We start from the raw sequence: 518,869 nt of genomic DNA on the forward strand, positions 1-518,869 counted from the left end.
ATTTTTCCTACGACCTACGTAGAAGCAATATAAATTATCATTATCAGCAGAAACCAGTATCTTTATAAGTATTTTATGAATTCGCCTTTATGCGTTATTGCAAGTACCTAGTGGAGTCCTTTATTTTCATATCTGGTTTCTCGTCTTAGTGGGAATTTAGGCCACAAATACAAAAATCGTAATCTTAAAAAATAGCCAAAATAAATCAATATCCGCTTCATTGATATAATTTCTTGCAATTCAATAGTTTTAAATTTCGTAAGCGGTAAGGTAAATTAAGATCGCTCGAGAAAAGCAATTTTTTTTATTTATTTTTTGTTGAATTATTGATCAGAACATGCATTACTCTGTATTGATCCTACTTTCAAAATTCATATCTAGGTGAAGCTCATTAAGATAAATCTAAGGGATAAATGGATAAATAAAAAAAGAGAAAGTATTTTTAGTTTAATTGGTTTATTGATAAAGCTTTACAATTCAATTTGCAAAATTCTTTGGGTATCTTGTTTTGAAAAACTTATTAGTACTAGCAACTATGTTGAACATTTAACTTGTAAATAAAATGTACAATATTAATTCAAAACTTATTAAACATTATTTTCAGTAGTACATTCATCACAAGTTGCATGCAGTTTAATCAAGGCACTATTTTGTTGTATTATATTGATTTAACAATAACAAAATATCACATCTACCAAATTAGGTACATAGTGATAGGAGAAATGTTATTATGGCATGAGAGAGTATAAAATTGAATATCATATTATACAATAAAAGTAAATGCTAAATTCAGTTACAATTTATCCAATTATATTTTATCAAGGAATAGAAAACACAAGAGGAAATGTAATAATATCGTTTTTATAGGCCAAATGTGTACTGTAATAAAAATAATCTCTAAGATAAAAAACACACGACAAATTCAGAAAATTTGTTGTTTTAAGAATGTCATAGAAACTAAATTTATCTGTAAGTAATAAATAAGTAAACAGCATGACTCTCTTGTGTTTTATATTCCATGAATCTCCAATAACCCTCAATAAAAATAAACAATTTGTACTAGTACAAAGCCAAAATCAATTATTTTCATTTAAATAATGTCCATATTTTCTATTATATCTACAATATTATATCTATAATCTAGAAGCCTAAAAACATAATAATTTTTAACAATTAAAAATTATAATGATGTTATATTTATGTACAAATAGTACTTACTAAATTCTTTTTCACTAAATTAATATTATAATATCACAGTGCATTTAGACCAAACAAACATAAGATCTAGGAGTTAGAGCAAGAGAATTCTTTCGTGATCTTCGTGATCTTTTAGTGTAATCGAAAACGCGTATTCAGTGTTGTTCAGTATAAGAACATTGCATAGACTTTTGTCTTTTCGAATGCTCTAAGAACAACGAAATAATGCTCTACACCTGTTTACACTAAAAGAATTTGACATAGCGGGATTAGAATGAGCATTCGCACATTTGATCTAAATGCACTGTCATAGTCATGATACACCAATAGCATATTAGAATATGACTTTCAATATCAATCCTTTCATTTATACATTTAACAGATTAATAAATGCATTTTGAACAAGTTCAAATACTATATAAAGCAAATATTAAATGCCACATTTTATTAGAGATTTTTAAGACTCCTTTTCAGTAATATCACCTGAATAATAATGTTATATTTCAGTTTGAAACTACTAAACAAAGCATAAAAAATTGGTTGTTTGTAAAGTAGGTTTACGATTGAGATGTTTACGTGATAACGTCTTATTGGTGGCAGCGCTCGAGATGAGACGGGAGATCGGTCCGTCTCTCTCTCTCTCGTTATACCTGCGATCGCGCTCGTGAGGTTTTGGTGTGACACAAGTTTCTGAACATGTCACCCGACTAAAACGATTTTAAAAACGTTATCACGTCAAAAATAATCAAGATAGTCATTAGTAACTGTTCTGTTTGTTATTATGATCAAGATGATTACAAAATCACCATTTGTTAAAAATTCACCAATTATAAGATTAAAATATAATGTTTTCATCATAAAAATTATCTTCTAAAATAACAGCAGTTAAGTATATTATGATAGGCTTGTTAACTTTCTTTGCAATACATTTAGTATAATATACATAATATACATCTACAGTAACTTGTTATACAAAACATTATAAATATTTTCATTGCTCCAAAGCAGAAACATAACAATGAATATTTTAACATACAACTAACCAGTCATTTTACTTAGTATTTCAGTAGTTTATTATTATTAATTTCGATTAATAAATCCAATAGTTTATAAAATGAGACAATATCTGTTGCTCTTTCACCTAAATACTATCTTAACGGCTCAAAAGGCCATAGGCTGAATTCACATGTTGAAGTCATGTGGTTTAAAGTTTAAACATGTCTTTTTCCTTGTGGAATTTCCCAGTAGACTCTTGTAAATGATTTTCATCACAAATATGTTCAAATATGTACTTCATAAAAATATTTTTTTTTCCAAATTTTTACGAATTGGTCTATCATTTTGGGAAAGAACAACACATTTTCACAGTACAAAATTTTGGATTTACAACATCAATAATTGGTATGATCACAATCATAACAAACAACTTTTAAAGAACACAATATGACTGGACAATAAATAATAAATTATTTCTAATCATACTCGTACTGTAGAACTAGTATTAGAATCTAAGCCATTAACTGGAGCAGGTATATCACTTCTAGGTCTCCTAAAGAGTAGGACGTGAGGTTCAGGGTTGTGAACCATGAAGTGGAGCCAGCCAGGGCTCTGCTGGACTCCGAGGTTCCGCCATTCTGTCTCCGTCATGAGATGCGCCTTGGGAACTAGGCGGGCAATGTCTGGAGGGAGAATTACATGCCTGGAACACATGGATTATACAAATATTAAAAATGTAAATAGAAATTTTATTGACTAGGTTAAAAATTTAATTTGTGAGTAAGGTAAGGTAAGGAAATTAAATATTTTCAGCTATTGTGCCCCTAGCTTGTAACTAGTAGGTACAGTTAATAATTAAGGAAGGAGTTAAGAAATGTTTTAAACATCTTAGATGAGATTACTTAATTAATATAAATTACATAACTAAATGTACGCGTGTAAGCCTCATCAAATAGGTGCAAGTTTACTTGCACCTATCACATCTATGTGATATTACAATATGTAATTGTAACATATGTTGTAATGAGTATATCACGCTTATAACATGCCATAAGATTTAAAGAATTCGAAAATGTTTCCTATAGTTTAGGGTTGCGCTATAGCCTTTTCGGAAACCTATACTTATGTAATCATTAATTACATCAACTTATAATCACATTTAACGTATTTTAATTAAATAATCTCATTTTTCTTACCTATATTCATAGATGTCATCGTTGTACCTTTCGGAATATTGTATTTGATCCACAGGCATTTTGAATGAATTATATTAAAATTGACTATGAATGTTCACTTAAGCAATACGTTATTATCTCAATATTTACTCAACGTTAAGAAATAAAAGCACAAATCAAGAAATACCAGCAAGAACGGCGCAAAATCGAAGTCGACAGAAATTAAATCCAACTGTCAGAAATCAAAATTAAAATGTCAAATGTCAACCGCCAAATTTTCGTTCGTAAACCAAATTACATTTCGATCAAGAATATTCAGCCTAGGTTATAAATATATAAATTATTTTATCTTGTACATTATTTTTTTTTATTTAAGACGTATTTAATTAGTATTTCAGTCAATAAGACATCAATCACGATAAAAGTTGTGATATACATTTTCATTCCCAACTTAAATATTTTGCGTCCAAACCTTAGATCCTAAGAGCGTTTTCACATTATCCGATCCGATATCGGATATCGGAAGCCGATAGCCGATATCCGATATCGGAGGGAAGTAAAATGTATGAAATATGTACCTGTCTTTCACATTGTCCGATCCGATATCGGATATCGGAGCCGACACCGATATGCCCGTGAGCTATCGGACGATAATGTTCAGTGTTGCCAACTCAATTTTCGAAAAGGCAGTATACCAACAGCAAAAAAGCACTAGTTTGTGTATTTTCAGTCTTATAGGACGCTAAATCTTTAAAAAAATTCTTTGCTTTAACCTAAAATCCTTTCTATTAAAAGAAACCTTTTTTTATTAAGAAAACACACATTTAAGTATTTATAGGCATTAAAAATACGATTTATACGGCAGCTCTTTTAATTACCGTATAAAAATATACGGCAATTGGCTGAACTGAAGTAAACAAAAATATATTGCGTTCCTAAATTCAAATATCTATCTTCGAAAATATTAGTGTCTATCATCTTTATTTTAACTCATTCTGCCTCGCTCCTCCTCCTACTCGGATGTTGGTTGTGCTCTGTGGTTGTGCTATTTATTGTATTGTTGTCATTGAGTGCTTTGTTTTTAACCGACTTCAAAAAAAGGAGGAGATTTCACACCGATTTTGTTTTTATTTTGAATTAACAACGAAGAATATTTGAAAACTCTTAGTTCTAAAATAATTGCGACACTAAAATAATTTATGTATCTTTAATTACAGGAAATTACAACAATCATAGTATAAAATATATATTTTAACGGGTGACAATATTATTTACAGTGTAATAAGAAAAAGAATAGAAAATGTGAACAAAGATTGTATCACTTAATAAATTTATCATAGGTACTACATGAACTTTTATAAATGTATACAGTGAAAAAATGACTAAATGACTAGGTACGTCTTGTTCAAATTCATATTTTATTTTATTTTATTTATTTGGTCAACCAACATTTGTTTACAATGATTCTTAAATATAAATTTTACATAACATATAGTTCTTGCGATAAAGTAACAAATAATTAGAGGTTAACACAGCATGCGCCAATTATACAGAGCTATTTCTTAAAAGTAGGATACTTGTTATTGTTAATATTATTTAAAGAATAAGAATTATTTAATTATGGTGATGACAACAATTTAAGGTTTTAATTTTATGATATGATCTATCATTTGATTTTTTTTTTAATTATACCTTTTTTTATCAACTGGCAACTTAGTTTAGTTTTCTCTAAAAATTTCTGGCAACACTCATGATAATATCGGAAGGATTTTATCGGACAATGTGAAAGGGAAAATTGTATCCGATATCGGATATCGGCTATCGGCGTCCGATATCCGATATCGGATCGGATAATGTGAAAACGCTCTAAGGTCCAAACCATCATTAGTATTATTTAAAAATTAAAAAAGTCTTTAATTTTTATACATAAATATCACTTAGCGTGTTAAAATCACATCGGATTTAAGTTCTAGATAGTACCTAGATAATATTATTATTATTCTAATTTTAAATCTTATATTAATTTTATGCCATTGTATTTTTTATATAATTTCATCATTAATTTCAAGTTAATTTCAAAAAAACGCAGGATAAGAATGAGGAGAAGTTGCTCATTTAACTATGTACATTGTACAAATAACAATATACGATGAAGAATTACTTTTAATTACACTCTATGTACCTATTTAACAATTATTAGCGTCGAATTCGAATTTATACTGAATTTGTATTCAAAATTACTAACTACGAAATACGAATATTTATGAGAAAACTAACAAACGTGATAAAAATGTTAAAAAACGTTAGGCTATGCATTTTTGTAGTTCATATACAGTGTTACATAAGCGCATATAATATTTACCCATGCATCAGAACTATACGCCCGACTCATTATCCAATATACGGACCCCACTGCCTGTTGCAATTCAATAATATAGCCCCATATTTAGAGTAGCCATGATTCGGTTATTTCTCATGGACTATTGGGTCTATAAAAACTCTCAAAATATTTTTCACTATTGATTGAATTGTGTAGATTGATGAACACTTTCATAAATCGTTACTTATTCACGTACTTATTTTATTTTATATGTCAATAGATACACATATTTTATTGAAATATGTTTTAAGAGTGACATAATATTTAACATACAAACTATGAATATTTATTATAATGTTGATTCAATTACAGGAGAATGCGAAATGCATTTATTTTAGTAGGAAATTTAACATTAGCGTATTATCGTAGTTTTTAATCGTAATAATTTATCACTGTATCAATCATGAGTCAATTTACCTACTGTACCTACAATACTACTTTACGACAAGTCTTATTATTCAGTTATATGGGGGGACGGCGCGGACGCAGTCCCCACTACCAAAAATTACGCGTCCGAGTTATCCACATTAGGGATAATCGCAGAGGTCAACCCCGCCGCAGTGCAATGGCGGGGCCTCGCTCTGGGGGAACCGCCTTCCTGATCACGGTGTCCCCTACGCCAGGTAAGTATGCTTTCGCCAGCGCTCCAGGGGGTTGTCATTCTTTGGGAAAAAATTTCTATAGCGCGAACTACACACCCTATTTACACTCATAGCGACATCTATTTTTTACAAAAGAATTAATAAATTGTATACAACGACATCTATCGATCCTTACGTCAATCAACTGGAACTTAATATAGAATTGTGAAATCTATGACAAGGGAAACATAATTTGAAAAAATGGTCTACACTCTACACTGTCTCGTTTGTGTTAATAATACGAAAGAGAATTTACTTAAATAAATATAGTCTAAGATACCGCGCCGACAGACCTTTGTTAAATAATAAAAGCTGTTTATAAGTTTCTCTACCAGGTAACAACAATCCTGGGTTAAAAACTTGGAGCGCGTAGGTCTATGTAATAAACGAATTAGGTACTTTAAAACTATAATACTTAAGATTCAAATTAAAATAAATTCAACATTGTTTGGATGTAAAATTTTACATCCAAAAACTACACAAAATATCTTACCAGTAAAAGAATAATTAAATAAAATTCCCACTAAATATCCCTACATTATAAAGCATAGACTCCCTACTCCCCTATCACTGCCGAACAATGATTATATCAGTAAAAATCATTACAATCAGAGCCGATTCCCTAGGCAGTAGTCGATGTCCTAGAAACTGCCGATATGTCAACTATCACACTACCATTCCTACAGGATTTACTGAAACCAGAGTACCCTGATGTCTCTATTGAAGAATATGAAGTAAGTAAAATTATTATTTAATAAATTAAAATTCATACTATATATATAACTTTATAGCTTAGCTTTATAGTTTATAGTTTTCCGTTCATGTGTAATATTTATTCTGACTTATTTAATATAATCTACATCAATGTTGTATCATAAACAGTGTAATTATAATTAATTTTCTTTGAAATGTTTTTTATGCAAAATTTATTTTGATTTTTTTTCATTTCGCATTTTGAATAAAAAAGAACTTGAAATTGTGAACATAAACATATATTTATGTACATATGTACATAACAAATTTCTCATTTACTATTTTATATTATTTAAAAAATACATATTTGTTTGATCGTTTACGACTGATATATTTTCCATTATTATGGAATAATGGAAAATACAAAATAAGAACCTATCAAAATTAACTGACAATAAAATTAATTGATTAATTATTATTGAAACAAACTAGAATAGATTATTAAAGTGCAATCCATGAATTAAATTTAACTACATAAAATAAAAAGGTCTAACCCATTTTAGTTCTTTTACAAAAAATAGATGTCGCTATGAGTGTAAATAGGGTGTGTAGTTCGCGCTATAGAAATTTTTTCCCAAAGAATGACAACCCCCTGGAGCGCTGGCGACATCATACTTACCTGGCGTAGGGGACACCGTGATCAGGAAGGCGGTTCCCCCAGAGCGAGGCCCCGCCATTGCACTGCGGCGGGGTTGACCTCTGCGATTATCCCTAATGTGGATAACTCGGACGCGTAATTTTTGGTAGTGGGGACTGCGTACGCGCCGTCCCCCCATAATTAAACAGTTAATTATTCTAGAAATACGAAAATTGTACTAGTAAACTTGTCAATTCAATCATTTCATTATTTTTTTTACACGCTTAGCTAATATTGTCTACTTGATACGCTGATTTTCATTCATAAGTTATCGTAACTCACAGATAATCTAAGCTGCACGTACATCAGGAAGCAACCGGCCTTAAAAATAATTTTTGATATATATCCCCAAATTTATCTTCCCAGGGAGCCCCCGGATCAAAACGCGGTGACAACTATACTTCAATGGTATACCGGATCACTCTAAAGGGCCACAAACACCCAGACGCTGAAGAAAAACAACCGTGGACCGGCTCCATCATCTACAAATGCCTGCCAGAAAGTATTTTACGTCGAGAAGCGTTCAAAAGCGACGAGCTTTTCTGCAACGAAGTGGCATTTTACAACAAAATATGGCCTGCCCTTTCTGCCTTTCAAGATCAATGGAATCTAGCGCATCCGTTCAAAGCTATACCAAAATGTTTTTTAGCACAGAACGATCTAGTAATCCTAAAAGACCTAAAGGAACTAGGTTTTGTGATGCCGGACAGGAGACAGGGTCTGACAGTGGAGCAATGCTATTTTGTTCTGAAGCATTTATCCCATTTCCATGCTTTGTCTCTCGCGATGAAGTTCTACAATCCAGAAGGATTTCATGAGCTGTTGAACATACAGGATGGAATTTCAGAAGGTGAGATTAATTTAATTACCTGGTGATAAAATATGACAGTTTAAATAACGAAGCATTGATTAGTTGTTGTGTTTATGGAGTATTCACTAGTTTTTCATTTCATTTCATTCAAATGTATTAATTACTAGAATAAATATTAATTATAATTTCCATGGAAAAATAGCGTGTGCGCTTATGTTACGGATTACAATTTTTCGGAAGTTTGTAAATTCGCGAGTCAGATTAAAAACAAACGGTTTTTCAATCTCTCGGCGACACGCACCTAACCTAACCTAACTATTCGCAATATTCATTCTAAAACTCTTAATTTTGATCAACAAAAACCCGTCGATTTCTTACAGTATTCTTCCTATCCGAAAACGAAGAATACTACAGAAGCTATTACACCGAAGCCATTCAGAACGCGATAGCCATGGTAGAACAGGAGCTGCAGGACTGTCCCGATAGAGAGAAGTACCTGGCCAGGTTCAAGAGCTTCTGCAGCGAAGACTCCTTCTTCCAAACTATGGTGGACATGGTGGCGCCACGGGAACCGCTGGCTGTCATCTGCCATGGCGACTGTTGGACTAATAACTTGTTGTTCCGATATGTTAATGGTGATATTGCTGAAGTAAGTATGGGTTCGGAAAATGACAGGCTCTATCCCATAGTGGAAATAATAGTTCTTAAAAATTAAAACACCATGGTAAACCCGCCGATTTTGTTAAGTTGTCTAAATCGACAACAAGGTATTTTTTATTACTTAAGTATAATACATAATATTATGATTTAATTATAAAAGTTTGTTATTTAAGTTTGAAAGATAAATAAAATACGATCGTAATCCAATTGAAATACCAGACCTAACCGTAACAAAACCGTAACTTAACCGTAAAACCGTAACCATAAAATACGCATATCGAATAAACGTTCCTTTTGACGAATAACCAACGACCACAACAATTTCACAGATGTACATAGTAGACTTCCAGCTGGCCCGCTACTCGTCCCCCGCGCTGGACCTGGCCTTCCTCCTGTATCTGTGCCTGGACCGTCAGCAGCGGGCAGAGCACATGACGTCACTGCTGGAGTACTACACGGAGGAACTACACGCGCGAGTGACGGAGATGAGCGGGGAACATGCGCTGGACAGAGACACGCTTGCGTCTATGTGAGTATTTTGTGTAGGTAATATTTAAAGGTATGTTAGAAGGTCCTTCTACAATGTGACAATGTGAATATGTGTAGATACACTGTACATAAAGTCAGAAACATTTTATCACACTATTAAAAACGCGAAAGTTTGTCAGAATGCATTAAATATGATTGTTAGGCATTCTTGCGAGATGTACAGTTTGCATTGATGTAGCTTATGTACCAGAAAAAAACAAGCAATAGAAATATTTGCTTTTGTCATCTCACTCTATTGTTTTATGGTATGTACCTATTTATTTGGTATTTATTATTATTTGAACTGTGTTATTTATTTATATTATAGGATCCAAGAAGAGTTCCGAGAAAGCAGTCGCTTCGGTCTCGGAATTGCGTTGGATATGTATCCCATAATGACTTGCGATAGTGATGAGGCACCCAACTTATATCAAGCCAAGGTAATTTTAAAATTTTAAGGCAACATTATTTTTTTGTGTTTTAAGTGAAGTAGGTACATAACTGTACATAATATATGAATCGATTATCCAATTTTGTAATAAATGGCATTTGTGTAAATAGGTACAATCTGTAAAATCAAATACCTATTGAAATAAATTTTATATACCTATTTTTCATCAAAATTATAGATAATATTTGTCTTTATCGACCTAGTTCCTATCATATTTTTTTTTCTAGGAGAGTGAAATAACTCCATCTCACGAATGTGTCAAGCCAGTGTGGACTTCTAACGCGGCGTGCAGAAAGAAAATGGCCGACCTTGTTATAGAGCTAGTTGATGAAGGATTGTTATGAAAATAGAAGGAAATTGGAATTATATGCGAATTTATTAATCGTAGCTATAAGTCTATGTGACTATTTTTTATACGATTTAAAGTTTGATTGTGTTTAAATTTAACGGAAAAAAATATAGTCCGGGATACATCGCCCATTTTTGCAAGTGATTACTATCAAGCTAATTTTTCGTGAGTAGCTTTATTTTGATGAGATGCCCAATAATTTCATGTACGAAACTCTCGATTGTGGTAGCTTACAGAGGTAACAAGGATAAAAATTTTTGATTTGACGGTCCTCAAATATTTATTACGCAATTTGTAGGACAATATGTCTGTTGAATTATATAAGTATTAAATAAGTGAAAATAAAAAAATCAGCTGGTTAGTAATCATTTATGATGACTTCGTTATCGATACACATTGGAAAGGGGGACTCTTTGATCAAACCATAGATTTTGTAGGACAAATATTTTTTCGAATAATTTAGATAATTATCTTGAGATTGAACAAAAAAAAACATTCAGTTAGTAATTAATATTTGAGAACCATCAAATCAAAATATTTTATCCTTGTTTCCTCTGGTAGCTACCACAATCGAGAGTTTCGTACATGAAATTATTGGGCATCTCATCAAAATAAAGCTACTCACGAAAAATTAGCTTGATAGTAATCACTTGCAAAAATGGGCGATGTATCCCGGACTAATAGTTTTCATATTGATTATAAACTCTATACACGTAAATTAATTTAAATAATAAATTTGCTTATGTTATGAATGAAATTCGAAGGCATTTGTTGTGATTATTATACGATTTATTATTCTTATGTATATTTCCGATTATGGATTAAAGGGATGAAACTTTATAACTAAATGATTGAGATTGTAATATGGTTGAAATAAAACAAAATAGTCGTATATAAACTTTATTGTATCAAGTTAAAACACATACAATAAATTTGTGTTAATCTTACATTTATTTTATTAGAACCTTTGTAATCTATGTGATAACATTTACCATTTCAAAGTCATGCTATCTCTTTTCATGCCTATATTTTATACAAGTTAGAGTGAGATGCACATCTGTAATTTTTGCATTTGTCAAAATTTGCATAAATGTATCACACAGATTCGATTTTTGTGACGTATTTTAAAATATACCTATAGTTATCAGATCGTGTGTGTCTGTGCGTATATGGGAAATATAAAAACGTGAATATTTCTAGGAAATTTTGAAATTCCGTGGACGGAGGTATAGAAGCATAATATGCTGAAGGCACATTTAATTTTAAGTTAAATGGTAATCGATTATTGTAAAAAATACGTTTTATTTTTATTTATTTTTGTCAATAAATTATTTAATCGACTTCCTTAAGCGGAAATGCTAATAAGATTTTGTTTTATAATAAAATATTATTACTGGAAAATTGTATTTTTAAACTAAGAAATAAAAATACCGATATTGCTCTCAATAAAACGTATTTTTCTTTTCCCCCTCCAAAATTATATTTTGGGAATGATTTGTCCAAAATAAATTCACTGGTTTTTCTATGCTATACCCGTACTATAACCGTGGCACAATAATTCATATAAAATATTTTTTGGATTACACATGGAAGAAAGTATGACACAAAATTTAGGAGTCAATAAAATAAAATACATTGTCTTTATCGTAAAAGTATACAGTATTATCGTCTATAAAATATGTATAAGAAAGACTCCATAATAGACGTCGATACACATTTCCTCATGGTTTAATTTAATAATACAAAACATAAAATCGTACGGGATCGATTAAAAACAGATCTTAGTTAAACTTAAACTAATATATCAGTCATTGAAACCTTCAGATGATCGTTGAGATTCGAAGCACCATATATCTGAAGCCTCCAATAATAATGGTTAATCAATTAATACTAATAATGCCAAAATGGCGGGTCGATGTCCAACTCAACATATTTTTTATCTGTTCGCCGCGACGAACTTGAAAAAATATTTGTGTAACACCATAAGTCTTTGTCATTCGAACGTATTATTTTACGTTTTTAACGTTCGGTTGGGGGGTGGAGCCCCTTATTTTAGATGCCTGGGTTGGTCTCATGAAATTCGATGTTCTATTGGGAGTTTTTACTGGGGGCCTCGAAGCGATTGAACTGCCACTAGAAGAAGATCTGGATGCTGGCATTCGTGATAGCGGCTTTGGGATCGGTTTCGGTACTGGTTTAGGAGCTACGGGTGCTCTTTTCACAGTCGCTACTGAAGCGGAACTGTTTAAAGAACTCCTGGAGCTCCTTAATGATGCTCTCGATGTAGACCTCTCGACGCGCAGGGAACTGGCTCGGTTCGAAAACGACCGGTTCAACGGCGTCCGGGGCGGAATTTTGACATCTTTGGCTGTGATTTTCTTTGGAATGTCCGGCGATTTCTTGGGGATCGGCGATTCGCATTCAATATTGCAGCCGGAGGACGCGCCCTGTGATGCGCTCTCTGAATTTAAACTCTGCGTTTCTTCAAAACCTTCATCGTTCAATTCGTGCTCGCTTTTCACTTTTGGTATCCGTGGAGATGTTGTTCTTTCTTCTTTTTTCGTTTCGACTTTAGCGTTCATGGATCGCCTGTACGCATTCCGTGACCAAACACCGGTGGGACTTTCTGTTGGTGATTTTAATTCCCGTATCGCTTTTTGCACGTCCTCTTGGTTGATTGAAGTCTGCCGCCTCATTCTGGAGTACGGTAGCTTCTCTTTAACCGGTGTTTTGTCTGTGCTTTGGTTTTTTAATCTATCTTGCCACCGTTTTAGACGGCTTTCCTTTTCATCTTTAACTACTTGTTCGACTGGTTTTGCGACTTCTTTGGGAGTTTCAATTGCGTATGAGGTTTGCACTTCTAGTTTGGAAGGACGTATAACTTGCGTCTCCGCGACTAATTCACCAACAACTTCCTTCTTTTCTTCCTCAGGCGAACTCGCTTCTGTGCTCCGTTTATACCGCCTCGTTCGTCTCGCAGCCGAGAATCTGTCAAATTGTCCATCCCCTAATATTTCTTGACAAAGATCTTTCATTTCTGTGTTTTTCTCGATTATTTTAGGTGTCTGGAGGCGTCTGCAGGGTTCTTTCTCTTGCGGTGGGTTGAATAGCTTTCTTTGGACGGGCGGTGTTTCTATATTGTCCGAGTCGATTTCAATTCTATCGTTTTTGTCGAGTTTCGCGCCGGTGACAGTGATGTCTGGTAACTTTCGTTTTTCTTCTTCGGAGATAGAGACTAGCGGTTGGGGAGATTCTATTTGCGGCCGCGATCGTTGCCTTCTGAGTCGTCTCATTTCTTCGTTTTCTTCTGTCTTCCTCCACGGCACTCTGTCTTTCGCTGGGGGTTGCACGTCTGAAAATAACATTCATTTGGTCATAATTATTATTCTCATATGCGTTGAAAAGTGTACAATGAATATGCACATAGGATTTACGTTTCTAGCAGTGTCACTTGAACAAACAAACGCTATATTATTATTATTTTCATTTATAATAGACTTACGAAATCACCGAGCTAGGAGTGGTATAGTTGCACTACTTGTTAGATTATTGGACTCATTATCGGTATTATCATATGTAAATATATATATAGCGGTGTATCTATCATCTATCTATCGGTGTATATATATGCATATCGGTATTATCATATATATAGCGGTGAAAGCATCCAATTTAACACTAGCCATAATATGACATATTGTTAAAAGAACAGTAAGTACCTTCCACAGCCTCAATGGCCCGCACAACATCAGTATCTCTGAGCACATTGGGTCGCCATTCCGCGCGGCTCTCGGGCAGAGTGTCCAACGCCACGTTCCGCTCGCTCTCTGCCATTACATAATATATATTATGTTAATATATAGAAAAAAAAATAGTTGAGATATTTATCGCTATCTGGGATATGAATGGAAAGAAAGAAAGATTTGTTTTATATAGACACACGCAACAAATTATAAAAAGACGTAAAATTCAAATACAATTACTTATATGTGGATATATTTTCTTGGAACAGAATGGAACCTAGACCCCTACAGTAATATAAACAACATTCACAATTGAATTTGATATTTTTGGTTTTATGGCATTCAAATGCTACAAATTATAACATTCACAATGCCTATAAGATAGTCAAAAATGACTAAGCAGAGTAAACACATTCACACCTTATTTCGTGGCAGTACTGTCCAAATTCGAATGAAATATGTAGATGAATTCGAAAAAAACTATGTCAAATGAATGCGTAGGCAGACCTTTATTTTGGACAATTTGAGCATGTTTGTGAGTCAAGTTGTTTTTGTACGTTAATTTATAATATTGCCATGAGATAGAAAGAACTATAAGATAGTATGATAAAGAAAAAAAAATGGTATACACACACGCAACAAATATTAAAAGTATGTAAAAAGATAACATAAATTATATAAAAAAACAGCAAATAATTACCGGAGTCGTTTTCCAAGGAGCGTCGATGCGCGAGTCTGCGCGTGCGCAGCTCGGCGTCGCGTCTCTCTTCCTGGCTGTTGGCGCGCAACCATGACTCGATCTTTTGCCGCCATTCCCTGCAATTATTAAACAACTAGATTTCCGCCCGCGGCTTCGCCCGCGTTTTCAAAGGAAAACCCGCATAGTTCCCGTTCCCGTGGGATTTCCGGGATAAAACCTATCCTATGTGTTAATCCAAGTTACCCTCTATATGTGTGCTAAATTTCATTGTAATCGGTTCAGTAGTTTTTACGTGAAAGAGTAACAAACATCCATACATCCATACATCCATACATCCATACATCCATACATCCATACATCCTTACAAACTTTCGCCTTTATAATATTAATAGGATAATTTGAATCCTAATGATAACGTTAGATAATACTACTAATTATGTTAAGTTTTGATTCTGTAGTGTTTTGACCTAGTGTATGACGAAATATTATTTTGACGGTTAAATTATATTTAATAAAAAAAACTTGCAAGTATTGTAAACAAATGATTAAACCAAAAGTGCTTTTGAAATTATTCATCTAAAATAATTATAGTAACTTTAAGTGAGAAACTTCTATGAGCTATGTATTAAAAAGTTAATTGTATCTTTGCTTTTTTTAAGTACGAGGACTTTCTGGCTAACTACTTAATAAAGAACTTTTTAAATAATTATCAATGGCGTGAAATGATGCGGGTTCGAGTCCCACCTAGTAATCGAATTTTTTCTATTCTGTATAAATTTGTATATATAATATAATAAATTAATAATTATCAACACAAAAAATATGGCGGCTCCACATTTAATATGTGAATTCACAGCGAATAGCATAACTCGTGACCACCACATTCATAATATATGCTCGCAATCGTTATTGAAACCGGCCGTGAAATGGACATAGAAAACCTAGTAACTATTTACTAAGCGGTAGAAGCTGCTGCCTAAATCACTCTGTTACTATTGTGATGAGAAAATAAAAAATAAATTTAATTGATTAATTAATTAATTAATAGGATAAAAAAACAAGTGCATACTTAGGTTTATCACTAGTATCTTGCGGTGCGGGTGAGGGCGGTGCGCGGGGCGAGGGAGCGCGCTCGCGTTCCGGGATCTCTAGTTTTGCCCGAACTGCACCACGACGGGACCAGGAACGGTCTGAAAGTTAATTAAATAGTTGATTATTGTTGTTATGGACACTATTTGGTCAAAATAATGTTAATACAGTACAATTCAAATTAATGGCGGCTCGGAACATCGTACGTTTCGATGCGCAATACGCAATTTTGGGTGTCAGCGCGCACATGCACTAGCTTACTTCCGAACCGCCATTAAGTTTGAATCGAACTGTACCATAAAAAAACATGCTGTAATTGAAAAAAATTGTTTAAAGGTTATGGACATATTTTCATTTTTCACATATTATAGGTGTAAAAAAACGACACAAAATAAATAACAAACAAATATGTATTTAACAGCAATCTATAGTTAATCAATACTTAAAATAAAAATGGCAAACAAAAAGCTCAATCTTTAGAAACGATAAAATATATTAGTTTATATATTATATGAAATATATATATATATATATATGACAGTTTAACAAATACTAACCCAAACTACCCCAAGCGCTTCGCTCGCGCAGATCAGCCGCCGCGGGCGAAGCGTGGCGGAGGAACTCGAGCAAACCTTCCTCGTCTTCCCCCGGACTTGCTCTACTGCGTCTTCGCAAACTGCCCGTGGGGGTCACATCTGGGAAATTGGAGAAAATGTTAGGAATTAATGTCTTAATCGATGTTTTTTTTTGAAATTTAATGTGGCAATTCGTGATAGTTTTTTTAAATGTCTTAGTTTGTATGCAAAGAATGCATGTTTGCACACGACAAGGATACATATAACTGTGGACTCGGAAACATGGGTTGATATGAATTTTATAAAGTTTTAGATTAGCGTAAGCAGTTTATCATGCTATCACAAATGCATTTATTACAATTAACAACTTATTTCACCCGTAAGTTAAAGACATATTTCTATTTATTATTATACCTGGTGAAGGCGACGGATCTCTCGACTGCTTTCTCAATGACCGTCTGCCTAGGCCGTTCCTTATATCCAGTAACAGAGTCTCCATGAGCGACTCGCTTTCCGATACTGGTGTACTGCACATACTGCCTCCTGTGATGGATAAATAATATAAGAACACAATGGGGAATATTCATGTTTTTCTTTTTTGTCTTAAATTAATAGTTTACTATTTTATAACGTAGAAAAAAATATTAATGGGCTTCAAAATACTCTAGATATTTTTAAAAATGAAATTTAAAACTTTTAAAAAATTTAAGCAGTTCAAACGCTGCCATTTTGCGCGCGCTTTGCGTGAAGTCACATGACACGTCCAGTGGGTGTTTACCTTAGTGTTTACTGTGGAGTGATGAATACAATGTCGTGTCAGATGACGTCACATTTCGTTCGACTAGTGGTGGCGCGTTTTGGAAGTTTGAATTTCGCTCCCTTATTTTGCACTTTTTGAATATTATTTTAGGGGTTTAAATAATAAGTAAATAAAAAAAATCCTTTTCATTATAATATTACGACAATAAGTATTCGAGAAAAAAATATTTTAGGCCATTTAAAATTTTATGCATATTCCTTATTGTGTTCATAATTTAACGTCATAGATACGAATGTAACTTTATTTTGTTTTCACACTAACATTATTTGATGATATGGAGAAAATATACTTAATCTTGGGATAAGGGTATTTTTATTTAGAAAAAGATTTGTTATAAAAATCAGGGAAATGTTACTTGTCGTCTTGTATAGTTTTGATTGGTTTGTGTTGTGTTGTTTTCATAGTTATATTTTTTATTTGAATATTTGTATTGTTATAACTTAATATTATGTTGTTATCAATAAATATATCTTTATGTAAAGAACACGAGTATGTAACTAACTACGGGGGGAAAGTTAGTGGCCAATAAATAAGCAGTAATTAACATGGGATTAAGACAGGCTAGGACAGAGAGTTATCTAGTAATTTTTTATAGATTTGCAGATCAAACCGATGTATGCATGATGCATCTGCCCTTTACCCCACTTGGTACACGGGACTTTTTTATAGATTTTAGCAATTCCCAACGACACGATACTGTATATTATAATATCATTAGTGAAATTTCGAATAAAGGGCTTATTTTAATATTTATTAATGAACACGAGTACATAACCAACTGCGTTGCAAAAGCCAAAATCTCTACATAGTATAAAACAAAGTCGCTTTCTCTGTCCCTATGTCCCTATGTATGCTTAAATTTTTAAAACTACGCAACGGATTTTGATGCGGTTTTTTTTAATAGATAGAGTGATTCAAGAGGAAGGTTTTAGTATAATATACTAGCGGTCCGCCCCGGCTTCGCCCGTGGTACCTACATGTTTAAACTTTAAACTATCCTATCTCTCAAGTTGGATCGAACTGCACATGGTGTGCGAATTTTATTATAATCGTTTAGGAGTCCATTGAGGACAAACATTGTGACACGAGATTTATATATATTAAGAAGTTTATCAGCCATCTGGTTTCCATAACACAAGCGAAAGCTTAGTATGGGATCAGATCGTGACGTGTGTGAAAATTGTCCTGAAATATTTATTAATTATTTATATTTAGGGCCGAATTAGAATTAATTGTCCGTATTATCGTATAATTCTTTATTGGACGGATAAGTTTTATCCAAGCATTGAAAAATCGGCCCTAAATATAAATAAATATTTCAGGACAATTTTCACACACGTCACGATCTGATCCCATACTAAGCTTTCGCTTGTGTTAAAACAAGTTGTCTCACCAGTCTTCACCCTGTTAGCAACAGCAGCATCCCTCGCCCGGCGTCTCAGCGCGGCCTGCTCCTCGTGCGCGCGGCGCCGCTCGTTGTCCTGCACGGCCGAGCGGAACTTGCTGCAGAATGACGCGAACGTCTGGAATGATGGAGTTTATTGATTAACTAGATTTCAGCCCGCGGCCTCGCCCGCGTTTTCAAAGGACCCGCATAGTTCCCGTTCCCGTAGGATTTCCGGGATAAAACCTATCCTATGTGTTAATCCAAGTTACCCTCTATATGTGTGCTAAATTTCATTGTAATCGGTTCAGTAGTTTTTACGTGAAAGAGTAACAAACATCCATACATCCATACTTAGAAACTTTCGCCGTTATAATAATATTAAGAAAATTAAGATTAAAGATTTATTTTTTAGTTATTTATAACACTTTACTATACTAATTATACAAATTACTTAAAAACTAAAACTTATTATAGCTAAACTAGCACAGAGGGCGGCCTTATCACTAAAGAGTGATCTCTCCCAGGCAAGCCACTGTGTAAAGTAATAAAGGAGGAGGTAGGTCAGAAGTACACAACTACATAAATAATAAATACATACACTTATATATGCATACATATTACTAATCCATATAAATACATACTCATATGCACAAAATACATACGATATTTATAATACATATATAAAATAAAATAAAAAACTAGATAACACTATAAAAAACATACATACATAGATTTATTTTGTGTTACAAATATTAACGATACTTAATAATAGTGAAGATAATATAACTTTTAAGATATTGGCAAATAAGCGGCCTTTTAGAAGAATAAACAAAGACATAAACATAGAACTTATAAGTGCCACTAGTTCTGTGTTATAGCTAACTGGAGCTACGTGAATATACTGAAAAAACTGTCGAGTCCTTCTATTATTATGACGTTTATTCCTATAGTTAAATTAAATAATGACTATAGAAAAAAAACATATATACATTAGAAGCAGTTCGATTGTGTGAAATGGACCAAAATATCTTATCCTATTCAAAATGTTTATAAATGACAGATAAAAATGATACACAAAATAATATTAACAGTATTTACCTTAAAGCACTCCTCCAGTTTAAATGAAACAGGATCCTCACAGAAGAACTCAGCGAGCTGCTTCCTCATGCTTTCCACCTCATCCATGTCCTTGTTCAACGCTGATATCTCTCTTTCTGCCACCTGAAATATTTATGTATTATTTTAAAACATAATTCGCAAATTGGCAAACATATTAATCCTGTGATGCTTGATATTATTAATATTAATACCGAATTATTGCATTATTTATTAAATAATCAACTTCAGCGTTTCCTAAAATTTAAAACTTAATTGTCATTGGAGATATACTAATTATTCTGTTTTTGTAGCACATTCATATTATACTTGAAATTCCATCTTATTTTGCGCTTGCAACACCTGCAATAAAACTTTTACAAGCGCTTACGAATCCTTATATTCTAACAATTCAGTATCCCTACTTTTTCCCAACTTAAAACCCAAATCTTTGTCAGTATTTATATCTATACTAGCTGTGCCGCGCGGTTTCACCCGCGTGGCTCCGCTCCTGTTGGTCTTAGCGTGATGATATATTATAATAGCCTATAGCCTACCTCGATAAATGGGCTAACTAACACCGAAAGAATTTTACAAATCGGACTAGTCGTTCCCGAGATTAGCGCGTTCAAACAAACAAACTCTTCAGCTTTATAATATTAGTATAGATATGATACTGTATCAATATTATTAACTAACGCAGACATTACCTGTAAGAAATCCCCCATTTGCTCCTTAATATCATGCTGTGTGGTTGACTGTATATCTCTCTTCAAAGTATTGATCCTTGTTGATAAGGTTTTGATCTCATTAGTAAGCTGTTCGACACTGGCTTTAGCGGCTTCTTCCAACACTCGTATATCGTCAGCGAAGTGGATCAGTTCTTTATTTTTGCGTTCTGCTTGCTGAAATTAAATATAAAAAAATAGTGGTTTGATCTACAATAGTTTCCCTGCTACTGATAAATTGCAAAAATAATTAACGTTAGAAATTTTAAAGAATAGAAAAAATCCGACTTATTTTTGCCAGAAATCACGATACATCCTTTTAATAAATTAAATCTGTTTTAAATTCTATTTTGAGTTGGTATTAAATGTGACTATCTATTAATAGTGTATTTTTATTGAATACTGGCTTTCCGCCAGCGGCTTCGCCCGCGTTTTCTAAGAAAAAACCGCATAGTTCCCGTTCCCATGGGATTTCCGGGATAAAACCTATCCTATGTGTTATTCCAAGTTACCCTCTATATGTGTGCTGAATTTCATTGTAATCGGTTCAGTAGTTTTTGCGTGAAAGAGTAACAAACACACACACACATCCTCACAAACTTTCGCATTTATAATATTAGTAGGATTAATAACGTCTAGCAAAATAAAATATAAATAAGGTTACTTGGTAAATTTAGATTTGAAATATGAAAACTGAACAATCAATCTTCCTCTTTTTAATTTTATAATAATACCTAAAAGTATTAGAATTTAAAAAATCATGTAACTAATTATTAGCATTGTTTGGAGATTAGCCTTGTTATTTTAAAAAATAATATTCCAAATAGCTTACCATAGCGACATAATGCATAAGATTCATCCCGGGTTTGTTCGCTCTTATATCAGCAAGTTTCTGCAGCGAAGCTAGCTTCACTCCCGCGGCTCCGCCTGCGTACCCGCCCGCGTTCAGGAAATTACCCGCTATTAATGCTATGTATAGCACTTCCTGTGGAATAAATTATTTTTATGTTAGGTTATTTTGTCATTTTCAATTTATAAATTTTTAGTGTTACTTTCATTAAAAAATATTAATGTTAAAGTTATACAACTACAGGTAAAGGAGAAATGGTGATTTTGAAAGATTAACAAAAATAAAATGCTTTCTGAACATAAGTGACCCTAAAAATGATCAAAATTTGTTCGTAAATAATTTTTCATATTCAATGTTTAAAAAAAAATCGACTTCTAAATAATTTGAATCTGAATTCACACTAACACTATTTTTCTCATGAATTTCACATACAGAAAAAAAAAGACGTGTGTCACTCGGGGACCGCCGCGGTAAAGCTATTGCATGCTATGCCTTCAAGCCACACCTCCGCGCCCGTCCCCGTGGGGAGCGTGAGGTTTTTTCGTTACGGAATTTCTCGATTCGGTACCCGCGCTCAATGCCCGCGATAGAAGCTATGCAATAGCTTAAAAATTCTACTTCTAAACAATTTGAATCTGAATTCACACTAACACTATTTTTTCATGAATTTCACATACTTATAAACCTAATGAAAAAAAAAAAACTTAATAACAATGTATTTTTGCCATCTATCTGAAATAAAAGTTACCTGTATAGCTCTAGAAGACATAAGATCATCCCCAGCAACCAATATCGCATTGATGGCGCTCTCCAAGTAGCCCGCAGTAGACGCCCATTCTTCCTTTAGTAGCATGCACTCGATTCGTAGCTTGTAACTGGGAAATAATAATAATCCTCATTAATATTATAAATATTTAACATTTCTTTGAATTATAATAAGCCATATGGCTTAACTTCACGCTCATTTTTTATTTGTTTTAAAGTGAAACGCATCAAATATGCCTTCGTGTGTGTTACGATATTGCACAAATAATACAAATAATACGGAAAAGTGCAAAGGAATAATTTTCATCGGTAAGTACCTAACTAGATAATAATATTTAAAACTTATTTAGAACAAAAAAATGGCACACAGATTTTGTTCGTTGTGTCTCCTCCATACGTAGTAATATTATCTCAATGAATCCAAATTCCTCTGCAATAGTGTTCAATTTTGAGTTGCCTCTGATTACTAAAGGTAATCTCATCATTATTTCAGATAATAAGGCAGAAATACAGGCCTCCTCTATAACTTTACTTGAAAATTTAATCACTAAGACATTACTGCTCCCATTTTTAATTTAGTTTAGTTCATAACTTTACTTACTTAGGTAACTGTATAAGTTGCAACAGAAACTTCTCAGCATTGCCCAATTTATTGACATCCCCAGAATACGCTTTGAGCATTTCACATTCATCAATTTCTGGTAATATTTTGAGAAGACCACGTAATTTCTCTGTGCCGATATCGTCGTGGGCACCTTCGCGAATTAGTTGGATTATGTCGTCGTTTGAACTGGAAGTAATTGGAAAGACATTGTAATAAATATAAAGAGTTTGTGCGGTAATAACTTTTAATCAATCAATTATTCACAAAAAATCTAGATATTTCTTTGAATGTTTAGCAGAAATTAACAAGTAGCATGTTTAGTGTGAAACTCAATTATTACTTGGACAGCAATGAAATTGAGTTTTACCTAGTTATAAAAGTCAGTGTCGTATACAAATAGGATTTATTCATGTTTTTCGTAAATGCATACTGCATAGGTAATAAAAAAAATTCGACCAAATCTTTAACTAGTAAGATTTTCACGCTAATAACTAGGCGAAAAATGTAGAAACTTATGCATATCAAAAATAAGTAAAATATAAGCTATTATCTCACCTCCGGAATTGCTTCAAAAATATATTAACATTTAAACTCCGCTTGCCATCTAGCAGGGTAATTTCAGAGGGCTCCTTCCTTTGTTTCCTTTCGCCGGAACTATCACAGATAGGGCTTCGTCCTAAACGGGGAGATGAACCTGCTGACCCGGGTGGCTGTACCTAAAAGAGTGAAGTTTTTCATTATTAATAACTTTTGAACTACAAAAAAATGTTTCGGTATAGATCATAGATTATACTGTTTCTGTATTTTTCCTCTTCTTTCTTTTCCCATAAAGCTAATAGCACCTAACTATGAAACTCGAAAATAAGGTGAAATAAATTATAATCCAACTATGATCGTAGCTTACTTGTTGACAGAATAGATTTTCTATTTCACTCCAATCCAACTCAGCTTTTGGTGAGTGTTGGTGACTCGATGCGACCAACGACCAGATGTTGTTTTGTCCCACTACCTGAAGAATTAAAATAATTTACTGTCTCTTCCATTATAATTTAAAGTAGTCAGACACTAGTAGATGCCAAAATTAGTAATTTAATAGACTGCCTGTAGCTGTGTATGCTATATACATACATTATAGCAATGCAATTATAATGCATGCTGCAAAATTATTTTCATTAGGTATTTATGTCTTATTATGTACATATTTCACGCAGTTTTTAACAACATGTAAGTATTCGTTTATGAGTGCAATTTAAAAAGTTCCTATTAAGAAAAACTTTTCGACTTGGCAGAATATAAATAATACTTATTTTATATCTAGGGAAGAATCTCCGTTAACATTAGAAAGTGTAACAAGCAGAAGAAGGTAACTACAAATACAATATTTATAATTTGGCGCTATGCTCAACAACTTAGGGCTTAAAGTTACTAATGTTTGTACGCCTAACAGTTCATTTAAATATATAATCAAATCACTGGATCATTTCAGCTTTAATAAGAATAATATTGTAATTATATTATATGGGGATAGTTTAAATATAAATAATAAGGATATTGATGTAGGATTAAAAAAAATGTTAGATATTAGTAGTAAGACTAAATGTAAATTTATGTTGTGTACCTTGCCATACCTACCTGGTTTGACACAAGAACAAAATAGATTAATTCATAATATGAATTTAAAATTGTATAACCTAACAAATCATCATCGTGATGCATTTATTTATCTTGACATTAACTCATGTATTAAATCTTTTACTTTGACAAAGAATACAGTGTATCTGCCATATAGATATAAACGTGAACTTGCTATGTTAATAGCATATAATATTAACCAGTCTGGTACATGTTCGGTATCAGACCATCGATCTACTATAATTTTATGTAGTAGTAATTTTATACATCAACCTAGATTAAGTGTAGATAGACAATCTAGCCCTAAGCTAGATTTAAACTAGTATATAAGACAACAGCTAAGCAGTCTTTTTCCATTGTGCATCAAAATATTCAAGGCTTGGCTAGCAAATTGTTAGAAATAGAATTGTTTCTGAATGATAACAATATTAAAATATTTTGTGTAACAGAACATTGGCTTAAACAATGTCAGTCGTTAGTAAATATTGAAAATTACAAATTAAAAAGTATATACTTTAGGACACAGGCTATTCACGGAGGTTCTGTTATTTTTGTACATGATAGTGTAAAATGTAAAGAACGAACTGACATTGTTAGTCTTTCTGTAGAACGGACCATTGAACTGTCCTGTGTGGAGCTGGAGCGTTATATTATTGTTTGCGTTTATAGACCCCCTTCCAGTGACTATAATATGTTTGAGACAGTCATGGAAGAAATATTAAAGCGTCTAAGCAGGAGTAAAAAAAAAGTTATAGTATGTGGTGATTTTAATATTGATTTACTTTTACAAACACAAACGGCTACACGAATTGTTAATTTGTTTCAGTCATTTAATCTATATAAACTTTTTAACGAACCCACACGAATTACATCTACTTCTGCAACTTGTATTGATAATATATACTGTGACTGCATCTGTTTAGAGAAAAATATTCTCAATACATTGACTTCGGATCACTGTGGCCAGAAAGTAGTTTTTGAATGGGATTGCATACCTACATTTAAAAGGATTAATGTTAGGCCTATAACTAAAAAAGGCATTAATAAATTTAGGAATAATATTAATAAAAACCTGCCCGTACTAAATGATCAATCCTATCCTAATAGTCCTTGTGAAATGTTTAAAAATCTTTTTAATTTAGTACATAATGAATTTGAAAAAATATTTAAAGTTAAATCTTTAAATATTACCAAGGATTTACCATTTAGTAAATGGGCGACAGCTAGTATACATAGGTGCAGGAACATTCTTTATGAATTATATGGTATGAAGCAATATAATAAAGACCCATCTTTTCTTAGTTATGTTAGAAATTACTCAAAAATTTTTAAAAAAGTTTGTTTCACTGCAAAGCGTTTGTATATCAAAGAAAAAATACGCGACTCTGATAATAAAGTTAAAACAGTTTGGTCAATTATTAATGGTGAAATGGGTAAAAGCAAATCAAGTAATACCATAAAACTTGTAAATAATGACAGGGTTATTGACAAAAGTGCTGATGTTGCGCTTGCTTTTGAAGAATTCTTCAGTAGTGTCCCTGCTACTATTACTAATAGTTTAAATTCGTCTTCAGCACTCGCAGAGACCTTTTTGAGGGACCATGTTGCGGAGTGCAGTACATTATTTGAATTACGACACGTAACTGCTAATGATATTGTTGCTGCCTTTAAGACGCTTAATCTTAAAAATACTTGTGATCTTTGGGGAATGTCTGTATATTTAGTTAATAATATAATAGAAAATATTGCGAAAAATTTAGCTTCCATATTTAATAAGTGTTGTGACTATGGTACATTTCCTAATTTACTAAAGCTTAGTAAAGTTATACCTTTATTTAAGAAGGGCGATCAAGAAGACTGTAACAATTATAGACCTATCTCTATTTTACCAACATTAAGTAAGGTATTCGAGAAGTTAATATTAAACCAATTGAGTAGTCATTTTGCAAATAATGATTTACTGCACACCAAACAGTTTGGTTTCACAAAGGGGCGCTCAACCACAGATGCTGGAGTTGCACTTCTAACACATATATATAAGGCATGGGAAAACTCAAAAAATGCTCTAGGGATATTTTGTGACCTCTCCAAGGCATTTGACTGCGTTGAACATTGTACTTTGTTACGTAAACTTAATCACTATGGAATTAAAGGAAAAGCCCAGAACCTCATAGCGTCATACCTGCATGATAGGATACAGACTGTAGTTGTTAATGGAGAACGTTCTAGCGGTGCGTCAATTAACATTGGTGTTCCACAGGGGTCAATTTTAGGTCCCTTCTTGTTCTTGGTATATATCAATGATCTTCCCTATTATTTGCAGGATAGGTGTGAAATAGTTCTGTTTGCAGATGATACCTCATTAATTTTTAATGTGGATAGGCATGACCCAAATGTTGACGAAGTGAACAGTGCTCTTTTACACATATCTGAATGGTTTACTGCCAATAATTTATTATTAAATGCCAAAAAAACCACTTGTGTTGAATTTTTACTTCCTAATGTAAAAAAGTTGAACAGAGATATTACCTTGAACGGGGAGGTATTGCATCCTACTGAGTCTACTGTATTTCTAGGGTTAACATTGGACGAGAAACTACAGTGGGGAGCCCATGTCAACACCGCTGCAGGTAAGCTCAGTTCTGCTGCATATGCAGTCCGAAAAATAAGGCATCTCACCGATGAAGATACGGCCAGATTGGTTTATTTCAGCTACTTTCATAGCATTATGTCCTATGGAATTCTACTGTGGGGCAGGGCTGCAGATATAGAAACTATATTTATCTTACAGAAAAGAGCCATTCGCTCTATATATAATTTACGTGCTCGGGACTCACTAAGAGATCATTTTAAGAATACTGGTATCCTTACTGTACCATCACAGTATATATTTAATAATATTTTGCATGTACACAAAAGCTCTGACTTACACACAAGAGTAGGAGATAGACACGATTATGGCACAAGGAACAAGAATAGAATTGAAATGCCATTTTTCCGATTAGCTAAAGTTAAAAATTCATTTATGGGTCAAGGTATACGCTTATACAATAGAATTCCTCATAATATTAAAGAGTTTAGTAGTACTAAATTTAAAACTTACATAAAAAATGTACTAGTTCAGAGAGCGTACTACAGTATTCAGGAATATATGGACGATAAAGACCCATGGAGGGTTGTCGCGTAAAAACCACAGGACAGTTCTTTGGCATATTATGTAGTTAGGTAGATATAAGTTACATATTATGTAAATTTATTGACATTATTTAAAAGAGCAACTATGGAGTTTCTTGCCGATTCTTCTCCATAGATACTGCTTTCCGAATCGGTGGTAAATGTTAAAATACTATGTAATGACGATTCGAAAGTGCTACTAAATAGTAGTCTAATTGAATAAATGAATGTTTGAGTTTGAGTTTGAAATAAAAAAAACTTCGTCAACTTACTTTACTATTCGGTATTTTGTTCCAATTGATCGTTTTCATTTTAGTCTTAGGCAGCGGTGTCTCCTGTTGCGGCAGTTTGATGTTCTCTATGTTGTGTCCGCTGCGGGGTGCGGGGGGTGCGCCGGGGGGAGGCGCGGGGGGAGGGGCGGCCAGTGGGGGAGGGGGAGGGGGGCCGCGGGGCGCGGGGGGAGGCGCTGGGGGCGCGGGGGGGAGAGGCGCCGCTGGGGGGAGATAAATAACAGTTAAATAGAGGACATTTTTCTAAATTGTTTCTTGTTCAAAAAAAAATAATATTTAAACTCAATAGTGACTGCCATACTAGTTTATAACATAGCTGCTTTCTCTTTCCCTATTTCCCTTTTTGAAAATTGTTAGTATAAGTACTTAACTATGAATTTCATTAACATATCTATTTATGAATTTCATTATCATATTTTATGTACATTACATAATATTATGTCGCTACATTAAACCGAAAAGCGAATAAAAAATTTGTTTCTTTAAAAATGTTGTACTTAATGCAGTATTGAATTACTTTTTGTCATTAAAAATTATCAAATCTCATTTTATACAAATGTTTACCAACTTACCAGGTGGTGGTACAGGGGCAGGCGGTGGTGGGGGAGGGGATAGTGCGCGTTGCAGACTCTGCTTGCGAGCGTTGCCTGATAGGTCCCTGTGTTGGCAGGTGCAACCGACTTTCGCCTGGAACATGTTGAAATATACGAATTTTAGCCGAGTTACTCTATACTTAATAACGCGCTAATCTCAGGAACCACTGGTCCGATTTGAAAAATTCTTTCGGTGTTAGATAGCCCATTAATCGAGGAAGGTTATAGGCTATATATCATCACGCTAAGACCAACAGGAGCGGAGCAACGCGGGTGAAACCGCGGAGCACAGCTAGTAAGTAATAGACGAAATAGTATGTATTTAATATTTTTAAAATAAGTACACGAATACAATATAAAGAAAAGCCAGACTGCTAATTTATGTAGCTCATATCTCTTTATTAGCTGTAGGTCGTATCATAGAAATGTAATAAATATAGTACATACGTCATACATAAGTACATATGCACCCGAAAAACATAAGATTACCTATTTCGTTCGGTGTCGGGTAAAAATAATCGAATAACCCATTGACCACCGAGCGGCCCGATCGGGCCGAGACACAATAGATTTTCTATTGTGTCTGTGATCCGAGGACTGACGGAATAATGTTGTTAATGGACAATTTCACTATTATCTTGCCTATAAAATAACCGATATCACAGTGTTCTGGAATGATAGAACTAAATATATTTAAATAAAGTTAATGATGGCTTACCTGAACACTAGGCGCTCTCAACAATTTAGCTGCATCTTCCCTGGTCTCCAGAAGCGTGGCTCTATGCACCAGCGTCTCCGCGGTGTCCCACACGATGTCGCTGACAGCTTCCTTGGGGTCTATCCTGAGGAGGTGCTGCAGGATGCTGAGGAACGGGATCTCTTGGGGGGTGTCGGATACCTGGAATTTATGGGTTATTTTGTTAACTATTCGTATAGGAGATACGACTTAGGGTACTTCAAAAAGAGAGCGTACTCTTCCCTAAAAGGCCGGCAACACACCTGCAACCGTACAGGTCTTGTGGGTGATTATGGGCGGCGCCAATCATCGTATTAATCCGATGACGCGCCAGCTCGTTTGCCCGCTAATACATAAAAAAAAAAAAAAAAAAAAGGAGGTAGCAACGTCGACAAGAGAGAATTTTAGAATGCTTGGTTCTTTGATATACTGTTTCTCTTCCTATTTCAGTTAGAGTCCGAGCTGTATGGCTGGCCGCAGTGGTTGCGTTTATTAATGCGCATCTTATCTGCACAGGAAAATATCCTTACTTTAAAGTCATTTATTAACGCGTAATTTTTAATCTTTTGCCTTTAGATAGATCCATCAGACATAAATTTTTTATTGCAAGACGTTTTTTCGTTGTTAAATAGGTGCCATACGCAATTTTTTATTTCAAAATAATTAAAATGTCATCGAAATAAGTGAAATTCCATCAACATGAGTCCCCGTGAAGGATAAGTAATCACTGGTTCACTCTAACTCTAACCGAAATAGCAAGAGAAACAGTATATCAAAAACCCAACTATACTAAAATGACTTTTTTTAAAACGTTGCTAGCTCCCGTACCATAATATTTTCTATTCGGTGGCAACTCGCGTGTTAGACCGGAAAGGTGGTAATAAGTATCATTTGTGCTAACTCAGATTATGAATTATGATCTATCTCTTTTTAAAATTTTATACAGATTCGAACATAGAGTTCAAAGAGTTACATACATACAATCATTTACGTATATGATAAGAGAAGGAGATATACAATATATCTTAATCACATTATAAAAATAAATGATTTGAATTAGTTCATATTTTATTAGTACCTATGTTATTTTATGCTTTGCTTGTATCTATAAAATTTTTGAAGGGTTTGCAACATGTCTATGTTTAAACCAATCAATCAATCAATCAATCAATCAACAAATCTAATCTTTCTGTTTAAAACAGAAAGAGAAAAATAAATTGCTTAACAGACACAGTTTTAAGGCACTACGTTCAAAAAAGTGTGTATTCGAATCTCTACTCTCAATCATATTTTCTTTTATTTTTTACCTGTTTAAGAATAGCATAAAACACATCCAAATGTGAGTTCAAGTTGATCCCTCCAGGGCCCTGTGCCTCGTCGCTCTCTCGCTGCTCTTCAAATACATCCAGCTGGACTCCAAGATCTGGATGATTTGCTGCTTCATGTCTGAAAGTATTTATTAGAGCATAAAGCAAACTGCTTTGTACTAAGATGTTGTGTGTTACATAACGCAATTACCTTGTGAGACTAAAACTAGAAGACACGTGTTTTATAAAAGGTATTAGCAACAAAGTATGGGATATTAGAAATAAAGAATAGAGGGAATAGAAATCGAACTTATATCCTTTTTGCAAGTTAGCTTCAGTGAATGCGCACTGTTTTCGGTTTTAACGGTTTCAATTCAAACTTCATATTTCTATTTCTACTGCATTTTCATGTTATTTCTTACATTTTCTTTCTTGTTAGTTGATAGGCTTATTCGATAAAATATGCTGTATGTTATATGTATTATACTATTGCGCTAAATTGATTGATTTGATTACATGTGTACTAAATGTACCTACACTCATAAAACAACTAAACAAGACTGTTATACAAACAAGTGTTAATGTTTAGCAACATGTCGTTCAGTAACGCTATATTAAATCTATAAATAACTACAATATAAAACGGACGTTGTTTACGTATTAATCATAATCGAGTGAACCATTCGCGGCGCCTACGCATGCCTTTTTAGTCGTTTTCTAACTGACGAGTTTGAGTGAATAATATCGCTGAAGTTGTAATGCTTCTGTGTAGCTAACTGTATAATATCATCATATGATTATTAATAGATTTACATGACATTTAAAGGGTTAATATTCCTTTGTTTGTTTCCTGAGTCTTTAGCGTCTTTCTAGGGAGATAGAGTATGAGCATGTTCGGAAGTTTTCTTCTATTAGTAATTTAAGTATGATTTTTTGTAAAAATGTATACAACAATAATACAGATTGCAGAGTCCTTCTCTCAATTGATAATATACAACTTAATATTTTAATGTTCTTGTGTTAATATAATATATACAGCCATGCAAAGTGGCATTGCCTACCGTAATCTTTAAACTAGTTTTTAGCACCAAAATATGTAAAATGTTGGTCCATCGCATTGGTCAATTTTAGAAGCCATATTGTTATGGATGATGTTATAAGTCTACTACGAAAAATATGCGTAAAAATGACAGTTTTCTAATATGTAGGTGTTTCCAAGTCACACATACATAATGTATTTATAGAAATTTTAAATTTTAAAATGTTTTCTTGCGCCACAGTTTTGCTTGGTATGAAATAAAGTTGTAATAACTAATATTATTTATGTATTCGAGCGAATTTGGGCATAATTGGGACCTTATTATAATTGTTGGTAGAGAAAATGTAAAACATACCTAATTACCTTCTTATGAAAAAAAAATATAAATATTATAAAGTTACATACATTATAATGCCACACTCCTTTAAAAAATGCCTCTATGTGTAATGTGTATATTGTAAACGTATGTAGCGTTTAGCTACTTTTATGTATTCTGTGCTTAATGCTTATGTCTTAATTTTATTTTAAACATAGAACACAGTATTTGAAAGCTCAGATAAAAAAAAAGAATTAATATTCGTTTCCTATAATATGTAGATAACATCTCTCTCCTTGTTCTCTGAGATTTGATTTGGTTTTCAAGCTTTTTGGTATAACTACTGTGATCTTAGCTATTCTGTACAAAGTACGATGGTCGATTTTTTAGCTACTGTACAATCGATAATTATTTACCTCTTAAAAATGGGGGTAATTAAATACAATACAGGTGTTATTAATTGTCTAATAAAATGCAAATGTCGCAACATAAGGACAGGTTGTTGAACAAATTGTCGATTAATGCGATCTATGCTTAAATTAAAATGTAGTCGCCGTTGACAGCTCGCTCGACCGCTTCGCAGACTAGTTGTAGCAGCCGGATTTTAATGAGATTGTGGGCGTGAGGTTTTGTAAATGAATGCTATTAGACGTAGACATATTTACGAACGATTTTAAGCGCTTAATAGGGTATGGAATTTCAGTATTCATGTTTAGTAATGTGTAATAAGTGTTCAAAAGTCAAGACCCACCACGTTGAGTCTTTATTTAGCAAATTCTTGTGTCCTTTTGTTTTTTTGAGAGGGGTGCGGTTTTAAATATTGCGGGAACCGAGTTATTGAATGTAAAAATATATTTTGGATGATGTGTCCATCTTTCTTCATTCTTTATTCCTAACTAAGTAGTCTTGCAAAACTTTCACCTACCTATACAATTTATACTGAATATTTTTTTGACTATCTATTTGAATATCCTTGGTCGTAATTCATAATATACATACATAGTATGTTTCTCACCTTAAGTTACTCAACGTCGATAGCAGGCCCAATCCTGGAAATAAAATTATTATATCATTATTGTCAGTTCTTATTAAACTATACGTTTAATATTTGTTACAGAATAAAATATATCTTACCAATGAATTCGTTCCTAACTCGAATTCTATCTGGCAACCTTGGAGCGGATATTATCAGGCAGTTTATAAATGCTACTAATGCCGTTTTGTAGTCTATGGTGGTAGCATTCTTCAGTTCCTCCACCACCACGCTGAGACGGTATCTGTCGTTTTTTAGTGTCTGTAATTATAACATGTAATTAATGTAAATAGAAAAGTAAATTGAAATGTGTTTGAGAGAAGTGGTTGGACCAAGAGGGTCCTTTTTTCAGGACTTTTTTGTCACAACAGTCAGTATGGAAAGCTCATATTATTCAGATTTATATGACTAATGAATATTCGGTTAATAGATATCATTTATTGAATTACAAATATTAAAGCATCAATATATTATCTTCCGTCTTGTTACAAGTTACAACCCATTTCTATTTTAAGTAAATTAGCTTGGTAATTCCAAATTTGGCTTTCCAAAAAACTGTAGAACATTAAAGGGAAATATACTATTAATAAATTGATAAGCCATCAATCTGTAACATTACAATTAGGTCACAAATTAACTTCACCTTGACACCCTAACCCTTCTACTTCTAGACATATTGGCTATTACATACCTTGTATCGATCTAACGTGTCTACCGCCCTTGCGTAGCCATCTGCATTGTACACACAAAGGGCTGACAGAAGCTCGAATACCTGCATAAAGGATTAATTTATTAATACTACTAGAAATATAACATGTAAAACTTAAAATTCATTTAGAAGTCGTCGGTTAAGTATCTCTGTGTTTAAATCATCTGTTACCTACCTCCTGTATTTTTGTAAAATAATCCGTCATGTTTTATTAATCTAGTTATCATTCATTTAAAAAGTAGATCACGAAGACGAAATCCACACTGCTATTTGAAATTAATTTTATTCAAATGAGTTAAAATGATTCAAATTATTCATCAAACATCCATAAAATTTTAATTAATCATCTAAATAGTAAATATATCAGGGGTGCAGCAAGGATACTAGCTTGGTCACACATTATTCTTTATTTACATGAATGATAAATTTAAAGATTAATAAATTTAAATTACAGGAAATGGTTTTTACTTGTTTTTTAACCGCAGCAGTAGGTGAAGTGAGGGCCGCTGCGAGCTTGCTGGCGTATTCCGCATGCTCCACGATATAGTCCAAGCCCACGCGACTCTCCATTGTCATTCTGTGAACAATATTTATAATGTAATTTGATACGAAATTTTGTAAGTTACGTTGTTTGAATATTGCATGATGAATGTTTTGTTGCGCCATGTTTTATCGTAGATATATTCAGATGTGCATGAATCATATAGGTAGTTTTTTTATTTGTCTCTGAAAGGGAAAATGTTATTTTAAATTGTCCCGAAATTATTATTTATTTATTATTTATTACTATTAAATTGGCCGCTATATTGATTGAACTAAGGCTATTATCAAAGTCTTAGTTATTCATTAATTTGAATAAAAATTGAATTTAGGACAGGAAGACATTCAAATATACAAAGTTCTGAATGAAGTCGTAAATATCGTAAAAGAAAACGAGTTTTCTTTAAACTATTTTTAATCTTTAATCAAGATATTTATCAGCACACAAATTGCTGATTAAACGAATTTATAGCTTGTTGCACTCAAATAAATGAATAATTTAAATAATTGATTTGATAAATACAACTCAATTAATGTTAAAAGTGATGAAACTTTTAAGTTTCGAGTGTTTTTATCTATTTTACGTAGGTACAATATTTTATTATAACGTAAGTAGGCAGAATAAAATATAAAAATAAAAAATTTAAAATACCTACATAACTTAGTAGGTATATTAAAAATTGTAAGTATCATTAAAATCCTTCAAAGGAAATAATTCCTCTATTTCTACCATAATTTTTCAGCAAAAATACAACACGACCTTCACAAAAATATTTAATTTATATATTGCGTGGTAGAGTTTCGTTTACAATAACTAAGTAAACATTTATCTAACCAATTTTTAACAGCCTACTGGTCAACACGCACCAACTTGGATTAACCCCTTCACTTTCAAAGCTCCTGAAATATTTATCAAATTACGGATTACCTGCACGCTATGTTTTGTAGTTTGTACCATAAAAATTTAGGATTCCGTATAAAAGTAGTTATTGAATATCTCGGAGAAAAACTTAAAAATTAAGCACGCTTTAATAATGTAAAACGAAAAAGAACTTTACCTACCTACAAACACACTCAAACATTTATTTATTCAATTAATAGATTTTAAAATTTACCACCGATTCGGACAGCAGTATCAATGGAGAAGAACCGACCTTTGAACAACTTTGCATAATCTTAAAAAAAATAAGTAATGGGATTTTGCCGGTTTTTTATGTTTGTTACGCGATTATTCTCAGTTTCAGTCACTTTTTAGAGGCCCAATTAAGTTCTATCGAATTTCATATTATTCATTCTTTACACAAATTTATATTCAATTGTTTATGGCCGGCTCTACCTTGAGCTTCACAAGTCAATTTCATAGTTTAATATTCACAGGCTTAACAATAACGTCTTCAGGATCGTAATTTTATTCACATAGTTCCATAACCTACATTCCGGGCAAACCCGGGGAGGTTGTATTGTATAATAAAACTATCGTGACTCAGCATTATTTCTTGTATTTATTACAAAGGGCCGTAATTACATCATGTTGTATTGTTATTGACATTGAACTTTCGGAATGAGGCCGAGCTTTTTAGCCGACTTCGAAAAATGCGGTTGTTATTATAACAAGAAATATTGTTATTGGGACTGTTATCCTGGTAGATAAAGATTTCGGTGCAGCTGCATATATAAAGAAAATATGTTTCGAATTGATTATCTTTTTTAATCGATTAAACAAAAATCGAATATTGCATAAAACAATCGAGTCCATAATAACTACTTGCCCATGTTTTTTATACACTGGCCAACCTAAACACTTCGCTATCTAAATAAATTAAATTAGATGTATCTACTAGTTTTCCGTAGCATTTAAAAATAGTGTGCAAAATATGTAATAATCGAATCTTAAAAATTAAAACAACGCAAATATAAAAGGTTCATATTTCAATAAAGGAGAAAAACAGCAAATGCCAACAGCATTAAACAATTGGACCCAGCAACTAAATTTAATACCAACATTTCTATGAAAAAAAGTGTGTGCGTGTAACCTTTACGCGCGATTGAAGTAAAACGCACATGTCAATATAACCTTGTTATTGAATATTATAAAATGTCGCAATTGTCAGAAAATTTATTTTTAATTTACTTATTTTAAAAGTAATTAATAAACAAGTATATTTAGAGATTTTCAAAAAATTTTGCAATTTAAAATAATGTTTTTAAAACTGTTGAATTTTTCATTCACTTTGCTATTCACAATTGATCCGTTTGAAAATTTGAAAATAAATAATCCTAATTGATTATGATATTTGCCACTAGCTGGCGTATAAGTCAAGAAGCGTGTAGTATATGACCTAAGTATATGACATAAACTTACAACCAATCAGAATTATTATTTTTAAATGGCGGAAACTACACAGCGTTACTTCCGTCAGAAAAAAAATCTGAGTTACTCCCTAGTCGCGCCTAAAGAAGTTTTACTTCAAAAATAAACAATACCATTCCATCAGCAATTACACTTATGAAACCTAGACTGCGATATCATCAACCGATTCTTGTTTACGCTAAGATGTTCTAGGAATACTAAATCAGCACCTAGTTGAGTGCTTACGTGTAATTAAGAGTAAGTACTTGTCACATGATAGGTGTTATGAATAACTAGCTGCGCCCCGCGGTTTTACCCGTGGAAAAAGGACAAATTTTTGAAGAGCGAGCTTTAGGCGCGTTGACAGTAAAATATCAAGGTCAAGGCAATAGCGTCACGTCATGGAGTAAGGCGACGATTTTTTGTATCTTCGAATCTTGAAGAAGATAGAAGAAGTAAAGAAAGTTCACTTCTGACACGTGTGCTTTTTATATTCCGATTTTTAAATAATAGAGTTTCATATGTTGAAAAACAGGTTTTCATCTATTTTCATAACAAACTTCATCGAAATCTGTTATTAAGTCGTGAAAGAGGAACAAACAGACAGTCGTATTTATGTTAGGTATGTATGTTAAAAATTCGATGAAGATTGTCGTAATGCAGTATACAGACAGAAATTGATACCCACTTAAGGTTTTTAATCAATCTTTTCGGAGAATAATTTATTTATGTCTTATATTAGAGTTGAGTCATATTTCATTTCAAATGATTATTGAGAGTATATATAGTAAGGTTTTGTAGTTAACTAGCTACCCGCCCGAAGCTTCGCCCGCTTTGTCTGAAACCTAATAAATTATAAACTAAAATCTTCCTTGAGAACCGCGCACTTTATCTATTAAAAACGCATCAAAATCCGTTGCGTATAGTTTTAAAGATTTAAGTATACATAGGGACAGAGAAAGAGCTTGACTGGCTTTAACAAAGAATTAAGTAGCAAAAAACTGTTTTTCTAATAGTCGCATGGCGTTATTATTATAACATAACAAACAAAATAAACAATAAAACGCAATCTTGTTAATTGCATTAGACAAATTCCATATATGGTCTAGGAGCTAGTCGATAAGTCAGCATTCCTACATAATTACTGTATATACTTGGCTAGAATTCCAACTTATTCCGGGAAATGTAAATCTGCACCTGGCCTGTGTCAAACTTATGGCATAGATTGCTAAGTTATTCTAACTTATGTGTGGTCGTGACTTAAATACAATTATGTAACAACTTTAAAGTAGAGTATGGGGCAGATATTCCACAACTGTTTCAGTGATTCTGATCTTCTTCTACGAATCACTTATTTCCTTCTAAATCACATATGAAAATTCTTTACAAAATTTTGTCATGTGGGTAGGTATGTACAACTTCTCTTCTACTTATCTGCGGTTTTTACGAATCTATACTATATAAAATATTATAAAGCTGAAGAATTTGTTTGTTTGAACACGCTAATCTGAGGAAGTTGAAAAATTACAGCGGGGTTAGATAGCCCATTTATCGAGGAAGGAATATATACCATTAGGCTAAGACCAACAGGAGCTTGGTGAAACTAGGCTCTACGCGGGTGAAACCGCGAAGCGCAGCTTATATTTTTTTAAACGAATAAAATAAAGAGGTTAGCTGTTTTAAAGCTTATTTGCTTGCACATATTATATATATATATATTGAATTTCTGCCTAAAGATGCTTTACCAATTCTGAGAACATTAATTGGTGTATAACATTAATTTTGATTTTGTTTTTATCGCGTTTCAATCGATTGCCTATTCGCATATAGGCCTATAGTAGTGTAATACATCCAATGGCCCAATATTCAGATCGTGAGTGACAATTATTACCCAGTGACCTTTCGAAGCATGGCTCTTTTGTTACTCGCCTGTTACGCCTACCTCTTAACCTTGGCTGGTTTAACATTTCTTGGTATTCGTAATATGCTAATGTTGTTAATGGGAAGGTAAGTCTTGTTTTTAAGTTACGAATGGAAGTTACATCAAAATTGATACAGATACGTCATAAAGATCTTAAACTTTATAGTTTATACCGATTCCTAAGTCCTATTATATCTATATACTAATATTATAAAGAGGAAAAGTTTGTATGTATGTATGGTTTTCACGCATAAACTACTGGACCGATTTTGATGAAATTTGGCACAGATAATCTTTAGAACCGCTAGTATATTAATATATACCTATGGCATTAAATAAAACATAGTATAGTACTTACATAACCACATATGTGTGTATATATTAAAGCAACAAATAGGGCTGCATTTCTTATGCCAGATAAAATAATTTAACTAGGTAAGTATATAAATGTTGTACTTTTCTTTTGCAAAATGATAAAATCATAATGTTTGTTCTGCGCTTGAACCCGTCTATTTTTAAATATTAGCAAAATTAATGACATTTTTAGTAATATAACATTGAATGCACATAATCCATTATTTATTCAAATATTATAAATAGATCTAATTTCATGACTCACAAATAGCACTTAATTTTAGACTTGACCTTTCAAGCTTGGCTAAATTATTTTTGTCGTGTAAAATTAATATTCGATAAGTTATTTAAGATATTAGGTACCTACTGACTTACCACAAAAAACTTTAGACAAGGTTTAACTTTAAGTGCGGGTTCTCTTTAATCTGGTTTTGTCGTATTTAGACATATGTGAAAACAAAAGTGACAGATCCCTGGTTTAAAGTTAGACTGTTTTAAATTGTTTTGTGGACCAATATATTTCTTAAATTCCACGTAATGTAAATTTTATTCACACGTTATTTTACATTTGTCCTACAACAAAAGTCGATAAAAGGGAATGGAGATAAAAAAATGCAAATAGCAGCTAATAAAATCCCAAATAGGTTTGGGGCCGGCATGCAGATATAATTAAAGAAATATAATTAACACAGTTAATTAATACCATGAGTCAGTGTCAGGTTATGCGTTAAAAATCTCACTTGTGTCGACCCTGTGTGTGTCCTAGGGCTGTGATCATAGCGATAAGCGATAGCGAGTAGCGGAATTAATCGCTTTATCTTATGGTAAGTGTAAATTTGGATTTTTAATTGGATTTTTTAATATTTGATTAAAAATCCAATTTTTGCGGATGGAAATCGCGGCTGATTATTTAATAATTAATATATACATTCTATATTCATGAGAAAAGGTTTACGTTTCATTGATAATTATGTAATTTATGTGATAGTTTGACATGTTTTAAAATAAAAATTGAAACGTTTTGCTCTCCAAAAAGAAGCAAAGGTTTGAATACTTTTATAAACACTTCAAATTATTTATATAATATCATTTTTGTAACTGAACAATTGATAAGTAAATTGTCATCCAATCATCGAGTACACAATTTTAAATTAAACTTGTGCATATATTAGTGTTCGAGTTTTTTTTCCATCCTTTCCCATTTTAAAATACGTGTATAAATACACTTTAAAGGATATTACTTAATCCACTTTAAGATGTTACCCGCCCCGCTACCGCCTATACTAAAATCGCGTCCGACCTTCCGACAAGGCCCTCCCGATTTGGTCAGGTCGCCCGGTTCGCCCTACACGGCTGTGAACTTACGGAAATAAATGCTGTAGGAAGCGTTAAAACTGGATGATAGAAATACTTTATTGAATTGTAACGTTTTATTTTTCTATATATAAATATCTAATATATAAAATTCTTCTCGTGGTGTGTGTAATTAACTGCTCCGGAGTATCATTAGTAGTTTTTATGACATTTTTATAAGTTTTCTGTAGGTTTCTGAATCATGTTTCGTATATTTCATACTGCTAAATAATTTGGTTATCCTGAGAAAACAACTTTTATCGAATCAGCTAGTATAAGTATAAAATAATAAGTTGCTATCTCAATGTAAATAAATATACCGATAAAAGTATTGATGAGTGCAATATGTTAAGAATTGATTTTGAAATAAATATACCTAATCCATATTTGATTACGATTGATGATTAATTCAATTTGTTAACTTTAAATAAAAAGAAAATGAAAGCAAAAGGAAAGATAATATAAATCATTTTGGAAAATAGTAAATAAACTATTATAAAAAATAAATAAACGCAACAAGTCATAGAGCGTGTAACTTTTATGACTTTTCACTTGACCCGTTTAAGTTAATTACATAAGATATGATAAAGATGCTGATAGCGAGATAAACGCTACTTGCACAAGCGCAGGATGTTATTCAATGTATCCTTTATAAATTACAATACTTATGAAGAAATTTTGTTACTATCACAACTTTTTTAAAGGCAAATATTCCTATATCTAGTAATTAGGGGGTAGTTCGTTGTATCAGTAAAAGGGGTCCATTCTTTAATTATTTAGCATTATCCTCAACTATGTTCGCGTGGTCTACTTTTGCGTTAATGTGAGTCTTACATGCTATTTCAAATCTTTTTAAGCCCACCTACTTATTTATAGGGTACCTGGTTAAATATTTGTGTGATTTTTTAAATTCATGTTTAGCCACGATGCCTTTTCGATTATAAATCTTACAGCTGGCTTCTATAACTTACAATAATAATTCATGAAACGGTTTTAAAATGAATAAAATTAAACGATATTACACTTTAAGAAATAATAGATTAGATATTTTTTATAGAATAAGCTTTTGAAAGATATCAAAGTAAAAATAAGAGAGGATAATAAAAAATACTGAATAATAACTGTAATAACTGAATCAGATATCAATCCAAATAGTGTCCATAGAGTAGTTATAGGGCATCCAGGAGTGTAGGTCGTTGTTTCCGGTGAACGCGAGTCGCATGCAAGTGCAGACTTCCGGTGGAGCAGGGCTGCTGATTCACGATTGGTTGTTTTTGTGAGGGTGTGGGAATTTTAGATACGCAAAAGAAACAAATAATATAAATATTTCAGGACAATTTTTACACACGGCCGATCTGTTCCCATACTAGGAAAGCGCGCTCCATCTTAGGCCACATCTCAGCTTTCCATCAGGCGAGATAGTGGTCAAGCGCTTTCCTATCAAACAATAAAAATAAAAATAAAAATTCTAAGCTTTCGCTTGTGTTATGGAAATCAGATGATAAATATATAGCTACATATATATAATTTTAAATAAATACTTATATAGATAATTAACATTCAGATACAGAGCAAACATCTATGTTCATCTCACAAATATTTGCCCTGGGTGGGAATCGAACCTACGACCTAGACACAACCTACGACAAGCCAACCGGTCAGTCAAAATGTAAGATAGAATAGATTAAAAAAAATTAGGATCTTCGTTATTACTTCAGTATATGAAAGATTAAAAAAATATGTTGTAAGTATGTAGTTAATTTTTTTACGGAATTCTAAATTTAACATTTCTACAACAACTCTACCTAGTTAAATTTCGTAAAAATTACACCAATAAATATATTTTAGGGCTACATTATGTTTTATAAACTTTAATAACGTTAATATAATGGTTTCGATACAACCAGAAGTAGGATTAATAGGTTCGCTATGAAGTGCAACTCTATTCTCCTCTCTACGTTAAAACTAAAGTCGAAGTTTCAAATAACAATATAACTACATATTTATTTATATACGTTCGTTATTGTCAAAAGCTATGATAAATGTATTACTTCTAACGTATTTTAAGTACTTTCCTATTTCTTTCTCTTTCTATCTTTTTGCAATGAAAAATAACGGAAGCGTATTTAATCCTTTTATTTTGTTTATTTATCCATTAGTGGCAGCCCTAGCTTCCTTAGAAAGTACGTGATTGAAACAATAGGCCCTATCCGTAAGTGTAAGCACCGTTAGCTTGGTGCCCACTGCACGGGGTTAGTGTATACCTACTGTATAATTGTATACTATGTGTATACTATGCGCTAACATTATAACAACAACATAATTTAACCTTTTATATATTGTTGTTTAATTAATGATTTCTGTTTCTTACATAACCTAAATAATAAAGCGATTTTTTGTTATTAAATGTCTTGTTGTTTAAATGATTCCTGTTTTATTATAAATACGGTTATGTTTTAAAGAAAATAAAGTTGCAATTTTCATAATGACAAGGACGACAAACAATTAATGCAAGTCCTATAATAATTATTAATTCTTCGATTCTTTAAAACATTCAATGTTTAAGAATTTGACAACAACAATGAATGTCTAAGCCATAATTTATTCATGCACTTGTGTACAATAATTACTAGTTTTTATACATTATTCCAACAAACATACTAACAGCGCATACGTGATGGCAGCGCGTGCGCACAAAAACTCGTACCTCAGTGGCAGTGACCTTGAGATCTTATGCAATCAGACTTGCAGTTTTGCGATTACTGTTATGAATCTATACTAATATTATAAAGCTGAAGAATTTGTTTGTTTGGTTGTTAGAACGCGCTAATCTCAGGAACTACCGGTCGGATTTCAAGTTTTATTAAGATTCCCGGATTTATTAGGTAAAAAGGGCTATTTTATAAGGAGTACTTCTCCCTACGCATGTGCAACCCACTATACTAAATGGACAGACAGACGTATCGGATAACATTAATATACAGGCCGTTACACTTAGGAAATGGCTTGTTGAAGCGAAACATACATATATCATTACTATTGTATTTGCTACAATTTTAAAGGAAATAATGAAAGTATTACTTACAACGTTAAAATAATAACCTACTTATTTTTACCATATTAACAAGGAATTAAAGGCTTTTTAATTAATTTTACCCGCGATTTTTTAATGTTTATCTCAACCGCGACGATTTGAACACTTAATTATGTACTGTGACCCGGTAATAAATTTAATAAATCATGTGTTAAATCTTCTTATATATAAAAATGAATCGCAAAATGTGTTGGTAAGCGCATAACTCGAGAACGGCTGAACCGATTTCGATAATTCTTTTTTTATTATATTCCTTGAAGTACGAGGATGGTTTTTACGTAGAGAAAACGTAAATACCACCCCACCCTACCCACGGGCGAAGCCGGGGCGGACCGCTAGTTCGATATAAATCTTTCATATCAAAACGCTCCCAAATACTCCAAAAATCAAACAAGGAAATACTAATTCCCTACGACCTACGTATTAAAAATAATTGATGTTACATTCTAAAATCTATTAAAGCTCTATTCTCTAAAAAAGTGTAGGTATTAATTAAATGTAACTACATAGATAATATTATTATGAACACTTTATTGTTCGTTTGTATTATTTATGTTAAGCACATAACTTAAATATTTATTGCAAGTATAAGTAATGGTATGAGTTTTATGCAAGTTTTATAAACTTGAACATTTAGCAGGCATTAACATATCGATCACTTGCTCTAGCTCACGGCTTCACTCGTGTTAAACGGTTAAGAAAAGCCTTTATTATGTTTTAAATTTTAATAGACTTGTTTATTTTATCCAAATCTGTTCAAGAATTCAGGTATAACTAAAATATAATTAACTAATTTTTCATTTCATATCTAAAAAAAGTTAAGGAATTGCTAAAAAACGTTTTAATTGAAGATGTAGAGAACTTCCAGAAACATATACAAAACTGTCATAACCTTTTCAGGTAGTTTAATAATATAATTAATCCAAGAATCTTTTAAAATCAGTTAAACATACAGACAAACGTATCAAGTAATTATAAATATCGATCAACACATATAAATCAGTCGCCCCTGAATCATGCGCCGGCGCCGATTCGTGCTTCATGGTCAAGCGTATGTCGCCTTAATAGGGCTGTTTCACACGAGATGATATTTTTGTTGTTTTTTGTTGATAATTAGGGTTGTCAGGCCAAGTATTTGATAGATTCGAATACGTACATTATATTAAAATTGTAGATGTGAAGATTAATTTACTGGCAACCCTAATATCGATTTATAACGAGTTTCTACTAATATGAAATGTCAACATGTATATTTATATATTTTTAGGACAGTTATTTTATAATTCTATAATGAATAAACTAAAAATTTTATTTAATAGTAAACTAGACATGCTATACCTTAGATAATGGTCATATATTTTTTAATTGGTCCATGTAATAAGGAAGGTATGGATAAAAATAGCTTTTTATAACAATTATAGTGATTTCAACATTGTTTCAACGGATGATCAACAATCATTTAATAATAGATGTAATTGTGGATGTAAAGAGAAAAGTCTTATGTGAAGTCTTATATAATTCCGTGATTTCAATTGTTTTCAATTTTGTGAGTATAAAACGTTATTTTATGAAAATATGACATGATATCTTCTCAAATATCTATTTGAATAAGATTTAATATTACAATAACATTAATAATTTTATTAATTTCATATGTGGTTCTTTTTTGTGGCAAAAAAGTGGACATTAAAATCAAACTAAAACATAGCAAATTGCACGCATACCTCTACAATAAAATAAAGTATTTTAACACTTGTACTTTTAACACTATGTACAGACTACAGATACATAGATATATAGGAAATACTTTTTAAGGAGCGGTATGTAAGCCTTCCGTGTCTCGAGGTATGCGCAAATCTCCTCTTTTGTACATTTATTAATTATTTTTTTAAAGGCAATGTTACTTACAATTATGGGCTATGATACTGCATCTGAAACAATATAATATATTTTATAAGTAAAGAATGTGTAATATATAATGAGGAAGGATTATTAAGAAAATGTGTTAGACAAGACTTATAATAAAAATAAAGTTCCATTATTACTTGTGTAACTGAGATAAAGACTTAATTAAATAATATAATTGAAATGATTAACATAGTTTTATGTGGTTTTATTTACTTTGTTTATTATCGCAGAGATGTGATTTAAATATGAAAGTTAAATAATTATTAACCACAAAACATCGGAAGCATAAATTGTATTGAAATTCATAAGACTGGTTTCAAGAATATACATAATTAAATAAGTAGATATAAAACCACCGGTATAAAATCGCAGGGAAAACAAGGCTCCCGTTAGATTTTTTTTGTATGTATATTTAATTGCATTAACTAAGATTATTTATTAATTTGATCAGAATTTACTTTTACGTCTTCTCAATTATTAAATATCGAACCAGGACCTCACATGAAAAACATTAACCACTGAACCACGGGCCTATTTCCCAATCCACTCTTCCTGATAAGGTGTAGAGAAAGTATTATTATCACCAAGTTTGGAGCTGCCCTTTGAACGGGATTGCATCGTGACTAGGTTCAATTTACCGACTTCGAAAAGGGAGGAACTGTTTTGAAATAGTTCCTAGGTAGGAGGCAATAGTCAGTAAGTAAGATTTCGATATTGAAAAATGAATATAAAAAATAGATTTACTAGGTAATGCTGAATTGTGTTTCTTTCACATACAAATTATTTTCGAAGTAGGAATTCCATTATAAATGCCTTATGAACGCTCTATCACAATAATAAGTAAGTGCGTACCTACTTACGAAAACGGATATGTTTTATTTGTATGTGGATGTTTTTATATGTTATATCTCGTTTTAACGTTCGTAAGCAATACAATAAATTATTTTAAGACATATAGAGCTAGACATGTTTTGTAATATCTTTTACACTAAAAACTAATTAACAGTGGAAAACACTATCACAAAAGATAAAGCTACTCGGCACTCCTTACAGTTTTAAGGTTAGTGACAAACATACGGAAGTGTGTAAATTTATCTAACCTTAACGTTTTCGCACATTAGCTATCAAACAAAAATGTCACGAAACTTAAATTAAAAAATATATATAAGTACCACCCGAATAGAGACCCTCCTCCTTTTTTTTGAAGTCGGTTAAAAGTAGTAGTAAAGCAAATACTTATACTGATATTAACATTCATGTGATCAACGATATGCAGGTTAAGCAACCTACGCCGCGGTCAGTTTATGGATGGGTGACCGGTACCTAAGTGATATTTTAAAAGCCTTTTACTATGGACTTTACGTGAATCAGATTCTAATTTCTATTATTATCAGACTGCTTCTAAGCAAAGCCAAGGAAAAGTCAAGACTCAACTTCTCAAGGGCTTAAGTCAACTTTCACTAATTTTCCACAAACCTATAATTTAAATGAAAGAAAATTCGAATCCTGTAAGGTCCTCATTATGTATTATTAATTATTATTACTTACAGTGTAGTCAAAGTTTAAAGTTAAACAAATTAACTGCAATGTCCTTTACCGTCCGAGCCGAGAGCGTCTAAATATTACAGCTAGTGTAAACATGGACGAGCTGCTACACACTACAAGCTATGATATATTTTCTAAAGCAGAAATAAAGTTTGTAAGGCGAATGTAGTCACATTTCCTTTGTTTTATAATCTACAATTTTAAATAAATTGTGTCTTCCCAATGGAAGTTTCTGAATCTTTACTTCGGGTTTATAAAGAAATCGTTATTTTTACTGCTTAGTAAAATTACTGTGTTATCTAACTGCTAACAGATATATTTATGTTACTTTCAAAATAATTGCAATCGAACCCACTGTCGAAGTATTTTGTTTAAAAAAGATTGAAGTAGTTAAATGTTAAATTTGATTTTGAAATCATTATATATTCTTTTTAAATTTAACAAATACAAGTATCAAAGAATAATAACCACTCAAAATTTATTCTAGATAGCTTCTAATAGCCGTTATAATATGTCATTTGATATTATAGCTCGCACTGAGAATCGAACCTGCGTCCGTTAGCAAACAGATGTGTTTAAATGGGTCAAAAACGTATCTCATGGCCGACTCCTGCGACTTAAACGATTTTGTTACTTGTACAATATGTACATACATACATACAAACATACATCTATAGTTATGTACACAATATGTATAAAATATTTTATTTAACTTTATAGAGTTGAGGATTTTCAGTACTTTTATATTGCTTGAGTATTGAAACAAAATAAAATACACACAATCCTTGCAAATTCGTCCCTGTACAAACCTTAAAAAATTACATTTATCAGCACTACACTCATCCATACTAATATTATAAATGCGAAAGTAACTCTGTCTGTCTGTCTGTTACTCAATCACGCCTAAACTACTGAACCAATTTGCATGAAATTTGGTATGGAGATATTTTGATACCCGAGAAAGGATATAGGCTGTGATATAGGCTACCTTTTATTGCGAAATATGTACCACGGGCGAAGCCGGGGCGGACCTCTTGTTTAATATAACCCGTAGATACTTGACAATTTTGCAATTTTGTTAAAAATCAACATTAAAGCGACCTTGTCGTGACGTCCAAAACATTTGCCTATCTCGACGGCTACGTAAGGTCACTTCCTCTGTCTTGGCGACAAATGACAATTTTCCTTTCCTGAATAGATACTTTCTTATAAAAATGTGAAACGCCTTTGTTAACTGACCTTCAGTGTTATTTATCAAGTATAAATAATTATATAATGAAAACGAAATTTTTATCTTTTGCCTTCATGTTTCTATAGAAATGACAAAAACAGTACTGATTAGGAACATTCGCTTTTTTGGAAACATCTTTTTAAAAATAAATTGTTGATTATTCTAAATGTTGCTAATATTACAATGTTTCATATTATTACTGTCCCTTCAAACGTAAATAATACTTAACCTCAAACTCAAACATTTATTTATTCATCTAGCGGTCCGCCCCGGCTTCGCCCGTGGTACATATTTACGTTTTCTCTACATAAAAACCATCCTCGTACTTCACGCAATATAATAAAAAAAGAATTATCGAAATCGGTTCAGCCGTTCTCGAGTTATGCACTTACCAACACATTTTGCGATTCATTTTTATATTTAAGAGAAGATTAGACTTCTTCTAGAAGCACTTTTGAAGCGTCATTACATATTTTTAACATTTACCACCGATTCGGAAAGCAGTATCTACGGAGAAGAACCGGCTAGAAACTCTTTAGTTGCTCTTTTTAATCATGTCAGTTTTACAATTTAATTTTACTAAATACATATTATGTAACGAGTATGTTTATAACAACGATAAATCTTAAATTAACGGAGATAATGTTTATATAGCAAAATTAATACAACCTAAATTAGCGGAGAGTACACATAACACGTTGTTTCTTATCTTATTATGCTTACTTTTAACTATATTTCCAAAATTTCCTCATTAGTCATTACATAATGTGCAGTTAAGTAATAAGTTCGTTGCCCGGATCATATCTTTATCAAACACTGATAAGAGATTATAGCCTCATTACATCTATGAAACACTTGCTTCTATAATGAGTCTAAATAGATATCTAAATATTTTAGGCAGAGCATGTTTTTACAAATTTATCGAATATATTGTACCCATTATTATAATTGACTAGCTGTGCCGCGCGGTTTCACCCGCATTTTTCCGCTCCTGTTGGTCTTAGGGTGATGATATATAGCCTATAGCCTTCCTCGATAAATGGGCTATCTAACACCAAAAGAATTTTTCAAATTGGACCAGTAGTTCCCGAGATAAGCGCGTTCAAACAAACAAACTCTTCAGCTTTATAATATTAGTATAGATAAGTAGTTTCATTGCGAATCGTGCATGTGAGTTTATTACAATGAGAAGGTAAAATTTTGACCACTACTGCATATTCTAAGATTTAATCTAAGCGATGGCGTCGCATGGCAAGCCGGTAATTTTCATTTATTTACCTTTGTAAATACATAACAGTAACTGAAAAACATAATGGTACAATATTCTTCCAATAATTAATCGAAACATTGGACCACAAAAATCGTTCAAACCAACATTCCTTAATACGGGTGTGGTTTTCTCACCTATGACAGAAACTACAGTTAATAATTATGTCCAATTATCACATTTCTGTAAATATTTGTCCAATACATCTATAGAGACCATAGAGTCCATGTAAAGTGGACCAATATGTATGATTAACATTCCAATATTTGTTTACACCTACGCGTGTGTGATGTCCCACGGTACTTATCATCACATTCTAATACAGAAAATGTAACGACAGCTTCTTTAATTTGAAATATTATTAGTGTAAATCGATCAATATAAAATTGAAAATTTGACCATTTCAAATTAGTTGGGGTGAAAATGCGAAGCAGTATAGAAACTACATCTTGGAATATTCGATTTTAAAGTATAAAAAATAGCAATTTTATCAAAGAAAATCAAATAGCCTACTCTTGTGAAAAATGTTAATTCTTATTCAATAAAGAATTCTTTTAGTAATTACCTATATTCTCTACACTGCAATGTTTTTTTCAAATAAATTTTAATATGAAATCTCCAATTACAATACACTTACTATAGGTATGTAATATTTCGCATCATCTATGTACACAAATTAATTCTAACTTAAAGATAAAATTAAAGGAAATGTTTATCTCAAAATTTCTGTAATTACCGTCTCTATGAAATCGTTTTAGACTACAGGCCCATGTTGAAAAATTTATGGGTCATTGGAACCACCAGGTGACCTATCTAGAACGATATAAGAGCATAAAATAATAAGATTCAGCAATATGCCGTCACTTGTAAGCTGTCCAACTGAGTGCAGATGAGAATTCGAACGTACAGGTAGAGATTTTTTCCCCTTGTCTCCATGATTTTTTTACGAGATAGTATGACACAGATGCCGTACAAAATCAAATGACCAAATTTACCCCGGCAATTGTCGGAAAATAAAAATAAATTCCGACGTTGTGGACCACCATTTTTGTTCGGCATCTTTGTCATACTATTTCTATACTGCTTTTAATCCATTATTCCGCATCGCCGTACAAAAATCATGGAGACAAGGAAAAAAAATCCCTACCTGTACTTTGTAGTCTATTTGATTGCAGCTTTTGTCAAATATAGCCGCTGGCTAAATCTATACAACGTCGAATTTGCGTTGCAAATAAATTTCTAATTAATTTAACATACTTTCTAGTAAAACGTTCTTTTGTAATACAATTTAAATACTTTCAATTTTAATTATAATTTTGCTATAGGCTATACTTTTTTCCTTTTTGATAAAGAGTCACAGAGGTTCGAACTTATTCTAAACAGCTAGGTAGTTATTAGCCATAGTTATTTAAATTTCTAGATTTTAATGTTTGTTTCCGTATAATTCTTTTAAAGTTAAAATATTCTTGGTCTTTCGCAATTGTTTCTTCTATTTTATACCAAAATTCATCAATTTCTGTTCGACAATTCCTATGTGAATCAAAACAGACAGACTGGCATTGTGTCGAATTTAAAATATAGGTAAGTATGGCTGAACAAATCTCGCCAACTCATAAATCATAATCATTTAAAATCTAAATAGGAACCATACGTACGTCATATAAAATATGTGTATGCTCATTAGCACACAATATACAGACAGACGTACATACAAAACAGGTTGACAATAATGAATAAATTGATAACTATTTTGGCAAAACAATTGTAGAGCTGGTTGTAATGTGACGAGCGACGCAAGGTGATAAAACTTGTATTTGTCTGTTTATAACACTTTCATTTTAAAGTTATATTACGGAAATATAAAGCTAAAAGGTACAGTTTGAGTTTGAGAATGAATAAACTAAACAAAATTAAACTTTCCTGTAAAAAGAGGAAACAATATCGACAACAAACTACAATTCATGATATTTTAAACGTTGTTACAATTTAGAGAAAATATCTTTATGTAATTGAATAGCAGACAATGTCGCGGTCAATCATTATATCAGTGTAAATCAAAGCCAACATTTGTTTAAGCAAATCGTTTTTATATTGTTTTATGGTGCTCGTAAAATTCGAGGCCAGTGGGATAGGGTCATGTACTCTACGGTAACACATAATCAATTTGAATGACCGATGAGTCCATGGAATTGAACTATAATATAGAGCCATGTTTATTTTGTGTACTAAATCATTCTTGTCTTCACCCAAAAGGGTTTTTGCCATTCTATTACAGTCTTCCTCGATAAATTCATAATTTTACAGCTTAAAATCTGTAGAATTAGTTCATTCAATCCATCTATTCAGTTTCACCGAAGACGAAAAGTAAGTTATATATTACTACATACAAGCTTTCCTGATTTTACGAGTAGGTACGCGTGTTTTTATTGAAGTGAAACTACTTTATCGGGTTTGGAAAAAAATTTAGTGTAACATTTTTTCGTTACGCGTGACATTTTTCCGTTACGCGCCATCTTTTTCTTATCCCTACCACGCGTAATTCGACGTATTTCTGTAAAGTTGCATATTATAGTAAATTATTTTTTGAAAAATAAGGTCATAAAGAAGTTTCACTTCTTACGTGTGTACACTAGTACACGCACACATTTTTTTTTATTGTCTTTGTTACTCCTTTTTTGACCACAATCTCGCCTAATGGTAAACTTGATACGCCCTTGGTACGCCCTTCCCTGTTTACTTGGCCATTATCCATAATATTATAAAGCGCATCAAAAGATAATTGTTTAATGACGTCAAAGTATTGTGCATGATTCAATAGAAAGTCGTGGGTGTGCTGTCAATGAGGGTCGTCACTGTTCACTGGTTATAGATCTAATGCATCAGTTTAATGCGTTTTTAATGAGCTGTACAAATGCTGATGTTTTCTTTTATATTACGAGTATATCGGGACAGAGGAAGCGGATTTTTGACTAGCTGTACCCCGCGTTATTTCGCTCCTATTGTTCTTAGCGTGATGATATACATATAGCATTCAGTCTTCCTTGTTAAATGGACTATCTGACACTAAAATAATTTTTCAAATCGGACCCATAGTTCCTGATTAGTGCGTTCAAACAAACAAATAAATTCTTCTGCATTGTAATTTTTCGGTGCACGGCCTGTCCCCCGCGCGGTGTTGCATGAATCAAGCTTTTTACAGAGAAAATTAAAAGTTTCAATAATATTACGTATTTATAATTTTTTTGGTCTAATTTATAGAGGATTGAATACACAGGGTCGTCGTGCCTGATCAGTCACTTGACCATCCGGGATGTAACCCCACACCACGGTCATTGACTGCTCTCAAAGCTCCATTCATAGTTTTTCTATACTAACATCGTACTACATGTTTGGATTATGTTTGATAGTGATTAGACCTGATTTTGTTGGAGTTTAATGATGATTATATATTAATCATAGAAAACTTTTTAACACTACTAGCTTTCCGCCCGCGGCTTCGCCCGCTTTGTCTAAAACATAATAAATTATATACTAAAACCTTCCTCTTGAATCACTCTATCTATTAAAAAAAACCGCATCAAAATCCGTTGCGTAGTTTTAAAGATTTAAGCCTACATAGGGACAGAGAAAGCGACTTTGTTTTATACTATGTAGTGAAGTCGACTAATGAATAAATCACGTCTCTAAATATTTAAAATTGAATTGTCTATTAATTTCACCCAATAATAAACCTAAATGCTGTCTCCTCAGTATTTTAGAGGTATTCATTTATTTTTTCAAGATAAGTAGGTACTTTTTATTTGCAATCTTTGTCAAAATAAGTATTTCTTCCGTCTTAGGTACAAACACGAATTCTGAAGGGATCTCTTTTTGGAAACAAAAATTGAAACGCAGAAAAATCGATATTGTTAATAATTTGTTAGTTTAATATTTCACATATATTTATGTAAGTATGCCTGCTAGTTGATTGGTATACCTATTTAGTGTATACTCGCATATATGCATACCCTATAATTTATGGATTTCATCACATTCAGTCCAAAGGTCATTGGGGCCACTTTCTCACAATCGGACCCTTGACACAAGACAAATAGAAACGCAAGAAAAGCCAGCGTCAGCCATTTGGCATCGAGATTCTTCTATACCTATTTGCCGCGGCTTCGCTCGGATTGACGTAAAAAAATATATATAATCTGGGATAATATATATTTATTTTTTGTTTGTTATCGAAACTCGTTTAAATAATCGAGTGTCAGAGAAAGAATGTTGTTTTCAAGTTATATGTACGTTTATTTATAGCAAAGAAAATGTAATAATATTTCATATTCATATAGGTACTGTGTATTGTTAATAACACATGTTTTACAAGGCAACTGCGCAGCACGATGTTTTGCACAAAGATTGCAATTTACATGAAAACAATAGCTGGAGAATCACTTTCCCCTTTAAAGCGTTTCAAAAACACTCCTGTATGAGTTGTTTGCTAATATTTTAGGAATTTTAGGAACGAAGCGTTTAAACGAAAACACTAAATAACTTAATTAAATGTAGGTAGGTATATTTAAATCCATTCTAAATCTTAGAATGCTCAGATGTTATTAATATTTATAAAAAACTAATATCCATATCTTAAAATTCTTAAATTATACCTAAAGGGTAAAGTAAATGCATGTATGCATTTTACGTGAAGCGTGGACGGCTAAACGGATTCCGATAATCCTACTTCTTCAGAAGGGCAACGGCTTCTTATTGTCTCGCAATTGTACTTGAAGGTGATAGAGATCTAAGAAAGGTTATACAGCGCTAAAATAATAGAGAAAATAGTTTATTATATTGTTTGTTTATTTTCTCAGTTGTTTCATATTGTACAAGTTAATTTGGATGTTTAATTATTATGGGACTTGGATAGAGTGAAAGCAGGAGGCGAAGCTTGTTTTAAATTAGTTAATACATGTGATATTACTCGTTTAAACATTGATATTGCATTACTTTTTATTTTTAGCAATGACTACTGACTACCGTTTAAAGAAGTTGAATTCATCGCTTTCTTAACCAGGAAATAAATCAAGGGACTCGTGAAATTTGCGACCTTAAATTATCATTAACAAATACAGAAATTTCAGTAGTTAATTAATAACCTGGCGTTAGACACGCTCGTGACTAAACGGCCTTAAATGATGATAACACTTGCAAAAGCGTGAGAAAACTTCATATTTTGATATCGAAAATGTATACATAATAATTGATGTACGGTATGCGTGGTTTTGTAACATGCATATTAATTACTTTTGAAATGACTTGGAATTTATTTATTTGTGAGTTTGTGTAAATAACATAAACCGTTTTCTCATAGAAATTAATATGTTTTCTCACTAATTATTTTTTACTTTTACAAATACGAATTATATTGCATCAGTTTTGAATATTTTTTTGCATTTGAATTAGGAATTCGTGTTTTTGTTTTTTTTACGTCGTCACTTTTCCTTGACAACAAACATTTTCTGTCTTGTTTTTATCTTTCTTTCTATCTTAACACAATGAATACTGGTCCCCTTCGCCACACGATCTAATTATCTGAACAACGAGCATTTAATATATTCCACCTTGAAATACCATCCAACGTCCTCACTTTCAAAGGTTTTGTAACAGAACCGGATACGCAGGATATTTGAAGCATATGTTTGTAAATCTAAAACATATGCGACATATTCGCGAAGTAAATAGATTTATATAAAATTATGGTGTGATCGGAAACGGCCAGATCGATTTTAATGATGTTTTTGTTTTATGTTTAGGGATAGGCCGTTAATTACTTTTTATACCTACCATTTAGTTATAAAGATGTAATGACTAATGGTAGTATTCGACTTTTGCCATCACTAATAACTATGTAGGCGATTATTATTTCGAACTGATTGATTTTATGTCTGTTGCTTTAAAGAACAACGTAAACTTATTTCATGTAACTTAGAAATGTGAGAACATAAATTCTATTTTATATTATTATCCCATGTGTTAAAATATTTTTTTCATCACAAGAATTCGAATCTGCACCCTTTTTCAGAAACAGGGCACCAATGTTGATAGCAACGCAATATCCATGTACCAAGTGTTTCAATTACTCACGCTAATTAATAACATCGATAAGTGATGATTCATTTAACTTCATACAACTTTATCACACGATACGTAAGACCTTATTGTTCCTAAAAAAACAAAAATCGACTGCTAATCTCACAACCGTGTTTATTCTGAATACTAGGTACAGGTAGGCACTTTTAACTCGATCGTTTTTCACTGCAGCAATTGAATTACAAGCCTCTCTATTAAAGGCTTCGTTTCATTAACTACCTATTTGATTATACGAATAATATTCTGTATTTTAGTAAGATCGACTATTGACATCTGTTCGTTTATTTCAAGATCCATAACACCGCAAGTAAATAAAGATCGACAGAATCACGTAAAAATGACTGTACATTTTTTGTAGAATACCATCGCCTATTTAGTTACATTCTTCTATTTAATTCCCTTATTGTTTTACGCATTCTGATCCGGTAAATAAATAATTAATTAGTGAACAAGGATGTACCTAATTGCATCGCTAATCGATGCATTGTGATTAATATTTATCATTTAGATTTATCTTATCAGGATTATTTGAATTAACGTCATGAATTGCACAGTATTTTGTTGTATATTTTAGATACCTACCAAACTTATTTTAATTTTAAAATCTATAGGTAATTCCTTTGGTAACATCTACAAACAATGGCCAGTAAGTACAGTATAATAAAAATCCTATTATCTTTAAATAAAAAATACGTGTTTAGATAACATACTAAACTGAAAAAGATGAAATTAAGGATGCAATATTGCATTACCATCTTTATAACGAAACAGAAACATTAAAAAAGAACAGAAGAACATCTATGATCTATCGTAGATAATACTAGCTTTCCGCCCGCGGCTTCGCCCGCGTTTTCAAAGAAAAAGAAAAACCTTCATAGTTCCCGTTCCCGTGGGATTTCCGGGATAAAACCTATCCTTTGTGTTAATCCAATTACCCGCTATATGTGTGCTAAATTTTATTGTTATCGATTCAGTAATATTTGCGTGAAAGAATAACAAACATACACACACATCCATCCTCACAAACTTTCGCATTTATAATATTAGTAGGACATAGGAAGGATAGGATAAAACGTATTTTCTCTAAACAGACCAGTAGGTATAAAGGTACACTTTAAATCAAAACGATCCTATAATAGACATATTATGATAAGCAATCACTGATAACAGATAACAGACGACCTTCCCACACATTCTTGATAACGTGGTATCTTTAGGAAATAATTCGCATTTCTATATTTTGTATGTTGGTAAAACCAGTATAGATTGATCTCTTTCTTGTATAGTATAGCGAAACTATCGAGGATCAAGATAGTATGATGATAGACATAAACTATATAGTCCAGGATCCTTCGCCCATTTTTGCAAGTGATTACTATCAAGCTAATTTTCCGTGAGTAGCTTTATTTTGATGAGATGCCCAATAATTTCATGTACGAAACTCTCGATTGCGGTAGCTAACAGAGGTAACAAGTATAAAATTTTATGATTTGATGGTTCTCAAATATTTATATGGTTCTTGCCGGTTCTACTGATACTGCTTTCCGAATCGGTGGTAATTGTTAAAAATATGTAAAGACGATTCGAAAGTGCTACTAAAAGAAGTCTAATTTAATAAATAAATGTTTGAGTTTGAATTTTACGAGTTTAATAATATGTTAACTTACCTAATTGTAATGTTTGGTTCATTTTTCTGATTATTTTATTAATGCAAACAAATAATTTGTGACATTCATTTTAATTGTTATTAAAATGATTTAAATATACATATAGTTATTTATAAATTAGCTCACGTTGTTCTATAATATATATACCTTAATAAATCGTAGATATATTATTATTATTAGCTCCAAATTCAAACGATAACATTTGCAACTTCTCGTAAAATATAAATCAAAATGATGGAGGTAGTCTAAAAATAATGCACACGGTCTCTTCCAAAGTTTATAAAGAATTTCCGTGGATTACTAACGTTTTTTTTTTTAATTTTCCGTTGGACATTTTCAATCAATGCTAATAATAATAATCGAACCTACGATCTATAGTCTACACAAAAAAGGACAGTCCCAACTCCCACCAATGCACTATCGGTTATATTATTACGTATAACTTATTATGCAGGTATTTCATAAAGTGATCTACTGCCATTGAACCATAAACTACAAACTACTTTGTAGTCGATAGAGCGGCACAGGAAAATTGGTAGTAGGTAAGTGAGAGAATATGTCATTTTGTATAATGCCTTTAAAATATTATTAGGGAGCAGGATGTTTTATAGAATGTCATTTTGCATTAAATTGTAAATTAGTAGCAATACATATGAATATGTACGTAATACGTAATCACGATTGGCTTGGCGAGGTGAGCTTTTTTAAAGATAATTCTAATTCGATAAAAAATCTTTTCCATATTTAAAACATACCCTTTTGGGACTTATCCTTTTAAAATTCTCCACCTGCTTGTATTAATCCCGTTGAAAACGCTCCAGTTTTTTTTTTTGAAGAATCAGTTATCATTTAATCTTTGGGAATGCTTGTGATTGCAAAACAACTGCTATTTCTTAAATGCATGTGAAAGAATAGATAGATAGATAGATAGATAACTCGTTTATTCATAGAACACAAAAAATATAGGTACATAATATAAACACAAAACATAAAATCAATTAACAGAAACAAAAACACACGGTATATTAAAAGAAACGGATACATTTAATGTGCACAGTGTTCTACAAACAGGCCTTGGCTCAGCATGAATGTCGGGATTGAAAAACCCCGACGCTGATATTCTGCCAAAGCCTCTAGAGGGCAGAAAAATAAATAAACTTAAATAAATAAACAATTAATAAATAAAGTTAAAAATATAAGGAAATAAAGGAAAAATAATTTAATAATAATATTAGAAGGTATATAGGTAATATCAATAAATAGCAATACACAATATCAAAAATAGATAACACGATACTATAGGTTCACGGCAGAAACAGGACTGTGCAAATGAGGAAAATAAATAGATAAATTAGAAAAATTATTGATCAGATTTTTGGATACCTAAAAGGTGGTCCCGATAAACAGTTTTAAATCTTAATTTGCTACAAATGTTGCGCATGGGTGGAGGAATGTCGTTCCAACATTTTGTTGCACAGTACTTGAAACTGCCGCGGAAGGCCATAGTTCTGTGTTTTGGTACAGAGAAAATGTTGGTTCCGAGTCTTACTGGGTTACGACCACCATCTTTTCGCCACATAAGCTTCTCAAATAAGTAAGCTGGGCGTTTGGTCTTCAAGAGGTCGAACAGAAAGCAAGCCATAAATAGTTTTTGTCTACCTTTCATATTTAGAATATTTGCTGAGTTTAGGAAAGGTGTGATGTGAGATCTAGGTGGGACATTAAAACAATATCTAATGCAAGCATTCTGAATTCTCTGAATCAAATGTTGTGATCGCTGAAGAAGGCATGGCCCGTAAGTATTTATACAATAATTTAGTTTGGAAAGCACAATTGATTCACATAAAAGTAATCGAAGGTCAGTAGTTATGAAAGGACGCAGTTTATAAATCACTTCTAGAATGGACGTTACAAACCTAAAACAAAGATAAATAACTAATAAAAAAAAAACCTTTCAATGCCTAGAATATATCTTACGGACTGTAAACAAAAACATAGATTTCACACAATACCTACAACGCATTGACTAGAACCTGACCTAAATGTAAGCACTAAAATAAATTGAATGAATATACAGGTTCAACGACCTGTGTTTATTTCGACTCATATCCCAAATGCTTCATATGAAATATTATAAGTTTAGCATAAATAATAACAACTATAATAAGATATATCTATCTTCTTTTTAAGCATTAGAAAACCAACAGGCAAAAAACACATGAAAAAAGGTTCTATGAATATGAATATTCTAAAAAAACCTTATCTTTAATGATCATAGAGTACATTTGAACTTTGAAGCTTTATAATTTATATGTATTTTAAAAACGATCGCGAATTTCTTTAATAAGATTATACACAAACAAACAAACAAAAAATATATTGTATTTACATCATACGGAAATAACTCTACTAAAAGCAATTTCATCATTAATCATTATAAAACATATTTTTAATGATGAAATAATTGACCTATGAAAACAATCCTTCAATAACCTAATTTCATCCAAAGCTGTAGAGCCTTTTATTGTGTTTATGCAGACAAGAACATTACAGAAAGACATTTCTTCTACACAAGGTATTTATTTATTTAAATAAATAAATAAATACAAGGTATGTAATATACAAAAATATTATGCAAGTCAGCATTACATCTGCGGGCATGATCTCTCAAACGAGTAGAGGATTATCAGTCTGGATACAATTCGTCAAGCTATTATTAACAACGGACGTAAATTAAGCCGTCTGTTCGGACATAGATTATTACATAGATGTGGCAATTTATATATTAAACTAAAACATTTACGTTACAAATTAATAAATTAACTTAATAGTTAATATATTTATTTTAATATTAATTAACCAATAAAAATACCATCAATTATCTCGTATTAAAAAACATATTATGTTTTCAATTATTGGACATTATCTAAAACTGTATTAAGTGTATTTAAATCAATGTAGTGATACTGTTATATTATAATAATATTGCGTTTTTTAATTAAATTTAGTTTTTAACTTTTAATTTAAAATGTTTTAAATTTGACATTATTAAAAAATATGTATTATTCAGCTTTATATATGTATTAATCATTATAATATTTGACTAGAGTATCAAACATAATTGTAGCGGTTGTATTTTATAATCAAGTAATTAATGTAATTTTTTTTTGTATTAATGATTAAATTGTATTGTAAATTTGACCTCCCTATCGCATTGGGTAAACTGTAATGGTAGGAATGGTTTTATATAATAAATAAATAAATATGCGTATTGAAAACCTTCGTTTTTGAGCATCCTTCCTTCATCTTTACAATAATTCAAAGACTAAAATTCTCATTAAAGTAAATAGTTACATCAAGTCTCAGATTTCACAATTATAACCGTAATGACGCATCTACCATAATTGCTCTTTGCGTACACATGAGATATTTAAATGCAATGGCCGAATCGATTTGGGCCGAAACGACCTTAATTACAAGTGTACTTGGGACCAATTTTGCATGGCCGGATAAACCCACTTCCTCTACTTGTGTCTGCTCTTAATATTTGAGTTAGATTAATATATTTAATGATTCAGCTTTACTTGTAATCTCTATTATTATAAATCTGTAAACGCATGCTATGCAATTGATCGTTTTGAAACCTATAAATGTATCATTCTGTTTTAAATTGATAGAAGCTGTCTTTTTATAATAAGTGGAAAAAATACGTTAGAAGTATGGTTTAAATTTCGAATATTATAGTAGAGCCATTTTAATAGGCAACATTTGACAGTTCAACATAATTCAACAACGTAACCTAGTAACGACAACATAGAATAACATGATATTTCTTTCTGTTAGATCTGCACATTTGCTTAACTTTTTTCAATAACGATTACATATTTATAATAATAATGACCGATACAAGTAATTTTAAGATTTCATTTTACTGATGAACCATTCTAAACATAATAAACAATTTCTGAATTGAAGAACTGACGTCGCTACAATTTTGTGTCAATAAACCTTTTTTCTTTTTAAATACCAGAGATGTTACTCTAAAAATCGAGATCTGACATCTAGAATCGAATGCATTGATTATTTGTGAACAAAAATCATCATAAATTAATAAATTAGATTTACAAATGTTTCAAATCCGTATCGATTAATTCACTTTAATCGATGTTTTTAAGCAGGTTACCTCTCTTCGAAGATAAAATTGATAGACGTCAAATGTTGCCTATTAAATTGGCTCGACTATAGGTATGTTATTTCTCTAGAAATATTTACATACTTAATACTTTCCTATTCAAGAACTCAGTTTAGTTTATTTTTAACAATATTTTAACAAATCTCAATAAAACGGCAAAAACAAATAAATACCTATTAAAATAAAATAACATGCACTTAAACCATAATCTCTTTTTAACGAACGTTTAACTTCTAAAACAAAATTACGCGTTTAAACACACAACAGACGGTTACTTAATCGCCAGTTAAAATGATTTATAGCTCCAGTTAACCGATCGATAAAACGGTCACACTCAGGGTATGGAAGTGTTTGTCATTGTTACTGTAATGTCTTTGTTTAACGTGCGATTCAATGGATCATGCTTAATATAAACTCGATATAAACGTAGTTTAAAAAACAAAAAAGAGAACCTGCTCGAGGGTCTGCTTGACCCTGCTCAAAGTAATATTAATATCAAATATGTGTAAATACTATCAAGTATCAATATTTAAAATTAATAACAAATTAGACAGAAATCAAAAGATTATGCAGATTTTAGATGAAAAATTTGATAACCATCGCTTCATCAAATTTTTGCCTGAAAGAGTAACAAACATCCACACAACGCCATAAGTTAGCTTAAACCTATTATTTAATTTACCGCAAAAATAATATGAGACACATACAAAATAATGAATAAAGCCTAGTAATATAAACAAGACAATTCTAAAGCATATTCTAAAGATTTACGATTGCAAAACTCGAAACAGTAAAAGTTAACAATGTCCGGTCAACTATTATCCAATTATAGCAATGGCTCGCTGTCAAATAAATCTCAATATGTTGTGATGGCCTTTATGTCTATCGGCTCTATGGCGAGCGAAGCGAGAGCGGGGCAAGAGCGAAGCGATTTATGCTATACTTAGGTGTGCTAAATTGAAAAGATCTTTACACAGGGTTAAGTTCAAAAAGTTACTTAGGTTTGTTGAATGCGACGGTTTTTAAATCCAAAATGCTAAATCAATATTGATGAATTTTATTCTTTGTAAAGATGGAATCATTGTTTTAGAAAGATGAAAAAGGTTCATATTATTGCAAATATTAATTCGATAACGTCAATGCAATTCCTTTAAAAATTGGTCCGTTTCCAAGGTTAGGCGGCATTAGTCACACAAACAAAAAAATATTGTTTTATAACTATATCGTGGAAAAATCTGTTATTGTGAAATTCCATAATTCGTAATTCCATAGTCAGACAAACCAATTGAATTAAATTGTAAACTGTTTTAATTCGCCTTTGACATTGACTTATTTATGTAGATGTTATGAAATATTCTTATTGTTCCGCGCAAGTCGAAATATGCATATTATTAGGTATAAGTAGGTACCGTATTTGTAATGTTTTAATAATTTTATTATCATTACGATCAGTTTTGCAATACTATAATTAATACAACCATTTTGTTTGCAAAACTAGTTCATTCGTAAAGTCGGAAAGAAATATTTGGTTTGCCTGTGAAAATGGCGGCATTCTCTGAATTAAAATAACGAATATCGGTACAATAGCTACAGATATCATTGTAGATTTAAAAAAAAGTAATTAATTTTTATCAATACGAGTATTTAATGCAAATTAAAAATAAACCCAGACTTTATTATATTATCTGTGTCCAGACTCTGCTATCATAAGTTATTGAATTATGATAAAACTACACTTGACATTACATTTAGTTACGATAAGTTAGACCTGTTTGCTGAAGTGCCTTAAGGCTTCATAGACCGGATTATCAAGGATTATATATTTATATTATATAGAATTAAAAAAAAATATTTACATATTATAACAAAAAAAAACAGGAAAACCCGATTAAAATATGGCTATAAAAAAATATTTTATGCGATACAATTACATTTGCATTGCCACAGATCGTGAATGAAGGAATTATGTTATTCTACAATATGTAAACTTTATATTTGTGAGAAAAAAGGGCATGAAGAAAGTAATTTTATAAAGTAAAGAAAATATAAAATAAAATCAATTGCACCAATATGGTTAGGACTTAGGAACGTAATTGAAATAAAGAGACAATATTTATACATTATATAAGAGTTATTATAGTAGTAATGACGTACTCATTGTCATTCTAACAATACAAATAAATAAAAAAAATACATAATAACTTTCATTTAAAATATTGTCACTCAATACTTGTACTTGTACTATGTATGTATATTACTAAGAACAATTCGAAGAAACAATTCATTCAGCATATATTACAAAACAAGATCCAATCTGTTGAACAAGGCCTTAACAATAAAAACGAATTCGAATAAAACTTTTGTTAAAGTTACAGCGATAAATAGCGACCATTAATTTTGGCGGAACCGGTTTTTGCTTTTAAATATATTCGCGACTGTTACGATCCTAGTATATTTTAAAATTTAACTTGAAAAACAAAGTTATCAGTAGGTATTTCTTTAAATTTACAAAATATGGTAAATACTTTGGGTAATAAAAACATTTCATGTTTGATTAAACTTTAACTTGACATTTATTCGTAAGATTAAAAAACTTCCTATTCCCTTGATATTTTCATTAAAATCAGTTAATTCAATAATCACTTACCAATCTTTAAATAAAATTCGAAATGACGCTCCAGCCTCCAACAGAAATGTCGATAATTACGAATTCCAAACACAAACTTCAGTCATAAAATCCCGCCAAAAAAAGTGACAGCAAAAATGGCGCGTTGCTTGACAGGTGCGTTCTAACCGTCGCATCGCAGGCACGCGCGCTATTTCCGATCTTCTTATTTTAGACGAATATAACACTACCACCCATTCAGCGTTGACACTTGCCCCATCAAATTGTTGCATAGAATGCAGATAGACAAATGTTTTAATTATCTGTGACGCGACCACACTCGCTGGCGGGAAATTTATTATCTGCGCAACGTTATGAGGCATATCTTTTAAAAATGTAGACATTCGATTTTTAAAAGGAGGTTTTATATCATTAGGGACTAAGTTAATTTTTTGAGCAAAGATGGAAACATTTTCATTTAGTGTTTGTGTTGTACCACTTTTTTAATGTTGTATTGTTATCGAAATGATTCTACAAATTACATTGTCCACGTTGTAATAATTTGGGTAAGTACGTTTGTTGTTCAAGCATAAATGTCTAAAATGTAATATTAATGATATTAGATATAAGTAGGTTTATAAAAAAATAAGGAAAAAAGTTGTCGCATTTTTTATTGACATGCTTATCATATTTTATCCTTCAGTATCTTATATTACCTACCTATATCAGCAAAATAAATATGTTAAGGACTAATTATTCTATAGGTATACAATTTCGAAATACGTTTTATAGTTACTTTTGATATTAATTTCTATATAAAAATGGAAATTAATATAGAATATTGAAGTAAAATAAATATTATATTTCACGAAATATCAAATGGCCGGACCGTTAGTGTTGTTGACCTTAGAGCTCGGATGTTTTAACTATTTAAAGTTATATCGAAATTTATATGCAAATAGTTGTTATGTAACTAAAAGCTGTAGGTTTTGATTATACGTTATTTATTATGTAATAGTAGGTTATTTACAGACGTTACAAGAGGAATTTAAAGCATTAGTATTATCTATGAAATGGATATTTTTTAACTATTAGTGTTAATAGATGTAAATAATAACTATGTATTTAGATGGAACACTGAAATATGCCAACCCGCACTTGGACAGCGTGGTGGATTATGGCCTGTGCCCTCATAGGAGGCCCGTGTCCCAGCAGTGGGAACGTATAAGTGCTGATGATGATGATGACACTGATATAAAGATCTACTAGCTATGCCGCCTGGTTCCACGTGAAAAATCAGGTATTTCTATAGCTCATGTGTTATTCTGACGTATAAACTTAACTTCCTGTACCTAAAGCTTCATCCAAATCCGTACAGTTTTGACGTGAAAGAGTAACAAACATTCATACTTACAAACACTCATATTTATAATATTAGTATTTAGTATGATCATCAGAATTGAAATGTATAATATTATAAACATTATTATACATTCTACATGTATTGGTTATAAATGTTATAATCTATTGTCTCGACCAAGGACACCCACTTCGCTGATCTGACATCAGTTGAGTTTGAGTTAGGTTCTCGTCCTGAGTTAAATACTTATTATTGTTTTAAATTACATCATCGATAGTTTATCCGAGTGCGTTATGGAGGGTAATGTTTATTGTGTGTATGTTTATTTGGTACGCTCAGCGATCTGGTATAGTCGAAACGCTTGAATTGAAAGCTTAATAGTTCAGTTATGAAAAATGTTTTAAAGGGTTGAGTACCTTTTTAAAAAGTGTAATGAAAAATAGTGGAATTTTTCTTTAAAAATTTTTTAAAGTTCATTTTATTAAAAGGTTCGGTATTGTATGATTGTAGCCCTAAGCAAATTTGTTAAAGTTTCTATGTAATATCATTACAATTTCTAGTTGAAATAACACCCATAATGTAGATATTAAATCATATCATACGTCACGAATAACATATAATACCATGTAACCGCTCTCATAATGTAAACAAAAAATGTCACAGGCCACAGCATTCCTGAGTCATCAATATGCAAGGCACAATTGTTATTCTCCGAATTACACGTCTGAATTCTTATTCTATGAGCTGTTCCGATTATTGATAAATTGATTATATTTATGGTGTTGCTATAATAAATATTTTAATCACCTCCTTGGTTTAAAGAGAGCGTAAATCCAAGGCTTAAGAAAAATTCTTATAAGTATATAACGACGACTTTTATCTAAAAAGTAAAAACTATAAAATCAATGTTAATAATAAATAACATAGCTTCGATTTTCAGACGTGAGAGGATATGTATTTATTTTTTTAGTTATCAAACATAAGATAAATTACTGAGATAGATACCTACTTACCTTTTATTTTTTGAAAATATTATGATTATTTGAAAAACCGGCTTTAATATGATCCTGGACAACTTAGTTTATGTATTTAAAAGTTTTATCGCAACACTAATCAGGGTCCTCGATCATGGTGACGTCACAATTACAAACCACCAAAAGACGCAGGTCAAACTTAGTTCGATACTCAAGTTCAATGACATTACCAAAATAATTCCATACAATTAAAACTGCAACACATTCCATCTCTGTCTCTCTTATGCATTTGAATATCAACATCCCTCTCTTTCAGTCGTAAAAGGAAGATAATCCAGTAATCTTGTTTTATTGAAAACAGGAGTTGGGATAGGTCGGGGATTTACCAAAAATATATTTAGATTTTAGTGGCATATTCTGTAAATCCTGCCATTAAATATCTTATTTTTGTCTCTGCTATGAAACTTTATTTATTTTTTGTACTTATTGGATGTCTTATATATGTATATTTCATTGACTAAAATTGTGAGATTACCTTGTTCAAAAAAAAATTTGTAAAACTTAGAAAATTTTGCATCGAAAAGGTCGAATAAAATAACAACATACGCTAAGAAATCCAAAACGTGACGTCACAGTCAGCTGATCACCACAATTACGAATTTCGCTCTAATTACAATAGCATTACGGAATAATTTCCTCATTACCATCAACCGGTCAAGGCAATAGTCACTCGATAAGTCGAACTTGACCCCGTTCGTCATTTCGCGAATTTATAATAATTATTTCAGAATTAAATCTTACGAGGAATCGTGGAAATGTAAAATGACTGTAATTTTACCTTAAATACTACGAAAACAATGTAATTCTTATAGTGGTTTAACCTTTAGGTTTATAAATATGAATTACGTGTAATTGTATTCGTATGTCGATAATGGCGGCTTATGTCAACAGGGACCACCCAATTTCATAGGAAATGCATAATTCATAAATATACGTGTTAAATAATAAAAGGAATAAGACCTAGAATTGTTTTTACAAGCTCAGTCAGTTTTATATGCGTGATTAACTTACAAACACACAAATGTAAAATGTTCAGATTTATTACATTAGCAGTATGAAAGTCCAAAATCTAATCAAGAATCTTATTGAACCAATAAGGAAAAACAAACTTCAAATTAATTAATAATACTTCATAACTTCAATTATTTTGAAATGTTCTGAGAACTATATTGAGAAATGCTCATTTCAACGTAAATATATAATTTTGTACATACATATTAGGACTGGTCGAAATTCGACCTTCTAATTCCAAAGACTTCTGAAGAATTAAAAAATATATAACTATCTCTATTTTGCAAGTAACTAGAGTACTTGCAAAACTTACAAATGTATTTTTAACAAATATAATAAATTCAATTATGCTATTTCGCCCTAAAGAACAGCTTTGATAGAGCATTATGAAAAATACCCCTATTTATATAGATCATTATAATACTTAGTTCAATAGATACAGACGGACAAACAGTCACGTATCTCTTGTAAAATAAGCCGGGCAATCGGAGTGTTAAATTAATAATTACCTAACCGCGAATTGTTCATGTGTTTGTTGGTAATAGGGACAATCAACAGCTAGACTGATAATAATTAATGAATGGGTGTATTTCTATCTAGTCTAGGTGTTTATAACGCATGAGTATAATAATCTTAAAATTATGTTACCTATACTAATATTATAAAGCTGAAGAGATTGTTTGTTTGAACGCGCTAATCTCAGGAACTACTGGTCCGATTTGAAAAATTCTATCGGTGTTAGATAGCCCATTTATCGAGGAAGGCTCCAACATGAGCGGAGCCACGCGGGTGAAACCGCGGGGCACAGCCAGTCTGTAATAATGTTACTCTTTGGCTCTTAAAAGGTATCGTATCTAAATTATTATTTCATTTTATGGTGAATACTCGAATTTCAACCAGCCTGTATTATAACGTTAGTGATCATAACTATCGTCTATCCTTTCTTCTGAAGACAATCGTAACTTACAGAAGTATATGATGCTCTTAAAATCTGGACCAAACTTATCTTTACCGCCTTTGCTTAACCCAGATCAGAGCTGGTCAGTAAAATCCCGAAACCGTCAATATTTGTTTAGGTTTTACGGATGTTTGCACGGCCAGTTTCCGTTTCTAATACGTAACCAGTTGCCTTCGATGTTCTCTGATTTTAAAAATCCCTGAGATAAAAAATATGATCTCGTGAAAAAGTTAATGTTAAATTCAAGAGCAAAAGACATCTGTGACCAAGAGGGGAAAAAAAGATTAAGGATTAATCATATTAACTTTCTTGAAGATCCTAATTGTCCTTAATAAGCACAAGACCAAGATACTTACTACTTTTGATTAAATATAGGTGGTCATTCCAATCCAGTAACCATCACGCATTTGACACACAAAGCAGCCAACATAAACAATGTGCCATTGTAGCATCAAATGCGCTCACCTTACGCAGATCCTCAGTCACTTGGTACGTTCCAAGATTTATATTTACATCGAAATAATCAGCGATGAATGATAAATATCCGCGTACGTAAGGTCAGGCCGTTCGCCATGACCCGTTTCACCATATCTGGCGAGCACCTTAACATTCTCAAACATCTGGTTGCAAGGCTGCTGCCTACAGGTTTAGAGCAAGTATTGAACTGCCTTTAGCCTGGACAATTTTGCCCAGGAGTAGGCAATTTGCAATCCTTGAAGGAAATTTTGCACTGTTCAGGAAAAACACCGGGGTAGAATAGTGTTGTCGCTTTAATTTTGTATCAGATTGGCATGGCCTTTATCCTGGCAGATAGGGTTCAGAAGTAAGAAATCCTGAATCTTTTGAAGAATCTGTTTAACATGCAGGTGTACTAACGGTAAAGTGTTGGTTGCTCTTTTACTTTTGGTAGAATGTCAAGCAGGTCAAAAGGTCAACCCCAAAGACGTTAGATATTCAAAAGTATAAGTTATAAACATAAGTTTTTGTATTGGACACTGAGCTAGAAAAGACGGCAACTCAAAGGCTTGTTAAGAAAACATTTATTTACATATGTTGTTTGCTAATGATGTGATATTGAGGTCTTATATGTTAACCTTGACAGTTAACAATTATTGAACCATGTTCTTAAATTATAATAAGATGACCTGAATAGATAGAAATAACTATCCTTATATTTTGTTGTTTTACATATGCTATAAAAGAGTTCTAAAATTCTAAAACATCAAAGATCGATTTATAAAACGGGATTGCTTACAAATACATGTTACCCGTAATTTCTATCCGATATTAGAATTGTAATATTGAAATACATATTACGATAAAAATACGCGGAGATGGAATTTTTGATTCATGAACATTTCATCAACAAATGAACTCTGAAAGGTACGGTAAAAGTAATTGTTAGACTTTACCTGTTTTTTTGGTTCGTTTTAAATTAATAAATGAATAATATTATTAATAATTTACAGTCTATTTATGTGTACCTACCGAAGACGGCTTGGTAGGAGCGATCTTTGCCAAACATAAATGTTTGAAAAACTGTTTTATCCTATCATAGGTATAGGTACTATTATTAAACTAGGTCTTTTCAACGAAGGCCCAGTTGCATCCAATTGAAACAATCGCGAAACGTCGGGCAATAACTCAATTTGTGTGCGACAGCTCGTTTCATCAACCATTAGCGCTCTGCTCTAGGGACTCAAGTGATGAGCTAGAAGCGATATGGACCTAGGTTATTAAGTAATATAATCAATTTATAATTCTATTTATTAGAAGGCTGTAGCTCTATGATTTTAACGGTAAATTATAATTTAGAGAGAAATAATTAACAATGTTATTTGTTTATAGAAGTAATTAGCAAACACTTTTACTTTGTAAATAGCTTATTAATTTATATTATTCATATCATATTTGTTATTCATTACCACAAGTCTTACACGGTGAGAATATAAGTATAAATTAGTAATTCAGTAAAAACCTTTATATGAGAAAGCCGAAAATAGGGAATGACTAAAATTTTCAAGAATTAATACACCAATGAAAATTCTTAACACATCATTATGGTTACTCTACATTTATTATAAACCCTAAATTGCAAACGAATTTCATTTCACAAGCAAAATGTTTAAGCTTTTGCCCGTAGGCATGTTATATGTTTCAGGATTTTTTTAAGTCCACCTAGTTAATGTACCGATCTACTCGAAAAAGCGCGAACCAGTAGTTCTTGAGATCACGTTCAATCAAGCGTAGAGTGACTGGTCTCCTTCTAGGAAAGCGCGTACCATCTTAGACCACATCTCAGCTTAACATCAGGCGAGATTGTTGTCAAGCGCTTCCCTATTCTCAATAAAAAAATTCAAACACTTATCAATATTAGTAGTTTATTTCGCAGTCGGTTAAACTGCGTATCTCACATCCTGCACCACACCCAAGAGCGTAGTGCTAAGTGACAGCAATTGTGTAATTCCTATCAATCGGGACGAGGTTCGATCCCCGCGTGTTTACTATTCTGCTGACGGTGTTCGGGTCAATGGCGATTGCGATTTAGATGTGAATTGCATCTTTTTCGGTTAAGTTTTGGAAGGTTTATGTGAATGAAATCGACTTGATTATTTTTCTATTATTTTGGTAGAAACCGTGTTTCATAATAGTGATAGTTACAGTTAATATGAGTGTTTTTGTATTTTTCGATATTTTAATAGAGTTTTCACGTGAATTATAAACATTTAAAGTATTTGAGGATGGAAATTTCTTTTTCACTCACACAAAAACTGTTGAATCGAATTCTATGAAAGTTGGTACAGAAGAAGATTTAATATAGATTCTGTATGAGAAGTATGTTCTCCGTGTAAAATGCGAATAAAGCCACGTGATCGAATTAGTGCATATGTAATAATATTAAAATTTAAAACTAGTTCACATAACCGCGCGAACAATAGCCAATTCATAATATTTGCGAACAGCTGCAATAATTATGTTAATAACATGCAAACAAGTTCTGTAAGAATTAAAAAAAAATACCTAAAGTTCAAAAAAAACCTCGAAAATTGTGTCCAAAATATGATGAGTTTATCCATTTCAACTAAACACAAAATGGGTTACAAATATAGCCTATGTGCAAGTGAAATATCAAAGTGCCAAATTTCATCAAAATTTTCACAGCTGTTTCGACATGAGTGCGCAACAAATATGAACATCTAATGATATATCGAGACTTTTTCGTTTACATAAATAGTACGAAAAGTTTATAATATGTTATTTCATTAAAATTGTATGTATAATAAAAGGTTCATTAAAAAAAACAGAAATTGGCGACTTCCATCGTAAGATACTTAAATTAAATTTACATTTTATCAACTAACAAGCTATTTATTCCCAAATAAATGATAAAATTGAAACTCACCTATACCAGCCGCATTACTATCTAAAACCATCACTATCACTAACACTGCACTTAACAAAAGTCACACATAGTCAGAATTCACTACACTAATGAAGTCCCGCGGTGCGACCTGCAACACAAAACGTACATTTTAGGAATAAATAATAAAAATTAATAATCATCATTACCTTTTAAATAAAAAATATGAAAAATCACATTTTTTACAATTAATAAAAAACACCGTTTAGTTACCTAAAATAAAACCTAGAAAACTATATAAAAATCTGTATGTACGTCTGTATAGGCACGTGTTACCGCGGCAACCGAAAATTCAAACTAAGCTAGGTCGTCCACTAAATTGAGTCATAGATAGATTATAGTGAAACCTGCTGGTAACAATATGTGTCATTTGCACATAAAAAAGGAAATACTTTTTTCTGTTTGTTCATAATAAACTCGAAAACTACTGGGTCAATTTTAAGAATGCCTTGACCGTGAATCTATATTTTTATAACCTTTGATAATAGAGAAAAACATTTCTCTTTTATTAAGATTCTTATCAATATCTCTATGTCAAATATTATGTAGTAGGTACATAATTATTAGGTATGTATATTGTATGCCTACAGTACCTACTTATAAATTATCTTCAAATCATTTCATATATCCCTCTGCCGTTTAAACAATAAGATATACATAAGAACAACTATTTTAACCACAATTTAAACGGCCCTAACAACTTCTAATTTTTCTTATAAACCGTGATCTTTTTCTATCTTTTATATTTTTCGCGTAAGTTATCAAGCGATTGCGTTGGCGTCAAGGCGCCGCGTAGGCCGGGCGCACCTTTGAGCATAACCAGTATTTTAGTAAAAATCCCTAATTGACCTTCAAGATTTTTTGGAGAAATTTTATGGTCCATAATTAAGTGATTGTGGATCTGTGCTTTAAGCAGTAATGGGTTTGAATCAGGTGGAATATAGGCAGTATTTGAAAAGAATTCGCGTACGTGAAAATACAAGTCAGTTAAGTCAGTATTTTTTAAATTATAGAAACCCGAAGGCTTATTAAAGGATAAGATGAACAAACTTAAAGATATTGTTTCCTATGATGAATTATTAAACAAAAGAAAAATGGTTAAATTTTGCCGATGTGTGACGTTCCAAAATACAACGGAGCTGTTCAACATATATAACATGTGTATTTTTATAAAATAAAATAAAATTAAAATAATAATCGTAAGGATCCTAAGGTAAGGATGATCTGCTTGTTGGCCTTTATTTTTCAAGTGTCAAATTACTATATATAAAAATGCTAGAGAAAACTAATAAACTAAAAAAAAACATATCGCTAATGTTACACCACTAAACGGCTATCTCAAATCTCAATAGGTGGTCTATAATAATTTAAAAAGAAATGTAAATTATCTTAGGTCAGTGACATTTCAAAAACAAATTAATTGGAACAAAGATAAAATATCAGATAGAACTGAGCAATATATCACGGATTTTGTAAGAAATAGTAGGACTAAAAGGGAACAAGTCATCTGAGGAATTATTTCTCTGTTTATTTGATTGGAATGTAATAGACACAGATATTCCTATTAATCATAATAATCATCAAATATGAAAAAAAAATATTTTTATACAACGTTGTTACGTCTAAAGGGCTGAACCGATACGGAGCTTCGAATAAAAATAAGATGAAAGTCAATTATGTCACAAAATATGGCACATCAGAGCATCTATAAGAAAAAGTCGTAAAAGCAAATCTGCCCCTTTGCCCACAAAGAGGGACTTTTTATTTCGAGATTACATTAACTTTGTCATTAAAAAGTCGTTAACCTAACAGTTACATTAGCCAGTTTTAAAGTGATATAAACTTGTTATATTTAATTTATACATAAAAATAAAATATCCATATGTGATTTTAAAATAACTGTCTAATTCTAATACATAATCAACCGTTTTATGTCGAAGTGTTTTTCCAGACTTTAGGGCCTTTTTAGTAGTACCACGAGCGAACATATTTACGTTTTCTCTGCATAAGAACCATCCTCGTACTTCAAGGAATATAATAAAAAAAGAATTATCGAAATCGGTCCACCCTCTTCAATTAATAAAAGAGGTGCTCTTAGAGGTGCTAATTACTTTCAAGAATTACATTTTGGTAATATCTTTGGTAATACATGGTAATAATCTTAAAAGCCCATGTGATAACGTGGATACTCCTATGTACTTACCTACACCGAAATAATTATCACTACATAGTATAAAACAAACTCGCTTTTTCTGTCCCTATGTCCTTATGTATGCTTAAATCTTTGAAACTACGCAACGGATTTTGATGCGGTTTATTTAAATACATAGAGTGATTCAAGAGGAAGGTTTGAGTATATAATTTATTATGTTTTAGACAAAGCGGGCGAAGCCGCGGGCGGAAAGCTAGTTCATTATAATATATACTCTTTTCAAGAAAAAATCTCTATCTTTCTCTACATACATCGCATTTGATAAAAGTGAATCTTAAAAAGGAAAGGTATTGCTAATCAGTGAAATTTTAACTCCAACGTTAATCAGTAAGTCACATAGAACACTTTCATTTTACTTTTGTTTTCACATTAGTGTAGATAACTTTACCAACTATTAGAAAACTGATTACAGTCTGTGTTTATACAAACTATTATGTTTTTAAAACATTCGAACAAACATCTAAAATATTAATTTAGATTCTTTTTTTCAAAACTCTATGTAATTTTCATGTATTTTTCGAAACATGTTACATAACCTGACTTACAAGACCTTCCATATGTAAACCATTGTATATTATGTTAGGTTTAAAATATATTTTGGTCTAGTTTTATACAACACACCAAGGATATAACAATGTCGAAAATAGCAAATACGGAATCAAGATTAGAAGAGAAATTAAACTTAAACAGTACTTTAGGGTTGTCACGAGAGAGATTTATCTATACTCTATACTTTATACTCTATAGATATCTATTGTCTATTATTATCGCAAATATTGTTTTTTTTAGTGAAATAATTAAAAACATTAAATAAAACACAAATTAAGTAATTCTTGCTTCCCTACATATTTAAGTAAAAACGGCTGTGAATTTTTTGACATCTCGCTTGTAGTTATACCAAAACCGAAGCTAGACCAATTACAGGCAGTTACTACACCCTGAAAATAATTTAATATTTAGTTTTATAGCATTCAAATGCTTTTTAAATGACAATTTCTGAATATCAGAAATTAATTAATTTAACATTTTCTCAATTACATTTTTTTTTATAATTTCATAAAGTTGGCAGCCCTACAGTTTGCCGACATAAGGTTGTCATTTATCGTATATGGTCTGCGACCGTGAGTCAAAATGCGCTGTGACTAATGCTGAGGTTCTGACCTTAGCTCGCGTATGTACTTTTACTAGTACATATAAAATTATTTTTAAACAGGGTCCTGCGTCCTTTAGTTGTCCTATATGTATGGTGTAGATGCACTAAAAGCTTTAGTTGATTGACCTTTGGACCTGTTACTTTGTTGTATGTTAAATATAAAATATATTATGTATAAGGCTGGTGTTTGTAGGGATTTCATACTCGATTCAGTACTTTGTTTTTGTTAACTTACATATTATACTTAAACTCATACAACATTTAAAATTGGGGAAGGATTTCTTAGGCTTACATTTTAACAAAATCTGATACTTTATGAAAAATAAAAAATATACAAAGAATTTGCGCCTGGTTAAATTATACGCCGTCTTTTAAGTATAACGGATGTTGTATCAACCCTAACGTAGGGTTAGCAACCATATATAAATCTTGACAATCGTCACAAACAAATAAATAATTATTAACTTATCCTTATAATTCTTAGCACGTACACATCCGTTCTAAAAACTACCGCTACGTTGTTCACATAAAAATATACTTTATTAATATGCAGGGAAGATTCATAACTGCATTTTAATCTATTTAAAATATTTATAAACTTCTGCATTGTAAAATGATTCTTATTTCTTATGATATTTGGTTAAAAATAGCTTCAATCAAAATGATTTTATTAATAAAATATGAATGGTGAAGTTCTTTGATTTACCTGTGCTTCTTACGGCTTGTTAATTGTTATATCTTTGATTTTGATTAGGTATTCTTTTTAAGCATCGTGTCCGGTTATCGATTACTCTTTTTGAATTTCACAAAGTACCTAACTAATTTTTATAAATAATTTTAGTTAGAGCTCAAGAGTCGATTCTCTATTATTGGTTAAGGTACGTAAAATATCTTGCATTTTACCTATGTTATTTCTCGCTCCATAATATAAATAATTATTGTTTTAAAAATCATAAAGTTGCAATTTTATTTCTTCATAGATATCTCTACCGCACATTCATTCATCAAAAGACTGATTCATTCAAGTGGAAAAATAAAATCCGCGGTCGCTTATTTATTCTGAATATTAAACATCTAAAATTTTAACATAAACAGTAATAAAATCCAAGATGGCGCCTCACCTCAGCTAACCTCAAGACATATTAAGAGCAATCATGGTAAAAATTGATATTCGGCTCGAACTAACCGTTTGATCTATTTTCTGACGAGGAAGCGATAGATCTTGATGCAGTGTTTGTCAAAGTTTTTATTTATAATTTACTAGCTTGCTCCGGCTTTGTCTGCGTTGTCCCTGCATGAGAAATAGCCTATTCACTAAGTTCGACTTCAGTAGATATAAATTATAAATCATATACACGCTTAAAAATCTATACATATAATATTATAAAACTGAAGAGTTTATTTGTTTGAACGCGCTAATCTAACCACTGGTCCGATTTGAAAAATTATTTCGGTGTTAGATAGCCCATTTATCGAGGAAGGCTATAGACTATAATATATCCCGCTAAGACCAACAGCAGCCGCCGGGCACACCTTGTTAAAAATAAATGCAACATTGGAACATAAAATCTTATATATAAAAATGAATCGCAAAATGTGTTGGTAAGCGCATAACTCGAGAACGGCTGAACCGATTTCGATAATTCTTTTTTTATTAGAGGTATATTTCTTGAAGTACGAGGATGGTTTTTATGTAGAGAAAACGTAAATATGTACCACGGGCGAAGCCGGGGCGGACCGCTAGTATTCAATAGATTCTTATCTTTTTGAAATTAAATTGTGATAAATATAATTAAGCATGTAAGTGTTTGCATTGCAAACAATGTGGTACCAATGAAAAACACATGTCGTATGGTGACACAAAAACTACAAGGTATTTATGTTATGATTTTAAATATTCGTGAAAAAGTATTTGTAATAAATTTAAAGATTTTTCTCAGATACCGAAGGTAAAATAAATTAAATTTAAATAATTTAAAAATATCTACATACTCTGTGTGTACCTATATTAAGATATACTACTATTTTTATCAATAGAAACCTATCTTTTTCTGATCGTTTCTATTTAATGAAGGTGGCGGACTAACATAAAAAATAAATAAAATATGTAAGTCTGGCCCATATCGTCTCGTGTTGGGAGTCGCGGCTCAACCCAATATGATGTTATTTTTAGATTGGGTCGCGAAACCCGTGGACATCCTCGGACAAACTTCCGTCATTTCAACATTCCCGGCATTTTAAAGGAATTTTAACAAATGCAGACACAATTAATGATGCCGGAATATATTGCATAGTGAAAATTTGTAACAAGTTTAAAAAAGCTTCGATAAGTTTTGATGTCATAATTTCGACGGACGCTGCAGACAATATTTTTTTAATATACTTTATTCAATTCTTTATTTCCTTCTAGCACAATCGGTTAACAATAAACGAATAATGAAATTCCACATGCATAAGCGTTAAAAGATTTTAACTCCTAGGTATACAGGGTGTCACACTTTCGGTATACTAAGCGCGAAGGGACTTGTAGTTTTGCATACACTGATCACGTAAAAAATACTCAAATAACAAAATTACGTGAAAAATTTTTCGCCAAATTTTTCCTTAAAATCCATGTATTCTTCTCTAGCTTCGCGCAGCCGGCATATATCGCTTTGCTAATGTGAGCATTTTGTCTATGAAAACATAATCTTAAACGATAGCTCACGTGCGGGTGGCCAAGTTGGGCGGGTTGCTTTTTAGGGGTGTACACATGAAATTTTAAGAACTCCTCTATTTGAAAAAAAAAATGCGTCTGGAATTTTACAAGTATTTTTTACGTACTCAGCGTATGAAAAACTACAAGTCCCTTTGCGCTTAGTATACCGAAAGTGGGACACCCGTATATTATAAATCTAAAAATGGAGATTTATGTTATCGTCGTATACATAGTTTGCTCTATTGCGAATATCCAACACTAATTCAACACTAATTCAAAATAACAATCCCCACATCAATATAGTATTATCTATTACCAAAGATAATACTATATTTATATCAAGAAAGAAAGAAAGAAACTATATAATACTATCACTAATACGTTAATATACGGCCCTAAACTTTACCCCACTTTTCTATAATCTCACAATTTTACAACCGTCCTATTTTGGACACAGACATACTAACACACATAAAATATATTGAAACCCTATAATATATGTATAAGGGACAATTTTATCTCATTTCTTGTTAAGCCACTGTGTAACAGAAAGCGTTTCCGATTTCACGGGAAGTTAAATAAAGTTGATGTGTATTTCCGACTTTGTTTGTACTATAAATAGAGTTCAGTTTTGTAAATATACAATTACAGAAAAGCTGGCTTTGTGAAAATTAAAAATCTAAAGTGAATCTTAAAATTATTGAAGAGAGCTTAAAAATCGCAAGTTTAGTACCGACGCAAAATGCCGTTAATTTTAAATATTCACTATTTAGGTCGTTATTATTACACAGGAAATTATTAGATATTGTAGTAAATAAAAGTACAAAGTTATCTATAGTTAATATTAAAAAGCTGAAGATTTTGTGTGTTTGAACGCGCTAATCTCAGGAACTACTTGTCCGATTTGAAAAATTCTTTCGGTGTTAGATATCGAGGAAGGCTATATATCATCACGCTAAGACCAATTAAGAGTGGTGCACTACGGGTAAGACCGCAGGGCACAGCTAGTAAAAATATAATATATCTAGATACCCCGATAGTTACATCAAAATTACTGCAATGGACCAATAAAATCACAGTTCATGATATCATAGCTCTATAACTTATCCGTTACTATTTATACAGACTTTAACGAACTTTAATTATTATTTATTTAATATATTTTTACTAGGAAATCAAAACGCATCGGTTCGCAGTCTGTCAGACCTTATCAAATGGTGTAAACTTCAAACCAGTCTGAGCAAGGGCACGGGTCGGCCCTACTTCATTTGTGACCTTACATTTCTAGTTTCGATTTCTATAAACAAATTTAAAATGCATCTTGGCCTGGTTTTGTTACAATCGATGTATTATATCTATATGTGATATGTGATATAGTTCTATAACTGTTTTATTTTATACATTTTGAATGAATGAAAACGCTATATATTGTACGAAATTACAAATAGGAAAAACAGACGTATATATAACTAGCTATGCCCCGCGGTTTCACCCGCAGTGCTCCACTCCTGTTGGTCTTAGTGGGCTATCTAACACCGAAATAATTTTTCAAATCGGACCAGTAGTTCCTGAGATTAGAACGTTCATACAAACAAACTCTTCAGCTTTATAATATTAGTATAGATAGACAAAAAGAAACATGATCAAATGGCAGCCTTATGGCTACTAAGCCATCTCTCTCCTATATAGAAGATAGATTAAAATAAATCATGACATTTTATATTTGTACGCGTTGATATAAGACAATGTTAAACATAAAAGTATTGGATTGGATAGTATTCGAATAGGTATTGTAGAGATAGTGAATTTAACTAATTTACACGTTTAATTGGGAAATATTTTCAAACAAGATTAGGTTACCTAATTATACCGTAAATAAATAGGAAGTTAGTGGTCAATGTTCGTTTATTAATTACTATTATATTATACTAGCGACCCGCCCCGGCTTCGCACGGGTGCAATGGCGGCCGGCCGGTACCGCCGCGCCGCGCCGGTACAAACGCTACGTACCGCAATTTTTAAATCTGTAATATTTCCTCCATGTAATATAGAGTGGAAATAGGTCAACTATAATACGTGCAATATTTATTGTTTATATTATTGTTATTGCACGCCTCATAAGCGAAGCGTTGAGGTGGGTACTACTGTCACTTCGCGCAAAACATCTGATTTTTCAAACTTAAAATGTCTTTATGTATCATACATTGCACTTGTAAGATAATACATACACACACATATTAAGAAAAAACACTATTTTTAACATTCATGATATTTTTGATGTCATTTTTGTTATTTAAACTAGTTAAAAAACAGTTTAAAAAGTTCTGTCTTGGACGTCCGTGTGTCTGTATGTGCGGATCCTTTTTCTTGTTAACACGATAGCGACCGAAATACTTTACTAATCGAGTCTTTTTTTTTCTCTTACGCTTGAGTATGCTCAGGAATAGAACCCTTTCATTTTTCAGGGTCTGATTCGATGTGGTTTAATTGTTATTAAATAAACAAAAATAATAATTAATAAATATTTATTAAAAAAAAATTATGAGGCGTGCACTTTTGGATTTTCCAAATTATTTTTGTTTTTCTTAAGTGCTTAATCAATTTCGATGCAACCAGCACAATATAAAATTCACAGCATGCGCCAAAAGGCATTAATATCACATAAAAAGCACTCCACAAAGTTTATGTAAAAACCGTTCAAACTACATCATTATTTATGCCGCCATAAAACATAGCTTAACTAACTTAACAAGTAACAAAAAGTTAAGTTAATTAATTTGCTCAGTGGGTGTTCAAGTTACAGTCATTGACAACCTTCCTTCCTACGTTATGCCTTTGGGCAAGATAACTAGATTAGAACTATTAGAACTTTGGTTTTGTAATCTTTTAGGTACAGACGTCTAGTTTTTCTCCTATTTCCTTCCTTTGTATTATCAGATTTTCTAATCAATTTTGTAGTGTAGAGTTCTTTCTGCATTCATATTTCACGATTCTATAAAAGACGTACAGACAAACATTCATTTCTTGCAGTTCATTGTTTAACACGAATAATTATAAATGTGTAAAAAAAATAAAAAGTCGAAAATTATACTTCAATAATAGAAGAAAAAACAATAGATTACAAATTGATAAAACTTGACCTTCACCTGAATTAAATAGCAATATTTTTACTTCCGATAATAATATTACAAAATTCTATTTAAAACTGATAAACCACGTGAATTTGCACATTCATGAAATAAATAATAAACTGATGCGTGCTAAAACAATACTTGTAAGTCTAGATAAAGACAATTTCCTCTATTACTTGCGATAATTTATATTTAAATAAAAATTATAAATGCAAAATTGGTTATCTGTAAAGTCGGTTTACTGACGATAGTTGAACGTGACAACGTCCGATTGTGCTTCTTTGTCGCTCGTTCCGCGCTCTCGCTTGCACTTCAAGCCTTACATGGAACGCCTCAGAGCGAGGTATAGGTATATTAAGAAGAGCTGGAACGTCAACACATTTACACATTGCACATGTTAGGCCGGGAGATACTGACACAAAATTTCGGGTCATTTGTAACAGGATGGCGGTCTTGAGGGGTCTTAGTACGCAATGACAAAAAGAAAAATGATGGTCAGAACGCTGGTACCGGCGGACTAGTCGCGTGGGCGTTAGTCACACTCGTCGGATAAATAGCGAAAGTCCAACGATTTGTAACACAAAAATTTTAGAATTTACCGATAGCCCTTATAAAAGATGTAGGCGGTAGTGTCATGCCATACTTTTACGATGTGACTTACAGTCCGCCATACCGACGTGAATGCGTTAATTTAAAAAAAACAATTCAACCATTTGTACCGGGCTCACTTTTGCACAGGTAACCATCGTCGTGCAGCCATTTACTAAAATCGCCATGCCATACTTTTCGGACGATTCCAAATGGTCGCCATACCGCGGAAAATCTGCAAATTTTTGAATTTTTTTTTCTCGCCAAACGATTTGTACCACCCTACATTTTTTTTCAACAACTCCTGAATGATTATAAATAGAAGTGTAATAATGCCATACCTGTGGGAGGTGGCGAATGTGTATAAGATTTTTTTCTTATTGTAAGATTTTATTCGTAGTTTGAACGATTTGTAGCAGTATGGCACTAATTTTTCCCTCTATTAAAAGTATGGCAAATATAATAATGGTCACGTTGCATCATATACTTTCCAATAATGCCGTACTGGTACAAATCGCCAATTCTTTTCATTTTTTTTTACGTTTTGGCTTAAGTCTTACAAACATCCGCCCCATGTTTGCAATCTGCGATATTTTTTTCTAGGTAGAATTGTATACAAACAAACAGAATATAATGATCCCATACTGTAAAAAAATATTTTACGTATTGTACAGTCGTATTTTTGAAACGTGACGAATAAATTAATTTTCAAGTATGGCAGCACTTTTTCCCCCTACTAGAAGTATGGCAAATATAATAATGGTCACATTTTATCAAATACTCTCCAAAAATCCAAATGCAATACTGGTACAAATTTTTTGGCGAAAAAAATTTTTTTTTGCAGATTTTCGGCGGTATGGTGGCCATTTGGAATCGTCCGAAAAGTATGGCATGGCGATTTTCGTAAATGTCTGCACGATGATGATTACCTGTGCAAAAGTTAGCCTGGTACAAATGTTTGAATTGTTTTTTTTTTAATCAACGCATCGCGTCGGTATGGGGGGCTGTAAGTTACACCGGAAAAGTATGGCATGACACTACCGCCTACATCTTTTTTATGGGCTATCGGTGAATTCTAAAATTTTTGTGTTACAAATCTCCCGGCCTATGTATGTGTCATATTTTGCAATTGTTTATAAATACAGGGTGATGTAATTGGTGTAGTACGAATATCTAAAAATCTATGAAGAATTTTGTGATACAGTAAATGGAAGAATTATAGACTATTTTACAGTATTTAATAAAATCATTTAATTTTTTGTTCATTTTCATTAGAAATGTCAATTTTTCTCACTAAGGTGGAAATTTGGATGATAAGGATCTTGTTAGAAAAATATAAATTTTGACTAAAATCGGCATTTTTTTTTCAAAAATCAAATTACTAATTAATAATCAGAGTTATCACATTATTAAAAAAACGCCCGTTATTTAAATCATTATCAAAACAACCATCCGTGTGTTGGGAGTAAGCGCACGTGTTATTTGTATTGTTTTTATGACCTGAAATTTAATTATTATTTGATAATTGAATGACTATTAATACTTTTATCCAATTGATTATTATTAGAATAAATAATTTACTTCATCAATTGATTTACTTTTAAATTATAATTTTACAGGTAAATTATGAGAGCTTTCATAATTATATTTGCATATATATTTATCTACAACGCACCATTTTACAATTCAAGTCTAAAATGAAACTAGAGTCGCATTTATTTTTGAACATACTGTAAGTGAAATTGCATAAGTGTGAGTACTGTGAACATGCCAGCTTTCCTTAATTGACCGATAACGTCGCATGAGTCATGTTTTTTCGTGCGTGCAGCCGGCTATCGAATTATAAGACGTTGTCACGTCAAAGAAAATTATAACAGAGACAAATATCTATTTTATTTTTATTACTACTTGATGAATGTAGCTTCCTGCTGGTGTAATAATTTTCAAAATTAGTTAAGCATCTAGCTTTTTGGCACAAAGTAAACCTTTCATCATTTTTGTACACAGTTATATAATTTATCCGTAATATAATCTATCTGCTTTATTTCAGCCGAATCGATACAACACTTTTTGCATGTAAGAGCAACGAACAGCCAACCAAAAAAACAACAACAAAATTCGAACATAAACAAAAAATCTAACAAAGTTTAAAATTTTAAATGTATTTTTCTTACATTTCTTGAATAAGCGAGTACACAATAATATTTCATTTTCTTTTTTATTTTTATCCGACAATTTATCAACTTGCAAAAACGTGCAAATAATTTTCATTACAATAATTTTGTCGCTCTTGCAGTTTATAAGTGTGCAATAAACGTCCATTTTAATAAACGAATCCATATGAATAATCGTATAATGATCGCAATTATTTTATCAATTTTAATTCGTAACCCTGGACCGTCATCGTAGTGGCCTAATTCATTTTATAAGTTTGGAATTTTAATGCATTTCACAATAAAAAATAACAATTATTTTAAAGTTCAGCGCGACGGCTTCGAAAAGAAAAAAAATACTAAAATTTAGGTACCTTTCCATAATTATAATCTACTATCTATTATTGTTTTATTTCAGTCATAGTTCCTTACCCATAAAGCTGATTTTGGCTTAAAAAAATATCTGAACAAGCTCTACCGATCAATATTCCCGATATCACGCATGCTACGGTAAAGACGGCATAGCCCAAAGCATGTTTGTCTGTTCAAATATTCAGATTTATTATATCAAATACCTATTTCTAGAACTTTTTTTATTTCAAAGCATTTACAGTGATTTTGATTTTTGAATTTAGGAAGTTCTTAGTCATTCAATCGAAGCGGAGGCTTAAAGGGTTAAAGGGAGGAGATTCTGAGTTTGACTGTATTTTTTTTTACATTTAAATTAAGTAGGTACAGCTAATAAAAAACATATCATAGCTTTCTCGTCATAACAAACAAAATCTACTAAATATATTCCGAAAAATTACTAAGTAATATCTAGTAATTAATTGTACTCTCCTATTTTCAGGGACGCGAATAAATCCAGAATCAGATTTTATATGCCTTATCTACTGATAAAGCATTTGTCGTTTATCTTGATAATTACAGATAAACCAATTTGTTTAATTAAACATCTGTATTTCCCCAATAAAACTTATTCTCGCCTTAATACCTAGTTATTACCTTCTTCAAGTCCCCGTCAAGGGGGGACGCCCTTGTGCATGTCGCTACCAGGGTGAACCTTCAGTTCACCCCCGCGTCCGCGTTAAAATGTAGAAGCCCTTCTGGCTAACATTGAGAGACACCACACAAAAAAAAAATACCTTCTTCAAAGAAAAGGTTGGTAAAGGCAAAATCTTGCTTGTTATTTTTTGTGATTCAACACTAAGAGCATCTATTGTTTATCAAAAATTCAGATCGTAACAAGCATCTTATCTACGATAACGCGAGTTAGTAATTACATAATTTAGATCATTGAAAAACTGATTGTCTTTGAAATCGTCACTCTATTCAAAATATTCCTTACTGATTGAGTTTTATACACGTCATAGCCTTCCGTTCCCCAAACACCAGGAGTTTCTCAGTCTCTACAAGAGTTTAAACAAAGTGGCCTCAAACTGCAATATTAAAATACTAATCAATAGATCAACAAGTAGAGAAAAGTATTGCTCAATACTTCCCTGAAACATTTAAAACTTAAACGATCTGAATTCTCAACTAATTGCTTGGAAAACCGGACATCCATACAATTTTTCACGTTATCAATGGCGTATGAAATAAATAATCGTAGGGACAATAAACTTATATTATTTTGTTTTATCTGATGAATTCGAGTAGCTATTAAAATAATTGAATACGAAAATTGTAGTAGTCTTATTACGTAACCAAATCTGTATAATAAAATATAATCTTTAATATTTAAACGGTTGTGCCATTGACAAAATGCAGACTAGGCTGGACAAGCTAGGTTAAATATCTAGGAAGTATTTCTTCAAGGGTGCAGTAATAAGCCATGTTTGTATAACTAATTTATAGATAAAAATAAAATGTATGAACCTAAAACCTGGTTATCAAACTAGCTAGATAATGTTTGATCGATATTTTGTTTAGTGCTTTCGCGTTCTTTTTTTCCGTTAGTCTGCAGTTTCAAAACTTGTTGGTATTTAAAATGTTTTTCTAATATCGTAATTTAACGTAGATGTTTTTTGATTGAATAACTAGGTACCGTTAATTGATTAAAGTTTTAAGTGGTTTAATGCTCTACAACCAACGGAAAATAAAATATTGCCCATCAGAGTAATGGTGGTCTATCTGTTGACTTTGTTTATTCTGAACAAATATTTGCCTTGAGAAATTAGTATCGTAAAATAATCATCAACACCTGATGACCTAATACCTATATTGAATTATCGAATTTCTTCGTAAAAGAGTGCGTTGTACATCAAACATAAGTCGACGACGAAAAATCGATTATCTTATGATAAAGTTTATTACAAACACGATTACCTTTCTCACGTACACAAAATATAAACATATATACAAACTGAAATCACATCAGATATACGGAGAAAAAGCTTTTTGCGACCAAGTCCAAAGAACATTAGTCAAGGATAATTATTATAAACCAAATAATTTATTCACTCGCGTAAAAACATTAGCGACGGTTACGTTTTAAAATCACAAACTTCCGTAATATTGGACCGTTAACGAATTGTGTAATAACAAACAAAACATGACATACTTATATCGGGGTTCGTTTCATTCAGTTTCACGAATTGTTTCCGATGAAAATTCACTATTAGCGAGTGCGGTTGGCGGACCGCAACACGTCCTCTCGCCACGACAGTCGAAAGCACACTAGCGCTAGCCGCTAGCTATGTCCTTCTGTGCAGCGCTGTACTTTCACGACTCTGGTGATACAAAGTTTATGGAAATCGTGCAGGATCGAGGCGTGGCTAGGATTCCTAGCTTTTGTTACTGTTATGTTTATGGCTTGAAATAAACGATAAGATTTACTTAGCGGTTTATTTGCGTATCGCTTTAGTGCTCCTTTTTCTAAGAAGGTAGAGATCATTGATTTAAGATTTATATTTTCAGGAAAAAGTATAATATTTTTATGGGTAAAAAGTATTCATAGATCATGCATAAAGACACCCTGTTTTGAACTTTTAAACTGAAATAACCAAAAAGTTTGAGAAATAACTTTTGCTCTATCTTTCTAAAACATCGTCTGTAAAGTACTTACAGTAACAGGACGAATTCGCTAACTGTAAATTTTTAACACATTATCACAACCTTACATCAACTTTGCTGCGATAATAATTGTTTCGTATCTTGCTTAATAGTACTGAAAGAAGAAAATAAAATTTCTCTACCAAAAATAAATCGAGTGAATATTATCATACAATTTGAGTTTTTATAACATAAATACCTCGGTTTCCTCTTCTTCACACATAAAGCAAAAAGAATAATGTAAAACTATCCGGAATCTGGTCTTACGTTCCTACTCTTTATTCAGTGACATAAGTCCAACACGCAGAGGCCCTTGCGAGAATTTTAATGTGTTGTGGGACACCAGCCTGCCCATGATTACACTAAATTTTAATAATGTTATGATATTATTGTGTAGTATGTCACTTTTATTGTTATGCCTTTCCTAATACTGGTTATTCTCTGCATTAGCCTACATAGGTAAGTTATATGTTTATAATTTTGCCTATTTCAATTGGAATTTGGAACTATGCTTTAAAATTCTTGGAACTCAATCAAATTGGTGAGGTATGGTTCAGATTACTAAATATTACAACGAAAGCATTAAGCATTTTCTTAATGACATATTGACATTCCATATTTTTTTTAATTAGAATATAAAATAATTATCAAAGAGATAATGATTTTCTATGCCATCTGTCAATCGGAAGATACATCTTGCTAAGTATTTAGGTCTCAACTCTCCGGTTATCTCCTTATTTATCTTTATCTGTAGTAGCTGAAGTACCAGGAATATTATTAACCGAGTCACGTCGGGTGACACAACATGTTTACGAGTTTCTGCATCTATTTGCCTTAAGCAGCCGTATCTGATGTTATTTGCATATTCTTTTATCTTCCGATCTCTGTTTATTCCATTCAATTACAATATTACTGTAAGCTTTTGTGGTTGTGGCTGATTTTTAAGAGAGATTCGATTGTAAAACTAGCTTTCCACCCGCGGCATCGCCCGCGCAGTCAAAGAAAAACCCGCATAGTCCACGTTCCCGTGGGATTTCTGGAATAGAACATATCCTATGTCCCGGGGTAAAAAGTAGCTTATGTGCTTTCTCGGGTATAAAAATATCTCTATACCAAATTTCATGCAAATTGGTTCAGTAGTTAAGGCGTGATTGAGTAACAGACAGACAGACAGAGTTACTTTCGCATTTATAATATTAATATAAGTATGGAATAGTTTTTGTAGCTTCTGTAAAATGAACAATTAATATAAATTTGGAAGTTTCATAGAACGCCACCTGGCCTATATTAAAGCTTAATAAATATTATAAATACTTTTGCCCTGAACCTACGGATATTACAAAATATGCACACATATGTATTATGTACGTACTTACGGAGCAGTCAACAGAAAAAAAATCAAATCTTTCGTGAAAGTGGTCAAGCATAAGACAAATAAAAAAATAACAAAGAAACATATTGTTTATTGCCTCCAAAGGTGAATGTTATAAAAAAGATTTTAAGTTCTTTAATATTGTAAGTTAGTAGTTACAATATTAAAGAACCCAGCAGGTTACAATTTGTAACCTGCTGGGACGAAGGAAAGATAACACAAAAGGGTTAGCACTTAGCACTTGTAGCTTATAACTACCTAAATAATAATAGCTAATATAACAAAGACAATTTCAATAATTGTTAATAAACTTAGCAATAATCCATACTAATATTATAAATGCGAAAGTAACTCTGTCTGTCTGTCTGTCTGTTACTCAATCACGCCTAAACTACTGAACCAATTTGCATGAAATTTGGTATGGATATATTTTGATACCCGAGAAAGGACATAGGCTACCTTTTATTGCGAAATATGTACCACGGGCGAAGCCGCGGGGCGGACCTCTAGTTGTTAATAAGCTTGTTTTTCTAGTTTATAGTAATTTATAAAGACTCTCCCGGTCTCAATTTAATTATTTCTGGTTTGTTTGGGTCCCCATTGCCTCTAACTACATAAACTGTCACATATCCATCATTGGCTTTGTTATAATTATTATATTTATTGCTTGATATATATTTTTGTGTATTGTAATTATATTTGTTCTTATTGTTATTATAATCATTCACTTTATTTTCATTTACAAAGTTATCATCAGTCGTTTGATCATAATAATTTGTATAATAATTGAAATTATTTGGAAACACAAAACCTCTGGTTTTTCTATTGTATTCTTGAACATAATTTGTATTTGTTTCTGGAAATTTTAATGTTTTACTTTCTCTTGTATCTTTAACGGTATTATAATCATCTTCAGATTCTTCAAAATCGTCTTTATCTGGAAAGCTCCATTTACCATTATTATTACTTGAAAATTCATCATTTTCAATACTATTTGGCTTATTCTGTATCCTCTTTTGAATTTTATAACCCTTTTTAAATCTATCATTATATGGATATGCAAAACCGTACTTGTTTTCATTATTCAAATAAGGATTAGGATTTTGAAAACCATAACCAGAATTTATATTATTTTGCTGTTCGTTTCCATAACTTTGTTGTTGATATAACCCATAGCCAAAATTCTGATTTTGTTGTCCATTATCACCAGAAAATTGTTGTGTATTTTGTGGATCGAGCTGATAGTTTTGTAAATGATTGTAAAACTGTTGTACATTCTGTTGACCTTGCTGTGGCGAGTTAAAGAATCGAAAGAAGCCTCCGTTATGGTTGTTGAGATAGTGGACCAGTTGTTCAGGGTCGGAGGGACACTGGGGGTAGGCGTAGCGACAGGCGGAGGGGTTTTCTTTTGATGACACTCCGAGGAGAACTGCCCTACCGAAGACGAAGAGTGGATTGGAGCTGATCCCACCGTATGCTGATAAGAGACTGGAAAATGATGATTAATTAGTGTGGAAATTAAAATTACTAAATTTAATTATATTTACATAGTACAGTCAGTTAGATGGTCAGTTAGTACACTTTTAAAAAATACTATTATACCTATTCATCAGTTTCGACAATCTGTATGCTTTTTAATTTTTACTTTGTATTGTTACTTCTTGATGGAACCGCAATAAGTAATTCATTTTAAATTTTTTTGAAAGAAAAGCACTTCATTCACTAGCTTCTTTTTGTCATTAGTTAAATTAGAAAAGTGAATAAAAGTGGAACTAATAAATTGACCTTAAAAATATCGAATTTCCACAAAGTGAATTATAAAGATACATTACGTTAGCAATGGTTGTAGTCCCGTAGGCAAAGCACTAGTACTGCCTAGGGCTCCGCCCCCCGCTTCGCATAACAGCCGCGGCACGCACTGGTAGTCGTCGTACAGCGCTATGGAGGTTAGGGCTTCAGTCAGCCGCGATAGGGCTTCAGAGGCGAATGAAGGCCGTTCTGAGGATGTGATAAATTCGGTTTAAAAATAATCATGATCGATTTATTTCTATTCTTTATTTTTCTTACATACACAGCTCTATGTTGGATTTGTTTCTATGTTTTTAGGTCGGTTAAAATAATTTTAAAATAAATAATTAAGAAAACACGCTTGAATAAGATTACCTAGTTAAATTATTGTATTGTAACCGAAGAGTACAAAGATTGAATAAAATCTGTCTGTTAAAAGTGGGTCAAAATCGAGTCTAAATGACTCGGCTACATACAATTAATATACAAGTGAAAAATGAAAGCGTGTTAATAGTATTCAACTATTACCATAAAAATGTCCTCCATTTTCAGGATATGGATACGGGGTTGGATACGGGGCCCCAAAATCGGCGGGATATCTCTGTCTTCTCCTTTTTTTTCTCCCTATAGCACGACCCTCCACTTGAGGTAAATCTCGAGATTTATCTTGAGCTATATCTTTAGAATCATCTGGAGATACATCTTGAGATGCGTTTGATTCTCTTACCGGATTAGAATGATATACTTGAAGTTGGTTATCGCCAAATGGAAATATTTTTCTGAAAATACATAATGAAATTTGACACGCACGAGCACGTTAAATAAATATTAAATACATGAATAAAATGATTAGACCATAATAATTATATCAATAACTTACGACAAAAGTTCTGTGGCGCTGTATGTTGAATTTTCTTCCGCACTCACATTTATTATTGTGAAAATAAACAAAAATGCATTACATAATTTCAAATCCATGATTATCAGTCAAACCCTGGAAATAAAAAAGAAATAATATTAGAACCTTTTATCAGGTTAATACCAAGAAAAATTATTAATATGAACAACCCTTTCATGATTTAGGTACTCGTTATTGTAGAGAAAAATTTGTAAAATAATAAAGAAAATTTATTTATAAAATATCAAACAATTCAAAGAACACAAAATTCACAAATAAATAATTTGTTAAAATACTTACATATTACAAAAATATGTCTACACACAGAAAGCTCCGAAATGCAAATAACATTTTGCGTGGTAAGCTGCGTTCTCGGTGATATCATACCAAATTTCTAGCGCCCTACAAGGATAGCGGATATGTTAAAAAGGTAAATCAGTGAAAGTTTCTATTATATAAAACCTTATAAAACAATATATTACACAAAACAGTAGGTTTTATAAAGGGTGTGGGTAGTAAGAGTCAGATTCTTAAATAATTTCTACCACGAAATTTTGTAAGGATGAATGGATGACAGTTTGTCACTCTTTTATGCACCTAGGCTGGTCTGATCTGCATGAAATTTGGCAAATAGATAGGTTATAATCGGCATCGGTACATAAGCTCTCCAAATGAAATAATTGTTTTACGGGCTTTTTAAACAATACTGCGGATTTTTTTTAAATGGTTCAGGGGACCTGCAATGTCGTTTCACTTATATAGAGGTATTCCACTTACCCAGTGTCTCATATATACAGGTATAAATAAATATCTGTCTCATTTACAGAGGGGTGATAACGATTATAGCTTTCGTTTTGACATTTTTCAAATAAACATCTGTATGATAGTAAAGCGAAACTAAAACTGAAGGTAATTGAAGCTCAAAATTTGTACTTACGTACTTGGAATTACATGTGGAATTTGTGGGTAGAATAAGAATGAGTAAACAAACAATGTTATCTCAGTTACAGAGGTTTATGCTTATAAAATTTACTCGCTGTCTCAGTTATAGAGGTAACTATGATGATAAATCGAAAGAACAAATCCCAGATATAGAGGTTTACCTCGTCCCACTAACAGAGGTAATTCAGTGCCAAAGTGTTGGGACTTCAGCATGAGTTCCAGTTATGGAGGTTTCTCACTTATCCAGGTCCCACTTAACCAAGTTTCACTGTATATAAAAATGAATCGCAAAATGTGTTAGTAAGCGCATAACTCGAGAACGGCTGAACCGATTTCGATAATTCTTTTTTTATTATATTCCTTGAAGTACGAGGATGGTTTTTATGTAGAGAAAACGAAAATATGTACCACGGGCGAAGCCGGGGCGGACCGCTAGTAATTCATATTTCCGTTTTCATTATAAATCATGTACTTACGCGTATAATACAATGGGTAATATTATATTGTGAAAATAAGGTAGAGCCTCAATGATTACGCTCTCTCCTAAAAATACAAAATGCCGAGGCTTCGCATTCGTTTAAAAATTTGATAGATTTTTCAGTTTCTAGTTTTAGTCATGTACAATCGATATTATAGAAAAAAGTGAAGAAACTGGCATGTCAAAAAATATTTTTTGCAGACAAATAAAATCTCACAAATCCAATAATCAGAAAGTCCAATAATCAAAAAGTTTCAGCATATAAAATCTACCAACCCATCATACTTGGCCAGCATATTTTAGTGGGATGTGAGGCAATAGTGATGGTGATAGATGATGATGATGTAGTGACCTTCATCCATAATAAATCCATCCACCGGTCAGCTATTTCGAAATCAATCAAATACAGATGATATCTAAGCCCAAACATTGACCTTGAAAACGGGTTTATTTCGCCACTATGTCAGTTGCACAGAGTATAGAAGTTGTTAATCTGTTGTCACGTGTGGCTGACACTTTGACACGCGTTGCCATGGCTACCGAGCTGTTTTGACAGCGCTATGAAGACTGCCGTGACCGAGTGCCGAGTGACAGTGGGTAAATAGGCTTTTCTTGAAGGAAGGTTAGATTTGTCATCATATGATCATCATAGAGATCAAGGCATGATCATACAAACTGTTATTGCAATAACAAAATCTACCTACTGTCACAATGCAATGTATTAATTAGTTTTGAGATCACATCATTTAAGTAGTATAAGTAGTAGTAGTAGTAGTAGTAGTAGTAGTATAAGTACTCAGGAAGTAGTTAAATAAATTGACAATGTTTCATTTCGTTTATTATTTAAGCTAGCTGTAAGTTTGTAAGTACTATATTTTTCTATCTTTTATTAGTGCAATAACTATTAACTAATAAATAAATAAATAAAAGTTATACTTTCATATTATGTGCTCTACATTTGTTCGTCTGTTTGAATTTTAAATTATTTTCTACGAGCATAATATCAATATTCACTGTCGACGTTAGTATTTTTGTGCGCCTGCAAAAAATAATACTTACGCTTTACCACGTAAACTTGTTTCTTTCTTAGAATAAATCACATCTAGTTACTTATTAAACAGTGCTGAATACATTTTGTGTATAAATTGAGTATTTTATCTTTAATCATAACTAGGTAATTATAACACATTGTAACTTCAACTATTGCAAATATGGAAAAAGGTTCAATTCTCACTATGTAAGTAACTAGGTATTATAATTTATAATAATAAAATGATTATGCATATGGTGTGTGTGTGTTTTTATTTTAGTTAGTTCGTATAGTTTACTTCATATATTTAAAGTATTGATATTTAAAATTCCTACAGAAATGTCCATAACAGCAGCTGTATTTAATAATACATAATTATCATTTACTGAAACATTGCTTGGTTTGTCACTATATCATTTACTGAAACATTGCTTGGTTTGTCACTAGATGGCGTACGATGAACTGTCGGAAGTCGGAATACATAATATTTGTTTATATTCATAAAATTGGAAAATCCAAAAGTGCACGCCTCATAATTTTTTTTTCATAATTTTTTTGTTTATTTAATAACAATTAAACCACATCGAATCAGATCCTGAAAAATGAAAGGGTTCTATTCCTGAGCATACTCAAGCGTAAGAGAAAAAAAAGACTCGATTAGTAAAGTATTTCGGTCGCTATCGTGTTAACAAGAAAATCCTCCGCACATACAGACACACGGACGTCCAAGACAGAACTTTTTTAAACTGTTTTTTAACTAGTTTTAATAACAAAAATGACATCAAAAATATCATGAATGTTAAAAATAGTGTTTTTTCTTAATATGTGTGTGTATGTATTATCTTACAAGTGCAATGTATGATACATAAAGACATTTAAAGTTTGAAAAATCAAATGTTTTGCGCGAAGTGACAGTAGTACCCACCTCAACGCTTCGCTTATGAGGCGTGCAATACATTCTGTTTTATTACTAACTTACTGGAGATGGTCTCTCTCATCTAATTTACGCCCAACTGCCCCTAGAATATTTTAATTCACTTTTTTAACAACTTTTTTTGGATCAATGGACAATGACTAATCTTCCAAGTTCCAAATATTATTGAGATCCTTTCTTTGAGATCTGTGTTTGAGATAAATGTCGCAACTTGCAACAGGATCGTTACGTATATCGATATTTTTCATGAAATCGCTTGAAATATGGAAATATATGTATATTTTATATTTATATTTTATACCTACCTATTAGGTAGGTATAAGTATATATGTCACGGCTAAAGGTAGGTGAGAACATAAACTTAAGATTAGCCGGCTAAACTTAGGTTTATTTTCGACGAGGTGTTAATGTTAGTTTGTTCTATCTTTAGCCGGCTAAACTTAAGTGTAACCGCAGGCCCGTGGCTAAAAATGTCGGGGTGGGTAGATTTGGTTAGCGCCGGGCCGGTGGAGGGCTTGAGGGGCCCGCACAGTGCCAGAAAACACTCGCCCTGTTCCTTACATGTATTATAGTAACCAAATCTACCCACCCCGACTCAGGGCAGAAAGCTGGTGGCTAGGTTAGGTTAGGTTAGAACTCTTAAGACCCGCACGAGCCGAGCGAGCGCAGCGAGCGTGCTGCGGCAGCAGCCGGCGAAGTGCCAGAAAACACTCGCCCTGTTCCTTACATGTATTATAGTAACCAAATCTACCCACCCCGACATTTTTAGCCACGGGCCTGCGGTTACACTTAAGTTTAGCCGGCTAAAGATAGAACAAACTAACATTAACACCTCGTCGAAAATAAACCTAAGTTTAGCCGGCTAATCTTAAGTTTATGTTCTCACCTACCTTTAGCCGTAACATATATATAATATAGGTATAAGTATGCATATGTAATTAATTTTTCATATTGGTCTATCCTTATGGTAGGTAATACACGTATAAGCGCCTTTTCAAACTCAAACTCAAACATTTATTTATTCAATTAGACTTCTTCTAGAAGCAAACTTATATGTAACTAGCTTTCCACCCGCAGCTTCGCCCGCGCAGTCAAAGAAAAACCCGCATAGTTCCCGTTCCCGTGGGATTTCCGGGATAAAACCTATCCTATTTCCCGGGATAAAAAATAGCCTATGTCCTTTCTCGGATATCAAAATATCTCTATACCAAATTTCATGCAAATTGGTTCAGTAGTTAAGGCGTGATTGAGTAACAGACAGACAGACAGACAGAGTTACTTTCGCATTTATAATATTAGTATGGATTGATATTGCTGTTTCTATTTTGCTCTACATATCCGTATGTATGTTATGAGTTATGACTAATCTCCGTCACGGCTGGACGTTTTTTGAACTTTGTTTTTATCTCATTATGGTAAAGATGTACAGTGTACACATTATAAGACCTTTTACATACGTTATCCTTACGTAGGTAGTAATTATTTTAAGCAATAAGTGGTTATACGATCTACATCTAATTTAGAAAGTTAATTAAAGTTCTGTAGAAAAAAACTAATAAGCAGACGTCATCTAGTAGCATTTATTCAAATTTCAAATTAATATGAACTTGGGTACCTAACTATAACCTATAACTAAAGTTAATGTCATTCACTAAAGTTAAATTATAAACACAAAGTTAAAAACCATATTTTATTTGATTCTAACCCCTTTGTACTTACTTATAATTTAATTCTTTAGTATTTACCACTTTATGAATTGTCAGTTAAGCAAAATACCTAGAAGATAGGAACCTGAGAAACTTGCCTTTAAATCGAAAGATATTTATCATCATCAGGTACGTTCCCACTGCTGGGACACGGGCCTCCTATGACTACACCGTACAGGCCATAATCCACCACGCACGCTGGCCAAGTGCGGGCTGGCGGATGACGAATTGACGAAGTAGGTACGAACTCTTTATTCCATTCCACATTTTGGTTTCCTTACGATGTTTTCCTTCACTGTTCGAGCTGTGGTGATGTTATTAACATGAGCAGATAAAAAATAGACATAATTTCTTTCGACATCATTTAATAATAAAACGTAGTTTTTATCCCCGAACAAAGAAATGTGCCAGTAAAATAAAAAATTGGTTTATCAATATTTTATCAGCCAGTCTCACGACCTCTTTCATCGTTAATCATTTCTCCAAATTCGCGAAGATAAACTACTTTCAAAATATTACTTTAAACTGTGTTATCATATGCGTTAAAATTTTAAAAGCATAAATTAGACTAATAATTTTGAAGTGAAACTTCTTTATCGGGGTTGGACAATAATTTAGTGTAACATTTTTGCGTTACGCCGTACGCGTGACATTTTTGCGTTACGCCATACCTACTCGTGACATTTTTAAGGTCATAAAGAAGTTTCACTTCTTACGTGTGTACTCTAGTACACGCATACATTTTTTTAAGACGTATTTGTACTGTTTTATTTAATTTTCTAGATGCAAAAATTTGTTATTCAATCATGCAAAAACTACCGAACTGATATAACTGAGATTATGACCTAAAATAATAAATCATTAGAAGGTATTATTTCCGGGTGTCATACATAGGGAGCATTGACTGGATTTACTTTTCTTATCTACTCGGATCTACTTTTATTTATTTATTTTTACATTGTAGTAGTAATTTGTGGCGTTTTTTATGTGTATTAGATTTTTTTATGTTAGAGAACTATGTGAACTTTATTCAGCGTACAACAAATAGGCTTCTAATTTTAATAAAATAAATTTTAGGAATGTTATTAATTCTGCAAAATTATTACCTATGTGTAGTATAAAATTATTCCAAAATTTGTATGTAGTGTACTAACTTGAAACTCACATAGGTCGGTAGGTAGTACCTACATGCTGCTAAACTCAAAGAAAGCTTTCAGAAATCACCTAACCTAAAATTTTGATAAAGATGTTCACGAGTAACCATATCTTCTTAGATGTTCTGATAGTTAAGAATGATTCCTGTATCAAAATTTTAAAGGTCAATAACGAATATTTGTTTACCTGTAATACCAAACAGGAAAGTCGGATCACCTGTTCCTAACATTGATGTAAATATTTCAATTGTCATTCAAAGTACGTCGTTAATTCGAAGATAAATAATAGATACATTAATTATTATCATCGGGCCATATTGGTTTCCACTGCAAGAAGACACATATAGTCTAACAAAATGACCAAGTGCAGATTGGTAGACCATAGTCATATTAATATGTATACTACGTTATTATGTTGTTGAAATTTTTTGATTCATAGAAAAAATGCGGTGTCAATTCATCCACGATATCTCCCAGTTTGCCTAATATATAAGTAGAATATAGAAAGATTTTTCTTAATTGTTTCATTGAAAGTGAAGCAAGGCTGTATAACTAGTTAATTTTAAGTGTTATTGCTGCTCTAAGGTCCACTTTACATGAATTTACGTAAATTTGATAATTTTCAAGACGTGTTCGTGTAATTTTAGCAGATTTTCAAATTAAAAATAATCTATAACCTCAACCAGGATGACACTATCACCGAAACAAATTTTATTCACATTTATTGCAGTTTCAAAGTTAATCGTGTCGCGTCGGTAGAAAGAAAGATAAACTTAACTTTAAATCTGGCAAATATAAGATACATAGTGAAGATTTTATTGCCCTTAATAACGTTTATAATACGGCTTGTTACAATATTTAATTATCTTTATTTAGGTCATTAGGTATTTAATGTAATAATCCACTGCTTTACTGTCTACAATTCGTACTGTAAAATAACGATTTTACGATTACTACTGCAGCAATAGCAAATAGTTTTTTTTACATATAATATTGAATATAGAATAGATACTATATGTGTATGTATGAACTAATTAGAAAAAATATCTGTTCTGGATATAGATAACTAAATAGGTACCTACTAGCAGACCGGGAAAAACTTTGGTTCAATAATAATTTACGACCTACCATTCTCAAACCTATCGATTCATATTTTTTGTAAAATTGGTTCAAACCGTTTCGTATGAGTTTGATTACAAACACTGACATGAGATTTTTATTATTATATAGATATCAAAATATCTAAAGTCGAACGGTAAGATTTTAAGTTATTTACTATCAAAAATCAAAATGTTTCAAATCAGTGATTACCAAGCCTTCGCGCGAGGCACACGCATCGATCTTTTTTTTTATTTTGTTTTAAACAATGTCATATTATGTTAATTTGTTATTATAATAAGTGACGTGAAGTGAGTTTATATATTTTGTAAGTATTTCATTTTTTTTTGACGTCCCCAAGACAACGGAGGAAGTGTTTTGTTATTTTTTGTGTACCCATTTGAAGACGAAGAAGGTATATACCTATATATTAATAAATTGATGTCCTATAAAAAGTGATCGATTCTTAAATAAAATTCCTCTTACCTTTTTCAAAATATTTATAATATCAATATAAAAATAGAAATATTCTACTCAGTTACCTATCTAATAAAAATGGTAATTTTTTGGTTTTCATTTGCAACTTGACGTATCGTTTAAAAATAGGTAATAAGACATTTTTAAAACATGTTAATTACTAGTAGTAGGTAAACCTGTTTTTCCATAATTTAAAAACATTTAAAATAGTCACAATTTGCATTAAACTTGTTTTCAATATTACCTAGGTAGGTAGGTACCTAAATATACAAATTCTGTTTATCATCATTGTTTGTTATAATTATTGATAAAATATGTTTATTGTTGTAGTTTAATTTAGTATGCAGTAGTGTGTGTATTGAATCATGAATGTATTATATTTACGTTAAATTACTGAACCGATTTAGCACAGATTTGGTAGATAGTTCGATTTGATGGTAGACAGGATCATAGAAAAGTTTCTTTTATTGTGTAGCTTATGCTTATTTTCATTTGAAAAGTCCATAAAAATACCTACATTCTTCGCTAAAGATTAGCTGTCAACTCTTAGTCAAAAATCTAAAGTGAACAGACTAACAGATATTTAAATAATTAAATTTTTATTTGCAAATAATTATAACTAGTGGAAGTTTAAAATACGGACTTTTACAAACAAAATGAAAAAGTTTACATGAGGAAAATTTTCAATTTTTTCTTTCATTCGAGGCATTTGTACGTATAGGTACTGAAAAGTATAATGTCCCAACACGCTCAGAGTAAGTATTTCAATGACAAACATGGGTACCTACTTTGTTTTTACCAATTTCATACACAATACCTACATTGTATCCAACGATCTATTGTTTATGAAAGGTTTAAGAATTATCCTCTATTGTTATGCTCTTAAAATTCGTCTCAGTGTTTGTAATCACCTCTGAAACGGTTTGATCGATGATTAGGTATTAAATATTTAGTGTAGAGTGTATCTATGTATACTCAGAGGTCTGAGAATAAGTCGTTAATTACTTATACGACCTGCTTAGCTCCTACAAGAAAATAATAAATATAGGTAGGTACTAGGTACCTCTACATAGTTTAAAAACTCTTAAAATTACTGTTTTATCACCGATCCTTGATAAATGTACAAATTTTTGAATGAAGTCTGTCCGTATTTAAAGGTTAAAATCGAGTCTAAAAGGAGTCGTATACCTACATGTCGTGGCCATATAGTTGATTTGCTCATTTCATGAAATGATTGACCATTTCATGATGTGGTCAACTTAGTTTGACCAGATCGTTAAATTATTGCTCGTCGAGCAAATCTACGATACGGCCACGACATACATACAAACATACAGGTGAAGCTAATAAAATCGTGTTAAAAAAACTTTTCTTTTTATCATATTAGTTTATACATAAGTCGCGATCCACATATTATACAGAAAGGACATTGACAATTAAGGATAAACTAGTCTATCAACATTACCTTGGACGGGATCGAACGTGTGACCTCCTGATCATAAATACATCAAGGCGTTTGATAAGCACAGATTTTACAATTATATATCGAGTTCATTGACCCTCTGGAGAAAGACAGGAAACAAAGAAAGAAAGATAATAAATTGGGTATTTGTTGGGTAAAATTTTATGGAATACTAGCGGTCCGCCCCGGCTTCGCCCGTGGTACATATTTCGCAATAAAAGGTAGCCTATGTTCTTTCTGAGGGTCTAAAGATTATCTGTGCCAAATTTCATCAAAATCGGTCCAGTAGTTTATGAGCCTATTCATTACAATCAAACAAACAAACAAACAAAGTTTTCGTCTTTATAATATTAGTGTAGATAAGTACTTATGTCTTAGACTTCTGTTAGTTGATTTTAAAATAAATTAATCCATATTAGAACATCATTTTGCTTTAACTGAATTAACAAATAATAATTGTAATATTGAGACTACTATTACTACGTAGTAATAATATGTTCAATGTAATGTATCGTATTTTTTTATTTGTTTGCGACTATTTTACACGAACTTAGCTATCCGCGGCCCGCGTTTGCAATTTGGATTGATAATCTTATATATAAAAATGAATCGCAAAATGTGTTGGTAAGCGCATAACTCGAGAACGGCTGAATCGATTTCGATAATTCTTTTTTTATTATATTCCTTGAAGTACGAGGATGGTTCTTATGTAGAGAAAACGTAAACATATACCACGGGCGAAGCCGGGGCGGACCGCTAGTGAATTATAAATAAGGCTAGTTATGTTTATAACAAAGGCTATTATTAAAAACTGAAATGTTATTAACAGCAATTTTTTATACTTGACAATGTACAAAAAAGTGAAAATAATATCTTTTTCTTAGCCTTATATTCAAGCAAAATGAAGGTAAAGGGAAAAGTGAAGCAGGAAGATGGGGGCATGTTTATTATTGTATTTTTTAAATCAAGTCAAGGATTTTATTAATTCACTAGCGGTCCGCCCCGGCTTCGCCCGTGGTACATGTTTACGTTTTCTCTACATAAAAACCATCCTCGTACTTCAAGGAATATAATAAAAAAAGAATTATCGAAATCGGTTCAGCCGTTCTCGAGTTATGCGCTTACCAACACATTTTGCGATTCATTTTTATATATAAGAAGAAGAAGAAGATGTATTTCCTCCGCTTTTAATAAGCATTTTTTACAATCTGGACAACTAAAACAATGAATAAATCGCGTTTAAATTCAGTTAAAATATATTATAATCTTCCCAAACACTAAACACAAAGTTTATCATTTTTGTTGAGGACTATAAAATAATATAGGTAGTGCAATTATATTTATTTCAAGATACGAATGAAACCACGTGTGCAAGCGTGTAAATAATATAGTTTCGTCATATGTTTTATCAGAAGCGGTGTATCCACTGATAAGTGAACAAACATAAGAAATATGCACTAAGAGCATTCTTATCTAAATCTAATCGACTTTTCTTAGTTTATCATAATATTATTACATCATAATACTTATCTTATATATAAAAATGAATCGCAAAATGTGTTGGTAAGCGCATAACTCGAGAACGGCTGAACCGATTTCGATAATTCTTTTTTTATTATATTCCTTGAAGTACGAGGATGGTTCTTATGTAGAGAAAACGTAAACATGTACCACGGGCGAAGCCGGGGCGGACCGCTAGTATATTATAATATCTTATGACAAACATGAAAAAAAATACGATATTTTTATGTTTTATTTTACCCGACTGCGCCAGAACGGGTTGTGGCTTCCGAGTATTAGAATTAAGAATATTTTAATAGTATGTAATCATTTACTTTTGATTTTATAGGCAACTAGCAGTCCGCCCCGGCTTCGCCCGTGGTATATATTTATGTTTTCCCTACGTAAGAACTAAGAACCATCCTCGTACTTCAAGGAATATAATAAAAAAAGAATTAACGAAATCGGTTCAGCCGTTCTCAAGTTATGCGCTTACCACACATTTTGGGATTCATTTTTATATTATAGATTAAAATTGAAGGAATTAGTCCTAGCAAGTTATCTACATACCTAATTTCATAAATATCTATTGGCGTAGTTTCTTTATTGCAATAATTTTAACAATATAATTTATACAGCACATCTTTCTGTGTGTTTTAGGTCTTTCAGAAAGAGCTTAAAAAATATCTTATCTATGGTACTATAAGTTGTTTTTATATTTTAGGTAAAAACGCTACAATTTTCTTCAACAACCACTTAAAAGGTAAATCGAATATCATATATGCGTCAGTATAATCTTTCATATAATGTCAATATTTATACATTTCACGTGACATTTAAATGTAATATTGTAGGTAATTAATTAGAATTTACATCTTCATTAATCTTTTACATTACATCCGTTTGGAAATAATTTATTTTCCAATTTTCCAAGTATCGACCTTACCAAAATTAATTTCTTTGTAACAGCAAATTACACGCAAATTACTAATTACTTTTCTATAGTTGTCAAACTTTTTTTTTTGTTTTAGTACTGAAACCACTGTGAATATGTCACATTATTCACCACTAATTTTCTTCATATATTATTTATTAAATTTTTGCCATAATGCTTAATAATATAAATCAAAGGGTGTAAAATCACGTAAAATATAGGATTAAAATATTATGTAGGTAAGGAAAAAAGCTCTCGCGATTACGTGAAATGCACGCAAGCGGAGTCACGGGCGCAAAACTACTCAAAAACTACTTTCTAAAGTTTTATGGAAGTAGAAAAGGAATAATTCTAATGACGATTCATGTATTTAAACATAATTTAACTTAACATCTTGATATTTTTGCAATCGGTTTTATTGGAGAAAATAAGACGTGTTGCAAAATTACAGGTTTGGTTTTATAAACCTGTCTGCATCATAAGCAGAATCTGATATAACTACGAGAATAACTTCTGACATTCTATAAGTAAAGATGGGAAATATCTAAAGCTGAAGAATTTGTTTGTTTGTTGTTGTTGTTGTTTGTTTGAACGCACTAATCTCGGGAACTACTGGTCCGATTTGAAAAATTCTTTCGGTGTTAGATAGCCCATTTATCGAGGAAGGTTATAGGCTATATTTCATCAAGCTTCGGGCAACAGGAGTGGAGCCACGGGGGTGAAACCGTGTGGAACAGCTAGTGTAGGTATAAAAGAAGTTCGTAAGATTCAGCATTTTTTAATAATATTGGTAGGTTCCTATCAATCCTCCTGAGTATGATAAAGTTGAAGATATATAGGTAGGTAGTAAATCTTCAGTTTTATTGCTACAGCTACAGCAGCACGATAAATACGTTTTTCGTGGTTAAAACACTCCACTTCATAATTCATAGATTTTACGCAAGTAGGTAGAGACCAAAAACATTAAACTTATTGCAAAAATACTTAGTTGTCTAGTGTTTCCTAATAGCGTTTATCTAAAATTTGATGATAAGTACATCAAAATGACAATGAGGAATTAGATTCTATTCCTCAATTTACTTTCTCCAATCCTTACATCATACAAGAAGCTTTAACAATTATTTATAGATATATTATGTAGGTATAAATGCAAATGCATAACTTAGAACACGGGCTTATGATTGATAACAAATCAAAGTATTTTTTCTTACAAATCTAAATACATATATTTATTTTTTCTTTTCGGCTATATAGGTAACTAGGTTTCCGCCCGCGGCTTCGCCCGCGCAGTCAAAGAAAAACCCGCATAGTTCCCATTCCCGTGGGATTTCCGGGATTGCGTCATTTTCCCGGGATAAAAAGTAGCCTATGTCCTTTCTCGGGTATCAAAATATCTCCATACCAAATTTCATGAAAATTGGTTCAGTAGTTTAGGCGTGATTGAGTAACAGACAGACAGACAGAGTTACCTACTTTCGCATTTATAATATTAGTATGGATGAAGCTTCTGAACCTTACCAAGCTTTACCTCGAATGTAAGCTAAAGCCAATGTGTAAGCTTTATAATACCATACATATAAAATTTCGATCAAAACTATTTAGTTTTTGCGTAAAGACCAATAAACATTTTCACACTTAGCGTGTATAAAAATTCATATTTATGAACATAATGTGGCCATCAAAGTTAAATAACAATTTAATAATATAATAATTACTTTAGCAATATTAACCCTAGATTACTACCCTTCGTCGATTCGACGACGCGTCACCAAAAAAATCGCTATAACTTTTACGCGCGCGACCGTATGGTTTTCTAACTTCAGCTAATCTCAGCCGACCCATTGCGCTTGCGATGGACGGTAGTGCTTTGTGCGTGGAAGGTCCACACGCGCTGTTCCAGCAACCATGGCTCGTCACATCGACGAAGGTTAGTATTAACGTAACTTTCATAATCAAGTCGTAATCATTGGTAGCCCCTATTTAATCTCGCGGATTGACTGGACATACATCCCCAAAGTTTATATAGATGGCTCCGTCATTGAATTTCAAAAATCTGTAAAAAACCTGGGGGTTCACTTTGACACGACTCTGTCTTGGTCGTACCACGTAAAAGAGACAAGTCGCAAACTCTACGCAGCGGCTAGTTCTCTAAGACGTTTACGGCATTTCTTACCGATTTCTACCAAAATTATGTTAGCTAAATCCCTACTTCTTCCGCTCCTTGATTATGCTGACGCCTGTACCACTGATCTTAGTGAAGAGCATTTAAATACACTTGAGCGTCTCCAAAATTTCTGCATTCGTTTTGTTTACGGTCTTCGTAAATATGACCACGTTTCCCAGTTTCGTAATAAACTCAAGTGGCTTCCTATAAGACTTCGCCGGAATGCAAATGCGTTGAAGTTGTTATTTTCCATCCTCTTTGATCCCAATTCTCCCTCCTATTTAAAAGAACAATTTAATTTCCTAGATTCAGGTGTTTATACTCTTCGTTCCGCTGATAACCTTCTCCTTAGCTTTCCTTCTCACCACACTAGTTTCCTTGGTAAATCCTTTGTAATAACCGCTATCAGACTTTGGAATTCTTTGCCTATAGCTGTAAGACGAGCTTCCTCGAAAAGTTCCTTTAAAACTCTTTTAAATAAACATTTATCTGATTTAGCTTTTCCTTCTAAATAATAGTATGTATTATATCTTCTTTTATTATTCATATAATATGTATTTTATTTACTCTCTTTTATCTTTATTTTCATTGCCACCCGTGTACCCATTTAATATCAATCTTTATCCTTTACCTTGGGCAGCCTGGAAGAGATCGCTGATAAGCGATAAGGTTGCCTTATGTGCTGTGAATGTTTTCTTTTTTTTTGTAAATATTATATGATTGTAAAATTTGTAATGGTACATAAAATTGTTAAAAATAAATAAATAAATAAAAATAAAACTTTTCGTACTATTTAGTTAAATTAAAATTACGTTATTTTATCATTTATAATGGTGCCTATTATTTTATTTTTTAGATACGATTCATATGTTATTATTAGAAGTCGAAAGCGATGAGGATTCATCACGGAGAGAGCCTGAAGACCACATTGAGGCTGATGAGGCATGAAACGGAGGGTGATGATGAAGTTTCTACTGTAAATAAAGAAAAATTTCCAGATCAAGATAATGAGACACGTCCCCACGTTCCATTGAAGACGAAACACTTCTAGCACCAAGCAACCACTTCAGCTGACCCTAGCGATTTGATTATAAGACCATCGCGTACCATTCTTCTTGGGAAAGATAAACACATATGGTCACCACAACAGACAAGGTCACAAAGCAGAAGACCTTCAAGGAACATAGATACATAGCACGTGGGCCTGTATGCTTTTTTCAAGATATTTTAGATCCTCTTCAATGTTTTTCAGGTATAATTACTGATGACATTACTGATACTCTGCGGGACTCAATCACATAAATTTTAAACATGCCAGGAAGAAGTAATGTGAATGTTATAAATAAGACTGAGCAAATTATTGCTGCTAATGTCCCTCCACAGCAAAATAAAATAAACATATATGCTATATGTCCCTCCCTAAAGCAAAGGTAGACTAAAAATAGGTGCACTAAGTACAAAAAATCGTTGTGTGGGGAACACAAACTTGATGTGTGTCACAAATGTTTTAGATCCTAAGCTATTATCAAAATTATATTTTTAATTAATTTTTCAGATATTATTTTTGTAATTAATAGTTTATTTCGAGCAATTTAGTGTTATATATTATATGTACGAATTTTTCAAAAAATTTAAGAATGTTCATAAAGCGTGTAAACTATGATCTCATTTTGATGACTGTTTTGAATTAAAAATATGTTAAAATAAGTATTTTAATATTTTTATATGTAGATTAATACATTGTCCTTAAAATAAAAACATAACTACAAATATATTATTTTAATTAAACCCCTAAATCCCCTCCAATAAACAGCGTAGTCGAAACGACGAAGGTTAGCATTAAACGTCGAAAAATAAGGTTAGTGTTCTAGGGTTAAGCTGCATAGCCTCCAAACAGGTCTAAGCCATAAGCTGCCTCGAAACATCGTAAAACTTAACTATTAAGTTATCGTGAATGTTAAAATCACCTTCACCCACATAATATTATTTATTTACATCACGTTTTATACACACGTGATGAAATTAATCGACTAATTTTATCCCTTGACTCTTCCTACCTACGCTACTTACTCATTTTTACGAATTACTTCTGAATTCACGTATATTGACTATATTATTCATTTATTTATTATGGAAGGCCAAAAATTTTTTTCGTCAACACAAAACTGTTTGCGTTAAAAAGTAAAAACTAAATTCTTTTTATTTCAACTGATAACAGACAGATATAGTTTACTAGATTTACGCCCGCGGCTTCGCCCGCGTTTTCAAAGGATAGCCCGTATAGTTCCCGTTCCCGTGGGATTTCCGGGATAAAACCTATCCTATGTGTTAATCCAAGTTACCCTCTATATGTGTGCTAAATTTCATTGTAATCGGTTCAGTAGTTTTTACGTGAAAGAGTATCTAACAAACATCCATACAAACTTTCGCCTTTATAATAGTATTAAGATGTAAACAAAACAATGTTTTCTGATGTCTGTGTCTGGTAAACATATTACATATAATATGTTAATAAGTAATTACAAATTATTATTAAAAACATGTTAACGCTATTCGTTCATTCTATAAAAGTGTAATTCATGAAAATAAGGAAATCTATAGAATAAATATGCAATGAATTTGTAAGTATGTTACTGGCTCTTGTTCTAGACATAATTTACATCAAAATTGTTTTAAATATCACGTAAATTATATCTAGTTGTTCTTGTGCCCATTCAACGCGTATTTAACAGCATTCTATAGCTATAGAAGCAAATTTTTTCAAAATAGTTTGTTCTTTTTAAATATCAAGGACAAAGGTTATTATAAATTATTATAACATACTAGATTTCCGCCCGCGGCTTCGCCCGCGTTTTCAAAGAAAAACTCGTATAGTTTCCGTTCCTGTTCCTGTTCCTGGGTTTCCGGGATAAAACCTATCCTATGTGTTAATCCAAGTTACCCTCTATATGTGTATAATTTCATTGTAATCGGTTCAGTAGTATTTGCGTGAAAGAGTAACAAACACACACACACACACATCCTCACAAACTTTCGCATTTATAATATTAATAGGACTAAAATTAACAGTCACTATAACATACTTTAACACAATTTACAAGGAAATTATTTCAAATCATTTAGCATTTGAGATCTTCGATAAATTAATCACTAAACCAATCAATTCATTAAATTTATACGCAATAAAACGTGTTCTGGTTTTAATAGATACCTACATTAATAGCTTACTTCTAAATCTAACCTTTAGGTTTTAATATGTCATAGAAGATTTATAAATAGGGACATTTTTCATAAAACCCGATTAGATATCTAATTATTATGCATAATGAAATTACATATATACTCTCAAAACGCGGATTTAATAGATATATGGTTGTCACTCGGAAATAATAATTATTGGAGTAAAAATATTCACTTATAATTTTGGTTTTAAATATTTCATTCATAGGATTTATAAATAAAAATACAGAAATATTGACATGAACCAAATCGCGGGAAAAGCTTGTACCAAAACATATTTCTTATCTGTATCTATCAATCTTTCGCATTGTTATACGCAATACGGATGTAAATAATACTATTTATAATAATTTATTTGCCCAGACAAAACAACGATATATTTCTTACAGGTTAAAATTAGCTATATAGTAGGTATATTATATTTCTAATTTACTAAATTGTAATAAATTTTTGTAGGTAAACAACAGTCAACAAGTATCAATTCCACAATCTTTAATACATCACTATCACTATCACTATCACTACATAGTATAAAACAAAGTCGCATTCTCTGTCCCTATTTCCCTATGTCCCTTTGTACGCTTAAATCTTTGAAACTACGCAACGGATTTTGATGCGGTTTTTTTTAATAGAAAGAGTGATTCAAGAGGAAGGTTTATATGTATAATAACATCCATTAAATGGTGGAGAAGTACTGTTATTTTTGAGGTTTCTATTGTGATGTCGTAAATAATAACATTTTTTCCGCTTACATTGCAAACGCAGGCTGAACCCTACGAGTTTTATCAAAATAATGTACTAAGTATTGTACACATTGAAAAGGTCTATAGAAAAGTCCGCGATGGCATATGTCTATCTCTTATGGATAACCCACAATAACTTTTTTTTGTCATTTACTTTTTACGACAAATAATGGCTAATTTTCGAAGCGATTTTAACCAATACAGCATTAATCCTTAACCAATTAAATACCTTAAATACATTGTTCATTTAATATAGATCTATATGGCCCTTTACACCGTATGATTTAAGTGAATATTTTCGAAGATATTACAGATTTAAAAATTGCGGGACGTAGCGTTTGCGGCAGCACCGGCAGGCCGGGCCGCTATGTTTTTATATACAACGTTAAAAGTTTTTCTGTAGTGTATTTAGTATCAGCATTGCACCCAATTGCACCCGTGCGAAGCCGGGGCGGGTCGCTAGTATTTTATATATTACCAGCAATGCCCTGCGGTTTCACCCGCATAGATAGCGATATCGTTACAGTGAAAAGTCTACTATAGGTCGGACTATAGGTTTAATTTTTAATCACATGAAAATCACCTCCGTCCCGCACTACGGCCTTTTTTTTTGTTTTAGTGGGAAAATCTTTCATAGATACCCACGGCCTCCGGGGGAGGGGCCGTGGGTTATGTCGGATTCCTACCGACCAAAACCCCGTTCCGTCCGTGTGTTCCGTCAAGACCTGTGGTCAAGACGCATATTGGTAGAATTCCTCCGTGACCCCCGCACTACGGCCTGCTCGAACAGTATACCTACTATTTTCTGTAGATTGACACTTTTAAAAATTCGTTATATCTTTTGAATGGAATATCCAATTCTTTTCATTTAAAAAGTATTTTGCTGGTATTGAAACAGTCTATAATAAAACATCATTTAATGGGATAAGGATTAATATATATGTGTATGGATAACATGGTTTGATTAGTGTCGGCACTTCTATTTACTTTGAAAACGTAAAAAAGTTGTTGTAGTAACATAACTTCTGAAGATGGACATATGGTATCGCGGACTTTCTTGTAGATATTAGCGGCCTTTACACACAAACTCTATCGCGCATGAAACAGCAATCGTGTGTGAAAGAGCGTGCGTATAAAGGGTGCAGGGGACGAAAGGATAGACCACATGCCGCGCTCATCAGTCGTGCGCGCAATCGCGCACTCACGATTGTACACAGGTTGCCTTTACACATAAATTCTTTCGCGCACGAATAAGATGGCGGACATACGCACGTGGAGCAAGGAATTAGTATTGGAGCTTATTACTTTATACAGATCTTTCCCATGTCTCTGGAAAATCGGAAGAGTACAAAAACAAGAATTTAAAAGACCAAGCATATAAAAAACTTATCGACTTTTATAAAGAAAAAGGTTTTATTGACGCTAATCGTGATTTAGTTGTAAAAAAATGCAAAGTTTTTTGAGTTCAATTAAACCAGCAACCATGATAACTTGCGCCACCCGATATCTTGTCTCCATTTTTCACTTCAATCACGCGCGGTTGTCGATAAAACCGTGTGCATTGCACACACTCCAACACGCGCCTCTTTCACGCGGTCTATCACAGGCGATTAGTCTTTACACGGCCGCTCATTCCGCTAAGGAAAGCAAACACGAATAATCGCGCGCGAAAGAACAAGTGTCGCTGTTAAGACATACAAAGGTAATCGCGAGCGATTGAGCGTGCAGGCTTTCCCGCGCGTAATCCTGTACGATCCACAGAACGCGCGATAGAGTTTGCGTGTAAAGGCCGCTATTGATCCATTCTATAATACCGTAGAACATTTTTTTGTTCTATCTTCAATAGATTCCGCAGCGCACGCGATGACAGAAGTTTCATTGAGGAATTTTTTACACCTTGGGTTACATTATTGCATTTTTGGTAAGGATCTCTAATTTTTTTGAAAATGCAATATAGCCTATGTTGCTCAGTAAAGATGCAGCTTTCTAATGGTGAAAGAATTTTTGAAATCGGTCCAGTAGTTTATGCGTGAAAACCATACATACATACATACATACATACTTACAAACTTTTCCTCTTTATAATATTCGGTTTAAAGAACTTTATTAATCTCATAAACAAGAATTATGATATTTGTAATATTAATAAGTACCTATTGATACTAGATGCCATAAATATATTCATGTGAATAATATGTTAATCTCTTTTTTTCGGTCAGTTAATAAACTCGACCGAGTTCATTAACGTTCCGCATTAATTTTCGCATTTTTCTCAATTGTATAATATTTCAGTGTTGCAAAAATTTGCAAAACTCATAATATGCAATATTTCGTTGCGGTTGTTTCGGTTATGGTTATAAATTATAAGTGTACCACATTTCGGCAAATTTTGGTTATATAATAAACGTGTTGCAAGCGGAAGTGTGCACGTTTTTATATGAGAGCTAATTATTGCTTTTGATATATTACAGCCTGAATATTATAAGCTTAGACATGATAGGTACCTATAGCTCCTATACTATAATAAAAAAAGTAGAACTACAGCAAGACCGGTTTCAAAAACAATTTCACTGCTGATATACCTAGTTACATGATCACTAAGTGTAAAATTAATAAAAAATAATTGGTTGTTCCAGATTACCAAAAACACATCAAAAATGGTTCAACGGATCGCGACCCAGATAACGGGTCCGAAAAAAGAAGACGGCCTTGCAAACCTCATCGGTCAATTCGGGAGATGGCAATTTCTAGTTTTCGCTACTGTTTCTTTAGTCAAGCTATCATCAGGATGGGTGCAAATGGCGATATTGTTTTTGACTCCAAAACTGACGTTTTGGTGTGCAGAATTTACGAATTCTAGTACTGTAAAAATAGTGGAAAATTCTACGTGTTATGCTGATTGTGTGAAGTATGAATATGATGCTTCACCATTTAATAATACAATAGTTACTGAGTGGGGTCTCGTCTGTGAGAGAAGATGGCTGGCCAGTTTTACACAAATGGTGTTGCAGTTTGGAGTGCTTTTGGGCAGTATTGTTAAGGGCTTCTTGTCTGATAGGTAAGCTGTTTATAGTACTACCTAGTAATTAAAAAAAACGTTGCGTTTAATTAAAAATTGCAATAAGTAATAGATAATAGAACACATTCAAATATAGAACATTTATTTTTCAGATATGGCCGAAAGAACACATTCCTCTTTTCCACCACCACGCTGATCCTACTTGGATTCGCTATCCCTTTCTCACCAGACTACATTACCTTCACGGTGCTTCGCTTTTTCCTCGGCGTCGCAACATCAGGAACTATGGTCATCTCTTTCGTCATCGTCATGGAAACTGTCGGAACAGAGTACAGAGAGATGCTAGGCTGTCTCTTTCAGATTCCCTTTATCATTGGACATATGACTGTCCCGCTCTTTGCGTATTACTTTAGGAATTGGGATACATATAGCTTGGCAATGGCTGTTCCTCCCTTGATATATTTGATGTACTTCTTTTCATTGACGGAGTCTCCACGATGGTTGCTCAGTGTTGGTAGAGTGGACGATGCAGCTAAGATTGTTAAATGCGCTGCGGAATTGTAAGTATCTTTTTTATTTCTTGTATAAATGACTAAAATATATAATAGAGAAGGACTTTTTGTTTGCAATGAAAAGCTATTAAATCTATTTTTCATAATTGTATAACCAGTAGACATAAAGCTACTTGATATAACAGCACCGAAAGTCTATACTGTATTAATAAATATAGAGAAGTTTAAAAAAGAATATTAAAAACGGTTCGCAATTCTCAACAACCTTTAACCCTTCCAGCAACGGGCTTCCCACCACCAAAATAGACGACACCTTAAAACAAATATCGAAAGAAATCCGCGAAAAATCTCAAACCACTCGCGCGAACTACACCGACCTGATACGTCCGTGTCTCCGGGTGAAGACGGTCTGCTGCTGCTTCATGTGGACCATCGTGGGGCTGACCTTCTACGGCATCAACCAGTACATCAGCCAGACCAGCCCCGATCCGTTCGTGACGGTCGCTGCTGCGGGGGCTATACAGGTATACCGTGTTGTCAACATATCCTATACTTCCTACTAATATTATAAACGCGAAAGTTTGTCAGGATGTGTATGTGTTTGTTACTCTTTCACGCAAATACTACTGAACCGATTATAATGAAATTTAGCACACATATAGAGGGTAACTTTACACATAGGATAAGTTTTAACCCGGAAATCCCGCGGGAACGGGAACTATGCGAGTTTTCTTTGAAAACGCGGGTGAAGCCGCGTTCGGAAAGCTTGTTCACACCCATATTACACTATAGTATAGTATAGTGGTATAGGGTACCTATCATGTATAGTTTAATTATAGGAGGTATAATAATTGTTTTTATGGAGGAGCTTCAGTTGAGCGTGTCAGATTTCATGGAAATCAGTAGTTTATTCGTAAGAAACCTGTCTTGCACTGATATAATAATAAAGTCCTACATAATTACTATACGCTCTAACTACACAAAAGCCTTCTCCATAAAACGTAACTATCGTAACGTATCGCTTTTATTTTACGTTTTTTTTTCATTCTAGAAAAAAATTACCATGTCAAGCTTTAGTTCAGGGCTTATTTGTTTCGTTGGTAGATATATAAAAGTTCAATACAAAAACAAAAACAATGTGGCCTTTTGAGTTTTGATAAACAAATTTTTTTAATTAACTTCCGCAAAAAGTATGGAGGTTATTCGTATCAGATTTTTTGTATTTTTTGTACCACCATACCACAACCATAGTAGATAAATAAGTATTATTGTGATGGGAAACCCTGATTGTTATTATTAAATTTGTTTTGTTTTACATGAGGAAAACATTTATATCGAATCATTTAAATATCGCCTTAGGGTACAGCCAATAATAATTATGTTCTTTTGTGTTACCGCACGATCTCTACTCTTATGTAATTTGTTTTGATGCAAAAAACTTGCTTGGATGTATGAAATAGGAACATATAAAAGCTATATATATTATATATATAGCGGCTATAGCCGCATGAATGTTTTATTGTTTGAATGCTTATTGCTAATAATTACGACTAGATTTCAGCCCGCGGCTTCGCCCGTTTTCAAAGAAAAACTCGCATAGTTCCCGTTCCCGTGGGATTTCCGGGATAAAACCTATCCAATGTGTTAATCCAAGTTACCCTCTATATGTATGCTACATTTCATTGTAATCAGTTCAGTAGTATTTGCGTGAAAGAGTAACAAACACACATACACAATACACATACATCCATCTCACAAACTTTTAGTAATAGCACAGTATAATAACTAGTATGGTAATAGTAATAGTATAGGAAAACGTAGATTTGTTTTTAATTATTTCGAGAAACATTTTTCTACATGCATCGCTCTCAAATAAAATTTTGGTTAAGGCTTATACATGCGCTAATAACCTTGACCATACTTGACGGATCTCAAACCTCTCCCGCTGCACCTTCTTTTTTCCTCGCATTTTGTATTTCAAAAGATACCAATCAGTGAAACAAAAAATCCTCGTCAGGGACTGTTGTGTAACTGATAATTTATTAAACATAAAATTTTCAGAGCTCTAAGTCAGCAGGTTACGAAGTTTATAGAGTATTTGCGGAAAAATCGATGACCACGGCACATTTTTTTTCTAGAAATCTATTAACTTTGGAAAAAAGTCCTCGCGAGCAATTAAAGATCAAAGACCATCCTATTTTATATATTTTTTTCGGTATTGTGCTTTATGTTGTACCAGACTTTATAGAGGTTGAACATAGTCGAAATTGCCGGGTAACGCCTTAAATGCTTGTGTTACGACGAATATGTTGTATTTTATTAAAAAGCTTGTCAAAGCAATAATGATTTTCCATTCCAGATCCCATCAAACCTGCTGGCGATCTGTTTCATAAAGTACTTCGGGAGGAAGCTGACCATCGCAATCGCCTTCACCCTTGGAGGTCTCTGCGTGCTGCTCCTCGGGGTCCTCCCGAACACGTACACCATATCCCTGACCCTCGGAACTTTGGGAGTCAGCTGTGTAGCCATTGTAGCCGCCTCTATATACATCTATACGTCAGAACTATACCCCACAGTGGTCAGAAACATGTCAATGGGCGCTTGTTCTATGTGCATGCGCATCGGTTCCATGATTGCGCCGTTTATTTCGAATTCTTCGGCGGCGTTGCCATGGTTACCGACGGCCATTTTTGGACTTACACCTATAGCGGCGAGTCTCATGTGTATATTCTTGCCTGAGACAAAGGGAACAACGCTGCCAGATAGTTTGGAAGATGTGGACAAGGAATGATCTGTTAATTACGCTTAGCTGAGGCTATAGACTTTTTATAGATCAATTGTTTGTAAGTGATCGAGTTTAAAATAAGTGTACGTAGATACTAGATAGGTAAGAAGTTGCACAAACTGTCGAATTTAATATTGAAGGATAAACAGTGATAATTTTGGTGATGAATAGTTTATAGTTAAAATTATACCTACTATAATTAGATAGGTACCTATGTAATATACATATATGTAAGTATTATATGCTTGTATAATTTAAAATTTTATGTAGAAGTTATAATTTTAAGTATATTCAGTGTGTGTAACATTATAATTAATAATTAAAAGCGTTTTTTTAATAAGCCGCGTGTTAAATCTTTAAATTTATTATAACCTTTAAATTTATTTGAGCAATTAGGTACCGATTGTACTAAGGGGGCGTCCATAAATTAGGTACGTGAAATCTCGTCTAACCTTACGTTGGGTATAGGGGGTCTCGACAAATATCACGCAACTTTTTTTTCTGATTGACAAAACAAATTGTACCCTTTTGGCCATTAAATCAAAGTAGGTACTTAGTACATGCTTTAGATTCATAAAAATAAAAAATAAACACCTCACGTAATTTATGGACGCCTAACTAAATTTTGCATTAAGTGTACATTGTATAAAATGAAAATTATATTTTTATAGACTCTATAATATATAGGTATAACTGAAATTAATAAAGTGCCAAAATGTACATTGTAAAAGTAATGTAGATTTAAAGTTGTATCACAGCCCACAGGTTGTATTTTCTATTTGTAAATCTCAAGAAAATGTGATGTATATATGTATATGTACATATTTATATGAGAAAATAAAGCATTTAACGTGATACACTGGTCCTTTTATTTTGTATTTTTCAATGTAAAAAAGAATATAACCCATTTCCAATACAATGTGAACAACATGGAATTTTCTCTTTAATACAAAATGAGAAGCTTCATTGTATTAGATAGAGCTTAGATGATCTAACTTTAGATTAGAGACACTATTATTTGTTTGAGACTTTAGTATCAATGTCCTGCATTTATTTTCATTGTTTGAAGATTTATTTATATTGAGCAGCATTTTATCATAAAATTTATTTATTTAGCATAGAATTCGGATACCGCAGATCCATTTGTTAGTAAAAAATGTTTCGAATAAAAATACCGAACTTTCAGTTCAGTTTCGCACTGTTCCAACATCTTTAAAGACATGACAATTAATATCTATTTGACAGTAATTGATGTGAAACTTTCCCACTAAAAACATTCAATTGTCTTTTGGTAATTAAAATGTAGGTAGTCAGTTATATGTCTACTCGTACAAGAAAGCAGCCTATGGCGGTTGTCATAATATAGGCATAACATTGTGATTTGTGTGGAATGTAGTGATTAAAAATTACTAGGTACATAATACCAGGTTAAAACGTATAAAACGCTAATTTAGGCTGCAAGATGTGTTTATTAAACTATGTATTATCACAGACTAATAATAATATACTACGTATACAAGTATTATTTTATTGTAATACTACACCATTTAAGAGGAGGCTCCCTTTCTCATTTCTCATTAATTCATTTGCGACATCCTACTTTTAAAAACTTAACTAGAAACTTTGGTAAGATCTTAGTTCCAGTGATTGTTCACAGGTGGCGCTTTATCAATTATTATATTAGTAATTTCTGATTTTATTAATACTTAATACATATTTTAATTAATAATAAGTTAGAACAAGTATTTTACGCAATTACTCATTTTAAATCTAATCTTTAACTACCTATTCGTTTTTTTTTCAACTATAATACAAAAATAAGTAAAACAACTTGCATGTTCAAAATCAAAATGTATAAAGGTATTGTCAAATAAAATACAACATAGAAAGAGAGAAAGAAGAATTTATTGTCATTAACACGACCACCACACATAAATCAGTAACAAAGAAAAAACAAAATTTAATAACTAAAGAAGCAGCTAATTTACAAAATTTACGATTTACTCAATACTGGGTTTCAGCAACCCCTTGAATATTTCCCATGTAATTTTTAACTGTCCATTTATATTAAAATTCGTACATATTAGCTATTACAAGTAGATTTCAATAAAGGAGATGGCATTTTTTATTCAAGAACTAGCATAGTTACTCAAATACGTAATAGGTATGATAATATTAAAATAACACAGATAGACCTAATCACAGATGAAAATTTTTATTTACACAGTAGGTACACAGTCGGTATACATAGGTATTCCTATTTTTATAATATTGCGTTACTTTCTAGAGGATCGTCATCGTTCTCCATTTTTACACGTTTAATAATAATTGGATCTTCCTCTATTTTAAAATCATTGTCATTGTCCTTTTCTGCAGTATCTATAACCTCTGTTGTACTTTCGATCTCGGTATCCTTTTCTGCAGTATCTCTAGCCTCTGTTGTACTTTCGATCTCGGCTAATTCCGCTTCAGAAAATACCTGAGCCATTTGCAACTTTATCATACACTGACTTCTCAATGAAAACGTTTTAAATGTATACGCGTAGCTGGTGAATAAGTAGTCTATGGCATCTAATTCATTTTTATCAACAAACTCTTCATCAGCAGGAACCTTATTTTCTTTCGGTGTTTGTTTGCATTTGTCCTTCGCGCCCTTTTTAGGAATAATCTTCCTTATTTCATAATTATCGAGGAACTTCAAGTTTTCGCTCCAACACCAGCTGTGCCACGATTTATTATTCGGTGCAACTCCACATTTGAACCTTTTATATTTTCTGTATCCATCTTTAAGGCCTTTCCATTTTATTCTTAAAACTTCACCTGAAACTAAAGTAACGTTTAAATATTATACTGCACAGTTTTTTTGTGCTATAAATCTATATTCTTTCGCGCCCGCACCTGGTAAAAATGTTGCTGAGCCTTACTTAAATATTTATTGTAAAACCATCGAAATCAACAAGATGGCGCTGCGATCGAATACACATATCTTTCTAAGCGACCTATTTCTAGTCGATACTCGCTAAAATCGTAACTTTGTTAGACATGATTTAAAATTATACTTCACATAGGTGGTAAGAATACCTTGCAGTTAATATGTAGGTACTAAAGTATAGCCAAAATGTATGAATAAAAAAGTAAGTAACTTACTGCCGTCATTTAGTTCTTTGGCAATTTGTTTCCACGTTTGAGTCTTCAAGGTAAAATTATTGTACTGTTCGTGTCGCGTGTCATATAACATGGGATACCGTTTCACGATCTCGATGAGCCTTTCTATATCAATTGTATTCATGTCTGAAATGAAAAACTTGTAATCGATATGATAAATTTAGGTTAAATTAGCGTTCGTTTCGCGTTCGCATCTGCGTGGAGGCGTATATCGCCTCACAGTTCCCACTAGCGACTGCTTATATAGGCCTATCTCGCTCTCGCTTCGCGTCGCCGTAACCGCGCCATTTTGACCAATACTGTTGACGTCATGTAGTTGCCGACCGTGTTATATTTTTCCGCTTCGCTGTTCGCCCATCGCCGCATGCCACAGACTCACAGAGTACTTCTTAGATTTAATGGATTTAATATTCTTTGCATTGTTTTTTTGTGTACCTAATACATTTATTTATATAGGTAACATAGATAGTAGCACAGACTAGTAATAATATACTACGTATACAATAGTAGTATTAGTAATAGCTAAACATTTAATTATGCAAATAATATTAGGTATACAATAATTTGCTGTAATAATAGTGTCTGTTTATTATATTGAAATAACTGATTTTTACTAAATGAAATGGATGTATACAACTTTATAATTTACATATATTACCAAAATGTAGTAATTTATAAAATTTTTGTCTGTCTGTTGTTCCGGCTAATCTCAAGAACGGCTTGACCGATTTTGACGGAACTTTTACTGGTAGATAGCTGTTGTTATAAGCAGTAACTTGGGCTATTTTTTATACCGATATTCCCACAACTATGAAAAAAGGAAAAACTCATACATGCGCATATTATTATGTAGGTATATTTAGCTAATTAGACCATTGTATTAAACAAGCTCATTATTTTTATATTGAGTTAACTGCAATAACAGTCCATAAAATGCGACAGAGAAAAAACAATATACCTACATGACATAATAAATAATTGAAAGCGGAGCTCAGCGTTCGCGTTCACAAAATGGCGACGAACGCCGAGCGCGGCGATGCGAAGCGTCTAGCGAGAGCGAGAGACCCGCGTGCCGCGTCCGAGCGACGCGTCCCCCGTCATCGCTCAGTGCCACGCCACGCCGACACGCCGTGCAGGCGCGAACACGACACGAAGCGCTCTACATAACCTCATTTATCGATTATTATCACCATGACCACGGTGAACATTGAAAACTTCATAGAATGCGTAAAAGGCTACCCCATACTGTACAATAGACGACACATATACTATAACAGTATCGAGAAAAAAACACTAGCATGGGAACTCATTAGCAAGGAAATGAACGAGTCGAGTAAGTTGAACAACTTTCTTGTTATTTGTAGAAAGAACGGCAGCTTATTATAATGCTATATAGCGTGCCTTACAATATCATTAGGTCAAGTGTGTCATGATTCGTTTTAAGCTCAGCGCCACCTTGTATTATCGATAGAAGTTATTTATAAATAAATATTATCTCAATGTCGCATTACCATTAGTCTATGGCATTACTAAGAAAATTTATAGGTAACTAGCGGTCCGCCCCGGCTTCGCCCGTGGTACTTATGAAAAATAGATGTTGGCCGATTCTCAGACTTACCCGATATGCACAGAAAATTTCATGAGAATCGGTCCACCCGTTTCGGAGGAGTATGCAGACTAACATTGTGACACGAGAATTTTATATATAAGATATAGCTATTCATTTTTATTCTTTTATTAATTTATATTTATAATGATTAAATCCAATTTTTTATTTTTGTTTTTATTTTTGCAGGCGATATTTTAAAAAATAAATGGAAAGGCCTAAAGGACGGTTACACAAAATATAAAAGATTTCAATCTGGAGTCGCACCATCCAACAAATCGTACCACAGCTGGTGTTGGAGCGAAAACTTAAAGTTCCTAGACGAATATATGATACACAAAAAGCATTCTAAATACAAGAAAGCGCAGACTTCGGTGACATCATCTCCATCACCTCCGCGACAATCTCCAACTCCGAGCGATGAGAAAGATTTACGCGAAAACATAGAATCCGAGCCATGGACAGTTAGCCCAGCGATACAGTACGAGTCGCACGGAAGCCGCAGATCATTGTCCGTAACAGATGAAGAATTTGAGCCGAAACGCCAGAAATTATTAGATCCAGTAGATCATTTGTTCACGAGTTACGCGGGAACATTTAGAAGGCTTTCCCTTAAAACTCAGTGTATGATAAAGGTTAAAATGGCTAAAATATTCGCTGAAGCTGAACTAGCTGAATTTGGGAGTGTAAATACTAATGAGGTCTTATGCAATGTTAGTAATGATAACTCTATAGATAGTTCACAGATTACGACTGTTAAAATGGAAAAAATCTGATGATTTTTAACGGAAAACAGTTATACATATATTGAAAAGTTACATATTTTCCTTGAAAGTTGAAACATTAGCAGTGATAATTTTATTTGTAAGTTATAACTGTACATATTACATTATATGGTATAGTATTGGAGATAGGTACCTATATTAAGATTAAATTATTTTAATCGTTTACGGTCTCTTATTTTAGCATCCGTTACGCACCTACGAAGTGATATAATTGTACCTATTGTCATGGACCAATATATTTATTGTATAAGACCTGTATTCTTAGAACTTAATGATCTAAGCCTGTATTAGTATATATATATTATTTGTATAAAAGAATATACCTAACAGTCATGCATGCCTTTAAATATATAAAAACGTCATAAAATTCAAAATGACCACATAATATAATATGATATAAGTTGTATACGTAGTATATTATTATTAGTCTGTGATAAGTTATAACACACAACAATAATTAATAATAAAACACGACAAATAAAGCGATTTGAATTTGAATTAACATGTTCTATTACTAAAAAACAACATGTAAAATAAAAAACTTCCCACAAATGAACTATAATAGCACAGACTAATAATAATATACTACGTATACAAATAATAGTTAAATAATTTAAGTTTAAATTTAGAATTTTATATGATTTGACTCATTTATTATTATTCTAATCTACTGGAATATTTCTTTTGTTTTAATAAAGCGCCATCTATGCATTGGTCATTAAATTATAACAGATACAAAATTTTACACGTACGATTAGTTATTACAGAATGTCCCGAGATGTCCCTAGTTACTTTTAACTATATTTAAATCCCGCTATAGAAATTTTTTCCCAAAGAATGACGACCCCATGGAGCGCTGCCGAATGCATACTTACCTGGCGTAGGGGACACCGTGATCAGGAAGGCGGTTCCCCCAGAGCGAGGCCCCGCCATTGCACTGCGGCGGGGTTGACCTCTGCGATTATCCCTAATGTGGATAACTCGGACGCGTAATTTTTGGTAGTGGGGACTGCGTACGCGCCGTCCCCCATATAAAATTTAAAATCGACCCGATGCGTCGTGGCCGTGGTTCCTGAGAACAGCGCGCTCAAGCTAATAGCTCTTCAGCTTTATAATTTATATTGTTTTATAGTAATTAAATTGGGGTGTCAGATTTTACTATTATTGCGTGCTTAATTTATTGCGTGTTTGGAAATTATTAAAGTTTTACAACAGCAATGGTGTTTTATTTGTAAATTCTAGAATCCACTATCCTATCCTACTAATAATAATATTATAATGCGACAGTTTGAGGATGGATGTGTGTTTGTTACTCTTTCACCCAAACACTTATACTTTCGCAATTTAGCACACTAGGTAACTTGGATAAACACATAGGATTGGTTTTATCCCGGATATTCTACGGGAACAGGAACTATGCGGGTTTTTCTTTGAAAACGCGGGCGAAAAGCTAGTAAGTAGACTAGTAGTGATATATTGATTGATAGTCTACGCAGTGACAATTATAATATGTACCTATTGCGATTCAAAAGGGTCCACAAATAAGACTTATTTTTCAAAAAATAATTTACTACATATGCAACTTTACAGAAATACTGGTAGGGATTAGAACAGATGGCGCCTAACGGAAAAATGTCACGCGTAACGAAAAAATGTTACACTAAATTTTTTTCCAACCCCGATAAAGAAGTTTCACTTCAAAAACCATTTAAAATGCAATCAGTCCCAATTCTAGAGCTGCTTCTGAGCCGACTTAAATATCCAAAAATCTATGAACTCACTACTGAACAGATTTTAATAAAAAAATTCAGTGTGCAGCATTATATTCCACTTGAAAAGATGAGACTATGGTTGAGACATAGATCATTACATTACAAATTATGTATTACAATTTACAAATTAATGATTTATTTACATAATTTCATACTATACTAGGTTGAGATATAAGCTATCCTATCTTTTTTTGTTGGATACCTATATGTATTATAATTACGATATACGTCCTTAGCGGTGTATTTGATCTTGGTGGTGTAATATAGGTCTGAATTGTACTCGTTATTATCAGGTAAATGGACTTACTTAGGTTTACATTACTACACAGGCGTAGCCGGCGCGAGCAGCTAGATCATAAACGAAACATCTATCTCTTGTTTCTTTTAATCTTTAAGTTATTAAAAGTATGGCTTCGTTTTATTGGTAAAATCACCTTATGAATATCTTATATATAAAATTCTCGTGTCACAATGTTAGTCTGCATACTCCTCCGAAACGGGTGGACCGATTCTCATGAAATTTTCTGTGCATATCGGGTAAGTCTGAGAATCGGCCAACATCTATTTTTCATATGTACCACGGGCGAAGCCGGGGCGGACCGCTAGTATTAATATCAAATTGTTAAATTAATTAATATTGTGAAATACACCATATTGTAATAATCCTGTCTTGTTAAATAAAGGAATTATTTATTTATTTTATTTAAAACTAGCGGTCCGCCCCGGCTTCGCCCGTGGTACATGTTTACGTTTTCTCTACATAAGAACCATCTTCGTACTTCAAGGAATATAATAAAAAAAGAATTATCGAAATCGGTCCAGCCGTTCTCGAGTTATGCGCTTACCAACACATTTTGCGATTCATTTTTATATATAAGAAGATATCTTATGTCCTTTCTCGAGTATCAAAGTATCCTAATTTCATCTAAATCGATTCAGTGGATGCGGCGTGAACTAGTGACATACATACAGAAAGAGTTACTAACATATTCATAATATTTGTTAGGATTCCTAAGGTATTTTTTAATAAATAAAAAACAAAATATACAACGAACACTTTATTCATAGGAATGTTTACAAACACATATATAATTTACAATAACCTCAATAATTAATAGAATTAAATACGAAGAAATAATTTAAAATGCTAAAATCTATATACAACATAAAATAATATCCGTTATTTATAACATAACTTATTAAAATTATAATATTTATTTTTTTGTAATGTTCAGCGACTTCAATTAATTAGTTTGAATTTAGATCGATGTTTAGGTTTTACTATATGTTTTTTCTTTTTATTATTTAACTAGCGGTCCGCCCCGGCTTCGCCCGTGGTACATATTTACGTTTTTCTCTACATAAAAACCATCCCCGTACTTCAAGGAATATAATAAAAAAAGAATTATCGAAATCGGTTCAGCCGTTCTCGAGTTATGCGCTTACCAACACATTTTGCGATTCATTTTTATATATAAGAAGATATCTATATAGTGTTGATTTGTATCAATGTTACACAAGTAACATTTGCATTTCTTTCCCAGGCCTCGAATTTCTATATTTTCATAATAATAAAATTAAATATTAGCTAGGTAGTAGAAAAGTTTGAAAACAAAAAATAGGCAATTTAATTACAATTATTATGCATAAATTTATCTTAATAAGTAACATGTGAAGGAAGTTAGCCTATATTTTTAAAACCTTAAAACCAAGCAAGATATTATATTTTTTGACAGCTGAGCAATCTAATCCTATTTAGTATTTATTAATAACTAGCGGTCCGCCCCGGCTTCGCCCGTGGTACATATTTACGTTTTCTCTACATAAAAACCATCCTCGTACTTCAAGGAATATAATAAAAAAAGAATTATCGAAATCGGTTCAGCTGTTCTCGAGTTATGCGCTTACCAACACATTTTGCGATTCATTTTTATATATAAGATTACCTATTATAGATTATTCTACCTCTATATCGATCTATCTCATAAGATGACCTAGTTAACAGTTTTTTTTTAATTATAATATGTAAAGGAAAATTTAACGAATAATAAAAAACTGAAGTGTCATTTATTTTGTGAAAAATATTTTTTGATATTTAATAATTCTAATAACACTTATTACATTTTAAAAATTTATTCACCAGTTTTTTTTGCGAGTGTATTATTACAGTTACAGATAGATTTAATATAGAAAGTTATTTTTTTTTTGTATACTTAAGTAATTGAAGTATAATAGACATGAATTACAGTAAGGTATATTGAACTTCTTATATTACAAATGCTCTAGTTTATTCGTTTGTCCTTGCACAGTAAAAATTAAGCAACAGATCTTAAGTTAAGGAAATAAATTATTATTTAAAAAAAATTACTGACAGTTATTTTTTCGCTTAGAAATGGAATGTTGTTCAGATTCCCTTTTATTTTAATTTTAACACATCTTTCAGGACATTTTCTCAAGAACAGCTGTGAATTATTTCTTTGAATAAATGTTAATTTTTATGAATACTTGAGCTATGATACTTGATTGAAAGAAATATTGTTTCCTAAAATTTTTTAGTTGACTTTTTTGTCATTTTACACAATTACACCAATCTGATCTTTTTCGAATTGAAACTTTATCCTATTACCCCATAATCGAAAATAAAAACGAATGAAATAGCAATTTTATAGAATTTCAACCATAGCATTACGACCGAAATTCACAAAACACAACAGGATCTACTGAAAAGAAATAGCAATAGAATTGTGTTTATCGAATTTCAACCGTATCCCATAGCATCACGACAGAAATTCACGAAACACAACAAGATCTACTTTTGATCGAATGAATGATCTTAACGAATGAATATCCATACAAGTGTTTTTCGAATTTCAACCTTATGCCACAGCATTACGACCAAAATTCACAAAAAACAACAGTCTACTTTAGATTGAATGAATGAAATAGCCGTAGACATATTTTTTCCGAATTTCAACCGTACCCCACAGTACTACGACTGCGAATCGAACTATTTACTAGGATCTCTACTTAAGATCGACCTCCCCCAGCAGATCCTCACACTCCCTCTCCCACTTATCATCCCCCGTCTTGTCGGCGACAACTTCGTACTCCTTCAGCTCTGCTTCTAGCTCCTTTTCCCATTGTTCTGCAATGTTTACGTGTTTGTTAATTTGTTTGTGTGTTTCTACGGAGTTTCAATGAGTAGCCAATTTTTTGTAATATTAAATACCATTTTTATTAAGAATACACTTTTCATACTAATAAAATTTTGATTCAAATAATCGTGATTATCGAGTGAAGTACTGAATCATTTTCATTAAATTTTGCCAACTTATAGATATTTTTATTATAATAAAAAATGCCTCAATAATGGCAATGTGACTGCACTATTCTAGCAATAAATATTATTCCATCAATCCATCTAGATTTATAAGAAATTTATAAGTAGATAGAAACAATTGAGGAATTTGAAAAAATTGGCTACTCAAATGATTTAAAGTTGAAATAAACATCAATATACCTTTTATGAGCTATTTTGTCTTCTTCGACGTCGTCGTTTGTTAAATCTAATTTATTAGAATTGTATCTAACTTAAAGGTTGTGTATAAAATGACAACACCAATTATTTTAGAATAATATAATTATTTCAATTCATAATAACTAACTATAAATGCCGTTAATAACTATAATATTATAATTTCACTAAACATTTTTCAAGTATTGACATTAGAAGTAACATCTATACTGACGCTAGGTTTTACATGAAAACAGTACAAAAAGACAATAAACAATAATATTAAACTAAAGTTAATTATAATACTGATAGGGGACGTCGAAAATTTACGAGAGCGGTGTTAACAAAAAGATATAAATCACGTAATATTGTCAGCAAGTGAGAAAGGGATTTTTATAGAGATTAGCGACGGAAAATATCTACTAGAAGGTAACTAGGCCTGTACGATATCACCTGTCGATGCCTTGACCATCAGCTAATTCTACGCAACATTATAAACATTGGATTAAGTACGTGGCTCGAATAAGTGTCGGTACACACGCGACATTATGCTTGACAAGCTTGCATGACCGATGACTTGCGCAAACTTTCTGGTTCTCGCAAGTTTGTTATTTGAGCTGGTTCGCATGATATACATTTTTAAATAATTGAAAAATTCGATCCTGAGGCGGAATTCAAACCCGCGTCTCTGCCTCTGTCGCTCTTTCAGAGCAATCGAATTTATTCTACTCTTTCGGTTATGTGTTTAAGGGACACTCCACGATAAGCATGATGTTTCATGCATGTGTCAAGTTAGTTACGTGTGTATCGAGCATTACGGAGCCGAAGGGAATGTGTTGTCAGCGGTTAAAACCTAAGAACGGCAGTAAGTGTGAATAATATTTAATTGACTGTCACCCATAAGTGATATGTCGCGGCTATATCAGATATTTCAAAGAGACGAGACAAATATTTGTGTGCGGTTCGTACGTTTTAACGTGGCAAAATGGGCATGAAAAATCTTCAATTTCTCTTTTATTTAGTAACCCTGGAATGTTTCATTAAGAATTATAGAAAATAATACTGTCCATCTTTTACTGGCATACCCATATTCAAGCAATTAGCCTCCCCCCCCCTTTCCTCTATACAAACATTATTGTAACAAATTCTCTAGACTTTAATTAGTTTAAAGTCCTATATTGCCACGTCACAACGCAAAAACCACATCAAACCTTGTTCTCTAGTTCAGTGTGTGGTGATCATAAAACCTCAACTGCGTTTTCGCTTGCAATATTCATTAGAAACATTAAATATATAAATCTGACAACACGTAATGTAAAAGTTTCAACATTGCTACGCGTTCATTCGGTTATAGATCGAAACCAACTTTGAGAAATATGAAAGCGTGTTAAATAATACAAATGCGGGATAAAATCAAGCTGTAATATTGACGAGAAGCGAGTTCAAAATAAACGTAAAAGGTAGCAATGTTCAAACCACGAGACAGTTACATTAAAACACTAAGAAGTGACGTGAATCTATACTCATATACTTATACACATATATAACATTCAGTTTATATAATATCCATCGAGATTATTTGAAATAGACATTGTGACTTGACCTCAATAGAGACAAATAAAAACTACTCCAAATTCAACATTTCGCTAAGAGTCAACTTTTGTGACGTAGTATGAACGATTCATAGACAAGCCTTATCTGTGATCAAAGCTATTCAAATTTGAAACATTTACTGACGGGATTTATATGAATCTATTTATATACATTCATATTAAGGACATGAAGCTATATTGTCATATATTATTAACACCAATCTTATAAACGACACACAATACTATATAACAACAAGTATGAAGATATGACGCTGCAGTGATATATAATCTTTTGATTCGTAAACGGAACAATGGTTTGCGAACAGCCATTATATATTATTTTATATATAGTAAATAACGCTCAAAAAATAATGTGAGATCAACAGTGATAGATTTCAATATAATAACGCCAAATATACTGTAGCGATAGATCTATGTAACGTAAAATATAATCATTTTATTGAATCGAAAACAAGTCATAAATCATATTTATTATTTGAACAACAAATACAATAATAATTCTCTTTAAAAACAAATTACATAGTTTTAGCGTTATTATACCAATTGGAAAAAACATTTTCACAAGAGAGAAACGTCGGTAATAGCAAAGAGTTGGCTTTACAAATTCACGTTATGGGGAGCTTCATATACCATCCATTTTAATGCTAAAACTGCCACAGAACATAAAAAACTACGTCTTAAATAATATTATTATATTATATGAGCGTAGTGAAGGGACAGTATAGTGAAGCTACCTAGTTGTTACAAATAACAGTGATTTTTAAATACTCCATGTTGTCCGTGTCTCGTTTAAGCTGCATTCCGAAAATGTAAAGAAAAAATTTTTTTTATGAATATTTTTTGTCATTTTTTGTAAAAAAATTATCCATGTATAGATTAGTGGCAATTATTACAAGTGAAAATGTAAATAGCATGCGATAAAAGCGTATGAAAATCACACATTTCTCAAAGTTGGTTATGATTGATTGGATTGTACGACTTTCTAGATCTAAGTATATTCAATGAATGAAGTAGAGCGTCAGAAACAACACAAATGAGAAGACAAAATAACTCATATTTAAATAATAACTCCTTGTCATAAATAAAAAGACAATATAAACAAAAATAAAATAATTAAAATTGCAATTAACTGAAGCAAATAACAATAATTATAATTATCAACAAATGTTAAATTTTTTGATATTACTTAAATTTTTTCGGATTTTTTTTTATATTTTGAACAAAATTAAAAAATCTTACCATCATCATTATCTCTATCGACTTTCAACGACTTAATCCTCTTTTTGACGTCATCTATCGATGCTTGCGATGACTTTTCGCTAGCTATGAGACCTTCGCTCGCGGTTTTACTATCTAAATAATGTGAAATAAACAAAACATGGGCAAATGAATAAAACAAATAAACAAAATTAAAAAGGTAAACACAAAAAACTAAAAATAATAGCTCTAATGCACCGGATCTAGCATTTAATGATTTTAAAATGGATCAGTATGTCTGAAAATCTATATTCAGTATTTGAAGAACAATATATTGCGTATATTTTCATATAATTTTTATTTATACAGGTTCAATAGATTTTTTTTCATAACGAGGCTATTTATAAAATATTGATTTATGGTCAAATTACTGGTCTCTTAATTTCTATTTGCCATAGAAAGTGTGACCAAGCGAATTACGACTTTAATACTTACTCTCTTATGTTATAGAATTCTTTAGCCGAAAGTCTCTCCGGGGCTCTTTATTATTATTCTACTTACTTATGAAGTAGTCTGTAATCAAACGATGCTATGACTCGTATATTCGACTTTCTCGTCAGATTTAGAACCTTATTCCTTGTACATACGATACTTACTTGGAATTAGTTTCGTCGCGCGCGACGGTGTCTGTTTCAATGTCAAATGACTGGCAAACAAGGCAACAATCGACCTTATAACCACGTACATAAGGCCCACCTTATCATCTGTCTCTCTAGATGAATTATAGAACTTATTCCTATATGCATAAGGTGCACATTGCCACTCACCTTACAGATCAGACAGCATCAGCCTCGCTCGCAGCTCGAGCTAATATCGACCTTATCGCCATTGCATAAGGTGCATCCTATACACCTAACCTAACTACTACCGAACTCCACGAAATCACCTGTATCGCCCGATCAATTCTGAACCTTATTCCCATACATATAAGGTCCCCACCCTGCAAATCATCAGGGCTACTGCAACAGCATCAGCTACGTTTATTCGAGCAACTATCGACCTTATCCCCTATACATAAGGTCCTGTCCTGTTCCTGTAAATCACCTGTCCCACCAAATCAATTCTGAACCTTATTCCCATACACACAAGGTGCACATTCACTCACCCTGCGAGTCGTCAGCGCTGGCCTGGCGCTCGACAGCGTCAGCCTCGTTGGCCTGGCAGATGAGCGACACGCGGTAGAAGTAGTTCCGCCAGAAGTTCTCTTCTGTGATACTGGAATGTTGTTATTTTGCAATTATTATTTATGTTTTAATGTTATTTATCAACAGCATATAAAATGTATATAGAAGAAAGATGATATAATTTATAATTTTGTTTTACTTCTGAACCAGTTTAGAAAATGATTTTGACAGTAGAAATCGTATTTAACTCCGACTAATTGACTTGCACTTGGTACCTTTATGGAGCTGATAACACCCTGATTCTGTCACATGTAACTACATAATATACAGATACATTAAAACCAGTAGTCATATAGAGCTACAAAAACCATCATAACTATATAGAGCTGTTAAAACCAGTAACTATACAGAGCTGCCAAAACCACTCACACTTTGGGCACCAGGTCGAAGCGCATCTTCTCGAGGTTGGGATCCTCGGCCATGATGGCGACGGCCACCGGGTACATCTTGTCGTAGTCGAAGTCGAACTCCACGCCCGCCGGTGGGGCGCGCACGAAGTTCCGCCGGTCCTGGGGTACAACAAACATACATATTGTAAACAACAACATATATTTAATAGAAAAAATAATAATCTAACAGAAAAAAATACTTTATTTCAAATAGGGAATTTCGTTTGACATTATGTTTGATTAAACTTTTAAACAAATGCGGTATGTCTATTTTATGCAAGTTCTAAAAAGATAATGCTTGCGTGAAATATTTATGAAATTAAATAAATATTAAAACAAAAGACTAATAATAATAATAGAAAGGCAATAACGGAGCGGCAACGTCGCTTCGGCCGCTGGTCATGCGTTCGCTTCGTCGTGCGGCTGTGGACACAGTTTTGATTGTTGTTACGCACGATACAAACAATAGTCTTGCAATCATCAAGTGCCGACATGTGTTTTTGAAGAGCGAATGTTGTGTAAGTAACCTATCTACAACTTTTTACTTATAATATTATTACAGTTGCTTAGCCAACCTCACGTCGAATATGCTCTTTCCTTGAGGATCTCAATGTCTTAATTGCTAGGGAACACCATCTATGTATAAAAATTGTAAATTCAATGATTATATTTATCCAACTTACAGTAGACAGGGACAGGCACTCCTCCTTGAGCGAGGCCTCATTAGGTGCACCAATCCACGGCGCGGCTGCCGCACCGCCACCCTTCTCTTGGCCCTTGATGAAGGCATCTTGCTCGCGGTTGAACTCGCCCAGGATGCTCTGTAAAGAAGACATATTTAATGCCATGGTAGCATTGGAACCGAGGTAATGTGGATAAAGCGCAGAAATGAATATGTGGTAGTTTTAAATTGCGTGGAGACTCCGAGGATGCTCTGTAAAGAATACAGATTTAATCCATCCATCCTCGTTCAAAAAAAATGTCTCCGACTGGCAGGACGCAGAAGGCTGATCACCTACTTATCCCTAAAGAAATTCGATCAGTGAAACAGATGTATACATAATGCCGATGCATTATGTATACATACAGACGCAGATGCGTCTTAACCCACTTGGAAACATTCTCATCGTTTTATGGTTGTTAAACAGGTCAGTTTCCTTACGATCAGTTCCTTAACCGATTGGAACAAGGTAATGCGAATAATCTGTAGACAATTTATATTTGACGAGGCATTCTAAAATTGTTATATATAGTCACTTATGTGCTACTACAAAACAGTTCTGAACACCACAATCATTACCACAACCATCTTTACTATAGAACAAGGAAACCCCCGTCATTCCATTGAGCTTACAAATTAATTTTGAACATTCATAGCACCACACAATAACACGTAACCTATAAATCAGCTTCCATTTAACGCACTCAACTAATTACGGCAAACAAACTTCGACAAAGCAATTATCGGCAAAAACAGTTCACTTGTTACTTGATAACAAAACGATACCATTTAATGTTTCGCAGTTGAGACGTAACGGCGCAAGTTTCGCGTCTGAGAAATTTCCATCATAAACAACGTTAACGTTATTATTTAGCGTGGTTGGTACAACATTAAAACTGTCTAAAGTAGCCTGGTTAATCTGTTTAAGATCATTTGACATTAACTTTACTGGAATTAGTCTAGTTACCACTACAGACAATAAGACGACAGAAAGCCCTTCAAAATATGCAACAGTAAATCTCTATAATGTTGTAAGTAAATATTCAACGAAAAGTGAGATAAATCATCTTGAGACCGGATCCTTGTTCTATGTGGTAAAACTTCAAGAATATTCAACAAAAATAAAATGCTGCGTTAGCATAATATATTACCCAGCAAGACACTTTCCAGGCACTTAAAGGGACACCGTTATGTTCCTGAAAATATTTCCCCAGCTATTTATGCTCAGTGCCATTAGTTATTGTTGAGGGCGGCTAATGAATAAGCCGCGGTCATATTTCATAATGATATTATATTGCTACATCTCTGTTTTCATGATAATGCACCGGAGAATGTCGGGTCTTTAAATTATGCGATCGTTAAATTTGAATTTTATTGTTGGGTAAATAAATTTTATGCGAACATTGATAAGATAATGTCGTCACAAAAGGTGGGTTGGAAATTTTGTTTGGGCTTAATGTGACAAGACAGATTAAAGGTAAAGACAAAGGTACCTCACATCTATAGATATAGAAAGGTAATCCTTACAGATTGTGGTATTTAGCATTTGTTACTGTAGAATGTAGATGTAGGTAGGTCCACAAGATGAGAAGTACACCATTTTTTCTTTATTATAAAGATGTATTTCAATGTCATAGAATCTAATCTATATTTATAAGTACATATTCCTATTGCAATCTCCATAAGGGCTGATTTTTCAATCCTCGGTTAAAACTTATTCGTCGAATAATGTATAAAACTACCATTTTAAAAACGTATTCTAATTGCCCGTATTTGACAGTTTACGTGACATTTTAATATTATCGTGTAATACTTTATTGGCCGGATAAGTTTTATCCAAGCATTGAAAAATCGGCCCTAAATCGAATTAACTAATATTCTTAAAGAAAGGGGCTTTGTAACAAAAATATACCTTTATCCTTTACGAATTTCGATGAATAAAATGGCCAAAAAGGGAGATGTAATAGTCACATCAATTAAACAGGACAATGCCCTGTGGGCGCGCATTAATCTCCTAAATCTTATTATCCCTGGCTCGATAAATTGCCCCAGACGGGTTATCAGCGCTGAATTTGTTGGACACGCCAATAAAACTATCCCTTTACGAGTCAAACGAAATCGAAAAGTGGAGTTAGTGCCGTAAAGTATTGATAAATCTATACTAATATTATAAAGCTGTTTGTTTGAACGCGCTAATCTCAGGAACTACTGGTCCGTCTAGAAAAATTCTTCGGTGTTAGATAGCCCATTTATCGAGGAAGGCTTATAGGCTATATATCAAGACGCTAAGACCAACAGGACCGGAGCACTGCGGGTAAAACCGCGGAGCACAGCTAGTTTTACGATAAAAGGATATAAATTACGTCAATTTTATTTAAAACAGAACTATGAAGTATCCTCTCAAATAAAATTGATAACCTAATGATATTTACACAAAACGTATGTTAAATCTAACCGAAAACTTTTACTGTCGACCCGTATAATCCGTCGTATGATTGATTTGGACATAATCCCATTTGTCCCTTGCTGTTATCACTTACACATTATCCCTAATACTTTAAGTTTCGCAAATAATTTAAGAGTGTTCTAAATTTATCCAATATGTGAGCATTGATTATTTTCACATCCTTCTTTGAAAATCTCGAAAAATCAGGTCGAGTGTTCGCGACCGAGAAAACAAAATATGTACATGTTTTCTCAACGCCATTTCTGATTTCTGCGTAGTTTTAATCTTGAATATGCCAACTGTTTTTATGATTTCCGATTCTTTGCTATGTAAGTCGTATCACATAAACACCTATTCATTAGTGGAAAAACCATCTAGTCATTTAAATAAAATATTTTAAGCATTTTTTTTTAACTTTAAAACGTTTGGCGGTTGTAGTCAAACTTCTGGATGCCCCACATTTACTCCTTCAGAAAATACATTATCTATTCGTACTGGGCTCACACTAACATAATATCTAGTTACAATCAATCCCTCTTCTTTTATGACACGTCTACTTCCCCTTTACGTAACAAACCCATTACGCCAGGTCCTTTTAACTACTCCAATTCGCAGCGGCCATTAAATGCAATGCTCCTGCATCGTTCACGTGCCGGCTCTCGACGCTTTCCGGCTTTGTTTCGCATTTCTCCTTTATATTATCGCGTTTACTGAAAACTACCTCTTTTATTGTGTTTATTTTTAACACGCTTGTAGCTGAGATTTAGTTTAGATCTTTTTTTGCTTTCTCAAGTTTCCTCTATTGCATTGTTTTATTTAGTTTAAAAATGGTAACTACTAACTATTTTGTCTCGTAGTTTTTAATTATGGTAAAAGAAAAATATTTTTGTGGACCGATTTAAAAAAATGTAACCTGTATACGTTTGAATTATTAAAGCAATATTCTGTATCCATCCATCACCATTGTTTTTTTGATTTACAGTACATGTGAGTGTGGAACCATTTCATTCAATATATTTATTGGATTACAATAAATCTGGATTATTGAGATTTTTGTTAGTAAAAACAAAAGGCAAAGTATTGGTAAACAGATTTATTCGTTATGCAACACTTCATAGCTGAAAATATCCGAGTTTTCGAATAAACTTTAACGAGATTAAAGCCGTGACCGAACCAAATTAACGAGGCGCAAATCCTTTCTTTGCATTGCGCGATGTGGCATTTTTTGAGAAAATTCCAAGTTTTAATTAACATCTGCAATCTTCGTGGGACTTTTTCAGGGCGTTTATTAATTCCGACGTTAAAGGTAGGAATCTTTCTTCTGAGATTTTTAATAAGCAAAAATTTCCAGTACCTACCATAGATCCTGATCTTTCCTTTTACCGGCAACCATTTTAATGAAAAATAGACCATAGATCATTCCCCCCGATTCGTAGACAAGCCAGCATTTCATAACGATAAAAAATATAAACTGTCACACAAGTAGAAATCGTAAATACTGTGTTATGACTGGCCACGTCTGCGTTAACAATAAAACCTTAAGGGGGCGCATAAAGCAAAATAACCAATCTTCTATTAGATGATACGTGTAATATGCAAGACCAAATCTAAAAAATAAAATATATATCAAACTAGATGATATGTTCAACGATTCTATTTAATCAAAAACATAAAATATTAAAATTTACTCGATAAAAAAAAATCACCAAGTTAGCTCTAATTTTCACACTTTTACGTTTTCTACTTGACATGGTAATACTTATTATGATTTTTTTTTCATAAACAATTATATTAAAACATTTGCAAGATATTTGTCAGAGCATTTTGTGTAATTACTTTTAGTTTTGGTTTTATCTGCGATAAACCACTTTTATCGTGACAAAATCAAACGTTTATCTCGAGAAAAAAAGAGCGCGAAAAGTGGTTTATCGCAGATAAAACCAAAACTAAAAGTAATTACACAAAATGCTCTGACAAATATCTTGCAAATGTTTTAATATAATTGTTTATGAAAAAAAAATCATAATAAGTATTACCATGTCAAGTAGAAAACGTAAAAGTGTGAAAATTAGAGCTAACTTGGTGATTTTTTTTTATCGGGTAAATTTTAATATTTTATGTTTTTGATTAAACAGAATCGTTGAACATATCATCTAGTTTGATATATATTTTATTTTTTAGATTTGGTCTTGCATATTACACGTATCATCTAATAGAAGATTGGTTACTTTGCTTTATGCGCCCCCTTAACCGCGGCTGTACACACTCGTCGAGAGCCTCTCGTCGAGAGCCTCGGCCGAAAAGACTCTCGTCGAGAGCATGCCTGTACACACTCGTTCTAACATTTGAACTGAAGACTTACACGAGAATGGACGTAGAAATAGCTGCTGCTATTTGTCTTTGTGCCGTGAGCTATTATAATTTTTACATTTACTATAAAAAAAAATTCTCAAACCATGGAGAAAAAGAAGATGGTGGATGATTACTATGCACCGCAGTAGAAACAGGGAAATAAATATAAAAACTTCCTGAATAGTTAATGTATTTTATTGTATTTTTAAGGAATCAATAGAAACGCTTCTTTGTTTCAGAAGTAAAATTGGCTGAGTTGGTGGCAGAACCTTCTCGCCAATCCATACTAATATTATAAATGCGAAAGTAACTCTGTCTGTCTGTCTGTTACTCGATCACGCCTTAACTACTGAACCAATTTGCATGAAATTTGGTATAGAGATATTTTGATACCCGAGAAAGGACATAGGATAGTTTTATCCCGGAAACCTACCGGAACGGGTTTTTCTTTGAAAACGCGGGCGAAGCCGCGGGCGGAAAGCTAGTTTAAAATAAATCCATAAAAAATAAGTTCCATAAAAAAGGTTCTGTTTGATAGCACTCCAAAAACTGTAATTCTCGTTCATTAGACCACATAGTGAAACACGTGCGTTCATAAATAACGTCAGCGTGCAACTAACTGAACGAGTGTGTACATGCTCGCTCTCGTTTTCCTCGCGAGACTCAACGAGACCCTTTGACTCGGGCGCAAAAAACCGACCAGCGACCGAGACAGCCGAGGCGAGACACGAGAGTGCGAGACAAGACGAATGCACCATGTACATACTCGTTCTCGGCCTGTCTCGGTGTGTCTCGGCGAGTGTGTACAGCCGGCATTACGCGCAATGAAACCTCCCGTAGGCTCATAAATGGGGAACTAGTGACTTGTAACAACGCATTTTATGTTGCTTTTCCAACAGAGATGAGCGAGGATGTGTTTTTAAAGGACCATAATCCTGTCGCTTTATTTACCTTTATGATCTGTCAGCACAGCTCTGGTGGAAGCAATACTATTGGTTCTTTATCACATCCTCGCACATCTCTAGTGGAAATGCACCCTTATGCTTGATAGGGCGGAAAGAATAGACTTGATAGCGTAAGCAAGGTGAGCGTCACACCCCATCCAAACGCATTAACAAGTCAATAAGATGCAGATGTGTTGCTAGCTTTTATGGATCGTATAATTTAGAGGAAAAGAGAGCAACGATGAATCTACGTCCTTTATGTCTTGTACATTATGCAAAATGTACACATTTTGTACAAATTTATCTTGGATGTTCAACTGTTTTGAATAGGATTCAGCTGTCTAACAGTCTAAGACAGAGGCGGCTCGCCCTAAGGAGCGCTGGTGCAGTGAACTCCCATAAATAATTATAATAAAATCATACTCCTTAATTTAATTATTAACATTAATTATTACTATTTAAAATCAATCGTAATCTTTAAAACTACTGTTAATACCAATGAATATATCCATCATTCCATCATCCCATACACCTGTATAATACCTACTGTATTATGTAACGCGCGAAGCAGTGCGCTCACGATTGCGCTCCAATGAAAAAAGATTTAGTACATTTCCTAATACAAAATCCAATAGGAGTGAAAGAGAGGGTTTTGCCAGAGCCCTGCGCGTGAAACAAAAGATTTTCTATGAAAAAGTAGCAAAATTCGGTGCGCCGCACCCGCAAACGTTGCCGGTTCGTTTTTACCGCCCGGCAGGACAGCGATTGCGACGTTGCCAGTTGCTACGTCTATAATATAAACTTATGGCGCAGTTTCATTAGTCGATAGGGCCCGCATGCGGGGTGCGAGAGATTTCTGGAACGCATGCCACAGGGCCAGCATTCGGGGAACCGTTTTCATTAGTCGATAGGGCCCGCATGCGGGGTGTAGTTACAACCTCCATTTTCCAAGCTGTATATTGACCGATGAATTTCATTGGTCGATATCACGGTCGGTATTAAGCATGCGGGGAACTTGTTTTCATTGGTTGTTATCTCGCCTGCGGGGACTCCCCGTATGCTGTATACCGAACGAGTTAACGACTAATGAAACTGCGCCAAAACACTCGACTCTCGAGTCAACTTCAATGCACGCGCGCGATTCATGCAATTTTCTAATTAAAATTATAAAATACGTGTTGAAATAGCCTGTACTTATCAGTATTACTTGTGAGTGTTAAAATGAACAATAATTATAATGTGGCGTTCATTAAAAAGTGTGATAAAACGTTACAAATTCGGCTTGAATGTAAAGCTAAGGGACCGCCACGGCCTGAACTTGATCTTACGCAAAAATGTACGACAAAAACGAAAACATATACGCGTGTGTTTAAATCTGAACAATATGTAAAAAAAACCGTGGTTGTGTGGTTGTGATGAAAGCAACAACAGATATTTACGAATGTCTTGTCGCTTTAAGTTATAGATATTTTTGCACACCAAAAAGAAAGACGTATGTAGGTATATAAGTAATTTTTTTGATAAATGTACTGCTTTACACCATGTATTTTCAGTGTTTTATTTCAAGTGAACACCCATAAAATTTTGTCACGAGCCGCCTCTGGTCTAAGATACCGGGTTAGCCGGGTTAGGTTAGAAGAAGAAAAATAGAGCGGCACGTCACATAGGTATTTACAAAAAAAGAGCGTGTGTGCTGAGCACACGTGTCAGAAGTAAAACTTCAAAACACGATTCAAAGATACCAAAATCATCGCCTTACTCCATGGCGTGACGGTATTGCCATAACGCGACTTGAAATTTTACTCTCAACGCGCCTAAAGAAGTTTCACTTCAAAATTATTTTACATTTTTTGAAGTTTTGAATTAATAATCGATAGATTCACATCTGAGTTCTGACAGATAAACACACCAACTGAAAAGCAATAAGCATTAAGCCTCAGCATTAGCGGATAAGAATTACGATGCATATTGACGCATCAGATTTCGAGCCCGCAAACAAAATCTAATAATCGTATTTGCTGCGGCTTTGTGGCGTTCTATGAACTGAAGCTTGAGTATTAAATTATTATACGATGTAACTATCGATTACTTTGGTTATTAATATTACAACATTCTGTACAGATTTCAGGTAGATACACCAGGTATATTTAAATACGTGAAAAAAAATCGTTACATAATTTTTATGTATTTTAGCTTCTATTTATATCTCCAAAATCAATATGAAATTAAAGTATCGATTAATTCGTAGATACAATTCATTCAATTATCTTCAAAGGGAAAATTATGCTATAAAAAACACTTATTAATTATTATGTAGATAGTAATTGTAAAAAAAAGACGTGAGACACTCGGGAACTGCCGCGGTAAAGCTATTGCATGCTATGCCTTCAAGCCACACCTCCGCGCCCGTCCCCGTGGGGAGCGTTAGGTTTTTTCGTTACGGAATTTCTGGATTCGGTCCCCGTGCTCAAGGACCGCGATAGAAGCTATGCAATAGCTTAATATTTTTTTTTTAAAGAAAGTGCTGTTTATTCGAAGAAGTCGGTTAAGCAACAAACAGCATATCGACTGAAATCTGAAGAAAAACGATTTACTGCAAAGCCCCTTTTAACCTTAACTTGAATGGAAAACAAAAGCACCATGCCGTCTGTGGATCCTGCATAAAGGCACTCTCAGCTCAGAATAAACATCGTTAGCCTAACGATACAACACTCAAGTCGAGTATTTCTCTAGAATCTGATATCAATATAGTGGATTGCAACCTGATACCTTTGTTAGGATTTATTCAAAGCGACATGACTGCATTATATTGAAGGAAATGGTTCTTAAGAAATAGGATCGTTCAATGTAGTACTTCGTGGAAATGATATTTGCTGAAGACAAAGTAAAATCCTACTTGAGAGAAGACTTTCAGATAAAAGAGTAGAATTTATATTGATACTGATAACGAACGTAAAACAGTAACGGTTACGGAAACGTATAAAAGATGACCATAGACATAAAATAGAATAGATAACCACAAACTACAGAACAACATCCTGCTATAAAAGAGACAACGCAGTAACTAACAACACTCTCATATCACTGTCACAGTATATTCTAATGCCAGTGTATTTTCCAGTTTGCAAACAAAACGGAATTTACGTCACGTCAATCCTTCAGACATCAGCTTTATTGAAAGTAACGTGTAATAGAAATGAATTCCTTTGATTTGAGAAATGGATATGTCTATTCGTTAAATAGATCTATAGATATGAATTTTCTACTTATCTAGGGTAAATGCGCATGAATAGAAAATGTATACGTTAGAGATGAATAAAAACAGTATACATATAGCTACTTCTTGCTCCACGTCCAAGATAAACGTTTGAGGCTTTTAAAGGACAATTATTATTGTAAGATTATCGAGGTGATTAGACAAATTGCCATACCAAAATGAAAATTGAAATATAGCCACGTTAGATAATAATAAAAATACACTAACACGTAACACGTGTCGTATCAAAAAATCAATCAAGAAACAACAATAAACAATCTAGTGAAATCCATAAATCATTCCAATACTGATGAATAAAATAACCGTTTACGAAAATCCAACGGCAAATATACGCTCAAATATTTTCATGAAGATAATAACAAGTTTGCTACAATAAATAAAAATATAAACGGGATTAACTCCGATGAAGGCGTAGGCGCTCAAAATATTACACAAAGGGCCCAAAATATACTTTATTACAATTTACAACCCTGCTTCCTCGCAAATTTACTATATGGTGCTAAATTATAAGTGAGGGTAAGTCAAATAAAACCTTATATTTATTGATCTGATTACGACGATAATTTAAGTGTGAGTAAAACTATAATTTATGACACGTAATAAGAGACCAATAGACTTTTCTTAAATAATATGAGCACATCTAGTTTCGGGATAATGATTTTGTTGCGATGGTCCGATGTCTAACTTTATTCTATTACCTCCACCCATAAAACGCTAAAAGTCAATAAAAGGTTTTGTTTGATCCCTAATTATTAAATTTCCACATATTGACAATGTCGACCGAGTTGGTAGTCACAATCATGTTATTCACGCTCTATTTGCGAAACCAAAAGGTCAGATCTAATCAACAGATACACACAGAAACAGTTGATTTCAATTTTGTGAGCGAACAATGACACTATTCCACTAATTGGGGACACATAACGATTCCCTCCTGAATATTAGATTGAAGATGAATTTCCCTACAAAGTGGTCGGACAAAGTACCTTTCATAACTGTGAAATACCGTACAATTGCAAAAGTGGAACTCGACCAAGAGATGTTTAAGTCATGAGGGCTCGCTATAAAAGAGGAATAAACGAATTTAAAACACAATGAATTTTTAACCCGACGATTGCGTTTTGAACTTTATAGCGAGCGTGGTTGAAGGCACACGTTGTTAATTACTAACAGTCTTTTACATCCACAATTTTGAATGGTTCTTCGTAAATTTAATAAATCTGAGACTCAATTCTCATTTCAACCAAAATGAAAGTTAAAATTGCATGCTGACTTAGCAGAATTTTTTACGTTTCCTTTTTAATCAGAAAATTACCTTGAAGTTAAAATTAATCAAACAGAGGGGAGAAATGGAGAATAACAAAGCCAATATCTGGTTTAAAAATTTCAAAAACTCAAACTCAAACATTTATTTATTCAATTAGACTTCTTCTAGAAGCACTTTTGAAAACAATTAAAAACAATTTTAAACTGGATTAATAATCTTGAGTAGGTTTAAGTGAAATTGCTGTTCAACCGCTTTAAAAATATATTCAGAGAGAATCATTCAAGCATAGATAACAAACGTAACGTAAAAACTGAGGTAGAAGATATTTTTTTCCTTTTAATTCCAGAGAAACCGTTGGAGCGTAATGAGATAGCAATAAGGGAAATTAATATTGTACCTACGCCCTGTTGCCGGGCCGCTAAATAAATATCTGAAAACGAGTCTCGTAATTATTATGTCATCCATCTTGTAGAGGTGTGGTTACACCAGGATCATACACCTACATATGACTGACTTCTCGAGTAATTCCATTTTTAACATCTTTATTTCAACCAGCCTCATGGCAAAGGGGATCACATAATCGTAGACGAAATAGAATCGATAGGCAAAGGCGGGTATTTATAATCAGCAGACGACACGGGACTATATTCACGCTTGACATGCGCTGTATTACATTACCTGTATGATGAGATGTTATACAGCATTTTAGGTTTTTTATCATTACTTAGTTCAGAAGCAGAGCAATGCCCAAAAAAGACGTCATTCTTCAATTAAGGCACAGAAATATGATCACCCACTTCTAGACTCTAGTTCAGAACTTTTCAAGGAAATATTAAATAATCAGAAGGTCACGTAAAATATGCCAGGTGGTATCGCAGCTTAATACCGCATAATATAAGAAATGGAATACCGAAGGGGATCGTAATCAGATAGCTCTTAAATATATCAACAGGAGTAAGCTGAAAGATCTTACGTAAGAATTTGTTGTGGTAAATAACCCGCATCAAGATTATCGAATTTTATTTCATGAATAAACAAAATATATCATATCGTTAGGTAATGTTTTTGTTAGGTCTACCTATTGAAAAAGATATAGTGATAGAGAATCTATTTCATTTGCCACACAAACTAATAATATTTACTCAATCCAATTCTTAATAAAATTCAGAACTTATTCATGACAAAGCAATTCCATAAATATTTCAGTGTATTAACCCATCAATCTATTTAAGCCTCAGATAATAAACAAAGGTTACAATTCACTAAAGCTATTTCGGGTCGTTTACACCCAGCACTATACATTTGTGCGTGCTAGGCTCTTAGGCGCCGTCTACTTACGTAACGTCGCGTATTGATCGGGCTTACCCCACCCCGCCCCGCGCATCCGCAGCGGCGACCAATCAGAGGCGTCGGTTTAATTTTAATTCGATAACCGTTGGCAGCGCGCGCCGCGGATTCGTCAAATCGTTACGTATACGTACACGAATAAATCTATGTGTGCGTATTCTATTCATTAATTCGTGTCCCTGTGGTCGCTTTTAGCACTAATTGATTTTGGCTTTTCGATTTAAACGGAGCTTTAAATTTATAGCATTATTTTCTCATGTGAATATAAATAATGTATTGTTATGCGATATGAGATATCCATTGAAAACGAATTTCTGTATTTCAATAACATGAAAGAGAGGATTAATTATTTCAATTCGACATAAATATTGTATCTCGTTAAACGATTTCTGAAACCAATTCATTATTAAGATTCTCATATTAACGCAGTATCCTACAATTTAAAATGAATCCAGGGTACGTAATCACGTGACAGCAAATCCATACATCATTATCACGCAATGAATAAATTTCTCGACTTTTGGTCCATAATCACAAATGGCACGTTAAATCTCATATTCATCAATTACGCACCGATGAACCCGAGGATATAAATGATCACATCATACATCAAATGCTTGCGAGCCGAGCTGAACGTCGGGAGTTAATATCCGAGGTAGGCTGAAATCATTTCGCGATAAAGATATTGTGTGAAGTCAAACTGGAACGCGACAACTATATTGAAATGAATTTCATAAAAGCACCTTTGGGATCAATTAGTATTTCTAGCTGTTCGAATTATTGGTACTTATACTGAATTAAAATTAAATTTCAAAGGTATATTTAAATCCAATTAGTAATTTAGTTGTACATTTTACAAAACCAATTCAAATTATCACCTAAATATATCAAAGCCAGATCTGAAGATAACCAGGCTCTTTCGTTCTAGTATAACATTAGACTACCTATAACATAAAACTTGGTAATACACACCTATATAAAATACACGCAATAAAAGAAACCAATTTTACCGTATTACCGGATGTTTTACATTCCGTCTCTACAATAGTACCGTATTTCAATATTCTCTTTGTACAAGAAAATGCTGTCTAGGACAATATACAATATTCATCTATATCAGTATTGTAGACCTTCAAAAGCAGACTGTTCGACGGGTCTGGTAATGAAATATCTTTCTATAGAAATATGTACATCTGTAGTCAACTAAGTAGATGATATTATAGTAACGAACCTTTACATTTTCATAGTATAATGGGACAGAAGTAGACGTGCTCACTCTGGAGTGTTACACAAACAAAATGGTGTTAAAGTTATTAATGATTTTTTTTTTATATCTGATCTGGAATTCGAATTAAGACCTTCTTACTCCAACACGTCTACCAAAACCACCCTATCTCTAGTACAGTTCAGAATTATATACTCAATTTGCTGTGATGATTTAATAGAAGCACAAAAGACCTGTTGAATATTCAATCACAAACACAGCCAATGTTTCACAAAGACGCAGTGTCACCTCGACACAACCCTATCCATTTACGTCTTAAACTCTTCTCCATTATTTGCTAAATCCTTTATCTTGAATAGCGGATTTGGAGCAATATTTACACGACCCTCTCATGAATAAGCGATGCCTGTATCTGTTTGAGCAACGCTAAAAGCCCTGTAACGGTATAGTGCCGTATCACAAAGATGGCAGATAGTGAGTTAATCAGAGCAGTTCTATGCAAAGCTATAGATTCCAATATGTACATTGTTAGGACTTAGGAGGCTTGGCTATTGAAATTTTTATATATAAGCTATCTCTGGTAGCTGTGACCTTGACGATTGCGCTGTTTGCAACTAGATGGCGTTATATGAAACGTTTACGAATACCTATTCTATTATTTATGTTTGATTCAACCTATGAAAATATTTCCAGTATTTTCTCTATTACCTATCTCAATAAAGGTTTCTCGGCTTTTAAAAATATATACAGTGAAAATTTAATAAAGGTAAACTTTAAGGCTGATCGAAAACATATCGGTAAGTTATATTCAGGCTACTTGCATTCATGATATATATCATTAATATTGCATAATACAGAAAATGGATAAATCTGCCATGTCCAATATAAAGTACAAAGTATTTTTCCCTGAACCTCCCGGGGGCATTACACGTAAAATATAATTTTCCAGGATGATAAATTGACGCAGGCACGGTGAAATTACTTGCGTGCCATGTCCGAGCGTGTTTATATTAAGTTTTTAAATACGTTTCTGTGTAAATAATTCAACGTTTCTGCCTTTTACGCCTTTGTTTTGAAAGGACACTTAATTCTACGCATTATCCTAAACGCCGGGGACAATTATTGATTAGAATAATTTTAGTTTTTTCAAATGGACATTATATTGGAATAAAATAAATAAATAATCTAGGCCTATTTGCCTTCCTTAGCTCCGACTTTACTTTTTGTAGGTCTACATAATCCCGTCGAGCCTGGTTTCGATTGATTTCTTGGCGAGTCAGATCCTAGGTTTCCGAAAATGTTGTTTCTAAATATATCCTTTGATTGTCCAACATCTCCAGAAAGTTTCAAATGGTTACCTATATAAGGTCCTTAAAGTAAAAATTACATTTTCCAAATTATTCGGCCAACCAATCTTATAAACTTTCATTTTGAACAACCTATTACATACTCTGTGGCTAAACATTTTCTTCTTTTCATAAAATTCATTCTCAAATATCCTGTCCTGTGCAGAAACACCTTCATTCCATTCGGTTTCATTAGATTTAAAACCTAGAATTTAATTATCTTCTCTACTTCAGATTAAATTAATACGCGAATGTGGTAATCGATTTTTCTAGAAGCTCCTCTCGACAGGAGGGCTCTCAGAGGGCAGCGCTCGTAAATAGTTATACTTAGTGGTAATACATTTAGTGGCAAAATTGATTCCGATTCAATATTGGATTCTGGGCAATAAGAAGAGAGTAATTTAGACAGATTGTGAATATTTTTTTAGAGAACCTTATATTTTGATTGTTAATTTTTACGCCTCTCTTCTTTCTGTATAATCATTAGCAACAATATTTTCGACGTTCCCAAAATATTTCTCTATATTATATTCAGTTTATTTTTATATCAAGAATGACGTACTAACATCTGCGTCGTCACACATTTTATTGTGTAATATTCCTAGATGGACGTAGTCTAGATCTAAGACGAGGAATACGAGACCCGTGTCGTCCTTTTCATCCTTTTTCTATTACTGTTTCATCAATTTTGTTCTAGGTCTAAAATATAATACACGTACATTCTACATATTATTATATCTATTTTTGTACGCCATTGTATTTCGTTAATTTCAGTAGTAGTAAGTTAAAGTATGGCCTGTCCAGGAGTGGACAAATGAAGGCTGATGATGATGATGACGATGAAGTAAAAGTATGGACTTATGTTCCATTAATAAATTAGCAACATCTTTATTTAATGATTCTTTCGGTGATAACACACATTCAGCTTACGAAGAAAACGTAATGCGAATATATTGTATAATCGTGGTACGTGGCGATAACACTCCAAAGAAATGCGGTCGAGAAGACGACCCATTGCGTAAAAATATGTGAGATAAAAAAGAGCTATTAAGTATGTTGGATGGGCAATAAACATCCTATCTTGGATTCGATCAGTCTAAAATACCATTGCAACGTTGCTAAATGTTCAGCTTAACTTCCAAATTGCTTTTCCTAAAATCTTCTAAGAATCATTTAATTTTGATCGTACACATATATGTATAAAAAAAAATAAAAAAGAGCGTGCGTGTCGAGCACACGTGTCAGAAGTGAATCTTCCTTGGCAGAATCATCACTTTACTCCATGACGTGACGGTAATGCTATGACGCGACCTTGAAATCTTACTCTCAACGCACCTAAAGAAGTTTCACTTCAATAATCTTATCTATAAGTCTATATACAAGACTATGTTCCACTTGTAATCTCGACAAGACAAAGAAAAGTAAAATAAAGACAACTCCGAAGACAATTAGAAGACTAATTACAGGACATCCAAGTTAGTATTCAGGGCGGAGAGAACATTTATTTTACGAATGGCATTTGAAAGACGAAACAAGTTTCAAGTATAAAAGGATAAAAGGTTATATCGGATATTACTTCTTAAGTACTCTTTTGTAGGAAGATTGAAGTAGAGATCAAATAGTAATGGGTAGTGCTTCAATGTTGATCAGATTGAAGGTTCCACAGCTTATTACGGAAATAAGCCATAAATAAAGTTCTCCTGTCACTAAGAGACCAGTGATCCTTTATCGTAACGCTGTAGAGAATGTTGCTCAGTCAAATCTTAATCGGTACTCTAAATAGCAATTAGAGGTATGTATTAGTTTGATAGTACCAATAGTACCAACCCAGAATACAAATTATACCTCATATCAAATCAGTCCACACACCACCATTCATGCAGAATGGCCATAATACCGAAATCTTAAAAGCCCCCATTATAAAAATATCAGCGCATTAGAACTACTACTTAACCCGGTTGCGAGTAACCGCTCGCCGCAAGGTCGGCACAAGGGCCAACTTACAGCTGAGGTAAGTCTGAAGTATTAACTTGGGAAAACTACCTATCTCCAACTCTTAGAGAGTTGTTTAAATGCGTTATAGTATAGTGGAACGATGCAATTAAAGGTAATTCGATATAGAAGATGGATCTTGATTCAGAAATATTGTTTACGTAAGGAACATCAGAGTAGAGTATCTAAATCCTATTATCCTATTAATATTTTAAGCGAATGACTGTAAGATTATTCAGATGTTTGTTACTCGTTCTCGCCGAAACAGCTGATCGTTCCTGTATGAAATTTAGTACAGGGAAAGCATCGGGATCCAAGTATATGTGTTTTAGAAGGCAAATTCCAAAATTGTCATACAATTAAGTCAAACGACAGGAAATTATAAATTTAAGAGTCCACAATGATGTAACGATCAGACGGAATTTATTGATTTTAAACACTAATACCATCAGACCATCGAAAGGTTTCATATCAATCTATAAATAAGTAATCGGATAATCGGATGTAAAATTTATATCTTTCCTATTTTATACGACAATACGACAAATTATAAATTTGTCTTTCCAAACTTTACCAGTTATGAAAAAGTAGAACAATGAACAAAGGAATCTACATATTAAACTATTATTAAAAATAAATAGAACTCGTTGCACTTATAAATAAAACACCAAGCTTCAACAAATTTTAACTGTACTGTTATCAGCTACAAAATAATTCCAAGCGAGCATAACTCACGCTATAAACCATAAAGTGCGACGTAGCCGCGTAATTTGTATTCCCATATTTTGCTATTAATAAATCTTGTTGCATGTTCTCTGAGAAGTAATTTAACTTTAGATGTAGTTGTAAGTTCTGATTCTTGAAGTATTATTCGTCTTTGTACTTCATAATTTTCATAAAGCATGTTTCTGACAACATACTGGCCTGCGGTCAAAGCACGAAGGTGATCCCAGAATCAAGTCTAATTGTAACCTTTTTCAGACAGCACAGAGCTTATTTTTAAATTACCATTATCTACAGCTAAAAAGTCAGCAACATCTTACATCTAATAAGCCCTCACATTTTGCTACTCGACTGCAATAATAAAAAATTTTCAATTTTCCCACTAGATTGCACGAAATTCTAGTCTTGCAACAATTCAACTGAGCAAAATCCCGCAAACGACATCACACGGCTCAGTGGATGCGAAAGGTCAAAGTTCAGCCCGCATTACAAAGTCATAGTGTAGCAGTTCTGAATAAACATAGTTCCTTTGTACTGGAACTTAGTAATAATATCGCGAGTATGGATCTTAGGAATCACTGAAACCTTTCATGCCAATAACTTTGCCAATCCATTTATTCCTTTGCAAACTTCGAACAAAAGCTACGAAAATGTAAGAGAATTTCTTTGTAATCATATTATTTTGTAGCTTATATCTGGTAGGGTTATTTAATATTAATGTTATATAATAGTCTCTAATACAATTTCAATAACATACTGTAGTATATCAAGTTGAGAGGCAAGGGAGTAATCGGGTTACCGTCAGGTAAGCACTATACCTACACTTATCTAGTTTGGCATAAGGATGCGTAATTATTTTTCTAACTGTTGAAATAGATTTGGATATATATGGGACAACAAATAAATTATAACAGCATGTACTGTTTCACTCCCACCGACATTATCATTTGACTACGAAAGGTAATATGTAATAACATTAATTTCTGACTTCTAGATTTGTAGAAATTTCTTTAAAGCATCGTGATTAAGCTCGTTCGTAATCTTGTTTTATAATGTTTGTTACTAAATTAATCAAACAACCACAACGCGTCTAGAAAGATCAGTTCCACAATCCACATTTACAAAAAAATCATCTGAAAATGTAACGGAATGACAACGAAAGCATAAATTTAACTCTGAAAGGTCAGCAGGGACAAAAAATTGGGTCAATGCGAACCAATAGCCGGAAAGACCTGCAGCATATTAATTGAAAACTTCTTTTTCCCCTTTTTGATATTACGACCCACATCCGACGGGACTTATCTTTCAATCTGCGGAATTAGCCGCGGTGAAAAGCTTAATGTGGAACTGCTGAGGGTAGTTTTTATTGCGAAAATAAACTGCTGTGTGTTATTTTTATCGCATCGAACTTGACTTGTTAATGCGTCATGTTGGGTTAAATATAGGCTTATTTTCTATGTTTATCTATCTAATATCTAATATATTATGTATATTATAAAGGCGAAAGTATGTAAGGATGTATGGATGTATGGATGTTTGTTACTCTTTCACGTAAAAACTACTGAACCGATTACAATGAAATTTAGCACACATATAGAGGGTAACTTGGATTAACACATAGGATAGTTTTTATCACAGAAATCCCACGGGAACGGGAACTATGCGGGTTTTCCTTTGCAAACGCGGGCGAAGCCGCGGGCGGAAATCTAGTTTCTAATATTTTCTACTATCATCATCTGTCCATAAACGTTACCACTGCTCCCTTCATTCTTTTTGATGGCTTCTTTTGGTTATGTATGTGTTCATTTTCTGACAGGTCCTGATACACGTAAGCATACATGCATAAAAATGTATTATTATTCTAAGGACTTCCAGTTTCCGTAATTCCTTGAATAACTGTTCAAATATTTCTTTGAAAAACCTGCTTATTTATTCCAAATTTACTTGCCATACATATGCGAAAAGCCCAACCCATAATACATAGCTGTGAATAGACCTGACTAGGAGATAGGAGAGACCTTAAAAATCGATTTGGCGATAACGTGCGACAGAGACAGCGCGAGAAATCACCGTGTACACAAAAGGGACGAGCAGACAATACAGAATGCCACTTTCAAAGTTAAAATTACTGGCTCCACTCAATACAGAGATGCAATCGCTTCGAGAATATAGGTTAGATATCCATTTTACATTTGCGGGAATAAATCTGATCACGAAGTTATTGGAAGTCTGCGCTCGGATGGAATTTTCGAGAAATTTTACGTAATTCGGTAGTGCAAAGTAATGGAAATTTCTACAATTGTTCAGCATATAGGAAAGCTGGAATCTAAATGCATTTATTTTTAAAATAATGTTCGAGAATAAACAGAATAAATAAATGCGAAGTACACTTCTTTTAGACTAATAATAACGCTCTTCAAACGAAAAAACTTGCCCCTCTCTAGAAACTTATTAGTTTCAATACAATTTTAAATTCGTTCAGTCTTCCCTTTGAATGCAGATAAATCTGTGTAACATTTAAAGTGATAATGAAAGAAATAAAATTCTTATAAACTTTCACAATTTTTCAATAGAATCCAATCAAATCCACCCCGTTTCGATCTGTTCAGAGCTGGCGATTTGCCAGAACTTAGCTGCAAATAGCTAAAGCTGCTTTCCCTGCATTTCAATACTTCAGAAAAATTGTACAATAACGTCATATATATACAAGTTAATGTTGAGATTTTATGAAATCTTAAGAAAAGTGATTTTAAAAGAACGATTCTTATATAGATAAACATTAGACGGTTCAGTGGTTGCTTAGCGACCTTAATTATTCTACTAAAGGATGTTGATCGGATCTCCACTACTGGAGTATCTGCGTGTTCATATTTTATCTAAATTACATGTGATTTTCCGAAAACGAATAGAGAGGTTATCTGTTGTGTCCTTTATTTCAATCTAAACATTGCAAATTACATTATGAAAGAACTAGTTTCTAAGAACGCAAGTAAAACGTGTATCAGCAAATAAAATAAAGCCAAATGTTTTTGACTCAAAAATGTATCTCATCGCCATACCTAAAGTATACAAAGACTTATAACACCTTAAGCATGACATAAGTACGCGACCAAAACGTCTTCCAGAGCCGTAAACGTAATCAAAGGAAACCAACTTTATATTACTGAACGAAAATACACAATCCCTTGGGGTGAGTTGGAAACTCGTTCCAAGTTATCGTCCACGCTCCTTAATCAAAGTTATCGGACGACTTCGCGACTAATTGGGGAGCTATGCGACGTTCCCGGCTATTTGTTCACTGCTACCCTCGAGAAATGGTTTCTTTTCTTTTCGGGAATTCGCTTTATTTATTTTTTTTCCGATTATACCATTAAAAATTATGAATACAGGTAAATGAACTTTCTATCTTTTCGGGATTTCTCGTTTTGTATTTTTTTCGATTATGCAATTCAAAATTATGAATATAGATAATTTTCTTGTCACGTATTAATTTGCGTTTGTAAATTGTAATATCAAGGAACGAATATATGACGCGGAATTGAAATTTTTATTACAGCCTAATCCTAAAAGACCGAATTTTATCAGCAAAATGACTCAGGAATGTGCCCAATATGTAAATTCATGTTCTGAATAAAGGAAACACCCAAAAATTTACAATCCATAGACCCTACTCAATGTACCCAAACTTTTAAATCATTAAATGCGACATCGCGATGTACAACCACCCTTATTCGGGTGTTACGAAGCTATTTCAGGGAACTTTCGCGAAATGTTTTCAGATACGGTACCTAAAAGTAGAAATAAAAGCAATTGTATTTATTATCACAACGGTGCTTTCAGTACGCTCTCGCATTATAACATTAATCGCAAAGCAATAGAAATACTTGCTAGATTTTAGAGCAAAATGCTTAGTGACTATACATGAGCAGGAAAAACTTGGCACTTCTGAGTGAAAGTAATTTTTCATTAATAGATAATTTCTGTTTATTATTATCAATAAAGAATGGATTGATTTGACCTCCAAAAAGTCATTAATGGTTCTAAATACGATAATGACCATTTTATGATTCCGACAATTAATTTTATGAACCTCAATGGCTGATAAAATGGAAAAGATAAATCAATATTCCTCTGTCCACCGAATACTAAGCTATTAATGGATAAGATTTTGAAATTTTAAACGGAGTATAAGAATTAACAGCTCCATATTTGTAAAGCTCTAAATTAATAACTTCATTTAACTTCTATATTCTATATCTATTCTATGTCTGACCGAAAGGTTAGGGTTAAAAATAAATACGGACTTTTAGTATTAACGAGTAGACGCTATACTTTTTGATCATCGTAAAGTCCTATTTTATTCCTACTTTTTGTCCATCCCCTGATAGACCGCAAATTTGAAGATTAAATTCGTCCAACTACCGTCTTACCATCAATATGTGCATTTATCAACGTATACCTAACTAAACATTCATACTAGACGATATCGAGTTAATTCTCTAATCTACTACACAATATCCAAACCACGGGGTATTCCATTACAGGCGACTAACGCTGACTTGGCGACAAAATCACTTCTCATTCAGTTCATTTGGTAGCTAACGTCGCGCAATAAAATCGAATGCGGCGACGCGTTACGAGTGTAGCCAGATGAATAAATTCTAGTAGTAAAGTACTAGATTTCTAGAGAAGTGCTTTTTCTATTTTTATTTTTTATTGTATTAATCATGCTTGTATATAAAAAGATATTAAAAATTAAAACTTATAAGTAAGTAGACCAGCTCAGAGGACGGCTTTGTCACTCTGCCTCTTCGAGCCAACAAAAATCATTTTGTAAAAGGTATATATTCTGTGTCCGTACAATTTATTATCTGTCACATGAATTAAAAAAAAATCTAATTTTTAACGGTTTTGCGTCCATAATGCCTGTGGTAAAATAAAATAGATCTCTATAACATAAACTATTTCGTTCCTTATCCTTCCCTTGTTCCCTGTAAGTCAAATAGATATACAGATACAGTTCAAGATTGGGTTGCCTTTATATTGTTCTTAGCCGTAATCTCGAAGCATAAAGCTCTTAGCGCTAAAACGTGACCGGAAAAACGATGCGAGGCACTACTACTTCTATACAATTCGGAGGTCTCATTAACTAAATTAGAGTTCAACCTGCCAGGAATAAAAACACCGTAATTCGCTTGCAAAACAATGAAACGCAAACATTTTCAATACCCCATTCTCAAGGGATTATGTTTACGTCGAGAAGTTCATCGCTGCTCCCAAAAGCATAAAACTAATTCCGTTGAAACCGTTGCTACGAGAGATGGGGGCAAAATTGTTATTTATGCCCCACGTCCAGGGAAATCGTCTGTTTCAGTGACGGTACAGATTTCTCCGGCTTTTTGGGTCAACGATCCATTAGGGTGAGTTCCAGGGAACAATGCTTTGCCATGTGGGATTGCAGGATAAAAGGTATTAGTTGTACGCATTTCTTGTTACGCCTCGTTAGTCTGACGTATCGTATAAATAACGGTGTTAAAACATATTGCTATCATTTATAACTAATGGTTTGATAACTTAAGAATAAGTAATTTTCCTGGGTTTTACGTTACAGGATACACTTGTAGTCCTGTGTCCAAAACGAACAAAACTATACACATTTCATAACCCAATATTTCAGCAAACGAACGGACAAATCTTCTCGTCTTCTGAAAAATAAATTCTATACTACGACTCACGTTTTCCTCGACTGTCTTCTTGATCTTGGCGCTCGCTTCGCTCACTTTAGCGCCCGCCTTGTTCACGGCGGAGTACAGGAAGTTGCCGAGCGACTTGGCGCCGGCCACCGCTTTTGTGGTCACTGGTAAATACAATATCCAGTGTCAGTGTTATGTCGACACGTGCTTGGCATTATGTAGAATACGCGATTACATTATTGTTATTAAGATTTATTACAGGTTAAGTTTTCAAGTGTGATTGAATTGCGAAGAAAAATGTGAAACCGTGGAAATGAGCATGCGTTGATTGATAAACTTAAATAAAAAAAAGGCAATAACAAATTAATAGCAAAAAAATAATAAATTATAATATTTAGCTTTTTGCAATAGAAGTAAATAGACTCATCGATTACACGGCCCAATTTATAAGCATTTAGTGAGATTTAACTGTTTCAAAACAAAAAATGTTAATCGAAGAATTAATGATTTCAATATCAAGATATATTATACAATGTTATTGGTTATTTGCAAAAGTTAATCTCGTAACAAATAATAAAACAAACAGTCATTCCATCAAAACACGTACGCAAACTTTCAGCTCAATTACTTTCAAGTTCAGTTATTTAGTGATATATTTTATCACCCCAACAAATTTGCACAGCGAGTTAAATCAAAGTTTGTAAAAGCGGAAATTTTTATTTGGATATAAGCTGACTAGCTTTCCGCCTGCGGCTTCGCCCGCGTTTTCAAAAAAAAACCCGCATAGTTCCCGTTCCCGTGGGATTTCCGGGATAAAACCTAGCCTATGTCACTCAGAAATGATGTAGCTTTCCAACAGTGAAAGAATTTTTCAAATCTGCCAAGTAGTTTCGGAGCCTATTCAATTCATACAAACAAACAAACAAAAAATCAAACCTTTCCTCTTTATAATATTAGTATAGATATGTTATTATGTAAGAAAAGCTTTTAAATATTTATCTGGAATCTGATTGTTGTGTTTCGGAATTATAGTAACTTTTGTTATAAACTAATTGATTTTTAATATGGATTTCAATGCAGTAATTTATGTAAGTGCTGGTTACCACAAAATGTAGTTGAGAATACAAAAAATAATTTATTTATTGAAATCCTCATTATGATTTAAAAAAAGGTAGTGTTCAAATTATCAAGTCTATAAAAGACAATAAAATAGTAAATTAAATTGATTAGACATATTTGTTGCCAGTTAGCATTATACTTGGCACAAATTGGACACTTGGCAAATGTCGATACACTTCGTCGATTATGCCTATTCGTTGCCAAGTCACCTCTTAGAATATCGATTTTGTTAAAGAGACAACCTATTTCCTTAGAATTTGAACATAACTCAATTTAGCATCAATTATACGGTAAACATATTTTAAGTTTTAAATAAAATAAAGTACAAGTATTGTTAAAAAATGACATTTTTTCTTCTTGCATTCTGGCATCTTGTCAGATCGGCTTGGCAGAGACCTGATACTACACAATGGATGCCAATGAACCTATGGCAATGATATATTCTATTCTTTGCCAAGTTGCCAATACGACTGTAAAACTGACTCATATCATTTATCATTGAACCTTATTAAAATAAACACGAGACCAGCCATTAAAAATTGATCTGTTACAGCCACAAAAACGCATATAATAATGTTCCAATAATAATTTAATGGTAATGTTCAGTGCTACAGTTTATTAGATATTTTTAACTAGGTATTTGATATTATTTTTCAATAAATTAAAATCTAAGAATGAATTCTCTTTTTATAAGGGGTGCTAAATGCTAATATACTTTAAAATAATGTCATTCACCGGGTAACATATCCAAGTGGCTATTAAATAAGTGTCCATATCTTCATTCACTGGCATATAAGCCACTCTTGGCACGAATTAGTCAAAAGTATCGACAGTGTGCCAGTAAAACCTATCCGTTGCCAAGTAGGTGTCTAACCTCCATCGATTAATCAAAATTGTGAGCCAAATATGTTTCTCCAACAACCATTCATTTTCTGCATCACTGGATATTTTTATTACGCAACTAGAAAACCGTTAGCGTATTATTTTTACTATTTTTCAATCAACCTTCCTCTCCTAATACAAATTGCACATGCAAAAACGTTATTTTTAACAAGCGGATTAATCTTTATTTTTAGGGATATTGCAAATAAAAATAATGGTATAACATAGGCATAAAAAATAAAATAAAAACAATACTAACATTCTTGCATATCGGGCACTTCTATGGCGTCTACCGAGAAAATCTTTTTACTGTGTGATGAACCTGAAAATGTGCAGAAAACAAAGAACACTACAAATAGCAACTACGAAATAAATAAAAAATGTTGAACGAAATTAATGAGCATCTAATATAATAAAGGTGCATGTAGATTGAATTGAATTTCATCAATATATGGCAAAATTTAGCATTTTGGAAGTCCATGATGAATATATGGTCAAAAATCTAGGAAAAGTTTAGTTAGATCATCATTGATCATATTGCACAATACACGATTTGAAATCGAAAGTTACAAGGTAAGGTGGGTTGTTAGGTACCTTATAATTTTCGATAATGCAATATAAATGATAATTACAAGCCAATTACTAGCTGAACCAGAGAATGTATCTAATTTTGCCTTGAATTTGCATCCCTTTGTTACACATGCCTTCCTTTAAAATAATTTTACAATACCGGATTTAAAGTAAAATAGTTGCGTAACCCATTCTTAAAATAGACAAAACTATGAAAATAGATGAAACATAAAATGATAAACAAAATGAGAACCTCTGTGGTTTTTCAGAACTTCAGTTAAAGGGTATATTTTCAACATTCAGCTTTCTCTCTAACTCATATTACAAAGAGCGACGCATCGCAAAATGTGACCCAATTCTTCGCCAAAATGTTAGAAATGATGATATTCAATTCTACCTATATGCACCTAAATAGTTATTTAGGAATACGTTTTGATGTAGGGGTAGTATAAAATGAATATCTAATCAATTCTGGGAGGAAAACGAAAACTAGCTCCTTATAACGGGAAAATGGTAATCGTGTTACTCCATTTCAATGTAACTACACAATTTTAACTGTGTAAAATAAAAAAAAGGTTTACAAGAAAAATCTAAGTCTAAAAAGCTAACAGTTCGTATGAAAAAGCTCTGTACGATTTACATTTTTGGCTGAACTTTTATTCTACATATGCCCTTTTCATCGCTCATGTGATAATGGGATAAAAACGATAAATACGAAATTACAAAACGGAACATTTCAAGCTTCATCCAGCGGTTTACCATACCATCGATCAATGATACAATCATAATTTTACATAAGAGTCAAAGACAAATTTTTAACAAACTGTATATTTAACTAGATACGCGACTAATTCAATTCAGCACTTAGTAAAAAAAATGTGTGCGTGTACTAGTGTACACACGTAAGAAGTGAAACTTCTTTATGACCTTATTTAAAAAAAAAATTACTATATGCGACTTTACAGAAATACGTCGAATCATGCGTGGTAGGGATAAGAAAAAGATGGCGCGTAACGGAAAAGTGTCACGCGTAACGAAAAAACGTTACACTAAATTTTTTTCCAACCCCGATAAAGAAGTTTCACTTCAAAAAAACGCTATTTTCATAAAAAATACACAATCACAAAAAAATCCGCTCACCGTTCCCAACGCCCGCGGGCTGCTCGTCGGTGGGCGTGCCGCCCGTGGAGCCCGGCCGGCTGTCCGCGCCGCCCGTCGCGCTGCAAGTACGCCATGTTACGTCACGTACTTACATGTTATGTGTTCTATATTATGTAATGTGGTATAGTATGTCAAAAGGAGTTGTATCCCGTGGTGGATTTTGTGAAAAAAAAATTTTTGATTGTAAAAAAAAAAACTATAGTTGTCACATAGTCATAGAAAATTATGGTCCTACTTTTGAAAATTTACAATAGACCTTATGAAGACATATTGACTGTTGTGGATATATTTTAACCCATTGAGCCCCGAACGGCCCGATCGGTCCACGACACAATAGATTTTCTATTGTGTCTGTGATTCCAGGGCCTGATTTATTACAGAGTCCATCTTTTAAACGGACATAATATTATAAAAGAATAGATTAGAAAAACATTTGAAGAGAAACTAAGCATCATTTAATTCTTCCCTGCTTGTATTATTAAAACGATTGAAGAACTTTATCAGTAAAATAAAACTTCATTGCATCCAAATGTGACGGATACAGAATTACGAAAAAAATATTGCATGAGAGATGCTGTAAAACCAATTGATTTAATATTACTTGTCTGCATAATTAATTAGCTTTTTAATCGAAAATAAAAAAATATATTATCCAGCATAAGTGGCCAAAGCTATCAACCAAGCTCTTGTTTTTTGTACCCTCAAAAATATCTTTCCAAAATATACTGTAGTTATATGAGCTAAAAAATGTTTATATTGTTGTACATTATTTTAAAAAGAGGGTGTGGTGCCCTAAATACCTACCTAGACTGTTAGACATTACCTAGGACATAAAATCATGCCACAATATATGTTAATATGCTTTTAATTTCATTGTAATTCCTTCACATATTTTTAAAGATAATATGGTTATAGCAACAAACTTTCTCATTCAAAAAAAATCTAACCACACCCTATTCTTTTTTTTTTATTGATATTCATATTGATTTGAAATTTGCATATTTTCATACATTTTGTCTGTAATATGGTAACTGCCCAGTGTTCACCAACACAATGTTCACATTTTTTATGTAATCTATACCTTATTGTGTAAAAACTTTGAAATTTTTAACTACTCATAATAAGTATTAAGAGAAAACTTATTCACTTATCCAAAGAATAACCTTTTATAAGTTTCACAACACTACTAACAATGGTGATTAAAAAATGGGGTTTCAGCAGAAAAAATGAGTTTACATTATAAAAACTACATTCAATGTTTCTTTATTTGATAAATTCAAAGAACCTGATATTTTACTGAGTAAATTATGTAATAACAATATGTTTAAAATGTTTGAAATAAGTGATTTATGTTACCATTGCTACACAATTTTGATGTAAATGAAATAACATGCATCTCTGAAACAGTGCCAAGATATATCCAATTAAGTAATGTTACATAATCTGTGCTTATTCTACCAATTTTTAATCTATATGAAGTACAGTGCCATAATGAAAAGCTTGGTGAGCGAAATGAATTTTGAAAAAATAACTTTTATGGCATGCAATTTCTGGCCAGATATTTTTAAATTTCGAAAGCACAGATAAGAAATGACACACCAAGAAGCTCTGGACAGCAAACTCATTCAATCTGCAAACCCCGCATACCTAATGTACCTAGAATTGTCATCGTCCTCTTTTCCCTCTGGCTTGGGCTCGGCCACTTCTGCGGTTTCCACCGGAGCAGCTTCAGGAACTTCGGAGGGTGCGGCTTCATTTTTCCGGAGACCAGGGATGGGGATCCCGGCGCCAAGCCAACCAGTCATTTGAGACTTCACATTGGTGATGAGGTCCAGCTTGCCTCCCTTGGTTGGACTGCAAGAAAATTTTATGTAAATTTTTGACAAAATTTCAATTATAAATGTCTGGAAGCAAATTAACTGTATAAAAGGTATTCCTAAATGATTCCAATAAGAAGAAAAGAGCAAACAGCCCAAAAATTCATTGACCCCATTACAATGTGGATCAATATTTCATATTATGCAACATGCGAATGATCCACGAATTTTAATTATTCGTGTCGCAAATTCGTTATAATTTTATTGCACTGCGCAGAATTACCGAAATGTGGAATGCACTTTGAATAAAAATTTCGGTCCCTCCCTTATAATGTTAAGCCTTTGACGATCTATTATCAAGTTATACGTTTCTTATTCTGTACATTCCAAGCTCTCTCGATGCCTATAAAATTTTAAAAAGAATTTTATATGATCAAAGAAAAATGTAAACAAAGAATATACCTTTGTTTGTCCCCTTCTGCCGTAGTCTCTACAGTCGCGTCCTTGGTTGGGGTGGGTACCTCTTCATCTTGGGGCTCGCCTTTAGCTGCTCCCATCCACGAACTGACCTGATTTGTGAGTCCTGAAAACATTTTCACTGCCACTAGATAGCTACACGACACAAGCACTCGATTCTAACTACGCTGCGAGAGATTCGCACATGACACACGCGTCGACTGCGAAGCGCCCGATGAAAGCGTGATCAGCTGAAAAACTAAATGGAACACCGCAATCGACCAGCAGAATCAAGGAAGTTTTCATTGCGCATGAAAACTTGCGCACCTTGGGCTATTGTGTTTGTAATCACAGATAACTATATATGTTTGTAATTTTTTAACATACGTCAACGTTACATTCTCGACAGTTCCATTTACAAGATTTATAAATTAAAAATGAAAGATTATTTCAAAATATACAAAATTTCAGTTACACAAATTATATAAAATTAAACAGTGTGGGTGTTAAAATATTTTAACATATTAAATTTTTTTCAATATACCTATACGTGAAAAGATCCAAAATCCAATACTCCAGCCTCCTGGCTCGAATAAAAAAATAAAACAATTTGAAGTTTGAACGACAGAACGAATGACGTTCGAACAAATGAACGACAAAATGTCAAATTGAGATTAATTATTTTTAATCCGTAGAATTTTTGTTTGTCTCTAATAAAAGTTTGCAACATTCCCAGTGTTTTCGTTTTAGATATCAAATGTAATTCCAAACGTCCTAGTGACTTTATATTCACTTATTTTCTTCCGTATCATCGTTGATACCAATTTCTAAATATGACGGAGACGCGTCGTTTACAACTCCATTTGGGGAAGTGTATAGAAGATTTAGACAAATTACACAATGTACCTGACTTAAAATCAAAAAGAGCAGCTTTGTAAGTATCTAATTAACAATAATTTACATATTTGAATACTTTTATAATATCATAATTTTACCATGTATGTGCAGGCTATGCAAGACAGCCCAAAAGCTCTTTGAAAATGCTGAAGAAGCCCGTGCAAAGGGTGACGAGGAGTACTCGTACGTCTACTTCATGAAATACCTCCGTGTAATCGCATATATCAGTAAGGATAAAGAATATCTAAAGGACAAAACATACTTCAACAATATGCTCGGAGCTAAGAACCCAAACAAGGCTATAGATGCTGCTGAAAAGTTGAAAATGAGCCTCATTGAAAGGTAAGTGTGTAATCAAACCAATATTTAATATAAACTAGCGGTCCGCCCCGGCTTCGCCCGTGGTACATATTTACGTTTTCTATACATAAAAACCATCATCGTACTTCAAGGAATATAATAAAAAAAGAATTATCGAAATCCGTTCAGCCGTTCTCGAGTTATGCGCTTACCAACACATTTTGCGATTCATTTTTATATATAAGAAGATAAAAAAAGAATTATCGAAATCGGTTCAGCCGTTCTCGAGTTATGCGCTTACCAACACATTTTGCGATTCATTTTTATATATAAGAAGATATTGTGTGTTAACTATTGCATCATTGTATAAAATTGATAACTGCAATCTATCTAAGATACATACACAAACATTAAAACTTCACAATGATTTTTATATCTTATTTCTTTGTTCAGGTATGCTAAAGAGCAGAAAAACAAACGCCTCATGGATATACAGGAGAATGAATTGATCAAGCAGAAGATTGACGAAAATCGCAAAAAAGCTATGGATATCGCTGCTGAGCCACCACCAGTTTTGGGTCTACCTGGTAATGAACTTATATTTATACACATTATATTAAAAATTTGTAAATATTGTATAATTTTCAGGTCACCAAGATATTTTAATGCAAAAATGTAGAATTTTGAATTTGAAGTAGAAACTTAATTTTTCTACCAAAAGTATTGTTTGCAACTTAAAAAAATTGTATAAAAGTGTGACCAATAAAATGTTACCAGCCTCCTCGCCTCCAATTAAAAAAAATAAGAAATAAATCATGTATTACCCATTGGAAAATCATTTATGCAAGTTTATAATAATTGTATTGAAATATTTTCAGGTCCCGATGAAGTGACTATAAAAAGCGATCAACTGTATCAAATACTGAAGAACGGCAAGCTGAAGGTTATGATTTTGGACGCAAGACCTGGCAATGATTACATCGAGTCACACATTAATCACCCTGCTTGTATTAGTGTGCCAGAGGAAAGGATTTCACCTGGGTAGGTTTTATATGCTTAAAACACAATAGATAAGGAAAAGCTACTAACCAGATGGTTTCAATTGATGAAAACATTGTTATGTAGTCCAGAGGCGGCTCGTGACAAAATTTTATGGGTGTTCACTTGAAATAAAACACTGAAAATACATGGTGTAAAGCAGTACATTTATCAAAAAAATTACTTATAAAGGAAATACATACGTCTTTCTTTTTGGTGTGCAAAAATATCTATAACTTAAAGCGACAAGACATTCGTAAATGTCTGTTGTTGCTTTCATCACAACCACACAACCACGGTGTTTTCACATAATATTGTTCGGATTTAAACACACGCGTATATGTTTTCGTTTTTGTCGTACATTTTTGCGTAAGGTCAAGTTCAGGCCGTGGCAGTCCCTTAGCTTTACATTCAAGCCGAATTTGTAACGTTTTAACACACTTTTTAATGAACGCCACATTATAATTGTTCATTTTCACACTCACAAGTAATACTGATAACTACAGACTATTTCAACACGTATCTTAAGATTTTAATTAGAAAATTCCCGAATTTGCATTCGCGCGCGTGCATTGAAGTTGACTCGAGAGTCGAGTGTTTGTTTATATTTTATAATATAGAGAGTGGCAACGTCGCGCTCAATCGCTGTCCTGCTCTGTCCTGTGTACGGGCGCCCAGGCGCGGCGCGGCGCGGTGGTAAAAACGAACCGGCAACGTTTGCGGGAGCAGCGCTCCGAATTTTGCTATTTTTCCATAGAAAATCTTCTGTTTCACGCGCGCAGGGCACTGGCAAACCCTCTCTTTCACTCCTATTGGATTTCGTATTAGGAAATGTACTAAATATTTTTTCATTGGAGCGCAATCGTGAGTGCTCCGCTTCGCGCGTTACTGTATGATACAGTATTATTCAGGTGTATGGAATGATGGAATGATGGATATATTCATTGGTATTGACAGTAGTTTTTTACGATTACGATTGATTTTAAATAGTAATAATTAATATTAATAATGAAATTAAGGAGTATGATTTTATTATAATTATTTATGGGAGTTCACTGCACCAGCGCTCCTTAGGGCGAGCCGCCTCTGATGTAGTCACATATTAACATAAGCATAACATGTGTTACAATTAAAACATTTGATTGATTAATTGTTAAAATACAAAATATAATAATTTTGATTCCTATTTTGCATGAAGAAAAATTAGTATTCAAAATCAAACATTTTTTTAATCAACTTGACTTCGTTTAGAAGTTTAAAATCATCAAAATACAGAAAATTAATAATGAATGAAATGTTCTGAGAGCAGTTATTCCTTAATATTGTAATAAATATGAATTTTCAGTCATGTTTTCTATCATCCTGCTTTTATCAGTGTGGAGAGTTAACCTGACGTAATCGTGAGTTTCTACAGCTGAAAAAAAATCCTTAATAGCTCTTTATATTCAAATTCAAATATTTTTTTTTTTTTTACAGGCAATCCGCTAACGTATTAGAACAAAACCTACCTGCCGACTCTCGGCCAGTCTGGGCTGAGCGAGCGAGTATGGATCTAATTGTTATGCTCGATTGGAGTAGCACTACTGTGATACCGGGGAAGCCACTGCATTTATTGAAGACTATTTTACTTAAGGTAAAAGTTATGATGGTGAAGGAATGATGAAAATTGTGCTAGAATTAATATTGTAATGAGCATTGTTGTTTTCAAAGCATGACAGACAAAATGGAATAATAAATTAATTAAATTTATACCAGCTTTCTGTTTGCGGCTTTGCCTGCATTATGTCTAAAACTTTCTAAATTTTATACCAAAACCGCCCTCGTGATCCACACTGTCTATTGCTGAAATTACTTCCAATTTCATAAAAAATATTTGCATTTGATTTCCAGTTTAACGCAAACAGACGTAATGAGACAGAAGATTTCGTTTTATAATACATATTATAATTTTATAATTTATTTCTTACATACACTTGAAAGTATTTCTAAAATTGTATCAAGTAAAACACAAATATCAATATATTTGACATATCAACAAATAAATTAACCCTCTATTCTTTCAGTGGGACATAAAAGTCCAATACGCAAGACAGCCAGTAGCACTATGGGGAGGCTATGAGGACTGGCTGCTCAAATATCCGGCTTTTACCAGCAACCCTCAGGCTGTGCCACCCTCACAGGAGATCATGTTGGATGATATGCTTGGTAGGTATTTGGTAAATTATTAGTAAAAGGGACAAATTTTAGATCCTATTTTAAATTATTTTGAAGTTTATTTCGTCCATATCACTACATAGTATAAAACAAAGTCGCTTTCTCTGTCCCTATTTCCCTATGTCCCTTTGTATGCTTAAATCTTTAAAACTACGCAACGGATTTTGATGCGGTTTTTTTTAATAGATAGAGTGATTCAAGAGGAAGGTTTGAGTATATAATTTATTAGGTTTTAGACTAAGCGGACGAAGCCGCGGGCGGAAAGCTAGTAAGTGATAAAAAGATTATAGGCTATGAGTAAACATTGGCAGTAAGGGAAACTACTTTTGTTTGTTAGTTTTGAATTGTTGTATTTCAATTCTTTTAATTGAAAAATTGGGTGATATTAGTGTTGCATACCAAAAAAACACATTTAACGAATTTACAAGCGTGTTATATACGATGTGTACCAATAGCCATCAAGCTTTAAACCTGTGTAAATGAATGTGTAAAAAATGTGTATAGGCGTCATTTGGGAACATGGGAACCACTGAAAATCAGTGCTGCAGCTCTTAAGCTGCAGAATTCCTGAGTGGGGTCCCTGTTCAGCACACAGGATCACACCTTATTAATATGTATTTATGTTTTATATCGTAATTTCAATGTGTTTTTCTATTTAATTTCTGTTTTATTTTTATTTGTCTTTATGTGTGTGTTGAATTAAATGTCTTTTCTTTCTTTCTTTCTTTCTAAATAATTTTCAAAAGATACAATTGTAAATGTTATTTTATTATTTTCAGGTGAAATAGATTATCCAAATTTGTCGGATTTAAATCCACCTACTCCAGTGACCCGACCCAAACCGGGCGAGCCAGTTGTGGATAGATCTAGTAAGGTATGTGAAATCTATTTTGTCAAAGAATTGTATAATTTCCTTTGAATTTTGTATCAAAAGTTTGTCAATGTCTTATACGGCCATTGCTATGCAATTGCTTGTATTTATCTTCCGTTTTCATGTTGCCGATTAATTCACTCATTTCATTGTTTCAATCTTTAAGAATAATTTGAACTTTAGATTTTTAATATCGGCTTTAGATTTTAGAAACTAAACTCACGGGGATCGGAAAACCGGTTGTCTCTCACAGCAATTTAATTTCCATTGGAAATTATTCAATTTTCATGTTTTCACTTCAAAACAATATTTTGTTTAGCTCTATTTCCCTCAGGTAATACAAAATGTAATTTAATGGATAAAATTGGAGGAGGCTATTACCGCAAAAAGCGGTCCTTATTATATTTAATTACATTCTATCTTTCTAATTTACTAACACTTAATTTAATATTTAAAAATAGAATTGTTACAGAGAAATGAGAATAATGTTAATAATAACCACACTAACAACCAACAAAATTTGTAATCCATACTAATATTATAAATGCGAAAGTAACTCTGTCTGTCTGTCTGTTACTCAATCACGCCTAAACTACTGAACCAATTTGCATGAAATTTGGTATGGAGATATTTTGATACCCGAGAAAGGACATAGGCTACCTTTTATTGCGAAATAATAATATGTACCACGCGCGAAGCCGGGGCGGACCTCTAGTTAGATATAAGTAAAGGAATGAATAAAGGCTTATTTATTTATTTTAATACAAAATGTTGTATTTTATAGACTGCGGCAGTAGAATTATACGCGGAACGAGCCCGCAACGTGCAGTCCATACTGGAGCAGCAGCAGATGATCGCTGACACGTCGCTCACGCTCGAGATGCAGCGGATCGAGGCGGAGCAGGTGACACTTACACTTACATCTTGCACTTGCACTTGCACTTACACTTATACTTATACTTACACTTATACTTGCACTTACACATTCACTTACACTTGTAACTTTAATAAAGTAACACATACGTTAATTTGTAACTATTGTTAAAATTACACGTAAATTTATACCTTGCGCTTGAACATAGACTTGTATTACAGTGTCACCTGCACTCACAGTTACACTTAAATTTACACTTACACTCATAACTATAGTTATACCTTTATCTACAGTTAAAGTTACGAATACACTTAAGTTTTGTACTTACACTTAAACTTGCACTTTCACGTATGTGAACTATAAGTACAAGTACAAGTGTATACTTGTACTTATAGTTACAGTTACGCATAAAATTATTTTTATTTACACATTCATTTACACTTACACCACATTTACACTTTCTCTGCATATTCACTTATATTTACACTTTACATTTGATATAATAACTAACACAAACACCTACAACTCAACATATAAATCGGGATCAAATCTTACCAGATGATTCATGTAGATAGCTTCAACAAAGAATTCCGTGTAATAATACTATTACTTTGTTAACATTTTGGTTATTTTCACTACAGGATTGGGAGAAAACCCGTCAACAAAGTGAGACGGAAAATCGTGACGAGTTACGTGCGATGTACCAATTGCGCGAACAAGAGATCATATCGCAACTGATGCAGTTGGAGAACAAGCAGTATGATATGGTGAGATAGTTGTGCTTATCGAAATGTGTCAAGCCGTTTTTACGTAAATTAACACAGAAATTTGTACAAATGTTTAATTTATAATACTAGCAGAGCGCTAGGTAAATGACTCGGCAGATGTATAATGTTTTAATGGCACATGTTTAAATCATATAACTGCACAAAGTAATACTTAACTGCTACCATAAATTGGTTAACAATTACCTCGCTCGCTCAATATAAAAATAATTTTCGTATGATATACTTTAGAGAAGAACAGGAAAGTTCAATTGTGTTTTTTTTTTAATTATTTTCGTTAAAACACGCAATTTTATTGTTTATTATACCGTAATTTTAATATATTTTTTATCCAGGAACAAGAGAACCAATCCCTTCGTGAGAAATTAGAGGAATACCAGCGCAGGGAGCGGGAAGAAGCGGCCAAACTTGCGGAGAACATCACCAAAGTGCAGCAGCCGCCTGATGCTGATGTCGAAGGTATTATTATTACAGACTAGCTGCTCCGCGCGGTTTCACCCCCGTGGCTCCACTCCTGTTGGTCGTAGCGTGATGAAATATAGCCTATAACCTTCCTCGATAAATGGGCTATCTAACCCCGAAAGAATTTTTTAAATCGGACCAGTAGTTCCCGATATTAGCGCGTTCAAACAAACAAACTCTTCAGCTTTATAATATTAGTATAGATGCTAGATTTATGGGTTTTAAAACTATTGTGTATAACTCGGTTTTATAATGAAAGGGATTGAAAATTGGCTGCACTTTTATGTGTATCTCGTTCGCTTAATATTTTTTTTGTTAAAAAACAGTTGACAGACGGATAATAGACTCTATTTTTAACCTCATTCTTTAACGGACTGAGTAATAGTGAATTATATTCTACTAGAGGTCCGCCCTGGCTTCACCCGTGGTACATATTTTGCAATAAAAGGTAGCCTATGTCCTTTCTTGGGTATCAAATTATCTCCATACCAAATTTCATGAAAATTGGTTCAGTAGTTTAGGCGTGATTGAGTAACAGACAGACAGACAGAGTTACTTTCGCATTTATAATATTAGTAGGATTAAAACTGCTTTTTACATTATCTCTCTGATTATTTTTTTAATTTATCTATCAAATTAAATACTTAATTAAATAAATAATAATATTACCTTCACAATCGCCTAACAACGGTTTAGAGCAATTACTGCAGTCAGTCAAGACAATCAATTCACAATAATTCCAAAAGTTTTCAAACTACGGTCAAGTGAATGGTACATTGGGACGACAATAAATCTCATTTTGCAACCTTGTCCGCAGTCCGGAACACTGTTAAAATTGCAATTAATTAAAGTGAAACTCTTATTACATCGTCTCAAACTGTTTGGTCTGTGTAGCGCATGTCGCGTGTAGTGCGTGTAGCGCGTGTAGTGTAGTAGGTATACCTACTCGGCAGCCGACCGTCACGCGACATGCTTTACACAAAGCAGTGTTCGGAACCGTTCGAACAGTTTCACTTTTACCGTGGTTTCATAAAACCACACAACATTTTTTTTTGCTCTATGATCGTGGAAAAATTCCATATTATGTATTAAATTTGCAACCAATCTACTTAGATTGGTACGGAACTTATGGATTTTTGCTGACTTATAGAAATTTTTGCGGCAAAGAGAAATTTTCCTCACGTATAGAAATTTTCCTGGCTTATAGAAATTTTCCTTTCTTATAGAAATTTTCCAGCTAATAGAAATTTTCCTGGCTTAAAAACATTTTCCTGACTTAGGGTGCACTCACACACATCAGTCACCGTCACGGCACGTCACCGGACAGGATTTAAAAAAAATATGTATCAATAGTTCTAGTATGACTCTGTTCCCACACGACAGTCGCCGGCACGAAATCTATCAGTGACGTCCCCGGTCAGGCACGTCAAATAATCTTTCCATACATGTATCATACTTTTATCCCCACTCACCCGGTGCCGTCACGTCTCAGTTCAGTCAGCGTCGTGCTACCGTCAATTTCTACATGTTCTCTAGCGTGACACACGTCTAATCACTCACTAACCTGATGTATGTGTTCAATGATTCAGTCAAACCGGCGACGTGACTGACGGACAACATGACGGTGACTGGTGTTTGTGGATACGTACACAAACCGTCACCGATCAGTCATCGGTGACTTGACGGTGACTGATGTGTGTGAGTGCACCCTTATAGACATTTTCCTTTTTTTTGAAATTTTCCCGCTTCTAGAAATTTTCCCGACGCATGGAAATTTTCCTGACTTATCGAAATTTTCCCAACTTATGGCGTACATTTTCCTGGCGTATAAACATTTTCCTGACTTCTACCAATTTTCCTGGCTTATATAAATTTTCCTCATGTATAGAAATTTTCCTTGTTTATAGAAATTATCCCGACTTATGGATTTTTCCTGGCGTATAGAAATTTTCATGACTTATAGAAATTTTCCAGCTTATAGAAATTTTCCCGACGTATGAAAATTTACCTCACTTATAGAAATTTTTCCTGACTTATCGTAATTTTCCCGACTTATGGATTTTTCCTGACGTATAGAAATTTTCCTGACTTATACAAATTTTCCTTATCTATATAATTATGCGGCAAAGGGAAATTTTCCTCACGTATAGAAATTTCCCTTGTTTATAGAAATTTTTCTGTCTTATGGAAATTTTCCAGCTTATATAAATTTTTCCGACTAATGGATTTTTCCTGGCGTATACAAATTTTCCTCACGTATAGAAATTTTCCTGTTTATAGAAATTTTCCTGGCGTATAGAAATTTTCCTGGCTTATAAACATTTTCCTGACTTATAGAAATTTTCCCGCTTCTAGAAATTTTCCCGACGTATGGAAATTTTCCTGACTTATCGAAATTTTCCCGACTTATGGCGTACATTTTCCTGGCGTATAAACATTTTCCTGACTTCTACCAATTTTCCTGGCTTATATAAATTTTCCTCATGTATAGAAATTTTCCTTGTTTATAGAAATTATCCCGACTTATGGATTTTTCCTGGCGTATAGAAATTTTCATGACTTATAGAAATTTTCCAGCTTATAGAAATTTTCCCGACGTATGAAAATTTACCTCACTTATAGAAATTTTTCCTGACTTATCGTAATTTTCCCGACTTATGGATTTTTCCTGACGTATAGAAATTTTCCTGACTTATACAAATTTTCCTTATCTATATAATTATGCGGCAAAGGGAAATTTTCCTCACGTATAGAAATTTCCCTTGTTTATAGAAATTTTTCTGTCTTATGGAAATTTTCCAGCTTATATAAATTTTTCCGACTAATGGATTTTTCCTGGCGTATACAAATTTTCCTCACGTATAGAAATTTTCCTGTTTATAGAAATTTTCCTGGCGTATAGAAATTTTCCTGGCTTATAAACATTTTCCTTACTTATAGAAATTTTCCCGCTTCTAGAAATTTTCCCGACGTATGGAAATTTTCCTGACTTATCGAAATTTTCCCGACTTATGGCGTACATTTTCCTGGCGTATAAACATTTTCCTGACTTCTACCAATTTTCCTGGCTTATATAAATTTTCCTCATGTATAGAAATTTTCCTTGTTTATAGAAATTATCCCGACTTATGGATTTTTCCTGGCGTATAGAAATTTTCATGACTTATAGAAATTTTCCAGCTTATAGAAATTTTCCCGACGTATGAAAATTTACCTCACTTATAGAAATTTTTCCTGACTTATCGTAATTTTCCCGACTTATGGATTTTTCCTGACGTATAGAAATTTTCCTGACTTATACAAATTTTCCTTATCTATATAATTATGCGGCAAAGGGAAATTTTCCTCACGTATAGAAATTTCCCTTGTTTATAGAAATTTTTCTGTCTTATGGAAATTTTCCAGCTTATATAAATTTTTCCGACTAATGGATTTTTCCTGGCGTATACAAATTTTCCTCACGTATAGAAATTTTCCTGTTTATAGAAATTTTCCTGGCGTATAGAAATTTTCCTGGCTTATAAACATTTTCCTGACTTATAGAAATTTTCCCGCTTCTAGAAATTTTCCCGACGTATGGAAATTTTCCTGACTTATCGAAATTTTCCCGACTTATGGCGTACATTTTCCTGGCGTATAAACATTTTCCTGACTTCTACAAATTTTCCTGGCTTATAGAAATTTTCCTCATGTATAGAAATTTTCCTTGTTTATAGAAATTTTCCAGCTTATAGAAATTTTCCCGACTTATGGACTTTTCCTGGCGTATAGAAATTTTCCTGACTTATAGAAATTTTCCTGGCGTATAGAAATTTTCCTTTCTTATGGAAATTTTCCAGCTTATCGAAATTTTCCCGACTTATGGAAATTTTCCTGACTTATGGTAATTTTTCCTGACTTATCGTAATTTTTCTGTCAATCGAAATTTCCCTAACTGTTGTTAAAATCATTTTTCTAATCTTCCTAACATTGGAAATTTTTACGACTGATTAAAGTAAACCACCCACCTATTTCCACCCACATCCCGTACGCTATGCTCTCTATCCACAGGCCGCGCGTGCGCAGAATGGCTCAGTATCTGCATAGCTAGCGAACGTATAAACTCGCCCGGTCGTTGGGCGTGGTACCTACATATTTCGCAATAAAAGGTAGCCTATGTCCATTCTCGGGTATCAAAATATCTCCATACCAAATTTCATGCAAATTGGTTTAGTACTTTAGGCGTGATTGAGTAACAGACAGACAGACAGAGTTACTTTTGCATTTATAATATTAGTATGGATTCGCACACCATGTGCAGTTCGATCCAACTTGAGAGATAGCTTAATCATGTAGGCCACGGGCGAAGCCGGGGCGGACCGCTAGTATTAGTATAGATTTTTAACCCATTGAGCCCCAAGCGGCCCGATCGGTCCCAGACACAATAGATTTTCTATTGTGTCTGTGGTTCCGGGGCCTGAGTTATTAACACATTACTTATTATACGCAGCGGTTAAGCAAGCAGCAGCCCGTGAAGTGGAAGCGAAGCGGGCTCGCATAGCAGCAGTCACTGCTCAACGCCGCTCGCTCGACCGACAGAGAGAGCTGCTCGAAGCTGAGCGGAAGAGGAAGCTGGCTGATGCGAGGGATAAGAGGAAGCCGCAGTTCAAGGTGACTCATATACACAATACACAGTGACACACATACACACTCGTACGCAAAGCAGCAGTCACTGCTCAACGCCGCTCGCTCGACCGACAGAGAGAGCTGCTCGAAGCTGAGCGGAAGAGGAAGCTGGCTGATGCGAGGGATAAGAGGAAGCCGCAGTTCAAGGTGACTCATATACACAATACACAGTGACACACATACACACTCGTACGCAAAGCAGCAGTCACTGCTCAACGCCGCTCGCTCGACCGACAGAGAGAGCTGCTCGAAGCTGAGCGGAAGAGGAAGCTGGCTGATGCGAGGGATAAGAGGAAGCCGCAGTTCAAGGTGACTCATATACACAATACACAGTGACACACATACACACTCGTACGCAAAGCAGCAGTCACTGCTCAACGCCGCTCGCTCGACCGACAGAGAGAGCTGCTCGAAGCTGAGCGGAAGAGGAAGCTGGCTGATGCGAGGGATAAGAGGAAGCCGCAGTTCAAGGTGACTCATATACACAATACACAGTGACACACATACACACTCGTACGCAAAGCAGCAGTCACTGCTCAACGCCGCTCGCTCGACCGACAGAGAGAGCTGCTTGAAGATGAGCGGAAAAGGAAGCTGGCTAATGCAAGGGATAAGAGGAAGCCGCAGTATAAGGTGTTATAGATAAACATACAGTAGGAAATTACAAACATATATATCGCAAAACAAGTTACTTTGGTATCGGAGGATACATACACACACGTCACACACTCAGTAATTAAAGGAGTATACAGTACACCCTTACAGACCCCTGTTGGCAGAGTGTGTAATACAGTACACACTCTGCCAACAAACTGTTTTACAGTTTGGCAGAGTATTGTGATAATATGTATATGTGTATTTGGTTCTGAAATGAAAAATAAAATAAATAAATAAATAACATACACTTACGTGAAATTGGAATGGACACGTATATTCAATAAATATAAATACTTACCCTATATATACAAATAATATATAATATATATATAGAAAATATTTAATATGAAAAGAATAATATGAAACTATCTACAAATTGTAGATACACTATTTTTATAATATATTTTTATGAATGCAGGAAGAAGACACAGAATCGTTTGGATCAGGCACTGACAGCAACTCGGCGCTCAATCGCTCGCAATCTTCGCCAAATATCGCAAAGGTAATTTCATTTTCTTCGTATTTTTAGTTTTTAATGGGGACTCATAAACTTGATCCGTTTGTTATTACAAATCGATCAAATTTATGAATCCTTTCGATTTTTTACCGACGCTTTCTCAACATTAAAATTCACAATTGTTTTTTCTACTAACTAAAACAACCTCAATACTTACGATAAAATTGTTTAAACGTATTCCCCATTAAGGATAACGGATCCTCATCGTCCCTATATATCTAAAATTCAATTTCATAGATAATTAATAAATATTCCGCTATAGTTATCATCAGACGAAGAAGAACCAGCACCTCGGTTCGACCGCAGCACGAAGCCGGCGAAAATGGCGCCGCTCGCTAAGGCGAGGGACTTTCAGCCCGTGTGGGGGGATGTGGTGAGTGCACTTACACTTATACTGACACTTACAGTTGCTCTTACATTTATACTTGTACCTAAAGCTACACTAACACTTACACTTGCACTTGAAGTTACACTTATACTGACACTGCGATATAGTGATGTGGTGAGTGTGTTTACACTTACACTTATACTTACACTTACAGTTATAATTATTACACTTGGGTTATAGTAATATGTACTTGAGTAATACTACACTTACAGTTACACTTAAATTATGCTAACACTTTCAGTTAAACTTGCTAATTATAGTTTACAATGAAATTTAAACATATTAATACACTTACACTAATACCGCATGAACATTTATAATTATTATATATATTTTATATTTAACACTTGAATTATACGACACTTACAGTAAAAATTGCAATAACAGTTACACTAATATGACTGACACTTGCATTAAAAAGTTACATATTTATACTGACATTGTAACTCGCAGTTGCACTTACACTTATATCTACACTTTCACTTGCAGTAACATCTGCATCAACATTTACATTTTCATATTAATTAACACTTTCAGCGTTAATTATTGTGTATTTTCATTGAACAAGTTAATCCTATTTGTGTGTGCGTATTTGACAGCTGTTCGCCTTGAAATTATGAATTATGAGAGACGAAAACTTAGGGATTATATAGAAAATGCTGTTTTACATATTTCTATAACAAGATGTATGGTTAAGCTTATTTTTTTATTAAACTAGCGGTCTGCCCCGGCTTCGCCCGTGGTATATGTTTACGTTTTCTCTACATAAAAACCATCCTCGTACTTCAAGGAATATAATAAAAAAAGAATTATCGAAATCGGTTCAGCCGTTCTCGAGTTATGCGCTTACCAACACATTTTGCGATTCATTTTTATATATAAGAAAGATATGGATGTATGTTCTGGATGACGAGGATAATTCTTAAGCTTACCTTTAACATGAATTATGTTAAAGTATTCATTCAAATTCAAAACAAATTACTTACACGGTTTATTTACAACTAAACTTACCACACGCATCGGTTTAATTTCAAAATAATGATTCCTGATATTTTCTTTACCACTATAAACTTATAGTTATCAAACTTTATATTTGAGAATTGGTAATAGGTAAAGTGGTTATTCCCTTAAATTATTATATATCAGGATAATTTTCCACACCACGATAAATTAAAAAAAAAAAAAAAAAACTATAAGAATAACTTATCAACCTGTCCTAGTGTCCAACATATCACGATTTACTCACAGACAGACAAATACCTTTTTCACATACATTTTACGTGGGAGTAATACACACGTGTCAAAAGCAATTGGTGAAATTTCGACGAAATCCAAAATCTCATTAACACGCTCTGACGCACGTGTCGTGTGTATATTGTAATTCGGTTTACACCTTCGTATGGTAAATTCACGTGTTTGGTGTATATTTATTTGGTGACAATGTTATATACAATGGGAATGTATGCTTTATTGTAAATTTTAATAGACTCCCTCTCTTTTGTACGTTTTTAAATGTTTTGCCAGATTGAAATTTTTATTATTTAATAACAAAATAATTAATACATACATACCTACTTACTAACGCATTATCACCAATACAGTTGTTCTCTCTTTCACTCTCACGCACGAGACATAATATATGTCTCACTCATGTACTTCGTAATAACAACTGCCGATTAAAATATAAAAAGAACGTCCAGCCACGTCGCTGAATGGTGCGTGACTAAGTGAAACTCGGGCACTTAGCTGAGTTTTTTCTTGCCAAAATAGAGAGCGGGTAACGTATCTAGCTTTTTTATATATCATAGCCTCGCTACACATCCTCCCACATCATTGGTGGAAAAGCACCCTTATTCAATAAAATTATAACATTAAATTGATGAATTGTGAGGAGGGCTTAATTTTAGTTGCAATCATACAACTATCTATATGTATATAAAACTCAAAGGTGACTGATATAGTGATCTATCAACGCACAGCCCAAACCACTGGACGTATTGGGCTGAAATTTGGCATGCAGGTAGATGTCATAACGTAGACGTCCCCTAAGAAAGGATTTCAGAAAATTCATCCCCCAAGGGGATCAAATAGGGGATGAAAGTTTGTACCATGAAAATTTATCTTTTCCACGCAGGCGAAGCTGCGGGCAACAGCTAGTATTAAATAAAGTTGCGCTTAGTCCCAGTTCAATCGTATTTTTTGTAAAATAATAATAAATGGGGTCGATTATCCAAATGGTATTAAAATTAAATTGATCAGGTCTAAATTAAATTATTATCAAATCGTGTCAGATAGGAATAAAGCACAAAGTAGTGACGATATTAACACGTTTATTGGATTACAAGTACGCATTCAGTGAGCATCACGTTTGATGGTCACATGTGATCTGTTTGATATTATTTATACCAAATTTTGTATGTTATGTATGTTTGTTGATTTTCATAAACTTAGGAACTAAGTGGGGTTGAAAGAACGTTTTCAGTTTGAGTTTAGCATCCATAAAATATGTGTGTGGTTGTAAATCACAGAACTTGACAGCACATTGAATACTGAATTCAGCATACTGAATACTGAATTCAGCATACTGAATACTGAATTCAGCGTACTGAATACTGAATTCAGCGTACTGAATACTGAATTCAGCATACTGAATACCGAATTCAGCTGAATCGATTGTTTTTAAATTTACTGCTTTACTACTTTGTTTGTTAAGAGATTTCCATGTTCTTAGAACAATCATATAAACTCAGTTTACCTCATAGAAAACATACAATGTGGGAAAAAATTAGTTCTGAGGATTTAATACACGATTCCATAGCACACGTGATATAAATCGGAATTACAATGTATTTACGAAGCACTATAATATGAAAACGTGCGATAAATTTCCGGTGATCGTCGCAATATGTCCCTTTGGTGAAACCCTGAAAGTAAATTATTGAATTAGCTTGTAGTCTGATTACTAAGGCAGTGTAGAAATTAATTGTTTATTGTTTCTGTTTAATTTCATATGAAAATACATATGATCTAGTCACGTACTCACGGCATATAACAAGAACTAGCTGCGCTTCGCGGTTTCACCCGCGTGGCTCCGGTCCTGTTGGTGTTAGTGTAATGATATTATAGCCTTCCTCGATAAATGGGCTATCTAACACTGAAATAATTTTTCAAATCGAACCAGTAGTTCCTGAGATTAGCGCGTTCAAACAAACTCTTCAGCTTTATAATATTAAAGTATAGATTATAGCAATTTAAGTTTCATTATTATAAATTCTATCAGCCAGTAAAGTTCGAATCCTGCCTCACGATCGAAAATTTTCTTATCTTATCTTAAAAATTACAATTCATTTTATTATTTGTAATATGTATTTATTTTATATGCGTATTCGATTCTGGTAGAACAAGATCTAAAATAATCAAAGTCATAGAGGAATAAAAACCCAATAAATACATATTATTATAATGTTGAATAACGCTTTGCGGCGACACTATTCCTAATCCGCTGGACAAGCTCATGTGTCAATAATAAATTACCAACGATATATAAAAGAAAGTCGTTTTAGTTACTCCACTTATAACTCAATAACGGCTCAACCGATTTAGTTGAAAATTGGCAGGGAGGTAGTTTAGAGCCAGGAGAAAAACATAGGATACTAAATATGTACCACGAGCGAAGCCGGGGCGGACCACTAGTTATTCATAAAATTCTATCCACTGTACCACAGCGCAGATAATTTAAATACGTTCTGTGGGCGCACAGCAATCTCACCGCAACACACGTGACTTTGTGCTAATACGCTTAGCTCAATATTGTGATTTGTCGGGTTTCATACGATTTTCGGACGTTCACTCACTTCCTGTCCTTTGGGTAAATTGGGATAGGACACTTTTCTTGAATCACGTAGAAGTTCCCCTTATTTTTGTGAGCTCAGGAGGTCGTTGCTTTCTTGACTTCTTATTTCTTATTACTCCTAATCAAACTCAAACATTTATTTATTTAATTAGACTTTTTGTAGAAGCACTTTTGAATTGCCATAACAAAGTTTTACCAATTACCACCGATTCGGAATTATATTGCAACATTAATATTATTATGTTTCAACGGAATATGATAACTAAATCTACAATATGCATTACAAATTTTGTTTCTAACTTTCCAATTATTGTAGGACTATGTTCTTGTACGCAAAAAGTACTAAAACAAGTTCATATATCAATGTTATATTGATACATCATCTCCAAATTTCCATACACGATCTACAAGTCATCAATCTTTTCTTGCTATCCTGTTGTTAAGGAATACAATACATGCAAAGTGTATACCAACTTCAAAGGAACATACATGATCCTCCTAAGGGTCCGTTCACACAGATCGGCTCTGAGAGAGCAGATTCTTATCACGTTGAAAACAGAGTTTTTACTTTTTGTAGTAAGGTCTATTTTATTCGTGTGCATTGCTTTTGTCATTAAGAATGTTTAAACTCGCTTGGTGTGAAATATTAAGAGGAGGTGACCGGCTCCGATCGCGTCCTTTTTCTCCTACGCTCAGCTATTAGGCTCCAATTCCGGCCGACTCCAAGCGTATACGATCCGGTCTGTGTGAACTGACCCTTATAACTGCCCGTCACCCCTCGTCATCGAAATATCCACTTGATCACGTAATACTTGGTACAGGGGAAATCCGATTTTCTTCAATGAAAGGTTCTTGAAGTGTCCCGTGCACGTAAAGATAAATCTATTAACATGGCCATTCATCAATTTCTAAAGCGAATTATGATAAGCCTAGAAAACAAAAATAATATTTGTGCTATATTCATGGACTTGACGAAAGCATTTGACTGTGTGATTCATAAAATATTACTAGATAAACTAGAAAGATATGGAATAAGAGGTAACATTTTGAATCTGATTGAATCATATTTAACTGGTCGTAAGCAATATACACAAATAAAGCGAATTTGTCCTGATACTAGGGTCATGAGAATATATAAATCAAAACTTGACACAGTTAGATATGGTACACCCCAAGGCAGTGTACTGGAACCGCTATTATTTAATATTTACATAAATGACTTCCCTAAATCCATTAGAAATAGCATAGTTATGTTTGCTGATGATAGTACTGCAATTTTCACTTCGGAAGATATAATAAACCTCAAAGAAGATGTGACAGACTCCCTAGACAAAATGATTACATGGCTTAAAATGAATAATCTGACATTAAATTTAGAAAAAACAAAACTAATGAGATTTACTAGACATAAATTAAGTAACCCCCTGAACATAATGTACAAAAACAAATTATTAACGCAAATAGATGAAACAAAATTTTTAGGTATATATATAGATGAAAATTTGAATTGGAAGGCTCATATTGACCATATTTGCTCGAAGCTAAGCAAACTGTCTTATGCCCTTTATATGCTGAGAAAAGTAGCAAACGAGGCAACTCTATTATCTGCGTATCATGCCTATGTGAATTCCATATTACGCTATGGTATAATATTCTGGGGTAATAGTATCTGTACTATTACCCCAGAATATTATATAGAAACCGCATTTAAGTCACAAAAACGGTGTATAAGAGCTATATCTGGTATAAAGCAAACAGACAGCTGTGTTCCATATTTCAAAAAGTTTTTTCTATTAACTCTACCGTGTTTATATATATATGAAGTTATAATGTTTGTAAAATGTAATCTCTATATACTATATTACTGGACTATATTAATGATAAATCACTCGCTGATGTGTAATAACGACTTATTAATGTATATCTATTTTATTAAATTTGACTTAAATTTAAAATAATTTTGGACCTTAAAGATAAAATTATTATTTGTTTAGCTGTAAGATTATGTATTTGTAATTTCATATGCCTAACAGGCAGATTATGGCGGGACTTATGTTTGTATAAGATCTGAATTGTACCCATATTCATGAATAAAAATATTTGAATTTGAATTTGAATTTGCACTTTTAAAGTCAAGGAAACGGTTAAGGGCTGGTCTATAGGTTTATAAGAAGTTGTTACATGAAATGATGAATACGATGTAGGTAGATTCATAAGTGGTCAAGCTAAAGATGTATTTTGTTTTGTTATTCTAAACTATTACTACTGATAACAGCAGCTATGATTATGAAAACAGAAATTCTATTAATCATGTAACTAAACTACATTTTGACTAAATAATAACCAAAACATGCAACAACGAATAAAATGTTACATGTATTGCATAAGACAATTAAATCAAAAGTGCCTCTTAAGGCTTAAGTGATGAACTGGCATACAATATTAATTAATTTTCATTGGCTTCTTATGGCCATCCATAGACTTAGGATTATTATATTTATCTTTTGCTAGATAAAAATTGGCAAGTTATTATAATAATTGATGAAATTTTAACACAAATGATCTATATCCTTCTTTGTATCCTTATCTAATCGATTTATAATGTGTGCCTTATCTTGCATCTTATGGGATACTGAACTAAATTTGAAATTGATTTATAAAAACGATATTTTTAACCAATAAAATAATTATAAATAATGCAAGAAAAAAATATTTCCATTTTCTACATATTCAACAAACAATGTAAATAAATCACTTTTCAATGCCACATTCTAAGAAGTATACAATTATGCAATTTCAATGTCTCTAGTTACGTATATGCATTTTTTATTATTTTAATCGCGTTCATAAAAAAAGCAAAATTATAAGCGTTATAAAGGTCAGGAACAAAATATTCGATGGCCACAATCAATGATGGATAGCCTAGAAGTTGGCGTAGCTAGATTCAGATAAGCAACACCTTGACCTCTAGCTATCCAGCTATTTGCTATTATTAGATGTTTTACGGAAAGCGTGCGTGCTAACTTGCACTATGGTTTTGACAGAAAGCTAAAGCCATACCTATAACGTATAATGTACTATAGGTCATTTGGAATAGCCTATAGGTAATAGTGTTAATTGGTCGCTGAAGTGGCGTATGTCACGAATGCTGAATTGCTTCTGATATTGTTAATCGATCTAACGATAGATAGACGACAATTTGTGTAAATTGCCCCCGATATTGTAATACTTCTTGACTTCTTACAATATAAAGGCGTCGATCACTTTACTTACTGTACGTTTTTTGCTACAACAAACATTAACTAAATTAAAATGATAATAATTTTTAAAGTGAAACTTTTATTAAATCGTCTCAAACTTTTTAGTCTGTGTAGCGCATGTCGCGTGACGGTCGAACCGTACGATAATAATTATCGTACAAATACGATAATTTTGTGCCTAAGTTTCACTTTTACCGTGGTTTCATAAAACCACACAACATTTTTTTTTAAACTTTCGATATTAAATTAATATACTGCACAAATATCATAGATATATTTTGTGCAGTATATACAGCATAAAAAACGTCCTGAAGATTCTTTTGAACAAAAAAATTCTAGTAATGATTACATTTTATAGGATAATGAAAAATACGCACATAAACGAATGTCAAACAGAAGTTTTTCGCATCAGTGGGTTTGGGTAATCGTAACGAAATGTAAATATTGTCCGCTCAGCGCGAGTGATGGGGAGGGGGGGGGTGCGTCTCAGTCCGCAAACATGTGAAGGAACGCACCAATCACTAGGGTGACGGGCATTTCGGGTTTTGGGGGATAAGGACATGTGGTTGTAGTGGGATGATTTTGAGGACTGTGTAAAAGATTTCAATAGAAAATGTTCGTTTCTTTGAGTAATTATGGACGACAGGGGCGTTAGATTAAGGTACCTACTTTACTCATAAAATGGTAACGAATTGACTATCCTTCAGAATTAGGCTGTTAAGAAGTTTCATCTGTAATCTGATAATAATAACGAAATATGCATTATAATATATCAAGTATCAGTCTGTACGCAACAATTTCACGCAAAAAATTGCTAGGCCAATCCAGAACTAATGTCATTCAATATTTGTACGATCAAAGTACTAATACGGCTTAACAATCGTATGACGTGCTCACCCCAGCCACCCCCGGCGAGGGAGGTGGGCACAACAAGACATCCCCTCAGTCCTATCACAACTATGCTCACGGAACAACGTCTTACGATCACGCACACAAACAAACGTGTCCGGAGAAAAGTTAAATTATTGCCACTGTAGCTTTAACAAGTTTTATTCAAATTTAAAATAGTTTTAATTTATTATCGATAATTTATAAATGTTGCCGAATGTACTGGCTATGGTATTTATGTTGTATTTAATTGTACTTCTCGTATTGGTCTTTCCTCTATCCAAGTACAGGACGGTGTTTTAAAACTCGGGATTTAAAAATGTAAGTACCTTTTATGTTTCAAGTAGAATTTTTTAATGAAATAATTAACAATTACCTACATTAATTTAGACAGTAATTTAGACACATAGTTGGTGCCTTGGGGTAATACAAACTTGAGGGTAATTTCTAAATGTGATATTATTCAGTGTTATGAATTTTGTATGAAACAAGTTGAGGTTTCACCGCCTAAGAAAATACTTCCCATTCTACACGTGGATAATAAAGCTATCCATAGTTGAAATTTCATTATTTGATTTGGCAGTTTTTCCATTTATACGACTATAAAGTATTTTTTCTCTGAGTATTTTAAAACTATGTGACTTCAAGTACATATTATACAAAACATAACACATTTTTAGAATTTCCCCTTTTGGGGTAAAACTTTATTTCAAATCCAAACATTACTTAAGCAAAAATACAGTCATGTTATTAAATCGAAATGATTATTATAATAATTAACAATTGATTTTGCGAACCATGCAGCCATGCATGCGGCTGGACCCACTTAGCATGGTGTACAAAGTGAAGGTCAGGCTAAAGCATTCGCATAGCATCATATGGCTCTTCAAACGTGTAAGTAAATATTATTTTTTTCACAAAAAAGCGCAAAAATCGAAGTTTTAGTTTTGTTAAGTAGATAAGCAATCACAAATAGAAACTGTAAAAGAAAATATGCTGATGTACTGTGAAAACTACGTTAAATAAATGAATTAGGTCTCATTTCAGACACTATTTAGTGCCCAATATACATTTATTACCTTTTAAACAAGACTTTTCGTACGAATAAATCTTTGATATTGGTTTGAAAATTACACTAGAGCAATTTGCATAATTTCACGATATCAAACCCTCATAGTCATACATGTTTTGACATAACTTCAGTAGTTGGGGGCTCTGAGAATAAATAATGCAAGGCTCTGCCCATGTCCCCTTGTAATTAGTGTGACGGTCTTGTTTACATTTTGTCTGGCAGTTAGTTTCACTTTTGTTTTGTTTTTTCTTCTCTATTCAATTTTTCACTACTTTTAACTACTTGTGAGTATTTCGCTAATTTAATGTGATGTTTTTTGGCTTTAGGTTATTTTTTATTATCATTCAAAATTTTATGCGTTTTGAAAGCAGTGAAACGGTAACAAGTTAAAAGTACATATTTCACAAAACTTATTTAACAAGAAAAACCGCGAGTAAAACCTAGTGATGTATAATGCGATACATACAGTACGACACGGCAGCAGGTAGGCGGTGGATGTAAATCAGTTTACACTGCAAAGGTTAAGGTCGAGCTAAAGTACGTGTAATCATATAAGGTTTTATTAGAGACGGCTTTTCACGGCGACTGTACGTGTATACTAGATATGTAAAGAAATGTTTTTCTTTCACTTTTCTATTCGACTGTACCTTACTTATGTTTGTTAGATTGATACATATAAAGGTAATTCGTGGTCGTAGTGGTGAAATACGTAGGGTGGCCACAATTTTGAACAGAATAAGTTACATAGCATTTCAGAATAATATGTATTTTGTTCGTAACTGTACTTCATATAAATTTAGTATTGTAATGGAAATTGATTAATCGGCTTCCTGTGTGTATATAAGCTTAATTGTATCACGATACTTTGAAAACGTTTATTTCATTACAAATTACACAATTTGAACTTGAACGGCTGAATAAATACGTACATACTACACATTAATGTTATAAAAAATATTCTTGCATTTCGTATTTTTTCTGGTTATCATATTCTATTAATTCGCATATAGGTTTTTATGAACAAGTACTTACTCTTTTTATTTTAATCTTACATAGAGACTATTCAACAATCATTTCATATTCAACAGACAATACCACACACAAAAAATGACAGAACACAGAAGTACAATGACACACATAATCGCTTATCTTTTTTAATCATTTTAATATGTTAGAAGGGGAGTAACATTGGTTATATTGCAGGGTCGTGGTCTAACAGGCCTAAAGAACCTCGGCAACACGTGCTATATGAATTCTATAATACAGTGTTTAAACAACACGGCAATTTTAGTAACGTACTTCTGCAATGGGCAGTACTTGGAGCACGTTAACAGGTGAGTGTGATTGTACAGTATAGTACCTAGATATGCTTTGTAAATTAGCACCTAATATTATGTAGATGTGCAGTTCTTTCGATGAGTTTTCAGGGGAACCCGTTTTGCACCAGTTTCAATTACCAAAAACGTTACTACATACAAGTAGTTTAAACCTTTCTAAAATTAGTAACTTTTCTACATAATCCTAGTACATAATGAATAGTTAATTAGTAGAAAAAATCTCAAAAAATCAAGTTTTTTCCAATTTGTGTCACGTTAGATCGCACAGTACGCGCGGTGCGATCGCGGAGGAATTAGCAGCTGTGGTGCGTGCGCTCTGGTCGGGGCAATATAGATTTATAGCGACTAAGGATCTGCGGGTGAGTGGTGGTTTTATTTATCTTTTAGTTTATAAGACGAAAATTACAAAAAAAAAAAATTGAGCTTTAGTGCCTTTAGGGAAAAGTTGTCAAATGTAATGTTTATGCATAGATTGAATTCGTGTTTGTTTGTACACAAAAATTTAATTAGTAGGATATATAGATTACCCTAGACTGTTCTTTTAAATTTATTTTGAATTCTTCCAAAATCTCCAAAAAAATTCAATTTTGTTTTGTGATTTTTTCACATTTTATACATATTTCCTCTCAGAACGAGGTGGGCAAGCACCAGCGCACGTTCCGCGGCAGCGAGCAGCAGGATTCGCACGAGTTCCTCACCATACTAATGGACTGGCTGCACCTCGACCTGCAGTTCACCATCAAGCCGCCGCTCAAGGTATGTGCTATATTTAACTATATGTTGTGTTTTTGAAGTGAAAACTTTTTTAGCGGCGTTGGGTATAAAATCTTAAACTCGCGTCAGGACACGTGACCTGATCGAAAAAGCGTAAGACGGATGGATATCAAACATGCTCAACGTCAATAATCAAGTTTTCACTTCTGCCGGCACTCCCGGAGTGCAACCCGTCAGTTTTTATGTTTTTGATGTTTAACAGGTGTGTGGGTGGTACGTTTGAAGTTGGAAGGGAATGTAGGATACTATGTGATTCATGTTACTTGTAAGATATTTTTGTTTCATATATGGATGATTTGTTCGTATATTGAAATCAATTAAAGTTGTATATTTTTTGTGGTTCTGTATTTTAACTTTTTTTTTTTCATTTGTTTGGAAGATATGGAAGAGAAATTTTGAAATTTGAAGGTGTTTTTTTGATATTTTTTTTTCAGTCACAATTTTTTTTTTTTCGAGTGTGAACAGGATGATTTGTTTGAATGTAATTAGGTTGTAGGTGACGTAATGGTTATCTAACGTTTTGCGCGTGCTTTTTGGTGCATGCAACAACATGAAATATGTAATTTTTTTTGCGTGTTGAAAAGGTTTTTTATGTTTGTGTGTGTGCCAGGAGAGCCTGGGTGCGTCGGAGCGCGCGTGGCACGAGTACACGCGGTCGCGCGAGAGCCTCGTGCTGCGGCTGTTCTACGGACAGATCCGCTCCACCGTGCGCTGCACCGTGTGCGCCGCCAGCTCCGCCACGTACGACTCCTTCTCCAACCTGTCGCTCGAGCTGCCCCCGCACGCGGCGCGCTGCGAGCTCGCGGTACGTGACACGTGACACGTGGCACGACACGTGACACGCTGCACAATAACGTGCCACAACATGTTATGCCACGCTGCGCAATAACGTGCCACGATATGTTATACCACACTGCACAATAACGTGCCACAATATGTTATGCCACGCTGCACAATAACGTGCCACACTATGTTATACATCGCTGCACAATAACGTGACACACTATGCTCAGCCAAGCTATATCATGCCAAAACTTCTTATGTCACGATGTATAATATCATGCCACACTATACACCGCCATGCTATATCAAGCCATAACATGTTATGCCACGCTGTGAAATGTCGTGCCACGTTGCACTACACCGTGCCACATTGCACTGCATCGCGCCATATTATGCGCTGCGACGCTATACAATGCCACAACATGACACGCGTCACCGCTCTATAACATGCCTCACCACGTACAACTGATTTACAAACACACCAACTTACGACCATTACAACTTAATGTCATGTTAGTTGACATGCTAGAAAAATTGCTTCATGCCACGAAATGATGTGTTCAGTTTGTTTTCGGTTTTACAACATTAGAAATTGATTTTTGAACTATTGTCTGAATCTTCTAATTTCTACCTGAGTAACTTCATACCGAGTTTCATGAAAATGGATACTGTAATTCACGCGAAAGCGTAACATACACATTCATATTTATAACATCAATACGAATTATATTATCATTCCCCATTTCCCCCAACAGGACTGCCTCAAACTGTACCTGAACGGGGAGACCATCCCCGGTTGGAACTGCCCCACTTGCAAGGAAAAACGCGACGCTGTTAAAAAACTAGACATATCTCGCCTCCCGCCTGTACTCGTGATACATTTCAAACGGTTCTACCTAGATGCCAAGGATTATATGTGCAATGCGTATAGAAAAAGACAGACGTATATAGATTTTCCTCTAGAGGGGCTGGATATGGGCCAATTGGCGCTCAATTGTCCGACGAATGGATACAATTTGTACGCCGTGTCTAATCACTATGGGTCTATGGAGGGGGGACATTATACGGCGTATTGTAAGAGCAGCGTGTATGGAAAGTGAGTGATTTTTTGTTTTATCTGTTTGTTTATAGTGGTTTATTGAATAAATGAGTCTGTTATGTATGTATGCAATCTCTTTATGATGTGAATACTGGCCTAATATAATCTCATCTTTGATTTCTGATTTACTTATTTAAATTGTTAACATGTTATTTTTATTTATCTATTCTAAATTATAATAGAGCCTTACATATGAAATTACACGTTAATTTGTTTATTAAAAAAATGTTTCTAACATAATAATAATATACTTGAATAGCTTAACAATGTAATGTGTTAAACCATTCGTGATAAAAAAAATCGAATCACATGCGTTTCATATTGATAACGATATTTTAAATAATGTCCTCATTCCAGATGGTACAAATACGACGACCACTTAGTCACCGAAATATCGCCAAGCGAGGTGAAGTCTAGCGCCGCATACATACTGTTCTACACGTCGTGCGACCGCACGTGAACGCACGTGTGTACACGCCCTTATATCGCGCACGCGGGAAACTATTGTGAACTGCTGTGAACGCGCCCTTATACAACTATAGTGGGGAAGTGTGTACGCGCCTTAATGTGGAGTGCACGCGCGTGTGTACACAGCTTTGAAATATAGAATGCTTAGACTGCGGAACCTGTGTGTACATCCCCTTATCTAAAAAACGCGCGTGTGTACATGCCCTTATTATAAACAACACTTGAGCTGCGAACGTCGTGTATAACACACTAGCCGCTCCGCACGGTTTCACACCCGTGGCTCCTCTCCTGTTGGTCGTAGCGTGATGGTATATAGCTATCTAACACCGAAAGAATTTTTCAAATCGGACCAGTAGGTCCCGAGATTAGCGCGTTCAAACAAACAAACAAACAAACTCTTCAGCTTTATAATATTAGTATAGATTAAAAGCATGTTAATAGTACAGACGTGTGTGCACTCATCCTTATATTGTAAATCGCTTGGGCTTCAAACACCATGTGTGAGCGCCTTTTAATATCAAAAGAACACCCGCGTGTGTAAACCTTCTTAAAACATATAACGCTTAAACTGCAAACTATGTGTACGTGTCCTTATGTCGAATGAACGCGAACACCACGTGTGTATACTTCCTTATTTAAAGTACACACGCGCGTGTGAACACCTTGAAAAGTATAACGCTTAGAATGCAAGCGATGTTTGTTAACGCCTTTATTGGGTACGAGCATCGTGTGTGCTTACCTTTATGGGGTAAATCACGCTTCGCCTTAAGTATATTAATGTGTATTATATTTGAAAACTATGTGTCGTCTATACATCCCTTTATGACATGAATATAACAGTATCCTTAAGAGTGAACGTGTTGTGTGAACGCGCCCTTATTCGTAATGAACATGTGTCCAAACCAGTTATATCATTAAAATAAACCCTAAGAGCTCTAAGTCTAAGCAAATGTGTACACGGCTTTATTTAAAAAGGCATGCATCGTGTATACACTTCTTTATACCTACACCGAAAAAAGTCCGTCTTATGTGTATAGACCTTTATTTAAAACAATACTTGTCCTGAAAATTGTTCTAATTAATATCAATTATCCAATTATAATTAATATAACTTTGAAAATAGTAAATCTCGGCCATAGTTAATGCTAAATAAACTATAAATGTAGGAAAGGAATTGCTTGTATTATCTGTACATACACCCATAAGCACCCTTATGAATTAAAACCCGCATATGTAATAAACATACATAAGGAAAAAACATTCTTTAAATAGGATTTTTTTCAATTGTTTTTTAAATGCAGACTTTTTACATTTTATTAATGCTAGTTGCTTATCGTATATATCTTCTTCTTATATATAAAAATGAATCGCAAAATGTGTTGGTAAGCGCATAACTCGAGAACGGCTGAACCGATTTCGATAATTCTTTTTTTATTATATTCTTTGAAGTACGAGGATGGTTTATATGTAGAGAAAACGTAAATATGTACCACGGGCGAAGCCGGGGCGGACCGCTAGTAAATAAATAAATCTATTACTTATTTTTAATGGCATTCGAATACGTACCGTATTAAAATCCTGATTCAAGATTCACTTTGTGTGGATTTAAAATATATTAGTACAAAATAGGAATAACCCATATTTCATTTATTTACAAAATAAACACAAGGCGTCTTCCTCACAGAGCCAAATTGCTTTCAAGATAATTTCGATTAAGGAAGTTGTGATTATAATAATTAATTTTAAATACATATATCACATAGCTTTGGTCAATGATTGTAGTGTTGAAATCGTCTTTTTCACTATAAATTATAGTTTTAATAAAAATAAAAGATATTGTCAAATATTTTTTTTTGTGTAAAATTCTTTATCAATTAGTACAAAGTCTAAAAATAATATATTCCTTACTAACCGTGTTTAATAAAATTAATACGTGCGCCATATTGGTTCCTTATAGTGAAAAGAATTTCCCGCCATTATTGCAAAAAAAAACTAGTGTCAAAGACGATTTCATAAAATGTCACGTGTAAATAACGCTGTAAAATTTGCTTTTTCCGGTAAAAAAAATTGAATGTAAAAAACGTATTTATTTTTCAAATGATTTAGATATGAATGAGGTTCTGGAAAGACTGAATACATGGTAATGTTTGAGAGTAGGTTTTGAGGGCTCTAGAATTTACAAGTTTGTAACATATGAAGACTTATGTTTAGTTTATTTGGAGATTGTTATCATTATTTATACGCGGACGAATGCATTAGACTTAAATAATTAACCCATTGAGCCCCGAACGGCCCGATCGGGCCACGACACAATAGATTATCTATTGTGTCTGTGATTCCGGGGACTGATGGATATAGTTCATAATTCACATTTACGTACGTGTAAAAAAAGTATAATTAATTCCATGTTTCTTGATGATAAATGTTTAAACCTCATCAATATTTATAGTTCACGGTTGAAAGGAAAGCGGAGCAAATTATTTGATTTCTTTATAGCCGCATTTTTCTGTAGTTGTTACTCTATTTCTAAACGTAAATTATTATATGAATATTTTATTTTTATGTTTAAATTTTTTAAGTTAGCGTTGACTCGAAATAGTTTGTCCGTAAGCGACGTTTAGTTCAAAGATTGTTGTATTAAGCCTTAGCTAGTTTTATTTTAAAATTTTGATTTCAGAACGGATGTTGCTAGTATATTTTTATTTGCAACACATTTGCGCATGGCAACATTGGTGCCATCTATCGGTAAACGAATGATTGTTTTGTAAATGTTTCGTTTGTATGACCCATTTGTACATTACATAATAACTATTGTAACTAATACTTAAGATGAAATTTATTAAATTCTTTGTTAATACGCTGTTTTTTTTATTTTACCTCCCTTGCTATAGATTTCTATAGAATTTAGAACTTATCCTATAGTATTTCGAAATCGTTGCTGGAGTTTAATGTAAAAATCTTTTAATAAACAAAACACAAATGATTTTTCTTTGTTTATTAAATGTGTAAGAGCCGTTTGCAGTGGCGGAGCTTTTTATTTCATAGGGTAGTAAATACATACAAACAATTAATATCGTCTATTCTCTATAGGTACCAATAATTTGGAAAATCCAAAAGTGCACGCCTCATAATTTTTTTTAATAAATATTTATTAATTATTATTTTTGTTTATTTAATAACAATTAAACCACATCGAATCAGACCCTGAAAAATGAAAGGGTTCTATTCCTGAGCATACTCAAGCGTAAGAGAAAAAAAAAGACTCGATTAGTAAAGTATTTCGGTCGCTATCGTGTTAACAAGAAAAAGGATCCGCACATACAGACACACGGACGTCCAAGACAGAACTTTTTTAAACTGTTTTTTAACTAGTTTAAATAACAAAAATGACATCAAAAATATCATGAACGTTAAAAATAGTGTTTTTTCTTAATATGTGTGTGTATGTATTATCTTACAAGTGCAATGTATGATACATAAAGACATTTTAAGTTTGAAAAATCAGATGTTTTGCGCGAAGTGACAGTAGTACCCACCTCAACGCTTCGCTTATGAGGCGTGCAATAATAAAATTGGAGTGTCTGTTTGTAATATTAAAATAAAAATTACCGCTTTTTACTGCATTAAATGCATATGGATTATGGAAGTTTACACGATACATAATAATGCCAAAATATTTATTTTACAATTTTTGTCTGTCTGTCTGTTTGTTCCGGTTTATCTCTGGAACGACTGGACCGTAGAGTGAGAATGAACCATAGAGGAGGCACTAAAATGACAAGTAATGCGTGAGAGAAATACACTTATGACTATAAAGCTAAGAGCAAGCGAGACAGAAACATTGTTTTTTGTTTCTCTCATGTTATGCGATTTCTTTTGTTGGGGACAAAGGCAGTTTGTCCCAAACAAGCGGCTACAGTCCATTGTTTTGCTAGTTTTCTGTTTTTTCTCGCTGTTATGTGACTTCAAAGTTTAATAAACATTGACAGTGATCTGTTTTAATCCGACTTTAAGTGAAAATATGGTGCGTTGTAGTGTGATTGGTTGTAAAAATCGGCCGGAACGAAGATTACCAAATATTACCTTTCACACGTAAGTAAACTTATTTGAAGTATATTGTTTTATAGAACTGGATATAGTTGATACATTTTCATTAACTCTAATGTGAAATTATCTACAAATATATAATATTTTCATCGAAATAGACGTAAAAATTTTTTTGTGTTATCCGACTAAATTACGAAGTGTTCTTGTTGTTCAGGACGCCATTTGTTTTTACGTAGTTTCAAATTTATGGTATAATCATGTGATTAACATGAGGGATACCAGTACAGGGTAAAATTTTCCCCAAAATCGTGAAATGTTTTTTTTAATATTAAATGTTAATGTTTGTGTAAAGTTTGTTACACGGTTCGGTTTTCCGGTTCAGTTTTCCTCATTTGCATTGGTTTAAGTATTTTTTTTTCAATGTCGGTTTTTTTGTATATTCCAGGTTACGATGCACATCATAACGCTGAAGACTGCGAAGCTGGCCCTTCCACACGAGCTGCAGCTGCCACTGAAGGCAGCGAGGACGCTGTCCCGTCAGGAGAGGCCGTGTTGGAGTAAAATCCGGAAGGCCACCCCCCGCGCCTTCCTCACCGCGGTGCGGCGCGCTTTCGTCTGCTACTCGCGCGCACATTATCGCGGAACCTCTACCCATTTATTTCTACCGTCATTTTGCTGTTCATTTTCAAATAAATGTATTTCGTTTAATTTGCTTTTAATTTGAACTATTCCCAGTACTTTTTTATTATAAATAGGCACTAAAATGACAAGTAATGCGTGAGAGAAATACACTTATAACTATAAAGCTAAGTTTTTGATGTGAATATCAATTGAATACATTACAATATTTGCGTTCATGAGTAAAGGGGTTATATGTTAAAAATAAAAATATTTTTTTTTATATAATGTAATAAAAAATTTTTGTCTTTCGTAATTATTCCCGTATCTGTTTTATAACATATTATTCTGTCTTCTGATTCAAATTCAATTTGAATTTGAATCATTTGTTACTTTGCTACAAGCAACATTTAAAGATAATTGCTACAAGCAACATTTAAAGATACAACATAATAAAACAGTTACCTAAGTTTGTTCGAAGCCCTCGGTGCGCGAGTCCGACTCGCACTTGACCTTTTTTGTCCTAATTTTACTGTATTTTCTATTATTATTTACCATTGATTGAAATGATATCTAAACTTTAGCCTTGTTTTTTTATAAAAAATATATGAACTGGGATATTTCGATATTTGTGGTTAATTGCGAGAAGTGTAAAAGCAAAAGTTGTAATAAATATTTTAAATACCTACAACTTTACCATTAAACTTTATTCCACAGTTATAGTTTTTTTTAATCCCGATCTCAGATCGATCGTAAATAACTTTTCCTCTAATTTTTGTTACCTATATTCTCTTCCGTTTGAAATTGATTTCATTGTTCTATAATATTACTTTTATGTTTCAAAAGTTAATAAAAAATCATGTTGAACAATATTACTTTGTTAATTTCAAAAGTTAATATTATATTGCCCGGCTATATATTTTATACCCGTGCGAAGCCGGAGCGGGCCGCTATGTTTTTATATACAACGTTCACAGTTTTTCTGTAGTGTATTTACTATTTAGTATCAGCATTGCACCCGTGCGAAGCCGGGGCGGGTCGCTAGTTAAGTTAATAAATAACAAAATCTTTTCAAATCTGTCTTTTTCTTCATAAACCTATCTTACAAAAAAATACCCAAACATTTATAGATATTTTGCCAGTTTTTCGGATAAAAAGTTTTTGTAATAGTTGGCAACATTGACGTAAGGATTCGCCATCTCGTTCGGGTATACGCCGATGTCGTCTCTATAGTTCATTCTCACTCTACGGACTGGACCGACTTTGACGACGCGAAAAAACACCACGAACGCATCTTTTGTTCGTTTTGAATTTTGACATTGCTCTTGACGTTTTCCCGTTCCCGGATGACATTTGTTGGATTGTCATGAAAATTGTAAACATACAAAAAATAACACTACAAATATCTTTAATTGTTGAACAAATATCAAATAGGAATCGTTTTGTTTTGCGTTGGATTAACAGAACAAAGTAACCATTTCAATTATGAGTCGAATGTCGGCACACAAATTACAAAAGCAAATCGCTGAAGAAACACAGTTATTAGCCGAAGAGAAATGGCTTATAAAAACGTTAAATATTATTAAAAAGGAACGAAACAGTCTACAGGTATAGTTTTATAATCTACAATTAGATTTTTCCTTGTTTCGCACGTCTTTAGCAAATAATTCAGCATAAACTCCTTGCTTTATCTTACTACTCAAAGAACTATAAAAATCTACTGACTACAATGTAGTTTAATAATGATTGATGTCTATCCTTGTACATAATATATGTAACTAATTTTTATTAAAATTAGATTTATAATAATAAGTTAGATTAAAATATGAATTGAAATTTTTTAGATAGAAAGACTCCAATTAGAAAGTATAAAAATGCAGGCCCAAGGTCTACAACCAAAAACAACGAATGTAGATGCAGAACCGTCCACATCAGCAGTTAATTTAATGCAAACCACAAAAGGAATTAGTAGTAGTGAGAAATTAGCTTTTGAGGAAGAACCTGAATATGCAAATAATGTAGCTTGTAATGAAGAGTCATTGAATCTAACTATTACTGACTCTGTGTTTGGTAAGTTTCTAATAGTCACTATGCCTGTGTATTGCACGCCTCATAAGCGAAGCGTTGAGGTGGGTACTACTGTCACTTCGCGCAAAACATCTGATTTTTCAAACTTAAAATGTCTTTATGTATCATACATTGCACTTGTAAGATAATACATACACACACATATTAAGAAAAAACACTATTTTTAACATTCATGATATTTTTGGTGTCATTTTTGTTATTTAAACTAGTTAAAAAACAGTTTAAAAAAGTTCTGTCTTGGACGTCCGTGTGTCTGTATGTGCGGAGGATTTTCTTGTTAACACGATAGCGACCAAAATACTTTACTAATCGAGTCTTTTTTTTTCTCTTATGCTTGAGTATGCTCAGGAATAGAACCCTTTCGTTTTTCAGGGTCTGATTCGATGTGGTTTAATTGTTATTAAATAGTCAAAAATAATAATTAATAAATAATTATTAAAAAAAATTATGAGGCGTGCACTTTTGGATTTTCCAAACTATTTTTATACTCTTTTAACTTTATTTTATAAAAAATCCTTTCGATAATGGACAATTAAGTGTTTTCATAGAGGTTTCTGTTTCTTATAATAATTCTATATGGTATATTACTGTCATGTACATATATTTTACTGTTTTCATGTTTTTTATTTGGGGGGAAGTAAAAATAGTTTCTCATTTTATTATTTTTATATTGATTGAGAAGGATTATATTTTATAATGTATGTAACATTATTTAAAATAACATTTTATTTCCAGATAAAATCAATGATGACTTTAACATGGAAGAGGATGAAGATGATGACGATGATGTTATTATTGATATGAACATGTTAATGAATGCACAAAATATGTGAACTGAAGAACTTGAAATTTGGATAATAACTAACTAATTCATTTTTATAACCTAATTGGAAGTGTTATTGAAAAGATCTTCTCTTGATTACTCTTGTTACAAATGTTTCAACTGTAGAGGGAGGACTAATGATTACCAAACCAATTGTATAATGATATTTGTAAAATAAAAGACGTATTGACATGTGAATTCATTTATTTCTTTCAATTATTACATCTCATTTAAATTACACATTATTACATATTAAAGATTAAAATAGAATTAGTGCAGAGAATGGAAAAATCATAAATAGAAATAAAAGATTATCCAATGATAAGAAATAGAAGTATAGGAAAGAATAAAAATAATGGAAAATACATTTCTTATCCTACTTATTCTAGTCATATATAAATGTCTGCTTATTGTCATATTCAAATTGTTAATTTTCTTATTAAATCTATATCATGTTATTACTTTAAGTCACATATCACAGACATTTTACTCTATCACAATAATTATTACGTCGATTTCATCGCTTATATTTACGTTTAAATTATAATCAAACATATTCATCTAAATTCAAATAAATTCATTCATCTTAAAACAATTACATAGCAGTTAAACTGGATACAATTTTCTTGCCAAGCAAGTCAGACGCGACCTGCATAATGACCATTGCGAGCTGAGCGCTGCCTCCAGACTGCTGTGTGAGGAACTTGGCGGCTTTTCTGTAGTCATCCAAACCCATGCCAGCTAGGTAATCGTATACTATTTCGAAAAGCTCCGATAGTTTCCCCCTTATATCTTGCCAGATCTCTCGCATTGTGACCGCTGGAAAAAGTTAAGTGATTAGAATGGTAATGTAACAAATATAAAAGTTCTACCCTATGTATTTAATACTAGCTGTGCTCCGCGGTTTCACCCGCGTGGCTCCGCTCCCGTTGGTCTTAGCGTGATGATATAATATAACCTATAGCTACCTAACACCAAAAGAATCGGACCAGCAGTTCCTGAGATTAGCGCATTCAAACAAACAAAACTCTTCAGCTTTATAATATTAGTATAGATTTATTACAAGAGAAATCGAATAGAGGAATCATTGGCAAGTTCGCATGTACCTACTTTCATAAAAAAATATTTAATGTAGAATAGGTAATACACATTAATTTTAACGTTAATTTCAAATATAAAAATACCGTAATAATTTCATATAGGTACCAGGGTCAGTTTAATGATCTCTTGGTTGCACACGTGGTTCCTGGGACGATGTATTAATATTTTACGGGATGATTTCAAAAATAGATCTCTATGTAACATCCAAAATTACAGTTGAATATGTTATTTTAGAATGTCTTACCAACTACTCCTAGGCCGCAAGCGCCGCCAACGGCTCCGCCGACGGCCGCGCCAACTTTGCCGCCATAATGTCTCCCGATAAGTGCCCCCGCTAAAGTTAAACCTGTCGTAATCATTACTGCACTTCTTGCTCTTCCATCGTTTAAAATAACTCGGAAATTGAATTGATCCGATATTGAAAGAATTACTTTTTCTATCGACGAAGGATCAAAAGGCAAAGCGTTTCCGCTCGATATTCCACATGAACCTTGTGTACAGCAGACTTCGTAATCTTCATTTTCAGAATCAGAAAAATCCGAATCGGAAGACATTTTTTCTTCTTAATCACAAAATCGATGGGAGCCACAAATAGGAGTGCACGTGCTCACGTTGCGTCGGAATCTAATTAACGTTTTTATGACTTCATACTACCCTCATTCATTGAACAATTACTGGATCTTTTTTTGTGATATGGATACCCTTCATTTAGGAATATACATGTAAAGAACATAATCTAAATATTATATTATTCCATATAATATTTAGATATATCAATAATTCCATTTATGGAAGAAAATCCATCAGTGTTAAAAATAGGTTGTTCTCATTGTTCTAGTGGTGACTACTGCAGAGATTAGTGATGATGACTATGGTGATGACTTCTACAGTTATTTTTATAAACATAAATAAATAATCCATACTTATATACTTATTAATATTATAAATGCGAAAGTAACTCTGTCTGTCTGTCTGTTACTCAATCACGCCTAAACTACTGAACCAATTTGCATGAAATTTGGTATGGAGATATTTTGATACCCGAGAAAGGACATAGGCTAGGCACCTTTTATTGCGAAATATGTACCACGGGCGAAGACGGGGCGGACCACTAGTATAATATTATAAAAATATTACGATAACCAGAAAATAGAAACGCGAAACGATCATTTTCATTCTACGCAGAAGGCGTACGTCATCGCACTGTCATAATATTATTATGTCAATATCAATGTCAGTTAATTTTAACAACAAATCCCCATCTTCAGAATGAAATGTTTATTTTTTCTGCGCTATTTGCTATTTTCATAGTAACGTAGTTTGTTAACGTAATTGATTTTTATTTTACTTTCTTATGTTTTAAATATTGAAAATGGCTTTAGTCCAACCATATGCCAGAAACGAGATCAATTTTGATCAAAATTGGATTGAGAGAATAATTTTAGAACTCGGTATGTTTAGTAACATATTATTTATCCTTGAATGTGTTTAGAAAATATTAAATAACGCTTTGAATATAGTAGGGAAATGCATTCACCTCTTACACCTATTGCCAGTTCATTTTAAGTTGTATGCCTCTGATTTTAAATACATATCATTGTTTTGTTTACTTTAATTAAGGATCCCAACATTTTTTCTATGAAGTTGCATGTTTACGACATAATAACCATTCAATATTATATTAAATTTTGCTGGTTAATTAATTTGTATAGGTATTGTTATTTTGTAGCGGATGCCTTTAACATCAGAGTTGTATGGGACAGAGATACTGCCATATTAGGAGGGGCATTTGCTCTAGCGGGGGGTTTGGTGGGGGGTTACGCAGGCGGCCGGATTGGGGCAGCATTAGGGGCAGGACTCGGAGGGGCGGCTGGTGTTGGTGTCAGGAGTAAGTATTTGCAACTATTATGTAGATTATCATGTAAAAAATATTTTTTAAAATATGACCTTGGTTTATGTAATTAAACATTTGCTTCACATTGTTATCTTCATAATATATTTTTTTGTTTCAAAATTTTTTTTATATTAAGGTTATAGTAGCATGATTTTAATATATACTCTTTGTGAGAAGCAATAATTATATTTATCTTTTACTTTTTAAACTAACACAATAATAAATTTACTTTTCAGCCGTAATAAGTCTCCGTGAACTCTGGTCAACCGTCAAAGAGAAGCTAAAAGAACTAATCTACATAGTGTTTAACTTTTTACGACGTCTCGATCCTGTCGACTATATAAGGGCATTTGATATCCTTATGGCGTGTAGCGCGAGTCGGCGCGAACTAGTGTTCACTATTCTTGATTTTGTAGCTGAAAAACTTGGTAGGGAAGTGCTATCTAGTATAACGGCTGCTTAAATATAGTAGGTACCTACTGAGGCTTTAGGATTTTTAGAAAATACTAAACTAGATTTATAAAAGTTTTATAGAAATGTAAGACATTGCTGTTACAATTCAATGATGGATTTGGATTTAGAAAACAATGACATATTTAGAATTATCTTACTACACTTTCTATTCAAAATTTATCATTATGATCTTTGAGCTTCACATTAATTTAGAACATTGAATATGCCTTGGTTGTTAACACTACTTGTCATATATAGGAAAAGATGAATTTGTTAAATTAAATATGCGCTTATAGTGTAGTAGAATTGTAGAATAGTGATGTCTCGCACATTCACATGAAGTTCTGCACAGTTTGTCTCTCTTCTCTTCATCAACCTGTCCTTTGTTTTTGTTTTCTCTCTAAGAAAAACCTAAATGAAACTAAACTATTCAATCATTTAAGTAATATTGACATACATAAAATAGATTTTTTTTTATTAGTTTCCAGAGAAAAAAAAAATAGGTAATTTTTATTAAAATTATCTTTTCATGAAATATATTTAATTGATACAATTTTTTTAAATCTCTGATTGATTGATTGTGGTAATGATTTTAAATTGTCTTTACTTGAATCCCCTATTTTATTATCTTATACCAAAAATATATTTTATTCTACTAGGTACATACCTACTATTCTCTATCTTTAAAAATCTCTTTCTTATAAATTTTACTCCAAACTTGTTTTCGCTTCGTGTTGTGATTTACTTATTAGTTATTTAGTAATAATTTTTGTATGAAATTTGTCTTTGAAAAGATAGTTTTTTAGTGTTAAAGATGTAAAAGAAATCGCTTATAAATCTCTTATAAATGGGATATGACATAGTTAGTCGTTAATTTGTTTTTTATGTAGTTAACATAACATTAAATATTATGTGTTATTATGAAAAGTACCTATAATTTCGTATAGGAACATTTTCATAAAAAAATGTGAAAAAAAGACGTGTGGCACTCGGGGACTGCCGCGGTAAAGCTATTGCATGCTATGCCTTCAAGCCACACCTCCGAGCCCGTCGGAGTGGGGAGCGTGAGGTTTTTTCGTTACTAAATTTCTCGATTCGGTCCCCGCGTTCAAGGCCCGCGATAGAAGCTATGCAATAGCTTAAAAATATAAATAGTCTATGATCATACCCATTATAAATTACTGAATTACAAGCTATGGCTTATTCTAGCTCAATACAGGAAAGAATCCATCCATAAATGTTGTTATATATTTTTTTATAATTAACCTAGAAATTGGTGAATTGTGTGATATTTTTTTAAGCTAATAAATACATATCATTAGACAAATGGGTTTTATTTCTTGTGTATTCCTATTTCCTATCTTATCTTACCATATAGATGGGGTTTTACTTTTTACTCTTTCATACAAATTGAGCATGTAAAAAATGAAAGTAATTTTTTATATTTGGTGAGTTGTGGCCCGCCAATCACGCAAGCCATGAAGTTTATCGTTATGTACTTTCGTTACAATTTTTAACGATTAATATTTTTCACACACGCAATAATAGGTACCTAGTCATATTTTTTATTTTTCTAGGCCTAAGATTTAAGGGTTAAAAAATTAAGGAAACCTAAATCGAAACCTAGTTTAGGAGTCAAAGTACAAAACTTAATATAAATTATTTATCAATGTTCGGTTATTAATAGTACACTAGTAAAAAATTGTAATTTATTGCAGACCATCCTAATACAAATTAGTTGCCATAGGAGACACGAAATAAAACACACAAGTACATTATAATTATTTATTCATGAACCATGATAAAAATGATCATTCCACCTATAACACGTTACCCTTCACTTGGTAAAGAGTAAAATAAATTAAATTGTAAATATTCCACACCGTATTTTAGGAATCTGTTCTCACTAACCGTTACATTATTTCTAATAGGAATGCCTAAATTTCTAGTGCGTTGTAACTTGTATTGTATGTTAATTTTCACATTTGTCTAAATTTTTGTAGTTGTCTATATGTTTTCGACCGTAGTCAAATTAAAGGTCTGTGGTAATTTTGAATTTTCTATATATCTATCTCTTTCTGTCTGTACTTTCTAGAGTGAAACGGATTAATTAACTGTCAATGTTAAATAAAAGATAACGGATTTTTAAAGTGATACATACTTGGCTAACAATTAATAATTTATCTCACTATAATAAAACTGCGTTTTTGAGTGCCAAAATCATACAAAAAGACATAAATAATTTGGAAAATCCAAAAGTGCACGCCTCATAATTTTTTTTTAATAAATATTTATTAATTATTATTTTTGTTTATTTAATAACAATTAAACCACATCGAATCAGACCCTGAAAAATGAAAGGGTTCTATTCCTGAGCATACTCAAGCGTAAGAGAAAAAAAAAGACTCGATTAGTAAAGTATTTCGGTCGCTATCGTGTTAACAAGAAAAAGGATCCGCACATACAGACACACGGACGTCCAAGACAGAACTTTTTTAAACTGTTTTTTAACTAGTTTAAATAACAAAAATGACATCAAAAATATCATGAATGTTAAAAATAGTGTTTTTTCTTAATATGTGTGTGTATGTATTATCTTACAAGTGCAATGTATGATACATAAAGACATTTTAAGTTTGAAAAATCAAATGTTTTGCGCGAAGTGACAGTAGTACCCACCTCAACGCTTCGCTTATGAGGCGTGCAATATCAAACTTAGCTCTCCTTTACTAAAAATTGTAATTCATTCTTATTCAAATGTGAAAATTAATATACCTACTTATTAGTTATTACTAGTGCGAATTTCCACTATTCTAGTAGACTATTTTGCGGATAAATAAAATAACTTTCATGTCACACACTATTTTAAAATACAATAAGTAATTTACATATTTGAATATGCTGAATAATCTTAATATGCTCAAATTACGTACATTTTTAGAACTTTGTTATCCATTTCAAGATATAAACTTTTACTGGTACAATTACTACTTTAAAACACAAGACATTTATTAATTTCAATTAAATAGTTGATTCAAGTGGCAACATTCGTGCAATTTATACTCAAAGTACATATAATAAAACTTACCTACAATAACCCCTGAAAAGACTTAAAACTAAATAAGTACACAGTATAACTTAACTTATAAAAAAGTAAAATAGGTAAATAAGCAGTTTATTGTAAAATTGTCATGCAGTTAAGTTGAGATTTCTTAGTGTTGGAATGATGGACTGCTTTTGTATAGTCACTTAAATAAATAGTTTTTCAAATAATAAATAAATAATACACTGGAAAATAATTGCAGGAAATTAAAAATTGTCACTTTTTAGGGTTTCGTCCCTCAAGAAAAAAACGGAACCCTTAATTCTTATGTGTTTACATTTCCTTGCTATTTCTACAAACTATATTTGTACTCTGTTACAATTAAGTACTATTATGACTAAACTAAAACTTAAACTACAATAAATACATATAACCATTAACCAAAAAAAAAAAAACAAACAAAAATGAGAATCAACAGAGAAAGGAACTATTTTCATGGGCGATTTTTTTAAAGCGTCTCTAATATATGATCAAACGAACTTCAGAGTGAAGTTCGATCATTATTATATGAATCGCTTCATTCGAAGATATTATTTACTATGTAGTTCCCTTTTTCAATGCTAGCAACCACGCACGCCTTTAGATTTTTTTTTTTTTTTTTATATTGAGGGTATTACGACCTGACAAGTATTTGCTCGCTTTGAACGATATTCATTATTTTTAGAGTCTAATCTTACAAAACTTTGGGTTAGGGTGTGGTGGGTGTTAATATCTTCGAATGAAGCGATTCATATAATAATGATCGAACTTCACTCTGAAGTTCGTTTGATCATATATTATATTTCATCGCTTCATTCTTCAGATATTATTTACTATGTAGATGTTAAGAGATAAAAGTTTTGTAAGAACCATTTTGGGTGCAAGTTTAGAATAAAACGTAAACATCAATATTATTAATTTTGTATTATAAATTAACGAAAATATAATTAAATACTATTTCTGTAAAATCGATTATGCAAATTCGTTCTCATTAAATACATTAAGTTTATGCAAAGGTTTTGGAATGTTTTGTCCAACCAGCAGTTTTACGTATATTATACACCACTAGCAGAGGCAGCAGAAGTTGAAGCGTGTCTTGTGCTATGTGAATTAAATATTGAAATGTTGACACTACTTTTCGATAACACATTTTTGATCCAACAACTTATTGTTGGAGTTGTGGCAGGTTTATTCGGTTTTGTAAAAGTAAGTAATAATCTATTTTCCTCATCCTTCCTAAAATGTTTTGTGACATAGAATCAGGCAGTGCAGTAGCGGGGCAAATACTTATATTTTGTTTGAAATATGGAAGTTTAAGAAAAGGTTGATCTCTACCTGGAGCTGAAGTTTTTACGAGGTCTGTAATGAAAAATTTAGCAGGCAGTGATGCCTGAGAAATAAATATTATTAATAGATATTTATAAGAGATAACGTCTGCACTCGCTGTGCTGTACACAGCGCTAATAAAATTACTAATTTTTTATTCAATTGTTCCAATTTTACGTTTCTATTAGGAAACCAGCTTAAGATATGGTTCAAAACTAATTGTGGGTCCCAAGAATAATTGTATTTAGGCATTCATCTGACCCGATATTATTTCCTAATATTAAAGATAGGCAGACGTGTGAGTTTAAAGTACCATACGAAACCCCTTTGTTAAACTCTTCTGTTATAAATGATATGACAGCCGCTACTGTACTCTCAAAATTGGAAATATTCCAATTTAGACAAAACTGCCACCATAATTGATATGTTACGTTATAATATTGCTTCTTAGTGTTACTCGAAAGCGATGCCAACATTAGTTAGATAGCTTCCCATGGGATGTATCTCCGTAGGAAGGCTTCACGGAGAGCCTCGCTGCAGCCAGCGTTAGATGTGAGTGCAGTGGGCGCTGGACTGGGATGAGAATGCGTTAGATTCGTACCTATCTGTTTTCAAATATATAATTTTTGATGATATTAGCTCTCTGACGAGAGGGAACCATGGCTGCGAAGGCCACCACGGAGAAACTTGTATCCCACACGCTTCGTATCGACTTCGATATCGATTCAACTATTTTTTGTAAACATCTCAAAATAAAAGTAAATGGGGGAATGCGTAAAAATTTATATTATTCTAATTTATGGTGAATGCGTCGACACAATATGACGCATCAGGGTCGAGATGCCACGATACTTACTTTCTGCATTTAGTATTGTACCTAATGCTCTTCCAAATTTTTTGATATGTTTCATTGCATAAACTCCATTCGATATCCGGATTTATTCTTCTTGGCTGTGTCAGTGTCGACGTTATTTTTACTATTAATACCTATAAGACGCGAACCACCATATGTTTCGATGCTCGCATCATTGCCACAGTTACTTTGTTAGTTTGTTAAGGTGGAGAAATTGTATGCCACCCATTTTATTTATGTTACTAACTGCAGTTTTGTTATCAATTCGTAATAATATTGCACAATTAGAATAGGTGTTTGCGAATGTTTATAAATTTAAAAATGCAGCTCTAAATAATTTATGAGATAGATTTTTTCACATTCTTTCCATGAACCATGCCCTCTTTTATTACCTATTGCAAAAAGACCCCAACCTGTCCTTGAGACATTTGAAAAAATACCTAATGTAAATTTTGGAGATTTCATAAAATTTGTTTTATATATTATGTTGTGACCACCAATTTAATTGTTATGTTGATTTAAAAATAAAGACACTAACGACACGAATTCTCGGATTGTGCAAATAGGTAATTTTGAAAATTTATTAATTAAAATATGTGCAATGTTATTACGTTTATCATCAGGCAAAGAAAGTTAGGTTACATGAATCATATATAACCCCAAGGAATTTACATTTTTGACTTGGAACCAATGAAGTTTTTTCAATAGTGATTACCAAGCCTAGACAAGATAATAGTTTTATTGTCTCTTTTAAATTATTTAGGCATTCAGTATAATTTTTACCTGTACATAAAATATCGTCGAGGTAAATGACAGACTTAGAACCTCGGCTTAAGAATGCTATAACTTCCTTCATTAATATACCTAGTAAACACTCTTAGCGCAATAGAAAGACCATAGGGCATAGCTTTAAACTCTTTAAGTTATGCTATTACCTTTGTTATTTATGAAAAATTTGTGAAATACCGGCTCAATTGGCATTAAAAGGTAAGCTTCTTTAAGGTCTATTGTAGCCCATGAAACATTTTCGGGAATAAGTTTCGACGCCGTCCTATGATCTTCGATTTTTAAAGTGACATTTTTAATATAAATTTATTAAGATTAAGTATGAATTTTTTACCGCCGTTTGATTTATGTGCTAAAAATATATTTGGGATATATTTGCCCTTTACTGGGTTACAAACATGAATATCTCCCAAGTCTATAAGGTTATTTATTGCCACAGGCATGTCAGCTTTATATTGCCCCGACCAAAATTAAGTACGCACTGAATTTTGAAAAACTTCATTAAAAAATGGTAAATCCACACCGTCTTTAACCCATTTAAGAACGGTTGTATTATTAGTAATTTTACGCCAACAATCGTAAAATAACGTAACTAAATCTTTATTGTTATTTTGGTGCACAATCTTAGCTCGAGCTGGTCATCTTTGGCTACGAAGAGGGGATTGGTCTTTGTATGTCCCTCTTGTAACCTCCTCGCCCCCCCCTGTTTGACTGAAAGCGAGAAGGTGTCTGCCAGTTTCCCTGGAAACTATTGCGAGATGTGTGTGCTGTATGAGCATGTGAACTACAAGGTTTTGGTGTAATAACCTTCGAAGCTTTTATTTTATCCGATACATTGTCTCCAAACAATGTATGTATTATCCCTTTCAGAATGATCGACAACTTGCAAAAAAGTTTTGTCTAAACAAGGCCTAATAAACTTTTTTCTTGATTCCGTTTGTCGATGATGGAGGTCCGAGAATATGCGACATATACACTTATAAACTTATTGGCCTCCATCTTATATTTCTTACTGCGAACTAAGAACTTGTTCTTACTACGTAAATAGGGGATTATTATTAACGCCTGTTATAACGGCCCCCAATTATTGCCAATGCAAATTAACCATTTTCTTATCCCAGAATTTACCGGATTCAGGGGTAGCAGCCTGAATCTCCGAAATTTACGTAGGAGCCTGGAGTAATACGCAATTTTCGGGAATCTAATAAGTTTTTAGAAAACTTTCTTAAGGATCGGCAACCATATTTTGGCGAGACTTTCGTGAATTTTTTCACCATATTCTGGAATCACATCATTAGCCTCGCCCAATGCTGCTAAGATATCAGGTTCTAAGTTGACAGGCTCCGATTGAGGGGCCGTGGTATCAACCGTTACTGGTTCATTTGCTTGAAGCGCAGCTGAATCCGTCGTAATGTACATAATTCCCGGCAAAGAATTTGTCGGTGGACCGTTTCTAGGATATCTGGATCCGGTAACAAAAAATTTTGTTATCGAGGGTACTTATAAAATTATGATTTAGGGTTATTTTATTTTTTAACATAAGTTGATATTCAACTAACAAACCATCGTGCTATTATCTCGAATAGCCTCCTGGTAAGCTGGTAATTATTAAACAAGTAATTACTAATTATATATGTACCAATAAAGATTTATAATTTTCCAATAAAAATACCATTGTGATATCATCGCGGATATCGCGGCTTTTATTTTTATTTTTTATTCTATTAAAAATTTTCGATTTTAACCTTCGTGATGCTATCTCGAACATCCTCCCGGTATAAATATGTATATCAATACATTAATGATATTTAAGTATGTACTCGAAAGTAAAAAATTGCATAACCATTGTGATGCCATCGCGGACATCCTCCCGGCATAAATTGAATAATATGTAAATATTATTTCACTTCTAGAAGTCATGAACTATTAAATTACCTTTGTGATGCTATCTCGAACATCCTCCCGGTATAAATATGTATTTCAATACATTAATAATACTTAAGTATGTACTCTAAAGTAAAAAATTACATAACCTTTGTGATGCCATCGCGGACATCCTCCCGGCATAAATTGAATAATATGTAAATATTATTTCACTTCTAGAAGTCATGAACTATTAAATTACCTTTGTGATGCTATCTCGAACATCCTCCCGGTATAAATATGTATTTCAATACATTAATAATACTTAAGTATGTACTCTAAAGTAAAAAATTACATAACCTTTGTGATGCCATCGCGGACATCCTCCCGGCATAAAGTAATATGTAAATACATATTATTTCACTTCTAGAAATCATGAGCTATTAAATTGCCTTTGTGATGCCATCTCGGACAACCTCCCGGTATAAACGAAAAATATTTGAATATTTTTCAACGCTTCAATTTCGTAAGTTATAAGAAACTTTCATTCGTCGTATTACAGATCGAAATAAAGACACTTTAAAACTCCAAAGTAAGTACTTACTTGTGTCGTCTTCGGATTCCGAAGATGATATTATAGGTTTTATGTTTCTTTAACTTCCTAATCTTCATACTATAATCAATTTTCTCCTTCGAATTTCTCTTCAACATGACGAAACTTGCACTTATTTGAGACGTCCGTATGTTGCGGCGCACGAAAAAGGAATGAATATCGTTCAAAGCGAGCAAATACTTGTCAGGTCGTAATACCCTCAATATAAAAAAAAAAAAAAAAATCTAAAGGCGTGCGTGGTTGCTAGCATTGAAAAAGGGAACTACATAGTAAATAATATCTGAAGAATGAAGCGATGAAATATAATCCATAATATATTCTATGCAATGAAGCGTAGGCAAATAAAGTTTAAAAAAATTATAAATATTGAAACGTTTTTTTGTGTATAAATTTTTTGTAACCGATCCTTTAGTAAATATTACTTTTAAACTATCTAGTGCTGTCATTTCTATACCTATTTTATTTTGGACGTAATTCTAAAGAACAAAATCATTGATGCCAAAAAAATTTGAAAACCTGACTAGGTACTATGGTATCTATTACTTTTCAATATGTGCCAGAAAACATATTTTTTAAAAGCCTTGTAACGTCTTTAAACAAAATCGCCTATTGCGAGCTTCAAAATATTTTCAAAGCTATTTGCTTATTATTTCTAAATAAATAGAAGACGCAGTAATGCAAAACATATTTGTCTCTTTTACTCAATATTCATTATTCATAAACTAAGGATGGATTATGTTTAATTGGAAGGTTTTTGTTATGGCCTATAAGTTATTGGTCTTCCATAGCATTTTTGAGTTCCATGGCTAGTTTGTAGCCGAGCTCTGGCCGTCTGTCACGACCCTCCACCATTGCTAGCACCTGGTAAATATTATTTTGAATTACTTTTCATTCTTGTGTCTGGCAGTATTATGTGCTTGTCTGGCAGTATTATGTGCTTGTGTCTGGCAGTATTGTGTGCTTGTGTCTGGCAGTATTGTGTGCTTATGTCTGGCAGTATTGTTTTGCTTGTGTCTGTCAGTATTGTGTGCTTATGTCTGGCAGTATTGTGTGCTTGTCTGGCAGTATTGTTTGCTTGTGTCTGGCAGTATCGTGTGCTTGTGTCTGGCAGTGTCGTGTGCTTGTGTATGGCAGTATTGTTTGCTTATGTCAGGCAGTGTTGTGTGCTTATGTCTGGCAGTATTGTGTGCTTGTGTCTGGAAGTATCGTGTGCTTGTGTCTGGCAGTGTCGTGTGCTTGTGTCTGGCAGTATTGTTTGCTTATGTCAGGCAGTGTTGTGTGCTTATGTCTGGCAGTGTCGTGTGCTTATTTCTGGCAGTTTTGTGTGCTTATATCTGGCAGTATTGTGTGCTTATGTCTGGCAGTATTGTTTGCTTGTGTCTGGCAGTATCGTGTGCTTGTGTCTGGCAGTGTCGTGTGCTTGTGTCTGGCAGTATTGTTTGCTTATGTCAGGCAGTGTTGTGTGCTTATGTCTGGCAGTGTTGTGTGCTTGTGTCTGGCAGTGTTGTGTGCTTGTGTCTGGCAGTATTGTTTTGCTTGTGTCTGGCAGTATCGTGTGCTTGTGTCTGGCAGTGTCGTGTGCTTCTGTCTGGCAGTGTCGTGTGCTTGTGTCTGGCAGTATTGTTGGCTTATATCTGGCAGTATTGTGTGCTTATGTCTGGCAGTATTGTTTGCGTGTGTCTGGCAGTATCGTGTGCTTGTGTCTGGCAGTGTCGTGTGCTTGTGTCTGGCAGTATTGTTTGCTTGTGTCTGGCAGTATTGTTTGCTTATGTCTGGCAGTATTGTGTGCTTACGTCTGGCAGTGTCGTGTGCTTATGTCTGGCAGTATTGTTGGCTTATATCTGGCAGTATTGTGTGCTTATGTCTGGCAGTATTGTTTGCTTGTGTCTGGCAGTATCGTGTGCTTGTGTCTGGCAGTGTCGTGTGCTTCTGTCTGGCAGTGTCGTGTGCTTGTGTCTGGCAGTGTCGTGTGTTTATGACTAGCAGATCGTATTTCTGTAGTGCAATGCTGTCTATCTGTGTCAATCAGTGTTGCTGTGCGTGTGTGGGCAGTGACGTGTGTTTGTGTCAAGCTGTGTTGTGTTTGTTTCGACTCGAGCTGTGTGTGTTTATGTCGAGCAGGGGTGTGTTTGTATGTGTATCGAGCTGTCTGTGTATCAAAGAGCATTGTTATTAGTGCCCATTGTGTGTGTATCAAGCAGTGTGGATTTTTGTATCAAGCAGAGTGTTATGGTATATGTGTATCAAGCAGTGTATTTGCAAGTGTGTGGTATGTATGTATATGTATACTCACGTCCTGCGAGCTCACAATGAGCCCGTTGCCCGCAAGTATGGCGCTCTTAGTGCGCTGCATGTCAGCGATATCAACACCGCGACACGCGTCCTCAACGAGCACCGCGCGGTAACCGATACCGAGCGCATCGGCTATTGTTGCACCTTTATTATATGAACCAATATTAGAAATGTTGTGTGGTTTTATATAAACCACGGTAAAAGTGAAACTTAGGCACAAAATTATCGTATTTGTACGATAATTATCGTACGGTTCGACCGTCACGCGACATGCGCTACACAGACTAAAAAGTTTAAGACGATGTAACTAATAAAAGTTTCACTTTAAAATACATTTTTGAAGTGAAACTTCTTTAGGCACGCCGAGAATTAAATTTCAAGGTCGCGTCATGGCAATACCGTCACTTCATGGAGGGCGACGATTTTGGTATTTTTGAATCTTGCCAAAGCGCGTCCGATTGACCTTCAAATATGCCGCGTCCGATTTGCAATTTGGTTAAAAAGAGTTGAGAGTTATGGGCATGCGGATGGATTTTAGTTTCATGATACGCGTTAAAAAAATCAATTTCATCCAATACGATCGAAAAATTAAAAACATAAATTAAAGATGGGTATTCTTATTACAACAATAATCATTTAAACAAAAAAATTGGTTGTCTGTAAAGTCGGTTTACTGACGATAGTTGAACGTGACAACGTCCGATTATGCTTCTTTATCGCTCGTTCCGCGCTCTCGCTCGCACTTCAAGCCTTACATGGAACGCCTCAGAGCGAGGTAACGCCGCATGAGTCATGTTTTTTCGTGCGTGCAGCCGGCTCTATCGAATTATAAGACGTTGTCACGTCAAAAACAAAATTGTCTGTGCTGAAATTCATGAGATCACACACACACACAGCGACACTCACCCACACACACATCGTACGCGATGCCGCATATGTATATGTCGGTAGCGCCGCGCACGCGCAGTTGCGTGCTGAGGCTAGTCTCGGTGAGCTTCTTGTTATCCCAGAACACGGAGTATGAGTCCACCTCAGGGTTGGTACCCTTGTATACCTTTATCGCGTTTTCTACTATCTGTGGGGATTTTTTTACAATTTCAGTATAGTAGGGTAGCTATCAGTCAAATTAAAACAACTTAAAAACATATCTAAGGGTCGGTTTTACAACCTTCTTGACGTTTATGAGTAATCTGTTAGTAAAATGACAATTTTTTTCGATATGAAATGTTTTCGACAGCACTCTATTTTCTTTGCAACTCAACTTTATTTACTGTTTAAATGCTTATAAAAATTTGAAAATTTAAAAAAAAATGAAAAAAGTCCAATGGCTCAAACTTTTCAACTCAATTTTTTCAAATATCAATTCAATTAGTTCCCCAAACCTTAAGATCCTTATGCAACTCCGCACCCCAAGAGTCTTGCACGCAGTGTCTCGGCCACAAGCGTTGTTTCATCGGCGGTGGTCCAGCGAACACCACTGTATCGTATGCTTGGGCTTTGTCCGCTGATACCTTTTATTTTACATTTATAGTTATTATATTATTAACTACTAGAGGTCCGCCCCGGCTTCGCCCGTGGTACATATTTCGCAATAAAAGGTAGCCTATGTCCTTTCTCGGGTATCAAAATATCTCCATACCAAATTTCATGCAAATTGGTTCAGTAGTTTTGGCGTGATTGAGTAACAGACAGACAGACAGAGTTACTTTCGCATTTATAATATTAAGTATGGATTAATTTCATAAGAAAACTACCCTACACTGCCATTCTCATAATTATAATTGTATCATAACTTTTACAGTCACTATCTTTAGTATTAACGGACCATTAAAATAATACCATCGCGCTTCGAGCTTTAATATCATTATCAACATTAAAGTCCATATCATCAGACTCAAGAACACTACCGTGTAGTATTCTAGCACTTTGTTCGCCTTCATCATAGTTTTTATCACCATAATTTTAAATATCATCAGTATCAATACTATTGTCCTCATAATCATCATTGATATCAACATTATTATTACCAAAACAATCAAAATCTTCATAATTACCACCACAGAAATAAGCATAAAAATTATTACCATTAAGTGTAACAAGTAACGACTTTTTTGGTGAATCGTTCCAAAGAAACCATTATTTAGTAAATATACTAACACCTCGTATAAATAAAATTTCTACCTAATTGAAAATTACAATGACTTTTGTAAATTTTAAAACCAATTACTAATTCGATTACTAGAAATAGGAACATAAAGGTCAGTAAATCTATTTATAAATCACAATATAGTGAATGAATAGACAATTCTATTGTTTGTAAACAGGAAACTAGCAAATAGCTTGAAACATGATACACATGTATAGCTGATACCTTTTACGGTAATAAATTAGATGCCATTATTAACAAATCGAAGAAAAACATTGTATTATTCAATCCATTTAATCGTTCATGTTATACTGTTATTTTATTCTAGCAACTCGGTACATCGATCATGGCAAAATTTAAATCTACTGATGTGTTTTCCTACGATACCCAATATAATTCTTTTCATTCACCACATTAATTCAATTTCAACTTTAATAAAATTTTAAAAAACTGAATTAGCCTGTCTGGGAGGGCAACCAAATCTGTTTCATGAGAAAAGCGGTTAATTGGCCTGAACAGCTTTTAAAAAAATAAAATTTACATGTTCTTTCCCCTTATTTGTGAGTTTTATATGAAGAATAAAGATAAATCTTAGATACATAATTTATTATTAACTAGCTTTTCGCCTGCAGTTTCACCCGCGTAGTCAAAGGAAATCCCGTATAATTCCCGTTCCCGTGATATTTTCGGTATAAAAACTTTCTTTTAATCCAAGTTACCCTCTACGTGTGTGCCAAATTTAACGAAAATCGGTTACGCCGTTTTTGAGTGAAGGAGTAGCAAATAAACAAACATACAACACATTTATAATATTAGTAGGATTAAATAACTCACCGGGCTAGACGGATCCAACTCTCGCAAATGCACGTTATCGATAAAAGACACGTGGTCCGGTGGATGCCAGTCCAGCGAGTAGAACACGCAGTCAAACGGCACGGAGTCCAGGAGACGGTTTATTGGTTCTACCACCTGGAGGATTATAACTGGCTGATTGAAAATGGAGCTAAAGGTTACATATAAATGGATGATTAAAAATAGAGCCAAAGTTAACATATGTGTAGTGTATCTATGAAATAGATATATACATTGTCTCACACACACCAGTGGTGGGGATAGCTCATAGCTGTCATTAGTAGTCAGTCGACGGCCGATGCCGGACTGGAATGGACGAGCGCCGGCACTATTGAGTGTAGGAGTGAGCCAGTGCAATTCTACCTAAATACGTACTGTTAGTACAGTACAATATGGATGGATGATTCAAAATGAAGCTTAAATAAATAAACATAACTTGACGACCATCTGAATGGATAGTCTTAATGCTACTTACTAGTTGCTAGATAATGGAGCTTAAACTCAATCAGAAACAAGGAACTGCAGATGGTAAGGGATACTTATCTAAGTATCCCTTAGATATCTATCTAGCTCAATGAAAGGCGTTTAAGTTTTAACTTCGTACAATAAGAAAGGGCCTAACTCGCTAAATTCATACAGAGTTTATAGTTTAAAGCAGTGGTGGCTCAGTGGTGAGACCTCGGACTTCGAATCGATAAGTCCGGGGTTCGAGACCATGCGAGCGCGCAGGAAATAAATTGATTTTTCAATTTATCTGCGCATGTTGTAACATCACCACTGCTCGAACGGTGAAGGAAAACATCGTGAGGAAACCGACATGTCGAAGAATTAAAAAGTTCGACGACATGTGTCATCCGCCAACACGCACTTGGCCAGCGTGGTGGATTATGGCCTGTACCCTCATAGGAGACCCGTGTCCAGGGGCGTAGCTACCGCCGTATCAGCCGTATCAATTATACGGGGCCCCCGCGCCAAGGGGGCCCCCAACGTGCTTTTTTGTGAGAAATCTTTACCCTTCCTAAGGGCCCCCAAACAAATTTTTATACGGGGCCCCACCAAGGCACGCTACGCTTCTGCCCGTGTCCCAGCAGTGGGAACATATATGGGCTGATGATGATGATTATAGTTTAGTCCAATTTTTAGATAACTGAGGCTAAAGAATTTGTATAACAGGCGTCCGATACATTTCCGACAATTACGAGATACCTCAAAAATAAATATAGACTAGACAAGAATGCATAAATAATTACATTTATTTTGGGCAGTCATGTCAGCATGCAACATGCATACCAAATTCTGGAAATCTAGTCTCTAAGGCAAATCATTTACTTAACACATACAAATCGGGAGCGTTCAATTCTAAATAGATGATTTGTTATCCAGATCACAACGTACAGTTTATTATTTACTACACTAATGAGCAAGCCAGTAAAATAGATCACAACAATGACAAACTGCTTCCCATTTCGACATAGAATAAGATCAAATGGAGCGTAAACACAAAGCATATGTTTACAAAGCCGCTGACTAACTAAACGGTTTTGCATTTAGTATGTTAAACTATCGTGTTTTTGTCAGTAATGTAAGGCAAAGAGAATATTATTTGCTTAGAAGTAACCGTATGTCCATGTTAGAAACTATTGTTAAATGAATTTTTTCAGTATTCCAGCCAGCTTGAGCTATCAAGCCGTACACGGTACATCGCGTATTAACTTAAACAATAACTTGAAATACTTAACATACGAGATGGAACACAAAAAAAATGTTGTGTGGTTTTATGAAACCACGGTAAAAGTGAAACTTAGGCACACAATTATCATATTTGTACGATAATTATTATCATACGATTCGACCGTCACGCGACATGCGCTACACAGACCAAAAAGTTTGAGACGATGTAATAAAAGTTTCACTTTAAAACTTAAAATTTTTTCATCACAAAAAGAGAACATTCTCCGTTGTGGACAAACTATTTCCAACGATTGTGTTAATCAAAGCAGAATTTATTCAAATTGCGTTGTGTCTCGTGAGAACTGATTTCTTGCATTCACGTATTTTTAGAATAGTTATGTAGTAATGAAAGCTATAATGTCAAGGTTACTGGTAACGTCTTTGTAACATCTAGATTCTATTGTTATTTAGATTTTAGGATTCAACTGGATCCATTTCTTTTTCCAACTTATAGAACGGACAATTTCCGTTAAATATATTTTATTTATAGTGTCTCCTTGAGAAAACTGCGTTTCAGATAAATACAATTGTTATTATAATTATATGTACTTGAAACTTGAAGTGAGTGTTATAATTTGTTCTTATCTTTATATAAGTATCTTGTTTAATAAATATGTATGTATATGAAGGGCAGGTTTGTATTGTTAAAAAAACCTTAATGTGAACAAAAAACTTCAAGGATATTCAATTTGTCAAAGCTTCGAATTATCCATTATGTTTAAAATGTACAGAAATCTGACAAAAATCGCATGCCATTTATCATCCTGAATACACCCAGAGTACTCCAAATCCTTTACAAAGCTTTGCAACGACCAATCGTGTACGTTCTGTCGAACCAATAAACAGTTTGAAATATTCTGAACCAATCGCATTTTGGCACACACACCGAGTAACCAATCAGGGGTCGCGGAAAGTGTTCCGAAAATAAATCTCATTATAGCAACCGATTGAAATCGTATAGTTTCCGTGCCTGGCACCGCGTTAATTGCCTCCAATGGAGTGAGAATGTCAAGCCATCAACACTTACACCGTTAACTTTAACCAAAAGCTGTCATTGTTTAATTCGCGATCCAACTTTCGCGTAAACCGTTTAATTTGATTACTTCAGAGGAAATTAGTTATCCAACTTGGAAGTTTGTAGACGATGCCGAATTATGTAATGAGGGTTTATTCTTGAAACTAAAATTATGTTTCCAAGTCTTTGGAAATGTTTGAACCGCAATGACAATCTTTATAACAACGTTATTATAAAGATTGTCATTGCGGTTTTTACCAGTTGCACTGAAAGGAAGTTTGTGTTTTATTAAATACGTATGTCGAATATTATGCTTCTGGCATTATCTGTACAGGGACTTAAGCTGAGGTCTATATTCGTCTTAATAGATAGAGACTCTGAATTAATGTCAATTATAAAAAATAAATGATAAAAAATCACCATAGATAGACGACTTTATTACAAAGATCGCATATAGCCTGTTGTGATGATTGAGCCTACAAAACATTTGATAAACGACGTGAAGGGCTATCTGATTTGAGCCTCCCAATCTATTCTGATAAGTTACTATTTCAATCAAGCCAAAATCATCCTTGTTGATAAAAAGTGACGATTCATTTCACTATTTCTCTATGCCCTACTGTCCTACACAACTTCGACCTTTGCCGCTTTAAAAACAATCAATATAACTTTGGATACGATCCAAAAATTATCCCGTTCAATTGGTACAAAGTTACCGTTTAACCTAATGCAGGTAACTACTAACTTCTTTCATGCAAGCTTCACCAATTTTCATTTGGAAATTACTGTCATACTTCAATGTTACGAGCCACGATGTTATTTATTGGTAATTTAAGTGCTATTTGAGTCGTTTTTTGCGGTAAAATACTGCAATATAAAGGGCACAAAATAACACTTTATTCAATTGTAAATTTGGAATTATTGACCTAAAGGGTGATTTGCTTAACATCTTTGGAAGAAGAGTAGGGATCAGATTTTGAAAATATTTTTTGAATTTGATAGCTTCAATCTACAGAAAGGCTTCGTTTCAGCCGATTAAATAAAGAAAACCTCGGCAAAACTCTAACATGTTTAAAAGTTACATGATGACAAAACCACATTATGTTATTCGAGCAGGCTGTGTGAGGAGGTTGGCGGGAGAAACCACGAAGCACGTGTCTGTTAGCATTTAAACGTGACATTTGTATGAAGTCAGGAACAGAGACATATGAGATTTTGTTGAATTTCTGAAATAAACATATTAGTATCGTACTTTCAAATCCAAAAATGGACATGAGGACGAAATTTTTTGTGTTATTTTCTATAAAAGCAACATATAAACAGTATTTTTTTAATAGGAGGGTTTGCATCCACTCTGTTTGCTACACAAGTCAGTCTGTAAACACTGCGGCTAACAAATTCGATTTATAAGGTACCTAATAGAAATCAACCGCATACTACTACCATCGCCTACAGTCAGCAACGAAAGTTTTCTAATTCGTAGGTATCATTAACGTAAATATTCTTAACATTAATCCTTTGAATTGAAAACTAAACTAATACATTGTTAATACCAATTTATAACTAATCGTAGAATATAATTGCACGCCTCATAAGCGAAGCGTTGAGGTGGGTACTACTGTCACTTCGCGCAAAACATCTGATTTTTCAAACTTAAAATGTCTTTATGTATCATACATTGCACTTGTAAGATAATACATACACACACATATTGAGAAAAAACACTATTTTTAACGTTCATGATATTTTTGATATCATTTTTGTTATTTAAACTAGTTAAAAAACAGTTTAAAAAAGTTCTGTCTTGAACGTCCGTGTGTCTGTATGTGCGGATCCTTTTTCTTGTTAACACGATAGCGACCGAAATACTTTACTAATCGAGTCTTTTTTTTTTCTCTTACGCTTGAGTATGCTCAGGAATAGAACCCTTTCATTTTTCAGGGTCTGATTCGATGTGGTTTAATTGTTATTAAATAAACAAAAATAATAATTAATAAATATTTATTAAAAAAAAAATTATGAGGCGTGCACTTTTGGATTTTCCAAATTATTTTTTTTTTCTTTTCTATAAAAATTTATATTTATAAAGCATTTAAAATTTAAATGCCAAAAAACCAAAATATTTATCAGAATCGTAGAATTTCAATGCGTATCTTTGAAGCCTAATAGATATTGCGAAGGAGAACTTCTTTTTCAATGGAGACGAACTAAACGGCTAGTTTATGTAGATTTAATATAATTATGTGCCTATTATCTAATACTTAATTCAAGTTTAAGGGTTAACCCTTCAGGAGTTGTGTCATGTAAACAATACCTTGCCTATTATCTATAACCTATTTCAAGTTTTAGGGTAGACCTATTTTGCCGACCGTACCGTACAAGGGCCATGTGATAACGATTGCTACGTGCAATCGATCAAACACGCGTCCTTTGATAACACATACAAAATAAGCCGCATCAATACATCCTACTTTAATGAAATGTTTGAAGCTTTCAGGTTATGAGGTTTTGGAAATAAAATTGGTCTATGGGTCCGATTTAAAAAATTCTTGAACAGTGTTAGATAGCCCATTCATCGAGAAAGGCTATAGGCTATATTATATCATTACGCTAAGACCAACAGGAGCGGAGCCACGCGGGCTCGTGGCTCCTGATTAACAAGTCTTCGAAATAAAATTATTTCCTAATATTTTTGTTTTATTATGCCTCAAACCGAAAATCGCAGTAATGCTTGTTATTGCAGCAGATTTAGGATATCCTTATTCTCTCTTTGCGTTTCGAAAATCAAATGTGAACAGAATAAATTGACCCGGAAATCTCGCAAAGAAAAACTACTAATATAGAGCCTCCATAATCTTCAGGAACTTATAAAATGAAGAAACACAGATATTATTGAATATGTCGTGTCGGCAGCCAATTTGAGTTGCATTAGCATACGACGTGGGACCGCAGTACTGCTTATATTTGGAACGAATATGTCGGATCAATGAAATAGGCAGATCTTTGTTTATGATTGTTTATTCTTTGATTATTTGCGGGTAGTTATACTTAAGTTTCATACCATGATTCCATACTAAGCTTTCGCTTGTGTTAAACCAGATGGCTGATAAACATACATATATTATAATTTTGAAATAAATACTTATATAGATAATTAACACCCAGACACAGAGCCATCCGGTCAGTCAAATTAATGTCCCAGATAGCCTATTTAACACTTTTTCAGACATTTTCAGACTTTTGTCGTTTTTAATCAACAACACAGATGATATCCAGAAGACATGAAGGTCTGTGGACTATTATGTATAAAATATGACGTTTATAATTGAGTATTGACTTACGTATCGATAAAATTTTATATTACCTATAGCGAACGTCGCCACAATCATACAACTTACACAATATCTACGTATAAACAAAAAGTTTAAAAGATACTAGATGTGTGAAACAGGAATGATAAACCACATGCCTACAAACATACACTTCAAGGAAACATGGAAATTCTCAGTATAATTATACATAATTATACTGAGAATTTGAAAAAATTGGTAAAATTTCTATTGAAATTAACTCACCTCACTGCCATCCTGCTGAGCGTTGCATTTGCTGATATTCAGTGTTCCCGAAATGAAGTCATTTTGCACATCTACTATGAGGAAAGCGCTGACCGGCCGCACTATCTGTGAATCAAAGTTGGTTTAGACTTTAGACTATTTATGTAATGAAAATTGAACTCCGGCCTATATTTGACAGGTAAAGTACCTAGTTCGTTACAGACTTGAATAAAAAACCGTACCCAAAAATAGAATCAACAAACAAACACATAATATATTTAACATAGAATACCTTTTTTATTGGATCATACCATCAAAGGTTATAAGTTAATCGAGATTCATCTGGACCATTTACTTCAATTACTCCGGGACTTTACCTTTTCCCTAATAACAATGTGTAAGAACAATTCTTCTCGAGATACATGTGACATCATTCTAATATTTGTCATTGCTTTGATTTGAATTGAGAGGATATAAATTATCCAGTTTAATTTTTACTATTTTACCTATAGCTGTTAAAAGGGTAAATGAAAATATCCAAAAATACGTAATCTGCATTATAAGGAAAACCTACTCGTACAAGTCAAACTTTACATAGCTTAGGTAAAATATGATCTAGTTTTTAAGCCGTTTGATTGTGATTACGTTCGCGTTGTGATAATACATGACGTATTCTGATTAATCATCCTGGTAAAGGAAATCCATTTATACTTGACTGACTAGTCACTCCTACACTTTAGTATCAAATATTTATCCATGCACATTATACACTATATTCAGAGAACTTAACCTATAATGGATACATATACAGGGTGTAATCGTTAAGTGTGCACAGGCGATTTTTCCGTAAGTATTACAGATAACAAAAAACTTTAAACTGATATCGAAAGTACTTAACCTAATGAGTGAAATGGCGGTAGTAAATTTTTAAAAATAAATCGAGAAATATCAAAAAAAATATCTTTAAGCCCTCCCATACATTAAGTATGAAATATGAATATCCCATATACCTACATTTAATATGAAAGATTTTAGCTTTCTTTTTCTTTTTTTTGTTTTCTGCTTTAATTACTTCGCAAATTTGAAGTGACATTTTCCACGTTTTTCCGGACATTTTCACGCATTTTGTCTGGAAAATCGCCGGAAAATGCCAGGGAAATGTCCGGAAAATGTCTGAAAAACATCCGGGTAATCCCCGGGAAATGCTCGGAAAATCCCCGGAAAAAGCCTGGGAAATTCCCGGAAAAAAACCGGAAAATGCCTGGGAAATGCTCGAAAAATGCGTGGAAATTTCCGGAAAAACCGTGGAAAATCCCTGGAAAATATTCGGAAAATGCGTGAAAATGTCCGGAAAATATCCGGAAAATGCCTGGAAAATCCCCGGAAAATGCCTGAGAAATGTCCGGAAAATGTCTGGGAAATGCGTGGAAAATCCCCGGAAAATGCCAGGGAATGTCCGGAAAATGTCTGGGAAACATCCGGAAAATCCCCGGGAAATGCTCGGAAAATCCCCGGAAAATTCCTGGGAAATTCCCGGAAAATGCCTGGAAAATCCCGGAAAATAACCGGAAAATGCCAGGGAAATATCTGGAAAATGTCTGGAAAATATCCGGAAAATGCGTGGAAATGTCCGGAAAAAGCGTGTAAAACGCCTGGAAATGCCCGGAAAATATCCGGAAAATGCGTGAAAATGTCCGAAAAAATCGTAGAAAATGCCACTTCAAATTTGCGAAGTAATTAAAGCAGAAAACCAAAAAAGAAAAAGAAAGCTAACATCTTTCATATTAAATGTATATGGGAATGGGATATTCATATTTCATACTTAATGTATGGGAAGATAATTTTTTTGATATTTCTCGATTTATTTTTAAAAATTTATTACGGCCATTTTACTCATTTGGTTAAGTACTTTCGATATCAGTTTAAAGTTTTTGTTATCTGTAATACTTACGGAAAAATCGCCTGTGCTCACTTAACGATTACACCCTGTATATTTAAGGAAATGCATGTAAGAACTTTATTTGCGTGAATGTAACTACCAATTAGGCTTATGACAGAACCACAAGTTTAGTGATGAGAAACTAGATTTTAAATATATAAAGTTCTCACTCACCACTTTAATCCAATGATTCCAGCAAAACGTGAACTCCTCCTTATCAATGAATCCATCTCCATTCTTATCAAACACTTGGAAGATGTGCCGCGCTTTTTCCTCGGATAGGGGGTAGATGTGACCCTTGTCGTTACGGAATAACGCTTTGCAGATAAGCCGGAATTCTTCTAGATTCAACTGCCCATCCCTGTGTGGAAAAATTGAAATAATGATCTAACTCAAGAAATTTTAAAGAATAGAAAACATTCGATCACGAGCGGCATTTGAACCCGCGTATTTTGCCGTACAGTAGCATACCTCATGAGTCATGACCTATCCCACCTCGGCAATCGATTGTCTTCTACTTTTTCGGATTTCTGAGCGTAAGGGACACCCCAAGTTTATAGTTGTTAGCAATGCAGTTAGTCTATCAGTGCAACATAAAACTTATTTTAGATTTTGTTCAATAAATTAGATATTGCTGAATAGAGCAACTATTTCTAATAGATGCGGAATTTTATAGACACTTGTAAGTTTAAATGGCATATATAGCTTTCCATTTAAAGATAAACACAAATATGAAGTTTCAGTACCGTTCAGTTTTCAGTTTTTCAGTACACAGCTATCTAAATGTAATAAGACCTACTAAGTTAGACACGATAGAGAGAACAAGGTTATCGTATTTTACTACGTTGTGTAAGGTATAATCAATGTAATTTATTTGCTTACTATTGTTCAGTGTACCTGCTACAATAGAAAAATATTAATCAATTTAATCACTTCATTATTCATGAGTTTGCGTGGCATGAGACGCTGAGGTAAAATTAAAATCTTACTTTTTCTGGATGTTTGTATATTCGTAACAGTTTATCAGTCCTCTACCAAGTACCATAATATATAGTTTGTTTGGTTTCTAGGAACTGATCCTACTATTTTTTATCTTATCTTACTAATACAATAAACGCGAAAGTTCGCTTTTACTATTTTATGCGAAAATCACTGTACGGATTTGATGATACTCGACAGTCATGAAGCTTATGTACCATTATAAGCTATAGAAATACATTCTTGTGTCGGAGGGCTCGTCTACGGGTGAAACTGCGCGGTACAACCCACCGGGTATTTGTACCACAAAACCTACCCTCCTAGGTTTTACCGCGTATTAGTACCTCCCCCAATATGTATCATGTACAGAAAGTCTGCCGTTTAGTAGTCAAATATAACATAATATATGTACTAGTGTTCTGGGAGTATGAACTGATGTATATTTGTATAGAATTATGAATCCTATTAAATACAAGTAAAACGTCTTTGTTGGGAAATAGGTAATACCTACGCGTTATATTATATAAAATAAGTTGCGTGTGTCTGTACATGTTTAATCTTATATATAAAATTCTCGTGTCACAATGTTAGTCTGCATACTCCTCCGAAACGGGTGGACCGATTCTCATGAAATTTTCTGTGCATATCGGGTAAGTCTGAGAATCGGCCAACATCTATTTTTCATATGTACCACGGGCGAAGCCGGGGCGGACCGCTAGTTTAATATATAATTAATTATTTTTAATTAGTCATTACGTAAGTTACAATATACATTTTTATCCATACTATTTATAATATCTCGTGTTTTGTCACAGTTACCTTGACATGCCGATTAGTTACAAGCAAATAATTCTTCTTTGTAGGTAATTTGTTTATTATTACATATTTACCATAAACTTATATTTTTAATTTTTTAAGAATTGCACGAGGTTCTGATAAATTTACGTATAAATTTCAATGGATTTATAAATGTGTAATTCAAACATTTCAAAAACAACTCATGAAATTATTGTATTGTCACGAAAGGCTCCTTTTGACCCAAAGTTAATTAAATGTTTAAAGTGGGTCTAAAATCGAGTGTGAAGGAGTAGGTTACATACAAACATACACAGATGAAGTTAATAAAAGTATGTTAAAATTCGGCAAGTATCTATGCTTTTCAACGCGTCACTAATTAATTAAAAAAATATCCATAAAAATTTTTCAAATAAAGAAATTAAGGTCCAAACTAATTAACAAAACGTGTCTCAATATAAATGCAAAGTAGCTTTATATGTCTATAACGTTATCACCTGTGAATCTATGAATTGGTTTGAATAAATTTTATTTAGAAATGTATTGATATATCAAACATAAACAAAGTCTACTTTTCACGATGTCGTGAGAGTAAGTAAGGGCACAGATTATATACTAGGTAAGCGGTGGAATTTATAAGTTGTCGAGTCGCAAAGTTTTCGCCAGCCAAACCAGCACAATTAAATTTAATAAAAACACATTGTGTTTAGCTTGTAAGTTGGCTTTGTTGGTCAGATTTTTTTTTGACCACTTGGCTTTGTTGGTAAGATTTTTTTTTTCATCACGTAATTCATATTGTCACATAACATAATTTATTTTAATGTTAATTTGTCATAAGACATTGTCCATGAAACATGAATATAAAAGGAACATAAAATCGTATTTATTTAGTAATAACTATTGCATATTTTTACCAAATCAATTCAGAATTAATGGGGATCATGCACTCAAAACATCTCTAAAACTTTATCATCAATATTTATTATATAATTATAAAATTTTATTGTAAACTTCTTAATGTTGCACTTACAAAAACATCTAGTATTTTATTTAAGCTGCTACCCTTCTCAAAAATGTACCTATACAATTTTTAATTTAATTTGAAAAGAAATTGTCCTTTTAAGTTAAGAGTTTCAAATATAAATAAACTTGGAAAAACTTCACCTAAAACTGTTGAATTAATGTTTTTAGAAAGAGCAACTTAACGCTTTAATATAAATCAAAATCTTCTGCAGTCAATTAAAACTGAATAAACTTTTATCAAACCCCTTTTTTTAAGAGGAAATAAATAGAAAAACTAAAACAAAATATTGCCTCAACTAAAACATAATTTTCATTTAGGTGCTTAGTAGGCATTTGCGCGCAAAAATAGCGAAAATCGATAATTGTAGGAAGATTTTAAAGTATTGTGAAATGATTTTTAATTGATGAATCATGAAAAACTTTGAAACATACCCATCCTTGTCGAATGTTTCATAACAGGCGTCCATATCGAAAAAGGTCTCTTTTTCAACTGGGGTTCCGTTAGCAACCTCCGACATCGTTGGTTGGATCGAAATGAGGCGGTCATCGCAACCGCGGCTGTTTATAAGGCAATCCAACATCTTGCGTGATGTACTAACCTAACTACAGGAAGTTTAAATTTTCACAGAAGTTCGCTTACAAACGAAGAGGTTTGCTCCATTTTAACCACATTATGTTAATAAACTGGGAAAAGACACGTTTTTAACTCATAAATATGTATTAAAATAACTGTAAATAAATAAATAAACACAAGATCAGCTGGCACTTAAATATATTTTGACAGTGACATTGGTGATTGCCGATTGGACAATTAATGTTCAATGTTGCCCTGACACATGATATTTTGTTTCTACGCTTCGAGCAAAGACTACTATGTATATTTCGAGCGCTTCGTATCACCTTCGTATTTAAATTGATTCATTACACAAATCCAAGAAGCTTATGGCTGTTTTCCAATTACAGAGCATAATGCGACTCAGTGCCGCACAATGCCGAATTATGCTGATGCTTAATTGGAACGTGAAACGCACCAGCAGGTTGCGCTAAGTCCAGTGTTGAAAAAAAAATCATAGAGTTAGCCATGGACGTATAAAAAAAGACGGACGGTCTCGGAGCAATTATCAAGCCTGGAGAAGTAACAATTAATTGAACAATATAGCACTAGTTTGGCCTTTTTGGCTTATGGCAAAATGTCATGCGAAAAAAGAGGACAGATATATGTCAGTTCGACAGTTTGAAATGACATGTGCCCATGTCAATTTGTTTCAGTGACCAGTCTGGTCACGGACGCATGGTGATTTTAATTATTATTTTTGAAGTGAAAAACGAGTGTTTTAGTTTAATTTGTTATTTTATGAAAAGACAATTGACTAAAGATAACATGGCTTGTGTTGCTTACGGCTGTAAAAGCCGTAGTAATGTGAAATCGGACGAAGATTGAAATTTATCATTTCACAGGTTAGTGTATTGATCAATTTTTTTGTTAATTGTATGATAAATAAGTTAATTTACCTTATTTTCTTAATCATCTATGTTTTATCTAACCGTAATCATTGAAATGAAATCATAATCAGCTTAGTTTTTAGAAAAAATGCAAAATATAACTTCCATAGTGTTGTGCAATTATCGATACTTGAGTAGGAACGAAGTACTTCATTGATAATGACTGCTTTAGGTTAGGAGAAAAAAAAGGTATTTAAGTATGGATTTTATTGTTATTTGCAGGTTTCTGGCTTGAGAACAATTAAAAGATGTTTGAGTTAAAGCTATAGCACAGGAAAAATTGGAAGCCTTCAAAACATTCTCGGCCTTGTTCAAATCATTTCGAATCAGACGGGAAGAAAAGTAAAGTGCTTTGCAGAGATGCTGTGCCACAAGTTTAAGGTGGCATCTATTTTAAATAATAAATATTGTAATTTGGTAATTAAGTATCGAAATAAAATGTTGTTAAAAAAATAAATGTTTATTTGTTTTATTTGAAGCAATTTATTTTAAACTTGTACCAATTTTTTCCTGTGGGAATGAGTTATTTTCCTGTGGTAAATTGTAGCTTATATGTTATTCTGATGTTTAAACTATATAATTGTAAAGTTCCATAAAAACTCATTCAGTAGTTTTTACGTGAAAGAGTATCAAAATATGTCCATTCTTATATATTTTTGCTTTTATAATATTAGTAGTTAGGATACGACTATTGATTTGTAAAAAGATCAACTAGGTGGAAGTCAGATTCGCGCACGAAGGGTTCCGTATAATTCTATGAATGAATCTATGAAAACAGGAAAAAATACGTACCTTTTTACGAAACCATAAAAACAACCTAAACCGAAATATCTTATAATATTTTATTATAAATACCACTACCATACAATGCAAGGCAGTCAATACGCATCGTAAATGAATAATTCCAAATTAAACGAATCTTAAAATTTGAAATTACCTATCCATAATTCAAAATTAAACGAATCTTAAATTATCTTCAAGCAATTTTATAACTTAATTTTTTTATTTATCGATATTTTAGTATTCGATAAAGTAAAGGCAAGCACTACCTTTTTAGAACAAAAAGTGGCTACATGTGGATTTGAATGCCAAGCAGATAACAGTGTGTTGTCTCTTTCTATCGCATTAATTAGGGTATTGAATAAAAGAGAGCCACTATATAAGAAACGTTCAATTAATTGTTACTTCTCCAGGCTTGTTAATTGCTCCGAGCGGACGGTATATCGCCTAAACCTCAGAGGAATAAACCTATAGAGTTCTTATATTGAGACAGAACAAAATACATATTTTCTAATCTACTTACTCTAAGTCAATAACAGCATAAGTCAGATTGAGATAGCGATAGAGTATCTGCACTGTCTTCAAACGTAGCGCGCCGGCTAAGTTTTGTTTGCCTTCCAGCTGGAGGTCTCGGTGCGTCAAGTGTTTTTAACGAAATATTTAGAAAATATAAAGTGTTTAGTGTTTCTTTTTATTTGTCAGTGTGCTAAAATGACTATTGTATGTTTAGCTACCGGCTATTACTAGTCGAATGGGAGTTTTGGATGAAAACAATGAAGAAATATCTTTCCATCGGTAAGTGATTTTCAGCAAATTGATAAATATTTATGTTCTAACCCTATTAGAAGGTTTTATCAAGCGCTTTTTTATAAGTTTATGTTGTAACTGTAACATTTACCCACTTTATGGGGTTGTGGAATACAAAAGAATTAAATAATTTTTAAAAAATGTCACAATATTATCACGTTTGGCATTTTGTTTACCACCGTAGTGTTGTAACACATCTAGCGTATATTATCGATTTATGACAAAAAATCTATTTCATATTAACGTTGATTTATTTATTTTGTTTCTTATATCAGATTTATATGTAGTTGTTGTAGCAAATAATAGATGTAAATTTTCTACAGCAGGAAAATAAAAAATACCACGTGGTTGTTTTATTTGACTTATCTGTTTAGTTTGTTGTTTCTCTTTTAGATTATTAATAAATTCATTTTGTTTTAGATTTCCAGAGCTAAATAAAAAATGGGTATAAAACATGAGACGTGTAGATTGGACGCCGTCGAAATTTGCTAGATTGTGTTCACTGCATTTCGAGCCTGCGTGTTATCAAGATGGATACTCTAGAAGAATTGTGCAATCTTACGCTTACGTTTTTTTTTGTTCCTTTAGATAATAAATACATTTGTGTGTGAGTGAATTTTTATTTTAATTTTTTTTTTACACATTTAGGTACTTTAAATGTGTAACTATGTGAAAATTAAACGGTTGATTAAATGACAGTTCTCATAGATGAGAAACTACTATTGAAATACATACTTAATATACATGCGTTTTCAAAGAAAAACCCGCATAGTTCCCATTCCTGTGGGATTTACGGGATCAAAAGTAATTTTTCCAAATTTCATTGTAATCGGTTTAGTAGTATTCGCGTGAAAGAGTAACAAACATCCATCCTCACAAACTTTCGCTTTATTAGTAGGATGTAAGGAAAATGTTTTCTTTAAGACTGTCCTTTTATGAACTTGTTAAAATTCATGCTGACTGTGCCTTTCTCCTCACTCCTTTAACTTTATTGATCTTTATTTTAAATTAGTTACATTTCAAGTTTTAAAATTTATTTTAAAATATACTAGCTTTCCGCCCGCGTTTTTAAAGAAAATCCCGCACAGTTCCCGTTCACGTGGGATTTCCGGTATAAAACCTATCCTATGTGTGTATGTACAAAATTTCATTGTAATCGGTTCAGCAGTGAAAGAGAAAGTTATCCATTCTCGCATAATTTCGCATTTATTATATTCGTAGGATTAAACAAATAATGTATTCAACTGAAATTTATGATTAATTTTGTTTTTTTTTTTATTATTTATTATTTCACGAAACCGTAAATGCAAAATGCATTCACGATTTTATCGATGGAAGCACATCCCATCACTATCACCTTCTATCTATCTAAATACGTACCTATAGTAAAAATGGTGCCATGACTATGTTGAAACGTAGCTTGTAGTCTATAGCTATCTCATTCTTTCATACGACGTTTTCTTTAGATAGAGAGAAACAAATACAGTGCAACCTCGATATAACAAATCTGAAGGGAACATATAAATATTCGTTATATCAAGTAATTCGTTGAACTGAGGTTCGTTATGTTGAGGTTAGGTTGGTCTAAAATTCGTTATAAAGAGGTCTTTTACGTTTCTGATCCATTTCAACTTGAATCTTTAACAATAGTGACGAGCAGCAGTGTTCACATTACTTTCCAATTTAAATTAAACAAAAATGATCGTTTTACGAACAAAAGCATGTCGAAACCTGTCGCGACATGAATCACATACTATGAGATTAAGAATCATTACATTGGTTTGAACTTTATATAAAGGTTTTGGGTTGACGAAATTCGTTAATTAGAGGTATTTATACTTTTCTTGATAGTTAAAAATTCGTTATAAAGAGGTGGTTCGCAAAAAATGTTCGTAATGTAAAGGGATATTTTATATTGAATCTTATGGACAATTCAAGGGGATTACGAAAAATTCGTTAAATCGAGGAAATCGTTATATTGAGGTACGTTATATTAAGGTTGCACTGTATATGTAAATTGTATACGCTCGATACAAGTACTCTATAGGTTTATTCCTCTGAGGCCTAAACATTGAGCCTAGTAATGGCGGCGAAACATCCATGTGTGTGTGCCATGTTGCCATGGCAACAGCTGATGACAATGGCGGGTGTATTTTTTTTCTATAAATTTTGCCGTAATAATTTTGTCATTAAAACAAAAAGGAAATAACTTGCTTCCCTGTGGAATGTAATCCCTTGTGTTTTGTTATTTAAAATTGTACTGTTGCGACACCATTTAACCACGCAAGACGGCATTTTAAATATTTTTTGTGAAACAGTGACGCAGTTAATCAGTCGTTAGTTCACGACGTAATGGCGGCCGACTAGCTTATTATGGTGAGACTGTGTGCGTGTTTATTGCCTTTACACGATCGCTAGCTTACTATGGTGGCTTCACGTTGTTTGTTCGTAATACGGTGTCCGTCTTTTTTTATACGTCCATGGAGTTAGCAATAACCCACATTTACGGTTATTTTAAGTAATTTGGATTTTGATTATTTCATTAACATTTTTTTCAATGTTTGTACCTTCATCCATACTCATATTTATTTTTTAACACAATTTGAATTAACTTTGATTATTTCGAAAAAACTACAATGAAACGAAAGCTTTAAATTTTTTTCCAACAATTAATAATTACTAACGATAAATCGATTGCACGCATCAATTCACGCGCATTACTTTTCTAGTGCTCGATTGTGCGAAGCGTTGCTGTAGTTGGAACATTTAACGTTAAGCATTATGCCGCATAATGCGCTCTAATGCTGTAATTGGAAAACGGGGTATATCTAATACACTGGAGATTGCCTATGACCATTAACTTGTAACAAGAAAATATGACGTTGAATGACGCCTGTATGTTTTTTATCCCTTTCACACCTAACTTGGCAAGTTGGTGAGAAAGGGATAAAAAAACGTACAGGCGTCATTCTTATTATTTTATATGTATCAACCTTATTATTGGAATGGAGAAGTGACCGATGAAATATTCAGTTGGTTTTGCTCTATGATTCAGCCATTGTAATTCTCTGCTAATCATCTGATTAGCAGAAATTAACCGAGTGAGTATTCCAAATCATAAATAACAAATTATATATATCCTTTTATGAAAAAAGACTATCATGAAATAGGCACAGTTTATATTTTTTTTGTTAATTGGCTATAAACTTATATAAAGCATAGGCTTTATTTTATACTGTGGCTATAGACTATTATCTGTGAATGAAATCCCGAAAAAATTCGAATGTCAAGTTGACATTTTTAAAATACCTTGCCATTGGCGTGTACCTATATTACTTGCTCTGTGTTGGCGTGCCGCGTGACATTTACGCGGCGTTAAATGGATAAAAAGTTTTGCTATTTTTGCAGTTTTTTCCAGAAAATATAGAAACATCAAAATATTCATGATACGTTTGACGTATTTGTAGTTTGCTGTGCCTTCCATTTTTTATGTACACTCATTATTTAGTAAAATAGTAGTATTTCAGTTTCGGCGCTTCTACGAAAATGTTGATCGAAACTTTGCATGGTCTGCATGCTACAAGCATAACACTGAACGAAAGGTTCACTCTACTGGCCCAAGCGCCTCCTCCACGGGTTATAAGACCAAAACGAAGATCTGTATCTCAATCCTATTCAAACAAAGGCTATAATTATGGTAACCAGAACCTCTTAAAACAAATTGTTCAGCAGTTGGAACAAGCAAATCGAGTAAGTTGTAATTACTTATTATTTATTATGAAAACGGTTAAAAAATTCTCTATACATCTAAGTGTGAAATATAACTAATAAAACTTTGATGAGAAACATCTTGTTTTTATCTTTCTTGCCTTTGCACACTATAAGATAAACATACTATAGAATGTTAAGAACTTTCTATTATACATTCAACAGTCTATTAAATTTAACATTCTTTAGTCTAGTCTATAGCGTAGTTGCCTCTATTTTGAAGTTTTTCTACCAGCAATTTGTACATATTATTAATATTTATTTCAGATAGTAGTTAAGCAGCGACTAGGTCTTAGACGTTATGGCAGTGAAGGCAATTTGAACAAACTTCAGAGATCAAATAGCACTAGTAACCTTTCCCAATTTGGTGTAAAAAGTCGGCTTTCATGGAGACAGTCTAATGGGAACCTTAGGTAAGTAATTTTATGGGTAAAAGATATGTTTACCAATAAAAATAACTATGTTAAAAACAACCGACTTCAAAAACGGAAACTCCTCCTTTTTTTTTAAAGTCGGTTAAAAAGTTAAAATTGGGAGCATGTTGTATTGCAATTTCATTTGGGCATCTTACACATTGGTGTTTGCTATTCACCTTGTGACTGGATAAATGTTTGAAGAAACATTAGTATATCACTTTCTGTTCGGAATAGATAAAATAATTAAAAGGTCACACTGATAGCGGAAACGCGATGTATTCAATTGGCGACAGAGCGGGGTTCGCATTCGGTTATTGTCACATTCTATCGGAGTCTGCCTACCGCGCTGATCGTGATAAGTCGTATTTGTAGTTATCCATCGGCCTACACGGAAGATAGTTATCTGCCGAGCGCATCAGGAGCGTTATTAAATTCGGCATTCGGCCCACGGAGTTTTTAATATCCATAATATTGTGTATTCATTTATCTAATATTAGTAATCACGCGCGGACGCGAGTTATTTATGTGTGAAGTGAATGACGACGGCAATGGCGGCTGTACTGTGGTGACGTACATACATCGTAAATTGTCTCTTTTGCATTATCTTTTATTATCTATTATTCCCGTAAATATAGTTTTTCCTCCCCGAGGGGCCCCTATTGTTTTTATAACATTTGACTGACCGACACACCACATATTGATGGAAGCAGCGCACGAGGCTTCAGGTATGTGCGTAGGGTGTATGTATTTAACTATTGTTGTATTATGGTAGCAGAGCAAAATAAATAACAAACACTTTTGATGCACAAAATATGATATGTCCAAATAAACGCTCGATGAAATGATAATGCATCAAATCTCAAGACGAATAGCAGTTGCATTGCTTAAATATAATGCATGTTGTTTATTTGCAAGTACATATGTGTTATTGCACTATCATAGTTTCTACTTTAATCATCTGTTCAGCCAAAAAACATTTATAGCATTATAACATTCAAATGCTTTATAGGTACAAATTTTTAAAGAGTAGAAAAAATTTCGATCACAAGGCAGGATTTGAATCCGCGTTTTTCGAAAGAGCAGAATAAATTTGATTACTGAATTTTCCCATTCTTCAAAAATTTGTAAATTACCTAGTTGTTAAATTAAGTCTCTTTTGTCTGGAAGAGATTGCTGTTTGAGCAATAAGACCGCCTGTTTGACTTATTGTTTATTCTCTTTTGTAATTTTCCCTTATAATTTTTGAAATTTTATATTATGACCATTATTTTTACACCAGATCATCAGCATTTAACAATCAATTTGGATGGCGAAGCCGTGCGTTTGTGCGGCGCGGTACAAGAATAGGACTTACGCGAGGCAGAGTTAGGTAATATTTCTAAGTTTTTTAATATTAATACTTAAAATGAAAATAAGGATGTTTTATATTATTCCATGGGACTTATATAATAATTAATAACTAATAAATTTAAAAATCTGTGTGAGTGACATTGTGTACTGCATATTAATCAATTGCTTAGATGTATTTTATGTTTTTATAGAGAAGACATACAGAGTTACAAAAAAATTCGACACATACTATTAACTACATAATTCCTGTTTTAAAAATATTATTCTAAGATTTTAAATATATTATGTGTGATCTATTTCTGTGTCTGTCCAAGGGACTAAGAAGATCTCACCAAGCAGACATACAGATGGCGTTTTATGCTATTTAGTAATTTTAAAAATTCTCCCCAGGGGTAGAGGCGGGCGTCAACAGTTAGGCAGGTTGCAGAACCAACGCCGCACTGTGGGCCAGAATGCGCGCAGTCGGGGGCGGGGACGAGTGCGGGGACGCGGACGGGGACAGGGATGGGGGAACAATAGAGGTAAATAATATTCATGAGTCTAAATGACTGAATAAATATTCATGAATCTAAAAACTTGCTTACTCTAGCTTGATGTACTAACATCATATTATGATGACGTATGATGTACTAGCAAGTTTGATTGCTTCCATAAGGCATTTTTGGAGCTCTTTTTGATGCAGTGCTTCTATTAGTTGTGTGTGATGTTGTAGAGCTTATATTCCTAAGGGCGGCCGTACACGGACCGCATCAAGCAGTTGAGACCGAAGGCTAGAAGCGACCGCGCGGTGAACTATAGACATTCATTCACTGCCGTACACAGACTGCTCGAGCAGTCGCGACCGCTTCAAGCCGTCAACTGCGCGGTTTGTAGCGACCGCTCGAGCCGTCCGTGTACGTCGCTCAGCAGTTAACTGCTCGAGCTGCCCGTGCACGGCTGCTCTAAGGCCTACTTACTAATCTAGTATACATAATATAATAAACGCTAGTGTGTGCTGACTCGCAGCAAAATCTATTGCCTTGTCATCCTAGTCTACGTAGGCTTTAAGTTTTTCTTGATAGATTGACTATCGAAAAAAAAAACTTAAAATTTAAATCAATACTTCTTGAGATTAGCTTGTTCAAACAAACAACTGAGTTTCATTATATACAGTATTTAAGTTTTTACTGTTGACTTTTATTTCATGTAAAACGTTGTCACACCCCGGACACTCCATACAAAATTATTGTTTTGACAGTCACACTGTAGAGACTGCAAATGTGTGTGTTAACGCTTTATGGTTGGCACATTTGTGACTAGCGTAAAAAAAATCGATTTTTCTGATGAAATACATCCGTAAACAGCACAATATCTAACCATTTTCTACGAAAAACGATAATCACAAATCCAAAATAATAAAAAAAAAAAAAAAATTACTTGAAGTCAATTTGATTTGTTGTCAATCTTCGTTGCGTTATGCGTATCGTCCTTGCAGAAAAATGCGGACCATTTTTAGACTGATCGTGCGGGGTGAGGTAAGTGTTTAATTTTGGCGGGAGGCGGAGAGTGTCCGTTCTGTAGCGTTTAGCTATTATTATGTATTCTGTGACGTTGTTATATTTTGTACTGTTAGAAAATTAACTCACCTAAAGATTCCATGCTTAAATGCAAGCAGCTTTCAATTAAGTAATTTATTTTCCAGCGACAACTCCAAATGCAAAGAAGACGGTGCCCACCAAGGAAGAGTTAGATCTTCAGCTTGACCAGTACATGGCCAGCACCAAGTCAGCATTGGATAGACAACTCGATGCCTACATGGAGAGTGCTGTGAGAACAGAATAAGAGAAAAGAAGAAAAATATGAGATGAGAGGAGTAAAGAAGAGTCGAGAAGAGAGTGATTAGTGATTAGTTTCTTTAATTGTACATGTTATAAAATTTAGTTTAATGGTAAGCGACGCTGAACGTACACGGACTACTCGAGCAGTCGATTTGATCGTTGAATGCTCCGTGCTCGAGCTGTAGATACAAACCGCGCAGTTGACGGCTTGAAGCGGTCGCGACTACTCGAGCAGCCCGTGTGCGGCAGTGAATGAATGTCTATAGTTGACCGCGCGATCGCGACTTCAGGCCGTCGGTCTCAACTGCTTGAAGCACGGCCGCCCTAAGAGCATGTGTTGTCACTTTAGTAAACAGTTTGATTCAAAGACGAGTCATTTTTGACATAGGGATATTTTTCAATTATGCCATAGTAGCTTTCCGCCCGCAGCTTCGCCCGCGTTTTCAAAGAAATCCCGCATAGTTCCCGTTCCCGTGGGATTTCCGTGATAAAACCTATCCTATGTCCTTTCTCGGGTATCAAAATATCTCTATACCAAATTTCATGCAAATTGATTCAGTAGTAGCGTTGAGTAACAGACAGACAGACAGAGTTACTTTCGCATTTATAATATTAGTATGGATTTGTAAATTTCAATACATGGTTTCTTGAAAAGAAAAGCAATGCAGTGCTTTAAATACAGTGTCCATAAATGATAACAAATGAAAAATTTAGACTCATTAAATATAAGTTATTAGATAGATTTGTTTACATAAAATATTACTTTTTATTGTATCTCTGCCATTTTTCTGAAAACAACACAGCGCAAATGTAATATTGAAATTTCTCGCCTCGGAGCCTCGGATTGTTTCTCTAACCAATTTATAGTAGAAATCAAAGATAATAAAAAAGTAATTTAGTTCTTATGTAATGTTTCGGAAATTGCCTATGAAAAATTTCTAGGTATTAATACTTGCGAAAACTCAGATGCCTAACACTCGTTAAAATTCCATACAAATAGTTGTATTCATTTCCCAATATTTGTTTTACATTGCACAGATGTTACTTGCATACACACGCAACTGTGTGCTTGAAGATAATTCATTGGTATAAAAAATAGTCTTAATTTCTAAAAAAAGGGTGTGCCCAGCATACGTGTCAGAAGTGGAACTTCTTTGGCAAGTTTCAAAGATACCAAAATCGTCGTCTTACTCCATGACGTGACGGTTTTGCCTTAACGCGATCTTGAAATTTTACTCTCAACGCACCTAAAGAAGTTTCACTTCAAAAAAATTAACTGAATTAAAATAGATTAGCAGTTTGCCACAATTCCATTTCAGTAATATCGTTTTTATAAGTCTTTCATTATAAAAAGTTATTATCTAACCCAAGCAAAAATAAATCCAACAAACCAAATAATATTTCAATTATCAATTTAAACATGCTTTGAATTCACATACTTTATTTTTCTAACACAAAACATACTTCAGAGATTAAATTTTGTGTGAACCTGTTCCTTACAAATACTAAAGTAAAGAATATATATTATAAAAATATTTTTTGAATAGTAAATAAATAGGATTGGAAAAATGTCTTGCTGAAATAGTGGAATTGACAAATCTTTAGTATATAAACTCGCTTGAAATTTTTATTTTAAAAACCAAGAAAAATAAAAACTGTTGAGCTTTTAGCACATAATTTTAGTTATTAACTTAAATAGAAGAAGTGACTTATTTCAAATTGTGTTGATTTAGATATATTTCATCCAAAAGTCAGCGCATATACATATTATATCTTTAAGTTAGTACATATTAAGGTTTGCTATTTTGTTTATATTTTCTCTCTTTTTTTGTACCTAACTAAATAGTAAATACTTGTTTCTTTTTAGGTTAATTAAAATCTTGACAATGTAAATATGTAAGGAATAAAAGTTGCATTTTGTACAAGTTTTTTTTATTACTAAAAAATACCAATTTAGTATCAATAATTAAGTATCTAGGCTAACTTAAAACCACTAAGTACTTAGTGGATGTTTAAGTATAGGGATTATATAAAAAAATAACACTTTTTATAAATCTTTTATTAGAAAACAGACTAAAGTACATTTTACAATGTGCTACCATAGACTACATCCACTCTTAGATAAAAACTAAGAATAACAAATATCTATTTACACATCTTAAAATTACTCAAGTACAAATAAATACCTCTCTTTAATATACCTTTCGAAGGAAAATTGTGCGTAAATGTTTTATTTCCTCGAATTTATTTTTGAGTAAGTAGTTATAAATATTTCTTAGATAATGTTCCAAACATGAAAATAAATACATAGTTTAAAAGTGGAGAGTAACTAAAAACTTACAGTAATTATTCTATAATAAATAAATTAACCTATAATTAGGAATAAAATCGTATTTACATTATTTTCTTAGAAAATAAAATATAAATAGAGGAATAAATGCATTTTTTTAATTTTGTGGGATAATTGCCCACAAAGTAGGTAATATTATGAACACAATGATTATTATTATTGATTAAAAAAGTAAACAATTTAAAAGATTTAGATTCCTAATAATAATTTATAGCACCCTTATCGAAATATTTAAGGAAATGAAAAATATAAATGCACACTGGTTACTATCATACGAGTTTTTGTGTAGTTTCGTTCCAAATTAAATGCAATGATAAATAAAATTAAGGTTTAGATTAAAATATAAGTGATTATAAAGTAAATTGGTCGAAAGCTAGGATTTGAATTGGTCATGAATTGCAAAAAAAAAACTATTTACCTGTAAGAGTTCACACATCATGATTTTACCGTCACAGATTTATTTTATCATGTAATAGAAACCACTTTAAAAATAAACCGAACGAAATAATACCATATCATGATTTCAAACATCATGATTTTACCGTCACAGATTTATTTTATCATGTAATAGAATTTAGAAACCACTTTAAAAATAAACCGAACGAAATAATACCATATCTACAAAAAAATTTTTTTTTTCTTCTTCTGCTTAAACTAAAATTTTAGTTTCGCGCGCAATTCTTTATGGTACGGGAGATACAGATAACATTTTTAATAGATTACAGATTATTAACGGATATGATTTGATTGATCCAGCCAATAAATGAGGAAACCTTAACGTAAACTCCTGGCACGTCTTTTCGTCCACAACCGAAGCCCCATGATACGAGACCTACTAATTCGTAAAAACCATCGTCTTGACATACTAGAGGGCCGCCTCCGTCTCCCTGTAAGTGAAACAATAATTTTATAAGCATATTGCATATGATTTTTCAAGCTATTCAAAATAATGAAATATGAATTTAAAGTGCAAATTAAAATTACTAACAGTAGTACTTAGGTACGGAGATAATTTGTGAGTTGTGACAATTCGCAATTTGTAATGTGTACAATATGTTAATACCACGATTTAGAATATATTTTTAGATAGCAATGGACAATTTTTCGTGAATTAATTATGAGCTGATCTAAAAAAAGAAAACTCACCTGGCACGCGTCATTTCCTTCCTCACCTCCCGCGCAAAACGAACTGGCGGGAAGAATGAATATCTTTTCGGTCACTGCGTTCACTTTTCGAATGCATTCCGCGTCACTCACTATGGGTAACTCGGCTTCTCGGACTCGAAGCGGTATGGGACCGCCTATAATTTATAAAATAAATTTAATAAATAGGTTTTAGGAATGTGGAAAAAAAAGAATATATCAATTACGTTATTTTCTTACATAATCTTCTTCATTTTTTTTCTGCAATGGAATAAATGATGACAGTGGATTTTATTCTTTAGTGAATTGAAAACATTTTCATAGCATTTATGTAAACATTTGTTTTGAATTTTGATTATAAGTATACGAGAACTTACTCTCTCCCATGTAACCGTATCCGGTGACAGTACAACGTTTTCCTGCAGCATGGCTCACTCCACGAGCCGGCAAGCACACCAGACATACGCCTTAAAATATACAATTTTATTCATTTGTGACAATGAAATAATAATAAAAAATATTGAAGTGATTATTACATTGAAAATACATAATCTGTTTCAGACCATTTTAGAATTTGTATACAATTCGCTAATGTGTTGAATTTCGGTTTATAAAAAACACAGGAATATCATTTATTTTGAAGAAATTAAGTATGCATTATAAATTATAACTACTTAAACCTACCTAAAATATTACTTAGGAACATTTCAGTCATTGTTTAAAGTCACATCGCACACAATACAATAAGTCAACCAACCTTCCTTGAGCTCCGCTTTCCCATGCAGCTTCAGCAACGCGATATCGTTATCAAGGGTCTGGCTATTGTGGTTGTGGTGGATGTACGTGGTGGCCACGCGGAGGGTCTGCGCACCGGGCGAGCCGTACTTGCGCGTTAGGTCATGGTCGCCCACGCGGACGTACATCGCGTCACCGGAGCGGACGATGCTGGGGAAATGGTGAATGAAGTTAGTTTTTTTTTATGTTATTGATGTTGAGTGAATGATATCTAATTGTACTTTACTCTTTAGTAAAGCAAAATTTCAGTGAAAGACCTTAAACTTCCAAAATTTATGTAAGTTTAGGTAAGATTTTTCTAAAGATAGGCAAGAGAGTAGAACAGTATTCAATATTTCAATTAAAAATTAAGCATAACTTCAATCGAATGTAAGTATTCTATTACAGTAAGCTGTTCTTCAGAGCAGTAAGATCGTCTATTTACCAGAGTTAAATATTACTGCAACAAAACCATTCACTCATTCATTCACTCACTTGGTAACGCAGTGCGCAGCCGTAAGCACCCACTGCGTGCCAACCAGCGCAGCTCCACAGATGTATTGGTTCAAGCTGTTGATTAGCGCTGTCTGCCAGCACCACTCGCCGCGCTCGCCGTCCTCGCCGCCCATCACGCGGCCCGCGCGGGATGATGTGCCTGAGCATAGATAAGCGGATGTAGAGTTGAGCTTTTCTATGAGATCTCAGATCATAGATTATGAGATAATAGACAATCTAGAGTCGAACTTTCAAATTAAAAAAAAAGACGGGTTGCACTCCGGGAGTGCCGGCAGAAGTGAAAACTTGATTAATAACGTTGAGCATGTTTGATATTTTGGAATGGTATCAGTCTTACGCTTTTTCGATCAGGTCACGTGTCCTGACGCGAGTTTAAGATTTTATACCCATTACAGAAAAAGTGCTCAACGCCGCTAAAGAAGTTTTCACTTCAATAGGTAAACAAAGAAAGTTTGTTCGTCAACGAATGCCGACTCGTGATAATCTTTACGTCTTTATAAGATGCTTTTTGCGATGCGATAATGTCGCCCACGTAATAATCTGATAAAGGTATGTACCTAGTTTACCGTATTTTAATGTAAAGGAAACAACGTAATTTCTGTAAAAACAAGATCGAAATCGTTTAAATTACCTTTTACTCCACAGACGTATTTGTTGTATTTTTCGGGCGCTCGTAATGACGTCGCGTAATTCGGTTCGTATGCTGAAAAATAATAAAATCGTCTTAGTTATATAGGTAATCTATGTTTTAACTTTTTTCAAAACAATTGTGAATTTCATGAACCTGTTTTATGTAATTTTATATACAAAACAACTTTTTTATTTCTTTATTCGCATCAACATAGTTGTTTTTATCTTATGAACATATTTTTATCAGGACTCAGGTACAACTCTAACCTGTCTCAAATGCTCATAAGCAACATTACATAAAATAACCAGGTTAAAATGAAATATTTTTTTTTAAAGTAAAAACTCCTACGCATAGGCGTTGTATGTGGTGGTGTGTAAGTCGGCGCGGGCGTGTACGTATACGGCGTCACGTATGTGTGCGGCGGGTGAGTGACCGCGAGCGGGAACGAGTCGTTCCTGTTGATTCCCATCGCTTCTAGAACTTTCGATTTTGGCGCGCAACACTGCGTTCCCGCCTTTTTGCATTTGAACACGTCTGTCATTTCTGCGTTGCCTGTGAAGGAAATAATATTGAGAATTATAAATTTGATCACATAAAAAAATGCCTTGTAGTTCAGAATCGAATATTTAAAATAAATAATTGTGATGCATTTTTAATTGGTTTCTAGAAGCATTTAAAGGCTGATTCTCAAAGCGTTTTAGATACATTTACATTGATACAAATTGACAAATATAGAAGAAGGATATCAGACTTTGTGCTTTATAATAAACATCTTACTCGTTAAAATTCTCAGGACAAACTCCTATAATATCATACATTAAAAAATATCATCATATTTTAATGTCAATACTTACGGAAACAAGTGAAAGAAAGCAAGGACACGATGCATGAGCCAGGGCAGTCAGGCCTCGGGTCCACAGGCGCGGGCGTCGTGGTCGTAGTGGTCGTGGTGGTCCGGGGCGTTGTGCGCGGTGGTAGCCTAAAGATATAAAATTGTTTATTTACTAATTTATATACAGGCGAAGATTACTTTACAACAGTTCTACTGGTAGACAGGTAAAGAACAAGTAGGTTTGTTGTATTTTGTACGACTTTTTTTTAATGTATCGATAATCCAAATAATTGTTTAATTTTAGGTAATATTTGCTGTATTTAGGAAGATACTTCTTCTTCATTTTTTTCACTTACATAATTTTTTGCGTATCTTGCCTGATGATTACTTTTGACTAGATACGACTTGTAAGTATGTTATTTTGACCATAAATACCTACCTACTGCAATTCTTGTTTTGAAGTTCTATAGGTTTTGAGGCGATCCTTTTATGTCTTTAATTATTTATTTCTTATATTATGTATATTTAAATATTAAAATCTAGACCATCAATAAGCACGAACCTAGTATTATCACAGCAGATGGAGCCACTGAGCTTACAATTGGTGTGTGACAGGAGCACGGCGGGTCGCTCGCAGAAGGCAGCCATTATGTTCAGCAAGCAGTAACCAGGGCAACGGGGGAGGGGGGCCTGGAATATGGAATTTATTAACTGAGTGTGAAAGAAAGAGGGTTATGTTTTTCGAAAGTGTAATTGTGTATTTTTTGTGTGAGTATGTTTGTGTATATGATAACTGAGAGTACATGTGTAGATTATGTTTTTGAGTTTCAGTTATTTTAATTCTGTGCCTAATTTTAGTTAAGTTTCTCTGTGCAGTAAATAGTATTAAGTAGTATTAAATAAAAGAGCGTTGAAGAGTCATAGTCAATACAAAAAAAGTTTAAATTACGTCTTAAATCATAATAAGTTCCAAGGGTTCAAAAGTTTTTAAGAATTCGGTGTTTAATTTATTATGATTACATACATAAATTCTAAGCATAAATTGGTTCTTATTCACTCTCAAATACATACCTATAAAATTAGATACATACCGCAGCTTGCAATTCTAAATTTATTAAAAAAAAAATGGTTGTCTGTAAAGTCGGTTTACTGACGATAGTAATTAATAATTATTGTACGTGACAACGTCCGATTGTGCTTCTTTGTCGCTCGTTCCGCGCTCTCGCTTGCACTTCAAGCCTTACATGGAACGCCTCAGAGCGAGGTAATGCCGCATGAGTCATGTTTTTTCGTGCGTGCAGCCGGTGCTATCGAATTATAAGACGTTGTCACGTCAAAAACTTACCGGAGTAGTAGGCCTCGGCGTAGTACTTGTAGTGGGTCGCCTGGTAGTGGTATCGCCACCATCAGTAAGACAACACGTGCCTTCTGACGGGCAGACCGCATCTTCATCCACATGGTCGCATAGCAACGCGAAGAGTCCGCTAATACAGTCTCCACGGCACTTGCGACCTGGTCGTCTGGGTGCTTGTGTTGTTGTGAGCTAATGAAAAGAAAGAAAAAAAAATTGATTGCCAAAAACATTACAAAATTTCTCTTAAAATTAAATGAGGCAAACGGACACAGCCTAGCAAAATGCTGCACACAAACAGCGCTGATTGACAGGCTGTACCGGCGATTGAGGTTCGTTTAATATTATAAAAATGATAATTATAGTTGTATGTAATAAAATAAATTGCAAGATAAAAAGGGAATAAATATGGGTACAGAGAGGTTTGACTCGCTACAGATATGAGCTAGCTCTACAAGACATCTGTGTAATTATTAGATTGCTAAAAATATATTATTAGTAAATATTGTATAATTTGCAAATTCTTTTCTTAATTTAAAAATAATGTACCCAATGATACAATATGTAAGTATCATACATAGGTAAGTATCGTAGTTTTCTGTTATAGAACGTATGTATTTTAAAATTAATTACCAAATCATTTTCGTACTTTTCGAATTTAAAAACTATAATAATAAACGATTAGCAAAGCAGTTAACAATAAATTTCCTAGTATATTTCTTACCGCAGTAGTAGGCCGTTTAGTTGAATGCTTCTTCTCATTAGGCACCACCAGGTCTGGTGGTCTACGGTCCCCGTACCCATCCTTGGAGACACAGCAAAGCCTACCAGATACGCACAGCCCACCCGAAGTCAGGTAGGCTTCACAGTACTGCGTTAATCGGGACTCTACGCAAACTCCTGGGCAAGCTATGTTACCTGTAAAATGTATTTATTAACGAATAAATTAACTATAATTGCATATTTATTTCAGGTCTATTATCAGATACATTATAGCAATGAACTAAAGTTAGATTATTCAGAGAAGATCATGTCATAGAAGATCATATTAATTTATTATTCAATACGTTTGAACCACATAGAGTCATAGAGCAACAAAACCTATAATATTTTTAATTGTTGCATCTGTAGGTATATGAATTGTATTATCTGTATAATATAAATCATTTATTTAAATACAATTTATACGTTTTGCTTTCTACTTTTTACGATTGGCGATTCAAAATATGTAGTTTTGTTTTATGAATGTAAACCAATGTTTATTTATTTATTTATGCTTTATTGCTCAAGATAAATTACAAATTGAGACTTAACCTCGGATACATTGTAATTTGTAACAAACGGCGGCATTATCGCTAAATAGCGATTTCTTCCAGACAATGTTCTTTGGTTTTTATTAACTTCTAAATTAACAACGACATTATTGTTTAGCTTTTCGATTTCTAAAAAGACAGCTTCCTAATATTCTCTAATCTGCACAAAAAATTCTACATACGAATCCTAATACTAAATAGGGTGTACCTAATAATTACCACTGTCTTTATATTTGTCTGTTTGTCTGGTTGTGGGGTCCTCATCGTCGTAGTTCTCGGTGGTGGTGTACCGGGTGGTGAACGGTCGTCTGGTGGTCACCATTGTGTCGTTGCCTGAAATAGTGATAGAATTATAAATACAAAAATAATCTATTATTTTTCAAACGTAGTCCATTTCTCAAAAGTTCGTATTATTATATTTTTAATAAATGAAACATATGAATACTGAATAGCAAATAGATAGAATACAAAATAGTTTTTTAATGTCCTAACAGGAAACCCTTTGCCACTGAAAAGTCTTGAATCTTGGTTTCAACAACCATTGCTACAATAATTAGAAATATATTTCAGGTAACGTAGGTTTCAAAAGGTGCAAGAATTGTTCTTTGCTTAGGTACCTAGCAGCTTTTAAGTCGCAATAAATCTCTATTCATTATAATGCAAATGACCTAATATTAATAGTATGAGGATGAAATACCAAAAATAACAGAAACAAAGGTTAAATATTTACCCAGCGGTTCATCAATACAGCATTTCATGGACGGCTTCGGGCACTCCACCTCCTCCAGCACGTTGGAGCAGATGAGCGACGTCAGCGCGTGCATGCACACCCCGGGACAGTTCTTCGCGTCCACCTGGGTGTCCAGCGTGTCCAGGAGCCCTGGAAATTGGGGAACAATAATATTAGATGCGCCAAGATGCCAAGATGTCATTTTTATGGTTAGGAACCTCAAAAAAAGGAACCCTTCTTTGATATCTGACTGTCTATATTTTTGTCTGTTTACGTTATTTCGACATTCGCAGGGGTTTCAAAACCTACTGGGTATTTCCCGTGAACACAGAATCTTGTAATTTTGTACTAAGTTAACGTCTTATATCCCAGATATAGGAAAAATTGCTAAAAGCATAAATTTAAAGTTATAACATGTAAAAAAAAACATTTTTATACAGAATCCTCGTTTATTATATTATATCTGGAAAATTGTGATAGGTACTTAAAATTAGTAGTTATGTACTAGACAGAAAGAAAGGGAAAGTATTTATTGACAAACTATGAAGTGAATACGTTATCGGAGCCTCACGTTGTACGAAACATGTACGAAATACGAATACGACAATTGAATTGAATTGAATTACTTAATTAAATTAAAACGATGCGTGATAAGTTCTATTAGTTTTCTTTAATATCTCAACTTCATATATTCGGGAGTTGATAGTAAATAGATGTTTGAATAAGTATAGTTAATCACTAAACGAGTACAGGCTATATCGTATTTTAGTTTCATTGCTGGGGCTGTAAAAGCTTCATCCTACCATTATACTTAACATTCATGACAAGCCTACTATCAGATTTAGTTGCTTCCATCTTTTTATCCTACAATTGCATATAACAAGATGCGTTGCAAACATTTTCACCAAACCATTGATAACATGACGCATCCATTCAACTTTTACCAGCTCAATGTTTAGCATGCCGGCGCCCGCGCCGCTTTTCAACTAAACGTAAACTACCAACTAGTTAGCTGGATAGCTTTCACGATCACGATTATATGTGCTATATGGCGACATGCGTTTTATTTATTTGATTTACGTCTGGCGGAATAGTGATTTAGCTGAAAAGCTTTGATTATTTATATTGATCCAAAGTGTGCGCGAATGTTTTAGCAGTCAATCTTGTATTATTTTCTTCTTAGGTACCTATATTGAGATATCTATAGCTCAATATACAGGTGACAATGATTAGTTAAGTGAATTGAGAAATGCATCAGACCGAAGATATATCCTTCTATCTCATTATTCTCCATAGATACTGCTTTCCGAATCGGTAGTAAATGTTAAAATATGTAAGGAGGATTCGAAAGTGCTTCTAAAAGAAGTGTAATTGAATAAATAAATCATTGAGTTCGAGATGTTTGAGTTTGAATGAAAATTGTATTACTTAGCTCCTGTAACAGGTCGAAGCGTAATACCAAACTATGAATCCACTCTACTATCCATCTCTACACAGAAAATCATGTCAATCGTCGCTTGTTTTGTTTTAAAAGACAAACAAACAAATACATACATATGAAGCAAATTTATCATTACAGACAGTAAGTACTGAAGCAAGCAAGTAAGATGGACAACGCTTTGAAGAGCCAGGGTTGAAGCGAAAAATGTTGCAAGTAACATTTTTATATCAAAACATATTTTTCACCTATCATACACAAAAAGCGTATTACATTATTACTTTCATTTCATAATAGCTCTGAAGTCGTTAGGACGTCTATATAAACCAGTCAAGATCCAACCGGCACTTTCTACAATGTACATTAGACCAGTTCTACACTGCGAGTATACTCTAATGTTCTAATTACATCAAGACGATGACAGCTATTTATTTTACAGTTGATACTGAGCCATGATGTTGTTTTTGTAAGTTTAAAAGACTTAAGTAACTATATTTTTTGTTATATTTTAAGTAGAGTATTTGTGCGATTTGGATACGTAATGAAGAACCGTTAATTAGAATTTAGTGCAATTGTATGTACTAAATTCAGTCAAATAATAAGTAAAGACCCATTTTTGAATACAACATTCAATAGATATTTAGTTAAAAACTTAGGCATAAAAATTAAAAGGTGCTTATCTGTGGCCCACTGAATGACCGAGGTCTCCGGATGCTCATATATGATAAATAAAATTAGAGACGTTTTATTTGAAGTCTTCTATTATTAATTGTTGATTTAATAATGTGTTTAAATATAATACAACAGTTTTAAGTATAGATTTATAAACTTATATTACATACAACAATGGCAAGGAATAAGGACTCGCTGCAGACGGAAACCATGGCAACCGCTAGCCTACTAAAGTCACTTGCATGTACTTTCATTTTCGGCATACGATTTCTCCTCTTAGGTCATCGGCTAACGGCACTCGTTTACGATTCAAGACACAAGTTTACGCGTAATTGTTATTGGAAATAATGATATTTTACGTGTGTTTCATTGAATATTATATTTTATGGTGTGTTTCGTTTATTTTGTTCGATAATCTTGTTTATCGAAACATACATCGGAAAATAAGTTATGGATATACATATTATGCGGTGCTTTTGTTAATTACATTTCATTAAATCATAAATTTACTTATATTTCCGTCATAATAATTGATGGTTATTAAAAATTCTTCATTCATCTTCTATATAGGTACATATAAAACTCAAAGGTGACTGATATAGTGATCCTTTAGTGATCTATCAACGCACAGCCCAAACCACTGGACGTATCGGGCTGAAATTTGGCATGCAGGTAGATGTTAGGACGTAGGCATCCGCTAAGAAAGGATTTCCCGAAATTCTTGCGGGAACGGGGAAAAACGGGGATGCACGTACAAAGTCGTGGGCGGAAGCTAGTTCATAATAATATGGCAACCTGTCTAGATGTCTACGAGTAAAAATAACAAACTTTCACACGATTTTTGATCACATTAATATTCGTTTCACATATATTTTATAGAAAGATACGTCCCGTATCGTACGTAGTTTCAGAAATGATAAGAGAAGATAAAACACGATGTTATAAGATAATCTTATAATATGTATTACCACAGACTAATAAGTATTACATAATATATGACTCCCTAATAAATAGCATGACTTTGGAAATCAAGTTAATTTGTAGTTCCATACATTTAAATAATCTTAAGATAAAATCGATAAACTATACACTAATAAATAATACAATAAACGGCTCGCTCCTTCTTATAGGTTACGTCAGAGGCCATTTCCTTTTTTTACCGAAGGAGGTAACAGTACGTGGAATGCGGTCCGGTTTTTGGGTTAGGATAACCGTTAGGTAATAGTCAATCTCCGATCAACTGTTTACTTGCTCTGGAATGTGGAAACTTGCCAATGACATTGGGCAAGGCTTTGGTGTTAGTTTATTGTTTTCCGATCTATTCAGTTGTAGGTAATCTCGGACTTATGTGTTTTTCCTTGTTGGACTTATGTATCCTTCTATCTCATTATTCCTTAAGAAGCACTTTCGAATCCTCCTTACATATTTTAACATTTACTACCGATTCGGAAAGCAGTATCTATGGAGAAGAACCGGCAAGAAAGTCCATAGTTGCTCTTCTAAAATCATATCAATATTACAATTCAATTTTACATAATATATAACTTATATTTAACTACATCCATACTAATATTATAAATGCGAAAGTAACTCTGTCTGTCTGTCTGTTACTCAATCACGCCTTAAATACTGAACCAATTTGCATGAAATTTGGTATAGAGATATTTTGATACCCGAGAAAGGACATAGGCTACTTTTTAACCCGGGAAATAGGATAGGTTTTATCCCGGAAATCCCACGGGAACGGGAACTATGCGGGTTTTTCTTTGACTGCGCGGGCGAAGCTGCGGGTGGAAAGCTAGTAGTTAATATATATCATAATATTATGCCAAAGAACTGTCATGTGGTTCTTACGATATAGGAAATCTTGCATAGATACCCACGGCCATGAATCTAATACCTACTCAATTGCCATATATGTATTACTAATTTCAGTTACATCTCCGACGTGCAGAGTGCTTTAATACCTAGTAGTGAAAATTGAAATGTAAATAATCACCAAAACCTTTTTAAAATTAAACTACTTAAACTAATTATTTCAATATCTCAAATAAAAAAGGCATTTCTTAACTCTACAAGGAATAATTCCTTCCATTATGTTATCCGCATTGTTAATGATTGTTAACTAACTAACTAAACTGTAACTATTTATTTTATTTATTTATATTTATATACTTTATTTATTTATTATATATTTTATTAAATATTTTAATTATTTATATTATAGTTACTTTATTGTATTCTATTATGATTAATACAGGTTTCTCTAGATAACATAATAATAATATGTAATATATTATATTACTTCCTATTTTATTTTTATCTCATAATAATATATATATATATTTTTTTCTTTTCTCTTTTACTTTTTCAGCCACCCGCGTTCCATTAATTATATGTATTATATATCTATCCTCTACCTTAGGTGGCCTGGAAGAAATCGCTTTTAAGCGATAAGGTCACCTTTTGTACTTCGCATCCAAACAGATATATATTATACTGTACATTGTAATATTAAATGGTGTGGTACAATAAATGATTAAATAAATAAATAAATAAATAAATTGGTCGATGAATTGGAGCGTTTTCCTCAATTCAAATGAACCAAACAAAAATTATAAGGAAACTAGCGGTCCGCCCCGGCTTCGCCCGTGGTACATGTTTACGTTTTCTCTACATAAGAACCATCCTCGTACTTCAAGGAATATAATAAAAAAAAAATTATCGAAATCGGTTCAGCCGTTCTCGAGTTATGCGCTTACCAACACATTTTGCGATTCATTTTTATATATAAGAAGATTTATTTATTTATTTACTCTTTATTGTACAGCATATTACAATGAAAGTACATAAAACAAAACCATTTAAAATGTACAAACGGCGGCCTTATGGCTCAAAGCCATCTCTGCCAGGCAACCTTCAGGCAAAGGACAAATTATATTAGCAATAATAACGTTAAAAAAAGAAGAAAAAAAAACTGAATTAAAACAAAGCATAATACATAAAACACTATATGTATATAACTACTATATATGTATATAACTACTAAGATTATATACAGTAATGTTTATTCATAAATCTTATATAACAATATCAATCGAAACTAACGTCCATCTGTCTAAGACACTATTAATTAATTATAGCCGCTGTCTGTGGGCGGTCATTCACCCGCGAGAAATCGACTGACAACCGACCAGTGTATGTTGATCTCTCTTAGTATGTGAGTTCAGTCCACGTGGATTTTTATAAATATTATTAAAACTTCGAGCTAATCGTTTTATCTTTGTGAGCAATAACAAATAAGAGACAGCAATTTCGTTCGAATAAAATACTGAAAGAAGTTAGTTTTGCTGAAAAAGACAATACATTTTCATCAATAAACTCAAATATTGGATGAAACGTCCATCACAATGTATTAGTGAATTATTATCCTTGAAATTACAAGGAATTCTGCAAATAAATAGTTTTTCATAAATTGAAAATCTGTAATCTGAAAAGTGCTGCAATCAATCAAAGATACCTTTTGTATGTATTGTTACACAATAAAACCACATGATGTTTTTGTTACTCTTTTACACAAATACTACTGAACTGATTACAATGAAATTAATTGAATTAACACATAGGTTTTATCCCGGAAATCCCATGGGAACGGGAACTATGCGGCTTTTCTTTGAAAACGCGGGCGAAGCCGCGGAAAAGCTAGTAAATTTATAATGCCTCACATACCACCAAGTTGTCATCCATTTGTTATATAAACGAAATTAACCCTCTACTCTACAATATTGTCATAAATTAAATTATGTAAGATTATGAACAATTTAATTACACTTCTTATTGTACAAATTACTTTTGATTGTAAAATAATGAGATTGCACTTGCTATATTTTGCGTGTGTCACGAAATAAATGTCAAACGTTAATTTTATTTTTCATGAAATATGTGTGTGTCATTGAAATCAAGAGTCGTAACTAGTATTATTTAACCTGTGTAATTTTAATTACATGAATTTGTTCTTAATTTACTTGATTACTTATTTATTGTACTTTGTGTAACTTTCATGTCTTTTATTTATTTGTATTTTTGTCTAAATTAAGGCAGAAAAGTATTTGTTATATTGGCTCTACAATCCTTTACCTTTAAGGCCGCTGCATACGTGACGGGATTTTACCCGGACGGGACGTGACGGGAAGTTTTGGAAACATCGTTGCATACAAAATGTATCCAAATACGCATATGTCACGGGAACATCGACGGGACGGGAACGTGGACGGGAAAAATATCGTCGCCGACGATGTTTAGCACGTCCCGTCCCGCACGTGCCCCGTCCCGTCCGTGATTTCGCTACGTATGCACAGTCGCTCCGTTCGTGCCGGAGAGATTAGTAGTGACGCCTTCCAAGTATCGAAAATGGACGACGAAAAACTAATCGAATGTGTTCGCTCATATCCAGCGTTGTATAGTATAGCGAACCCACAATATTTAGATATTTAGATATTGTGGTATTCCTAACTATACTTAGTCCTTTTCACCTATGATGATTCCTGTGACACTTCATCGTGTTCTGAATTACGTAGGTATTTTATGTTTAAAATGCCAAAATAATTTTAGTGCATAATATTTTTGTTTTATGGCGGCATTATTACCAAAAATATAAAAATGAAACATCTTAAGCTTATAAATCAAAAACAGTATTGTTTAGTTTAAATTCAAATTCAAATTTCTTTATTTGCAGAATGTAGATTACAAAGATGTTAATGTTTTCTTGACGGTCGTAGCTTCTTCGTCATCTAGAGCAATAGCAATTAAAGCCAATTCTTGAATTGAAAAATCCATCTTTCGTTGTTCACAACACTAGCACGTTAGATCAGAATCACGTCACGGTGCGTATGCGTTTGCTCCACGTTCCCGTTGTGAACGAGGCAATCACGTGCCCGTCCCGCTCACGTCCCGTCCGAGGTATTTTCCCGTCACGTATGCAGCGGCCTTTACTTCGAAAGTTATCACGTGTTCTTAATTTAAAGCTCTTTAAATACTTATAGTAGTTTATGGTTTAACACACTAAGATAAACCTTAAATATAGCCTATAATATATCATCAATAATTACATTAGATCTCTCCAGAGGACTGTGTTTTTGATAGAGTTTAAAGTGTAGCTGCGTCAATAGCAGAGGTAACTTAGTGACGTCGACCGGCACTTTCTCTGTACCCCTTTCCCTCGAGTCCTTGTGACAGAGACGGTAACAAATCATACGACAAACTTTTGATAAGTTCATCATGATGATCAGCCTTGCACCAAAGGGACTGTCATTTAAGATTAATACCTTTACGGCTAAACTTTTCTTGTGGGATTGAAATCTATATTATAAAGCTGAAGAATTCAAACTCAAACTCAAACATTTATTCATTCAATTAGACTTCTTATAGAAGCACTTTTGAAACGTCATTACATATTTTAAAATTTACCACCGATTCGGAAAGCAGTATCTACGGAGAAGAACCGGCAAGAAACTCCATAGTTGCTCTTTTAAATCATGTCAGTTTTACAATTTTACAAAATACATATGTAACATCATAATATATTATAATAACATGCCAAAGAACTGTCCTGTGGTTTTTTCGCGACAACCCTACATGGGTTTTTATCGTCCATATATTCCTGAATACTGTAGTACGCTCTCTGAACTAGTACATTTTTTATATAAGATTTAAATTTAGAACTACTAAACTCTTTAATATTATGAGGAATTCTATTGTAAAAGCGTATACCTTGACCCATAAATGAATTTTTAACTTTAGCTAATCGGAAAAATGGCATTTCAATTCTATTTCTTTTAATTGTTGTTTGAACGCGCTAATCTCAGGAACTACTGATCCGATTTGAAAAATTATTTCAGTGTTAGATAGACCATTTGTTGAGGAAGACTATAGGCTATATATCATCACGCTAAGACCAACAGGAGCGGAGCACTGTGGGTAAAACCGCAGTGCACTGCTAGTATGAAATATTTTTTAACATAACTAACACATTTTTATTTCGTCTGATTTAGAAGAAGATTATTATTTCATAAATTGTTTTCACATTTCTCTAACACCCTCTATACGTTGCATGCACTCTGTCTTGACGATTTACTCAGTCGTGGTGAGCTTTTTAGACACTATTGAAAATCATCATTATTTTCAATCACTTTATTTAACCGCTATGAAATAAATTTGGTCATCATCATTGACGTATTGAGATTAACAATATATATTTAATACAATGTTACCTAAATAATGTTCGTTACAACACATTTTTAAGTTTTTAATAAGCAATTGAAAAAGAAAAGATTAAAATCTATTCGAACTAGCGTGTCGGGATTCGAATCTACATTGCGCGTAATTATTTCAACTGACAAACGACGTGTCAAATAACAAATATATCAATTTTGTTTAACTTTAAGATTGTTCAGTACCTATTTGCGTGAGAATGTATACAAGGAAACATTTTAAAAAATACTTTAAATATAATTCTAATTGTTTTGTAATGAAGTTGTTAGGTAAATAAGTAAAAGTGATCAATTTAATTTAATTTTGCGATCAGGCATTTAAGTTTAGAGTAGAGTTTAGAGTAGACACGGTAATAGTATTATTACCGTGTGATAATGAAAAAGGCATAATTCAATTTACACACAATTCCCAGGAAAATAGACAAGACTAAAAACAGCCCACGACTAAGGATGAAACAAAATTTTACATAATAAGAATAGGTAAAATACAGTAGGTTTTGTGAATATTTTTGATTGGGTTTCTTCAAAGTCTAAGTATAGTCACCTTTCAAAATATATTCAGCTAAGGGCTGTTTTTTCAATCGTTGGTTAAAACTTATTCATCGAATAACGTATTAAAGTACCATTTCAAAAATGTATTCTAATTGTCCGTATTTGACATTTTACAGGTGACATCCGTATTTGACATTGGAATGATAAATTTTAACCAAGGATTGAAAAATCGGCCCTAAACCTACATAAACATAGGTATTTTATTGACCTTATACGAAATATTATAAATATAGGTACTAACCAAATCTTTTACAAATCAATTTTCAAATCAAAACATAACTTGATAGTTATAAAGCGACATCGCGTGTGAATAATTTGAGATCATGGCTCTATCGTGAGAGAAAAAAATTTGTCAATTTATTTTGTTTATCAACTATGTAGTATTATAGTAATTTTATAACAATAAACCAATCTTCGCTTCGATAAATGTTGTTTCATAGACCATTTATGTTAATTGACTTTAGTTGTTAATTCAATTAATTTCATGCAGATATTACATTCTAATTTTCCATAACTTCAGCTCAAATTATGAAACCTGTATAGATCTATCATTGATTAAATGTTAGCGCTTGTAATTAGCGGATATAATAGCACGATAAATGAATAGATAGTAACTTTCTAAAATAACATTTATTATTTCAAATTATTGGTTTATATCTGTATAGTTTGTAAACATTTCGTTATATAAAATTACATTAGTGTCCAGGCACACCCCGGACACTCCATACAAAATGATCGTTTTGACAGTCACACTGTAGAGACTGCAAATGTGTGTGTTAACGCTTTATGGTTGGCACATTTGTGACTAGCGTAAAAAAAAATTCGCGTTTTTCTGATGAAATACATCCGTAAACAGCACAATATCTAACCATTTTCTAGGAAAAACGATAATCACAAATCCAAAATAATAAAATTACTTAAGTCAATTTGATTAATGTTGTCAATCTTCGTTGCGTATCGTCCTTGCAGAAAAATATGGCCCATTTTATGTCTGATCGCGCGGGGGTGAGGTAAGTTTAATTTTGGCGGGAGGCGGAGAGTGTCCGTTCTGTAGCGTTTAGCTACTACATATTATGTATTCTGTGGTCCAGGTGTACATCAGAGTGCATTATTTATCAGTTATATTAATCAACAACACTATTATTATTAACGATCATTATCTTCTAGAGCTGTACATAAACGAGTGTAGCTCTACGCTCTACACTCGTTGATGTCTTTTCAAAGGTATGTAAGTTGTCGTAATTTTAATAATCCTTAATCTCAATAATTCTCAGCTACTTATGAATATTATATTTAGAATAGGTTATTTTTTAGGAAAACGATGTCATGGGCATCTTCTAGTGTAGAACTGTAGAATAAATTATCACATAACGTGCTTAACGGCGTACGCACCGTTATCACGACCTCTTACTATCTACCCGCGAATTAATAGTCATTATATCTTATTAAATAATAAATTGATTTCTCTTTTTTATTCGTAAATATATGTTTATAATTTAGACTCTTATCTTATTGTAGTATATTTTTTAGAGCATCTGGAAGTTATCGTGTTTTTCTGCAGCTTTTAAAAACAATTCCATGATAATTGTAACTAACAATTAAATATTAGTTATCTCTACCCATATCTAGATAGAGATGATGTAGAGTATGAATTTATTCTGTTGTCTTTTGTATTGCATTGCATTTGGTTTCTGCGCGTTCCTAATATTAAGGTATCGACGGAAGCATAGAATAAATTATAGATCATTAAATTTTCGCTTCAATAAAGTTGTATTTCGATTATAATTACTTATTAGTTTTTGCCTATTATCAATACTTCTCCGCATTTCTGGTTGTACGTATTTCAAATGTTTGTAGAAAATAAGTGAGTATGAAGTTATTTGGATCTATTGGAAACATATTTTGGATCGGATTTAAAACAAGATTTTGCCTTGGAAATATTTTTTTGATCGAGAGATATATCATATTAATTTTAGTTTATTATGGACTAGCTTTCCACCCACAGCTTCGCCCGCGCAGTCAAAGAAAAACCCGTATAGTTCCCGTCCCCGTGGGATTTCCGGGATAAAACCTATCCTATTTCCCGGGATAAAAAGTAGCCTATGTCCTTTCTCGGGTATCAAAATATCTCTATACCAAATTTCACGCAAATTGGTTCAGTAGTTAAGGCGTGATTGAGTAACAGACAGACAGACAGAGTTACTTTCGCATTTATAATATGTATTAGTATGGATTGTGATATCTTGTTAATGGATATAGTTTACAACAAGTTTTCTTTTGTTCTATTTGTGTTATCTGTAGACTAATAATAATTCGTGCTTGTAAATTTACACGTAAGACATAATAACTTTCTTCTTCTTGCTTTCTGACCACTGCTCGCGTGTACTTCAAGTTATCACGCACTACCTCCTATGCCCTAATTAACCCCCCTAGAAACATGTTGATGAATATTTCTGGAATAATATTTTTAAAATAATAATATTTATAAGCTGCAGTATTGCTTACACTGTTTAATGTGATATGATCGCATAAATGTTTATATGTATGTACATTGTACATAGTAAATCTTTTTCTAAACCTGATATTTAAAAAAATCATGCTTGATAGCTTGATATTTATTGATGTCTGTTAGGATAATATCAATAATCACTACAAATCAAAAGAAATCGCACGCATTCATGAATAATTTATGTCAGAAACCGTTTTTTCTGTGCAATAGAGATCATTACGGTTATAACACGATTTGGATATAGTCATAAATCATTTTAGGAGTCATTTAAATAAATATTAATTCAACATTCATCCGATTTCCTATCATCTGCGAGCCGTTTCGCATCAACACATAAATTCTTAGATGTATTGCTCTGTGCAAGAGACAATACGCTGTTTGCGACGGTCAGAAACAGATTCCCCGTTACTAGTCAGGTGGTAACGGTATATCTCGCCAAATTAGTCCGGAATTTATTCATTACTCGTTTGACCCTGTTATTTATGTATGTAGGTTACTCATTTGGCCCGACGTTGTGTGAAAACTATGAGTTTAACTGTAATTATAATTACAATTAACGTGTACTTAATGCATAAAATTTAGAAGAGTACAGTTAACAAAATTACCGTTAATTATTTACTCTATCAATAAATTTATTGATTAATAAAAAATGGAGTTACCTGACAAGAAAGAGCTCGCGAAGGATTCATCCTGAGAGCGGGAGAAAGGCAGAGCCAGTAGTAATGCCACAATAATCACTTTCATGGTGCACGTCACTGGGTCAGGAGCGCGTGCGCATGGCGTGCGGGCGCCGCTTCGCGTTACCGTACACTAGCCGTAGTGCCCGGAGCCGCTGTGGTTGCCAATAGCGACGGAACTCGGCCGCAGAGTAAGGTATGCGAGCGATCGGTAGAACTGTTACCCACTTTCTGCCTTCCTGTTGCCGTTTCCGACGAGACAATGTCAATGCAACTTACGGGTCAGTGATGGTTTTTAGATCGTGGGATGTTTGAATGTGCTCTATGTGATGAGAAATATCTATATTGATGAATATGAGTTCATTTTAGGTCAAAATCGATACCATTGTGAATAGACTTTATTGAATAAGTATATTGGTATAATTAATCGAATGATGAATGTACCATTAGACAGTAGCTAGAATCTGTTTCTTAAGAGAAATGTTTTTTTTTTTATGTCAGAGCAAGCAAAGGAGCAGGTGGGCCACCTGATGTTAAGCGGTCACCACCGCCCATAAATTTATTACGATGAACTTGTAAATTTTTATTGAGCATTAATATCTTTAAAATTATGCACCGTCTTAAAATTCGTTAAATAAACAATCCATCCAAAACTCAACAATGTAGATAACAAATTGTAGAGACATTTTAGAGTTTTCTCTACAATGGTTCGACTCCATGAATTAAATTAGTACAAAACGTTTATCGTTTTCTGTCAATAAATAACTAAAAAAAAGACTACATTTCGAATATTGATAAGAGATGATCCTCTAATAGGCAAAGTTTATTTTACAAAATGCCGCATCTGCGTTATCTACTCTATGGCAAGTAGCAAGTCCAAGTGACTGGAGCGAGCGACACAGCGGCCACTCGCTCGTCACCGACGTGGTAATGAATGGATACCGTACCATTGATTAACATCTCGAATAATCAAGAACAAATTGATAATATCACTGATTAAACACGTTACTAATGAAGCTTATTCTTTATATAATTCATGTTCGTAAACGTAAGATTCGAAACGTAGAGTTAAATGTAAATGAAAATGAAATAATTGTGTCGAAAGTTATCAGTTTCTAATTCAAATACTTACACTAAAATCAATCGCTAGAAACAGATAATTCATGAATCTTGAATCTCTTAAATATTATAATTGGAATGAAAGCGTAGTGATGATTAGGAGAGATTTCTAAAAAAAACTATTTTTTTTAAACTTAGGTACATTTCTAGACTGTAAAAATATAATGAATAGTAATTCATATTATAATATTAGGTACTATAATGCAACAACGTAGCTTATTTTATTGTTTAAAAAAAATACAGAAGTTTATGATATAATAATAACAAATAACAATTTAGGACTTGCTGTTCCGCGCGGCTTCACTCGTGGCTAAAATAATTATTCCTATGTGTACTTAAGCGTGCTTAAGCTACATTCTGCCAAGTATGATCAAAATTGGTTCAGTGGTATTCGCGTGAAAGAGCACATTTTGCATTCATATAAACTTTTGCGTTTATTATATTAGTAGGATGAATTCCACGAAATTTTAGTCAATCCGTTTCAAAGAGGAAATTGTCGGAATTACTAACTTTCTTAATATGAGTCAACTATTTTACACGACATGAGATTTTAGATTAACATTTACAAGATCAATTATTATCTCTACCACTACTCTACCAATAAAAAAATAGGTACATACTAATTTATATAATTTCTGATATACATATAAATTTCTCTATCTCTATGTATTTTTTTGTCTGTCAATTTATTTTGTATGTAACCGATATGATTCCTATCCTATCCGACTCCTTTATACTCGATTATGACCCATTTTAAAAGAACGGATTAAATTCAAACTTATCAAGGTTGTGACAGAAAAAACAATTCGTAAGTTTGAGTGTGTTCTTGTTTAGTTTTTGGACTTACAAAGTTTGCAAAATACCTACTTACACAAACTTATACATCGAAATCCTGCTGCCTATGTAGTAATACATAATAATAAATAGATTTTTGTCAAGTATTCAAAAGGGATTCATTCGTATCAATAACTTATTAGCTTACTTTTAAAAGACATCATATTTTGTTCCTGTTTGCTTGAACGCGCTAATCTCAGGAACCATAGGTCCATGTAAAGTAAATATTATTAAGCTTGTGACTTGTCGATGTTAGTTTAATGTGATAGATATTATTCATTTACCTAGCTGATGGATTGAATGACAGAATATAATTTAAGCCTTATAATAAATAGATGGTTGCGACATTTACGCAAAAATTGGATGAAAAATTTAATATAAAATGTGTGTGTGTGCTGCCAAAAAATTCAGAGGAATACTTCTTTCGGCTCTGGACAAGGGTCGGCGAATAAGGTCATAAAAAATAAAACAATAATTCAATATCATATTTTATTTATAATTCAATCATAATGTCGTATAAATAAAAAGCTATGTTCGCAGATGTTGTCGCTACAGTAACAACTACACATTGAAAACTAAAACACTGCATTACAACGAAATGCCAATATGCGATAGATATGTCGCAGGCAAATTGTATAATCTCGCCGTTTACAAATGTTCGGCATTTTGTAATATGTCGAGAATTCGTAATCAGAATTTTTTCGTTTGGATAAGGGGGTAGGTTAGGTTAGGTTCGTGTTTTTAAAACTACACAGAAATAGGAGCCCCGCGAAGTGGGGCTCCGTCGGCTCGCGACCGTCTTTTTGTAGAATTTTGGAAAAAGTAAATCCTCAACATTTACCAAAATGCCGAGCATTTGTACGGCGAAATAATACAATTCGCCTGCGACGGATACATCATTATAATTATCTTATAACTAATTAGGAAAAATATTTTTGCTATCGGTGGTCAATTTCACTTGACAGAGAATTCGTCTCATACCAATACATATATTATATTCTAAAACTAATAAATCGTGATGTTTGTTTTTATTTCAACATTAGGTATTTCGTTTTATTTCAAAGTTAAATTTAAAATAATTATATTTTTGGGATTACTGATAGCAATCAAATGCAATGGAAAATTACATGAGAAGAACTTACAGACGAGAAAAGAAAAGTGGGTATTTTACATATTATTATTGTAATCAAAATTTAAAAAGTTATTTATACTAATGTGCACATAATATTATGTAATTATTTTAGATTTTTATAAACGTTATGTTGGGAACACTTGGTTCACTTTTTCTTTTTTTTACAGATACAGCGCGACAATGTCAAAATGCAAATGTCAACAGTTACGCGGGAAAATTACTGCATCGCTATTGGTCAAACGTTTCAGCCATTTTTAAAAGATGACAGATTGCACTGCAATCCATTTTGTACCTTATTTACAAAAAATAAACATTTTTCTATGGCGGCGTGATTTGGTTTTACTGTTAATTTGTCTTTTATTTATAAATATTCCGTGAAATAATTAATGGTGTGATCAATTTTTTTTATTCAGAAAATAACTGAAATCTCTACATTACTTTTCGTATTAGTTAAAAAACTACCTGAAATATACTTACCGAACTCAAATAACCATGTTTTTAGAAACAAGAAACATATTTCCTTCCAATATATTTTTATTAATTTTTAAATATACATAAGCACTTAAATATGTAGAAAATTAATCTAAAATATATAATAATAATTAAATTTAGTAATTAGTAATTACAGCTATTAATTGTAATTCATGGAGTTGGTTCAATGTATGTACAGCCCCCCTAGTCAAGTGGCTTTCTGTTAGCGTAGCGTTCAATAGAATAGACTACGAATGTATGAGATTGACGTAAGCTGTCGATAAACGTATCTACAGCTTACGTCAATCTCATACATTCGTAGTCTATTCTATTGAACGCTACGCTAACAGAAAGCCACTTGACTAGGGGGGCAGTACTCCAAAAGTGATAATGCGCATAGAAATAATTGTCACAGTTCGACAACTGTCATATTCCCGGAGCGTCCGAAGACGATATCTATATAGAGTGGTTAAATGCATTTTCTTCATGCATAATTTAGTAAAATTTGTTTAGTCAAATGAAATACATTTTGGAAATTCGACAATTAGCGAAGATTTGCATGCGCATTATTAATTTTGGAGTACCGTTATAAAAATATTTTTTAATTACTTTTGTTTAATTTGAGACTAGATGTTGTGTCAATTTTTATTTTTTATATCACTTCAAAGAAATTTCAATGCCATATTTAAATTAATTTAAAAATCATAATTATAAGGTTACTTTAAAATTCAAGATTGTAACAAAACACCATAACTATTTTTCATACATATCTATTTAAAATAGTTTTTACAGTCAATAAGTTTTCGTCAGTTTCTTTCAGCGAGCGGTTTTTTCGCAGAAAATGAGGGAAGCTTCGAAGGTTTCTTGAATGATGACGATCTATTTATAATGCTGTTTTCCTTGCATTGATCTTGGTGTCTCTGGAAAATAAAATATTTATTTAATCTAAAAATAAAATATTAATTAAATAAATAAAATTTAATATTTTTATCTTTCTACGACAATATTAAAAATGAGAAAAGATTTTATTGTTTGTATTGAATAAGCTCCAAAAGTAAAGGACCGATTTTGATGATTTTTTCATTGATAGAAAGCTACATTATTAGGAAGTAACATAGGTTATTGAAGTGAAACTTCTTTATCGGGGTTGGAAAAAAATTTAGTGTAACATTTTTTCGTTACGCGTGACATTTTTCCATTACGCGCCATCTTTTTCTTATCCCTACCACGCGTGATTCGACGTATTTCCGTAAAGTTGCATATATATTAATTATTTTTATTGGGAAAAAATTGATTTTGTATCTATGAATCAACGATTTTTCAAACTATCAAACATGACATTTTCAATAGAAATGGGGGTCGACTAAAATAGTGATTATAACATCTATACTATATAATGATATTATAAAGAGGAAAGGTTTGTCATAATGTAATTTTATGTATGTCTAGCTTTCCGCCCGCGGCTTCGCCCGCGTTTTCAAAGAAAAACCCGTTCCCGTAGGATTTCCGGGATAAAACCTATCCTATGTCCTTTCTCGGGTTTCAAAGTATCTCTAATGTCATGCAAATTGGTTCAGTAGTTAAGGCGTGATTGAGTAACAGACAGACAGACAGAGTTATTTTCGCATTTATAATATTAGTATGTATATGTGGTTTTCACAGAAAAATACTGGACCGATTTCAAAAAATCATTCACCATTATATATTATATAAATAACATCTTATATACAAAATTCTCGTGTCACAATGTTAGTCTGCATACTCCTCCGAAACGGGTGGACCGATTCTCATGAAATTTTCTGTGCATATCGGGTAAGTCTGAGAATCGGCCAACATCTATTTTTCATATGTACCACGGGCGAAGCCGGGGCGGACCGCTAGTTTAATATAATATTTACCCTTTGTTCTCCATCAATGTCAATTACTTCAGGCGCCTTCGGTGAAGGCTCCACCGCAGAGTCTTCTGATTCGTTCGTTTTGTCCGTTATATCTGATGCACTCTGAAATCATTATATTTCTTTAAAATATAATTATTAATTGTATTTGTATAGAATGCTATAGCTTATGTTATTTTTGTATTTAAGCCACTGATGTGGTATGTATCATCAAAATCGGTTCAGTGGTTTTCGCGTGATATCGTTAAATACTATCTGATTGGTGTGCTAGAGATATGAATTCTATACTAATATTATAAAGCTGAGTAGTTTGTTTGAACGCGCTAATCTCAGGAACTACGGGTCCGATTTGAAAAATTTTTTCGGTGTTAAAAAGCCCATTTATCGAGGAAGGCTATAGGCTATATTATATCATCACGCTAAGACCAACAGGAGCGGAGTCACGCGGGTGAAACCGCGGAGCGCAGCTAGTGTAAAACATAAATAAATATAATAGTTTAATAAAACTAAAAAACACGCTTTTTATAGAAAACCGAACTAAAAAATAGAAAATAAATTTAAATGAATTTAAATTAAGAAAATAGTGTTAAAAATTTCAATGAATATAAATTAATAATAGTGTGAGTAAAAAAAATGTTGTGTGGTTTTATGAAACCACGGTAAAAGTGAAACTGTTCGAACGGTTCCGAACACTGCTTTGTGTAGCGCATGTCGCGTGTCGGTCGGCTGCCGAGTAGGTATACCTACTCGGCAGCCGCGATACACGCGACATGCGCTACACAGACCAAACAGTTTGAGACGATGTAATAAAAGTTTCACTGTAAAAAATTATTTTATTTTAAAAATCGGTCCTCAATAAATCTACAAAGTTACGAAATCTGGCCGTTTCAAGTGGGTCAAAATCGCGCCCAAAGAAGTCGGTTACAAACAAACATACAAACATACAGGTGAAGCTAATAAAAAGCGTGTAAAAATCATTGAGATATATGGAGACGACACCACCTACATCACTTATGTTCCGCTCAACATACGCCATATGGCGTAACTGCACGCTCATTTTTTATTTGTTTTAAAGTGAAACGCATCAAATATGCCTTCGTGTGTGTTACGATATTGCACAAATAATACGGAAAGTGCAAAGGAATAACTTTCATCGGTAAGTACCTAACTAGATAATAATTTTTAAAACTTAGAGCAAAAAAATGGCGCACAGATTTTGTTCGTGGTGTCTCCTCCATACGTAGTAATATTATCTCAATGGTAATAATAAACTCACATCTTCGTTCTGTTCCCTCATGGCTCTAAAGCGAGCTATGATCCTCTCGTGTGGGGAAGTGGCCGCCAAGTTCCTGGGGAAATTGTACTGTCTGCGGGCTGGCGTTTGTCCTGTGAAATAAGTTAGAATTTTATTTTACATCAGATTAATGATTAATTTTTTGACTGACCGGATGGCTTGGTTGGTAGTTCCCACCTGGGGCAAATATTTGTGTGATGAACATAGATGTTTGCTCTGTGTCTGGGTGTTAATTATCTATATAAGTATTTATTTTAAATTATATATATGTATGTTTATCAGCCATCTGATTTCCATAACACAAGCGAAAAGCTTAGTATGGGATCAGATCGTGCCGTGTGTGAAACTTGTCCCGAAATATTTATTTATTAATATAAACTCAAACATTTATTTATACAATTAGACTTCTTATAAAAGCACTTTTGAACCGTCATAACATTTTTTAACATTTACCACCGAATAAAGAAGTCATAATGTTATAAAACGTTTTCTTAGTACATACAAAAAATTTACAATTCAAGTGCTTTTAGAATAAAACATAAAAAACTGAGTTGTAACAGATATATATTATGTTTGCAATACTTCCTTTTTTTGAGCGAATTTTTCTCATTTACCAGGGAGGTTTTAAAATTGTCGAAACTTATCTTTTTAACCTCATAAAATAGTTATTTAAAATAACTTTTTTATGAGGATAATAATCTTAACACTTAATTATTTCTTACCAGTAGGCGAATAAACAACATATTGTTCATTCAGACACTTGCTTTCCAACTGTTCCAAATTTCCAATCTCCTCATTTACGCAGTCGGTCAAATGTTCCGTTTCACTGTTGAGATCTTTTAGTATTTCCGTTTGTTTTATTTGTTGTTCCCTTGTGTTTGTTATTATCGTGTCCACTTGCGGCTTGAGCAACGAAATCTCTGACATTGTGTGCGATGCTGAGTTCTGAAATAAATAAATAAATAAATGAAAATAACAAATTAAAGTGACCCGGGCTCCTAAGATAGTAACAACTGTTTTTCAGGAGCCTGAAATATACTGATAACTAGCTTCCGCCCACGACTTTGTACGTGCATCTCCGTTTTTCCCCGTTCCCGCAAGAATTTCGGGAAATCCTTTCTTAGCGGATGCCTACGTCCTAACATCTACCTGCATTCCAAATTTCAGCCCGATACGTTCAGTAGGATTTCCAGGATAAAACCTATGTGTCAATCCAAGTTACCCTCTATACATGTGCTTAATTTCATTGTCATCGGTTCAGTAGTATTTGCGTGAAAGAGTAACAAACATACACATCCATCCTCACAAACTTTCGTATTTATAATACTAGCTTTCCGCCCCGGGCTTTGCCCTCGCAGTTAAAGAAAAACCCGCATAGTTCCCGTGGAATTTCCGGGATAAAACCTATCCTAAGTCCCGGGGTAAAAAGTATGTCCTTTCTCAGGTATCAAAATATCTCCATACCAAATTTCATGACAATTGGTTCAGTAGTTTAGACGTGATTGAGTAACAGACAGACAGACAGAGTTACTCTCGCATTTATAATATTAGTATGGATTTATTAAATATTATATTTATCGTCGCCTAGTACCCACAACACAAGCCTTAATTGAGCTTAATGTGGGACTAGGTCGATTTGTGTAATAATGTCCTATAATATTTATATAAGATATATTTTTTTTATTATTTATTTATTTATTTTACCTTCATCTCTTGCGCCAAACCGATGACAGCCTGCTGACAGTTGAGAGCGAGCGAGTCCATACAATTGTCCACTTGTGAAGTTAATTCCAACATCTTCTGTTTGTTCGTCTCCATTGCTTTTGTTGTTTCTTTCTGTTTATTGGATTATTGAACATTATTTATACAGAAATTCATGTTTTTTTAAGGAAAGAACTAATTTGAATTGTATAGTAGTTGATTATAATACGATTTCTTTAATATATTTCAAATTTATAGCGTTTCCATATATTTTGAAAGATTTGTTTTGTTATATACCTTAACACTTAAATTGAAACATATTTTTAACAATTTTCATTTGAATATTGAAATTGTATTTTTTTGCAAAATTCAATCTAATCTCTATTTCTTTTCTAAGTGAAATAAATATAAATTGCAAGAAAGCGGTAACACTTATTAATTACAAGTATAATTCATAAAATGTAACAATAATAATTATTTCACAATTTACAATTACAATTCACAATTTATTACAATATATGTACAATTTATATTCATGTGAAAGCACAGAAATATAAAAAAAATATATAAATATTTATATTTATTTAGAAATTAAAGACTTTTTAACGGATTTTAAACGCGATTTATTCATTATTTTCCCACCGTCAGACTGACACCGTCTCCCCGTGACCACGCTTGCTGTAAAGTGTTCGAAAGATCGGGAAAATAATGAATAAATCGCGTTTAAAATCCGTTGAAAAGTCTTTAAATGTATAATACTCGCGTAAAATCAAACACTAGAAAATTTATATTTATTATAATTCTTACTTGGACATATCCTTGTGTATCTTGAAGCGATGTAACCAATTCTTTTTTCACATGTCGAACGATTTCCAAAACGTTCCCTCCCAGTTCATTGCAAGCGTTCGATACTGATGTATTACCTAGAAGTATTTATTTATTTTTATTATATTATTGTTAAGCGCAAAAAAAATTAATTCAATTGGAAAAAGTGCAGACTGGACGTATTTTGTTATATTTTGTTGGAAGAGTAATTTATGTGTTAATTCCCTATATGTGTGCTAAATTTCATTGTAATCGGTTCAGTAGTATTTGCGCCAAAGAGTAATAAACATACATACATACACATACATACATCGTCACAACCTTTCTCATTTATAATATTAGTTGGATAAAACTTATATTTCACTATAAAACAAACACAATTGTGTTGAAAAACTTGTTTACATCCCTACTTAAAACACATTATTCTATACAACAAGACAAATATTATTTTTCTTACCTTTACCTCTATAAAAAAAAATTAAAAATAAATTATTACCAACCTTTACCACAATCCACATACAACGCCTCCACAACCCGCTTGTGTCTATCCATCTCTTTCCCACTCGTTTCCAACCGGCTCACAATATCTTGCGTCTCCCTCGCACTACTCTCTCTTACACTATTCAACCACTCTATATGCTCGTTGATTCTCTTTTCGAATTCTCTATCTCTGTTTATCTCTTGCATTCTCCTATCGTGTCTCTCTTGTTGGCATTTCCTTTGCTCTTGAATATATTTTAATAGTTGATTCTCTAGTTGTTTTTGTTGTATTTTGTCTTGTTCTAAATGAGATAATTGCTCGGATATACGTTGTTCTGTTGCTTGCTTGTCTGCTGTGAAAATCTGTAGGAAATTTGTGTTTTATTGTAAATTATTATTGTATAGGAGGTAGCAACATTGACAAGAGAGAATCTTAGAATACTTGGTACTTTGATATACTGTTTCTCTTCCTATTTCTGACTTTAAATTAAGGATAATATTTTCCTGTGCAGATAAGATGCGCACTAATAAACGCAGTACCGCCAGCCAGACAGCCCGGACTCTAACCGAAATAGCAAGAGAAACAGTATATCAAAAACCCAACTATACTAAAATGACTTTTTTTAAAACGTTGCTAGCTCCCGTACCATTATATAAATTATATTATGTGTAAGTATTACTTGTAAAATCATTTTTCGCTTCACCCAGACAAAAACAGATGTAACAAAAAAAAAAAAACGCCAATTGAGATCGTTTTAAAGTTTTTTCATAAATAAATACTTTAACAGTAAGGCAAACATTGTTCTGCCTTACTGTTATCACTTAAGGGTATGAAAGATAGATGTTGTCGGATTCTCAGATCTACCCAATAGGCATACAAAATTTTACGAAAATCGGTCCAGCCATTTCGGAGGAGTATGGTAACTAACTAAATTTATTTATACTTACAGCGAGTCTCTCTTGCAGTCGTTCATCGAAGATTGCTCTCTTATGTTGCAATTGATCCATCATTTGTTGCGTGAAAGTTTCGTGTTGTTCGAACAACTCTTTGAACTCCAGCGCCCACCGGGAATGAACCTGGGACACTGACGTTATACGGCTTGTCGTGTCACTGTGCTGTGGGAATTCAATATACTAATAACTAGCTTATTCTTTTCACACAGTAGGTTGCCAGGAAGAGATCACTCTTAAGTGATAAGGCCGCCTTTTGTGCTGGACTAGTTATAAGTTTTAATTATAAGGATTTATTTGTATGCCAGCACAATAAACTGTAAATAAATAATGACTAGCTTTCCGCCCGCGGCTTCGTCCGCTTTGTCTAAAACCTAATAAATTATATACTAAAACCTTCCTCGAGAATAAAAAAAACCGCATCAAAATCTGTTGCGTAGTTATAAAGATTTAAGCACACATAGGGATATAGGGACTGAGAAAGCGACTTTGTTTCATATCTATGTAGTGAAGTAGGATAATAAGTAGTGTCCGACCGAAACTGGTTTCCAGGCCGAAACCGAAACCGAAACCGAATGTTCGGCCGTGGCTTCAGTTTCGGCCGAAACCGAAACCGAAACCGAAACTCACGTGGTCAAGTATGAAATTTCTAAAAATACTGAACTTTGGTGCATTTTACCTATTTTAGGGCATGAAGTGAAAACACAGGTTGTGATCATTTATTTAAAATAAAATAAAAAATAATAATATTTTTAAAATATTAATAATAAAAAATTTAATTTTTATTATTTTTTCAAATTAAGTTCTCAGTAAAATCAGTCATCTTAAATCAAATCAGTAATTGTTACTGTTACTTTAAATACTAAGTTTTGGTATTTTGAGTCCTTCTCTTTATTAAAGAGTCTTTAATACTTTGGATTGGTATTTGTACTTAGAAGAATAATCAGTCTCTTTTAGATACCTCTTATGTAAAAATAATAATTATTAATTACTACTAGCGGCCCGCCCCGGCTTCGCCCGTGGTACATATGAAAAATAGATGTTGGCCGATTCTCAGACTTACCCGATATGCACAGAAAATTTCATGAGAATCGGTCCACCCGTTTCGGAGGAGTATGCAGACTAACATTGTGACACGAGAATTTTATATATAAGAAGATTACACCCAGTTCCAATCTCAACATAGATAACCTATTTTGTTTCTGATAATAAATAAAAAAAAAAAAAAAAAAAAAAAATCAAAAATTGTTTCCACCAGCGTGGGTCAACCAACGCTTTGACAGCGTCCGTCAAAGCGTTGCCGAGGAAAACGAAGATAGGCGAGCGTGAACGTGTGTGAACTAAGTTCACTGAACTTGCGAAATAAGTTTCGGTTTCGGCAAAAGTTTCGGCCGATTTTGGCCGAAACCGAAACTGCGGCCGAAACTTGATTTTTGGCCGAAACTCGGCCGAAACCGAAACCGAAACCGAAAGTTCGGTCGGACACTAATAATAAGCAATTTATAAACTCACCCAATACTGCAAGAACTTATCGAGATCGCTGCACACATCAGTTTCCGTAGCTCGTTGCAGACATACAGACAAACACTTCGCAACATTCTGTACTACGTTGTTCACTTGCTCCACTTGTGTAGTTAGCGTTGTATGCACTTGTTGTCTGTTCGTCGATGCGTGTGTCGATATTGTGGAGTGTAATTCTATGGGGAGGGATGATAGCTGCAAACAAAATAAATAAATATTATTGTAATAATTTCATTTTGATGTTATTCGGTTTTTTATTAATTACGTCTACGACTAAGTGACTAATTACATTGTGTGCATCAATCAGTAATAAAACAGATTCTATAGAGGAAAGATGTTTCATTTCAACAAAAAAACACAGTTCATGCAAAAACGAGCCTTATTGCCGCAACAGATGTTTTTATTTTGGTTTTCTTTAGGACTTAACATCACTGCAGTAATGAGTTATCAAAAACTTTTTGAAGTGAAACTTCTTTAGGCGCGTTGAGAGTAAAATTTCAAGGTCGCGTCATGGCAATACCGTCATGTCATGGAGTAAAGCGACGATTTTGGTATACTTATTTGAATGTTGCAAAAGAAGTTTCACTTCTGACACGTGAGCTTGAGATTTTCACTGTTGTTTAAAAAATAGTGTTTCCTTTTGTATTCATGTGTTTTTATCGAACTTATGATCGATATCTGTATTATTTCACAAGCTATATTTTCAAAACATAATAATTAAATACCTTTTCCAAAGTTTCCTTCGCCATATGTATCAACTCGTTAAACTTCTGTTTGTTTTGCATTAAAGTCTGTATATTTTCCTCTGTGTATTGTTCTGGGAACAAAAATAAAATAATAAATACATTAATACATATAATATAGTGTGTCATGGCTTTTCTTCATAGTTAGAACGCGTCATGGTCAAATTACCGGTGCAGGTGGTTAATTATATATTATTATTAGTTGTTTGTATTTTGTAGATTCAAAAGCGCTTTGAAAGCAGGTCGGGGCAACATATAGGCTATATATCATCACGCTAAGACCAAAAGGAGCGGAGTTATGCAGGTAAAACCGTGGGGCAGAAATGGTATAAAATATAAATACCTTTTTCTTTTCTTTAAAACAAAAAATTGGTTGTCTGTAAAGTAAGTTTACTGACGATAGTTGAACGTGACAACGTCCGATTGTGCTTCTTTGTCGCTCGTTCCGCGCTCTCGCTCGCACTTCAAGCCTTAAATGGAACGCCTCAAAGCGAGGTAACGCCGCATGAGTCATATTTTTTCGTGCGTGCAGCCGGCTATATCGAATTATAAGTCACGTCAAAAAATTATATTTAAAATCAATATAAATACCTCCCAACGCCACCAGTCGGTGTGTGTGTCGTTCCACATGTTGTCTGTGTGTCGCAGTACGATGCGATATCGCAGTGCGGTGTGAACTAGACGATGTGCGGTATGCGCGAGTTATTTCCAAATTTGATGATTCTACCGACCTGTATAAGAAGAGACGTTAAATGTATACTAATATTATAAAGCTGAAGAGTTTGTTTGTTTATTTGAACGCACTAATCTCAGGAACTACTGGTCCGATTTGAAAAATTATTTCGGTGTTAGCTAGCCCATTTATCGAGGAAGGCTATAGGCTATATATATCATCACGTTAAGACCAACAGGAGCGGAGCCACGCGGTTGAAACCGCGGAGTACAGCTAGTAAGTATATAAAGGATAACGCACAATATGAAATTAATTATGAAAGATAGGGATGATGCACAAATTCGGGCGAAATTAACCAAACAAAGTTCCCATATACGTTATTATAACGAGCTCAGAAATTACGTCAAAGGCGCTCTCAACCGGGAAAAAAAAGCTTATTTCGATAGTTTTATTAATGCCAACACAAAAAACCCTAAGGCCCTTTGGAAACACTTAAAAAAACATATACGGATAAAGCCGCAAAGAGAACAGCTCTTACCACCTCACTTGCGTGATCCTAATTGCATTAATATGCATTTCCTTGACACTCCCGGTCCTAGACACTCACCACCATCATACATATCGTATTATGAATCACATCGATATAATAAAGATGCCGTCCTTACCTTAAAGCCAGTGACTGATCAAGCCGTATGGAAAGCCATTCGAGAACTAACATCACAAGCTGTAGGCAGCGATGATATCTCGCTTGATATGCTAAAATTAACTACACCATCTACTTTAAAAATCATAACACACATCATTAACACCTCAATATCCTCGAATGCTTTTCCTACGTTATGGCGGAATGCACTAGTGCAGCCGATTCCAAAAAAAGATCATCCTGATTCATATAAAGATTTAAGGCCAATCAGTATTCTACCGTGTATGTCAAAGATACTGGAAAAAATTGTATACAAACAAGTAGTAGAATACCTAGAGGCAAATCGAATGTTACCGGACTTACAATCGGGCTTTAGACGACAACGCGGAACTGCTACAGCATTAACGGATGTAGTGGATAACATAATTAGAGCACAGGATAGAGGTATGGGCACAATACTTGTTTATCTCGATTATTCGCGCGCCTTTGATACCTTGAACATACCTCTATTGCTGGCCAAATTATCTTATTACGGATTTACACAAAGCGCAGTCTCATGGTTCGACAGTTATCTAAACAATAGAACTCAAACAGTCATGATTACGGGAGAAAACGGCAAGGGGTTGTTTTCACGGTGTAGGTCTGTCGAACGAGGTATTCCTCAAGGCTCAATTTTAGGCCCTCTATTATTTATTTTATACACCGCGGACATTATTAACAATATTCAGTTTTGTAAATTTCACTCGTACGCTGATGATATACAACTGTATCTCTCCTTCAAGCCCGATGACACACACGACTGCTTAGTTAAACTAAATGGCGATCTAGATCGAATTTCTACATGGTCAGCAAATAATACCTTGCTGCTAAACGCTGACAAAACGAAATTCATGATTCTAGGTACACCAAAACAGGTAAAAAGCGTCGAGCAGCATAATCCAGTACTGAACATCCAAGGTACTATCATCGAGCGTGTACGTGAGGCTCGTAATTTAGGAGTTATATTCGACGAACAACTTAGATTCGAAAAATATATCAATTCACTAATAGCAAACTGCTTCTATCGCCTAAAAGTTTTGTATAACATAAGAGCACATTTGAACACAGATCTACGTATAAAGCTTTGCGAATCACTCGTGCTCTCAAAATTCAATTATGCCGATGTGATGTATGGTCCTAGATTGCTGGTACGCACTAAAAACTCAATACAGCGTATACAAAATGCCTGCGCTCGTTTTTGTTGGGACATACCCGCTCGGACCCATATAACACCAACCCTAAAGTCCAATAAAATCTTAAACATGGAGAGTAGGCGGCGACTGCACCTCGCTTCCCTACTTTTTAACGTGATCCTGACAAAAGCTCCCGCCTACCTCTATAACAAACTCAAGTGGATGGACGACGGCAATCGGTTATATAAAACACGGGCGTCTATGTATAAGCTCTCAGTTCCCAGAAATTACACAGCGGCATTCAGGGGAAGCTTCACATACAGCGCTACTAGGTGCTGGAATAATTTGCCTCCACCAATAAGAAATTGTAAAACACTACAGAATTTTAAATATAAGTACAAAAAAGTTGTTCTTGCACAATTTCTTAACCAGCCCTAATAGCGCTAAATGTACAGCCTTATATATCTACATTATTACATATATTTTTCATTTATATATTATTTATTTTAATCTGAGTAACCCTATTATATTTAAATATTATGTATGTACAAGTAAGTTTATAATTATCTACATTGTCTGGATTGTCAATTTTAACTACCTATATAAGTATAACATTTAATCACCTATTGTTTCTTTTTTTTTACGTTTTAAATTATGTATTAGCTCCTAATTTAACCACCCAGAAGACCGTTCTGATGCTCCAAGCGTAGCAAGTCGAGGGGACTACTGAAAACCGGCGCCTCTCCTCTAATACGGAGAGGCAAATGCTGAGTAGTCCACCTAATCACGAATACGATATTAAGATATTTGAATGTATTTATTGTATTTTAAGATTTATTTATTTTTTTTTCCATGTAAGTGTTTAGTTATAAGTCAAAATTTGTAAAAGTATTTGTGATTAAACGTATTTTCTTTCTTTCTCTCTTTAAAGACAATTTCATTACAAACAGACAGAATTTTAACATAAGTATATAAAGATATAACAATGTAATTACTATGATGTCATTAAATATAATTTTAAACACTCACTTGCGTTTATCAACAACATTGTGCAAGCAAGTAGCATCGTTGCTCGCTAGATCAGCAACTTGCAACAACTGTTTAGCCTGATTCGACAACACTTGTTCTGTTTCCTCTTGTTTTTGCACAATGTAACGCTGCTCTTCCGCGTGTTGCTGTGTTTCTTGTAGTTGCTGAATGATTATTAAATAAATAAATATGTTGATTTTATTAATTAAATTGCAATTTTATTTTTGAAATTAAAAAACTGATGAATGAAAAATTTATTGATGTAGCACATAATCCGGACCGGAAATATAAACTTTATTTATTTATTTCTAATACAAACAAGTATATTTATTGTCTATTAATAAATAAATAAACAAGATAGAACAAAGCAGAAAATGAACAATATTTTGCTTATTGCTGAATAGCAATCCATAACAGGCAACCTGGTGGGAAACATTCAAATTAGCATATTTCATGGCAGTGTTGAAAGTCTAAATGAACCGCCCACGACAAAACTCTGCCTTATATAGTGTAGGCAGAGTTTTACTTCAGACTTTTTTTTGCGTGATTGTTAGTCTAATTCTATTGTTCATTGCACTTCAACATATTCCAAGAACGATATAACGATATACCAACAACTTTAACGTTATATTCCTTTACTTTAAGGCTAGATTACAACTTTACATTATATTTGTTTTACTTTAAATATTATTTTTATGGCAAAATAAATAAATACTTACATATCGTGTATTCGCCAGTCTATCTTCGACTCCACACAGTTGGTTGAACGTCTCAGCACAACGCTGTCTCTCAGCTTGTAGAGCTCCATTTAGATCACCAAATACCTATACATACATAATAATTATTAATAAATAACTTATTATTAATAATAATATGTAAATCTTAACTATTATTATAAAGTGGAAAGATTCTTCATTTGTTGAGCCAAAGTCAAATAGATGTTTATAAAAAGTTTTTACCAACAATGTCCAAAATCTAATAGTTTTGAGTAAAGTGGAATTCATGATAAATTTATATGTTTTATAATTTATTTATTTATGAGAGGACTAGAAAATTATACAACAGTCACACACAATACAAATATCTAAATATACATAGGTATATATAACTCAAAGGTGACTGACTGACATAATAATCTATCAACGCACAGCCCAAACCACTGAACAGATCGGGCTGAAATTATGCATGCAGGTACATATTAGGACGTAAGTATTTTGATCGTATTGTGATCAATTCTACCCCCAAGGGGATAAAATAGGGGATGAAAGTTTGTACAATGAAAATTTATTGTAATTGTAACTCTTATAGATTTTGAAGTGAAACTTCTTTATCGGGGTTGGACAAAAATTTAGTGTAACATTTTTGCGTTACGCCGTACGCGTGACATTTTTGCGTTACGCCATACTCGTGACATTTTTAAGGTCATAAAGAAGTTTCACTTCTTACGTGTGTACTCTAGTACACGCATGTACATTTTTTTATAAAAATAGATTACCTTCTCCAATCTTTCTTTCTCTTCTTCTAGGGCTCTCTTTTTAAGGAGGAGTTCTTGAATCTCTTTCCTTTGTTCCTCTTGTTTGAATGTTATTTCTGCATATGTATCACTTGCGAGATACACACCTGGGAATTATTTATTTAATTTTTACTTACTTTTTATTTATTTTTAGCTATATCTTTTTTAATTTAATTGTGAATTAATACTCGACTATTCTTTAATGAATTAAAACACCATCAATTGCAAACATTTTAAAATTTAGTGCTATGACGACTATGAATACGATAACAAAAATACGAAAACAAATTACAAATTTTGGAAATTCTTCTTTAAACTGTAAAAATAATTCGCGTTTTCTCTATAAAATGAAATGCAAGCAAACGAAGTACACATAATTTCACTGTTTACAATATTTTTTTAACAGTCTTCAAAAAAAGGAGGTTCTCAATTCGGCCGGTATATATTTTTTACTTTTCCGTTTTTGAAGTCAGTTTTTTTTACATAGTGATTTTTATTTATAAATGGTAAAATCGAACCCACTACTCTCCAATAACACTAAAAAGGAGTTAGTAAATTGTGCAATTTACTTCATTTTGCAAATAACATACCATTTTTATCCCTAGCAGCTTGCAAATCACGTTTCAATCTATCTATTTCTTCCACAAATTCCTTGAGCATCGCTTTCTTGGTCATTTTCTGATTAACTTCTGGCTTATTCTGTATATTTTTAGCCCTATTTGCGTATTCCAATGTACTCATAGTTTCCTCTAAATCCTTGTGTCCGGGGGAAATAGTTGCTATAATGGAGGTTTTTGTTCGACCACCGAGTGATTCTTGTAAGATACGGGTTAGTTTTGATTCTCTGAAAATTATGAATCGTTAGTGGCTAATACAATATAGCATTAATTCAAACATTAATTTTTTTCGATAGGCTTCTATGCATTTTTGAATTGTGCACTGAGAATAGCCGGAAAGAAATTGTAGTGGCTAAAAAAAATGCATGTCTTGCCCTGTTTATTTGAGAAGAAAACAAGAAAGATAGATTCACACACAGTATCTGATATACTTACATTTGATTAAAAGTAGTGATAAGGAATGAAAATAGTAAATGGGTAGAAAATATAGGTCCTGTACTGCTCAGATTAAATTACACCGTATTTTAATAAAATTTGATAAATATTTTGTCTGTTAAGTTATTCTGTTTGAATTGGTGAATAAATTGTGATGGTTCTTCTACTACACTGGATATATAAAAGTGTAATTTTTGTATCTATTACTTCATCAATAAAATGTACCATTTCATCTACAAAGAAACAATTTCAACCACAATTTATAACAATAATTTATCTATTAAGTTTCTGTTTACAAATAATACATAAAAATCCTCACCTATACGGTATATGCGGGTGCCGTTCCACTAAAGCAGTAATAACCCTACCGAGAGTCAACAGCGACTGATTAATATTCACACACTCCCTTGCTCTTTCCTTCTTAGCGGGATTGTCTGAACCCGCCTTACTGATGTTCTCCGAACCGGCTAGATCGACCAGGTTGAGTTTACCGATCTTTAGTAGCTCTTCACCCTCCGGACTGTTTTCCTTCATGTGCACGACTATTGTGAATACTGTGTGCGAGCGGCTGAAAGCAAGAATATACGAAATATAAAGTATAAGAAAGATAGGATAGAATAAGAATAAAATTTATCAAAATAAATTTTCAATACGTTTTTAACATGGTACATTGGTATTTATTTTAGAAATTGTTACGACTGGCATCAAATTCTATTGGTGGTAATTTTGATATATTATGCCCACGAATTTGTTTGTCTGGGTAATGGTTGTCACGTAATTTAATAAAGTACCAACTGTGCCGCGCGGTTTCATCAAAATTAAGTATTTCTATATTTCATGTGTTATGGATAAAGTATATAAACGTAAAGTTACTATGAAATTTAATTTACTACAGTTTTATCTACTGTAATAAGTTCTGTACTTACAGAACATTTGTCTTGTTTTGACTTTGTTGGCTGCAATATTAAAAATTTATCTCAGTGCAACCAATTAAGGACAGTTAAATTGATTTTAAAAACAACTATCAATATTTCACATACATAATTTAAAACAAAAATTAATAACAATATAAAACGACAAAAGAAATAAATTTACAGTGATCAAATTACTATCTTATCTAAGCGATATGCGTTAAATTATGAAATTAATCAATTACCTTGACTGTGCATTCATAAGTGTTGACGCAACTTTCTTCCTTTCTTGCCCCTGTGCCATTATCTTGTAGACTTCATTTTTGTTGTATACCTGTTAGAGGAATTAGAATTTATAATTAATACTATAATAACTTTAAATCAATTTAAACTTGTAAGACTGTTAAATTTAAGATTTTACGTAATTATTTTTTTTCTATCGTATTTTTTTGCACGCCTCATAAGCGAAGCGTTGAGGTGGGTACTACTGTCACTTCGCGCAAAACATCTGATTTTTCAAACTTAAAATGTCTTTATGTATCATACATTGCACTTGTAAGATAATACATACACACACATATTAAGAAAAAACACTATTTTTAACGTTCATGATATTTTTGATGTCATTTTTGTTATTTAAACTAGTTAAAAAACAGTTTAAAAAAGTTCTGTCTTGGACGTCCGTGTGTCTGTATGTGCGGATCCTTTTTCTTGTTAACACGATAGCGACCGAAATACTTTACTAATTGAGTCTTTTTTTTTCTCTTACGCTTGAGTATGCTCAGGAATAGAACCCTTTCATTTTTCAGGGTCTGATTCGATGTGGTTTAATTGTTATTAAATAAACAAAAATAATAATTAATAAATATTTATTAAAAAAAAATTATGAGGCGTGCACTTTTGGATTTTCCAAATTATTTTGTAATGTGGAACACATTCTATTTATATTCAATTAGATATGCAATTGTTAGCTTGTTATCTATTGCTATGCTATAATTTTTTATGTAAAGATTTACATACCTAATTTAGCCCGAAATGTCTTATTTATGCACATTTGAAATATATTACGTAAGAGAACTCGTAAATCGTAAATAACTTTTATTTTTAGTAAAACGATCTCATGAAAAAAAAATGTATGCGTGTACTAGAGTACACATGTAAGAAGTGAAACTTCTTTATGACCTTAAAAATGTCACGAGTATGGCGTAACGCAAAAATGTCACGCGTACGGCGTAACGCAAAATTGTCACGCGTACGGCGTAACGCAAAAATGTTACACTAAATTTTTGTCCAACCCCGATAAAGAAGTTTCACTTCAAAAAAAAAACGGTGTAAAGACAGGTCACCTAGTACAGTATTTATATGTCATCTTTAAGATGTTATTTCTGTCAATTCTATAACAAACTTATAAACAAACTCACAGTAATCTCTTCCAATCCATTTACAATATTAGATCCCTTGCGAGTCACATCTTCATATATCCGTAATTTGGAATTATCTTCAGAAGTAGATAGCAGATCGAATAGTTCCTCATTATATAATTCCAAATAGGACACACGGACAGTATACTCTGTGTTTGTTAGACGTAATTCGTCAAATAGTTGACTGAGTGCACGGGGGATTATACCAGCTTGTGGATCCTGAAAAAAGTATAATTATATTGTACAAGCAGTCGCCCGTGGTACATATTTACGTTTTCTCTACGTAAGAACCATCCTCGTACTTCAAGGAATATAATAAAAAAAGAATTAACAAAATCGGTTCAGCCGTTCTCAAGTTATGTGCTTACCAACAAATTTTGGGATTCATTTTTATATCATAGAGATAGTAAGTAAAATCAAAGCGATTCATTAAAATAATATAATGGCTGATATAATTGTTCAATCTCCACTACATAATATTTATAAAACAAAATCGCTTTCTCTGTCCCTATGCGTGCAAATTGCTTAATTCTTTAAAACTACGCAACGGATTTTGATGCGAATTTTTTAATAGTTAGAGTGAAGGAATGTTCTTAGGATTTAGACACAGCGAATGAAGCCACGGGCAGAAAGCTAGTTAATTATAATTCTATAGCCAGAACATAAATCGTAGGGGTTCACTATTGACATATAGAAGTATACCGTCACGATTCTCGTAAGCATGCTTGCTTGTGTGCGTGTGTCATTTCTAAATTTTTGTATGAAGTTTCCCTAATGTTTGTATCTGTATACTGTGTCAATATGAACGATCAAATTTTTTTTGTGAAAAAGAGCTAGTTACTTACATTCTAAAAATTTATAAAGAATAGAAAAAATTCGATCACGAGGCGGGACTCGAACCCGCATCCTTTCTCCCCAATCCGGGGCGGATGCCTGACCAACTCAGCCACCCGTGACCCGCCAGAGCGATCGTATTTATTCTATTCTTTCAGTTTTGTGTCTAAGGGACACACCGCGCGCCATCTATTGAGATGATTAACAACCATCTTAACCAATACGAAACACTTTTCAGTGAATGTAATTCTTTTTACTTACATTCTGCCAAGACACTTCATTAGAAGACGCCTCCCCCACCATAGTATGCGTCTTGCCCGTGCCAGTCTGCCCGTATGCAAACACAGTGCAATTATACCCCGCTAGAACCTCCTCGATGAGAGGGCTCACCACCTCTTGGTATACTTCCACCTGGAAGGTACATTAGGAACAATGAAATAAATATTAAATAAATATTTCGGGACAATTTTCACACACGGCACAATCTGATCCCATACTAAGCTTTCGCTTGTGTTATGGAAACCAGATGGCTGATAAACATACATATATAATTTTGAAATAAATACTTATATAGATAATTAACACCCAGACACAGAGCAAACATCTATGTTCATCACACAAATATTTGCCCCGGGTGGGAATCGAACCCACGACCTCTGGCTTGGAAGGCAGGGCCAATTACCACCCAAGCCAACCGGTCAGTCCATGAAAGAAATATTAAAGAAAAATTTTTTAAATCTATAACTTCATTCACACATTAAGACATGGCCATTTGATACAGGGAACTGTAATAAAAGCAAGCAATGGCATTTGGACGGGTGAAAGAATAAAAAAAAACCCGCATAGTTCTCGTTCCTGTGGAATTTCTGGGATAAAACCGATCCTATGTGTAAATCCAAGTTATCCTCTATATGTGTGCTAAGTTTAATTGTAATCGGTTCAGTAGTATTTGCGTGAAAGAGTACGAAACACACACATCCATCCTCAAAAACTTTTGCATTTATAATATTAGTAAGATTGTTAGGTCTCGATTGACCGCCTCCTTTGTAACGTGGTTGACGAGCGTGCGTAGTACCGAGGAGTCCTGGGTTCGATTCCCGGTGGAGACGAAAAAAAAAATGTCTCGGTCTGGTACGACACAGAAGGCTGATCACCTACTTGTCCCTAAAGAAAATCAATCAGTGAAACAGATGTACAATGCATCTGCCCCTTACCCCACTAGGGGACATGGGACTTCACTTTTTAGGTCTTGATTAGCACTATTTGTAGTAACAGTAAACAAACTTATTCTACCTGTTTGCTGTGTGGTGGGAAAGCTCGGTCAAACGTGAACTTCTTAGTGTGAGAACTCTGGTTTGACTGACGGACGGTCACTTCACGGCCATTTATCACATCCACAACCCCGAGTGACCTGATGTCTTTCTCTCGCTGGTTTAACGGTCTGGAATTAAGGGAAGGGGGAATTACATGTTTGCTTTTTATAATGGTTAAGAAGGTCCTAATGACAATGAAAATAAAATGAAGATCAAAACATATATAAATTAAACTCAAAGTATTTAGGTAAATAAATAACCAAATCTATCCTAAGCATAATATAATTAAAGCTGGTAATTTAGTAATTTTTGTTCTGTATTGTTGTAACAAGTCGGAATTCACTGAAGTCCAAACATATTTCAATGATTATTGTTGAAGGCTACAGGCAAGACACTAATTATTGCACTTAATAAAGTTTATTCTATGTGCAATTCTTCGATTTATCTATTGCTAGCTGTTCCCCGCGGTTTCACTCGCATTGCTCCGCTCCTGGTGGTCTAAGCGTGATGATATATAGCCTTCCTCGATAAATGGGCTATCTAACACCAAAATAATTTTTAATCGGACTAGTAGTTCGTGAGATTAGCACATTCAAACAAACAAACAAACAAACTCTTCAGCTTTATAATATTATAGGATAGATGTCCGAATTTATGATTACCCGAATCGACCCCAGTCCCATTTAATTTGGATAATCGGCGTTCTAGTTACTGTAGTAAAAGAAAAACATTTTTGTCTTATCTTATATATAAAAATGAATCGCAAAATGTGTTGGTAAGCGCATAACTCGAGAACGGCTGAACCGATTTCGATAATTCTTTTTTTATTATATTCCTTGAAGTACGAGGATGGTTTTTATGTAGAGAAAACGTAAATATGTACCACGGGCGAAGCCGGGGCGGACCGCTAGTTTAAAATAAAATCACCATGTGGAATATATGCTTAATGTGCCTGAGCCTCCCATACACTATCTAAATAAAAATAAACAATAAAATAAAGTGGATATCAATTAAAAATATGCCTATATACCTTAAAGCTAGGTTTTGATTCATAAATAACATGTTCTATTGAAATAAATAAAAAATCATTAAAATTTTATTAATATTTATATTTATAGCCTTTAGAAACTATGGTTATAAGCAGATAGTAGTAGTAGTTTTAAACTAAGCTTTTAAATATTAACTGAGCTTTTAAATATTAATTTCCGAGTGAGTGGGTTTAATTTCTTTTAAAAACAATGATGTAAGTAATCATCTAAATGAAATTAATCGACTTAAACATGAAATTAATTTCGATACTAGGTAACAAAGGTTCCTACGACTAATATTAAATCAAGGGTGCTATGATTCATGGAAATGATATTTTATGAAAATATTTGTACCCAATTAGGGTACTATACAATTATGATATTAATTTATACCTTACACACTGCGAAGTGCCACAGAATTTCTTCGGTCTACAAACAAATATCTTATATTAGGATTGTGTTAGAAAATAAAATTGAATGGATCTTTACCTCAATCTAACGAACACTTGGATGTTTTGGTTTTTGTCTTTTCTGCTTCCCTTTTCTGACGCCATCTCGACACAATACGTATAAAACACTTGGTCACGTTTATTATCAATAAAAGTTATACAAAGTTATTAAAAACACTATACCACTCTATAAAAATTGAAAATACTCGTCACACAAATAGGGAGTCGTCGTTACTAAAATATTCGTTGGAACCAAATTCAAATTTGGACAATGTCGTCGCGTCAAGCGTCAATTCAATGTTGCCATTTCAGATATCCTTTATCATTTCAAATAATACTAAAAATACAACAGAATCCAAACCATTTTAAATTAACTTAAATTAGTATACGTAGCTACATAAGTTTATTCAAAATCATAATATAATTAATTAAATTTATTATAGTAAAAATTTATTATAATAGTGTCAAGTATATAGCATAGATGGCGCTGTATAAAATCTTGACATCAATTTCATTAATAGATCCTAGATGGCGCTGTTTTCAAAAATAAACATCAAATCGCTTACATTATTATCTTTTGACTTTTCAAATAGCTTCCTAATTCCTGTGATCCTGTCATAGTATTATAATATTATCTGTGATGTCGACTTCATCATCATTATTTTTATTCCTATTTCTATTTTCGAAGTATGAGTGATTAATAATAACTATGTTGGATTATATTTTTACCACAGACACAGACTAATAATAATATACTACGTATAGGTTTAGAGACATTTATTTTCAAAGAATTTTACAATTCACTTATTCTAAAGTTTCACAGTATTTTACAAAGTTGTACACCTTGACAAAAAAATTAAAAAATTTGCGGGTGAGTGGAGATTATTTTGTGCAATAATATCGTCTTATGACGGTATGGCTGTGTTCGTGAGGAATGTTTACACGGATATAAAGCAACTAAATGTGACACCGATTGCATGAACTAAAATAAATATTAATAGTAAGTTTATTTAAAAATTAGAGTAAATAGTAATTTAGTGTTGACTTAGCTATTTCAAGTAATTCAATTAATACAATCTTGTTTTTTTTTTTATATAATATGTATAAGTATAATAATTCATAATATGATGTAATGATTTTTAATCTTTATTTTAAAATAATCATAAAATATATATACTTTTTATGTTATATTTAACACTTTATATTAGTTATATTAATTTATTTTTTTGAAGTAATTTTACTTTTGATTTTTTTTAAACTAGGTGAGTAAGTATGTGATCGTTGTTATTTTTATTTATATTGCTGATTTTATTTTATTCACTTATATTTTTAAGTTGTAATTTGTATACACGATAGTTATTTCAGGGCATATTTTCATTTTGTAGTATATGAAGTTTTAATTTCTTTTTGAATAATCCTAATGATTTTACTTGTTTTATATCTGTAGGTAGGCTATTATATATTTTAACTCCGTCATGAAGTAAATTTTTTGAGCCATAGTAGGTACGGGCTGGATGGATATTTAGGTGGTCAATACATATATTTTGTCGTAGATTAGAATTTCGCTTCCTCTTAGTTAAAGTGATATCTGTATGAATTTCCTTATTAAACAATTTTCGTATCAGAATACAAGTATTATAGACGTAAATTTGCGAAATATCCATTATTTTAGTGTCTTTATATATTTTCTTTGTTGGAGTGAGATAATTATAGCAAAAAAGGGTTTTTATTAATCTATTTTGGGCTATTTGTACTTTGTTCATGTTAGTTTTAGCGGATGTTCCCCATATCGGTATTAGATAATCTAAGTGGGATTTAATTAAGGAGTTATAAATTGTATATCGAACAGTATTTGGAAGACATTTTGCAAATCCTCTTAATGCACCAGACAATGAAACAATTTTTTTCCTGACTTTTTCAATATGCGGTTTCCAGGTCATATGACTATCCAATACTAGACCCAGATATTTTTCTTCATTAATCTGTTTAATTTGTTGATTATTTATAAAAAGAGGGGCATGTGTTGGAACTTTTTTAGATTTAGGTGAGAATATAATATAATTAGTTTTTTCAACGTTAATTGTCAATAGATTATTTTGTAGCCAAGTGTTAAGGAGGGTCATATCGTGTTGAGCTTCCGATATCAAAGAGTGTATTGACTGTCCATAGTAGAATAGGCTGGTGTCATCAGCATATAGACTTATGTCACCTTTGAAGGGAAGCTCATGTACGTTGTTTATATATAATAAGAACAAAAGTGGACCTAGAATAGAGCCTTGTGGTACTCCATAACATATCGGCAAGGGATCACTTTGACATGATCCAATTTTGACAATTTGACAACGGTTTGCGAGGTAGGATTTAATTAATTCATGTGCTGTTCCCTTGATACCAATGCATTGAAGTTTTGTTAGCAACAAGTCATGGCTCACGGTATCAAACGCTTTTTTTAGGTCCACAAAAATGCCGACCGCGATATTTCTATTGTCTAAATTACTAATAAGTTTTGTTATAAGATCTGACGTGGCTGAGAGAGTATTGGATTTGGGACGGAAGCCGTATTGTTTCTGATAAAGAAAGTTGATTGAGTCAAGGAATTTTTTTAATTGAGTATGCAAGACCCTTTCAAAAATTTTTGATATAACAGATAGGACAGAGATTGGTCGGTAATTGTTAGGGTCTGTTTTGCTACCAGCTTTAAATATAGGTACGACTTTAGCAATTTTTAGAGAGTTTGGAAATGTTCCTTCTGATAGACATTTATTTATACAACACGCTAGATCATGGCTTATCAAGTCTTTGATACATTTTAAGGCTTTAACGCTAATGCCATCTAACCCTGAGCTGGTATTTGAGTTTAGCGAGTTAATAATGTTTTTAACTTCCTCAGCGTTAGTGGGATTAAACTGGGTGAATGAATTTTTGCTATCTAATATCACATTAAGTTGATAATTCTGAGTTTTAGGAATTTTATTTGCTAAAATCGAGCCAACCGAAGCAAAGAACATATTAAAACACTTACAAATTTCCTTTTCATCACTTATTAAGCCGGTAGGGGTATTGATCTGTGGAATGACAGTATCCTTTATGCTATTCCTAGATAACGAGTTTATAAGGCTCCACATTTTCTTTGGTTGTTTGAGAACTTTATTAAATTCCTTTGTATAATATTCATTTTTTGTTTTCTGTATTTTTGCTGTTACTTGATTTCTCTTTTTTTTAAACTTCTGTTCAATGCATTTATTATCTTTGTTCATTTTGTGCTCGTAGTAAATTTGATTTCTGTCGTTGATTTCTTTAATGATATCTCTGTGTATCCAGTCTTGTCTTGGTTTGTTGAGTATTTTTGATTTTATGACTTTGTTTTTATTGATTGCTTCTTTTAATCTTAATTCCATTTGTGAATATTCTAAATTGTTATTGTAGATAGGGTTATTTTTTATGTATAAATATAATTCATTGTAATTTAGTGCTTCATATTCTATTTTTTTAAATAATTCAGGTTTATATTTTTTTACTTCTAAAAATATCTGTTTATGATCTGACATTGCTGATTCAACAATGGCAAGGTGGAAATCGTTTTGTTTCACATTTGTGGCTACATGATCTAGAATTGATTTTGTCGTATTGGTTTCTCGTGTACAGTATGTTTCATCAATCTTGTTTAGTAGTTGGAAGCCATTTATCTCAACCAAGTCCTTGTAGGTATTATTAGTCCGATCCAAGTTTAATAAATTTATATTGAAATCACCAAATATGATGGCTCTGCTACTTTTTTGAAGTTGTATTCCAAAGGTTTCGAAAAAATTTTGTAGTGTAACTGGATCTGGTTTACGATATATAGCACCTATGTCCAATGAATAGTTATAGAGGTGGACCCAGAGATAATGGTTATCAAGTAATACTAGATCGTGACATTGATTGTGTTGGAGATTATTGTGGACAAATATTGAGACCCCACCTCCTCTACTATTTGACCTGTGATTATAATAGTGCTTATATCGTGGAAGTTGGAGTCGTTCACCTTCATCCTTTGTTTTTATCCAAGTTTCAGTCAATATGATTACGTGTATTGTATATTTAAATGACTCTATCACACATCTAAGTTCATCTAATTTACCTGGTTTAACAATACTACGTACATTTGCATACATAAATTTCAGAGATTTATTCGAAAATTTAATTTCACCATAGTTATTGGTTAGTTGGTATGTGAGGTTATCGATAGTCGGGTTGGTTAAATCTTCTGTTCTTTTAGATTGATCTAGTTTTTTGAATCCGTTTCAACGATTTTAGGGATGCCTTTAATATATTTTATACTTAAGTTTTTTATTCCCTCATCCGTTTTTTGTTTGAGTTCATCTTTTAGAAGTTTTAGGTATGCTCGTTGCTGTGGAGTTTGGTCGGAATAAATCCCAATTTCTTTTCTACAATTTTTGTGCTTATTTCTTAAAATTATTTTAACTGGTTCTTCTGTTGAAAAACATACTTTTAGTGGTCGACATTTGTTCGGTATGAATTTTCCTAGTCTGATTGTTGCTACTGGATCTGGGCTACACGGTATTATGTTTTTTAGAAATTGTATTACATTTTTAGAGTCAGAAGCTTTTCTTGTTGTTGTCTCGACAGCGTCACATTCAGGTAAGTTTGTAATTATTAAATTTTTGCTACGTTTTTGACGCTCATGTATTTCAAATATAATCTCTTCCTGGTTTGAAGCTTGCTCGAAGTTATTTATGTGGAGCGGTAGGTCTTTTAATTTAGTCTCAATACCATTAAGTCGTATTTCGGTATCAGAGTTCTTATTTAGAAGCAAATTAACATTAGTTTTCAGCGAAGTCTGCTCCATTTTCAGTGTTTCTAGTGACAATTTCGTTTCAGACATCTCTTGTTTAATAGACGAAATGTCGCCTGAAATTTTATTCATGAACTCTCTTTGGTTTTCAGATAAAGCAGACATCATATCCATCATCCGGGACATTTGTTTGTTTAATTCACTTAACTCATTTTTGATCAATTCATCATCGTCTTTAAATTTTCTTTTATGCCGAAAAGTTACTTGCTGATCAAGGGGCTTTTCACTAGACACATTAATTTGAGGGTCACTATGCACAGAAACCATGCCACTTCCAGTAGGTGATCGCAGTACGTTCATTGTAGTTGTAACGGATAACACGGTGTGCACGTCCACTCGGTAAGACGGTCGGCGCGCGAAAAAAAAACGTATACAATTTTTACGATTAAATAAAGGAACAATATTGTTACACTTTTTCTTTGTTTGAAACAAATCATGAAAGTAGGTAGTTCGGCTTTTCATTTTGTAGCAGCGGCTTGCATCATCTTCCAGCACCTTCTGTCCCAGTGTATACATATTAGTAATTATTCTAAGGACAATGGCTCTATTCTATCACTGCCTCTTCAATATACATAGTCCGTTGGGCTATCGATTTTTTGAAGTGAAACTTTAGGTTTGTTTAGAGTAAAATTTCAAGGTATCGTCATGACAATACCGTCACGTCATGGAGAAAGGCGATGATTTTGTTATCTTTGAATTTTGTCAAAGAAGTTTCACTTCTGACACGTGTGCTCGGCACACACGCTCTACGTATGCACAAAAGTTTCCGAAAATATTCAATCTTTTTCAATGAAACTTTTAATGAAGAAACAGCAATTTTCCAATTACATAATAATTAATAATATTGGTAGTTATTTAACAAGTAGGTATATATTTTGCGTGTTCTCTGGTAAAGAGCGAACTTATTTTCTTTGAAAACTATGTTAATGTGTAGAAAATACTTCTCTCATAAATTAATTTGGTTCGGAGTGCCTAATTAGAGGACTTCTTCCTATATCTAAGGCTTAGAGACTATAAGCATACTGGCACAGGTAAACCAATTAATTTACAATGTTAAATTGAAATATTAATTATTATAATATTATTGTAGTTAAGTATTTACAAAACAGCGACAGTTATGTGTTTTAAGACACATTAACATTCCATCGAGACCTTATATGAAAGTAATATTCGTAAAGCAAAATGCCAACACGTTGGTAAGTAAGTTTTATAAAAAAGATCATTAATTAGCAAGCAAGCGGCCATTAAATATTCAAAAAAAAACAAAAGCAAGCAAGCGCTATGAAAACACCTCAGTGCATATAGAGCTTTCATTAAAATTAAGTAAAACGTTATGTACGGATAATTTAGATGCATTGTAATTATCCACGTTTAACTCGTAGACGCGAGGACAATGCATGCCTCGCACTTTTGAAATTTAATGTTGCCTGCCACAAAAACAGATAACACAAAACTGGATAAATGAGCGGTCGTTATTTTTTTGTTGGCAACACTCATTACACCATTTCCCGCGCTTTCTTGAAAATTAAAGAGTCGCCGCATTAATTCTATCTGTACGTCGCGATGTTTTTGCGTCGGTTTGCCAGCGTTATGGCGGAGTGTTTTTGTGGACGCTACATCGCGTTTCCCAGACTCCAACCCGCGGCAAAAACTAGACGTCCCGAGAAGGGAATTTAGAGCAAAAACCATAAGGTTTAGTCTTGGCATAACACACTGTGCTGTGAAAGTAGCTATAAACTATAATGATGTAGTATCACCGTGTACAAACTAAATAACTTCAGTTTTCAAGTTCTGAAATTAATACTGATAAATAAATTAAGTAATTACATAATAAGCATACATCAATTTTGCCAATAAATAGTGTAGGTATCCTTATTATGTAAAATAACGTCATATTGAAAAGGCGAGTGATAGCGATGAGCTTAATTTCTACTGTCATGCATACAGTAAACTTGTAATAAAACTATGGGAAAACCCATGAGGATCAACATATTATTATTAAATCCCTCTATATAAAATACTGAAACGTTTCAATGTTACAGCTAAATGCAATGAAAAACAAAGTATTGTAAATTTTTACGTAAAACCAATAATTATTTATCTTTGCTTATCTTCATGTACCTAATTTCAAACGCTGGAAGTGTCAGCTGCTGTGACGTAATCATTTAACTTGGTAACTTTATTGGTAACCATGAAAATTCCTCGAAGCTAAGCGTGAAAGATATTTTCAGGAACAAGACATGTGTAAATGTCTTCAGTGTGAACCAGGCCTAAGCTCGCTCGATATCTGGCGACGTCGATGAAATACTATGAGTTCCTTTAAGTTTTTACCGCGTTGCCGCTTTTTCAGCGCCATTTGCATCGTTCGCGGCCATATTGTAGTTTTTCCCGCGCGTCCGAAACGATGGCCCGTTCTGAATACAGCCGTGTAAAAAGCTTCGGCCAAATTCTTGTTTTATTAATGCACATTTATGTGTAAATCTTTAATAGAATTAATTAAATTTACATTACGACATGCATTTGAAAGGTTTCCACTAAGTTTGTTTTTGTATTTGAACGTCGTATTTGAAATTATTTTCTTATAGGAATAATTTAACTGAAATTTCTTATGAGACTCTTTCGAGTATCCTATAGGATATATAGGATAGGTACTAATAACAAATTTATTTGTTGTCTATGTGCAAGAATGTATTTTATTGTTAACTATAATTGTTTTTATTGTAGTTAAGTATAATCAGATTAAAAAAAAATAATATCTACAAAGTGACATGAAATATTTAATTTGGTATAAATCTTTTTTTTACCTAGGTACATATTAATTATTAATGTATCTATCATCGCTTTTAAGGTAGGTACTTAATTAGCAATGTAATAATTTGGATAATTATTTATATAATACCAATAGATAAGCAGCACTCGTAGTGTGCCCATTTTCAAGAATTTTCCACGAAATTTTCGTCTCAAATTTTTCATTTAGAATATTCACAACCCATTAAAGTTTCCGAACGAAATTTCAGTTCTCGCGTTACAGGTTGCTTTGTTCCAGTCGCACCCCGAAGTCGTTATGAGATTGAAGAAAATGTTTAATGGGAGGCTTGGCTGAGCGTGAGAAAATACGGATTGGAGAGTCCGCTACCGCGTTGGAGCTGCGAAAATGGCGGCTTTATGTAATACTCTGTGCTGCCAGTATTAAATTAGCGCAGAAATACTGATTAAATTGACAACATTTCAAAATTTGAAGCTACTTATTTTTTATTTTAATGAAAACTAGATCAAAAATTATGATACATGTATTTTTTGCTTTTTCTAAATATGGAAGTTTTCATTCATCTTTTTGAGTTTTAAAATCATCTCATTCTAAAATGTCGTAAGCGCCAAATGACGTCATACATACGGAGGAATACATCCTTGTAAGAGATGACGTTGTATTGTTTTATTTGGTTTAAAATAAGAACATAAAAAAATCGATTTTGTTCGTGTAGAGGTAGGTAGAGATAGGTATAATTTAGCTTTCTGCTGGAGCACTAATCCTAATTCCTAACTGAATAGTTGTCAAGTTTAAAAGTAACTAAAATATATGTATACAGGGTGTCCCACTGTTGGTATACTAAGCTCAAAGGAGGTTATAGATTTGCATACGCTGAGTACGTAAAAAATACTTAAAAAATTCCAGACCCATTTTTTTTCAAATAGATGAATTCTTAAAACTCTATGTGTACACCCCTAACAAGCAACCCGCCCATTTTTGTCACCAGCACGTGAGCTATCGTTTAAGATTATGTTTTCATAGACAAAATGCTCACATTAGAGAAGCGGTATATGACGGCTGCGCGAAGCTAGAGAAGAAAACATGGATTTTCAGGAAAAATTTAGCAAACAAATTTTGATGTAATTTTGTTGTTTAAGTATTTTTTACGTGATCAGTGTATGCAAAACTACTAGTTCCTTCGCGCTTAGTATACCAATAGTGGGACACCCTGTATATGTATGTAAATGTGTGAAATAACATGTAATAGGAAAATGTATAATGTATGTGATATCGTTCATCATAGTGCTGATTAGATGCTAACAAAGAGGCATATGTGCAGGCACATGCCTTTCTGCGTGAGGGGGTATGTGGGACTCGCGAGAAAGCCATACCCACTAAAACCCAACGGTGGCCTGCGTTCACCTTCGGCGGCAGGGGTTAACAGCCAGGCCTTATACCCCCACCGCGTACGTGGAGATTGCCGCGACTTGGCGGCTCACCCAAGCCCATAAGGTGGCAATAGACGTCGGTATCAGAAGATAACGCCGCCCTATTGCCGGGCTATCCGCCTTCTATCGCAGGGGGGGCCGGTTTACTTGCAGCGAGCATAGCTACAATATGCTCGTTTCTACGTAAACCTCCCCCTGCGCTTATTCGTCAAACCGTATAATATTTCAGTCCTATTGCTGGACGTACAGACGCCTGCGTCTGCCGGGTCTTCGTCGGCGCAGAGGATCCGCCGTTGGGTCATTCTCCCGGGCCCTCTCTGCAACCTCCTTTGCTTTGATCACGGCCTCGCAAAAGGCCAAGACCGCCTTCCATTCAGTGTCGCCACTGACCATCACTTTCACGAGACCCTGCAGGGTCAACTCATCTTCTCCCAGCAAGCCTTCAAGATGCCTTCGCTCCGCCGTCCATGCCGGGCACTCGGCCAAAAGGCTGATTTTAGTATGGTTTTCATTGGATATAAAATTGTATTTATCTTTTACAATAAAAATAAGCTATAATAAAATTTCTTAAAGCATGAACTAGCGAGCAAAGCTCCAGCGAAAAGCTAGTACCTACCTTTAAAATAATATACTTACACCATTATCCGTAACTATACCTTTTCAAAAACGATTGTAAGCCGTAAATACCGTTCATCATTCAACCGCCAATCGCCATTTCCCTGGCCTCAGTTTTTCTGTAAATAATATCTAAGGGACTATTAAGGCAGTGTAGGTTTTTCCTCGGCCGGTGAAAGGTTGTAGTGACGCTTGCTAGTTGGAAATATGTCGATATGATAAACCTACCTGTACTGTGGGAAACCTTTTTGTGAAAACAACGGAAAAAAATTATGAGAACCGTTTTAGAAAATTCGCGCGCGCTTTTCTTTTTCTATGATATCTGTATTGGAGGATGGCTTGTGTAGATCTGTATTGTTTTTGACGAATATTTTTAGGTACAATATTAACAATTAACATTATTATAATTACAATTTTACAAAGAGGGCTTCCAATAATTGTAATGTGTTTTTGGAATAGGTAATTTCAGGCATGTAATTTTTTCATAAAATATAGGTACCTCCTATGAAATTTAATTCATTTTGGCAACATTATAGTTATTGTATACTTATTAAAGTCGGGATTGACCTTATAGCTCTATATTAATTTACAAAATACACCTTACCAAAATTGTTAAACCAAAAAAAGGAAATCAATAAAAAATAGGTCGGGTTAACTCGTTCGTGGCGGAATCAAATTAAAAAATGATAATCAGTTGCAAAAGCTTAATTCTCGATTGGCCCCAAAAGTGTTTCTTGGAAAAGATAAAAAAACTTATGAAGTGGCCGTGCCGACAACGGTATGGCTTGATTTGCAAAAACAATGTTTTAAAAATATAGGTTATGCGTTCGCGCGCTTTCTTTTATGATGATTTTTATTATCTGTGGACTTTAAATTGTAACTGCCTAATTATTAAGCTGTGGTCGCTTGTTTTATTCGTGAAATATGTTTTGTAAAATTAATTAAGTAGGTATATAATATAATGATAAATGTAATATGTGTGTAACCACACTTTGAAAATAAGTAGGTAAGTATACGTTTTAATTTAAAACTAAAATCGTCCGGAACTTAACTTCTGGTTGAACTTTATTTTTAATTAAAATTGTGTTTTTAAATTTTTCGTTTTTAGTTCGTTAAAATAATACGTATAATTCTAATCTTTGTGATGAAGATTCAAAAGTGCTTCTAGAAGAAAGAAATATGTTGTTGAAAGAAATATTCTATAACATAACTTAGATACAAAGTTTAAACTCAAAGGTAATGCATTTCACTACAAAGAAATGGGATATTAGAAAGAAAATAATAGAGGAAAATAATCGTTAATTTCTTAATTGTTGTGTTTCATCAGAGAAATCTACATTTAACTAAAATTTTAGAAAACGTATCACTCTTGTTAAACTAACTGCAGAAAAGCTATGTCATAAATGGTGGAAAATGTAGGTACCTATGCAAAATTCCTAAAGTTAAACACTTGAACGGAATAAATAATTTTTGGTTAGATATAAGATGTTTTTGGAGTGAAACCTTCAAGATCGCGTCATGGCAATACCGTCTTAAGTCTTACCAAAGAAGTTTCACTTCTGATACGTGTGTTCGTTTCATCAGGAAACGCTGTATAGAGGAACCATCTGCTTGATAGTAATTTTGAGTAGGTAATAGACAAATGTAGGTACCTAAAATTAAAAATGATGTAGGATTAGCGTTATTACCTACGCGAAAAGTCTCTTATCTCTCAAAGTTGCGTTGCGTCAAAAACTAGTGGTCTGAAAATTACTTATAAACAATAACAAAGTATCTATTTATAAAGTATGCAACCATTTCATAGTGAACCTAAACTTACATTTAATTTAGGTAAAAGTCGTATATATATAATGTTGTTAAAGTTATAGCATATATATCGTCGATAGAAGCGTATAATTCCTTGAACCGTCTCGCGATCAATAAATGCGATTAAAAAATTTCAAAGCGACCCTCATGCAAACCCTTTCCGTCCCTTCACATAAAGACACACCGTACATTCATAGAAATTCGGTTATATCCTTTTTTATGTGAAAGTGTGGGTCGCCTGGAGGGGCTGTGGGGTGCTGGGCGGGGCGTTGCAGCTGCACCGTAGGGCTCCGCCAGCGACCCGCAGCCTTCAGTCGCGCGTTCGCTTCGACAAGCTAACGTTGCTGCGACTATCCGAACGCATCCCGCGCGCGCCAAATTCAATTACGAATTACGAACGCGGATTACATTTCACATTTATATTTCCAATTTTAAATTTATTTTTATTTTAATTATTTTTAGATTATATTTTTAAACTGTGTTTTGATATGTCAAGTTGACAGAAAATAGTTGTAAAGTTTGGCGGGTTAATGTGTGCGAGTGAGAAGGGGGATATGGAGAGCCCGGGCGAGGAAACGGGACGGCCTGCGCACCCCCCCGCCCAGCAGCCCAACGGCTCCAATAAGATAATCGGAAGAAACGTGAATGGGACCAGTAAGTCACAATTACTTTTTAACAAGCTTTTTTGATGCCCAAAAATAGCCTTGCATAATTAATTTGTGAAACATTTTAATATCCGATGCCATTTCTGTAGCAGACAATTATTGCTACAAAGTTGTGTTTCGTAGAATCGACGGTGATTAATTAGTACTTCATAAAATGCAACACCTAAATTTAAAAAGAAAATAATTAATGTTTACTTTTATATATTATTTGGCTTAATTGTGTAAATAAAGTACTGCTATTTCTTTTATAATTATTAATAAAAAATGATGATATTATGAAGTTTTTAATTTAAATTAGATTTACACTACAGAGTAATTAATAAATAGAGAAGACAGAGTAATTACAATTTTATATTAAAACGAAACAGGATAGATATTTTCACAGGGAAACCATAAATTTCTATAATAATTCGTTAGTATAGGTAATCCATGTATCAAATATGGTTACATGAGTTCTTATAAAATATATTTAGGACGTATCGAAATGATAAATATTCATTTTCATTGCCGGTTACAACTTAAAAGGAAAACAGCTTGATCTCAAAAAACTCGACTCACCGAGTGTTTCATTAAAACAATTGTAGTTTTTGCGCTACGTCTTTATCATTTCTTATATTTGTTGTTAGTTTTAATTGTGCTCTTGAACACTAATGATAAATAAATTTACAATTATTATTTTAATTTCTACGCAAATATGTATTCAATAACATTAATTATGCCAACATACATATCCAATTATGAGAGATTTCTTTTGATAATATAAAAACAACAGTTAAAGAAATAAGATTAACTTTAGATAACTTATAGGGGTTGGGTCTAGGTTACATTTCAGTCGTATAAATATGTAAATCATCTGCAGGTAGGTGTAGGCATCCTAAAGGCAACCACTGAAAATCAGTGTATTGCAGAGTGGCAGGCCTATTGTGGCATACATATATAAGTTTCTTGTTTCATTTTATTTGTATCTCTGTGTCCTTATTAAACGTATTTCATTTCATTTCATTTTAATCTTTATATATAAAAATGAATCGCAAAATGTGTTGGTACCGATCCGATCTGAACCGATTTCGATTATTCTTTTTTTATTATATTCCTTGAAGTACGAGGATGGTTTTTATGTAGAGAAAACGTAAATATGTACCACGGGCGAAGCCGGGGCGGACCGCTAGTTAAATAATAAATACCATGCGGAAGGTGCGATTTGTGAAATAATTGAGAAAATATAGTCTCAATTATTTCACAAATAGCACAGAATACCTACTTAGTTAATAGTAGTTAATGCTAATAGGTTTCTTCATTTTACAAGTTTCAGATTACGGTCAGTTTTATTTATTAACTGTTTTATTGTGTACAGAACTTTATTATAGTTTTATTGTCCTATTAAAACAAAACTATTAGCAGTTTTTTGTTGGAATAGTAATAGTAACGATAGTTATATATATACTAGTTATTATTCTATGGTAATAATAAAATCTATTGCACGCCTCATAAGCGAAGCGTTGAGGTGGGTACTACCACAGACTAATAATAATATACTACGTATGTACTACTGTCACTTCGCGCAAAACATCTGATTTTTCAAACTTAAAATGTCTTTATGTATCATACATTGCACTTGTAAGATAATACATACACACACATATTAAGAAAAAACACTATTTTTAACGTTCATGATATTTTTGATGTCATTTTTGTTATTTAAACTAGTTAAAAAACAGTTTAAAAAAGTTCTGTCTTGGACGTCCGTGTGTCTGTATGTGCGGATCCTTTTTCTTGTTAACACGATAGCGACCGAAATACTTTACTAATCGAGTCTTTTTTTTTCTCTTACGCTTGAGTATGCTCAGGAATAGAACCCTTTCATTTTTCAGGGTCTGATTCGACGTGGTTTAATTGTTATTAAATAAACAAAAATAATAATTAATAAATATTTATTAAAAAAAAAAAATTTTGAGGCGTGCACTTTTGGATTTTCCAAATTATTTTTGTTCTAATGCACAAATAATTAGATTAACTTTAGGAAATGTAATTTATACTGTAACTGAAAATATTTGTATATAGCATCCTATATGTTCAGATGCGACATTATTTTAATTTGCAATTGAGTATCCTAAATTTAGGATACAGATATAAGGCATTTATTTGGTAACCCATTCGTAAGTATTTTGACTATTTTATAAGTTTTTTAATTACATAGTAAAACTGCAACAAGGAAAATAACATTTTAGGTAGGAACTCCATTTTTTTAAATATTCGGTTGATAAAATCAAATTCACATACTATGCAATTATTAAAATATCCGAATAATTAAACATTATTAATTTCATAACTTATTCAATAAGAAAAAAACAGATTACCTACATATTTTTACAACTTAAAATCACAATAATTTATGTCTAAAATAAAAACAATTTAGCTTCCGCCTTGAAAACATTATTTTGGAACAATTTAACTGCATTTTATTAGTTTTGCTTTGTGTATAACTAATAGGTACCTATTTCTTACTTTCTTGTTTGATGTAATAATTTTCTTTTGGTTAAAAACTATGATCCATTTCTGACATACTGGATCTTAAAATATTTTGGGTGTATGAAAGTAAATAACTTTTCAATATTTAGGTACAATATCTATTATTGTAACTCATAACTGAAACGCATAATGTGTGTGTATTAATTTAAATAATCCTTTCTTATGGCTATTTAGTTACCTATTACGTAGGTATAATAAAAAAATAGGTATTTAGTCGTTATAATTCCACATTTAAAATAAAACACAGCTATCATAAATATTTATTTAACAAACATCAATTAATAAGAAAACAAAACATTTTAATTAACGTACACTGCGTTCATAAAAATCAAATATGGCATCACCAAACGCAGTTGACGTACAAATGAATAGCGCATTACAGCGGGAAACTCACAAGAAAATATTACATACGAATCGCTCTCATCGCAAACGTACAATCTTTTTGCATCTGTGTACAAAAACGCATCGATTCAAAGAAACTGACGATGGGATTGGAAGCCGTTACCGCCGTAATTTGCGTTTTTATTCAACCGCCGGGGCCCGCTTTGTCTTCGCGATGGCGGTTTTTGTTCGCGCCTTAATGGTGTGCGCGGGAAAACCTTTATGATACTTGATAGTTGATAGTGATTGCATTTATGAGGTAAGGTACATCATCAGATCGTTGCTTGGGTACTGTTAATTGCAGTTTATACTAAAGAATAAACAGTGCGATTATTGCATGGAATTTTGAGAGCGCGTTTCGTTGGGTTTAGCGAATAGATAAGAATTTACAAAGAGCATAAAAAAATTAAACAATTTTTATTCGTTTCGGGGTTTATTTAGTCATTTGTAAAATAATTGGAAAATACTGTCCGATTTGATAAAAAAAAGTCCTGGATTTAAAATAGCAATTGTGTAGCTCTTATTAATTGTAATAGTCAAGAGAAAGCTAAAACAATGATAATTCTATAGTATAATAAAAAAATACTTTTAAAGTATCAAGACATGTTGAGAGATGCAGTGACGACAAAAACTGCATCTAACGTATAGAGTGTGATATAAAAACTGAGCTAGAAAGGAGGAAAACTGCACTACAGTATAATGTTTTATTCTTGATGACTTGTTACTATTGGTTGTGCTATAACTTGCTGAGGGAATAATGATTTTGATACTTACATATTTTTGTGAAATTAAAAGTAGGTATAGCGAAAAAAATGATTGTGCAGATGTATTTTAAGAATTTAATATGCATTTGAGTGCTTTGAAAATAACAATAAATAACAAAGTAATTACGTAAATTGCATGTTTTTCTTTTTATAGTTGATTTTTCAATTAGGTACCTACGACATACACACGTATTATAAACATATTGCATTTCATTGTTTATATACAGGGTGTCCCAAAAAGTAGTGATATACTGAAGCTGGGAGGTAGAGGAATTAGAGGGCTATCCGAATCACCCCCATGTGTGTTATGCGATTTTTCGTACTTTCGGAGTTATGACGTTTTTTTCAATTTTTCATCTATCGCTGAGTACGATCAAATTTTTATTTATGGTGACGTGAATTATTGCGCTAGATACTTGATTTTTTTTGTGTGCTAAGCTGAAAGATAGGCCAATTCAGTATGGTAACATTTACTATCGTTAGATCTTCGAATGGAATAAAAAAAAGAATTAAATGCCAAGAAAGATAAAATTACCCAGTATGTTCATAAATTTAAGGGCCCAAAAAAAATAAAATCACATAAAAAGGTTTTCCATTTGGCTTTTAAAAACTTGCTCTATCGATCAGGTAGCTACCCTAAAAATTTCATTTTACTATTCAGAAGGGTTCAATCGAAAAATTGAAATCTAAATGTGGTAAGTGCAAAATTTTTATTAACATGATGATCACTAAAACCAATAAATAGGTGTTTAATTACCAGAATTTTTTTAAAATAGCCCCGCTGTTGCTCAATGCAAGTGCGACATCACCGTAAAAAGTTGTCTTTTAAATGTCTGAATGCTCTTTTATCATTTTTAATGGTTTCTTCTGCTACTATGAATTTCCGGGGTATTTCGTCCAAATTGTGGCAGTCTCTCGTCTTTGTTGTATCCCCACGGAAAAAAATCAATAGGGTTTATGTCCGGAGACCGTGGAGGCCAGGCTAAAGGGCAAAAATACCCTGAAAGATGGATTGGTCGTTGCAGCCTGCGCATGCGCCGGTGACGCCTGCTTTAAAGCCTGGCCTCCACGGTCCCTCGACCTAAACCCCATTCATTTGTTTCAATGGGGATACTAAAAAGACCTCGGCTACTTGAGAGAATGCCACAATTTGGACGAAATAACACGGAAATTCATAGTAGCAGAAGAAACCATTAAAAATGATAAAAGAGCATTCAGACATTTAAAAGACAACTTTTTACGGTGATGTCGCACTTGCATTGAGCAACAGCGGGGCTATTTTAAAAAAAATTCTGGTAATTAAACACCTATTTATTGGTTTTAATGATCATCATGTTAATAAAAATTTTGCACTTAACACATTTAGATTTCAATTTTTCGATTGAAGCCTTCTGAATAATAAAATGAAATTTTTAAGGTAGCTACCTGATCGATAGAGCAAGTTTTTAAAAGTCAAATAGAAAACCTTTTTTATGTGATTTTATTTTTTTATGTGCCCTTGAAGTTATGAACATACTGGGTAATTTTATCTTTCTTGGCATTTAATTCTTTTTTTATTCCATTCGAAGATCTAACGATAGTAAATATTACCATACTGAATTAGCCTATCTTTCAGCTTAGCACACAAAAAAAATCAAGCATCTAGCGCAATAATTCACGTCACCATAAATAAAAATATCATCGTACTCGGCGATAGATGAAAAATTGAAAAAAATGTAATAACTCCGAAAATACAAAAAATCGCATAACACACATGGGGGTGATTCGGATAGCCCTCTTCGTCCTCTACCTCCCAGCTTCCGTTCATCACTACTTTTTGGGACACCCTGTATATATTTCATGAGAATTCAAATAAAAAAACCCATCCTTTTTATAATCAAACACGTTATAAAATCATAAAGAACGGATATATATATTAAATTATATGTGAAACAAAACAAATTATTTTATTGAAAATTACGAACGCAATAAAAATATTTCCATCATGTTTTTAAACCGACATAACCTAGAATTATAAAATGAACAATGCAGTATATAGACTAATATGTTTAATATAAAAACAACAAAACGCATTAACTTGGTAGAGTGAAGGAAAAACCGTGGAAATGCGGGAAAAACTACGCTCACATGCAGTTCACAAAAACTCACTATTGTGTACTGCACTCATTGTGCCACTAAAAAAAAACAATAGACAATTTATGGTATTGCCATGGTATTGCTAATTGGCATAGACTATAACGGTGTTTCTGTCTTCTAGTATCTATGCCATGAAAATATTCAAATATAAAATAAATATTTCAGTACAATTTTCACACACGGCACGATCCGATGCCGTACCTACTAAGCTTTCGCTTGTATAATGGAAACCAGAGGGCTGATAAACATACATATATAATTTTTAAATAAATACATATACAGGGTTACTTGTAAAACACCAGCAACCTCGCAGGACAAGCTAACTAACATCATAACAACATTTGTTCTACGACTATTGCCATAACGCAATCAATTATTTTTAAATGATTTTTTAAGCTTTTATTGTACTCTCGTAACATTTGTAAGTCTATGTTCTATTCATTATCGAAAGGACGACGCGACGTCGTCTAAAACCTTCAGGACAATCAATTTTTGAACTCATATAAAACGCCAGAAACATTTCATATCATCAATGCACGCTATGAAAAGAAATTATGAAGTGTCTCAAGAAAAATAAATACTTTAAGTAATGTATTTAAATTTAAAATATTCGCATGTACCACTTTAAATTATTAAAAACAACGTTCCCGCTTCGTTCAAAAATGTATAAACCGTTTCTTTACAGGCGGAATTTATATATTTTGAATGCAAACCCTCATACAGCTGACCTACAGAATAAAAACATCTTTTATGCAAATATTTGAATAAAATGCAAACGTAAAAACATATCTTGAACGTACTCAGCTGATAATAACCTGTGCCATAACTACGTAGACCGTCTGAAAAACGGAGCGGAATAAAAATGGCGGCGAGAAAAAGCGCGCGGAAATTCACGTGCGGTTCTGTAGCTTTTAAATGTTGTTTTAAATATTTTTACAAGCATTATTGCAGCACTATACTTAATTATTAAAAAATTAATTAAATTAATTATTAGTCATGTTTATAATAGATTTTGTTATACAAATATAATTGATAGTTGAATAATCATTCTAATTAGCACTTATTTTATAAAAATAGCATATGATACGTATACATATCTACTAAAAACAATAATGTAGGTATATCTTCTAATAACAAAGAAAATTATAACATTAAAACAAAAACACTTTTAAACATTCGTAAAAAAGTACACGTTCAATTTCCTTCCCAAGGATCTCCATTAAGGCTGTACGTACATTCATTCTATACAGTTTTTTAGCCTCCCAGACGGGCCGGAGCCCGCAAAGACATTTATGAGGGACGTATACAAAGTAGCTTGGAGGAAAATTCAATTTAATTCAGAAATAGTTTGTAGTATCCGCAGTATAAGTAACTTAATGAAATGTTCATTTAATTGACTATACTATGCATTTGTTCTCACACCTGACGTTATTATTTCCGCAATTATTTTTTTTATAAACAAGGACATCTTGCCGATGTATATTGAAAAACAATGTGATTGAAAAACAGCGCAAAATCCCTTTCAAACATCCTAATAAATTTATAATTTTTATTCCTACTTAAGGCGCGGTAGTTTCATTTTTGTAATAACTTCCTTGTTGACTTGAAAGTAAAAAACCTATATTCCTTTAGATATTGTACAAGTTGACAAACATTTGCTTTCCTATCAAAAACGCTTTAGCCACAAAGACTGTTTTTTTCAGTCTATCCGTTGAAAAAATTCTTTCTCCGTTTCAACAATACACGGTACGTATGCAAATATCTTTGTCTTTTTTAATCTATGGTAGCCATGAGGCATCTGTCATATCGCATCTTTACGCGCGAAAGAAACCGAATGACTTTTTTTTTAATTGTCTGTGGTTCGAATAAAGAATCGTTCAGTAATGTTTGAAGATGTTTGAGGCACAAGAAATTGAGATTAGCATTTTATGTTTGACAATGGTATTTGTTTCATTGATCATTGGAATGAATTGAGAAGGTTTTAACGATGTAGTCCAATTCCAGTAGGAAATAATAAAGCTTAAAGTGATGATAAACTAAAAAACATTTTCTAGAACTAAGTAAGTATTTATCGATTTGACGATTTTGTGAAATTGAAAATTAACAAAACAAATATTTAGTAGAGTTGGATATAGACACGGATGAAAGGTGATAGAAATGATGTATTATACAGTAAATATATAAAAAAATGTTGTGTGGTTTTATGAAACCACGGTAAAAGTGAAACTGTTCGAACGTTCCGAACACTGCTTTGTGTAGCGCATGTCGCGTGTCGGTCGGCTGCCGAGTAGGTATACCTACTCGGCAGCCGCGATACACGCGACATGCGCTACACAGACCAAAAAGTTTGAGACGATGTAATAAAAGTTTCACTTTAATTATGTACATAAGTTAACATTTCTATAATAAAACTACACAAAATATAAAACGCCCAAACGAAATCTGTTAATATTTTGCAAGATTGTGAAGAAATTTTAATTTAAGTTGCTTTCGGCTTTATAATTTACAGCAAACAATAAAATTAATAGATTACTTTTTGTCCACATTCACAACCTGCCTCACTTCTTTTGATAATGAAATGTATAAATGTTTTTTCTCGTCTTGAATTTTCATGAGCTCAATATTTATAGAGTCGCAATTATGTGGTCCCTCGCGCCCTCGCCATACACAATATTATCGCAAAAAATGTCAGCATATTCTCCTATCGAATTTGTGTTTTTATACTGTTAATTCCTCAGATAATGGCTGGAGTCAGATGATGGTAAGAAATCTCGGAATTTTAGCGGGCTCAAGTCACATTTTTTGGGGGTCCGTTTGAATTTCAGATTTTATCAGTGTAATTTTTTAACGTGTTTTGGGTAAGAAGTAGAATTCAATGTTTTAAAAGAGGTTCGATTTACAATTTGTTATTTTTTGGGATGTAACCATTGATTGAAGATACTACGACTGAATTAGAATTTCCTTTAGGTATCTAAAGGTAGATGAAATACTATAAATATAAATCAGGTTAGTAAAATTTCTCTTCATTTGCCTATTATTTAATATGATTGGTGGCAATAATTATACTCGTAGAGTATTTTAATTAAAAGTGAAGAGAAAAAGTTAATTGTATTCTACAGAACCTTTAAAGCGCGAATTAAATTCACGCTTTGTCTTATTTTTTAGGTATTTATCGCCCGGAACGCGGCGATTTTGGACGTTTTTGCAAACTCCATGAAAACCATAATGGCATTTTATCGTGTATAATTCTGTATCGTTTATTATTAATAATGAACCCACATTTTAAGAGATTGTAAAAAATATAGATTTGCATTTTTAATGACATGATTTAAATAAAAATTAGCAGATAATTAATTTCATGAAATTGAAATTAACAACGTAACTGATGTTTTATTTTTGCCATTTATCTAATTTTAAATACAATGTAAACACATAATATATAAAATAGTAAAATAATATTGATTTATTTGAAAGGACCACATGTCTTTAATTGGGTTTTTCGGTACAATTTTTCTAACATTCGTCATTATGAAGTTTACGTTGTACAGACTTTTTGTTCATTTATAAATTATTACAGGTTCAAACGTACAGTCTCTTAGGGCTGAAAATATTTAGACTCTTGCACCGAATAAAGTCATGTAACATCAAAAGAACCTTTTCGTCGCACGACATGTCTTACAAAAACTTCAAATAAATATGTACATTCATTTAAAACAGTCGTCAAATTGCACATGCATCTGCAATTTGGAGGGAATTTTTTTGCAACAAAATGTTTTTTTTTTAATCATACAAGATTGTTAATAGACTGGAAGTGGGTCGCGTCAATCATTAACGCGGGAAAAAAAATTAATGGCGCTTATGTTATAGCTGTTTCCATGTATGGTTTAGTCTCTAGTGTGAACAAAAAATATTATTGCTTTTTATGATTTCACAATTATGTCTGTCTTGAAATGAAAATTGTTAATGTTCTGTTTGTATACTCGTTTGTGAAGAATGCGTTTTTGTGTGGAGTTCGTTTTTTAGCAACAATATGGTATAATTTTTAATCAATTAAAGAATAAGGATGGCTTGGAATTAAGGGTACCTTTTTTTTAAGTGGGGAAATCTTCCAAAGATACCCACGGCCCCCGGGGAAGGAAGGAGCCGTGGGTTATGTCGGATTCTTACCGACTAAAACCCCACTGTGTTCCGTCGAGCCGCTTTAATGATGGGGCCGCGGGTATTGGTTGAAATTCTTCCGCGACCGAATTATTTATGAAAGTATTTAGAAAATTCAAAATCACGTGTTTCATTTTAGTCTCGAAAAATAATAATCTAAGCAGAGCTTATTTTTCAATGTTCTATCCACCTTTTAGCAATGCTGATGCTGTAAACAGCGAAGCAGCCACTTCAGAAATTTTCTGGACAAATAACTTCCTTTTAATTACAATAATTAGTAGGGAAATAAAATATTTACGCTAAATACAAGCAGTTATTAACCACAGATATGGTTATGATGTGCAAGGAACTCGAGCATTTAACACTTAACCGGCTATGGTGTTGCTAGCGCAGAATATGGTGTTAAGTAATTAGTGACAACTGGCAACATTTGAGTGATAGATTACTGATTCTTTAATACTGGATAAATGTAGCGTATGTTTATTCAAACATGAGCGGGTTTGTGGGGTATGAAGTGTTTTTTCACGATAAAGGAAGTGCGATTTCATAGTGTAGATAGAAATAAAAGAAAAATTAAAATCTAAGCCAATGTAATTTAGAAGAAGAACAAACTTAAAAATTATTACGAATAATATATTTTTTTTCTATTATGCACAATAAGCATGGAAAGTGAGTATCATAATTCATAACGTTCGTTTTATAAAAGTAGAAAAGAAGAAACAATTTTTTCTACAAAAAATATCTTCTCTCTCTCCCTGTTTGATTTGAAAAGAACAAAATTGGCGCCAATTTCGCATGACTGTGGTACCTTTACATAATAAAGACGTATAAAAAACTGAACCCTTCCGCGTCCACCGTGATTTGAAGGAACGGACAAGTCCGATCTAATCTCGGCAGCTGCTGGGCAGATGTTCCTCACCTTTGACGGACAAACGAAATGACAGACCCACATTTATGCCCCATACAAAATTATACCCATATTTCATAAAAATACGATCCAATTTTGATTGTACAAGCCTTAAAGATAACTATTCCTTAAGGGTGAAACTAAATGCTATTCAAAAATGGTATTTATTGCGTATTAGAAAGATTTGTTTAATGTTGTCTGTGGAAAGGTCAAAGACCTTTGATACAGATACAACCATTGTTTACTTTTTTGACAGGTGTCGACAATTGATTTTTGACAGATTTGAGTTATTACTGGGTCATTTAAAAATATTGGAGATTATTTTTTGGGCTATGATAAAATATAATAATATTTTTACACTTGTACTGAAGTAGGAAATGTCTCGCCGGACATTTTTCATTTCCTATAATCTATTCATATTTCTTTTAGGTAATAAAAAGTATCTACCCATTGTTGGAAACCACTCGTGTTTTCATAAAGGTTGTTTATTACTAAGTTACTATAAACTAATTTAAATGAAACTCAATAAAAAGTTGATAAATAGTTATGCAAGTAAAAGGGTTAACTTTCAATTTCTTCATTAATTAATTAACGACCTCAGCACATGTTTTGACTGTCCATTTTCTACGCTTTCTCCAAGCTCTAAGAATACGCATACATTAGTCAAGTTAACCCTTTGCCACCTGTTGCACTAAAAAAGCGTCAGTTGTATTTTCCCGCTCTTTTTTGACACCGACGACCATAGAGATTTGTTTTATTCCTTTTTAATTGTCAATTTGAGTTGTGGGTTGTGTTTTTTACGGGTTAAATGATTTTACCGAATCGGAAATAACATGTGTCTCTCGAATTCATTTGTCATTAAAGATAATTTTATTGTGAGGGTTAGTAATTCGATTTTGATAGATTTTTATTTTTATGACGTATTAAATCCAGGAAATGCTTCAATGCTCAGGTTGGTAGCTCGATTAAAAATCATACAATTGTGATTCCATTCATTTAAAGTTATTTGTCTTTTAACAACACCACACAATATTAATAACATTACCTGTTTATATAGATTTAGGTTGCCTCTACTGTCAAAGAATATATGTATTAACATTGTATATACCCTGCCCTACAATATTACTTGATTTAAGGTATATAGTTGCAGTAAATAAAATTACTGTCAGTTCGCCAATTAATTATTTATAAATTCACACGCGTGCTAACAGGGCGCAGTGGACGAGGGAATACCTAGCATTCCTACGTAGGTCTTGTATTATATGATGTAAACACTGCCTTGCCTTGTTAGCCTAGTGGTTAGCATGTGTATTTAGGGTAGTTATAAAAAAAGTGATTTATGATAAACATTTTTTGAGTTTTCACGATTTATCAACAAGTGGTCGGCACTTTGTTGGTTTTATAAATGTAAGTACTATAAGTTTAGTTAAAACAAAAATATTTTATTAAAATAACAATATTTTAATTAACAATGTATGCAAGTACATACAGGTCATGACATACATAAAAATATAAAAAGCAGCGTGAGAACGCAGCTACGACCATTGTTTTGTGTCTGTTTTTTTCCTCCATCACCTGTACGAGGGACACAGGGAGGCGAGAGGGCAACGTAAAAAACTTAATGATTCACAGTGATTTGAAAAAAGATCATTATTCCGTTTTATAGTCTGTGGTAATTTGAATCGATTAATTTTTACGTTAATATATTTTTAGTAGATTAAAAAAAATTCTCACAATTTTTTTGGGTACGTACAAGGTTTCTAGTCGTATTTATTTTTATTATAAATAAGAAATTTTTGTATTTATATAAATATCGCAACAGATTCATTTTAAATCTGTTTAAAAAGTCGTTTAAATATTATGGGTTTATGGTATATTTTATGTACGCAAGGTTACTAACAATTTAATGGACCATACCACCCATTAACAACACCACCTTTACTTCACAATCAGATAATCCCTTTTTATCGAGGATCGGGGCTATTTATTATTCATACTTGAGCAATATCTCTTTTTATGAAGACAACTGTCCACTCGCGACCCCATTTTAATATTTTTTACGAGACCTCCATACAGTCCTCTTTTTGTCTATGGTCATGTTTGATGTTCTCACGGAAGAGGTTGGAATCAGATTGAATGGACGCGAAGAAAAAATACGGAAGGGTTGCCAGTATTAAAATTATAAGTTTGTTTTAACCGTAAGGTGCCGTCTGTGGGAATAAATGACCCCAGTATTTTGACTTCCGGGAAGATGTATAAATGGCCCTAATGAGAGGATGTGGATGGATAAAAAGCGAGTGGACCATACGTCAGAATGGTTAAGTAATTGAAAGGTAAATTCTTTATGTCGTACAATGTGTCGATGTGCCGGTATTTAACTTGAGCCAGAATACCGAGACAAATACTAAGAACTTTGTATTAATGCGTAAAAAACTACAGATGTAGGAAACTAGTTCATCCGAAAGATGATAAAGATAAGACTAGTTTTTGTACGCAGTCTAGAATCTAAATACATTTAATTGACTTTCAGCTCGATGTTTCCAAATCGAAAATAAATTAAACTTTTTTGTCATTTTGCGATCAAGTATTAACTTCATTTATACGTAATTTCATCGATAAAAATAGTTATTTACGGATACTAAGTACTACTACTATGTAATTAATATGATGATGATTAAATTCTGTGTTAGTTAGAAAATGAGACAATTAAAATAAACTGCTATTTGTAATTGTATAACGCAGCCAAGTGCCGGTATGTAAACATACTGTGTGCCCGAGTGACCGAGGGGTGCAACCCTTTGACTGACAGATGCCGCGGCAGGGATAGGGTTGGAATGTTCTAGATCTTAGTAGCGTCACTGTGAGGTTTTTGATTACCCTGTTTTGTTTTTTATTTCATTTTCATTTATATTATTAAAAAAATATAATGATATTGAATATGAATTGATTTTATTATATCGACTTTTTATAGAGCTAATTGCTGATTTTTCAACTATTAAATTATTATAACTAATATAATGCTACTTTTGATATAACACGTTCTTGAGCGTTCTAATATTAGAATAATCTATTATAAATAAAAAAAACTGCAAATAATTTGATACCTAATACTGATATTTAACGACGTATGACAATTATATAAACAAGTATAACATTTCTATTTGATGTTAAGTAATTCCACTCATTTTTCTTATTTTTGAAACTTCATCACATTCTACGTTACATCCACTATAAAATCGGATGATTTAAATTTCATTTTCAATAATTTAAACTGTCGCCTTACAACGAATGCTTTAAACCATTGACAGCCCTAACCCTTCCAAAGCCGTAGGGTGGTCAAAACAGCCCCACGCAATTTACCCACAGTTATTCAATAAAAAGTGATGCGTAGGTGAGGTGCTAACGACAGAAACGGTCTGAAAGGTGGCAATTAGACAATTTTTATAATAATGAAACATGTGTAAAGGTTCTAAGTGGCGCTCCGGGCGAAATTATAAATGGTTTCTTTTAGCACTTACCTTCGGTTATCGGTTTTTTGTGGGGTTGAGTTTTCTTTGTGGAAAAATATAGTCTATGCTCCTTACAGTGGTTATGATTGACAGAATGTTCGATGATAAAAAAACAGATATTCGTTTTTAAGTAATACGAAATAATTATAATTATCGTAAATAAATTGCTATTCATTATTCAGAAACGTTTAAAAACAAACCATAAATAAATATAAAAGAATATTCGATACATTTATTTATTAATTATCCACATTCCTTACTAAGAATGAAAACACTATTTTGCTCAGTAAAAATTGTACAATCTAAGTTTTTTCTGCGTTTTTAAACGAGGTCGCAGAGAGATAACTATAGCAAGTTCACTAGTTCAAATGAACACTAGGGTCGGGGCTGACCGGGCGCCTTTGTTTATTTAGGGCTACCACTAATCTTTTTTTTAATAAATTTATTAAATTTGAAAGTATGTATTTCTATTCTTATAGGTACTATTTAAGATTTCATAAATAAATTTAATTAATAACAAAGATATTAAAGTGCTTACCTGGGTTATTAATTTTAATTATTTATAGATATGAGTTATAGAAAGGAAAAATATAGTGTTCAATAACATTTAGTATTATAAAAATAACTGACAAATTTTGGATTGTTTGTGCATCTCTATCTGTAATTTTTTATTATTGAGATACTGTTTTTTATATGGATGGATATTTTTAGATTAATAACATAATTCCAAAGTAACTAAGTACATACTTACAATTTTAAATATATTTTGCGACAACCCTATGTTTTTGTATGTCAGGGGAGCAAGAAGGGCTCGGCTTTTTGCTGACCCTGTGAGGGCCAACTGATTGAAACTTGTAAGCTTCGAGGAAAAAGCTTCTAGACGGTAGTTATAAGTAATAGTTAGGTACTTTATTGTTTTAATTTTAAAGTATATTTTTTAAATTCTTGTACTTTCTCGGTATTATTAATATAGGTAACTATTTAGATATTTTGTAACAATAAAAACTTTGTGATTGACAAATTATTAAAAAAGAGTAGTCTTTTCTCATGTATTTGAGTATGTTTTCTTCGTATATCATTATAATTTTCGCACCACATTGTTTTAGTATTACAAAAGAATTTTGAATGTATCGTGATACGTGCCACGAAAGTAGATATTAGAATAACCATCCGATTTTAATAAATGGGATATTCCATCACCACGTACTTAAACAGATATTCATTACATAATTAATAGGTAGATATGTTGTATAAATACCTACATCACAATGTCAGTGAATAGAATATCATTAATTGTAATATATCTTGCTAGATCGCGCTGAAAATATACTAAGCAGGCAGCAGCTCTCATAATAACGTTAAATTACTTGTACATATACGCTATTTAAACACTTTAAGTTTAGTAAAAGCTAATATGTAATATGTAGAAAATGTATTGCATTAAAATTTAAAACATTATTAGAGTCTATGATTATAATTACTTACTATAAAATATAATTGCATAATTACACTACATTCGAAAACACATGTCCATCAGAAACTAATTTCTTTATTATGTTTGATTAACCCTTCGCTCCATAATTACAAAACAGATGCAACACTGATTAATTATTAGAAAAAGTGTTGCCACCTGCCGAAATATCACTTTCGATCGCATAGAAAAAATATAAAGAGCGCCGAAAGTTTTTGTGGGTCAATTTGGTATGTAAATCGGACAGTCACTACGATACGGATGTTATAAGAAACAAAGGGTTGTATTAGTAGCTTTGGGATAAAAAATGTGAGTCAAATACTCAGGAGACTATAAGAGGACTATTATAGAGATATGTATATAGAGTTTACGCTAGAATCTAAAGTTTTTCACGGATTATAATTATTACTAGCTTTGCTTCGCAGTGTCACCCGCATGGCTCCGCTCCTGTTGGTCTTAGCGTAATGACATAAAACAATGCCTTCCTCGATAAATGGGCTATCTAACACTGAAATAATTTTTCAAAACGGACCAGTAGTTCCTGAGATTAGCGCGTTCAAATGAACAAACTCTTCAGCTTTATAATATAAGTGTAGACTATAGAGTATAAATTAGTTAATGTAAAAAAAAACAAGAACTGTATTAAATTTTTATTAATGATTAAGTATATAAATTTATAAAGAAGTATGTCATATTATATTATTGTAATTGAAATATTGCAATGATGTTCCAACATTCATTCTTCTCATCATCATTAACGAGGGTTGCCTGGGAGGTATTGCTTTTGAGTAACTAGTCTGCTTTCTGAAACTTCCAATGTTATAAAAACGTTTTAAAAATATATACGTAGGTATGTATTGTTTCTCGGGCGTCAGATTCGTAACTATATTATTTATACGAAATTCGATTAAGAATGCAATTATTGTCTACCAATTACAACTTCTTGTTTAAATGTTTAATCCACTACCTACCTACCTACACATTTAATATTAATAATTTTTTTTAGCATCAAATCCTCAAAAAAGAATTCTTCACACGAAAGATAACCCTTTCATTCTCTGTACGTTAGAAAACCTGCAACCATTAATATTCATAAAACGTATTACGCATATCAATCACCGCAAGTGATAATCACTTAATCAAATGCATGATCACATCCGCCATCTTATTCTAAACGTCACTGTCATTAGCGGTTTTTTTGCAATGGCAACTCACTATTCAAATTTCGAATAATAGTGTTTTGTTTTTTTTTTGTTTATCTGTGAAATGACGTAGCGTGAATGAGATCTTATGCGCGGACATAGACAAGGGGAGCGAGTTTTTTCTAAGACAGGAAGATGGGGCCTAATTACTATCGTATTTGTATGGTTTTTGAATTAGCTGCGTTTCGCACGGTATCGTAATGCACGTGTGTTTGATATGATGCGGTAACAAGATAGGTAATTACTTTTGTAATTCTAATTTTTGCCTCATTGAGCGCGTTGATGAGGAACTGTAAACTTGTTTTCATTTACAACGGATTATGAATTGTACGAGCGTTTATTTTTAAAATTCATTGTAATATGAAACTAGAATTTTCGATCTAGTGACTTGTGCTAAACAATAAAAATTATTTTTAAACTGAAGAGTAAAAAATTCTTAATGCCCCAAAATAGATAATTATGTTGGTTCTGAAATATTTGTTATACAATGTATATATAGATGAACTTAGTACTTACATCATTATTATTAACATATTTCTGAAATATTCTTAAGTGTTCTCAAACGAAAAAAACAGCTCTCACTACGCCATTATTGTTCTTACATTTTTGGAAAACTTTAAATATTTAAATATTTTTTGTTAAATTCATTCTTATCAAAAATTAGATAAAATGCGACAAATGAAAATAATTTTAATAAGAATAGAGTTGTAGACAACCTACTTATCCTACTATTATTACGCGATAGCAAATTTCTTACTAGTCTTTCCTATCTACTATTCTTAATCTGATGCAGCGAGCGTGACTCATTTATTGCAGAAGCATGCAGCTTTACTACAGATAATATAATACGCTTTACTTATATTAAGTCATTAACTTCGCAATTAATTAATTTAAACATTAAGTGCGTGTAACGCCCGATGTCATATTTATTGAGTTGTTAAACTGAACATCATTTTAGTCCAATAAAAACTTGTAAAAAATTTAAAACCAGTATCTTATAGCACTAATAAGATTCTATATGACTCTTTCTTTATTGAGAGATACCAAAATACTGCAAAATATCTATAAAATTATATTTTTGTATGCACACACATTAATTGTACAATAACTCATTTTAATTAAGATTTTTTAAAACATATATAAACATCATTAGAATCTACGTTTTTCATCTAGAATAATTGCTTTGAATAAATTCCATTGTTAAATTCGAGTTCATAAAAAGAGTTCTCAAAATTTTGTAAAAAAAAAAACAGTCGTAAAAACATTATTTACATACGTGCAACATCTTCAAGACAACAGAAGTTGTTATCAACAAAAAATTAAAAGATACCGTGAGACATGCATAAAATTAAGTTTTTTTGTGTCAAATTATTAAAAGCCGAACACGAAAGACTACGTGAGTAATTTTTTAAGAGTACAAAATTAAAAAAAAAGACAATAGAGTTGCCATGTGGTCGCTTCACACCCCTTCATCTAGTTAAAATATTATTTGCATATTGGATCGCAGTGGCGACTTTTTATGCAAAAAGATTATGCAAATGTGTTTTTTGGACATCGCGGCGTAGTGAGAACTGTTTTTTTCGTTTGAGAACACTTTCTTTGGATAAAAAAAGTGAGGAATAATATTTTGGGTTTTTTTCGTTGCGTTTTATTCACTTGGGAAAATGTTGTCGTAATAGTTTTGGTAACGTCTAGTTTTTATATTTAAATGTTCAGGTTTATAAATAGACGCCAATAAAATTATAATCATGAATACTTAGAAGAATTTTGTAAGAAACTTTTAATAAAAATAAGTTAATAAATGGAAGTATCGCGTTCGCGTGGTATTGTGCATAATACAAAAAATATAGTTAAACAATAATGAAGTAAATATGTATGTTTAATTAATATCTATGTACGCACTGACAAACATATTAAAATTATATATATCTATTGATATAAATTCTACAATATCTTCTATGTAGGTACATAATGATGACGTACCGCAAAAAACATGTAACGGATCAATACTAGATACATATCTATAAAAACTATTTATTATTTTTTAATTGTATATACCTGCCAGGGTACAGCGTCACACCCCACATTTTTTCTATCCACAAAAACCAATAGTGTGCGAGGGTTAGTTTTTGGGGTGGCAACATTTTTTATGTCTTCTCTATGATCGATATTTTTCCGTCGCATTGGCGGGAACGCAACCAGTTTTAACAAAAGGGATCTTATGTATTCTTATTCATTTTTTCGTATCGTAACGGTTGAAACGATTCTTTTCGGTAATGCGAGGGTTGATAATAAAAGGGGTGTTTTTTTTGTCCGCACGCGATTTGAGGCAGAACGAAAATTATTCTTTGCACGCACAACGTCTGGGTTTGTTTTGAACGATTTTGAATCGATTTTAATATGGCTGTCATTTTTTAAATGAAATGTTTGAATTTGTATGATTGGGCAATTTATGTATTAATGTTATAATTTGATTTATATTTTATTTATAAAAATACAGTTAAGTATTATTGTTCGTTAACTGTAATTTTCGTTATAGTTTTTCGTTTCGTACATATATAAAATAAATCGACTACTAAGAGGCACTAGTTAGGCATCTTTAGGCATATACTATATTATCATGGAACCTTTTTTTCACCAATAATTGTGCCATAAAACCAAAATTAAAGAAGGCAAGAGGACAATACAAAAAATGCTTTTGAATGCCCTTGATTTGTAAACCTCGAGAACATACCCTACTCTACCCAATCTCCCAGATAATTTTGCAAATTGTTTCTTATTACTTAAACAGATATTTTTTTGTTAGTCAATAACACATTTTATTGTATTTTTTTTCTATTTTCAGTGGTAGTCACATCAGCGCCGTCAAACGAAGCCGAGTTACAACTATATAGAGTCATGCAACGCGCCAGTCTGCTTGCTTACTACGATACTTTGCTAGAAATGGGTAAATATTACAATATAACTATTAAAATTGCATAAAAAATACTTGATAACAGTATAAATACAATAAAAATACTATCTAGACACGCGGCAGCGTGTGCAGATACTATAAGCTGTCAGCGCGCGACTTCGCCCGCTTTGTAGCTTTATAACAATTTATATCTATTTTTTTATTAAGTAGATAGTGATAGCACGAATACAAATATAGGAACAGTAACAACTAAATAATTTAGTTGTAAAGTTATAGAAATACTATCTTTTTCCCGTGGTTAGATCCGCGAGTGAAACCGCGGTACCTACATAGCTAGTTATACATAAAATTTTCATAATCCTCTGCTTTACACGGTATAAAAATAATCAGTATGATATACACTTTGATTATTTATAATAAGTAAATAAAAATGATTCATTATTATCCTAATTATATAGTAGATTGCAATTAATAATTTTAAAAATTATAATTTTCAGCTTACTAGATTTAACACATCCCTATAACTTAGGTCGCATTATTTTCATTCTAATCTACTATAACGAGAACCTTAACAAGAAAAAGAATAAAATATTTTTATATTTCTGCTAACTAGTTCTTGAAAACGAATCAGACACCGCTTTCTTCATTCGCAAAGCTATAAAAACAAAAACTCAAACATCGTAGGAACACCGAAAAAAATCGCTTCCCATCATCTTCGGAGAAAGAAATCAAAAAATTTATTTCCATAAGCGAAAAAACTGCACTGGCAACTCATGCAAATTCGTTTTTTACGTTTTCTCTATAATGCTGGCAATTATCTTAGAAAAAAAAGTTAAGCAAGGGTTCGGCCGGCGGTCTTGGCTCTTTTGTTTTTTTTTCTCTCGAAAGATGGTCACAATATATTTGCATAATCAAACGAAATAATGTAATCATGACAATGGGTACGAAACGAACTTGCACCGACACACGCTTTGCATATTAATGTCGTTAAGGAGATTAAAAAAGTGTTCTAAGATAGAGGATAATGTTACTATGAAATATTTGTAGGAAGCGTTTTATAATTAACTAGCGACCCGCCCCGGCTTCGCACGGGTGCAATGCTGATACTAAATACACTACAGAAAAACTGTGAACGTTGTAGGTATATAAAAACAGCGGCCCGCTCCGACTTCGTATAGATAGCCTGGCGGCCGGCCGGTACCGCCGCAAACGCTACGTCCCGCAATTTTTAAATCTGTAATATCTTCGAAAATATTCACTTAAATCATACGGTGTAAAGGGCCATATAGATCTATATTAAACGAACAATGTTTCAAGGTATTTAATTGGTTAAGGATTAATGCTGTATTGGTTAAAATCGCATCGAAAATTAGCCATTATTTTTCGTAAAAAGTAAATGACAAAAAAATGTTATTGTGGGTTATCCATAAGAGATAGACATATACCATCGCGGACTTTTCTATAGACCTTTTCAATGTGTATAATACTTAGTACATTATTTTGATAAAACTCGTAGGGTTCAGCCTGCGTTTGCAATGTAAGCGGAAAAAATGTAATTTTTTACGACATCACTTTAGAAACCTCAAAAATAACAGTACTTCTCCACTATTTAATGGATGTTATTATACATATAAACCTTCCTCTTGAATCACTCTATCTATTAAAAAAAACCGCATCAAAATCCGTTGCGTAGTTTCAAAGATTTAAGCGTACAAAGGGACATAGGGACATAAGGACATAGGGACAGGGAAATCGACTTTGTTTTATACTATGTAGTATAAAACAAAGTCATGTTATAAAACAAAGTCATATTATAATTAAAGTCATGTTCCCATGACGTAGCAAGATACTGTTATGTATAAGAATACTGTATATTTATTAATTTAGTTTGATGTCATTTTGATGTCGAAGAACTTTTTCCAATTGTCGACAGTTATGTACAGAATTGGATACTTTTAAAAACGTTTTATGTATTGGGTAATCTTAGTTATGTTGAATATAATTAATAGGTAATACATTAAAAAAAATTGTAACAGTTTACTTATGAATTTGTAATACGAATATGTATATTTATTAGTTTTCAACACAAAATCAATATGGGTGAAAATAAAAAACGTGAATTTTATCTGAAATTAAATAAATTAAATATATTTTTAGGTGGCGATGATGTCCAACAGCTATGCGACGCTGGCGAAGAAGAATTCCTAGAAATAATGGCACTAGTCGGCATGGCATCAAAGCCGCTTCACGTTAGACGCCTGCAAAAAGCGCTGCAAGAATGGGTCAACAACCCTGCCCTCTTCCAAATACCAATCGTCCCAAATATCTGTCCCACCGAAAACCCCTTCATCCAATGCAACCAAAGACTTCTCAATATGCCTACAATCCCCAACCTACCTCGTACTGTAGCGTCTCCAGATAACAATCGACCTATGTACAGTCCCTCACCAGGTGCGCCAGAAAACAGTTGTGGTTCGACTGCGTCTGCTGCGAATGCGAGTCCCGTCCACCAAACTACAACGTTCACCAAAATAGTTCTACCTTCCTCTCCCGCTGCAAACGCTACCACTCCCGTACCTCCCACTAGATCTTTTTCACCACAATCTGTACCACCTGCGTCATCAGGATCTAGTCCTAGTTCTGTATCCCCTCTTTTAACTCCAGTACTTTTAGACGTTCATGTGCAGAAGTTAGCGGCTGCAGCAGAGAAGTTAAGCAAGCATCTACCACAGTTGGAACCGAAGCCGCAAAATACAAAGAAGAAGATGTGTAAAGACTTGGAGCTAGTGATGATGATGCCAGAGTCAGATCCGAGGAGGATGGAAGAAATAAGGAAATACGCGGCTATCTACGGCCGGTTCGATTGTAAGAGGAAGCCGGAAAAACCGTTGACATTACATGAGGTGATTATTAAATAAGATTAGAATCTCTTTCTGATTGAAATTCAATCTTACTATATTATTACAATGAGTGTCACGTCCGTTTCACTACACGTATCAAGATAAAACTTTGGTAAAATGTTATTTTGGTACAGGGAAATATATGAAAAGATAATCTGATGCACTTTATATTTACAAATCGTGTAGAATATGTACTTACGTACGTAATGCATGTGACCATCATGTGACACATAGTTTTGAAGGAATGCGTTAATTAGTTTATTGGCGTAGTAGACTCGTTATCGCGCATTCTTCATTACTTTGGTCCAATTGAGTGCAACGAAAAAAACTATTACAACAATTGTTTGCCCGTGCTTGAGTTACAATTCTATTATTTTCTTGTAACACTGTTAGAATTATAAAATTAAGAATAAAATCAAATTATATAAATGCTCATAAATATTCATAAAATCTTCTAAGAAAATAAATTTATATGCAATTAAACAATTTGAAGACAATTTACAGATTGAAGCGAAATTCCGCTATATCTAAAAGTGATCTAATTATATCGTCGGCAGGTGGACATTAATTGCTCCAATTTATGTAATAAAATAAGCAATTACTATTGTCCGATTTAATCTTAATCTTGTATTTCACAGTGAGATAATAAAATATAAATAAATCCCTTTGTTGTAACTTCATGAGGCTTGGATTTAGCGTCTTTCGTTTTATATAAGTACCTACTAAGTTTCGCAGTTGTAGGATATAATGTTTTATCATTTTTTATCTTCATCTGTTAAATGATAAATAATATGGAAATTTCTCTGAAAAACTTTTTAACATTTTATCAGTGCCATAACCAGCGAGTGGCTTCAATGAACCTTAATATTAAATACATGAAAGGAAAGATAATAATTTCGTGCCTATTAGATACACAGCAGCTACAGCAGCTGCAGTGTATCTGCAAGCAGCTGCTGATATATTCCTATGTACTTCGAAAAGAAAATAATCCAGTAAAAGTGAAAACGAATCTGTTTAATTTATAAGCTTATTATAAACACCTGACAGGTCCACCTGTACAGGTACATCGTACGAGTTGACCTGTACTGTTTTTTGAACCTGTAAGCAAGATCGAAAATCAATTATTTCGAATGTCAGAACGTACGGTTCACATGAACGTCTCAACACATGTCAGGCGACCGCAGGCATAAATGTATGGCGTACATACGATACTAGTTGTGGTCCGCGGTTTTACCCGCAACGCTCCGCTCCTGTTTGTCTTAGCGAGATGTTATATAGCCTGCCTTCCTCGATAAATGGGCTATCTAATAACGAACGAATTTTTCAAATCTGACCAGTATAAGTTCTCGAGATTAGCGCGTTCAAATAAATAAACTCTTCAGCTTTATAATATTAGTGTAGATTAATTAATCCGTCAGTCCTCGGATCACAGACACAATAGAAAATCTATTGTGTCTCGGCCCGATCGGGCCGCTCGGTGGTCAATGGGTTAAAGTAAAATAGAAAGCTACAGAATAGCAAAGTAAAAACAACTAAATGTATATAAACAGGTGATGGTAAACGAAGCAGCAGCGCAGATGTGCCGCTGCGTGCCCGCGCTGCTCACGCGGCGCGACGAGCTGTTCCCGCTCGCGAGGCAGCTCGTGAGGCGAGCTGGCCTGCATTACTCTAAACACGGGTAAGTATTTATATGGTACAAAAATTTGTGTCTGTTTTGTCATGAAAATGCTTTCAGAGTTATTATACGATTATGCGATGCCTCTGCGTAAAGAGTAGATTAACAGCTAAGTAATATTCTGAATGCATTGTAAAATGCAGGCAAAGTAAAAAACGCAAAAATTGTGGTAAATAGGTAACTTATAATATTATTGTTTTAGGAGTGGTTTAATATGTCAAAGACTGAATAGGTATAGATATCATACGGATGAACTTTTTTATTCTTTATGTATTTATTTTTCACTTGCTAGTGATGAACGTGCAATAAAAATTCATTATATCAATTTCTCACTAGGTATATCATCATATTTTTAACACAAAAATAATTGTCTTCCAGGTTACCCCCCACTCCCTCCGACGACCGTGACGAGGACGAGACGCCCACAAAACGACCGCGACAGGTCACCACACATGTAGACCTCACCGCTGTATCTGACTAGAGCTTCCAGTTCTTAGTGGCTCGTCTATTGGAACTAACCCGTCTTATTAGAACTTCCTTCCTACTAGATTCCTATTAATACTGGTGGAATTTTATAGAGCTTTTAGATTTAGTTATAACTAACATTAACACAGTATTTAAAACTTATAATATTATGTATTAGTCAAAAAATATCATCAAATATCATATAATTCGATTATATTCTAATTGGACATGATTAAATGTTGATACATCAATTTGATAAAAAATTACAAGTAAATAACTTTAATATATCAACTGTAGGTGATCATAATATAATATACAGTCCAATTACAGTTGCCCCTTTTGATATATTTAATTTAATTTACTGGTTCAAGAACTGCTCCTTGTGGAACGCCAAATGCAAGACTGAACATAACTTCTTATATGACTTAATTTCATATCAGCATATATTAACAAATTAATGTACATTGCCTTTTTATACAATTTATAATCAATTAAATCATATATTTTATTGATAACACGCGGTAAGGCATGTGACACTTTATAAAACGCTTTCTTAAATTCTTATGCAATATTTTACTTTCCAACTAACCGGTATTGGTATTTCAGCTGCGGTAAGTAGAGTTGCACTTTATTTATAATTTTCTTGCATGATCATTATATTTATAACTAGCGGTCCGCCCCGGCTTCGCCCGTGGTACATATTTACGTTTTCTCTACATAAAAACCATCCTCGTACTTCAAGGAATATAATAAAAAAAGAATTATCGAAATCGATTCAGCCGTTCTCGAGTTATGCGCTTACCAACACATTTTGCGATTCATTTTTATATATAAGAAGATTTTATTTAATATACCGAAATGCCTGTAATTGACAACATTTCAAAATTTTAAGCTACTTATTTTTTTATTTTAATGAAAACTAGATCAAAAATTATGATACATGTATTTTTTGCTTTTTCTAAATATGGAAGTTTTCATTCATCTTTTTGAGTTTTAAAATCATCTCATTCTAAAATGTCGTAAGCGCCAAATGATGTCATACATACGGAGGAATGCATTTTTTCCTTTGCCACATACCTAGTTTAAATTAAAAAAAAATCTTGGCAGTTGACATTTTGGCACATTTGTCACTTTGATTCGTCAAGCTTTGTAAATATTGTTATTTATTATTTGCTGATCCAAATTTTAAACAAAAGAAACTTATTCACAAGTAGGTACTGATGATGATGACTTTATGCAGGATTTGTTAAGGGGTATTGAAAATTTCTAGGAAACAAATATACTATCCCAAAAACGTTGGAAAGTGTTAAATAAATACAACTTTTAGTAAGTAAACACAGTCTTTTATTTCAAGAAAATTATGAACACTATAGGCACTATTTGTATAATATAAATGAATTGGTCCAACTCCAATCAAACAAAAATCACGCTAATGAGATTAAATTAGAAAACCAAAACACAATAACACGATTTAAAAGTTTGTTTACATGAATAATTCACAAAAATGACATTAATACTCGGAGCAATTAACAAGCCTAGAGAAGTAACAATCAATTGAACGTTTCTTATATAGTGACTCTCTTTTATTCAATACTCTAATTAGTGCGATAGAAAGAGATAACACACTGTTATCGGCTTGGCATTCAAATCCACATGTAGCCACTTTTTGTTCTAAAAAGGTAGTGCTTGCCACTTTATCGAATACTAAAATATCGATAAATAAAAAAATTAAGTTATAAAATTGCTTGAAGATAATTTAAGATTCTTTTAATTTTGAATTATGGATAGGTAATTCCAAATTTTAAGATTCGTTTAATTTGGAATTATTCATTTACGATGCGTATTGACTGCCTTGCATTGTATAGTAGTGGTATTTATAAAAAAATATTATTAGGTATTTCGGTTTAGGTTGTTTTTTATGGTTTCGTAAAAAGGTACGTATTTTTTCCTGTTTTCATAGATTCATTCATAGAATTATACGGAACCCTTCGTGCGCGAATCTGACTTCTGAATGAGTTTTTATGAAACTTTACAATTATACATATTATAGATTAAACATCAGAATAACATATAGGCTACAATTTACCGCGGGAAAATAACTCATTCCCACAGGAAAAAATTGGTAAAAGTTTAAAATAAATTGCTTTAAATAAAACAAATAAAATTTAAAAATTTTTTACAACATTTTATTTCGATACTTAATTAACAAATTACAATATTTATTATTTAAAATAGATGCCACCTTAAACTTGTGGCACAGCATCTCTGCAAAGCACTTTACTTTTCTTCCCGTCTGATTCGAAATGATTTGAACAAGGCTGAGAATGTTTTGAAGGCTTCCAATTTTCCCTGTGCTATAGCTTTAACCCAAACATCTTTTAATTTTTCCGTAATTTTTCTCAAGCCAGAAACCTGCAAATAACAATAAAATCCATACTTAAATACTTTTTTTTTTCTCCTAACCTAAAGCAGTCATTATCAATGAAGTACTTCGTACCTACTCAAGTATCGATAATTGCACAACACTATGGAAGTTATATTTTGCATTTTTTCTAAAAACTAAGCTGATTATGATTTCATTTCAATGATTATGGTTAGATAAAACATAGATGATTATGAAAATAACGTAAATTAACTTATTTATAATACTATTAACAAAAAAATTGATCAAAACACTAACCTGTGAAAAGACAAATTCCAATCTTCATCCGATTTCCCAGTACTACTACGGCTTTTACAGCCGTGAACAACACAAGCCATGTAATCTTTAGTAAATTATCTTTTCAGAAAATAACATAAGAAACTAGAAAACACGTTTTTCACTTGGAAAACAATAATTAAAATCACCATGCGTTAGTGACCAGACTGGTCACTAAAACAAATTGAAATGGCTACATGTCATTTCAAACTGTCGAACTGACATATATCTGTCCTCTTTTTTCGCATGACATTTTGCCATAAGCCAAAAAGGCCAAACTAGTGCTTTATTGTTCAATTAATTGTTACTTCTCCAGGCTTGATAATTGCTCCGAGCATTAATATGAAATTTGACACATGCCATACCCTGTAAATGTCAGTGATAGTTTTTTTTTTAGCTTTTTTAAATTAGGCTAAGGCGCATTTTTATTCCTCCGTATGTATGACGTCATCATCACATTTATCGTTTTTATTTAATTTCTCTTAAAATATGCGATTAAAAAATGAAATAATTTTTTTTCTGTAATCGCAAGAGCAAAATAAAGAAACGGTTTTTTTCTTTCATGGCCTTATAAAAAATGAAATGTTGTCAATTCTTACAAACAGACACAAATTTCTCTGTATGCAAGAAATACAATTATTTTGTTATATTATAGTAATGGTATCTACATTTTCGATAAAATTTTCAGTCAATGTTTGCCTTTAAAATTGTGAATTGACTTATTCCAAAAGAGATATTTTGATAATAAAAGTGATAATATATATATATATATGTCAGAAACATACTGAAAAACTTACATTATAATTTGAATTTCAAACAAAATTTTTTACAGGAAGGGGAGGAAGGTGTCCGAGCCAGTCCTGACGCAGCGCGAAACGCATCAAACCACGGGTAAATAATAAAAGAAGATTTTTTATTATTCTTGTTGAAGACTCATATAATTCGAGCTTACATAATATAACAGATCAATATTTAGTATGTTTAGAATTTATTGATTTTTAATATATTTTTTAAAAGCAATGTGTATTTGTAGGCTGAGTTTCATAAAAATTGTTTTAGCACAAACGATGGTTGAATTTCATGCAGATGTTTTGTTTGAACTCTGTTTAATTAGAAATTATTTCCTTTTTTTGTGTCATAATATAATATGTTATAATTTTCTCACAATAAATGTTTCAGCTGGTGGGGCATGAAGACGGAGAGCGACGACGCAGACTCCAGGTGTTCGTATTCCAGTACCAGTACTCCACCACCGGTATGATTTCATTTATAAATTTAATAAATATGATAAATCGAAACACTTTTTTGTTGATTGATTTTATTTACGTTTGCTAATATAATACAGACTTACGTTATCCACTTAAATAGCTTAAAAGTAGAGAAACTTCATATGACAAATAATTATTAAAAACTAGTGGTCCGCCCCGGCTTCGCCCGTGGTACATATTTACGTTTTCTCTACATAAAAACCATCCTCGTACTTCAAGGAATATAATAAAAAAAGAATTATCGAAATCGGTTCAGCCGTTCTCGAGTTATGCGCTTACCAACACATTTTGCGATTCATTTTTATATATAAGAAGATATGTAGTTGTATGTATTCAGCTTCTAATAATTTTGTAAAAGTAAACCTACCTTTAGGTTTTATAATATTTCAACGCTATATAATATAGGTCGCGTCATGTAAAAAGAACGCTGACGGTTAAGCTGCGCATTGGCGATTTATTGGTCTACTAGCGACCCGCCCCGGCTTCGCACGGGTGCAATGCTGATACTAAATACACTACAGAAAAATTGTGAACGTTGTATAGGTATAAAAATATAGCGGCCCGCTCCGGCCTCCGGCAGTCCGGCATCGCACGGGTATAAAATACATAGCCGGGCGGCCGCAAACGCTACGTCCTGCAATTTTTAAATCTGTAATATCTTCGAAAATATTCACTTAAATCATACGGTGTAAAGGGCCATATAGATCTATATTAAATGAACAATGTATCCATGGTATTTATTTGGTTAAGGATTAATGCTGTATTGGTTAAAATCGCTTCGAAAATTAGCCATTATTTGTCGTAAAAAGTAAATGACAAAAAAAAGTTATTGTGGGTTATCCATAAGAGATAGACATATTATACCATCGCGGACTTTTCTGTAGACCTTTTCAATGTGTATAATACTTAGTACATTATTTTGATAAAACTCGTAGGGTTCAGCCTGCGTTTGCAATGTAAGCGGAATAAATGTAATTTTTTACGACATCACATTAGAAACCTCAAAAATAACAGTACTTCTCCACTACTTAATGGATCTTATTATACATATAAACCTTCCTCTTGAATCACTCTATCTATTAAAAAAAACCGCATCAAAATCCGTTGCGTAGTTTCAAAGATTTAAGCGTACAAAGGGACATAGGGACATAGGGACATAGGGACAGGGAAAGCGACTTTGTTTTATACTATGTAGTGATTTGGTGTTATGAGGTGGTATAAGAATAACAAATATGTAGTTGCGAAACCACGACTCGAGAGCCTATTTCAAAAATATAATAAGCAGCAAATAACTTTCGTGCTAAACTCGATACGTGCCAAAACACACCCCATCACTTTCATCTAGCGTTCTTTTTACATGACGAGTACTGTAAAATGATGATGGAATGAGGCATCCACTTCAACTGTCGACTCCTGTACCTACACACATTACACAAAGATATTTATTGCACGCCTCATAAGCGAAGCGTTGAGGTGGGTACTACTGTCACTTCGCGCAAAACATCTGATTTTTCAAACTTAAAATGTCTTTATGTATCATACATTGCACTTGTAAGATAATACATACACACAGATATTAAGAAAAAAACACTATTTTTAACGTTCATGATATTTTTGATGTCATTTTTGTTATTTAAACTAGTTAAAAAACAGTTTAAAAAGTTCTGTCTTGGACGTCCGTGTGTCTGTATGTGCGGATCCTTTTTCTTGTTAACACGATAGCGACCGAAATACTTTACTAATCGAGTCTTTTTTTTTCTCTTACGCTTGAGTATGCTCAGGAATAGAACCCTTTCATTTTTCAGGGTCTGATTCGATGTGGTTTAATTGTTATTAAATAAACAAAAATAATAATTAATAAATATTTATTAAAAAAAAATTATGAGGCGTGCACTTTTGGATTTTCCAAATTATTTAATATATTATATGTGCAGGAGGGCGAGGAGTCCCGCCCGCAGGTGGTGGCGGCGCGGGGGGACAGCATCATCGCCGTCGCCAACCCCGCGCTGCAGCCGCTGGCGCCGCACCCCGCTAGGAACCACTCCAATTGATTGTTTGTGTTTCACTTGGAACCTTATTGATGTACTTGTGGTCAAAGTTCAAGTTGAAGTAAATAAAGTTACAGAAAAAATCAATATTAAAGTTAAAGTGGAAGTCAAAGTTGAAGTTGACTTTAATTTTAACATCTACTTCAAGTTTTAGCGTGTTAAAGTTGAAATAGATGTTAAAATTAAAGTCAAGTGGGACAAAGATACGCGTAAATATCGACAAACACAGTAAATACTGAGGAAAAGATCCAAAAGATCCAGGTAGTAAAGTAAAATACCAAGTAAAAGTGGGGGAAAATAAATTTCCAAGGCAAATTGATTTTTAAAACACTTACAATACAAAATTCTAGATACAAAGTTCAAATCGAAGTCAAAATCAAAGTGAAATAAAATAGGTAGGTTACATACCTAAAATAAAATAAGTAAAGTGCCTGAGGATAATTACAAAATGACGATTTTGCACTTATGGCTATGATGATCCTTTTCATTCAATTTCAATATTATTATTATTGGAATACATTGTATTTAACCCCCATATATCTTAACATTTCAAACTATGTATTTATGATTTACATACAATAATTTGTAAACTTAAAAAAACTATACACACAAGAATAATGCCAATATAATAATTGCATTAAAAAGTATTACTGCATTGGTGTGATTTATTTATTACGGTCATCATGAATTAAGTTCACGTACAAGTTCATGAATTTTAACATTTTCTGAGAAATATTATTTTCCCAGTAGGTAATTGAAATTATCTGCGATAATAAATTTGATGTTCAAGGAAAAATGTTAGAACAATGTTTTTAAGCAGGATTCATCAATACAAGAACTTATTTTTTCTCTATTTTGATTTTTGTCCGTTTTTTGTATTCAATCTATAATTATCGTTAATTGACCGACACGTTTTTAAACGAACTCTTCAATTGTAAGCCGACAAAGAACCAAAAATTCCTAATTGACCGACAGGCCGAATTGATACGAATTCTTTGACGAATCAATTTTTAGATAGATTGAATATGAAGAAGGTAAACTTTTTTTATTCATTTTTTTAAAAAGTTTATATGCTACAGCTTTTAAACGATTTGTTTAAAAACTATAACAGATAAGCCGATACATACATATAAATTACATAATATTATATCAAAATGAAATCCAAATTTAGAAGTAGATTTTTCGAAAAAATAAATCATCCGTAGTTACTTAATTGTTATGAAAAAAATTGTTTTAGATGAATTTTCATTCATAACCCAAACGATTACAATCATTCACTTTATCAATAAAAATATCGATTTGAAAGTATTAAAAATGTTATTAATAATTTATATAGATACTAATAAGGATTGATAAAATTATTATCAATTCGTTTTGATAGTAATTGATCAATCTCTTGAAATTTTTATAAGTATTACTTATCTTTTTTTTCTAACTATTATTATTCCCAATATATTATTTATTTCTGTATCATAATATGTATAAAACAATTTTGCTATGTACCGAGTGATAGACAAGATTATTCAATTACTTAAAAATAAAAAATGTAATACATGATTTTTTTTTTTTTTTTTTTTTTTTATAGTGGGGAAATCTTCCAAAGATACCCACGGCCCCCGGGGATGGAGCCAAGGGTTATGTCGGATTCTTACCGACTAAAACCCCACTGTGTTCCGTCGAGCCGCGCAGTTAGCCGGGGCCGCGGGTACTCTTAGAAATCGTCCACGACCGTAATACATGATGCTCCTTAGTAATTTAGTATTCGTATTTATAAACAGAAAGTAACTATCTGTTGGCTCTTCTTATTTTCTACAGCTAATATGCGACTTAATTATGTTGATATTACATTATATAAACATAGCATTTATATATTTATTAATAAAGAAACAAAATCCATCTAAAGACCTTTTCATTAAGGTCTATGATACAATGTAATCAAATTCGTCAGAAGTTATAATATTTTTTATTTCTCGGTACATAACATTATAATGTTAACCTACATCTGCATATAATATTTGAAATGTAAATAATCAATTAAATTGTAAATACGATAATTAATATTAAGAAAGCCATAGTATGCCTTTTAGTCATAAACTTAAGTTATATTATTGTAAGTACCTAATCATAAGGAAATAAAATATGTATAGTATTTTTAATGTTTTTGTTTTATTTCATTTCCCAAGATAACTTAATTAAGGAGAGAATTATACATATTATTACTGTGACTTAAAATTTAAAAATACTTAGGTACCTACCTTACTTATAGAAGCAATAAGGCGAAAGTCGCGGGTTTGAATCCCGATCGATTTTTTCTATTCTTTAATAATTTATAGCTTTATTTAGATTCCTGAACTGAACTTAAAAACGGCTATGGAATGGAACTCTCTCCCTAGCTCCATATTTCCTGCACAATACAATCTGGAACTTTTCAAAGCGAGGGTGAACCTGAACAGGTTTCTTCTAGGCAGACGTGCATCCAAGTAGACCACATCGCCGCTTCCCATCAGGTGGGATTGTGGTCCAACGTCTGCCTAAAAAAAACTTCGGTAAATGATTCTAAAATCAGATCCATTCTCAATTAAATAGTAATATGGAAAAACAGAACCTGCAGCACAGCGTATTTCCAAACTATACATAGCCAGAACGCAACCATAGGAAACTGCTCGTGTATACTTTGTAATGCTGTTTTTAAGTTTGTTATTACAATATATACACGTATTTTGCGTACTGATCGTGTATACTTTGTAACGCGGATGCTTGCTTCTTCGTTCCAAACTATACACGATCAGTACGCAAAATATGTATAATTAAATATAGCTACTACACCACTTACGCTTGAGCGAAATAATAAATATATAGGCAATCAAAGACTTTTATCTACTTTTATTCTTGTTGATTCGGTAAAATATGGAATAAAAATATTATTAGGTAAGCTTAGAAAAATAAATAGGTAACAGATATAAGGGTTACCTATGGGTTAGGTTAGGTTCGTGTTTTTTTTTAACTACACAAAAATAGGAGCCCCGCGAAGCGGGGCTCCGTCGGTTCTCAACCATCTTCTTCTGGAATTATTAGACTCTTACATTTTAGCACTATTATCAATTGTAAGTCGTGCAGTATAGTCGGGAACGAAGATACAAGCATCCTCGATCCAAAAAATGTACGATCAGTACGCAACGTTATATACACAATACACATGCATTTTAATAATAGATTTCAAAACAGCAATACAATAATATAAACGCAAGAAATGGAAAGACGCCGCGCTTACTCCGAAACATACACGATTATTCCGCATGCGTACTGGCGCTGTATATTTTGGAGCGCTATTCTTACTTACTTCACTACAAAGTATACGCGAGTATTTGCGTACTGCTGTTGTATAGATTGGAAGAACTTTGTAAAAAAGTTATTTCCAAACTATACGTGATTAGTTTCCTATGGTTGCGTACTGGCCTTGTATAGTTTGGAAAGACGCTGCAGCACAGAAGTTTAGAGATGAATAATGCTCCTAGGCACAGTCACTTAATAAAACAAATTTACCTTCATACCTTCAGTGTCACAATACTACATTGGATACTACGCGTTTATTAATCAACTATTCAAGAAGGTATAAAAGTTTTTTTGCTACATGCAAGTTAATCAGTAGGATAGGTGATTTCAATTTATTAAAATATGAAGAACATTTAAATTATATGTCATTTTACCAATAAACGGTACAAAGAAAGATCTCAAACTTCTCTAGAAAAAAGCAGAAATAAATTGCAAAATATGTATTACTAATATTAAATACTATAGTTAAATACCCATGTTCTTCACAATTAAGCTATTAAACGCCCATACATGTAATTACCAATGTTTATACACCAATGAATAAATATTGATCTACTTAATACATTACACAATCCGACCTCAACATTATTAATGACTCAATAGGAACTAACAAGTAGTAGAAATTATTACCTTGAATTACGATCTGTAGAACTAAATTAGCACATTGACATGTGTAAGTGATGTATGTCCTGGTGTACAACTTCCGTTAGTGATTAAGATTTATTTAGCAATAAGACAATGGTTAGGACACTAGTTTTACGACGGGTATTTCAGTACTTCATCTTCTACCTTATTCATTACTATTGTTCTTGAAAAAGAGTCAAGATGCTTCTCTACTGTTTAAATTGAAATCTGTTCAATTGTTTTAACTTTTAGCGTGAAGTCGAGTAGTATAGACCACTGTCCACTCTCTACACTCTAGTTACTCGTATTTAATACTAAGCGCTACTGCGCTTCGCGGTTTCACCTCCGTGGCTCCGCTCCTGTTGGACTTAGCGTAATGATATATAGCATGTAGAGCCTTCCTCTATAAATGGGCTATCTAACACCGAAAATTTTTTTCAAATCGGACCAGTTCCTGAGATTTGCGCGTTCAAACAAACAAACTTTTCAGCCTTATAATATTAAGTATAGGTTTATTCCCTAGATAGCTACTACTAGTTATTATTCTGTGGTATAGATTAGTATAGATTCTTTAGTCATTTATCAGATCTTAACTAAGTCCAAATCAAATAACGTTTCACTAAGCGGAAGTTAGTGCTTCTAGTCATTTCCTATAAATTAAGAACATAATAATTATTACCTACCTACCTTTGTAATTACAAGCTTGCGACATAAATCGCTGAGAAATCTGATATGTGGTTTGCAATTTATTTAAATAATTAATGATGAAATTATCCTGTTTGTTGTTACAAAGGTTAATTAATGTTAATTTTTTAACCTTTCCTGTTTTAATTATTTTATAATGGAAGTTAAGTCTATAGTATACCTAGTAAGAATTCAATAATTATTAGGTCAAGGAAGCATCGACCACAAAAGTAAAACGTAGGTAGTTAGGTAAAATATAAACTTCTAGAATTATAACAAAATGCATTAAAAATAGCCTATTCTAAATGAGCCAGATTATCTAATATATGACCTCTGTGAGGTCTTCCAAGTGACGTATATAGTACGTATGTGTAAATAGTAAATACACACACATACACACACACACACACAAACTGATTCTCGTCTCATCTGCATCATATAATTAAGCATTGGCATTGATAACTTCTTATTAAATGCTCTGAGATTTTGTGAATGCAGATCACGGTCAGATGCGTAATGCTTCGTCTCTAGTGTCGGAATTACACAAGACAGCCCTTGAGTCGATTCTGGGAAATAATATACGGGATGTAGATTTTAACGTTACTAGTTACTGATATTTTAGAAGAATTTATAATTTGTCATTATGAGTAATAAAGGAAAGGGTGAATAATTAAAAAGGTCTGTCGTACGGATTTTTTAGTACCTATTTACGTCTTTTTTCGTAGGAATTATATAAAAAAAACACAGTAACATAGGATTTTTTTACAATATATAAGAAAGGAACGATAATATTCTAGATGAATTATACTTAGTACAATGATAATAATATAAATATTATTCGTTCTTACATTACATACTTAATATTATGTAGAGGTAGAGGCAAAGAGCGATAAACTCCGAGACTAAAAAAAGCTTTTTTAAGTGATAGTGATGATGATAACAAGAGACAAGTTTTTGTAAACGTACCTACCTATATAAATAGGCAATAGTAATAGTTTTTCCACAGATAATTTAGTACTACACTAGTTTAACGTATAATGATAACTAGGTAAAAGTAACTAATAACATGTGCAGGGTCAAACGCAACTAAAATCCAATCAATTTACATTTAAGATTAAGCAATATTTATGAATCATGATGCAATTTACGTAATGCTTAAATATCTATTATTAACTTATCAATTTCATTCATCAATTTTTTTTCATATGGAAAATTCATTCATAAATAGAAATAATTGCATTGAATGGAAAAATAATTACAAAGATTTTGCAACTCTTTTTAAATTGTGTGATAACATCAATGTTTTACACAATTTCAATTTAGAAAGTTTCAGATAATATCACAATTAGTTAAATGACTATGATGCGATCTGTTTGTATTTCGACAAACATTTGGATCAAGGGAAATCAGAATAGTTTGTGTCCAAAATTCAGTAAACGCACCTCTATTAATTTTACAAAATTTACAATATTTTCTTTTGTTTACGTTTCCTTTGTTCTTATTAAGGGAATTAACATTAGTTATATTGTCTCTGAGTAACAAAAATGACGATAGACGGTAAAACAATATGCAATCTGATCCAATCGTTTCCCGTATTACTAATCCTGGCTCAAAATAATAACAAATGCCTGAAAACTCCCTTTATTTACAAGCCTCCCTCTCCCACTCACGCCCCAGATTACTACGAAGCCTACGATGCATTAATCCAAAACCTTTTTGGTCATGACTGTTACTATACCAAAAAGTTCCTACATCATACAAAACCTTCTTGTTATGACGACCATAGCTACGGTCACGAAACGCCTGTCTATGGTCATGGTTACGGTTATCCTTATGGATATCCTAGCCACGGTTACGGTTACGGTCACGAACATCAAAGCGGGTACCCCGGCGTGCTTTTATCTGACGGACATCTTGGGATTAGTCGTAAGGGGAATATAGGGAACGGTAGCATGGACTACAAAAGCAATTACGCTCCAAAACAAATGTATAACGTGAAAAGGCGGGTTAAAGTCGTTGTCAAGAACAAAGGAGAGAAGAAAAAACGATCTCAACAATTGAAAACAAGTAAGTGCTTTTTATCTGTCTCTTTCCTTCATAGTAACGAAAAAGATTTTAGAAAGTATAATTGTGTTCTTTCAACCTAATTTCGACAAACACATTTGTTAGATTTTTTTAGAACTTAGACATTATCATAATATACGACGCTATTTTGTGTTCCGCAGTAGGTATCCCTGTAACATATTTGTGTACTTATCTGCAAGGGGCACATGCACTTTATCAATAAAATTGATACGTTTTTTCTTTCATTCTTCTCTTACGTTAGAACTAACCAAAAATCTCTTCTTAGAATATGTTTTCCGGCTTAGGTCATTCTTAGCCTTGCATATCGTCCATCTAAACTTGATATATTCAGATGTCTTTTGCCTGCTTTAGGAATATTATATAGATCATCAGTATTCAAAATGCTTGTTTCTTATATCACGGCTAAATGTAGATGTGATTGTTGACTTAAATGATGCATCTCAAATGGTTCCTTGATTTATATGAATGTGTTACATTTTATGCGCCTTGCTGTGAATATGTTTAACCGACTTGAAAAAAAAGCATGCGTCTGACAAAAAAAAAATATGAGAATATGTTTAATATTACAATTATTTGTATTTCTAAATAACATGTGTTTGTCGTCTAGAAACATTCTGAAATGTTCCTGTTTGTAATCCCAATTTTTGCGACTTACCACTTTTGACAATGAAGTTACCTACTCTTGAAAAATAAAATATTTGTCTTTTCTTTTGTTATTAAAAGAAGCAGCGATATCGCTTGACAAAACCCTCTTGAAGATACTTGAACTATAACTTAGTATCTCATTAATATAGATGATTTCAGTAGAAGCCCTACTGTACTTTTAATCCGGATGCTGTTTATTCAATTTTGATACATATGTGACTAAGTTTAGGGAAATTCATTAAATTCCAAGGGGTTTACGTGTGACGTATTGGATTTATAAAGGCCATACAAGATATAGGAGTTAAGATTTTCGCGTCAGTGTTACCAAGTCTCGCGAAGTGCGTACGCGCCGGTCAGAATGGCGCGCGATATTTTATTCGTTTTTTGTGTTTGTTTTTGTGTTCAATACGTTTTTTGTCAGTTTGGTGAGTTGATTTTATAGTTAGTTACCTATGGTGTGTTAAGTTTTTCGTGCGTTTTGTATTTTATTATTTTGGTACTAAATTCGTAATTTATACTTAATTAATATTGACAGTGTTTTGTTTTTCCATTTTGGTGGTGCGGCTTAAACATCTTATTTTTCTTCAACTAAACAATAATTATCTTTTTATGACTCTATTTCATCATTCATCATATTACATATAACTTATTAACTATCATATAATAATATATTATCAAAATAAACACATGTTAGATTAGACACACACACATTAGATTGCTCTCGAAATATTTATGAAACGTCCAATAAGAGTTGTAGAGAAGTAGAATTATGTAGAGATATGAGAGAAATATTAACTTATTTCATGAAAAGTCAACTGAATATAATAGTAATTTTAGAAGCAAATAATCAGGATATACAGGAGAATTTACAGGATAACAGGATATATATATACAGGAGAATTTACGTTTTAATTTAAAAAATAATAATTAGGTAAAAATAAAAAGCTTCATCCTTTTGGCATCATCGGCAAAAAAGGTAGAAAAAAAATAGTGGCAACTCTAAAACGAATTGAACAACACAAAATAAGAATTAGATTTAGTGAAACCTGTTGGCACATTAATATTCATTTAAAATAAAATTAGCAAAATTGTAATCAGCAAAGGATAAACCGGTCATAAAAAGCTTTTTTCTGCCTTACCTGTCCAAAATCTTAATGACTGGATTTTATCCGCATCTTCATCACTACATAGTATAAAACAAAGTCGCTTTCTCGGTCCCTATGCCCCTATGTCCTAACTCCTATCTTTAAAAATACGCAACGGATTTTGATGCGGTTTTTTTAATAGATAGAGTGATTCAAGAGGAAGGTTTTAGTATAGGTAGGTATAATTTATTATGTTTTAGACAAAGCGGGCGAAGCCGCGGGCGGAAAGCTAGTAATTAATTTGCTTGATATTATTTATATTGCTGAACCATTTTATTCTGCTCTTTTAGTTGAAAGATGAAAATATATTTATTAAAAACCATATTTAGGTACCAATAGTTGAAAATCCGTCTTGAATTAACCTTTAGATTATTATCATTATGGTGATAATCAATTTCTTTGCTAAATATCAGGTTTATTTCGTGATTGCATGATAAATTCATCTGTATATTTTCGCATTTACATAAAACTTTAAAAATTTAATAGAAATAAGAGCATATAGGAGAAATTTTTATATACATACATATTTAATATTATCAAATATCGGAAACCTTACCTTTAAACTTCCGTTACAAGTAAAGATAGTCTTAAAACGATTAAACTCTATCTTCAAGGTACATTTATGTCCTTAAATTGGAATTATCTTACAATGGCAGTAATTAGTCGTTTCGATACGTTTTATTTACATAATTACGTATTCATTTATTGCGTTTTTATTATTTTGATTAGCATATTATATGAGCTTTTCTAGGACTGATTTTATGAGTCTAGGCTCTACTTTTAAAATATTTATCTTCTTTATAAATAACAGACGAAGAAAAATAAATATTTTTATTGCATGCAAAGGCTCAGAATAAATATTAAAATTTGCGAAGGCTATCTTTTACCATTATATTATTAGAATAGAGTACATGTTATGTACAAAATGTAGTTTCTAAATCTAACATGCATTCAAAACACAGTAAATACTGTTGTACCGAACATCTAATCGGAATGTAACATGCAGATAAATGAATTAGGAGTAATTATCGGTAATTATGAAGTTAATACATACATACTAGACCTATGTATGTATTTACAAAGTCTTACAGTGCACGCGTAACGAATGTGGTTAAAAATCCTCCTAGGTACTTACTATAAACATTTCTATATTTTACTTTAAACCTATATTAATATTATAAAGCCAAAGAGTTTGTTTGCTTGGACGCGCTAATCTCAGGAACCATGGGTACAATTTGAAAAATTATTTTACTGTTAGAAATTCCATTTATCGAGAAAGGAATAAAAGGCTATGTATTGCACTATGACCAATAGGAGCGGGCAATGCGGGTAAAACCAAAGGACACAGCTATTTAATATACTTATACAAATTCCAAATAATTATTGTATGCTATGTAACTATAGTAAAAACATGAATGTTCCTTAATTTTCATCTTAATATCTTCGTATGTACCATGTTTTTATGCAATAAATGATTTATTTATTTATTTATTTATTTATTTATTCCTTGCCAGATAATAACAGGTTAAATTTAAAAGTGGTCATAATTTCGTAAGTACATATTATAATGTTATTTATTGGTTAATTGTTAGGTACGGTTGGCAGATTAATAATGGCGTTATTATTTTAAATCCATAATACTTAATATTTTTTTCCAAATAATAAATTTAAATTCTAATTTAGTTTCTTATATTAATTACATACAGTTTAGTATTTTCTTTAGAGATTACCGTCAAAAATTTTGTTGGTTTGTTTGTTAGAATTAGGTAGAGTTTTAGAGCTTTTTCTCATAATATTTCGAATTCTCGTTCTGATATATATTATCTGTGGCGAATTATCCATTTTAAATTGGTATCAAATTGTCGACACGAACGTAACAAATACTAATCTGTAATAAAAAAACTTGGTCAGGAAATAAACTCGACCGTGACTAAAAGTGGACATTACTTATTCATTCATCGTGTGTTTTGCACCAAATCGGGTTTTTTGATTGTGACATTGAAATAATATATAATATGTACACCTACCTATAAAACATTTTATATTTATGTATAATAATATACATATGTAGGTACATACAGTTGAGAGTGCTATAGAAATATGTATTTAAGGATTTTTTTATATCTTTAAAAATCATTACAAATATCATTTTTCACATCTAGAATATTGTGTTGTTATTCTTGCATCAGTCGTAAAAATATGATTAATAATTAATAAGGTGGTATTAAGAAAAACATTTCAAAATATTGATGTAACAACTTCGATAAAATAACTTAAAATGTAGAGTTCAGATAGATGTAAAATAAGATAAAATTAAATAAATCTATATTCTAAGTCTATATTCCATTAAATTTGGTCTAAGTACATAGTGGAATTGCTCAATTTGATAAATTTTCCAATTCAATATTTTTTACGATTAAGATTTAACTGCCAATGTCCAACTTCATGAATTGAAGGTTAATTTAGGTTATTTGTATGCAGCTACATGACGTAATGTATCTTATTGGTGTTAAGTTGATTTGCACAGCATAAACCAGTAAATATTTTAAAATAATTTGTAATAAAAGTTTTAAGTGTTATTTTCTGTCTTTTATAAAAAATGTCTAAAATATTTTGCGCGCTCTACAAAATGCTCTTACATATTTTTTTTACGGGCAAAACCATTCTTTAGAACCAAGTTTATTAATAATAATATGATACATAAAGATGTTAAAATATATAATAATAATTATATTATGAAGCATATCACAATTCTGTTATCTATAAGAAAAGTTTAAGGTCACTCAATGTTTACATTCGTGTAGTGGGTTTTATGCTAAGGGGATTTTTAATATTGAATTAAATCAAAACAGATGCTAAGTACTTTGTTATTTAATAAAAAATCAGACGAAGAACACGAGACACTTTATATTTTAATTAGAATAATTATAATAATACAATTGAAATCGTCTATTTTCTTGTTGTGAATCTAAACGACTTATTATAAAAATTCTTTATATTCTACTCACGTGAAATTACATACATATATATATATATTAATGAAAGGAAATTTTTTTATTTAAATTATTAAGAATAAATTGAAGATTCATGTCACGGAATGTAGACGAATATACATAATACCTAGTACCTAGATAAATTGTACTTACTGATGCGATGGTGTAAATACTCAACACATTCCTAATTCTAATCATAATATGATACATATCGTTGAGCTCGCTCTAGGTAGATATGTACTTGACAGTTCATTACGTAGGTACTATAAATCATATTATACTAATAGATTTATATTTACACTGTATATAACAAGACTAACGTATCTAAATTTCTTCCAAAACTTCTTCTAATATAATTTATTTTATATAGGTTTCTTCCCCAATGAACGCCATCAGCAGCAGTCGTTTTTCCAACAATTCCCAACCCCGAGGAGAATCAACCAACGATTAAGTTCCTTGCTACATCTACAACGTGAGACTCCAAACAGCAACCAAGAATATATATACCCATTCAATAATGGACATATAAGTAATCAATACGACGATTCGTATCGCAGACGTCCAAACAGAGTTAGATTCCCTAATCAATACACCGAAGTACCACAAGACTATGTTAATTTTGACAACGATAGAGCAACAGAGAATTACCTGAACAATCAGAACAATCAGAATTATCCGAACTTTATACAAACAAATGGAGAGAATCAAGCAGAAAATCCCATAAGAGATAACAATAACAATGCCAATTCTAATGGCTTGAGTTTTCAAGATTTCATAACTGGCATGAATTCTAACAATCCAACGTTTGGAGACTCCTTATCTAACAATGTTAAGGAAGTAAACAATGGAAATCATGAATCAGACTCTAATGGACAAGTTGAATTGAATACGAACAAACCTGAAGTTGATAATACACCAGAGCCTGTTATACCTTCAAGCGAAGCGCCGATACCTACTGAAGCAGAATTGGATGGGAATACAAAAGCACCATTTAATAATGAAAATGCCAAACCAGATGGAGTTGTGAATGGTGGTGTAAACATGGTATCTTTTGGTGATAGAGCTGGCGAAATAAGCAGTACACCTCGAGCTATCTTGACTCCAGTACCACCGTCGCTAAACAGGAATAATGGATTTTCCAACTTCAGTAAATATACATTTTTTTAATAATAAACAGTAAATTAACTGTAACAAATGTGGTAATAGCATGTTGGGTGCTGCAAGCATTGTATCATTTTAATTGATTAATACGGAATTAATTCCATTAATTTCATAGTTGATTACGTTTCTAACACTGAATTGGTTATTAATAAGAAATATGGCTTATTTAAACTATAACATGAGTAATACAATTAAAAAGTTACTAGCATTTTGGGTTTATAAATTTACAAGAATTTGACATCGACTTCATGTTTTTCTGTACAAAATACTTTAAGGTAGGTACATAGCGGTTATTATAAAAGTACTTGCTCTTTAATTACTCAATTATAAAGGGATTATGGTAATTAAATGACTACGCGAGGTATGATTGATTTATTTTCTACTAGATTTCCACCCACGCCTTCCCCCGCGTTTTCAAAGAAAAACCCGCATAGTTCCCGTTCCCGTGAGATTTCCGGGATAAAACCTATCCTATGTGTTAATACAAGTTAACTTCTATATGTGTGCTAAATTTCATTGAAATCGCTTCAGTAGTATTTGCGTGAAAGGGTAACAAATATACACACACATCCATCCTCACAAACTTTCGCAATTATAATATTAGTAGGATAGGATGGGAAAGGATAGGATAGGATCATTAGTATTAGCATCTATAGAATTGATTCAATGTTCGTGAGTTTTATTTTGCATGCTTTAATGATAGGATGTTCACGAGGTTAATGACCAGACAAGACACATGTTTTTTTTTAATTTAAAGTTTTTATTAATATTTCGAGGTTAGACTTTTGAGGTTGCGTTTTTTTTCAAAATGGAAAACTTTAACGAAGCAAATTTGTGATATAGCAAGGAACTAATTATTTTATTTTAAGTCTTTTCAATAAATTTATTAAAATGTAGTTTTCAAATTTTAAGAGTATGGTCAATGGTGTAGCTTTTATTAATTTCTGGTCATGGTGGTGATTAATAAATATGTAAAGTGATGAATACCATATAGATAAATCTTCATACTAAGTATTAATTATTTTTTTTCCGTATCTACTTGTAAACCTAAGTAGGTATCTTAGATATTTTTTCCATTAATGGATAGGTATTCAATTAATAAAACACTATTTATTAAACGCTAAATACAAATAACAGTCATGTTAACTGCAAAATATGATGTCATACAATATTAACGACTATAATTTTAAAGTTACCGACTATTATCGGAATATAGGGTTTTATTTATCCGGCTAAAAAAAAGCTAAGGCCACAGAATATATTGGTTGGTTACATAGCTTTGGTACGTTCTAAAGTACTGGGCTAACCTAGTTACTCTTGTATGCCATTTATGGTTCTACTCACCGTTTACTTCTAAATTAACATCGAATAAACACAGCTGTGACGTCCAATACTGCGAAAATACTTATTTGCGCAAGATTTGTTGGGTCTAACAAAAATTTGATAATCTTACTGAATAAAAAGTTGATAATCTACGTATACGACAACAAGTTTGTTAATACATCTTTGATTATAAGAATGAAATGTTATTTACTAAATATTTTATAAAATTAAAACTGTTTTCGCCCATAGCGATGGTATTATTTTTGCCATAATGTGGTAGATTTGTTACTTACCAAGTTTTTAAAAGCTTAGGTACTTACCTATTTCATGTCACGCACGTTTATTTATCTATATTTTAATATTAATAAATAATGTGATCATCAATAGTACGAAATTTATCTACAATCTACTATATCCTACCATTGTATGTACATCCTAAAACACATTTTTCCTTACTGTTAGAGTCGATAAATATACTCGAAGGCTAAACAGTGGTCACGTCAGGTCAAACGCTATTTACATAGTAACGAGTTAAACACGAGTGTAAAATATTGAGAATCGACAAAATATATTATTTACTAATAAACTTGGTTTTACCGAAAATGAAATTACTTGAAATAGTTTTCAAATATGATGTTGAAAAAGAGGTTATATAAATAAATGAGTCGAATTAGAAATCTATACTTACTCGAAATATTATAAAGCTGAAGCGTTTGTTTGTTTGAACGCGCTAGTCTCAGGAACTACTGGTTGGATTTGAAAAATTATTTCGGTGTTAGATAGCTCATAGCCCATTTACCGAGGAAGTCTATAGGCTATCCAACAGGTGCGGAGCACTATAGGCAGGTAAAACTGCAGGGCACAGCTAGTAATTACACAAGATAGGAAAAAATCTAAGTAATATTGGACGAAATTGCATGATTTTATAATACCTAAGTATACGTATACTTTTCAATTTAAACTCTGGAACTATTACGGTCTACTGATTTCAATTTCCGATTTATGATCTATTTTAATAAATTCATAGCGATTATTCTAAATGGTATGCCCTTAATTAAATACGTAGGTATTTACGTAATAATAATATATACTTAAATAACTCAAACTCTTATTCTTATTTGTGTGATGTTATATTATGTTTCTGTTCAAATATATCTAGCATTAGGACTCATCGACTGCTTGCTTTTTTTCACAGATTACCTATCTCAGTTTTAAGATATTCAAACTCAAACTCAAACATTTATTAATTCAATTGGACTTCTCCCAGAAACACTCTTGTATTGCAATAACATATAGTTTTAATGTACGCGTTAAAACTACGCATTTTTTTAAGTCCTATGTGTGTACTTGCGTTGTCTTTATGTTGTTTACATTGGATAGGATTTACCCTATAAACTATACTCTTTGAAACAATCAGATGTATCTGTGAAATAATCACACGGTTGAAGCATTGTGTTCTGAATTTTACGATGCATCTTGATGGAATTGAGATGCATACGTAATTTGCCTGGTTTTTATGTATGTCCGCGTGGATACTAATAGGTAAAGGTAGATTTGTTAGTTCATGATGGGTAAACGAATTTGAAACCATGAAGAATAAAAACACAATATGTAAATAGTATCTATATATTAAATACTCCTAATTATCAACACTCAACGAAATAAAGTTTATCTGCGGTATCACTAATGCAAACTGGTTGAGTTAGAGAAATTAATTTTGTTTATTGCACGCCTCATAAGCGAAGCGTTGAGGTGGGTACTACTGTCACTTCGCGCAAAACATCTGATTTTTCAAACTTAAAATGTCTTTATGTATCATACATTGCACTTGTAAGATAATACATACACACACATATTAAGAAAAAACACTATTTTTAACGTTCATGATATTTTTGATGTCATTTTTGTTATTTAAACTAGTTAAAAAACAGTTTAAAAAAGTTCTGTCTTGGACGTCCGTGTGTCTGTATGTGCGGATCCTTTTTCTTGTTAACACGATAGCGACCGAAATACTTTACTAATCGAGTCTTTTTTTTTCTCTTACGCTTGAGTATGCTCAGGAATAGAACCCTTTCATTTTTCAGGGTCTGATTCGATGTGGTTTAATAAATAAAATAAAAATAAAATAAAAAAGCCTTTTATTTCCACACAACAGTTTTACAATTTTTACAATTTTTGTTAATAATACATTTATTACATATTACAATTAATTACATATTAATTTAAATTTGACAGTTTTACAATTTGTGTTAGTAAGTAGATGTGAAATTTATTATCAATTACTACATAAATATTAGTTGTTGTGTTGGATCCCACATTGGGTGAAGGTCTCCTCCATCTTCCTCCACTTGTGCCGGTCCATACCGCAGGAAACCCAGTCCTTCCCAGCTATATCGACAATGTCATCAGACCACCGTCTGATTGGTCTACCTACATTCCTCAATCCTTCTGGTCCTTTCCACAATGATGTTTCTGATGTCCAACGTCCGTCAGTATAACGATGTGGTTTAATTGTTATTAAATAAACAAAAATAATAATTAATAAATATTTATTAAAAAAAAATTATGAGGCGTGGCACTTTTGGATTTTCCAAATTATTTTTTATACTAATATTAACCAGCAATAGAATTACTTTCATGCTTTTCTTCTTTTCTTCGCACCACAATCTCTCTCTTTTCATGCATGTTTTTATTTCATAAAATCTCTCATATGCTTTAATTAAACTTTAATAAATATATTTATTTAGTTACTTGTTACACTTGACACAAAATTTCACACATTTTCATCGTTATGGGGATAATTAGTATATCTTAGAATTAGTCCTAATGAGCGTGTGTGTCTAACATTGCATGACAAATGCATTAAACACATATATCATGAAAAAAATAATAAAAGATAAATAAAGGGAAAAATATACTATCTAGAAATCATGTCCTTTTCATATCTTTTAAATATAAGTATGAACAATTATTGATCCGGTCTTAATTAAATTTGGTACGGAGAAGTATATTATTTAATCTTCTGGATTAACAGTCAGTCTAAAGATATAAAATACAAGATTCAGGGCATCGCTCCGGCAAGGCGAAAGACGCGGGTTCGTAACCTAACCCGTGCTTAATTTTTTTCTATTCTTTAAAAAATCTAATTTACAAAGCATTTGAATGTTATACAAGTCAATAACTGCGTTAAAAACAACCGACTTCAAACTTGCACTTGCAACATTTACAAATACAGACAAAAATGCTCATAAAATAAAAACTACTGGGCCTATCCGAATAAAATTTTTATGGGACCAATTCGACACCATCCCGCATCGAACAAAAAAAGAATCACGTAAATCGGTTCAGAAACCACGGAGTAATCGGTGTACATACATAAAAAAAAAAAAAAAACATACCGGCCGAATTGATAACCTCCTCCTTTTTTTTGAAGTCGGTTAAAAACTAAAATTAAATACAAGATTATTAACAAATGGTTGATTGGTTACAGGAGAGAGATGTACCACAGTGGAAGGAGGCTCCGGGTCCTGCATCAGCATAAAAGCTTGCGAACCGTTCGTCAAGTTGTTGCAAACACCTAAAAACAGCAGAGTTGTCGATATCTTGAGACGGTCGCAATGCGGCTTCGAAGATGACATCCCCAAGGTATTATTTTAAATCAACTGATTACATTCAGAACAACAGGTGACTAGTTAAACATTCATTTTGAAACGAAGAAGTTCTCAATTTGACTCTTTTTTTTTGTTTGGTACCTTAGAACTTTCGAGTGGGTTTAACAGATTTTGATAATTCTTTTTTTATTTGACAGCTAGTGCCTTACCATTGGTCATTTAAATGGGCAGTTCTGACCATTATTTTGCAAGTTTTATAATTATTAAAGATAGCCACAGTTAACAGGAGTAGACCGAAATAATACCTATTTTATTTAGAACTTTTTAGTATGTTGAATATTGATGAGGCCACGTCATTAGGTGTGCAAATTAACAATAGTCTAATAAAACAGAGGGCCATCGGTAACTGGTATCATCGTCTTCAAATGTTTTCCTTTGAATGTCAAGGTCAATCGCTCTTGGGACTTGGATACATGTGTATAACCAATTTTTTTTAATTTATTTATTTTGTGTCATTTTGTTAATTTTGAAGATGTCTGACGGAATTACAATATTATTTACCTTACAATATTAGGTACCTTTTTATAAATAAAATAAATAAATAAATTATTAACCGATTTTGATGAAATTGTATTGAGTTGAACTGTTGATGAATGATGTTTTATTCGTTTTCATACAAAAACGGCTGATCTGAGTGAAATATGGCACAAAGATATAATATTATTCCAGAGTAGTATTTTTATATAGGCTTTTTTATATAGATAAAATACGAGTTACGAGTGAACTCATTCGATACAAACAATTAAAATAAATGTTAAATTTAATTCAAGGCATGTAGTCATCATATTTTATGTCTGTAATTTATTTGATGGTCCCATAAAATAAAACTCGATGGATTATAGTCTCCATACAATATTACCTAAGTTGTTGTGAATTGATAATTTTGTCTTGAGATTTAGAAAACAAAAAAACCGGCCAAGTGCGAGTCGGGCTCGCGCACAAAGGGTTCCGTAGCAGCAAATATAATAAATTACAGTTAAATCAACCTATCTCAAAAACTATAAGAGATACTTTGATCAAACCAAGAATCGTTGAAAGAGTTAATTAGCATGCATCACCTCTATTTTTTTTAGAATTTTATACCCCGTAGTTATAAAAATAGAGGGGGGGGGACATACTTTTTACGACTTTGAGAGCTGATATCTCAAAAACCGTTCACTTTAAGAAAAATGTTTTTTAGAAAACTTTATATCATTTTAAAAGACCTTTCCATTGATACCCCACACGGGTATGTACATCGAAAAAAAAAATTTCATCCCTCAGTTACATGTATGGGGGGCCCCACCCCCAATTCTTTTTTTTACTATTTAGTGTCATATTTTTGTAGCGGTTCATACAACACATATTCCCATCAAATTTCATCACTGTAGTACTTATAGTTTCCGAGTAAATCGGCTGTGACAGACGGACAGACGGACAGACGGACAGACGGACATGACGAAACTATAAGGGTTCCGTTTTTGCCATTTTGGCTACGGAACCCTAAAAATGCTGTTAAAGATTTTGACAAAACTATCTAAGAATATTTTTCTTAGGAAAAGATACTGTACTGTTGCAATATTAGAACAGTATGATACAATCGTTTATTTTTAATAAGTAACCACGACTTTATTAAGTACTTCACTGTCTTATTTGTACCGAATGTTAATTAAATTTCATACTGATTTGCGGGTCTACACAGAGTAGCCTCGCGAAGTATTTTCTTAGGTAAACTGTGTGCTGGGTCATGGGTGTCTGTGTGGATATGAATATTATATACTAGCTGCGCTCCGCTGTTTCACCCGCGTGGCTCTGCTCTTGTTGGCCTTAGCTTGATCATATATAGCCTATAGCCTTCCTCGATGAATGGACTATCTAACACCGAAATAATTTTTCAAATCGGACCAGTAGTTCCTGAGATTGGCGCGTTCAAACAAACAAACAAACTCTTCAGCTTTATAATATTAGTATAGATTAATTTTTTTGAGTGCGAGTGGCGCTGCTGTCACTTACGGACGCATTTTACTTTCTCTGTGTTACAAAAATAATTTTAAAATAGTTACAACCAGTTTTTCGTGTGAAACTTTAAATATTGTTTTAGTTTAGGTGTGGACGTACCTATAATACCGTCTCTACATTTAGCTCTAATCTTTTTACCATCATAAAAGTACATATCTTTCATTCAATCTACAGGTGTGCTGTCCGCTCCCTGGCATTCCAAACACGCCACCAACCGCTCCCCCAACTGCTCCCCCAACCGCTCCCCCCACCGCTCCTCCCACCGCTCCCCCCACAGCCCCTCCCGTGACGTCATCAGAAACCGCAGCAGGGAAGTCAGCGATGATGACAGACGTGGCAGCCATTACAGCACTACCAGAGCCCCCCGTGTGCGGCGTTAGTAATGCGTCTTTCAGTCGTGTTGTGAATGGCATACCAGCTAAACTTGGTAAGTTATTAGAAACTGAAACATTTACTTTTTTCTGCTAGAAGTACTTCTGAATAATAAAATAGTTAAGTATATCATTTACCATGAGAACGCAAGTGCCTTCAGAGTGTCGAACAGTGAATAGTAATCCTACAATATTTGCTTCATGCTAGGATAATAATTTTCATGAGTATTTAGAGGTATGTAGTAAGTAGGTTAAAAAGTTCTGAATTGTAGAAACTACGATTTACCTATAGTAAAAATTTAAAAAATATGTCAAAAGCAAATTGCTTTTCGGCAATTGGCCAGCGCAGCAGATTACGGTCTAGTCTCCTCAATTAAAAGCTTGGGAGCTTTGGGAAAAAATATATACCGACAAATAATGTAAAATATTCAAATGATTGATTTCATATTCTAAGAAAAATATCACACAGAAGTACCTACCTATGTATTAAAACATTAAAATATAATAACAACTGTGCATAAAGATGATTCAGATTTCATCTCCTTATGAGTAAATGAGTGTCATTAAAAATAATACATAAGTAACGACATAATTGCTGGCTATTAGTCGTATTTACTTGTGTTTTCAGTTAAGTGTCCATTAAACACTACGTAATATACGAACATAATACGTAGTAGACCGTATAATATTGACAGACACTTATATTGCAAATATATTGTAGGTTATCATAATATGTAAACGCTATAAGCAATTCACAGCTTCATTTGATGTTCTGTTTAGTTTATCTGTCAGTTGAAATTAGAAAATACTTATATATTAAACAACCACTAGACAAAATTAAAATTATGAGCACACGGGAGGGACCTTTCAAATGAAATAAGAATCCTCAAACTTGGTTCATCCAGACGAAAGTTTTGAGGTAACAAACAAAAATAATACAGAATCGAGAACCTCTTCTTTTTTTTGAATTCCTTTGAAAATAATGGGCAAAAGAATGATAAAAATGTTAATAGGCTATGAAAACCATCGGCCATGGTAAAACCATTCGCTAAGTATTGTGATGGAATTCTGCTGATAATTATTAGGTATTAATCCTAGTGCCTATTTTCTTGACGTACGAGAAACAATAATTAATCATCGTTTATGTATACAAATTAAAACATATAGTTTATAAATCCGTCAATTCGATCGAATCGTAATTATAAATCATAACTTCTATATACCTACATATTAGTTAAGTTTATGTGCACAAAGTTCATGTAACATACCTACTTACGTTATATAAATATCAGCGGACCAATAAGATTTTTGTCTGCATAAAATATCGAATTTATTTGAACGATTCACAGTTGCCAATTCCATGATAAAAATCAGTTTCGGAATAATAAGTGCTCAAACATTCATAAAATTAAGACTAAACAAATGAGATATCGCGTACATATTATTTACTCGAAGAATACCTTTTTTTCTAGTGGTAATATTCCCATGATATAATATGTATGAATTGACACGCTCATTAAGCTCTTCGCAAAAGTAGAGTAGGTATCCATACTTAATATTATAAATGCGAAAGTAACTCTGTCTGTCTGTCTGTAATTACTCAATCACGCCTTAACTACTGAACCAATTTGCATGAAATTTGGTATAGAGATATTTTGATACCCGAGAAAGGACATAGGCTACTTTTTACCCCGGGACATAGGATAGGTTTTATCCCGGAAATCCCACGGGAACGGGAACTATGCGGGTTTTTCTTTGACTGCGCGGGCGAAGCCGCTGGCGGAAAGCTAGTACTGTATAAGGGGAAAAACCAAATAAAAAACGTATGGAAATGTGCATTTGTATATAAATAAATTGAGAAATAATTGTATCAAAATTTTTAACTCATTCGGGTATTCCCCTGTTACTATACTCATTAAAATGTAATAAATAATAAGTTATCCAAGGAAGAAAAATTCGTACTTTTCGCATAATAATACTTTTTAATCTTGTGCAATTGATAATTGAAGACTATGCAATTCAAAAGTTTCCTACGAGAAAAAAAAAATCTCGAACATCAAGTATTTTTCTAACAGGCTTATTATAAAATTGTTTGTATGAAAATTTTCCTGTTTGTATGATTCTCTAATTGCTTTTTTTTTGTAAAATTCCAATGGAATTAATATGATAATTTTATTGCCTTGTGGTATGAAACAGGTATGAAATTTATTTATGATCGATTCATTCTTCCAGGCCATATATGCATGTATATAATTTAGAAAAAAATAAATTTCGTGCATGAAATCTGCATTTCACGCTTTTAAATCGTAATTTTATATAGACATTAAAAATTATTTACCAAGTCAGAAAGCATTTTCTACGGAATCGACAAATAACATATTCTAGCTACTCTTTCCAAATGAAATATTTATCATCGTGAACTTCAATCTTCAATCTATACTTATCTTTACTAATATTATAAAGCTGAAGAGTTTGTTTGTTTGAACGCGCCAATCTCAGGAACTACTATTCCGATTTGAAAAATTATTTTGGTGTTAGATAACCTATGACCAACAGGCTTTAACTGCGGGTAAAACCGCGAGGAACTGCTAGTTATTTTTAAAAGATGATGATGCAGCTGTCGCATAGTAAAACAAAATTATAAGCATTTTTGCTTGGTATAAACTAATCAAATTTGTTTCCAGGTGACTTCCCCTGGATGGCGTTGCTAGGTTACAGAAGCCGTGGGTCCACAAGTTGGAAGTGTGGGGGGTCTCTCATCACCTCGCACCATGTTCTTACAGCTGCACATTGCATACATAATCGGGAAAATGACTTGTAAGTTTCAGTAATATATTTGATTATTTAAGAAGATAGAGCTAATAATGCAAGAATTATTTGTTTGAATTCAAAAGCTTCCCTACTCCAATCATTCTTCGTTGTAAGTCTAGGTTAGGGAGCTATATTCATCTTAAAACCTACCCACGGTTTGTGTTTATAATTTTTGATTAATACTTTGCAATTATTTTGCTTTAACGATGAATGAATGCTAATCTTTTATTATTTGTAAAATTAAATTATTAATATTTTTATTGTTGTAAATCATTAATATATATAAAAATCTCGTGTCACAATGTTTGACCTCAATGGACTCCTAAACCACTTAACCGATTATAATAAAATTCGCACACCATGTGCAGTTCGATCCAACTTGAGAGATAGAATAGTTTAAACATGTAGGTACCGCGGGCGAAGCCGGGGCGGACCGCTAGTACGTTTATATGTATTTATAAAGCCATAAACTCACGAATTTGTTAGTTGTTCAGTTTCCACAATAAATTTGAGCTTTGCGTAGTAAAACTAGACATAGGTATCTACTAATAATAAACCATCACTAAATTAAAAAAAAAACCTGTTCTATATTATTTAGGTACATAACCAAAACCCAACATCCGCGTATTAAAAGTTACGACATCACAATTTGTAGGATTATAATATATGACTATAATGGAGGCGATAAATAATGCTCCATAGTATAATGATACGGCCAATTAGATCTTGTGTATGGGCTTGTTTACTACACTTTGTATTGTGTTCGATTATAGGAAAGACTAGGCTTATGTAAAAACACGTTTATATCGCAAACACGTGATTTTATAAGGTTGAAAGACATTTTCATTAAGGCATATAAAGTCATATAATGAACTTAATTATAAACATAAGTATAAGTTAATGTAACGAATTGCACATGATTTTTAGGTAAGGTTATTTGCAAAACGTTACGTTATTTTTGTTTAAATATTGTTAAAAAAAATCTTATTCTTCATCATAATTTTATCAAAAACAGTATCAACCTATATACATTAAGAGAGCAGACAATTTTATACACGGCTCTAATAACAATAATTAGTAGGTAGCAATTTGTTAAGATATTTTTTGCAGGTGTTAAAATAATAATAAATGCTCTATTTATTCTTCATGATATTTTCTAAAACAGTATCATCCTTTAGACATTATAGATCAGTTAGAGCTAGTAATTTTAAACACAGTTCTAACGCCAAATACTTAGTAGGTACAAATTCTGGGGATATTTTAACAATAAATACTTTATTTTCTAGGTATGTAGTGCGTCTAGGAGAGCTCGATCTAGCCAGAGAAGACGACGGAGCGACACCAGTGGACGTTCTTATCAAAAGCCTTATCAAGCATGAGTTATACAACCCGCAGGCTTTCACCGACGATATTGGCATATTGGTTTTGGAGAAGGATGTTCCGTTTTCTAGTGAGTTTAAGTGTTATTATAACGAATCTATATAAAATTCTATGTACTTGCTTATTATATTTAGGTATCTATTCTATACAGTATAGGCATAGTATTTCAATATTGTAATACTGTGGTATAGGTCTTCCTGCGGTGAGTGAGCGGGAACTTCTAGAGAAGCACGTTCCATCTTAGACATCACACATCTTAGCATACCATCAGGCGAGATTATGGTCAAGTGCTTCCCTCCTGTCAATAAAAAAATGAGGATAGGTCCATATTTACAATGATGCTAGTTTATATTTTACTATGCTTATAGTTTGTGAGGGAAACTTACCATAGAAAGGAACGTTATAACTTATAACCATAGCTAGTTAAACAATGGTATAAACCCCGTTTTAAATCCATCAAATCCTTCAAACGCGTTAAAAATACTATTAATAATGTTTCAGGTCTCATCCGACCGATCTGTATCCCGCAGGACGAGAAACTCCGTGCTCAAACATACGAGAAGTACAATCCTCTTATAGCTGGCTGGGGTGATGTGGCTTACCGTAAGTTCATTTCATTATTTAACTAGTTAATTTTATTATCTACGCGAGCAAAGCCGCACGAGGCCGTATTTTATATTTTTGTTATCCCAGGTCAATCCGGGACAAGTTGCTTGTCGATAAGTGAATATTGTCACTAACCGAAGTTGTCTTAAATACAGTTACTAATAAAACTATTAACAATCTACAGGGGGTCCCAAAGCCAGCCACTTACAAGTGGCCCAATTGCCCGTGGTGACCAACACAGCGTGCGCAAGCGCATACAGCATGTACAAGCAGCAAGTGATCGACGCGCGCGTGCTCTGCGCCGGGCACAAGGACGGCCGCATGGACGCCTGCCAGGGCGACAGCGGCGGCCCGCTCATGCAGCCTATCGTGAGTACTAGCATTGTGACGGTTGCCCCTAGCAACGAGCGCTTACAGCATGTACAAGCAGCAGGTGATCGACGCGCGCGTGCTCTGCGCCGGGCACAAGGACGGCCGCATGGACGCCTGCCAGGGCGACAGCGGCGGCACGCTCATGCAGCCTATCGTGAGTACTAGCATTGTGACGGTTGCCCCTAGCAACGAGCGCTTACAGCATGTACAAGCAGCAGGTGATCGACGCGCGCGTGCTGTGCGCCGGGCACAAGGACGGCCGCATGGACGCCTGCCAGGGCGACAGCGGCGGCCCGCTCATGCAGCCTATCGTGAGTACTAGCATTGTGACGGTTGCCCCTAGCAACGAGCGCTTACAGCATGTACAAGCAGCAGGTGATCGACGCGCGCGTGCTGTGCGCCGGGCACAAGGACGGCCGCATGGACGCCTGCCAGGGCGACAGCGGCGGCCCGCTCATGCAGCCTATCGTGAGTACTAGCCTTGTGACGCGGTTGCCCGTAGCAACGGATGAGGTTGCGTGTTGTTCTCTGCGTACTATAAAAAAAAAAGAAAAATGCGTAAAAATAATTACGTGCCTGCCACACCCGAGAACCGAACTGACTAAAATCAGTTTAAATTATACCTTTATTGTTAGGGTGAATTATAAGGGTGACATCTGTGTAGCAAACTTGATAAATCAAATGAAAGAACACGCAAATTTCCATGAATCTATTATTTTAATCCAGTCTTCTTTCTTGTCTAAATTAAAGCAACGTTTTTTTTTTAATTTTCTATCTCCAGTATTTCGAGTACTTTCTTTTGTGACTTTACACAATTCCACCCTGTATAATATACTAATTGAATCATTGTCTTTCCAGTGGAACCCGCAAACATACACGACTTTCTTCTTCCAAATCGGCGTAGTTTCATACGGGAAGAAGTGCGCAGAGCCTGGTTTCCCGGGCGTGTATACAAGAGTCACCCACTTCGTGCCCTGGATACAACAGAACGTTATTGGATCATAAGAAAAAAACGATGCCTTATTTGTCAGTCGCTGATAATTTATGTTTAGATCTTAATCTTAGGTAATTTAAATATAGTAGGGGTAAGGAGAATTGTGTCAAAAGATCAATTTCTCCCTTCCCAAAGATAATTACTAAGATAATCACTAGTAGTTGAGAGGTAGAAATTTAAATATAAATCTTCAAGTATTTATGACTATGATAGCCTTACACTTGTTTATTTAAAAAGATATTATTCTCCTTATCCATACACATTCTAATAAAAATAATATCATGGGCCAACAATTGGCTGACAATTCCTTTGAAAGTTCGGTTCGTAAAGTAAAAAGAAGAGACGTGTAGACATTTTTTAAGACATTTTATCGGACATAAATTTACAAAAGTTGGCCTGGTTTATTACTATTTACTGCACTAACTTAGTCACGATATTCATTTTAATAAATACTCTTCTATTTTAAAAAGATTAGCAGCAATTAGTAAGTAGGTATATTGATACCTAGTTGAGAAACATTACTGTTAATATCTAATACAAACTAATCAGGATAAGCAACTCGTGGTTGGTTTGGTCATCGATGCGTTACCGCTTTGATATTTCAACTGATCCTAAATTTTGAATCTCATTAAATTATGTGGATAGCAATTAAATGTGAAGTGGACCTACATTTTTTTCTAAATATGTAGAAATATAATCGTAACAAAGATATTTATTTTATATTTTTTATACGTTGTATGTATTCCTAGGTTGTATGAAGACATTTTTATATATTAGGCGTTTACGATCATCGTGTGTAACATATTTAGATAATTAAAGATATGTATTAATAATAGTAATCATATATTTTCTTTAAAAGTATAAATATCACATAACTAGCCCTAGTTTGAATTTATGTGATGTATTTAGATTAAGCTCACAAGGTTGTGATATTTTCTATTTATTATCAAATGTTCAAATACATAGTTGTTTAAAATATTCATACATAATATAATGTAATAGCCCTTTTATGTATCTATGTATTATGTACTTTCATGTATCTGAAAGATATACCTATCGTTTTTTAGTACTTAGTTAGTTTATATACCAAGTAAAGTTTATTTATAAATTTTATCTTTTTGCTCTCTTTATGTGTGTATAAAATAAGAGTCTCACTTTCCTTGTGATTATACAATATACATGTAAGAAAAGAAAATATGTATTTTTACTTATGTATTTTATACGATAAGAAAAACAGTTTTTTTTTAATTTAAAAGTTTCACACACTGTTATCAAAGAACAGTTTCTTTGATATAATAAACGATATTGATCGTATAAGGTTGTTTTATTTTATTTTATTCTGCCATTTGTAGGTATATTTTTATCTAAGGTTATGCTCATTCCTTAGTAAGCATATAACCTACGACCTATATTCATCCTCAAAATAGAAATATTTTTTACTATAAATAAAATTCTGTATATTGAAGATTTTTTGAAGATAATTTTTATAGAGCGTCAATAAATCCAAATCTGCATTTGAATTTTTTAATCTGTCTTCTTTGTATCTTGACAGCATATCACACTGAAACTACTAAACCGATTTATATGATACTTTGTATGATTACCTACCATTTAATGTTGATGGTATAACGTTTAATATAAAACTAGGTATATATTTTCTTTTACATTTACCTTGTTATTTTTATTTTTCAATGCACAATAAATTATTTTTGTTTGTCTGTTTGTTGTTACATACATGCAAATTAATAAAGCTTTCCGCATCGATAATAAGTTATATAACAAAGTATCTATTTGAAAAATAAATTAATTGTAGTTAATATGTTTGTGTTTTTTTCCTGCCTCTGGGTTTTCACCAAGTAGCTCATAAGATCGTTTATATTTTTGATAATTGTGATTTCAGATATAAGGCAAATTATCGAATAGGAAGAGATATCTGCTTTAGCGATAGAGAAGATAACGTTAATGGTTTATTTGATAAATAGTCAGTTTTGGCAATTATTCCTGTGTGCATGAACGTTCAACAGCGCTGATAATATTTACGAACATGTTTCATTTATGGTGTTTATATTAGTTTAAATGTTTCAATCATTTGGCCATTGCTTATTTGTGTAAACAGTTATTTATGTTTAGTTCATTTTAGTGATAGTAATCATGAAAGGTGAGTTCAACTCGATTATTTGTTAAACATATTAAAAAATAAAATATTTTAGAAAATATTGTAGTTTTTTCGATTTTCTAAGTCACTACATAGGTAATTAGTATTGAACAAAGTCGCTTTCTCTGTACCTATGTACCTATGCTTAAATCTTTAAAACTACGCAACGGATTTTGATGCGATATTTTGAAGTAAAACTTCTTTAGGCGCGACTAGGGAGTAACTCAGATTTTTTTTCTGACGGAAGTAACGCTTACTATAGTCTGCGTAGTTTCCGCCATTTAAAAATAATAATTCTGATTGGTTGTAAGTATATGTCATATACTACACGCTTCTTGACTTATACGCCAGCTAGTGGCAAATATCATAATCAATTAGGATTATTTATTTTCAAATTTTCAAACGGATCAATTGTGAATAGCAAAGTGAATGAAAAATTCAACAGTTTTAAAAACATTATTTTAAATTGCAAAATTTTTTGAAAATCTCTAAATATACTTGTTTATTTATTACTTTTAAAATAAGTAAATTAAAAATAAAAATAAACATGTTGCGGATTATAATCAATCTATTTTAAATATTGCTGAAGACAAAGTAGTATCCATAGCAACAGATATGTATATAGGTTGTCATTCAGTTGAACAAGAAGCATATTATGTACGCCAACAATTTCATAAAATGTCAGTTATTGATACAGGAGGATCGCCTTATGAAATCATATTAGTTCTTAACAAATTTTACATTATTACAACCAATATTGATGTATCTGATGGCTTAGCCAACGGTTGTGTTGGAAAGTTAGTGTATATTGAACGTGATGACAGTGATAACATCATACGCTTATGGCTTGAGTTTCCTGGTAAGATAGGAGAGAAAATTATAGTCCTTTCCACCTAAGATGATTTCTGTGACACATCGATTTTTGACACGTGTAGAGATGTCGGTTACTGAAATCGTATCAATTATTTGCGATAATCGATATTATTTTATATGGAGATGAAATCGATTTGAATAAAGTACCAAAATTAGTTTTTTCGGCATTTCGCCAACAATTAACTAAGGAAACTTAGCAAACAACAGCAACACAAAGTCAACAATAACAATTAGTAACAATAACAGAATACCACGTAAAGTATCAATATAAAAGTGCAACTTGTATACAACGCTGACGCACTCGTAGAGTCGATTGACGCGATTGACAAACGATCACAAGATGGGCGCCGATTATATGATTTTCCAACACTATGATTTTTCAACGATCCATTTCATGTACACGAATTGCGTAGGTATTATATTTTTGTGTTATTTTATTTTATTTTTAATTATATTAAACTAAACAATACTGTTTTTGATTTATAAGCTTAAGATGTTTCATTTTTGAAGTAAAACTTCTTTAGGCGCGACTAGGGAGTAACTCAGATTTTTTTTCTGACGGAAGTAACGCTTACTATTATATAGTCTGCGTAGTTTCCGCCATTTAAAAATAATAATTCTGATTGGTTGTAAGTATATGTCATATACTACACGCTTCTTGACTTATACGCCAGCTAGTGGCAAATATCATAATCAATTAGGATTATTTATTTTCAAATTTTCAAACGGATCAATTGTGAATAGCAAAGTGAATGAAAAATTCAACAGTTTTAAAAACATTATTTTAAATTGCAAAATTTTTTGAAAATCTCTAAATATACTTGTTTATTTATTACTTTTAAAATAAGTAAATTAAAAATAAAAATAAACATGTTGCGGATTATAATCAATCTATTTTAAATATTGCTGAAGACAAAGTAGTATCCATAGCAACAGATATGTATATAGGTTGTCATTCAGTTGAACAAGAAGCATATTATGTACGCCAACAATTTCATAAAATGTCAGTTATTGATACAGGAGGATCGCCTTATGAAATCATATTAGTTCTTAACAAATTTTACATTATTACAACCAATATTGATGTATCTGATGGCTTAGCCAACGGTTGTGTTGGAAAGTTAGTGTATATTGAACGTGATGACAGTGATAACATCATACGCTTATGGCTTGAGTTTCCTGGTAAGATAGGAGAGAAAATTATAGTCCTTTCCACCTAAGATGATTTCTGTGACACATCGATTTTTGACACGTGTAGAGATGTCGGTTACTGAAATCGTATCAATTATTTGCGATAATCGATATTATTTTATATGGAGATGAAATCGATTTGAATAAAGTACCAAAATTAGTTTTTTCGGCATTTCGCCAACAATTAACTAAGGAAACTTAGCAAACAACAGCAACACAAAGTCAACAATAACAATTAGTAACAATAACAGAATACCACGTAAAGTATCAATATAAAAGTGCAACTTGTATACAACGCTGACGCACTCGTAGAGTCGATTGACGCGATTGACAAACGATCACAAGATGGGCGCCGATTATATGATTTTCCAACACTATGGGCGTATTCAGAAAGAAAGCTTGAAACTTATAAGCGCTTATCGGCGCTTGTCATGTTCATATATTTTCCTGTCAGTGCTGTCAACCCGCGCAGGAAAATATATGAACATGACAAGCGCCGATAAGCGCTTATAAGTTTCAAGCTTTCTCTCTGAATACTCCCTATGATTTTTCAACGATCCATTTCATGTACACGAATTGCGTAGGTATTATATTTTTGTGTTATTTTATTTTATTTTTAATTATATTAAACTAAACAATACTGTTTTTTATTTATAAGCTTAAGATGTTTCATTTTTATATTTTTGGTAATAATGCCGCCATAAAATAAAAATATTATGAACTAAAATTATTTTGGCTTTTTAAACATAAAATACGTAATTCGGAACACGATGAAGTGTCACAGGAATCATCATAGGTGAAAAGGACTATAGGAAAAAAGCTGCCCATCATATTCAAACTCTAAACATTAGTAGAACAGCAGTCCCAATTTTACGAAGATCGTCATCTGTACCAATGAATAGAAATAAGACAATATTTGCAAAGAGAAATCACTTTCCATTAGTATCTGCTTGTGCGCTTACAATACATAAGTCTCAAGGTGGTACTTTTGATCAAATCGTTTATGAATACAATAAAAGTCACAGTCAGCAGCTGTTATATGTAGCATTATCACGAGTAACTGATATAAATGGATTGTTCATTGTCTCAAACACCGATGACAACAAATTTTATCATGGAAGAAAGCGTCCAGGGGGAATAGTTGATTTACAGTGTGAATTTGAAAGACTTTCAAATTCTCGCCTAATAACACAACAGGAAGAATTATATAACCTTGTAAATGAGAGTAACATTACACTATTTTCCTTCAACTGCCAAAGTTTACGTGCTCATGTTTCTGATCTGAATGATAAAGTATTAAAAAGGTCCACATTGCTGTTATTTTCCGAAACTTGGATGAAAAATGACGAACAAATTCTTATTGAAAATTTTTATTGCGTTACCCAATACAAACGACCCAACTCAACTGCTGGTGGAGTAGCTGTATATCATTCATCTACAGATACACTGAACAATGTAACACCAATTCAAAATATTTCACCAACTATATTATCACAAATTTCCGATGAGGTTTCACAAATTGGTGACATCGCCTTGGTTCGATGTGTTAATACGAATGACCAACCTGTGATTATCGTTGTTATTTATATTTCTACAAATACTAGCCTGACAAATATCATAAAATTTATTCATCAGCAATTACTTCACTTCACAATTGAAGGTTCTCGACTTTTAAATAGTAATTATCATGAATTACCGATGATTCTAACTGGAGATTTTAATGTTAATTTTCGCTCTCAGGAATCTCAGCCGTTAATTGATTTTTTAGAAGAAAAATTTGATTTATCTATGAATACTTCTCGACTTCATTCAACAACGCGTTTCGGTACAACGATAGATGCTGTATTTTCAAGAAAAGTAGCAAATTTAGAGAGTAAAATTTATGTTTCACATTATAGTTACCACAAACCTATAATTTCGTACGTAAGAAATTATGATGACATTCAATTACCTGTTTCGAATGAATAATATTAATATAACATTTAAATAATCTTTGTAAAGCACATGAATAATAAATATAATTAAATTATAATATAATATTTATTTATTTAAGTTAATATTTAATCATTTCAGTGATATATGTCGTCAACGCCAAAGAAGTTTTACTTCAATCGCGCGTAAAGGTTACACGCACACACTTTTTTTTTTTTTTTAATAGATAGAGTGGTTGAAGAGGAAGGTTTTTATTATGTAAAGCTAGTAGTTTCTATAAAAATCAATGTTGCCTATCTGTAAAGTATTATATTTTCTAATCACCATAATCGCAATACATCTAATACTAATATTGTAAATTATTATGCTTATTTGTTGTATGAAATAATCTCTCAAATTATCATTGCCTTAATTACTCCTAATTAAAATAGTTTCATTGATAAAATATATTGTCTTATACATATTTACATTAAAATGCTCTCCTTTGCATTTTTAGGGCCGATTTTTTAATCCTTGGTTTTAACCAAGGATTTTTAATTCCGCAACGCCGTACATACAAAAATCATGAAGACAAGGGGAAAAAATCTCTACCTGTACTTGAAAACCGCTTCGTGAATCTTTAACCTTAGAATGCCTTACTCGATTTTGAACCACTAACAGACATCATATTGCACACTTATCAAGGATCGGTTATCTAAATAAAACGCGATTTTTTTATTTTTAAACTATATTTATTTTTACAGTATTAATGAAAGGCTGGTATTTCCTAAGGAAGTACATTTTGACGCTGCAACGCTTTGACCTCTTCCTTCAGGGGTCACTATTGATCGTGATCTTCTTGGAGAGTAATGTCTACCTGCTTTTGCGCAGGAACGATGCGAGCGGTTTCTTGCCAACTGTTAATGAAGGTATGCTTTGAAATTAACTTAAAAATGTTTATTTAAGTTTGGAAAGCGTTTTGTTAAATAATCTATAGGTACTATAATATTAATATTATCAAGATGAAGAGTTTGTTTGAACTCAGGAACTACTGGTCCGATTTGAAAAATTTTAATAAGCACAACATGCGTTTTACTGAACCGCCAGAACGTCTTCTATCTCCAGTTATCACATCATTCACACCCAGTATATGGATATACCGCTATTCTATTATTTATTTACTTATTATATTATTCTCGTAACACATTAAAATCAATACGTATACATAAACTTTTAAATAACAGATTGGGTAAAAATCGGTGTTGGTTGCGCGGAATTCCTTCTGGGCGCGCTGGTGGCCTGGCAGGGGAAATCCTGGCGAAATTTCACCCTGTCCTTCTGGCTTGGAGCCACGGCTGTGTGTGGGCTGATTGTTCTAGCATTCCCTTTCCCTGAGGCGAAGCGACCTGAAGTCGGTAAGACATTGTAAAATTATTTTCACTTTAATTCAGTTGTACACATCTTAAACTATTTATAGAAAGAGTAGGTACAAATTATGTGGTGGTTAGTGATCTCCTTCGAGCTACCAGGGTAAAAGGTAACAAGCAAAATAAAGATTTATTTACGAATTTAAGAATTCTAGAATAAATTACAAATACCAATTCCAACAAAAAGGCTGCGTGTGGCTCCGTTCTATCGTTTACGGTGCAATTTCATCATACGAGCTCATTCTAACCCCACTATGTCAAATTCTTTTGGTGTAAACAGGCGTAGAGCACTCTTTTGTTGTACTTAGTGCTTAGTACTTAGTGTAGTAGTTAGATTCTATGCAATGTTCTAATATTGAACAAAAGTGAATACGAGTTTTCGTTTACACGAAAAGATCACAAAATAATGCTCTTGCTCTAGCTCTATGTTTGTTTGATGTAAATGCATTTTACAATACTGTTACAATAATGATTGTATTCATTGAAAACGCGCCTCTCAATCAATTTTTTTCTAGTCTTTAAAAAATTCTCAATTATACAATTTGTCTGTGCCATATATGTATAATGTATATACCTACATTTAGGTTTTCAATTTTCCTCATCTCTTACATAATTTTAAATACTTTATTGATTATTTCTACTAAGGATTTTTATAATGATATGCAAACATTTCCTTAATGTTTTTTCCATCAAGGAAAATGCAGTTTTTTTTCTTTTTATCTATGATTCAACCATGATTCAACATTGTCTTAAGCTTAGGGAATAATATTCGGAAAGTGTGTAGAAAGTGTGATAATAATTTGAATGCCGATTTTAAAATTAAATCTCATGCATCAATCATTAATGATGATTAAACTTTATCACTCTACATTACCGTAGATAAAATAATACAATACATACTATGATACTAATGATACTATAATTCGCCATCGCATTAAACGATTTAGATTTAAATAATAAAACAACTAAGGATGATATTATTATCATCCTGACTTTCAGTCTTTAGATGATATTATTTCCTGAATTTGTACGTCTATGATTATTTATGTTTTCATGAAAATCGGTTCAGCAGTTTTTGCGTGAAACTTATGTTGTAAAATATAATATTAGTAAAATAGTAAGATAGTTTTTCTTCTATTTTTATGTTTCTCAGTATTATTGTTTCATAACAACAATACTTACGCAAAAACCATAGTCTGATGATATTTCAAAGACCTCTGCGGTGGCTCCACCATCTCCGTGTACTCCGATGTCGAGGATCCCCACCGCACCCCCCGGGGGGTGTTCCTGGTGATCACGGCGGTGATGTGCGCGCTCACCAGGATCAGCGTGTGGGCGCACGGCATCACCTACCTGGATGATCACCAGCCGGAGAATGGACCGTATTTCTATGGTAGGTGATGAGTTTTGTTTTGGGTGAAGAGCTGATACCTACTGTCGAAAATGTAGGAAATATCAAAATAAAACAAAACAGTTAACTATGTATTTTTAGACTTACTAATTGTTGTAGAAATTAATTAAAAAACGATAGAGATATTTTTAACCTGCATGTATTTGCTGCTGCTTTAAATTAGTTCATAATACATTTTTAAAACAACTCAATTATAATGCTCGCACTGCTGAGGCCACTATTTTTTTCTTCACAAAAAAAATATAATAACACATTCGGAACAAAACCAAAACGAAAACCAAAAACTAAAAACCAAGCCGTTTAGCCGATTTTGAATAAAGTGGTGTAAATAAAACGGTGCAATACAAATGTCTTTTACTAAAATGCCGACCTTTTACTTAACAGTCGATCTTGGTGTAAACACAACTTTTTACGTAAATCTTAAGATTCCTATTTAGGTAAAGTTATATGCTCTAAACATCTTTTCAATCAATTCCAGGTATCCTAATCTCCATCCGTCTATCAATCGGCATGAGCAGTTCCAACTGGCTCCGCGCAGCCTCCATCAGGGACGATTGGTGGGAGATTCACCTCTCGCTAGCTATGCTGACGCTCATGTTCTCGATATTGTTCACATTGTTCCCACGGCAAATGCCGGATTATAAGGAAGTCGATACGCTGGAAAGGACCTGTGAGTTAAACTTTAATGTTATGATTCGTACTAGTGTTAAATACGAAATGTAATGGTGTGTATGTTTGTCTGTTCTTATAAGAGTAGTATAAATAATAAGAGAATATAGTCTATCAGGGATATTATCAGCAAGTGGAGAGAACGACTCTACACACAACCTTTATTTTCTACTAGCTGTGCCCTGCGGTTTTACCCGCAGTTCTTCGCTCCTGTTAGTCTTAGCGTGATATATAGCCTTTTTCGGTAAATGGGCTATCTAACACCGAAAGAATTTTTTAAGTCGGACCAGTAGTTCCTGAAATTAGCGCGTTCAAACAAACAAACTCTTCAGCTTTATAATATGTATTAGTATAAACGAAGACAAGTTAGGAATGGATTGTTTTGTAGTACAATAATAAAATATATAATTATTTTTTTAGGTATTTTAGAACCCTTAGGGCGAGTATTCCGCAATAAGTCCTTGATGCTGCAGGCCGTGGCACTTTCGTTCCTCAGTGCAGCGATATTTGGATACAATTCATTTGAGACGTATCTGTTACAGGTAAGATCGTACATAGCTCAATAGTTGTTGTGTTTTATTAAATAAAAACTTTGCGATATAACAAAGAAAAATATTTTATTTTAACGAACAATAATAATGACGTAATAAAAGACGAAAATTGCAATATATGGCCCGAAAAATGTATACCAATTAAACCTATAAAATAGACAGTAGTAGGTACTTCATGATACATAAAAATATTAAAAAAAATATTAACACAGGAAATTAATAATAATTTCATATTAATAGAATCTATATATTCTATTGATAGTTGACACAATGTTCATATTGCAGGCTAAATTCCAAGTGGAAACCATACATGAGGACCTGAGAACTTCACGCGTCATCACCGACATCTTCAGATCTTTAGTTATTATTTTCTTTGTAACGGTGAGTTTCTAGAATATTCTAGACGTGTTTAAAATTTAAATTGAATTGTTTATGAATAGCAGATAATATTAATACGATCGCGACGTCTGCCCTTGCCCATTGTATAATTTTGATAAGCTTTTGCTTTTTTTTAAAGCTTGCATGAAATCTTTTTATATTTTGATTTTCAATCGATCCTTGTAGCATTTATATAGGTACTTACTTATTTTATTTTCATTAAAGTGGTATAATATACTAATATACTATCAAAACTGATTACTTCCATGTTTCTTTTCCACACCTCGTTTTATCTTACCGCGCCCGCTTTGAAAACTCTACATATAATAATATTTTTATTTTTCTTGTATGAAAACCCAGATATTCCGCACACGCTTTTCCGCGCGCCGGAGCGACGGCGTCAAGGCCACCACGGCGTCCAGAGTGGGTGGTGTGGTCACAATATTCGTGGCGATCGTGTTTGCTGTGCTCGCGGGGTTGGGTTGTACCACTGATACCATTGAGGGAAAGGGTGTAGGGAGGGGGGCGTATACGCAGCCAGCGTGTAGCCAGGAATGCGGGTATGTTATTTGACTCACTTGCTAATTCGTATAATTAATTTATTTTTAATTAAAACGATATGACACCAATTACATTAATTATAGTACATAAGTTATATAACATTTCATAAATGATATTAAATTATTTGAACAAAAGTAGGGAATGCGTAAATGTAGAGAAATAACATTTGTAAATGAAGTCATTCCACACTCGTGTGTTGGCGTAGAAAAAGAGCTTAAGTTATGGATTGAAAAGCTCTTTGTCTTATGAGTAAAATAAACGTAAGCTACGGGTTATGAACCTCTTAGTATTTTTGGGAATGTTGGCTAAAAATAAAAATATGATGTACGGAATGAACGTTGTTGAGTTTATGCCAGTAGTTCTCCTTTTTCAAATAATAGATTCTTGTGTTGTAGGTAATGATTTCACCCCATATGCGCAGATAAAAAAAACTCTATTTTTATATCTTAAATTATCGTTTTGCCCTTAAACTAAATAATATAACAGGTGCGGTGAAACAACGTACGGTTTCGCGCCAGTATGTACCCTGGACACCATGACGACATATCTGTCACCGTGCCACGCTGGCTGCCAGGAGTATGAGGATCTTAATGGCTTGTTGTGAGTGTACATTTTGCTAAATTATTTATTCGTATAATATAGAAAGGATAGATGCCGTAGACTGCACGCCATACTTAAAGGGATTGTGCTTAAATTACTAGCAACACAAAATTTCAATAATAAATTTCAAATTAAAATAAATATTTTACACTTTCTACCATAACTTAACTTCGTGTAAATATTTCTTCAGGTTGAGAAATTTTTAAAGAACAGAAAAAATCATTCACCCGCGTCTTTCACCTCATTCTTTAAAAATGTATCATTAATAAAGTATTGGAATGCTATAAAACTAAATATAAATTTACAGGTTTAGAAATTAAAGATTTTAACGGATTTATTCATTATATTATTTTACCGACGTTTCGCACACTTTTCAGCGAGCGTGGTCACGGTCAGTCTCCCCGTCATAATATAATGAATAAATCGCGTTTAACATCCGTTAAAATCGTTAATTTCTAAATGTATACTCGCGTAAAATCAAACACTAGAAAATTTATAGGTTGCTTCACAACTGCACATGTGGTGTGGGCACGCAGCGGGCGGTGCGAGGCAGCTGCACTCTACCATCATGCGCTATTATTTATAACATTTATCTCGTGTTCTTCACACTTATGCTGGCGGTTGGAGGTAATGCTGCTGAAAATATAGATATTAAATTTTATGAATGAAAGAAGAAGGAATGAGAGGAATTAATTTTAGGCGATTGGACTTCGTGACAATGGTGAACTTGAGCAGTCAAATAATATATGAATACCCAATTTACTTTGCTTTATTTTGAAAACTGCATTTCAATACAATAAATACTTAGGAATTGTACAGTAGGTACATCAAATCGGTGAACGTAACATAAAAATAAGACAGGAAAATAATTAATAATATCTACATTTTGATATTGTCGTAAGTTTGGAGCTTTACAGAGATATCCTTGCTGAATTTGTAAGAAAACTGTTTAGGAACAATTTCATTCAATAATTTCCTATACACTACATAACTCGCTCATATCAAACAAGAGAACAATATAATTTCACCATTCCAGCGTCGGGTCTCCTAATGCAAAGCATGTCAGTCCTCCGTGCAACCCGGCGGATTGACAAGCCACTCGCCATTGGAGTGACGTCAGCTTTCCTGGGCCTCATAGCGAACGCGCTGGGACACTTCTTGTATGTGGTTATTAATTGTGAGTATCTATATTATTATTCTATGACAATGATTTACTCAATTTGTTTTTGAAGTGAAACTTCTTTAGGCGTATTGAGAATTGAATTTCAAGGTCGCGTCATGGCAATACCGTCCCAATATGGAGTAAGGTGGCGATTATGGTATCTTTTAATCATGCTAAAGAAGTTTTGTGAAGAAGTTTCACTTCTGACACGTGTGCTACACACGTACTTTTTTTTTGTTAAAAGTTTAAACAGGCTAAATAAGCTTAATTTCGAATATCAAGGAATGTTCTTGGAATGTTGTACTAAGCTGAATACAGAATAAACATATAATAAATAATACTTATTTATCCTAAATAATGAAATATATTGTAACGTTTTCTAGTCTTAAATATACTGACATAAATATTATTTACACATTTATTTATCGACTTTTTCAGATCTAACATGTGCATACGAAGTGAACAACGTGTGCATTATCCACAAGGACAGCGTGCTGGCGATGCCGGCGGTCAGCTCTGTGCTGTGCCTGCTGTCTGCGGCGCTCAGCCTGGCTGCCAGCCGCAAGAGCCAGGGGAAAGCTATTGTTAGTAGCTAACGACTGAATAGGGTCATTTTAAGCTGGCGTGGCTTTAAATTGGGTTATTTTAAATGGGGGATTAATTGGTCTAGACTCTAGAGCATATATTCGTATCATGTCTAATTATAAATCTAATAATACGAATGTTCGACGTTTTGTTCGGCACAATGCTCACGTTTATCGGTACCATTTTGTTGTACCTACTTAAATAGTGCGCTCACGATTGATTAAATAAAACCTACGGCATGTGAATACGTATGCTATGCGTTGGCTTTTCTTGAAAATATCATAACTAATATAAATAGTAAGCAAGCAAGTCATTTTTCTGTGTAAAACACAAAATTTTACGGATATTTTTATGCTATTTATTCTTGTTGGGACTCGGGGGTGTATACTGTGAACTACTGTGAATTACACGTTGTGTAAATAGAATAAGTTTAGAAATGAAGCTGAATGTTAAAAATCTATTATTAATATTGTAAATAGGTACATATGGTGTTTAGTTATGTTTATTAATTTATGTTTATTAATTAAATGTATTTTTCTATGAATCTTGTTTCATTTATAAATTGTCAGCAAATCACAATATTAGGTACCTATTACTACTTACTACTTATAAAACAGCTAAAGAATAATTGAACTTCACTTAAATATTATACGAAAGCTTTGTTTTTTTCTCCAATTATGATGTGACCAATGGTGATCAACGGAAATAAGGCTTATTGTTGTTTTTCCAGGATATACAGGGTGTCCCACTATCAGTATACTAAGCGCGAAGGGACTTGTAGTTTTACATACACTGATCTCGTAAAAAATACTTAAACAAAAAAATTACACCAAAATTTTTTTGCGAAATTTTTCCTTAAAATCCATGTTTTCTTCTCTAACTTCGCGCTGCCGGCATATACCGCTTCGCTAATGGGAGCATTTTATCAATGAAAACATAATCTTAAAAGATAGCTGACGTGCTGGTGGCAAAGTTGGGCGGGATGCTTGTTAGTTCTCTACATATAGAGTTTTAAGAATTCATCTATTTGAAAAAAAAAATGCGTCTGGAATTTTATAAGTATTTTTTACGTACTCAACGTGTGCAAAACTATAACCTCCTTTGAGCTTAGTATACCAACGGTGGGACACCCTGTATAAAATAAGTTTAGAAAGTCAAATAACAAAATAAGTAATAGTTTTCAATATGTTTTATTAATAAAAATGGCACTTATTAGTAACAAATTTATCAAAAACATGTAATTTTATAAAAGAATATCCCTACGTAGAAATAGCTGCAAGTGAGAATTATAAAACACACTAACAATATACTTTATAAGTACTGAAATACAGTATCATTTCATAATAATTATTAGACTTTGTTACATAATATGCATGATTTTTTAATATTTATTTATTGAAGTGAAACTTCTGTATCGGGGTTGGAAAAAAATTTAGTGTAACATTTTTTCGTTACGCGTGATAATTTTCCGTTACGCGCCATCTTTTTCTTATCCCTACCACGCGTGATTCGACGTATTTCTGTAGAGTTGCATATATCAATTATTTTTTGAAAAATAAGATCATAAAGAAGTTTCACTTCTTACGTGATACACTAGTACACGCACACATTTTTTCATATTATAAAAATTAACAAAAAATTCTACATTAATCGATTCCTTTAGCACTTTTTTGGATTTGATTTCATCACATTCTAAAAAGACTTACATAGCAAGTATAACGAAATTATTAAAAATATAATAAACACATTATGTAACAAAACCTTTGATATTTTGTGCATAGCCATAAAAGAAAATCACATACATTGATTTCTTAAAGTTAAAAAAATTCTCAATATATTTTTACGACTAATATTGTACTTATACAAATTACCTAATCTATGGAAATGTATGAACTATTCTATGAACAGCGGCATTTAATTAAAAATATATTCAGATAATTTTTTATGTTTTTAATTTATCTGTATTCCCAAGATAATATAATTATTAATTATATACAGATAATAATCTTGTACATTTCATTTACACTTAAAAATAAAATAATTTAATATAAAGAAAATAAAAATTCCATTTAGCGACGTTTTATTTTGACTAAAACAATCACACAATAATTATAAATATATAATATAATCACACAATAATATATATATAATATTAAACAAAATTTTTACAACGAATTGACTATTTTATCCCCTGATTAAAAATAAAGGTAATATTTACGCTACTAATATGTCGTAAAATTTACTTAGAAAACTTATTTTTTAGGTATTTTTAGGAATTATCTAAGAGCCGAATGTAAATATAATAAATTTATAATATTAATGATCCAATATACGCAGATTTCCTGAGACAATCTTGTTTTCGAGCACCGCACCTGAGGGTATGTCGATTCTGTCCCCGTGATTCGCTATGACTATAACCGTTCCCTGTAAAGTGAAATTGAGCTTTATTGTATAAGAAATAGAGTTTAATATCTAGTGTAGAATAAGATTTATATGAACTAATGCAAAATTGAGCTTTAAAATGTAAGAAATAGAGTTTAATATCTATAGATTAAAATAACAAGTAAATTATTGAATATTTGAATAAATCGAGTTCAGTAGACCCATAGACCAGGCAAATGTTGGTGTTACTTTGTACTGTTATTTAAAAAATTACAATACGTTTCACTTGTTATCATAAAAACTATTTTGAATAGTCATAATTACGATTAATTTATTATCTGTGATCTGACGCACAGATAAAAAAATATCGATTATGTAATAAAGATAAAAATAAAATCAATCATCATGAAAAAAAAATATACTAGATTCCAATTCATTTATCTCATATTTTAGTAAATCTTGTACACGTCGCAATCATCTGGTTGAACTCTACATTTATCAACATGATAAGCTGTTGTCCTTTAATCATTCAATTGAATTTCATTCAATGAACGCGCTAGTCATTCAATCAAATAGCAGATTCAACTAGATGCAGGCGACATACACATTTCAAAAGCAAATACTATTTAAGTGAAATTAATTCTCTGTAAGTCATTCAAATGTAATCTTTTTTTTTTGAGAAATAAATGTCTTAAACCGTAAATACGAACCTTCAAAGAAACGCCCCTTCCAAATGTGACATCTCCAGACACCGTCAAATGGTCCAACTCAATCAAATCAGGTATAGTCGCGAATCTATTCAAAAATTCCTTTACTTTGGCAAAGTTTTTATCTCCCAATTTCACTAAAGGAGTAGACGGGAACATCCTCTGTGGGGACATCACTAGCGATCCATGGGACAGACTATACAAGTTGGACATCACTAGTAAAAGATCGGACGTTTTCTTCACAGGCAAGAATCGACTTCTGGGCACATTTACCCCGATGCCTCCTTCGAAACACTTCATGGCTGCTCCTACAGCTGTTTCCAACTGTATTACATTCAGGCCATCAGCTAACGTCTTATTATTCACAATTATCTCCATATTCAATGACCCCTGTTCAACAACTCTCTGTATAGCGTCCAATTTGGCCCATAGATTGTTCGTGTTGAAGAATTTAAACTGACTGACTGACTTGAAGTCATCTACATGTTCCTTTGGCACTTGGGCTATTTCGAGCAGCCTTAATTTATCTTCATATTGGATTAAAGTTCCTCCTTTGACATCTGCCCTTGTTTTATCTGTGACTTCCATTACGAATTCGGATCTTTTGGCATCTGCGTTTAGTAAAAGGCTGAGGATGTTTAGATCGACTGTGGCTCCGAGGTTATCAATGTTGCTGATGAAGCAGTATGTTCTGCCTTCTTTGATGAACTTTCCTAAGAGGCCTGAGTTGTAGAATGACTCGTAGAAGTCACCGTGACCTGGTGGGTACCATCTGGAAAATAGTGTGTTTTTAGCTATTGAATAATGCTTTTATATTATATTACAACTATATTTTGGCAACAAATATCACGAAATTAATTGACTTCATATTTCATACGTATAAATAGAAGTGATAATAAATCTTGCCTTCTTTGAATAGCACCAAAAATAAGGCTAATTTTTTAATATTCGATCATTAATAACATTAGTGTAGATACAATCGGCGACAAAAAACGTTCTCACCGAAAAACACTAGCCAAATTCTTGATTGTGTGGTGATTTGTAAACAACATTTTAAAGTTTAACTTATTGACGATCAAAAAGTTCAACACAAACACCAAAAATAGAAACACATTCCGTTTATTTTTTGTTATCTTTACATAAATACTTACGCCTCAATATCCGAGTGTACATCTCCATTCTTCGGTACAGGCAACAACGACTCGCGGTTGATCCGTGGATGGCAGGACTGGTTGAATGTATGTATGTCTAGTTTCAGACCCTTGTACTTGCGGATCACTTTTTGAGTGTCCTCGTCCGTGTTGAAAGAGTTCATGAGTACTAGGGGTACGTTGCATTTATAGGTCTTGTTTAGGTGCTGTAGAAAAATGGGTAGATGTAGTAATGTGATTGATTAAAAAAAATGATTATTTAAAATGCCTAGACGTACGAAAAGAGATGTGTTTACGAAAAAATGTTACCGAGGTGCTAGATTGTTTACAATTTTAGTACATATAATCGTAGCGTAAATAATGTATAAAAAAGACGTGTGGCACTCGGGGACTGCCGCGGTAAAGCTATTGCATGCTATGCCTTCAAGCCACACCTCCGTGCCCGTCGGAGTGGGGAGCGTGAGGTTTTTCGTTACTAAATTTCTGGATTCGGTCCCCGCGCTCAAGGCCCGCGATAGAAGCTATGCAATAGCTTAATAATTAATATAAAATGGCCACTATTTTTCTGATAATAAACTATACTATTTCAAAGTTTCGTGAGGTTTCCTTTAATTCCATAGATTTAACTTAATTTTACATAGATGTAGATTTTTTCCTCAATACAATGTATTTGGACAGTTGTTCCCAATTACGTATACAACATAAGTAAATATCTACATGTTCCTTTGGCACTTGGGCTATTTCGAGCAACCTTAATTTATCTTCATATTGGATTAAAGTTCCTCCTTTAACATCTGCCCTTGTTTTATCTGGGACTTCCATAACGAAGTCTGATCTTTTGGCATCTGCGTTTAGTAAAAGGCAGATGCCAAAAGATCAGAATTCGTTCAAAACCTGTAGCATAACCAAAACAATAAGTACTGCTCCTAACCTATTCTTCGAAGAAATATAAATATTTAATACATATTATACAAACCTCAATTTGCTGTACAGTCAGATCGAGGAAGGTCAGCTCATTGCGCACTTGTATCACGGACTTAGGTCCCTTGCAACCCATGGATGTGCCAAGACCACCATTCAGTTTGACCACTACTAGCTTATCCAGCATGTGGTGGATGTTATCTGTGGTCGGTGTCTCTAGAGACGAGTAGTCTATGACTGCACCTTCTGGCAGTTTCTGTATCTTCTCCCATGTCACTGATGGACCCTCTGTAAGGTTTTTCGTTAGGTATTTATTATGGGTGTCAATACGTCAAATTTTGGCTGGAATTAAAGTATACTAGGTATTGCAAGAAGCTTATATCTAATACACTGGAGATTGCACTATGACCATTAAATTGTAACAAGAAAATATGACGTTTAATAACGCCTGTATGTTTATCCCTTTCACACCTAACTTGGCAAGTGGGATAAAAAAACATACAGGCGTCTGGCGTCATTCAATGTCATATTTTCTTGTTACAAGTTAATGTTCATACTGAAATCTCCAGTGTATTAGATATAAGCTTCTTGAGGTATTGTAATGTTATCTATGGCAATAGCGAATAAATAAATAGGTAAATATTCTTCAGTGATAAATCAATACAGACAAAATTCAAACAATATCGATCTACCAACGCCACATACATTTAGCGAAAAAAAAGGAATTTATTCGTGATAAAAAAGAAATACATAAAAAATACAGATAAAAAATAACTATTCACCATGAAAAGGCGTATGGACTCAGCATATGGTGAAAACAATGACCAAAAGGCCAGTTCTTTTACCGCTGTTTTCCAGCCATAGCCTGTTGTAGCCACAAATGAATAATTATAATACCTAGAGTAGATAACTTTTTTTATTATATTTTTATCCTTCTAGTAACGAAAAATTCCATGGACGTTATGAAGCATACGCCTAAATAGTTTTTTTTGATTTCAAAACTTCTCCTTCCCTAATATTAGTCATTCTGAACTTAGGAAGCAGATAAAATCGAAAATAGACAACATATTTTTCCCATTGTTTTATCTAATCCGAAAAAAAAAACACAAAATATCCATTTGATAATAATGTGTCGCACTTAATATTCATGCCTAGAGTGTATTTCGATAACAACTAATACATACTATGTTAAATTACGAGATTATTTTTACTATCTATCTCTTGAAGATGGTATGATATACGTGTATAATGATACATTTTTTTTTAAACCATTTGTTTATTTTTCTATCAATAAATGGTTTAAAAAAAATGTATCATTTCACGACAGTCAAAATATGTATCGGAAGCTAACATTAGTTCTTTAGGTAATCTCTAAACTTTACAGCTACAACTTTCTTATAAAATTACTATATTTTTACATATCAGTCTTATATTTTCATACTATGTATTTATCACCTTACCGGATAAACATAACCAGAATCTGTTAAGCTGATTTTAATATACTATATAAAAATATTGCCTAAAAACATTTATCGAACATGCTTCAGACACGTAAACATTTATTTGAAAACTAGCGGTCCGCCCCGGCTTCACCCGTGGTACATATGAAAAATAGATGTTGGCCGATTCTCAGACTTACCCGATATGCACAGAAAATTTCATGAGAATCGGTCCAGCCGTTTCGGAGGAGTATGGCAACGAAAACTGTGACACGAGAATTTTATATATTAGATTGACATCTTTAGTGACTTACGCTCCGCCAAGAATCTGCTGAACAGGTTTTTAAAGCCCTGGAACTCCTTCTCGACCATCGGCCGCTTGTTAGCCGGGAGGGAAGCGAGCAGCTTCTCCAGATCGACCTCCAGACGAGCGAGCGCATCTCGCTTTGTGGCTTCCTTGAAGTCGCGGGACCCTGATGGTGTCCGTTGGTGACTTCTTATCTGAAAGGGATGGAAACTTTTAGTTTGTTCTATTATAAGTTTAGGTAGAGAAAAGTAGTTAGTGAATGTGAAAAATCTAAATTACAATATATGTACAGTACCCCTAGTGTGAGTTTGATCGAGTACGAAACGTTACTATCGCATCTGCGTCACAGCTGAATTAGTATGGGAAATCGAACAGTGCCCCTAGCGGACGTATGGGGAAGCTTTGATTCCCCATACAAATTTCGCTGTGACGCAGATGCGATAGTAACGTTTCGTACTCGATCAAACTCACACTAGCCCCTCTGTTCTTTTCTTATTTAGTGTATACTGTATACACCTAGAATTATAATACTACATACATCTAGAATTATAATTTGTAGTAGTATTATAATTCTAGGTGTAATAGTCTATATATTATATAAAACTCAAAGGTGACTGATATAGTGATCTATAAACGCACAGCCCAAACCACTAGACGTATCGGGCTGAAATTTGGCATGTAGGTAGATGTTAGGACGTAGGCATCCGCTAAGAAAGGATTTCCCGATATTCTTGTGGGAACGGGGAAAAACGGGGATGCACGTACAAAGTCGTGGGCGGAAGCTAGTATCTTATAAATGTGAAAGATCTAAATTCTTATTAAAAGGTAAGAGTTTTTAAATACCTCTGGAATGTGTGAAGATACCTATACTATGTTTGTTTGTGGAAAATAATAATGGAAAATAAATCAGCCTTGTGCTACATGCATAAAGTAACTATATTTACATTCTTTACAATTTGTCATGTGTATATTTTACCTGTTACTATAATCTAATAATAAAAAAATACTTATTTATAAAACTACTTAAAAATATTAATGATATTCTGAACTAATCTACCTAAAAAATTTATTATTTTAATAAAATATGAAACGTCGAACAAATACTAAAATATTTATCGTTAATTTTTCGCAGTGATCAATAAAAATTATTAACATAAGTTATTTTATGGCATAAGAAAAAGGAGTAGGTACATAAAAATAGGGATTGGAAGAAGTATTCTTTACAATAAGCAAAAAAATCTTCCTAAAAATAAGTTTTTTTTTATGGATTTAGCGTAACCGCTGACATTGGCCTATAAACACGCATGAATGTTTGGTTTGATAAACGTTCGCGCCGAGGTCAGACCGGTCAAAAGGTTATCAGTGTCAAATGCTGAGATTACTACTGTAAATTTCGTTACTATAGGTTTAATGAAAACAAATATGATATCTACTAAATACACTTAAATGAAGTATGTAATTAAAAAAATAACTAAATAAACAGGCCGATAGTCAATACTTCAGTAGGTAGGTACAGACCACTCAATGGTACACCTTATGTAGTAAGATTTACCTACTATATTGCTATTTATTTGCAGTTAAAAATTCGAGAACAGCTCTACCAATTCGATAAGTTTTTGTGAAGGCACAAGGAAGGTTCTTATTTAGGGAAAACACGAAAAAGGGGCAATAGCGATGAACAACGCTTGCCGGGGCAGCTAGTTGGTATAAAGAATAAAAAGATCATGAAATGACAAACATATATCACATAATAATTATTAGTATATCACAATATGTAGACGAAAAACTACAAAAAACATACTCGGCGTTGTTTTCTATAGATAAGGCCAATTAATTTTTATTACACGCTTTATATTTGCTTCACCTGCAGTATGTTTGTAACCGACTTCTTTGGGCGCGATTTTGACCCACTTTAAACGGCCAGATTTCGTTCAAACTTTGTAGATTTATTTAGGACCGATGACCATACACTAATTTGATAAAATAAATAATAGTTAAAAAAAATAAAAAACACGCGTTTTATAGAAAACCGAACTAAAAGCGTGTTTTTTAGTTTTTTTTAACTATTATTATTAGGTAGTATATATTCTTTAATTTACGGAAGGATAATAAGGTCTTTACAAAGCATGATGATGCATTTATTTCCTATGTCATGACTCATGATGAATCGTTAATATCTTGGTAATTTTCTATATGTAATACGTGCAGTTATTATATGGTTTTTAGTTAAATACAGTGGTGCCGTCATTGTATGACCTTGTGTAAGACTGAAGGACGATTGAATGACTGTATATTTTGCGTTTTTTATTAATTATGCAATCTATAGTGTACTTAATTGGTTTTAAGTACAGACTTATTTTGATTTAATGGTTTCAACAACATTTTCGAAGCAGGTTTATCCTAAATTATACCGAGATTTGAAACAATTGGATATTTAGTTTTATGCTCAGCATTTCATATACTTTATTAATGAGTAATTAAAAAGATCTCTATTGAAATAATGTTGACATTACCATCTGAAAAAATTTTTATACAATATTACAATTTGGCTGAAGCAAATTTATTTGCTAAATTTGTTTTCGCTCCGATAAGCGGGCTAATTATTGAAGACATCTAGTATTCAATAGTTATTACACACGAAGGACCTTTTCAATTTAGCTTCATTATATTGCCATTGACTTAGTAGAGGCGTAATTAATTTGTAGAAAGATAAACATACTTGGCCTTCAACGTGACACGAGTTTATAAACAGACGCGCAAATACCTCACTGAGACACGGAATTGCTATACCTCTTTTGATGTATTAGAAGTAAAAACTGAGAATAAACAAAAAGTTTTTCTTTAGTAATTTTAATTGGTGTAAAGGGGCATGAAAAATTGTTTTTGTTGTTTAAAGTATTTTATTACAAATATTGACAAATTAATTTCACAATAATTATAAGGATTTTCTTGCGTGTTATCAGCCTTTTGTATCAATCTCGACGGGAAATCGTAATATAGATAATATTTGTTTTCTTTCATTGCTGCTAATATACCGTTTATGGTGGATCTATCTCATACCAAAACAGCAATGTTTAGTACATTGCTGTTTTGGTATGAGATAGATACATTTATACGTACCCAAGATCTAAGATTGAAATCTGTGTCGCACACCATGTCTCACTTTACAACTTCACTATTTTCAAAATTATATCTTCAAAGTAACGTCCAGTTTTTATCTGGTTTTAACAATTATCATAAGATGCAAACAAACAATTTATAAAATTAATTGATATTTTGAGGTTTAAAAAACTTTAAACTGCAGATAAGCAATTATTTGTAACCTCTAGACAAGACTACGGAAAAAAAACAAATTAAACTACGTGCACATGGCACGATGCGCGGAACATACTAAAACATTGGCATTGTTATTTTAATTGACTAGCCGCTTCACTTGGTTTCATTTGATTTGCACCCGGGATCAAAAAGGCATGTTACACAGAAAACACATTTTTCATCAAGCCAAATATGCACATATTATGTAAGTAGGTACCTATATGTTTCATGGGTCAAGTTTTTTTTAAGTGAAATCGTAACAACCGACTTATATAATAATTACTAATTACTAATTAGTATTACCTACCTACATGTCGCAGGGAAATGAGGATATCAGAGGTTTCAAGAAATGCCTAGGCCCTAGAGTATACCACGACCCGAAGATCGGCTCGGACAAGTGTGTGACTATATACATCTATATACTTACATTGTAAGTAGGGTCAACCGGGGCAAATGCAACTATGGGGCTATGGCAACTAGTTATCATAACTAATTTATTAGAGTTGTTGTAATAAATCGCCACCTATGATTCAATAGCTCAACGACTAATAAATCTTACAAGTAATAGATGGTGCCCCTACGATGAAAACTATTTGATTGATAGGCCATTGTGTCAAACCGCTATTTTGAAGTTGGTGTGCGTAAAAACAGGTGTCGAGTTTTGCAGACAAAAAAATTGTTTAGGAGTGATTTTTTGCAGGTGTTTTTGATTGGACACGATTATCACAAGCCGTTAAGCATATTTCATTTATATTTTTAGTGCGTTAGTTGACTCTATTTTGTGTTATTGATGCAGTTACAATTGCCTCATGAAAATTTCACTGTGGGGTTATTGCAACTGTGAGGTTAGTTACAATAGCCCCTTATATTTTTGTATGAAACTAAAAACACTAGTGATGTGACAGTGTCGATATTTTTATTATGTATCCTTCTTGGTAGTCAAAATATATTTTCTTTATGATTAATTAAAGAAGAACCATCAATTATTTCTTCGATATTATACCCAGAGACGGGTTCATAAGTAAAATTCAAATTAGATAAAGCGTGGTTAAAGAATATAAGTAACTAAAAACGATAGGTAGGATAGTTCTGTGATTGTTCAAGTAATTTTTAGTAAACGGTTGATTAACTAATAAACGTATTTTGTTTGGTTTACGTTTTTAACAATATTTAACACAAAGAATATTATTTGTTCTGACCAAAAACTAAAATTGACTTAGTAGGTAGTACACTGTTATTTTTTTTTGTTGCGATTTAAAGTGGTAAATCAAAGTAGGTACTTACATGAGTTTTTCCTATAAATAATGCGGCGCCATCTACGATCGCAACGTTATTGTATAGATAACGTTATTGTATATATACAGGGTGTCCCACTATTGGTATACTAAGCGCGAAGGAACTTGTAGTTTTGCATACACTGATCACGTAAAAAATACTTTAAAAAAAATTACGTCCAAAATTTTTTGCTAAATTTTTCCTGAAAATCCATGTTTTCTTCTCTAGCTTCGCGTAGCCGGCATATACCGCTTCTCTAATATGAGCATTTTATCTATGAAAACATAATCTTAAACGATAGCTCACGTGCTGGTGGCAAAGTTGGGCGGCTCGCTTGTTATGGGTGTACACATAGAGTTTTAAGAATTCATCTATTTGAAAAAAACATGCGTCTGGAATTTTTTAATTATTTTTTACGTACTCAGCGTATGCAAAACTATAACCTCCTTTGAGCTTAGTATACCAACAGTGGGACACCCTGTATATAGAATAATAAAAATATATCGATGAATAAGTTTTTTGCATTCCCCACACTAATTCTCTAACAAATAGTTGCATTTGCCCCACAATCAGAAAAATAAGATTTTTCCTGAAAACTCGTTCTTGCTACACGGTAATCCAGTTCAAAATCCTATGAATAACATGAAATCTCATAAATATATTCTATATTCGTTGTTTTATATGAAATAGAAGAAGAGCTATGGCAGTTAGTTGCATTTACCCCCGACTAGGGGTTAATGTAACTTTTTCTACCAATTTTAGGAAATATTCTCACTACCAGTTATTTATAAGACTACTGTATTGCTTGATTGGTTGAAAATAATCTTGAATAAATACAAAAATCACTAAATGGGTCAAATAAATGACCAAATATAAAAGGAGATAACTGCAACCAATCAAACTTGAAACTTGTTATTTTTTAGTTGCATTTGCCCCGGTTGACCCTACATATTATAGCGATGTACAATCGTCGAGATGTTATAAGCAATCTAGAATTTCGTCTCAATAGGAGTCAATTGAACGAATTGTGGGTGTTCAGATATATGTAGGTACTATATACATATATATGAAATCATTAGGATGCACATTGTGCGAATGAAGCTTGGAGGCCGAATAGATATGAAAATAGTTCAAAGTTCGATTTTATGCTTAGAGATTTTAAGTCATAATGTCCTTAGTGATACAGAGAGAGAGAATATGAAGAATATAGTGAAATAAATCTATACTATCTATACTAATATTATAAAGAGGAAAGGTTTGTAATTACAAATACATGCATCTTCACTGAACAACATAGGCTATATTGCATTTTCAAAAAATTAGAGATCCTTACCAAAAATGCAATAATGTAACCCAAGGTGTAAAAAATTCCTTAATAAAAATTCTGTCATCGCGTGCGCTGCGGAATCTATTCCTTGAAGTACGAAGATGGTTCTTATGAAAAAAAACGTAAACAAGTAGGTACCACTGGCGAAGCCGGGGCGGACCGCTAGTTTCATATAAAATACTATCTCTTAAATGAAGATACAACTGTGTTTACACTACTGCAGAGTTTCTTACCTCTCTGCTGAAACAGAACCCACGGCAATATTTATCTATGTATCATGACGATTCAATGCGCTTCTTAAAAAAATCTAGTTCAATAAACAAGTTAACGATTGAGTTTATGTTTATAAGAAATATCAATGTTATACCTACATAAGTAAATAGTTATGATAATAGCATATCTATACGTGTTAATGGCGTGTACCTAGTATTGATTACTGTATCTACGTATATCTGAGTTTTGATTACCTACTGCTATTAAAACAATAAATCTTTAAACATGACATTTCCATTTTCCATTATTGAATAAAATACCTACGCAATAAATATAGATTAAAAATAAATAATAAATGGATCTTCATTATAAATTGTTCTTAAACTGCCAATTTAACTGGAAGTACTATTATCAATTATCATGATGACTTATCAAGTCTATTTCGGTTTAGTCTATGAATAGATAAATAAATAAACTATAGCTAAACATTATTGTTTAAAGTGTCAATAGAAACGTCTCTAACGCGATAAACATGTAAAGGTATATATATACCAATTTATTATCTCGAAGTAACTGTGTACGGTCTACTTCGTTTATCGTAATTGTTTTATATGTTAATTACAAGAAGTTGTACAAATGATAAACTAAGCAAAACATTTGTTGATAAAATAATTTCCTTTCGTAGCAGTGTAGCATACAAATATTATGTTTGGGATCACGAAATTTTTAGCAACAAAAATTAACTTAATAAACGTCGACCACGGTGACATAAAATTGCAACATTAAAAACAAAATAGGTATTTTATCCGTTTGCTATATTCGTTTGTTTATGCAAAATTATTTTCAGGAATCAAGTATATTATCCTCGGGTTTTAAACTATTTTCTTTTTAAATATCATCAAAATATAGATGCTTTGAAAACATAACAGACAGACTCTCAGACTTTTTCCGTTTACAGTTTATGAAAGGATAATATTATAAATAGTAAAATGCAGTGGTGGCTCAGGGGTGAGTCGGACTTCAAATCGATGAGTCGGGGTTTGAGACCAGGTGAGCGTGCTAGAAATAAATTCAGTTTATCTGCGCATGATATAATATCACCACTGCTTTAAACGATGAAGGAAAACATCGTCAGGAAACTGACATGTCGAAGAATCAAAAGTTCGAAGACATGTGACATCTGACAACCCGCACAGCCATCATGGCCAGCGTGGGGAGGCCCGTGTCCAAGCAGTGGGAACATAATATATGGGCTGATGATGAGTTGACTACATCTTACATATGATGTTCTATCTTATCGATAGCAATCAAGCTTAAAGAAAACAATATCATAGATAAAATTGGATATAGGATTACATCCTTAACCTTGTAGAGATATAACTACAGATAGAGCGCTTCGATATAATATTATATTACGGTAATAAGGTAATTTTAATAGGTATAGCTAGCTTAGAGTAGCTAGATATCTTCCTTGTAACGACCTTATGTTTTTAATTATGGCGGTGGTATTTTGGTTTATGTTCGAAATTATTTAAAGTTTACGGAAAAAACTGTACCTAGTAATACATTTGAAAACTTATGTGGAACATTAAGTTTAGGTAATAAATCTACTGAAGTCGTTGCAATATACAGACCACCATCAACAAATAAAACACAATTTATACACGAACTACGCAAACTATTATCAGCAGTAAACAAAAGTACGTGCAAAGATGTAATAGTTTTAGGAGACATTAATATTGACCTGAAAGACTCTAAAAACGATACACGTGATAATTATCTTGACATGCTTTCCGAATTTGGTTTAATGTGTGGCATATCAAACTACACACGCATAGAACCTAGGGATAATAAAATCACAAAATCTTGCATTGACCACATTTTCACTCGTACTGACGACACGTCATACACTGCAGCAGTTGACACGGTGTTAGCTGATCACAAAATTGTAATTATGGCATCCGTATATCCAGACACGTTAGCTCATCGCTATAATACAAAACCAAATAGAGCTACCCGAACACAATTTGAAAAATTAAAAAATATAGATTTTGAATGTACTAACCATATGAAGAACCCAGATGAAATATATAATTACATACATACACACTTCAAAAATGCGTCAACTAAACACGATAATAAAAAACACAACAATTGTAATGCATTTCCCTACTATGGATGGATGAACGAAAACTTAAGTAAACTGTGCAAAAAACGCGACTACCTATTTCATAAATGGAGAGCTGATCCAAACAATCATATCCTCAGACTGCAGTATATTAAAGTTCGAAATAAAACTAATAAACTACTTGAATATTACCGAAATAAATACTATGAAAATAAAATAAAAACTAACTACGGCAATCCCAGCAAGTTATGGCAAATTATAAATAACATATGTGGTAGGGAGTCAAAAAGTATTGATGAATCAATACTTAAAGCGTTTGAAGCCCAAAATATATCAGTGAAACAAATTGCAAATAAATTTTCCGTTGAATTTTATAACTCTATAAAAAATATTATTCCAAACTGCACTGAACGCCTATTTAAAGAGTCTAGAAATGTCCCGCCAAATGTATGTATGAGATTTCAAAAAACAACACACAATAAGGTCTCCAGTGTTATTAAAAATCTACACAATAAAAAAAGTTCCGGCATAGATGGAATAAGAAATGTGGACGTTAAATATATATCAGAAAATCTTACTGTTGCTATAGTTAACCTTATAAACATCTCGGTCCAGACAGGTAAATATCCAGATAAGCTAAAAGTAGGATGTATCCGACCAATATTTAAAAAAGGGACGCACGATGACCCTGTGAACTATAGGCCAATTACATTACTCTCGTCAATTGATAAAATAGTCGAAAAAGTTATTAGTGATCAAATACATAAATTTTATAATGATAATAATATAATCTCTACTAATCAATACGGCTTTCAATCTGGAAAAAGCACCAATGCCCTTCTATCAGACTTTACTGATACCGTAAACTTAAATCTGAACGAAAAAAAACACATTCTGGTGCTATTTATTGATTTTTCCCGCGCCTTTGAAACCCTTGATCATGAGAAACTAATATATAGATTGGAGGATAGTGGATTGGCCGGTACTTTACTGGCTTGGTGCAAAAGTTATCTGCAAAATCGCAACAACTTTGTCAGAATTGGTAGTACGTATAGTGATGCTACAAAGGTGGACATGGGAACAGCGCAGGGTTCTGTGCTGGGCCCCTTGCATTTTCTGGCATACGTGAATAAAATGGGAGAAGCAATAGAACACTCCAAGATATTTCAATTTGCTGACGACACATGCCTTTTAGTATCCCATAAAAATGTTGACACAGCGATGAATTTGCTTCAAGATGACTTCGATAACCTGTGCAGATGGTGTCATGATGCTGGACTAGTAATAAATTCACGAAAATCGAAATTAATGCATATCAAATCTCCCCACATAAACGGCAATCTATATCAAGGTATAAAAAATCATACGCATAAGTGTATGCATCGTAAACCACGTGCGACAACTTGCGAATGTGAAACTGTTGAGGCTGTCGACTCCTACACTTACTTAGGTGTAATAATCGATAACAGATTCAACTGGAGGATGCACATTGAAAAGGTGTGCAATAAACTTCGATCTTTTCTGGCAGTCTTGTATATTATTAAAAACAGATTACCATATAAAACAAGACTGTTGCTGTACAATGCTTTTGCTGATTCTATAATATCATACGGCCTAAGTAGCTATGGTAGGACTTATAAAACATATATATGCAAAGGATTCTGAACCTACAAGTTCGAATTCTCAAAAAAATTGTGTCGCCGCAAATAAAAATAAAATTTAAAAATGACATACCTAAACTTTTCAAACATTGCAGTGTCCTGCCAATTAATTATAAAATTGAATTTCAGTTGCTCAAAGAAAACTTCTTCAACACAAAATATCAAACATTAAATTCACACTCTTACCATACACGGAACACTACTCTTAATAAATTAATTAAACCATTCTCAAAAAACATGTATGGCCAACGACGTACCGCGTTCTTGTTACCAGATATCTTGAATGGGTTGGATATTAATTTAAGAAATTGTATTACCAAAATAAACAAAACGTAAACTTAAGCAATATTATCTAGACAAACTGTAGTTGATGTTATAGTTATAAGTATCTATAAAAAAAAAACTGTTATTTTTGTGCAATCTTTAGACTCAATTTATGTATTCTACAGTTAAACCGAAATTGTTTTGTTTAAATTATTGTATACGAACATTATTATAAACCTCAGTGGTTTTTTAATTCACAACTGTACACTAATATATCTGTAAACCTATTTTGTTTCTGATAATAAAAAAAAAAAAAAAAATTGATATGTAATTTAACAAAACAATGTTTACATCTGTGTGGTAGAACGTTTATTTGTACATAATATTGATGTTTTGCATTAAAACAAAACATGTATTATGTGTCGAATAAAACACACAGCGTTGGTGAAGAAAGCTGTCTATGAATCCTATATATCTCTATGAAAAAGGGTCACCTTACCGAATATCGGTGGATCTTTCACCTCACTAGCAAGAGCGCGTCCCTAGTATGTCATCTGTCATCGCCAATTTGACATCACCTTTGAAGCGCTGTCATCTGCCTCTGCCGGCATAGCATCTTCATCAGCAAGCAGTAAACTGCAACGCTGTGTGTTTTATTCGACACATAATACATGTTTTGTTTTAATGCAAAACATCAATATTATGTGTCTTTCTAAAACACACAGCGTTGGTGAAGATGTGTTTGATATCTGCTGGTGAAGAAAGACATAAAAACGCTATGTTGAAAATAAATTATCTTGTTAATATTGTAATACCTAAGAGTATTAACAACTTAAATTTCATTCCTTTCAGAATGTTAAATGAACCTCTTGTATTGTAAAATAAAGTTATATTTTAAATTCTAAAAACAATACAAGTGGGTTATGTAGCAACAACAAAAATTGTTTTTCTTTCATGTAAGAACTAACCATATATCCTCTAAATTTTAAATTATTCTCCTCAGATAATCATAAGCCAATACTAATGAACTAAGTCTTAGAACCTAAGAACTGATTTATTATTTCTCTGTATCTTTGAAACAAATCAAAGTTCAAATAATAAGATAAAAATAACATTTTAAAAATTATAACTCAAAGGAAGATCAATGTCATCAAGGATAAACAATGGAGCCTCTAAGGCTAAATACTACAGTAAATAACATCTGTATATAAAATAACTATAATACCAATGTTAACACAACTGTACCTTAAGCTTTAAGCATGTTTGTTACACATTGATCATTACTTGGATCTTAAATCAATTACAATTAATTAAATAATTAATTGAACAGTTTAAGGTTACCTTAAAGTAAACCAGACTCACTGGCACTGGCCAAATTGACCGATTGACAGTAAAACTTTATAAAGGACTGTATGGTCCTTCCATTGCCTCAACAGGTTGGTGCCCTTACCACCTTCTTGAAGCCACTGGTGGACAGGGTCTTTAAGATCTGGAAGGACCTTATCTAGCCAGACATAAAGGTTTGTGTTGCAAGCTTAAAGGGTCCGCCCCTCTATAGATAAGAATCAATTATCTACTTTTAAGACTGAAAATCAGTCCTTTGTTACTTGAACCAACCTTTCCACATGGGTCACTGGGCATATTTATGTGTCTGGTTGTCCTCACAACCGACCCCTGATGGATAATATGTTGTTGTATCCATTTTATATCCAAATTCAGGTCAGGTTATAATCTTAATTTGCTGCGATAAAAAACTCTATTTTGAGATCTTCAGAAGTCATGTTCATGTCATGAGCTTCTCGGCCTAACCCCAGTAATAGCATAAGAGCTCCTGAGAGAATAGGGTCAGCTTGCTTATGATAGACCTAGGCTAATTAAAATTAATTAATTTAATTTAATTAGCTAAATAGAATCTCTGTGTACTAGATTACATGCATTCTTCTTTTTTTTTTTTTTTGCATTATGAAAGTCACCTCCTGCTTGGAGGATCATATGTTGGCACTGTGGATGGGCACCACTACCTAACTGCTCTTTCTCCTTTGCTCTACAATGGGCTTTTTTCTCCCCCCCCCCCTTTTCTGACTGAGCAGTTGGGGGTAAGGCCATTCACCAATGGTCTGAGTGCTCCTGACTTCCGGGTCAATAAGCATATATAACCATAATAGTCAATAACCATAAGCCATCTTTAGGCGCTTGACATCGAGTTGCGGAGAAATGCCCGTATATTATTATTATTTATTATATTAACCATAAGCCACCCTTGGGTGCTATGTATCTGCCCGGGTCCCGGGGTGCGAGGTGCGCTAGTACACTTGGAGGATTACACAGCTCAACAAAAAAACAATTTTTTTTTGTTGCCCTGGATATTTCTACAGATTTATATATTTCAAGTACCCAGTTTGCGAATGTAATCATTAAAATTATTTAATTGGCTCTAGTTTCTTTTTAATTTGGATTTTCATATATTAAATTTTCTTACGGCCCTTCAGAATACGGGTTACTAATAAGTGTTTATTTTTTCGGTGAATTACGTTTTCTGCACATTTCTTCGCTCAGACATCACCCTATTCTATAAAACTGACTGTAGAATATCAGAATAATAAATGGTTTCTGTAAAAAAATCATTTTTATGAACAACAATGTTCGGTTTGTATTGAGTTGAAGAAACCCAGTAGCACTTGGTCAGCAAAGTGGATAGGTATACGAAATTCCCTTGATGTTTTCATTAATAGAATTAGACAAAGCAAATTCATTAGGAATAATTAATAAATATGAGAATTTAGGCCTTTGAGGGAATCTAGAAGTATAAGAAGAATATCCGACGGCCCTACAGGACGGGCGTGTCGAAAATTCATAAAAGATGAAAATTTAACAAAATTTTATAACTGATGCTGAATGTAAATTATGTAGAGATATAGTATTGGTTAATTTAAGGTAAATTTAAAACACCATATTATGAAGAAATTGCACAACAGTTGTTAAAAAACTTCATTATTTTATGAGCAAATACGAACATAAAGCTACACTTTCCCCAGAGTCTCCTGGATAGATGTCCAGTAAATCTGCGAAATTTCTGTGAGAAACAGGAAGAACGCATCGAAAAAGAAGTAAAAATTATGGAATAAGGGTATCAGGGTATATGGGACCGTCACATGATGGCAGATTACTGATGGTCCATAACAAAACTTTTGTCCCAAAATTAACTAAGAAGAGAAGCTTATAGACTACAAGCCCGCATAGGACAAAAATATGGGTCAAATGAACCACCAGGGGACATATCTAGAACGATAGCAGAGCAAAAAATAATAAGATTCATCACTATGCCGTCACTTGTAAGCTGTCCAACTGAGCGCAGATGAGAATTGAAAAGTACAGGTAGACTCGGTAAATTTTGGTCATATATTTTTGTACGGCATTCTTAACCATCGATAGATCCATTAAAAATAATAAGAAACCGCTCAGTGCCGTACAAAAATGGTGGTCCACCAAGTCGGAATTTTTATTTAATTTCCGAGAGTTACCGGGGGTAAATTTGGTCATTTGACCATGTACGGCATCTGTATCATACTATTGCTATACTGCTTTTAATCCATTATTCCGCAACGCCGTACAAAAATCATGGGGACAAAGGGAAAAAATCGAGAGTTATAATCCCCTCTGTTTCCCCACTCCAGGGGGTCATTTGACACAACACGAAATAAATTTATTTTTAAAGTATTTTATGCATAGATAATATTTTTTCATGTGCCGTACATTTTCGTTGGTTCAAAGGGGAAAAATCTGAAAAAGAAAAAAATCCATATAACGAAATGTTTGCTTTATATTTTTATAATAAAATATAAATATACATTAATATTAAGAAGCTCGAGGTGGTTAATTATCACCTTGGAAAGTCGGAGTCAGGTGGAATGGACTCCGTTAAATTGATGAACTAATAAAAAAGCTATGAACGAAAAGATGTGAATTATATGCAATCAGTCCATGAATACAGGTAAAGTCACAAGCAAATGCTAGTAATATATACATATTCAAAATTTACAAGTAAAGCGCTTTCAAATGATACCAAATACTGCATATTTATCTTAACTTTATTTTTTTACTCTGTATGTTTTGTCCGCTAGAGGGCGCCACATTAGATTTTGTGAAACCCCATATGGCCTTTAGCTAGCTGGTCGCTGGTTATCCAGTGAACAATTCAGACGCTTCTAATGATATGTCATTTGTCGAATTCTGATAAGTAGTTTAGAAGTTACGAGGGAATAGATGAACATACATACATGACCTGTAAACAACCATAACCCTCCTTTTGCTTTGCCGTAGTTGGGTAAAAATATGTTAATGCCGTACTGTATCAAATGGCCATAAAGCACCCTTAAAATTGTAGCTTTCGTCGCTTTCATCAGCCTAAAAGATGTGGTCTGCACAAAAATGTACGGCATCGTTTTTTCCTAATTTATCTATGTTAATACTATTTAAAACAACGGATAAAGTGTAGAAAACTATTATATTTCATTAATCTACGATGTTTAAACTTTAACAAAATTTCTGGTTTTGCATTTCTCTATAACTTTTTTAGAACGGTTTCTTTTGAACGGCAATACTATACAACAATTGAATTTTACAATATCATGTTAAAAAAAAAGTTCCCGTACAGGGTCAAATGACCTTACAGCTCTTTATATCAAGAATTCGATGAAATTAAGATGATTATTGGTATACATTTAAAAGAACAATTATTTTTTGACGGCATTGCTTTTAATAGTACTTTTGAGTGCTAGATAATGTTTTGGAACCGAAGCCGTACTTAGTCAAATGACCCCGTGGAGTGGGGAAAGAGAGGGGATTGCAACTCTCGATTTTTTCCCCTTGTCCCCATGATTTTTGTACGGCGTTGCGGAATAATGGATTAAAAGCAGTATAGCAATAGTATGACACAGATGCCGTACATGGTCAAATGACCAAATTTACCCCCGGTAACTCTCGGAAATTAAATAAAAATTCCGACTTGGTGGACCACCATTTTTGTACGGCACTGAGCGGTTTCTTATTATTTTTAATGGATCTATCGATGGTTAAGAATGCCGTACAAAAATATATGACCAAAATTTACCGAGTCTACCTGTACTTTTCAATTCTCATCTGCACTCAGTTGGACAGCTTACAAGTGACGGCATAGTGATGAATCTTATTATTTTTTGCTCTGCTATCGATCTAGATATGTCCCCTGGTGGTTCATTTGACCCATATTTTTGTCCTATGCGGGCTTGTAGTCTATTATAAAATCTATTTCCTTGTACTATTTCATGAGTTTTAATGATTTTTCTCTATTTTTATATCCATTTGAATTAATTAAATACTAAAACAAAACAATAAGTAAAACTTTGTAATAAATAAATGATGTTAAACAAATATAGTACCTTCTTCATGCTGCGTTCATGCTGCGTTTTAGTCTAATAAGAAAATTAGGATAAAAAAAAATCTAGAGCCAATCTACCAAAACCATTAATAGTTTTATATATAATATGCATTAAATTATTCGAAACCACTTTCACATCCAGGGCAACAAAATCATTGTTGACCAGTGTTATCCTTGGAAGGAAATATTCAGCCTAGGCGTCAGCTCCATCAACGACTGCAGATGTCGCATAATTCGAAGCAGGCTTTGGCAAATATGCCCTGGCACTAAAGCACCTCTTTGGATAGCGGAATGGACCATATCAGGAGCCTCCGAAATATATTTCCTGTTGTACAAGGTAGGAGAAGCCACTCCGGTACAGGTAGATTTCTTGAGAGGCAATCTAAATCAAAAGCCATTTGGGCGTCCTGGAAGCGTGCCAAGAGTTATTCTCAACTTCTCATCTAGGTACAGTTACTCAGTTGTGAGGGCTAAGAGAGTTAGCAACCTTTGTATGTGGGCGACCAAAGTCTGATTGGTTGCTTGGGCTACAGGATGTGCGCCCCTTTCAATCTACTCAGAAGCATTTTTATTGCATACCTATGGTACACTACATATAAGTCAGAAATTCTAAGGCCAAGTCCCCTGCTTCCCTCTCCATTTCTCTGACAGGTAAGTACTGTTCAGATGTCCTACTCAGCCCGCATCCGCGGTATCTGTAGTTAGGAAATGACAAACTTGTTCTTTTACAAAGACTATGACATTTCTGTGTATGTTGTCTTTTCCACAGCTCGTAAGTCTTGTGTAGCATGTAGAGGGAAAGCCTTTCTCTCTTGGTCTGCTGTGCGCGAAACTCTAGAGAAATACCTGGAGGCGACAACTGTACAGTCCTCTCAGTGTTAGATGTCTAGAACTGTCTGCAACTCTTATTTAGTGCAAGACATGGTCCTCTTAATGACTACCACAGTATGCTCTATCTTTGAAGCTTTTGGGACTAGCAATAACACAGACATTTCTATACTATCACACATGAGGCACAAGTATCCAGGTTTACAATGTACATTTTGTACATGTGCCAAACCTGCTTTCCCAAAATCTCTATGGTCTCCGGGACCTGTAAAGTTAATTGGAACAATCCTTGTAGACAAAAAGATAATTGTCTAACTAGAAGGCTGTGGCTCATTCTGTGGCTTTACTAAAATCTCCATGGTCTCCGAGACCTGTGAAGTTAAATTATTAGAATAATCCTCATAGTCTAACTAAATCAGAGGGCTGTGGCCCTTCTTGTGATTGGAGTGCCAATCAAGCTTTACCAATATCTCCATGGTCTTCGCGACCTGTGAAGTTGAATTGGAATAGTTCTGCACATCAGGCTTTACCAAAACCTCCATGGTCTCCGCGACCTGTGAAGTTAAATTGGATTAGTCATGGTAGACCCAAAAGATAATTGTCCAACTAAACCAGAAGGCAATGGACTTTCTGTGGCTGTAGTGCCAATCAAGCTTTTCCAAAATCCTCACAGTCTACAAGACCTGTGAAGTTAATTTTGTAACGGTCTCAATAGACCAAACTTAATAGCTTAAATAAAACAGAAAGAGGGCACCTCTAGCTTGTAGGGTCTCCGCGACCATTTGAAATGGCTGCAATATGCAGGCAGAAAATAGGCCAATGATGCCTGATTGTACAAGCCAATCCTGGCCTTGGAAGAATCTCATTACTGTTACCAATGATGTCTAATTTTACAAGCCAATCCTGGCTTTGTAAAAATTTAATTACCGTTATAACCTGTGATATGTATCAAAATTACCTGGTTAATACCTAGGTGTTTAGGTGTCTCAGATTGAATATCAACCTGGCGGAGCCATCAGCTCTTATTGCCAGAAGCATATCTGAATGTAAGTATGGCATATATTTTTCTGTGTCTTTCTGGACACTCAGTTCTTTCAGCATAACCATACTAAGCTAATCATGGCTAAGGACGCCTTGTACATATTTTCAGTACATATTTTTGTAGAAGATACAAATAAAAAATACAAAGATTTTGGTTACTTTACTGTTGATATTATAAAAATTTTATCACGCCTGAGCGTTAATTTTAAGGCAAGCTCTTTCACTTAAGTAAGAAAGGAACTAGATAAACATCATTATCATCGGTAACATTATAAGCAATAATGATATCATTCAACTGTTCGGGGATATGGTAAATATGGGTCCTTGATGATGATAACGTATATAAACATATCTACATCTCCTAATATGCAATGTCTATTTCTTATGATTTTTCAATACTTATTCAAATAAGTACCCATAGAATCAAAGCTTATTCTGGTATCAATTGACTATGAAAACACGCTCTTTATGTTAAGAATTATTTACCATAAACTAGGTAATCTCAACTTGTAGTAATCAGTACCTCATACTGAAAATTGTGTGAGACCATTGTTCACATTATACATTCTATATCATATCTTAAGTAATGTAAAATCTATATGTGACATGTTTGATACATGATAGATATGTAAATTGTATTATAATAGTTAATTAACAATTTCTTCTCTTTAGAATATTGTGATAGACAGGTTTTGTACCTATCTAAAATATAAGTACCTCTTAATTGTTTTGAACTAATTGTGTAGTAGTGGGCACTAAGTAGTAGGTACTCACTTTTGTTGAGGTAATTACAATTGAATGGTCAAAGTGATTGAGATACCTCACTACCTGCTGCTGGGGCTCGTTAGTCATAGGGGATCACGGTCGATTCCATAAACCTAAGTACCTTCTACCTAGGTAGCCTAACGATATCTCACAATTCTGGTTAAAAGCAATACTTGACACAGTAACCAATGTGCCTGTGTATGATAAATAAACCCGATGATAATATAGCGATCTCACTATAGGCATGCATTGTGTTTTATTATTAATTACCTACATCTAAATATTGATGTATTTGTGTCAAATACTGTGAAAATATGTATGCCACGTGTTGCATGGAATTCTATGCACGAGTCCGGACATGTTATGACAAGTCTGATTGTACTAAAGGCCGCTGCATACGTGACGGGATTTTACCCGGACGGGACGTGACGGGAAGTTTTGGAAACATCGTTGCATACAAAATGTATCCAAATACGTATATGTCACGGGAACATCGACGGGACGGGAACGTGGACGGGAAAAATATCGTCGCCGACGATGTTTAGCACGTCCCCGTCCCGTCCCGTCCCGCACGTGCCCCGTCCCGTCCGTGATTTCGCTACGTATGCACAGTCGCTCCGTTCGTGCCGGAGAGATTAATAGTGACGCCTTCCAAGTATCGAAAATGGACGACGAAAAACTGATCGAATGTGTACGCTCTTATCCAGCGTTGTATAATTTAGCGAACCCACAATATTTTAATACAAAATATGGCAATTTTACGCCATAAATAATTTTTATAAAAATTATTTATGGCGTAAAATTGCTGTGAAATTGTCATACAGTGAAAACGGTAAGTGTTATTTAATGAATATATTGTGGTATTCCTAACTATACTTAGTCCTTTTCACCTATGATGATTCCTGTGACACTTCATCGTGTTCTGAATTACGTATTTTATGTTTAAAATGCCAAAATAATTTTAGTGCATAATATTTTTGTTTTATGGCGGCATTATTACCAAAAATATAAAAATGAAACATCTTAAGCTTATAAATCAAAAACAGTATTGTTTAGTTTAAATTCAAATTCAAATTTCTTTATTTGCAGAATGTAGATTACAAAGATGTTAATGTTTTCTTGACGGTCGTAGCTTCTTCGTCATCTAGAGCAATAGCAATTAAAGCCAATTCTTGAATTGAAAAATCCATCTTTCGTTGTTCACAACACTAGCACGTTAGATCAGAATCACGTCACGGTGCGTATGCGTTTGCACCACGTTCCCGTTGTGAACGAGGCAATCACGTGCCCGTCCCGCTCACGTCCCGTCCGAGGTATTTTCCCGTCACGTATGCAGCGGCCTTTACTGAATTTCTCGTCTCCCGGTCTCTTGGGCAGTGACGAACCATTGCTTTTCTCGTCCTCCGAGGACGAAAAAGAGTTCCCGCCACTATTATACATACCAAAGCACCGGTTTTCGAATTTTCTTCCGACAACGTGGTCTTTTGTGTTTCATATTGGAACTAATTCCGTTCCTAAACCAATTACTACTAAAATTTAACGCTTTATGTGTTTTATTCAGGTAAAAGTAACTTAATCTGATCACTTTTACTAGAGATAAATACTAATTATATTCTGCGCGATGTTATTGCGCACGAATTCATAAACGCTATGCCGGCAGAGGCAGATGACAGCGCTTCAAAGGTGATGTCAAATTGGCGATGACAGATGACATACTAGGGACGCGCTCTTGCTAGTGAGGTGAAAGATCCACCGATATTCGGTAAGGTGACCCTTTTTCATAGAGATATATAGGATTCATAGACAGCTTTCTTCACCAACGCTGTGTGTTTTAGAAAGACACATAATATGTATTTTGGTGCAATTTAAGTATTTTGTTAATTTTAGTAAGTACTAGCGGTCCGCCCCGGCTTCGCCCGTGGTACATGTTAACGTTTTCTCTACATAAGAACCATCCTCATACTTCAAGGAATATAATAAAAAAAGAATTATCGAAATCGGTTCAGCCGTTCTCGAGTTATGTGCTTACCAACACATTTAACATTTTGCGATTCATTTTTATATATAAGAAGATTATAATAGAGATTTGTCGAATGTATGTTGCAACTTGCAGTTTATAGTAAAAGCTGTAAAACGCAACGAATTAAACAATACAAAAAAAATAGTTCGGTTCAAGTTTACTATATTCTTTCATATTTTTTTCGCTCTTTTTTCGGTACACATTTGTACATATGATTTGATTTTTACTTTTTTTTGTTTATATATTACCTGCATCTATTTTTCATATTATGACCTTATCAAGATTTGTGTAGTATATTATATAGTGCACTTATTATAATATTAATTATTTCCTAACTTTTTTAACTTCTAAAATTGCAATTTCTATTCACTGATAGTACGTTTTTGCATGGATTTTGGAGTAAGATATACCTATTTATTGCGATTAAAAACGATTTGAATATATACTTTAAATTATGTATAATTTTGGAGAAATAGTAACGCCTGCTTCAAAATAATTTCTTTAAAAATATAGCTACATAATATACTCTAAGACCTAAGTAAATATATTTAACATGCACTGATTAAAGATGCCAGTTGAATAAATATAATATATTATGTACTTTAATTATGTCTTTATTTAATAGGAGTAGAGATATTTATTAATTAAGAGTTCTTTTTACTCTCCGTTTACTTGCAAAAAATAACACCTGTGGAATATGTTTGGTAACACAAAATCCCTGCTTAATTATGTTATAAATGCGAAAGTAACTCTGTCTGTCTTTTCTTCACGCCTAAACCAATGAACGGTTTTGGATAAATTTGGTATAGAGATAGTTTGAGGCGAGAGAGATGAAGGACATAGGCTTAATTCCAGAAATCGCACGGAAAATCGAACTGTGCGGGTTTTCCTTTCAATACACGGTTGAAGCCGCGGGCGGAAAGCTTTCATAGTACTTATATAAAATTGTATTCAAGTTATCGGTTAAATAATATAAATAACTAGCTTCCGCCCGCGGCTGCGCCCACGTGGTGTTTTGATAAAAGGTAGCCTATGTTCTTTCTCAGGGTCTAAAGATTGTCTGTGCCAAATTTAATCAAAATCGGTTGAGAGGTTTAAAAGGGAAAGCGTAACAGACAGACAGACAGAGTTACTTTCGCATTTATAATATTTGTAGGGATTATGACCAAAACTTGACTAGAATTGGAATTACAAAGCAAAGTTCAATACATGTCGTAGACCTATCTAATCGTGAAGTGTTATCTAGATGACATCGTGCATAGTCAATGTCTTTATTACTGTTATTATTATGGCTGAAATTATACTAGAGATAATTTAAGTCGATATTATTATCTTGTGGGCTATATTATTTTGAATTACCTAATTCCAATGATTATTGAGTAATTTAGGTATCATTTGGATGTTATCAGACGTTAGTCCCTATGCTTATTCAAAAAATTAATATACTTGGTTAAAAATAACTTATGAAATTATTCTATGGTCACCAAAGCTTGATATGTGTACAAAGTTTGAATTAAAGTGTCAAAATTGCGTAAAAAGGAGTCAGTTACCTACACACAAATATGTACAGGTGAAGCTAAAAATAACAGCGTGTTAAAACTTAAAAACGAAAATTCGAAAGTTATGAAAATGAAAAAAAGTTTATGAAAATGTTACAATAAGTACGAAAAAACAAGTAACTAGTGTAACATAATATTTTTGAACCCAATTAGTTTGTCCTAATAAGTTACAATCGATTGTGTACAGAAAAATAAACATTCGTTCATATCATAAAGGACTACTAAACAATTTAAAAATCATTACATAACAAGTACAGTTGCACAAATATTAAAACACAGCTAATTAACAACAGGGCGATAAAACTTGATAAAAATATACCTAATGAAAATTTTGAAAGAACGCTCTTTTATTTACTAATAATATTACATAATATGTATACATTTTACCTTATTTAACACATCCATTGTATTTGTCACACTGTTGCAAAAATTAAAAAAAAATGCACTTTGACACTCGCGATATGTCAAAAATTGGCGGGAGTGGCTGTCAAACGTGATGGCGCGGGCGTCTATCAGCGCGCGCAATTTAACAACTGACATAAATATGAGTTCAAATTGTTTATCAACGGAAGTTTGCTAGCCAGTTGATAATCAAAAGAAGTTCTGCTAGGCAGTGATACCAGCTCGGGGGATTTTCCTAAATTTTAGGGAACTTTTACGGAAAGAAAAAAATTTAAGGTTTTTTTAAGAAAAAAAAAATACAGGGATTTTTAGGGGGTGAAATATTTTGGAGATATTAATTATAAAATTTTATGATTTTCTACGTAGGTATATCAACATCATACGTATTTTTATTATAGAAATAAAATCATCAAATACATACGAAATAACTATTATTACCTACTATTATAATTATTAAAACAACTGTTCATATAATTATTATACCTATTTATTTAATTGTGTCTTTTGTAATGAGTATTGTTTGTTGATATACTTTTTATTATTTTAGGGCGAACGTTTATAAACGGTTAGCAACACTGAATAAGATGCTCAATGAACGAACAACCTAAGGCCGGCGATACACGAGTCATCTTACATTTTTTACATCTACAGTATGTACTAATATTCATTACTAGTTTATCTTGTAACTTCAAAATCTTCAAATCCACCAAGTTGTATTGTTTTACAAATTCTACAAACAATGTTTTTTAACATTGTAGTTATGTAGAATTTACACACGTATGGTAAATCCATAAAATCATTATTAACTTTACGTTTATAAGTTTTATTATTTATAGCTTTTTTATGTATTGCACAATGCATAAGAAAAGAGTGAGTATAATTTATAACATAGACATCAGATTAATCTCATTTCTTTTTGATAGTCAAGGCAAATAATGTACTGAATTCACACAGGATAACTTAGAAAATAAAATGACCTTTTACAATAATAAACACTTGCATTAACTCTAAAAAAATAATATTTCTTAGGTAAAGTTTAACTTACTAGTTACTAACTACCAATACGAAGCAGTACCTTAACAATACAAAAAAATGAAAAAATTCGTAGTTCTATTTCACAAATAGAACCAAAAACACAGACCACCAACAATATTTACCAAAGACAGCAAATCCATTTCCAAATTCAAATGTCACTTCGATTAGCGGCCAACTACGTCACGGGCGGTAAAAAACGCGGGAGATGTCAAACGAAGGTCGCGTACAGACTAAACAATAACGTGTCTACAATAATTTATAACGAGCAGATAGTTTATCAGAAGGTCCTAATTGATTAGGATAACACTCCTTGCTTAATCACTCAAGTATGGATGGTAAACAAACATCTGTATGGACACAGAACAATTAAGCAATAAACCTTGCTTTGGGCATACATTGGCATGAATAAAGACTACGTATAAAGGTGGTGAGGTAAATTTGGAATGTATCACACAATTACCTCAAAATGCAACCTATGTACTAAGGTAAATGAATTTTCTTTCCTATTTTTTCTAGATTTGAAGCAACTTGGACGTTAGCTTTTTTATCGACGTCAATACAGAAAACTTATATCCCCTATTTTTACACTCTTTCGGAAAATATTAGAATCTTTGAGGGCCGATTTTTCAATCATTGGTTAAAATTTATCCGTCCAATAAAGTATTACACGAACATATTAAAATTTCACCTGTAAACTGTCAAATACGGACAACTAGAATACATTTTTGAAATTGTAGTTTAATACGTTATTCGATAAATAAGTTTTAACCAAGGATTGAAAAATTAGCCCTGAATGTTGTATTTACTTATCTAACCAAAAGCCTGAAAACAAGGTTCAAAATTATAATATTTAAATCACGTCATTCCCATACAAACTTTCATCCCCTATTTCAGCATCATAACATAAAAACCGCAGCCCTAATTTGAATTAAAATAATTTGATTTTATTTCATTTGGACCCATCCTGCACAATCTACCTACAGAATTATATGAATATGGGGTATCAGGACAATCAAAAACTACTGTTGATATAATTTTCTTAAATGCTAACTAATACATGCTTGTGAATAGATTTCTAAATCATATTCTACCCTTATTAAAATAAATTGGCATGCAATATTTTTAAAAGATAAATAAAATGAAATATACTTTTAATTAATATAACGGTCAGAAAAATAATTATTGCGTTTGCTAGCACACAATATTCAGAACTTCTGAAAAACCTCAGTGATTTTTTCTATAAGTATTACGTTTTTCCCTTGTGTAGGTATATTCTTTAGACACAAATAATAGTCCAGTCGCCTCAGGCATTTTAAGGCTACGGAAAAATTCCTATAATCTTTGATATTGTTATATCGTAGGTACCCGAGAGAAAAGCTATATCCGAGGTCAAAAGGTCAAGAAAAATAGCATTTCGCAAGTATCTCGCGCACTTTTCCTCTAAGGTAAGAGAAAAGAGAGGTCAATACTCAATACATATATATATATACATTATTTGTCGTGAAATAGTCTACAACAATGTCTCAAATCTCATTGAAGTTTCTGTAAAATGAACCATTTTAGGAGATCGTTGACATTTATCGCATATTTATCAAGGAGTTAATAAAATAATAACTTAACATATAAAAGATCAATTACGCAAACATAATAGTCACCATTTTTTATTACAACTTTTTGTGATGAAATAAAAATAAATATAGTGATCATTTCCCAGTTTATAACTGATATGTGCATGTTTCGTGGTATCAAATCATTTTTATTTCAGTAATATAATAAAAAGGTTATCTTTATAGCGCTTCCTTGGCAAATTTCGTCACGTAAGCGTATAGATCAGGATTTCAGGATTTGATTTTTTGGTAGATTCTACCAAGTCTCGGTCTTGCAGGCGAAGAACATTGATCTCCAGAACAAAATAAGTGAAATGCAAGAAGAATAGACTTAACGAATGCGCAAGCATTTTCGCGATATACCTAATTGTTTTCCACAGATTAGGTACATAGGATATCCTAGATAAAGTGATGCGAGAAGACCATTCTCAGAGAGGTAAAGACATCAACTTGGCCTGATAGCTCCAATCCCCTTCCAACGAAATATCCTTTTTCATGGAAAGCTTACTGATCCCACGCAGCTTCATAATCTGGGATTGTACAGGTATGAAGTGTACAGTCCCGTAAAGTGGACATACACAGAGGTAATTTCACATTTTATTTTTAAGAGAAGGCGTGGCTGGTACTGGCCCTTATTTTCATACATAAATAGTCATGACATCACACACTTCTAAAGTAGCATCGCAGCTTAGTGATAAAATACACCAACTCATTCTGATCTTGCAAATAATATATCTATATTCTGTACGATAGCTGCTAATACTTAAGATAACACGTAATCTTGGGCAAATCTGAAAAAAAAGTTCTATCTGAGTCATATTTTCGATAACTGAATTACGCAACTGTTTTCGTTTCAAAAATCATAATATCAGCATTTCTTCTAACTGAATAAATGCCATGGGTAGAAGGCTAGCCAACTGCGCGGCAGATGTATACTCCTCAAGAAATCCCGTAAACAAGTGCTATTACCCTATCGCATCACTTTCATAATCCAATGGAAGACTGATACAATCAGAGATAAAACGCAAAAATGGATAAGAGCATTACGAGGCATTACGTTTACGAAGCGCGGAGGGGTGTGTCGCCGCGAACTTCCTGTCCAAGATATGAGAGCAAGTTGAAGACCAAATACAATACTCTTCTTTGTAACATGGGACTTAATGGGGTTTTCTAAAGAAAGTTCCTGCCTAACTCTTCTAACAGTAGACCTAATCGTGGTAAAATACGCAAAATACTAGAATTGAAAAACAATTCCATGTAATACATCCATGTATAGAATCCATTGTTTGCTATTTATTGTTATTCTGGATATTTTTTTTGGAGAAGGAGACCAATCCAATTTACAGGACTTTAGTTCCACACTAAACTCATTTTTGTAGTTCAAACTTATAGCTTTTGTACGAACTTATTTTCACACAATAAAAAAATATCTTGATGATAAAAATTAAAAATGCATGGATGATGGAGTGTATGTGTCGTAGCCATATCGTAGATTTGCTCATTTCATGAAATGATTGATCATAAGTCACAAGTCAAAAACGGGACAGTTGTTAGGAAACCAATGAATTAAAATTTGTTGAATGGACAAAAAATCTCTAAAAAGAGTAACCTTCTTTGTATGAGACCTTTCAAATCAGTGGTATGTATCAATCCTGTTCATAAAAAATGTGAGTTCAACTTTAAGTTAACAAGTCATTGTATTGAGAATATTATATTTTGTTTGTTTGCATGAACATGCTAATCTCAGGAATGGCAGGTGATTGATGATTGATGATTGATTGATGAATGATTTGAAAAATTATTTCACTGTTAGAAATTCCATTGATCGAGGAAGGCTATATTATATCATCATGCTAATACAAATAGGAGCGGAGAAATTCGGGTGGAACCGCAGGGCACAGCTAGTTATATTATATATTGAGTGCAAATAAACTTCAGTTATGTGATATAGAATTAGGGTCACTTTTATTGATTAATATAATTAAGATAAACATAATTACTTAAAACACTGATGACCTTTTTAACAGTATCATTATTAAACAGTTTATATACATAAAACATATATCTTGTTTGCAGTAAATATATGTATAATGTATATGCATAAATAATGGTAAATATGTAAATATACATAAATGTGTATGTACATATTATAAAATTCTTATATCACAGTCTTACATGATTTTAAAAACAAGTGATAACTGCGTTAAAAACAACCGACTTCAAACTTGCACTTGCAACATTTACAAATATACAGACAAAAATGCTCATAAAATAAAAACTACTGGGCCTATCCGAATAAAATTTTTATGGGACCAATTCGACACCATCCCGCATCGAACAAAAAAAGAATCACATAAATCGGTTCAGAAACCTCGGAGAAATCGGTGTACATACATAAAAAAAAAAAACATACCGGCCGAATTGATAACCTCCTCCTTTTTTTTGAAGTCGGTTAATAATGCTAAAACAATTGACCAATTAGGTATTATGAATTATATGATACTAGCTAACCGCCCGTGGCTTCACCCGCTTTGTCTAATACCTAATAAATTATATACTAAAACCTTCCTCTTGAATCACTCTATCTATTAAAAAAACCCGCATCAAAATCCGTTGCGTAGTTTCAAAGATTCAAGCATACAAAGGGACATAGGGACAGAGAAAGGGACTTTGTTTTGTACTATGTAGTGATGATGTGAATATTCAATGGGTCTGTGAATATGTTGTAAAGTAAGAACATTCTGCCCAGTGGCCATATGTTTGCTGGTTCGCCTTATTGAAAAAAAATTATATTAATAGATATTTCATATAATATTAACACAAAACATACACATATCAAGTTAGCACTCTTTCTCCTACTCTAATAAACAAATAAAAAATATGAATGACCAAAACCAATACTGTTATTAACAAAAAACTTTCACTACATGAACCTTACCGCTGGTTTCAGCCTGTTGTCATTGGTCTGTAATTTTGAATTTTGTTTTTAATAATATATTTTTTATATAGATATTAATTGTAACTAGATACGCCAATAGGGAAGCCTAAAACTATAAGAGAGGTAAGTTATAATTGACAGTCAAAATATTTAAAGTTTAAACAACTTCATCATTATTAACTTTAGAAAACATAGAATAAAAAAGCAGAAAATTGGGCGCGAATAATTTAAGTTATCTTTGTATTGCTTTCCCTCCAGTATTTTCAAATATTATAGTATTTACGTAATAATTACCGTATGACATAATTCGATTATTTACATACCTACAACAAAAGCTATTTAAAAAAACTGCGAACACATTTACGTAATAAAAGGAAGCAATGTTACTCTGCCCATTATTTGTTTGTAGATTAAAAAAAATTTGGATAAATAATTTTCTGTAATAAGTACGCTTTGTTTTTTAAAAAAGGAAAACCATTGTATTTATTTAGGGTCTAACCTGACCTTTAGAGTAGACAAGGTCACGGATAGACAAAATATATTAGTGGATTATAACTACGAATACGACCGTACTCCAATGATATGCGTACATATCTTACCTTCGTATCACTATCACCCATGTTTATTATTTTTGTTTAAACGATAAACACTTAATTACGCTTATCAGAAACGCGGGACCGGCCACACTTTGACAATCAGATGATCGAATTGACAGTTAAACGATGACAGTTGACGTTTAAGACAAGAATATTTAGACGATCCGTTTCAAGCAATCCTATTAATTCGTAGATTCAAATAAAACATTTTCATTAATTTTTATTTAGAGTATGAAATTCAAATAATTTGTAACATGCAAATGAAATTGCTCAATAACATTATATGTGAATAAGAAATGACCATCATACGAAAGTGAAGATCATATTTAAAAAAAAATGAAATATAAACGCCTGACGAGACTGAGTTTATGAGTTTTTGATTCTCAAAATTAGTTAGGCGTTGCAAAAAAATATAATAATTGTATTTATTTGCAGTGCCAGTGTGGAAATTACAATGATGAAATTAAAATACTATGTTATTATGATTAAACTTCGTAAGAACTACAACTACTGGCTCTCTTTCTTCCTTTTGCTCTGTGCTGAAAATTTACTCTTCGAATTATCATATTTGAAAACTATGAATCTTATTCATTTTCAATGATTTTCAAACTTAACCGTAATATTATTTGAATTCGATCAAGCCGTGTACGCTCAAAAAATTAATTGTTATAGTCCACAAAGCCGTTAATTTCAAATTTTACTGAGATGCTGACTGCTGTATTGTAAACGAAATTAATGGACTTGCATTCAAATCAAATGAAAATAATAATAAACAAGACTATTGAAACCTTATTGAAACACTCAATGTATATTTAAAAAAATCGCATTATGCCGTATAAAAAAGTTTCATTGTGAATGAAACAAATATTTAAAAAGTAGTTAGGTAACAACAAAGAATAAAGTGTTATTGATATGATTTTTGTTTAGCAATGGACGCGGTAAATAGATAACCTAGTTAGCTTAGATAAAAGGGTTCAATACATTTAGTCGATAAAGCATATATTTTAACTGTTAAAAAACATTCCGATAGTACTACATTTATACGGATAGTTAGTTAGGTAGGTACTACCTACCATACATTCAAGTCGTGACAAAAATTTTATTTGTAGGTATAGATGGGGTATACAAACAACCTTTTTTTACTACTTAATTATATGCTGAAATCATATAATATTATATTTTTAGTAATTTCTTAGGCCGCCTTTACACCTGTAAGTTTTACTTACGTAAGCTACTTACGATAAATTTTCAAGTGTAAACACTCGTTGTAAGTAACTTACTGTAATTTTTTACAACTTTCGTAAATTTAAAAATTACAAGTCTAAACGTGTTCGAGTTTGCTTACGGAAGCGACTCGCAGCTTATTGAATTATTTTGATAAGTTGAGAACTCACCAAAACAATGTCCTCTAAACAAAAACAAAATAAAATCTGGTCACCAAACGAGGTAGAAGCTTTAATTACCGCTTTTGAAGCACGTCCCATACTGTGGGACTACAACTACTACCTGTAGCCAAAAATCGAAGAGTGACCATAAGTTTCTCAGCTGGTGAAATTGCCTGTCGAAAATGTGTATCTTTTTTTTTATTTTTGGAGCAACTTTTTCCAAAAGAAATTCAAAACTTGTAGTATTCATTCTTATAAAATTGAAAAATCCGTGTTGGTCTTCCATTGTCAACTCCTTCAAAAGATTTTCAAACGCACCTTGTGCCATTCTTTTTTCTAACCAAGGTTTTACCCAGCATTTTCTTTCAGTTTTTTTTTCCGTCGCTTTTTATTGGACAAAATTATATATGCAGCAGCCGCTTGAACGTGGCGTCTTCGAGGCATTTTTTTTACTGATTTAATGTAAACGGGCGTGTAATAATTTATATAAGTTTAAACTCACAAAAATTACGTAAGCATTATTTACTGTAAGTTTATTTTAAGTGTAAATGCAACCGTAAGTCAGTTACATAATTTTTACGAAAGTAACTTACAGGTGTAAAGGCGGCCTTAGACAAATTTGGTACAACTTACTTACTTGTCTTGAAGAAATTAAAGTCGGCACTTTGTAAGGTGCTGGATTCTACATCAACTAATGAAAAAAAAAAATCAAGTCATTTCACTTAAAAATTAGTCAGTTTGACTTCTTACTACCCATGAATAATATTATATCAAATCGGTCCGTTCACGTTGGCTTGCAGATATTTTACATGTAATCTATACTATAAAATTATACAGCTGAAGATTTTGTTTGTTTGAACGTAGTTACATATTATGTCGATGGTTTGAACGCGCTAATCTCAGGAACTACATTTGAAAAATTATTTCGGTGTTAGATAGCCCATTCATCGAGGAAGGCTATAGGCTATAAATATGTCATCACGCTAAGACCAACAGGAGCGGAGCCAAGCGGGTGAAACCGCGGAGCGGAGCTAGTATGTTAATATGTAGGAAGTAGGAACCTACATTCACGATCGTATGATTACGGCAAAATTTCATTACTTTTTAGGATAAACTATAAAGAAGCAAAGGCTGTTCAAAAGATTGATTTTCTCTAGATTTATAACATATAATTATTCTAACGTAACTTATAACTATAATTGTTTTTAAACTGTTGTGTCAAATAAACAATGTCGTTACATAAAGTCAATAGTTAGAGCTCTTGATAATAACTTAATTAAAATAATGATCGATATTAAACTTTGCAAATACTAGTTCAAAGTCTAATGTAGTAAGAAATTATTTACCTAAAAAAAAACACCTACCTTAATACCTACTCAAATAATTGTTTTTTTATACTCGCGATATGCAAGTCAAGAATGAATTAAAATAAATAAAAAAATGTTTCAAGAAATCCGCATTTATTGTATGTTTATGTTAATTGTTATCGTTTATGTAATAAATATATGTGATAGTGATTATTATACGAATCATAGGGGTCATTCTAACAAGTCCTTTCTAAATATAGCTGCGATCTAATGATACTCTGTATTTTGGTTTAATTGATTATTTTTTATCGCTACGTGTTTCAATGAATCTACACGAATCATTAAATGTTACATTTATTAGAATTTTATACGATTCATATACCTACAGCGAATCACGTAAATTCGTGTAATTAAAAAAAAATATCAATCACAAAATTTCATGTACACGGTGTCAGTACACCCACCTTATAGGAAATTCTGGTGTTCGCTAAACGTTCAAAGGTAGGCTTGGCCAAGAAGCCCTATAAGAACTGACGTCCTATATACAGTTACAGTACCTAAGTAATATACCTACCAAAGAAAATAAACATCATGAATATTAATAATGAACTAACGCGAACAATGTAGCTTAATTTAAAGAAGTTATTTTAATTATTATGAGTTTGGCCAATAGATGAGATATAATTGACAGCAGACAGAAAAAGGGGGATAAAGAACAAAACAAGAAGATAGAAAATCTCAGAAGCTTAGGAGAGAAAATATAGGAGCTGAGTTATGAAAATGTATTCTTGACTATTAGATGTACCTAAAGAGAACATCAAACGGTAATGTGCTGATTCCTCACCAATGTGATTATTGTATATATACCATCTATCGATTGTTTGTTAGATTTTTTTTTTATAATTATACATTAATAATATATTTTCTATATTTTGCTACATCGACTATCCCGTTACATCCCTGTTGTCAGGCAATTTTTTTTTTTAATTGAGAATTATAGGGAAGCGCTTGACCAGAATCTCGCCTGATATTGTTGTTATGCTGTTCATGATCTCATATATTTTTAGCTTGGATTTAGATAAATTGTATTACGTCCTGCATAAACAGAAATACAAGTAATTATGTGTGTTTTATGAAAAAAAAGATTAGGTTCGTAGAACGGGCGATATCCAATAATTAGTGATTTAAAAGAAAGAGGCAATTCGGGCACACCTATAGATAGCGTATCTATAGAAACGAGTAAACGACTATACCAACGAGATATTCAAATTTTCTAGTATACAACAAGTGATAAACGCGAAAACACGTGTGTTTGTAGTTTAGTGTGGTGAGTGGTAAAATTATTTTGGCACAAAAAGTATGAAATTAATTTAATTAATAAATCATTGTTATACATTTTTCCCCACTGTGACTGTATGTTTTTCTGGACCGCTCTCTGTAGGGTGATTTTGTGTATATTATGCTCTTAAGTCTAACTCAAAAAAAAAAACGGGTTGCACTCCGGGAGTGCCGGCAGAAGTGAAAACTTGATTATTAACCTTGAACATGTTTGATAATATCCATCCGTCTAAACGCTTTTTCGATCAGGTCACGTGTCCTGACGTGAATTTAAGTTTTATACCCAACGCCGCTAAAGAAGTTTTCACTTCAAAAATTGTTCAATTAGACTCCTGCTTGTTTTATCATAGATTTACCATTACCACCGGTATCGCTATAGGTACTAGTTAGATTTGTCTAAGGTCTAAGGAAGCCAAGTTTATAATTAATAATAAACAGTTTTTAAATAACGATTCCCCCCGCTTTAAGGAAAAACTATACCTACTCTATATTATATTATAGTAACTATATAAAAAGTAAAGTATCAAAACAATATATTATACAATAAAAGAAAATTTTATAGACAAAGAACAATATTGCAGCCTTTAATTGTTGATACAATATAATTATTGTGGATCATTGAGTTTCCTCGTAAATATTGATCAATGATGTCATATACTCATACCCAATTGTACCAATACTTAACATATTATGTATGTGTCTAGTAAGTATTTCAATTGATAGATTTTTGGATGTTACCTATCTTGACAAAAGAACAATTAAACATTTTTGTTTTTATTTCATGTTATAAAAAAAACATCCGATTTAATTTGATCATACATTTTATAAATACAAATACTATTAATTGATCGAAAAATTTAACAATTTTACAAAAGAAAAAGCTATCGAAGAATTATGAAAGGCCAAGCCAGTTTCGCCACTTACCTAACTATTGATAAAGTAGCTGATAGCCTATTTAAAATAATCTGTAATTTTAACTGAAAGATAATGTTTAGCAAGTTGTAAACCCAACTACCTATATTCTTGCAGCTATTTCTTTCGTATTTAGTAAAATACGCAAATTTTAGCCAAAAAATAAATCTTAATAAATAATATATATAACTAGCGGTCCGCCCCGGCTTCGCCCGTGGTACATATGAAAAATAGATGTTGGCCGATTCTCAGACTTACCCGATATGCACAGAAAATTTCATGAGAATCGGTCCACCCGTTTCGGAGGAGTATGCAGACTAACATTGTGACACGAGAATTTTATATATAAGAAGATTATTTTAAGTTTGTTACCTCTAGGCCCGATACGAGGTGGACCAGCATGCAGAAGCATGCTGCACTCCCTCACGATAATAAATACAAAAACGCAATATCATTCAAAGTATCTTTTATCAATATTTTCTAGACAGGATAATCTTGTAAAACGTGCAAAATTCAGCAGATAATTTTACATCGTAGCTGGTACTAAGCACAATGAACTTAGTTGTTGGTTGCAAACATTTTTCTTCCTTATTACAATAAGGTCAATAACAAAAATAACATACATTTTATTATTTAATAATAATCTAAGGTGAATGCAGTCTGATAATCTAATAAATAAATCACTACATAGTATAAAACAAAGTCGCTTTCTCTGTCCCTATGTCCCTATGTATGCTTAAATCTTTAAAACTACGCAACGGATTTTGATGCGGTTTTTTTGAAGTGGAAACTTCTTTAGCGGCGTTGAGCACTTTTTCTGTAATGGGTATAAAATCTTAAACTCGCGTCAAGACACGTGACTTGATCGAAAAAGCGCAAGACGGATGGATATCAAACATGCTCAACGTTAATAATCAAGTTTTCACTTCTGCCGGCACTCCCGGAGTGCAACCCGTCTTTTTTTTAATAGAACGAGTGATTCAGTAGGAAGGTTTTAGTAGGTATATAATTTATTAGGATTTAGACAAAGCGGGCGAAGCCGCGGGCGGTAAGCTAGTATATTAATCAATTGCATTTATATTTGCTACTAGTCTAGAAAAGTAGATAGTTTAATTATTCTCATGCAATGAGATCTTTCAAGTAATATTAGCATTTAGCATCATAATAATAATTATTTAATGCCCATTCACTTATGTTACAAACTTATCATGTTAACTGGCAATTTAGTGATAATCTATCAAAACTTTTTTAAAGAAAAACGCGCGATTGTATTGATTCTTATCTTATCAAAATAATCTCAACTTTTGTACGTGTCTATATACATATTTATATCGATTCATAGTATTTGATTATACGTATGATTCGTTTGATATGTTATCAATTGATTGTACTAGGTCACTGGTCACAATTAATTGGTCACGGATGAATTCTACCAATACCCGTGGCTCTCTCGTTGATGCGGCTTCTCCCCCGGAGGCCATGGGTATCTATGGACGATTTCCTTACTTAAAAAAAAGGTTACAATTAATTTCACTCTTGTGGATTATAAAGGGTAGGAGACAAAATTAGTAATGTTATCCGGGAAATCCCGATAAAACCTATCCTATGTGTTAATCCAAGTTATATGTGTGCTAAATTTCATTGTAATCGGTTCAGTAGTATTTGCGTGAAAAAGTAACAAACACACACACACACACATCCTCACAAACTTTCGCATTTATAATATTTTAATTTAGTAGGATATAGTTGTAGGAACTGTTGAATGCAAATACTGTAATTTGCTATTGTATCATCAAGCACATCAAGCTCTATATAGGTAGGAGACTGGAGAGCATAGACAATGGTAGGATCGGAATAGCTATAAAGTAATCACAAATGATCAAGAGAAGATTCAGTCTTTAGACGCGTTCAATTTTTTTATTGTACTAACAAACCCTAATCCTGCATATTTTTTACAGATACCTGCAATATGAACAAAGAAAAAACCTATAAATGAAATAATTTAAAAATTCTACCGCTTAAACGGCTATACCTATAAATGAAATAATTTTATAATTCTACTATTAGTTAGTTGATATAAAATCATCATGGACCGTTTGAGGAGTGTGTGGGGAACGGGTAAGTTTGTTAATTGTTTATTCGATTCTCAGTTTTGTTATTTTAACTCTTTAAATGTACGTAATTTATGTGAATAACCTACTCTAAATATTTAACTAACGAATGTTATTTTTTATACATACCTATAATGTTTAAAATTGACCGCCTCCTCGGTACAGTGGTTGACGCGTGAGCGTAACACCAAGGGGTCCTGGGTTCGATTCCCGGTGGAGAGGAAGAAAAAAAAATGTCTCGGTCTGGTAGGACACAGAAGGCTGATCACCTTCATGTCCCTAAAGAAAATCGATCAGTGAAACAGATGTAGGTATAATGCATCTGCCCCTTACCCCACTAGGAGACATGGGACTTCACTTTTATGTTTAAAATTAAGTTTCTCATGTAAGTGACTTATTATCTTAATGGGAATAAACGTCTTTAAACCTTAAATGAATTGCACATAATAATAATTGAAAATAGGTCCACTGATCTTGATAAGGTAATCGATATCCATTAAACTTATCGTTGCCTAATGTAAGCTATACAAGTATATACGCTACGGTCAACCGTAGGTATACCTGCAGCGTAGGTCAACAGCCATACACGCTACGGATAACCGTAGGTATACCTGCGTAGGTAGGTACAAAATACTCTGCGCAAGAATACCTCTCCAGTTGGATTTGCCAGATGTAGCGTGTGTGGTAGCCAACCCAGCGTTGTTAAACAACCTCAGTTGTAAAACTGAGGAAAAAAGAGCGTGTTTGCCGAGCACACGTGTCAGAAGTTAAACTTCTTTGGCAAGACTTTGAAATTTTACTCAACGCGCATAACGAAGTTTCTGTTTATAAATTCAAATTAGTATGTGTTGAGGTACCTATAACACATGATAAGAACCTTTCTGGTCTGAATAATAAAGCTCGAAATTGTCTGTATTTCAGTGGTAACAAAAGTGAAGTCATGGGAGAAAACAGAGCTAAATGCTAGCCAGATTAGAGATCCAGTGTTCGGCAATTTGCTGACCATCACCATAGCTGAAGTAGCAGCGTATAGGATTATTACACAAGATGTCAGAGTGGGAGCTTTACCGTCTTATATGCCTTGTAAGTATAGCATTGAAGGTTATATTCATGAAGAAATAGTAAAGAAACCTGTATCATTTTATAATGTAAGTATACTTTTTTATTCTAGTAAAAAAGGCTTATTTCGTGCACACCTACCATTTGATCCACATAAAGTTTACTCTATTCATATTTAGCGATATGGTATTTTTATAAATTTATAAAGAATAGAAAAAATTCGATCACGAGGCGGGACTCGAACCCGTATCCTTTCACGCCAATCCGGGGCGGATGCCTAACCAACTCGGCAACCCATGACTCACCAGAGCGATCGAATTTATTCTATTCTTTCAGTTTTACGTGTCTAATTTTTCTATTCTTTATAAATTTATATTTATAAAGCATATTATGAATGCCATAAAACCAAAAATATCAAATTCAGGAGTATTTTTTTTAACGGGAGTTTCTTTTTACAGATATAATTATAACTCTAGTAGCAATGGTCGAAGCAATATTAGCTCCAATCGTATCCTGGTTCGGCTACAGGACGCGCAGGAAAATGTTACTCGCGTGGTCGCTTGCGTTGATTCTGACGTCATTCGTGTGGTTCGTGTTACCCAGGCCTGACAGTATCGAGGAGTCTGGTAATATTATGATCCCATCAAAAACATCCTGTAAAAAACCCAAGTCTCGCAGCTCAGTCTTTCTACCGTCAAAAGTTGTGAGATCCATGTAATACCAAGTCGGTTAATCTATTTAGTGTCTACTTGAAGGACCTTCTGTCTTAAGTTATTACATAAGTTATTATCATGCCAATATTAAAAATATTTAACGTTTTAAACAAATAGATCGACTTGGACATCGCTTAATTTGATTATTAGTATGTATCACACTACACAGCACGACGGGCCAGCGACCAACAGGAACGAGAGTTTCAATCGCGTGAGGCGCGAGAGACTAAAGAATCTAATATAATATTGTAATATTCATTTTGTTTTTATGCGATGTCCAAGTCGATCTATTTGTTTAAAACGTTAAATATTTTTAATATTGGCATGATAATAACTTATGTAATAACTTAAGACAGAAGGTCCTTCAAGTAGACACTAAATAGATTAACCGACTTGGTATTACATGGATCTCACAACTTTTGACGGTAGAAAGACTGAGCTGCGAGACTTGGGTTTTTTACAGGATGTTTTTGATGGGATCTCACTTCTTTTTGTAGAGCCTTTCTTTTTGATACCACCACCAACCACCAACTGCATAAATAACTTTGTAATCCCATAGTAGTAGTTGGTGTATTTGGAAAACTGGACCGAAATTACAAAATATTTAAGTTTTCCCATGATTAAGACACTAAACTCTATATGTATTCCAAATATGAAGCTTCTAAGTCTGCTAGAAGTGCCTTGGACTTTTGATGATCGGTGAGTCAGTGAGTGACAAAATTTAGAAACTTTAACAAGTTGTCATTCTTAAACTACTGGTTCAAATTGACTGAAATTTTAAATATTCCGTGTTTATACAATGCCGGATTAGTTACTGAAGATTCAGGTTTCTTGCTTTATCCACAACCGAATTATAGGGGGTCGAAAAAGGCCCGAATTGCTTCGAGAAAAGGATGGTACGGCCGTGCCGCTTCTTTTTTGCTCGACTTGGCGGGGGCACTGCCGTGCCCCCAGATATTTATTTAATTTTTGTTAGTATTAGAAATATTGTAATACTGTGATTAGCACAGTATTACAATATTCTTGCTATTAGTGTGTCGAGATCTCGTATTTTATTCAATGTTTTTTGAATCGCAGTTTGCTATGTGTGTTTTAAAATTTAACTGTAATTATGATTATTGATTTCTGCTATTTCTTGCACAACAACTTATCATTTTCACATTTTATAATTTTCTTGTTACAATGCAAGATTCCCTGTAACACCTGTGTGGTAAATGTTAAAAATATGTAATGACGATTCGAAAGTGCTTCTAATACAATTAATAATTTATAATCTTCCAGAATTCTGCAACAGATTCGCACGGAATCCCGTAATAACTTACACAGGCCTGTCAGCACGTACAGCTGTCAGACTGCTCGTTACCATAGTAGCGGCGATCGGCTTCTGCCTGTCGAGAGCAGCCACGTGGAGTCACTATATCGCATATAGCGATGAATATGCACCGCAGCGTACTACCGTTCATTTTGGTAAGATTATTAGGACAATTAAGCACAGGACCTTCTTAGCACAGAACCTTCTTAGCACAGATAAAAATATATGCTAAGAAGGTGCAATTGAAATATGAAGAGTTTCTTTGGTTGTGTGCACGGGCTAATCTTCGGAACTGCTGGGTGGAATGGAAAAAATATTTTACGTTGGATAGATCTATTGGCCAATAGAAGCGAAGCAATAGATAATGTTATTTTTGAGAGCAGATGAAGTTGCGTGCTTGAGCTAGTAATAACATAATGTCTTAACTTGTACTGAAACTGCTTTCCATGAAAGTAGCTCATAATTTCAATGTAACATATCTAATATTTTTCAAAAGTATTTCTAAAATAAATTATTAAACTAGTAAATTTCCTTTCCAGGTATTATTGTTATAAGTCGAGTCATACCGCTCATGTTCGGTTACAAAATGTTAACATTGATCGTGGAACAGACGGTTCTATTCAAAATTTTGATAATCACGATAAGTACGGTAGTCAATGGAATACGGATACATTTTTCTGTACCAAAAGGCATCCCAAAAGTAGCGGAGGGTGTTAAGGTGCCATCTATGGACGATAGAGGTTAGTTTCTACAGTTTTGTTGACAAAATTATTCCAAATTCAAGTCGTGGTTAATATGCATTTCAAACACGACGCGTTCTTGCAACAAAGTAAAGCCATACCGCGATCTGAACATTGTGTTACCGTAACATGTATTTTAACATGTATTTTTTAATAAATGAAATAATTTAAATTATTTCACACGGGAGTATGAAATGGATCTCCATTACATATAATATTGTTTTACTGATTTTTCAATCATAATGCTTGCAATCGCAATGCTTTACGATGAAAATAATCAGAAAGCTTTTTCAACCAGACCGTGATATTTTTTACGTTAATCGCAATGCGAATCAGATTTTCTTTGTTTATCCATAGCAAAGATGTGATTTAAGTAACATTAGTGTTGTTTTACAGGTTTCTTTCAAAGTCTAACTCGGGTGTTTTGCAACCTGGTCGCCATGACGCAAATGATGGCGATGGGTCTTTTAACAGCTGCGTTCTGGGGTTTTGGGTATCATGAAGAGGAAATTGCGAAGGTAATGCTTCGAATTTTAGTAAGTTTTTGTACTAAATGGCGCTCGGAGGGGTACATAGGATAAATATGATATAGAGTGCCAATCATTCCCAAGAAGTAACGTCACAAACGTGCCTTAGTAATAACGATTCAATTTTGTTACTATGGTTCTTTCACTTTCTGCCTACTTTTCTATCTAAATATGTTTATTATTTTGTTGCCTCCGAGCTTCCAAACCTCCTAGATTTTGATGATTTTTTTCCTATTTGAATGATATTACAGTCTTCCATACGAACGGTAAGCGCAGAACCGAGTCCTGGGTTCGATTCCTAGTGGAGATAAAGAAAAAAATGTCTCCTGGCAGGACACGGAAGGCGAATGTCCAACGTGCTGCTAAAAATCAATTAGTGCAACAGTCCCCTAGTGGGGACACAGGACTTCACTTTTCAGTCTTTCATTTGATCCAATTAAAATTTTGATAAAAAAAAATACGTTTCTGTTTGGAAGAGCCGCGTTTTAAAAACTTTAAATTAACTATTAAGTCATTCTTTCATAGTTCAAGTAAGCAATAAGTTCATGACTTCTAGTATAAAGCTACTTTCTACAGCGACGCATAAAGTGTCTTATTTAGATGTAATTGCGATATCCGAATTCTATGCTAAATAAAATAATATGTAAAATTGTAATATTTCAGACAAATTACAACGTGTTGCCCGTAGCATCAAACGTGAACAATCACACGGAATATTTCCGCTATTTCCTTGCTATCGTTTCGATTGTGGTAAGTTTCATCAGGTTTTTTTTTATATTCGCAAGGCTAGTCTAGCCTGCAATGTTTTATTCGATTATTAGTTATGACAGTTAAATATCTTGGTTAGGTAACGAAATCATTTTTTTTTATCCATACAACTTTTTTCGGAACTAAGGTTACTAATACTTAACTAATACTTTTTGACGTTCTTACATTTGTGTACGTATGCTATCTGTAAATAAGCATAAACAGAAGTTGTACGTCCCTAATAAATAATATAATAAAAAAACTCAAAAACTCACTTAAACTAAAGTTTGCATTAAATCATCCGTTTAAAGTGGGTCGAAATCGAATTAAGACGTCTTTCAAACATATCAATTACATACAAACATACAGGTGAAGAAAAAGCGTGTTAAAAAGCATAAAATTTTCAGTACGTAGGAGTAAAACACTCAGAGCCGATACGCAAACAGTACGAAATACAACGCGGTCTGAAGCAAGTGATAAAGATGACGATCATAGCAGCTGTCATGTATATCATTATTGTGATGGTCCCACCGTGTCAAAAGGGCCAGGTCGCTGGCTTTGAGAATAGTAACAGATATGTACATCCGAGTTGCAGTTTGCCTTGTGGGTAAGTCTAATTAAATATAAATTTATAAAGAATAGAAAAAGTTCGATCACAAGGCGGGACCCGAACCCGCATCCTTTCACGCCAATCCGGGGCGGATGCCTGACCAACTCGGCCGTGACCCGCCAGAGCGATCGAATCGTGATCGAATTTTTTCTATTAGAAAGAAAGAAAGAAACATTTATTTATCAGAGACAGCACACTTTATAAATATATTATATAAATATAAATTTATTCCATCAGGCCCCGGAATCACAGACACAATAGAAAATCTATTGTGTCGTGGCCCGATCGGGGCGCTCGGTGGTCAATGGGTTAAAACTATTAGTTATAAATTTATAACTATTAGTTATAAATTTATATTTATAAAGCATTAGAATGCCATAAAACCAAAAATATAAAATTCAAGTCTAAATAAGTTTTATGGGGTTAACAGGAATGTTATTAGTAGACATCGGATTATATGCACTAACAAAATGCCAAAATATGCATGCAAATATGCACTAAAAAAGGCCGAAATATGCACTAAAAACGACTGATATGCCTAAAATATGCACAATACAAAATCAAAAATACCTTTATTATTTTATATATTTAAATCTAAGATGTACAAAAACAGTGAAATTTTCTTGAAATTAAGTATAGTTTTTGTGCCAATATACAATTAAGCATTTTTACCTAATTTTCGAGCGCAAATTTGTGACGTTTGTCACCCGCGAGCCCCTTAGACCTTTCCGGGCTAAATCTAGCCCTTTTTTGGAATTCAACCCGTGTTTTAAGTTTTTAGCCCCGAAAGGGTAATCTAGCCCTATTTTTAATGGCTCAAAATTTACTTAAAATGGAGCCCATTTTGTAATTTTTCGCCATTTTACCATGCCAAAATATGGTTTGTTTACTCGCTGAGCGTTCTGATTGGCTAATAAAGGTTAGTCGACCAATCAAAACTCCCGTTACTTAACGAAATATGCACTATTGGGGAAAAAGGCTAAAATATGCACTAACGCCGTAATTAGAGAGTTTTATGCATTTGCATATGCAAATATGCAAATGCATATAATCCGATGTCTAGTTATTAGCATAGCTTTTGGATAGAATTGCATTCGTTTTTCTATTTGTTATCATATCTTGTTACTTTTTTAGTGAAAATGGTTTTTATTCAAGCTGGTTAAATAAGTTCGCTTATGATTTAAGATAGTTGAAGTATTAATAGTAATTTCTTTGTCAAGATGTCAATAATAATGTTAGGAAGAATTTTGCAATAATAAATTTTGACGTAATTTTAACATAAATTTACCATAATCACGATTATTTTGTGAATAAATACTACTATTATTTATTATTTCCCCTTTATAAAAATTTAATTCGTTGTTACTTTTCAGTTGCGTTCCAAGATGGCGCGAATTTTCCCCCGTGTGTGTGGTGGATACAATGACGACATACGTGTCACCGTGCGAGGCGGGATGTGTGGGAACTGATACTATCGCTAATTTGCAGTAAGAACTATTAAAGTACTTTTTTTATATAGTTGGGAAACTTCCATAGATACCCACGGCCCCCGGGAAAGGAGCCGTGGGATATATCGAATTCTTACCGACTAACCCCACTGTGTTCCGTTCGGCCGCTTTAATGATGGGGCCGTGGGTATTGGTTGGAATTCTTCCGCGAACCTACTTATATGTACCTATATTCATAGTTGAAAATATTATTAAACTCTAAATTACTAGAACAAAATGCTTCTAATAAATATGCACATAATTTCTGTTTGTAATCACCATTTCTCCTTAAAAAAAGAGCGTGTGTCCGAGAGCACGTGTCAGAAGTGAAACTTGTTTGGCAAGATTGAAAGATACCAAAAATCGTCGCCTTTCTCCATGACGTGACTGTATTGCCATGACGCGACCTTGAAATTTTACTCTCAACGCGCCTAAAGAAGTTACACTTCAAAAAGTTTGGAAAATCCAAAAGTGTCACGCTTATTATGTTACAAGTTTAAAATTGACCGATAATTTAGACCAGAAAAAAGAGACTCACTAACTTTTAAAAGGTGTTAAGTTAATAAAATGTAAAAAGACGTGTGGCACTCGGGGACTGCCGCGGTAAAGCTATTGCATGCTATGCCTTCAAGCCACACCTCCGCGCCCGTCCCCGTTTTTTCGTTACGTAATTTCTGGATTCGGTCCCCGCGCTCAAGGCCCGCGATAGAAGCTATGCAATAACTTAAAAGTAATACATAAATACATATTATATACACACACACACACAAACACACACACCAAACATTCATTGGCTTGGCTATCCCCCTTTTATTTTTATTTTTGCCTTTGTATAAATTTTCTTTATAATTTTACCTTTATCAAGACCACAATGTATTAAGGGAAGGGACTGGCTTTCTTAATACTGGCTATGCCTAGCAAGAGAGCCAGAGCCTCATAACCAATATTGTATATCCAAAAGGTGAAATAAAGATTTATTTTATTTATTTATAATATACAGGGTGTACACAAACTGTAGCTGCTCAGTATCGGGTCGGGCGCTGCCGGGCGCCTGCAGCGACTACAACTGCTGGCACGGATATAACTTCCATCTCGCTGTTTATACCATTATTATTACTGTTTCTGGTAAGTAATAATATATTTCTAATAATATTATGTAATTTAAATATAATATGATTGTTTTGCAATACCTGCATAAGGTTGCTACTTGCTAATATGTATGAAAAATGTATTGGTACCTATGCAATAAATGATTTGAATTTGAATTTTGAATTTAAGTAATATGTCCTATTTCTTTTCTAGTAATAATCTTCGGTCTTACATCTGCTAAAGTGCTAACATGACCGTTTATCGTTATGAAAAACAACTGTCTTTCCCAATAAACGTCAATTAGTTAACTAAACATTTGTGAACAATTAACTGCTATTGTAAAACCTCCCGCGGTTTCACCATTTGCTCCGCTCCTGTTGATCTTAGCGTTATGTTATATAGCCTATAGTAGTCTTCTTCGATAAATGGGCTATCTAACCGAAAGAATTTTACAAATCGGACCAATAGTTCCTGAGATTAGCGCGTTCAAACAAACTCTTCAGCTTTATAATATTAGTATAGATAATAATTTTATTTTTTTATATTTTCAGTATTAGCATTCCAATCACAAGGCATGGTGATACTAAAGTCCGTGGACCCGCGGGACAAATCCGTGGCGATGGGCGTCATGTGGTCGGTCATAGCTATAGTGGCGTTTGTGTTCGGGCATAATATCTACTATTTTATTGCACGTGAGTATTTCTATGGACATCATTATTTAAAATATATATTTTGACATGATTTTAAAAGAGCTTTTTGCCGGTTCTTCTCCATAGATACTGCTTTCCGAATCGGTGGTAAATGTAAAAAAATATGTAATGACGATTGAAAAGTGCTTCTTGAAGAAGTCTTATAGAATAAACTAGCGGTCCGCCCCGGCTTCGCCCGTGGTACATATTTACGTTTTCTCTACATAAGAACTATCCTCGTACTTCAAGGAATATAATAGAAAAGAATTATCGAAATCGGTTCAGCCGTTCACACGTGATGCCGTGACAACGCGAAACGGGTGCGGACCCGCCGCCTTTTTATAGCTCCCGCCGCGAAGCGCGTCGAACGCGGCAACTGATACACAAAAATAATCCTTATGGCATGTAATTCACACGCGATGACTTATAGCGTATTTCATGTATAACTTTGGTGTTTCTACACCGATTTACATGATTCTTTTACTATAACCTGCCCAGGAGTATGAAGAATAATTGTGCCAAATTTCGTTAAAATCCGTCGTGTAGTTTTTGTTTCTATAACGAATATACAGACAGACAGACAGACAGACAGACAGACAAAAATTTTACTGATTGCATTTTTGGCATCAGTAGCGATCCCTCATCACCCCTTCATAGTTTTTTTTTAAATATATTTCATGTACAGAATTGGCCTCTCTACAGATTTATTATAAGTAAGTATAGATAAATGTTTGAGTTTAAAATGTTTTGAGTTTAAATACATGGACCGTCTCAATAGTGTCGTTGCACGACTGAGCAAAATGCATGATTTTTTTCTGTATTGCGGACATAGCCATACTTACTTTATACTTCACAAAATATTCGGGCGGAAATAATTCGCATCGCTTCGCGTTCATTTTGCAAATTATTTTCCGCGCGAGTTTTTTATCGCGTCCTTATGATTCAATGTGTTACAACTGTTACAGAATTGCGAGAAAAAATCCGCGCGGTAAATAGCCGCTGCTCGGAAACCGACTTATAATATTTTCCCCGATTTTGCCGAATCTGCTATAATGATGATTTATTTTCGACATAAAACTAATGTGTTGAATTTCTCAACTAACTTTTGAATTATGTTTTTTTTTTCAGTGAAATCCTGCGCCTGGCTGACTGGTGAAAGGTGCCAAGTGTTCAATGATCGCTTCCCGTATTTTGTTGGATTTACCAGCGCCATCTTGGCTTTTATATCTGTGTCCGTTAATTTCATAACAAAAGGGTATTTACGATTCAAAGAAAAACATAGCGTCCCACAAAGTGACGAAGAATAATTGTTATTTATATGTATATTAGGTATTGTAGTTAAGTTTGTATCTGTGATTTTGTAACAAAATATTTAAGTACATTTTTTGTATAATATTTTTTGTATTTATATCGAAATATGGATATTGTTATTTACAATTTTATACGAGCATTAAGTTAAGAATAATTATTATTGTAATATTAAAATAGAAAATATTGTTTTTGTAATTTTTTACAACTACTTTTTAAGATAGGATCTTTACAGGGTTACGTTATTGTTATTTGTTTATGTACTTACGTTATATTATAATTAAATATGTAGTAAAAAGTTAAAAACCAGTGACTATTTGCAAAAATCAAATATTCCATAGATGTATTAACTATTAAGTCTATTTATGTAGATGTATTACCTAATTATAGATATTAAAAATTATAGCAAAAATAGTTTAATTTTATTTTATTTATTGATAAACAATAACTATTAATACAAAACGCACAACTTGATCAAGATTTGAGCGTAATGTACCTATCTATGAAATAGTAAATTATTTTATACTAGCTTTCCGCCTGCGGCTTCGCCCGCGTTTTCAAAGAAAAACCCACATAGTTCCCGTTTCCGTGGGATTTCCGGGATAAAACCTAGCCTATGTTACTCGTGGATAATGTAGCTTTCGAATGGTGAAAGAATTTTTAAAATCGGTCCAGTAGTTTATGAGCCTATTCATTACAATCAAACAAACAAACAAACAAAGTTTTCCTCTTTATAATATTAGTGTAGATGTAGATATTATTAGGTATTATATGTAGGTAGGTATAAATAATATGTAGGTAGGTATATTAAAAAATGTGTGTGTGTACTAGTGAGAAGTGAAACTTCTTTGTGACCTTATTTTTCAAAAAATAATTTACTATGTATATATGCAACTTTACAAAAATACGTCGAATCACGCGTGGTAGGGATAAGAAAAAGATGGCGCGTAACGGAAAAATGTCACGCGTAACGAAAAAATGTTACACTAAATTATTTCCAACCCCGATAAAGAAGTTTTACTTCAAAAATACCTGATACATATTCCTGATATAAGCAGGAATTACAATATTTAATTTCTGCCTTACTTTGCTAGTCGAGCATTTTATACAGTATAAGTAGTATAATTTTAGTTTGTGTATATATTTAGTGTAATTTATTTTAATTTTATAAACAAATATATTATTTAAGGATATATTTAAATAAATGCAGTTTTAATTAATTATTTCTTTATTTATATACAAAGCCATGTCATGTTTAACGAATTTTACAATCATGCTTCAAGTCTTATCTAATTTACCATAAATTACAAATACTTAGCAACACGAGAGAATACAAAGTCCCATAAGAATTCCTCATAGCTCTCTTCTTGCATTAGTTTTTCAATATACATGTTTAATAAGAACTAATTACAATAACTATGTAAATAAAACTAATTATATCAGGTAATAATAGTGGCTTTTTGTTGAATTTTGTTTTCTTTATGGCTAACTTCAACAACGTCAAACCATTGCATATTTTAGTGCCGACAACTTCGATCAAGACTTCGATCAATAATAAGGGCGTATTCAGAAAGAAAGCTTGAAACTTGTAAGCGCTTATAAGCGCTTATCGGCGCTTATAAGCGCTGGTAACCCGCGCAGGAAAATATATGAACATGCGCTTATAAGCGCTGATCGGCGCCGACAAGTTCCAACAAGTTTCAACAAACTTGTCGGCGCCGATCAGCGCTTATAAGCGCATGTTCATATATTTTCCTGCGCGGGTTACCAGCGCTTATAAGCGCCGATAAGCGCTTATAAGCGCTTATAAGTTTCAAGCTTTCTTTCTGAATACGCCCTAACAACTATTAGATTCATAATTAGCGTCAAATAACCCCTAAGGATGTATATATGACGGAATTTATTTTTTACGGTATCTAAGTATTTCTACCAATATATATATTATAATATTCGACTAGAATTTTAATAATCACATACAGGACAGTTTTAAATGAATTTTTGTATGGGACCGTGTATCTAGTTGTTATTAATGATCGAAGACTGACAACTATAAAATAAGTAAATATCATCTATACATTAAGAATAATAACAATTAACTACCAATAAATTCCGAACTAACAAATATAATAACTTTTTACAATATTGTAGCAAGCTTATACTTTTAGTCCATACACAGAATTTCAATCACTCACAACTTTAAACCAAAGTTAGGTGATCTTCGATCGCTATTCACCTAAAATAGTCAGATTAAATTAAAATATACATAACTAATTTGTACATAAATATTCATAATAATATCAAACGATTATTAATTATACAGATAATAAATAAATAATTAAAATTAAGCATTTGGTTCATCCGTGACGTCATCTTTTCGTTTCGTTCGCAAGTATCTGCGTGCTGTGCCGTTGATAATCAAGGCCGTGAAGGTGAAGAAGATGCAGGCAATTCCAACAGCATACGGGAACCAGTCGCCGTGGAGCTGACATCTCTGGCCGGTATACCAGCTGCAGGTGTGGACTGGAAAGAAAAATATATTATCATCTCAGTACATGCTTATTTTTTGTTACTGTGAGAGTACAGGCTTAAGTACAGGTATATCAGAAAAAAAGAGCGTTTATGCCGAGCACACGTGTCAGAAGTGAAATTTCTTTGGCAAGATTCAAAAATACCAAAATCGTCGCCTTATTCCATGACGTAATACGTCACAACGTTTCGTTATTCGGTATAATTATGATTATTAATAATTAAACCATCTCTTTTAAAATTCGAATAACAAGAAGACGAATAGTATTATTTATTGGCACTTTTACAAATATTATATAAAATACTAAATCATACTTACGGTCAATAGCATAAAAGACATTATTTCCGACCACGAAAGCCATGACAGCGATGACAGACCACATCAGACCCATGGCGATGGACTTGTCTCGAGGGTCCACTGACCTCAAGATAGACATGCTATGAGCTTGGAAGGCCACGACTGAAAGAATAATCATATTTAAAATTTCACTCTTACCATACAAGTCGCAAAAAACGTTGAAAAAAAGTCGTAGCCATTTGGGTATTTTGCAAATAAATTATCATTTATCCATCTTTCTTCTATTGTATTCTAGTTTATTTAAATTATAGAATTTCTTTGCAATTTTCGCATGGATTGTATTCATAGCTACATCGAAAAGTTCCAAAAAGGCCTGATTAAAATTAAATCTAAAATACCTTTCTGTCGCAATATAGGCAACAAGTGACAAGTTTGGCACCCTATACTATACAACGTGTGTAAGATATTAAAAAACGCTGAAAATTTACTTATCTTTTAATAAAATAAGTAAATATGTTACAAATATAATTTAATATAACTTACGAGAAACAGTCAGTATCAGGCTAAACAGCACTCCATGGAAATTAAATCCAATTTGACAGTTGAAGTCGCTGCAGGCGCCCGGAATCGCGTGTCCAGTTGAGGCACAACTACAGTTTGTATACACCCTGTATAAAGAAAATTAACGTTTGTAATATACATTCATTCATAAATAAAATTAATATTTGTGTGCGCCCTGTATAAAGAAAATTAATGTTTGTGTACAACCTGCATAAATAAAATTAAAGTCTGTGTACATCCTGTATACCTAAAGAAAATTAATGAGAATAGAATTGTCAGATATAGGGCGTATTCAGAAAGAAAGCTTGAAACTTATAAGCGCTTATCGGCGCTTGTCATGTTCATATACATATTTTCCTGCGCGGGTTACCAGCCCTGACAAGCGCCGATAAGCGCTTATAAGTTTCAAGCTTTCTTTCTGAATACGCCCATAGACAAATATTAGATAAAACCTAATTAATCACCTGTACATTTATAGAATATCGATTTGAAAGATATTTTATTATCTCTAAAATAAAATATGATTTGTTTTAGAAATAAGATTAATATACAAAAATACAAAAATCTTTATTGTTACTTAAACATTTTGTAGATAATACAATGCATTTTTATTATTTATGTTTTATGATTATGAGTTAAAAAAATACTTACTGTAAGTTATTGATGCTTTGTAGTCCTGTACAGCCAGCTTCACACGGCGACACATATGTAGTCATGGTGTCCACCACACACACTGGTGAAAATTCCTTCCATCTTGGAACACATCTGCAATGTTAAAAAAGAGATTATCATCCATGTAGATATAATAAATTAAACATGTGGTTAACTCCATCCAAAGCTCTACTCGCATGCACTGTACATATCTATACCTATAATATTATTAAGCTGAAGAGTTTATTGAACGTGCTAGTCTCAGGAACTACTGGTCCGATTTGATAAATTCTTTCGGTGTTAGATAGTCCATTTATTGAGGAAGGCTTATTGGCTATCATCACGCTAAGACGAACAGGAGCGGAGCCACGAAGTTGAAACCGCGGAGCACATCTATTTAATATATGTGGCGAACTAGCTTAATCCTACCCAAGGCTCTGCTTGCGTGAACAAATTATATAAGATCATTTACTCTCTATACAAATGTAGGTACATTTTCATTTTCATTATTTGGTTTCCATTTCATCAATTTTTTTGCGTCTGTCATGTTTAATTTTGTGTTTGAAATAAAAAAAAAATACGTTACGTGAAGGCATTCTGAGTTTACAGAATTCAAGCTTCGAATTAAATATCACTAAGTAAGTTCTAATAGTAAGTACGGATTGACCTGTGATTTTTTTTTTGACAACCTAGTTATGTAGTTATGATACTATTAAAAAACTGACTTACCCACAAGACAAGCTACACTGTGGATTAGCATAATCCTGATTATTTTCGAGACCAGCGACATGTCCCTTAGAACAAGGCGGGATTGTGATAATAAATACATATAGGAACATTGCAAACAGCGTCATCTTGAAGGAGATAGCCAATGCCTTTGTCATGTCGAATTTTGGCCTTATCGGAGCTGATTGCTTTACGCCCATATACTGAAAGGTAATAATTGATTAATTATAAGCAAATTTAATTACGAGCGGTTTTAATAGTAAGACTTTTGTATGGAAATATTTTATGCGCCCTCTTCAGTCTTCACAATGGGCAGCGTTGCGCGAGTAGAGGCAATCGCGTGTATAGGGCCTAAATATCGGCTGATCGGCTGTCATTGTAGAATGTAGATGTTGTTTCATAATTGCCGTAATGGAGGCAAATATCGACGATCACTTGTTGGGCCACCGCTGCCCAATGTGTAGAGGTTCCATTTGAATATAAATTGTTAAATGTTATTGTTAAAAATTGTCTGCTGATGCTCTTTTACTACTGTGACTGAATTTTACAATATTATATCGAAGAAATGAACTTATCGACTGTTTATTTATGCCTATAAATTTTATGAAATAAACTGTAAAACTTAGATATCCTTAAAGATAATTAAAGAGCGAAAGAGTCAGTTTATTTCGCATGAAATATAAGTAAGTTTTTCAAACTGAAAAGTGTACAATAGGTTATACACTTTTCAGTATAATCTACTGAACAAAACTATACTGAACTACCTTTTAGACTATCACTGAACTATTATACTGAACTACAAAAGATATATAGGTGTAAAGATCACTTACCACAACAGCAAGAATCAGTACAAAGTACCGAAAGAATTTGGTGTAGTCATTGACAATGTCTCCAATTATTGGCAGCATATTGTAATTTGTCTGAAAAATAAATTACAGTGTAACGAAATATAAAATTCTAAAAAATAATTTTATGTTGAACTTCTATTTGCGTTAGAAATAAAGACGAGTTGTTTCTGTTGTGTCTTAATTTAAATACAGTAAATACTTCATTTTTTGGAATACTTTCATCCCTTGCATGAAAAAAACCAAACATATGAAGAAATTCAGACGGTTAAACGACTTTTTAAACCTTATAGTGCGTTTCAGCCAATAGTGCGCGAGGAATGAGGATGTATATCGATAACCAACGAACCAATAGTATCGCATCAAACGCTAAACGCTTCAAACTTCAAACCAAATGAAGCGATATGATTGGTTCTTTACAAACACATTCCTCGTTACACATCCTCGCACATTAGTGGAAAAGCACCCTTAACAGTAAAAGGGAACTTGTTTAAAAATATTTTACAGAAATAAAAAAATGTTGTGTGGTTTTATGAAACCACGGTAAAAGTGAAACTGTTCGAACGGTTGCGAACACTGCTTTGTGTAGCGCATGTCGCGTGACGGTCGGCTGCCGAGTAGGTATACCTACTCGGCAGCCGCGATACACGCGACATGCGCTACACAGACCAAAATGTTTGAGACGATGTAATAAAAGTTTCACTTTAAAAAAAAATATACCTTAATTATTTCGTGTTCATTATAACCGAAACCCCAGAGAGCAGCTGCTACCAAACCCATGGATATCATTTGTGACATAGCCACGAAGTTAAACAGCACTCTCTTTAAGCTTCTAAAGTAACCTGAAAATAAGAATAGTTTTAACTTTTAACACGTGATACAGCGTTTCCATTTAAAAATTATATTTGATAGGATCCTTTAAGGATAAAAAATTTAACTGGGGTAAATTTTTAGAATGTTTGGTATTCTATCTATATTTATAACTCTTAAGTTCTTTTCTGTGTGAAAGAAAAATCTGAAGAAAGTTTCTTCTGTGTTAAGAAGTTAACTACATATACGATATTTCCTTGATTTTATTTTTCGTTTTATTACATGTCTGTCTTTCAAATTAAAAAACAATCTCTAAAAACTATCAATATTTTAATCATCCAACATCTTGAAAATGTTAATAGAGTAACTAATTCTCCTTTTATTTTCAATTTTTTAACATTTTACAATATAAGATTACCTCTATCATTCATCGGAATGACCTTCAAATCCCCCGTGTCCTGTGTGACCTTAGGTAACTCAAAATATAACCTCAAGGTATTGAAAAGCGTAAAAGCAGTTATAAGTCCCAAAGTGATGAAGATCGTCTTTTCTACACCTTGCGATAATAAGCTGTAGAATATTAGAGGTATTATCCTGGAGAATATGAGAATACCTGAAAATAATAGAAATGATAAAGATTATTTATTTATCACTAGCTTTCCGCCCGCGGCTTAAAACCTGTTCCCGTAGGATTTCCGGGATAAAACCTATCCTATGTCCTTTCTCGGGTATCAAAACATCTCTATACCAAATTTCATGCAAATTAGTTCAGTAGTTAAGGCGTGATTGAGTAACAGACAGACAGACAGAGTTACTTTCGCATTTATAATATTATAGTATGGATAGAAACAAGAAAGTACAAAGCAGAAAATTAACAATGTTACAAAAAGGCATCATTTGTATACAACATGCAAAAAGGACCTTATTGCTTTACAGAAATTCTTTGCTACCAAGCAACCAAGGCGACTAAGCTACCCGGTAGCAAATAATGTTATATAATAAGATACTGTTATCTCATATTAGCTAGATACTATTATGTATTCTGTGCTCATACCAAGACTATATTGACAAATCTTTAATCATTTATAACCGATTACGGAAGAAAAAAAGATGATAATCATATGAAAATCTAATGGCTTTGTCACATAGAACGCGTCAAAGCGCTAACCTGAATGATGACGCCGCGCTATGACGCCGCTATGTGTACTACGCGCTATTGGTCAGGTAGAACATGTACTTAACGCGCGACATGTTTTGACAGTATGTGACAGTATAATATTATCAATATTATCGCTTTGACGTGCGCTTAGAACGCGTTGTATGTGGCACCACAGCCTATTTTTATAAATGATTGTATCTTTCAAGTTTCAACTACCATCATGAATTTCACGTGTTCGCTTATCTTCACGTGTTCACGTTAACACGTTTATTCTTTTCTGAACTAAAATATGGGAGAAAATCTGTAACATTATTTGCTAAGAGCAAAAAAAACCTCAGCGCCTATACTCAGGTTACCAGACATTTAATTTTTGCCCTTTTCATTATTAGATATCTACTTTTTTCTCTAACTTACTTATAGGTATTCTACTTAAAGGTAAACTCAATTAAAAAGGACCTATCCACGAATTTTCTTTAGAAATCAAGATATTCTAAATTATCAAAATATTTAAATCAACGTACCAACATGCACGCTCATTCTATCTGGTGCAATATCGTCAGTATAAGCTACAACATGGCTAAAAGAAGCCACCCTTGTCAAGGCGAAGCAGATGGCCATTCCTACAGTCATCACCAATCTGAAGGTCGTCTTCATTGATAGCCCCGTAAACTCTATGTCCTGATTTATTATCGTGCTGTTGCAGAATTCTGTAAATAAAAAAAAATAATTATATTTCAAGCATGAACAAATTACCACTAGTAATTTATGATTTAGTAAGAAATAAATGTATAAGAACTATGACTTTTTGTACACAAAATACGGTCTGTAATTAACGACTAAATTACATAAAATTATAACAAAAAGGCTACTTATATTACCTCAATTACTTATATAGTTTTATGTCATTACCTGTTTCCTGGAACTGTGTCGGCGAAGGCAAAAACAACCAGAGGGAAGAAATAATCATTATTCCCAGAGACCACATGAGGATCGTGGTCCTTCGTGTTCTATAGCCCAGCCAGGCTACCAATGGGGCTAACAGGGCTTCCATCATTGCAACCACTGGCATAAGCAAATCTGGATAAAAGAAATATTATTTTGAAAAATTACTGCAAAAATGTTGATGACTCCATGATTACGTAGAGTGGTGTTTAGCAACAAATGGGTGAATAGCTAAATATTTCTCCCAAAGTTTATTATTAAAATTTGTTGGTCGTAACAACATAACAGTAGATTAACTTTAATATTTCTTCTTTTTCTCTGTTTGTTAATTACTTAACTGTGTCTGTTATGTCTGTAAAATGTGTTTTATTTCACATTTTAAATCTAGCTTATAGAGCTAAAGAGTTTATTTATTTTTTGTATGAACGCGCTTATCTCGGGAACTACTTGAGCCGATTTGAAAAAATATTTCAGTTTCAGATAGCTCATTTATCGATAAAGTCTATAGGCTATATTTTATCACGATAAGACCAACAAGAGCGAAGCCACGCGGGTGAACACGGGGCACAGCTAGTGTCTTATATTTTGTCAACTACATCCTTTAAAAAGTACATCTTACAATTTACTTACACAATGAATAACCAGGTAAAGTGCCAGCTTTAACATCCTGCAAGATAATCCTGTACAAGCAATTTTCTGCTACTGTTAAATTGATCATGTTTCCCATGGCGAAACCACGAATGGACTTCGGTACTATCTCCACTTTGTGCCATGATTGGACTTTTGCTTTTGCTATGGAAAATTAGGAAAAAAGTTAATTATATGTGGAATAATATGAAGTGGTTTGAAGTTAGCCGATATAGTTTAAGATTTTAGGTAACCCCTTTCGAAGAATATTTGACGAAAAATATTAATCAAACTCTACTGTTAATTGCAGAAACAAAAGCGATTTCAATAAAAAGCGTCCTTGATTCCATTACTAAGTATTTTACTTATATTAATCCTATATAGTTATATAAGTACTATATAGTTGAATTCTTAGTTATAAAATTGATTTACCTTTGCCGTAGATACCCATGTTTAATTTTTTATGACGTGTTTCGTCTTCAATATTTTTTTATTTTGTTGTTTGCTCTACACTCTCATTTTTTGTGTAACTGAAAAAAAAAGATTTAATAAATTATACCTATAGTCTTTATTTCTGTATATTTAAAGATATTCCAATGATTCTGAAAATCTGACTTAAAAGAACCTGAAGAAAATGTAGAGATCTTTAAATACACAATTTAAAATTGTAATCGCTACTTCTATTTAAGTTCTTCCATGAATGTTATCTACTGATTCTTATAAATAACTTCAAAACTTCCAATCACCACTATCTATAAGCCTGGATTTGCTTATCTTTTTTAATTATATGTAATTTTATGAAAGTCCTGGTATTTTCTGATATGTTTAATGGGATTCAATTTTATTTATTTATTTGATTTGATAATCACCATAAAAGATAGCGATGATTGATAATTCTTATGTAGATATAACATCGTTTCGGTGTATCTTTTATCGCATACTTATTATACAGTTAAGTGTGCACAGGCGATTATTCCGTAACTATTGCAGATATCAAAAAACTTTAAACTGATATTGAAAGCCCTTTACCTAATGAGTAAAATTACAATAATAACTTTTAAAAAATAAAACGGGAAATATCCAAAAAAGTTACATTAAACACTCCAAAGGGAATAATCGCCTGTGCACACTTAACGATTACACCCTGTATAAAGGCTTATAAATACCATAGATATAAAATTTTACAAACTTCCGATGTGTCTATTTATTCACGATCTTTATCGTTTCCAACAATTTAGATATCTGTGTTTTGCGTATTAGATTTTAAGATATATTTTGTAGATTATATAATATAATGTTTTTAATTTTTATGTTAAGAGGATTAGTAATTTAATCAACACACGTGACTCTTATAGGAAAGATTTCTACTTTGAACAATTACTTTTTATGCGGAAGATGTTGAAAAGGAAAATGTACGACTAACGTAAAACAACACACAATTTATATAAAATGTAGTCTACGTCATGGCAAATCATATAAAGATTCTAAAATATCACAGTTGCCGTTTTTCACCTGAATTTAATATGATTTTTTTTAAAGTTATGTAGGTAATAGGTATCTACTATTATTATGAAAACAAAAAAATCATGGAAAAACATAAACCTCCTTCTTTCGCATTCGGGTAAAAATAAGGCACAGGTTTAATTTAGAAAAACACAAAATATATGTATGTCTATTTCTAAATTATTTTTTTTTATAAGTAAAGTACTCTGTTTTATTTTTTAACATGAGTCATGAAATTAAGAGTGGTGACTGGTGACGGATTCTAAGGTTCGCCTCTTGAAAGATAAACAGAATGACAATGCGTATTCAAAAGTTACCTATAGAACGGTTATAGATAAATTATTATCACTACAACTGGCTATAGTTTAATCTTTTTGTTATTACTTACGTAAATCCCTTGAACTTGGTCTTTACATAATTATAGAATAGGTATCTATTTGCGTATCTAATAATTGGGGAAAATATGGGGAAGACCTATTGACAAATGACTTTTTAATTATAGTATAAGATCCCACCGCAGGATTAGTGCGTTCATAACTTCATAGTTTTTTTGCTAAAACCAAACTTTTAAGTAAGTATATTTATAAATAGGAGAATATAATATATCGACTGGGTTGCCAGTCAAAAAGCCGCAAGAATTTATAATTCTTTTTTTTTCTAATTGATTTTTCGGAAAACCTTTCGTTCATTTGTTATTTATATAAAATGTAGTCTACGTCATGGCAAATCATATAAAGATTCTAAAATATCACGGTTGCCGTTTTTCACCTGGACGCAACATCTTCGCAGCCTGGGTGTAAACAGGTTGATGATTTCGATCCATTTATGCGTTCATAACGCACATATTTTATGAATCATATATCAAGTTAAAGCTATTCTTTTCCGTCAATTACCTATAAATAAGTACTTAGTGGACGAAATGTTTCCCGAAAAATCGATTAATTTTTTTTTAATACAATTTACAAAATTCCATAAACAAAAGCATTGTATGATCACCTGCATAACATTGTATCATTAGTTTTTTTTTTAATATAGAGTTGTAAACTTAACCCTTAGCTGGTATCGCCTTTTTTGGCAACACTACCGGTATCGTGGGTCAAATTTTACCTATACCAAACAATCTGTTGTAGAACGTTGATTTTTTTATAATTTGTATAAAATATGGTTAGTCATGAAATAAACAAATATTTTTTTACAAAATTAACTTTGTTTCATTTTAGAATATATAAAAAAATATTATGTTTTACACGCATTTGTAACTAACCTTATTTTTTGGCACTTTTTGGTTAGTGTGAACTTAAAACATAAAAAAAATAGAAATGTAAGAAAAAATTTAACTAAAAGATATTTATGGCACTTCTCATATCTTTATAATAACAAAAAAATATACTACTTCTGAGATCAGCATAAAATAAAAAAATGACAACCAAAACCAAAATGACTTCTACCATCAACCATCATCCTCATCTTCTTTGCTCTCATCTCTCGTATTTTCTCTTATTCTCGTAATCTCCTCTTTCTTTTTCACTGTCGTCAGAACTTACTCCAAAATACTGTCTTCTGAGCAACTAACAGGTTAGGGACTGTCTCGATCGTCATCGATGATTTCGTCGTCACAAAGTTGGGTTATATTTGGTGTCCTTTCATTTTCCGATTCCAAATCATCACTTAAGTCGTCTATATCAACTCCTCGATTTGTCTATCGTTCAAAAAGCCTCCATTGTAGAACAAATAAACACTAAAACAAAAAAAGTACGTAATTACACCCAGTGAAAAAAGTTACATATTTGGTGTCGTGGGTCAAACGTGACCCAGACAGCTACTTACCTCCGCTCCTAAGATAGTCCCAGCGCTGCACTTCCACCCCCCGCCGCAGCTAGTGAAGCACTGAGAATACGTAGAAGCGCACAGTCGTTGCATAAATATTAAAAGAATTATAACCGAAAATGTTCGCTTCTGGGTCAAATTTGACCCACGATACCTGCTAAGGGTTAATATGATTTAAAAGAGCAACAATGGAGTTGCTTGCCGGTTCTTCTCCATAGATACTGCTTTCCGAATCGGTGGTAAATGTAAAAATATGTATTGACGTTTCAAAAATGCTTCTCCAAGAATTCTAATTGAATAAATAAATGTGTGAGTTTGAGTTTGAGTTTGAAATGTTATTTAATTCATATTACAATAGATGGAAAGTAGTTCAACTATAGTTTAATTACATTATTCTGTTCATACCTTTATCATAAGTCATAACTAATGTAGGTAATGGAAAACTAAACGGCTTTTTTTATCAAATTCTGCAGTAAGTATAGTGTAAAAGGCGTACAGTAAGTACCTACCTACGCGTTTTAATTTTGAGCCCAAATACTAATGAAACCTAGATTTCGATTTAGTCTGTTTTAGTCAGTATTTTTTTAATAATGATTTTGTTAATAATGTTGCCTTATATTTGAATTAACCAATCAACGTCATAACTCATAAGTAGGTACTATAAAATAAGCCGTAAGAATATAATATAAGTGTGCTATCACTACTCAAACTCAAGTGCAAGTCAAGTGCCAATTAAACAATTATCTTAAGGGCACAATTAATTATGTTATAAATACAAATGTTATTATTTAAAATTAATATCAACTATGTAATTGACATATTGTGTAATTTAATAAACAAACTTCGTAGTAAATTATTACATCAATCAATAGTAATCTTTAATATTTTATGTGACACTTGTATATCAAAATTCATATTCATTCAAAAGTTGATGAACTCTTATCGTAAATTATTCTTAGTTCTTAACCGAAACTTCGTATAAACTTTAAAATACATATACATGTATGCATGTATGTATGTATAACGTTTTTCTCTTACTAAAAAAACTATTAAGGCGAAATGGGACCCAAAACAGACATTTCGAGCGCACGGAGAATCTCTTTAGTGACCTTTGGGACCCGAAATACGATTGACAAAATTTTTCTCGATTACCTCGGCTTGACAGTTTAGTACTATGGAGTTTTTTGCCGGTTCTTCGACTCCATAGATACTACTTTCCGAATCGGTGGTAAATGTTAAAAATATGTAATGACGTTTCGAAAGTGCTTCTAAACGAAGTCTAATTGAATAAATAAATGTTTGAGTTTGAGTACGTAGAGCTAGTCGGGAGTTGGCTGATATAAATTGCAAAGTAAGCAATTATACCTAATAATATTAATCTCAGCCGTGAGCCGACTTCAAAATAGGAGGAGGTTGCCAATTTATGATTTATGGATAAAATAAATAAATATAATACCTACACGTATAAATGCGTTACTTAGATGGTTTAAACTGTACAGTTTTTCCATAATGAATTGTTTAATATTGCAATTGTTTTAGATAAAATACTTGTTATTTTAATTAGCTCTATCTATGTTAATAATTTATGTTGTTAATTAGTGTATTTGTTTAGGTTAATTGTTGGCTTTTCTAAATTGATAAAAAATACACTTAATTCGAATTAGTAATTCTTATTTTTTTTTTAATTTTTAGGTACTTAAGTATCAGTTTTAAAATATATTTTTACAGTTCGAATACCGTTTTTTCTAATTAAATTAATTTTAATCGATATTTTTAAGCCATTGTATAGCTTCTATCGCGGGCCTTGAGCGCGGGGACCGAATCCAGAAATTACAAATGAAATTACATTTACAAATGAAAAACCTCACGCTCCCCACTCCGACGGGCACGGAGGTGTGGCTTGAAGGCATAGCATGCAATAGCTTTACCGCGGCAGGCCCCGAGTGCCACACGTCTTTTTTTTAATTTTCCTTCATAAAAAAATCAATTGAAATTGTAACAAAAACATTATCCAGGTTATTATCAGGTATTAGCCCTCGACGTAATTAGTTACTTCAAGACTAATACATACCACAATATTAATGGATCCCCCCACTGCAATAACTTCAAAGTTTTCCGAACTTTGATAAAAAAACAGTGTTTAATTTAATAATTTTATTGCACTTTACAGAGATGTATGTTTATTCGAATCTCCTCAAACACTGATGCGATACAGTATCATTTGTGTAGGAAGATATATCACTATACAAATAATCTATCTATTCATGTTATATATCAGTACACATTATCTATCTGTACAAATAATCTTTCTATATATATAAAAATCACTCGCTGTCCGTTTGTCGCGATAAAGCTACTATGCGCGAATAGCTCCGAGCATTATGTAGGTAGATCAACAAATAAATAGTTTTCTTTTTTCACGGATACCATTACCGTGGTAAACGGTAATAGTCTCTTAGTAGGTAAGTTTAAGAGAAAACCTGTGTCAGTATGACCCACTCTTATTTATCTAAGAGTGGTACCTCTTATTTAACAAGAAAAGTTATATTTAAATAATTAAGAATATTTTTTATTATTTTACTCAATTATATGAATTTAAACAGGGTGAGAAGAAAATAATAAGCAATGCAAAATATTAATCACAAATATAGGTAAGTAGGTGATACGAAGTTTATAGGAAAATAAATGTAAACAATTGATTTTACGGTAATTTGATAACATATTTAAATTTCAGTGATTACTGATTAGTAATCTGTAATTGCTAATTTAAAATTACGTTATTCAAACATGATTCACGCTATACCGGGGCACGACCAAACATTGTTGTTTACTTTTTGTGTGAAATGAATCACTTCACACCTTGCCTTGCCTGACCGTTGCTAGGGAGCAGGGTACGTCGTTGAAATGTGTATGGTTATTATATTTTAAAGAAAGAAAGCAACACTTATTTGACTCCACAAGATACAATGAACACAATACAATTTAAATTAATAATAGAATAGAATACAATAGAATAGAATAAGAATTTATTCGCAGTAAAAATCAAACACATAAACCAAAAAAATACACTAGTAAAATAACAGTTTACTACGAAAAGGCTATGGACTCAGCATATAGTGGAAACAATGACTAAAAGGCCAGTGCTTTCACCGCTGTTTTTCAGCCATAGCCTGTTGTAGCCACAAATGTATGTAATATGTATTTCATTTCTTTCTATCTCCGGCACAGCCTGGCTACGGCACGGTCTATCGCGAATCATGCATATGGGTCAATCTTGCACCAATAATACCTACCTAGTTATAGTATTATTACATGTAATACTATGTCTCTCTCCTTAATACCCTGAGTATTATACCACCACAAGGAAGGTACCCGGTCCTTTGGAAGGATTACGTGAGGACACAGATCCAACACCCAGAGGCCCTTTAGAGTATTTTAATGTGTTGTAGGACACCAATAATCTCGCGCTCATCTTATGGTTGAGTAATTTTGGTGTTTAGGGGATGTTTGGTCATTGCAATTTGTCTGACTGATTAAATATAACATTGATTACAATGTTATATTTAATCAGTCAGACAAATTATAACTATTAAGTTATATTAATAACATATCAAAAAATCAGACATTTAAAAATAAATTAAGTTCATTTATTGGAGCTTTAAAGCGTCTGATAAAAGATTTGGCTCAGGTGGCTCGCGTGTTAACCACGCGGTACAGCTAGAGCTAAATAAAATATTATGTAGTAGTGTAACTATCTATGTATTAGGATACTTATTTCGCAAAATATAGTTATTAGTAATATGTATTTAGGTTAAAAATGATGGTCTTTTTACTTTTTTAACTGGCAAGAGATGGCGCAGGTAGAGTCTATGGGCTTGGGCGAGTCACCAAACTGCGGCAATCACCATGTAGGCGGTGGGGGTACAAGGCCTGGCTGTTAACCCCTGCCGCCGAAGGCGAACGATGGGTTTAGTGGGTATGGCTTTTGCGAGTCCAACATACATATACACAACACAACACACAACATACATATACATAACATCATACAAAAAAACTGTAGAGGGGGATGCGTAAGTGCATTTCCCAACGTAAAAAAAAAAACTTTGGGTTCCTGCGCCACTCTAGTAAGTAAGAAAGTAAGGAAAATTTATGAAATTAGATTAAAGAGCAACTATGGTGTTTCTTGATGGTCCTTCTCCATAGATACTGCTTTTCGATACGGTGGTCAATTTAAAAATATGTTATGACGATTCAAAAGTGCTTAGAAGATATCTAATTGATTTAATAAATGTTTGAGTTTGAGTTTGAAATCCCAGATATATTAATACCTATACCTAAATATAGAGTCATAATTAGAACAATAAAAATTCCACGATGTATTTTTAAACGGAATATTTTTAGTTATTTATTCTAAAGATCAAAATCTTTTAGCATATCTGCCCAAGTTCCAGATATCATATAATCATATCTTTACGTATGTTATGACTCAGATAGATTATAAAAGAACTAATTGACTGCTCATGAGTTATTCACAAACCACTTTCTGATAAGAAAGGAAATTTTGACCACAATAAAAGGGGACTTTATGCTCATATTATTCAATTTCATATACTGTTGGGGTTTTTAATAATACATCTACTAGAATACTAAATTCTTACAGTTCCGTCGAAGAATTATCCTCAAACAGTCAAACACATCCACACATGCACGACACGAATTTGAACTCAACACTCAAGTACGTAGGTAGGTATGACTTATACTTAAAGACGATAGGCACTAGTTATTATTCTGTGCATATACCCATCACCTAAAAAAACCTGTTTCTTAAGTTGCTAATGCAAAAAATTCGGCGCTCATTTCTAATAGCATTAATCATGTAGTGTAAATGAGTGTAATGGACTTTTTGAATCCTTCAAACGGGTATTAAACTTTAAAGTAGGTACCTATGTATGTAGTTGATAACGCCGCGCTTGATATACTTACCTATCAATACAAAATTATTGAAAGTTAAAACCATTAGGCCGTTTTAAAAACTACGATAGTAAGTTTTAATTTATCGTAAAATCGTTCCATTTGTATAATCTTGAATGAAACGAAAAAACAACCTGATTTTAGTGCCGATACTCAAATTCTTGTTTTTTATACTTTTCCGAGAAGTTAGTTGAATGAATTCGATAATATGTATTATCAAAAGATAATATGCCTCAAGAGGATTTGGCAGCGTGAGCGATAGTCAATATTTATTTGTGCAGTTCTTTTCTACGTGATTGTCTCTCGTGATTCCCCGGCGACGCGGACGTCTTGACCCGTGACCGCTTAGCTACTATGCACACACGAGTGTTGCTTCTTGTTGCCTATAGGTTCTGTTCTATGCTACTATTATAAGTATTCTGTGCTCTCGGGCACCCGTGATGCCGCTAGAACAATCAAATTTATTCTAGGTTTCATGTCTAAGGAACACCCCACGCCATCTATTGAGCTAATTAAATAACCATCTCAACCAAAATTATGTATTACATTATTGCGATGGAATGCGGGTGTTTTGTTGTATTTCATATTTTATCTTGCAAATGCTTAACAAAATTATATTTTTTTAACGTGATAACGTTTTTAAAATCGTTTTAGTCGGGTGACATGTTCAGAAACTTGTGGTTGTGTCACACCAAAACCTCACGAGCGCGATCGCAGGTATAACGAGAGAGAGACGGACCGATCTCCGGCTCCCGTCTCAACTCGAGCGCTGCCACCAATAAGACGTTATCACGTAAACATCTCGATCGTAAACCTACTTTACAAACAACCAATTTTTTTTTAATAGAATAAATTCCTTCACAAGACTGAATTCGATCTCGCGTCCACAGAGCAAGTAATATAGTACTCGCGTCTTACAATGAAGAACTACGCAAAACGTACAAAAAAATCATCCAAACGACCCTGATTTTTGCACTGAGAAAAGCTCCGTAGGATATATGACGTAAATAATAACTAAGTAGTTTAGTATTTTCGTAGACGCATTGATTCAGGTCAATACGCTCTAGTCTGCATAGAACCAAAAAAATATCACCATAAATTAATAAAATAAAACTAAAATACCTACCTTATATAATATAAGTACCCACATTTTTTTAATTTTAATTTTATTTTGTATTTCTTCTTTTTGTTTGTTTTTATATAATTACCTTATTTCTGTATAATGTGGTGCCAAATAAATGAGTTTGAATGAATGAATGAATGAACATTTATATAAAATTCGAGTGTCACCGATCACGTGTTCCTAACCAAACTCCTTCGGAAGTCGAAACGTCTCGCTTTTGTGTGGATTCGGTATAATTCTAAGAGATCGATTATACCTACCTACTATGTATATAGAAAAAAGAAAAAAATTCTAAAGCCTGTTTCTATACTAATCAGAAGATTGTTTGTTTGAACGCGCTAATCTCAGGAACTACTGGTCCGATTTGAAAAATTATTTCGGTGTTAGATAGTCCATTCATCGAGGAAGGATATACAGGGTGTAATCGTTAAGTGTGCACGGGCGATTTTTCCGTAAGTATTACAGATAACAAAAAACTTTAAACTGATATCGAAAGTACTTAACCTAATGAGTAAAATGGCCGTAATAAATTTTTAAAAATAAATCGAGAAATATCAAAAAAATTATCTTTAAACCCTCCCATACATTAAGTATGAAATATGAATATCCCATATACATTTAATATGAAACATTTTAGCTTTGTTTTTCTTTTATGGTTTTCTGCTTTAATTACTTCCCAAATTTGAAGTGGCATTTTCCACGCTCTTTCCGGACATTTTCCGGGGATTTTCCGAGCATTTTCCGGGCATTTTCCGGGCATTTTCCCACACTTTTTTCAGACATTTTCACGCATTTTCCGGATATTTTCCAGATATTTTCCAGGCATTACCCAGGCATATTCCAGGGATTTTCCCGCATTTTCCGGACATTTCCACGCGTTTTCCGGATATTTTCCAGACATTTCCCTGGCATTTTCCGGCTATTTTCCGGGATTTTCCCAGACATTTTCCGGAAATTTCCCTGGCATTTTCCGGAGATTTTCCAGGCATTTTCCACACATTTCCCAGACATTTTCCGGACATTTCTCAGGCATTTTCCGGGGATCTTCCAGGCATTCTCCGGATATTTTCCGGACATTTTCCGGATATTTGGACATTTTCCGGATATTTTCCAGGGATTTTCCACGGTTTTTCCGGAAGTTTCCACGCATTTTCCGGATATTTTCCAGACATTTTCCGAGCGTTTTTCAGGCAGTTTCCGGTTATTTTCCGGGAATTTCCCAGGCATTGTCCGGGGATTTTCCGAGCATTTCCCGGGGATTTTCCGGATGTTTTCAAGATATTTCCCTGGCATTTATAGGGGATTTTCCAGGCATTTTCCACGCTCCTCCCGGACATTTTCACGCATTTTCCGGATATTTTCCGGACATTTTCACGCATTTTCCGGACATTTTCACACATTTTCCGGACATTTTCACGCATTTTCCGGATATTTTCCGGACATTTTCACGCATTTTCCGGATATTTTTCAGGGATTTACCAGGGATTATCCACGGTTTTTCCGGAAATTTCCACGCATTTTCCGGATATTTTCCAGACTTTTCCGAGCATTTCCCAGGCATTTTCCGGGAATTTCCCAGGCATTGTCCGGGGATTTTCCATGCATTTCCCGGGGATTTTCCGGATGTTTTCCAGGGGTTTTCCGGACATTTTCACGCATTTTCCGGATATTTTCCAGGGGTTTTCCGGACATTTTCACGCATTTTCCGGATATTTTCCAGGGGTTTTCCGGACATTTTCACGCATTTTCCGGATATTTTCCAGGGGTTTTCCGGACATTTTCACGCATTTTCCGGATATTTTCCGGACTTTTTCACGCATTTTCCGGATATTTTCCGGACATTTTCACGCATTTTCCGGATATTTTCACGCATTTTCCGGATATTTTCCAGGGATTTATCAGGGATTTTCCACGGTTTTTCCGGCAATTTCCACGCATTTTCCGGATATTTTCCAGACTTTTCCGAGCATTTCCCAGGAAATTTCCGGTTATTTTCCGGAAATTTCCACGCATTTTCCAGATATTTTCCAGACATTTCCCAGGCATTTTCCGGGAATTTCCCAGGCATTTTCCGGGGATTTTCCTAGCATTTCCCAGACATTTTTTTACAGGCTATGTCAGAGAAATGTCCGGAAAATGCCTGGAAAATATCTGGAAAATACCCGGAAAATGCGTGAAAATGCCTGGAAAATCCCTGGAAAATGTCCGGGAAATTCCCGGAAAATATCCGGAAAATGCGTGAAAATGTCCGGAAAAACGTGGAAAATGTCACTTCAAATTTGCGAAATAATTAAAGCAGAAAACCAAAAAAAGAAAAAGAAAGCTAAAATCTTTCATATTAAATGTATATGGGATATTCATTTTTCATACTTAATGTATGGGAGGGTTTAAAGATAATTTTTTTGATATTTCTCGATTTATTTTTAAAAATTTATTACGGCCATTTTACTCATTAGGATAAGTACTTTCGATATCAGTTTAAAGTTTTTTGTTATCTGTAATACTTACGGAAAAATCGCCTGTGCACACTTAACGATTACACCCTGTATATTATAATTACGCTAAGACCAACAGGAGCGGAGCCACGCGGATGAAACCAAGGAACGCAGGTTGTGATATAATATTTCTGATAAGCGAGATTTAGGCGCAGTAGGTTTAGGTATAGGTATAAAAAAAAAATATATTTACATTGCACAACATTTATTATAAATACGGTTACACAATATTAACATTTATTATGAAAATATTTATAGTATAATAACATTGTATTGGTAGGAATAGTAACATTGGTCAAAATTCGTAGACAATTCAAGATTCAGGGACCATTATTTGGTCATAATAACCCATTGACCACCGAGCGGCCCGATCGGGCCGCGACACAATAGATTTTCTATTGTGTCTGTGATTCCGGGACTGAGGGAATAATTAGGTATAGGTTAGGCGTAAATATATACCTATGTTTATAGACAAATTATTCATAGTTTTCATAAGATAGGTTTTATAGAATAGGCCCAGATATTATGGGTGCCAATTTAAGGGAGGCACCAAGTGATAAATATATTGGTAGAGATTTAAATGTATAATGGCGGTTCGGAAGTTCCTAATCCCATTGATATCTAAAATTGATTTCTGCGCTTGTAAGATGCTCCGAAACTACCTTATAAACAACACCAAGAAAGCCTCCAAGAGTAAAAAGAGCGCTAAAGTAAAATTTGCACCCGTTTATAAGTAGGTATTGTAAATCCAAGACTCCATTAAAAAGATTATAAATTAGGAAATTCGAGATGTACGTTCACTAATATATTAAATATCATATAAAATATCTAAATCTAACAATTTAACATTATTAAAATACAGCGAAGTAGCATTTTACGGAAATATTTCATAATAACAAAACATTAAACATTTGAAGAACATGAACGTCTCTAATCGGGCTAATAAAATTATAAGTGTTATCGATATTTTTCATTTAAAACTTATGATCAAATAAATATTGGCTATATTCTTCATATTGGAAAACAATCTTGATTATACATAGCATGTGTCCACAAAAGTTTCAGTCCAACTAGTAGGGCTGGCTTATCTTTGAAGCATCAAAATCAAGCATTGCCCGCTTTGTGAAAACCATTTCCGGAACTAAAAAATACCACTTAATGTTTAAAGCATTATGAACATTAAAGATTGGACTATTTCAGTTTTGATTAAATGAGTTTATCATTGATATTCACTACAATTAATAAACTATTTTACATATCATTATAGACATCTACGTGCGAAAGATATATCGACCATGAGTGTGCAAGTGAGACAACAATAGGTGACCATTTCTAATTTTTCTAATGGGGCAACGCACATAATATTTCGTTTTTCCTATTTCGTATTTGATTATATTTGCGTGCTTTCGTCTTAAACGTAACAATGAAATAAAAATAATTTGAAAAAACTTTGCATCGCCAGTAGCATCGAATAGAACACCTGCGTCATTTATCTACAATATATTATATAATTATAACGTGATTTTTATTATCACATGGCTGATGATAATAAAATCTTACATAACCAATACATAATTTGACATAACATTGTCCGCACTCTACTTCCTGAATGCTCGTAATATAATTATGAATTATATAATTAATATAAAAATATACCAATATATAAAATTTAAAAGGCTAACTACACAAAATATTAATACGATAGCCTTTTGTTTGTTATATAGTTGGAGAGCCCGTGAGAGATCGTCCTTCACCGATCTAATAACCAGATGAGACCAGATAAGACGTATTTTTTAAATTTTATTAAATATTTTTTGTAAACAAATATGCAATTGCTTGCCTATCGAAGAGTGGTCATGGCTATTTTTAATTAAATTAACTTTTATCGATTTTTTTTCATCACCTTCATACTTTTGATAACCAAATGAAATTTATTTGACTGATAGTTTTCGATACACAGAATATGCTGGTTATCAGATCGGTGAAGGACGATCTCCCACGGGCTCTTAGACCAATATGACAAGTGACATTTTTTGTCGATAAGTAAAGTAGGTACTCAAATATCTCTAGCGTCGAGTGATTCGACGAAATTCGAAACTGATTCGAGGAAATGCTCATGGCCTTAATAGAAAACCAGAAAAATATAGGCCTATTTTAACGGTTATAGTAAAAATTGTATTCCATACCTATTCATGTTACATATTGGCAGTAGTAGACTGGGGTAGAAGCCTTTGAAAATAATGAAAAGATAAAAAAAATCGCAGTCGGATGAAACCCATTAGAAAAGGAGGGGAATATGATAAAAATGTAAGGAAAAATAAATTACGGTCAATCCGAGTTCGGGAAGCGGGAGGGGGGAGCTTTTAAGAGAAAAAAATGGTTTCTCTCGATTTCCGTCAAAACTACAAGTCCTATAGAAAAAAGTTCAATGGCAAAGTTGTAGGTAATTAAAAGTTCTACAACTTTTGCATTCACAATTTTTTCACATAACCTAAAAATTTAGGTGAAAAATTCAAAAAACCAAGTTTTTGGTCTTTTATTTCTATCTACTTCAAAATTTATTTTTTTTCTACGAAATTTGGTGGAAACTTACTTTATTATGTCCCAAATACACTGTAATTTATTTGATTGAAAATATTTATTTTTTCGCCTTATTTTGAATTAATACCAAAAAAACAACCTAATTTTCAATCGAAAAGTCACCCGTCAAAATATCAGCTTTTTTCAAAAACTTGGAGTGCCTTTTATTCATTGAAATCTCTACTTTCATATGGTGTAAAAAAAATAAACACCACCATAGTAAATGTTCTCAGGAAATGCATACAAACAGTGTAATAATGAGCTTTTACTAAATCAGGCACACTTATCCAACTCTATATCTTCTCTTGTATCGGCTTTTCGGTAATATTTCAAAAGAAAAATAATTATCTGTTCTAAGTTTAATATTTTACAGCATATTCAAAAGCAAAATGATGTCGATAAAAACATTTCAGGTAGTTCGAGAAGTGTGCCTGATTTAGTAAAAGCTCATTTTCACACTGTTTGTATGCATTTCCTGAGAACATTTACTATGGTGGTGTTTATTTTTTTTACACCATATGAAAGTAGAGATTTTAATGAATAAAAGGCACCCCAAGTTTTTGAAAAAAGCTGATATTTTGACGGGTGAATTTTCAATTGAAAATTAGGTTGTTTTTTTGGTATTAATTCAAAATAAGGCGAAAAAATAAATATTTTCAATCAAATAAATTACAGTGTATTTGGGACATAATAAAGTAAGTTTCCACCAAATTTCGTAGAAAAAAAATAAAATTTGAAGTAGATAGAAATAAAAGACCAAAAACTTGGTTTTTTGAATTTTTCACCTAAATTTTTAGGTTATGTGAAAAAATTGTGAATGCAAAAGTTGTAGAACTTTTAATTACCTACAACTTTGCCATTGAACTTTTTTCTATAGGACTTGTAGTTTTGTCGGAAATCGAGAGAAACCATTTTTTTCTCTTAAAAGCTCCCCCCTCCCGCTTCCCGAACTCGGATTGACCGTAATTTATTTTTCCTTACATTTTTATCATATTCCCCTCCTTTTCTAATGGGTTTCATCCGACTGCGATTTTTTTTTGTTTCAAAAATTATCTACTCTAGTCTATAGGTACCTACATAAAATGTTCTCTGTATTTATGTTGGACTGTTGTAAAAACTTAGCAAAAAGTCTGCAAGCTAAAATATATCTTTCTAAAATTTGAAATAATAAGAAATATCTTAATTTTCTAGAATCTAGATTGATTTCTTGTTATTATTTGTTCAATTATGTTATTAATTAATAATCCATGATTATTATAATTATCATAAAATCGGATAAAGTATTTGATTGGACAGATTATATTCATATGTACTTATCTAGTTAAATAGGATTGTCTTTTATTCTTTGTATTCAATACAGATAAAGTTCAATAAAAATTAGGAGTAAAAATGTCCGATTTCCTTCATTGTTTTTTTAATTTACTTTGTTGAAATATAAGTAACAGTCCTCAATACCACTTTGATCGCATTTGATTCATTTTAATTTAGCGCAGTGCACACACAATCACATGACTTTGTTGGTAAAATATCAATAAAGCGATTGATATTAACACTTAGGCCGGTTGCAGAGCATCACCGACCATCAGTGCGTACGTCAGTCGCGCTTGTCATATGTATGGAAATACGCGTGCGTATATGGTCGGTCTAGCTCTTTAGGTCTAGCTATGAACGGTTTTATGAATTTCCATACATATGACAAGCGCGACTGACGTACGCACTGATGGTTGGTGAAGCTCTGCAACCGGCCTTATACTTTATAGACATTAAACAAAAAACGGTTTAACTTTAAGCGCGGGTTGTCTTTAATCTGGTTTTGTCGTATTTCACATTGACAACTATTAAAGTGACAAATCCCTGGTTTAAAGTTAGACTGTGTTTAAATTGTTTTGTGGTAAGACCATAAGATTTTGTTCACATTACAATTTAAAATATCTGATATTATTTGGATATAATATTTATTGACTACTCTCTACTAAAAGCTATTTGGTCAATATCTACGTGTTACATGTGTAGTTGCCGTCCAATTATACACTACAATTAAAAAATCTTATATAATACATAAAATTGCATCCGAAATATACAAAAAACAAAGAAACCTACATAGCATAATACTATAAATACAGAAAAAAAACAACCAAATACCCTCTTAAAATTTAATAACAATCAAAGCAAAAAAATCGTGAATAATTATAATTTAAAAACACTAACACGCCTTACAACAACGTTTAACTTAATTCATAATACCTTATTCATAATATACATTTTAATAAATTATTTAGCATAATATACAGAAACGTCGAAAGAGTTATAGAAAAGGTGTAGTGATGTATTGTAAAGAATTGAATCCAAAAATCGGTAAGCTCATAGACGATAGCATAGAGTCATAGACAATAGACATTGATATACATTATTGTTTGTGGTCGGTCCACAGATAACTAAGAATCTCAGTTCTTGTATTTATATTTCTCATTTGGTGTCTGGCTGCTGGTGCCTTGGGCCTGATCTCATTCGGCCGACCACTGTAAAAGAAACATACTGATTTTAAAACTGTTAAAAAAATCTAAAAGTACCTACATTAAAATACATATATGCATTGATGTAGAAATACTATTTTTTTTCTAAACAGCCGGTTTTTGAATTGAGAACTGATTTGATTAAGGTCTGAGAAAACATTGTCCCAAAAAAATTTTTTAAAGCAGCATTTTAAGAATGGTTTGATACGCTCTTCACGTCAAATACTCAATTCAGTAACCGACAGATGTACTTTTTGCCTTGAAATCTTTTCTTCTTTTCTAAAGAGAAATATTTCTGAGTGAGTTGAGAAAACTAGTTAGCCAATTTTGATTTTTTAGACACAGGAATCCATATAAAATACACACGACCGAGAAAGACGCTACGTATAAAAAATTAAAATAACAACACTGTTACAGTATTCAAAATCGGATAAGTGCAGTTGGACTCGTTGTTTCGTACAAATAACCTATTGAAGTGAAGCTTCTCTAAGTGTGTTGAGACTAAAATTTCAAGGTCGCATCATGGAAATATTGTCACGTCCGCGTCATGGAGAAAGGCGACGATTTTGATATCTTTGAATCTTGTCAAAGAAGTTTCACTTCTGACACGTATGTTAGGCATACACGCTCTTTTTTTCTTTCTTTAAAATATTTCTCCTTTTTATTTAAATTAGTATGAATAATATGTACTATAAATTACACCTTATTATTCTTGTAACAGTTGCTTTCTGTCGTATCCCTACATAGTACTTACACACTACACACGTTCACGAAGTCTGGGGATATTTAAATTTCATCAAACATCTAAAAATCTATGAAGAATTTGTGAAAAAATGGAAGAAGGATGGCTCAATTTAAGGTCTTTAATAAAAATTAAAAACATTTCATGTTTTTTTCTCTTCAAATGCTAAGTTTTCTCTCGAAAATAACACGGGGAGGTAAAAAAAAGAGTGTTATTGTCCCACACAAAGTGCATGGGCGAGGAATTCTACTCATGAACGAATGCCCCTTCGCATAAGGCGTAACGGCTGTATGTCTGTTTGCTTAGATCTAAATTACGTAACAGATTTTGATGGGGGTTTATTTCAATAGATTGTCTAGGTAAGTTTTCGTACAGAATTTATTTTAGATAAAACGAGCGAAGGCGCGGGCGGAAAGCTAGTTTTTATAAGAACTGACATAAACTTGATAATAATCAATAACGAGCAGACTGACGTATAATCACGTTTTTTATATCTTAATATTCATTCTATTTTCGTTTAATTATACTTTATCTGTTTTTAAGTGAATATTCTTAGAATCTGGGAAATCTGTAAAGCGTCTACGTGTTGCTGTTATCAATATTGTGGAAAATTTTTATTTTTTACCTAATAGCTGACCCGACAGACGCTGCAGCTGTCCCGTCCTCGCGCGAAATTTCCTAAGATTTTTTTTTTCATAAGATCCTTCTGACAATAACGAACACAACAAAAAAAATATCTTAATTGGTCGAGCCGTTCACGGGCGATGCCGTGACCAAGGGAAACAGGGATTCATTTTTTTTATATACATATAAAATTGCTTGAGAGCCCCCTTCAATATGTATTTTATTCTTATTTTTTGTATTTTTTGTTACAGCAGCAACAGATCCCTCCGTTTAAAGTAGGTCAAAATCGAGTTTAAAGAAGATGTTAAAATATTGTTTTAATTGCATAGCAGATATACATTTTTTATTATTTATCACTAGATAGTATACAACAAAGTCGCGTTCTCTGTCCCTATGTCCCTTTGTATGCTTAAATCTTTAAAACTACGTAACGGATTTTGATGCGGTTTTTTTTTTAATAGATAGAGTGATTCAAGAGGAAGGTTTTAGTATATAATTTATTATGTTTGGCGGAAAGCTAGTTTATTTATAAAACCCTCACCTTCAGAGTAGCTCCCCCCTGCTTAGCCAGCTCCTGTTCCCGCTGTTCCATCTCTTCAGCGCGCTGCTGCATGCGTTTAACTCGCTCGGGATCCTTCACCCCGCGGGCCGCTTCTTGGGCCCGACGCCGTTCAGCCGCTTCCACCTGCTGGCGACGTCTGGTCTCCTGGTAGTTTAATTTTTGAGGGGTCTTTAAATAACATAGTAAAAGTCGCTTCTCACGTCTGTATGTATGATTATATGTTTACGACTACAATCAAAGACAATTACATAGACATTTTTAACATTATTACAAATTTATATTACAATGTACAATTTATATTCATTGAAAAGTATAAAAATGCTACTAAAACAACAATTTATACAAGCTAACAACGGATTTGTATGCAGTTGTTTTTTTTTTTTTTAGATAGAGTGATTCAAGAGGAAGGTTTATAATTAGTTAGGTTTTAGACAAAGCGGGCGAAGCCGCGGGTAGAAAATTTTATTTGTAAAAGCTTTTTATTTATATAAGTGAAACTTTTATTCCATCGCATCGTATCAAACTTTTTCATCTATGTGTTGCATATCGTCTTACTGTCGGCCGCGGAGGAGGGGTTATGCTAAAGGTGCTTGTCAAAGCAATCGCCAGCAAATTATTAAGCACCACTATTGGCCTATTGCCTATAAAGGTCCGACTGCACTATGCGTCTAACTGATGCGACACGGCCGCGGCGCGCCGCTTTTGCCGAATGGTCAAATTCGTCCATGGCGCTCAGTTTCGGTGTAGCATAGTGCGTTGTGCCTCATACAATTTCTTAGAAAGAATATTAGCGTGTCGCGTCGCGTTGCTTACGCCTAGTGTGGTGAGACCTTAATGTGAAAAAGTTTAATTTTTACCGTGATTTTATAAAACCACGCAATGCTTTTATTTTTTATTATAATTATACCATAGACAATATTTTTAAAACATCTACCTACTTTATCAAAATCACTGCTTTATCAATTAATATACTTATAGGCAATTGGCTTTTTAATACTTTTGTTCACCTCGTTTATTGACATTAATATTACACTATAATGCTATAAGCAAGTTATTATTAGTCAATACTCAATAGGCCATACAGAGCGAGTAGCCTCGTGAAGTATTTTCTGCGATAAGTATCTCGGTCATTGTAAACATAGCTTTACCGAGGGATACGCGTAAGTGTGGCATAAGCCACTATTTTCCACAGTCCAAGCTGCTATGCGGAGGAACGACTGCATAAATACAGTGACTCATAGACATTGGCGTCTATGAGTCACTGTATTTATGCTTCATTTTCACATTATTATTGAATTCTCAAAGAAATGTCAAAGACAAGCAGTGGTCAGTTTGTTATTAAAGAGATGTGAAAACATAGGAACTAGTAGAAGATTTGACTATAGAAGTAATTAAACTAAAAATTTGAGAGGGGGGGAAAAGAAGATCGAGCAGCGAAACGAGCGAACTTGGGACAGCCATCTGGACGCCGTCCAGTTTGGCGTCCTAGGTACCGCTGGAAAGACGAAATCGCCAAAGATCTGCGCACCCTCCAAATCGGCATGAACTGGCATGAGATGGCGCAGGATAGGGTAAAATGGAGGCTCTTATTGTTGGAGGCCAAGACTCACTTTAGGTCCCTGCGCCACTCTAGTAAGTAAGTAAGTACATATATATCAAACAAGGGGGTAATTCTAGGGTGGAAAAGGGATGGTGCTACACAACCTATATAGCTCTGTCTTTTTCCAACAATGGAAATAATGCTGCTTTAAGATTCCATGGTAAACCCAGGACCTTATTTATACTTTATCATATGATTATTAGCTATAACACATCTAAAAAGACAATATCGAGGGTAGTTTTTTCATTTGTGAATCAAAATAGACTTTAAAAAGTGGCACTAAGAACCTTTCCAACTGTTACTTTGTGCAAAATAATAATTATTGAAAAAGTGTATTCAGTTTACAAAATATCTAAGTATACGAAAGGACAACCAGTGATATGTAGCATTTTTTTTATTTATACTTCGGAGTTGCGTATTGTGCCGTCAAATGTCTACCAACTAATTAATTTCTACTTGTGCTTATCTAATCTAAATTAGGATAGTAGTGAGATTTAAAAAAATAAAAGACACCTAACACCTGTGAACATGCAACAGCTATTACATTGTTTTATTTTTGCGACAAAAAGTGGCCTATGTCAACACAATCTATACCAATATTATAAAGCTGAAGAGTTTGTTTGTTTGTTTCAATGCGCTAATCTTGGGAACTACTGGTCCGTTTTGAAAAATTCTTTCGGTGTTAGATAGCTCATTTATCGAGGAAGGCTATAGGCTATATATCATCACGCTACGGCCAACAAGAGTGGAGCGGAGCAGCTAGTGTAACAATATTGAAACACTTAAGGAAAATATATGGAAATTTTTAATACCCATTAAATATGATTTATTTCTTTGACATTTAAAGGATTAGCTTTTATTTACTGTATCATTATGGATTAGATAAAGGATAATGATAAGTTATAAATAGATAAAATAACAGGATTAGGCACGTGTCACCTGAATTACGTATTAATTGAAATTAATAATATAAATATTAGCAACAGACAACAAAAGTATTATAAACGCTCACCTTATAATACCGTCCTATCTTATTAAATCAAGTTAGATATTGGTATTAATTTAATCTAATCTAAACCAGAACATGTTATTAAAACACGTATTGACCAGAAAACCAAACCTACATGCAAAATTGTTTTACCTACGTAAATATTACAACAAAAAATATGTTAAATAGATCATAATAATTTCGCATACCATCCATAAAAAAGGTATAAGAACTAAACACACTTACTGTGTCTGGAGTTAGCACATCTGAGGCTGATGGCTTACAACAGGACGTAATAATCCCCATATTTTCGTACAAAATAATAATTATTTCTTGTTTGAAAACTTCGTAAACACATTACATTACATTCTTCCAATATCAATAATGTCGAAACTCAATTTGACATTTAGCGTTACGTCGTAAAATACTCGCACTAATCGGTAATCGATATTTCTCATTTATGTTTAATTTATTTTTTATATAATTTTGCGCTTTAAAATAAAAACACATAGAAGCAAATTACAGAAAGAGATTAGGAAATGAAAATAAAACCAAAGAAATTACACAGTAACTATAAAATATATTCGGTTGCGACATCGTTGCAACGACTAACCATCATCTTCCATATATTATTAATATTTGCCATTTTCCTTTTGTTTATCAAAGAGAATAATAATTATTAGTATGAGTTTTTACCACTAGATTTATTAGCCACTCAAGGAAATGTATTGAGATACAATTTCGCACAATTGGATCAATAAAGTTCAATTTGTTGCCAGATACCTGAAAGTTTTATACTTTTTGTAACCACTTCGCTTTTTAACAGTAATGTTTAATTATTTTAATACATACAAAGTCTTTTTTTTAATTCTATTATATCCTTTTTCGGTGTGTTAAATATCCCGAGTATACAATCTATTTTTATTTATCGATAGTCTACAACAGCTACACACCCAACACTAATATGTCAATATTATAAAAATATCCGATTTTAGTTTGCGGTTTACGAACATCACTAATGCAAAGTACTATTCTGTGGGACTGTCGGAAAATTAAATTTTAAAGACTAAAATACGCTTTAAATATGCTATCTCGTGTGGCTTTGCGTTCAGGTATGTATTTCAATTTAACTTTAAATTTATGGAATCATAGAATACATAAAAATGAAAATTAACCTTGGTGTTCGGGTGGTTTCAGGTTTATGTAATCGTCTGTTTGACAAGTGCCTACCGTGTTTTAAAAAGTTAATGTTCTTTTTTTGAAAGATAAATAAATTATTAAACCTTCACAATCGGGTGGCCTCATACGACATTAATTAACTATTTTAATTGTAACATAACATTTAAAAATAATTGTAAAAAGTAACCTTTAAAATCTCACTGATAAGCGAAAAAATTTAAACAAATTCGCATCAAGTTACTCATTTGTTCGATGTTCAAAACCTACAGACATTAGATCGATATCATTGTTCATACCATAGTTGGTATTACAAGTAGCATTAGGTAATAGACATTATTTTGATTGGTTGCTATCAAATATTCTCAGTATTGGCCCGGCAGTCCACTCCAACAGCCCTCGTAGCTCGTACCTCCAGCTCCGAGGTTTCTGGAGTGCGAGATGAGAAGAACTTCCCCAGACCAGTCAGGGGTGAACCTGGCAAAGTCAGACTCGGATTCATTCCTGAAGAATGGTAATATTTAATTATATATCTATTTATCAATATCTAAAGCTATATTTTATATCTAACTATTAAAACAATAAAAATTCTACATTTCAAATATTATAAATAAAATTTGTGACCAACCATTATCATTGGATTTCAATGGAATGATTTAGATTTTTTTCCAATTGGAGTATTATAACTAGGCTTAAACTTTGCAAACGCTATCAATTGTAACAAGTCCACAATCTAAATCTATAAATATTGTATTTTTTAGAAATTAATAAGAACAGATATTAACCTTTAAAACCATTGTATCAAATAATGACTATAATAATATACCAATCCTATTTCTATATCAGTTAAGCTAACAAGTTATTTTCCTTTAAATGATCCACGAAATAAAAACTTCAATAACATTTTCTTTGCAACTTATACAATATAATTACACAATATTTTAATCTTGTAATTACTTATTCCAGGTTCCAATTCTTCCACTCAAAGACCGGTGTGACTGGACCGTACACATTCGGTGTTGGTCTGATGACCTACCTCTTTAGCAAGGAGATCTATGTCATGGAACATGAGTACTACACTGGTCTGTCTATCTTGCTGATGGTCTACTATGGTACCACCAGGATGGGTCCTAAAATCGCTGCTTGGTTGGACAAGGAAGTTGACGTACGTTGAAATGTATAATTTATTGAAATACTAGCGGTCCGCCCCGGCTTCGCCCGTGGTACATATTTATGTCTTCTCTACATAAGAACCATCCTGGTACTTAAAGGAATCTAATAAAAAAAGAATTATCGAAATCGGTCCACCCGTTCTCGAGTTATGCGCTTACCAACACATTTTGCGATTCATTTTATATTATAGACAATAGGAAGCTGCTCTGAACTATATGTTAATATAGTGCCCTGCGGTTTTACCCGCATTGCTCCACTCCTGTTGGTCTTAGGGTGATGATATATAGCCTATAGCCTTCCTCGATAAATGGGCTAACTAACACCGAAAGAATTTTCCAAATCAGGAACAGTAGTTCCTGAGATTAGCGCGTTCAAACTAACAAACACTCTTCAACTTTAAAATATTAGTATAGACTTAAGATTAATTTAATTGATTTAACAAAACCTTTTCCACATATAAGGTATGGTTTGATTCAATCTTAATGGCGAAAGTTAGCTGCGAGTGCACATACAACCAGTAAAAGTCTAATTGTTTAACTAAAGTTGATTTCTGCACATTGTAACGTACGATGTTCTGAGCTGCCATTAAATTTGATTCATACTGTACAATGTTTTGAATAAAATTATATGAATAAATGTAAAACATAACACTTCAATATTTTCACATAATGTCCATTTGTGCAAGATAATAAATAACTATTGAAACTTTTTATTTACATTGAATTCATTATAATAATAATAATAATTCATTTATTTATTGTAACATCCTTGGTCCACTTGTTAGTAACAATATTCTTATCCTAGGTTAGTAACAATACATAAATTTTATTCTAGTTTATTTATTATGTTACTTATTATGAATTATATTAATTTTCATTAGATAAAATATTTTATTCATTAACAATCTTCATTAATCAACCTTCCAGAAAATTGAAACCGACCTGAACCAAGGGCGCGTAGACACCATCAAACATTTGGAAGAAGCCATTGAAACAGAGAAAGATGCGCAATGGAGGGCCCAAGGTCAGGAACTGCTCATCCAGGCTAAAAAGGAGAATGTTCTGCTGCAATTGGAAGCCGCTTATAGGGAACGCCTCATGAACACCTACCAGGAGGTAATGTGGTCTTGTTTATGGCTAAAATTAGAATAATGAAGGAACACAACATAAAAAGTTAATTTGTGGAACAAACTACGTTTTTTAGATATATATATACCAGTTTAAATAAATATTGCGTCAAATTTGCGCATTCTATTTTGATAAAACAATTATTTTTATTTCCATTTTGGATTTTCATTAATTGTTATTATACAAGTAGTTTCTCAGTAAACAAGTACCTAACTCAAGATCCTTTTCTTAGTTAAAACTAACCTAGTAACAATTTAGTCTAAAAACATTTTAAATGCAACCCTATTATTATTAACTATTTATTTTAATGTTAGATTTGGGGTCAAATCAAAGTTCTGCTGTTGCCATTTAAAAATATTTTTAAAACTTATGTTCACAGTAAACATAATATGAAATTGACTGACCAGTTGGCTTGGTTGGTAGTGGCCCTGCCTTCCAAGCCAGAGGTTGTGGGTTCGATTCCCACCCGGGGCAAATATTTGTGTGATGAACGTAGATGTTTGCTCTGTGTCTGGGTGTTAATTATCTATATAAGTATTTATTTAAAATTATATAATATTATGTATATTTATCAGCAATCTGGTTTCCATAATACAAGCGAAAGCTTAGTATGGGATCAGATCGTGCCATGTGTGAAAATTGTCCTGAAATATTTAATATTTATTTATTTAAATATCTTTTTTCAACAGGTCAAGCGTCGTCTTGACTTCCAACTCGAAAAGGCAGTTCTAGAACGTCGCTTTGAACAGAAGCACCTCGTTGACTGGGTTGTAACCAATGTAACCAAGGCCATTACACCAGACCAGGAGAAGCAGACCCTGGACCGCTGCATTGCAGACCTCGCTGCTCTTGCTAATAAGTGAATAGAATGTTGTAAAATAAATATTTAATCGTGATAGTTTATTGGTGTTTTATTGGAATAAAATGTTTTTTTTTGCTCAAACTTTTCTTAAAATTCCTCCCCCTGAGAGCGAGCGCGCACGAGCAACTTTGTCTCCGCAACTATTTTGTCTCTCCCATCAATTTGTATGGGGAGTTGCGTCGCTACGTGGGCGCACTTTCATACTAGCCCATGGGTGAAGAGACAAAATAGTTGCGGAGACAAAGTTGCTCGTGCGCGCACTGTCTGAAACTTCTAGTTTGTATTAAAAAGTCGCTTCGAGTACTAGAGTGTATGCATACTCGATTTAAGATAAAAACTTGATTTCTATAACATTTTTTGTTTAAATTGACGCTTCGAATCTATACTAATAGTAATATTATAAAGCTGAAGAGTTTGTTTGTTTGTTTGAACGCGCTTATCTCGGGAACTACTGGTCCGATTTGAAAAATTCTTTCGGTGTTAGATTGCTCATTTATCGAGGAAGGCTATAGGCTATATATCATCACGCTACGATCAACAGGAGTGGAGCCACAGGGGTGAAACCGCGCGGAGCAGCTAGTATTAGATAAAAAGACGCATGCAACCCACAGGCCACTGCAATTGCATCCCACATTAAATACCTACATCGTGAATAATATACTCTCAAGAATTCCAACTTAATCTGAAATAAATGATATGAGCAAGGAACTAAAACTAAAGGATAACTGTAGGTAATAAAAAATCCAATACATTTTCATGTTACTTTATTTTACGCTACAATATTACCTTAACAACAGTTTAGTCAGGCTCCAGTGCCTTAGGTTAAAGCTCTTTCATTATACCACAATAAAATACGTACAGTTCATAAATAAATAAAAAACTGCTAATACATAAATACGTTCTTTTTCAAGTCAAATAGGTACGAAAATTTTCATACTTCTTGCTCGACTTCCTGTACGTCAAATTTTTTATTCAGGTAAAGTTAAACTGGTTTACTTGAAGGTAATTTCATTTAAAATATTTATCAGCATTATTTATAAAATACCTAGTTAGGTAGGTACTTATATTTTCAACATCAAAAAATTACCATATACAACTTCTTTAATTTTGTTGATATATTGACCAAGTGGTTGTTTAAACATAATGGGTCTTATATTTATTATTAGAACAGGTTTCCCATGGTACTAGACATTATGTGATACTTTATTCTACCCATTTATTGGATCACTGAAATGTAATAACAATTACTTTAAATACAAATGGCTAGTTGTAAATACATTTCAACGGCAACTACAGAACAATATCAAAAGGTATAATGTATAAGAATGTAAACATTATAAATTACATTATTTACAATGATATAAAAACGACATTGTAAAAAATATTACAAAAACAAGGTATGCAAAAAAATTTACATTATCTGTGTACACGGTGGAAAAAAAATTGCCGCCAAAACTGGCACTATGTAAAGCTTAAAAATATTGTAAACGTTTATCAAAATCTGTGCACATAAACTTGTGATTTCGCAAAAAATCCGTACAAACAAATAATAATAATAATATAAAAATATATATTCATTACACTAATGCCTTAACTATTTATAATATTGTAAATTATGTTATTGGTTTACTTGTGTTAAGTTACAATAATTCGTCAATGCTAGAAAATTGTGAACATACAAAACATGGAGTGTAGAAGTGGTGTACATCTCTAATCACCAGAAACTTTATAATTAATTATAATTATAAAGTCAGCAATGGTAAGGATAAAAAAATCTTGTGAAATTAAGTTGTGTAACACATCTATATCCATGTTTCTATAATTATGTAGATTTCCTTTACACCTCTACACTCATCATTAAAATCAACCTCTTTTGCAATATTGTATTTTAATGTTAAAAAAAGCAAATAATTTGCAGATGCAAAAAGCCGTCAAACTGGAATTACCAGTTCTTCACTTTAACAAATAGTGAATTCATGAATGGATGCCGTATAAAAAAATCTTAACCTGAATGAAAACTTTACATCCATAATCTCACAATGACATGAACTCAAAGTTCTATATAACATTGACGTAATAATATAAACAACGACCATTACAATACCTAATACATTTAGATACAAAAACTTATACTAGTTAGTTACGTTTATTACCTCGCAGTGTAAAAGGTACTTTGATTTCTAAACGAAACGCACTTTGGTATTAATAAATTTATTGTTAAAGAGTACATAATATAGGTATTTGTTAAACGAGTTACGATATTTTACCGATTTTAAATCGCAATTTTACTATACAAAAGCACTTTTTGGCCATACATGTTACGTAAAATCCGTTGATATTAATTTCGAGCAGTAAAACGGCAATATCCTTTTTGATTGGCATTTATTTTAGAGGAGCCATTTACTTTGTAATGAATCGAAATTCTTTAGTGAACACAAAACAACATTTTTAGTATTAAAAAAGTTTTAGAAAAAGCAAAATATAACCTTACCTACCATTTTTTTTTTAATTTAGAGATGCTATTCAGTTTAATAACTGACCATATTCAATTGAGACTAGATTCAACGGATTTCCTGACATGGTGTGTGACATGAAAATAATAACAAAGATACATCTATGCAAATTACTTACCGACTACGTGACATCAATTAAAAGCACGTACTAATTAAAAGTTAACATATGATGGCAACACAAAGGATAATATAATAGACAACATCGCATAATATTAGACATACTTAAGTTTTTTCCATTGATTAATTTGTAATTTGTACAAATAGCATTAGCTCGTTAGACTTTCATTGCACTCAAATGTATTAGGAAAACGATATTTCTTCGCGATAAAGAGATAAGGTTACGGAAAATGTAATTGTATGTTCTGAAAAGTCTTTATAACATTTTGTAAATTCTCTTTTGACGTATGTATCCACTTTATTGTAATCTTAAAACGATAACTATCGAACGTAACTGCGTAATGCGCATTTTACCTATAAAATAATCTGTTATATCCACAAATACATACATAGAAGTAAGGTTCATATGTTATAAAAACATACATATTATGACCAAGTTCACAGTTTATTGTTTCAAAACAATAATTTTGAATGTTTAAAATAAACCTGTTATTGCATCATAAAGCCTAAAACTTATTATCCATCTTGTGCGACTTAAGCACCATGATCTGTGCTTAAAATACTGAATATTATGTGATGTATTCATAATGAAATAAATATACAATAATAAAAACTACGCCCATCTAAAGTAAAGCTTACGTGTATGAAATATTAAAACTAATGTGACAGCTGCTTTGGGAAAAACGAAATTCGTATAAATATATTATTTTTTTTATATATTTTGATGGCAATTTCTGAGTAGATATTGCCAGTTCCAAGTTGAAAACACTTTATAATAGATTGATAAATAATAGAATAGAACTAGAACGAAATTATATGGCTTAATTATTAAATTGAAATTATTTTTATTAAGTAGACAGAAATATAGACATAATTATAAATAAACCAAAATAGCTGTCACAAGTTCATAAATATTATAACTTACGCTATGGGACAATAAATAACAAAAAAATGCTCTTCGCGTGGTCACAAACAACCTATATAGAACTAAAAATAAACATCCGTTTTATTTGCATATAATATAGCAGGTAACATTTGTAAGAATTTGTCAAAAAAAATCATATTGTTAATTTTTTTTTCGTATTCATGTCAAATACAACGCCTATGCAATTGAAGACTTGCAAAGTAAAAACTGTTTACAGAATATAAGCATAAAATGTTATAGACCAATTAGCAAAACAAAATTTTTAGTTTTCCAATTAGCAAAACTGAAAATTATTTCATTAAGCGATTCATAAGGGCTTCTAAACAAAGCGAAGTCTAGATGAATACATAAATTTTTACTTTAGTGTACTTTTCTCATGTCATTAGACAGTACAAATTACCCTTAAAATCTCAAACAGTCGACAGCTAACATACAGCTGCCTTTACACAACTACAATTTTAGTATAAAACATTAATTTTAAGTTTTAACCTTGTAATTTTTATCCATACAAAAATGCCGTTACAAAAATCGCCTATATTACCTGCCATTGTCCAACCGTCAGTCCGTTACAAGATAGTGCATTTCTTCTTTTTGTTCCTGTGTTCAGATTTAATATGGATCCTTTCAGCTTCTTGGAAGCGTCTCACAAGACGAACAAGCTCGTGGAAGGCTTGGTCTACATTCATTCTCGCTTTGGCACTGCATTCAATGTATGGGATCTTGAGTTGGCGGGACAGGGCTTGTGCTTCGTCTAGTGTTACCTGAAATGAACATTGCAGAATTAATATTAAGAGCTGATTTTTCAATCCTTGGTTAAAACTTATTCGTCGAATAATGTATAAAACTACCATTTTAAAAACGTATTCTAATTGTCCGTATTTGACAGTTTAAGTGACATTTTAATATTATCCTGTAATACTTTATTGAACGGATAAGTTTTATCCAAGCATTGAAAAATCAGGCCTAAGTGTATGTTATTCCAATTATGTATGCGAAAAATTTCAAGATTAGAGATGTCCTTTCCTATCTTTCGCTTACCTCAGCAGCATACATTCTGTTCTTTTTATCGGTTTTTACGTGTCTATAGATTTACGTTCATTGTTCATCATTGTCTGTCTCAAATCTCAATGAATATGAAATATTATTTTCATGATTATTTCATTATTATTGTATCAATGCATCTTAATTATTTTTTTCATTATATTTTAAAGTTTTCATCTAAATTACCCTCTACTTTAATTAAATTGAATGAGACAAAAGCACTTAATCACCTAACAGCCTTGCCACAATTCTAAGCATGCAAAAAAAAACTAACCACTCTCTGATGCTCCAAATCAGCCTTATTCCCGACCATCAGCATGGGGAACTCATCTCGATCCTTTACCCTGAGTATCTGCTTGTGGAACTTGAAGAGCTCGTCAAAGCTAGCGTGGTCAGCCACAGAGAACACGAGAAGGAAACCTTCACCAGAACGCATGTATTGTTCGCGCATAGCACTGAATTCCTCTTGCCCGGCTGTGTCGAGGACTGTGGAAGGTATTGTCTATTTAGAAATTTTTTTAGAAAGTAAGTTATTTGTCTGAAGCTTCGTTTGAATGTGAAATGCGAAAATGTTGGCTGAGTAACATAATATGTAACAATTTTACTAAAATTTTGTGTTGATCAAATTGTCGGTTGAAGATGTGAGTAACTGTGCTTGAAAGGTAAGTTAAAATTTATGTATCTATAAATCACAACTAGCTGTGACCTCCGGCTTTTTCTGCGTTCGTCGACGGAAGGTTTTATCCCTTATTTGATCTCAAGGGGTTGATTTTTGAAAAGAAAAAACCTGTTTTATATCTTCAATTTTTTGCATTACATATTTCATACAAATTGATGCATTGATTTATATTAAACTAGCTTTCCGCCCGCGGCTTCGCCCGCGTTTCAAAGAAAAACCCGTTCCCGTAGGATTTCCGGGATAAAACCTATCCTATGTCTTTTCTCGGGTATCAAAATATGTCTATACCCAAATTCATGCAAATTGGTTCAGTAGTTAAGGCGTGATTGAGTAACAGACAGACAGACAGAGTTACTTTCGCATTTATAATATTAGTATGGATGTAACACACCCAGTCTTTTGCATTTCAAATTGCCACATATGTAATAAAAAATTACTTAAAACAAGTCATAAATCAATGTTTACTTCATTTGGAAATGATAAATACAACAATTTTATCATTCTATTAACCAGAAACTTGCTTTTCCTTTACCATAGAAGGTGTCATGTTTTCCTCATGAATCAAATAACTATAAATGAATCAATGTGTTGCTCGCTTAAATAATAAGAACTTACTATCAAGTTTCGCTGGAATATCGTCAATGACGCATTGTTTGGTGTAGCTGTCTTCAATGGTGGGGTCATAATCCGTTACGAAATAACTCTGAAAATATGGCAATTAACATTAATTAGTGTTTCGTTTATCACTTTTTGTTTAAGAGGTGTTGTAGCAAGATGGTGTAGGATAAATTGAGATGGGCAAGATAAATCTATGTATATAACATTCTCATGTCGTAGAGATTTTCTTTCACTAACAAGTTAAAATAATATAATAATCAGTAAGATTAATTAGGTATTATATTTTTTGTGTATATTCAATAGAGATTGTAATTTTTTTCAGTGTCCTGTTGCAGTTGATGGATGAATTTATCCATCAAAACGATGATGTGAACACCAAGAAATATAGTGACAAACATATTTAGGATTCAAATCAATGGATGTTAAGACTATTTTTGTTTAAATTAAGATAATTTTTTAATGCAATTAAAAAAGCTTGGTTAACAAGTTATCAACAAATAACATTATTTAAAGAATCAGATCTATGAAATTCTTTAATTCAGCATGATGATGTCATACCTAATAAAAACAAAGACTTTATAGATTATCTTTGTTTATATAATTATGATAATTTTTAGGAAAGAAGTGATCATGATCAATATTAATTTTAGATTTAAATTAATTTTATAAGTAAGTAATAATTAATTTGGTTTAGGAATATATTCTCAATGCATCAAAGAGTTTTATTAGCTCAAAGGTAGTATGTTATTACAATAGTTGTACATGTGTGGAGATAATAAAAATTATGGAAGAATTCATGACATGAAATACACAGTGGGCGGCGTCTTCAATGCTATCACCTTGGCATAACATCAGCAGCACTATTTATATACATGATACTATACATGTGAAAACGCCATTAACAAACTTGCAATATTACAAAGAAACATTTCAGTTTTCAAAATAGCTCTCGGCAAGTCCTAGGTAAAGCCAAACATACGTCTCGTAGGCGTAGACTTTACAAATACGGAAAAATACCTGTATAAACTGAATTGTTATAGCACTTTTTCCAACTCCACCGCCGCCAACCACAACAAGCTTGTATGTTTGCGCTTGGTTTGGTCTATCTCCTGGTCGCGACATTGTAAAAATATATAATTTCGCTAAAAACTACCGAAATTCACGAAATTTATCTAATTTCCGACTTGACGGTCACGGATAGACATGGGTAGGTAATGCGTGTAATAGTACAAAAGTAACATCACTTTGACACGTAATGCAACATCACGCATTACGCATCAGTTACAAACATCACTCGCATCACTCACTTTTTTTTATTTTGTTTTACATTTGCTTGCGTTCATTATAATTATTAACAAACAACATAAAGTACGTGGCCACTGGCCAAGTATGAAGGAAAATCAACTACATTTTTTAAATATTTACTTAAATTGTAATTTTACGATATGTAATAACTAATAAGTATTGCAGTTATTATTGCTATTTTTCAATATGATCTGTAATACTTCACATATCACCATTAATATAATATAAACCTCAGATATAAACATTATAATATTATTAATGTCATCATTTCATTAAAAATCGATCGGGTAATGTGTGATGTTACGGAGTAATATCACTTCCGTGGAAGAGATGCGTGATGTTGCATTACTATTTGACGTACTGTTTTGCGCATGTCTAGTCACGGATGACGGATGATTCAATTACAATTTACAAGACAATTCCGGTTCACGCAACATACAAACTGTCAGTTGACAGCAGTTGACAGAGGACTGATCAGAGAATGATCAATGAACTGGAACTGACTGAGTAAAATAAAATTACAGATGACTCATTGAGAAAAGTTACCAAAACACACTCAATAAAAGAAGTACATAATTTGAATTAAAATTACGTATAATGCCGCTGTGAAAAAAACTTATTTAATAAATTGAAACAATCAAGCAACCATTACCAATTTATTTTGTAAGTGGTGGATAAATACGTACAGATATATTGTAATATACTTAGAATCTCATAATTGAGAATTATCGTTATATTAACATTCAATTTCTTTTTGTCAATTGTTTTATGTTTTATTATTTTCCACAATTATTATCAGAAAATCAGTTTTATGGTGAGGATTATTATGGGGTAGCTTAGATCATTAAGTAATGGATAACACTCGCAGGCGTTTCCCCTTTTGCTGAGGTATAAGATTATTCGAATCGAAAAATCTTATGCTTTCATAAAAACTACTTGCGTAATCGATTACAAACACTCTGCGTATTCGTAAAACATCGAAAGGACGTCTGCGAGTGCTCCGCTAAAAATGCCGTTTTGCACTGTCAAGTCTTACAGAAGCAATTCAAACATGTCGAATATTAAAAAAGATGGAATAACCTTTAATTTGTGTATATTTTTTTATTTTTTAACGTACATTTCTAATTAAATGCAATTTCTAATAATCGTCGATGTATCGTTTAGCGATATGATCAAGACAAATAATCGAGTCATATTTCGAGAGAGAAAGAGACGAGACTATCATGGAAAGAAAATATACAAATTTAATCTTTATCTACTAAGAGAGAAAGTTGAATTTAAAACGCGATAATGAACCGCATTCCTTACGAGACTATCTTTTAAAGAAATACAAATTTAATCTTTATGATCTAAGTTATAAAGTTGAATTTAGAACGCGATATTGAACCACACTCCCCACGAGACAACTTGGAATGAAATACAAATTTAATCTTTATGAACTAAGGGATAGAGTTGAATTTAAAAACTCGTCGCTTAAAAGGTCGTAAATTTTTACGACTTTCGTGACACAAATTATTTTTGTGAATGTGTGATTGTGTTTCAATAGTGTGAGTTGCCCTCCCCGCACCAAAATCAGCAGAAAGTTTAGTTAGAACATTTGCCAGCGTACTCCATCCATTACTTAATGATCTAAGTGGGGTAGTATAACTTCTTCTTTTTCTTTAATGGTAACATTTTTTTTATACTATCAAAACACGATCTGACGATCAAAAGTCAAAACAGACAGACGATGTCATGTAGTCTTTGATGTCATGTGTCATCGTTGAATTTAAAAACGTCGTGAAAAACGACGACCAACTGTGAGATGTATCTGTAATTTTGTAATATTTAATTGTTGACTACGATAGAATCTTCACCAGAATGTTCTCGACAAGCTCACAAAGACAATTTTGGACATTCAGTGACGAAAATGAGCTAGCATGCCATCGGGAAAAACATAACGTAGTATTCATTTCAAAACATGGACAGCATATAGATGAACATCAAAGGTACAATTATTTTTTATCTCCTGAAGAAGAAAGACTGTTATTGAAACAATATGAGCTTCATTTAAAAGAGTTTTGTAAGAGATTTCAGCCACCTATGCCAAAAGGAGTTATTGGAACAGCATTTCACTATTTTAAACGATTTTATTTATACAACTCATCTATGGATTATCATCCGAAAGAAATTCTGGCTACGTGTGTTTATTTAGCGTGTAAAGTTGAAGAATTTAATGTGTCTATCGGCCAATTTGTTGCAAATATTAAAGGCGACAGAGAAAAAGCTTCAGACATTATACTAAACAATGAATTGCTGTTAATGCAGCAACTGAACTATCATTTGACTATACATAATCCTTTTCGACCGGTTGAAGGATTCTTGATCGACATAAAAACGAGGTGTTCACTGGCCAATCCGGAACGTTTACGATCCGGAATTGACGAATTCCTCGAAAAAGTATTTTTGACTGATGCCTGTCTCTTGTATGCGCCATCTCAAATAGCATTAGCTGCAGTGCTGCACGCAGCAAGCAAGGAACAGGAGAATTTGGATAGTTATGTGACGGATATGTTATTCAGAGACGCAGGGCCTGATAAATTAGCAATACTTATAGAAGCTGTCCGTAAAATAAGGTCTATGGTCAAGATGGTTGAGAGTCCGGCACGGGAACGTGTTCGAGCCATTGAGAAGAAGCTGGATAGGTGCCGTAATCAAGAGAACAATCCGGACAGTGAGATTTATAAGCGACGCATGAGAGAAGCTTTGGATGAAGATGATGTGCAATACACTGGCTCCACGAGAATGTCGCTAGACACAAGTGGTATCAGCCAAGTGCTGTCACCATCAGCTTCTTAAATCACTATATATGTACTTGGCATTCTAAATATTGGTTTATATGTATGGGGATATTTTGAACAAATAGCATTTTATAAAAGATTTAGGTTTAGTATTTTATTAAGATTATGTAATCATCAAATAAATTAAGTTTTGAAAAAAAAGGTTAATGTCATGCTGGTACATAGAAAAGAGAAACATGTATCAAATTGTTGTAACAGAGTTTATTAAACTTATAGTAGGTTTGATTTGGATATTGGTCTCAATTATGTTACATTGCTACTCTGCTGAAAATTTAACCCATTGAGCCCCGAACGGCCAGATCCGACCGGGACAGAATAGATTTTGTATTGTGTCTGTGATTCTGGAGCCTGATGGATTAATGAGGAATTTTATTCACTTGATTTTCTATTATGCAGTTTTCCGGGTGTATAAACCAATATTAAGAATGTTAATAACTGTAATAGGCTAATTAAAATTTGACTAAAAAAGAAAACAAAAATGTATTAGTATTTGGATTAAAAAATAAATATATTATATATTTTGACAAAAGTATGACCATATTTTAAAGTTTTATTTCTGTCCCTTTAACATTGCCAGACAGATTGACTCCCCCAAACTATATGTATATATCAAGGATTTTTAAAAAATACCTGCCCTATTCAAAATTTATTTTAATACTTTTAATTTTGGTTGTAAGAATCTTTCAACAATAAAAACAAATATAAAAGTAAAAAAAGACGTGTGACACTCGGGAACTGCCGCGGTAATTTTGGTTGTAAGAACCTTTCAACAATAAAAACAAATATAAAAGTAAAAAAAGACGTGTTGCACTCGGGGCCTGCCGCGGTAAAGCTATTGTATAGCATGCCTTCAATCCACACCTCCTTGCCCGTCGGAGTGGGGAGCGTGAGGTCTATGCAATAGCTTAAAATAAAAAATTAGCAATTGGTGTAATCTGGCTAGGTATTCTCGCCAGACGCCGGCCGTGACCAAGCTGATAATATATTCAAGTTTTAAATTTTATAAATGGACATTCAAAGAAAAGCTGTATAATTCAATGGTTATTTTTAAGCTATTGCAAAGCTTCTATCGCGGGCCTTGAGCGCGGGGACCGAATCCAGAAATTCCGTAACGAATGTGTGGCTGAAGGACGGAGGTGTGGCTTGAAGGCATGCTTGATGCTATGCCGCTTTACCGCGACAGTCCTCGGAGTGCCATACGTCTTTTTTCTTTTCAGGAGCTTTTTTCTTTAGCTTTGCTTTAGTTATTTACTGCTAATAATAATATTGTAGTTGTGTCAAACTAATGCATAACTAGCAAGTTTTTGTGATTGTAATGTTTATAAATACAGAAATTTTCATAAAAAGCACTTAGGTTTCAAAATGTCACGAAACGGGATTCGAAATTCGAATGGATTCGAACAAGATTCGAACTAGCGTCTTTTTGCCAATCAACACCTAGCCTCTCGGCGGTGATCTAATTTGTTCTATTCTTTAAAATTTTCTCATTATTAAATTCAACAAAGTTAATAGATTTTGTATGTGGAATAAATTTGGATTTATGTCCGAATTTCGGGGAGATAACTAGATATTAGGTAAGTATATAATATACCTATCAAACTCAAACATTTTTTATCCATGTAAATTTTTACAAGTGTGTATAGTGTAGAATAGTTGCTAACAAACAAAATCGTTTTCGAATCGAAAATCTTTAGTTACCTACTCTTTATTTCTATCCTAAAATGTAGAGTTACAGTAAAACAACTTTAAATAGATGATAAAATTTGTCGACTTAATAGTCACCACTTATGAACCAAGGAGTTTTATTAAATTTTTACAGTACTTAATGACTTATACAGATTTTATAAAAACTAGTAGGTACCTAGGTCCTAGTAGACTACTACCTACTGAAGTTTTATGATAAAAATTTAGATCAATTGAGAGGCTGTAGCACAGGTAAATAAAAAAAAAAAAACAACTTTAAAATATAATTTTTATTCAATAATTTAAGAACATTGCCATTTATATTTATTTATGATATTAAAATGCATAACATAGGTAACATAATAATTATTATGAAAATCCTATTTCCTTTGAACAAATAATGCCGTAACGTGGGAACATCAAACGAAATAAGATGAAATCCTTCAAGGCTTTTGGCACAGCAATAATCTCTCGGCTTCGTTCTGAAAATAATAAAAACAACAAAATTAGATACGATCTTGTTTTCAAGTGGGAGCTGTAAAGTAGGTAAGTACCTTATAATCTAGAAGCATCTTTAAACGGTAAAAACTATTAGATTAATATAGTATCTAATATTGGAAATATAGATTTTCCACGAATTAAAATTTAATTAGTAGGACCTACTTCCGAAAAAAAGAATATGCATCCCGCATCCATCCCCTATAATTCAAAAATTACTCGCCAGTATTAACTAACTAATTACTCATATTCGAAAAATAGATAATAAAATGTTACCAGTTAACTTACCTGAATTAATCTGTAAACGTTAGCAATCGCATCTTCATTCCTGCAAGGCATTGGTCCCATTGATCGTTTGCCGCCCCAGCTTGAAGTAAATGTCAACTGTGCATGCACAAAGGACAAGCAGGCCACTAACACGAAGAAGAAGATGATTTTGTACATTTTGATTTAGTTGTATTTTATCTGTATTACAAATGAAAACAAGATGCGATGTGATGCTGGGGACAAGGAAGACAGGGCTTTTATAGTCAGAGGCGAATGAAAGAAGCCTTACTTTTTAATTTGTCCAGATAATTATTATGCGAGGGAAATTAGTGTGCTAGTGGAAAGTTTTGTTAGTTGAAGGTTGTGTTATTTAGTTTATGCAAGGAATGAATTTTAAAAGGTCGTTAGTGGGTTTGCTACCGTCAATTATCGTTTTATCAAGGAATTATAACTACATTATCATACACTAGTTGAATGTAAGAAAGAAACGAGAAAGCATTGTCATTTTGGCAATGCGTATTGCTCTATGGGATAATATAGGCACTTTACTAAAATAAAAGAAAGTAACAAGGTACCTAACTCGCACATTTTTCAAGTAATTATAATAATTTTTCAATAAATATGGTTTAAAAATACACAGAACCAAAAACTCTTCTAAAGCTTTTTAAATTGATATCTAAAACCCGTTATTTGAACCTCTAATTTATAAATATGTTTATTATCTACTAATTATTGTTTGATGAGTTTCATTCATATGTGAATATTATTTATTTACCATGACAAAATATGACATCTACTCAAAATAATATGAGAACAACGGATAAATTCAAAACCTTACAATAAGGCTCTACCACGGGCTCTATCGTAGCATCGTACCGTGACCGCCTCCTTGGTACAGTGGTTGACGCATGAGCGTAGAACCAAGGGGTCCTGGGTTCGATTCCCGGTGGAGACGAAGAAAAAAAAATGTCTCGGTTTGGCAGGACACAGAAGGCTGATCACCTACTTGTCCCTAAAGAAAATCGATCAGTGAAACATAATGCATCTGCCCCTTACCCCACTTTGGGACACGGGACTTCACAAACGTAGCACAAAATACATAATAGTAGCTAAACGCTAACCGTAGTATATTACTAGTCTGTGGCTCTACCAATATAAAATGTTATGCGGGTACATAGTGCAATATCTACCTATATGTTTCTCTTCAACCACACGAATTAAATCTACACTAGAAAATATCGAGGCAATAGGTATTATACTATCTGTTTGAATATAAAATTCGTTACTAAATGTTTGTACATATGACCTACCTATTTCCTTTTTCATTTATATTTTTCTCCGTACCAGCTAACTTCCCAAAACTTGGATAAAACTTAAATTAATTGATTCTAAGAGCTCTTATTTATTTTGTCTATAGAATTGTGTTTACTGAGCTAGGAACATATTAAAGATATTATGTAGGAAACACGTATTGCTATTATCGTTATAGCTCACAAAAACGGTATTATTTATATCATGTCTCACAAGAAAACTGTTCACCTACTTGCGCGTAAAGAAAAATCTATCTGTAAAAAGTGTCCTACGTATACATTCGTCCAATAGGCTTTGCTATAGGTAGGTACCTACGTATCATGAAGCTCTTGATTTCTGTTTTATAACAATACTAGCTTTCCGCCCGTGGCTTCGCCCGGTTTCTCTAAAACCTAATAAATTATATACTAAAACCTTCCTCTTGAATCACTATATATCTATTTAAAAAAACCGCATCAAAATACGTAATATGTAGTTCAAAAGATTTAAGCATACAAAGGGACATAGAAGGCGACTTTGTTTTATACTATGTAGTGATAATGTAGGTACCTATTACATCCTTAAAGTTCATATTATAATGGGTAGGTACATACAGTGAGATAGAAAACATCCAGAAAACTAAAACTTCACAAACAAAAATTCCAAATTAATTGTCAACCATCCTTTCAGAGGTTTCATCTAATTTGTCTTTCAAACTCAACAAACAAAACAACATCTTCTGCATTTCACATAGCGTTTAAAATTGCTTAGCGTACAAAAGTTTGGAAAAATACGAGTTAGGAGTATAAAAAGCCAGGAATACGGAGATGAGCATCATTCACTTCAATGGCATCGTTCAACCGTATTCTCAAGCGTGCAGCGATCATTCTTCTGCTTGCCGCAAATCTCTTAGCGGCAGCTAACGGTCAACTCACGTTTTCCTCCGGGTGGGGAAAACGTTCTGGGAACGATGACGAAATCACTATAAACCTGGACGATCTGCAGTAATGATGAGGTAAGTTCTAACTTTTATAAGTAAAGATCAAGGGAATAAACGCGTTGTAAAAGAGAATTACCTACAAAAATAAGGTTTGTATCTCCTCTATATATTATCTACTAGCGGTCCGCCCCGGCTTCGCCCGTGGTACATATTTACGTTTTCTCTACATAAAAACCATCCTCGTACTTCAAGGAATATAATAAAAAAAGAATTATCGAAATCGGTTCAGCCGTTCTCGAGTTATGCGCTTACCAACACATTTTGCGATTCATTTTTATATATAAGATGTAGGTACTTTCAGTAATATTTGTATGACATAGAAATTTATTATGGTTTTATTGTATCTAATGTATTATGTACACAGCCCCGGTCTCCCCAAGTAGAGCTTTTCAAAAAGAGAATTATAATAAATATAATCTATGGGCTGTGGCCATCAAAAACAATGTAGTTTTCTACTTGTGAATGAATGTTCGAGATCGGTTGGTTTGGGTTTTAATTTTTAAACAATTTTCCTAAACATTTCGTCTGTACAATTTACTTTTAATACCAAACAATCCTCTAAAAAAGCAGTCTCAATAATTTCCATTAAATAATAAAAAAAGACGTGTGGCACTCGGGGACTGCCGCGGTAAAGCTATTGCATAGCATGCCTTCAAGCCACACCTCCGAGCCCGTCGGAGTGGAGAGCGTGAGGTTTTTTCGTTACGGAATTTCTCGATTCGGTCCCTGCGCTCAAGGCCCGCGATAGAAGCTATGCAATAGCTTAAAAATAATTGATAAGTAAGATAAGAAGTTCAATTTCGCATTCATTCTTTGTTGTTTCGAGGGTTATTTTATTTAGAATGCACAAAGACTACATTTTATAAATCAGTGTACCAATTCGCCAACAAAAATATTAAAACTGTGTATGAAACTCAAATATTTTTTTAATCTGACCAGCGCAGTGGTTTCAAACAAACTAACCAACAAAGCCTTCAGGTTTAAATATTGATATTAGCATAGATAGATTTAAATAATTATCATAATACTTTGGTAGTTAGTTGCTAAAACTATCTATATTATGTATATACTATGTATATAAAAATAAGTCGGGTTTTCCTTCCTGACGCTATAACTCCAGAACGCACGAACCGATTTCCACGGTTTTGCAGTCGTTGGAAAGGTCTCGGGCTCCGTGAGGTTTATAGCAAAGAAAAGGTGTCTCTGGCGCCGGGTTTGCTAGTGAATCATATATCTATTGGGTATTTTATGAAATAAAACATCAAAGACATAGTATAATTTTATTAAAAGTCCTTCCATCAATTTCTTATTCCAACAGTCCATTTTAACATAGCTAAATAATTAGGGATGAAATAGTACATCTAGAGTGCTTAAATTTTCCTATTATAGCAGAAACATTTTGAAATGGCAACACTAAATATAAATGGTAGATTTTATTTAATTTTGTTAAATTCACAGTAAATAATTGTCGCCTGTACGAACGATATGTGAGATGGGTTTTTACAAATGACTAATTGACATTATTTTTTTCAGATCCCCGACGACAATGGCCGAACGCAAATGCTACCAAAAATAATTTATGTTGCCAGTATATTGTTTGCTTTTATTTTTATGGAAGTATTGAATGATGTTGAAACTTTAATTTATCTAGCTTCATCACAGCCCAAGAATCTATAATAGGGATATATGTAATAATATTTAAAACAATGAAATTTGTAATGTATTTTTAAATCTACGAAAAGCTATGGTTGATTCTATTCATGTCATTTAATCGCACTATTTATTTAATCTAAATATTATTTTACAGTTTTGAATTGGATGTTTTCGTGTCAGATAATCGTGCATAAGATAAGATGTTAGTGCATTCATTCCATCGCTTGTTCGTGTTTTTAATAAATTTTTAAAATAAATATTCTGAACTACAAAATATGAATCTGGATAATAGTTAACCCAAATACAGAGAACCAAAGGACGGAGATAAAAATGAGCAAGATTTAAAATCAATATGACTGTTATTTGATGGATCGATTATATGTTTACAATCCGTAGTTTAAAATAGACATTGAAAACACAGCTATATTGAGACATGTAGGTTGATTTTAGATTAAAATATGAGCATCGCAGCATTTGTTTCATTTATTCCTTAGAATTATTAAGTTTTACACTCACATTTTAATTTGTTACATTAAAATCAAATTAATCGTGAAATATACAGAGTAAATAATTATCTGAAAATATTACAATTTGCTTATAAAACTAATGCCAGTTTCTATACTACCTACCTACTATACCTTTTTATTAGGAAATATGGATATTTTTAACGTTGTATGTAAAATATTTGAAATGAATTATGTTTATATAAGAGTAACTAACGAGAACAATTCATACTTAACCATAACCATACAATCATACATGTTCTAAGTTGCATACAACGTGAACATTGTACAATAATTATCTCTATTTATAGTGCAATTCTACACTTTTCTTACTTATTATTATATGCAATAATTATATTCTAATCACAAATTTTTGGCACGCCCCCTCTTTGGTTTCTCCGCGGTTTCCCGCCACGTGTTAACGTGAAAGAGATGAATTATTTACACATAATTAAATAAAAATTGTAACTCAATTATATTATACTATATATTTCTATTATTTCTCTCATCCGTTCACACGCTGGCATCTTCAAAATTTTACTAAATATCAACAGACATTTTACGTGAGCCATCTCAGGATTCCATACAATAATTTCTTTTGAATTGTTTCTGTCAGATTTGTGTGTAAATATAATTTATTTTGGTCAGTGTAGTGTATTGTTTTGATATCCACTTTAAGATTGTTTTAATATGTCGAATCTGTTTTAAAATACACTGCAGTATTGAGTATAATCAGTGTGTGTTTGTACTTATCATATGGTTTCTAGAGACTTAAAATGTCTGAGAATAGTATGAATTTTGGACACCCCTATACTGAGTCACTACAATACGGTTGTACGTAGTGTTTCATTAATAAATCCAATTGCATGATTGGAATTATTAATTGTTAAATAAGTACACTTAGAATCATGTAGCACATGATTCCAAGCGTACCTATGTACATTCTCAAGGCATACACAAACAAAGTCTTACCCTAATATAAGGAAGTTTGTAGTAATTACGTACTTAAATGTCAAACATTTTGCAAATTTAGAAACGGATTAGGAAATGAATAAAATTGAATTTTAGCAAATTATACCGAACAGAGGCATCACGAAGTAATGTTGGTAAAAAAATTAAATATTTAATATAGAACATAACGCCTCCCCAAAAGCAACTTGGTAGATATGGCAACCTTTACACTGTCCTTCGTTCTCGCCTTTGCCTATGGTTTACCACAGACAAATAGTTTAACGAAAGACCTAAATTAAATGTAAATAAAATGCACACTCTAACTATTTACAACCGAGAAGCCTTTTATGGATACCATACCAGACATAGTTTCTTTTGGGGGAGTAAAACGATTTGAATATTTTATTAAAGTTTCCGTTTCCAACTAGGCAACGCTTAAAATAACTTAACTATATCTACATTTATGTTAAGGATATTTGTACTAATCCGAAAACCGTCTTTAAACTTTTGCCAATGTATATTTATCACTTTGAAAGCAAAAGAAAAACACAATTGAAGGCTATTCACAATCTTAAAACCGGTAAAGTAAGATTAAAAATATCACAATTCTTAAATATAAAGGCACTTTATCATAACATATAAATTAAAGGATGAAACTAAATGAACCGAAACTTGAAATTTGAAGAAAATAAAGAACACAAAAAAGGAAGTGACAAATATACTACGTTGCGTCCCGCGTGTTAGATCATGCCAAGATGGCGCCCCTGGATTTTGGTATCTTTCAACAGGGCGGTGGTAGCTTGCCATGCGGGTCCCACGACCCTCCCACCGTCGGATTTAGTCGCCTCTTACGACACCCATCTAGTCCGACTGGGATTGGGGATTGTATTCTACTCCGCCCCAATACGGAGACTTACAATAAAAATATCTACATACTATCATCGATTTAATATTCTATGACTACTTTGACTTGTCAAGCAAAATCCTTTGCTGTGACGTCACTAATCGCTATAACTAATTTGTGACGCGCGGCCGCCTTATTTCTCGATTTACAAAAAGAGAATATCTAGAGTCAACCATTCTAAACTCAATCACTCCGTCTCCTTCATTATATTTACATGGAGATTCTTCAGAATTCACACAAACTACGTTATCTAATCCGCTTCTGTGTGCTCAAGGTTCTTATAATTTAAATAATCCTAATTTAGGTTTTTGTGAGTCATTTGAGAGATTTTCATCCTCATCAAATATTAAAATCCAAAATAAAACGCCGATATTCCACGTATCTATAATTAAATATACATATTCGTTTATTATTTCAAATATTATTCTATGAATGGCTACGTTTATCGTAGACGGTGCTACGTAAGTGCTACGCATGAAATTAACTCTATAAAAGTAATTAGAATTTACCAAATACCTATAAAGTTTGTAGGAAATATAATAATTGAACAACCAAAAAAATAATTTTATCCCTACAATGTTTTGTTTGATAAAATGGGTAATTTTATATAAGTACTTATCTCTACTCGATTGGCGGCATGTCGTCCGGTCTTAATACAATATATTTTTTAATAGTTGGCAGGACCATGTAGCCTGAATTTAGCAGTTGGTATTAATAATATAATATAATATTATGAGACATAGGCAAGATACTACTTCATTGATACTACAAAGTAGTATTTTGCTTACCTAATTTGTGACTTAGTATAACGGGCAGTGAATACATTTTCCTATATTTAAACCATTAACTTGAAGTAGTATGAAACTGTCATTAGTTTATTTATTTGTTTAAACAAAATACAACATGAACATCGCATAATTAAAGTAAATAAGGTTCTTTTTAATTCAGAATATACCTCGTAACGTTAATTATAAATAAAAAGGTCATAACGTGTCATAAATGCAACCAAATGCTACGATCAAGAAGATAACAGTATATTATATGTATATACATAGTGACAGTGATCGAGTGAAACGTCAATATTAGCTTACAATATTTTATGAATAAGTATCTGTACACTGAGCGACACAGGTGTAAAGTCTCATATATACAATCCTTCCTACATGCAAAAATATTAACTTTTCAAATATTGAGAAGGTTGTAGCTTCCGCTGAATCGTAGCGAAATTAACTGTTTCATTTGAAAAGTTAATATTTTTGTCATTTACAATTAAATCTACGCTACTTAAAATTTTTATTTAATAAATTCCTTTATTCTCATCAGAGATTTTTTATACATGATACCTAATGACCTAACTAAAATCTAATTCTAACACTTATAGTCTTACTTGTATACTATGTTGATTATTTTGAGCTAATTGTTATATCTAAGATGTTTTACCAGCTAAAATTGTGGCAGTTCACAATGATAGACTTAAACAACTACTGATCTAAATGTATTAAAATATGATAGTTTAAGATTTAAAATACTGTTGGCTATAATTGTTATACTATATAATAATTTCTAGACTATCTAAAAAGTACCTAAGCTAGAATGAAAAAATCCTTTTAAATACACCAAGAACGTACATAGAAAGTTATATATGTGCGTTTGTTATTTACATAATCGGTTTTCTACATTTGGACAATTTTCCTACGTATTTGTTATATACTTTCATATGACGGGAGGCTTCTTGAGCGTATACAAAGGATTTTTCCAGTGTTTCATATCTATATGTTATGTGATGATATTACTAAGTATATACCATTTATTGTACTTTACATCTGCCCAATTACATTACGCCGAGGTTTATAGACCGGACTCTCAGTGGAGTTTCGTTTGCAAAAATCGCGGACCTAAATCTGACTTCTGATATATATTGTATAGATCCCAGACATCCTATAGACAGATGTTGCCAACCAGTTTTGTGGTCCCCCTGCCCGCACCCCGGTAATTAAATATGGCATACAAAGAAAAAAATAAAAATTTCCAAAACATGCCGTGTGGGGTATCAAATGAAAGAGCTTATTGAGTAGATCACGAATATATAGCATACTATATACATTTCTTACACTTTCTCTAAGATTTTTTAGAAAATTTACGAAAATGGTCCATTTTTGAGTTAACTTTAAACCACTATAGATTGAAAACTCATGAATATATTTTTTAAATTATTATTTTAAATAATTAACAATAGTCCATTGTTTACGATTCAATATTTCGTACAGTGAAATAATTGCATGGGGGAGTGGGGGGAGCATTCAAAGATGGCGAGTATATTTTCAAGTTCATATAGTATATAGTTATTTTCATCAAATCCACCACATAGCTCACTTATATTATATTATGAACTATTGAATCATAAACAATGGACTATTGTTAATTATTTAAAATAATAATTTAAAAAATATATTCATGAGTTTTCAATCTATAGTGGTTTAAAGTTAACTCAAAAATGGACCATTTTCGTAAATTTTCTGAAAAATCTTAGAGAAAGTGTAAGAAATGTATATAGTATGCTATATATTCGTGATCTACTCAATAAGCTCTTTCATTTGATACCCCACACGGCATGTTTTGGAAATTTTTATTTTTTTCTTTGTATGCCATATTTAATTACCGGGGTGCGGGCAGGGGGACCACAAAACTGGTTGGCAACATCTGTCTATAGGATGTCTGGGATCTATACAATATATATCAGAAGTCAGATTTAGGTGCGCGATTTTTGCAAACGAACATCTCCTTGGAGCCTGCTCTATTAGTAAAAATATCAAAAAATCTTAGTAAAACAAACATCGGCATCCCTTAGCTTATATTGTGTTAGTGTTCTTTAATTCGTCTATCGTTTAGTATATTCCAACTCATATAGTGTGCATGAATGAACAAAGCATTAATAGTTAATAATATCATTCAATATATAATTTATAAGAGTTAGTCACAGCCAAAATAGAAACGCATGAAATGTAGGATGAGATGAACTCTTGAGAGATCAAAATATAAATAAGCAATGAATATTTCAAAGATATATAATATGTATTGACTAAAATCAAATTATGTTAATAAGGATTCTTGGCTTATAATACAACGGCGATTTTATTTGACAATTCGACGAACTATTTTATACCAAAAGCTTTAAATTACATTTTAGGCAGTCATTGGACTGTTCTAAATACAGCCATCACAAATGTATTCTAATTATTAAAACGTAAAATCCATGGCTGCATAATATATCTACATCTATATAATTTATAAATTACTTAATGTTTGATTACTAAATACTGATCTTCATATTAATATCTTCATTCTTTATATTTCTAGTAGATTACCTCTGTCGATAAAACGACTGAATTACATCAGAATATGATGGTAAAATCGATTTTAAGAATCGTGGATGAAAAATCGGGAAAGTCCTATTCGAAAATCTTGTCGAGTTCCGAGAATGAACACTGAACAAAATTAATCGATGTTTAAAGAACGATTTGAGCATCGATTATTTTGAGTAGAGTTTAAATGTATGGCCGATGAAGTAATTTGCGAATGGCAATTATTTAAGTTTCTCTGGGTGCGTATGGATGCAAATGGATGTGTTGATAATGTGCATGTTACTAATGAATTTATAATGAAATGATGTGAAAAGCTATGGAAAAAATTAACATTGCATTGACAAAGAATATCTAAATATACTGTCCCTTTTCCCCTTTTTACTAAACAAGTGTTTATGATGTAGGTATCACTCATGCAAAAGGATAGATTGATAAGTCCTTTTTTTATACATCGTATATGTTTAGTTAGAGACAAGAGAAAAAGGGGTACATTACATAAAAATAAGAACAATGAATGATTAACATAATAACACAATTCCTTTGTAGACATTAGGATATAATATTTTTAACGGATGTAAACCGGTAGATAGATGAGCCCATTACCTAGTCCGCTAAAAAGATTGTTGTTTCACAGAAATATCATAAAGGAATTGCGTTGCACATAAAATATATAATAACGTATAGAATAAGAATATGAAAATCAGAATGACGCGATGTTATCAGATTTAAAAAAAACGATGTAAGGAAAAAATACAATTTACAACAAATTAGAAACAAAATTAAGAAATGTATTTATCTGCGAATTAACTAATAATAACATTAACAAAAATCAAATACATTTTATTACGGATGAATACATTATACGAAACAATAAAACTAAACAACCAATCAAAACAACCCATATACAATTGCAACAAAAACAACATTAGCACAGTAAACAGATACGAACAGTAGCGAAACTCCCTTCAAACTCACACACACAAACAAACGCATCGACGAGGCTGAGTTAATAACCCTGTCTCGTTGATATATGTATATGTCTGTATGCGTGATTGAACGTTTTCTTGTTAGTTTCTGTACTACCATGAGTTCAAAGTTTTACTTGCTAGTGACTGCGTAAAAATATTGTATCGAAATTGATTACAGCACCTCTAGCGATAACTTAGAAAACTAATTTCGGTCGGTTTTTAACTTTTCGAAATAGTGATTTCGATAGTTTGAGCCTCTAAAAACCAAGCGAAATAGTCTTGAATGCATCGCTATCGAATGCAGTAAACGTTTCGAATGCTAACTCCTTAGAATACATATAAATTAATTATTAGAAGAGGTATATGCGAACAAACTAGCAGTATGTCGCTTCTATCTCAGGTTATATGTATTCTAAGCCTAACTTATGGAAGACTTTCTATCGCAGTCGAATGCAGTAAACGTTTTGACTAACTCATGGCAGTACTGTAAACGCAAGATTCCAACTCATGGCTAGGGTATTGTTGGCATTGCTAACTCATGGCCCACAAGATTCGAACTCATGGCTTGAGTATTGCTATCTGTTCATTGTTAACACATGGCAATACTGTAAACGCAAGATTAAAACTCATGGCTATGCTATTGCTATCTGTTCATTGCTAACTCATGGTAGCTACTAACTGTGGTACTACTGTAAACGCAATGTTCTGGGGTATTGTTGTCTGTTCGTTGCTAACGGTACTGTTCGTATCTATTACATGTACTCATGGTGTAACATCTGTTCGTATGTGATGAAGTGCAACAGAATCCATCTATATATATTTTTTAAGTTCAGTTAGGTATAAGGTGTTTTATATTATTTTATTTGTTTTGTTTAAAGTTTTATTAGTTTTTAAGTTCTATTGGTTTTTTTTGCTTTCTTTTTTATTGTTTTTTGTATCTGTGTGTGTTTTTATGGTCAGTAAATGTTTTTATTATTATGTGTATCTCATTCCATAATACACGGGTACCACCAGAATGAAGATACCCGGTCCTTTGGAAGGCTTACGTGGGGACACAGGTCCAACACGCAGAGGCCCTTTAGAGAATTTAATGTGTTGTGGTTTGATGTGTTATTATTATTATTATATCCTGTTGGGGGGCTTGGGGCGGCGGCGAGGCGGGGGCGCGCGCAGGCACAGCGCGTACACCGCGGCGAACACGGCGTACGGCGACAGCACCGCGCCCGCCAGCTGCGCCGCCTGCCCCGCGCCCCCACCCGACCGCGAGAATCACTTTTGTTCCTCCTCGTCGCGGAATAGGTACGTCGACCTGTCGAGTGACAGGTCGTTGTTAATGCTCATCCTTGTGGTACCATATTATAACTAGTAGCGTAGCGCTCTTTGTGATTACGATATGTTTATAAATCACGAGGCGGGACTCGAACCCGCATCCTTTCGCGCCATTCCGGGGGCCATTCATTTACTAAAAATTGTTGTATTACTACCATATGCGATAGCAAATTGAAAGTCTGATTATGAAAGATGTTGAAGTGTAGAAATAATTTGCTCAAGTATTAAAATATCAATTCTGTTATTAATCTACTGTCTACTTCGGGTTTGCTATTCAATTAAGTGAAACTGAATTGTTTTTTCCAGATCGTATCAGAAGAATGGGTACTTTAATTACTACAGCTAGACTTGCAAAATGACATAAACTGGTACTTCCATCAAAAAATTGATAATTTAACCCAATTTAATATTCAACAAACAAAAATTAAATTGGAAATAGGGAGTATCGAAATAAAAGCAAACTCACCAGTAAGCCAAGTTGAAGAGCGCGAACACGAGCGGGAAGGTGATGCGCGAGATGACATCTATCCGCTTGGAGCGCGTCGGGAACTTGGACATCCAGATCCTGCAGCAGTTCTTCTTGGGGGGGCTCATGTGGATCTCGCACTGCCGCATCTTGTCGGAGGCGCCGCGCATCAGCGGTTTCTGTCAGTTGCAGACCGTCAGGCGGGACGGACACACGCCACTGCCAGCGCGCTTGCTGACGCTCTTTCCGTGGGCTCGACCATTGATCGCGAGAATAGCTCTTGTTATACCCCCCCTAAACTACCAGTCTACGCTTCCTCTTTTAGGTATTATACAATCAAAAGCCTTCGAGCTTGTTTTCAACCCTTCTTGATATTCCCTCTAGTTAGAGTCAGTTTTTTCTTTAACCCCTCTTTAGTGATATTTTATTGGATTTAGGCTACACAGCAACATCAGTCTTTTTTCTATTTCCACAGCAAGCAAGGCTTTCCTAAACTTTCGAAAGCCAATACCCGGTCTGTTTGCCGGTTGGATGATATATTAAGTTCTTGTCGCTTTTCAAATTAGACATTGGGCATTTAAAAAACAGACACCTTGTTCTAACATCTGATTACCTCTTATAATTCTTTATGACAGTAAAGGCCCTCCCAGTTTTGAGCTTCACGTGATCAATGGACGATCCCTTTGGTATTGAGAAGAATAGCCAATTGGATGTTTTTGTATTTGATTTTAATTTCAAAAATGTTCAAAGTAACTTTATACGTAGTTAGAATTATAAATAACAATGACTTTCTAGAACATTTGCAAATATTTAGGATTTTGATCATAGAGTTTATGCAATGTATTTGTAATTTTGAAAAATTCCCTATCTGTGAATTTGTGTGTACTATTTTTCATATTACATCGATCTATTATTACATAAAACAACATTCCTTAGAATCTATCCAAAACATTCGATGCATTCAATAAAATAAACTGTATTGAACATCAATACATTTAGTACACTAATTGATTACAAACTCAAAAATTAACTACAACAATCTCAATCCTGCCAAAAGTATCATAAAGTAACTGAAATTTCCAAAATGTTCCCAGAACTTTACTATTTACCAAGTTAAAGCTATCTACTCGTCTACATTCCCATACTATTTCTTCTAAATACCAAATAAAGAAAGAAGCATCTAAACACTTGTGGGGTCGAACAGGTTAAAAATGACTTTTCAGTACATATTCAATTATTAAGTGGATACCAATAAAGATTACCTAGCATGATTACTTCTGACATTCATAAATGTTTTATTTTTGTTTACACTTCAAGACATAGGCAAAATTAACGAAGTAATATTTAATGATCATACTGACTCAAAATTTATCAAACCATGCAAAAATCGACCATTTGACTACAACAGAAAAAAACTCAAACGCCAACAAACTTTGGATATTATATGAAGTACAAAAACAATTCACACATTAAAAAAACCTTTACTGTAACCACTTAAAAATTGAATACGCTACAACCAAAATTAACCTGCGACCCCACAACCAAATCGCCTACGAGCTCACCATAGCGAACGTAGTATTACTGTCCGTGTCCAACAAATCAGACGCGGCGTCCATACTAGCAGCCGCTTCCATCTCCCGTCTCGTTTTCTTCATATTCTCCCGGTGCATGTCAGAGCGAGACGCATAGTTCACGAGCGCGAACTCGAGCAGCGCACCGAACACGAATGTTAGACACACGCCCGTCCAGACGTCGATCGCTTTTGTGTAGGATACGGGTGGTAGAGACGCGTTTATACCGGAGGATTGAGTCGCCATGGTTAGGAGGGTTGTTACTCCTGGAAAATATATAGAACGATATGTCAAATGATGAGTCCACTATCACTCTTTAAAAAATGAAAGTTATTTATTAAGTTAGTCTCTTGTTACTTGTCTTATCTTTGTTAATGTGCTCAATTGTTAAGAGCATGGTTTCTCATATAAATTTTATAGAACAATCAATCGCGGTTGTTTAGAACTAGATACAAATTACGGTTAAAATCGAGAAAAGCAAAACTCTATTTATGGAACAATAATTGACGTAAAATTAGACTCACAATCACGTTGAAAATTTGTGAAAAGCAAGACTCTACCTACGCGTGTATTATTTCTATTGAGCGATATAATAGACATTAAACATAACTACCACGAAAAAGGTATCCAATTCATTTATTTTTATACAACACTGGTCGGACATTTTTTGTACGAGTGCAAATTAAAATCCCAGTACTATTCTCCCACATAGAACAAATTTCGATTACAACTATACATACAAACAGACATACAGAAATACATACCCAGTGAAACTCTAGCAGGCACGGCACCTTGGTCCAGCCAGAAGGAAACCCAGGAGACGATGACAAGCATGCAGCAGGGGATGTAGATCTGGATGAGGTAGTAACTGAACTCTCTCTTGAACAAGAGGTCCACTTTCAGACAACTGTATTCACCTGTTGAGAGGATATAGTTAATGATATTTAAGTAATATGTGGTATTTCGCTGGACTAAATTAATTGGAAGAAAATTTGGTGGCCTGAAAAATATGAATTTTCTACTGAAATTTATTCTGCTGATATAATGAAATTTATTCTGCTAATAACATGGTATAAAAATATAGGTACGAAAACGTTTAAAAGTTCAAAAGTTAATTATTACTCTAACTTTAATAAAAACGCAGTTTTTCATGTTCGATATTATTAAAAAAGGACCCAAACAATTTTTAAAAAACAAAAATACCTTATTTGGAAACATAACTATGTAAAATTAGGAAATCTTATCCTAAATCTAGTATTTCACACAGTTTGAAGAGAAAATTACCTGTATTAGTTTTGCTGTTACAGTAATCAGTTAAAAATTTCTCGAGGGTAAAGCGAGGCAGATGTAGGTTCTTCACAACCTGGACTGGGTCACCTTCCTTCCACAGGAACACGAGATCGTCAGTCGTCCAACCATCTATTGGAGTCAAATTTATTAATTGTTAAAATTGTTCATGTTATATGGACGAATGAATGAATGTAGGTTTCTCTGGTGTATTTTAAACAGTACTGGAAGAATATTATTATTAATTATTAATATTAATTTATCTTATTATTAGAATTAAAGCGTGCATTCTATGTTATTTTATTAATTGTATTTTAAAAATATTGTCCAAATGATATTGAAGTCTTAATTATTTACTGCAGTTTGCTTCATTTTCATTTATAATGCAATTTCGTTTATACTATAGCATAGAATCAATTACAAATTTCAATATACTTTTTATATCACACTAAATTGCTGTCTAGACATAATTTATACACTACTAGCATTCCACCCGCAGCTTCGCTCGCGCAGTCAAAGAAAAACCCGCATAGTTCCCGTCCCCGTGGGATTTCCGGGATAAAATCCCGGGGTAAAAAGTAGCCTATGTCCTTTCTCGGGTATCAAAATATCCCTATACCAAATTTCATGCAAATTGGTTCAGTAGTTAAGGCGTGATTGAGTAACAGACAGACAGACAGAGTTACTTTCGCATTTATAATATTAGTAGGAATTTTGACATTTTTAAACGCGTCTAATTACATATTATATCTACTCGTGCCACCTACACTAAAATAACGATGCATTCTCCACATTTTCGTGCTCAAATTGCAGCTAACAATATGTCTAGCCGTCAACAGTAACGTTTATTTTTACGAAAATACCCAAGGCAAGCGGCTGTTTACTTAAACCAAATGTTAAATATTGACGTTTAAACTGCCCATTTTTTTCAAGTCAATTATAATTTATAACCGACATTGTATTGTGATAAATTTTTCATTTTTCTCACCAAAGTGAAAACTAAATTCGTTTTTTTAAGTGAATTTTCTTTAAGCGCGTTGAGAGTAAAATTTCAAGGTTGCGTCATGGCAATACCGTCACGTCATGGAGTTTCGCGACTATTTTGGTATCTTTGAATCTTGCCGAAGAAGTTTCACTTCTGACACTTGTGCTCGTCAGACACGCTCTTTTTTATTAAATGTGTCTTTTAGATATTGCTCAAACTGTAGACCTATCAAATCAATGGACATCGAGGCAAAAAATAACATTTAATACGGATGGATGGATGTTTGTTATGTTTCAAAAACGCCTCCCCGTATCTGGATGAAATTTTAACTTCCGTTCATAGCAATTTATATAATTATTACTAGTGCTCCGCCCCTGCTTCGCCAGTGGTACATATTTCGCAATAAAAGGTAGCCTATGTCCATTCTCGGGTATGAAAATATCTCCATACCAAATTTCATGCAAATTGGTTCAGAAGTTTAGGCATGATTGAGTAACAGACAGACAGAGTTACTTTCGCATTTATAATATTAGTATGGATAACTATGGCAAAAATATCAATAAAAATATTTTAAAATTTTAAATTGACCACATAAATTATATCCTTGAACATAGTCTTGAGACTATACTACTACTACTTACTGTATGTATAATAGACGAGCTATATTCCCGATAGGTACCATTCTAAAAGTAGTAACCTGAAATTAGATAAAATGCTAGTCCTAGTTACAAAATGATCTAAATACTCACAACTAGCCATCCTCAAGGAACAGGTCTGTTTATCCAGCGGGTACAACTTCAGGTTCATAGGACAGGACAGAGTCAGGGAGATTCGGATGCTGTATAACACGTTGCCGTTGGGGAATATCCTGATGTACACGTTCGGCATGATGATGTTGTGGAAGTGACCTTCCTTCTCGTTGGAGAAGAATAGATCCGGCATCCATACTCGGTTCGCTTCTGTTAGGGTTAGGTATTTCAAGCGACCTGTTGGAAGGGATAGTTCGTTTTGTAACTATGTATTTAATAAGCTGTGAGAAATAAATAATTAGAAGGATGATGTTCCTGTGCAATTTAAAAATGTCGCTTTCTTAAGATAACAGTTGTCAGAATTTTACAAAGACTGAAATAGTTTTCTTTTTACGTGTGTCCATGTTTGTATGAAAATGATTCTTTATTTTTTTTATAGTTGCGTAGGGATTTGGATTACACAACAGATAATTAAGGTGATTCTAAGCAAGATTTGAGCTCACAATTTCGACAGTTTCTTGCCTTTCAATAATGATTTGATACGTATAAATACCTATCAATTAGGGTATATAATATGAAATGCATCTGCCTATGAAGCAAATCAAAGAGAGACTACTCATATAATCATTCTAGCACATTGTTTTGCCCAATATATCTTCTGTTATTAATACATAAATCAAACACCATTAGCTTCAATCTTATAACATCAAAGCTTCTATCGGGAGTATATCAGTGTTAAAATATCTATTAATAACTTCAAACAGATTGAACAATTGAATGAACTAAAATATACTTCTAAATGATTAATGCTCTAAAATAGTCTGAAAGGGTTGTTTAATTTTATTGAATACGAAAATCTTTGACATTTTTTTATGTAATTCAAAGCAAACAATTTCAGAGTTCCTGACGTACTATAAAATAATATTAATAAACACATACCAATGTAACGTATTTTGTAACAAACTAATTTGAAATTTAATTTATCCGGTCTTAACTTACCTCCTAAATTGTTAAACTTCAAACGTTCATCCAGCCACTGTTCCCTGAACGTCAATTGAACGGAATATTCCTGTAAACACACAATTTAATTAACTAAAGTTCTCTCAAATTATATATCTTGAGATATAATCACATATGAATAATTATCCTGCTTTAGAATGCCAATTGGCACGAACTCTTTATAGAGTAGATTGAATTCGGAAGAACCTGATGTAATAGATAAAGAATTTAGACAAGAGAACCGTTGATTATATCTCAAATAATTCAAATCTTTTCTCAAGATTGTCTACTAAGCTCTCGGGGATTATTAGGAAGTCTATGTGATTCATTATTGTGCCCGGGGACTATTTATATATGAAAATGTATCTAACTATAGGCACATTTATTTAGTGTAAGATGGTTGTGTCGGTGTACTTAAGTGCATAATACATCAACATTTACATCACACATATAACATACTATGATGTCGAAGGTAATTTTAAAATTTACTCAATAACAAATAATCGATCCCTCGACACCAAAACAGCAAGTCAAATGAATTGTTTTAACGAAAAAAGCTTACATTAAGTTCCTACACGTTTGTCGATTCCGAAACGGTTTAATGGTCTTCGTTTAACGTGTATTTGCTTTTAAACAGCCAATCGATTCCTTATATTTTTTACCGATAATCGCGTAAAGTTTTAATAAAACACGTTTTTGTTTATATTTTTATTTTAGTACTGCTGTACTCATACGATTAACTATGCTATAGAAGTATAGTATATTTCTGATTTAATCAGGATTATATTTATGTTTCAATGATAATACAGGTTTTGTAGAGTATCATATTATACCACTAAAGCCGTTTCAGTAACGACAGGTGCTAGGCAACAAGTGCATCTACATTATAAGAAACTTCTAATTTTATAGGTCTATAAAATCTTTTAAAGTTTGGACTTCAATTCAAGGTTTAATTATGCAGACCAAACTTTCTGTTAAAAATAATCAATAAAAAATCCCTAATTAAACTTATGATATAAAAAGGAGAAAACCTCAATGAAAAGGCTGGAGAGGATAGATATTAAAATATAATGTAGATACACCAGAACTGCGCATGCCAAAGAGTGCCGAATTAAAAATATGACAATTATCAGCCCTCGTTGTAGGAAGTGAGGAGTGGGTAAATCAAAATTCGGAGCAATGCTATAGCTACGCCAAGGTATTGTTATTAGAGTTGAAAATTAGCTTTTGGACCTTCAAGAATTGTTTGATCACGAAAACAACGGCAAACACTTATACATTAAAAATAGATTTATTTAAAAAACTAAATTCTAAGGGTGTATTAGATAATGATAATCGTAACAAATAGCAGATTAAATTGACGATAATAGTTATTGTAAAGATTCGATAACGAAATATATAAGTATATTTAGTACCAAATATTCTATGATCCATCCTACCTGACTGGCTGTGAACAATTATAATTCTGGTAAAATTATATCGTAGCATCAGTCAAAACAGATAACATTAATGTAACTATGGTCTATGTAGTAAATTATCTGCCACTGAAGTACATAAGTATACGCGATTTAGTAAGCCATAAACACTATTTAATCAATCTCATTATAGTGACTAAAGTGAGAATAAAATGTAATAACTAATATAAAATAATATAGTTTACGATTATTTCATTAGGTAATTGATCAATTATTATATCACAGATTATATTACATAAAAGAGGCCTTTTATAACATCGATAATCTTTTATGAACGAACGAAACCTAAACAGAGGAATATAATACTAAAGTTAATTGATATTATGATACCCCAATTGACATTGATGGATGAGACTAATATCATGAATGATTACTATGTTGGATCATTGCCAGATCTCGACTACTATCGGCTCATATGGCGCGGGTCAATAAAAATTTAATGTGTGGGGCGCCATATTTACAATGATATTATACCTACGTAAAAAGTGTATATAGGTTACCAACCATAAAAATCTAAATAACAAGACGCTAGAAGTGCTATAATGTCATAATCAGTATGAAAACCATTATCGCCAAAACCCACACATTTAAACCGATAGCTAAACAGTACACACATGTAAACTATGGACCTTTACCTCTTATTGGATATCTTTTATTGGATAATAAATTGAATATTTTGGCGCAATTGTCGTTGGTTCTATATTAATTTTATTTTATAAGGATCTTATGAGGGCTAATATATATTAGAGATGAATAAGGGATTATATGGGTATTAGGGCCGAATTAGGGCAGGATCCTAAGTGGGCCTTCTTCGGAATCTTTTCAGAAATATATTTGAGTATATTGGGCATTTTCCCAATTAAGTACGATTAAATGAAATTCAAACCAATTACTAAGTGACCCAATTACCAAGGATATAAAATTAGGGACGCATTATATTTTTATTTGAATTGAGATCAATTAAAATGGGTCTTTAAGAATAAATAAATTAATTGAGGATTTGATGAGTTTTATAGTATTCAAATGATAAACGAGAATTTTTAAAGCATAGAAAAAATATGCTATAGACGCGGCTTCGATTCCCGCTTCGTGATCGAATTTTTTGTATTATTTAAAAATTTCTTAACTTTCGGAATGGAGCTTCTTTAAATTCATTATATTATATACGCTTATTGCTTAAGTGAATGTTTGATCAGAAATTGTTAAGAATATAATGTGTCTGTTTTGGTTTAATATAACGCAAAAATCAAAACTATTTATGAATCAGTGCGAAAAGGCAAACATAGCTGTTTGGAGATAACAAACAGTAACGAATAAAACATAAAACTATTCTCAGTTTTGCAAGTTTCATCATCTTTATAGGATACAATAAAATATGTTTCCGTTAATAGCAGTGTTTATGAACAAACTTATACATTAACACACTATTAATGTCTTTTCTGTTATCACCAACGCAATGAATTCTCAATTCACTATAAAGATATTTTATATGAATTTTTCTCGGTATTTTTACTATTCTAACGATATTTTAATCGAAACTTAAAAAATTAAGGGTGACTCTACTCTTCTAATCAATCATTAGTATTTACTATTTACATAATTGACCCTTTGATAAATTATAAAAAGTAATCCTGCCATGGGTCTCTTCTCTGCCGCATTTATATTACAAAGACAAAAATGTAGGTATATTTTGTGCCAATATACTAGATGCATGAAGGTGGACCTTCGTCATTGTGCGATTCATAATTATACATGTCAAATTATGTCACCAATTTAATGCTAATGTTCTGTTTTGCGAGTTTCAGTGGGTGTGGTATTTTGGTACGCACATATTTTTAGGTTAAATGAATTATGAAACTTAGGAAATTACGATGCAATTTGTATAATGTACGGGTGCCTTATATTTTAATATCACATCAACTAATTTTAGTAAAAATTATAACCTGTCATATAATTCATTTATTCTTGACATCTTATTTTAATTAATCCTTGAACACTAACAAATTAAATTCTTTTTTTATAATGTTCCTTGAAGTACGAAGATAGTTCTTATGGAAAGAAAATGTAAACATGTACCACGGGCGAAGCTTGGGCGGACCACTAGTAATCAATAATCATAACTTTTAACACCTACACAGATTAGGATAAACTGGGGCCTTAGACAAAGTAACAATTAAAAAACGATAACGAAGTTAGAAAAGGCAAAAATGTATGGGATTGACATACGCCGCGTTAGATCACGTGGTCTATCTAATGTCAATCCCATACATTTTTCCTTTTCTAACTTCGTTATCGTTTTTTAATTGTTACTTTGTCTACGGGCCCTGGTAGTTACAATCCCTACGAAATCCCAGTGTTTTTTTATATTGGATTTTAACGTACTTACAAACCAATGTATCGATTGGATTTACTATTAAAAATTATAGTTGTGAGTATATACAATGTTGAATGTACATAGAGTCGACAGCCACAATAGAGCTATTTTATCTATATTAATATTATAAAGCTGAAGAGTTTGAAGAGTTTGTTTGTTTGAACGCGCTAATCTCGGGAACTACTGGTCCGATTTGAAAAATTCTTTCGGTGTTAGATAGCCCATTTATCGAGGAAGGTTATAGGCTATATATCATCACGCTACGACCAACAGGGGTGGAGCCACGGGGGTGAAACCGCGCGGAGCAGCTAGTGTTACATAAAAATGGCATAACTACTATGCGCAATGCCACGTTGGTCTTAAAATATACTTTTAATAACTTCTACTAGTTTTCATATAAAAAGTACACTCTTCCTCCTTTTATAAATCTATACTAATATTATAAAGCTGAAGAGTTTGTTTGTTTGAACGCGCTAATCTCAAGAACTACTGGACCGATTTGAAAAATTCTTTCGGTATTAGATAGGCAATTAATCGAGGAAGGCTATAGGCTATATAATATCGTCACGCTAAGAGCGTATACGCACTATGCGGGTAGCCGCATTGCGGGTAGCCGTCCGGCTGACCGCAAGCACAATTATGTACGTAATATTCATTTCTATGCGCACTGTGCGGTCTGCGGTAGCCGCATCGCAGTGCGCATAGAAATGAATATTACGTACATAATTGTGCTTGCGGTCAGCCGGACGGCTACCCGCAATGCGGCTACCCGCATAGTGTACCCGCATAGTGCGTATACGCTCTAAGACCAACAGGAGCGGGGCCACGCGGGTGAAACCGCGGAGCGAAGCTAGTACAATACATACTTACTAGTTGTTTGCTAACTCTATATTGTAGAGTACGTTGAGAAAACATCAAAAAAATGTATTTTGATTGTGTGTGTGTGTTATATATTTAAAAAAAATAGAAAAAAAATCGATCACGAGGTATGATAGTATGTTTTCTATATTAGATGATAAAAATAATATTTATAAGATTGAACGTGAAATTTTATCAGCACAGTTTAATCGTTAGGCTCCTGGTTGCGTTTGTGAAATTGAAAACAAAGAAATTTCACTTGCGCGATTTAGAAACAGGGTCACTACATTTCTATACGTATATTGTTTTATTTCAAGAAAATTGAACTCGTGATCTCTTTATATGCAAATTGAAGTGGGATGTAATTTGTTTGGCCAAATACAGCGTGGGTTATAGTGTATATATACAGTATGATTTATTTTAGGATAGATTAAAGGATTTATTTTTGGCTCAATTTAAATATAGATGGGTAAGGTTATAATTAGAACGGTCCAAAATGTAAATGAAAAGATGGCGCGTTTTAACGTTTAATTTTTTGACTGGTTTGTCGATGGATTAATTAATTTTAAAAAAGTAAAATAAAACACAAAATTTTCAAAACCTTGATAAATAGATTGCTTCATTGCGTCACGGTCGTCTCTCTTGAAAAGCTATATAAAACAATTGGTATAACTTATATATACATATTTTAATAAATACTTCAATATGTACACTTCATATAATACAGTATCCAAAAGCTAATTTTCAAATATCGATATAAATTGAACATGACCATAAAAAATTAAAAATTATTTCTTCATCAAGCAATAATTCGATTTTATATCGATATAGGCCAAGCAAACACCATGCCTGGTATCTATCAAGCGTTACCATAAACTCACCACAGCATTCGTCGAAGGAATGCTTGAGCTGTCGCTCATGCAGGCAGACCGGTACAACTAGAGCTACGGTTTAGTATATCTAGCCTTATGGCGGGGGTCACATATTGCGGTCGGGTGGTCAGCCACCGAAGCGCCAAGGGCGTGTGCGGACGCGGCGGTTAACCCAAACTTTACAACACAAATTCACATGAACAAGACAAAAATCACAGTCAACGTACACGACCAAAATAGTTTTTACGATCATAATCGTTAAATGCATGACAAATAAAGCATGAATGGTAAATAAATAATGAGGTGCGGGCCGCGGGCATCCCCCTGTATATCGCTTGTGTCAATCTACTTCACATTAGTTTACCTACGTGCTCACATCGACGATTACGGTTCTGATATTTAACAGCGCTGTGATTGAAAGTAAAACAAAAAATAATCTCCAAAATAAAAAGTTATAAGGTTATATTTACAATGGGAAGTCGTCGAAAGGGGACCGCGGCGCCGCATGTAAGGTAAAACTCAATCCAGAAATTAAAACAAGGATTCAAAATGCAACGGAAAGTTAACTCAAAATAAAGGAAACAAACATAACAAGAACAGACATCCAATTGATACGACAGCATAACGTAGCAGAGTGCAACTTGACAATGGAGTACCTACAGCCAATTTTATTGAAAGGAAAGCTTCTCATTTGGAAATATGGAATCTTTGCTTTGCGATAAAAGTGGCAGAGGACTCCGATCGGCACTTGAGCCTCAGTGCATCCTCACTCACCATCTTGTAATCATCTATTTTGCTGATAGATCGTAGATACATGTTGACGTGAACAAACGTTGGCGCATCGCCTTAATGACAGAAAAAAAATCATTTAAATAACCTTCAACTGAACTCCAGAATCGGTGGCTTTCCACAGCCACGATTCGTAATGCTGAGATGATAAAACTCTAATGTAATGATTCTATATGACATCCTATGTCTGTAGCATTCCGTAAATGAGCCAGTCTAGATGGAATGTATTAGAAGATACATAAAGTAAAATCACCTGCCGTGACTCTTATGAACCAGCTAACTGTCGATAGTAACGACCGATAACCGCGCGCGAAAAACGATTTTGGTCGTCAACACCAAAGAGGAAAATTAAAAAAATAAAATTAAAAACAAAACTCGATCGGGTAAATCTCTCCTTCGTAAGTTTCGGAGCGAATTGCCCATTCATTTGACTTGTTAGGAAGAATCGAGCAACCGTTTTAAGGAAAATATTTATCTCATAGTGTCTTAAGCTAGTCCTGTCGACTTACCATCGTGACGTCATCGATTTTTGATATACTTCGCACAAATATATTGACGCTCACAACGGCTGGCCCATCTAAGTACCAAGCAAAATATACGGTTGATAATAATATATACAAAAATAAAACTAAACCCTAAGGGATTTAATTTGTATCTCGCGACGAACTCGGAGCACGTGTAGTACTCACCTTTAGACCTGAAAAACTTACGAATTCCTTATGCTTATTTATTACCGCATTTGTTAAAAATGACTGTGAAATAAATCAAAATACAAATAATGCGAAAACCCTACTTGTTTATACGAATTTGTGTTAAGCCTCTGAATTTAATAATACACGAAGTGTGAATTTGATAATTTAGACTTTAGAGTTTTAATTTAGGTAAATAAAAAGAAAACGAAAAGCGAAAATAAACTTTGACTATGACGGAACTGAAACAAAAATGATAGCTTCGTGATTTGAGAACCTAGCATAGAAACGTCCTTAAATAATAAAATTACCTTTAAATAATTTACTTATAAACTTTAATTAATTTACTTATAAAATAACCATATACCACACAGCTCTTTAACCTTTGGGTGCATTTTTATCGACCTTAAATTAATAAAAAAAATTCATACTGAAAACGATATAATTAAAATAATTGTTATCATTAATCTACACTACACTAGACTTATCTTATCATAGATCACAATTTTAAAATAGCGTGTCAAACTATTGATTTTTATTTGTTCTATTTAAATTGTTCTGGTTAAATTTTATTTTTTATCATTTAACGATATCCATTTAAATTCTAGGACAGCAATTTCATTCAAGTTAAAAGCTCTAATAATAATAATAATCTAATCTTTAAAAATACCCACGCCCGCACCCATAAAAAAATTAAAAAAAATGTCATAACCACCGGGCCGTAATATGAACTTTGATTAAACGACTTTCTAGACATAGATATTTTATACTTTAAATGTATGTCTCGGAAGTCGAATAAATTCAATTTAAAGCAAAGGGATTTGAAATGAAATACGGATTTGACAGTCCCTTACCATTGCGTTAAAAATATCAGCAAAATCATATTTAAAAATGTCTAAAATTTTGATATTCGCTGTGTGATCTTTTTTTGACGCCTCCATTAAAACATTTCATAGTAAAATTTATCCGTTCGCTCTTAGTCCTTCGTAGCGTATTTAAACCCAATATTGTCTAATCACCAGTATATTTAACGTTCTCATGGTAAGGGATATAATGATACTAACACTTGCTATCTCACTTTATTGCCGTTTTCAAAAAGTTACCAAAATCCATTGACAACAAAGTGAGATTCAAAACTAGTTTACAAAGAGGAACCAGGACATTCCTCACCATCTCGGTTACTAACCATCTTTATGTCGCTTATAGTTGTTATACTTCTGACGAACAGGTTTATATTAACTACTGCAGGTCCATCTGTCGAGATACAAATTCAAAAAACAAACAACCCATAATGACAACAATTATATCTTCAGCATGTTGCTTTTAACGTAGCATATCATTCTCCCTTTTGTTTTTTCTTACTACAGCTATGACACTATCGCTTACAACACATTAGATTTCAATAAACGCATATATACAAACGGCAAATAAAAAATACTTCTTTGGTATGAACGTAATTGGTTCATGTAAAACACTATGATTTTATTACGCTAAGTTTAAAAGCCCGGTGTTATTGAACTACAAGATCAATATCAAACCTAAAGAATAACGCAATTTTGTTATTGTTCGATCACCGCCGCTATTATTCAGTTTCTTTTATGAATAAAAAAACAGTTCCATTAAATGAATGAACGAAAATTATATTAGAACTTCGAAAAAGCTTTTGTAAATATACGCTTCATAAAATATTATATACTTTGGAAAATATGCTCTTCTTAACACTACGTTTGCGTGATAAATCATATTACATTGTAGTGTAAAAGGATAAGTTCATAAGGAAAACTAATGATTTGAATCTTGCGTTAATCACAACTGGGGTCACTCAGGTAGCATTACTGGGACCACTTTTGTATTATACTGATGTCCTTAATGACTCGATAGTTATCCAATAAATAAATGATTCTACTCCATTATTACATTAACTTCTGTTAGTTAATATTAAGTTTGATAGTTATTTAACAAGTGTTAGACTTAAATTGGATTATTTACTAACCAGTGCCGTTGATACCGGAGGGTCTGATGCGAGCGTCGTATCTGCCTGGACCCAAAATCTGATCCAGGATTTGTTTCTCTTTTTCTCTGAAGTTGATCTTGGCGTTCGTACATCTATGGAAAAAAACAGATACAATAATAAATTATATACCTAATAAATTATATATACTGCTATACATATATATTTGATTTTCATAATAATTGCATTATGAAGCGAATTGATACAAGTATTTATAGCAGAAATAAGCTTTTAGTCGTAAATAGGACTTATTTGCGAATGTTCTTATTTTAGTACGAAGTACACACACAGAATGAGAAACAGATGTAAATACCTACATCATATAATAGCAAAATATTATAATATATTTATTGGAATGTTATTCCTAAGTTTAATCCCATATTATATATTTATAATACTTTATTTTAAACTAGATTTCCGCCCGCGGCTTCGCCCACGTTTTCAAAGGAAAACCCGCATAGTTCCCGCTCCCGTGGAATTTCCGGGATAAAACCTATCCTATGTGTTAATCCAAGTTACCCTCTATATGTGATGTTAGTGAACTTAGCAGATCATTTTTAGCAGATCAAAAAAAAAATGTGAGTTCTTATCGCGTGCAGTTGAGTTCTACAGTTCCTCATACTTTTTAGAAATAGTTCTGGCGTTTTTACCTTAAAAAACGACATTTGAAAAAATAATCTGCCAACTTCCCGTAGCAGATCATTTTTAGCAGATCAAAAAAAAAAAATGTGAGTTCTTATCGCGTGCAGTTGAGTTCTACAGTTCCTGATACTTTTTAGAAATACTCGCGTAAAATGAAACACTAGAAAATTTATTCATGTCATATTTCATCACGCTGTAGCACCATGCCGTAGCATCATGCCGTAGCACCATGCCATAGCATCATGCCGTAGCATCACGCCGTAGCATCACGCCGTAGTATCATGCCGTAGCATCATGCCGTAGCTTCATGCCGTAGCATCATGCCGTAGCATCATGCCGCAGCATCGCGCCGTAGCATTACGCCGTAGCATTACGCCGTAGCATCACGCCGTAGCATCATGCCGTAGCATCACGCCGTAGCATCATGCCGTAGCATCATGTCGTAGCATCACGCCGTAGCATCATGCCGTAGCATCATGCCGTAGCATCACACCGTAGCATCACACCGTAGCATCACGCCGTAGCATCACGCCGTAACACATGCCGTAGCATTACGCCGTAGCATCACGCCGTAGCATCACAGCGTAGCATCACGCCATAGCATCACGTCGTAGTATCACGTCGTAGCATCACGTCGTAGCATTACGTCTTAGCATCACGTTAAGCCGGGTCCAGGTCGGGTTTTTTCAAATGTCGTTTGTTAAGGTAAAAACGCCAGAACTATTTCTAAAAAGTATCAGGAACTGTAGAACTCAACTGCACGCGATAAGAACTCACATTTTTTTTTTGATCTGCTAAAAATGATCTGCTACGGGAAGTTGGCAGATCATTTTTTCAAATGTCGTTTTTTAAGGTAAAAACGCCAGAACTATTTCTAAAAAGTATCAGGAACTGTAGAACTCAACTGCACGCGATAAGAACTCACATTTTTTTTTGATCTGCTAAAAATGATCTGCTAAGTTCACTAACATATGTGTGCTAAATTTCATTGTAATCGGTTCAGTAGTTTTTACGTGAAAGAGTAACAAACATCCATACTTACAAACTTTCGCCTTTATAATAGTACATATTAAGTAAGATGTTTATTTACAAAGTATGTATGTTCCAATTGTTCTTTCCCAAAAAATATATCCACTTCGGATGTGCATTGCATTTATTAATAATATGTATAAGCCATAATACAGAAACGCTGATTAATATTTTCAATACAGATGAAGATAAAGAATTCGTGATAAATGATAACCAATCTATTCTAAAAATTTCGGACATAATTCACTCTTCCTTGATAAGCTCATAATGTTCTAAACAGGCAACAATGTTACAGAAAACAAAACAATCGTAGAAACAACAAAGAATCCGTCGTATTGTAACATTATTAACAGCTGCCAAAATTAATACCGTCTCGAATCCCATGGCGGTTGGCGCCCATCTTTTAATTTATCATTGTCATAGATTCTTCATTTCAAACATTTTGTTTTTTTATTAGTATTTAGGGCAAAGCAAACAATGGAGTGAAGGTATTGGAAATAAAATTCCAAGGAAATTCCATACATAATGAGCGAAAGCTTTCAAATTTTTCTTGTTAGAATTTTTTGCTTAAAAAATTAGAATAAATTTGTACGTTAGAATTTTTTAAGGAATGTTGACAATTCAAACATACGTATGTAGTCTTTTTATCACAGATAATAATTTATAAGACGTTTTCGCATACTAGTCTCGTCGCGTAAATTGTTCTTAAAATAACCGCATGTTTTTATGTAGGAATGCGGTTGTAGTTCAAGCACTTAGTGATAGAGAAATAGCAATGTGCAAGGTAAAAGTTGATTCTTCCTATTAACTGTAGTAAAAACATATAAAAGTAAGCATTGAAAATTTTCAAATATGATTGTTCTCTATAAGATAGAGTTATGGTTGACGACTACGACGCGACGATAAACAAAATGAAAGATTTTTATCAAAAGAATGATAAACAACTAAATATTAGGTATTACTGAAAATAAAAGTTCAGCTATGTCATATATTATTGAATTGATTATTTATTTTTTTTATATAAAAGTGAGAAGAATGTTGTTGTCTATAAATTAGCTGGTAAAATATTTCGAATTTATGCAAGTGTGTAGGAATCTCCGTAATAAATAATGTCTGTTGTCTTAATAAATATTTTTCTCTTATTTTTCTAAGTAACTGTACATCGATTTTAATAAATTATATCGTCAGTGATGTCTCTGTCTAAGAGAGACGGCATTTTTACAATCTCCTATTAAATGCTGGTGGAAAATAATATGTCCTAAATGAAATATGGTGACCCATACCCATAGCTCTACAATGAATAAGTATGTTTTTTTAGTACTTATACTGTGAAATATGGACTAGGAAAACATATTTTTTGACGTAATAAATAAATTGATATTCATATTTTGGCAGTGTGTCACATAATTGTCGCAAATGATTGCATTCATAATTTATTAAGTGCAAGAAATAACGCCAATGTATTTTCACCCAGTAAATTAATTTCGCTTTGCTTAATGCATTTGAAATGGTTAAACTTTTTACTGTTTTTGCAACACAAATACACGATTAATTTTGCAGAATCTGTTAACTTATAAATTTTGAAAGGTACTCGTACCATGCTAATCAATAACAATCAGGTCAGTAAATCGTAAACGTAAATCTAAAACGAAGCTTTCGTTAGTTCCTTTTTTAGCAGAAAATTAGTCTATACTTATATAGAGTAACCTTCCGAACACTTGTCCGTTGTCTATGGTAGGTACTTATAACTTTTTTTTCTTATGGCAAGAAGAAAAAAAATGTATAATATGTCTATGGTAGGTACCACAGACATAGATAGACTACGCAAGTACCGCGATCTGTATGAAAACCAAGCGTGTCATATTTTTTGTACTGACCTTGACGCGTTATGACGTCACGAGCGCTTTTTAGTGATGGTAATTTCATTTTACGCTAAATCGATTAGGACGCCACTCGCGCGGCGATTCTAGTATCGTCCTATCCCATCGAAGTAAATCGAAAGAAATCAGATCAAACTAGATCTATGTCTAAAAGGTAATTAAATAAATGAATCGTAATCGATTACTAAATCGATTCAAGACAGAAAAATGATAATTACCATAGACAGAGGAATGATAAAATAAATTTATAAACCTTTTAATATTCTAACAAGTAAACTAATGTGTTTTAGCTTTTTCTTACATATGCCCATTGAGTTACCGTGTACTACGTAGGTACTAGAGAGGCCATCGAAAGAAAGTAATGAAACTGTCAATCAATCAATCTTTATGTCCCGTTGCATCAATCCATTTTTCTTTTATGTTCGGGTTACTTGGAAAACTGAAAAAACAAACATAGTCTAAGCAATAAGGAGTTTTGACAAAAAAAATCTATGCCTTTTTTTCTGAAAAATTGCTCCTTCAAATTATCATTTTTCTGTTCTATTATAAAATCGATTAGAATCGAGAACTGTTGCATCAAATGAACATCACTAACTACAAAATTGGACAGAAAAATGAGAACAGAAAAATGAGAAGACGCTATACATTGCTTGTTATCATACGACTCGATCTTTACCGTGCCAAGTAAAAGCCGCAATGTATTCCGAATCATTTCGTATGATTTGGTATCCGTGTTTGTCACGATCGTTTTCCACAGATATTCTTTATTTGATTTTAAAATAAATAGTGCATATTCTGATTAGAAAATTACTTACCGGTGGAAGGAAACATCTCTGCTAACTCGGCCACTCACAGCTGTGGAGTTTCTACAGTTTATAACGGCGTAATTCGGCATTTTACTTTATTCAGCTTCACGTCTTTCCTTGGCGAACTGCAAGCGCGGACTGAGTGTAGGCCAGCGTCAAGTAAGTTTCATAATCTTAGTTTGGACACGGGAAGTACATACACTCGCTTAGTCTATCTTGATACATGTCCGTGGTAGGTACTTACTGTGCGAGGTGTGTTAAATAGAAAACGAGAAGAGCAAGGAGGGCGCATATTGGCCGAGAGTAGTCCATCCTCTCTCTGAAACAAAGATATGTATTGGAACATGATAGAACAATAGAAATTCAAACAATTATACATAAAATAAAAAATCAAGAAATGTGTATCCAAGGACACCATTTTATTGAGTATATTATTAGGTCCTAGTTAAATGACAACAGGTTTTTTGTTGAAAAGGTTTTTAATTTATTTAGTTTTTACTTTTCTTTACTGGACGCTTGAGAACATTTTTTATTGTAATGGAAGCACAGTTGACAGATATAGGTATGGGAGCGTAGTTTGAAACTACGATTTTTAATAACTTTTCTTGCCATAGAACATGTTTTCATATTAATACATTTATTAAAATCTCTTTCCCACCATATTCAACAAGTACAAAGAACGTTTAATTGGCACTAAGGTAATTACGTTTGTCGTATAGCACTGCATAATTATAACAATTAGCTCCTTTTCGCTTTGTGGAAAACTTCAAGGGTTTTTCACTTTGACAGCATAATTTTCAGGGAAAGAGGTGAGTGATACTATGTTATAAATTACCTTGAGTTTAATTAGGGTTGCTTGAACTGTGACTTTCCTATTTTTTTCGGTAGGAAATCGTGCTAATTAAGGTTTTGGAGGAAATATGTACATGGATTTATGTTTGGATATTTACACTAATATTATAAAGAGAAAAACTTTGTTTGTTTGTTTGATTGTAATGAATAGGCTCATAAACTACTGGACCGATTTTAAAAATTCTTTCACCATTCGAAAGCTACATTATCCACGACTAACATAGGCTATATATCATCATGCTAAGACCAACAGGAGCGGAGTAATGCGAGTGAAACCGCGCGGCACAGCTAGTAGGGGATATATTGGAGTGATGTTAATTATTCGTTTTAGTAAATATTTATGCCAATTTTAATAATTTTTAACAATATTTGTAGTTTTGATGTTTGTTAAGGATTGCTTAATTTGATGTAGAGTTAAATTAATTAATTAAGTACAATTATACGTTTATTTGAAGTGTTATTGTTTTATTAGTCAAAAATAATATGTAAAGCTTCTTTATTCATAATTATTTTAGATGCCCAAAAAAAAATAGAGTTATAATTTGAACAATTTAATTTCAAAATTCAAATTGACGTCTTTATTTCTTCAATGTCTAATTTTAGCCGTAATGTTTTACAGATTATGTCATTTACAACTGGGACACGCGAAATTTGAATCCATTTCTGTCAGCCAGTTACAAAAATATCTAAATATTTATACGAACTTTTGTAAAAATTATTGAATAGGAATGACGAAGAACAGTATTATAAACATAAATAAAAATACAGTTAAACATAAAAAAATTTACAATTTCCTATTTATTTCGCCTCTCTTTTGCAATTTTTTATCATTTCCGACTTTTTATCACATTTTCATTTTCATAGATAAATACATAATTTTAAAGAGAATTTACTTTTTTTACGATTCATTGAACCCATTGATTTTGACTTTAATAGATAAAACGTGTGAATGTTTGTCACTTGGAATATAGCCAATATTGATGTTACTAGCGAAGGTGTTTTAAAATGGTGAATAGAATTTAAAAATAAATACTAATTAGAATAGTTAGTCTTGTGTTACAGTTTCATTACAACAGATGAAGCTTTTAAGAAAATTTTAATCTAAGAAAACGTCTTATATAACCATTTTTTTAAATTAAAAAAAAATTATACATTTTAAATAATTAAAAAATATATCACCGGTTATTCCAAAACGCGAAATTTAAACTCAGGAATTCGCGCGCCAAATCACGGCACGGCTTATAAATAATCGGAACGCATAACGCCAGCCAAATGCACCATTAAATGTCACAGAAAATTAATTCACAGAATCGGACACTTTCAATTTATCTTTCATACACGTAAATATTAGTTAAGTCTACAGAGAATTCAGTACCGAATCCGTAGACTGTCTCACGGATACTGGCATACTGGCAATATGTGAGGCGCGAACATTCATTGTTTGAAATTGCATCTGCGCATTCGGCTCTTTGCGCTGTGACCTTTGACCGCAAACAAATGTCACTGTGACAGAAGCTTTTTAGGCGGGAAATGGTTCAATATGGCGCTCCCTCGTGTGTAAATAAATTATCTTCTAACCATTGTGTAGGTATTGGAAAGTTCAGTTCATTTCTGATAATGTCACATTTGCATAATTGTTTACACGTGAAGGCGAGATTTAATCAGATTTCACTAATCTGAAGTAACAGTTTAACATTTTCAGTGTTCAAATTTGATATTACGCACGTGGTATTTATAGATATGAATAATTAAACTTTTCCGATACAATTTACATGTATTTCCTTTTTGAATATAATTTCACAAATATATAGTAATCCGTTTTTATCTTCTTTCTTTCTAGATGGTCTAACTTGATTTTAAGCTCTACAAAATTATTATTTAGCTGATTAGTGTTTATCATTAATTTACTATGAAGATTTTTTTATAGAGCCAATACAGGACACGCATCATTTATTAGCAACCATTTTAAACTTCTCTTTCACACTTAACAAATAATATTTCAGAATAAACTGCCAAACGCACAGCAACACGAAAATACGTTACTAATTCTACTTGCAATGCAAACAATTCACACAAAACGTGTTTTCACAACGCCCAATTATAGTTAGGCATTATTTTTAGACATCGTTATCACGTAGAAGGAACAATGCGGAGTTTACATCTTTCATATTGTGCCTTGTGGACCCTTGACCGGCATTGTTAGGAATGACTATGTTGTTTATTAAGAATGGACAATGTTTCATGTGATGGAAATGGGGTTTAATTCGAATGCGAAATATGTTGTATGATTTTTCAATTTTACGGGTGGCAATATTTTATACGATGAAAATGATTTATAAGGTTTTATGAATTAAGAAAATAATTAAAGGAATATTTGGTATTTCAAGATTTTTGAAGTGAATTATTTGTCATGGCAATACCGTCACGTCATGAAGTAAAGCGACGATTTTGGTGTCTCCGAATCTTGCCAAAGAAGTTTAACTTCTGATACATGGGCTCGCTAAACACGCTCTTCTTTTTACGTTTCATTTATTGTCATGTTTTTGGAGTAGGTAATACTATATTTTTCTTTTCAAAATATGATGATAATAAGAAAACATGGAATCTGGTTTATCTCGATTTATTCCATTAGAATATATTATCATGTATTAATTGGTCAACTAGTTGTCAATCAATTCACCGGAAGGCCTTTGCCTTGATCTAATGACTTCCGGTGTCCGAAAACTTTTTCCTGCTCTCCCGAGGAGCGCTCAATTGAAATATGAGCAATACCTAATGTGATTATTACATTGAATTTGTTATGCGGGATAATCTACGGAAATTTTATCAATAACTATCCTTATCATCCTTTCTCAAACAATGTTGTTGATAATAATAAAGATAAAGTCATGGAAAAGCCTAATTTCTGACTGATATTCCAACGCAGTATTATAGCAAAAAAATACATTAAATTTTACACTATGCTTCCGTACATTTGAGCACCAAGAAAATAAATGCGGCAAGGATTTGTTTAAGTAGGTAAAAATGTAAATTTTTAAAGAATAGATAAAATTCGATCACGAGGCGAGAGTCGAACCCGCGTGTTTCCATTAAGTAAAAATGGTCCATACTCTGTACAACTTCGAAAATTTTGAAGTTCGCGAACGCATTCGCGCACACTGCATTCGCAAACGCAAACAAATTCGCGAAGAGATCACGTTACATTATAGTCAAAACAATACTACTGTGCAATTGGAGACAAATTACCAAAAATCATCATATTCCTATCAGCCTTTTTTAAGATTTTAATTGATAACTAAACCTACTTTCTTTAATAAATACTAAGTATCGAAATTTTCTGTCATAGTGCCCATTAATTAACAACTGAATCAAAATCGTGAATCCAATTTTAAATGCATGACATTTGAACAGAGCCTAAAGCAGTACCACACCCCGGACACTCCATACAAAATGATCGTTTTGACAGTCACACTGTAGAGACTGCAAATGTGTGTGTTAACGCTTTATGGTTGGCACATTTGTGACTAGCGTAAAAAAAAATTCGCGTTTTTCTGATGAAATACATCCGTAAACAGCACAATATCTAACCATTTTCTACGAAAAACGATAATCACAAATCCAAAATAATAAAATTACTTTAAGTCAATTTGATTAATGTTGTCAATCTTCGTTGCGTATCGTCCTTGCAGAAAAATATGGCCCATTTTATGTCTGATCGCGCGGGGGTGAGGTAAGTTTAATTTTGGCGGGAGGCGGAGAGTGTCCGTTCTGTAGCGTTTAGCTACTATTATGTATTCTGTGGCAGTACCACAGATAATATAATATTATATCAGAACTCTATCTACCATAGAGCATAGAACTAAAACGTTGACGTCATAAAATTTCCAGAGACAAGCCGTTTCTGACCCGGCCTGTTCCGCGAATGTGCATTGCCTCTTGACCGGGATATACGTTATTGTCCCGGATGAGAGCTGGCAAAATATACCCGGCGATTGCGGATATTGAGTTTTTTGATGACGCTTCTCGAAACTTCGAGATTAGATGGTCTGTTAGTAGGGTTGACAACATTGGGCAAATCGCTGATTAATATTAAAATTACAAAAAAATTCTAGAAAAGTATTAATTTAATAGTGAACATAGTAAAAACATGTTCGTTTTCTTTGTTAAACTAACATCGGAAAAATTAGATTTTTTGTTTTTTTATTTTTTTTATTTAACTCTAAGAAAATGTTTACCATTCAAAATCTACATCCATATTAGTAACATATATTTTTCTTTTCTAGAGTTAACCCGGGAAAACCCGGTGGAGTGGCTAGTTTCTACTCTTAAGTTTTTTCGTACTGCAAATGACAATGAAACATAATAAAAGAAAACATACAATGATACATACAGTATCATTTTAACAATGAATGAAAAGTGTTCTTATGCGCTAATGATTAAACATTTTTTACTTGAAAAGGAAGGCATGAAACATATTAGCTTTTATTGTTAATGACGAAATCATATTTAATTATTTATTATCTATCATTCAAGGTGCTTTGACTTATTGGTTATTATCAATCTCTACGGAAACTTATAAAAGGTTTCTTTTCAAATGAGCAATACATTTTTAAATCTATTGTCTCTTCTTAATACATATTTTCAATCTTTTTTTTATCCTCTCACTCTCACTTAATAGTCCGTCTCCGTTGTTCATGGTGATAATGATATACATAATTAGGACGAAAAATGAAACTTTTTTGATATAAGAATAAAACCAAAAATCAATAAGTACATAACTAAAATTAGATTTTATGGTAGGGACCATAGCATAATTTACATGCCTATAACAAAACATAATTAGGCCCGACGATCCCCTCATGGGGAGTAAGGGTACAGACGGGAATTATTAATTTAATTGAAGCGTCCCTACCTTCAATCATATGATATCAATATTCTATAAGTATAAAAAGATACCGTGACTACAAATGTTAAATTGACGATTTGAAAAATTAATTTTAGAAAATAACAAAGAAGTAGCAACCCTACTTTAAATTTTTTTATTACAAACTCATAAGCTGACATCAGCGTCTTTGTCCAAGTTAAATTTATTTTATTAAAGTTACAGTCCTTTCAACAAGTGTCTCAAAAATGGGTCAAATTGAAAAAATATTAGTCAAAAAATTTAATAATGTCGCGGTTGTATGAAAGACTAGGTAGGTACTGTATGTACTTTCATAAAATATGAATGTAATAGAAAACTTGTATAATCAGAACAAATTCAAATTGTAAAAAATTAAAGTCGCCAAAGCTCATTGTCAAAGCGGATTGACTTCATAAAAAAACTTTATTTAATTTATTATTTATGAAATCGCTATAATTATCTACATTGCCAATTGCAAAGAAATATTAAAAATTATAAATATCAATTGAAATAAAAATATTATCTACTAATTAATAAACTTTATAATTTATTCGCGTCCGGGTCTAACTTCCTAAGTCCAGAACAAAGTATCCATCTTTAACTTAACACACAATAAAATCTTCTAAAATAATTTACCTCTCAATTCGCAAAACACTTAAAAAAATTTTAAGTTCCGGAGATCACCCTGGACAATCACACAAAAAAGTCACACACCCGACACAGGACTATTTCCACCAGTTGGCAGGCCTAGACAACTGAGTTTCATCCTGTATCGACGAAAGCGCATGGGGGGAAAGGGGAGGGGGTAGTTGCACTAGACACGCCCAGGACTAAAAGAGGGGGTTCCCACCCCACAAATGCACCTGTATGGATTTTCCCCCCTGAAAATATATAGCTGAATGTATAGCTATATATCATGTAGGTACTAATATAAATAATAATTTTATATAGCGATTTTTTAGCCCCTTTCTTTGTTGTAGGTAGGTACACCTATTTTTCCAATTAATTTGTTTTACGAAGAAATTATATTTGCGAAAAAACAAAATTAATACAAGGTTAAGAAAGCAAATAAACTAGTCTATAATTTGGTTTCACTCATCCCTATTAATTGCCAGTCATAATAATTGAGCTTTGTACAAACTAATTTGAGCTAAGTCCGAAATAGACGAAGCAATGACGTCATGAGCGAAAGAGACAGCAATAGTTCCCTATATTTCGAAAATTCTGGAAAAATATAATATTTTTTGTATTTTTTTCATTGTTTGTATGCAACAGTTATTTGATATTATTATTATAAGTTTTAATTATTTATTTTTTGTGGATAAGGATCGATAGAACAATAGTGCTAAATATAATTTCAGTCCACTGCACTTGCGTGAACTGCATTTTCCTAGGGCGAGGCCCGGTTCGATTTTACACAACTAGAGGGCGCCTTTGTCTGCATAATTACATTTATAATAGCTTTAAAAAGTTGTTAGGTTAACCGTTATATTATATTTTAACTTTTCCTCTAAGAACGTACGCTAATAACTAAAAAATTAACTAAAAACAGATTAAACCATTACAAAAAAAAATGAAAACTCTTTCTTTTAGGCTCTTACATTTTTTTTATTGAAACAAACGAGCGCTACAACAGGTAGAGCTTAAAATCAAAAGAATAGATAGAGAGATAACGACACAAAAAACTCAATAGTTACTAAAAATAGAACAAAAAAAAATCCAAAAAAATGAACTTACCGTCACCAATATGCCATCTCCAGAGATATCCGGAGCGATACTAAGTAAAAATCTCTAATAAAGGGTGTTAAAAAAGCACAGATAATAAAAAGTATAAAATGACGCGTGCTAGGTAGTGCGGCCGCGGGCAGACTGGACCGGGAGGCTGTATCGATTGTGGCTCCGCGCAGACTCCGCGCGGAGGTTGGCTGGGCGGGCGGAACGATCATGTCCTACTGTGTACGTTACATTGCTGCTTTTTGAATATAATTTGTTAAGCAATTAGCAAATTTCGTTTGTGTTTTGCTTTTTAGATTTACGGTAATCTATACTAATATTATAAAGCTGAAGAGTTTGTTTGTTTGTTTGAACGCGCTAATCTCGGGAACTACTGGGCCAATATGAAAAATTATTTCGGTGTTAGATAGCCCATTTATCGAGGAAGGCTATAGGCTATATAGTTTCATCACGCTAAGACCAACAGGAGCGGAGCAATGCGGGTGAAACCGCGGGGACAGCTAGTTTTGCATATAAATAGAGCCTTGACGTGATGTGAATAGGAAGTGCTCAAAATAACGGCTTAAATTTGAGTTTTTGAAAATGAGTCGTTAACTATGAGCCATTTTAAGAGATCTTATGAAGTCTTATATTTTTAACTGTATTAATGTCAAAAATTTTCATGCCTTTAGTATAAACTCATGAATGCTCAATATCGTATTTATTAAATTACATCTCACTGAAAACTCGTACTGCAATCTACATAAAGAATGCAGGACATAGAAGTGTATCAAATCATCATCCGATATATCAAGGCCTCCAGACTCTCTTAATGCGTAATCGCCCCTTACATCTGCAGAGAGTAGGAAAATTCCATAAGAAAAATCAATAAGATCTTAAATATTCCATAACAATTATTATCAAAATGCGAAACAAATTGAGCAATGGAAACCAAACTATGATTTCCAATCGACAGACATCCAGGTTGTACCTTTGACGTCGTTCACGTGGATAAAGGATCTAAATACCTGCTACAAATTTAGATACACATTTATATTATTAACTACTAACTGCCCACGGCTCCGTCTGGTAGATTTATTTTGTGGGGAAACATTCAATATTATTACGGGCGGGTAGATGACAGACGGATTTGCCGTTATATTTTAAATAGTTTGGTATTGTTACAACCATCTCATCTTAAAACAAAGAAAATTGGAACAGTTTGCCATAAATATCAATGAGCAAATAATCAGTCAATAGCTTTAACGTTCATAACCAGTACATTTATCCAGAGTATATATTTTATTTGAACCTATCGATGCACTAATATAAAATTACCAACGCAAAATAATATTCAAAAGAATTCCAAATATCGGAAATAGGAAGAGAATCAATCAGAAACATGGCTGGGCTTATTTTCAGATCCACATCATTTGCCATTTTTTGTTTATCTTTCACTAGCTTCCCGTCCGCGGCTTTGCTCGCTTTGTATAAAACTTAATAAATTTAAATTATATACTAAAACCTTCCTCTGAATCACTCTATCTATTAAAAAAAAACCGCATCAAAATCCGTTGCGTAGTTTTTAATATTTAAGCATACAAAGGTACATAGGGTCAGAGAAAGCGACTTTGTTTTATACTATGTAGTCATTTGCTTTGTGACAACAAATCCGTATCATTTATTATGATTCATAACTTTGCCCATGTCTCCGTCTTTCTATATTTTATTACCACTACACCGTGTTTAGGGTGTAACTTCTTAAGTGCAAGTGAAGGAAACTTTGCCAAATCACATTTCCGCAGCTATAATGCCTTCAGTTATTCCAGAATACAGAAAAGTAAGAAGAAGTTGACCTTCTGAGAGCGGTCAATAATACGTCACTATTTACGACATCTTCCCAACGTATGAACTTTTTATGACAGGCACTAAAAGCTCGTGGTCTTGACCCAGAAAGTTGTTCATATTTGATATATAGATAATGGTTTGGGAGTGTAGAAAGGAGAAGTGAAAGTTTGAAGGTTTTTATCTCCGTGTGATATATGGAGATGTGTTTGAAATTGGTCGGTCTAAAGTTTTCTTTATGGATAGAACCATAAAGAAAACAGCCTTCAGTCCTGCTTAACCGAGATTTTATATTTATTGTTTAGTACCGTCGAACCGAATGAAGGCATTTAAAGTTCAAATGAATGCTTAAAATTTTAGAACACAACATCAGCGACATCATCCTTTCAAGTTTTTACGTTCTGAAACAAACATACTACACAACATACACTTCATATTGATATCATATTCATATAAAGATATAACTATATTTATATGATACATAAGCTCCCAGCTAGGAGGAAAACACAATTATCCCGTTATATTTTCAGTTCTGGGAATCGAGCTCACACCATGCTCACACACACAAAAGGTGTGAGTGTGCGTTTTCAAAATGCTGTAAAAGAAGGGCGGAGCTTTTCAATATATATTTATGTAAATAGTTATATATTACAGTTCCATATAGCTATCCAACACGCTTCCACAACTAGGTATCATGGCCGACAAAGGTATCCCATGTGTGTATTGCACTATGAATTTGTGTGCAGTAATTAAACAAGCATGGCGTCGATTTACGAAATATATCGATCAGAGGCTGTGGGGGCAGACAGGGGTGCAAATTGAATTTTGCCCGAGCTGTGGTACAAACATATAGCGTATATATAGCTCTGTCCGGAAATTAATTCGGATGCAATGTTGTTGCTACGCGTTGTAACCTAGCCTGACCACTGGTTTAATGAAAATTTGAATATCGTTTTTACATCATCATCATCATGTATAGGCTGTGAATTATTTTTTTCTATTACACATGCTATAAAAATCCATCTCTTAGGTATATTAAACAAAGAATAATTTTAATAAACATACCCCGTAATATTTTTTCCTGCAATAAACTAAGAGCCAAGCTCAACTTTTTAACGACATCATCTTAATAGAAAAATTGCCTAAGACAGTCGACCTCGCAACGCTCAAACGATAATTGGATTCAAATGGGTTCCCAAATTTACGTCACCGAAGCGGAAATATCAATTTATTAAGATTTGACTGACCGGTTGGCTTGGTTGGTATTGGCCCTGCCTTCCAAGCCAGAGGTCGTGGGTTCGATTCCCACCCGGGACAAATATTTGTGTGATGAACATAGATGTTTGCTCTGTGTCTGGGTGTTACTTATCTATTTATTTAAATTATATATTATGTATGTTTATCAGCCATCTGGTTTCCTCCGTGTGGAAACCACAAGCGAAAGCTTAGTATGGGATCAGATCGTACCGTGTCTGAAAATTGTCCTGAAATATTTATTTATTTATTTCATTTCATCCAGAGTAAGGATTAAAGGTTAGTGGAGCCGTGGACGAACCCACGGGAAATATCTAGTAGTATTTTTTAAATCTCATGTGTTATTATGATGATAAGATGATTTATAACCTTTATTACTGTAAAGTTTCATCCAAATCCATCCAGTAGGTTTTCGTGAAAGAGTAACAAACAAAAATACAAACTTTTCCATTTATAATATTAGTAGGACTAAAAATGATTGATCTCATGAATTACGTCTATATCCAACGGTGAAATATTTGTAATTGGTTTAGTATCTAGTTCCTGAGATTGGCCCATTTAAATAAACAGACAACACAACAACAACTTCAGATTTATATTATTTATTAGTATTGATTTTCGTTCCCACGCTCATGGAATCTTTCCTATGGGCGTGGCACTTCCCCGGACGAACCTGTCTCGATTCATGCTTACATCGATTTTATTTATGAGATATAAAGGCTAATGTACTGATGATACAATATTTTTGCTAAAAGATATTCTAAAGTGTCTGAGAGCTTCATATACACGCAAAAATACATTTCATGATGAGTACGATAGATACAACCATTTTTTAATGTATTTCAACTTATTTATATATTACTAGCGGTCCGCCCCGGCTTCGCCCGTGGTACATATTTCGCAATAAAAGGTAGCCTATGTTCTTTCTCAGGGTCTAAAGATTGTCTGTGCCAAATTTCATCAAAATCGGTCCAGTAGTTTATGCGTGAAAACCATACATATACATAATTACAAACCTTTCCTCTTTATAATATTAGTATAGATAGATATATATTTAGTTTTATAATGCATTCGATGCTTTATAAATGAGATTTTGTTTAAAGAATAGAAACTATCAGGAGGCAGGATTTAAACGCGTGTTTTTTTCCGTTGTCCCGGTTTGGCAAAAAGACGCGGGCTCGAGACCCGCCGTATGATCTATTTTTATCTATTGTTAAAAAAATATAAAAGATCTTATATCACGAGCGAAGGTAATATGTGAAAGTGTGAATCTGTCCTTATGAGGAAAATTTTCCATCAGAGCAACCAATGTTATATTTTTTTCCCTATTTTGGGATGACGGAATATTCCAGAAGGGAAGGACTCCCTTCGTTCTGGAATATTCCGTTCCAAATCCATCCAATTTATGGCAAATATTAAATACCTAATGCTACTATTCGAAAAGTACCTAGTCAGCAATATATATTTAAAAATAAATAAATAAATAATTTATTGCATAAAAACATGGCACATACTTACTTTATATTTAGATTAAAATTATAGAACACTAGATTTCCACCCGCGGCTTCGCCCGCGTTTTCAAAGAAAAACCCGTTCCCGTAGGATTTCCGGTATAAAACCTATCCTATGTCCTTTCTCAGGTATCAAAATATCTCTATACCGAATTTCATAAAAATTGGTTCAGTAGTTAAGGCGTGATTGAGTAACAGACAGACAGACAGAGTTACTTTCGCATTTATAATATTAGTATGGATTTAAGTTACTTTATGGCATAACTCTTAAATGAAATTTCATGATGATAAAAAGCTTCTTAGATATCATCGCATTGTAGGTTACTTTGAAACAGTCTAACCGGCAACCTAATAAAATCGGGTTATAATAAAAATAAATATTATGTATTGTTATTCATCAATTCAAATGATAGTGAAAATATCATAACTGTAACTAAGAGCAACATATTGCAGACCTTATTAGTTCACAGGTGACAGTTGTTTTCCTAGTATGAAGATAAAGCCTATAAAATTAATTATAATATGCAAATTGCAAAGTTCTTTTAAAGCCACAGTTGGTAATAACAGCTGATGATGAGAACTCTCCAGACCTCTGTGTTGTCTCTCAAACCTTTGACACGCTTAAATGTATTTAAAATTTTAATTAACTCCTCCACTTAGGGCAATTTTTCTCTTTTATTCATGTTTATTGCATTATTTATAGGCATCTCTTTTAACCGCTCTTATGGCTCTGGTATTATATTTTTATTAAAATTTGATTAAACTGAAGGAAGTATCTTCGATAAACGATACATGAAATAGATTTGATAACTTAAGCTTCGAAACATGAAGAGTAAAAAAAACATAGATATTAAAAAAAATACTTTTGACTATAAATGTAGAGTGCAGCACGTGATTTTATTAAACAAAATTATGTAATTTTTGTATAAATAATCATCAAATACCTAGCTGTGTCCCGCGGTATTATCCGCAGTGCTCCGCTTCTGTTGGTTAGCTTGATGATATAGGTATTATAAACCATGTTAGTGAACTTAGCAAATCATTTTTAGCAGATAAAAAAAAATGTGAGTTCTTATCGCGTGCAGTTGAGTTCTACAGTTCCTGATACTTTTTAGAAATAGTTCTGGCGTTTTTACCTTAAAAAACGACATTTGAAAAAATGATCTGCCAACTTCCCGTAGCAGATCATTTTTAGCAGATAAAAAAAAAATGTGAGTTCTTATCGCGTGCAGTTGAGTTCTACAGTTCCTGATACTTTTTAGATATAGTTCTGGCGTTTTTACCTTAACAAACGACATTTGAAAAAACCCGACCTGGACCCGGCTTCACGTGATGCTAAGACGTAATGCTACGACGTGATGCTACGACGTGATGCTACGACGTGATGCTACGGCGTGATGCTACGCTGTGATGCTACGGCGTGATGCTACGGCGTAATGCTACGGCATGTGTTACGGCGTGATGCTACGGCGTGATGCTACGCTGTGATGCTACAGCGTGATGCTACGGCGTAATGCTACGGCATGTGTTACGGCGTGATGCTACGGCGTGATCCTACGGTGTGATGCTACGGTGTGATGCTACGGCATGATGCTACGGCGTGATGCTACGGCATGATGCTACGGCATAATGCTACGGCATGATGCTACGGCGTGATGCTACGGCGTAATGCTACGACGCGATGCTACGGCATGAAGCTACGGCATGATGCTACGGCATTATACTACGGCGTGATGCTACGGCGTGATGCTACGGCATGATGCTACGGCATGGTGCTACGGCGTGATGAAATATGACATAAATAAATTTTCTAGTGTTACATTTTACGCGAGTATATCTAAAAAGTATCAGGAACTGTAGAACTCAACTGCACGCGATAAGAACTCACATTTTTTTTGATCTGCTAAAAATGATCTGCTACGGGAAGTTGGCAGATCATTTTTTCAAATGTCGTGTTTTAAGGTAAAAACGCCAGAACTATTTCTAAAAAGTATCAGGAACTGTAGAACTCAACTGCACGCGATAAGAACTCACATTTTTTTTTTGATCTGCTAAAAATGATCTGCTAAGTTCATTAACATTTATAAACCTCGATAAATGGGCTAACATCGAGAATTTTTCACCAGTAGTTCCTGAGATTAACGCGTTCAAACAAACAAACTCTTCAGCTTTATAATAAATAATAAAAATAAATAAAAATTCTTTATTGACAAAAGATTTAACATTTAGAAATATTGAAGTCTCTGACTCCCAAACTAGGTAAAAACCTGTATGTCAGGAGTCAGAACTAATAGAGTCAGAAATAATTTTATTATTAGTAAGATAAAGATATTTTAAACAATGAGCAAGTTACAAGTGCGGTGCCAATTGCGGATTGGCAACGGTCGCTTATAACTACATTACTTGATACTTGGACATGTTAATTTCCTCTGTTTAACTTCACAATCGATAAAATGCCTGGTACATATAAAATAATAATCTGTGCTGGAATGGCTATAAGTTTTAATTTAAAGGTTTGTTTACCAGCATCATAAAGTAAGCTTAATAAATAATAATAAATTGATATATCAATTTAATTTTCTTTTCTCTTACCTATATTATTTATTTTATCAGAGGAAAATGTCCCTATATTACCAATAACTATACCTCTGTCTGTTTATATACAAACAACACAGATTTGTTTCCAATTTGTCTCACAAATCGTACACTGAAAACAAAAGTGCAGGCAATCCGTCACAAAACCCTCTGTGTACTTAAATAAAGAAATAAATTTCTAGGCCAAACGTATTCTTGATGCAGTGAAAATAGGTTTCAGCGAAGGCTGCGTCAATTCATGTGAGCGAGGTCACGCGACACTACTAGTGTAGGGCTGGCTTGAAATAGATAAATTGGGTGCTCGGGAATTATATCAATTTGTGAAAATAAACGATTGTCTGTTATTCATTGATTCTTTATTTAAGCTAAGAGCAGGTGTTATTTTTTACAAAAATGTTACCAAGTCAAGCGAGTATCTTTTTTACGAATACTAAGTAAATATTTTTAATTAGGTTATATGTGTTAAGGTAGTTTAAAAATCATGTATTATTGATAATTTTTCATTTAGGTTAAACGAGGTATAAGAAACGACTACTAGGGTAGAGTCGAAGCTTGGTAAGGTAATCTCTATTAAACATAACCGCATCAAAATCTGTTGTTCGGTTGCGTAGTTTTATACTACGTAGTGATGATATTACTTCTCAGTTCTCATATAGTTATTATATTATCAAACCTTGGCTATTTTATGTAAATACATGAAACACGTGTCTTTGATTTTCTGCGAAAACTGGTAAAGCTTTTTAACAAACACTTTAAGAGTTCCTGGTAAACGATGATAGGCCCTTTGTTCTTTTTATTTCTAGAAGATTCGAGACGTCTTTGTATAAGTACAGACGCAATAAATACAAAGAAAATAAAGAAATTTTTATACTGAAAAGCACTTACAAGGATTACTTCCGTTTCTCATCAGAACTCTACCTCGTTATTCGATAAAGTATATTTATTTTTCACTAGCGGTCCGCCCCGGCTTCGCCCGTGGTACATATTTACGTTTTCTCTACATAAAAACCATCCTCGTACTTCAAGGAATATAATAGAAAAGAATTATCGAAATCGGTTCAGCCGTTCACACGTGATGCCATGACAACGCGAAACGGGTGCAGACCCGCCGCCTTTTTATAGCTCCCGCCGCGAAGCGCGTCGAACGCGGCAACTGATACACAAAAATAATCCTTATGGCTGCATGATTCTGTATTCACGCGCGATGACTTATAGCGTATTTCATGTATAACTTTGGTGTTTCTACACCGATTTACATGATTCTTTTACTATAACCTGCCCAGGAGTATGAAGAATAATTGTGCCAAATTTGGTTAAAATCCGTCGTGTAGTTTTTGTTTTTATAACGAATATACAGACAGACAGACAGACAGACAGACAGACAGACAAAAATTTTACTGATTGCATTTTTGGCATCAGTAGCGATCCCTTATCACCCCTTCATAGTTTTTTTTTAAATATATTTCATGTACAGAATTGGCCTCTCTACAGATTTATTATAAGTATAGATAACCTCTAGTTTTGAAACGATGGAAAATATTGTCTGTGTTAACCGACTTAAAAAAAGGAGAAGGTTGGTTCAAATGGACTATATTTTTTTGGATTTGTTACCTCAGAGCTTTCGACTGGGTGAACCGAATTTGATAATTGTTTTTTTTTTATTTTAAAGCTGGTCCTTGCCATGTGGTACCCACTATTTAGTTATTTACATTTAATTCAATTTGTGTGAGTATGGTGTCTGAGTACCTATAATTGCATTATATTATACGAAGTAAGGAACTTCGTATTTATAATTTGGAACACACTGTAACTTTAATTAATCTTATACCTTTAATCGTTCTTAAACATACTGTAGATATAATTATCATCAATATTCAATAGATTATTTCAATAAATATTCGTCATAACTGATCACTACATAGTATAAAACAAAGTCGCTTTCTCTGTCCCTATGTCCCTATGTATAACTACTACGATTTTGATGCGGTTTTTTTTAATAGATAAAGTGATTCAAGAGGAAGGTTTTAGTATATAATTTATTATGTTTTAGACAAAGCGGGCGAAGCCGCGGGCGGAAAGCTAGTATACCATATAACTAACATCGTAACAAGAGATTTTAATAAGATAAAGTAGGTACATATGAGAAAAATCATAATACGTATCGGGGTAATAAGCAACCTTCCATCATATCCGACCCTAGCAATATATAACATCAAATATATCTCGAAAGTAATTTTAAAATGTCTGAAGTTGAACGAAGTCGTGATTGAATCAAGTCGCGCTTTATTCAATCAAAACTTGTTCCCATTTGTTATTCCCTGTTTTATCTATTTACATAGCTATTTCAGGTTTGCATAATTATTTAACATTATTTTATATTCATGTCCCGGGAGATTTAGGTTTTTTTCTTTTTAAGCTATTGCATAGCTTCTATCGTGGGCCTTGAGCGCGGGGACCGAATCTAGAAATTCCGTAACGAAAAAACCTCACGCACCCCACTCGGACGGGCGCGGAGGTGTGGCTTGAAGGCATGCTATGCAATAGCTTTACCGCGGCAGTCCCCGAGTGCCACACGTCTTTTTTTTTGTAAAAGCGGGAAAAGGAACATGGGAAGTTACTGCTGAAGTTCATGTAGGTCATCAATTAAATCAATTAAACCATATTATAATGGCTGAATCTATACTATAATATTATAAAGCTGAAGAGTTTGTTTGTTTGAACGCGCTCATCTCGGGAACTATTGGTCCGATTTGAAAAATTATTTCGGTATTAAATAGCTAATTTATATTATCATGCTAAAACCAACAGGAGCGGAGCACTGCGGGTAAAACCGCGGAGCACAGCTAGTATAATTATATCAATTAAAAAAAGTCGTAAAATTTTACATTAATTAAATATAAGTAAAAAATAAAGGGAAATTTCTTGTTATTTTCACCTAATTATAAATAATAATAGCTTATTTTTCAATAGCAATAAAGAAAAATAAGATTTCATTTCTTCAATATCTTCACGGAACGTTAAACTTCAAACGTACTTAATAAACTTTTCTTTTTTCACTAATTGAAAAATTTTCCTCAGAAGGGTGAGCAAGCTACATATTCTTATTTTATTTTTCGAATTAACAGTCAATTTAATAATAATAAATTAATTATAATTTATGTATAGTCTATGGTCTATATCAGGGGTCACCAATTAGTTATGCTCGGGGTCCGTTTTAAGAAATGAAATGACCATCGCGGTCCGCACATTTTATAGAAAATAAATTTATTAAAGAAACTTAGTTCCGGAAATAACAAAGAAAATTTTTTACTTTTCAATGGGAAAAATGATTTTTTTCTGTTGTGGACTATCTGTCTGAAGTTTGGAGTATAATTGGTGCACGCTATTGTCATTAAATCCTGGAGATGTTCATTAGTAAGTTGAGATCGAAATTTATTCTTAATGAAATTCATCTTTGAAAATGCTGCTTCACAAATATATGTTGACCCAAACAAAGTAAGAAGTTTCATAGCTATTTTTTTTAGTTCTGGATAATTATTACCACACACAAATTTTATCCAGAACTCTTCACAGGAAACCCGATGATAAACCGTTAACAATCCGCGAACTTGCATGTTTGTCGAAATTTGTCGAATTGACGTTAACAAAGATAGTGCGGGAGATACATTTTTATTAAATTTCGTGCTCTGTAGTGCAAGTTGCTGTGTTATTGCGGTCCGCACAAAATGGGTTGGCGGTCCGGATGCGGACCGCGGTCCGCCATTTGGTGACCCCTGGTCTATATCAACTGCAATAATTTGCATACATGAAAATGGTGATCATTTTTATAAGTATGCTATTGTTAATTGTTATAATATTCTTTCAATCCTTAAGACTTCGTATAAAAAAATGAAAATTTTGATATCATGTTAGTGTTATCCTAATATCGCTTATACTTTTGCTTTCCATTTTTTATTCACAAACATATCCACACATATTTCAGTAGTATCCATTTTATGTCACAATAATATAGGTAACTAAAAGTAAACATAAAGTAAATACAAAGAGCATTCATAAATTAATAAGCCTAGCCTACAATTAAAAATCAATTTTAGTACAAGGAAAACCCATCGTGTGGTAACGAATCGCGTGGAGCCACGAGAAACGAGGGCAGTCGCTTGTGACAAGTTTGACACGAGTCGAAGCGAGGAAATAGACTTCGTGGCCCAAGTGTAGAGCTTAGGCGGGAGCGGAAATGTTGTCATATAAAATGATTTATGTTAGTAGAGTCTAGATCACAGTCTAGATAGATTAGTTGTTGCCAGTTGTCAGTAAAAAAATAAAATTAGGTGAAATAAGTCAAGTTTCATGTATCGAAGTGTCTAGTCGTCCGCTAAACGGATGAATAAAATAAATTAGTCGTCCGATTACCGGATGAATAAAATAATTTAATCGTCCGATTACCGGATGAATAAAATAATTTAATCGACCGATTATTCGGATTACTAGATAACCTTTTAACACTAAAGCTAGTTGGGTTGGACTAAAGCAAAGGGGGCGCAGAACTTAGAAAATTTTTGATGGAGTTGGTGTCATTATAACCCCTTTTTATTATTGTTTTATCGTAAAGAATACGCTAATATAAGCATGTTTTATAGGAACAACTTTTCTCTAAAATAAAAAATGGCCGAGATATTCGCCCTCAATTCGTTAGGTTAGGTTTAGGTTAGGTTAGCCTTTAGGTTAGGTTAGGTTAGGTTTCTTAAAAAAACTACACAGAAATAGGAACCCCGCGAAGCGGGGCTCCGTCGACGCGCAAAAAAAATCAAGTTTAGGTTAGGTTAGCCGTTAGGTTAGGTTAGGTTTCTTAAAAAAAAAACTACACAGAAATAGGAGCCCCGCGAAGCGGGGCTCCGTCGACGCGCAAAAAAAAATCAAGTTTAGGTTAGGTTAGCCGTTAGGTTAGGTTAGGTTAGGTTTCTTAAAAAAAAAACTATACAGAAATAGGGCTCCGTCGACGCGCGAAAAAAAAAATGTTGTGTGGTTTTATGAAACCACGGTAAAAGTGAAACTGTTCGAACGGTTCCGAACACTGCTTTGTGTAGCGCATGTCGCGTGTCGGTCTGCTGCCGAGTAGGTATACCTACTCGGCAGCCGCGATACACGCGACATGCGCTACACAGACCAAAAAGTTTGAGACGATGTAATAAAAGTTTCACTTTAAAAATCAAGTTTAGGTTAGGTTAGCCGTTAGGTTAGGTTTGGTTAGGTTTCTTAAAAAAAAAACTACACAGAAATAGGAGCCCCGCGAAGCGGGGCTCCGTCGACGCGCAAAGAAAAAATCAAATACCTACGTGTGCCCTCCTCCCCCCTCTCCTCCCCCCACAAAAAACCTATAATACGTGCGGCAGTTCTCTAAAGAAACCCCGATAACCTAACTATATAGATAAATAGATGTTATCGGACGATTAAATTATTTTATTCATCCGGTAATCGGACGACTAATTTATTTTATTCATCCGTTTAGCGGACGACTAGCTCTGTCCAACATACGCTCCTGTTAATTGAGTTGAAATTTAAATTTATTTATTTATTTTATTTATTACATTTTACTGTGCTACACATATTTCTATTATTACTTAAAACTCATAGCTAGCGGCGCTCCTGTCGTAAAATACGAGATAAAAGAAAAGTGGCATTAAACAAATATTTTCTATAATTAAAATATTATCAAAGAAAGAACAAGATATCCATCCTTTTAAGGTCAAGTAAATATAATTAAAATCAACCAAAAAACATCGCTTCTCGTTTATAAATTCAACCACTTCCAGAAGCCATAAGCGCCCCAGTTGTGATTGCGAACATCGAACTTGAATGTAACTTGATAGAAATTTCTTTTTAAACTTCAATAGAAAGCTCTTTTTGTCGAAAAGGGCAAATAGTTCACGAGTTATTGAACAAATGCGTGACTGAATGCAGGAAATATGAACTCTATTTCAAACTTGAATAAAACCTTTTTACCTGAAATGTCAGATATTACAGTATTGTATTGAGGGTGCTTTTTTAAAAGAAGCTACCCATTCGCTTTAATTTTAATTTATGTCCTGGTTTAATCGGGATAAACTCTTTTAGGTTTGAAATATTTGCCTGCCTGTCAAAAAATAAACTAACGTAATACAATACGATACAATACAATGCAAAATTCTATATTTAACACACACAATACATACAGAAGAAGAAAAGAAAAAGTTAACATATTACGTATACCATGTTAAATAGGCGGCCTTATCGCTTTTAAGCGATCTCTGCCAGGTGACTTTTGGATAGGATTTGTTTTGTAATAATAAGGAATACTTCATTTCAGAATCAAATAAATACTAACATCGTACTAATATCGATTTATATTTAAACCAAGCCTTACTATCATAATATTACGAACCTACGTCAATTTAAAATCACATTCAATTATGTCTCCCTGTAACAAGGTTGTTTACATATAATGTTCATAGGAGCACTAGGTACTGGAAACATAAATAACTCAATTACTCTGCACTCGGAGCTGTATCAAAGCGGATGTACTCTCTAAGAGGACCTTAATTAGGTTTCCTCGTCCTCTGTAATGAAACGCGATGTTAGAAATATTATTTTACAAGTAATGTAGGTACTTTAGGTAGGTAGTACTACTACTAGTGGTAGGTATTTACTGTTTAACTTAGAATAATTTACTTGAACAAATAATATAAAAAACTATGTAGGTATTTACTGTTTAACTTAGAATAATCTACTTGAACATTATAAATGTAAAACTATGTAAAACTATATACTTATGTATTTAATTAAGGAAATAAAAAGGCTTTTTCATTTATTTTATTTTATTAATGTAGGTACTTTAGTAAATATGAGTTTGTTGGTTTCAGATTTCCGTTGGAGTTAGATTATTGTTTATTACTCAACAACGAATATATGCTACGTGCTTACATCTCCAAGTGTTATGCAAAGACCTTTCAAATAACATTTTTATTAATAAATACACCACCTTGTGTAATAAAAGTTAGCCTGAAATAGGTATCTGATTACTAACTGCAACACCATGTAGTCTTTAAAAACTAACAAGTACATACTTAACTCTGGTATACAAATTCTAAAATTTGTTCTGAACATGTGACTTATACATAATTACCAAAAACATATATTATTAAAAATGTGGTATGAAAATATAGCTATTTTTAATCAAAATGAAACAGCAGTCAGCACTTGGTAATTTCCTTTAGTATAAACGTTAAACGCAGAATACTAAAATATTCACGCCTACATAATAATAATATATATCTTGCGTTAAACGACGTTTGCTTTGAATAATATGGGAGGCGCGCACATATAAATTGCAGAACATTTTTATCACACAAATGTACCACATCAATTTGAACCAAAAGATAAAACACACATCTTACCTGATTTTAAATTATGTATGATGTTTTTGTACAAAGATTTAGAAATAGGGAAGGTAATAGATATCACTTATTTTTATAACAGACTAGCTACGCTCCGCAGTTTCACCCGCGTGGCTCCGCTTCTGTTGGTCTTAGTATGATGATATATAGCCTATAGCCTTCCTCGATAGATGGGCTATTCAACACTGAAAGAATTTTTTAAATCAGACCAGTAGTTCTTGAGATTGCGTGTTCAAACAAACAAACAAACTCTTCAGGCTTATAATATTTTTATTTTTTTTATTTTATATCAAATTTTAGTATCAAATAATTTGATACTTGAACCTACAGTTTATAACATCGATTCTAATGATAGCTTATCCAGAAATCTATATATGATTGGAGTCAAAAGCATAGGAGAGTAAAGCGACTTTAAGCGATAAAGCTCAGCTGAAGCCTCTATAATACTAATATTTTTCCATTTATGTAAAGTATGACCCAGATCACCCAGAAAAGGCAGGTGAAAAGGCACTTCAATAAAGTTGGTACAAAAGACAGGATGGGTGTTATCGACTATCAATCGTCTTCCCTTCCTATATTGTGTGCATAAAGGAATTTAGGTCAATATAAGCCTTTTATTGGATGAAGAGTTTGACAGTCATGGTTGAAATCTTAATGTGCTAAAATTTCCATATATTATATACTTAGGATAGGTAAAATTTTCATTTTAAGACCATCCTTTAATGTATATTTCACACAAGATTTTCAAATATGCATGTTGTGTTTTTATTTTTGGATCTTAGTTTTAGTCGAATCGTAACCACGTAGAAGGTGCAATTCGGCAATATTGCCAAACTAAAGGGTTGTGAGGGCAATATACGTCATTTCTGTCCTCTAACTAGAATATAGATGGTAGATAAAGCACTATAAAAACAGTATTATGTTTATCATAGATGTGTAGTTAGTATCTATACTGTATTTAACAATTAGCTATTTAGGTGCCTATGTAAGGAAAACTGATAGCAGAAAGATAGAGGTTAGTTAAGCTTCGTATCCAACCCTATATTATCATAGTAATATTATAAAATACATAAATATTTTTTTAAGAAGTTGTCGGGTCTAAAACGTCCCTTAATAAATGAATTTTACTAAATATAGACAGATGGAATGGATGGAATGGATGGAATTTGTCTATATAGACAGATGGAATCTCGGATAATATCTGTTTTTTTTTTGTTACGAAAATAATACTTGTACAACGTAGAATCGATATATTAATTTATAATTATGTATATTTCTATTGAATGCAAGTGAAGCAACAGAACGCCATTAAAAACATTCCATATATTGAAATTAAGAAAGAGTTAGTTAGGCAGATAATAAAAACAAAATAGAAACTTCAGTGTCATCATGCCGGACCTTATGTTTTGCAACAGTTCCACAAATGGTAGAGTTGCGAGATGTGGGTTTTACGCGTAAATATTGTCATGTTTATATTTTGATATTTTCCTTTGGTTTTAAGAAGAATTAATTGCAAAATAAGAAAAGATAAGCTTCCTTCTAGAAGGTATTTTTAAAAATTCGTACTTAATTGCAATCTGTTCAGTAATTTTAGAGTTAAAGAAAGAAGGAACAGACATGATTAGCATGGTGGTTACGGATTGTATTATGAATGCGGTAGCTTAGGTTGTGGGTTCGGAAGAATTCTAACAAATACCCGCGGCCCCATCAATAAAGCGGCTCGACGGAACACAGTGGGGTTTTAGTCGGTAAGAATCCGACATAACCCACGGCTCCTTCCCCGGGGGCCGTGGGTATCTTTAGAAGATTTCCCCACTATAAAAAAAAGGTTGTGGGTTCGACTTTTATTATATATAAAATAGTAGAGAAATTTATATTTAACAAACTGTGTATTTATCGATGTATGTGCATATCATTTTTAGCAGTTGTTTATAAAGCATTTGAATGCCATAAAACCAAAAATATCAAATTCATCTACTACTAGACAATATAATAGAGTAGAGAAAATCATTTTTAGCAGTTATATGTTTGATACATGTGTATACGCTTTATTTGAATTTGAATTAGATGGCGCTAGTAAGCTTGAAGTTCTAGAATAGTAATGTTATCTGTCTTTTATGAATAGTATCCGTTCATTTAAAACAGTTGTAGAATGAAAGAGCATTTGCCTTATATGGATGAATTGATTCCCATGAATGGTTTGGCACGGGCGTATCCATACATGAATAAATAATTCATTTTACCAATTCAATTTACCAGTTGAACTAATGAATGGAATATGTTAACTTTTTGGAGTAGATGTAGATATTTGCAAGGCTTAAGCCGTTAAGAGAGAGTCTTCCGTGGAGATTCATCAAACTTGCAATAGCTTATTTTCTATTATTTTGGAAAATTATGATGACATTCACCAATAGATAATTATGTAGAGCTGAGTGAGTACCTAACTAATAATGCTTGGCCTACTGGCGGAACATAACGATAAGTGAACCAATTTAAATTTCCATGAGACAAACATTTTAACAAAACAATTTGA

The 518,869-nt window shown here is 33.0% G+C and overlaps 28 protein-coding genes and 3 non-coding genes across 46 annotated transcripts; 15 read left to right on the plus strand and 16 right to left on the minus strand.

The window, feature by feature from the left end:
• Nucleotides 1-1,324: 1,324 nt before the first annotated feature.
• Nucleotides 1,325-3,601, minus strand: LOC149899423 (cyclin-dependent kinases regulatory subunit-like). Its single transcript, XM_090113678.1, has 2 exons — nt 3,390-3,601; nt 1,325-2,896 (listed from the first exon to the last, which is right to left on the minus strand). The coding sequence occupies exons 1-2, from the start codon at nt 3,446-3,448 to the stop codon at nt 2,674-2,676; spliced, it is 282 nt and encodes a 93-aa protein (XP_089969804.1). The 5' UTR covers nt 3,449-3,601; the 3' UTR covers nt 1,325-2,673.
• A 2,616-nt stretch (nt 3,602-6,217) lies between these two features.
• Nucleotides 6,218-6,379, minus strand: LOC149899424 (U1 spliceosomal RNA). The gene has a single exon (XR_016457939.1). It is a non-coding gene; the product is annotated as a U1 spliceosomal RNA (small nuclear RNA).
• A 603-nt stretch (nt 6,380-6,982) lies between these two features.
• LOC149899425 (uncharacterized) lies at nt 6,983-10,682 on the plus strand. The gene is made up of 6 exons (XM_090113795.1): nt 6,983-7,123; nt 8,146-8,629; nt 8,971-9,239; nt 9,580-9,779; nt 10,107-10,218; nt 10,457-10,682. Exons 1-6 carry the CDS (start codon nt 7,046-7,048, stop codon nt 10,571-10,573), a joined length of 1,260 nt encoding a protein of 419 aa, XP_089969921.1. The 5' UTR covers nt 6,983-7,045; the 3' UTR covers nt 10,574-10,682.
• On the plus strand, nt 7,754-7,915 carry LOC149899426 (U1 spliceosomal RNA). Its single transcript, XR_016457925.1, has one exon. It is a non-coding gene; the product is annotated as a U1 spliceosomal RNA (small nuclear RNA).
• Nucleotides 10,683-11,464: 782 nt separating the features above from the next.
• On the minus strand, nt 11,465-86,331 carry form3 (FH2 domain-containing protein formin 3). Its single transcript, XM_090113991.1, has 25 exons — nt 86,205-86,331; nt 71,689-71,797; nt 45,284-45,306; nt 34,232-34,340; nt 33,746-33,826; nt 33,156-33,315; nt 33,037-33,070; nt 30,667-30,805; nt 29,342-29,521; nt 28,603-28,717; nt 28,013-28,233; nt 23,839-23,943; nt 23,490-23,650; nt 22,932-23,120; nt 22,314-22,440; nt 21,548-21,700; nt 20,698-20,892; nt 19,991-20,113; nt 18,899-19,028; nt 17,100-17,228; nt 16,668-16,805; nt 16,091-16,211; nt 15,022-15,137; nt 14,298-14,405; nt 11,465-13,930 (listed from the first exon to the last, which is right to left on the minus strand). The coding sequence occupies exons 4-25, from the start codon at nt 34,337-34,339 to the stop codon at nt 12,585-12,587; spliced, it is 4,179 nt and encodes a 1,392-aa protein (XP_089970117.1). The 5' UTR covers nt 34,340; nt 45,284-45,306; nt 71,689-71,797; nt 86,205-86,331; the 3' UTR covers nt 11,465-12,584.
• A 2,262-nt stretch (nt 86,332-88,593) lies between these two features.
• Nucleotides 88,594-90,861, minus strand: LOC149899428 (uncharacterized). Its single transcript, XM_090113987.1, has 4 exons — nt 90,736-90,861; nt 90,384-90,634; nt 89,900-90,065; nt 88,594-89,555 (listed from the first exon to the last, which is right to left on the minus strand). Exons 1-4 carry the CDS (start codon nt 90,831-90,833, stop codon nt 88,613-88,615), a joined length of 1,458 nt encoding a protein of 485 aa, XP_089970113.1. The 5' UTR covers nt 90,834-90,861; the 3' UTR covers nt 88,594-88,612.
• A 7,439-nt stretch (nt 90,862-98,300) lies between these two features.
• Nucleotides 98,301-115,474, plus strand: LOC149899429 (organic cation transporter protein-like). Of its 2 annotated transcripts, none has more exons than XM_090113957.1 (5): nt 98,301-98,423; nt 111,252-111,673; nt 111,787-112,194; nt 112,427-112,670; nt 114,506-115,474. In XM_090113957.1, exons 2-5 carry the CDS (start codon nt 111,273-111,275, stop codon nt 114,935-114,937), a joined length of 1,485 nt encoding a protein of 494 aa, XP_089970083.1. In that variant the 5' UTR covers nt 98,301-98,423; nt 111,252-111,272; the 3' UTR covers nt 114,938-115,474. The 2 variants fall into 2 exon arrangements, with proteins under 2 accessions (XP_089970083.1, XP_089970084.1); XM_090113958.1 differs by lacking the exon at nt 98,301-98,423 and adding an exon at nt 98,456-98,510.
• A 1,342-nt stretch (nt 115,475-116,816) lies between these two features.
• Nucleotides 116,817-118,382, minus strand: LOC149899430 (uncharacterized). Its single transcript, XM_090113768.1, has 2 exons — nt 118,079-118,382; nt 116,817-117,757 (listed from the first exon to the last, which is right to left on the minus strand). The coding sequence occupies exons 1-2, from the start codon at nt 118,218-118,220 to the stop codon at nt 117,195-117,197; spliced, it is 705 nt and encodes a 234-aa protein (XP_089969894.1). The 5' UTR covers nt 118,221-118,382; the 3' UTR covers nt 116,817-117,194.
• A 732-nt stretch (nt 118,383-119,114) lies between these two features.
• LOC149899431 (uncharacterized) lies at nt 119,115-121,047 on the plus strand. The gene is made up of 2 exons (XM_090113892.1): nt 119,115-119,429; nt 119,892-121,047. Exons 1-2 carry the CDS (start codon nt 119,288-119,290, stop codon nt 120,476-120,478), a joined length of 729 nt encoding a protein of 242 aa, XP_089970018.1. The 5' UTR covers nt 119,115-119,287; the 3' UTR covers nt 120,479-121,047.
• Nucleotides 121,048-121,354: 307 nt separating this feature from the next.
• Nucleotides 121,355-121,516, plus strand: LOC149899432 (U1 spliceosomal RNA). The gene has a single exon (XR_016457935.1). It is a non-coding gene; the product is annotated as a U1 spliceosomal RNA (small nuclear RNA).
• A 3,426-nt stretch (nt 121,517-124,942) lies between these two features.
• Sap47 (Synapse-associated protein 47kD) lies at nt 124,943-159,897 on the minus strand. Of its 6 annotated transcripts, none has more exons than XM_090113616.1 (10): nt 159,561-159,897; nt 158,938-159,135; nt 157,261-157,340; nt 155,810-155,872; nt 153,592-153,713; nt 130,900-131,037; nt 130,197-130,336; nt 129,749-129,858; nt 128,626-128,739; nt 124,943-125,404 (listed from the first exon to the last, which is right to left on the minus strand). In XM_090113616.1, exons 1-10 carry the CDS (start codon nt 159,689-159,691, stop codon nt 125,283-125,285), a joined length of 1,218 nt encoding a protein of 405 aa, XP_089969742.1. In that variant the 5' UTR covers nt 159,692-159,897; the 3' UTR covers nt 124,943-125,282. The 6 variants fall into 6 exon arrangements, with proteins under 6 accessions (XP_089969742.1, XP_089969741.1, XP_089969744.1 ...); XM_090113615.1 differs by having other exon boundaries at nt 158,929-159,135; XM_090113619.1 differs by lacking the exon at nt 124,943-125,404 and adding an exon at nt 125,832-128,180 and having other exon boundaries at nt 158,929-159,135.
• Nucleotides 159,898-160,199: 302 nt separating this feature from the next.
• Nucleotides 160,200-188,098, plus strand: Usp8 (Ubiquitin specific protease 8). Its single transcript, XM_090113556.1, has 19 exons — nt 160,200-160,488; nt 160,563-160,793; nt 161,205-161,338; nt 161,630-161,792; nt 163,266-163,422; nt 163,853-163,994; nt 164,783-164,877; nt 165,659-165,778; nt 166,390-166,515; nt 166,869-166,992; nt 171,485-171,645; nt 172,736-172,819; nt 173,097-173,207; nt 183,499-183,629; nt 183,892-183,991; nt 184,263-184,388; nt 185,017-185,211; nt 185,945-186,285; nt 186,646-188,098. The coding sequence occupies exons 1-19, from the start codon at nt 160,388-160,390 to the stop codon at nt 186,746-186,748; spliced, it is 2,745 nt and encodes a 914-aa protein (XP_089969682.1). The 5' UTR covers nt 160,200-160,387; the 3' UTR covers nt 186,749-188,098.
• A 4,655-nt stretch (nt 188,099-192,753) lies between these two features.
• On the plus strand, nt 192,754-194,534 carry LOC149899435 (uncharacterized). Its single transcript, XM_090113914.1, has 3 exons — nt 192,754-193,029; nt 193,266-193,491; nt 194,245-194,534. The coding sequence occupies exons 1-3, from the start codon at nt 192,907-192,909 to the stop codon at nt 194,340-194,342; spliced, it is 447 nt and encodes a 148-aa protein (XP_089970040.1). The 5' UTR covers nt 192,754-192,906; the 3' UTR covers nt 194,343-194,534.
• A 388-nt stretch (nt 194,535-194,922) lies between these two features.
• Nucleotides 194,923-196,052, minus strand: LOC149899436 (uncharacterized). Its single transcript, XM_090113533.1, has 2 exons — nt 195,678-196,052; nt 194,923-195,151 (listed from the first exon to the last, which is right to left on the minus strand). Exons 1-2 carry the CDS (start codon nt 195,985-195,987, stop codon nt 194,928-194,930), a joined length of 534 nt encoding a protein of 177 aa, XP_089969659.1. The 5' UTR covers nt 195,988-196,052; the 3' UTR covers nt 194,923-194,927.
• A 624-nt stretch (nt 196,053-196,676) lies between these two features.
• LOC149899437 (uncharacterized) lies at nt 196,677-197,792 on the plus strand. The gene is made up of 3 exons (XM_090113992.1): nt 196,677-196,884; nt 197,163-197,321; nt 197,564-197,792. Exons 1-3 carry the CDS (start codon nt 196,806-196,808, stop codon nt 197,788-197,790), a joined length of 465 nt encoding a protein of 154 aa, XP_089970118.1. The 5' UTR covers nt 196,677-196,805; the 3' UTR covers nt 197,791-197,792.
• Nucleotides 197,793-206,610: 8,818 nt separating this feature from the next.
• On the minus strand, nt 206,611-223,377 carry Naam (Nicotinamide amidase). The gene is made up of 8 exons (XM_090113933.1): nt 223,061-223,377; nt 220,007-220,193; nt 217,915-218,019; nt 211,576-211,710; nt 209,978-210,106; nt 209,502-209,670; nt 208,597-208,739; nt 206,611-207,164 (listed from the first exon to the last, which is right to left on the minus strand). The coding sequence occupies exons 1-8, from the start codon at nt 223,207-223,209 to the stop codon at nt 207,075-207,077; spliced, it is 1,107 nt and encodes a 368-aa protein (XP_089970059.1). The 5' UTR covers nt 223,210-223,377; the 3' UTR covers nt 206,611-207,074.
• A 5,703-nt stretch (nt 223,378-229,080) lies between these two features.
• On the plus strand, nt 229,081-233,124 carry LOC149899439 (uncharacterized). The gene is made up of 5 exons (XM_090113584.1): nt 229,081-229,468; nt 229,754-229,899; nt 231,182-231,271; nt 231,643-231,773; nt 232,934-233,124. Exons 1-5 carry the CDS (start codon nt 229,265-229,267, stop codon nt 233,071-233,073), a joined length of 711 nt encoding a protein of 236 aa, XP_089969710.1. The 5' UTR covers nt 229,081-229,264; the 3' UTR covers nt 233,074-233,124.
• A 2,176-nt stretch (nt 233,125-235,300) lies between these two features.
• Nucleotides 235,301-255,028, minus strand: mas (trypsin-like serine protease domain-containing protein masquerade). Its single transcript, XM_090113583.1, has 14 exons — nt 254,809-255,028; nt 242,710-242,859; nt 242,199-242,312; nt 241,391-241,584; nt 240,661-240,858; nt 239,878-240,005; nt 239,338-239,462; nt 238,832-239,035; nt 238,484-238,555; nt 237,832-237,991; nt 237,320-237,507; nt 236,940-237,029; nt 236,566-236,720; nt 235,301-236,306 (listed from the first exon to the last, which is right to left on the minus strand). Exons 1-14 carry the CDS (start codon nt 254,891-254,893, stop codon nt 236,139-236,141), a joined length of 2,031 nt encoding a protein of 676 aa, XP_089969709.1. The 5' UTR covers nt 254,894-255,028; the 3' UTR covers nt 235,301-236,138.
• Nucleotides 255,029-258,764: 3,736 nt separating this feature from the next.
• LOC149899441 (kinesin-like protein Klp61F) lies at nt 258,765-280,070 on the minus strand. Its single transcript, XM_090113526.1, has 21 exons — nt 279,871-280,070; nt 278,334-278,481; nt 277,302-277,451; nt 276,207-276,425; nt 275,031-275,119; nt 274,194-274,442; nt 273,413-273,666; nt 272,805-272,929; nt 272,029-272,133; nt 271,310-271,473; nt 268,384-268,523; nt 267,775-267,866; nt 267,041-267,244; nt 265,526-265,693; nt 264,598-264,940; nt 264,080-264,195; nt 263,276-263,407; nt 262,294-262,516; nt 261,554-261,663; nt 260,281-260,382; nt 258,765-259,302 (listed from the first exon to the last, which is right to left on the minus strand). Exons 1-21 carry the CDS (start codon nt 279,933-279,935, stop codon nt 259,189-259,191), a joined length of 3,312 nt encoding a protein of 1,103 aa, XP_089969652.1. The 5' UTR covers nt 279,936-280,070; the 3' UTR covers nt 258,765-259,188.
• Nucleotides 280,071-291,624: 11,554 nt separating this feature from the next.
• nab (NGFI-A-binding protein homolog) lies at nt 291,625-323,178 on the plus strand. The gene is made up of 8 exons (XM_090113927.1): nt 291,625-291,957; nt 311,871-311,972; nt 314,097-314,842; nt 316,390-316,517; nt 316,893-316,956; nt 320,510-320,568; nt 320,857-320,932; nt 322,880-323,178. Exons 1-8 carry the CDS (start codon nt 291,834-291,836, stop codon nt 322,994-322,996), a joined length of 1,416 nt encoding a protein of 471 aa, XP_089970053.1. The 5' UTR covers nt 291,625-291,833; the 3' UTR covers nt 322,997-323,178.
• Nucleotides 323,179-330,679: 7,501 nt separating this feature from the next.
• Nucleotides 330,680-349,686, plus strand: LOC149899443 (proclotting enzyme-like). Its single transcript, XM_090113687.1, has 9 exons — nt 330,680-330,789; nt 334,873-335,649; nt 340,477-340,631; nt 342,830-343,082; nt 345,711-345,843; nt 347,124-347,287; nt 347,719-347,820; nt 348,008-348,192; nt 349,054-349,686. Exons 1-9 carry the CDS (start codon nt 330,723-330,725, stop codon nt 349,198-349,200), a joined length of 1,983 nt encoding a protein of 660 aa, XP_089969813.1. The 5' UTR covers nt 330,680-330,722; the 3' UTR covers nt 349,201-349,686.
• A 6,393-nt stretch (nt 349,687-356,079) lies between these two features.
• Nucleotides 356,080-362,720, plus strand: LOC149899444 (solute carrier organic anion transporter family member 2A1-like). The gene is made up of 11 exons (XM_090113510.1): nt 356,080-356,248; nt 356,564-356,734; nt 357,960-358,139; nt 358,636-358,827; nt 359,247-359,368; nt 359,663-359,758; nt 360,116-360,315; nt 360,803-360,916; nt 361,416-361,543; nt 361,953-362,093; nt 362,517-362,720. Exons 1-11 carry the CDS (start codon nt 356,089-356,091, stop codon nt 362,672-362,674), a joined length of 1,662 nt encoding a protein of 553 aa, XP_089969636.1. The 5' UTR covers nt 356,080-356,088; the 3' UTR covers nt 362,675-362,720.
• A 2,108-nt stretch (nt 362,721-364,828) lies between these two features.
• UGP (UDP-glucose pyrophosphorylase) lies at nt 364,829-398,072 on the minus strand. Of its 5 annotated transcripts, XM_090113884.1 has the most exons (7): nt 397,964-398,064; nt 397,365-397,391; nt 369,578-369,764; nt 367,880-368,112; nt 366,904-367,109; nt 365,756-366,524; nt 364,829-365,087 (listed from the first exon to the last, which is right to left on the minus strand). In XM_090113884.1, the coding sequence occupies exons 1-7, from the start codon at nt 397,982-397,984 to the stop codon at nt 364,980-364,982; spliced, it is 1,551 nt and encodes a 516-aa protein (XP_089970010.1). In that variant the 5' UTR covers nt 397,985-398,064; the 3' UTR covers nt 364,829-364,979. The 5 variants fall into 5 exon arrangements, with proteins under 5 accessions (XP_089970010.1, XP_089970012.1, XP_089970014.1 ...); XM_090113886.1 differs by lacking the exon at nt 397,365-397,391 and having other exon boundaries at nt 397,964-398,072; XM_090113888.1 differs by lacking the exons at nt 397,365-397,391; nt 397,964-398,064 and adding an exon at nt 392,942-393,035.
• Nucleotides 398,073-406,536: 8,464 nt separating this feature from the next.
• Nucleotides 406,537-415,524, plus strand: LOC149899446 (solute carrier organic anion transporter family member 1B3-like). The gene is made up of 10 exons (XM_090113775.1): nt 406,537-406,698; nt 408,067-408,252; nt 408,637-408,837; nt 409,234-409,355; nt 410,028-410,114; nt 410,519-410,718; nt 412,095-412,208; nt 413,209-413,333; nt 413,849-413,989; nt 415,115-415,524. The coding sequence occupies exons 1-10, from the start codon at nt 406,554-406,556 to the stop codon at nt 415,291-415,293; spliced, it is 1,500 nt and encodes a 499-aa protein (XP_089969901.1). The 5' UTR covers nt 406,537-406,553; the 3' UTR covers nt 415,294-415,524.
• Nucleotides 415,525-417,372: 1,848 nt separating this feature from the next.
• Nucleotides 417,373-429,957, minus strand: LOC149899447 (uncharacterized). The gene is made up of 13 exons (XM_090113529.1): nt 429,841-429,957; nt 424,872-424,969; nt 424,443-424,604; nt 423,780-423,947; nt 423,392-423,577; nt 422,130-422,324; nt 421,622-421,743; nt 420,887-420,976; nt 420,060-420,259; nt 419,331-419,444; nt 418,662-418,786; nt 418,140-418,280; nt 417,373-417,814 (listed from the first exon to the last, which is right to left on the minus strand). The coding sequence occupies exons 2-13, from the start codon at nt 424,888-424,890 to the stop codon at nt 417,636-417,638; spliced, it is 1,701 nt and encodes a 566-aa protein (XP_089969655.1). The 5' UTR covers nt 424,891-424,969; nt 429,841-429,957; the 3' UTR covers nt 417,373-417,635.
• An 11,120-nt stretch (nt 429,958-441,077) lies between these two features.
• On the minus strand, nt 441,078-446,376 carry Svip (small VCP interacting protein). Its single transcript, XM_090113921.1, has 3 exons — nt 446,214-446,376; nt 443,359-443,523; nt 441,078-441,457 (listed from the first exon to the last, which is right to left on the minus strand). The coding sequence occupies exons 1-3, from the start codon at nt 446,271-446,273 to the stop codon at nt 441,443-441,445; spliced, it is 240 nt and encodes a 79-aa protein (XP_089970047.1). The 5' UTR covers nt 446,274-446,376; the 3' UTR covers nt 441,078-441,442.
• Nucleotides 446,377-446,932: 556 nt separating this feature from the next.
• LOC149899449 (ATP synthase subunit b, mitochondrial-like) lies at nt 446,933-450,344 on the plus strand. The gene is made up of 5 exons (XM_090113899.1): nt 446,933-447,079; nt 447,513-447,657; nt 448,110-448,308; nt 449,243-449,431; nt 450,133-450,344. The coding sequence occupies exons 1-5, from the start codon at nt 447,052-447,054 to the stop codon at nt 450,304-450,306; spliced, it is 735 nt and encodes a 244-aa protein (XP_089970025.1). The 5' UTR covers nt 446,933-447,051; the 3' UTR covers nt 450,307-450,344.
• Nucleotides 450,345-452,534: 2,190 nt separating this feature from the next.
• Ras64B (ras-like protein 2) lies at nt 452,535-457,947 on the minus strand. Its single transcript, XM_090113523.1, has 5 exons — nt 457,882-457,947; nt 457,216-457,388; nt 456,196-456,283; nt 455,176-455,387; nt 452,535-454,621 (listed from the first exon to the last, which is right to left on the minus strand). Exons 2-5 carry the CDS (start codon nt 457,318-457,320, stop codon nt 454,427-454,429), a joined length of 600 nt encoding a protein of 199 aa, XP_089969649.1. The 5' UTR covers nt 457,321-457,388; nt 457,882-457,947; the 3' UTR covers nt 452,535-454,426.
• A 1,289-nt stretch (nt 457,948-459,236) lies between these two features.
• CycH (cyclin H) lies at nt 459,237-460,883 on the plus strand. The gene has a single exon (XM_090113960.1). It carries the CDS (start codon nt 459,364-459,366, stop codon nt 460,339-460,341), a length of 978 nt encoding a protein of 325 aa, XP_089970086.1. The 5' UTR covers nt 459,237-459,363; the 3' UTR covers nt 460,342-460,883.
• Nucleotides 460,884-462,345: 1,462 nt separating this feature from the next.
• On the minus strand, nt 462,346-463,005 carry LOC149899452 (adipokinetic prohormone-like). The gene is made up of 2 exons (XM_090113961.1): nt 462,813-463,005; nt 462,346-462,508 (listed from the first exon to the last, which is right to left on the minus strand). The coding sequence occupies exons 1-2, from the start codon at nt 462,966-462,968 to the stop codon at nt 462,470-462,472; spliced, it is 195 nt and encodes a 64-aa protein (XP_089970087.1). The 5' UTR covers nt 462,969-463,005; the 3' UTR covers nt 462,346-462,469.
• An 11,640-nt stretch (nt 463,006-474,645) lies between these two features.
• On the minus strand, nt 474,646-494,547 carry GluClalpha (glycine receptor alpha 1). 6 transcript variants are annotated; one of them, XM_090113464.1, is made up of 10 exons: nt 494,478-494,547; nt 489,859-489,971; nt 487,162-487,232; nt 480,809-480,878; nt 479,810-480,046; nt 478,073-478,207; nt 477,553-477,705; nt 476,780-477,054; nt 475,218-475,366; nt 474,646-474,731 (listed from the first exon to the last, which is right to left on the minus strand). In XM_090113464.1, the coding sequence occupies exons 1-10, from the start codon at nt 494,543-494,545 to the stop codon at nt 474,692-474,694; spliced, it is 1,311 nt and encodes a 436-aa protein (XP_089969590.1). In that variant the 5' UTR covers nt 494,546-494,547; the 3' UTR covers nt 474,646-474,691. The 6 variants fall into 6 exon arrangements, with proteins under 6 accessions (XP_089969590.1, XP_089969586.1, XP_089969591.1 ...); XM_090113460.1 differs by having other exon boundaries at nt 475,218-475,396; XM_090113465.1 differs by lacking the exon at nt 487,162-487,232 and adding an exon at nt 487,686-487,753.
• Between the last annotated feature and the right edge of the window lie 24,322 nt (nt 494,548-518,869).

Source organism: Colias eurytheme, chromosome 20 (assembly GCF_061535395.1).
Source record: "Colias eurytheme isolate Ceu_HAF_F1 chromosome 20, ilColEury1 Martin Lab GWU primary, whole genome shotgun sequence".
NCBI lineage: Eukaryota > Metazoa > Arthropoda > Insecta > Lepidoptera > Pieridae > Colias > Colias eurytheme.

Excerpts from the sequence above, each read along its gene's own strand:
- LOC149899423 (XM_090113678.1), bottom strand. The coding sequence starts at position 3,448 with ATGCCTGTGGATCAAATACAATATTCCGAAAGGTACAACGATGACATC. Across the intron at positions 2,897-3,389 it reads GATGACATCTATGAATATAG|GCATGTAATTCTCCCTCCAG; the intron begins GTAAGAAAAATG and ends CATGTGTTCCAG.
- LOC149899425 (XM_090113795.1), top strand. The coding sequence starts at position 7,046 with ATGTCAACTATCACACTACCATTCCTACAGGATTTACTGAAACCAGAG. Across the intron at positions 9,240-9,579 it reads TTAATGGTGATATTGCTGAA|ATGTACATAGTAGACTTCCA; the intron begins GTAAGTATGGGT and ends ACAATTTCACAG. Across the intron at positions 10,219-10,456 it reads CCAACTTATATCAAGCCAAG|GAGAGTGAAATAACTCCATC; the intron begins GTAATTTTAAAA and ends TTTTTTTTCTAG.
- form3 (XM_090113991.1), bottom strand. The coding sequence starts at position 34,339 with ATGACAATGGAGAGTCGCGTGGGCTTGGACTATATCGTGGAGCATGCG. Across the intron at positions 33,827-34,231 it reads CTGCTGCGGTTAAAAAACAA|GTATTCGAGCTTCTGTCAGC; the intron begins GTAAAAACCATT and ends TCCTTTATGCAG. Across the intron at positions 23,944-28,012 it reads ACAAAATACCGAATAGTAAA|GTAGTGGGACAAAACAACAT; the intron begins GTAAGTTGACGA and ends TTAATTCTTCAG.
- LOC149899428 (XM_090113987.1), bottom strand. The coding sequence starts at position 90,833 with ATGGATTTGAAATTATGTAATGCATTTTTGTTTATTTTCACAATAATA. Across the intron at positions 90,066-90,383 it reads AAATGGAGGACATTTTTATG|AACGGCCTTCATTCGCCTCT; the intron begins GTAATAGTTGAA and ends TCACATCCTCAG. Across the intron at positions 89,556-89,899 it reads GGACTACAACCATTGCTAAC|TCTCTTATCAGCATACGGTG; the intron begins GTAATGTATCTT and ends ATCATTTTCCAG.
- LOC149899429 (XM_090113957.1), top strand. The coding sequence starts at position 111,273 with ATGGTTCAACGGATCGCGACCCAGATAACGGGTCCGAAAAAAGAAGAC. Across the intron at positions 111,674-111,786 it reads AAGGGCTTCTTGTCTGATAG|ATATGGCCGAAAGAACACAT; the intron begins GTAAGCTGTTTA and ends TTTATTTTTCAG. Across the intron at positions 112,195-112,426 it reads GTTAAATGCGCTGCGGAATT|CAACGGGCTTCCCACCACCA; the intron begins GTAAGTATCTTT and ends TAACCCTTCCAG.
- LOC149899430 (XM_090113768.1), bottom strand. The coding sequence starts at position 118,220 with ATGAATACAATTGATATAGAAAGGCTCATCGAGATCGTGAAACGGTAT. Across the intron at positions 117,758-118,078 it reads CAAAGAACTAAATGACGGCA|TTTCAGGTGAAGTTTTAAGA; the intron begins GTAAGTTACTTA and ends ACGTTACTTTAG.
- LOC149899431 (XM_090113892.1), top strand. The coding sequence starts at position 119,288 with ATGACCACGGTGAACATTGAAAACTTCATAGAATGCGTAAAAGGCTAC. Across the intron at positions 119,430-119,891 it reads CAAGGAAATGAACGAGTCGA|GCGATATTTTAAAAAATAAA; the intron begins GTAAGTTGAACA and ends TTATTTTTGCAG.
- Sap47 (XM_090113615.1), bottom strand. The coding sequence starts at position 159,691 with ATGTTTTCAGGACTCACAAATCAGGTCAGTTCGTGGATGGGAGCAGCT. Across the intron at positions 157,341-158,928 it reads GACAATTCTAGGTACATTAG|CGCGACGGGCGGCGCGGACA; the intron begins GTATGCGGGGTT and ends GCGTACTTGCAG. Across the intron at positions 125,405-128,625 it reads CGATAGAGATAATGATGATG|AACAATGGGAAAAGGAGCTA; the intron begins GTAAGATTTTTT and ends TAAACATTGCAG.
- Usp8 (XM_090113556.1), top strand. The coding sequence starts at position 160,388 with ATGACGGAGACGCGTCGTTTACAACTCCATTTGGGGAAGTGTATAGAA. Across the intron at positions 172,820-173,096 it reads CTTCGCCAAATATCGCAAAG|TTATCATCAGACGAAGAAGA; the intron begins GTAATTTCATTT and ends ATTCCGCTATAG. Across the intron at positions 183,992-184,262 it reads TAGCGACTAAGGATCTGCGG|AACGAGGTGGGCAAGCACCA; the intron begins GTGAGTGGTGGT and ends ATTTCCTCTCAG.
- LOC149899435 (XM_090113914.1), top strand. The coding sequence starts at position 192,907 with ATGAGTCGAATGTCGGCACACAAATTACAAAAGCAAATCGCTGAAGAA. Across the intron at positions 193,030-193,265 it reads AGGAACGAAACAGTCTACAG|ATAGAAAGACTCCAATTAGA; the intron begins GTATAGTTTTAT and ends GAAATTTTTTAG. Across the intron at positions 193,492-194,244 it reads TATTACTGACTCTGTGTTTG|ATAAAATCAATGATGACTTT; the intron begins GTAAGTTTCTAA and ends TTTTATTTCCAG.
- LOC149899436 (XM_090113533.1), bottom strand. The coding sequence starts at position 195,987 with ATGTCTTCCGATTCGGATTTTTCTGATTCTGAAAATGAAGATTACGAA. Across the intron at positions 195,152-195,677 it reads TTGCGGCCTAGGAGTAGTTG|CGGTCACAATGCGAGAGATC; the intron begins GTAAGACATTCT and ends AACTTTTTCCAG.
- LOC149899437 (XM_090113992.1), top strand. The coding sequence starts at position 196,806 with ATGGCTTTAGTCCAACCATATGCCAGAAACGAGATCAATTTTGATCAA. Across the intron at positions 196,885-197,162 it reads GAGAATAATTTTAGAACTCG|CGGATGCCTTTAACATCAGA; the intron begins GTATGTTTAGTA and ends GTTATTTTGTAG. Across the intron at positions 197,322-197,563 it reads GGCTGGTGTTGGTGTCAGGA|CCGTAATAAGTCTCCGTGAA; the intron begins GTAAGTATTTGC and ends TTTACTTTTCAG.
- Naam (XM_090113933.1), bottom strand. The coding sequence starts at position 223,209 with ATGTTGGATTGCCTTATAAACAGCCGCGGTTGCGATGACCGCCTCATT. Across the intron at positions 218,020-220,006 it reads GGAATCATTGGATTAAAGTG|ATAGTGCGGCCGGTCAGCGC; the intron begins GTGAGTGAGAAC and ends TTTGATTCACAG. Across the intron at positions 211,711-217,914 it reads CTCAGCAGGATGGCAGTGAG|GTGGTAGAACCAATAAACCG; the intron begins GTGAGTTAATTT and ends ATAATCCTCCAG.
- LOC149899439 (XM_090113584.1), top strand. The coding sequence starts at position 229,265 with ATGTTGATCGAAACTTTGCATGGTCTGCATGCTACAAGCATAACACTG. Across the intron at positions 229,900-231,181 it reads CAGTCTAATGGGAACCTTAG|ATCATCAGCATTTAACAATC; the intron begins GTAAGTAATTTT and ends TTTTTACACCAG. Across the intron at positions 231,272-231,642 it reads CTTACGCGAGGCAGAGTTAG|GGGTAGAGGCGGGCGTCAAC; the intron begins GTAATATTTCTA and ends AATTCTCCCCAG.
- mas (XM_090113583.1), bottom strand. The coding sequence starts at position 254,893 with ATGAAAGTGATTATTGTGGCATTACTACTGGCTCTGCCTTTCTCCCGC. Across the intron at positions 241,585-242,198 it reads AGACAAATATAAAGACAGTG|GTAACATAGCTTGCCCAGGA; the intron begins GTAATTATTAGG and ends TACATTTTACAG. Across the intron at positions 237,992-238,483 it reads ATACGTCTGTGGAGTAAAAG|GCACATCATCCCGCGCGGGC; the intron begins GTAATTTAAACG and ends ATCTATGCTCAG.
- LOC149899441 (XM_090113526.1), bottom strand. The coding sequence starts at position 279,935 with ATGGCGTCAGAAAAGGGAAGCAGAAAAGACAAAAACCAAAACATCCAA. Across the intron at positions 272,930-273,412 it reads AGCTGCTAGGGATAAAAATG|GTGTGTATCTCGCAAGTGAT; the intron begins GTATGTTATTTG and ends AATAATTCCCAG. Across the intron at positions 261,664-262,293 it reads TGTTGTTTATTCGCCTACTG|GACAAACGCCAGCCCGCAGA; the intron begins GTAAGAAATAAT and ends CTTATTTCACAG.
- nab (XM_090113927.1), top strand. The coding sequence starts at position 291,834 with ATGTGTGCGAGTGAGAAGGGGGATATGGAGAGCCCGGGCGAGGAAACG. Across the intron at positions 291,958-311,870 it reads AAGAAACGTGAATGGGACCA|TGGTAGTCACATCAGCGCCG; the intron begins GTAAGTCACAAT and ends TTCTATTTTCAG. Across the intron at positions 311,973-314,096 it reads CGATACTTTGCTAGAAATGG|GTGGCGATGATGTCCAACAG; the intron begins GTAAATATTACA and ends ATATATTTTTAG.
- LOC149899443 (XM_090113687.1), top strand. The coding sequence starts at position 330,723 with ATGGCGCGCGATATTTTATTCGTTTTTTGTGTTTGTTTTTGTGTTCAA. Across the intron at positions 343,083-345,710 it reads TGGCATACCAGCTAAACTTG|GTGACTTCCCCTGGATGGCG; the intron begins GTAAGTTATTAG and ends ATTTGTTTCCAG. Across the intron at positions 347,821-348,007 it reads CTGGGGTGATGTGGCTTACC|GGGGTCCCAAAGCCAGCCAC; the intron begins GTAAGTTCATTT and ends AACAATCTACAG.
- LOC149899444 (XM_090113510.1), top strand. The coding sequence starts at position 356,089 with ATGAAAGGCTGGTATTTCCTAAGGAAGTACATTTTGACGCTGCAACGC. Across the intron at positions 356,249-356,563 it reads CTTGCCAACTGTTAATGAAG|ATTGGGTAAAAATCGGTGTT; the intron begins GTATGCTTTGAA and ends TTTAAATAACAG. Across the intron at positions 358,828-359,246 it reads CGATACGCTGGAAAGGACCT|GTATTTTAGAACCCTTAGGG; the intron begins GTGAGTTAAACT and ends TTATTTTTTTAG.
- UGP (XM_090113884.1), bottom strand. The coding sequence starts at position 397,984 with ATGGGTGATAGTGATACGAAG. Across the intron at positions 369,765-397,364 it reads ACAACAGGCTGAAACCAGCG|ATAAGAAGTCACCAACGGAC; the intron begins GTAAGGTTCATG and ends CATCCCTTTCAG. Across the intron at positions 368,113-369,577 it reads CAGCAGATTCTTGGCGGAGC|AGGGTCCATCAGTGACATGG; the intron begins GTAAGTCACTAA and ends AAAACCTTACAG.
- LOC149899446 (XM_090113775.1), top strand. The coding sequence starts at position 406,554 with ATGGTCGAAGCAATATTAGCTCCAATCGTATCCTGGTTCGGCTACAGG. Across the intron at positions 406,699-408,066 it reads TGACAGTATCGAGGAGTCTG|AATTCTGCAACAGATTCGCA; the intron begins GTAATATTATGA and ends ATAATCTTCCAG. Across the intron at positions 413,334-413,848 it reads CATTATTATTACTGTTTCTG|TATTAGCATTCCAATCACAA; the intron begins GTAAGTAATAAT and ends TTATATTTTCAG.
- LOC149899447 (XM_090113529.1), bottom strand. Across the intron at positions 420,977-421,621 it reads ATGAACACGAAATAATTAAG|ACAAATTACAATATGCTGCC; the intron begins GTATATTTTTTT and ends TTTATTTTTCAG. Across the intron at positions 420,260-420,886 it reads TACTGATTCTTGCTGTTGTG|TATATGGGCGTAAAGCAATC; the intron begins GTAAGTGATCTT and ends ATTACCTTTCAG.
- Svip (XM_090113921.1), bottom strand. The coding sequence starts at position 446,273 with ATGGGGATTATTACGTCCTGTTGTAAGCCATCAGCCTCAGATGTGCTA. Across the intron at positions 443,524-446,213 it reads ATGTGCTAACTCCAGACACA|GAGACCAGACGTCGCCAGCA; the intron begins GTAAGTGTGTTT and ends TTAAACTACCAG.
- LOC149899449 (XM_090113899.1), top strand. The coding sequence starts at position 447,052 with ATGCTATCTCGTGTGGCTTTGCGTTCAG. Across the intron at positions 447,080-447,512 it reads TCGTGTGGCTTTGCGTTCAG|TATTGGCCCGGCAGTCCACT; the intron begins GTATGTATTTCA and ends AAATATTCTCAG. Across the intron at positions 448,309-449,242 it reads GGTTGGACAAGGAAGTTGAC|AAAATTGAAACCGACCTGAA; the intron begins GTACGTTGAAAT and ends TCAACCTTCCAG.
- Ras64B (XM_090113523.1), bottom strand. The coding sequence starts at position 457,320 with ATGTCGCGACCAGGAGATAGACCAAACCAAGCGCAAACATACAAGCTT. Across the intron at positions 456,284-457,215 it reads TAACAATTCAGTTTATACAG|AGTTATTTCGTAACGGATTA; the intron begins GTATTTTTCCGT and ends CCATATTTTCAG. Across the intron at positions 454,622-455,175 it reads ATTTGGAGCATCAGAGAGTG|GTAACACTAGACGAAGCACA; the intron begins GTTAGTTTTTTT and ends TGTTCATTTCAG.
- CycH (XM_090113960.1), top strand. The coding sequence starts at position 459,364 with ATGTTCTCGACAAGCTCACAAAGACAATTTTGGACATTCAGTGACGAA.
- LOC149899452 (XM_090113961.1), bottom strand. The coding sequence starts at position 462,968 with ATGTACAAAATCATCTTCTTCTTCGTGTTAGTGGCCTGCTTGTCCTTT. Across the intron at positions 462,509-462,812 it reads ACGTTTACAGATTAATTCAG|AACGAAGCCGAGAGATTATT; the intron begins GTAAGTTAACTG and ends TATTATTTTCAG.
- GluClalpha (XM_090113460.1), bottom strand. The coding sequence starts at position 494,545 with ATGGACTACTCTCGGCCAATATGCGCCCTCCTTGCTCTTCTCGTTTTC. Across the intron at positions 480,047-480,808 it reads GAAGTTTAACAATTTAGGAG|GTCGCTTGAAATACCTAACC; the intron begins GTAAGTTAAGAC and ends CCCTTCCAACAG. Across the intron at positions 475,397-476,779 it reads GTAATACTACGTTCGCTATG|AAACCGCTGATGCGCGGCGC; the intron begins GTGAGCTCGTAG and ends TGCAACTGACAG.